At 46.4% G+C, this 547,172-nt stretch overlaps 5 protein-coding genes and 3 long non-coding RNA genes across 12 annotated transcripts; 1 reads left to right on the forward strand and 7 right to left on the reverse strand.

The window, feature by feature from the left end:
- Positions 1-21,740: 21,740 nt before the first annotated feature.
- LOC148106773 (ral-GDS-related protein-like) lies at positions 21,741-115,616 on the reverse strand. Of its 2 annotated transcripts, none has more exons than XM_087860464.1 (8): positions 115,501-115,616; positions 100,087-100,184; positions 26,591-26,958; positions 25,602-25,817; positions 23,357-25,224; positions 22,712-23,242; positions 22,210-22,331; positions 21,741-22,017 (listed from the first exon to the last, which is right to left on the reverse strand). In XM_087860464.1, coding segments are annotated over exons 1-5 (792 nt in total). In that variant the 5' UTR covers positions 115,503-115,616; the 3' UTR covers positions 21,741-22,017; positions 22,210-22,331; positions 22,712-23,242; positions 23,357-25,116. The 2 variants fall into 2 exon arrangements, with proteins under 2 accessions (XP_087716590.1, XP_087716589.1); XM_087860463.1 differs by lacking the exons at positions 100,087-100,184; positions 115,501-115,616 and adding exons at positions 28,627-28,701; positions 38,015-39,114.
- Positions 104,779-115,010, reverse strand: LOC148106774 (uncharacterized). The gene is made up of 2 exons (XR_015723540.1): positions 112,482-115,010; positions 104,779-111,595 (listed from the first exon to the last, which is right to left on the reverse strand). It is a non-coding gene; the product is annotated as an uncharacterized LOC148106774 (long non-coding RNA).
- Positions 115,617-130,101: 14,485 nt separating the features above from the next.
- On the reverse strand, positions 130,102-251,300 carry LOC123803119 (uncharacterized). The gene is made up of 9 exons (XM_087860460.1): positions 251,200-251,300; positions 247,721-248,206; positions 232,275-232,372; positions 159,958-160,061; positions 158,708-158,782; positions 157,059-157,179; positions 154,392-154,462; positions 152,171-152,224; positions 130,102-130,991 (listed from the first exon to the last, which is right to left on the reverse strand). Exons 1-9 carry the CDS (start codon positions 251,298-251,300, stop codon positions 130,713-130,715), a joined length of 1,389 nt encoding a protein of 462 aa, XP_087716586.1. The 3' UTR covers positions 130,102-130,712.
- A 10,475-nt stretch (positions 251,301-261,775) lies between these two features.
- LOC123784912 (uncharacterized) lies at positions 261,776-389,735 on the reverse strand. The gene is made up of 8 exons (XM_087860461.1): positions 389,365-389,735; positions 364,184-364,281; positions 291,901-292,004; positions 290,651-290,725; positions 288,998-289,118; positions 286,331-286,401; positions 284,110-284,163; positions 261,776-263,202 (listed from the first exon to the last, which is right to left on the reverse strand). The coding sequence occupies exons 1-8, from the start codon at positions 389,733-389,735 to the stop codon at positions 262,924-262,926; spliced, it is 1,173 nt and encodes a 390-aa protein (XP_087716587.1). The 3' UTR covers positions 261,776-262,923.
- LOC148106775 (uncharacterized) lies at positions 267,522-283,148 on the reverse strand. The gene is made up of 2 exons (XR_015723545.1): positions 281,721-283,148; positions 267,522-267,822 (listed from the first exon to the last, which is right to left on the reverse strand). It is a non-coding gene; the product is annotated as an uncharacterized LOC148106775 (long non-coding RNA).
- Positions 389,736-399,102: 9,367 nt separating the features above from the next.
- LOC123803286 (ral-GDS-related protein-like) lies at positions 399,103-403,586 on the forward strand. The gene is made up of 3 exons (XM_087860462.1): positions 399,103-399,447; positions 400,226-400,441; positions 403,572-403,586. The coding sequence occupies exons 1-3, from the start codon at positions 399,103-399,105 to the stop codon at positions 403,584-403,586; spliced, it is 576 nt and encodes a 191-aa protein (XP_087716588.1).
- An 8,921-nt stretch (positions 403,587-412,507) lies between these two features.
- Positions 412,508-424,875, reverse strand: LOC148106776 (DENN domain-containing protein 3-like). Of its 4 annotated transcripts, none has more exons than XM_087860474.1 (4): positions 423,687-423,797; positions 421,346-421,488; positions 414,325-414,444; positions 412,508-413,969 (listed from the first exon to the last, which is right to left on the reverse strand). In XM_087860474.1, the coding sequence occupies exons 1-4, from the start codon at positions 423,739-423,741 to the stop codon at positions 413,478-413,480; spliced, it is 810 nt and encodes a 269-aa protein (XP_087716600.1). In that variant the 5' UTR covers positions 423,742-423,797; the 3' UTR covers positions 412,508-413,477. The 4 variants fall into 4 exon arrangements, with proteins under 4 accessions (XP_087716600.1, XP_087716601.1, XP_087716603.1 ...); XM_087860477.1 differs by lacking the exon at positions 412,508-413,969 and adding an exon at positions 424,713-424,875 and having other exon boundaries at positions 414,337-414,444; positions 423,687-423,801; XM_087860476.1 differs by lacking the exons at positions 412,508-413,969; positions 414,325-414,444 and adding exons at positions 418,030-418,373; positions 424,713-424,875 and having other exon boundaries at positions 423,687-423,801.
- Positions 424,876-428,953: 4,078 nt separating this feature from the next.
- Positions 428,954-431,881, reverse strand: LOC123779701 (uncharacterized). Its single transcript, XR_015723550.1, has 2 exons — positions 431,618-431,881; positions 428,954-429,243 (listed from the first exon to the last, which is right to left on the reverse strand). It is a non-coding gene; the product is annotated as an uncharacterized LOC123779701 (long non-coding RNA).
- Positions 431,882-547,172: the final 115,291 nt, after the last annotated feature.

The raw sequence follows: 547,172 nt of genomic DNA on the forward strand, positions 1-547,172 counted from the left end.
GAGTAGTATTCCATTATACATACCACGTATATACATTCCATTCCATATATACCACATCTTCTTTATCCATTCATCTGTCAATGGACATCTGGGCTCTTTCCATAGTTTGGCTGGTGTGGACATTGCTGCTATAAACATTGGGATGCAGGTGCCCCTTCGGGTCACTATATTTGTATCTTTGGGATAAATACCTAGTAGTGCAATTGCTGGGTCATAGGGAAGTTCTGTTTTTAACTTTTTGAGGAACCTCCAAATTCTTCTCCAGAATTAGGTACCAGTTTCCATTCCCGCCAACAGGGCAAGAGGGTTCCCCTTTCTCCTCATCCTTGACAACATCTGTCATTTCCTGACTTGTTAATGAGGTGGTATCTCATTATGATTTTGATTTGTATTTCCCAAGTGATATTTAACATTTTTCATGTGTCTGTTGTCCATTTGTATGTTTTCTTTGGAGAATGTCTATTCGTGTCTTCTGCCCATTTCTTGCTTGGATTATTTATTCTTTGGGTGTTGAATTTGAGAAGTTCTTTATAGATTTTGGATATTAGCCCTTTATCTGATTAAGACATTTGCAGATATCTTCTCCCATTCTGTGGGCTGCCTCTTAGTTTTTTTGACTGTTTCCTTGGCTGTGCAGAAGCTTTTTATCTTGATGAAGTCCCACAAGTTCATTTTTTCTTTTGTTTCCCTTGCCTTTGGAGATGTGTCATGAAAAAGGTTGCTGTCCTAGAGGTTGCTGCCTATGCTCTCCTCTAGGATTCTGATGGATTCCTGTCTCACATCGAGGTCTTTCATCCATTTGGAGTTTATCTTTGTGTATGGTGTGAGAGAGTGGTCAAGTTTCATTCTTTTGCATGTAGCTGTCCAATTTTCCCAACACCATTTGTTGAAGAGAGCGTCTTTTTTCCATTGGGTATTCAGTCCTGCTTTGTGGAAGATAAATTGACCATAGAGTCGAGGGTCCACTTCTGGATTCTCTGTTCTGTTCCATTGATCTATGTGTCTGTTTTTGTGCCGGTACCATACTGTCTTGATGATTACAGCTTTGTAATATAGCTTGAAGTCTGGAATCATGATGCCTCCAGCTTTGGATTTCTTTTTCAATATTACTTTTGCTATTTGGGGTCTTTTCTGGTTCCATACAAGTTTTAGGATTGTTTGCTCTGGGTCTATGGAAAATGCTGATGGTATTTTGATAGGGATTGTGTTGAATGTGTAGATTGCTTTGGGTAACATAGACATTTTAACAATATTTGTTCTTCCAATCCATGAGCATGGAATGTTTTTCCATTTCTTTGTGTCTTCCTCGATTTCTTTCATAAGGTTCTATAATTTTCAGAGTACAGACCCTTTACCTCTTTGGTTCTGTTTATTCCTAGGTAATTTAATGGGTTTTTTTGGCAACTGTAAATGGGATCGATGCCTTCTCTTTCATCTGCCTCATTCTTAGTGTATCAAAATGCAACTGACTTCTGTGCACTGATTTCATATCCTGCCACTTTGCTGAATTCCTGTATGAGTCCTAGCAATTTTTGGGTGGAGTCTTTGGGACTTTCTCCATAGAGTACCTTGTTTGACTTCTTCTTTGCCAGTTTGGATGTCTTTTCTTTCTGTTGTCTGATTGCTGAGGTGAGGACTTCCAGTACTATGTGGAACAACAGTAGTGAGAGTGGACAGCCTTGTCATGTTCCTGACCTTATGGGAAAAGCTCTCAGATTTTCAGCGCTGAGGATGATATTTGCCATGGGTTTTTCATATGTGGCTTTTATGATGCTGAGGCATGTTCCCTCTATCCCTACACAGCAGAGAGTTTTTATCAAGAAAAGATTTTGTATTTTCTTAAATGCTTTTTCTGCATCAATTGAGAGGATCGTATGGTTCTTGACCTTTCTTTTATTAATGTGGTGTATCACATTGATTGATTTGCAGATGTTGAACCATCCTTGCAGCCCAGGAACAAATCCTAAATGGTCATGGTGAATTATCCTTTTAATGTACTGTTGGATCCTATTAGCTAGTATCTTGGTGAGAATTTTTGCATCGATGTTCATCAGGAATATTGGTCTGTAATTCTCCTTTTTGGTGGGGTCTTTGGTTTGGGGATCAAGGTAGTGCTGGCCTCATAGAAAGAGTTTGGAAGTTTTCCTTCCATTTCTATTTTTTGAAACAGCTTCAGGAGAATAAGTTATTAATGCTTCTTTATATGTTTGGTTTCCGCTGGAAGGCCATCTGGTCCTGGACTCTTGTTTGTTGGGAGATTCTTAATTACTGCTTCAATTTCTTTGCTGATTATGGGTCTGTTCAGGTTTTCTATTTCTTCCTGTTTCAGTTTTGGTAGTTTATATGTTTCTGGGAATGCATCCATTTCTTCCAGATTGCCAAGTTTGTTGGCACATAATTGCTCATAATATGTTCTTATAATTGTTTGTATTTCTTCAGTGTTGGTTGTGATCTCTCCTCTTTCGTTTGTGATTTTGAGTCCTTTCTCTTTTCTTTTGGATAAGTCTGGCTAGGGTTTATCAATCTTATTCTTTCAAAGCATGAGCTCCTAGTTTTGTTGATCTGTTCTACTGTTCTTTTGATTTCTATATCATTGATTTCTGTTCTAATCTTTGTTATTTCTCTTCTCCTGCTGGCTTTAGGCTTTATTTGCTGGGTTTTTTCCCCATCTCCTTTAGGAGTAAGGTTAGGATGTGTATTTGAGAATTTTCTTGTTTCTTGAGAAAGATCGGTATTGCTATATACTTCCCTCTTAGGACTACCTTTGCTGCATTCCAAAGGTTCTGAACTGTCGTGTTTTCATTTTCATTTGCTTCCATTTTTTTTTTAATTCTTTAATTTTCTGCTTGGCGCCTTCATTCTTCAGTAAGATGTTCTTTAAGCTGGGGCGCCTGGGTGGCACAGCGGTTAAGCGTCTGCCTTCGGCTCAGGGTGTGATCCCGGCGTTATGGGATCGAGCCCCACATCAGGCTCCTCTGCTATGAGCCTGGTTCTTCCTCTCCCACTCCCCCTGGTTGTGTTCCCTCTCTCGCTGGCTGTCTCTGTCTCTGTCGAATAAATAAATAAAATCTTAAAAAAAAAATATGTTCTTTAAGCTCCATGTATTTGTGGTCTTCCAAATTTTTTCTTATGGTTGACTTTAAGTTTTACAGCATTGTGGGGGCGCCTGGGTGGCACAGCTGTTAAGCGTCTGCCTTCGGCTCAGGACGTGATCCCGGCGTTATGGGATCGAGCCCCACATCAGGCTCCTCCATTATGAGCCTGCTTCTTCCTCTCCCACTCCCCCTGCTTGTGTTCCCTCTCTCGCTGGCTGTCTCTGTCTCTGTCGAATAAATAAATAAAATCTTAAGAAAAAAGAAAAAAAAAGTTTTACATTATTGTGGTCTGAAAATATGTAGGGAACCATCCCAGTCTTTTGGTACCTGTTGAGACCTGATTTGTGACCCAGTATGTGATCTATTCTGGAGAATGTTCCATGTGCACTTGAGAAGAATGTGCATTCTGCTACTTTAGGATAAGTGCTCTGAATATATCTCTAAAGTCCATCTGGTCCAGTGTGTCATCCAAAGCCCTTGTTTTTTTATGCAAAGAGTGAGATCTTGTTGATTGTTGATCTTCTGCTTAGATCATCTGTCCATTGCTCTTTGCAAACTGAAGGGTAAGAAATCAGAGAAAGACAAATCTTATGAGACTCTTGACTCTGGGAAACAACCTGAGGGTTGCGGAAGGGGAGTTGGGTGGGTGGATGGGGTAACTGGGTGATGGGCATTAAGGAGGGCACGTGATGTAATGAGCACTGGGTATTATATGCAACTGATGAATCACTAAACTTCACCTCTGAAACATATACTATACATTAATTTTAAAAAAAAGCAGGTAGATAGAGCAATGGAACAGAAGAGAGAGCCCCCAAATAAATTCACACATACATGGATAAATGATCTTTGATGAGGGTGCCAAGAGTACACAATGAGGAAAGGATAGTCTCTTTAACAATCAACAGAATGAAAAGGCAGTCTATAGAATGGGAGAATCCAATTGCAAACCTTGTATCAGAAAAGAGACTAGGGGCCCTGGGTGGCTCAGCTGATTAAGCATCCAACTCTTGATTTCAGCTTAGGGCATGATCTCAGGGTTATGAGTTCAAGCCCTGCTTTGGGCTCCATACTCATTTTGGATTCTGCTTGAGATTCTCTACCTTGTCCTCTGCCCCACCTACTACTTGCTCACTCTCTCTCTAAAAAATAAAATCTTTAAAAAATAAAAAAGAGGCTAATATCCAAAATATATAAGAAACTGCTACTAATCATTAAAATAAAAGTGTTTAATCCAGGGGCACCTGAATAACTCAGTTGGTTAAGCATCTGCTTTCTGCTCAGGTGATGATCCCGGAGTCTTGGAATCAAGTCCCACATCAGGCTCCCTGCTCAGCAGAGTCTGCTTCTCCCTCTGACCCTCCCTCCTCTTGTGCTTTCTCTCGCTCTCTCAAAATAAATGAATCTTTTAAGAAAGTGTTTCACCCAACATAAAAATGGGCTAAATATTTCAATAGACATTTTTCCAATGAAGAAATACAAATGGCTGACAGACATATGAAAAGCAGCTCAGCATCATTAATCATCAGAGAAATCCAAATCAAAGGACAATATCATGTCACCTGTTAGGATGGTTTATATATATGTTGGTAAGAAAATGGAAATTTGAACATTCATATACTGTTAGTGAGAATGTAAAATGGTACAGCCATTATGGAAAACAGTACTGAGTTTCCTCAGATAATTGCAAATAGAACCACCATATGATCCAGTAATCACATATCTAGGGATACATCCAAAGGAAATGAAATCAGTAGATGACCCTAGTATTTGTTATGATAGTCCCCAACTCCTGTGTCGTGTTGAATTCAGAGGAAATAATTTTATCTTCCATCACTATTATGTTAACTATAAACTGTAAGTGTCCTTCATCAAGTTGACAAAGTCTTTCTTAATTCTTATTTTGCTGAGAGTTTTTAAAATCTTGAATGTATGTTGAATTGTCCTAAATGCTTTTTCTGTATCTGCTGAAATGATCAAGATTCTTCTTCTTCAGTCCATTGACTTGGGAATTACTGTATCAGTTTCCCATTGCTGTAACCAATTACCACAAATGTATTGCCTTCAAACCTCATAAATATAGTGTCTTACACTTCTGCAGGTCAGAGTCTCATATGGGCCTCACTGGACTAAAATAAATACGTCTGTAGGGTGTTCCTTTTTGGAAGCGCTGGGAGAGAATCTGGTTCCTGGCTTTTTCTAGCTTCTAGAGGTTGTCTACACTCCCTGCTTAGTTGCCCCTTCCACCTCTAATGCCAGCAATAGCTGACTGACTGCCCCACATCCTAGTGGACTCTTCTGCTGCACTTCCACTTTTCATGACCTTGTGACCACTTGGATAATCCAGGATCATCTCCTGATTTTAATGTGAGCTGATTGGCAACCTAATTCCATCTGCAACTTTAATTCCCCTTCCCCATGTAAGGCAACATGCGGGCAGATTCCAAGGATTAGAACATGGACATTTGTGGGGGGCATCATTCTGCTAGAGCTGGTACCCAGGGCTGAGTGTCAAGGAGCAGGGACATATATGAATGCAGGAGCCCATCTCCCCATGGTGCCTAGGGAGAGAATAAGAGGGACTTAGGGTTGCCCCTTTCTGGAATCTCAGGGAGCAGAGCTCTTGAGCATCTATACACGACCTGTGCCCCTCTCATTGTGCTCCTCACTTTCTGCACAGATGAGAGCTGAACTTTTCTGGGTGGAAGATTTGTGGGGGGCCCCTCATTCAGCTCTGGTCCACTCCCTCATTCACCCAACTCACTGTTCTACTTGTCCCTCCCCCGTGCCAGGGTCTGTGGTCCAGGTGGGGTTGACTCAGCCACCCTCAGTGTCCAAGGGCCAAGGAGAGATGGCCACCAGCACGTGCACTAGGGGAGCAGCTCAGCTTCAGCAACACCTGGGCTTTGTTGCCAAACTCCTGACCCCCAGATTTGCAATTGCCTCTCAGAAGAGATTCCTGGGCTCCAGGTCAGGCAGCCAGGCTTCTTGATCTCTGGGCTTCAGCCTGGAAAAGAGGCTGATTATTACTGCTTAGTGTGGGACAGCAGCTTGATGCCTACATTGTCCTCAAGGCCCACAGGGAAGTGAGATAAAAACCTGTTGGCTGTCTGTACCTTCTCACTGTCCAGAGTTATTGCTGTCATTTTGTGGCCAAGTGGCTGCTGCTGAGTTCTGGAGTAGTGTAATGGGGGCCGTCCTTTCTCCTCTGGTTCTCTGATACTGTGTGGTTGATGCACCCCCATTTCTAAGATCCTGGGTATGGTTTGCTGACCCAGCTGTCCACAATTTCTGGAGCTTTTGGTCAGATCACTCAGTCCTGCACTGGAAGTATTGGTGTGGATTATTATGTTAGTGACTGGAACCAGCTTTGCTCTGGGAAAAAAATGCAGAGTCCCTCTTCTTCCCTTGAAAGTTCTGCTTCCCTCCAATTTCCTGATACTATATGTGTACACCCAAACAACAGACCCAATCAACCCTTGGGTCCAGTATCAGGCAGAGGTTAACTGGCATGTGCCAAAGAGGGCTGGGTGGTCCCTCCCATTCCTCAGAGTGGAGCACCCACAAGATGTGCTTAGCTCTCTCTCCCTGTCCTTGAGGCCTTCCCTATTTTGTCCCCCAATCAGGAATGATGGAGAGAGAGCAACACAGGATGAGGTGAAGGGGATCCCCCTGACTGCCACAGTGGAGAGTGGGTTGGTCTTGGGTGATCTGTCATGGTCTTTGGTCCTTCTGCTGTTCTTTTATTTTTTTTTAAAGATTTTATTTATTTATTTGACAGAGAGATAGGCAGCGAGAGAGGGAACACAAGCAGGGGGAGTGGGAGAGGAAGAAGCAGGCTCCCAGCAGAGGAGCCCGATGTGGGACTCGATCCCGGAACGCCGGGATCACGCCCTGAGCCGAAGGCAGACGCTTAACGACTGCGCTACCCAGGGGCCCCTTCTGCTGTTCTGAATCTGGAACAAGTTCTCTCTGAGGTTGGGTTCCCTCTGGATCCCCCTCTACAGTGATCTACAATGGAGGAAGAAGCTGTGGAGGTCACTTCACTGAGTGCAAGGCTGTGGAAGAGGCTGCAGTCTTAAGAGGAGGCTCCTGGGCAGTGAAGAGACCCCCCTCTGGGAGGAGGGGATAGTGGACAGGTGGATGGGCATGCAACTCTCTCTCCAAGGTCCCCTTCTGTATGTACATCTGGCCCTAACACAGCAGGAGGAATTGTGGGCCTGCCTTGCCACAAACCCCTGGGGTACATCAGCTGTGGGAGGCCATCAAGGGGAGGGGAAGGATCTGCATGACTTCCCTGTCCTCCCTTTGAGTGGGGCCAGTAGGTAAAATCGACTTTGGGCCCCGCAGGAAGCAGAACTCGAAGGGTCTTTCCATCACAGCCCCGTCCTCTTTCCTCCCCACTCCTCTCACTCTCTGCTCAGGTGATTTCTTGACACTGGATCAGGGGAGGCCCTGCCACTTCCTTCTTATAGACATCATATGACCTCAGACTCACCATCCCTGTGTCTCTTTCCATTTCAGGGCCCTGGGCACAGTCTACACCGTCTCGGGAATCTCAGTGTCGGGGGCTCCTGGACAGAGAGGTGCTGTGTCTCGCACTGGGCTCGCAGTGCGTCATTGGACTTTGGCACAGGATGAATGCTGTCCTCAAAACTGTGACCCTCTGAAGCCCCCGCACTTAGCTTCCTCTGGTATTCTGGTGATGCATGCTGCTTCAGTTAGTTGTGAAAAGTCCTATTCAACGGAAAACTGAGTATATTTAGAATGATGTGTTCATTGAATAGATCGATGTAAGAAGTGACCTCTAAGGATTCATGTGTGAGTTCTTTTCTCTAGGAAATTGTCTTGATGACTCATCCCATGTCTTCCGTGACTGTAGGATTAACCATGCTTTTTTGCCTCAATTTGGACAAGTCACTTAACTCCTTTGCAGGTAGGCTGCATGCAGAGGTGACCAAACTTATTTTACAAGTTTGGACTAAATGAACAAATGCATTGACTGCTTAGGACATGTGGAAGACCCCTGAGGGTGGGTCTTTGGAAAAACCCTGAGAGACCGTGGTCAACCTGGCCGGGAGGGCAGTGACACCACAGTGCTCCTATGTATCCTACATCCTCTAGACTCCAGGAGAGACATCCAGCTGTAGCCACCCATGTTTTAAGAAAAAGTGGCAGGGAAAAAGACAAAATGTCAGACACAAAAGAAAGAACTGAGAAAATAATGCCCATAACATAGGTTGACTGGGGTTGACTGTGACAATGGAGAGAGACAGCTGTGACAAGACAAGGATCTCAGAGCTGCAGAGAGGCGCATGCCTCTCTGAGTGATCATGCTTTGCTCAGAGGACATGACCCAGTAATGTGAGACTAGGCTGTCAGTAGGCCACCAACCAACATTTAGTGAAGGGTAGCATGACAGATACATCCCAAGATCTTACATGAATACAACTTCTCTCTCTCCTCACAAATGCCCCCTTGAGGAATGACTGTTAGTCCTGTTTTCGACATGAGGAGACGTCTCCTAGAAATGTTTTTTGATCCTGCTGTGTGTCATGTGGTGTGAATGGCAGAGCGAGGCATGGTGCAGACCATGCAGATTCAGATCCTGCACCCTCCCCACTGCAACGTGTTGTCCTCACTGCACTGTCTCTGGAGAATCTCTGTCCCGTTCACCAGGTGCAAGGAGGTAAGTGCAGGATTACTGGTAAGAACTTCACATTCTCTCCCTCCATGGATCCTAATTATTCTTGGGAAGATATACATAAAATAACCACACAATAAAAAGGTCAACTAATAGGAGATCCCTGAAAAAGATGACCTGGGCACAGCTCTAGTCAGAGAGATTTTGGGAGGTTCTCTGGAAGAGGGGCTGACTGAACCCCTATCTGAGGAATGCATTCGGGTAACTTGGGGTGCAGCCTGGGTAGTGGCTGGAGTGGGCAGTGGAGGAGGAGGTGATGCCTGCAGAAAGAACATCATATGGATGGAATCAGGAGGCGATGAGGAAAGTTTGAGGACGAGGCGATGGGAGGTCAATGTGACTGGAGCTGTTTCGCAGTCAACAGACAACTCGTAACCAACCAAGCAAACCGCATGCTGCCTAGACACAGCTCAGTGCGGTCAACTCAAAGCCACAGTAATGCTGTCGTGAGGCTCAGACTTCCACCGTGACATGAGGCCCAGCGAGAAGCCGAGTCCTTCCCAACCCGTCTGCTGCACACACGTCAGTGTGATGTACGTGTCTGGAGTGGTCTCCAGGCAAACAGGATGATGAAAATCAGCTACTTCCTCTTGACTGCTCTAGCGAGGCCTTGGGCAATTTGGAGCAATTTTACATGTATTTTTTTTATTTTTTTTTAAAGATTTTATTTATTTGACAGAGAGAGAGACAGCGAGAGAGGGAACACAAGCAGGAGGAGTGGGAGAGGAAGAAGCAGGCCTCCCGCCAAGCAGGGAGCCCGATGCGGGGCTCGATCCCAGGCCCCTGGGATAATGACCTGAGCCGAAGGCAGACGCTTAACGACTGAGCCCCCCCGGTGCCTGTACATATATTTTAAAGATACAGTGCGGATTTAGAATGATAGGCAGCTTTACACCATATCTTGGAATCTCTGTATATCTTCATGTTTTCTTTCTATATAGTTCAAGCCTTATCAATATAAGTAAAATATACATGGCCAAAGATAATTGATTTTATTCCCAAATAACTTTCTCTATGACTGTGAAGATGAATTAAGTAAATTTACAAGTTCAAGAAATCATACATATATTAAATATCCAAACTCTACCATTACAAAATTGTGCATATGATAAGCTTTAGTTTTTTTTTAAGTTGGAGGAAGAATATAACAACAAAGCCCTGTTTAATGACCTAAATTCAACCTGAGGATCTGGTTGGTCACTATTATCCAGAGGTGCCACGTCATATTATTCAGTATACGATTTTAAGAAAATTCTTTTATTTTTTTTTAATTTAATTCCTTTTAAAGTGACGCTCTATTTTGAAGTTGAGTTTCATGTCTGTGACCTAACAGTGTGCACACAACTGCATGAGGAGTCTCTCTGAGACACAGTTTACGTTGAACTGTGATTCCTGCAAACACCTGAGGATAATCAGTCATGGACTGTGGCTTGAGGATATTCAAAAGAGTATGATGTGGTGAGTGACTTTAGTGCAAATGGCAGCTTAAAGACCTCCAAAAATTCTCTCCTCAAAAAAAAATCAATGAGGAAACTGGCAAAAATTGCCACCAACATCTTAAGAACTCTGGAAATAAACTCAAACTTGCAGCAGTAGAGGGAATGTTGATACTGGTGGAAGAGGGAGGAAAAAAAAACAGGTGAGTCTCAGTCAGAACCATGAGTTTTGTGCTGTTTTAACATGGCCTAGTCCCATCCCCTGCCCTGTGGCTGCAGAGTAGTTCAGAAAACTAAAGCCCATGTTCACAGTGAAAGACAGCAATGCGGCAGCCACTGGAGAGAATAGAATGGGTCCGGAGCTCCCTCAAAACCTCATTTCTAGAGAATTACCACTAATGGGTCTGAGGGATGTCTGCAAGACCCTACTTGTTTGACTGTTTGTGTTTAATCTCACTTGGAGCTTGCCCAGAACAAAAAGCCTTTTCCCAGCATAATTGTCAAAAAAGAAATTATAGGCAGTTGCTTAACTTGTGGTTGGTTGGTTAAAGTGATAGATATTAGTTGGAGCAAACAATAGAGTAATAGAAAGCTTACAAGGACCACCAAAAAATGAGATTTCCATGAGGGGATTTGAAAAGTTCTGACTTATTCTTACGAATCTAGAACACTGTAAGCATACCCAGGAGAGACCCTAGAAGGCCCTTAGCTCTCCCCCTGCCTGACCTGGATGTTCTGCACAAGCAACAATGAAGGTTTTCAGCTACCAGCTGAATTTTGAAGATACGATTCAACATGCTCACGAAGCCCTTCGACAAAGACTGAATGACTTAGTTCTAGGCTGTTCGTGAGATCTCTCTCCGGCCAATAGCTGACCGCCATAGAGCTGAGCAGGGACTACAGTGGTCACACGTGACAAAGAATACAGACTTTGGAGAATTAGTTCATTAAAGTCACTAATGAGAAAGCAATGACAAAAAATAGCAAAGCCAACAAATCCTAGGGAAGAGTGAGAATCCGATTTCTAGAGTTGTCATATGATATTATTTTAAATAACCAATTTACAGTCCCCCTCCCCAGTAACAAGATACCTGCAGGGAAACCAGAAGTCTGACTGTGCAGAAAAAAGTTGGCATACCAGGGCCAAGTGTGCTTTCCTATGACAGGCCTGCTTGTCAGACTGACCCTGTCTGAAGTCTGGGAACTTGGAATCAAGAGGGTCCCCACCATTCTCTGGTAAGTGTGGCTTGCTGTGCCTAGACTGTTGGTGCAAACCCTGTGGTTTATGCAGAACATATCTTTGCTGATAGAACTCTGAAATTCAGGTATGTGCGAGGCAGAGGGTGCCTAAATGACCAGTTCCCACTAAAAACCTCTGAGTACAAAGTCTCTAATGAGCTTTCCTGGAAGATGTTTCACACTTTATTGCTGGAGGAATGAAGTGTACCTTTGTGATGCCACTGGAGCAGTTCTCTTGAAAGCTTGTGGCTGGTTTTCTCTGAACCTCCCATGCACCTTTCCCTTTGCTTATTTTGCTTAGTGTGCTTTCACTGTAATAAATCACAACTATCAGGATGGCTATATACTGAGTTCAGTTAGTCTTTCTAGAGGGACGGATGTTGGAGGTGCTCTTGGGCTGTCCCCCACACATAAGCTTATATACAAGGAGAAAAAAGCAATGAATACACACTGTCCCTAAGCAAAGTCCAGACACTGGACTTACGAGACAGATACTTTGTATCAGCTCTTTTAAGTATATGTAAAGAATTAAGGGAAATGATATTTAAAGAACTAAAACATAGTATGAGAATTATATCTCTCCAAGTAGAGAATAACAATAAAAAAGATGTGAATTATAAAAGAGAAACAGATATTCTGGAGTTGAAAAGTATAGTAACAACTGAAAATGTCACTAAAGGGGCTTGTATTCACTTCCTAGGACCGCTGTAAGAAATTACTACACTCTACATGGGCTAAAACAATAGAAATTTACTCTTTCACACATCTGAAGGCTGGAAATCTGAAGTCAAGCTATAACTTAGGCTCTGTTTCCTATTGAAAGAGCTAGAGAACTATCTTTCCTTGCCCCTTGCTATCTTTTGGTAGTTTCTGGAAATTCATGGCTTTCCTTGGATTGCATCTGCATCACTCTAAACCCTGCCTCTGTCATCACATGGTGGCTTTCTCCCCTCTGTGTCTGTGTGTCCAAACCTCCCTGCTCTTATAAGGACAGCAGCCATTCAATCAGGGCACACTCTAATCCAGTGTAACCTTATCTTGATTATATCTGCAAAGACCTTATTTCCAAATAAGGATACTTTCACAGGTACTGTGGGGTACAACTTTAATGTATAATTTGGGGAGACACAAAGCCACAACAAAGCTGAACAACAGATTTGAGCAGGAAAAAGACAAAAATTTGAAGATAGATTAATAGAGATCCAGTCTGATGAACAGTGAGTTAAAAAATATGGATGGGAGAAAAAAATAGCAGAGCCTCGCGGACCTGTATAATACAATAAGCATGCCAACATATGCACAAAGAAAAGTCCCCAGAAAAATAAAAGACAGGGAATGAAATATAAAATAAGTAAAAGATAAAATAAATAAAAGAGAGGGACAGTGAAGATATGTGAAGTAACAATAGCCAAAATCTCACCAAATTTCATGAGAAACATTAATAAAAATATTCAAGAAGTTCAAAAAAGTCCAAGCAGGATAAACCCACCTCATAATAAAATTGTTCAAGGCCAAAGACAAAGAGAAAATCATGAAAGCAACTAATCATTTACAAAGGCTCCTCAATTTTATGGCTAATTTTCATCAGAAACCAGAGGCCAGAAGGCAGTGGGATGACATGAAAAGTGCCAAACGACAGAAACTGTCAACCAAGAGCTCTGTATCTAGCAGATGTCTTTCAGTAATAAAGGAGACATTGAGACATTCCCAGATAACATTTGAGAGAACCCACTGCTTTCACAAGGCCTACAAAGAAATACTAAGGGTCCTTCAAGCTGAAATGAAAAGACAACAGAGTAACTTAATTCTACATGAAGAAATAAAGAGTTGCATAGGTTAATATACAAGAAAGTGTAAATATATAAGTATGTATATGTTGGCTAATGAATTTAAATAAAAAATATAAAAGTATGTAAGATGTGTATAATTGTAAACAATGTATTATTTTCTCCTGATTTAAAAGGCACCACCTGAAGTCAATATTATAAACATGTTGACGAGCACACAGTGTATAAAGATATAATTTGTATGACCATGGCAATAAGGGGAGGGTGTGCATTGAATCTACATGAAGGTAGTTTCTATATGCCATGGAAATTAATCTGGTATTAATCCAATTAGAATGTTATAATTTAAGGTGTTAATTATAATCTGAGGGAAGCTACTAAGAACATAACCCAGAATATATAGCAAAAGAAGCACCATGGAAATGTATTCGGTACGCTAGAACATAACATCAAAAACTGGTAACGGAGGACTATTAGAAAAGAGATGACATATACAGCCAAAAAACCAAACCAAAACAAAAAACAGATACCAATGCTAGCTGATTAGTAATGAAATATTCATGGATTATATACTCCAATTCAGAGGCAGATATTGGCAGAATGGATTTAAAAAAACCCTATAATCTCTATTTGCTGCCTATGAGGGAGTCACGCTTTAAGTCTAAGACAGAGAGGTTGAAAATAAAAGGAAAATAAATGCTAAGCAAGTAGTAACCAAAAGAGAACGAGACTGGCTTTGATAATATAAGACAAACTTTTATGACATTTTTCTTCTAGAAAAAAAAAGGACATTTTATAATGACAAAAGGGCCCATCCTTCGAGATTATGAACGTTTTACAAGAGAACTCCAAAATACATAAAACGGACAAAAATGAAGAGAAACAGACCCCTCAACAATAACAATTGGAGACTTCAATATTCAACTTCCAATAATGAAAAGTCATTTCTTGTGATGCTCACAGGGTGGGAGGAGTAGGGGCTGAGATCCATATTTCATGGTGCAGATACTGAAATTTAGAGATTAAGTGACTTTCTCAGAGTTGCAGCTCAACTGCAACTGAATGATGGTTCTGAGTCAGGGGATACAGACGGTTCCCTGGACATAGAGATCCCTGATCACCTGAATACGAGATCAGGTCCTGGACACCTGAATTGAGCCCTTTCCTCACTCCCTTGCTCATATCCTCTTGCCCCAAGGTTTCTGCAGGCAGACACCTGGTATGTCAAGGAGGTGCCTGCACCAAGAGGATGGCTCAAATCCTGACCCAACTCCTGGCTCTGTGTTTCAATCCCTGACTCAAAATACATTGTCTTTCCTCCAAATGAAGAACAACCCCTGATGGAGTGGGGGGATCTGAGCATGTCTCCATCTCCCCTCACTTGCCCCCAGCACTTGATTCTATCTGCTGCCTTTCAGTGAGACTCCCTGGTGGTCAGGTGATCACCCTGAATGACCAGTAGTCTGCTTGCCTCCCAACTGGCTCAGAACCCAGGACATTCTAAACCAACTGCCCACGTGACAGTTGCCCAAAGAACTAGCTTCGTCTTCAACTGACCAAACTTGGATGATGAGCAGTTCATTAACTAGGAGAGGGGTCTGCCAGGCTGGACTTTTGTGGCTTAGTGGATGAAATCTACACAGCTCCAGTGTCTCCCTGACTATCTGACCCACCCTCAGAGCAGCCACTACGGAAGGCATGGCTGAGAGCAGGAAGTAGCCACACTGGCCCTTGAGTATGCACCTTCCCTGCTCACTCCTTCCTTTCCAACATCCAGTGTCTTTTGTACAAACCACAGTCCTTCTTCTTGAATCTAATTACTGATTTTACTCCCATGCCACCTTCAATGGAGTAGTTAGTGGGGGTGATATTTGTGGCCCTACCATGTTGTTTGGTCAGATGCCCATTTCAATGTGGCTGAACCACTGTGGGCACAGCCAGCAGAACGGTGGACAGCCAGCAGATCTTCTTAAACACAAATAGTTATATTGTGAATCCCGTGTTTGAATCCCTTATGATCTTTCTCTTTTTATAACCTGAGCCACAATCCTAGAAAACATACTGAAAATAGAACTGTTGATATGCAGCTGAGAGAAGACCCTGGGAGCACATTCATTCATTCCTATGCTGCACTTCTGTTCTATGAGCAAAGAGGGGTATTATGATCTGTGATGGGGCTGTGATTTTATGAGGATGAGACAATGTAGAAAGGCAGCACAGCACAGGGACGGAGAGAGAGAGAGAGAGCATGAGAGCTGGTGTCTGGTGGCTGGTATCAACTCATGCTAGAAGACACATGTACCTGGGAAAGTTACTTAACCCCTTTGTCCTTGGTTCCCTGTTCTGCGGCATGAGGCCTATTTACTAGTATTCCCTTATGAAGCTTAATATAAGACAGTCCAGACAGCGCCTGGAGAAAATGACCGGTGCTGCGTAAGTGCTGTGTAAGTGTTCCAGCATTAACTGTCTGCAAGAATAAGCAAGGAATACAGGAGTGGCTGCCTCCGGAGAGGAAACTCGAACGGATACAGGGCAGGGGAGGGTGCAAGGTGACATTTCAGCCCTCACATGGGCATGATGCTTTACAGCTCATGGAGAGTATCTGTCATCATTTCCTGTCATCCCCCATCATCCTCATGGGTTAGGTGCTGTGACCCCTGTTTTGTGATTCATGGCTCTAAATTGTAGAGATTTTAAATGACGCCTGGAGTCACAAGGCTGATGACAGATCTGAGATAGGAAAGTAGTTGTTTCCTTGGGGACAGAGATCCCTGAACAACCCCTACCGCCTCCCCTGAGTCCTCCAGATCATGTGCTGGACTTCTGAACCAAGGGCTACCCTCCCTCCATTCCCCAAATTTTCCTGCCCCAAAGTTGCTGCCAGGACATAGAAGGTGCTGGAGCCAAGAGAAGGGCACATGCCTCCACCCAAATGTTTCAATCTCTGACCCAAAAGCTATGATATTTTCCTGAAAGGAAGTCCCTTCACAGGTCGGGGGAAAATCCCTCCTCCTTCCACGTCATCACACATCAGCTGCCTCAAGGCAGACCGACGGTGTGACCAGTGCGCTGCTTGACTCCTATGTGGCCCAGAGCCCAGGATTTTCCAAGCCAACTTGCACATGTAACTCCTCTCTAATGAATCAGCTTGGCCTTCAAGAACCAACCCTGGATGAACCACTAGCTAATGAGGAAAGTGACCTGATGGACTGGTGCTTTGCTGGTTTAATAGATGAAGCTGACATGTCCTCCACTGTCTTCTGACCACTGATCTGAGCAATAGCCTGAGCAGGCAGAGCCTACACTCTGAGTGTGCACTTCCCGCTCCCCAAACTCTGAAGTCTCTGTAGACTCCTCACCTTTCTCTAGACCTTGCAGTTGCAGGGAGAGATTTTCTTCCCTCTGCCACCAAATGTTCATTCCACCAACCCAATGGCATTGTCCCTTCTCAACACTGTCCCAGGCAGCACCCAAACACCCAGTAATCCTGTTCACATCAACCAATGGAAATCACTCCATGAAATCCCAGTTTCATTCCTTTATAAAAACTCTGTGGATTTATAGACCGCTGATGTTTGGTTTTGGATCTTGACATCTACGTTCAGAAGAGTTAACCTGTGATTTCCCTTTACTGTGATGTCTATTGCTAGGTGGCATCCAAATTCTCCTGATCTGATGAAAGCAGTGTAGGTGTGTTCCCTCTGCATATGTTCTCTGGAAGAGGATGTCGGAGAGTGGCATCACTTCTAAAACACTTTGTAGAAATCAGAGGAAACGATCTGTGCCTGAGTTTGTTTTGTAGAAAAAAATAGTTTTACATTTGTTTTTTAATTGATGTTTACTTTACATATTGTAAAGTCCCCGAATCTTAAATGTCTAGCTTTATGGTTTCCTGTAATATAAATGCATCTGTTGCCAACACCAATTTGACACACAGAGCATCTCCAGGACCCTGGCAGCCTCCTATAGAAGGAGTTAAGAATAATATCTAACTTATTAGGTTACATGAATAAAATCATCTACTCCATGTATAGTCTAGGCACAACGATTACACATAATTAGCTCAGAAAGAGTGTGGCAGCGTCCTTGGAAGGTAGTTATGTTGCCTGTATGTACTATTACCACCACCCTGTCTCCGCTTTTGTGGCCGCATGCATTAGCGGTCACCCCAGTGTTTGGTTGGTTTTCCTGCGCTGCCAACAAGGAAGTTAGGGAAGCAACGGAGAACATGTGCACTCGTTTGCTTTACCATTTTCATCCCAAGCGCCCTGCATTCACATTTCCTCTTCCTGTTCTTCTTTGCCCCAATTTGCTTTGTCTTTTCCTTCTTTTGAGTCCATTACAAAAAAATTTGTTCACAGCTGAAAGGAAGACAAGAATCAGGCATAACCAGAGCCACCCAGGGCAGGTAACCATTAAGTGGAGGATGCTGAGAGCAGATCCAGAATTCCCGGGGCCCCTCCAGCAGGGACCCTTCCGACTCCCAGCCCAGCTCCTGGCTGGGGCCATTCAGGGCTGCTCAGCAGGAGTCCGTGGTACAGACCCAGCGTAAGGGGCCAGAGCAACACTAAGAATGTGAATGAGGTAGGCTGCAGGAGGTTTTATAGACATTGATCCAAGGACCTTAAGTGCCTGTATGAGACCACATACTACAGGATAAGAATTATAAAGAGGGAATGGGGGAAGAGCTACAAAGAGGAGCTTATAGATAGCAAAAACAAAGTGAAAAGAGAGGAAAGAGGAAATAAATTGCATGCACAGTTTTGCTCCCTGCATGTGATCCTGTGCATGGATAATTGTAGGAGTGGGGAGGAGGAAGCCTTGGGAAAGGACGGGGACAGTCAGGGTTGGGGTGAGAACTTGGACCCACTGCTCCTGGCAGGATAAAGGCCGACCTGGGGATGACTCTGTCTTCACCTCTGCAATGAGGGAATGGGTCTCTGTGATCTGCAACATATTTTTTCCCGCCTTCAAATTTCATAACTGTGACCATGAATGAACTCCTGTGTCATCTTGTCCTTACAAGAAGGCAGTCACTATCTGCATGCATTTCTGTGTGTGATGTTGCCTTCCTCGGTACTCATGACTCAGTACTCCCCTTCCACTTCTCTCCACTATTTAGTGTTCATCGTCCTTCTCCGTGTCAGCCTCTACCAGCCATGTTATTTTAAAATATGGGGACACCGGAGGAATGATCATGGGTATACTGCCACCCTCCCTCATCAATCAGTTGATCAATTAACCAATCCATCCAAACCCAGGGGGCACCTGTAATGGGACTGGGGTTTTGTTGGACCCTATGGGAGAGAATGGCAATGAGTTCCACATACTACCTGTCCTGTGCCTGGGGTAATTGCAGTTACTTGAAGATCGTTCTCAAAAAATCCCATAGGTTTCCTAGCCCCCTAGAGAGCATGAACATGAAATCAGAAGTAAGCTAACTTGTCTAAATTCCCTTAATCTATACGTGGGGCAACAGGGGCTCTACAGCTGATGCGATCACATAAACAGACACTACCTGCCGGAGTTTGCCCTGAACCTTGGAAGGACTGGGAGGGTGGGCTTTGGGCAGGCCTGGGGTAGGCATGACCAAGGTGTGGGGGGCAGGGCCAATGTGTGGCTGAGGCAGTGGGTTCTGAGAGGAACACCGACTCCCTGCCCTGCTGCCCAGAGAGAGGTCGTGTCCTGTGGCCAATGCCAGGTGACCAGGTCAGCAGGGCTGGAAAAGCTGGTGTGTGAAATAGGCCCAGCAGCTCCTCATACAGTCCTCTAGAATCCCTGCTGGCCATGGAGGGTCTCCAGGGCAGCTGCACATGGGCCTCTTTCAGATGGAAGCACATTCACAGTTCAGACTTGGGTGAGGTATGGAGGCTGGGATGAGCTAAAGGACATTGGAGCATATACATAATTTCAGAGGAAAGGTTCTTCAACTCACCTAGCTATGGAAGTGGCCTTTAAGGAGGAGCAAACAGGACAGGAACCTAATGTTACTAGTCCTATACGTTAAAAGGGAGAGAGTTGACCTCTCATCTACCTCCTGGCTCATGCTAGAACTTTGTATCCAGATTCAAGTGTCTGTTGGGTCGCACCAGATTACATCCATCAAGGTTAATAACAAGAAAGATACCAAAATCCCAAGAGGTGCTAATGAAACAGAACCTAAGCTTTGACATCTGGCAGTGGGAAAGAGAAGGAAGTACAGGTTTCAGGGGAAAGAATTTTTTTTTTTTTTAAAGATTTTATTTATTTATTCGACAGAGATATAGACAGCCAGCGAGAGAGGGAACACAAGCAGGGGGAGTGGGAGAGGAAGAAGCAGGCTCATAGCGGAGCAGCCTGATGTGGGGCTCGATCCCATAACGCCGGGATCACGCCCTGAGCCGAAGGCAGACGCTTAACCGCTGTGCCACCCAGGCGCCCCCATGGGAAAGAATTTTTAAATAGGAAAGCAAAAATGATTGCAAACACAGCACACCTGATGCTTATGGACTCCATTCCTCTTACTAATATGTCATTAAAATATGAAATGAACAAATTAGACTTGTACATATATTTCCCTACCCTTCTGCTTTCTTATCCACCTTCCTCAGTCTCCAGAGCAGCAGGTGCAACCCAACTGTACCCGGAACCCTCTTGCATTGCTTCCTACCTGAGTGTTGTTCCCTACCTGGAGAGTCATCCTCCTCACTGCTGGAATCTTGAATGCTCTCCACAAGAAAATCTATAGAAACACAAATATGATATATAGAAACACATCAATTAGAGGGGCTCACCCTTTCCTCCTCCTCTAGTTGAGGTTGTGTGGGTCATACGGCATCAACCTGATATTTCCTGTGTGTTCTCAGAAGTTCTCTATACTTGGTGGAGTCAGAGCCCTTCAACAAGAATTGATCACAGTTACAAACCTTCGAATGAGACAGAGATGCTGAATGAATCAGCTTTCACACTCTCAGTTCTACAGGCACATTGCAGCTCTTACCTCCAAACTTACCACCGGAGATTCAAATTAGTATGCGCACGTTTGAAATGTGGCTAGTGTGACTGAGCAATGTGGTGTTATTTTAATTCGCTGAATGTTGGTGTAAAATTAATTATAAGCAGACACATGTGGCTAGAGGCTAGCACCCTGGAGAGCACAGTTCTAGAATCCAAAGATGAAAAAGAGGTCACTTGCCCTCCGCTGGTTGTTTCTTGGTTGTAGTTTGCTGGCCTGATCTGATCATTCATGTATAGGCACTTCTGGGCTCGTGCACACATGACAGGCACAACTTAAGACTCTGGGACACTAAACAGGAAGGTCAACCACCAGGTCCTAGAGGAAGCGACCTACAGAAATCCCAATGTCACTGCATAGAAACAAACAAACAAACAAACCCTAATATATATATGGAACCACAAAGGACCCCTAATAACCAAAACAATCTTGAGAATGAAGAACAAAGATGGAGTCCCCACACTTCCTGACTTTAAAGCATATTACAAAGCTACGGTAATCCAACAGAATGGTACTAGCATAAAAACAGGCCGATAGACCAGTGGAACAGAGCAGAGAGCCCCCAAATAAACTCACACGTACATAGATAAATGATCTGTGACAAGGGTGCCAAGATTGCACAATGTGGAAAGTAAAGGAGGCACGGAGTGAACACTGACACTCCCTAACCCAGCTGTTTAGGAGATTTGCAACAAGGGTGATGGGCACCAAGCTAAAAGCCAAGTTTTACTTTAAATTCCTATTTGCCACTGTATCTTGGGTATGGACTTACAGGATTTGAGCATTTCTCATGGTATGGTGATGTCATAAATTACATTAAATTATCGTCCTGATTCTTAACTGCTCTGGGCCATGTACAAGCAATGACCTCAGCTATGACAGCTGTTGGCCTGCACTGTCCTACATGGGGCCTCTTAGCTCTCAGAATCAGTGGACTGACCAGGAGCATGTGGACTTTCTATGTGAGTTTCACTCTAATGACTATGCCAGAGCTGGCTGTTAAATCCATCTATAGTTGTTCTGGGTTATGTGACCACTGAGGCCACCTTATAATGTGGTCAGTGTTTGGGAAATGTGTACACTTCAGTACTTTGGGAGTGTACACGGATGGTGAAACCCCCCTGCCCTGTGACTAATGATCCCGTAGCTGAGTGATAAGTGCAGATCAGTAGCACAGAGCATCAGCAACGGGGATACAGGCCTAGGTCCACACTTTGACTTTCCTACTCAGGAGGTCAAGACCTGGGACAGTCTTTTCTGCTCTATCTCCGAGGAAGGGAGCATTCAACAAACTTCCAGGCACAGTTGTGGTGATGGAGGAATTCGGGATTGTATGAGTAGCTAGGGAGGAGGACTGGCTCTTCTCCTTCCTCCCACATACAATAGCTGATGACGCTTTAAGATTCCTTAGTTCAGGAATGAATATGAGAGTCTATATCTTTTACGTTACTGTAGGAAGTAAAAGAACAAACCACACTCTTGGGCTCTAAAAGAAAAAAGGGCTTTAATATAATAATATTTGAATTTACCACTTACTATTTAAGAGAATAAATATTGCCCCCCGTCAAATAACTAAATAGATGGGAGGAAGGGGTGTGGAACACATGGGGCGCATGCACCGCAAATCCCCAGCTGCTGAGGAATCCCTGCAGGGCCACTGGACACTTGCTCAGCCCTGAGGTTGACTGCGGCCAGTTCTTCTCCTTCTTGAGTGCTGCTGACCAGCTAGGACCGGGGCTCCAGCTGGCAGGACAGGGTGTAGCTAAGGACAGAGGGACACCTGTGAGTTGCCCAGGAGCTTCCATTCAAGAGTCCCTGCCAGTGTTTGCCCACAGCTGGAGTCAGGCGCCCCAGCAACAAGGCCTGAGGCTGCCCAGGGAAGGAGGATCCCAGGAGTGGCCAGCAGAAAGAGTCCACCCCGAACCTCACCCACCCAGATCCTGATGGGCCTCACCTCTCAGCCTCGCTGAGCGACTCCATAGCCTGGAACCAGGCCCGAAAAGAATGCTCGGGCTCTAGGGTGTAATTCTCGGCAGCCACCTGGAGCAGCACGATGTCCGTCATGACTTGGTATTCCTGAGCAGAGAGAGAAGCACAGGATGTATAGGGAGCCTGGGGGGGGGGGGGGGGGAGCTGCAGGGTCTGGTGAGGGTTGAGCAGCAGGACCGGGGACCCATCCCAGGTCCTGGCACACATGGCCACCCTCCAGCCTAGAGATTCATCCGGTCTCCACCTGTTCTCAGAGGTGAATATCAGTAGCCTCTCCTCCGGGAAGTTCTCCTGGATGCCATGTGTCTGTCCCCATCTCCTAATGGGATGGGTCTTGCACTGCTTTCTTCTCAAGGGATCCCAGGAAATGTGAGGTGGAGGGGATGGAGCCAAGCAATGTTCTTCCCAGGGACATCTCTGAGGCCCACTCCCTACCCTTCCCTGCGGGAAGCGCCACATATGCTCACCTTATTTCTTTTCTGGTGGTTGATCTCATTCCCCTGGAAAGCAGACAAAGTCCATCAGAATGAGGCCCCTGGTTCTTAGGAGCACTTGATTCCCATCCCTTCTCATGCTGCACCATGGCCAGGACCCGTGAGGGGGCCGTGCATACACAGATAGCGGGCCTGGGATGTAGGCCAGGCTCTGGGGTCCAGAGAAAGGAGGACATGGGGCAGATGGACTGGCTACAGGTCGGGACCCTGCAGCACCACCCTCTCGGAAGACAGTAGGGGAGGCCGAAGCCTCAGGCAGGAAGGGGCTGCTGCGGCTACTGAGGTGCTTGCTGACGTGGAGGGTCCTGACTTCATTCTCCCCCCACGGGCAAACTCACCGGGGGAGGCTGAGGTCCACTCAGACAGACCTCATGCAGCTTTGCCTTCAGGAAGCTCTGCTGCTTCACCAGTCTTCGGCACCGGGAGCCGTGGCCTAACTGCAGCCTCACCTCGCTCATCCCTGAGATGGGCAACAGCCCCCAGGCTCACAGGGTAGCCGTGAGGCTGTCATGAGGGGAGGTTTGCCAAGTACTGAGAGCTCAGGGCTCAGTACAGGGGCGCTCTGCTCCCAAACCTCCGGATTCTGGTCCCTCCCCCACAATCCTCAGGCTCACCCACCTCCAGATAGTCCTCCATTGCAATATCCAGCATCACCAGTTCAGTGAGGAAAGTGCCAAGTTAGGGGACAACACCCTGTGTCATGAGCAGTAGGGTTGGGATGAGTCCCTGCTCTCTGGTGCCCACAGGGACCCTCCCCTGAAAATGCTGCAGCCTCCTGGCCCACCCCAGTTTCCCACATGGAGCAGCCTAGGACCCTTAGCAGTCTCCCCTCAATTCCCTTTCCCCTCACCCTCCAAGTACATCATACTCTTCCTAATCACCTCCAGAGCCTGCTTTTAGAAAATCACAGGGTATATAGTCCTGGGCTCCTCCCCATCCCGAAACCCATTCTGGATCCAGCTTTCTAGACCCTCCTGCTGGTCACTTTGAAACAAGAATTTTAGAAGCAACAGGAAGTGGAGCTGGAGTTGAAGTCCCACCTGTACTGATTTGGAGGCTTCCAGCCCTCAGGGAGAAGCCCCTCTCCTCTGACTTTGGAGGCCCTGGGCCTCAGGCACACTCACGTTCTTCTGCAGCCTCTTCTTCTAGGCTCTCTGGAGGGCCATCACCAGGGTGGCAGATTTATTAGATGGTTGCTCTTGCAGGGCCAAGGACAAGATCCTTGAGACCGTAATACCCTCAGTCCACTTGCCCCCACCATCTTTTAATTCAGACCCTAGATATCTGACTTAAGTCAGCTGATAACTGATAAACATTATCCTTAAGCATGCCATGTGATGATTCTAGAAAAATCTCAGCTCCAACATTCACTCTATGTGTGACCCTGAGCTTGAAGCCTGGCCTCCCTGAGCCTGTTTTCTCATCAGGAAAAGTGAGAATTCTACCTACCTCCCATCGTCTCCTGAGGACTCAGTATCGTATTACTATCATTATTGTTGTGGCCCTCAACCCATCCCAACCCCTTCACTGAGCAGAGCCCTGTCCTCTGGGCTTTCAAGGTTTGTACAGGTGTCCATCTGGACTAGCTGTTGACACAGAGAGACAGGGTGTCTAGGCTAGGGAATCTGGTTGAGCAGCACCTGGTTGTTCCACCCCCAACGGAATCTTCACCCCAACCTGTCACCACATTCATGCCAAAGGCTTCCCCTCTCCAAGGAATGCTTCAGGCCATTCCCTATTTCACCCATGCAGGACCCTGTTCCCTCACACCCTTCTTCTCTTTCCAGACCTGCACCTTCCATGCTACCTTGATGACTAGTTTCCTGCTCTGTGGGTTGTCTTCAGTGCCCAGCTTTTTAAAGTTTTGAAAGCACTTCCTGAATAGAGGGAAAGGAGGCAGGACGATTGGAGGAATAATGTGGCAGGGTTGAGTGCAAGTCCCTTTTATTTGAGAACCCCAAAGTGTCAAATTGCCTGGATAACAGTTTTCTCTGGGTTCCTCTGAGCACTAAGGTCTTTGTAGGACATGGGACAGAGCTCTGATGTAGGTCATCCTATGACTCCATTCCCATATTAATTGAGCAGCTCTGTTTTGGTCAATTTTGGTTTCAATTGGGCAGAGTTTAGTGGTTGTAAAGTAAACACATGAAAATATTTATTCAGCTCAGCCTTGTGGGGGAACATTTAGGAAAACTGATTTCTAAAGCAGGAGACATGGTGGCCTATTCTCCAGGGAGGCTGAGAGACCCGCCTGCCAGCCCAGGTCCTGTAGTCAGGGATTGCTGCTTCCCAGGAGGTCCAAGCTGGCTGAGGGGGAAGAGGACAGGCCTCTGGGAGACCCCTCATCCATCCTGGTCCGTCCATGCAGAGAGACCGTCTCACCTGGAAACTTTCTCCCATGTCTTCTTGAGGTGGTATATTGAGACAGTCTGCAGAGCCGAGACGATGGCATTCAGGGAGTAGTAGTTCTGCAGGATTTGACAGGCCTGGGGAGGGAAGAGAATGAGCTGTCACGTGGGTAGTGGAGGCTGATTTTCTCTAGAGCTTCAGTCACCCTCAGTTTAAATCACTCCTCCTGGATGAAGCAGATGTCCAGGGACCTGCCGAAGGGCACACGTGAGGCCCAGAGTGTCCCACTGCTGGGAGAGAAAGGATTTTACCTCACTCCAAGGAAGAAGTCAAGGAGGAACAGAGCATCCCAACATTGGGCCATGCAAGTCACAGTCAGCCTCTGGAAGGAAGAGCCTAGGGACTGCACAGTCCCTAGGGCAAAGACCAGGGCCTTCCACCCTGAGACCTGATCAAGGGAAGAGCAGTGCCCGAGACTCAGGAGAGCACCTCGGCTGGGCTTCCCGTTGCATACCTTGGCCACCTTGATCCAGTGCTCCACCACCATGGCCCTGTCCCGGGCTGTCATGCTTGGGTTGCCAAGGCAGGTGGTGATGACACACTTGGCCACACCGTTGAACTGGGCGACAGTGGCCCGGACTGTGGGTGCCAGGTGCTCATTGCCAGGCTTATTGCGCTTGGACCAGACGGAGCCCAGGCACTGATGGGGCAGCAGCTTCTTGAACAGCTCCTAGAGAACAGGGGGAGGTTTGTTCACCCAGCTATTTCACATGCAAGACTAGTGTCTTAGATAGGGGTCACAGGTCAGAGCTAGAGCTCAGAAAGCTGAGAATGTGGCCTGAGCCTGGTTGGAGTCCCTGGATGTCACTCCATTCTTTTTCACTGAGGGGCCCAGGACGGGATGGCCCAGGAGCAAATAGAGACGAGGGAAGGAAGGAGGGCATTTGCATCCTGATCATCCTCACAAACTCCAAGCTCCACGCTGCTGTTCAAGGTGGCTCCTCCCAAGGGGGACTCTTCCCCTCCAACTATTCATCCCTCTGGTTCTACTCCCCTCTCAGATGCACATTCTCACATGATAGCTACAACCACAGGTTTATCTATCTGCCCTGCACTTAAGTACACATCAGATACCTAGTAATTGCTGAGGGTACTCAGCCTCCAAAACAAGTGGGTGGGCGACCCATGGACTTGACTGAACACAGGGAGCTGCCCTCCTCCACCCACGGGACCAGGGCCTGCCCATTGGTCTCTCCATTCTGGCTCATTTCTTCTCCCTAGTACCTCCGTATCAGTGCTTATCAGGGTCTCTCGCTACAGTCCGCAGCTGGACAGTGAAAGCTTGGGGCTAAGCGCCTTGACGGGTTGACAGGGTTGGGAAGTGGTGGAGCTGAGATTTGGTCCCAGACCATAGGAGTCCACATCAGGGAAAGGCAGGTGTAAGGCAGCCGAGAGCAGAAGAAACGCTTGTCCCTGCCCCACCCTGAGAGCCTAACTGCTCACCGTATCCATATATGTGAGTTGCTCTGTCACAAGCCTGGAAGGGAAGTCCAGGAGGTCAGGCTTCTCCTCACCCAGCTGGTTCTTTGGGGTGACACAGCAGGAACCATCTGGGGTCACAGTGGGCTCTATGTCTATTGTCAGAGCTGGAGTGAAAATTCCTGGGAAAGCTGATGGTCCAGCTGACTGCAGCTCAGCACCCGGCAGACATGGAGATGATGGGAGCATGTGTTCCAGTTCTGCAACAGCTGATGGAGGGGAGGCTGGCTCTGACACTGCAGGTGATGGTCGATGCAGAGCTGGGGTTGCCTCTAGCTCCATAGAAGGCCCTTTTTCTGGCTCTGCAACTGGAAGGAGCCCTGGAGCTGGCACTGGAGCAGGTTAAAGAGAAAGGTTCATCCACATAACTGACTTTCCATGTGCCTTTCCAAAAACAGGACATATACCATGGCCTTAAGGAGGGCACGTATTGCATGGTGCACTGGGTGTTATACGCAAGTAATGAATCATGGAACTTTACATCAAAAACTTGGGATGTACTGTATGGCGACTAACATAACATAATAAAAAAATATTAAAAAAATATATCCAATGAATTTCCAATCCATGAGCCCCATTCCAGATAGCCTTCCCAAACTGCAATCTCCCTTACCCTCTGCCTCTACAGGCTCCAGAAGTTCCCGCTGCAGCAGGAGAATGGGGGCATGGTTTTTCAGGTCCCAGTCATGGCACTTCAGATGTACAGAGCCCCCCCCCCCTTTTACCTCAAGTCATATGTGGAGCACAGTCAGAGGCCTGGCCTTTCATTCCACATGCTACTCCCACAGCACCGTTCTTTCTGTGTGGGTCCCAGAAGATGGCCCCAGGCCACTTCCAACCCCTCTGTAGCTGTCTTTGCAGTGGTTTGCTCATCCAGAAAACCTGAATGAGTGGTTTTTCCACTTACACTCTTCACGGCCATAGGTCTAGTCTACTCTGTCTTCCATGCAGACCAGTATCAGGGCTTAAGTTTGAGGCAGATTTGTGAGTGGTCTGCTCACCACAGCTTCTATTCTTGGCCCCAGTTGTGGTCAGCAGAGGTGGATACGGAAAGGGGCAGGCAGAGCAAGATGAGACCATCAAAGGGGTGGATGTTTTAGGCACCAACTCAGCCCAGATTGTGCTCTGCTTCCCAGAGGGCTTGAAGGCCCATCCATAGCTCTTTTTGACTCATTTGCTTCTTCAGGAAGCCCCCCAAATTCAGCCCTCCCATGGAAACCAAGAGATCTGTGAGATCTATGGCTCTGAAAGTCCCTCCCCAGCCACAACCCCTGTATCTCCCACCCTGCTCTGTGGAGGCAGCAGTCTTTCCTTCTGGACCCAAAGACCGTGTTTTTACTTGTTATAGTCCATCATAATGGTACAAACACGGGTGCATCTATTCACACCTAGAGTAGGCCATGAAGATGTCACATCTAATGAACTATGGACATGGGTGCTTATGATGTGTAGAGTGACTATCTGACCCTCTGACTAAAATTGAGACCCAGACATTGTATCTACTTTGTCGACTGAGTTATCTTAGTGACTGGAAAGTGCCTGCATTACTACATGCCTAATACATATTATTGAATGAATGACTCCTAACCAGTACTTTCCAAATACTGAGTGGACGTTGGGCGGCTCTGCCTGCCCCCAGTGACTCCCTAATCTGGTCACATAAAGGACCAGTGCCAGGACCAACTAGATGGAATCTCAGAAGTCCTTTGCAAACAGGAAAACTATGAGCTTTCCATTTGCTTTTGTAAACCCAGAAGGGCCACAGGCCTGTGAGGGTTGAGGTTGAGAGCTTCTTCACTGGAGAGCGAGAACTACTAAACATGAAGATGCCCAGCATATTCAGCAGCCTTTTCTACAGAGCCAGGCCCCAGATAAGCCCGTGCCGTGTTTTCTCCCATGATTTCCTACAGTAACCCTATGAGATTCAGCCTCTTACCACCCCATTTTTCAGAAGAGGAAAGTGAAGCTCAGAGAGGTACAGTGACATTCCCAAGACATACAGCTAGTAGGTGGGAGTCTCACTCCTGTGCTGTGCCTGGGGTGGGCATTCACCTGTTGAACTGCTGGCCCAGGACCTGTTGGGGTGAAGTGAACACATGGTATTATGCAGAAAATTGTGATATTTGATATGTTTATATCTGGGAAGAATGGTACCAGGGAGCGTATGAAATGCTCCACTGTGCCTTCTCTGAGCATCAGCATCATGCAGGCCTCGTCCAGGGACAGGATTAATTCTTTTTCCCCACCAGAAAGACGGGGGGGGGGGGGAGCGCAGTGTACTCAGCTTCAACTCCATGAACCACCAGGAAGATCAGGGTCTGGCGTTCAGACCAGAGACTCCCAACGCTTCGGGAACTTGTGCAAGAAAAGGGACTTGAAGGCCCGCCCAGAAAAGGGCTCTAGGCTTAAAGGTGCAATTGGCTTTAGGGGTGAAATGATAAACCATTGTTCCCTTTAACCCATTTTGTTAGTTGAGCAACAATAGCATTTCTCTCTTTTAATAGCCTTTATTAAGAACTCTATGCCTTTAAGTCATCGGTAAACATCCCTACTGCAGACAGGAGAAAGCAGAAGCTTAGCATCTCCAACGCTGCTTGAGATCATAGACGTTGGGCCTGAGAACTGTCCAGAGCATGGAATGCATGGCATTCCTCCCATGCTGATGAGGCCTGGTCTGTTCCTGACATGGGGAGAAAGGTTCAGGGGAAACCACCCTCCTTGGCAGGCCACAGGGCAGCCAATTGTTTCTAGTGTGGGTTCTGGCCTTGCCCTGATCATCTGTGGGTCCTGAGATAGGACATGAATTTGGACCCATTCTCACCCCAGACCAGCACTGGATGTTGTTGGTGGCCTGATGCACCTGCTGCTTGTCAAAGGAGATGAAGTAGCTGAACCCTTGGAGCAGCTCATCAAAGATGTCCTGGGTGGAACTCTGAAAAGATAGAGCCAGCTACCTGGGCCAGGAAGCATCAGAGGCCTTCCACCCAATCTGTGGTTCTATGTTCTGGCAGATCTAGCAGCTAAAAAAAGTTTGTTAAGACACTTAAGTGTTCCTTGCAGCATTGCTGAAATGGCAACAGAATTGAATCATGTCAAGTTCCACCAGCCTTGAAAGGCTGAATTACTGTGGCTGACGACCTCCTTTACGGAGGTCCAAAAAGACATATAAGGACACAGCTTGTGACCTGGTGGACCTACAATGATTTGATGTACTCTGAGAAATGACGCGTTATAGAGAAACATATAGAATGACTTCATCCCACCATTCCTTTTATGTTCAATCACCCTATTTAGTGTGAGGATTTATAAGGCCTTGGACACGTTCTCCAAGGACAGTGGAGCTGGGTTCTACACAGGATACCTGGGTGAGTAGGGAAAATAATAAAAACAGTACAAAGACACTCATGGCTTCGGGAAAAGTAAAATAAAACACAACAAAACAAAATAACCTACGCCCCTAAACTGCAAAAAAAACATTAATTATATTCCCTACCATTCCCATATATGTGAAGAGTCTTCCTACCTTATCCCATAGCTGGTGGTGGAGGTGTAGATATTGGGATTACTTTGTGGTTGGGCCTGAGGGACACTCATGTGGAAACACTATAGGAGGGCCCTAGGTCTGTCCCCATATTTGTGTGGGGGCCCTGGGTGTGGAGAACCCTCTTCCCATTCTCACCTCAGGCAGCACTGATCCTGGGTGGTCTGGTGCACCTGACACTTGTCTAGGGAGTTGGAATAGTTAAAGTCACAGACCAGCTCATCAATGATCTCCTGGGTGCAGCTCCGAAAATGCAGTGCCCCATATATATGGGGCCAAGAGACATTAGTGGCGTCACGGGACATTGCCACAAGGGGCCACCCCCATTAGAAATCGTGTTCTCCAGTTAAGGCTAAGAGGAGCAGCAGAAAAGACATACAACAAAGAGGAAGCCAGATGAAACCCTAGGGCTCATGATTAACATACAGGTGGTTGAGCTTGGTCCCCAGCACTCAGCTTCTCATCCTGCCTGCTATGACCTGGGGTGTGAACATGAAAGATGGGCCAGGTTCCAACACCTGGCAGCTTGCTTCTGCCCAGGAAGGGCATCCTTCCTCTGCCCCCTCCTCTACACACACATACACATACACACACACACTTAGTGAGGGGCAAGAGGTGTGGGCCTGCTGAAGTAGGATCACTGTTGTTGCCTGCTCTCCAGTGGGCTGCTCTGAGCTGCCCTGTGTTACCTGTTGGTGTCTCCTGCCACATGTCCAGAGGGCTCGGAAAAGCGGGCTGAGACGACGACTACAATGATGTGAAAGTCTTTCTCTCTGGACTTTCTGGGCCAAAGCCCCTGAAAGTAGGAATACAGCAACAGAACATCTTGTTCTCTTGAACGTCTCAAGTCAAGTGAGCTGGAAAGCAGGCTTTCTTTGAATGGATGTGCCTGGTTACCAGAGTTCTAAGTTCAATTGGGGCCTATCACCAAGGAAGTGAGGTCGCTTCTTCAAGATTCCAGTACCTTGGCCTCTGCCGTCCCTTGGCAATGAACTGTTTACTTTTCTCCCCCATGTCATCTCCTTAACTGTACACTATGAGCAAAAAATGCCATAGCCACCACTCTCTGGAAATGTAACCAGGGTCTGAGGTTTCAGGAGACAGAACTGAATTCAGACCTTTTTTCTTTGTTTTCCCAGTTCTGAGTCCTAAATCATTGTGTCTCTCACATATTCCCCACTTTCCCAAGCTGCTTAGTGGGGATCAGGCTAGAATCCACTTCTTAGAGACATCATCAGGTGTATGTGGATAATGTAACATGGGTGGGGTGGTCCCCTGTGTATCTGAAGCACAATTTTCAGGATGGAAGAATTACAAGAAGGGGTGGGACTTGGCATGGAGGGCCGCTCAACAGAGGCCTGGGTTCCAACAATGTAATATTGGAACACTTTCCCACTTGGCCTTGTGTAAATGTGGGCACTATGATGGGGTGGAAATGAACGAAGAAGCAGATATTGCTGTCCTCTGTAGTTAAACTGTTCAATTGTTTCCCATTATATTTAGAATGAGACCCAGCTGCCTCATTTTTTTAAAATTTTTAAAAAAGATTTTATTTATTTGACAGAGAGAGACGGCCAGCGAGAGAGGGAACACAAGCAGGGGGAGTGGGAGAGGAAGAAGCAGGCTCCTAGCGGAGGAGCCTGATGTGGGGCTCGATCCCATAACGCCAGGATCACGCCCTGAGCCGAAGACAGACGCTTAAGGACTGCGCTACCCAGGCGCCCCAGTTGCCTCATTTTTGTCTATGAGGGGCGCAGCCTTCACAGTGGCTCCCACCGATCCAGACTTGTGGTATAGGCATCACTCTCTACCCATTAGGTGGTTAGTTACTGGCTTCTGACCAATAGGATGCAGCCAATGTGATGAAATGTGATGTCTAAGTTTCAATTGCAAAGAGTTTCTAACTTCCTAGTTACTTTTCTTGTGTTCTGCGTCTCACTCCCTTTCCCTTTTTCTTCTTGATCTCTGAACCAAAAATCGAGCACAGATATTTTGAGCTGCCATGTGTAGAAGCACACATGGCAGAGAACTTGGCCTGTGCCAAGGCCAGAAGACACACAGGAACTCAGATTCTGAGTCCAAACAGCTTCCCGAATCATGTGAGCCAACTTGGGAGAAAATCCTCTGCCAGTCTAGCCTCAGTCACTGCTGCAGCCTCTGACACACCTTGAGCCTGGGGAACTATGCTTATTTGTGCCTGGACTCCTCACCCACAAAAACTGTGAGAAATTAAATATATACATTTTAAGATTCAGGCTACTGGGGCAAGGCAGAAACATAGGAACAATAGATAAGTAACAGTCTCCCAGGCCTCAGCACCTCTCCCTGCCTTCCTCCCTCCCCTCTGCTCTCCTCCTAGTGTCCCTCCAGCCACGGGGGCTGCCTTTTTCACCTCCTCTGGCCAAACCAGCTCTGTTAGTGAGTGTCTGCAACAGCGGTCCCTTCTTTCTGACACACCGCACACAGACGTGTGCAGGTCTAGCTCCCTTTTGTCAATCTGTTTTCAGCAATGTCACCCTCAGTGAGGCCTTTCATATTTTCCTATCCAATGACTCCCCAGCCTTCCTTCATTACACACTTCAGTCGTCGTATATAGCACTTGCTCTTTTCTTTCACGTCTTTGGTTTGTGCTGTGTCCATCTCTAGACTGTGAGCCCCTAAAAGCAGGGAGCTCTTGGTATTTTCAGCTCTCCTCATGGGTCCACCAAGGTACCTGGCATAGGGGAGTGCTTAGTGTATAGTTACTGAATGAATAACTGAGAAGATCGTGGAGCCCACCTCCCCTTTTAACAAGCTAGACTGTAGGGAGAAGCGCAACTAAAAGTTTCGAGCTGTTTCTGGGCAAGGGGACAACCACAATGGCCTCTGCCTGACTCTTCCTTCTCCAGTATCTCCAGCAGAACTGATTAGGCACCACGGACAAGGAAGCACCCTGCATCACGTTCTCTTTCTCTAGTGGTACAGCCCCAGGCAGGCACACCACCAAAGAAAGGGGTGCTTTTATCTGGGTGTCCTCAGGGCAGTGGCTTTCCAGATTCAGAGTGGCAAAGGAGCAGGATCTCCAGGCTCCAAGAGCAGAATAAGGGACCACAGAAACCTCCCTTTCCTCCTATTTCTGTCCACTCCCATGGTGTCCTCTTTACTATTCCAGCACCCTCACCTCAGCCAGAAGAGTGATTCCGCACCCACCCTTGTATGTCCAAACGAGGACCCTGAAGGTCTAATGGAGACTGGTCTTGCCCCTGGACCCCAGAGACAGTGTTCAGTGCTCTGGCACTTTCCCAGAGAACATAAACAAATGATAAGCAGGTATGCGCAAGCCCAAAGCGCAATGACCTATCACATCAATTGGAGCAGCTGTCATAACAACGACAAGAGACAACAAATGCTGGTGAGGATGTGGAGCAAAGGAGCCTATGCGCACTGGCGCCGGCACTGTGCAAAACAGTATGGAGCGTCCTCAACACACTGAACACAGAACCACCGTATGTCCAGCAGCTCCACGTCTGGGAACATTCCATAGAAAACAAAGGAATATGTCTAAGAAATACCTGCACTTCCATGTGCAAGAAGCTTTATTTACCATAGCTGAGACAAGGAAAACATCAGTGCCCATTAGTGGTGAATGGATAAAGAAGTGTTACCTACATAACGGAATATTAATCAGCCATAAGAAAAGGAAATCCTGCTAAGTGTGATAACAGTTTTGGACTTAGAGGCATTATGCCAAGTGAAACAAGTGAGACAGAGAAAGGCAAACACTATACATGTGTAGGTATAGATATATATAGGGAGATAGATACTATATAGATGATAGATACATAGACATTTTCCCCTCTTATGTGGAATCTAAAACAAAGAAAAGAAAAGGCGGAAAACTAATTCAGAAGAACAGATCAGATTAAAGTAACAAGAAACAGAGGGGAGGGTGGGGGCAGGGATTGAGTCAATGGTGAAAAGGTACAAACTTCCAGTTTTAAGATAAATAACAGGGATTTACAGTACAACATGATGACTGCCGTTGATACCGCTCTATGGTTTGAGAGGTGTTAAGAGAGTAAATTCTGAGAGTTCTTATCACATAATACCTTACACATACACAGTGTGTCAATTATATACAGTGATCAATTATATCAATAAAACTGGGCAAAAAATATTTTAATATTCATAATGGGCATCAGGAAAGTTGACTTGGTAAAAATAATGACACATAAGCAAAATGTAAAACAGCAGAACCCAGTCAGTAGACTATGATATGGATAAAAAATCCAAGCCATTTGCATAAAAAATTGATTCTGATTTTTAAGATCAGTGAATTAAAGTTAAAGTAGATAAAATAGAATTTTAAATTGTGCTACATTTTTAAAAATTGATCAAGGAATAAAATGTCTTATTAAATTAACTCTGAAAATACCGTTTTGAAAAAATTTTCATGTTTTGGAAAATTCTGATTTTAAGCTTTTAAGTGGGCACAGAATGAGAACATTTTGCTGGATCAAAGTTGTCTCCAGGAAAATGGGTGAGACAAAATAGCAGCACCAAAATGGCAAGACTAAATTGTCCTGTGTTCATTTCTCTGTATTTGCAGTTTTTAAAGAAAAAATATTTTTATTGACGTACAATACACATAATCAAAAATCTACCATCTACCGTCTACAAATCTACCATTTATAGGTTTATATTTCATTAAGTACATTAAGTTCATGGAATACATTTTAAATGTATTAAATGCATTAATACCCTTTCTACAACCTCCGTCTAACCCAACTTCACATCTCATTTCATCTTGTGAAACTAAAACTCTACACCATGAATCAGAAACTTACCATTACTGCCTCATTCCAGCCCTTGGCAAACACCATTCTACTTTCTGTCTTTATGAATCTACTTTGGGTAGGTCCCAAAAGTGGAGTTAAAGCTTGCATTTTTATGAATGCACTTAATGTAAAAGTTCACCCATGTTGTGGCATATGTCAGTGTTTTCTTCCTCTTCTGAGATATTATTCATTCTTATTCCATTGTGTGTATAAACAACATCTGTTTCTCCTTGGACAGATAGTGGATTGTTTTCATGGTTTAGTTATTATGACTAATGATGGCATGAAAATGTATGTTCAGACAGATCTTCAAGACCATGGTGTCAATTAATTTGGGTATATACCCCAAAAGTAGAATTACTGGAACACAGGGTAAGTCTAATTTTAATTTTTTTTAAGAACTACAATACTGATTTCACAACTATGCTCAAATATTCCTACCACACACAATGAACAAGGTTTCAATTTCTCCATATCTTTGCCAACACTTGTTCTTTTCTTTTCTTCTAATTCTTTGTGTGTGTGTGTGTGTGTGTGGAAGAGTCATCTTGATGAAAAATGCTATTTCATTGCTTTTTTAAATGTGGATTTCTGAGGCATCTGGGTGGCTTAGCCATTAAGCATCTGCCTTTGGCTCAGGTCATGATCCCAGGGTCCTGGGATCAAGCCCCGCATCAGGCTCCCTGCTCAGTGGGAAGCCTGCTTCTCCCTCTCACACTCCCCTTGCTTGTGTTCCCTCTCTCGCTGTCTCTCTCTGTCAAATAAATATTTTTTAAAATAAGTAAATAAAATAAAATGTGGATTTCCCTAAAAATTAGTGAGTCAAGTATCTTTTCAAATTCCTTTTCATGTGCGTGTCTTTGAGGATGTGTATTCACATTTTTTTGCACATTGACACATTACATTTGGTTTGGTTTTTGTTGCTGAATTTATGTGTTCTCTGTATATTCCGGATATTGAGCCCCTTTCAGACACATGGTTTGCACTACGGTCTCCCGTCTTGTGGATTGTGTTTTAACCTAAGTGATAATGTCTTTTAAGTTGTTTCTATTTTGATCTTCTGCTTAGATGATCTGTCCATTGTTGTGAGTGAAGTGGTGAAGTCTCCCACCATTAACGTATTTTATAGATAAGTTTTTTTACTTTGGTTATTAATTGGTTTATATAATTGACTGCTCCCACATTGGAAGCATAGAAATTTATAATTTTTAAGTCTTCTTGCTGGATAGGCCCTTTAAGTATGATACGGTGTCCCCCTACATCTCTTACTACAGCCGTTAGTTTAAAATCTAATCTGTTTGATATGAAGATTGCTACCCCAGCTTTCTTTTGAGGTACATTAGTGTGGTAAATTGTTCTTCATCCCTTCACTTTCAATCTGGAGGGGCTTTAGGTTCAAACCGAGTCTATTGTAGACAACATACGGATAGGTCTTACTTTTAAAATCCAATCTTGTACTGTTTGTCTTCTTATTGGAACATTCAGAGCATTTACATTCAGAATATGTATTGAAAGCTATGAATTTAGTGCCATTGTATTTAAAATCCCTGTTTCTGTAGATTGTCTCTGTTACTTTCTGGTCTGTTACCCTCGGGATCTGTTCGCCTGCAGTATCGCCCTTATTATTTCTTGTAGGGATGGCTTGGTGGTCATATGGTCTTTCAGTTTGTCTATCCTGGAAACTCTTTATCTCTCCTTCCATTCTGAATGATAGCATTGCTAAATAAGGTACTCGGCTCCATTTTCTTCTCATTTATTACCCTGCCCTTTCTCGCCTGCCGGGTTTCTGTGGACAGGTCTGATGTTATTCTGATGTTCCTCCCTCCGTATGTAAGAAATCCCTTCCCTCTAGCTACTCTCTGCATAGCTTCCTTGGTTTTAGGATTTGCAAGCTTCACTATTATATGTCGTGGTGTTGAACTATTTTTATTGATTTGAGGAGGAGTCCTCTCTGCCTCTTGGACGTGAATGCATGCTTCTTTCCCCAGATTTGGGAAGTTCTCAGCCATGATTTGATCAAATATACCTTCCAGCCCACCTTTTTTGTCCTAATGATCCTGATATTGGTTCTTTCCAATGTACCATTAAATTCTCTAAGTCTCTCTTCATGTGTTGTGGGTTGTTTTTCTCTATTTTCTTCAATTTCCTTCCTTTCCATCAGCCCATCTTCTAGATCACTTATTATCTTTGCTGCCTCACTGACCCTGGCTGTCAGAGCGTCCAATTCAGCCTGCATCGCATGCATAGCATTTTTAAGTTCAGCCTGATTAGATCTCATTTCTGCCCTTATATATTACATATTGTCATTAATGCTTTTTCCTACCCTAGCTATTGATTTTACGATTGCCATCCTGAATGCTACCTCTGACATCATGCTTATATCCTTAAAATTAGTTCTGTGGCAGAGGACATGGTCTCCGGTTCTTTTCTTTGTTGAGAGTTCTCCTTCTAGTCATTCTATTGAGGGATGGTTGAGCGAATACACAGAGTCCAAAATATCAACCACAAACCAAGGAAGACGCCCTCTAGAAAATACTCCAAGTGGTCCGAAGCTACCACAGATACCCAAACAAAGTCACGATTATCCAAAACAGTCATTACAGTGGGGCAGAGAGACTATAAGCACTCAGGGTGGACAAGGCGGGGTGATCTGTCTGTTCCTGATTGATTTTTGGTCTCTGTCTTAGAAGACACCATGTCCCAAAATTGCAAACAATCTGGAACTTATATATAAAACATATATATAACATATATCATATACATTTCACATACATAACAAAATGGAGTAGTGTGAAAAGGATTGGTATGAGGTATAAAAAGTATAAAAGGTAGATATGAAAATATAAAAACCCACTTCAAATCATAAATTGGGAAATAAGAGTATTTGAGATGGTAACAAGGTAAAAAAAATTAAATGTAAAATTTTAGCTTGAAGTAAATGAGTCTTGAGGGAACACCTGGACCTCAATATATTAGTTTCCCCTGGCGCTGGAGTTTTGCAGTCCTGTAGGAAATAAGCGTGTCACTTACCTGTTCTTCCGGTCTGTCTTCTGGGGGAGGGGCCTGCTGCTTGGCTGTTCAGGCTGCTCTGCCTGGTTGGCCTTTCACCACCACTTGTCAGGGGGTTGGGTTTAACGTGAGGAGGTTGTCTGTGTGGCTTTGTTCCCTGGCAGATTTCCATGCCTCCTTAGAGGGTCAGAGGAAATACGGCTGTGCAGAAAACTCTGGCCTAGGGCAGCAAGATCACGGTCACCTTTCTTCAATGAAACTTCCAGGTCAAAACATCTCCACTTGGAAAAAAACCTGTCAGCCAAGAATGCTTTATTTGGAAAAGCTGTCCTTCAGAAATAAAGGAGAGATAAAGACTTTTCCAAACAAAGAAAAGCTAAATGAGTTCCTCACTACTAGACCTGCCGTAAGGGAAGAATTAACACCTATACTACTTAAACTCTTCCAAAAATATCAACATAAGAGGAATACACACAAACACATTTTAAGAGGCCAGTATCACCATGATACCAAAACCAAATAAAAAGACTACAAGAAAAGAAAATTATATACTGGTGTCCCCGATGAATATAGATGAAAAAATTCTCTTTAAGTATTAACAGACTGAATTCAGCAGCATCTTAAAGGACCATATACCACGATCAACTGGGATTTGTCCAGGGGGTGCAAGGATGGTTCAACATATGCAAATCAATCACTGTGTGACACATCACATTAACAGAATGAAAGATAAAAATCATATGAATATCTCAATAGATACAGAAAAAGCATTTGACATGCATTTGACAAAGTACAACATGCATTCATGATAAAAACCCTCAACAAATTGGATCGTGAAGAAACGTACCTCAACACAATAAAGGCCACATACGGCAAACCCACAGCTACGGCAAACCCACAGCTAACATCACACTCATTGGTGAAAGACTGAAAATTTGTCATGTAAGATGGGGAACAAGACAAGGGTGCCCACTCTCAACATTCCTATTCAATACAGTACTTGAAGTCCTAGCAGAACCATCAGACAAGACAAAGAAATCATAGGCATAAAAATTGGGAAGGGAGAAGTTAAAACTGTCTCTATTTGCAGGTGACATATAGAAATCCCAAAGACTATAAAAACAACCCTGTTAGGTCTAATCAATGAATTCAGTAAAGTTGTAGGATAGAAAATCAATGTACACCTAGCAGTAGCATTCCTATACACCAACAACAAACTATCTGAAAAAGATATAAGGGAAAAGATACAAAGAACATTTATGTTAGGGAGAAAAACAACAAAATACTTAGAAATAAACTTGAGCATGGAGGTGAAAGATCTCTTCACGGAAAACAAGACATTGATGACAGATACAAAAAAAGAAACCCACCAATGAATTGAATGGTATTGCATGTTTATGAATTGCAAGAAATAATGTTAATTACCCAAGCCACCAATAGACTCAATGAATTTCCTATCAAGATTCCAATGACTTTTTTGCAGTAAGAAAAAAAAAATCCTAAAATTTGAATGAAACAATGAAAGACTTTGGATAACCGAAACAATCTCTAGAAAGAAGAATAAAGCTGGAGGCATCACACTGCCTGATTTCAACTGTATTATAAAGCTATAGTAAATCAAAATCTTATGGTAGTGGCATAAAAACAGACACATAGACTAATGAACACAAGAGAGAGCCCAGAAATAAACCCAGACACATACGGTTTTTGAGAAGGGAGGCATTCTCAATGGAGAAAAATAAAACAGCTTCTTCAGTAAATGATGCTGGGAGAAGTGGATATTCACATGTCAAAGAACAAAACTGGACCCCTATCTTACATCATCCACAAAAATTTACTCAAAATAGATAAAAGACTTACAGGGAAGACCTGAAATCATAAAATTCCTACAAGAAAACATAGAGAATAAACTACTTGACATTGGTCTTGGTAAGTATATTTTAAAAATAACACCAAAAGCACGAGCAACAAAATAAAAAAAAAAAAAAGTGGTACTACACTCAAGAGCCTCACAGTGAAAGAAATAATCAACAAAATGAAAATGCAACATATGGAATGGGAAAATATTTGCAAATCATGTATCTGAAGAGAAATTAATACCTAAAATATATACATAACTCATACAACTCAGTTGTATGTAAAAAAAAGAAAGAAAGAAAGAAAGTAAAAAAATAAAGAAAAGAAAAAAAAAAAACCAACTAAAGAAAGGACCAAGGACCTAAATAGACATTTCTCCAGAGAAGACAAATGGACAACCAGCACATAAAAAAGGTGTTCAGGGGCGCCTGGGTGGCATAGCGGTTAAGCGGCTGCCTTCGGCTCAGGGCGTGATCCCGGCGTTATGGGATCGAGCCCCACATCAGGCTCCTCCGCTATGAGCCTGCTTCTTCCTCTCCCACTCCCCCTGCTTGTGTTCCCTCTCTCGCTGGCTGTCTGTATCTCTGTCAGATAAATAAATAAAATCTTAAAAAAAAAAAAAGTGTTCAACATCTAATCTTTACGAAGACACAAATCAAAACCACAAAAACCACAACGAGATATCATTCTTGTTAGAATAATTATTATCAAAATGACAAAAGATAACAAATGTTGATGAAGATGTAGAAAAACGGGAACTCCTGTGCACTGTTGGTGGGAATGTAAATTGGCATAGCCAGTATGGAAAGAACTATGAACTTTCTTCAAATATTAAAAATAAAATAACCAAAGGATCCCGCAATTCCACTTCTGGTTACATAGCTGAACAAAATGAGATTAACATGTTGGAAAAAAAGAAGTTAGCCTGTTGAAGAGGTATTGCCACCCCATGTTCATAGCAGCATTATTTACAATAGCCAAGATATGGAAACAACCTGTATCTATCAACAGAGTAATGGATAAAGAAAATGTAGTCTGTATATCCAATGGAATACTATTCAGCCATAAAAATAAGGAAATCCTGTCATTTGAGACCGCACGGATGGTCCTTGAGGACATTATACTAAATAAGTCAGCAGAGAAAGACAAATACTAGATGATCTCACTTATATGTGGACCCTAAAACATAAAACAAATAGAAAAACAAATAGAAAAAGAGATCAGATTTATGGTTACCAGAGGCACGGGGTGACGGGAGGGAAAACTGAATGAAGGGGATCAAAGGTACAAACCACAGCTGTAAGTCCTGAGAATGTCATGTGCTACACAATCACTGTAGTTAACACTGCTGCATGTTGTAGCTGAAAGTTGCTGTCCTCTAGTTCAACCTCATTGAAATATTAGGAATCCCAAGCTTAATCCGAACGGTTTGAGCCCAAGGTCACAGAGCTCCCACGTTGCTGTTTTCAATTGCTACCATAATACAGAACACTTGGAAGGAGCATCTGTATTCCAGGAACACAGCCAAATATCCTTTATTCACTAACTCTTCTGACCCTGTGACTCCATACCCTTTACTTGTCGTAGTCAGAATTCAGTTAGATAGAAACTGCCTTTCTGATTCTAACAGTACTAACGCACTATGTTTTCAACACAAGCTGCCTATAATATAGTTTAAAGTATACTTATGATGTGTATGAAAAATAAAAAAAATTATTAGATGATAGTTAAGGTCCCAGAGGCTCGACAAATTCCACAGTTCTCAAAAATATGGCCCCAAAGCCAGCAGCATTACCTACACATTTGTCAGAAATGCAAATACTCTAGCCCTCGAGAGAACTATTGAATCAGAATCCAGTGGGATTTACCTTTGGCATCAACAAGTCTTCCAGGCAATTCTAATGCACACCAAAGTTTGAGAAACACTGCTTCAATTGTTTTCATTGTTTGCACAAAGACAAGGGTGGATAATTAGTCATAGTCATCTCCATAAACTCAATAAAAGCAACGGATTAAAAAAATACAGGCAAACTCACATATCTCATACGGAAAATTTACAATTTATAAAAAATTCTACAATATGCTTTAGAAGCTTAAAGAAAAGTGTGAGGACACATGAAACCTCATGATATATTTGGGTTTTGTGATGAGCACTGAGTGTTATACACAACAGATGAATTACTGAACTCTAAAGATATTTAGGTTTTTTTTTTTTTTAAAGATTTTATTTTATTTATTCGACAGAGATAGAGACAGCCAGCGAGAGAGGGAACACAAGCAGGGGGAGTGGGAGAGAAAGAAGCAGGCTCATAGCAGAAGAGCCTGATGTGGGGCTCGATCCCATAACGCCGGGATCACGCCCTGAACCGAAGGCAGATGCTTAACCGCTGTGCCACCCAGGCGCCCCAAAAGATATTTAGGTTTTGTTTTAATTTATGACTGAATGTAGTGTTCATTTCTGTTTCATAAATGGATTTAAAACACCACATATGCCTAGTAATAAATGAAACCTCAAGAAACTAGATGAGTCTCAAACAAACAACCTAACTTTACCCCTTAAGGCACTGGAAAGAGAACACATCAGGCCAAAGTTATTAGAAGGAAAGAAATAACAAAGATTAGAGCAGGGAAAAATGAAGCGGGACTAAAAGGATAATGGAGTATACCAACGAAACTAAGAACTGATTCTCTGAAAATAAAATTGACAAGCCTTTACCTAGATTTCCCCCACCCCCAAAAACAAGGAGAGAGAGAGAGGGAGAGACAGAACTCATATAAAAAATGAAAGAGTGATACCAGAGAAATGCCAAAGATCATAAGAAACTACTCTGAACAATTATATACAAAAAATTGGACAATCTAAGGGAAATTGATAAAACTCCCAGAAACATACAACTTGCTAAGACTGAATCCTGATGAAATGGAAAATCTGAACAGATTATTAGTAAGCAGGTTGAATCAGTAATTGAAAACCTCCAAAAAACAAAACTCCAGGACTAGATGGTTTCACAGGTGAATTCTACAAAATATTCAAAAAGGAATTAATACTCAAATTCTTCCAAAAAATAAAGGAGGAGGGAATTCTTCCAAACTCATTTTATAAAACTGGAATTCTTCTGATACCTGATCCAGACAAGGATTCTGCAAGAAAAACATTACAGGCCAATATTCCTAATATACACTTACAAAAATCCTCAACAAAATATTAGCAAACCAAATTCAGTAATACACTAAAAGGATCATATACACATATCTAGAAAAGTGTTGTTACAGCTGATGTCAGAGAAATTATCTGTGCTCTCTTCTAAAATTTTTATGGTTTCAGGTCTCATATTTAGGTCCTTAAGCTTTTTGAGTTAATTTTTGTCTATGGTGGAAAAAAAGTGGTCCAGTTTCATTCTTCTGCACGTTGCTGTCCAGTTTCCCCAAGATCATCTGCTGAAGCGGCTTTATTTTCCCCACTGTATACTTTTGTGGCCTTTGTTGAAGATTAATTGACCATATAGTTGTGGAATTATTTCTGAGCTTCCTATTCTGTCCTATCGCTCTGTGTGTCTATTTTTGTGCCAGTACCATACTGTTTTGATTACTACATGTTTGTACCGTAAATTAAAGTTTGGAATTGTGATACTTCCAGCCATGTTCCAGGATATTTAGGATTTTTTGCGATTCCATACAGATTCTAGGTCTGTTCTGGTTCGGTGGAAAATGCTGTTGGTGTTTGATAGGGATTGCCTTAAATCTGTGGATTAGATAGTATGGACATTTTAAGAATATTAATTCTTCCAATCGACAAACATCGAATGTCTTTACTTTCTGTGTGTGTGTCATGACTTTAAATCAGTGTATTTATAGTTTTCAGAGTCCCGGTCTTAAAGCCTCTTTCATTAAATTTATTCCCAAGTGTGTGTGTGTGTGTGTGTGTGTGTGTGTGTGTGTGTGTGTGTGTGTGTTTAATCGTTGGTGCAGTTGTAAATGGGATTTCTTTCTCAATTTCTCTTTCTGCTATTTCATTCGTAGTGCATAGAGATGGAACAGATCTGTGTATTAACTTTGCATCTTGTAATTTTACTGAACTTATGAGTTCTAGTGACTTTTTTTTTTTTGGTAGGGTCCTTAGAGTTTTCTAGATACAGTATCGTGCTATCGTGCTATACACGAATAGTGACAGTTTTACTTCTCCCTTACCAATTTAGATGCCTTTTCTGTCTTTTCCTGGTCTGACTGCTGAGGTCAGGACTTGCAGTACTATATTAAACAAAAGTGCTGGGAGTGCACATCCTTGTCTTCTTTCTGATCTTAGAAGCAAAACTTTTGGTTTTTCACCATTGAGTATGACGTTAGCTGTGTGTTTTAGATATATGGTTACTGTTATTATTTTGGGGTACGTTCCCTCTAATCTTACTTTGTTGAGTATTTTTGTCATCACTGGGTGTTGTACCTTGACAGATTAGATTTTAAACTAAAGAGGTAGGTAGAGATACAGAAGGACACTATATTATTCTTAAAGGATGTATCCAACAAGTGGATATGACAATTATAAATATCTATGCTCCCAACAGGGAAGCAGCTAGATACACAAGCCAACTCTTAACCAGAATAAAGAGACATATAGATAATAATACGTTAATAGTAGGGAAGATATAGATAATAATACGTTAATAGTAGGGAACCTCAACACTCCTCTCTCAGCAATAGACAGATCACCTAAGCAGAAAATCAACAAAGAACCAAGAACTTTGAACGGACCAGATGGACCAGATGGACCTCATAGATATATACAGAACACTACACCCCAGAACAACAGAATACTCATTCTTTTCGAATGCACAGGGAACGTTCTCCAGAATAGATCACATACTGGGTCACAAAACAGGTCTCAACCGATACCAAAAGACTGAGATTATTCCCTGCATATTCTCACACCGCAATGCTTTGAGAATGGAACTCAATCACAAGGAAAAATTTGGAAGAAACTCAAACACTTGGAAACTAAGAAGCATCCTGCTCAGGAATGATTGGGTAAACCAGGAAATTAAAAATCAATTTAAGCAATTTATGGAGACCAACGACAATGAAAACATATCGGTCCAAAACCTATGGGACACTGCAAAGGTGGTCCTAAGGGGGAAATACACAGCCATCCAAGCCTCACTCAAAAGAATAGAAAAATCTAAAATGCAGTTTTTATATTCACACCTCAAGAAGCTGGAACTGGAACAGGTCTAACCCACGCACAAGAAGGCAGGTGATCAAGATTAGAGCAGAGATCAATGAATTAGAAACCAGGAGCACAGCAGAGCAGATCAACAGAACTAGAAGCTGGTTCTTTGAATCAACAAGATCGACAAGCCGCTGGCCAGACTTATTCAAAAGAATAGAGAAAGGACCCAAATTAATAAAATTATGAATGAAAAGGGAGAGATCACAACCTACACCAATGAAATAGGAAGGATCATTAGAAACTTTTTATCAACAGCTTTATGCCAATAAATTAAACAACCTGGGAGAAATGGATGCCTTCCTGGAAACCTATAAACGACCAAGACTGAAACAGGAAGAAATTGGTTACTTAAACAGACCGATTAATTATGAAGAGATTGAGGCAGTGATCAAAAACCTCCCCAAAAACATGAGTCCAGGGCCTGACGGATCCCCAGGGAATTCTACCAAACATTCAAAGAAGAAATAATACCTATTCTCCTGAAGCTGTTTCAAAATATAGAAATAGAAGGAAAACTACCAAAGTCATTCTATGAGGTCAGAATTACCTTGATCCCCCAACCAGGCAAAGACCCCATCAAAAAGGAGAATTACAGACCGATATCCCTGATGAATTTGGACGCCAAAATTCTCAACAAGATCCTACCTAGCTAATAGGATGCAACAGTTCATTAAAAGGATTATCCATCAAGACCAAGTGGGATTCATCCCTGGGATGCAAGCGTGGTTCAACATTCGCAAATCGATCAGTGTGATAGATCATATCAGCAAGAAAAGAGTCAAGAACCATATGAGCCTCTCAACTGATGCAGAAAAAGCATTTGACAAAATACAACATCCTTTCCTGATTAAAACCCTTCGGACTGTAGGAATAGAGGGTACATTCCTCAATTTCATATTCTATGAAAAGCCTACAGTGAATATCATTCTCAATGGGGAAAAGCTGGAAGCCTTTCCCTTAGGTCAGGAACACGACAAGGATGCCCACTCTCACTATTATTCTTCAACTTAGTACTAGAAGTCCTTGCAGCAGCAATCAGACAACAAAAAGGGATAAAAGGTCTCCAAATCGGCAAAGAAGATGTCAAACTGTCTCTCTTCGCAGATGACATGATACTCTATATGGAAAACCCAAAAGACTCCACCCCCAAACTACTAGAACTTATAGAGCAATTCAGTAATGTGGCGGGATACAAAATCAATGCTCAGAAATCAGTTGCATTTCTATACAAGAACAATGAGACTGAAGAAAGAGAAATTAGGGAATCCATTCCATTTACAATAGCATGAAAAATCATACATTATCTCGGAATTAACTGAACCAGAGATGTAAAGGATCTATATTCTAGAAACTACAAATCGCTCTTGAAAGACATTGAAGAAGACACAAAAAGATGGAAAAATATTCCATGCTCATGGAACGGAAGAATTAACATCATTAAAATATCTACGCTACCTAGAGCAATCTACACATTCCATGCTATCCCAATCAAAATACCAATGACATTTTTCAAAGAACTGGAACAAACAGCCCTTAAATTTGTATGGAACCAGAAAAGGCCCCGAATCGCCAAGGAATTCTTGAAAAGGAAAACAAAGCTGGGGGCATCACGTTGCCTGATTTCAAGCTGTACTACAAAGCTGTGATCACAAAGACAGCATGGTATTGGCACAAAAAAAGACACATAGACCAATGGAACAGAATAGAGAACCCAGAAATGGACCCTCGGCTCTTTGGGCAAAAAATCTTTGACAAAGCAGGAAAAAACATCCAGTGGAAAAAAAGACAGTCTCTTCAATAAATGGTGCTGGGAAAAATTGGACAGCTACATGCAGAAGAATGAACCTTGACCACTCTCTCACACCATACACAAAGATAAACTCCAAATGGATAAAAGACCTCGATGTGAGACAGGAATCCATCAAAATCCTAGAGGAGAGCACAGGCAGCAACCTCTACGACATCGGCCACAGCAACTTTTTTCATGACACATCTCCAAAGGCAAGAGAAACAAAAGATAAAATGAACTTGTGGGACTTCATCAACATCAAAACCTTCTGCACAGCCAAGGAAACAGTCAAAAAAACTAAGAGGCAGCCCACGGAACGGGAGAAGATATTTGCAAATGACACTACAGATAAAAGACTAGTATCCAAAATCTACAAAGAACTTCTCAAACTCAATACACGAGAAAAAAATAAACAAATCCTAAAATGGGCAGAAGATATGAACACTTTTCCAATGAAGACATACAAATGGCTAACAGACACATGAAAAAATGTTCAAAATCATTAGCCATCACGGAAATTCCAATCAAAACCACACTGAGATACCACCTTGTGCCAGTTAGAATGGCAAAAACGGACAAGGAAAGAAACACCAAAGGTTGAAGAGGATGTAGAGAAAGGGGTTCCCTCCTACATTGTTGGTGGGAATGCAGTTGGTATAGCCACTCTGGAAAACAGTGTGAAGGTCCCTTAAAAAGTTAAAAATTGAGCAACCCTATGATCTAGCCATTGCACTACTGGGTATTTACCCCAAAGATACAGACGTAGTGAAGAGAAGGGCCATATGCACCCCAATGTTCATAGCAGCATTGTCCACAATAGCTAAATTGTGGAAGGAGCCGAGATGCCCTTCAACAGATGACTGGATTAAGAAGTTGTGGTCCATATATACAATGGAATATTACTCAGCTATCAGAAAGAATGAATTCTCAACGTTTGCTGCAACATGGACGGCACTGGAGGAGATAATGCTAAGTGAAATAAGTCAAGCAGAGAAAGACAACTATCATATGATTTCTCTCATCTATGGAACATAAGAACTAGGAAGATCGGTAGGGGAAGAAAGGGATAAAGAAAGGGGGGGGTAATCAGAAGGGGGAATGAAGCATGAGAGACTATGGACTCTGAGAAACAAATGAGGGCTTCAGAGGGGAGGGGGTTGGGGGAATGGGATAGACTGGTGATGGGTAGTAAGGAGGGCACGTATTGCATGGTGCACTGGGTGTTATACGCAACTAATGAATCATCAAACTTTACGTCAGAAACCAGGGATGTACTGTATGGTGACTAACATAATATAATAGAAAAGAAAAAAAAAGAAAAAAAGAAAATTCTTTATTAAAAAATAAATAAATAAATAAATGAAAGGGGGAGAAAGGAAAAAAACGTAAGCACACAAAATCAGGGAACAGGACAGGGATAACAGCCCCAGATACAGAGGAAAAAGCTGGATAAAACAGATGATTTTCTATGAATGTATAAATCACCAAAACTAAACCAGAAAATGATAGCAAATCTAAAAAAGCACTAAGCTTTTTTTTTTTTTTAAAGATTTTATTTATTAATTTGACATAGAGAGACAGCCAGCAAGAGAGGGAACACAAGCAGGGGGAGTGGGAGAGGAAGAAGCAGGCTCCTAGCGGAGAAGCCTGATGTGGGGCTTGATCCCAGAACGCTGGGATCACGCCCTGAGCCGAAGGCAGAGGTTTAAGAACTGAGCCACCCAGGCGCCCCAAAAGCACCAAGCTTAGGTAGTTTTACTGGGGAATTCCACCAAATTTAAGGAAACAGATCATTTCAAGAGTATTTAAACTGGCTAAAGCAGAGAAAGCTTTTAATAAAGCTAAGGAAAGCACTAAAACAACTTGATAAAGATTACATTAAAAACAAAATTACAAACTGGTTTCACAAATCACAATGTAAAATGACTCAGTAAAATATTACTAGAATCTGGCTACACACTAACAGAGTTTTCACTGATGATTCAATAATATGACCATGATTCAATAACATAAAATCTGTTACTATTATTCATATGAACAGGTCAAGGAAGAACATCTGTATAATTTCACAGATGCTAAAACAGTATTTAATAAAATTCAACAACCATTTTTGATTAAAAAAACAAAGAGCAACAACACAGCCCTTAGTAAAATAACTAGTGTGGCAGAAACACTAAAAGCATTCTCAGTGAAGTAAGGAACAAGACAACGTACCCACTATCATTCTCACTTAGTATTTGATCTCGTCCTGGAAATACAAAGGAACCAAAAAGAGAAACAAGAGACATAAAAAGTAAAAAACATGGAATGAAATTCTTATTATTTGTAACTGATATGATATTATACCTGAAAATCCAAGAGAACCAACTGCAAAAACTACTAGAAACAATATGATGACATAAGTTACTGCTTGAAAAATCAGTAAGTACAGGGGCACCTGGGTGGCTCAGTCGGCTAAGCATCTGCCTTGGGCTTAGGTCATGATCCCAGGATCCTAGGATCAAGCCCCACATCGCATGGGGCTCCCTGCTCGGCAGGAAGCCTGCTTCTTCCTCCCCCTCTGCCTACCACTCCCTCTACTTGTGCTCCTCTCTCTCTAATAAATAAATAAAATAAAAATTAGTAAAGTACAATAATAAAAATATGTAATATAAGAAAGGGTCCTATTTTCAACAACAAAAAAGATCAACTAGGAATAAATTTAAGAAATGTACAGGATTTTTACACAAACCTTTTAAAGACATTTCTGAGACAACTGGAGAAATGTGTATGTAGATTGGATATTACATTAAATTAGTACTAGGCAATAAATTGTTAATTTTGATAAATATAAAAAAGTTTTGATAAATATAGCAATGAGGTTATATATATTTCAAAAGTCTCTATTTGTTCCAGTTCCCAAGTTATACTCTGAAGTAGTTACGAATAAAATCATTTGTTTTAAAACATTCTAGTCCCCCACCCTACAAAGAAATGGAGGGAAGAGGGACAAATGATTCAAGATTGGCAACATATGGCAAACTGTTTAAAAAGACGTGATGGATACATCCAGGTTCATTATATTCTCTTCCCTACTTTTGTGTATTTGAAAATGTGCACAATAGGACCCAAACAAAGGCACGTACTGAGAGACTCAAAGGTACACAATAGGCTTATAAAAACACACAAAAATTGCCACCTAACAATTAGAAATGCAAATTAAAGCTACAAATCAGATGTCATTTTCATCAATCAAATAGAGAAAAGATCCAAATATTTGGTGATATTCAGTATTTGGGGGAAAGGAAGTAACTGACCTGCCGGGGAAAAAGTATCCATCAGTACTTTGGAGGACTCCTTGGCCTCACCTTTCAAAATTATAAACACACACTCTGTGGCCCAGCAATTTCACTTCTTAGGAATTTATTCTAGAGATACTAATTCAATAAGTATTTTCCGCCACCTACTATGGCCATACACTAGAGACAGAAAAGTGGAGGAAACAAGGCCCCTGCTCTCATAGGGTTCCATTATTGTAGGGGAGGAGAGAACCAATAAAGCCAATTAAGTACACGGACAATTGCAAGGTCAAGGGAGATAAGTGTGATGAAAAAAGCAAACAGAATAAGGGTGTTGGGAGTGGCAAGAAGTCTATTTTGGATGGGCCTCTCTGAGGACGTGACAGTTGGGCAGAGACCTGGGTGAAGAAGAAAACAAAGGAGAAGAATGACCAGGAGAACATTCCAAGAAATAGGGAAGGAAACCACGGAGTAACACATACATTTGGCTTTCCTGCCCTCTGCTTCTCTTTTTATTCCCTAACAGTCTTTCGTTCCTCCAAAGGATATGAGCACCTCTTGAATGTCTTTCTTTGTCCTGATACAAAAATGAAAATAAACGTATCTTTGAAATACAATACATCTTTCGGGCCAGCACTGTTTCCCCAAACACTATTGTGCCTAATAATTTCATTTCTTCAAAGGAAGAATTCCCAAACTTATCTAGGTGTAATGCCAAACCTGTTTACAAAAGTACATTCAAGCTAGAATTAGTTTCACAAAAGATATTGACCAGTTACTAGATAATTTTATAGAAAAAAAAAATACTGTCAGTCCCTGCCCTTCTGGCAAGAAGGCGAACCACTGACTTAGAGAAGACTATAGTTTAATTTCATAACCTTTTAAGCAATGAGGTTGAAATGTTGAAGTGCCTATTTGGATAAATATTTATTTATTTGGATAAATATTATTTATCCAAATATTTTCAATTTCAATTTCATGATCTTTTAGGCAATGATATTGATATTTTTAGAGGCTATTTTAATAAATATTTGACACTGAAGTGGCCAGTGTCAATTAAGGGCGTTCCAGTTGACCCCAAAAGAAACGACTCTGCAACAACACCTGAGAACATTACATACTAACCTGTTCAAAACCGTGAAACACCCAGACTTCAAACTTGCCATGAATGATACGTTCTGTGAACAGCCAGATTAATTACAAAGCTAGCATATGGAGAGATCTGTCCCTGTGAAATACACTATCTTAATTCTGAAATCAGCTTTACCTGGATGCATTCATCTCCTATTCAGACAACGCAAAAAAAACTAAGACTTCCAGATTCTACAGAGATTCCTAAGGAGACAACTCAGTGTAATCCAATTTCAAGCACCATTAGCCATCTGCACAAGCAACGACAGGTTTCCCTCCAACAGCTGACGATGCGGTGTACCCCTGGCCACATCACACCACTGAACCTTCCCCCAAAGGTCCAGCAGAGAATGCCACTTCTGACAACTAGTTACCCGAGAAAAAATTACCAAAGTGAGAAACCGGGAAAAGGTAAGCTTCCGCACAGGCCAGCCCAGCAAGAGGGGCGCTCAGTTTTGAGTTCTATGTAGATCTGAGGCCAAGAATCCCAATGCTCTCTGGCTCTGGAGCCTGTCTTTCCACGTCCCACCTCTTACGTGAGAGGCGTCCAGGAGCCTCACAAGGGACGCCCCCCACGCCCTCCTCTACTCTCCAACGTGGGGTCGTGATTGCCCCCTGCTCCCAGCCCCTGGGAAAGACGCTGGTCCAGCCGGTCGAGGACGGGGTACCACTGGGTCACCTGGGGAGGGTAAGGGCACGGGGCTGGGCTCCGCGGAGGGCCAGAAAAGGGCACCAGGGGAGGGAAGGGGACAGTCGGGGGCCCTCCGGCAAGCAGCTATCTGGGGAAAGGATGCCCGCGGGCCTCACTGGCGGGCCAGGCGAGGGAAAGAGGACACGTGAGAATGCAGGGTAGACGTGGGGCGCTCCTGCAGGCAAGAAACGTACGGAGGGGCGGGGGGCTTAAGAGCGGCCTGCGGGCCAGGTAGGGGGCCCCGCCCCTGCGCCCTGCCTCCCCTGCCCAGCGCCCGCTTCATGCCCGCGTCCGCGGCGCAGCGCGGCTCTGGCGGCCCCTTGCCCGCCAGCCGCAGGTTCTGCTTCAGGCGGCAGTCGGCGTCCAGCGCCGCGGCGGCCGAGCCGGACGAGGACGAGCCCGAGGCGGTGCAGCGCTCATGCTCCAAGGCGACGGGCTCCGTCCGCTTCCTCATCCCGCGGCCGACAGGGCCAGCCGCCGACGGCGTCCGCTGACCTCGCCCGCCCGCCCGCGCTGCAGTCGCCGCGACTCGCAGGAGCAGCTGCCGCCCGGAGCCCGCAGCCCCTCACATCCCAGCCCCAGGCCTCAGCGCCCGACTCTAGGAACCCCCGCCTGGGATCAGGTCGGCCGCGCCTGCCAATCAGCGCCGGGCTCCCACCGGCCCCGCCCCCTCCATGCTTCCGCGGGAGCGCGCCCAGCGTCCCCGGCGCCGACCTGCAGCCATTTTGGAGTAGGGCGGGAGAAGCCTTGCGGGGAGTCACAGTCGCTTTCGGGCGAGCGACCGGTGGTGCCCTTGAGAGGTCTGAGCTCGGTCGCCGCGGGTGAGAGGGCCGCCTTTGCCTGGGTGCTCAGCGCCAGGAGCCAACGCAGCCGGTCCTGCCCCAAATCAGTGGCCCGAACGTGGGAGGACGCCGGCCAGAAAGCACCCAGCGAGCCCGAGCCGCAGAGGAAAGCGGGCTCCCACCTCTCCCGCCCCAGATTGTGATTTTTCCCTAATGCTGGGAAGCCAGTATGAATGAACCCCTCGGAAAGGTTTCTGTAATGGCTTATGAAAACAAAGAGCAAACGGTAACAAATCACCATTCTCATGATTCATAACTATTTTCCACAAGATTTTAATTTAAAAAATACGCTCTCAGGTACTTTTTTTTTTTAACACAAGCATATAGATAATTTAATTTTAAAATATTGGGCTGAATTTATGAAAACTGAACTCATTAAACAACTTACTTCTTAAAACCTGTATATGACTTTAGATTTGTGTAAAGCAGTTAGTAGTCGCTGGTGGAGGTGCGCCTGGCTGGTGGAGCACAGGACTCTTGATCTGGCTTTGTAGGTGCCAGTCCTAGGTCGGGTGTGCAGATCACTGAAGAATCTTTAAAAAAAATAAAAAAGGAAAAAATCTGTTTCAAAGATAAATTTACACTTGTGGAACCCAAGATAAGAACTAATTCAACTCATCTTACAAAGAAAAGAGCTGTTTCACAAATTTAGTGTTACAGCTTTGGCATTCTTTAATATTTCTTGGAAAGGATCTACAACCGAGAGATTGGCTTACTTATCACAAAGTGAACTTTCAACATTCAAAATTTCAACATTTCTGTAAGTTGAAAACTATTGGCAATTGATAAATTTAAGATCAATTAGAAATGCCTTTAGAAATTTCATAGCTCCTTCTATTAGCTTTGTAATGATAGTTCTAAATTGCAAAAGAATTTCATTGACAGTGTTATAAAAAATATCACAACTGGCATTCATATTTGTGTGGATAGCTTCAAATACAATTTTAAAATTTAAATGGTGAATTCTTTAAACTGTTATGCACATACTGGAGATTAGGAATCCAGAAACCAAAGTTAAAAAAAAAATTGACCCTATCACTTACAAAATCCTCTTTAATAATAAAAAAAAAAAAGCAAGGAAGGGAGGGCTGTTGAGAAGAGAGAAATGTGAGGGTTATTGAGTCTGGCTGGCATTGGGCCTTACCCGTACAGTCCTCAACTCTTGGTCCTGTAGGGGCCAAGGGCCAGGCTGCTCCAAGGTGGGCCACTTTGGCTTGAAGATTATTTTGACCTAAAGGCAATCAAGACCCTATGGACTTCCTCCCTATGAAAGAAACTTTTTGCCCCTTCCTTGACTAATAGAAGAATCTAAATTGGGGTCTTTCCCCAATTTAATAATGGTTATTACCAGAAATAAGTCTTATCCAAGTGACCCATCTATATGGCAAGGCAAGCATCTAATTACCAAACATTCGCTCTTCTTGCCCTGTGACTTGCATTCTTTCCCTTCAAAGTCCCAGACCCCCACCTGATTCTCTTTAGTTCAGGATGGATACACACACACACACCTTATTTTGCCTATCTTTGGAATTTCCATGTCAGTGTGGATTCCCTGTATGTAGGAAACTAAATTTGATTTTCTCCTGTTAATCTGTCTCATATCAATTTGATTCTTAGTACAGCTTGACGGACCTAGAAGGGGACAGGAAATTCTTGCTCCTGATATTCCACATTGACTTTCTGTATGGTCTTTAAATACTATGCTACACTGGTGACACCCACATTTGTATCTCTAGTCCATACCCTTTCCTTGAACCCCAGGCTCCTCTATCTAATGGTCTACTCATCCACTCTAATATCCTGTAGGCACCTAAAGTTCCTATGTTCAAAACTGAGCTCCCAACTCTTTTCCCTCCCCCAACTCCACGTGTAACCTTCCTCACCTCAGGAACGGCAACCTTATATTTACATTTCCGTAGGTCAAAACTCTGGGATCATCCTTGAATCCTCTCTTCTTATGTCTGTATTAGCACTCCTTTCAAAATCTATCCAGGACACAACCACTTCTCACCACCGCCTCCAGCCACACCCTGGCCCAAGCTGCCATCTTCTCTCACCTGGATTATTTTAATAGCATAAGTGGTCTCCTGCCTCCACCATTGTCAACTTTTGTCTACTTAACTCAGCCGTCGGAAAGTTCTTTTTAAAGACGTAGCTCCAATCCTGTCACTTGTTTGCTCAAAATACCTGTATGGTTTCCCATCTCACTGAAAATAAAACAGAAAACTTGTGAGAGGGCCTACAAGGGTCCTACCTGACATGGCCTCCAGCCCTCACTCTGATATCAGCCACCAGGGTCTCCCTCCCTTACTCTGCTCCAGTGTCACTGCCTCCTTGCTGATGCGGGGACCCCAAGGAGAGGTGTGGGTGGCACGTGTGTGAGCCACCCATTCCCCTCCTTGGGGCCTTTTACTTACATTCCTGCTGCCCGTAATTCTCTACCCAACCTATGGCCCCGTTTCCACATGCCTTACTCGCTCCACACTGCAGGTCTGTGCCTTCTCTGAACACCAACAAAACCCTCAGGTCCTCTCATCATCACTCTATTTACCTGCCTTGGCTTATTCTCCTTAGCACTTTTCACTAATATATTTATCATCAGTATATCTGTATCCCACGCTGGAACGTAGACTTGAGAACAAGTACTTTGTTCACTACTTTATTTTCAGTGTCTAGAACAATATGCAGCATAGAGTGAGCACTTCATGAATATTTGCTTAAAGAGTAATCAATCACCACAGCCCCTTAGAAGTGTGTACTGTTGGCCCCATTGTACAGGTAAGGAAATGAAGCTCAGGCCGAGATTCTGAAATTAAAAAGGTATATGAGGAAGGTTGTGGATACTGGTGATTTTTGGAATACAGTTCTGTAGCACAGTCCACTATAGATCTGTGTATTTAATAAAACTTAGCTAAATTATCCCTGACTGTAGAGCTGAAAAGGAAATGTCACTCAATTCAGATTACACAGCTATTGTATCTTTATTTGCAAAAGAGGAACATAGTTTCTGGGGTTAGCTAGAATGCAGTCATATTTTCTTTTTAGAAATGTTGCTTTTTAAAAGGTAACCAAGTAAAACAAACTGTTTCTATAGCAGTAATTTCCACCTTTGATTCTATATGGTTCTGAAAATTTCCATAATCATATAGGTAAATTATGGCTGTGTGAATTCGTGTGAATCTGGGTATTTTCCCCCCTTTGTAGACTTCACCATTAGAGCTATTTTCCAAATGTTTTAAAATGACTCTTCTAAAATCAAAGGAGCTTCTGTGGCGTTGAAAGCTTACATACAAAGTCTGCCACTTTAGAAGCTGAGTAACCTTGGATAAGTTGTCTGTTCAGTGGTTGGGGTGCCTGACTGGCTTAGTGGTCAGAACCTGCAACTCTTGATCTTAGGGTCCTGAGTTCAAGCCCCATTTTGGGCATGGAGCCTACTTGTCACCTCGGGGCAGTTACTCAGACTCTCTGTGCTGTCCATTTCTTCTGCAAAAATGGGAAAGAGTATAATAATAGTACTCAACTCTTCCTGTCGCGAGGGCCCTAGGAGTGGTATATGTATATGTCAGCTTCTCTGGACAATGCCTGACATACAAGTAGCAACGACGTCAGTCTTCGCTATTAATTTTCTGTCTGCCACTGCCGCTGCTATTGAAGTGGGACACCAGCGAGGTTCTTGTCTCACCTAGTCGAAGACTGAATCTCTCAGACAAAGGAGAGTAAACCGATAGAGGTTCAGTAAGTGATGAAACAGAGGAAGCTCTCGGGAGGGGGAGGGGTCCTGACAGGTTTACCCTTGTGGGCTTTTAGGGTTGGTCTTTTATAGAAAGCTAACCAGGGAACTTAAATCTTTTTTACTTCTCTGTTGATAGCACCCTTGAGTAAGGACTAGTGATAACATCGTCAGTGGCTTGCTTCCTTTTTAGCGTCCTGTAATTCTTTGTTGGTCACACGTAGCTGTCATAATAAGACCCCAGCTCCCACACCTGGGACAGGATGGTCTGGTTTGTTCCCTTAGCTCTGGTTTCCTTATATCTCTGAATTTTTGAGATTTGTATGAGCTTGATCCCGTAGCCCCCTACCTCTCTCTCCCTACCTAGCCCTGCCTGTCCCTTACTCACTACTACTTATTACCATTATTCTTATTTTTCTCTTACTACCTCAAAAGGGTGCTAAGCACGTGGCCTATGTTACCCGTTGTTCTTATAAGAACACTTTGAGATTTAAACCATTTCTTCCAGCCATGTATCCAGAGGCTTGGGGAGATTAAGTATCTTGGCCATAGCCAGTGGGAAGTGAAACTAGGATTTAAACCATGGCAGTCTGGTTTCAAACTTGCACTTTAAATTCCATCCTTGACTACTTTCCCTAACACAGGGCAGCCATTGCGTGGATACCGGGCATGTTCTGCTGGGCACGAAATGTGAGTATTAGAATGCAGTGTGAGGACACTAGAGAGGTGTACACAGGAGCATAAGGAGAAATGCTGGTAGGAGCTGGGGTAGAGGAGGGGGCGTTGGGGCCACGCCTGGAAGGATGAGGTCCCCACTCTGAAAAGGAAGATAGGCAATGCAGCTGAAGGATACAGCCGTGCAGAGACTCATGGTCACATAGGAAGGGGGGACTGATGTGTGTGCAGAGGCTACAAAGGTGGGTTCTAGGCCTAGGAGAGTTGTGTATTCATGTATAAGGCATTTGGAAGTTGGTAAAGGATTTTAGACAGGGAAGTGACAGGACAGTTTTTTACGTTTTGAGGGTGGTGATGGCAGCACTACATGGAATAGATTGGAGATAAGAAAGAACAGTGGCAGGGGTGCTTATGATCGCTCTTTGACAGACCTACTGTGAGAGCTGCGTATGGTCCAAACTGTGTCTGGTCGCTGGGCCCAGAAATCAGTGTCTGGGTTTCAGAGATGAGGCAAACAGGACTTGTAACTGTTAGAACAGGGGTGGAGATGGGATGGGTAATGAATGAAGGAGGAATCACAGAGGATCTTGAGGGGATTCTCTCTCAGATACAGCATCAGAGATCAGGAGGAAGAGTGTTTGGGGAAAGGTGAGTTTTGTTTTGAACATTAGAGAGTGCGTGGTCGAACAGTTAGGTCATTTTGCAAATGAGACTGAGCCAAAAGAAATTATAGATCAAGTTCAGGGACTTGTCTGAACTTACAGCATATTGGAGCAAAGCCTCACCTTGAACACAGATTTCCTAGATTTCCTGTCTGTTGTTCTTTCAGAACAGTTACTTCATTTAAAAAGTTAGGAGACAGTGGTGGGACGGGCAGCAGAGATGCCAGAATGCCAAGGCACGCAGGCTCTAAAATACGACCCCATGCTGCACTCAGACAACCAGGCACTTTGGAGGTTATGTAACACATGAGGAGACAAGCCCAAAGAGACACAGACTCGTCCAGCAGGAGCTGGCCGCCCCGGCCTTACGACTGGCTCTTCAGACCTTCAGTCCATGCAGCTCTCTGTTTCACTCAAATCTTAAGTTACCACTTTTGGGGGGGTTCAGAGGCAAACTTAAAAGTTATAAAATCACTCCTTTTTCTAGGTTTTAGTTTGGCAGAGCACCTTTTGCAGCTTTTTGCCGCACAGGCACCTTCCACTAACAAACCCGTCTGCTCAGGTGACTCAGCGGCCTGGAAGACTCGGCCTGAGGAGGTTGGCCAGTCTCTGACACAGCCAAGCGGGGACAGGCCAATCTATCTGATTGATGTGAGGGCTGATAGGCCCATGACCCACAGGACCTTTCAAGAATCACTGTTCCCAGGAAGATGATAGTCACTGGGTCTAGAGGAGGGACTCTGCCTTGTTCATTCCACGCCCTCAAGGTTAGGTGCTGTATTCAGCAAATTGAAATAATTGTCCACTTTCTATATGCAGAACTGCTAATAGTTTAAGTGAGGTTTTAGAAAAATTATCTTGGGCTCCCAGCCTGAGGTGGGAACACAAAACAGTACAATTTTTACTATAGATAAATCTAAATCTGAAAGCATGTGTGTATTTTCTTTTTTTAATTTTTTTAAAAGATTTTATTCATTTGATAGAGAACACGAGCAGAGGGTAGGGGCAGAGGGAGAGGGAGAGAGAGAAGCAGACTCCCACTGAATTGGGAGCCCAACATGGGGCTTGATCCCAGGACCCTAATATCATGACCTGAGCCAAAGGCAGACACTTAACCAACTGAGACACCCAGGGGCCCCAGCATATGTGTGTGTGTGTGTGTGTGTGTGTGTGTGTGTTTATTTTTAGGATTTTATTCATTTGAGAAAGAAAACACAAGTAGGGAGGAGGGGCAGAGGGTGAGGGAGAAACAGACTCCCCACTGAGCAGGGAGCCCAGTGTGGGACTCAATCCTGGGACTCCGGGATTGACCTGAGCTGAAGGCAGACACTTCACCGCCTGAGCCACCCAGGTGCCCCCATGTGTGTATTTTTATAAAAATTATTTCACACATGTCTTTTGTATACCTGCAGATCTATGAATCATACAGGAGTTTCAGCTATTCCTTAAAATAGTATTTGCTGATAATAGGAATATTTAACTGAATTCTAATAAATCAGACTTTTCCATGATCTCTGTTTAACTACTTGATGAAAGGGAAGATAGAAGACATGCTTACGTTTTTCATTGGGAATTACGTATTTTCTTATGTTTGAAGAGGGTTAAGTTCTTGATTTTGTAGTTATACCAACAGCGCCAAAATGTTTTTGCTACATGTATGTTGGCCCTAAAAGTAGTTGGGTCACTTATCTTTGGATTGCTGACAGACCTACTGTGTAATATCTATGAACTTCAGAATTTTAATATTTTTATCCTTCGAAAGGAAATTTTTAAAAAAATTTGCCCCAAGGTGGATAGTAGAGAAACACCTTTGGTCCTTCTGTTGTTGCAAACCAAAGTGTTCATTTTTTGTAGTGATTTTTTTTAAGATTTTATTTATTTATTTGAGAGAGAGAGCATACACAGAAGCAGGGGAGGGGAAGGGGGAGAGGGGGAAACTGACACCCCGCTGAGCAAGAAGCCCGATGGGGGACTTGATCCCAGGACTAGGTATCACTACTACCCTTGTAGTAATTTTTTAAGATCTGTTTTCGTTAAAGTTATTTACATACTTTTGTCATGCTTTATTGCTTCTAAAGGAGTGGTGGGTTTTTTTTGGTTAATTTTATTGAGATATAATTTATATACAACAAAATACAAATTTAGCAGATTTTTTTAGTTTTTTATGAATTTATACATCCTTATAACTAGTGCCGCAGTCAAGGATTCTGTCACCCCAAGGGTTCCCTTTTCCCCTTTTGTAGCTACCTACTCTCTGTAGCCGTAGGCAAGCCCTGATGTACTCTCGCGACTACAGATTATAGTTGTCTTTTTTTGCGGGGAGGTGTCTGGATTCAGGGTGCCAGGAGTTGCATACTTTTTCTGGGAAGGGCCAGTAGGGATCGTACAGTATGTACTCCTTTGTATCGGACTTCTTTTGCTGAGTACAGTGTATTTGAGAATATCCTTCATCAGTATGTTGATTGCTTACGTTGTCAGTAATTCATTCCTTTTATTGCTTGTTTCCTCTATTTTTTATTGTGGTAAAATATAACATAAAAGCTGCCATTCTAGCCAATTTTAAGTGTGCACTTCAGTGCCCTCAATTACATTCACATCATTGTGCGGCCATCACTCCTCTGTCCAAAACTTTTTCATCAACTGAAACAGAAACTCTGTAACCATTAAGCAATAGCTCCCCATTTCCCTCTTCCCCCCGCCCCTGGTAACATCTAATCTACTTTCTGTCTTCACGAATTTGCCTATTTTAGATATTTCGGGTAAGTGGAATCACACAATAGTTATCCTTTTGTGTCTGGCTTATTTCACTTAGAATAATGTTTCCAAAGGTCATCCATGTTGACGCATGCAGGACTACATTCCTTTTTATGCCCCAATAATATTCCATTGAACGGATATGCCATATTTGGTTTATTAGTTCATCAGCTGATGGATGTTTGGGTGTTTTTACTTCGGGGTTGCCATAAAGAATGCTGCTCTGAACATTTATACACAGTTTTTGAATGAACATATGTTTTCAAGTCTTTTGAGTATACCTACGAGTGGGATTGCTGGATAATATGGTAATTCTATGTTAAACTTTTTGAGGAACCATCAGACTGTTTCTCATAGGGCTGCACCATTTCATATTCCTCCCTACAATGTATGAGGGTTCCACTTTCTCCTCATCCTCATCAACACTTGTTCTAGGCATTCCCACAGGTACTGCTTTTTGATAAGATATATGAATCAAAGATAAACATAGAGTAGATCAGACATTGCTACAGACTTGGTGGAATTAATGGACGTGTATCAATATCATTTTGTATGTTCTAGGAGGATGGACTCAGGCAAGTTTTGGAGGAGATGAAAGCTTTATATGAACAAAACCAGTCTGATGTGTAAGTTTTGATGAGATTGATTTTTTTTTTAAGATTTTTTATTTACTTGAGAGAGAGAGAGTGCGAGCAGGGGGAAAGAGCAAAGGGAGAGGGAGAAGTAGGCTCCCCGCTGAGCAGGGAATCTGACATGGGGCTCAATCCCAGGACCTCAAGATCATGACCTGAACCAGACACCCAGCCAACTGAGCCACCCAGGCACCCTAATGAGATTGGTATTTTAAAGCAACTTAAGAAATAGGATACTGAAATCAGATAATGTTCCATCAGTTTTTAGATATGATTTTTTTTTTTTAATTCTCTGTGAGCCTGATCATACTGTAACTATACAGGACTGAGGGGGTTTGTGTTGATCGCCCTAAATCTATGGGGATTCAAATAGTGCATGGTCCACAGCAGATGCTCAGTAAATATTTATTTGAATGATACGACTTGCAAGATATTAGAGTGAATCTAAAAGAGATGAGACAGGAGCAAATAAAAATCCTAGCAAAGTGAAACCTATAGTTTCCCCTGCTCATTTTCACTACTAGCTACCTTAGTGCAGTAAAGGGATAACAGGAGATGTGTACACTTAACAGGAGCAGCAGTGATTTCCAGCAGCCTGAGTGGAGCTCCCCGAGAATCCGTGCTACAGAAGGCCACAGTGCGGTGTGTGAGAGGGCTCTAGGTTTAGAGAACATCGAGAGCTAAGTGTGGTGGTGGCACAGTGGACAATTTGGCTGTGTGACAAACTTCATAGGTTCTCTTGATTTGGCGAAGAGTAAGACACAAAGGAGTATCAACTCCGGGATCAGAAGTGAGATATTCAGCTCTCAACCTAGAGAGACATCCGTCTGTGACCTGATGTTTCATTTTTGGCTTTGTTAGGTACAGTGTTTTTATCAGTTACTTGGGCATAGAAATCAGTAACATGCTGGTAAGATCTGTGGAGCACATGAATAATGGGAGCATTTTCCAACTGCGACGTTTAAGGAGAGATACAGCAAAATCTTCACCAATGGAGTGAGGAACGGAAACATAGCATGTTTACAGTATGCGTAAGGCAGATATAAAGTACTGAACTCAAGTTCCCAAGCAGTTTGCTCATTCATTAATTCATGTAACAAATATGTACTAAATGATTACGTGCTAATAAGTGGCTCTGGTATTTCAGCTGTAAACAACACAGTAAAGACGTCTGCCCCCATAGCCCTCACAATCTAATGCAGAAGACAGATAATAAATACAGATACACCAAATTGGAATACATGCCATGAAGGAAAACAACAGAGTTCTGCGAGAGAGAATAATTAATTAAAGATAGACTTGGATTGAGGAATCAGGGAAGTTCTCTCCAAGGAAGAAACATTTCAGCTGAGATCTAAAGGAGAAGCCTGCTTCAGTGAGGCAGAGAGCGTCCTAGGTGGAGGGGGCAGCATATGCAAAGGCCCTGAGCTTTGAAGGAGGGTGGGGTGCTCAGGACAGTGATAGTTAAAGAAGGGCAGTATGGCCGAAGCTTAGCAAACAGGCAAAGGGTGACACCAGGTGTGAATTTCAAGCATGTGAGGCTGCTGGTGGCATGGTTGTGTTTTAAAAGATCACCCTAGTTGCTGCGTGGACAGTAGACAAGGGGATCAAGAGGAGAGGGAGGCATGCTGGCCATGCAGGTGACAGCAGAGGTGACCTGGACTAAGTAGAAAGTGAACAGATTAAAGACATATTTACTTAGGAGGTGGCCTAACAGGCCTTAGTCCAGGAAGAGAATGATTTTCCTGTTATTTGCTATATTTGTAACATTTGCTAATTTGTGATCCCAAATTCTGTGCCCTACCCTCCTAGTTTCTTTCTTGGTGGGGGGAAGTCACTATTACCAGTTTCTGTTAAAATTTTTTGTCAGAAGAAGTCTATTCCTCTTTAATTACTCATGTAAAAGTAAATTTTTTTAGGAAGTCCTTATGTACTTAATGAAATACTCTGGTGTTGGCTTGGGCATATTTTATTTGTACTGTTTCTTTATAATCCAGAGCACATTGTAAACAATGTGGAGAACGAATGTGGACACACAATGCCATAAGCAAGCAGTTTCCCTGGCACTGAGGATGTGGGTGCACTGACACACAGCAAGATGGCACAGCGAAGTTACTGGGTGATCGATGACTCCCTTATCTTTCCTGGGTCCCCCTTGGTCCATCAGAGATACTCAAAAAGAGCTACCTGAACAAAGAGGGTTCTAGTCAAGGTTGAGGAGCACTCATACAGACTGAGGTGCTCTCATGAAACCAAAAGTCCAGGGAATAGCCACCTTCCTCCTCAGCCATTCTGTATCTTTCTTGTGGATGAGGCATGGATGGGCTAGAGCTTCAAGTACTCACCATCAACACCATTAGATACCTTTCAGGTAACCTGATACAAAGGGAAACTAAGAGCACGACATCGGTAACATATTCAGTTTTATTTATAAATATGACGACTGCTCACTGGTCTAGAAGCCCTCTTCACGTGATTCCCTCCTACAGCTCTTAAGATTCGTTGAAATTCTCTTATGTATTCATTTCCTTCTTCACTGACTGACACGCCACTAGACCGGAGGCTGCATAAGGCCAGGAATCTCATCCAATTTGTTCACTGCTCTGTTCCTAGCCCCAGGAACAGAGCTTGGTACCCAAAAGGTACTCAAGGCGTATTTGTTAAATGAATACACAAACAATAAATATTAAATATTTTCTATCTCTAAGTCAATAGCTGGAAGAACTGATTTATCTGATTGTTTATCTGATTGTTTAAAAGCAAGACTCATCAGATGAATATTTAAAAGTAAGCCTAGCCCTTGAAGAAGGAGGCCACAGATACTGGAATTTAACATCCTGCAAAAGGGAACACAAGAAAGTAAGAAAGGGCAGATTTTTAACAAGGCTAACTTCAAGAAGCATAGAGACAAGGAGGAAGTCTTCATTCAGAAAAAACGATGAACAACGACAAAAACAACTATGACCAGAAACATCCCTTAGACAGACATTCTTTACTCATTCATTTGAACATTACTGAGCCAGTACCCATTCCAACGTGTCTTGAGCCAAGTGCTAGGAAATTCAAAGACAGTAAGACACAGGGCCTTTGAGGATACAGAGGTAAACAAGTAATGCAAAAGATACCATGACCAAAGCTTATGCATGGCATCAAAGCAGGGAGTAGACAAAGAAACTTGGGGAGGTTGGGAACATTAATAATGCTATACATTTATACTTCAAAAGACACTTTCAGGAATTTCTTTTTTTTTTTTTTTGGCCCTCACCCATAACCCTGTGAGGTACATGGCGCAGGTGCAATGAAGATAAAGAAACCACGGGTTCTAGATCTCCCGTGACCTGCCCAAGGTAACACAGTCAGTCAGAGATGTGGGCAGAACTCCTATCTGGCCTCCCAACTCAAATCTGAACCACACAAAGGCCTCAGAGACAAGGGCGAATAAATCAACCAGAAAAAACTAAGCATCACCCTGGGAATGCAAAAGAGTGGGAAGCTAAGTAGTCAGGTGAGAAATGATGGGAGTGAGTGGCACTGAAAGTCAAACTGCCAATTTCCCCGGGAAGGAGCTCACTGCAGTTCCCTCAAATAGCACTCGTGGTGAGCAGTAGAGACGGGGGACAAGTGCTGAACAACCGAGCTCAGGCCTCAAACTGCCTCTGGGGTGGTGATTTTCAGCATTGGGCACAGACACACCAGCACACTGCCTTACTATCATCACGAACCCCAGAGAAGTACATTCAAACTAACCACAGAGAAACAACCAGCAGATACCTTTACAGAGCTGGGGTCATTCCTGAATTTTTTTTTTTTTTTTTAATTTACTTGAGAGAGAGAAAGAACACAAGCTGGGGGAGAGGAGCAGGGAGAGAGAGTACCAGGCTCCCCGCTGAGCAGGGAGCCTGATGCAGGGCTGGATCCCAGGACCCTGAGGTCATGACCTGAATCCAAGGCAGACGCTTAGTAGAGTTAGTCACCCAGGCTCCCCCACTCCTGAATTTTTAAAGAAATCTTTAATTTCTCATTCTCCTTTACCACCAAGAGCCAATAAACCGTTCCTATTATTTTTACATTTTATCCAGAAAATAATCTATAAACCACACCAAAAGCTACCCTCTCCCTCTCCTTTGTCCAGCTAAAACCTCTTGTTGACAATTATTTCTCCCTATTTAGCTGAAAGGCAATAGCAAAGGTTGGGGGCAAAAACGTCCAGAGCAGACTGCCTGGCTAAAGTCTAGAAGCTATAGGGCCTTGGACAAGTTTTTTTTAAGCACTCTCTGCCTCAATTTCAATCTCAGAAATAGGGCCACCAATGGTTCCTACAGCGTAGGACTCCCGTGGGGATAAAATCAGCTTGTCAAGAGTGCTTTCGGCATTATATACACGTTAGTTGTTTTGTAATTCCCTAGCTCCTGACAAAGGCCATCTCACTAGGTGGGAGTAACCAGCTTCACCTACCTGTGAAGCCATAAAACTCAATGACTCATGAAACTCATACACTTAATGAGACTGGACTTTTTAAATGGCACTTGATCCCAATACAGCAATAAGCACTGCGTGCCCCTGGGGAGATGGTGTACTCAGCCCTGAGAAGGGGACAGGGTGACAACCTCCTTAGTGTTGTCAGAAAACTCCTCTTGCACAATCCAGAAACAAGACCATGCGTCAGAGGTGACGGCCTGCTCCAGCCTGCAAATGCAATGATCTAAGCCTGATGCTGTCCCTACCTCTTCCCCTCTTTCATACACGTGGTTCTGCTCTCCTACCCAACCCTGACCGCTATCGAAATGACGTCTCAGTGAAAAACGCCTCTCCTCACGAGCTCTGCCAGTCAGTAAACATACTGGGAAATAAGCTGCTTCTATCAATTGCTTTGGGATGAGCAAAAGCACCTCAGTCTCTCTTTCCTTCTGAAGCTCATATTTCTAAAGTCACCTTGAATTTCTTAAAAACCCAGTAGCCAACTATTTAATATCCATTGCTACTGGATTTATAGACATGAATCTAGCCTAGACTTAGTGAAATCAGAGCCTTATTGCTAAGGATCAGGGCTAACAGAGGACTGTCACACCACGGAGGCAGCATTGTGCATACGGGTCCCAACAAGTCTGGGAGAGACCAAAATCTTCAACAAGAATAGTAAAGAGCTCTCTGCCTCTGAGCACTCGTTACTGGTCATGCTCAATTATACTGTGCAGTCCTCAGGTGAGAAATTACAGTTTTCAGAAGTTTCCATACCCAAAGCCCTTTAAAATTCAACAATTTGAATTTAACTCAGCAAAATCTTTACTCTAAATACCTAATTAGGTAATAAAGTGACAGGCGTTTTGTTTGGTCTGACATCTGAGGTCTGGCGTCACATGTTTTAGAAATGTTTAAAAGTGGCGCTGGCTCAGTCGGCGACTCTCCTGATCTTGGAGTTAGTGAGTTCAAGCCCCACGATGGGTGTAGAGATTACCTAAAAAGCAAGAAAGAAAGCAAAGAAAGGAAGGAAAAGAAGGAAAGAAAGGGAAGGAAGGGAAGGGAAGAGAAGGGAAGGAAGGAAGGGGAAATGTTTAAAAGCCTAGACAAGAATTACTAGATGATGCCGACAACTTGGTAAATGAGACGCGATCTGACAGCGATCTAAACCGTGGTCTGGCGGGCGCGAGCACCCCCACATCCTGGCGGCTCTGAAAGTTCCAAGCCAAACACTGAGCCGAATCAGCCTGAAGGTCTGCTATAATACTTCAGGTCTTCACCCAGCGCAGGTTTCTTCCTTGTAAAAGTCTTTCCTGAGTAGGTTAACGTGATACTTGAATATACTCTTTAAAATACCAGTATCCGTATTAAATTCTTTATTACGGACTTCATCCCCCGGGAATAATATTCACTAATACTTTAAGAGAAGCAGATAAATTATTTGGTCTTATTCATACATGGATTACACGGCATTTTTAACTTCTAAACATGCTTCCCAAATACTGTCTTGAATGTTACAATGAAAATGCTGTATTTTATATTTTTATACAAATAAAAACCCTAAAAACATTAAACTGGAAAATGTTTATCCAAGTATTACTGACCCTTAGTGATAAGACCACCTTACGATAATATGGAATTTCAAATTAAATACAAAATCTTTACAGTGAGTAAAGAGAACCAACTTTTGAAAAAAGAAAAACCACATCACTTTTTCCCTCCAATCCTATTGAAGTTAAAATTAGCCTCGACTTCCACATCACAGAACGGATATGGGTGCCTTAATTAACACACGAAATAAAACATAAAACTATAAGAGACACAGAATAGAAAAGATAACTTACTTAAAATGCACTTTGATAAAAATATTTTTATTTACTTCTAAAAGCTATCTAGTTGGTTTTATGCCAAGAGCTGCAAACCTGTAGTACATCGATTTCCATTTTTCCTTAAATTTCGTTGTAAATCTATTTGAAATAAGGTCTGAAAAACTCTTATCCACCTTTTTAATGCAAAAGCATGAATCTGAATAAAATTTAAACCAAACAGATTTTTAAGTTACCTATACCTTTAGCCCAACACATCGGAAATGGGACTACAGCCGCTCTTCCCCATACAGACGGCACCTGCTGGTCTCAGGGCCTCTTGGCCCGCCAGTTCCAGCAACATAAACTCAGGCCTCAAGATCAGACCAGGCGTCCGCGCACCAAGTCCCCTTTCATCGCTCCCACAGCGTTCGCTTCCATCCACAGCCACACTAAGCTTCCCCTGTGTGCTCCTTTTCTCAGAGCTTGAAGCAAAATTTGGGAGGTGCTCCTTCTGTAATATTTTCCGGCAGCCTGAAGAATGCCTCTCAGTTACAGAATCTTCTGCTTCTGCGATCTGAAACACAGACCATCCTGGCTAGATTAAGCTCCAGAGCAGAAGGAAACCAGCCAGTAATGTGACCCCAGGGGCCTGTGTTCCTAGATTCATTCAGGGAAGGAGAGAGGGAGGGAGGGGAAAGAGGGAGGAGAAAAAGAAGGCCAGTAGCCAGCACCCGATTAATATGCTAATCCCACCCTTCTGCTCAATTCATCTGGCAGACCTCTGCTCACAAAACCAACAGGTGATTCTAAAATTGAGTAAGCTGCAAATCAAGTCTGACCCAGATCATGTCTGTAGATGGCTCCTCTGACTATTTTTGTTTTCAAAGCCATGCCTTTGGCCTTTTTCCAGCCTAATTCTGACCTTAAGACTTAAGGTAATTGTCTTGATGAAAAATGAATAATGCAGGGGAAAACATCTTGATCAACATTAAAAACAAATCTGTAGAAACTATGTCTATAGGAACCCAGATATTTCCAAGGTAAAGGTTTTTTCAGATCGATAGTTTTAAGTCTGCAAATTTATAAAAGTATTTAGAAAACACACAAGAACAAGAATTTGAAGTTGCGAGATTCTTTTAAAACTAGCTTAGGGAATATTGAGGAATTCAAGATGCCCAATTTCTTAATTTCAAAACATGAGTGAGTACTAAACTCATACTGAAGAAGGAAGACAGAAAAACACTCTAACAATCTGTACGAGTAAGTTTTTTTCAAAAAAATGTAAAGCTACTTACACTTTTTCCATTCAAACTGAGAGTCTGGGTCATCTCTAAAATGTAGCTATTTAAACACACTCCACTCTGGCAGTGAGACAGTAAGAAACTGGGCTCCTACAGCCTCTGTTGTCTGAGCACACGTGATACACATTCAAGACATAGACAGTTCAGCTCTCCTACTACACGGGTAATTCTGTCCGTAGCAAATCCCATTAACGAAGAAAAAATCGAGTCCTCTGCTTAACCGTGACCACGACCAGGGTTTTATGAATTCACTAACTTGTGAAAACAAGAGCTGAAAAAGGCTAGGGGAACAAGAGGCCTATCTGTGTCCAGTGATGCCCCAGGACAGCTAGTTTCATTTCTGACATACTACTCTCGATGATGGCTTTGTCTCCAGGCGTTACATTCAGCCTCCTAATAGCAGTCAGAGCTCAAATAACCTCTTAGATGCCCCCAGTGAAAACATATCATTCACCAGAAGGAACTCTGACCCCAGGCAACACTGGGAAGAAAAGGGGCTCCAGAAAAACACAGGCAAGCAAGCTAGGAAAGAAACAGAAGAAACAAGCAGAAAGATCACCATTACTGAGGACACTCGGGACACAAAGGCCTACTCTCATCATAGGAGGAATCCAAGCACGCCACAGGAGCAAGTCTGGTATCTGACCCAGGCCCCTGAGAATGGCTTCGGGTTTAATCTGAACCATCAAGTAACAGACGTGCCAACCACAAAGGCAAACTCGGAGTCTCTCTTGGAACTTACGACTCTAGACTTAAAAAAACAAAAGCTACCTTTACTAGTTGCCAACGATATTTTACACACCCAATTTTCATGTCTTCTGAGGAACATCGGTGCTGTCACATCTTTTTTTTTTTTTTTTTAAGATTTTATTTATTTATCTGACAGAGATAGAGACAGCCAGCAAGAGGGGGAACACAAGCAGGGGGAGTGGGAGAGGAAGAAGCAGGCTCATAGCAGAGGAGCCTGATGTGGGGCTCGATCCCATAACGCCAGGATCACACCCTGAGCCGAAGGCAGACGCTTAACCGCTGTGCCACCCAGGCGCCCCGGTGCTGTCACATCTTTGAAAGAGGAGTTAAAGATGGAGTCGTTTAGCTAGGAAGAGACACGGCTTCGCAGAGCCCACCTGTCATCCAAGAAGCCAGAGGTCTTCCTGTACGCACACACCCAGAAAAGGTTTCTGAGCCAGACTGAATGAATGCCACGGCACCACCTGCACGGGAGAGAGAGGGCTTGGTGCAAGCAAGTGGCACGGCGGCTGGAGCCTCCACAGCAGTAGAGGAGGTGACGAGAGGACAGACGTGGGAGCTCTTTAGGTGACAGAGAGGAGAAGCCAACTCTCTGACTGCAAAGTAACCAGTGGGCGGCAGCTTTCTCTCCCACCCCTCGAGCTAATTTACATTTATCTCAATATCCAAATATCACCTCCGCATGTGCAGAGTTCTGAGGATACAAAAGATGACAAGACGAAAGAGGCCAAGACCCCTCCAGGCCACCAAGCAGAGCCCCGCCGGAAGCAGCAGCCCGGAAGAGCCGAGAAGCACTCGGGCCACTGAGAAGAGCGGGCGGGCAGGAGAGGACGGGGCTCCGCCACACCGAGGAGAAGCTAGGGCGCTGGGCGCTGTCACAGAGAAAACCGCCGCACGTCACTCCCGACACACAGCAGCTCGTTCCCCGCGTGCAGCGAAGAGGAGAGTGTGGTTCAGGCAGTGGGGCGCGGGCCTACGGCCAAAGGGCTGAGAAATTACACGAGGACACGTCACTCTGGGACGGCACCACTCCTGTTTGCTTCTCGATAAACAGGAAAGACCAATGAGGCTCTTAGATTCTCGAGCCCGTGAGGTCTTGAAAAGAGCGGGAAAGGCCTACATTAATGGTGGCCTAAGTGAAAACGGTGAGCAGTCCCTTTATGCGCTCCGAATAAGAAACTCACGCACTAACATAAAGGCCATCATTCCTTAAAAGGTTCTAGTTTCTTTAAAAAACTCTTTATCGTATCAGTATAGTTAAAAGCAACTCTGGGAAGTCCTCCCTCACAGGTAAACGCATTAAAACTTACAAGAAAGAGACTACGATTTGCTCGGACCCCAATCTGGACCGTGCACATGCCCCTACGTCTGCTGCCACCACCAGCCCAGCTGTTGCCATGTGCCACCAGGCCGCGGCTACAGGCCTCATGTGCCACCACTGCCTGCTACAGGCCCTATACTCTGTTCCCAACCAGTTCCCTGCGTGACGCCCGTCACACCATTTCACTGCGCTAAAACTCACCGACAGCTCCCCAATTCTGCCAGAAGCAGTGCAAACTACATACTCAGCATGGTCCGCAAGGCCCTGTACAGGTGGCTCCCCTCGCACCTACACCCTCTGTCTCGCCACGGCCTGGCTCCTGTTTCGTGGCCTTCCACACACTGCACACTGACCTCCCTGCTGTCCTCTGCCCACACCAGGCCCGTGCCCACCTTTATACTGCCTGCCCCATGCCCTTACCCTGCTTCATTTCCCACGGCACTTACACCTTCTCAAATACCACGGGACTGACTGACACAGTACGTTTGCTGTCCAGCTGCCCCCACTACAACCCCATCTCCACGATAGGAAAGAATCTGATCTGTTCTGCACATACTGTCTTCCAGGCCTTCTTACTGAAGTGACCAGGAAGAGATACAGGCCACATCCCACACATCCATCAGTCACCTACAGGCAACAAGGAGAGGACAGAGGGAATTTCTCTTCTCTTTTAGAGGCCGTGGTCACAAAAAAAGCATCTAGACGTTCTAGATGTCAGGACTTGGCACTAAGCTCAGTGGCAGCATGGCCTGCCTCAGTCTTGGGCACTGCTTTACCTCCGAGACCCCACTCAGCTCAGGTGCTTGGTAAGTATTCACCGAATAAGTAGAAGTAAACCATATGAAAATGTTGCTTTTTCAAGAATATAAAAATTGGAAAAGAAAAACTGACACAAAATCTAGGAAGACCATGCAGACCACCTCTCCCCATCCCACATAAAAAATAAATCACACAACTGTAGTATTCTGGTACTCCCATGAGAACCTCCACTTCAAATTTCAGGATGACAAAAGTGACAATACTGTGCAAGATTAGACAGAAATCATTAGAAGGCCAGCAAACAAGGTGATGAGCAAGATCAGGGAGAGAAAAGGGAATCCAAAGCCCTTCATACACTGTGCAGTACTGTCCACTACAGCTTCCCTACAGAAACCTGGTCTTAGGTGAGAAAGTCACCGGAAAGAACGACTAAGGAAAAAGCTGCTTCTCTCCCGCAAATAAATAAAATCTTTTAAAAGGTGGAGGAGGGGCGCCTAGGTGGCTCAGTCAGTTAAGCATCTGCCTTCAGCTCAGGTCATGATCTCAGGGTCCTGGGATCGAGTCCCATGTCAGGGGAGCCTGCTTCTCCCTCTCCCTCTGCCCCTGCCCCCAACTTGTGCTTACTTTCTCTCTCTCCCTCAAATAAATAAAATCTTAAAAAAAAAAAAAAGCTGCTTATAAATATCACCAAAAGCACATCACACAAATCCAAGTCTGACTCGCACATTTCTCATACAGTTGTATGCTTTTATTTGCTGGCCTTAATACTTGAGGGCAGTACTTCTGGGAAGAGGAAAGCCCTAGTCAATGCTTCCAAGTCAGCTAACAGGAGGAATGTGAAAGAAAACTGGAATTCATATTACACATACAGAATTCAAAATTTACCTCTCTTACTTCTTTTATGTTTGCTTTAATCAAGAGTTCTAGATCTAAGTAAAACCAACACTATTAGACTACGATAGCTCCAATTAGCAGCTGATCACTACAACACACCCTGACGTCCAAAAGCTGGGTGTGCTATCCTAAACTTAATTCTATTACGATTCACAGAGTTATCATTCCTATGTCTTTGTGCCTGTTTCCACCACAAAACAGAAGTAACTTTTCTGAAAATTTTAATCTATCAACAAAAATTAAGACTTGATAAGGACTAAAGAAATTTAGTCATAAGAATGGATATAAGCATATTCCGAAGACAAACAGATAATAGGTATCAAAATACAACATACTCCAAAAGGTGACGGTGTTATTCGCCGTTCTTGCAGAGTTTCTAACAATTACTATACCTCCTCCCTTCTGTTACTCTGAAGGAACTCTGGGGAAGTTGAGGAAGGCACTAAATTTGCAACTGGAAGATACAAAGGAACTCCAGTTCCATCTGTGAGACAAGGAAAGACTCGTTTCGCCATCCTGAACTTCCACAAGGACAATGACAATACCTATCACGTGAGTAGGGACTACGTGGCAGTCAGCAAATAGCATAACAGCAACACTAATGACAAAGAGAAGATAATGATAATGATACAATAGGGATGCCAAGTTAATGCTTACTCTGTGCCAAGCCCTATCCTAGATACTTTAAACATATGGACTCAGGTATTAATAACCAACTTGATGAGATAGGTTCTACTACCCCCGTGTAAGAGATGACAAACAGAAGCATGGGGTGCTAGGTAACTTGTCTGAGGTCACAGACCTCCTGCGGAGCTGAGCTGGACATCGCGCTCGGGCAGTCAGCCTCCAGCGTGTGCTCCTTCGCTAACCCACTGCAGGACTTCACCTATTTTCTCAATCAATAATTCCAACAACCAGCAAGTTCACAAGGCACACCTGACAGGTGGACACACCGAGGAACCGAGAAATGAAGCAACGTGCCTGACGTCACAGCTAACTGGTCGGCGGCAGAGCTGGCCCCAGCACTGGGACACCTGCCAAGAGCACACACTCAAGCCACCACCGGTAACGACACCACCTCCGGAGGCTGCAAAGGCTTCCAGAGAACCAGGAAACAGGACTCCCTCGGCTTACAAAGGATGACTGAATCACAGAAAGAATATGAGACAGACAGGCTGCTCTCATCCCCATGCAGCACTCCAACTCACTAAATTCTGCGGCTCCCATGACAGTCCTCCCGAGTCCGCGATCCCCCGACTGCGGATACAAGCCAACACAGTACATGCTGGACATGGAGCGGGGACCGGGGAGATGCACCACAATCACCAGGAAATACACGTAGCAATGAATTAAGCAAAATAAGATACATAAAATAGAAGGGCAACTGCAACCGCAAGAGGCAGAAAATTCTCAACTTCTTATCAATTTAGACAATACTCAACTAGAGTATTTTCACAGACACTAATGGCCATTTCTCATGTGTTCTGCCAAAGAGGAGATGAAAGCTAATTCTAGGTTTAGAAACTGCTGGGAGGTTATTTGCCACCAAAAAAGGCTCCTGAAATCTCAAAGAAGACGCCACTTGAGTTTTTCAAATATACTAGTAGAGGCATAACACAGCACGGGGCCAGAAACTGACCAAAACTGTCACCCTAACTGTACGTGTTATAAAACAGAGTGGGGTTTCTTGGCGTATACTGACCAAGTAACAAATACTGAAAAACAAGCCATTATTTATTTGAATGTTAACACCATTCGAATAAACTTTGCAACTCCTGTTTTAGTGAACATCAATATACAGCCAACTTACTTTATCATTTTGTCGCCGTAGATTCTTATTTTACCCGGGAAATCCAGTTTACCCCCAGTGTGATCGCTCACCTGACCGAGCAAACAGCAGAGTGCCCTGTTGGGACTGCGGCTGAGAAAACAGTGGTGGCTTGCGGGATATCGGCTGTGCGGTGACACCCACACAGCCACACGGGAAGGCCCGTGGGTGGCAGGGGGCCCTGCTGGCGAGCAGGTCCCTTCTACCACCTACACTGCCCATTTTCAGGAAGGATCAGCAGCATCGTAGGGGTCCAGTCCTCCCCCAGCTGTATCCTAAGGAGAGCCCTGAAGAAGGCGACTTTTCTTCCCAAACACAGATACACAGTCGTGGGTCCTCTTGCTCAAAGGCCCTCCTCTATGCTTTTGGTTTTCTCACACTGGTATCAACAGATACTATTCCGATTTAGCAAGAAATTTAAAGTCATTTTTCCAATTCTCCCTAAAACTTTTTATCATTAAAAAATGTTAAAAATAACCTCACACCTATCAGGATGATTACTACTTCTTTTTTTTTTTTTTAATGGAAATAGGAAATAACAAGCGTTAGCCAGGACACTGAGAAGCCGGAACCCTTGTGCACCATGGGTGGGAATATAAAATGGTGTGACCCAGGGTGCTATCACCTCAGAAAACAATGGGGACAGAGCTTCAGTGTGCAAGATAAAAAGTGCCAGCCATCTGGTTCCCAACAATGTAAATATATGTAACACGACTGTACAAAAATGGTTAAGAGGATAAATTATGTTGTTTGTTTTTTGTTTACCACAATAAAAATTCAAAGAATGCTAAAACCACTTTAATGGAGTGTCTCTTGCTTATTTTACAACAAGCTGGCGAATATAATTATGTCTACTTTTGTAGATGAGGGAAAAAAGCCTTGAGACGCTAGGAACGTGCCCAAAGCGCAAGAAGCAGCAAAAGGGAATGACAACCACCGGTCCTTGAGTAAAGACAGGACACTAGTCCAATACTACGAGGAAAAGTTAACTCCTTAATAAACTCTGAGGTCATTACCAATACGTCGTGAAGATTAATAACAGGAGGCCCCACTTAGGATGGAGTCTGGAGGCCAGCAGGGGTAGCTCTCACCCCCCCACTCCTCCCCCACTGCAGGCCCAACAAGGAGAGGTGCACCTTGCAGGCGGATACCACTTGACTAACCCAGCGGGAGGAAGGTTCCTCCTCCCTCCCAACTCCCCACCTTTCCTCTATAAAAGAGCAGTCCTCTCCTTTGTGCTGCCTCCCTGCTTGCTTGCCTGCCTTTGCAATTCTTTGCTGTTCCCAAATAAACCCATTTTCGCTGGTAAAATGACTGGCAGTTTTATTTTCAAGGTTAACAACATTATTTTCAAGAAAGAGGGAGCTGAGGCTGACAGAGGTAAAGGACTTGGAGTTAAGATCGGACCTTGTAAAATCAACGACCCCAAAGCTCAAACTCATTCATCTTTCCACCACCTTCAACCTGAAAGTCCAGTGTTGTCCATTCAGCTTATTGGTAAGTACTCCCTGAATCCCCACGTGGCAACATACTAGATATAGGACTCTGGGCACTTTCTTAAAAAACTGTTCTCTAGAACTTGGTTTTCTCATCAGTTAAATAAAGTTACAAACAGTTGTTATGAGAATTAAGTATTACAAGCATCAAGGGCTTTGAGAGTGCTGCGTGCCTAGGGCACTGTTCCGCACCTTCTATGTTGGTGCAATGAGTTAAGCATCAGGGATTGGAAGACAATATGGACAGAGGTCTGGCCCTAAGGAGTTCAGAGCCCACAAGAAGACAAGCACTTAAGTCACTGCACCCACAGATCCAGCTTCCGTCAGACTGGTCTAAGAAACCTCCAGTAATCCCCTTTAAGGTTTAAGGCAGTTTGAGGCTTAAATGAATCATAGGTTTATTCACAAAACTAAAAAACTAGGAACAGCCTACATGTCAATAGAAAAGAAATGAGTAAATAAAGTTTGGAAAAAGATACTCACTGAAAATTCTTCACTGACACTGGAAAACACTCATCAATGAAAAAAGTCCACATAGTATAAAAGAAAACTGCAACTCCCAGCCCTAAAATGCATACATTTTCAAGATATATACCTGTCTATATACAAGCTATTACTTATCTATTTTTTGAGAGCAAGCGAGAGCACATGCAAGCTAGGGGTTGGGGGCAGAGGGAGAGAGAGAATCCCAAGCACACTCTTTGCCCAGAGCACAGCCCTACACAAGGCTCGATCACACGACCTTAAGATCATGACCTGAGCCAAAATCTAGAGTCAGACGCTCAAAGGACTGAGCCACCAGGAACCCCAAGATATATATTTCGAATAATAAAAAAGGTATAGAAGAGTATGTAGACTGTGGTATTTCATTGTAAAGGAAAAATACATGCACATATGTGCTTCCTGTTATATGCACAGATCACCCACAGACATTTACACAATTATGAACAGTGACTCTTCCAGACAGAATTCAGCAGAAATCGGGTTAAAGAGGGGGAGGTTTAGGATTCCCTGCCTGCCCATTTGAATTTTGTGCCATCTATATTTCTGTTCAAAATAATAAGTGAACATAAAAAGTAACTATTTTAAAGATACAGTACCTAGTGAAGTCCCCACTATTTCCCAAGAAAGCAATCCTTTCTAAGTAACACGCCCATCAAATAACAAATCAAAAAAGAAATCAGAAAATGTTCAGAACACAGTGATAATAAAACTAGAACATCAAAATCTTTAGGACACAGCTGAGAGTATTTAGAGGGACATTTCAAACTTCAAGTGCTTCTATTTAAAAGGTAAAAACATCAACTGTCTAAAGAGGTAAGAAAATTAAGAGCAAATTAAACTCTAAGTAGAAATAAAGACAGAATACGGAGCAATGCTGCACATTAGCTAACACATAAGGCTAAAGGAAAAATGAAAAATACTGCTCTTATCTTTATTTAAAATTTTAGTATCTTGTTCACCATGGATTTTTTGCATTAAGGTTTTTTTTGTAAACGCTGCATCAAGCTATTACTTATCTTGACTACCGAGGTTTTCACTGGCTCCACCAATGCCTCCCCAAAATCCTGGTCCTCCCCATATTTCACTCTCTCCCAGTGGCTCCGTCCACCTCAACTCCAAGGCTCCCCACGTCCAGGCCTTATCACCTAAGGGGTCTGTAAAACTAGAAACATTTCTGCCCAATGCATCTTAAATACAATCACTCAATTTTTAAAGTTCTCTTCTGAGGACAAAAAAAGGTACTTAACGTTTCTTTTTCAAGGACCAGAACTACAGTAACTCAACTGTCAGAGCCTTATCTTACTTGAAACAGTTATAATGAATTTTTTACATTAGACCAGAAAACTCGATGACTTATAAATGTCTGAATTTAAATAAAGGAGGTAAGTCCTAAAAATCTGTTAGCAAAATCAATGCTTGATTGTGGATATTCCCATGTCCCCTGACATGGCAGAAATCGTAGTTCTTTCCTTCTTACTTCGGTCCAAAGGGCCTGACTGACAGCAGCAATGCCCCACTCCGCAAGCCACGCTGAACCTCATCAGGGCCAGACTGACACAAAAGGACATTTGTAAATGGCTGACTTATTAAAACATTCCTCCTTCCTCCTTCTTTAAAATCAAAAAATTAGTCTCTAACAGGTAAAATGAAAAAAAGAGACGTGAGATTTCTGAATCCAAGACGGATGCAACAGCTGGCAGTAGAAAACGGTGAAAAGCACATAAAATACACCGTTCAGAGAGCCGCTGAGGCAGTGGGGACAAGAGAGGCCGCGAGAGCTTCCGAGGGTGAAGAGCCGAGAAGCTGGGCTGGGCCTCCGCAGCTGCGTCCACCTCTGCCACGTATCTGTCGACTTGGGGAACGAGTGGAACCCGGGCTCCGCGCACACGACTGCCGCCAGAGGCCAGGGCAGCTCGCACGCTCCGGCGGGCCGGACACCCAGAGGCAAACGCAGCGTCTTCACGGCTGCACGTCACTCACGACAAAAAGCGACGGTGCCCACACGTGCTCCCACGTGGATGGAAGCCTAAGTGAGATGCTGGACACGGAAGAGCACGGGATGCGGGATTCCGATCACATGAAATGTGCACAACAGGCACATCTGTGGGTCAGAGAGCTCAGTGGTCGGCTGCCGAGGGCTGGGGAGGAAGACGGACGCAGCAACTACCAGCGGGTGTGCGGCTGGCGGCGCTGGGCGGACTGGGAGCTGATGTTTAACTTCTTGTAATTTTAAACAAGGCTACATCAAAGAACTATTAGACTTATTTATTTTCCACGGCAGTTACAGTTCCTTTAGGATTTATTGGTACTTCTTTTTCTCATTTGACTTCCTAGAGACTTATTTCCAGATACCAACCGGTAACTTATTCGTTAAATACGCTCCAAGTTACATAAAATGTAACTTTTCACTTTAGCTAGTGTAAGTTTCTGCCATTTGCACCTCAACATTTCTTCAATAATAAAATTCACCTCAGAATTTAGGGAGCACCTCCTGCATGCCGGGCACTGTTCCGATACCATGAATCCCTACCTCAGTGTGTGTGCAAAGACAGAGATGCGCACCAGGACGCCCTGGTGAGTGTGTAACAACTGGCTCTGTGCGGAGTCAGTGGGGGCAGCCCCGCTCTGTGGTGTGTGCTGATTTCTGTGGTATAAATACACCCACCCTGTTCGGTTTCAAGCTACCAATATGGCGTCAACCAGCTACCACCGACTCTGTAGCTCTCTCTGTCTCTCTCTCTCTCTCTCTCACAGACACACACATTTTTTCTGCCCACATGGAGTTTACATTCTATTAGGCGAGACAGACAACAATAAAATCATAAATAACTAAATTATACGGTATATTGTCAAGTGGTGTTATTTTAAAAATTACTAAGTTCAGCAGGGTCGGAGGGACAGGAAGTGGGCGCGCAGGGGAATGCAGGCTGCAGCGTGAAATAAAGCGGTCAAGATGAGCTACACTGAGAAATATGCACGCGTGTACATTAGAACATGGAGATTCAAAAACATCCTTTTTTTTTTTAATTTACAAGAAAATCACACAGTATGTATCCTTTGGGGCTTAGCCATTCTTTACAAAGTATGCTGTGAAAAGCACCCACGCTGTGTCCTGGAGCTTCACAGTCACTGCTGGAGAGCACGTCATCATATGAATGTACCCCAGTTCTCTCTCCGTTCCAGTCTGGGACTAGTGCAAATCACTTGTTTCTTGGTACACGCGTGCACGCATCTCTGCTGTGTGTCCACCTGGAACGGAACCACGAGGCCAGTGTGCATGTTCCACTGTAGTAAGTGCCACCAAACTACTGTCCAAAGTGGACGTACAAAACGATACTCCCATCAGTTGTGTCTGAGAGTTCCCACTGCTCCTTACCCTTCAAAAACGAAAGAAATAAGCCTAACTTTCAAAGCGTGGTGTAACTTCAGCGCGGAGCTGTAATCTGACCGTACATCCCAGTGCGCTACACCCTATGGCGTACAAGAGCTATAATGAAGTCTAACACTGCTTTTAGTAATAGCATCACTGAAACCAAGATGAAACAGAGAAACCACGTTCAAACACGTTCAGAGGTCTCGTTAGTGACAACACTGGCACTGTTATTCTGAAATGACACGCAAGTTTCACAGACATGAATGATGAAGCAATGACACAAACGTGTTAGTGTTAAGAACCAAGATTTTAAGCAAAAGAGAAATGACATACAAACATAAAATCAAAGAAGTAAACCATTTTAATCTTATAATTTTTTTACTTTAGATTTTATTTATTTGAGAGCGAGAGAGAGAGAGAGAGCACGAGCAGGGGGAGCAGCAGAGGGTGAGGGAGAAGCAGACTCCCCGCTGAGCAGGGAGCCCGACGCAGGGCAGATCCCAGGACCCTGGGACCATGACCCCAAGCAGAAGGCAGGTGCCCAACTGACTGAGCCACCCAGGCGCCCCACTGTAATCTTAAATTTAAGTTGGAAGTATCGAGATAAACTCATGACTTTTTTTCTTTCTGAAAAATACACACTTCCTATCTCTATACCCTAAAAAAGCCCAGAAGAAATAAGATTCCAGCATTACCTATCACAGTATCCAGATTCTAGTCCCTGAACACCATTTCCCACTAAAACGTGACAAGGAATCAAGGCTCCTTAGAGAGATGGCTGGTTTCAGGTCTGCGGCAATAAGGGTACAAACTGAGTCTGAAACTATTTTATAGTGCCCATAAACAAGAAAACTATAAAAACATTACTGGAGCCATTTCCAAAGGACACAGAAGATATCTTTTTTTTTTTATGTTACGTTAGTCACCATACAGTACGTCATTAGTTTTTGATCTAGTGGCAATGATTCATTGTCTGCATATGACACAGAAGATACCTCTGAAGGGCAATCTGACCATCAGAAAGAATGCAGTAAATTCACATCTACGTATGTGTGTACACATACACATATATAGGTCATCTTAACATCTATGCATTTATGAGACTAAAAATAATTTTCACTTGTAGAGAACAAACTCATTCTGAAGCTAGTAAATACAAGAATTATCCATTTATCCCACCTTTTCTGCACGGGCTCCAGCAAACAAGTACAGAAGGCAGAATCAGATCGTCACCGTGTCTGCAATTCTGATACAAAGTACCCAGGCAGCCACCATCAACACCCACAAAAGCCACAAGGTGGAAGGATCACACCACCATCTGAACAAATGATTAATGTCACCGTCCCTAAGAGGTGAAGCCAACAGCAAGTATTCTTACCCCCAGAGTTGAAGCTCATTCTAGCTGGACTTCTAGCAACCAGTTTTAAACTTTATGAATTAAATGACATCACATAATACAATCAGCCAAATTCAGAATGTGGGAGATTCTATAGGATAAATGACAGTTTCTTCCAGAGCATCAACAAAAGCTGTTATTTAAAAATAAAACGGAAAGGGTGCAAGGCAGGAGTGGGAAATGTTAGAGATATGCCAACTGACAGGTCAAAGACTTTTTTAAAAAATGGGGAAATTTGAAAATTAAACATTACCGAGTTTTATTAGAGAAAAGATTTTATTACTTTTTTCTTTCCTTCTTTCTTCCTTTCTTTTTTTAATTTAAGTAGGCTCCACACCTAGTGTGGAGCCCATCACAGGGCCCAAACCCACAACCCTGAGATCAAGAGCTAAGCTGAGATCAAGAGTTGGACACACAACCGACTTAGCCACCCAGGTGCCCTGAGAGAAAAGATTTTAAATTACTTTTAACTATGTGAGGCATGGTAAAGGTATTATGGTTATATATTTTATCTGTTAGGGACATACAATGAACTTTCATGGGTGAAACTTTATACAATGTCTGGGATTAGCTCTAAAATACTCCAGCGAAACAGGGGCACCTGGGTGGCTCAGTCAGTTAAGTGTCTGCCTTTGGCTCCGGTCATGGTCTCAGGGTCCTGGGATCGAGTCCCTCATTGGGCTCCTTGCTCATCACAGAGCCTGCTCTCCCTCTGCCTGCCACTCCCCCTTCAAGCACGCATGCACACACTCTCTCTGACAAATAAATAAAATCCTTAAAAAAAAAAAAAGAAAAGAAAAAAAAGAAAAATATCTTAAGGCCCCTAATCTTTCAGGTTTATCCTCAGGCTGAATTAAATAAAGAGCCAAACATTATTCTTAATTATCCTGGTATATTTTAATTCTTAAACATTTGAAAAAAATGCTAGAACTTTGTTATTAATGGTAGTACTTGGGGAACAACACTATCTTACATAATGATTATATTATGTTTGACTTTCTGCATATAGACAGGTATGTTTTAGATGGCATGTTCTGACACACATAGTATACCTCAAACTGGGCAATAAATCATATTGAAAGGAGTCAATCTGGGGTGCCTGGGTGGCTCAGTCAGTTCAACGTCTGCCTTCAGCTCAGGTCATGATCCCAGGGTCCTGGAATCCAGCCCCGCATGGGGCTCTCTGCTCTGTGGGGAGCCTGCTTCTCCCTCTCCCTCTGCCTGCCACTCCCCCCTACTTGTGTTCTCTCTCTCAAATAAATAAATATTTTAAAAAATAAAAAAAATTTTTAAAGTAATAAAATACCCCAGGAAACAAAAGTCTGGGAGAGAAGAAATAGGACAAACAAGGGCAGAAGGTTGAAAAAGGGTTCATTATCCAATTTTTCCAAAATTTCCACAAAAAGTCTTTTAAAAGAACTGAGGGAACACCTACCACACACATTTATTTTTCTAACATCCAACTGAGTTAAAGATGAAGCAGCACTGTAAATACAACGTTGTCACACACACCCTAAGCCCGTAATCAGAAGTCAGTATGTTTAACGTGTAGAGCCAATCAGAATCCAGAGAGTTTTAAAGGAAAGTGTGGGGGCAGAACAACTTCAGCAGTATACAGATGTTTTCTGCATGTCTGCCAGGCAAGCCATCCACAACCGAGAGAACCAAAATGGAGAAAGAAGCAACATTTCCCACCCGTGCAATGCTCCAGGAAACTGCTCTATTACACACATTATAGCACAGGCTACTCTGGGAAAAAATGTTCACACGAATGTCTTGAGAAGGGATCCAGAATCAAGATTACAATTCACCAAAGGTGCAACTCCCCTGGTGCAGAAGTGAGCAGGTAGGTCTCATCATAACTTATCCTGACGGATTCTCAGTATAAACAATACGGAGACTCGGATGTATCCATGACTCTCTGGCTGCAGGGACCCCTGACTGGACACGTCCTCCCATAAGGAAGTTACCTCCCTGCTCATACAGGGTTATCTCATCCTGGGCGGACTACGAGGGATTCAGGGATCTGAAGCCAAGATCCAGTTCTAAACCGGCTTCTGAAGCCCTATCTCAGATTCACTCTGTTATTTGAAACCAACAAAAGGGAAGTACTTTTTTTTAATGTGCTGACAATCTATGTAATCTTAATTCTCAGTATGTCTTTATCCTCTCAGAGTAGGTCAAACCTTTCTCAATTCAAATCTTTTTTTAACTAATACAATCAACAGTGGCCAAACCAGAAGACGCAACGGGCATTTTACTTTTTATAAATCTAAAACCCCTGAGGAGGTCAACAGAAGAAAAACACGTACAGATGAAGCAACATTTATAGCTAAATGCACAGAGCATCACAAAGTCTACAAGTGGCTAACAGGTAAGACTGGGGAGCGGGTCGGGAGCCGTGCTGGAAAAGACACCCCAACCAAGACAAAAGGAGCAACCGGCTGGCAATCCATTTCACCTGGGACACGAACTGTGGGCACCTTCCTGCCTCCGCTTGTCCCACTGAGGGACATTAATTGACCTGAGAAGATCAGATCCTGACCTACCTCAAGGACAGTCTGTCTGTTCCTAATTCCCAAACTGAAACTCCTTATAAGGCCTCTGCACACTTCCAAGAGCAAATGTAAAAAAGCAACTCAAAACTTACCAGTCCCACAGTCATGCCCTTTAGTGTACTACATTTGAAAAGTAGGCAAAATTATAAGCTGAAACACTATACAACATTTTCAACTTAAGCCCCATAAAAGGTTGAAATCTAAAAAATTACCTGTACCTGCAGCCTTCAATCCATTAAGATAGAAGGTATTCTGGAGAACATTTTTTTAACTTCCTAGAAAGATATTATTTTAGGAAAAAAACCTTTTTCAGTTAATTAAATAAAACCATTATAATACTGACTACTGCTCTTCTGGGATGCAGTCTTTCCATGCATCTTATAGATAATAAGAGTGGTCACTAAAAGCAGGAAAACTAAACATCATAAACAATGGAAAGATAATTAACAGCAACAACTGAACACATTCAAAATCTGATCCTAAGGGGAAACAGTGGATCTCCTATAATACAAGAGTTACTTAAAACATGTGTGTGTACACACACACATGTACATATATACACACAATACATGCATATGCACATATACATATATGTATACATATACACATATATGTATGTTTAATTTGAATACACACACGTATACACAGATATACATATATGTATGTATAATTTGAATATTTTAAAAAAAATCTACGTTACTTCCCATTGAATGACTGGGGAGAGAAGGACCAAGGAACTGGAAAAATATGTTAAAAGTATTTAAATTTCCTTCTTATAATCATGATTGCATGCTTTTATATTTACTTCCCAGGGAAACTATAATTTAGTTCTGCTATGGTTTTAAGTATTTCTACACCTCACTGTGCTAAAAATAAAGCTTTGAATGACTTTGTCTACATAAAGTGCATTTAAATTATTTATGAGAGAAAGTACGTTTGTTTTTTGCTCTAAGTACATATAAAGTCTGGACAGAATCACAGGTGGCTTAAGGCATACTCCTTTCATTGGCATCCTGAATTCCCCCCTAAGAACCACCTCTGAGTATAGGAATTTCCTAACACATATTTCCCAAGCTTTCTATGGAAATCAAATACCGTCTTTAAGTAAATAACAGAAATGTGAATTAATCTAACAAGAATAAGAGAACACAAAAATCACAGCATCAATACCTGCAGGGTTTAATGTAAAACAGAACTACATATTCCTAGGCCTGAAACTTACACAGAACATTGCCAGCTGTTTGCACATGACCTCAAAGCTACAATCCATACCTCATACAACGAGATCTTTCTATACAGTGGAAAACTACACTGTGTACACTCTCATTCTCTCTCTTTTTTTTTAGAGATTTTATTTATTTATTTGACAGAGAGAGAGACAGCCCCCGAGAGAGGGAACACAGGCAGGGGGAGTGGGAGAGGAAGAAGCAGGCTCCCAGCGGAGGAGCCTGATGTGGGGCTCGATCCCAGGACCCCGGGATCACGCCCTGAGCGGAAGGCAGACGCTTAACAACTGAGCCACACAGGCGCCCCTACACTCTCATTCTTAACAACCTCCCGCTCAGCTGAGCCCAGGCTCAGGCTCACAGTTCCGGGAGAAGACAGCACGCTCTCTCCCTTGTGTGCACCTATCGCAGCCCCATCCCCACCCCCTTACACAAGGTCACAGGCTGCAGACAGAAGGCACCAGTCACCAAGCCCACAAACAGCAGCAAAGGAAACAAGTCTGCGGCCCCATGGGGGCTGATTCGTGGCAGCAGCCACAATAGGTCCTAATATGAAATCAGCCATCAGGATCACTGTGTAAATGCCATGCAAACACCCGGCCAGGCTTTTTATCCTCCCCTCCTGATAAAATCCACTCATCAACTAGCTCCACCTTTTTTTTTTTTTTTTTTTGCATAAAAAGGTATACACTGCCATCTTTCCCTTTCACATCTTCTTACTTAAATAAAAGTAAGGTGGGGGAAAAAGGTAGGGGGTGAGGGCAAACAGAAAGGAGGATATATTTTCTTCAACTGTCCGAACGATCTTTCAGATGTCTACGCCATAACAGAAAATGACCTTCGTTGCCTAATAAGTATATTCTAATCTTTCATAAATCTAAATATTTAAGATTAAAAGTCAAATTCAAGAGGACCAATAGTTATTAATTTTAAAAATCTTATATATTCACTAATGAAGAATTTTTCATTCAAGAAATTTTATCAGGATTTATGACAAAATGAAGTGCACACAAGAGTGATTAAAGTTTTCCCAGGTAAAGAAAGTTCAGCTTGAGGGCTGACCAAGTCTCATCTGCCCTAGGTCCACCAAAAGATGATAAATGTAGGATCAACAGTTTCCACAAATATGCAACAGGTAGGTCTCCAACAACACTGCAGGTCCAGAACAAAATTATCATTTCCAGGTGCCCAAATCCTTCCCCATTAAGTTTCAAGTACTAGTCTAGCCATGGGGCCCAGAAATCACCGTCAGTCCCTCATTCTCGAGTAGGTCCTAACTTATGTCGCACACCCAAACACCATTACTCTACTGGGCTTTCTATTTCAAAGCAGCCATCGCTAGTAGGTAAAAACGACGAGGTACGTACACACTCATTTTATGGTATGTCGTTTCATAAAAGATTTATATCATAAAAAATTATTTTGATTAATACTCACAGTTTTAGCATTAACTATTAATGATAATCTCAATTTCACAAATTAACAAAGGTATTTTTTAAAGGCATAGACTTAGGTACTAAAATTTATATCAAAAACTAGGAGAAAAGCCAGAAACAATTCCCAATCTCCAACCAATCATCTGAAAGATCAGAGGAAAAAAGGAACAGTACCTCTGTACGGGGCCTGGGTCACTGCAGGAGCTCAGCTACTTGCAGAATGAGTGACTAGATCCTCGCACGTTTCCTCCTATTCATGTTCACGTGTTACCAGGCCCAGCTATCCTTGCGGCTCAGAGACACTAACACTGCACCAACAGGGTGGGCAAGAGACCGGAACAAACAGGCTTTTCCTGGAGTTGGGATTAACTGTTATGTTCATGACAAACCGGACAGCATTTGCTAAGGCAGGCAAGAAATGCTACTTTCCATTAAATACGATGCAGAATAAACCAATTACCCTAAGCCAGTTTAATAACAAAATAACTAAAATGAAAGTCTGCCCAAAATACAGGTTCCCCTCTGTCAAAATGGAAACCAACCTGAGATTTTCTAGATCGTAAAATCGGTAGCTAAATCAACATTAAAACGAGTAGGGGCACCTGGGTGGCTCAGTCGTTATGCGTCTGCCTTCAGCCCAGGGCTTGATCTGAGGGTCCTGGGATCGAGCCCCGCATTGGGCTCCCTGCTCCACTGGGGACCTGCTTCTTCCTCTCCCTCCCTGCTTGTGTTCCCTCTCTCATTGGCTGTCTCTCTCTGTGTCAAATAAATAAATAAAATCTTAAAAAAAAAAATTAAAATAAGTAAATTTCTTTCACAATATTTTCCAGAAAATTTAGAAATAGAGCATACGAACTGCTTTCCATTAAAAAGCATTGACTTAGGGACATCCACTTCAGACGTGCAGGAGTAACTGGTACGGAAAACGATACCCCCCACCCCCACCCCGCCATGGTAAACAAATAGAAAAACGGTAAAAATCCATGACACTATTTTTTTCAGATCTGGAGACAGTGAGCGGCACAGGCCTGTGAGCCCCACCATCCCCTCTCTGTTCAGCTGGGAACCACCGTGGCGCGGGGCACAGGAAGGGAATCCAAGCCCAGCGCAGCAGCCTCAGGGAGTTAAGGTGAGAAAACTCCCAAGTTTTGGGAAGCTGAGTGGCTCAAATTTGCAAGGTAGAGTATCAGAGATGGAAAAGTTGTAGAAAATGAGTTTCAGAAATCTGCACAAAGATGAGAAGATAATGACAGTATGTTTAGCATGCTGAAAGAAAAAAACCATCAACCTAGAATTCTACACATCCAGCAAAGGTTTCTTTCAAAAATAAAACTGTTTATCAAGAAAGGAACGGATAAACAAGATATGACAGACTCATACAACGTAACACAACTCTGTGATTAAAAGGACAAGGGGGAGCCTGGGTGGCCCAGTTGGTTGAGCATCCGACTCTTAGTTTCGGCTCAGGTTGTGATCCCAGGGTCATGGGATCGAACCCCACACGGCCTCATACTGAGTGTGGAGCCTGCTTAAGGTTCTCTCTCTCCGGGGCCCCTGAGTGGCTCAGTCGGTTAAGCGTCTGTCTTCAGCTCAGGTCATGATCCCAGGGTCCTGGGATCGAGTCCTGAGTTGGGCTCCCTGCTCAGCAGGGAGCCTTCTCTCTCTGCCTCTGCTGCTCCCCCTGCCTGTGCACTCCCTCTCCTCTCTCTCTGTCAAATGGACAAATAAAATCTTTAAAAAAAAAAAATTCTCTCTCTCCCTCTGCCCTCCCCCCAAAAATAATAATTTAAAAAGGAATGAATTACAGATACACTAACAACATGGATAAGCTCAGCAACACTATGCTAAAACAAGCCTCGTACACCATGTACACGGTATGATTCTGTTGACAGGAAACCCCTGGGCAGGCAGAACTGAACTGAGGGGGCGAACGCAGCAGTTGTCAGGGGTCAGGGTGAGAATGGCAGCAGGGGTTGCGGCAGGGACTGTGAATACTAAGGACACGAAGGAACCTTTGGGGGAAATGATAATGGTCTATGTCTCAATAAGTGTTTGGGTTGCAAAGGTGGATGCGTTTGCCACAGTTCAGTGAATGTATACTTGAGTTATGTGCAGCTGGTATAGAAATTTTACACTGAAAGAAAAATACGCTAAACAAACAATGAACTCTATCTAGTAAACAATATGCACGCTGAAACACATAGGGTGAGGTATACTGATATCCGCACTTTGAAATACAGCCTAAAAAATAAAATGGATTACTATATGGAGAAATGGATAATTGGTTATTTACGTGAGAAAGCAAGAATAATAACACATGATAGGTAAAATCCAGGGGGTGGAGAAGTCTATGGATGTTAACCATAAATTTTTACAACTTTGCCATTTGTTTGAAAATTACCATAATGAAACGTTGGGTACAAAAATAAAGATGAAGCTAGATTTCAGAGGAAAAGAATAAGACAAAAGGGAGAGTGAGCCTTCCGTAATGGTTACATGAAGACAATGGAGCAATTTCTTCCATAGATCATTATAAAAATCAGACAAAATCACTAAAACCAACCATCTGAAGGAACTGGAAAATGACCAAAGGCAGGCAAGCACTTGAGAAGAAGTTACTGTCAGAACTGTCCCTGCATCTGGTACAAACCAGGGAGTGTTTGTCACTTTCCTGCCTGGCAATACTGTGAGCCCCAACTCTGGGAGGGCAGGACTGCAGCCCTACCGTACCACCTTAATGCGCAGCACACTGGCTATAAATTTAAGGGGGAAATTTTGGAAACAAGAGGGCTGCAAAATGCTGAGCTCCAAGGCTGAATATAAATACACTGCCCAAATCCCTGGCAGACAGTGAAATGCGCATAGGCAGGACAACCCAGGAAGCCCAGAAGCACACACCAGAGGTGAAGGCTCTCCCCTGAACAATGGAGTTACCCCAGGACATCTGCCAGTTTGCTGCTCCTCTGACTAAACGTGCTTCCCAACCCAGGGCGAGCTCTACTGGCAGAAAGCAAAAGTCTTACTGGCGTGAGGTCTCAGAAGAAAGAAATGGGGGCTGGAGGACCAACTGATATGTAAAGGAGGGATGCTGGAAGCAGGGGAACCCCAAGATAAACCCCCAAATCTGAGAATACATTCTACTCCAACCTTTGACTAACCATCGAAGTAGAAAGGTGCATGTGAGACTGCGAAAGAAAGAGAAGAGAAGGGAAGAAAAATGCATCAACTGGAAGCCAATGAAACTGATCGGAGACTCGTCGGCTCCTACGAACACAACAAGATGTTTGCATCTGGAGCAGAGCTGCACAAGCACGTGCACACACACAGGAAGCGCTGGGAAGCAGTAATACCTGGCAGCAAAGGAGCACACCTCCCACTCAGATCCCGGCCTCTAAATTCCATCTCCCACCAAAAGGAACCAGGGAATCTTGGAGAAATAGCTGATTGCACCACAGGGGCAGAGAAACTACAGGAAATGCTGGGAGTATCTTACTGTGCCAAAAGGAAGGTCGTGCTCAGAAAAGAATGGGGACGTGTCAAAACAACACAGGAGATGATTTGGAAAACCAAATCAGGGGGCATTCCAGCATCAAAATGAATGAGAGTTAAGGACTATAAGCCCCTGAATCAAACAAGCATCCGTGAAGTACTACTGGGTGAACAACTGAGTGAGTCAACAAAGGAGGGGAAACTCTCCTTAAGGGAGAATGCCAGCTGACAGGTGAGAAGAACAGCGTCCCCACTGCACGACTACCTAGTAATAACTAGTTCAAGCAAGAATCATCCGTGGGGGCGCCAAACGATCAGTTTAAAGGCTCAAAAGGTCACAGAGCCTCAAATATTTCCCTACAGATTTCCTCATTCATTACAAAGGATAAACGCTAATTTTAGAGAGCAGACACTAGGCAGATGCCGCCCTAACTTGATCACCTGAGATCAGTAATTCTCAAATTTTAGAATACATCAAAATCATTTTTCGGGCTTGTTAAAAACATAGACTCAAGCCCTAAGTTTCTGACTTAGCAGGTCAGGAGTAGGGTCCAAGAATCTGCAGCCCCACAAATTCCTAGATGTTAACCTCACCAATAACAGAACAAGCCGGCATCATGTGCCATCCTGAGACGAATAATGGATATGAGAAATGATATGATGCCCTGAGAAAGGCACAGCACCACTTCTCTGATAGCCTGGCCCCCAAAATGCGTAATCTGAGTTTAATCATGAGAAAACATCACAGGAACCCAAACGGAAGAAAGACCTACAAAACAATTAGAACAGTCTCCATGATGGAGAAAGGCTGAGAAACATATCCAGACTAAAAAGACCATAGAAACATCAATAAATACCACATGTAATTCTAGACTGGGTCCTGTATGGGGGAAAACTACTGTAATTAACAGAGCAACTGTGAATATGGACTGTAAACTACAGAGTGGCCCATGTTAAATTTGCCAATTTGATAACTATACTGATTATTTTGGGCTATGTAAAAAGTCCTTGTTCTTTTTTTTTTTTAAGATTTTATTTATTTATTTGACAGAGAGAGACAGCGAGAGAGAGAACACAAGCAGGGGGAGTGTGAGGGGAGAAGCAGGCTCCCAGCAGAGCAGAGAGCCCGATGCAGGGCTCGATCCCTAGACCCTGGGATCATCACCTGAGCCGAAGGCAGACGCTTAATGGCTGAGCCACCCAGGCGCCCCAAAAGTCCTTGTTCTTGGTAAATACTTCCTGAAGTATCTAAGAGTAAAGGGCATGAAGTATGCAACTTACTCTCTTCCAGTGTGTGAAAATAAATGTGCCACGTGTACTTCTATATCCAGAGGTGGGGGGAGGGGGCCATGCAGGCAAATGTCACAAAATGTTAACAACTGGTCAATCTAGGTGAAAGGGTATTTGGAAGTTGCCTATACTACTTACAACTTTTCCAGAAAAACACACAAGGCTTCATTTTAAAACAAAACAAACAACAACAACAACAAAAACAAGGAGTAGCAAATTAGAAAGGGTGGTAGAAGGGTGTTCAGAGGCTGCCCGCCACACAGCCTCATATTGAGGAAAATAGCAGAAGCGGGGCCACCACACGCTGAAAATGACAGGTGTTCGTACTGAGGATCCTGAGTCATCCAGAAAAACCCCAAAGGAGTTTAATATCTTTTAGTACATTTTGTTTAAGATGACCCGTTAAGTACCCTTTTGAACCACAAGAGAAAACAAACACGGTTAAACACTTTTCAAACTTCATGCTCCACATCCGTTTTTCTTCTATTCTACAAATACAACTTCTCAGTGGAACAGCGAGTCACACTGTAAGCTGTTCGCAGACATCCCCCCACGCGGGCGGGCCGTCCAGCGGCACACACCACTCACACTGGGACCCACACAGCGCCCCTGCGGCGGCACGGTGACAACTGCAGCAGGACAGCCACCTGGCGGACAGCAGCTGGAAAGGTCGCCAGTTGTAAGAAGCATCCCAGCAGGGGCCAAACCCTCAAAACCAGTCAGCGCACAGATTCCCACAGCAAAACACAGGGACAGTCAGACGAGAACAAACGCAAGGCAGAACAGCCTACTCCTTCTGTTCCCAAACACGACGGTCACGGAGGCCGTTAGTGCATATTGACTACGTGATGACCATTCAGAGGTCAAGGTTACCAGAGACAGTGAAGCCAGCGCCCAGCCCCCAGAGCAGCGCACGGGATAAGCAAACATAAAGCAGCTCAGGAAGGGCCTCTTACACTGCATCTTCCTGTATCAGATTCCATTATAACCACACACGGCAATATCCTCTGATCGCAAAATAAGGAAGACCTCATCATTTAAATGAATGGCCTTCTTATTGTCTATAGTCAGATTTTGATTTTTAAATGAAAAGTAAATACACAACTTTCCACTCTAATCCCCCTCCCTGCCCACTGTTGTGGCTTTGCTAAGAAGGGTTTATTAGGAAAAAATGCTGAACAACTGCTCTGCAGGGCATCGCAAAGCACCACATACTAATAACAAGCGACCCTCTTACATACTGTGAAGAGACATGACTCGCAACTACAATGAAGCCTTACGTTTGGTGAAGCTAACTTGTATTATTTTCTGTGTACATTCTTAGGTCTAGCGGTTTGAAATATAATCATACCCTACAATTACAGCTGATTAAAGACAGAGCTGAAGACTGTATAATTAAGTTTGTCATGAATCAAAGAAAACATTTTTTATTAATTTTTAAAGCTAGTAAAACTATTTTTCTCCACAGCTACAAGAGCCTGAACAACATGGAAGGAATCTTAAAATAATTTAACTGATAAAACATCTTTTATTTATGCTAATTACGTGACATCCATACTACATAACCATGTTATACAAAAACAAACCACATTATAAAGCCTTCAGGTCGTGAATAAGAATGTAAAAATCAACCAAAGACTCCAAGATCCTCTGTTTTCACAAAGTGTCTGTGCTACAATCTATTTCATTTAAACTTTCAGGATACCTAATCCAGAAAAATTAAATTTAATCCACTGGAAAGAAAAAGGGAGCTCAAGCGTGGGTATAAATGTGTGTGCCTGTGTGTGTGTGTAATACCTACGTGTGTATATACATAAGTCATCCACCTTTTTTTGGGTTTGGCTTATTGAGGTAAAATTTACATACAGTAAAACACTGTTCGCTGGGTTCTGACTGACACAGGCAGTGTATGACCACCATCACAGGGCAGACATGGCCTACTTCCATCACCCACGAAGCACCCTCACGCCCTCCTGTACTCAGTCCTCTCCTCCCCTAGCCTCAGCCCCCGGCAACCACTGATCCAATCTGTTCCCATAGTTTTGCCTTTATCCGAATGTTATCAGGGGGGAACCACAGTTGTACAGAGCTCTGTGTTTGCCCGTAACAGAACGCTCTGGACGCACTCCTGTTTTGCTGAGGATGTCAGCAGTCAGTACCTCTGTGTTGCTGTACAAGGACTGCCCCACCGCACAGGTGCACCGCAACCTGTTCACGCATTTCCCACCTGACGGACCTCCGAGTTGTTCTCCATCTTCGGTAAATAGGAATAAAGCTGCTATAAGCAATCATATGCAGGCCTTTGTGTAGAGATAAATTTGCATGTCTCTTGGGTAAAGGCCTTCATGTAGGACTGCTGGATCGTATGAGAAGCATATATTCAAGTTTATAAGAAACTGCCACACTACTTTTTCAAAGTGGTTATAACCCTTTGCATCCCCACCAGCAAAGCACGTTGTAGTTCTAGCTGTCCCACAGCCCTGCACCTGGGCACTGTCCCCTTCTGCTGCCTTGTTTTGTGGGAATGGGAGGCATTCTCACAGGACTGCAGCGCTACCCACTGCGGCTGTCACGGGCACTTCCCTAATGAGGGATGATGGGGAGAGTCTTTTTGTGTGCATGTTGTTATCTACAGGAAATGGATGAAGTATCTACTCAAAGCTTCTCACCATTTTTCCAGTTGAATTTTTTGCTGAGACACCTATCCTTTTAATAGACAGTTTATCAAAGAAGAAATGATGGAAAGTTTGTCTATTTTGTTAAAGCACTTAGAATTCATGAGCAGGAGACACAAATCTAACATGTTTCCTTGCCATCGCCACTCCCAACGCCCCACTTGCCCCCCCCCCCTGGCAGATAGCAACGATATGCCAAAGCAGGTAGAAAGAAAGAAACATCCTCTCTCCCCCTTAGTCAGAGTGTAAGAATCACAGGAAAAGCTGCCTGCCTACTACTAGGGTCAGAAACAGACGTATTTTCCCATTTTTACAAGTATGGGATGAATCCATAATCTTTCTTCAGTATGAGCAGAAACACCAATGACGGGGAACCACGTGCAATGGTTGGCAACACTAGTGACAACGCATCCCGACGTGGCGGAAGCACGGCTGGCACGTGACAATACTGAGGGTCTGCAGACCGCTCAGTGGGCGGCAGCCCTCCCCCTCTCTATCACAGGCAGAGCCCGCACACAGGAGCACCACGTGCACTTCAGAGCAAGGGCTAAGCTTTCATGTCAAGGAACAGGAGAGCCTGCCACCACCACGTGGAGCCTCGGGCTGACTGGTATCTAGCTCCGGGCTCTCCTCTGCAGCGTGGGGGCAGTAATCACTACCTTGTTATTATAAACACTACACACAACTCAAAACACACGATGAATGACACACATAAACGGCAGGTATCACAATTCTGACGACTTCCCTCACGTAGAATTCCTGAATCACAAACGTAACTACTATTGGCAAGATAAAGGGTGTCCTGCGCAAAGCCTGGAGCATAAAGCAGAAGCTTCAGGAAGCAGGTAACATTTGGACACGGCGGACCCACTGAACTAAACACAGTCTCCTGACCGTCCATGAGAATAGCCAGGCACCCACATAAAAGGTGCAGCACATTTACGTAAAAGGTGCCCTGGAGTTGGCAGTCCTGAAAGGCACTTACGGACTTTATTTCCTATAATCCTGCCTCAGCATTTCAAACTGCGCGATGCTTCTTTTCAAAAGAAGCCAATCCACTCACTCTTGGTTCTGCACCAACTCGTTCCCGAGTTCGCGACGGGCCTCCCTAACTGAGCCACGGAGACAGGGCTGCGCTTGCCCGCCTCTGCGACACCGCGGCCTCCCTGCACACCATCCTGCGCATCCAGCTAGACACAGAGCAGCCTCTGAAACGTCCTGTGGTCGCTCATCCTGCTCCCGCCTGACGACCGCAGCGGGGGGCTGCACTGGTCACTCCTGCACGATGACTGGCTGGGCCGCCTCAGTGACGGGATAGTCCATAAAGATTTTTCCATGAATACATGGAATCAACAGTTTAAGATGATCTCTTGGATTTAAGTGTCTTGATATATCCTATGCGCAGGTTTTAAGAAAATATTAAAATTTATGACGGGGGCCCCTGGCTGGCTCAGTCAGTAGAGTGTACGACTCCTGACCTCGGGGTTGTAAGTTTGAGCCCCACACTGGCTGTACAGATTACTTAAAAAATAAAATCTTTCAAAAAATAAAAAATTTATGACAGATGTTTAACGATCTGAATGTCACATTTTCCATGGAAATCTATTTAAAGGTCTTAAAGGAAGAGTCAGTAACTAAGTTAACATGTACCACCTAGCGAGGCGCCACAATACAGGCTTTGTAGGTTAACAAAAAGTAACCGATCTCGTCCCGCTCTGCTTTTTCTCACCTTCTCCACCTGGAATGCCTTTCCCCAACTACCGCGAGCCCCACTCACCATGCCCGGACCTGCTCCCTCAGGAGGACACCGTCCCCCTCCCTCTGAGCTCCCCATCACTGTCTTCCCCATCAGGATTCTCTACCCGGTCTCGCCTGCTCCTGCAGGATCTGCCCTACGCACCTCAACCCTGCTACCATGGGAGAGTAACCTGTCCAGCACGCAAGAAAACAGATGTCCCTGGGGGTGAAGACAGAAGGAATACACATGAGCAGATGGCAAATTTTATTAAGAGGCCTTACTGTCAGGGAGAGTGAGAACTCTTAAGAATATCAAGCAAACAGAAAAAAAAAAAAAAAGTGGCAACTGTTAAGCTCAAGAAAACAGGAAAACAAAAAGTGGAACTAAAAGGGAATATAATCATGCTACATTCACCAGCTCAATAGTGAGCAACATTAACAAAGTCAAAACAGTTCGCCAAATTATGGCTCTAAACAAAAATTGTGCTACAACTATGTGGGGGAAGATGGGAGTTCAAAATGTAACTTTTTCTAAAAGTGACGCATCGATGGCCCTGCCTCTACATAGATATTGCTGGGAACCGTGGACAGAAATGCTACAAGAAACAGATAAGCAGGATTCCAGGCAGCTCTGGGAGGCGGATGGTGGAGGCAGGACAGGAGCCCGCTGGGTTCTGCATGAACCATTCAACACTGTTTTACTTTTGAACACATGCACGTACCACCCTCTGATAGAAGTGAAATTTCTAAGTAAGAAAAAGAAAGAATCCTAAACAGAAGCACTTCCAGCAGGACATAAGTGTTTTCCTACAACTTTTCAACCACGCTACCCCTTTCCCCCTTCAACAGTGTCTCTCCACCCTCAGGACACAGGGCAGCTGAGGACAGCGTGCATGGCCTGAGACCTGGCGTCAGCCTGCCGGCTCCGTACTCTTGAGAAAGCTACTGTAAGCTCTGAACCTGACCTTTCCCCGCCCGTGACATGAAGACACCACCACGGACCTCAGGGACCCGGCTGCGTTGCTCAGCACCCAGATGGTGAGTAAGTGTGAGGATGACCGTACACCCTGGACCTAAGTCACCCAGATGCAATCTGTCTCACTACCCTCTCCCCCTTCACACCACCGTCCAGGCGGGCTTTCATTCTGACCACGCCCCCACACTGCGCCGAGCACTTGCCAGAGTGTCCTCCAAGTCGCCAAACCCGAAGGCCAAACCTCAGTCCTCATCATGACCTTTCCTGACACTTCAGAGAGTTGATCACATCCTCCTCCTGGACACTTCTTCCCTTCTTCCCATGGTGCCAGTGCTTGTGGTCTTCTTCACACCTGCTCTGTGCCAAACACTGCTCATGTTCGTCCTTGAGCACTCGATGGCAGAGTGACCCGAGGCTCAGGCTTGCTTGTCTTCTCTGTGCTCACTCCCTCGGTGACCACAGAGTGTCACTGCGTTTTCATGGCCACTTCCAGCTCAGACTTCTCTTCCAAGCTCCAAATGCCTATTTACAACTGCCTACATGACATCTCTACTTGGATCCCGAACAGAATCACAAACTTAAAATGCCTACAGTGAGCTCCCCATCTGCCCCTCTAAACTAAGTTCCACCCACAGCCTTCCCCCCATCTAGTTGCCCAGGCCAAGAGCCTTCTAGTCAACTCAACTCCTCCCTTTGCCCTCACACCCCTTATCCAATCTGTCAGCAAATCCTACTGCTTCTACCTTTGAAATACATCCAAGGCCCAACTGCTTCTCACCACCTCCAGTTTTCCTGCTCCAATCCCAGCCTCCGCTGCCGCTCACCTGGTTCCCTGAACAGCGTGCCGACAATCTCCTGGTTGTCCTCTACTCTCCCCCACCCTCCAACCCCCACCACCAGTGTCTATTCCCAACACACTAGCCTTTCAAACCTCAGCCGAATCTCAGGGCTCAACACTGAGGGAGGGACAGCTGCCCTCTGGAGCCGACAGCCAGCACCGCCTTACCCTAGCGACTCTTTGTTTGGACAAACAGCCCCAGAACCTCACAGTTCAATCTATGTCAATTGTTCTCAGCTGCCCTGACGCTAAATAAGCTATCTTTATTCACCAAATGGGGGGTTTCAGATGGGTCTCCGGGCAACCTTCCTTTCTGTCTACTGCCTCCCCACACCCCATTAACCCTGAAAATAATCTCCATACATATTTCAGCAATTCAACTCCTCCAAAACTTTGCTTTGCTTTCCTAGAATTCTGATTGTAAAACACCTCCATCCCAAGTTCTGCCTTAAGAATGCAACACCCCAAAACAAATCAAGAACCAAGAACCTGATCCATCCTGCAGGGGCTCAAGTGGACCAGGGCACTCAGGTACATCAAGGGACCCGGATCTCAGAGGAACACCATTAAGTCGATGCTGTACAAAGCCAGGCTTACTCGTGTGGCCTCACCAGTTGTCCAGAATTGGGGGAAACAATTATAGAAACACTGGTTATAAGGTATTTTTCCTGGGTTTACATATTTTCAAACGGGGGGGAGGGGAGGGGAGGGGAGGGCCAAACTAGAAGCAGCAGATTATATCCCGGTGCTCAAAGTTCCAGTGAGCCAAGAACGGGCTCTCAGTTCACTGTCAGGCCTTTGTTCCGCTGCACATCACATTAAGAAGAAAAATTTTGTGTAATTTCTGCTAAATATGAAACTGTCTTGGGCTCTACCATGACGAACGATTTTTAATAGCTAATGCTGATGAAAAGTTATACTTGATATTCTCCCTCTTGTTTGGATCCACTAAGAAAAGAGAACTTATTTTGTGGCAAGCATTAAACACTACTTCATCCAGCATTTAGTGAAAACTACCCATGGGTCAAGCAGAAAACATGCAGAAACAAAATAACAAAATCTTTGCCCTTAAAGATGCAGAAACAGACTTGTACCCAATAAATATAGCCCACTGGTACAGGAAGAAACATCGAAATGTGCAGGGAGGGTGGGGAGGAGACAAGGGATGTAAACAGCTGGGCATGGCCTTCTCCAAAAGACAGCAGAGTCACACCTGGCACAGCACACAGAACAGGTGCCTCTCGTAGCCAAGAAAGGGTAGAAGGAATCAGAGAAAAGGAGCAAGACTTCCAGGCCTTACTTGGAAACTGAAACTTCGTGACACAATTTTCCTTCCCTTCCCTAATACCTAATCCTGGCAGAAACAAAAGTGGGTTTGGGGGAGAAAGGAGAACAAAGGAGGAAAGTGAACTGAAACCCAGAAGGAAATGGAAAAACAATCCAGGGTCCTGCCCCTTGGACATCTAAGACAAACACACTTGCCAAAGTCAAATTCAACGTAATTATAATGATTCTGAATTCTGAATCCATGAAGTCTAAGTTTATGGGGCTTTTACACCAAAGCAATGTATTGCTAAAATCTTACCAATGCTAATACCACAAGACAGATTGATGAATCTTCTATCAACGATCTGTCCTCGATTTACCACTAGGCCTACCAGAAAGAGCAGTCTTTGGAAATAAGACAAACTGGAATAGAATCTCAATTCTATAACCTCCCAACTGTGGAGTGCAGCACAAGTGCCAAGGTTACAAATGAACAAATCACAAATAACCCAATCTCTGGGGCTTAGTTTTCCTCTCATTAAAGTGGGGGAACTGCCACCGAATAGCAATTGCTAACATTTGTGAATGCTCAGCACATTTCACATTTCTTATGGCATCTTCACCACAACCCTGGGAGAGCGGTCACATCACCAGCACCCTTTGTCAGAGGAAAGAGCTAGGTTTAAGTAGTCAGTGAAGAGGGGCGCCTGGGTGGCACAGCAGTTAAGCGTCTGCCTTCGGCTCAAGGCGTGATCCCGGCGTTATGGGATCGAGCCCCAAGTCAGGCTCCTCCGCTATGAGCCTGCTTCTTCCTCTCCCAGTCCCCCTGCTTGTGTTCCCTCTCTCCCGGCTGTCTCTATCTCTGTCAAATAAATAAATAAGATCTTAAAAAAAAAAAAAAAAAGTAGTCAGTGAAGAGTTCGCATGGAGAGAAAGCTAGGTTTCGGTAGTTAGTGAAGTTAGTAAGTAAGCAGCCAAGCCAACATCTGAATCCACAGCCCATAAGAATAAAACACAAGTAAAAAGCACAGGCTCCAAAGCCAGACTGAGTCTGAATCCCAGCTTTGCTTTTTACTAACTTAGTAACCTTTAACCTCTGTTTCAGTTATGCAAATGTGAACCAGGGACAAAGGGTAGCCTCATTCAGGGGATTACTGCCAGAGACTCACTGAGGAGCTGGATGGCCCAGTGCTGACCCTGTTGGGCCACTCTTCTAGGGCACATGCTGCTACTGTCACAACTATCAGGGACAGGACTGTCATCCTGCCTGCCTCTCTCCACACATAAAAGGCACTAAACAACTAATATTTCTTCCCTCACCTACTCTGCAAAATCAACTAGCTTTTATTTGTTTCTAGTATATGTCAAAGAAACCTTAAGACAGATGAAAGAAAAATCAAAACAAAAGGAAAAACCAAAACACAAATGTAGCAAGAGAATTATACTCACAGTTCTGAAGGCCACGGTAACTCTGTGAAGAAATCAAACGTGGGTTTAAAGGAAATGCTCCCGGTTTCTCTTTCCTCTTTCCATAGTCCTCAGAGAACCTGACAAGGAGAGACAACATGCGCATTAAAACCCCCTTCCTTTCACTTCTTGAAGCTCTACTGAACTCACCCCTCAGCCAGTTCCATCACCTCCCACGCAAGCCTACTGGGCAACGCCTGGGATGAGGGGTGAGAAGAGGGCACCACGACCCTGTCTTCAAACCTATTTCTACTTAAGAAACACACAGGAAGGAGCGCCTGGGTGGCTCAGTCGTTAAGCGTGGGCCTTCGGCTCAGGGCGTGATCCCAGAGTCCTGGGATCGAGCCCCACATCAGGCTCCTACGCTGGGAGCCTGCTTCTTCCTCTCCCACTCCCCCTGCCTGTGTCTCCTCTCTCACTGGTATCTCTCTCTGTCAAATAAATAAATAAAATCTTAAAAAAAAAAAAGAAAAGAAATACATGTGAAGCAACTGGAAACTATTCAAACATATCAAAAATCATAAATTAACAGGGTGTGGTTGGCTAATAAGTGCACGATACAATGACAGAGTATAGACATCTGTTCCACTGCCTTCCATCAAAACTATACTAAAGAGATATTTTTTAAAAATGTTCTAAACAGGGGCGCCTGGGTGGCTCAGTCTGTTAAGCATCTGCCTTCAGCTCAGGTCATGATCCCAGGGTCCAGGGATGGAGCCCCAGGTCAGGCTCCCTGCTCAACAGGGAGTCTGCTACTCCCTCTCCCTCTGCCCCTCCCCGTTTGTGCTCTCTGCTCTCTCTCCTGTGCATACACTCACTCCCTCAAATAAGTAAATAAATAAAATCTTTTTTAAAAATGTTTGAAACAGCACAGGGAGAACTGAAAGGAGAAAAAAGCCAAGATTTTTGAAGTACTGAGGAAATCTTCTAACATGGAAGATTGAGACCCAAACAAAAAAGTAAAAAGAAGAAACCTGGAGGAGACAGAAACTATAACAGACTGAAGTAGAGTAAATGACGCAGCAGGCCCAAGAAAGCCAGGTCCCAATTCAGCAGTGGAACACACGGGAACCACTTCCACTTGCACAGCAGTGTCCTAGAAGACCAGAAGTGGCAGCAGCAGTGTAGACAGAACGGGGGTAAAGAAGGCATAGCCCCAAATACAGAGGAGCCGGGGAAGGCCATGGAAGCTGAAACCAGAACCTCAACACCAGGCACAACGTGACGCCCCCTCACTCTGAAAGAAGATGGGAGGGGGCATTCCCCGGAAAAGTAGAGGCGTCTATGGACTGAAGTCACCCTGCCCAGCTGCACTGAACAGACCTGGACTTAATGACCGTACATACAGTGAACAGTGAATTCTCCAGCTCTCCTACAACAGACCACACACGCACACCGCTGGCTTCCAGAATCTGAAGTCAGAATTGTGCCGGAAAGAGACTGGAGAATATTTCTGGGGAATCTGATCAGCTCCAAAAGACAGATCTAAAGATACTAACCCTGGGGACCCCCAACACATGGCCCACCCAGAATACCCTGATATAAAAGTCAAAGGGCCCCACCACGTCAGACAGGAGAAGGAAGGAAACAACCTAAAAGAAACAGAGACTATACAAACTATCAATAATATAGAGGTAAGACAACACTGCAATCAATAAAGAAAAACAGGATGTCCTTCTAGAAAAATAGAAAAAGAGCTCTTGGAAATCTAAAGAACCTTTCTGAAATCAGAAATAATAAACTAAAGAAAAGTTAAGTCAAACTGAAGTCATCTCCCTGAACAGAGAATAAAAAGAACCCCCCCCAAAAAAAAGGCAGAAAAGGAGGAGCAAAGGAAGGAAGAAGAAGAAGAAAAAGGTATTAAGATAATTACAACCTTTGCCCAGGACAGCCAAGTTCCGGATAATAAAACTTCCAGAAAAACAAAATAAGGAAAAGCAAGAGAGAAAACCTCAGCACAGTAATGCCAAAGAGTATTCCCAGAACTGAAAACTCCCAGTTACCAGAATGAAGGGACCCGCTGAATATGCAGCACAGTGGATGAAAACCGACCACACAAGATACACCATCACGACATTTCAAAAGACTTGGACAAATTGTAAAACTCCTACAAGCTTCTAAAGATGGGAGGGGAAACAAGTTACATACGAAGGAAAAATGAGAATAGCTTCTGAATTCTAAAACAGTAACATGAAAACAAGAAGGCAATGGAGCAATCTTTGAATTTATGAACAAAAATGAATTCCAATACAGAACTCTATACCCAGCGAAACCATCAATCAAGTTTCAATCATGCATGGTCCCAAAAGGTTTGCCTCCTAAGCATCCTATGTCAGAAAGCCCCTGGAGAAAGTCTTCCACCAAAACACGAGCATCAACAAAAAATGAGCAAGGCATGAGCTTCCATCAGAAGGGATAAGGGAATCCCCAGGACGACGATGAAGGGAGATTCCAGAATGGTGGCTGTGCACCAGGAGAGAGAGAAACAAGTCCAAGCCGGAGCAGTGTTGCTCAAGAGGAGGGAATGCTGAAGGCTGTCTTCAACTTGTCCAAAAACACTGTACTATCTTTTTAAAGTAATTAACGCCACCAAAAGGAAGAAGTCAGTGAAGAAAGACAAAGACAAGAGTTGCCACAAACATAAAATCCAACTGTGGACAAAAGCCAAACGATGAGAACAAAGGAACATCCAGGGACAACACAATAAAAGACCGAAGGAGCAAGCAGCTCGGAAAAGAACAGAACAGAGATCTCCAGGAAACTGTCTGCCAGAAATCAAACGTGAAGAAGAGATGAGTCTGTATGACCATGAAGAAAAATTACTAAGAGGCTACCGGAAGGTATGGGGAAAATAGGTCTGGGGTAGGGGGTAAATTACAATAGGTATAAAAAGGGTTAAGAATGTGGGGGACTGATGGGGCATCTGGGTGGCACAGTGGTTAAGTGTCTGCCTTCAGCTCAGGGCGTGATCCCGGTGTTATGGGATCGAGCCCCACATCAGGCTCCTCCGCTGGGAGCCTGCTTCTTCCTCTCCCACTCCCCCTGCTTGTGTTCCCTCTCTCACTGGCTGTCTCTGTCTCTGTCGAATAAATAAATAAAATCTTAAAAAAAAAAAAAAAAGTGGGGGACTGAAGAAAGATAAGTACCCGTCATAATGCTCTGGGCGCACCTCTATCACAGGACTTACCCACCGTACCATCATCACTGACTGACTTCTCTGTCTCCCTCCCTCGGCTGCAAAGACCTTTTGGAGAGGATCATTTCTCATCCAGTTATCACCCTGCAGAGTCCAGTACAACGCCTGCTACAAGAGTATACACAAAAGCAAAGGGTTTTTGTATTTTTTTGCATTTATTCGGGTACTGAGTATCTACTACACATACCTGCTATCCTTCCGGAGAACTAGAATTCAAAGACATATGGACCTTGCTTGCCTTTAAATTTAAAGAGTTTCAACTTTTTTTCACACCTGAGAAAACAAATATTTCTCCTATATCCTCACTCTCCCCAAAAGATGAAAAGTTCACCAGGGGCTTACAGAACTTTAATAGTCCGGCTATCACTAATGGATATGGAACCCAAGACCTGATGACACTTGGTTGACATTGTACGCATTGTGTAATATGAAAAGGGTGCCGGCTTGGGTATCAGGACACCTGGTTTCTAGTACTTTAGAATTACTCCTTTTGAAGAAGAGGAAATCCCAACTCCTTGATATGACCTGTCGGTCCCTGAATGATCAAGCGCAGTCTGACTGTCATGCTATCTCCCGTGAATCCTACGAAGCAGCAACATTAAGCCATTTTCGGTGTACAGAACAACCTGTGCCCTCCTCGACACCTCCTCCACCTGGACCTTCTTCCCCGGGATGACCTGGACGCATGTGCGGTGGGAGCCGTGCCCTTCCCCCAGGTGAGACACCTCTCTCCTGTCCCCCTCAGCACGCCTTCACATGACACCAGTATCTGTGGAGTGGCTGACAAATGCCATGCACGGCCCCAGGCCCCAGGACACAAGGCAATAGACGAGAGAGACGCAGGACTCTGCGGTGGTGGAGCTTCCTGTGCAACAAACTAGAGCGGATGTTAAATCGGGCCTGTCAGTGTCTTCCTCCACCCAAACAGCAAGATTCTGGGGACAACGACAGCCTAAGTTCCGCAGCCTCAGCACCGCCATCCCAGACAAATATTTAAAGCACTATTAAATAAAACCAAAGTGAAGGTCAAAAAGCCCCAGTGCCTGCAGCAGGTGAGTACCATTTGCTCTTTAAAAGCCCTCCTCTCCCTTCTGAAGCGCATGACTGCAACACCTCCTTGACCGACCCTTGTACTAGTTAACCACCCGCTTGTCATAGGAATCTGCTCCCATCAGAATCAACCACACGCTGCTCTGATCTTGTCAATAGTATCAACCCTACCTCCTTCTCGACCCAACCCTTTCTGTACTCCTAAACACTAGTAAAAACATCCAGTCTCACAGACCCCAGCCTCTCCCGCCTCTGCACCTTTAGAGCGGGCATGTCCTCCACGAGGCCCTGCCTGCTTCCCACCTTCCACTCTCTTTCTACAGATCCCTGCAGACAGCCAGACCTGCAGAGGTCACGGCATCTGGTCCACAGCCAGTTTCTGTATGGTTCTGGGCTAATCAAGGTTTTTACCCTTTTAAAGGTTGTTTAAAAAAAAAAAAAAGGCAGCTATGTGACAGGCCCTATGTGGCCTACAAAGCCTGAAATGTTTACTATCTGACCTTTAACAGAGAAAGTTTGCTGACCTCTGAGCGTGACCGTGACGGGGACATGCCCTCCAGGTCCTCAGAGCACTCTGCTCTGGCACTATCACTGTAGGCATCACACTGCACGCTGACTGCCTCACTCCCCTCCTGTCTGTGCCCCCGGGGGCTGACACTACACCAGGCACAAGACAGGTATTTAATACTGTTGACGCCTCAACAACTGGGTCCACGTATACACAGATTTTTTTTGATACATGCCGCATAGTAAATGTAGTTTCTCATAATTTTCTCAACATCCTCTTTTCTCTAACTTACCTTTTTATAATACAGTATATGATACACATACAAAATATGTGCTAACTGCCGATTCTCAACTATGGGGAAGGGTCCGGCGGCCCGCACTGTTCAGGGGTCAACTGTCCTGGCACTTTACATGTGTACACCATCCCACATAGTAACTGCACGCAGAGCTTCAAAGATCACAGATACTAGAGTTTATATAGACAGTATCAGAAGTCACGTGACTAAAGGCAACGCACCAGTATTTGTACCTCAACCTCCTGTTTCCTAGTTAAGATGCTCTTTCTACTAAAAAGACCTGCGTCTCTACACAAACTACGATACCTAGACATCTTTGATTACTAATACCTGAGACTTTAGCTAAGGGTAAAATTTAATTTTTGACTCGCTATTTAATTTTGATAATTTTTAAATTACTGCTACTTTTTGTAAATTAAAGAAAAAAGAAAGAAACAGACACCCTAAGGAAGCACTAGGCAGGTATTTGTAAATTAAATATCAGTACTTAGTGGTTTTCTACTCAGTGCACCACAGCCTCCCATGATCCCACCTATACCGGTCTGAGAACCCACACCACCTTAGAGACAGGCTCCATGATACGCCTGTCAAAGAGGCTCAATCCTCTGTCTAGCTGTTCCTGCTCTAGGCGGACTTCGGAAAAAGTCAAGAGTCCGGCCAGCACTGTGTAAGAGAACGCTCCATGACGATGAAAATGTCCCATCTCTGCACTGTCCGAGGTGGTAGCCACTAGCCACACCTGCATACTGAGCACCCAAACTGGGGCTAGTGTCACTGTCAAACAGAACTTTTCATTTTATTTAATTTTAATTTAAATAGCCACACATGGCTAGCAACGACTACAGGAGACACAGATCCAAGTCTAGACTCCAAACACTGCAGTGAAATAAAACACACTTTTCCCTGTATCCTTAACTACAGGCTGTGTTATCTGGCCCAATCATTCCCCTGAAAAAGACTAAAAAAGATGGACAGAATACTTTAAAATCTTAAAATCAACCAGAAACTGACAAGACAATAAGGAAAGAACAGGCCAAAATTAAAGTGAAATCAGGAACCCAAAGAGATGAACAAGCACAGAAACCACCTCTGCCCTGCAGTCATTTGCCAATTCTGAAAATTTTCAACTTTCATTTTTACAACCATGCAGGGAAAGAGGAGTAAGAATCAAAAGCTGGGTCCCTTAGGGTGTTTAACCAAAAACACTACCTCCAGAAGCAGGGCCCTAAAGACTACAGAGCTCAAGATAAAAGAAACCAGAGGTGAATCACCTCTCCAGTAAAATCACAGCACTGGGCGGTCCAAAATACCTCAAGCCTTAAACCTGCTTTAAACTGGTTGAAGCAAAAAAGAAAATAAATTTAAAAAAAAGCTCTCAGAAGGAGCTATATCTTCATTCTATGCCTCAATAGACTCCTACAAATAATCAGAACTAAGTTAAGAATCCTACAAATAATATTCTACACCATATATAAAAATGAATCACAGACCTAAATGTAAACCTGAAACTTTTCTAGAGGGGGATGGAGGGAAATAAAGGAGAAAACCTTTGTGACCTAGGATTAGGCAACAACTTCTTAACTACGACACTGAAAAACCACAGTCCAGGGGTACCTGGGAGACTCAGTCAGTTAAGTGTCTGCCTTGGGCTCAGGTCATGATCTCAGGGCGCTGGGATTGAGTCCAGCAGGCAGCAGGCTCCCTGCTCAGCGGGGAGTCCGCTGCTCCCTCTCCCTCGGCCCCTCCCCCCATCCAGCTCTCTCTCCCTACCTCGAATAAATAAATAAAATCTTTAAAAGAGAGAGAGAGAATGCAAAAACAAACCATAGCATGAGAGAAAAGCACAGCACACATCTGACAAAGACTTGTATCCAGAATATATAAAGAACCCACCAATAAGACAAAAAATTTAATAGGCAAAAGATTTGAACACCAAAAGATACACAGGTGGCAAAACCACAAAGAAAAACCATTACACACCTATCGGAATGGCTGAAAAGCTAAAAGACTAACCATACCAAATGTTGCCCCAACGATCCAGCGTGACTGGAACTCTCACACAAAGCTGGGAGGAATGTGAAATGGTTCAGCCATTCCAGGACAGAGTTTGACACTTTCTCAAAAAGCCAACATAGGCCTACCACGGGATCCAGCCATTACAGTGCTAGACCCAACCATTTCCAGGAAAAACAAAAGCCGATGGTCACATGAAGACTTGAGCAAAATTATTCAAAGGCTTTATTTGTAATAACTCAAACCAAGAAACGACTCTCCACACACTGATCACGTTCGACGTCATCCCAAGCAACAGCAGGCAGAAATTCCTTGCAAGTCAGCAAGGGATTCTAAAACAGATACAGATCTGCAAAGGGTCAAGGAGGGCCAAGGTATGCTTAAAAAGGAACCAAGTGGGAAGAGTTCCACAATAAGACCTGTTATAAAACTAAAATAATTGAAGCAACTTAAACTGGGCAGTACCAGTGGAATTCAAGAAAGTCCAAAACAGATGCACATACACACGGACCTTTCATTTCCAAGAAAAGGGGCACTGCAGAGCGCTGGAGGAAAGATGCTCTTTTCAATGAACGGTGTTCGGACAACTAGCCTGTCCACAGGTTAATGAAGCTGGATTCCTTCTTCAGATTATGCACCAAAACCAATTCTGAGAGAATTACAAAGTTAAAGGTTAAAAGCAAAAGTATAAAAGCATTTAGAGAATAAATGAGGAACTAGTTCATGACCTCAGGGCAGGGAAAGACACAAAAAGCTTACAAAGGAAAAGACTGACAAATGGCACTAATTAAACTTAAGAACTTCTATTCATAAAAAAAAAAAAAAAACACAAAAAAACCACTGAGTCAGTGAAACTGCATATGACAAAGTGGGAAGAGACAGCAGCAAAATACATAACCAACAAAGAATGTGTGTTCTGAATATATATAGTCTACAAATCAATTTAAAAATAACCTAATAGAAAAATATGGGCACTTCGAAAAACAGTGAATCCGAATGGCCAGTAAATGTATAAAAATGTGCAACCTCGCTGTAACCAGGAAAAGGCTATTTAAAACCACAAGGCAGCAACACAGCAGAAACCACCAGAAGGGGCGGGGCGGGGCGACTGACACAAGACCAGAGCAGGGCTGAAGCAGTCATTAGAGAGAAGACTGGGGGGCGGCTGGAGCCTCCCAGCACAGCGGGGAGCAACAGGAGACTCCCTCACTGAGAGGTGCTCCAGGCCAGGCGCTCTGATGTACATTTAGTGGGGTCACAGTCTATAACTGACTATAAACTAGAACTTTAACTTCACTTGACCAATGTAAGGAGAAAGAAACTGTTTCAGATCACTTTTTCCCACCAGCTCATTCCTTTTATTTTCTCCATCACAGGGCTGCACCACTGACTCAGTCTGATGGGGGCCAGAAGAGGACGTGGAAACATCCTTTGTACTTCGCGTCCACATGATGGTAACCTAAGTCCACCCGTCTGTCCCTAATTCTCTTCTCTACCTTAGTAACAACTTCCACGTACTTCAAGGTCACAAGGCCCCCTCAGCAGGAGCACAGACTCTTCTTCAATCATTAAACCAATGACTGAGGGCCAACCCACTATAGGAGGAGGAGGAAGCTGTGAAGGACCCACAGATCCGTACAGGATAATACAGAGTCCCTGTCCCTGAGCTCACAATATTCTATTTGCCTTCAGGTGCGTCCAACTCTGCATAAGACATAGCCGAAAGTAAGCATATCACCAATTCCATCTTTGAACACTAACTTTTATCTAGCTCTGATCTTAGGGAAAAAATAAAGGACAAAGGCAAAACAATACATATTAAATTTAGATATGACTTTAATGCTAGGCATAGAATCAATTCGCACAATACCGTTTTAGTAGTCACCCCAAGACTTGGAAATCATCCTGACTCTAGTATAAGCAAGCCAATCTCTCAACACCAAAACAAAACCACCAGGGAACACGTGCCTTGAGCACCCACATATACACACTTTCCTGCTATCTGCCAAAAACCACAAGTCCAGGGGCCATACAAATTGCTATTTCAATGCAAAATCATTTATTTAAAATCCAAACCAAGATTCAAAAGAATTTAATGACCTCAGCATAAAACATTCAAAATCCCTAAACAAAATTAGTTGTGAGGTCTTCCCAAGACTCTAGAAAACCTGAAAAACATACTGAAAAAGAGTCCTGAAGTGAAGGCAATCTCACTAGCAAATCTAAGTGGTCAGAAGCCAAACACATGCCTCTGCCATTTACGACTGATTTTTTGCCTGCTACGACTTGCATTTCTCTTAAAACACTCTCAAGTAGTGGTTGACAGACATTAGCATGCAACAAAAGCTCCTGGACAGCATGTTCAAACAGACTGCGGGCCCCACCCCCCGAGTCTGATTCAGGAGGTCAGAGGTGGGGCACGAGCACAGGCATTTCTAACCCGGCCAAGTGATGGTGATGCAGTTGTACTTTGAGAACCACTGCAAACAACCAGTTTACTGGTTTACTGTGGTGTGCGCACGCACGTGTTTCCCTTCGCAATAAGCAAGACCAAGGGGAACTTGCTGAGGAAGAACAAACTCTTTTTTCTACGCAAATACTAACTTTTCTTGCCTGAGTGAAGGTAAGTGACCTGTTGCTCAAAACGTTTACTCTGAACAACAACGTAAAAGACTCTCTAAGCAGATCATCGGAAGGCCGGTGTGTCATGGAACTGGCATTACAGTGTTAGGAAGATGGATTTTTTTTTTTTAAGATTTTATTTATTTATTTGACAGAGAGAGACAGCCAGCGAGAGAGGTAACACAAGCAGGGGAAGTGGGAGAGGAAGAAGCAGGCTGCCAGCGGAGCAGGGAGCCCGATGTGGGGCTCGATCCCAGGACCTTGGGATCATGCCCTGAGCCGAAGGCAGATGCTTCACAACTGAGCCACCCAGGCGCCCCTGGGAAGATGCATTTTTAAAAATGGTTTCAGGGCATAATGTAAAACCCTTGTAAAGTACATGATGAATCCAACTGATTAGTAGAAGATACATTAGAGCTTCTAGACCAGTCATCAAGGATCTTTTATAAATCCCAACTTCCTAGGTCTTCAGAATATAGAATGAGTCCTAACGAACACATGACCAATTCCTACAAAATTAATTTCTAGAAAAAAACATTTGAAAACTATAAAGGGACAGAGAAATGCCTTTTTCCCGCAGCTCAAGTTTCATGATATTTGTAATCTAAAATAAAGCAGACAAAGATAGAAACAGACAATCCAAGTTCTCCCTGGTATCAAGTCCTACCTGGTTTGTAAGTAAGGTTCTTTACCAAGGCAAACAAAAAACAGTGGACTGCTGACTGACGCAGGAACAGTTCTCCAACAACGAATGAGCCTGGGTTCTTTCATTCAATAAATATTGTGTCAGACACTGGGGATGCCATAGTGTGTAAAACAAAGTTTCTGCCCTCGTGTTGCTTAAATTCTATAAAAAGACACACAATGCACTACAAATATGGAATGTATAAAACCACTTCAGCTCTTTCTTCAGTCCATCAAAGACAAACACATGGTGCTTTGGTCACAAGTAGACCCAACAAACACCTACCATTCACAGCACAATCCAAAGCACCAGATGGCAGGACTTTTAAGATAGAAAATGGAGGCAGAAAGGAGATCCTAGGCACAGACAGCCCATAGATAAAACTTTTTAGGTTCTTCTGAGCCTTGGTTTTGGTCCACTGGCCCTAAATAAAGGAGGACAGAGTACGTCAAGTCTTAAAAGCACTATGGAAAATTCTAAATCGGCGAGAATGAGCACATTCACTTCAGAAACATTTATAGAGCAGCAATGTGTTAGAGATTATAAATTCTAGGATTTACTACAAGGGGATGAAACCTGCATGAGAAATTTACAATTTACTTTTCCCTCACATTACACCTTGCTTCCCACAAAACTATATTCATAAACACTGACACCCCCCCCCAAAAAAAGTCACCAATGAAAAAACTCTGTAACAATGTAGAGGTAGTGTAAAGCACAACCTTGAACAAATAAGAAGCATCAATCACTGCACTATGCATTATATATTTGTATTTAACTGATTTTAAATTAACTTAAAATAATTAAACAATTTTGGTATGTTCATTAAAATGTTTACCTACACCATGTTGGCCAGATCACAGCTTCATGATATGAAAGCGTCAGATTCAAACAGAAAATATAATTATTTCAACTCTCCCAGACACGGTACTTACACCTGCATGCTACTCACTCCCCCTTCGGAAGGCTGGGTTCAGATCTGTGAGACTACTGCTGCTCTAGTCCTGTCTGGTCCTAGAAGCTGCACAGAGAGTTCAGCAGGCCCAGCCAACAAGGACCTACCCCTTGTGGGCCAAGAAGCCCACGGCAAGCTCCTCGAACTCCAAACTTCCAGTGTCTCCTCTGCAAAAATGAGGATAGCAATACCACAATCAATGCTTCTCAGGAGGAATAAAGCAGAAAAAGCATGAAAGCAATCACTTCAGGTCTGGCACGTGTCATCTCCCAGATTTAATTCATCGGTAAAAAGGTAGTGACACCTACCAACAACACACAATACCCCACACGTAGCAGTAACATTACATCTCCTCCCCTATCAGTGGATAACATTCACATGTATGACTTTGGTCATTTTTCTTGTTCTGAAAAATGAGTTTACAGTAAATGCCAATGTATATCAATAAGATCTAGGCAGAATTTGTTTCATTCAATACAAAGCTTGCAAGGAAAGACCTTCATGTCCTGACAAATAAGTAAACTCTGTGATGATGCTACTTGTTCCCTTCTCGGAGGCTTTCAACTGCTAAAAAGTGGCAATAGTGCCACCCAGCCAAAAACATCTATTTCATACTTTCCTCTAAAAACCATTTCATTAGTATTTATGCAAATAAGACCATAATTAACGGCATTTGCTAAAAATCTCACCTATCCTGAAAGTTGAATTACATATGCCTATCCGAATTTTATTTCCATGATAGAGCCTAGCAAAAAAAAACAATACAACTGTTAAGACAGGAAGAGAGGGGGTTCTTCTGGTACTTTATAATCAGAAACACATTTATGTAGTTCTGAATGGTAAGATTTGGCACCATTCCTAGAAATTAATGCCACAAAGTGGTAGACAGCAATTTCATTTCTCCTACACTAGGTTGCCTTTTGGTAGTCATGAAATGGAAGAGAAAAAAAAAAAAAACCTTGCACAAATATTAGCAGAGAGAAAAAGCCATCAACGGTTCAAATAATCCACTACGAAACATGGTTTTCAGAAGAGACATAAAAAAACAACTACTTAAGGCAGCTGGCTGAGGCACTGAAACACAGGTACACCCAAACAGGAGCTGGAACCGCTCTCATCCTCTTCCACCGAGGATCCTTCTAAGGACAGAGATGCGACTTCAGATTTGAATGCTTACTGCACTCACAAACTTCCTGGAATTTACTACTATTCACTCAAATAAGGTCATTTACTTTGCCCAAGTTTTCAGAATTTGCATTTTAAATAATTTCTATAGGCATCAGTAAAAATTCCCAAAGACCCCCACAGCAATATTTTGCTAATTATTTAAGGGATTTTAGTAAGGACATACAGTAATGAAATAAGTTCTTAAGCTCAAGCTTTAAGACAAAATAAACTACTACAGAAACTAAACTTTACTGGTTTACAAGCCAAAAAAACCCCCTCATTTCACAAATGATAGAACTTTTAATTATATTGAAATTTAAAACAAGATTTTAGCTGAAAACTGTCTAAACTGAAAATGTTTACTTTCAAAAGTTAAAGACTTACATATTAAGACTTTGACTCTCATCTTTCCTGTGTTACCCTTGAGACAAGTATTTTCTCAAAATTAAGACACTTAAAAATACAGGAAAAAAGGTTTCCATAAAATCTTTAGAGATAGAGAAGTAGCAACTCAAACCTAACATCCAAAAAAGAAGAGTCATGTTCAAAATGACTCTTTACTACACGATAGAACATACACAGTACACAGAAGACACTATAATTTTTCCTGCGGGAACTAATCAGCATTTTTTTAAGGGGATAGCTTCAACAATACAATTGTTATTTAGACAATTTCTCAAACTTCCCAGCGAGAAAAGTTATGTGACTTGCTGAAGAACCCAATTTTAAGAATTGGGATGTCAAGTTCTCTAATTTCCAACAATGGGCATGGAGTGCTAGAGAAACGATGTTAGTGAGAAATGTTCTAATGATCCTCACTGCGGCTCCTAACTTCTGGTTTCACCGGACACTTCCACCCCATCGCACTCATGGAGCTTCACTCCTAATCACGACTCACCTTCAGCGGACCGCCGGCCTGAAAAGAGGCTGAAGTCCTCTCTCCTGTAGGGCTCTGCCCCAGGACTCTTGGCCCCAAACCTTAAACACTAAGTTTTGGATTCAATGTCTTTATTTATCCAAGGACTTGCTTCTTGATGCATCATCACCTCTGAACAATGCGTAGGTCCTTTTATTCAGTGTATATACTCAAGTCTTAGGTTGATTGTGGGATCCTTTAAAAGACAGCAATGGGTTTTAAACCATCTTTCCCCAGTTTTCATTATTAAATCGGAGTATATGATAATCACCGGAAAGATATTACTTAAAGAATGTATAACATGGGATCTTGCTGCTTCGACAACATTTAGCACACAAACGTATTCAAGACACGAGGGGTAGGCTCATTCAGTGTTTCACCTCCAAGGACAGCCACAAAGAGAAAACAACGTACTCATAAAGACACCGGAACGCAAACTTTCTTCAGAAGTTTCATGTGTTTAAATATTGCAGGATGTTAAAAATTATCTCCAAAGCACAATGGCATGAAAAAATTACCTACATTGGATCTCAACAAAAATAAGGTGAATGCTAATTTGCAATGTATCTTTCCATCACTTCATCCACCTTTCAGGTTTTCAGAGATGAGACAACTGACCAGAGTTCACACATTTCCAAGAGAAGACTGCTTCCATTATGAGTTTTACAAATAAAATATTAAGAGTGAGGCTCTGGTATTTCATTTCAAATAGTAATGGCCTATTTTTCCAACCACGAAAATGTTGACATTCTATCTAAGAATCCCAGCGTTGGTCGTCTTAAGTATAGATCCCCAAATCCTTACACCGCCTTCAGCTTGAACGTATTTCAACCAGTTCCCACAATTACTACATTACTATCTTAGTCTCACTGCGAAAAACCCAGCTGCAGGCTAACTATGCAAGAATGAGACACTGTTGAAATGACTAAAAAACAATTTTTTTACCCTTACTGCATTAAGCTAAATCCTGCAATTAAATAAAACCAAGTAACACACACACACACACACACACACACACACCCCTCCTCCTCCTCCTGAGAAAAGAAAGGAAAGGAGAGAAAAAGAAACAAGTCCTTCTTCCACCTAAGCCAGAAGCAGAGCTGGGGGCTGGGTTGGGAAGAGGTAAACTTGGAGGCACAATGAATCAACGAGGTCTCCAGGGCTTTCGCCCCAAAAACCACAGGGCCACAGCAAGTTGAGCGCCAGCTGCGGGGAAGGAGCTGGCCCGGATCCGGGTTCGAGGCTCGCCCTTCCCTGCCGCAGGGCCAGTGAGTCCCCATATCGGGTCAGGGCTCTTCTCCCCCCTCCAGGTCCCCAAGGATTTCCCTCTTCCTCCTCCTTCCTCTCTCCCCGCTTTTGTCTTTGAGGCAATTGGCCAGCTCCCAAGGAGGCCGGCTGGCCTCCCCAAGCCCCCGGCCTCCCTGTGCGCTCCGGCCTCGAGCCCCTCTGTCTCTCCTAGACCCCCGAATCCACCAACCTCCCCATCTTTCACGAACACCCCCTGGCCTTCTCATGTCCCCCAAACCTCCCCGTTTACCCGAGCCCCCGGCCTCCCCTCGTCCCCTGGCCTGCCGGAGCCCGCCGACCTCCCCACAAGTCCGTCCTCCACCCACAGCCTTTCTCCCAGAACCCGCCCCCTCGTCCCCCTTCCCTGGCCTCTCCTGTCCCCCCCGGCGGCCTCCCCACATCCCCGTCTCCCGGAAACCCCCAGTCCTTCCCACATCTCCCGACCTGCCCGCGCCCCGATCCTCCCCAGAGTGCCGTCCTCCCCGGGCCCCGCCCTCGTCCTCCCCACTTCTCCGGCCTCCCCACATCCTCGGCCTCCCAAGCGGCGCGCGGGAGGGGTCCGTCTCCGCCTCATCCGCCCCGCGGACCGGCTGGTTAGCCCCGTTCGGCCCTCCGCCCACGGGCCGCGGCCCTGCCAACCCCCAGCACCAGGAGCCGGCCCACCCGCCCGCTTCCCGGCCCCCGCCCCCTCCCCACACTCACATGTACCGCGCGGGGCGCCGGGAGGCGAGGGCAGACCACTGCGAGGCGGCGCCGCGAACCGACGGGCGGCGATCCCTCCAACGCCTCACGCCGCGGGCGCACAGCGGTCGCGGCGGCGGCGGCGGCGGCGGCGGCGGCGGCGGCGGCGGCGGCGGCGGCGGCGGCGGCGGCGGCGGCGGCGGCGGCGGCGGCGGCGGCGGCGGCGGCGGCGGGGGCTCGCGCCCTCTGGATATGCTGCGTAGGCGACGGCCGCGCATGCGCGGCGACCGACTGAGGAGCGCTTCACCGCCACGGCGCGCGCCCGGCCGCGTCCCCGCGCCGAGCTTCCGGCCCCCCACCCCCCCACCCCCCCGGAGGACCCGGCAAGCGCCTGGCGGCCCGCGCATACCCTGCACGCCACGGGGCTCCGCTCCCGAGACCGCGCCGGACAGTCGCGCGGGGCATTCAGGACGGCAATGGACTGAGCGCGCCTGTGGTGGCCGGGTCTGGGGAAGCTTCGGCGGAGGCCGGGAGTCCCGGAGGTCCCACTGGCGGCACTCTGGGCCGGCGGGGCTGGACCGACCTCGGGGAAGCCCTCCCACCCGCTGCCCTGTCCCGCACAGCCCGGACGCGGCCCCTTTGCAGGGCCTCCCTAGCCCGCCGCCCTGCAGCCCAGCCCCAGGGCCGGAACCCGCAGGGTCGCGCCCCGCAGTGGGCCGGGGCCTGGCCCGAGTCCTCGCGCGTGTCTTCGCCAGGCTTCCTGCCCACCCCGAGGAGTTAGGTGTCCCGGGCCCCTCTGCACACAGGAGAGTGAGGCTCAGGGGTGTGTTCCGTGGCATCACAGCTAATGCTGGGCTGTACTTAGATTGGATCCTGGAAGACGGCCTGAAAGAGGCTGTGGGAGGCGGCTGGAGGTAGACAGATGTGGGGCCTGCGTGCTGGTCCCTGGGCTGCAGAAAGAAGAGGAGGACCCCGGGGATCTGGGAGTCACCAGGCCTAGGGCAGCTGAGCAGACCCAGGACACCAAGTGGAAGGGGCAAAAATGCACTCGTCCAGGGTCTTCTTCAGGCATCCTTAGGAGCCTGGCGTTTGTTCTTTAGGCCGCAGGCAGCCTGGGGAGGGTTTCAAGCAGGAAGTAATATCTGATTTGTGTTCTTAAAAAAAAAAGAAAAAGAAAACCTTGCGATAGGAAATGAAACCAGAGGCAGGGCTACTTTCATCTTTATGGCGTCACTTTGATCCTCACCACAAGCCAGGAGGGTCCTGGGATGGATCCATGCATTGGTCTCCCTACTCAGAGGGGAGTCTGCTTCTCCCTCTCCCTCTGCCCCTCCCCCTGCTCTCTCTCTCTCTCAAATGAATAAATAAAATCTTTAAAAGAACAAAGGTAATGAATATCCCAAACTCATCATTTCCTGATGGCTTTACTACATACTGCCATCATCTATGCTCTCGTCTGTTGTATCTTTACAGCAGAAATCCACGGAAATGACATGACGAGCCGCTGACGTCTCTACCTGACTGTGTTCAGTGAGGGCAGGCTGGGAGCTTGAAATCAGCCACGGTGGGAATATGCACCCCATGGAGACTGGCACATGCCACAAATCAGCACACCCCCCCCCCGCGGGAGCCTGTTATATTTACCAGCATTGCACGGTCTATGTGCTGCATGGTGAGATGACATACAGTCTGGAAACAATGAGACAGGGACATTTAAAACAAAGCTTCATTTTAGTCCAACGAAATGAAATGCGTTCTGAGCACCTGCAAATTCCGTGCCCACCTCTCGCTTCCTCCGCCGTTGACTCTCCGTGATGACAGCTGTGATTTGTGAGCACCTGGTAGATGCCAGGCGTATGAAGTTGTATTCTCTTATTATCACTTTCCGGTTCAGTGTGAATATTGTCCCATTTCATGAATGAGAAAAAGGAGGCACAGAAGGGTTAAGACACTGCCCAGGATCAAACCTTTTGCTCCCTGCCTCAGGGCCTCTTGTCTGGCTCCGTGTGTACCGTCCCCCTTTCTTGCCCGAAGCAACCCAGAATCCGCGACTATGTCATTGGACATGTCGTCACTTTAAGTTCCAATTGATCTTCATATCTACTTGTTCTGCGTTTTCTGAAATGTCATTTATTCTTTGGCTTGAGCGATTTTCCTTTCCATCTTCTCCACTCTCTGCGATTGCATTTAATGGCGATGTTGATAAAGCCCTTTTCTTTAGGGTGATCTTGCCAAAGCGAGGGGTACTTTATAACCTTCAGCAGATAATTAATGCGTGTGACAACCCACAGACATTGCACACACTTCAGCAGGAGGATTGGGAGGAGTTCACAAGCACCTGAGCTGGAAATAAATTACAGGGGAAAGGCCTGCACCCCCTCCCCCGGGAACCCACACTCCGAGGCTGGCACCTCCTCCTTCCCGCAGCATCCTTGTTAACAGTGTCGGCAGCCAGCGTGGTCACCGTAAGGGGGAAACCGAGGCAAGGAAGTGCCTCACTCAGGGCATCAGCAAATCAGCACCAGAGGTGTGTGGGACACAGGAGTTCTGGGCAGAACCCAGCCAAGAACGGGGATTACCTCATGCTAAATCCACTGTTTGTTGAACGACTGAATGAAGGTTTCCCTATGTACTCCTTTCTCCCCGTGAATATGTACAGTGTGTTACCTTTGACCCTCTGGCTGTGGTTAAAGTGAAGAGAAAAAAGAAAAAAGAAAAGAAAAGAAAAGAGAAAAGAAAAGAAAAGAAAAGAAAAGAAAAGAAAAGAAAAGAAAAGAAAAGAAAGAGAGGTTTTTCTTTGTGATGAGAACTCTCAGAACTTGCTCTTTTCACACCTCTCAAATACACCATAGAACAGTAATGAACTGCAGTCCTGGGGTGTACTGTAAATACCTATTCCTTATTGATCTGAAACTGGAATTTGTCCTTTTCACCATTCACTCAATTCCCGCACCCCCTCCGCCCTCTGCTTCTGGTTACTTCAATCTGATCTCTTTTTCTGAGTTAGTCTTCCTCCTTTTCTCTTCTTTGTCTCAGATTCCACAGAGAAGGGAAAAATAGCTCTCTCTCTCTCTAGACAGGACCGATCTCTCTCTCTCTCTCTATGCTTCTCTACAGAAAGTCTTTGCCCTGTCTCCCTTATTTCACTTGGCAGCATGCTTTCAAAGTCCGGTACTGTTAGCACACTTAGCAGGATGTCCTTTTCTTCTGGCTGATTCCTATGCTATTCTCTAGGTACCACTTCTTTCCCTACTCAGCACTAAAGGGCACTGATGTTTTCCGTGTCCTGGCTATTGAAAATAATGCTTCTTGAACATGGAGGTGCAGGTGTTGCTTGGACATATTCCTTCATTTTCTATGGGTATGTTCCCAGAGGTGGAACTGCTGGATCATCCGGTAGTTCTCTTTTTAATTTTTGGAGGGACGTCCACAGTGTTCTGCATAGTGACAGTACCAATGTGCATTCCCACCAATGGTGCCCAAGGATTCCCTTTGCTCCACCTCCTCACCAGCATTTGATATCTCTTGACTTTTGGAGGGTCGCTATTCCCGCCGATGTGATGTGATGCCTCATGATGCTCTTGGTTGCATTTTTCTGTGGGTTAGTCATGTTGAGGAGCGTTCACTGTGTCTGGGGCCCAGGGACGAGTCTAGTCTGCATTAGACCTTCAGTTCCTCGTTTAGACACACAGGGGTGGGTGCAGCAGCACTCTTCTGGCTGAGGTGCGGGTGCTGGAATCGTAAAGAGGACACCATGGGAGTGGACAGAAAAGGAGGAAAGGGAGGGTTCTGAGGTCCTTTACTCTGCCCAGGGAGCCTGGAGATCCTGCTCCTTTGCTCTGTGACTCTGCAAAGGCACTGTGTTGAGGACCCCCAAGAAAAGGCATGGCTTTTTTTGCTGGTGTGCCTGCGTGGAGCTGTGCCACCAGAGCTGGAGAACTGGATGCAGGGCGCTTCCTTGTCCATGGTACCTGGTGAGTTCTGCTGGAGGAACTGGAGCAGGAAGAGTCAGGCAGAGGCCATTGTGGTTGTCGCCCCTGCCCAGAAACAGCTTGAAAGTTTTAGTAGCATTCTGCAGTCTAGGTGCTTAAGAGGGGAGGTGGGCTCCAAGATCTTCTCAATTATTCATTGAGTAACTACACACTGAGCACTGCCCTATGCCAGGTATCTTGCTGGGCCCGTGCGCGGAGCTGAAATTACCTAGGGCTCCTTTGCTTTAGGAGCTCCCAGTCTACACATGGACCAAAGCTCCAAAGAGAACGCACGTGAAAGAAAAGAGCAAGCGCTCTGTACTAGGAATGAAGTGTGCTACGGAGGAAGGCTGGGGAGTCACTGCATGGAAAGATATGAAAGGCCTCACTGAAGCTGAGGTTGCTGAGAACAGATTGACCAAAGGGAGCTAGACCTGCACACGTCAGGGAGCAGCGTTTCAGGAAGAAGTGACTTGTGCTGCAGACACTCAATAACAGAAGCCAGTTTGGCCAGAGGAGTGAAAAAGGCAGCCAGGGTGGCTGCAGGGACACTAGGAGGAGAGCAGAGGGGAAGGAGGAAGGCAGGGACAGATGCTGAGGCCTGGGAGACTGTTACTTATCTAGAGTTGCCCCGGGACTGCATTGCCCTGATACCCTGCATGTGCAGGTGCATCTCTTTAATTTCTAACAGTATTTGTGGGTGAAGAATGCGGGCCCAAATTAGCATGGTTCCCCAGGCTCAAGGTGTGTCAGTGGCTGCGGCTGTGACCAGGGCCATACTGGAAGAGGATTTTGTCATGAGTTGGCTCACGTGACTCGGGATGCCATCTGGACTCAGAACCTGAGTTCCTGTGTGTCTTTTGGCCTTGGCACTGCCTCCGTTCTCTATCCTCTGAGCCTCTGTAGATGGCAGCTCAAAACATCGGTGCTTGGTTCTGCTTCAGAGAGAGAAGAAGGGAAAGGGAAGGAGTGAGTAGTGGAACATGATGGAAAGTAACTAGGGAGTGAGAAACTCTTTGCATGACATGTAGAGAAGCTCTAGGCATGGTACTTCATCACGTTGAATATGTCCTGTGGGTCAAAAGCCAGTCACTGACCACTTAGCAGTTACAGTCTGATGCCTATACCACAGGTCAGGATCCCTGGGAGCCATGGTGAAAGCCGCTCCCCTCATAGACCCAAACGAGGTAACGGGGTCTCGTTCTTCATATAACGGGAAACAATTGCATGGTTTTACTACAGAGGATGACAATGCCTGCATCTTCTTGCTTTTCCAGGCCATCATGGTGCCCACCTTAAAATGAGGCCAAGAGGGAAAGTGACAGTTGCAGTATTACAGGGCTGGAACCCAGGCCTCTTCTGAGCGGCCCTCCATGCCAAGTCCCACCCCTTCTTGTAATTCTTCCATCTTGAAAATTGTGCCTCAGATACACAGGGGACCACCCCACACATGTAATAAATACTCTTATCCACAGACACCAGAGGATGTCCCAAGGAAGTATATTCTAGCCTGATCCCCGCACTGCAGGCTGGGAAAGTGGGGACTACGTGAGAGACGCAATGACATAGGACACACAAGTGCGCAAAGAAACACAGAACGTAAGGTCTGAATTCAGCTCTGCCTCCTGAAGCTTCAGACCCTAGTTCCATTTCCCGAGAGCGGTGGCTATGGCCTTTTTGGCTCATTGTGTCCAGTTAAGGAGATGACATGGGGGAGAAAGCTAAGGAGTCAACTGCCAAGAAGGGGCTCTGGATAGGTCTGACTGAACACATGGTCCCAGGGATTAGAATCTTGAAAGAGTGACCTCACTTCCTCTGTGATAGGCCCCAACTGAACTTAGAACTCTGGTAACCGGGCACCCAGATTCAAAAGACAACCTGCTCTCCAGCTCACTTGGGTGGAGACGTTCGAGAGAGCAAGATGTTCTCTTGCTGCCTTCCTCCCTTCAGGGTCTCTGGGCCCAGGCAAGCCCAGAGAGAGAGACTTGCAAATAATTGTAGACGTCGGCTCAGCCCGCTTTTCCGAGCCCTCTGGACATGTGGCAGGAGACACCAACAGGTAACACGAGGCAGCTCAGGGCAGCCCACTGGAGAGCAGGCAACAACTGTGATGTCACCTCAGCAGGCCCACACCTCTTGCCCCTCATTATGTGTGTCCCTGTGTGTGTGTCGGGGTGGGGGGCTGGTTGTCTATGTGTAGAGAAGGGGACAGAGGATGTGGGACACACCCTTCCTGGGCAGAAGGAAGCTGCCAGGTGTTGGAAGCCTGGCCCATCTTTCATGTTCACACCCCAGGTCATAGCAGGCAGGATGAGAAGCTGAGCACTGGGGACCAAGCTCAACTACCTCGATGTTAATCACGAGCTCTAGAGTTTCATCCGGCTACCTCCTTGCTCGATGTCTTTTCAGCTGCCCCTCTTTGCCTCAACTGGAGAACAGGATTTCTAATGCGGGTGGCCCCTTGTGGCAATGTCCCGGGAGGACACTAATGTCTCTTGACCCCATGTCTATGGGGCACTGCATTTTCAGAGCTGCACCCAGGAGGTCATCGAAGAGCTGGTCTGGGACTTCAACTACAACGCCCTAGACAAGTGGCAGGTGCACCAGGCCACCCAGGATCAGTGCCGCTCTGAGGTGAGAATGGGAAGAGGGTTCCACACGCCCAGGGCCCCCACACAAATGTGGGGACAAACCTGGGGCCCTCCCATGGTGTTTCCACATGAGTGCCCCGCAGGCCCAACCACAAAGTCATCCCAGTATCCACACCTCCACCACCAGCTGTGGGAGAAGGTAGGAAGACACTCTTCCCATAGGTGGGAATGGTAGAGAATAGTGGTCATGTTTTTTGCAGTTTGGGGCGTGGGTTATTCTGTTTCATTCTGTTTTGTGTGACTTTTCCCGCAGCCATGAGTGTCTTTGCATTTTGCTACTGTTTTGAGTATTTTCTTGACTCACCCCAGCCATCCTGTGTAGAACCCAGCTCCACTGTCCTTGGAGAACGTGTCCAAGGCCTTATGAATCCTCACCCCACACAGGGTGATTGAACATAAAAGGAACGGTGGGATGAAGCCATTCTATATGTTCCTCTGTAACGTATCACCTCTCAGAACACATCGACTCATTGTATGTCCCCCGGGTCACAAGCTGTGTCCTCATATGTCTTTTTGGACCTCCGTATGGGAGGTTGTCTGCCGCCGTGAATCAGCCTTTCAAGCACGGATTGGGTGCAAGGCCTCTGATGCCTCCTGGCCCAGGTAGTGGACTCTGTCTTTTCAGAGTTCAATCCAGGCCATCTTTGAGGAGCTGCTTGCTCCAAAGGCTCAGCTTCTCCATCTCCCTTGACAAGCAGCAGGTGCCTCGGCCCACAACAACATCCAATGCTGGTCTGGGGTGAGAACAGGTCCAGATTGATGTCCAATCTCAGGACCCACAGATGATCACGGCAAGGCCAGAACCCACACTAGAAACAACCGGCTCCCCTGGGGCCTGCCGAGGAAGGTGGATTTCCCCTGAACCTTTCTCCCCACCTGAGGAACAGACCAGGCCGCAGCAGCCTAGGGAAATGCCATGCATTCCATGCTCTGGACAGTTCTCAGGCCCAACGTCTATGATCTCGAGCAGCGTTGGAGATGCTAAGCCTGTGCTTTCTCCTGTCTGCAGTAGGGATGTTGACTGATGACTCAAAGGCATACAGTTCTTAATAAAGCCTATTCAGAGAGAGAAAGGCTGTGGTGGCTCAGCTAACAAGATGTGTTGAAGTGACCAATGCTTTCTCATTTCACCCCTAAAGGCAATTGTACTTTCAAGCCTAGAGCCTTTTTCTGGGTGGGCCCTCAAGTCCCTTTTCTTGCACAAGTTCCCGAAGGGATGGGACTCTCTGGTCTGAGCACCAGACCCTGATCATCCTGGTGGTTCGTGGTGTTGAAGCTGACTCCATTGCCCCCCACACCCCCCTTCTCTACCTGGTGGGAAAAGGAATCATCCCTGTCCCTGGATGAGGCCCAGACGATGCTGAGGCTCCGAGAAGGCACAATGGAGCATTTCGTACAGTCCCTGGTGCCATCCTTCCCAGATGGGAGCATCTCAACCACCTCAACGATCTTCTGCATGTACGAGATGTTCACTTCAGCCACACAGGTCCTGGGCCAGCAGTTCAATCGGTGAGTGCCCACCCCATGCACAGCACAGGGTGAGCCTCCCATCTACTGGGTGTACATCTCGGGAATGGCCCTACCCCTCTCTGACCTTCCCTTTCCTCTTCTGAAAACTGGGGTGGTTAAGAGGATGAACCTCATACAGGTACTGTAGGAAATCATGGGAGGAAACATGGCACGGTCTACTCTGGTGCTTGGCTCTGTAGAAAGGGCTCCTGGACGTGCTGGGCATCTTCTTGCTTAATAGTTCTCTCTCTCCGGTCAAGAAGCTCTCAAGTGCAACCCTCACAGGCCGGTGGCCCTTCTGGGTTGACGAAAGGAAATGCAAAGCAGGCAGTTTCTCTATGTGTAAAGGACTTCTGAGATTCCATCTAGATGGTTCTGGTAGTTGTCCTTTGTGTGAGCAGCTCAGGGGCACACTGGGAGCAGGCAGACCAGCCCACAGGCCACTCAGGATTTGGAAAGTGCGGACTGGGAAGTAGTCGTTCAAGAATGTATATTAAGCACCTAGGAATGTGAATGGAGAGAGGAGATACAGTGTCTGGGTCTCAGGTCTAGTCAGAGGGTCAGATAGGCACTCTGCACACCCTAAGCACGCATGTCCAATCGTTGTTAGATGTGACATCTTCGTAGCCTCCTCTAGCTTTGAAAGGATCCACCGAGAGCTGGATCATAGGACAGATGAAATGATCAAGTAAAACTGGGACAGGGGTTTGGGTCCAGAAGCAGGGCTGGTTACCTCCAAAGAGCAGGATGGGGGACTACAGGGGTGGTGGCTGGGGAGGGATTTGCCGAACCAGGGATCTCACCGATCTCTTGATTTCCAGTGGGTGGGCTTCATCTGGGGGGCTTCATGTGAAGAAGCAAATGAGTCAAAGAAGGCTGTGGAGGGGGTTCCGGGCCCTCTAGGCAGCAGAGCACAGTCTGGGCTCAGTGGGTGCCTGAAACACCCATCCCTTTGACGGTCCCAACTTGCTCTGCCTGCCCCTCCCTGCTGACCACCCCAACCGGGGCCAAGAACCGAGGGTGTGCTGAGCCGACCACTCACAAATCTGCCTCCAACCTGAGCCTTGATACTGGTGTGCATGGAGCATAGAGTAGACCAGGCCCATGGCCAGGTAGAGGAGAAGAGAAGTGGAAAAACCAGACTCATTCAGGTTTTCTGGAGGACCAGGCCTTCCACTACGAGGGCAGCTAGAGAGGGGTTGGGAGGGGGCTGGGGCCATCCTCTGGGACCCATACAGAAAGAACGGTGCTGTGGGAGTAGCATGTGCAATGCAAGGCCAGGCCTCTGACTCTGTTCCACATATGACTCTCCCCAGCACCCTGTCTCCCTTCTTGGGTACCTGGCCTGAACAGAATTTGCAGGCTATCTATCAGTCCCTGGGCCGTGACCGTGTCGAGATCAAGGTGGCCTATGTGCATGGGGCCATGGTTCTGAAGTGGCATGCCTGGGACCTGACAAACCATGTCCCCCTTCTCCTGATGCAGCGGGAACTTCTGGCGCTCACTGAGGCAGAGGTGGAGGGTAAGGGGGATGGCAAGCTGGGAAGGCTAACTGGGATGCGGTTCATGGGCTGGGTATTCCTTTCAAGGCCATGGGGTCTGTCCTGGTTTTGCAAAGGCATATGGAAAGTCAGTGATGTGGATGAACCTTTCTCTGTCTCCTGCCCCAGTGCCAGCTCCAGGGCTCCTTCCAGCGGCAGAGCCAGGAACAGGGCCTCCTATAGAGCTAGAGGCGACCCCGGCTCTGTGTCAACTGTCACCTGCGGTGTCAGAGCCAGCCTCCCCTCCGTCAGCTGTTCCAGAACTGCAACCCGTGCTCCCATCTTCTGCATGTGTGCCGGGTGCTGAGCAGCAGTCAGCTGGACCACCCTTTTTGCTGGAAAGTTTCACTCAGGCAACAGCCACAGAGCCCACCGTGGCCCCAGAGGCTTCCTGCCACCGCTGTGTCACCCCAAAGAACCAGCTGGGTGAGGAGAAGCCCGACCTCCTGGACTTCCCTCCCAGGCTGGTGGCAGAGCAGCTCACGTATATGGATGCGGTGAGCAGCTGGGCTCTCAGGGTGGGCCAGGGGCAGGCCTTCCTTCTGCTCTCACCTGCCCCACACCTGCCTTTCCCTGATGTGGACTCCTATGGTCTGGGACCAAATCTCAGCTCCACCACTTCCCAACCCTGTCAACCCATCAAGGCGCTTAGCCCCAAGCTTTCACTGTCCAGCTGCGGACTGTAGCGAGAGACCCTGATAAGCACTGATACGGAGGTACTAGGGAGAAGAAATGAGCCAGAATGGAGAGACCAATGGGCAGGCCCTGGTCCCGTGGGTGGAGGAGGGCAGCTCCCTGTGTTCAGTCAAGTCCATGGGTCACCCACTCATGTGCCTTGGAGGATGAGTACCCTCAGCATTGATTAGGCGTCTGATGTGTCCATGAGGACAGGGCAGACGGAAGAAAGTGTGGTTGCAGCTCCCGTGTGAGAATGTGCATCTGAAAGGGGGGAAGGACCAGGGGGATGACCAGTTGGAGGGGAGGGGAAGAAGCCCCCTTGGGTTGGACCACCTTGCAGTGCCACCTGGAGCTGGGAGTTCCTGAGCATGATCAGGGTGCCAATGCCCTCCTTCCTTCCCTTGCTCTGTTGCTCCTGGGTCATTGTGTACTGGGTTCCCTCAGGGAAAAACAATGGAATGAAATCCATGGTCTCCAACCAGGCTCAGGCCAGATTCTCAGCTCCCTGAGGTCCAGCTCTGACCTGTGACTCCTACGTAGGACATGAGTCTTGCATGGGAAATGGCTGGGTGAACCAAGGTCCGCCTGTTCTCTAGGAGCTGTTCAAGAAGCTGCTGCCCCATCAGTGCCTGGGCTCCGTCTGGTCCAAGCGCAACAAGCCTGGCAATGAGCACCTGGCACCCACAGTCCGGGCCACTGTCGCCCAGTTCAACGGTGTGGCCAAGTGTGTCATCACCACCTGCCTTGGCAACCCGAGCATGACAGCCCGGGACAGGGCCGTGGTGGTGGAGCACTGGATCAAGGTGGCCAAGGTATGCAACGGGAAGCCCAGCTGAGGTGCTCTCCTGAGTCTCGGGCACTGCTCTTCCCTTGATCAGGTCTCAGGGTGGAAGGCCCTGGTCTTTGCCCTAGGACTGTGCAGTCCCTAGGCTCTTTGGTCCAGGGGCATGCTGACCTCGCCTTGCATGGCCCCATGCTGGGATGCTCCGTTTCTTCCTGGCTCCTTCCTTGGTGTGAGGTAAAATCCTCCTCCTCCTCTGGGCCTCATGTGTGCCCTTCGGCAGGTCCCTGGACAGCTGCTTCCTCCAGCAGGAGCGCTTTCCCCTGAGGGGGACTGAAGCTTGAGAGCCAATCAGGTGCCGGCTCCCCAAGTGACAGCCCATTCTCTTCCCTCCCCAGGCCTGTCAAACCCTGAGGAACTACTCGTCCTTACATGCCATCCTTTCGGCTCTGCAGAGTGTCTCCATTCACCGCCTCGAGAACACGTGGGGGAAGGTTTCCAGGTGAGTAGGCCTCTCTCCATGGAGGGACCAGGATGGACGAGGGAGCTCCCAGAGGCTTGTCCTCTTCCCTCTCAGGCAGCTTGGACCTTCTGGGAGGCGGCAAACCCCGACCACAGGACCTGGGCTGGTGGGTGCATCTCTCAGCCTTCCTGGTGAGGAGGCCACCATGCCTCCCACTTTAGAAATCAGTTTTGCCAAATGTCCCACACGGGGCTGAGCTGCATTAAATCTCTTCACGTGTTTCCTTGACAGCCACTAAGCTCTCTGCCCATTTGAACCCCAAATTGACCCAAACAGCGTTTCTCAATGAATATGGGAAGGGAGGCCCAGGACGAGCCACATGAGAGCTCCCTCCCATGTCCTACAAAGACCTTAGTGCTCAGAGGATCCCAGAAGAAACCCTCAACCAGGCAGGTTGACACTCTGGGGTTCTCAAAGAAAAGGCACTCGCACTCAACCCTGCCACATTATTCGTCCATTGATCCTGCCTCCCTCGCCTCTCTTCAGGAAGCCATTGAGGATCTTTCAAAAGCTGTGCAGCAAGGACACCACACAGGGCAGGAATCTGCTCATCAAGGTAGCCTGGAAAGTGCAGGTCTGGAAAGAGAGGAGGGGTGGGATGGAACAGGGTCCTGAGTGGATGAAGTCGGGAATGGTCTGAAGCATTCCTTGGGGAGGGGAAGCCTTTGTCATGAATGTGGCGACAGCCTAGGTGAGGATGCCGTTGGCGGCGAGGGGGCAAGCAGGTGGTGTCCAAGCAGACTCCCTAGCCTACACACCCTCTCGCTCTGTGTCGACAGCTGGTCCAGGTGGGGGCCTCTACAAACCTGGAGAGCCCAGAGGACAGACCTGTGCTCAGTGATGGGGTTGGGCTGGGTTGAGGGCCACAACAATGATGAGAGTAATAGGACCCTGAGTCCTCAGGAGACCATGGGAGATAGGTGGAGTTGTCACGTTTCCCGATGAGAAAACAGGCTTGGGGAGGCCAGGCTGTAAGCTCAAGGTCACACATGGAGTGAATGTTGGAGTGAAATTGTTCTGGAATCACTCACGGCCTGCTTCTGGATAATGGGGCCTCAGGATCAGTATGAGTTAGGTCAGATGTCTAGGTTCTGACGTCCAAGATGGTGGGGGCAAGTGGCCTGAGGGTATGATGGTCTCAAGGAACTTGTCCTTGGCCCTGCAGGAGCGACCATCCAATAGATTTGCCACCCTGGTGATGGCCCTCCGGGGAGCCCAGAAGAGGATGCAGAAGAAGGTGAGTGTGCCTGAGGCCCAGGGCCTCCAAAGTCAGAGGAGGAGGAGGGCTCCTCCCTGAGGGCTGGAAGCCTCCCAAAAAGGAAATATCAGGAAGGAGGGGGGGGGGCTTCCCACTCCAGCTGTGGCTCCTGGGGCCACAGCTTCTACAATTCTTATTTCAAAAGAACCAGGAGGAGGGTCCAGAAGGTCCATAAAAAAGAATGGGTTTTGCGGGTGGATAGGGACCGACCTACTGCTCCATTCCCTGGCATTTTTGAAAAGCAGGCCCTGAAGGTGATGAGGAGGAGTCTGATATTCTGGGGGGGGAGGGGAAAGGGAACCCGTGGGGGGAGGCTGCTAAGGGTCCTAGGCTGCTCCACGTGAGCCCATGGGGTGGGCTAGGAGGCTGGAGCATTTTCAGTGGAGGGTCCCTGTGGACACCAGCGAGCAGGGACTCATCCCAACCCTCCCCCTCATGACACAGGGTGTCGTGCCTTTCCTTGGCACTTTCCTCACCGAGCTGGTGATGTTAGATACCGCCATGGAGGACTATCTGGAGGTGGGTGAGCCTGAGGATTGTGGGGGAGGGACCAGAATCCAGAGGTTTGGGAGCAGAACGCCCCTCTACTGAGCCCTGAGCTCTCAGGACTCGGCAAACCTCCCCTCATGACAGCCTCACGGCTACCCTGTGAGCCTGGGGGCTGTTGCCCATCTCAGGGATGAGCGAGGTGAGGCTGCAGTTAGGCCACGGCTCCCGGTGCCGAAGACTGGTGAAGCAGCAGAGCTTCCTGAAGGCAAAGCTGCGTGAGGTCTGTCTGAGTGGACCTCAGCCTCCCCCGGTGAGTTTGCCCGTGGGGGGAGAATGAAGTCAGGACCCTCCACGTCAGCAAGCACCTCCGTAGCCGCAGCAGCCCCTTCCTGCCTGAGGCTTCGGCCTCCCCCACTGTCTTCCGAGAGGGTGGTGCTGCAGGGTCCCGACCTGTAGCCAGTCCATCTGCCCCATGTCCTCCTTTCTCTGGACCCCAGAGCCTGGCCTACATCCCAGGCCCGCTATCTGTGTATGCACGGCCCCTCACGGGTCCTGGCCATGGTGCAGCATGAGAAGGGATGGGAATCAAGTGCTCCTAAGAACCAGGGGCCTCATTCTGATGGACTTTGTCTGCATTCCAGGGGAATGAGATCAACCACCAAAAAAGAAATAAGGTGAGCATATGTGGCGCTTCCCGCAGGGAAGGGTAGGGAGTGGGCCTCAGAGATGTCCCTGGGAAGAACATTGCTTGGCTCCATGCCCTCCACCTCACATTTCCTGGGATCCCTTGAGAAGAAAGCAGTGCAAGTCCCATCCCGTTAGGAGATGGGGACAGAGCATGGCATCCAGGAGGACTTCCCGGAGGAGGGGCTACTGATACTCACCTCTGAGAACAGTTGGAGACCGGATGAATCTGCAGGCAGGAGGGTGGCCATGTTTGCCAGGACCTGGGATGGGTCCCCGGTCCCGCTCCTCAACCGTCACCAGGCCCTGCAGCTCCCCCCCCCCACCCCAGGCTCCCTATACATCCTGTGCTTCTCTCTCTGCTCAGGAATATCAAGTCATAACGGACATCATGCTGCTCCAGGTGGCTGCCGAGAATTACACTCTAGAGCCCGAGGATCCTTTTTGGGCCTGGTTCCAGGCTATGGAGCCGCTCAGCGAGGCTGAGAGGTGAGGCCCATCAGGAGCTGGGTCGGTGAGGTACGGGGTGGACTCTTTCTGCTGGCCACTCCTGGGATCCTCCTTCCCTGGGCAGCCTCAGGCCTTGTTGCCGGGGCGCCTGACTCCAGCTGTGGGCAAACACTGGCAGGGACTCTTGAATGGAAGCTCCTGGGCAACTCACAGGTGTCCCTCTGTCCTTAGCTACACCCTGTCCTGCCAGCTGGAGCCCCGGTCCTAGCTGGTCAGCAGCACTCAAGAAGGAGAAGAACTGGCCGCAGTCAACCTCAGGGCTGAGCAAGTGTCCAGTGGCCCTGCAGGGATTCCTCAGCAGCTGCATCCTTGCGCCCATTTCCTCCACACCCCTTCCCCCCATCTATTTCCTTATGTAGGGGGCACCATTTAGTTGTTTTAAATAGTACCGTGATAGATTTGCATGTTAGGAGATTAAAGCCCTTGTTTTGTTTTAGAACCCATGTGTGTGGTTTGGGTCTTTTACTTCCTGCAGTAATGGAAAACTTGCACAGACTCTCATATTCGTTCCTGACCTAGGAAATCTCCCAGAGTCATCAGCTACTGTATGTGGGAGGAAGGAGAAGTGCCAGCCCTTCTCCCTAGCCACTGGAGGGCACCCCAAAATCCCCCTTACTCAGAGCACGGGTCCATTTCAGTCAATGAATTTGGGCAAACAGCAGAGACAGCCCCTCAGAACTCCTGAGATTTAGAGGTTGCAGGGACTTTCCCAGGAGTAGCAACAACCACTGAAAGTGGGAGTCTTTAAGAGTTCTCTGCCCCAGAACTCCTTCCTGCCCCAGGACTGGGGTTGCCTTTCTCCGCTCTAAGGCCAGGAAGACTGTGTCCTGCTTCTTCCATTGAGATGCTTTTTTAGTTTTGTGTTTGGTTTTGGAACTTGTCGTATTGTAGTTCAGTCTCTGGAACTGCATCAGCACCTAGTGGGGAAAAACACGAAAGGAGATCAAATCCTGCGTGTGAAGGGGACAAAGCCAGAGGAAGATAATTTGCAGATGGACTCAGGGCAGGCAGGACTTTCCAGCCTCAGTCTCCTTGTTGGCCGTTTACCAAGTTTGGCATCTTTCTGGGATTCTTGTCAATGATCTCTGGATACCCTTTCCTGCTTGTTTTGTGTGTTGGGAAAAGATGGGAGGGGTACCTTAAAGGGCACACCTGAGCCTGGTTCCATGAACATCTATGCTGACCTAGGAGCCAGGATTTCCAGCCTTCGTGCATCTCCTTATGTGGTTCTTCTGAAGCAGCAGTTCCCTCCAGGCCCCAGGCTCTGGGTCAGATGCACAATAGCTACTGTTCCCTGGCTGGCATCTGATGGATCAGGGATGGGTTCTCTCTTGCCAGGATAATGGGATTTTTTTTTTTAATTTTTTTATTATGTTTTGTTATTCCCCATACAGTACATCATTAGTTTTTGATGTAGTGTTCCATGATTCATTGTTTGCCTATAACACCCAGTGCTCCATGCAATACGTGCCCTCCTTAATACCCAGCACCGGCCTAGCCCAATCCCCCACCCCCTCCCCTCTGAAACCCTCAGTTTGTTTCCCAGAGTCCATAGGGGAAGACTTTTTTAAACAAACCCAATTTGATGAGTTTTGACACGTGTATATACCCATGATAATGAACATAGTCATCATTCTCAAAAAATTCCCTGATGCCCTTACAATCCTTCCCTCCCCCAACCATCCCGTCACCAGGTAATCACTGGCCTACTTTCTGTCTGTCTGTCTGTCTGTTGGTTGGTTTATTTTTATGCAAGGGTGCTCTTTATTTTTTTATTTAAATCCAATTAATTAACATATAATGTATTATTTGTTTCAGAGGTAGAGGCCAGTGATTCATCAGTCTCATATAATACACAGTGCTCATTACATCACGTGCCCTCCTTAATGCCCAGCACCCGGTTACCCCATCCCCCACCACCTCCCCTCCAGCAACCCTCAGTTTGTTTCCTATGATTAAGAGCCTCTTATGGCCTGTCTCCCTCTCTCTCATCTTGTTGTATTTTTCCTCTCTTCCCCATGATCCTCTGTTTTGTTTCTTTAATTCCACGTATGCATGAGATCATATAATTGTCTTTCTCTGATTAATTTATTTTGCTTAGCGTAATCCCTCCAGTTCCATCTACATCATTGCAAATGGCAAGATTTCATTGTTTTGATGGCTGAGTAGTATTCCATTATACATACCACGTATATATATTCCATTCCATATATACCACATCTTCTTTATCCATTCATCTGTCAATGGACATCTGGGCTCTTTCCATAGTTTGGCTGGTGTGGACATTGCTGCTATAAACATTGGGATGCAGGTGCCCCTTCGGGTCACTATATTTGTATCTTTGGGATAAATACCTAGTAGTGCAATTGCTGGGTCATAGGGAAGTTCTGTTTTTAACTTTTTGAGGAACCTCCAAATTCTTCTCCAGAATTAGGTACCAGTTTCCACTCCCGCCAACAGGGCAAGAGGGTTTCCCTTTCTCCTCATCCTTGCCAACATCTGTCATTTCCTGACTTGTTAATGAGGTGGTATCTCATTATGATTTTGATTTGTATTTCCCAAGTGATATTTAACATTTTTCATGTGTCTGTTGTCCATTTGTATGTTTTCTTTGGAGAATGTCTATTCGTGTCTTCTGCCCATTTCTTGCTTGGATTATTTATTCTTTGGGTGTTGAATTTGAGAAGTTCTTTATAGATTTTGGATATTAGCCCTTTATCTGATTAAGACATTTGCAGATATCTTCTCCCATTCCGTGGGCTGCCTCTTAGTTTTTTTGACTGTTTCCTTGGCTGTGCAGAAGCTTTTTATCTTGATGAAGTCCCACAAGTTCATTTTTTCTTTTGTTTCCCTTGCCTTTGGAGATGTGTCATGAAAAAGGTTGCTGTCCTAGAGGTTGCTGCCTATGCTCTCCTCTAGGATTCTGATGGATTCCTGTCTCACACTTAGGTCTTTCATCCATTTGGAGTTTATCTTTGTGTATGGTGTGAGAGAGTGGTCAAGTTTCATTCTTTTGCATGTAGCTGTCCAATTTTCCCAACAACATTTGTTGAAGAGAGTGTCTTTTTTCCATTGGGTATTCAGTCCTGCTTTGTGGAAGATAAATTGACCATAGAGTCGAGGGTCCACTTCTGGATTCTCTGTTCTGTTCCATTGATCTATGTGTCTGTTTTTGTGCCAGTACCATACTGTCTTGATGATTACAGCTTTGTAATATAGCTTGAAGTCTGGAATCATGATGCCTCCAGCTTTGGATTTCTTTTTCAATATTACTTTTGCTATTTGGGGTCTTTTCTGGTTCCATACAAGTTTTAGGATTGTTTGCTCTGGGTCTATGGAAAATGCTGATGGTATTTTGATAGGGATTGTGTTGAATGTGTAGATTGCTTTGGGTAACATAGACATTTTAACAATATTTGTTCTTCCAATCCATGAGCATGGAATGTTTTTCCATTTCTTTGTGTCTTCCTCGATTTCTTTCATAAGGTTCTATAATTTTCAGAGTACAGACCCTTTACCTCTTTGGTTCTGTTTATTCCTAGGTAATTTAATGGGTTTTTTGGGCAACTGTAAATGGGATCGATGCCTTCTCTCTCATCTGCCTCATTCTTAGTGTATCAAAATGCAACTGACTTCTGTGCACTGATTTCATATCCTGCCACTTTGCTGAATTCCTGTATGAGTCCTAGCAATTTTTGGGTGGAGTCTTTGGGACTTTCTCCATAGAGTACCTTGTTTGACTTCTTCTTTGCCAGTTTGGATGTCTTTTCTTTCTGTTGTCTGATTGCTGAGGCGAGGACTTCCAGTACTATGTGGAACAACAGTAGTGAGAGTGGACAGCCTTGTCATGTTCCCGACCTTACGGGAAAAGCTCTCAGATTTTCACCATTGAGGATGATATTTGCCATGGGTTTTTCATATGTGGCTTTTATGATGCTGAGGCATGTTCCCTCTATCCCTACACAGCAGAGAGTTTTTATCAAGAAAAGATTTTGTATTTTCTTAAATGCTTTTTCTGCATCAATTGAGAGGATCGTATGGTTCTTGACCTTTCTTTTATTAATGTGGTGTATCACATTGATTGATTTGCAGATGTTGAACCATCCTTGCAGCCCAGGAACAAATCCTAAATGGTCACGGTGAATTATCCTTTTAATGTACTGTTGGATCCTATTAGCTAGTATCTTGGTGAGAATTTTTGCATCGATGTTCATCAGGAATATTGGTCTGTAATTCTCCTTTTTGGTGGGGTCTTTGGTTTGGGGATCAAGGTAGTGCTGGCCTCATAGAAAGAGTTTGGAAGTTTTCCTTCCATTTCTATTTTTTGAAACAGCTTCAGGAGAATAAGTTATTAATGCTTCTTTATATGTTTGGTTTCCGCTGGTAGGCCATCTGGTCCTGGACTCTTGTTTGTTGGGAGATTCTTAATTACTGCTTCAATTTCTTTGCTGATTATGGGTTTGTTCAGGTTTTCTATTTCTTCCTGTTTCAGTTTTGGTAGTTTATCTGTTTCTGGGAATGCATCCATTTCTTCCAGATTGCCAAGTTTGTTGGCACATAATTGCTCATAATATGTTCTTATAATTGTTTGTATTTCTTCAGTGTTGGTTGTGATCTCTCCTCTTTCGTTTGTGATTTTGAGTCCTTTCTCTTTTCTTTTGGATAAGTCTGGCTAGGGTTTATCAACCTTATTCTTTCAAAGAATGAGCTCCTAGTTTTGTTGATCTGTTCTACTGTTCTTTTGATTTCTATATCATTGATTTCTGTTCTAATCTTTGTTATTTCTCTTCTCCTGCTGGCGTTAGGCTTTATTTGCTGGGTTTTTTCCCCATCTCCTTTAGGAGTAAGGTTAGGATGTGTATTTGAGAATTTTCTTGTTTCTTGAGAAAGATCGGTATTGCTATATACTTCCCTCTTAGGACTACCTTTGCTGCATTCCAAAGGTTCTGAACTGTCGTGTTTTCATTTTCATTTGCTTCCATTTTTTTTTTAATTCTTTAATTTTCTGCTTGGCGCCTTCATTCTTCAGTAAGATGTTCTTTAAGCTGGGGCGCCTGGGTGGCACAGCGGTTAAGCGTCTGCCTTCGGCTCAGGGCGTGATCCCGGCATTATGGGATCGAGCCCCACATCAGGCTCCTCCGCTATGAGCCTGCTTCTTCCTCTCCCACTCCCCCTGGTTGTGTTCCCTCTCTCGCTGGCTGTCTCTGTCTCTGTCAAATAAATAAATAAAATCTTAAAAAAAAAAAAAAAGATGTTCTTTAAGCTCCATGTATTTGTGGTCTTCCAAATTTTTTCTTATGGTTGACTTTAAGTTTTACAGCATTGTGGGGGCGCCTGGGTGGCACAGCTGTTAAGCGTCTGCCTTCGGCTCAGGACGTGATCCCGGCGTTATGGGATCGAGCCCCACATCAGGCTCCTCCACTATGAGCCTGCTTCTTCCTCTCCCACTCCCCCTGCTTGTGTTCCCTCTCTCGCTGGCTGTCTCTGTCTCTGTCGAATAAATAAATAAAATCTTAAGAAAAAAGAAAAAAAAAGTTTTACATTATTGTGGTCTGAAAACATGTAGGGAACCATCCCAGTCTTTTGGTACCTGTTGAGACTTGATTTGTGACCCAGTATGTGATCTATTCTGGAGAATGTTCCATGTGCACTTGAGAAGAATGTGCATTCTGCTCCTTTAGGATGAAGTGCTCTGAATATATCTCTAAAGTCCATCTGGTCCAGTGTGTCATCCAAAGCCCTTGTTTTTTGATGCAAAGAGTGAGATCTTGTTGATTGTTGATCTTCTGCTTAGATCATCTGTCTATTGCTCTTTGCAAATTGAAGGGTAAGAAATCAGAGAAAGACAAACCTTATGAGACTCTTGACTCTGGGAAACAACCTGAGGGTTGCAGAAGGGGAGTTGGGTGGGCGGATGGGGTAACTGGGTGATGGGCATTAAGGAGGGCACGTGATGTACTGAGCACTGGGTATTATATTCAACTGATGAATCACTAAACTTCACCTCTGAAACATATACTATACATTAATTTAAAAAAAAAAGCAGGTAGATAGAGCAATGGAACAGAAGAGAGAGCCCCCAAATAAATTCACACATACATGGATAAATGATCTTTGATGAGGGTGCCAAGAGTACACAATGAGGAAAGGATAGTCTCTTTAACAATCAACAGAATGAAAAGGCAGTCTATAGAATGGGAGAATCCAATTGCAAACCTTGTATCAGAAAAGAGACTAGGGGCCCTGGGTGGCTCAGCTGATTAAGCATCCAACTCTTGATTTCAGCTTAGGGCATGATCTCAGGGTTATGAGTTCAAGCCCTGCTTTGGGCTCCATACTCATTTTGGATTCTGCTTGAGATTCTCTACCTTGTCCTATGCCCCACCTACTACTTGCTCACTCTCTCTCTAAAAAATAAAATCTTTAAAAAATAAAGAAGAGGCTAATATCCAAAATATATAAGAAACTGCTACTAATCATTAAAATAAAAGTGTTTAATCCAGGGGCGCCTGAATAACTCAGTTGGTTAAGCATCTGCTTTCTGCTCAGGTGATGATCCCGGAGTCTTGGAATCAAGTCCCACATCAGGCTCCCTGCTCAGCAGAGTCTGCTTCTCCCTCTGACCCTCCCTTCTCTTGTGCTTTCTCTCTCTCTCTCTCAAAATAAATGAATCTTTTAAGAAAGTGTTTAACCCAACATAAAAATGGGCTAAATATTTCAATAGACATTTTTCCAATGAAGAAATACAAATGGCTGACAGACATATGAAAAGCAGCTCAGCATCATTAATCATCAGAGAAATCCAAATCAAAGGACAATATCATGTCACCTGTTAGGATGGTTTATATATATGTTGGTAAGAAAATGGAAATTTGAACATTCATATACTGTTAGTGAGAATGTAAAATGGTACAGCCATTATGGAAAACAGTACTGAGTTTCCTCAGATAATTGCAAATAGAACCACCATATGATCCAGTAATCACATATCTAGGGATACATCCAAAGGAAATGAAATCAGTAGATGACCCTAGTATTTGTTATGATAGTCCCCAACTCCTCTGTCGTGTTGAATTCAGAGGAAAAAATTTTATCTTCCATCACTATTATGTTAACTATAAACTGTAAGTGTCCTTCATCAAGTTGACAAAGTCTTTCTTAATTCTTATTTTGCTGAGAGTTTTTAAAATCTTGAATGTATGTTGAATTGTCCTAAATGCTTTTTCTGTATCTGCTGAAATGATCAAGATTCTTCTTCTTCAGTCCATTGACTTGGGAATTACTGTATCAGTTTCCCATTGCTGTAACCAATTACCACAAATGTATTGCCTTCAAACCTCATAAATATAGTGTCTTACACTTCTGCAGGTCAGAGTCTCATATGGGCCTCACTGGACTAAAATAAATACGTCTGTAGGGTGTTCCTTTTTGGAGGCGCTGGGAGAGAATCTGGTTCCTGGCTTTTTCTAGCTTCTAGAGGTTGTCTACACTCCCTGCTTAGTTGCCCCTTCCACCTCTAATGCCAGCAATAGCTGACTGACTGCCCCACATCCTAGTGGACTCTTCTGCTGCACTTCCACTTTTCATGACCTTGTGACCACTTGGATAATCCAGGATCATCTCCTGATTTTAATGTGAGCTGATTGGCAACCTAATTCCATCTGCAACTTTAATTCCCCTTCCCCATGTAAGGCAACATGCGGGCAGATTCCAAGGATTAGAACATGGACATTTGTGGGGGGCATCATTCTGCTAGAGATGGTACCCAGGGCTGAGTGTCAAGGAGCAGGGACATATATGAATGCAGGAGCCCATCTCCCCATGGTGCTTAGGGAGAGAATAAGAGGGACTTAGGGTTGCCCCTTTCTGGAATCTCAGGGAGCAGAGCTCTTGAGCATCTATACACGACCTGTGCCCCTCTCATTGTGCTCCTCACTTTCTGCACAGATGAGAGCTGAACTTTTCTGGGTGGAAGATTTGTGGGGGGCCCCTCATTCAGCTCTGGTCCACTCCCTCATTCACCCAACTCACTGTTCTACTTGTCCCTCCCCCGTGCCAGGGTCTGTGGTCCAGGTGGGGTTGACTCAGCCACCCTCAGTGTCCAAGGGCCAAGGAGAGATGGCCACCAGCACGTGCACTAGGGGAGCAGCTCAGCTTCAGCAACACCTGGACTTTGTTGCCAAACTCCTGACCCCCAGATTTGCAATTGCCTCTCAGAAGAGATTCCTGGGCTCCAGGTCAGGCAGCCAGGCTTCTTGATCTCTGGGCTTCAGCCTGGAAAAGAGGCTGATTATTACTGCTTAGTGTGGGACAGCAGCTTGATGCCTACATTGTCCTCAAGGCTCACAGGGAAGTGAGATAAAAACCTGTTGGCTGTCTGTACCTTCTCACTGTCCAGAGTTATTGCTGTCATTTTGTGGCCAAGTGGCTGCTGCTGAGTTCTGGAGTAGTGTAATGGGGGCCGTCCTTTCTCCTCTGGTTCTCTGAGACTGTGTGGTTGATGCACCCCCATTTCTAAGATCCTGGGTATGGTTTGCTGACCCAGCTGTCCACAATTTTTGGAGCTTTTGGTCAGATCACTCAGTCCTGCACTGGAAGTATTGGTGTGGATTATTATGTTAGTGACTGGAACCAGCTTTGCTCTGGGAAAAAAATGCAGAGTCCCTCTTCTTCCCTTGAAAGTTCTGCTTCCCTCCAATTTCCTGATACTATATGTGTACACCCAAACAACAGACCCAATCAACCCTTGGGTCCAGTATCAGGCAGAGGTTAACTGGCGTGTGCCAAAGAGGGCTGGGTGGTCCCTCCCATTCCTCAGAGTGGAGCACCCACAAGATGTGCTTAGCTCTCTCTCCCTGTCCTTGAGGCCTTCCCTATTTTGTCCCCCAATCAGGAATGATGGAGAGAGAGCAACACAGGATGAGGTGAAGGGGATCCCCCTGACTGCCACCGTGGAGAGTGGGTTGGTCTTGGGTGATCTGTCATGGTCTTTGGTCCTTCTGCTGTTCTTTTATTTTTTTTTAAAGATTTTATTTATTTATTTGACAGAGAGATAGGCAGCGAGAGAGGGAACACAAGCAGGGGGAGTGGGAGAGGAAGAAGCAGGCTCCCAGCAGAGGAGCCCGATGTGGGACTCGATCCCGGAACGCCGGGATCACGCCCTGAGCCGAAGGCAGACGCTTAACGACTGCGCTACCCAGGGGCCCCTTCTGCTGTTCTGAATCTGGAACAAGTTCTCTCTGAGGTTGGCTTCCCTCTGGATCCCCCTCTACAGTGATCTACAATGGAGGAAGAAGCTGTGGAGGTCACTTCACTGAGTGCAAGGCTGTGGAAGAGGCTGCAGTCTTAAGAGGAGGCTCCTGGGCAGTGAAGAGACCCCCCTCTGGGAGGAGGGGATAGTGGACAGGTGGATGGGCATGCAACTCTCTCTCCAAGGTCCCCTTCTGTATGTACATCTGGCCCTAACACAGCAGGAGGAGTTGTGGGCCTGCCTTGCCACAAACCCCTGGGGTACATCAGCTGTGGGAGGCTATCAAGGGGAGGGGAAGGATCTGCATGACTTCCCTGTCCTCCCTTTGAGTGGGGCAAGTAGGTAAAATCGACTTTGGGCCCCGCAGGAAGCAGAACTCGAAGGGTCTTTCCATCACAGCCCCGTCCTCTTTCCTCCCCACTCCTCTCACTCTCTGCTCAGGTGATTTGTTGACACTGGATCAGGGGAGGCCCTGCCACTTCCTTCTTATAGACATCATATGACCTCAGACTCACCATCCCTGTGTCTCTTTCCATTTCAGGGCCCTGGGCACAGTCTACACTGTCTCGGGAATCTCAGTGTCGGGGGCTCCTGGACAGAGAGGTGCTGTGTCTCGCACTGGGCTCGCAGTGCGTCATTGGACTTTGGCACAGGATGAATGCTGTCCTCAAAACTGTGACCCTCTGAAGCCCCCGCACTTAGCTTCCTCTGGTATTCTGGTGATGCATGCTGCTTCAGTTAGTTGTGAAAAGTCCTATTCAACGGAAAACTGAGTATATTTAGAATGATATGTTCATTGAATAGATCGATGTAAGAAGTGACCTCTAAGGATTCATGTGTGAGTTCTTTTCTCTAGGAAATTGTCTTGATGACTCATCCCATGTCTTCCGTGACTGTAGGATTAACCATGCTTTTTTGCCTCAATTTGGACAAGTCACTTAACTCCTTTGCAGGTAGGCTGCATGCAGAGGTGACCAAACTTATTTTACAAGTTTGGACTAAATGAACAAATGCATTGACTGCTTAGGACATGTGGAAGACCCCTGAGGGTGGGTCTTTGGAAAAACCCTGAGAGACCGTGGTCAACCTGGCCGGGAGGGCAGTGACACCACAGTGCTCCTATGTATCCTACATCCTCTAGACTCCAGGAGAGACATCCAGCTGTAGCCACCCATGTTTTAAGAAAAAGTGGCAGGGAAAAAGACAAAATGTCAGACACAAAAGAAAGAACTGAGAAAATAATGCCCATAACATAGGTTGACTGGGGTTGACTGTGACAATGGAGAGAGACAGCTGTGACAAGACAAGGATCTCAGAGCTGCAGAGAGGCGCATGCCTCTCTGAGTGATCATGCTTTGCTCAGAGGACATGACCCAGTAATGTGAGACTAGGCTGTCAGTAGGCCACCAACCAACATTTAGTGAAGGGTAGCATGACAGATACATCCCAAGATCTTACATGAATACAACTTCTCTCTCTCCTCACAAATGCCCCCTTGAGGAATGACTGTTAGTCCTGTTTTCGACATGAGGAGACGTCTCCTAGAAATGTTTTTTGATCCTGCTGTGTGTCATGTGGTGTGAATGGCAGAGCGAGGCATGGTGCAGGCCATGCAGATTCAGATCCTGCACCCTCCCCACTGCAACGTGTTGTCCTCACTGCACTGTCTCTGGAGAATCTCTGTCCCGTTCACCAGGTGCAAGGAGGTAAGTGCAGGATTACTGGTAAGAACTTCACATTCTCTCCCTCCATGGATCCTAATTATTCTTGGGAAGATATACATAAAATAACCACACAATAAAAAGGTCAACTAATAGGAGATCCCTGAAAAAGATGACCTGGGCACAGCTCTAGTCAGGGAGATTTTGGGAGGTTCTCTGGAAGAGGGGCTGACTGAACCCCTATCTGAGGAATGCATTCAGGGTAACTTGGGGTGCAGCCTGGGTAGTGGCTGGAGTGGGCAGTGGAGGAGAAGGTGATGCCTGCAGAAAGAACATCGTATGGATGGAATCAGGAGGCGATGAGGAAAGTTTGAGGACGAGGCGATGGGAGGTCAATGTGACTGGAGCTGTTTCGCAGTCAACAGACAACTCGTAACCAACCAAGCAAACCGCATGCTGCCTAGACACAGCTCAGTGCGGTCAACTCAAAGCCACAGTAATGCTGTCGTGAGGCTCAGACTCCACTGTGACATGAGGCCCAGCGAGAAGCCGAGTCCTTCCCAACCCGTCTGCTGCACACACGTCAGTGTGATGTACGTGTCTGGAGTGGTCTCCAGGCAAACAGGATGATGAAAATCAGCTACTTCCTCTTGACTGCTCTAGCGAGGCCTTGGGCAATTTGGAGCAATTTTACATGTATTTTTTTTATTTTTTTTTTTAAAGATTTTATTTATTTGACAGAGAGAGAGACAGCGAGAGGGAACACAAGCAGGAGGAGTGGGAGAGGAAGAAGCAGGCCTCCCGCCAAGCAGGGAGCCCGATGCGGGGCTCGATCCCAGGCCCCTGGGATAATGACCTGAGCCGAAGGCAGACGCTTAACGACTGAGCCCCCCCGGTGCCTGTACATATATTTTAAAGATACAGTGTGGATTTAGAATGATAGGCAGCTTTACACCGTATCTTGGAATCTCTGTATATCTTCATGTTTTCTTTCATATAGTACAAGCCTTATCAAGATAAGTAAAATATACATGGCCAAAGATAATTGATTTTATTCCCAAATAACTTTCTCTATGACTGTGAAGATGAATTAAGTAAGTTTACAAGTTCAAGAAATCATACATATATTAAATATCCAAACTCTACCATTACAAAATTGTGCATATGATAAGCTTTAGTTTTTTTTAAGTTGGAGGAAGAATATAACAACAAAGCCCTGTTTAATGACCTAAATTCAACCTGAGGATCTGGTTGGTCACTATTATCCAGAGGTGCCACGTCATATTATTCAGTATACGATTTTAAGAAAATTCTTTTATTTTTTTAAAATGTAATTCCTTTTAAAGTGACGCTCTATTTTGAAGTTGAGTTTCATGTCTGTGACCTAACAGTGTGCACACAACTGCATGAGGAGTCTCTCTGAGACACAGTTTACGTTGAACTGTGATTCCTGCAAACACCTGAGGATAATCAGTCATGGACTGTGGCTTGAGTATGAGTATGATGTGGTGAGTGACTTTAGTGCAAATGGCAGCTTAAAGACCTCCAAAAATTCTCTCCTCAAAAAAAAATCAATGAGGAAACTGGCAAAAATTGCCACCAACATCTTAAGAACTCTGGAAATAAACTCAAACTTGCAGCAGTAGAGGGAATGTTGATACTGGTGGAAGAGGGAGGAAAAAAAACAGGTGAGTCTCAGTCAGAACCATGAGTTTTGTGCTGTTTTAACATGGCCTAGTCCCATCCCCTGCCCTGTGGCTCCAGAGTAGTTCAGAAAACTAAAGCCCATGTTCACAGTGAAAGACAGCAATGCGGCAGCCACTGGAGAGAACAGAATGGGTCCGGAGCTCCCTCAAAACCTCATTTCTAGAGAATTACCACTAATGGGTCTGAGGGATGTCTGCAAGACCCTACTTGTTTGACTGTTTGTGTTTAATCTCACTTGGAGCTTGCCCAGAACAAAAAGCCTTTTCCCAGCATAATTGTCAAAAAAGAAATTATAGGCAGTTGCGTAACTTGTGGTTGGTTGGTTAAAGTGATAGATATTAGTTGGAGCAAACAATAGAGTAATAGAAAGCTTACAAGGACCACCAAAAAATGAGATTTCCATGAGGGGATTTGAAAAGTTCTGACTTATTCTTACGAATCTAGAACACTGTAAGCATACCCAGGAGAGACCCTAGAAGGCCCTTAGCTCTCCCCCTGCCTGACCTGGATGTTCTGCACAAGCAACAATGAAGGTTTTCAGCTACCAGCTGAATTTTGAAGATACGATTCAACATGCTCACGAAGCCCTTCGACAAAGACTGAATGACTTAGTTCTAGGCTGTTCGTGAGATCTCTCTCCGGCCAATAGCTGACCGCCATAGAGCTGAGCAGGGACTACAGTGGTCACACGTGACAAAGAATACAGACTTTGGAGAATTAGTTCATTAAAGTCACTAATGAGAAAGCAATGACAAAAAATAGCAAAGCCAACAAATCCTAGGGAAGAGTGAGAATCCGATTTCTAGAGTTGTCATATGATATTATTTTAAATAACCAATTTACAGTCCCCCTCCCCAGTAACAAGATACCTGCAGGGAAACCAGAAGTCTGACTGTGCAGAAAAAAGTTGGCATACCAGGGCCAAGTGTGCTTTCCTATGACAGGCCTGCTTGTCAGACTGACCCTGTCTGAAGTCTGGGAACTTGGAATCAAGAGGGTCCCCACCATTCTCTGGTAAGTGTGGCTTGCTGTGCCTAGACTGTTGGTGCAAACCCTGTGGTTTATGCAGAACATATCTTTGCTGATAGAACTCTGAAATTCAGGTATGTGCGAGGCAGAGGGTGCCTAAATGACCAGTTCCCACTAAAAACCTCTGAGTACAAAGTCTCTAATGAGCTTTCCTGGAAGATGTTTCACACTTTATTGCTGGAGGAATGAAGTGTACCTTTGTGATGCCACTGGAGCAGTTCTCTTGAAAGCTTGTGGCTGGTTTTCTCTGAACCTCCCATGCACCTTTCCCTTTGCTTATTTTGCTTAGTGTGCTTTCACTGTAATAAATCATAACTATCAGGATGGCTATATACTGAGTTCAGTTAGTCTTTCTAGAGGGACGGATGTTGGAGGTGCTCTTGGGCTGTCCCCCACACATAAGCTGATATACAAGGAGAAAAAAGCAATGAATACACACTGTCCCTAAGCAAAGTCCAGACACTGGACTTACGAGACAGATACTTTGTATCAGCTCTTTTAAGTATATGTAAAGAATTAAGGGAAATGATATTTAAAGAACTAAAACATAGTATGAGAATTATATCTCTCCAAGTAGAGAATAACAATAAAAAAGATGTGAATTATAAAAGAGAAACAGATATTCTGGAGTTGAAAAATATAGTAACAACTGAAAATGTCACTAAAGGGGCTTGTATTCACTTCCTAGGACCGCTGTAAGAAATTACTACACTCTACATGGGCTAAAACAATAGAAATTTACTCTTTCACACGTCTGAAGGCTGGAAATCTGAAGTCAAGCTATAACTTAGGCTCTGTTTCCTATTGAAAGAGCTAGAGAACTATCTTTCCTTGCCCCTTGCTATCTTTTGGTAGTTTCTGGAAATTCATGGCTTTCCTTGGATTGCATCTGCATCACTCTAAACCCTGCCTCTGTCATCACATGGTGGCTTTCTCCCCTCTGTGTCTGTGTGTCCAAACCTCCCTGCTCTTATAAGGACAGCAGCCATTCAATCAGGGCACACTCTAATCCAGTGTAACCTTATCTTGATTATATCTGCAAAGACCTTATTTCCAAATAAGGATACTTTCACAGGTACTGTGGGGTACAACTTTAATGTATAATTTGGGGAGACACAAAGCCACAACAAAGCTGAACAACAGATTTGAGCAGGAAAAAGACAAAAATTTGAAGATAGATTAATAGAGATCCAGTCTGATGAACAGTGAGTTAAAAAATATGGATGGGAGAAAAAAATAGCAGAGCCTCGCGGACCTGTATAATACAATAAGCATGCCAACATATGCACAAAGAAAAGTCCCCAGAAAAATAAAAGACAGGGAATGAAATATAAAATAAGTAAAAGATAAAATAAATAAAAGAGAGGGACAGTGAAGATATGTGAAGTAACAATAGCCAAAATCTCACCAAATTTCATGAGAAACATTAATAAAAATATTCAAGAAGTTCAAAAAAGTCCAAGCAGGATAAACCCACCTCATAATAAAATTGTTCAAGGCCAAAGACAAAGAGAAAATCATGAAAGCAACTAATCATTTACAAAGGCTCCTCAATTTTATGGCTAATTTTCATCAGAAACCAGAGGCCAGAAGGCAGTGGGATGACATGAAAAGTGCCAAAAGACAGAAACTGTCAACCAAGAGCTCTGTATCTAGCAGATGTCTTTCAGTAATAAAGGAGACATTGAGACATTCCCAGATAACATTTGAGAGAACCCACTGCTTTCACAAGGCCTACAAAGAAATACTAAGGGCCCTTCAAGCTGAAATGAAAAGACAACAGAGTAACTTAAATCTACATGAAGAAATAAAGAGTTGCATAGGTTAATATACAAGAAAGTGTAAATATATAAGTATGTATATGTTGGCTAATGAATTTAAATAAAAAATATAAAAGTATGTAAGATGTGTATAATTGTAAACAATGTATTATTTTCTCCTGATTTAAAAGGCACCACCTGAAGTCAATATTATAAACATGCTGACGAGCACACAGTGTATAAAGATATAATTTGTATGGCCATGGCAATAAGGGGAGGGTGTGCATTGAATCTACATGAAGGTAGTTTCTATATGCCATGGAAATTAATCTGGTATTAATCCAATTAGAATGTTATAATTTAAGGTGTTAATTATAATCTGAGGGAAGCTACTAAGAACATAACCCAGAATATATAGCAAAAGAAGCACCATGGAAATGTATTCGGTACGCTAGAACATAACATAAAAAACCGGTAATGGAGGACTATTAGAAAAGAGATGACATATACAGCCAAAAAACCAAACCAAAACAAAAAACAGATACCAATGCTAGCTGATTAGTAATGAAATATTCATGGATTATATACTCCAATTCAGAGGCAGATATTGGCAGAATGGATTTAAAAAAACCCTATAATCTCTATTTGCTGCCTATGAGGGAGTCACGCTTTAAGTCTAAGACAGAGAGGTTGAAAATAAAAGGAAAATAAATGCTAAGCAAGTAGTAACCAAAAGAGAACGAGACTGGCTTTGATGATATAAGACAAACTTTTATGACATTTTTCTTCTAGAAAAAAAAAGGACATTTTATAATGACAAAAGGGCCCATCCTTCGAGATTATGAACGTTTTACAAGAGAACTCCAAAATATATAAAACAAACTGACAAAAATGAAGAGAAACAGACCCCTCAACAATTGGAGACTTCAATATTCAACTTCCAATAATGAAAAGTCATTTCTTGTGATGCTCACAGGGTGGGAGGAGTAGGGGCTGAGATCCATATTTCATGGTGCAGGTACTGAAATTTAGAGATTAAGTGACTTTCTCAGAGTTGCAGCTCAACTGCAACTGAATGATGGTTCTGAGTCAGGGGATACAGACGGTTCCCTGGAGATAGAGATCCCTGATCACCTGAATACGAGATCAGGTCCTGGACACCTGAATTGAGCCCTTTCCTCACTCCCTTGCTCATATCCTCTTGCCCCAAGGTTTCTGCAGGCAGACACCTGGTATGTCAAGGAGGTGCCTGCACCAAGAGGATGGCTCAAATCCTGACCCAACTCCTGGCTCTGTGTTTCAATCCCTGACTCAAAATACATTGTCTTTCCTCCAAATGAAGAACAACCCCTGATGGAGTGGGGGGATCTGAGCATGTCTCCATCTCCCCTCACTTGCCCCCAGCACTTGATTCTATCTGCTGCCTTTCAGTGAGACTCCCTGGTGGTCAGGTGATCACCCTGAATGACCAGTAGTCTGCTTGCCTCCCAACTGGCTCAGAACCCAGGACATTCTAAACCAACTGCCCACGTGACAGTTGCCCAAAGAACTAGCTTCGTCTTCAACTGACCAAACTTGGATGATGAGCAGTTCATTAACTAGGAGAGGGGTATGCCAGGCTGGACTTTTGTGGCTTAGTGGATGAAATCTACACAGCTCCAGTGTCTCCCTGACTATCTGACCCACCCTCAGAGCAGCCACTATGGAAGGCATGGCTGAGAGCAGGAAGTAGCCACACTGGCCCTTGAGTATGCACCTTCCCTGCTCACTCCTTCCTTTCCAACATCCAGTGTCTTTTGTACAAACCACAGTCCTTCTTCTTGAATCTAATTACTGATTTTACTCCCATGCCACCTTCAATGGAGTAGTTAGTGGGGGTGATATTTGTGGCCCTACCATGTTGTTTGGTCAGATGCCCATTTCAATGTGGCTGAACCACTGTGGGCACAGCCAGCAGAACAGTGGACAGCCAGCAGATCTTCTTAAACACAAATAGTTATATTGTGAATCCCGTGTTTGAATCCCTTATGATCTTTTTCTTTTTATAACCTGAGCCACAATCCTAGAAAACATACTGAAAATAGAACTGTTGATATGAAGCTGAGAGAAGACCCTGGGAGCACATTCATTCATTCCTATGCTGCACTTCTGTTCTATGAGCAAAGAGGGGTATTATGATCTGTGATGGGGCTGTGATTTTATGAGGATGAGACAATGTAGAAAGGCAGCACAGCACAGGGACGGAGAGAGAGAGAGAGAGCATGAGAGCTGGTGTCTGGTGGCTGGTATCAACTCATGCTAGAAGACACATGTACCTGGGAAAGTTACTTAACCCCTTTGTCCCTGGTTCCCTGTTCTGCGGCATGAGGCCTATTTACTAGTATTCCCTTACGAAGCTTAATATAAGACAGTCCAGACATCACCTGGAGAAAATGACCGGTGCTGCGTAAGTGCTGTGTAAGTGTTCCAGCATTAACTGTCTGCAAGAATAAGCAAGGAATACAGGAGTGGCTGCCTCCGGAGAGGAAACTCGAACAGATACAGGGCAGGGGAGGGTGCAAGGTGACATTTCAGCCCTCACATGGGCATGATGCTTTACAGCTCATGGAGAGTATCTGTCATCATTTCCTGTCATCCCCCATCATCCTCATGGGTTATGCAGGGTAGGTGCTGTGACCCCTGTTTTGTGATTCATGGCTCTAAATTGTAGAGATTTTAAATGACGCCTGGAGTCACAAGGCTGATGACAGATCTGAGATAGGAAAGTAGTTGTTTCCTTGGGGACAGAGATCCCTGAACAACCCCTACCGCCTTCCCTGAGTCCTCCAGATCATGTGCTGGACTTCTGAACCAAGGGCTACCCTCCCTCCATTCCCCAAATTTTCCTGCCCCAAAGTTGCTGTCAGGACATAGAAGGTGCTGGAGCCAAGAGAAGGGCACATGCCTCCACCCAAACGTTTCAATCTCTGACCCAAAAGCTATGATATTTTCCTGAAAGGAAGTCCCTTAACAGGTCGGGGGAAAATCCCTCCTCCTCCCACGTCATCACACATCAGCTGCCTCAAGGCAGACCGACGGTGTGACCAGTGCTCTGCTTGACTCCTATGTGGCCCAGAGCCCAGGATTTTCCAAGCCAACTTGCACATATAATTCCTCTCTAATGAATCAGCTTGGCCTTCAAGAACCAACCCTGGATGAACCGCTAGCTAATGAGGAAAGTGACCTGATGGACTGGTGCTTTGCTGGTTTAATAGATGAAGCTGACATGTCCTCCACTGTCTTCTGACCACTGATCTGAGCAATAGCCTGAGCAGGCAGAGCCTACACTCTGAGTGTGCACTTCCCGCTCCCCAAACTCTGAAGTCTCTGTAGACTCCTCACCCTTCTCTAGACCTTGCAGTTGCAGGGAGAGAGTTTCTTCCCTCTGCCACCAAATGTTCATTCCACCAACCCAATGGCATTGTCCCTTCTCACCACTGTCCCAGGCAGCACCCAAATACCCAGTAATCCTGTTCACATCAACCAATGGAAATCACTCTATGAAATCCCAGTTTCGTTCCTTTATAAAAACTCTGTGGATTTATAGACCGCTGATGTTTGGTTTTGGATCTTGACATCTACGTTCAGAAGAGTTAACCTGTGATTTCCCTTTACTGTGATGTCTATTGCTAGGTGGCATCCAAATTCTCCTGATCTGATGAAAGCAGTGTAGGTGTGTTCCCTCTGCATATGTTCTCTGGAAGAGGATGTCGGAGAGTGGCATCACTTCTAAAACACTTTGTAGAAATCAGAGGAAACGATCTGTGCCTGAGTTTGTTTTGTAGAAAAAATAGTTTTACATTTGTTTTTTAATTGATGTTTACTTTACATATTGTAAAGTCCCCGAATCTTAAATGTCTAGCTTTATGGTTTCCTGTAATATAAATGCATCTGTTGCCAACACCAATTTGACACACAGAGCATCTCCAGGACCCTGGCAGCCTCCTATAGAAGGAGTTAAGAATAATATCTAACTTATTAGGTTACATGAATAAAATCATCTACTCCATGTATAGTCTAGGCACGACGATTACACATAATTAGCTCAGAAAGAGTGTGGCAGCGTCCTTGGAAGGTAGTTATGTTGCCTGTATGTACTATTACCACCACCCTGTCTCCGCTTTTGTGGCCGCATGCATCAGCGGTCACCCCAGTGTTTGGTTGGTTTTCCTGCGGTGCCAAAAAGGAAGTTAGGGAAGCAACGGAGAACATGTGCACTCGTTTGCTTTACCATTTTCATCCCAAGCGCCCTGCACTCACATTTCCTCTTCCTGTTCTTCTTTGCCCCAATTTGCTTTGTCTTTTCCTTCTTTTGAGTCCATTACAAAAAATTTGTTAACAGCTGAAAGGAAGACAAGAATCAGGCATAACCAGAGCCGCCCAGGGCAGGTAACCATTAAGTGGAGGATGCTGAGAGCAGATCCAGAATTCCCGGGGCCCCTCCAGCAGGGACCCTTCCGACTCCCAGCCCAGCTCCTGGCTGGGGCCATTCAGGGCTGCTCAGCAGGAGTCCGTGGTACAGACCCAGCGTAAGGGGCCAGAGCAACACTAAGAATGTGAATGAGGTAGGCTGCAGGAGGTTTTACAGACATTGATCCAAGGACCTTAAGTGCCTGTATGAGACCACATACTACAGGATGAGAATTATAAAGAGGGAATGGGGGAAGAGCTACAAAGAGGAGCTTATAGATAGCAAAAACAAAGTGAAAAGAGATGAAAGAGGAAATAAATTGCATGCACAGTTTTGCTCCCTGCATGTAATCCTGTGCATGGATAATTGTAGGAGTGGGGAGGAGGAAGCCTTGGGAAAGGACGGGGACAGTCAGGGTTGGGGTGAGAACTTGGACCCACTGCTCCTGGCAGGATAAAGGCCGACCTGGGGATGACTCTGTCTTCCCCTCTGCAATGAGGGAATGGGTCTCTGTGATCTGCAACATATTTTTTCCCGCCTTCAAATTTCATAACTGTGACCATGAATGAACTCCTGTGTCATCTTGTCCTTACAAGAAGGCAGTCACTATCTGCATGCATTTCTGTGTGTGATGTTGCCTTCCTCAGTACTCATGACTCAGTACTCCCCTTCCACTTCTCTCCACTATTTAGTGTTCATCGTCCTTCTCCGTGTCAGCCTCTACCAGCCATGTTATTTTAAAATATGGGGACACCGGAGGAATCATCATGGGTATACTGCCACCCTCCCTCATCAATCAATTGATCAATTAACCAATCCATCCAAACCCAGGGGGCACCTGTAATGGGACTGGGGTTTTGTTGGGCCCTATGGGACAGAATGGCAATGAGTTCCACATACTACCTGTCCTGTGCCTGGGGTAATTGCAGTTACTTGAAGATCGTTCTCAAAAAATCCCATAGGTTTCCTAGCCCCCTAGAGAGCATGAACATGAAATCAGAAGTAAGCTAACTTGTCTAAATTCCCTTAGTCTATACGTGGGGCAACAGGGGCTCTACAGCTGATGCGATCACATAAACACACACTACCTGCCGGAGTTTGCCCTGAACCTTGGAAGGACTTGGGAGGGTGGGCTTTGGGCAGGCCTGGGGTAGGCATGACCAAGGTGTGGGGGGCAGGGCCAATGTGTGGCTGAGGCAGTGGGTTCTGAGAGGAGCACTGACTCCCTACCCTGCCGCCCAGAGAGAGGTCGTGTCCTGTGGCCAATGCCAGGTGACCAGGTCAGCAGGGCTGTAAAAGCTGGTGTGTGAAATAGGCCCAGCAGCTCCTCATACAGTCCTCTAGAATCCCTGCCGGCCATGGAGGGTCTCCAGGGCAGCTGCACATGGGCCTCTTTCAGATGGAAGCACATTCACAGTTCAGACTTGGGTGAGGTATGGAGGCTGGGATGAGCTAAAGGACATTGGAGCATATGCATAATTCCAGAGGAAAGGTTCTTCAACTCACCTAGCTATGGAAGTGGCCTTTAAGGAGGAGCAAACAGGACAGGAACATAATGTTACTAGTCCTGTACGTTAAAAGGGAGAGAGTTGACCTCTCATCTACCTCCTGGCTCATGCTAGAACTTTGTATCCAGATTCAAGTGTCTGTTGGGTCGCACCAGATTACATCCATCAAGGTTAATAACAAGAAAGATACCAAAATCCCAAGAGGTGCTAATGAAACAGAACCTAAGCTTTGACATCTGGCAGTGGGAAAGAGAAGGAAGTACAGGTTTCAGGGGAAAGAATTCTTTTTTTTTTTAAAGATTTTATTTATTTATTCGACAGAGATAGAGACAGCCAGCGAGAGAGGGAACACAAGCAGGGGGAGTGGGAGAGGAAGAAGCAGGCTCATAGCAGAGCAGCCTGATGTGGTGCTCGATCCCATAACGCCGGGATCACGCCCTGAGCCGAAGGCAGACGCTTAACCGCTGTGCCACCCAGGCGCCCCCATGGGAAAGAATTTTTAAATAGGAAAGCAAAAATGATTGCAAACACAGCACACCTGATGCCTATGGACTCCATTCCTCTTACTAATATGTCATTAAAATATGAAATGAACAAATTAGACTTGTACATATATTTCCCTACCCCTTCTGCTTTCCTATCCACCTTCCTCAGTCTCCAGAGCAGCAGGTGCAACCCAACTGTACCCGGAACCCTCTTGCATTGCTTCCTACCTGAGTGTTGTTCCCTACCTGGAGAGTCATCCTCCTCACTACTGGAATCTTGAATGCTCTCCACAAGAAAATCTATAGACACCCAAATATGATATATAGAAACACATCAATTAGAGGGGCTCACCCTTTCCTCCTCCTCTAGTTGAGGCTGTGTGGGTCATACGGCATCAACCTGATATTTCCTGTGGGTTCTCAGAAGTTCTCTATACTTGGTGGAGTCAGAGCCCTTCAACAAGAATTGATCACAGTTACAAACCTTCGAATGAGACAGAGATGCTGAATGAATCAGCTTTCACACTCTCAGTTCTACAGGCACATTGCAGCTCTTACCTCCAAACTTACCACCTGAGATTCAAATTAGTATGCGCACATTTGAAATGTAGCTAGTGTGAGTGAGCAATGTGGTGTTATTTTAATTCGCTGAATGTTGGTGTAAAATTAATTATAAGCAGACACATGTGGCTAGAGGCTAGCACCCTGGAGAGCACAGTTCTAGAATCCAAAGATGAAAAAGAGGTCACTTGCCCTCCGCTGGTTGTTTCTTGGTTGTAGTTTGCTGGCCTGATCTGATCATTCATGTATAGGCATTTCTGGGCTCATGCACACATGACAGGCACAAGTTAAGACTCTGGGACACTAAACAGTAAGGTCAACCACCAGGTCCTAGAGGAAGCGACCTACAGAAATCCCAATGTCACTGCATAGAAACAAACAAACAAACCCTAAAATATTTATGGAACCACAAAGGACCCCTAATAACCAAAACAATCTTGAGAATGAAGAACAAAGATGGAGTCCCCACACTTCCTGACTTTAAAGCATATTACAAAGCTACGGTAATCAAACAGAATGGTACTAGTATAAAAACAGGCCGATAGACCAGTGGAACAGAGCAGAGAGCCCCCAAATAAACTCACACGTACATAGATAAATGATCTGTGACAAGGGTGCCAAGATTGCACAATGGGGAAAGTAAAGGAGGCATGGAGTGAACACTGACACTCCCTAACCCAGCTGTTTAGGAGATTTGCAACAAGGGTGATGGGCACCAAGCTAAAAGCCAAGTTTTACTTTAAATTCCTATTTGCCACTGTACCTTGGGTATGGACTTACAGGATTTGAGCATTTCTCATGGTATGGTGATGTCATAAATTACATTAAATTATCGTCCTGATTCTTAACTGCTCTGGGCCATGTACAAGCAATGACCTCAGCTATGACAGCTGTTGGCCTGCACTGTCCTACATGGGGCCTCTTAGCTCTCAGAATCAGTGGACTGACCAGGAGCATGTGGACTTTCTATGTGAGTTTCACTCTAATGACTATGCCAGAGCTGGCTGTTAAATCCATCTATAGTTGTTCTGGGTTATGTGACCATTGAGGCCACCTTATAACGTGGTCAGTGTTTGGGACATGTGTACACTTCAGTACTTTGGGAGTGTACACGGATGCTGAAACCCCCCTGCTCTGTGACTAACGATCCCGTAGCTGAGTGATAAGTGCAGATCAGTAGCACAGAGCATCAGCAACGGGGATACAGGCCTAGGTCCACACTTTGACTTTCCTCCTTAGGAGGTCAAGACCTGGGACAGTCTTTTCTGCTCTATCTCCATCTGAGGAAGGGAACATTCAACAAACTTCCAGGCACAGTTGTGGTGATGGAGGAATTCGGGATTGTATGTGAAGTGTTCAGTGGTGAGGAGATTATTTTGCAAAGTTGACATTGCATTGTTCTGTGTAAATGGGAAATACCTCCTGAGGAAACACACACATACTCAATACAATCACATTTACATTGACACCACATAGACACCCCTTAGCCCTCACACATAAACCACACAACCTAAATGACCTAGTTGTTCTGGGGCCTGTAGAACATGGTCATAGTTCTTTACTGGACAGTTGGTTTCTCCCACTACACACTCAACCTTCATTCCTAGCAAGAACCCAGAATCAGGGTGGCTCTCCAGACCAAAGCAGACAAGAAAGCCCCACCTTTTTCATCACGTAGATTATTTCTCAATGAGTGATTATAAAAAAATGGAATGCTTTTATTTCCTGTTGAATTCATCTGCAATTAAAAAAATGCAAAACACTATGAGGATGGCATCATCCTAAACACTGCTGGTACAAGTCTTTTGTTCTCTCTAAGAAACCTGATGGGAACCAGTGGTTGAGTCAGGGGCCCCAAAACAAAGAAATGAAGCAAGGTTTCTATTTTGGACGAAGTCAAGCTTACCTGGGGGAGAGATGGGACCCCTTTCTCTGCCTTGTCACTGGAAAGGTCCTCCAATGGGCACTCCAGGGGGTCTGGGGGACATGGAGTAACTGTCAGGACACCGATGGTGCTGCTCAGAAATTACTCAGGGAGCTCTGATTGATGTGGACATGGGGCAAGAGGGTATGGATGTGATTAAGAGGCAAGGTGAGCTGCTGATGTCCCATCCTCCTTGGTGTATGAATGAAGGCAAAAGAGAGGAGCAGGAAGGGAGTGAAAAACAGAGCTTTTGGCTTTCTAGCTAAGTGGAATCTAATTTATGTGAAATAATCCATCTAAACAGGGTAAACACTCAAAGATACAGACATAATGAAGAGAAGGGCCACATGCACCCCAATGTTCATAGCAGCAATGTCCACAATAGCTAAATCGTGGAAGGAGCCGAGATGCCCTTCAACAGATGACTGGATTAAGCAGATGTCCATATATACAATGGAATACTACTCAGCTATCAAAAAGAATGATTTCTCAACATTTGCTGCAACATGGACAGCACTGAAGGAGATAATGCTAAGGGAAATAAGTCAAGCAGAGAAAGACAATTATCATATGGTTTCTCTCATCTATGGAACATAAGAACTAGGAAGATTGGTAGGAGAAGAAAGGGATAAAGAAAGGGGGTAAACAGAAGGGGGAATGAAGCATGAGAGACTATGGACTCTGAGAAACAAGTTGAGGGCTTCAGAGGGGAGGGGGTTGGGGGAATGGGATAGACCGGTGATGGGTAAAAGGAGGGCACGTATTGCATGGTGCACTGGGTGTTATACGCAACTAATGAGTCATCAGACTTTACATCAGAAACCAGGGATGTACTGTATGGTGACTAACATAATAAAAAAAAAAAAACATTAAAAAAAGTAATTATTGATAAGACTGTATTTATTGCCATTTGATTACTCTGGTCATCTCTTTGGTGGCATTTCCTTGATGAAACCCCCTGAATCCTCCCCTCTCATTCATCATCTTTCAAAGCTCCTGACTGGAGAAGTTCATACACCCCATGACATAATCTAAGCACAAGACTGCTGAAAAGAGCAGAGCTATCTCAGGGTCTCCAGGATCTAAGGAGTCAACCTCAGTTAGCAATTTCGGACAAGCCAGTGTAAGCGTGTGAACTGAGACCGGATGTGTAAACTGGTGAATGTTTGAGACCATGGACTTCAGAACAACATGGACTTAAAATCACCTTGACCTGCAAGGAGAGAGGGGTTTTTCTGGTCAAGGATATGGACAATTATCCTGTCACAAGAGAACCAGTCCCTGATCCATCAGGTCCGAGCCAGGGAAAAGTGGCTACCATGTATCTGACCAAGATGCGGGGGCCTTGAGGGAATTTCTGCCTTAAAAAGAACTGCGTAAGGAAATGCAGGAATGCTGAAAATCCTAGCTCATAGGTCAGCATAGATGTGAATAAACCAGGCTTAGCTGTGGCCTTAAAGTACACCTCCCGTCTTTTTCCCATACACAAAACAAGCAGGAATAGGAATCCAGAGATCATTGACAAGGATCCCAGAAGGATTCCAGTCTCAGTAAATGGTGAACCTGGAGCCCTTAGAGGGAGACTGAGGATGGCAAGTCCTGCCTGCCCTCAGACTATTTGCAAATTACCTTCCTCTGGCTTTGTCCCTTCCACATGCAGGATTTGATCTCTTTACATGTTTTTCCCCACTTAGTGCTGGTGCAATTCCAGAGATTGAACTAGAAAACTACAAGTTCTCGATACTGGGTCAAAACAAAAACAAAACAAGAACACCACGTCAACAAAGGAAGCAGGAAATAGTCCACCTTCCTTTATAGTGGAAAAAAGCGGCTCCTGTCCTGGACAGGAAGCAGTTCTGGGGAGTGTGACTCTTAAAGACTCCCACTTTCAGTGGTTGTTGCTATTTCTGTGGAAGTACCTTCAACCTCTAAATCTCAGGAGTTCTGAGGGGCTGCCTTTGCTGTTTGCCCAAATTTATTGTACTGAAATGAACCTGTCCTCTGAGTAAAGGGGATTTGGGGGTACCCTCCAGTAGCTAGGGAGGAGGACTGGCTCTTCTCCTTCCTCCCACATACAATAGCTGATGACGCTTTAAGATTCCTTAGTTCAGGAATGAATATGAGAGTCTATATCTTCTACGTTACTGTAGGAAGTAAAAGAACAAACCACACTCTCGGGCTCTAAAAGAAAAAAGGGCTTTAATATAATAATATTTGAATTTACCACTTACTATTTAAGAGAATAAATATTGCCCCCCGTCAAATAACTAAATAGATGGGAGGAAGGGATGTGGAGCACATGGGGCGGATGCACCGCAAATCCCCAGCTGCTGAGGAATCCCTGCAGGGCCACTGGACACTTGCTCAGCCCTGAGGTTGACTGCGGCCAGTTCTTCTCCTTCTTGAGTGCTACTGACCAGCTAGGACCGGGACTCCAGCTGGCAGGACAGGGTGTAGCTAAGGACAGAGGGACACCTGTGAGTTGCCCAGGAGCTTCCATTTAAGAGTCCCTGCCAGTGCTTGCCCACAGCTGGAGTCAGGCGCCCCGGCAACAAGGCCTGAGGCTGCCCAGGGAAGGAGGATCCCAGGAGTGGCCAGCAGAAAGAGTCCACCCCGAACCTCACCGACCCAGCTCCTGATGGGCCTCACCTCTCACCTCACTGAGAGACTCCATAGCCTGGAACCAGGCCCAAAAAGGATCCTCGGGCTCTAGGGTGTAATTCTTGGCAGCCACCTGGAGCAGCATGATGTCCGTCATGACTTGGTATTCCTGAGCAGAGAGAGAAGCACAGGATGTATAGGGAGGTTGGGGCGGGGGAGGGGGGTAGCTGCAGGGCCTGGTGAGGGTTGAGCAATGGGAGAGGGGAACTGTCCCGGGTCCTGGCACACATGGCCACCCTCCTGCCTGCAGATTCATCCAATCCCAACCTGTTCTCAGAGGTGAGTATAAATAGCCCTTCCTACGGGAAGCTATCCTTGATGGCATTCCTCTATCCCCACTTACTAACTAGATGGGTCTTCCACTTCTTTATTATCAAACTATCCCAGTAAACGTGAGACGGAGGGGATGGAGCCAAGCAATGTTCTTCCCAGGGACATCTCTGAGGCCTACTCCCTACCCTTTCCTACAGGAAGTGACACACAACCTTATTCTTTTTCTGGTGGTTGATCTCACATCTTTGGAAAGCAGAGAGCCAAAGTCCATCAGAAGGAGCCCCCTGGTTATTACTAGCACCTTACACCCACACCTTCTAATGCTGCGCTAAGGCCAAGACACATTTGTGGGCTCTGCAAACACTGATAATGGGACTGGGATCTAGGCAAGGCTCTGGGGTCCAGAGAAAGGACACGGGGCAGATGGACTGGCTACAGATCGGGACCCTGTAGCACTACCCTCTCGGAAGACAGTAGGGGAGGCCGAAGCCTCAGGCAGGAAGGGGCTGCTGCGGCTACTGAGGTGCTTGCTGATGTGGAGGGTCCTGACTTCATTCTCCCCCCACGGGCAACCTCACCAGGGGAGGCTGAGGTCCAGTCAGACAGACTTCACGCAGCTTTGCCTTCAGGAAGCTCTGCTGCTTCACCAGTCTTCGGCACCGGGAGCCGTGTCCTAAGTGCAGCGTCCCTTCACTTATCACTGAGATGGGCAAGAGACCCCAGCTCACAAGGGCAACTGTGAGGCTGTCATGAGGGGAGGTTTGCCGAGTCCTGAGAGCTCAGGGCTCAGTACAGGGGCGCTCTGCTCCCAAACCTCCGGATTCTGGTCCCTCCCCCACAATCCTCAGGCTCACCCACCTCCAGATAGTCCTCCATTGCAATATCCAGCATCACCAATTCAGTGAGGAAAGTGCCAAGTTAGGGGACAACACCCTGTGTCATGAGCGGTAGGGTTGGGATGAGTCCCTGCTCTCTGATGCCCATGGGGACCCTCCCCTGAAAATGCTGCAGCCTCCTGGCCCACCCCAGTTTCCCACATGGAGCAGCCTAGGACCCTTAGCAGTCTCCCCTCAATTCCCTTTCCCCTCACCCTCCAAGTACATCATACTCTTTCTAATCACCTCCAGGGCCTGCTTTTAGAAAATCACAGGGTATATAGTCCTGGGCTCCTCCCCATCCCGAAACACATTCTGGATCCAGCTTTCTAGACCCTCCTGCTGGTCACTTTGAAACAAGAATTTTAGAAGCAACAGGAAGTGGAGCTGGAGTTGAAGTCCCACCTGTACTGATTTGGAGGCTTCCAGCCCTCAGGGAGAAGCCCCTCTCCTCTGACTTTGGAGGCCCTGGGCCTCAGGCACACTCACCTTCTTCTGCAGCCTCTTCTTCTGGGCTCTCCGGAGGGCCATCACCAGGGTGGCAGATTTATTAGATGGTTGCTCCTGTAGGGCCAAGGACAAGATCCTTGAGACCGTAATACCCTCAGTCCACTTGCCCCCACCATCTTTTAATTCAGACCCTAGACATCTGACTTAAGTCCGCTGATAACTGATAAACATTATCCTTAAGCATGCCATGAGTGATTCTAGAAAAATCTCAGCTCCAACATTCTCCATGTGTGACCCTGAGCTTGCAGCCTGGCCTCCCTGAGCCTGTTTTCTCATCAGGAAAAGTGAGAATTCTACCTACCTCCCATCGTCTCCTGAGGACTCAGTATCGTATTACTATCATTATTGTTGTGGCCCTCAACCCATCCCAACCCCTTCACTGAGCAGAGCCCTGTCCTCTGGGCTTTCAAGGTTTGTACAGGTGTCCATCTGGACTAGCTGTTAACATAGAGAGACAGGGTGTCTAGGCTAGCGAATCTGGTTGAGCAGCACCTGGTTGTTCCACCCCCAATGGAATCTTCACCCCAGCCTGTCACCACATTCATGCCAAAGGCTTCCCCTCTCCAAGGAATGCTTCAGGCCATTCCCTATTTCATCCATGCAGGACCCTGTTCCCTCACACCCTTCTTCTCTTTCCAGACCTGCACCTTCCATGCTACCTTGATGACTAGTTTCCTGCTCTGTGGGTTGTCTTCAGTGCCCAGCTTTTTAAAGTTTTGAAAGCACTTCCTGAATAGAGGGAAAGGAGGCAGGACGATTGGAGGACTAATGTGGCAGGATTGAGTGCAAGTCCCTTTTATTTGAGAACCCCAAAGTGTCAAATTGCCTGGATAACAGTTTTCTCTGGGTTCCTCTGAGCACTAAGGTCTTTGTAGGACATGGGAGAGAGCTCTGATGTAGGTCATCCTATGACTCCATTCCCATATTAATTGAGCAGCTCTGTTTTGGTCAATTTTGGTTTCAATTGGGCAGAGTTTAGTGGTTGTAAACACATGAAAATATTTATTCAGCTCAGCCTTGTGGGGGAACATTTAGGAAAACTGATTTCTAAAGCAGGAGACATGGTGGCCTATTCTCCAGGGAGGCTGAGAGACCCGCCTGCCAGCCCAGGTCCTGTAGTCAGGGATTGCTGCTTCCCAGGAGGTCCAAGCTGGCTGAGGGGGAAGAGGACAGGCCTCTGGGAGATCCCTGATCCATCCTGGTCCGTCCATGCAGAGAGACCGTCTCACCTGGAAACGTTCTCCCATGTCTTCTTGGGGTGGTATATTGAGACAGTCTGCAGAGCCGAGACGATGGCATTCAGGGAGTAGTAGTTCTGCAGGATTTGACAGGCCTGGGGAGGGAAGAGAATGAGCTGTCACGTGGGTAGTGGAGGCTGATTTTCTCTAGAGCTTCAGTCACCCTCAGTTTAAATCACTCCTCCTGGATGAAGCAGATGTCCAGGGACCTGCCGAAGGGCACATATAAGGCCCAAAGAGTCCCAATGCTGAGAGACAAAGGATTTTACCTCACTCCAAGGAAGAAGTCAAGGAGGAACAGAGCATCCCAACATTGGGCCATGCAAGTCACAGTCAGCCTCTGGAAGGAAGAGCCTAGGGACTGCACAGTCCCTAGGGCAAAGACCAGGGCCTTCCACCCTGAGACCTGATCAAGGGAAGAGCAGTGCCCGAGACGCAGGAGATCACCTCAGCTGGGCTTCCCGTTGCATACCTTGGCCACCTTGATCCAGTGCTCCACCACCATGGCCCTGTCCCGGGCTGTCATGCTTGGGTTGCCAAGGCAGGTAGTGATGACACACTTGGCCACACCGTTGAACTGGGCGACAGTGGCCCGGACTGTGGGTGCCAGGTGCTCACTGCCAGGCTTATTGCGCTTGGACCAGACGGAGCCCAGGCACTGATGGGGCAGCAGCTTCTTGAACAGCTCCTAGAGAACAGGGGGAGGTTTGTTCACCCAGCTATTTCACATGCAAGAGTAGTGTCCTAGATAGGGGTCACAGGTCAGAGCTAGAGCTCAGAAAGCTGAGAATGTGGCCTGAGCCTGGTTGGAGTCCCTGGATGTCACTCCATTCTTTTTCACTGAGGGGCCCAGGACAGGATGGCCCAGGAGCAAATAGAGACGAGGGAAGGAAGGAGGGCATTTGCATCCTGATCATCCTCACAAACTCCAAGCTCCACGCTGCTGTTCAAGGTGGCTCCTCCCAAGGGGGACTCTTCCCCTCCAACTATTCATCCCTCTGGTTCTACTCCCCTCTCAGATACACATTCTCACATGATAGCTACAACCACAGGTTTATCTATCTGCCCTGCACTTAAGTACACATCAGATACCTAGTAATTGATGAGGGTACTCAGCCTCCAAAACAAGTGGGTGGGCGACCCATGGACTTGACTGAACACAGAGAGCTGCCCTCCTCCACCCACGGGACCAGGGCCTGCCCATTGGTCTCTCCATTCTGGCTCATTTCTTCTCCCTAGTACCTCCGTATCAGTGCTTATCAGGGTCTCTCGCTACAGTCCGCAGCTGGACAGTGAAAGCTTGGGGCTAAGCACCTTGATGGGTTGACAGGGTTGGGAAGTGGTGGAGCTGAGATTTGGTCCCAGACCATAGGAGTCCACATCAGGGAAAGGCAGGTGTGAGGCAGCCTACAGCAGAAGAAACGCTTGTCCCTGCCCCACCCTGAGAGCCTAACTGCTCACCGTATCCATATATGTGAGTTGCTCTGTCACAAGCCTGGAAGGGAAGTCCAGGAGGTCAGGCTTCTCCTCACCCAGCTGGTTCTTTGGGGTGACACAGCAGGAACCATCTGGGGTCACAGTGGGCTCTATGTCTATTGTCAGAGCTGGAGTGAAAATTCCTGGGAAAGCTGATGGTCCAGCTGACTGCAGCTCAGCACCCGGCACACATGGAGATGATGGGAGCATGTGTTCCAGTTCTGCAACAGCTGATGGAGGGGAGGCTGGCTCTGACACTGCAGGTGATGGTCGATGCAGAGCTGGGGTTGCCTCTAGCTCCATAGAAGGCCCTTTTTCTGGCTCTGCAACTGGAAGGAGCCCTGGAGCTGGCACTGGAGCAGGTTAAAGAGAAAGGTTCATCCACATAACTGACTTTCCATGTGCCTTTCCAAAAACAGGACATATACCATGGCCTTAAGGAGGGCACGTATTGCATGGTGCACTGGGTGTTATACGCAAGTAATGAATCATGGAACTTTACATCAAAAACTTGGGATGTACTGTATGGCGACTAACATAACATAATAAGAAAATATTAAAAAAATGTATCCAATGAATTTCCAATCCATGAGCCCCATTCCAGATAGCCTTCCCAAACTGCAATCTCCCTTACCCTCTGCCTCTACAGGCTCCAGAAGTTCCCGCTGCAGCAGGAGAATGGGGGCATGGTTTTTCAGGTCCCAGTCATGGCACTTCAGATGTACAGAGCCCCCCCCCCCCCCGCTTTACCTCAAGTCATATGTGGAGCACAGTCAGAGGCCTGGCCTTTCATTCCACATGCTACTCCCACAGCACCGTTCTTTCTGTGTGGGTCCCAGAAGATGGCCCCAGGCCACTTCCAACCCCTCTGTAGCTGTCTTTGCAGTGGTTTGCTCATCCAGAAAACCTGAATGAGTGGTTTTTCCACTTACACTCTTCACGGCCATAGGTCTAGTCTACTCCGTCTTCCATGCAGACCAGTATCAGGGCTTAAGTTTGAGGCAGATTTGTGAGTGGTCTGCTCACCACAGCTTCTATTATTGGCCCCAGTTGTGGTCAGCAGAGGTGGATACGGAAAGGGGCAGGCAGAGCAAGATGAGACCATCAAAGGGGTGGATGTTTTAGGCACCAGCTCAGCCCAGATTGTGCTCTGCTTCCCAGAGGGCTTGAAGGCCCATCCATAGCTCTTTTTGACTCATTTGCTTCTTCAGGAAGCCCCCCAAATTCAGCCCTCCCATGGAAACCAAGAGATCTGTGAGATCTATGGCTCTGAAAGTCCCTCCCCAGCCACAACCCCTGTATCTCCCACCCTGCTCTGTGGAGGCAGCAGTCTTTCCTTCTGGACCCAAAGACCGTGTTTTTACTTGTTATAGTCCATCATAATGGTACAAACACGGGTGGATCTATTCACACCTAGAGTAGGCCATGAAGATGTCATATCTAATGAACTATGGACATGGGTGCTTATGATGTGTAGAGTGACTATCTGACCCTCTGACTAAAATTGAGACCCAGACATTGTATCTACTTTGTCGACTGAGTTATCTTAGTGACTGGAAAGTGCCTGCATTACTACATGCCTAATACATATTATTGAATGAATGACTCCTAACCAGTACTTTCCAAATACTGAGTGGACCTTGGGCGGCTCTGCCTGCCCCCAGTGACTCCCTAATCTGGTCACATAAAGGACCAGTGCCAGGACCAACTAGATGGAATCTCAGAAGTCCTTTGCAAACAGGAAAACTATGAGCTTTCCATTTGCTTTTGTAAACCCAGAAGGGCCACAGGTCTGTGAGGGTTGAGGTTGAGAGCTTCTTCACTGGAGAGCGAGAACTACTAAACATGAAGATGCCCAGCATGTTCAGCAGCCTTTTCTACAGAGCCAGGCCCCAGATAAGCCCGTGCCGTGTTTTCTCCCATGATTTCCTACAGTAACCCTATGAGATTCAGCCTCTTACCACCCCATTTTTCAGAAGAGGAAAGTGAAGCTCAGAGAGGTACAGTGACATTCCCAAGACATACAGCTAGTAGGTGGGAGTCTCACTCCTGTGCTGTGCCTGGGGTGGGCATTCACCTGTTGAACTGCTGGCCCAGGACCTGTTTGGGTGAAGTGAACACATGGTATTATGCAGAAAATTGTGATATTTGATATGTTTATATCTGGGAAGAATGGTACCAGGGAGCGTACGAAATGCTCCACTGTGCCTTCTCTGAGCATCAGCATCGTGCAGGCCTCGTCCAGGGACAGGATTAATTCTTTTTCCCCACCAGAAAGACGGGGGGGGGGGGGAGCGCAGTGTACTCAGCTTCAACTCCATGAACCACCAGGAAGATCAGGGTCTGGCGTTCAGACCAGAGACTCCCAACGCTTCGGGAACTTGTGCAAGAAAAGGGACTTGAAGGCCCGCCCAGAAAAGGGCTCTAGGCTTAAAGGTGCAATTGGCTTTAGGGGTGAAATGATAAACCATTGTTCCCTTTAACCCATTTTGTTAGTTGAGCAACAATAGCATTTCTCTCTTTTAATAGCCTTTATTAAGAACTCTATGCCTTTAAGTCATCGGTAAACATCCCTACTGCAGACAGGAGAAAGCAGAAGCTTAGCATCTCCAACGCTGCTTGAGATCATAGACGTTGGGCCTGAGAACTGTCCAGAGCATGGAATGCATGGCATTCCTCCCATGCTGATGAGGCCTGGTCTGTTCCTGACATGGGGAGAAAGGTTCAGGGGAAACCACCCTCCTTGGCAGGCCACAGGGGAGCCAATTGTTTCTAGTGTGGGTTCTGGCCTTGCCCTGATCATCTGTGGGTCCTGAGATAGGACATGAATTTGGACCCATTCTCACCCCAGACCAGCACTGGATGTTGTTGGTGGCCTGATGCACCTGCTGCTTGTCAAAGGAGATGAAGTAGCTGAACCCTTGGAGCAGCTCATCAAAGATGTCCTGGGTGGAACTCTGAAAAGATAGAGCCAGCTACCTGGGCCAGGAGGCATCAGAGGCCTTCCACCCAATCTGTGGTTCTATGTTCTGGCAGATCTAGCAGCTAAAAATGTTTGTTAAGACACTTAAGTGTTCCTTGCAGCATTGCTGAAATGGCAACAGAATTGAATCATGTCAAGTTCCACCAGCCTTGAAAGGCTGAATTACTGTGGCTGACGACCTCCTTTCGGAGGTCCAAAAAGACATATAAGGACACAGCTTGTGACCTGGTGGACCTACAATGATTTGATGTACTCTGAGAAATGACGCGTTATAGAGAAACATATAGAATGACTTCATCCCACCATTCCTTTTATGTTCAATCACCCTATTTAGTGTGAGGATTTATAAGGCCTTAGACAAGTTCTCCAAGGACAGTGGAGCTGGGTTCTACACAGGATACCTGGGTGAGTAGGGAAAATAATAAAAACAGTACAAAGACACTCATGGCTTCGGGAAAAGTAAGATAAAACACAACAAAACAAAATAACCTACGCCCCTAAACTGCAAAAAAACATTAATTATATTCTCTACCATTCCCATATATGTGAAGAGTCTTCCTACCTTATCCCATAGCTGGTGGTGGAGGTGTAGATGTTGGGATTACTTTGTGGTTGGGCCTGAGGGACACTCATGTGGAAACATTATAGGAGGGCCCTAGGTCTGTCCCCATATTTGTGTGGGGGCCCTGGGTGTGGAGAACCCTCTTCCCATTCTCACCTCAGGCAGCACTGATCCTGGGTGGTCTGGTGCACCTGACACTTGTCTAGGGAGTTGGAATAGTTAAAGTCACAGACCAGCTCATCAATGATCTCCTGGGTGCAGCTCCGAAAATGCAGTGCCCCATATATATGGGGCCAAGAGACATTAGTGGCCTCACGGGACATTGCCACAAGGGGCCACCCCCATTAGAAATCGTGTTCTCCAGTTAAGGCTAAGAGAAGCAGCAGAAAAGACATCCAACAAAGAGGAAGCCAGATGAAACCCTAGGGCTCATGATTAACATACAGGTGGTTGAGCTTGGTCCCCAGCACTCAGCTTCTCATCCTGCCTGCTATGACCTGGGGTGTGAACATGAAAGATGGGCCAGGTTCCAACACCTGGCAGCTTGCTTCTGCCCAGGAAGGGCATCCTTCCTCTGCCCCCTCCTCTACACACACATACACATACACACACACACTTAGTGAGGGGCAAGAGGTGTGGGCCTGCTGAAGTAGGATCACTGTTGTTGCCTGCTCTCCAGTGGGCTGCTCTGAGCTGCCCTGTGTTACCTGTTGGTGTCTCCTGCCACATGTCCAGAGGGCTCGGAAAAGCGGGCTGAGACGACGACTACAATGATGTGAAAGTCTTTCTCTCTGGACTTTCTGGGCCAAAGCCCCTGAAAGTAGGAATACAGCAACAGAACATCTTGTTCTCTTGAACGTCTCGAGTCAAGTGAGCTGGAAAGCAGGCTTTCTTTGAATGGATGTGCCTGGTTACCAGAGTTCTAAGTTCAATTGGGGCCTATCACCAAGGAAGTGAGGTCGCTTCTTCAAGATTCCAGTACCTTGGCCTCTGCCGTCTCTTGGCAACGAACTGTTTACTTTTCTCCCCCATGTCATCTCCTTAACTGTACACTATGAGCCAAAAATGCCATAGCCACCACTCTCTGGAAATGTAACCAGGGTCTGAGGTTTCAGGAGACAGAACTGAATTCAGACCTTTTTTCTTTGTTTTCCCAGTTCTGAGTCCTAAATCATTGTGTCTCTCACATATTCCCCACTTTCCCAAGCTGCTTAGTGGGGATCAGGCTAGAATCCACTTCTTGGGACATCATCAGGTGTATGTGGATAATGTAACATGGGTGGGGTGGTCCCCTGTGTATCTGAAGCACAATTTTCAGGATGGAAGAATTACAAGAAGGGGTGGGACTTGGCATGGAGGGCCGCTCAACAGAGGCCTGGGTTCCAACAATGTAATATTGGAACACTTTCCCACTTGGCCTTGTGTAAATGTGGGCACTATGATGGGGTGGAAATGAACGAAGAAGCAGATATTGCTGTCCTCTGTAGTTAAACTGTTCAATTGTTTCCCATTATATTTAGAATGAGACCCAGTTCCTCATTTTTTTAAAATTTTTAAAAAAGATTTTATTTATTTATTTGACAGAGAGAGACGGCCAGCGAGAGAGGGAACACAAGCAGGGGGAGTGGGAGAGGAAGAAGCAGGCTCTTAGCGGAGGAGCCTGATGTGGGGCTCGATCCCATAACGCCAGGATCACGCCCTGAGCCGAAGACAGACGCTTAAGGACTGCGCTACCCAGGCGCCCCAGTTGCCTCATTTTTGTCTATGAGCGGAACAGCCTTCACAGTGGCTCCCACCGATCCAGACTTGTGGTATAGGCATCACTCTCTACCCATTAGGTGGTTAGTTACTGGCTTCTGACCAATAGGATGCAGCCAATGCGATGAAATGTGATGTCTAAGTTTCAATTGCAAAGAGTTTCTAACTTCCTAGTTACTTTTCTTGTGTTCTGCGTCTCACTCCCTTTCCCTTTTTCTTCTTGATCTCTGAACCAAAAATCGAGCACAGATATTTTGAGCTGCCATGTGTAGAAGCACACATGGCAGAGAACTTGGCCTGTGCCAAGGCCAGAAGACACACAGGAACTCAGATTCTGAGTCCAAACAGCTTCCCGAATCATGTGAGCCAACTTGGGAGAAAATCCTCTGCCAGTCTAGCCTCAGTCACTGCTACAGCCTCTGACACACCTTGAGCCTGGGGAACTATGCTTATTTGTGCCTGGACTCCTCACCCACAAAAACTGTGAGAAATTAAATATATACATTTTAAGATTCAGGCTACTGGGGCAAGGCAGTAACATAGGAACAATAGATAAGTAACAGTCTCCCAGGCCTCAGCACCTCTCCCTGCCTTCCTCCCTCCCCTCTGCTCTCCTCCTAGTGTCCCTCCAGCCACGGGGGCTGCCTTTTTCACCTCCTCTGGCCAAACCAGCTCTGTTAGTGAGTGTCTGCAACAGCGCTCCCTTCTTTCTGACACACCGCACACAGACGTGTGCAGGTCTAGCTCCCTTTTGTCAATCTGTTTTCAGCAATGTCACCCTCAGTGAGGCCTTTCATATTTTCCTATCCAATGACTCCCCAGCCTTCCTTCATTACACACTTCAGTCGTCGTATATAGCACTTGCTCTTTTCTTTCACGTCTTTGGTTTGTGCTTTGTCCATCTCTAGACTGTGAGCCCCTAAAAGCAGGGAGCTCTTGGTATTTTCAGCTCTCCTCATGGGTCCGCCAAGGTACCTGGCATAGGGGAGTGCTTAGTGTATAGTTACTGAATGAATAACTGAGAAGATCTTGGAGCCCACCTCCCCTTTTAACAAGCTAGACTGTAGGGAGAAGCGCAACTAAAAGTTTCGAGCTGTTTCTGGGCAAGGGGACAACCACAATGGCCTCTGCCTGACTCTTCCTTCTCCAGTATCTCCAGCAGAACTGATGAGGCACCATGGACAAGGAAGCACCCTGCATCACGTTCTCTGTCTCTAGTGGTACAGCCCCAGGCAGGCACACCACCAAAGAAAGGGGTGCTTTTATCTGGGTGTCCTCAAGGCAGTGGCTTTCCAGAGTCAGAGTGGCAAAGGAGCAGGATCTCCAGGCTCCAAGAGCAGAATAAGGGACCACAGAAACCTCCCTTTTCTCCTTTTTCTGTCCACTCCCATGGTGTCCTCTTTACTATTCCAGCACCCTCACCTCAGCCAGAAGAGTGATTCTGCACCCACCCTTGTATGTCCAAACGAGGACCCTGAAGGTCTAATGGAGACTGGTCTTGCCCCTGGACCCCAGAGACAGTGTTCAGTGCTCTGGCACTTTCCCAGAGAACATAAACAAATGATAAGCAGGTATGCGCAAGCCCAAAGCGCAATGACCTATCACATCAATTGGAGCAGCTGTCATAACAACGACAAGAGACAACAAATGCTGGTGAGGATGTGGAGCAAAGGAGCCTATGCGCACTGGCGCCGGCACTGTGCAAAACAGTATGGAGCGTCCTCAACACACTGAACACAGAACCACGGTATGTGCAGCAGCTCCACGTCTGGGAACATTCCATAGAAAACAAAGGAATATGTCTAAGAAATACCTGCACTTCCATGTGCAAGAAGCTTTATTTACCATAGCTGAGACAAGGAAAACATCAGTGCCCATTAGTGGTGAATGGATAAAGAAGTGTTACCTACATAATGGAATATTAATCAGCCATAAGAAAAGGAAATCCTGCTAAGTGTGATAACAGTTTTGGACTTAGAGGCATTATGCCAAGTGAAACAAGTGAGACAGAGAAAGGCAAACACTACATATGTGTAGGTATAGATATATATAGGGAGATAGATACTATATAGATGATAGATACATAGACATTTTCCCCTTTTATGTGGAATCTAAAACAAAGAAAAGAAAAGGCGGAAAACTAATTCAGAAGAACAGATCAGATTAAAGTAACAAGAAACAGAGGGGAGGGTGGGGGCAGGGATTGAGTGAATGGTGAAAAGGTACAAACTTCCAGTTTTAAGATAAATAACAGGGATTTACAGTACAACATGATGACTGCAGTTGATACCGCTCTATGGTTTGAGAGGTGTTAAGAGAGTAAATTCTGAGAGTTCTTATCACATAATAGCTTACACATACACAGTGTGTCAATTATATACAGTGATCAATTATATCAAGAAAACTGGGCAAAAAATATTTTAATATTCATAATGGGCATCAGGAAAGTTGACTTGGTAAAAATAATGACACATAAGCAAAATGTAAAACAGCAGAACCCACAGTCAGTAGACTATGATATGGATAAAAAATCCAAGCCATTTGCATAAAAAATTGATTCTGATTTTTAAAATCAGTGAATTAAAGTTAAAGTAGATAAAATAGAATTTTAAATTGTGCTACATTTTTAAAAATTGATCAAGGAATAAAATGTCTTATTAAATTAACTCTGAAAATACCGTTTTGAAAAAATTTTCATGTTTTGGAAAATTCTGATTTTAAGCTTTTAAGTGGGCACAGAATGAGAACATTTTGTTGGATCAAAGTTGTCTCCAGGAAAATGGGTGAGACAAAATAGCAGCACCAAAATGGCAAGACTAAATTGTCCTGTGTTCATTTCTCTGTATTTGCAGTTTTTAAAGAAAAAATATTTTTATTGACATACAATACACATAATCAAAAATCTACCATCTACCGTCTACAAATCTACCATTTATAGGTTTATATTTCATTAAGTACATTAAGTTCATGGAATACATTTTAAATGTATTAAATGCATTAATACCCTTTCTACAACCTCCGTCTAACCCAACTTCACATCTCATTTCATCTTGTGAAACTAAAACTCTACACCATGAATCAGAAACTTACCATTACTGCCTCATTCCAGCCCTTGGCAACACCATTCTACTTTCTGTCTTTATGAATCTACTTTGGGTAGGTCCCAAAAGTGGAGTCAAAGCTTGCATTTTTATAAATGCACTTAATGTAAAAGTTCACCCATGTTGTGGAGTTTTGCAGTCCTGTAGGAAATAAGCGTGTCACTTACCTGTTCTTCCGGTCTGTCTTCTGGGGGAGGGGCCTGCTGCTTGGCTGTTCAGGCTGCTCTGCCTGGTTGGCCTTTCACCACCCCTTGTCAGGGGGTTGGGTTTAACGTGAGGAGGTTGTCTGTGTGGCTTTGTTCCCTGGCAGATTTCCATGCCTCCTTAGAGGGTCAGAGGAAATACGGCTGTGCAGAAAACTCTGGCCTAGGGCAGCAAGATCACGGTCACCTTTCTTCAATGAAACTTCCAGGTCAAAACATCTCCACTTGGAAAAAAACCTGTCAGCCAAGAATGCTTTATTTGGAAAAGCTGTCCTTCAGAAATAAAGTAGAGAGGGGCGCCTGGGTGGCACAGTGGTTGAGCGTCTGCCTTTGGCTCAGGGCGTGATCCCGGCGTTATGGGATCGAGCCCCACATCAGGCTCCTCTGCTGTGAGCCTGCTTCTTCCTCTCCCACTCTCCCTGCTTGTGTTCCCTCTCTCGCTGGCTGTCTCTATCTCTGTCAAATAAATAAATAAAATCTTTAAAAAAAAAAAAAAAAAAAAAGAAATAAAGGAGAGATAAAGACTTTTCCAAACAAAGAAAAGCTAAATGAGTTCCTCACTACTAGACCTGCCGTAAGGGAAGAATTAACACCTATACTACTTAAACTCTTCCAAAAATATCAACATAAGAGGAATACACACAAACACATTTTAAGAGGCCAGTATCACCATGATACCAAAACCAAATAAAAAGACTACAAGAAAAGAAAATTATATACTGGTGTCCCCGATGAATATAGATGAAAAAATTCTCTTTAAGTATTAACAGACTGAATTCAGCAGCATCTTAAAGGACCATATACCACGATCAACTGGGATTTGTCCAGGGGGTGCAAGGATGGTTCAACATATGCAAATCAATCACTGTGTGACACATCACATTAACAGAATGAAAGATAAAAATCATATGAATATCTCAATAGATACAGAAAAAGCATTTGACATGCATTTGACAAAGTACAACATGCATTCATGATAAAAACCCTCAACAAATTGGATCGTGAAGAAACGTACCTCAACACAATAAAGGCCACATACGGCAAACCCACAGCTACGGCAAACATCACACTCATTGGTGAAAGACTGAAAATCTGTCATGTAAGATGGGGAACAAGACAAGGGTGCCCACTCTCAACACTCCTATTCAATACAGTACTCGAAGTCCTAGCAGAACCATCAGACAAGACAAAGAAATCATAGGCATAAAAATTGGGAAGGGAGAAGTTAAAACTGTCTCTATTTGCAGGTGACATATAGAAATCCTAAAGACTATAAAAACAACCCTGTTAGGTCTAATCAATGAATTCAGTAAAGTTGTAGGATAGAAAATAAATGTACACCTAGCAGTAGCATTCCTATACACCAACAACAAACTATCTGAAAAAGATATAAGGGAAAAGATACAAAGAACATTTATGTTAGGGAGAAAAACAACAAAATACTTAGAAATAAACTTGAGCATGGAGGTGAAAGGTCTCTTCACGGAAAACAAGACATTGATGACAGATACAAAAAAAGAAACCCACCAATGAATTGAATGGTATTGCATGTTTATGAATTGCAAGAAATAATGTTAATTACCCAAGCCACCAATAGACTCAATGAATTTCCTATCAAGATTCCAATGACTTTTTTTGCAGTAAGAAAAAAAAATCCTAAAATTTGAATGAAACAATGAAAGACTTTGGATAACCGAAACAATCTCTAGAAAGAAGAATAAAGCTGGAGGCATCACACTGCCTGATTTCAACTGTATTATAAAGCTATAGTAAATCAAAATCTTATGGTAGTGGCATAAAAACAAACACATAGACTAATGAACACAAGAGAGAGCCCAGAAATAAACCCAGACACATACGGTTTTTGAGAAGGGAGGCATTCTCAATGGAGAAAAATAAAACAGCTTCTTCAGTAAATGATGCTGGGAGAAGTGGATATTCACATGTCAAAGAACAAAACTGGACCCCTATCTTACATCATCCACAAAAATTTACTCAAAATAGATAAAAGACTTACAGGGAAGACCTGAAATCATAAAATTCCTACAAGAAAACATAGAGAATAAACTACTTGACATTGGTCTTGGTAAGTATATTTTAAAAATAACACCAAAAGCACGAGCAACAAAATAAAAAAAAAAAAAAGTGGTACTACACTCAAGAGCCTCACAGTGAAAGAAATAATCAACAAAATGAAAATGCAACATATGGAATGGGAAAATATTTGCAAATCATGTATCTGAAGAGAAATTAATACCTAAAATATATACATAACTCATACAACTCAGTTGTATGTAAAAAAAAGAAAGAAAGAAAGAAAGAAAGTAAAAAAATAAAGAAAAGAAAAAAGAAACCAACTAAAGAAAGGACCAAGGACCTAAATAGACATTTCTCCAGAGAAGACAAATGGACAACCAGCACATAAAAAAGGTGTTCAGGGGCGCCTGGGTGGCACAGTGGTTAAGCGTCTGCCTTCGGCTCAGGGCGTGATCCCGGCGTTATGGGATCGAGCCCCACATCAGGCTCCTCTGCTATGAGCCTGCTTCTTCCTCTCCCACTCCCCCTGCTTGTGTTCCCTCTCTCGCTGGCTGTCTGTATCTCTGTCAGATAAATAAATAAAATCTTAAAAAAAAAAAAAAAAAAGGTGTTCAACATCTAATCTTTACGAAGATACAAATCAAAACCACAAAAACCACAACGAGATATCATTCTTGTTAGAATAATTATTATCAAAATGACAAAAGATAACAAATGTTGATGAAGATGTAGAAAAAAGGGAACTCCTGTGCACTGTTGGTGGGAATGTAAATTGGCATAGCCAGTATGGAAAAACCTATGAACTTTCTTCAAATATTAAAAATAAGATAACCAAAGGATCCCGCAATTCCACTTCTGGTTACATAGCTGAACAAAATGAGATTAACATGTTGAAAAAAAAGAAGTTAGCCTGTTGAAGAGGTATTGCCACCCCATGTTCATAGCAGCATTATTTACAATAGCCAAGATATGGAAACAACCTGTATCTATCAACAGAGTAATGGATAAAGAAAATGTAGTCTGTATATCCAATGGAATACTATTCAGCCATAAAAATAATGAAATCCTGTCATTTGAGACCGCACGGATGGTCCTTGAGGACATTATACTAAATAAGTCAGCAGAGAAAGACAAATACTAGATGATCTCACTTATATGTGGACCCTAAAACATAAAACAAATAGAAAAACAAATAGAAAAAGAGATCAGATTTATGGTTACCAGAGGCACGGGGTGACGGGAGGGAAAACTGAATGAAGGGGATCAAAGGTACAACCCACAGCTGTAAGTCCTGAGAATGTCATGTGCTACACAATCACTGTAGTTAACACTGCTGCATGTTGTAGCTGAAAGTTGCTGTCCTCTAGTTCAACCTCATTGAAATATTAGGAATCCCAAGCTTAATCCGAACGGTTTGAGCCCAAGGTCACAGAGCTCCCACGTTGCTGTTTTCAATTGCTACCATAATACAGAACACTTGGAAGGAGCATCTATATTCTAGGAACACAGCCAAATATCCTTTATTCACTAACTCTTCTGACCCTGTGACTCCATACCCTTTACTTGTCGTAGTCAGAATTCAGTTAGATAGAAACTGCCTTTCTGATTCTAACAGTACTAACGCACTATGTTTTCAACACAAGCTGCCTATAATATAGTTTAAAGTATATTTATGATGTGTATGAAAAATAAAAAAAAATTATTAGATGATAGTTAAGGTCCCAGAGGCTCGACAAATTCCACAGTTCTCAAAAAGATGGCCCCAAAGCCAGCAGCATTACCTACACATTTGTCAGAAATGCAAATACTCTAGCCCTCGAGAGAACTATTGAATCAGAATCCAGTGGGATTTACCTTTGGCATCAACAAGTCTTCCAGGCAATTCTAATGCACACCAAAGTTTGAGAAACACTGCTTTAATTGTTTTCATTGTTTGCACAAAGACAAGGGTGGATAATTAGTCATAGTCATCTCCATAAACTCAATAAAAGCAACGGATTAAAAAAATACAGGCAAACTCACATATCTCATACGGAAAATTTACAATTTATAAAAAATTCTACAATATGCTTTAGAAGCTTAAAGAAAAGTGTGAGGACACATGAAACCTCATGATATATTTGGGTTTTGTGATGAGCACTGAGTGTTATACACAACAGATGAATTACTGAACTCTAAAGATATTTAGGTTTTTTTTTTTTTTAAAGATTTTATTTTATTTATTCGACAGAGATAGAGACAGCCAGCGAGAGAGGGAACACAAGCAGGGGGAGTGGGAGAGAAAGAAGCAGGCTCATAGCAGGAGAGCCTGATGTGGGGCTCAATCCCATAACGCCGGGATCACGCCCTGAGCCAAAGGCAGATGCTTAACCGCTGTGCCACCCAGGCGCCCCAAAAGATATTTAGGTTTTGTTTTAATTTATGACTGAATGTAGTGTTCATTTCTGTTTCATAAATGGATTTAAAACACCACATATGCCTAGTAATAAATGAAACCTCAAGAAACTAGATGAGTCTCAAACAAACAACCTAACTTTACCCCTTAAGGCACTGGAAAGAGAACACATCAGGCCAAAGTTATTAGAAGGAAAGAAATAACAAAGATTAGAGCAGGGAAAAATGAAGCGGGACTAAAAGGATAATGGAGTATACCAACGAAACTAAGAACTGATTCTCTGAAAATAAAATTGACAAGCCTTTACCTAGATTTCCCCCACCCCCAAAAACAAGGAGAGAGAGAGAGGGAGAGACAGAACTCATATAAAAAATGAAAGAGTGATACCAGAGAAATGCCAAAGATCATAAGAAACTACTCTGAACAATTATATACAAAAAATTGGACAATCTAAGGGAAATTGATAAAACTCCCAGAAACATACAACTTGCTAAGACTGAATCCTGATGAAATGGAAAATCTGAACAGATTATTAGTAAGCAGGTTGAATCAGTAATTGAAAACCTCCAAAAAACAAAACTCCAGGACTAGATGGTTTCACAGGTGAATTCTACAAAATATTCAAAAAGGAATTAATACTCAAATTCTTCCAAAAAATAAAGGAGGAGGGAATTCTTCCAAACTCATTTTATAAAACTGGAATTCTTCTGATACCTGATCCAGACAAGGATTCTGCAAGAAAAACATTACAGGCCAATATTCCTAATATACACTTACAAAAATCCTCAACAAAATATTAGCAAACCAAATTCAGTAATACACTAAAAGGATCATATACACATATCTAGAAAAGTGTTGTTACAGCTGATGTCAGAGAAATTATCTGTGCTCTCTTCTAAAATTTTTATGGTTTCAGGTCTCATATTTAGGTCCTTAAGCTTTTTGAGTTAATTTTTGTCTATGGTGGAAAAAAAGTGGTCCAGTTTCATTCTTCTGCACGTTGCTGTCCAGTTTCCCCAAGATCATCTGCTGAAGCGGCTTTATTTTCCCCACTGTATACTTTTGTGGCCTTTGTTGAAGATTAATTGACCATATAGTTGTGGAATTATTTCTGAGCTTCCTATTCTGTCCTATCGCTCTGTGTGTCTATTTTTGTGCCAGTACCATACTGTTTTGATTACGACATGTTTGTACCGTAAATTAAAGTTTGGAATTGTGATACTTCCAGCCATGTTCCAGGATATTTAGGATTTTTTGCGACTCCATACAGATTCTAGGTCTGTTCTGGTTCGGTGGAAAATGCTGTTGGTGTTTGATAGGGATTGCCTTAAATCTGTGGATTAGATAGTATGGACATTTTAAGAATATTAATTCTTCCAATCGACAAACATCGAATGTCTTTACTTTCTGTGTGTGTGTCATGACTTTAAATCAGTGTATTTATAGTTTTCAGAGTCCCGGTCTTAAAGCCTCTTTCATTAAATTTATTCCCAAGTGTGTGTGTGTGTGTGTGTGTGTGTGTTTAATCGTTGGTGCAGTTGTAAATGGGATTTCTTTCTCAATTTCTCTTTCTGCTATTTCATTCGTAGTGCATAGAGATGGAACAGATCTGTGTATTAACTTTGCATCTTGTAATTTTACTGAACTTATGAGTTCTAGTGACTTTTTTTTTTTGGTAGGGTCCTTAGAGTTTTCTAGATACAGTATCGTGCTATCGTGCTATACACGAATAGTGACAGTTTTACTTCTCCCTTACCAATTTAGATGCCTTTTCTTTCTTTTCCTGGTCTGACTGCTGAGGTCAGGACTTGCAGTACTATATTAAACAAAAGTGCTGGGAGTGCACATCCTTGTCTTCTTTCTGATCTTAGAAGCAAAACTTTTGGTTTTTCACCATTGAGTATGACGTTAGCTGTGTGTTTTAGATATATGGTTACTGTTATTATTTTGGGGTACGTTCCCTCTAATCTTACTTTGTTGAGTATTTTTGTCATCACTGGGTGTTGTACCTTGACAGATTAGATTTTAAACTAAAGAGGTAGGTAGAGATACAGAAGGACACTATATTATTCTTAAAGGATGTATCCAACAAGTGGATATGACAATTATAAATATCTATGCTCCCAACAGGGAAGCAGCTAGATACACAAGCCAACTCTTAACCAGAATAAAGAGACATATAGATAATAATACGTTAATAGTAGGGAAGATATAGATAATAATACGTTAATAGTAGGGAACCTCAACACTCCTCTCTCAGCAATAGACAGATCACCTAAGCAGAAAATCAACAAAGAACCAAGAACTTTGAACGGACCAGATGGACCAGATGGACCTCATAGATATATACAGAACACTACACCCCAGAACAACAGAATACTCATTCTTTTCGAATGCACAGGGAACGTTCTCCAGAATAGATCACATACTGGGTCACAAAACAGGTCTCAACCGATACCAAAAGACTGAGATTATTCCCTGCATATTCTCACACCGCAATGCTTTGAGAATGGAACTCAATCACAAGGAAAAATTTGGAAGAAACTCAAACACTTGGAAACTAAGAAGCATCCTGCTCAGGAATGATTGGGTAAACCAGGAAATTAAAAATCAATTTAAGCAATTTATGGAGACCAACGACAATGAAAACATATCGGTCCAAAACCTATGGGACACTGCAAAGGTGGTCCTAAGGGGGAAATACACAGCCATCCAAGCCTCACTCAAAAGAATAGAAAAATCTAAAATGCAGTTTTTATATTCACACCTCAAGAAGCTGGAACTGGAACAGGTCTAACCCACGCACAAGAAGGCAGGTGATCAAGATTAGAGCAGAGATCAATGAATTAGAAACCAGGAGCACAGCAGAGCAGATCAACAGAACTAGAAGCTGGTTCTTTGAATCAACAAGATCGACAAGCCGCTGGCCAGACTTATTCAAAAGAATAGAGAAAGGACCCAAATTAATAAAATTATGAATGAAAAGGGAGAGATCACAACCTACACCAATGAAATAGGAAGGATCATTAGAAACTTTTTATCAACAGCTTTATGCCAATAAATTAAACAACCTGGGAGAAATGGATGCCTTCCTGGAAACCTATAAACAACCAAGACTGAAACAGGAAGAAACTGGTTACTTAAACAGACCGATTAATTATGAAGAGATTGAGGCAGTGATCAAAAACCTCCCCAAAAACATGAGTCCAGGGCCTGACGGATCCCCAGGGAATTCTACCAAACATTCAAATAAGAAATAATACCTATTCTCCTGAAGCTGTTTCAAAATATAGAAATAGAAGGAAAACTACCAAAGTCATTCTATGAGGCCAGAATTACCTTGATCCCCCAACCAGGCAAAGACCCCATCAAAAAGGAGAATTACAGACCGATATCCCTGATGAATTTGGACGCCAAAATTCTCAACAAGATCCTACCTAGCTAATAGGAGGCAACAGTTCATTAAAAGGATTATCCATCAAGACCAAGTGGGATTCATCCCTGGGATGCAAGCGTGGTTCAACATTCGCAAATCGATCAGTGTGATAGATCATATCAGCAAGAAAAGAGTCAAGAACCATATGAGCCTCTCAATTGATGCAGAAAAAGCATTTGACAAAATACAACATCCTTTCCTGATTAAAACCCTTCGGACTGTAGGAATAGAGGGTACATTCCTCAATTTCATATTCTATGAAAAGCCTACAGTGAATATCATTCTCAATGGGGAAAAGCTGGAAGCCTTTCCCTTAGGTCAGGAACACGACAAGGATGCCCACTCTCACTATTATTCTTCAACTTAGTACTAAAAGTCCTTGCAGCAGCAATCAGACAACAAAAAGGGATAAAAGGTCTCCAAATCGGCAAAGAAGATGTCAAACTGTCTCTCTTCGCAGATGACATGATACTCTATATGGAAAACCCAAAAGACTCCACCCCCAAACTACTAGAACTTATAGAGCAATTCAGTAATGTGGCGGGATACAAAATCAATGCTCAGAAATCAGTTGCATTTCTATACAAGAACAATGAGACTGAAGAAAGAGAAATTAGGGAATCCATTCCATTTACAATAGCATGAAAAATCATACATTATCTCGGAATTAACTGAACCAGAGATGTAAAGGATCTATATTCTAGAAACTACAAATCGCTCTTGAAAGACATTGAAGAAGACACAAAAAGATGGAAAAATATTCCATGCTCATGGAACGGAAGAATTAACATCGTTAAAATATCTATGCTACCTAGAGCAATCTACACATTCCATGCTATCCCAATCAAAATACCAATGACATTTTTCAAAGAACTGGAACAAACAGCCCTTAAATTTGTATGGAACCAGAAAAGGCCCCGAATCGCCAAGGAATTCTTGAAAAGGAAAACAAAGCTGGGGGCATCACGTTGCCTGATTTCAAGCTGTACTACAAAGCTGTGATCACAAAGACAGCATGGTATTGGCACAAAAAAAGACACATAGACCAATGGAACTGAATAGAGAACCCAGAAATGGACCCTCGGCTCTTTGGGCAAATAATCTTTGACAAAGCAGGAAAAAACATCCAGTGGAAAAAAAGACAGTCTCTTCAATAAATGGTGCTGGGAAAAATTGGACAGCTACATGCAGAAGAATGAACCTTGACCACTCTCTCACACCATACACAAAGATAAACTCCAAATGGATAAAAGACCTCGATGTGAGACAGGAATCCATCAAAATCCTAGAGGAGAGCACAGGCAGCAACCTCTACGACATCGGCCACAGCAACTTTTTTCATGACACATCTCCAAAGGCAAGAGAAACAAAAGATAAAATGAACTTGTGGGACTTCATCAACATCAAAACCTTCTGCACAGCCAAGGAAACAGTCAAAAAAACTAAGAGGCAGCCCACGGAACGGGAGAAGATATTTGCAAATGACACTACAGATAAAAGACTAGTATCCAAAATCTACAAAGAACTTCTCAAACTCAATACACGAGAAAAAAATAAACAAATCCTAAAATGGGCAGAAGATATGAACACTTTTCCAATGAAGACATACAAATGGCTAACAGACACATGAAAAAATGTTCAAAATCATTAGCCATCACGGAAATTCCAATCAAAACCACACTGAGATACCACCTTGTGCCAGTTAGAATGGCAAAAACGGACAAGGAAAGAAACACCAAAGGTTGAAGAGGATGTAGAGAAAGGGGTTCCCTCCTACATTGTTGGTGGGAATGCAATTGGTATAGCCACTCTGGAAAACAGTGTGAAGGTCCCTTAAAAAGTTAAAAATTGAGCAACCCTATGATCCAGCCATTGCACTACTGGGTATTTACCCCAAAGATACAGACATAGTGAAGAGAAGGGCCATATGCACCCCAATGTTCATAGCAGCATTGTCCACAATAGCTAAATTGTGGAAGGAGCCGAGATGCCCTTCAACAGATGACTGGATTAAGAAGTTGTGGTCCATATATACAATGGAATATTACTCAGCTATCAGAAAGAATGAATTCTCAACGTTTGCTGCAACATGGACGGCACTGGAGGAGATAATGCTAAGTGAAATAAGTCAAGCAGAGAAAGACAATTATCATATGATTTCTCTCATCTATGGAACATAAGAACTAGGAAGATCGGTAGGGGAAGAAAGGGATAAAGAAAGGGGGGGTAATCAGAAGGGGCAATGAAGCATGAGAGACTATGGACTCTGAGAAACAAATGAGGGCTTCAGAGGGGAGGGGGTTGGGGGAATGGGATAGACTGGTGATGGGTAGTAAGGAGGGCACGTATTGCATGGTGCACTGGGTGTTATACGCAACTAATGAATCATCAAACTTTACGTCAGAAACCAGGGATGTACTGTATGGTGACTAACATAATATAATAGAAAAGAAAAAAAAAAGAAAAAAAGAAAATTCTTTATTAAAAAATAAATAAATAAATAAATGAAAGGGGGAAAAAGGAAAAAAACGTAAGCACACAAAATCAGGGAACAGGACAGGGATAACAGCCCCAGATACAGAGGAAAAAGCTGGATAAAACAGATGATTTTCTATGAATGTATAAATCACCAAAACTAAACCAGAAAATGATAGCAAATCTAAAAAAGCACTAAGCTTTTTTTTTTTTTTTAAGATTTTATTTATTAATTTGACATAGAGAGACAGCCAGCAAGAGAGGGAACACAAGCAGGGGGAGTGGGAGAGGAAGAAGCAGGCTCCTAGCGGAGAAGCCTGATGTGGGGCTTGATCCCAGAACGCTGGGATCACGCCCTGAGCCGAAGGCAGAGGTTTAAGAACTGAGCCACCCAGGCGCCCCAAAAGCACCAAGCTTAGGTAGTTTTACTGGGGAATTCCACCAAATTTAAGGAAACAGATCATTTCAAGAGTATTTAAACTGGCTAAAGCAGAGAAAGCTTTTAATAAAGCTAAGGAAAGCACTAAAACAACTTGATAAAGATTACATTAAAAACAAAATTACAAACTGGTTTCACAAATCACAATGTAAAATGACTCAGTAAAATATTACTAGAATCTGGCTACACACTAACAGAGTTTTCACTGATGATTCAATAATATGACCATGATTCAATAACACAAAATCTGTTACTATTATTCATATGAACAGGTCAAGGAAGAACATCTGTATAATTTCACAGATGCTAAAACAGTATTTAATAAAATTCAACAACCATTTTTGATTAAAAAAACAAAGAGCAACAACACAGCCCTTAGTAAAATAACTACTGTGGCAGAAACACTAAAAGCATTCTCAGTGAAGTAAGGAACAAGACAACGTACCCACTATCATTCTGACTTAGTATTTGATCTTGTCCTGGAAATACAAAGCAACCAAAAAAGAGAAACAAGAGACATAAAAAGTAAAAAACATGGAATGAAATTCTTATTATTTGTAACTGATATGATATTATACCTGAAAATCCAAGAGAACCAACTGCAAAAACTACTAGAAACAATATGATGACATAAGTTCCTGCTTGAAAAATCAGTAAGTACAGGGGCACCTGGGTGGCTCAGTCGGCTAAGCATCTGCCTTGGGCTTAGGTCATGATCCCAGGATCCTAGGATCAAGCCCCACATCGCATGGGGCTCCCTGCTCGGCAGGAAGCCTGCTTCTTCCTCCCCCTCTGCCTACCACTCCCTCTACTTGTGCTCCTCTCTCTCTAATAAATAAATAAAATAAAAATTAGTAAAGTACAATAATAAAAATATGTAATATAAGAAAGGGTCCTATTTTCAACAACAAAAAAGATCAACTAGGAATAAATTTAAGAAATGTACAGGATTTTTACACAAACCTTTTAAAGACATTTCTGAGACAACTGGAGAAATGTGTATGTAGATTGGATATTACATTAAATTAGTACTAGGCAATAAATTGTTAATTTTGATAAATATAAAAAAGTTTTGATAAATATAGCAATGAGGTTATATATATTTCAAAAGTCTCTATTTGTTCCAGTTCCCAAGTTATACTCTGAAGTAGTTACGAATAAAATCATTTGTTTTAAAACATTCTAGTCCCCCACCCTACAAAGAAATGGAGGGAAGAGGGACAAATGATTCAAGATTGGCAACACATGGCAAACTGTTTAAAAAGACGTGATGGATACATCCAGGTTCATTATATTCTCTTCCCTACTTTTGTGTATTTGAAAATGTGCACAATAGGACCCAAACAAAGGCACGTACTGAGAGACTCAAAGGTACACAATAGGCTTATAAAAACACACAAAAATTGCCACCTAACAATTAGAAATGCAAATTAAAGCTACAAATCAGATGTCATTTTCATCAATCAAATAGAGAAAAGATCCAAATATTTGGTGATATTCAGTATTTGGGGGAAAGGAAGTAACTGACCTGCCGGGGAAAAAGTATCCATCAGTACTTTGGAGGACTCCTTGGCCTCACCTTTCAAAATTATAAACACACACTCCGTGGCCCAGCAATTTCACTTCTTAGGAATTTATGCTAGAGATACTAATTCAATAAGTATTTTCCGCCACCTACTATGGCCATACACTAGAGACAGAAAAGTGGAGGAAACAAGGCCCCTGCTCTCATAGGGTTCCATTATTGTAGGGGAGGAGAGAACCAATAAAGCCAATTAAGTACACGGACAATTGCAAGGTCAAGGGAGATAAGTGTGATGAAAAAAGCAAACAGAATAAGGGTGTTGGGAGTGGCAAGAAGTCTATTTTGGATGGGCCTCTCTGAGGACGTGACAGTTGGGCAGAGACCTGGGTGAAGAAGAAAACAAAGGAGAAGAATGACCAGGAGAACATTCCAAGAAATAGGGAAGGAAACCACGGAGTAACACATACATTTGGCTTTCCTGCCCTCTGCTTCTCTTTTTATTCCCTAACAGTCTTTCGTTCCTCCAAAGGATATGAGCACCTCTTGAATGTCTTTCTTTGTCCTGATACAAAAATGAAAATAAACGTATCTTTGAAATACAATACATCTTTCGGGCCAGCACTGTTTCCCCAAACACTATTGTGCCTAATAATTTCATTTCTTCAAAGGAAGAATTCCCAAACTTATCTAGGTGTAATGCCAAACCTGTTTACAAAAGTACATTCAAGCTAGAATTAGTTTCACAAAAGATATTGACCAGTTACTAGATAATTTTATAGAAAAAAAAAAATACTGTCAGTCCCTGCCCTTCTGGCAAGAATGCGAACCACTGACTTAGAGAAGACTATAGTTTAATTTCATAACCTTTTAAGCAATGAGGTTGAAATGTTGAAGTGCCTATTTGGATAAATATTTATTTATTTGGATAAATATTATTTATCCAAATATTTTCAATTTCTATTTCATGATCTTTTAGGCAATGATATTGATATTTTTAGAGGCTATTTTAATAAATATTTGACACTGAAGTGGCCAGTGTCAATTAAGGGCGTTCCAGTTGACCCCAAAAGAAACGACTCTGCAACAACACCTGAGAACATTACATACTAACCTGTTCAAAACCGTGAAACACCCAGACTTCAAACTTGCCATGAATGATACCTTCTGTGAACAGCCAGATTAATTACAAAGCCAGCATATGGAGAGATCTGTCCCTGTGAAATACACTATCTTAATTCTGAAATCAGCTTTACCTGGATGCATTCATCTCCTATTCACACAACGCAAAAAAAACTAAGACTTCCAGATTCTACAGAGATTCCTAAGGAGACAACTCAGTGTAATCCAATTTCAAGCACCATTAGCCATCTGCACAAGCAACGACAGGTTTCCCTCCAACAGCTGACGATGCGGTGTACCCCTGGCCACATCACACCACTGAACCTTCCCCCAAAGGTCCAGCAGAGAATGCCACTTCTGACAACTAGTTACCCGAGAAAAAATTACCAAAGTGAGAAACCGGGAAAAGGTAAGCTTCCGCACAGGCCAGCCCAGCAAGAGGGGCGCTCAGTTTTGAGTTCTATGCAGATCTGAGGCCAAGAATCCCAATGCTCTCTGGCTCTGGAGCCTGCCCTTCCACGTCCCACCTCTTACGTGAGAGGCGTCCAGGAGCCTCACAAGGGACGCCCCCCACGCCCTCCTCTACTCTACAACGTGGGGTCGTGATTGCCCCCTGCTCCCAGCCCCTGGGAAAGACGCTGGTCCAGCCGGTCGAGGACGGGGTACCACTGGCTCACCTGGGGAGGGTAAGGGCACGGGGCTGGGCTCCGCGGAGGGCCAGAAAAGGGCACCAGGGGAGGGAAGGGGACAGTCGGGGGCCCTCCGGCAAGCAGCTATCTGGGGAAAGGATGCCCGCGGGCCGCACTGGCGGGCCAGGCGAGGGAAAGAGGACACGTGAGAATGCAGGGTAGACGTGGGGCGCTCCTGCAGGCAAGAAATGTACGGAGGGGCGGGGGGCTTAAGAGCGGCCTGCGGGCCAGGTAGGGGGCCCCGCCCCTGCGCCCTGCCTCCCCTGCCCAGCGCCCGCTTCATGCCCGCGTCCGCGGCGCAGCGCGGCTCTGCCGGCCCCTTGCCCGCCAGGCGCAGGTTCTGCTTCAGGCGGCAGTCGGCGTCCAGCGCCGCGGCGGCCGAGCCGGACGAGGACGAGCCCGAGGCGGTGCAGCGCTCATGCTCCAAGGCGACGGGCTCCGTCCGCTTCCTCATCCCGCGGCCGACAGGGCCAGCCGCCGACGGCGTCCGCTGACCTCGCCCGCCCGCCCGCGCTGCAGTCGCCGCGACTCGCAGGAGCAGCTGCCGCCCGGAGCCCGCAGCCCCTCACATCCCAGCCCCAGGCCGCGGCGCCCGACTCTACCGACCCGCGCCTGGGATCAGGTCGGCCGCGCCTGCCAATCAGCGCCGGGCTCCCACCGGCCCCGCCCCCTCCATGCTTCCGCGGGAGCGCGCCCAGCGTCCCCGGCGCCGACCTGTCCCCATTTTGGAGAAGGGCGGGAGAAGCCTTGCGGGGAGTCACAGTCGCTTTCGGGCGAGCGACCGGTGGTGCCCTTGAGAGGTCTGAGCTCGGTCGCCGCGGGTGAGAGGGCCGCCTTTGCCTGGGTGCTCAGCGCCAGGAGCCAACGCAGCCGGTCCTGCCCCAAATCAGTGGCCGAACGTGGGAGGACGCCGGCCGGAAAGCACCCAGCGAGCCCGAGCCGCAGAGGAAAGCGGGCTCCCACCTCTCCCGCCCCAGATTGTGATTTTCCCTAATGCTGGGAAGCCAGTATGAATGAACCCCTCGGAAAGGTTTCTGTAATGGCTTATGAAAACAAAGAGCAAACGGTAACAAATCACCATTCTCATGACTCATAACTATTTTCCACAAGATTTTAATTTAAAAAATACGCTCTCAGGTACTTTTTTTTTTTTTAACACAAGCATATAGATAATTTAATTTTAAAATATTGGGCTGAATTTATGAAAACTGAACTCATTAAACAACTTACTTCTTAAAATCTGTATATGACTTTAGAGTTGTGTAAAGCAGTTAGTAGTCGCTGGTGGAGGTGCGCCTGGCTGGTGGAGCACAGGACTCTTGATCTGGCTTTGTAGGTGCCAGTCCTAGGTCGGGTGTGCAGATCACTGAAGAATCTTTAAAAAAAATAAAAAAGGAAAAAATCTGTTTCAAAGATAAATTTACACTTGTGGAACCCAAGATAAGAACTAATTCAATTCATCTTACAAAGAAAAGAGCTGTTTCACAAATTTAGTGTTACAGCTTTGGCATTCTTTAATATTTCTTGGAAAGGATCTACAACCGAGAGATTGGCTTACTTATCACAAAGTGAACTTTCAACATTCAAAATTTCAACATTTCTGTAAGTTGAAAACTATTGGCAATTGATAAATTTAAGATCAATTAGAAATGCCTTTAGAAATTTCATAGCTCCTTCTATTAGCTTTGTAATGATAGTTCTAAATTGCAAAAGAATTTCATTGACAGTGTTATAAAAAATATCACAACTGGCATTCATATTTGTGTGGATAGCTTCAAATACAATTTTAAAATTTAAATGGTGAATTCTTTAAACTGTTATGCACATACTGGAGATTAGGAATCCAGAAACCGAAGTTAAAAAAAAAAAAAAAAACTGACCCTATCACTCACAAAATCCTCTTTAATTGAAAAAAAAAAAAAAAAAAAAAAGCAAGGAAGGGAGGGCTGTTGAGAAGAGAGAAATGTGAGGGTTATTGAGTCTGGCTGGCATTGGGCCTTACCCGTACAGTCCTCAACTCTTGGTCCTGTAGGGGCCAAGGGCCAGGCTGCTCCAAGGTGGGCCACTTTGGCTTGAAGATTATTTTGACCTAAAGGCAATCAAGACCCTATGGACTTCCTCCCTATGAAAGAAACTTTTTGCCCCTTCCTTGACTAATAGAAGAATCTAAATTGGGGTCTTTCCCCAATTTAATAATGGTTATTACCAGAAATAAGTCTTATCCAAGTGACCCATCTATATGGCAAGGCAAGCATCTAATTACCAAACATTCGCTCTTCTTGCCCTGTGACTTGCATTCTTTCCCTTCAAAGTCCCAGACCCCCACCTGATTCTCTTTAGTTCAGGATGGATACATACACACACACCTTATTTTGCCTATCTTTGGAATTTCCATGTCAGTGTGGATTCCCTGTATGTAGGAAACTAAATTTGATTTTCTCCTGTTAATCTGTCTCATATCAATTTGATTCTTAGTACAGCTTGACGGACCTAGAAGGGGACAGGAAATTCTTGCTCCTGATATTCCACATTGACTTTCTGTATGGTCTTTAAATACCATGCTACACTGGTGACACCCACATTTGTATCTCTAGTCCATACCCTTTCCTTGAACCCCAGGCTCCTCTATCTAATGGTCTACTCATCCACTCTAATATCCTGTAGGCACCTAAAGTTCCTATGTTCAAAACTGAGCTCCCAACTCTTTTCCCTCCCCCAACTCCACGTGTAACCTTCCTCACCTCAGGAAGGGCAACCTTGTATTTACATTTCCGTAGGTCAAAACCCTGGGATCATCCTTGAATCCTCTCTTCTTATGTCTGTATTAGCACTCCTTTCAAAATCTATCCAGGACACAACCACTTCTCACCACCGCCTCCATCCACACCCTGGCCCAAGCTGCCATCTTCTCTCACCTGGATTATTTTAATAGCATAAGTGGTGTCCTGCCTCCACCATTGTCAACTTTTGTCTACTTAAGTCAGCCGTCGGAAAGTTCTTTTTAAAGACGTAGCTCCAATCCTGTCACTTGTTTGCTCAAAATACCTGTATGGTTTCCCATCTCACTGAAAATAAAACAGAAAACTTGTGAGAGGGCCTACAAGGGTCCTACCTGACATGGCCTCCAGCCCTCACTCTGATATCAGCCACCAGGGTCTCCCTCCCTTACTCTGCTCCAGTGTCACTGCCTCCTTGCTGATGCGGGGACCCCAAGGAGAGGTGTGGGTGGCACGTGTGTGAGCCACCCATTCCCCTCCTTGGGGCCTTTTACTTACATTCCTGCTGCCCGTAATTCTCTACCCAACCTATGGCCCCGTTTCCACATGCCTTACTCGCTCCACACTGCAGGTCTGTGCCTTCTCTGAACACCAACAAAACCCTCAGGTCCTCTCATCATCACTCTATTTACCTGCCTTGGCTTATTCTCCTTAGCACTTTTCACTAATATATTTATCATCAGTATATCTGTATCCCACGCTGGAACGTAGACTTGAGAACAAGTACTTTGTTCACTACTTTATTTTCAGTGTCTAGAACAATATGCAGCATAGAGTAAGCACTTCATGAATATTTGCTTAAAGAGTAATCAATCACCACAGCCCCTTAGAAGTGTGTACTGTTGGCCCCATTGTACAGGTAAGGAAAAGAAGCTCAGGCCGAGATTCTGAAATTAAAAAGGTATATGAGGAAGGTTGTGGATACTGGTGATTTTTGGAATACAGTTCTGTAGCACAGTCCACTATAGATCTGTGTATTTAATAAAACTTAGCTAAATTATCCCTGACTGTAGAGCTGAAAAGGAAATGTCACTCAATTCAGATTACACAGCTATTGTATCTTTATTTGCAAAAGAGGAACATAGTTTCTGGGGTTAGCTAGAATGCAGTCATATTTTCTTTTTAGAAATGTTGCTTTTTAAAAGGTAACCAAGTAAAACAAACTGTTTCTATAGCAGTAATTTCCACCTTTGATTCTATATGGTTATGAAAATTTCCATAATCATATAGGTAAATTATGGCTGTGTGAATTCGTGTGAATCTGGGTATTTTCCCCCCTTTGTAGACTTCACCATTAGAGCTATTTTCCAAATGTTTTAAAATGACTCTTCTAAAATCAAAGGAGCTTCTGTGGCGTTGAAAGCTTACATACAAAGTCTGCCACTTTAGAAGCTGAGTAACCTTGGATAAGTTGTCTGTTCAGTGGTTGGGGTGCCTGACTGGCTTAGTGGTCAGAACCTGCAACTCTTGATCTTCGGGTCCTGAGTTCAAGCCCCATTTTGGGCATGGAGCCTACTTGTGACCTCGGGGCAGTTACTCAGACTCTCTGTGCTGTCCGTTTCTTCTGCAGAAATGGGAAAGAGTATAATAATAGTACTCAACTCTTCCTGTCGCGAGGGCCCTAGGAGTGGTATATGTATATGTCAGCTTCTCTGGACAATGCCTGACATACAAGTAGCAGCGACGTCAGTCTTCGCTATTAATTTTCTGTCTGCCACTGCCGCTGCTATTGAAGTGGGAGACCAGCGAGGTTCTTGTCTCACCTAGTCGAAGACTGAATCTCTCAGACAAAGGAGAGTAAACCGATAGAGGTTCAGTAAGTGATGAAACAGAAGAAGCTCTCGGGAGGGGGAGGGGTCCTGACAGGTTTACCCTTGTGGGCTTTTAGGGTTGGTCTTTTATAGAAAGCTAGCCAGGGAACTTAAATCTTTTTTACTTCTCTATTGATACACCCTTGAGTAAGGACTAGTGATAACATCGTCAGTGGCTTGCTTCCTTTTTAGCGTCCTGTAATTCTTTGTTGGTCACACGTAGCTGTCATAATAAGACCCCAGCTCCCACACCTGGGACAGGATGGTCTGGTTTGTTCCCTTAGCTCTGGTTTCCTTATATCTCTGAATTTTTGAGATTTGTATGAGCTTGATCCCGTAGCCCCCTACCTCTCTCTCCCTACCTAGCCCTGCCTGTCCCTTACTCACTACTACTTATTACCATTATTCTTATTTTTCTCTTACTACCTCAAAAGGGTGCTAAGCACGTGGCCTATGTTACCCGTTGTTCTTATAAGAACACTTTGAGATTTAAACCATTTCTTCCAGCCATGTATCCAGAGGCTTGGGGAGATTAAGTATCTTGGCCATAGCCAGTGGGAAGTGAAACTAGGATTTAAACCATGGCAGTCTGGTTTCAAACTTGCACTTTAAATTCCATCCTTGACTACTTTCCCTAACACAGGGCAGCCATTGCGTGGATACCGGGCATGTTCTGCTGGTAGAGGAGCACAAAATGTGAGTATTAGAATGCAGTGTGAGGACACTAGAGAGGTGTACACAGGAGCATAAGGAGAAATGCTGGTAGGAGCTGGGGTAGAGGAGGGGGCGTTGGGGCCACGCCTGGAAGGATGAGGTCCCCACTCTGAGAAGGAAGATAGGCAATGCAGCTGAAGGATACAGCCGTGCAGAGACTCATGGTCACATAGGAAGGGGGGACTGATGTGTGTGCAGAGGCTACAAAGGTGGGTTCTAGGCCTAGGACAGTTGTGTATTCATGTATAAGGCATTTGGAAGCTGGTAAAGGATTTTAGACAGGGAAGTGACAGGACAGTTTTTTACATTTTGAGGGTGGTGATGGCAGCACTACATGGAATAGATTGGAGATAAGAAAGAACAGTGGCAGGGGTGCTTATGATCGCTCTTTGACAGACCTACTGTGAGAGCTGCGTATGGTCCAAACTGTGTCTGGTCGCTGGGCCCAGAAATCAGTGTCTGGGTTTCAGAGATGAGGCAAACAGGACTTGTAACTGTTAGAACAGGGGTGGAGATGGGATGGGTAATGAATGAAGGAGGAATCACAGAGGATCTTGAGGGGATTCTCTCTCAGATACAGCATCAGAGATCAGGAGGAAGAGTGTTTGGGGAAAGGTGAGTTTTGTTTTGAACATTAGAGAGTGCCTGGTCGAACAGTTAGGTCATTTTGCAAATGAGACTGAGCCAAAAGAAATTATAGATCAAGTTCAGGGACTTGTCTGAACTTACAGCATATTGGAGCAAAGCCTCACCTTGAACACAGATTTCCTAGATTTCCTGTCTGTTGTTCTTTCAGAACAGTTACTTCATTTAAAAAGTTAGGAGACAGTGGTGGGACGGGCAGCAGAGATGCCAGAATGCCAAGGCACGCAGGCTCTAAAATACGACCCCATGCTGCACTCAGACAACCAGGCACTTTGGAGGTTATGTAACACATGAGGAGACAAGCCCAAAGAGACACAGACTCGTCCAGCAGGAGCTGGCCGCCCCGGCCTTACGACTGGCTCTTCAGACCTTCAGTCCATGCAGCTCTCTGTTTCACTCAAATCTTAAGTTACCACTTTTGGGGGGTTCAGAGGCAAACTTAAAAGTTATAAAATCACTCCTTTTTCTAGGTTTTAGTTTGGCAGAGCACCTTTTGCAGCTTTTTGCCGCACAGGCACCTTCCACTAACAAACCCGTCTGCTCAGGTGACTCAGCGGCCTGGAAGACTCGGCCTGAGGAGGTTGGCCAGTCTCTGACACAGCCAAGCGGGGACAGGCCAATCTATCTGATTGATGTGAGGGCTGATAGGCCCATGACCCACAGGACCTTTCAAGAATCACTGTTCCCAGGAAGATGATAGTCACTGGGTCTAGAGGAGGGACTCTGCCTTGTTCATTCCACGCCCTCAAGGTTAGGTGCTGTATTCAGCAAACTGAAATAATTGTCCACTTTCTATATGCAGAACTGCTAATAGTTTAAGTGAGGTTTTAGAAAAATTATCTTGGGCTCCCAGCCTGAGGTGGGAACACAAAACAGTACAATTTTTACTATAGATAAATCTAAATCTGAAAGCATGTGTGTATTTTCTTTTTTTAATTTTTTTAAAAGATTTTATTCATTTGATAGAGAACACGAGCAGAGGGTAGGGGCAGAGGGAGAGGGAGAGAGAGAAGCAGACTCCCACTGAATTGGGAGCCCAACATGGGGCTTGATCCCAGGACCCTAATATCATGACCTGAGCCAAAGGCAGACACTTAACCAACTGAGACACCCAGGGGCCCCAGCATATGTGTGTGTGTGTGTGTTTTTATTTTTAGGATTTTATTCATTTGAGAAAGAAAACACAAGTAGGGAGGAGGGGCAGAGGGTGAGGGAGAAACAGACTCCCCACTGAGCAGGGAGCCCAGTGTGGGACTCAATCCTGGGACTCCGGGATTGACCTGAGCTGAAGGCAGACACTTCACCGCCTGAGCCACCCAGGTGCCCCCATGTGTGTATTTTTATAAAAATTATTTCACACATGTCTTTTGTATACCTGCAGATCTATGAATCATACAGGAGTTTCAGCTATTCCTTAAAATAGTATTTGCTGATAATAGGAATATTTAACTGAATTCTAATAAATCAGACTTTTCCATGATCTCTGTTTAACTACTTGATGAAAGGGAAGATAGAAGACATGCTTACGTTTTTCATTGGGAATTACGTATTTTCTTATGTTTGAAAAGGGTTAAGTTCTTGATTTTGTAGTTATACCAATAGCGCCAAAATGTTTTTGCTACATGTATGTTGGCCCTAAAAGTAGTTGGGTCACTTATCTTTGGATTGCTGACAGACCTACTGTGTAATATCTATGAACTTCAGAATTTTAATATTTTTATCCTTCGAAAGGAAATTTTTTTAAAAATTTGCCCCAAGGTGGATAGTAGAGAAACACCTTTGGTCCTTCTGTTGTTGCAAACCAAAGTGTTCATTTTTTGTAGTGACTTTTTTTAAGATTTTATTTATTTATTTGAGAGAGAGAGCATACACAGAAGCAGGGGAGGGGCAGGGGGAGAGGGGGAAACTGACACCCCGCTGAGCAAGAAGCCCGATGGGGGACTTGATCCCAGGACTAGGTATCACTACTACCCTTGTAGTAATTTTTTAAGATCTGTTTTCGTTAAAGTTATTTACATACTTTTGTCATGCTTTATTGCTTCTAAAGGAGTGGTGGGTTTTTTTGGTTAATTTTATTGAGATATAATTTATATACAACAAAATACAAATTTAGCAGATTTTTTTAGTTTTTTATGAATTTATACATCCTTATAACTAGCGCCGCAGTCAAGGATTCTGTCACCCCAAGGGTTCCCTTTTCCCCTTTTGTAGCTACCTACTCTCTGTAGCCGTAGGCAATCCCTGATGTACTCTCCGCGACTACAGATTATAGTTGTCTTTTTTTGCGGGGAGGTGTCTGGATTCAGGGTGCCAGGAGTTGCATACTTTTTCTGGGAAGGGCCAGTAGGGATCGTACAGTATGTACTCCTTTGTATCGGACTTCTTTTGCTGAGTACAGTGTATTTGAGAATATCCTTCATCAGTATGTTGATTGCTTACGTTGTCAGTAATTCATTCCTTTTATTGCTTGTTTCCTCTATTTTTTATTGTGGTAAAATATAACATAAAAGCTGCCAGTCTAGCCAATTTTAAGTGTGCACTTCAGTGCCCTCAATTACATTCACATCATTGTGCGGCCATCACTCCTCTGTCCAAAACTTTTTCATCAACTGAAACAGAAACTCTGTAACCATTAAGCAATAGCTCCCCATTTCCCTCTTCCCCCCGCCCCTGGTAACATCTAATCTACTTTCTGTCTTCACGAATTTGCCTATTTTAGATATTTCGGGTAAGTGGAATCACACAATAGTTATCCTTTTGTGTCTGGCTTATTTCACTTAGAATAATGTTTCCAAAGGTCATCCATGTTGACGCATGCAGGACTACATTCCTTTTTATGCCCCAATAATATTCCATTGAACGGATATGCCATATTTGGTTTATTAGTTCATCAGTTGATGGATGTTTGGGTGTTTTTACTTCGGGGTTGCCATAAAGAATGCTGCTCTGAACATTTATACACAGTTTTTGAATGAACATATGTTTTCAAGTCTTTTGAGTATACCTACAAGTGGGATTGCTGGATAATATGGTAATTCTATGTTAAACGTTTTGAGGAACCATGAGACTGTTTCTCATAGGGCTGCACCATTTTATATTCCTCCCTACAATGTATGAGGGTTCCACTTTCTCCTCATCCTCACCAACACTTGTTCTAGGCATTCCCACAGGTACTGCTTTTTGATAAGATATATGAATCAAAGATAAACATAGAGTAGATCAGACATTGCTACAGACTTGGTGGAATTAATGGACGTGTATCAATATCATTTTGTATGTTCTAGGAGGATGGACTCAGGCAAGTTTTGGAGGAGATGAAAGCTTTATATGAACAAAACCAGTCTGATGTGTAAGTTTTGATGAGATTGATTTTTTTTTTAAGATTTTTTATTTATTTGAGAGAGAGAGAGCGCGAGCAGGGGCAAAGAGCAAAGGGAGAGGGAGAAGTAGGCTCCCTGCTGAGCAGGGAATCTGACATGGGGCTCAATCCCAGGACCTCAAGATCATGACCTGAACCAGACACCCAGCCAACTGAGCCACCCAGGCACCCTAATGAGATTGGTATTTTAAAGCAACTAAAGAAATAGGATACTGAAATCAGATAATGTTCCATCAGTTTTTAGATATGATTTTTTTTAATTCTCTGTGCGCCTGATCATACTGTAGCTATACAGGACTGAGGGGGTTTGTGTTGATCGCCCTAAATCTATGGGGATTCAAATAGTGCATGGTCCACAGCAGATGCTCAGTAAATATTTATTTGAATGATACGACTTGCAAGATATTAGAGTGAATCTAAAAGAGATGAGACAGGAGCAAATAAAAATCCTAACAAAGTGAAACCTATAGTTTCCCCTGCTCATTTTCACTACTAGCTACCTTAGCGCAGTAAAGGGATAACAGGAGATATGTACACTTAACAGGAGCAGCAGTGATTTCCAGCAGCTTGAGTGGAGCTCCCCGAGAATCCGTGCTACAGAAGGCCACGGTGCGGTGTGTGAGAGGGCTCTAGGTTTAGAGAACATCGAGAGCTGAGCGTGGTGGTGGCACAGTGGACAATTTGGCTGTGTGACAAACTTCATAGGTTCTCTTGATTTGGCGAAGAGTAAGACACAAAGGAGTATCAACTCCAGGATCAGAAGTGAGATATTCAGCTCTCAACCTAGAGAGACATCCGTCTGTGACCTGATGTTTCATTTTTGGCTTTGTTAGGTACAGTGTTTTTATCAGTTACTTGGGCATAGAAATCAGTAACATGCTGGTAAGATCTGTGGAGCACATGAATAATGGGAGCATTTTCCAACTGCGATGTTTAAGGAGAGATACAGCAAAATCTTCACCAATGGAGTGAGGAACGGAACCATAGCAGGTTTACAGTATGCGTAAGGCAGATATAAAGTCCTGAACTCAAGTTCCCAAGCAGTTTGTTCATTCATTAATTCATGTAACAAATATGTACTAAATGATTACGTGCTAATAAGTGGCTCTGGTATTTCAGCTGTAAACAACACAGTAAAGACGTCTGCCCCCATAGCCCTCACAATCTAATGCAGAAGACAGATAATAAATACAGATACACCAAATTGGAATACATGCCATGAAGGAAAACAACAGAGTTCTGCGAGAGAGAATAATTAATTAAAGATAGACTTGGATTGAGGAATCAGGGAAGTTCTCTCCAAGGAAGAAACATTTCAGCTGAGATCTAAAGGAGAAGCCTGCTTCAGTGAGGCAGACAGCGTCCTAGGTGGAGGGGGCAGCATATGCAAAGGCCCTGAGCTTTGAAGGAGGGTGGGGTGCTCAGGACAGTGATAGTTAAAGAAGGGCAGTATGGCCGAAGCTTAGCAAACAGGCAAAGGGTGACACCAGGTGTGAATTTCAAGCACGTGAGGCTGCTGGTGGCATGGTTGTGTTTTAAAAGATCACCCTAGTTGCTGCGTGGACAGTAGACAAGGGGATCAAGAGGAGAGGGAGGCATGCTGGCCATGCAGGTGACAGCAGAGGTGACCTGGACTAAGTAGAAAGTGAACAGGTTAAAGACATATTTACTTAGGAGGTGGCCTAACAGGCCTTAGTCCAGGAAGAGAATGATTTTCCTGTTATTTGCTATATTTGTACCATTTGCTAATTTGTGATCCCAAATTCTGTGCCCTACCCTCCTAGTTTCTTTCTTGGTGGGGGGAAGTCACTATTACCAGTTTCTGTTAAAAATTTTTGTCAGAAGAAGTCTATTCCTCTTTAATTACTCATGTAAAAGTAAATTTTTTTAGGAAGTCCTTATGTACTTAATGAAATACTCTGGTGTTGGCTTGGGCATATTTTATTTGTACTGTTTCTTTATAATCCAGAGCACATTGTAAACAATGTGGAGAACGAATGTGGACACACAATGCCATAAGCAAGCAGTTTCCCTGGCACTGAGGATGTGGGTGCACTGACACACAGCAAGATGGCACAGCGAAGTTACTGGGTGATCGATGACTCCCTTATCTTTCCTGGGTCCCCCTTGGTCCATCAGAGATACTCAAAAAGAGCTACCTGAACAAAGAGGGTTCTAGTCAAGGTTGAGGAGCACTCATACAGACTGAGGTGCTCTCATGAAACCAAAAGTCCAGGGAATAGCCACCTTCCTCCTCAGCCATTCTGTATCTTTCTTGTGGATGAGGCATGGATGGGCTAGAGCTTCAAGTACTCACCATCAACACCATTAGATACCTTTCAGGTAACCTGATACAAAGGGAAACTAAGAGCACGACATCGGTAACATATTCAGTTTTATTTATAAATATGACGACTGCTCACTGGTCTAGAAGCCCTCTTCACGTGATTCCCTCCTACAGCTCTTAAGATTCGTTGAAATTCTCTTATGTATTCATTTCCTTCTTCACTGACTGACACGCCACTAGACCGGAGGCTGCATAAGGCCAGGAATCTCATCCAATTTGTTCACTGCTCTGTTCCTAGCCCCAGGAACAGAGCTTGGTACCCAAAAGGTACTCAAGGCGTATTTGTTAAATGAATACACAAACAATAAATATTAAATATTTTCTATCTCTAAGTCAATAGCTGGAAGAACTGATTTATCTGATTGTTTATCTGATTGTTTAAAAGCAAGACTCATCAGATGAATATTTAAAAGTAAGCCTAGCCCTTGAAGAAGGAGGCCACAGATACTGGAATTTAACATCCTGCAAAAGGGAACACAAGAAAGTAAGAAAGGGCAGATTTTTAACAAGGCTAACTTCAAGAAGCATAGAGACAAGGAGGAAGTCTTCATTCAGAAAAAAACGATGAACAACGACAAAAACAACTATGACCAGAAACATCCCTTAGACAGACATTCTTTACTCATTCATTTGAACATTACTGAGCCAGTACCCATTCCAACGTGCCTTGAGCCAAGTGCTAGGAAATTCAAAGACAGTAAGACACAGGGCCTTTGAGGGTACAGAGGTAAACAAGTAATGCAAAAGGTACCATGACCAAAGCTTATGCATGGCATCAAAGCAGGGAGTAGACAACAAAACTTGGGGAGGTTGGGAACATTAATAATGCTATACATTTATACTTCAAAAGACACTTTCAGGAATTTCTTTTTTTTTTTTTTTTTGGCCCTCACCCATAACCCTGTGAGGTACATGGTGCAGATGCAATGAAGATAAAGAAACCACAGGTTCTAGATCTCCCGTGACCTGCCCAAGGTAACACAGTCAGTCAGAGATGTGGGCAGAACTCCTATCTGGCCTCCCAACTCAAATCTGAACCACACAAAGGCCTCAGAGACAAGGGCGAATAAATCAAAACCAGAAAAAACTAAGCATCACCCTGGGAATGCAAAAGAGTGGGAAGCTAAGTAGTCAGGTGAGAAATGATGGGAGTGAGTGGCACTGAAAGTCAAACTGCCAATTTCCCCGTGAAGGAGCTCATTGCAGTTCCCTCAAATAGCACTCGTGGTGAGCAGTAGAGACGGGGGACAAGTGCTGAACAACAGAGCTCAGGCCTCAAACTGCCTCTGGGGTGGTGATTTTCAGCATTGGGCACAGACACACCAGCACACTGCCTTACTATCATCACGAACCCCAGAGAAGTACATTCAAACTAAGCACAGAGAAACAACCAGCAGATACCTTTACAGAGCTGGGGTCATTCCTGAAATTTTTTTTTTTTTTTTAAATTTACTTGAGAGAGAGAAAGAACACAAGCTGGGGGAGAGGAGGAGGGAGAGAGAGTACCAGGCTCCTCGCTGAGCAGGGAGCCTGATGCAGGGCTGGATCCCAGGACCCTGAGATCATGACCTGAATCCAAGGCAGATGCTTAGTAGAGTTAGTCACCCAGGCTCCCCCACTCCTGAATTTTTAAAGAAATCTTTAATTTCTCATTCTCCTTTACCACCAAGCAAGAGCCAATAAACCGTTCCTATTATTTTTACATTTTATCCAGAAAATAATCTATAAACCACACCAAAAGCTACCCTCTCCCTCTCCTTTGTCCAGCTAAAACCTCTTGTTGACAATTATTTCTCCCTATTTAGCTGAAAGGCAATAGCAAAGGTTGAGGGCAAAAACGTCCAGAGCAGACTGTCTGGCTAAAGTCTAGAAGCTATAGGGCCTTGGACAAGTTTTTTTTAAGCACTCTCTGCCTCAATTTCAATCTCAGAAATAGGGCCATCAATGGTTCCTACAGCGTAGGACTCCCGTGGGGATAAAATCAGCTTGTCAAGAGTGCTTTCGGCATTATATACACGTTAGTTGTTTTGTAATTCCCTAGCTCCTGACAAAGGCCATCTCACTAGGTGGGAGTAACCAGCTTCACCTACCTGTGAAGCCATAAAACTCAATGACTCATGAAACTCATACACTTAATGAGACTGGACTTTTTAAATGGCACTTGATCCCAATACAGCAATAAGCACTGCGTGCCCCTGGGGAGATGGTGTACTCAGCCCTGAGAAGGGGACAGGGTGACAACCTCCTTAGTGTTGTCAGAAAACTCCTCTTGCACAATCCAGAAACAAGACCATGCGTCAGAGGTGACGGCCTGCTCCAGCCTGCAAATGCAATGATCTAAGCCTGATGCTGTCCCTACCTCTTCCCCTCTTCCACACACGTGGTTCTGCTCTCCTACCCAACCCTGACCGCTATCGAAATGACGTCTCAGTGAAAAACGCCTCTCCTCACGAGCTCTGCCAGTCAGTAAACATACTGGGAAATAAGCTGCTTCTATCAATTGCTTTGGGATGAGCAAAAGCACCTCAGTCTCTCTTTCCTTCTGAAGCTCATATTTCTAAAGTCACCTTGAATTTCTTAAAAACCCAGTAGCCAACTATTTAATATTCATTGCTACTGGATTCATAGACATGAATCTAGCCTAGACTTAGTGAAATCAGAGCCTTATTGCTAAGGATCAGGGCTAACAGAGGACTGTCACACCACGGAGGCAGCATTGTGCATACGGGTCCCAACAAGTCTGGGAGAGACCAAAATCTTCAACAAGAATAGTAAAGAGCTCTCTGCCTCTGAGCACTCGTTACTGGTCATGCTCAATTATACTGTGCAGTCCTCAGGTGAGAAATTACAGTTTTCAGAAGTTTCCATACCCAAAGCCCTTTAAAATTCAACAATTTGAATTTAACTCAGCAAAATCTTTACTCTAAATACTTAATTAGGTAATAAAGTGACAGGCGTTTTGTTTGGTCTGACATCTGAGGTCTGACGTCACATGTTTTAGAAATGTTTAAAAGTGGCGCTGGCTCAGTCGGCGACTCTCCTGATCTTGGGGTTAGTGAGTTCAAGCCCCACGATGGGTGTAGAGATTACCTAAAAAGCAAGAAAGAAAGCAAAGAAAGGAAGGAAAAGAAGGAAAGGAAGGGAAGGAAGGGAAGGGAAGAGAAGGGAAGGAAGGAAGGGGAAATGTTTAAAAGCCTAGACAAGAATTACTAGATGATGCCGACAACTTGGTAAATGAGACGCGATCTGACAGCGATCTAAACCGTGGTCTGGCGGGCGCGAGCACCCCCACATCCTGGCGGCTCTGAAAGTTCCAAGCTAAACACTGAACCGAATCAGCCTGAAGGTCTACTATAATACTTCAGGTCTTCACCCAGCGCAGGTTTCTTCCTTGTAAAAGTCTTTCCTGAGTAGGTTAACGTGATACTTGAATATACTCTTTAAAAATACCAGTATCTGTATTAAATTCTTTATTACGGACTTCATCCCCCGGGAATAATATTCACTAATACTTTAAGAGAAGCAGATAAATTATTTGGTCTTATTCATACATGGATTACACGGCATTTTTAACTTCTAAACATGCTTCCCAAATACTGTCTTGAATGTTACAATGAAAATGCTGTATTTTATATTTTTATACAAATAAAAACCCTAAAAACATTAAACTGGAAAATGTTTATCCAAGTATTACTGACCCTTAGTGATAAGACCACCTTACGATAATATGGAATTTCAAATTAAATACACAATCTTTACAGTGAGTAAAGAGAACCAACTTTTGAAAAAAGAAAAACCACATCACTTTTTCCCTCCAATCCTATTGAAGTTAAAATTAGCCTCGTACTTCCACATCACAGAACGGATATGGGTGCCTTAATTAAAACACACGAAATAAAACATAAAACTATAAGAGACACAGAATAGAAAAGATGACTTACTTAAAATGCACTTTGATAAAAATATTTTTATTTACTTCTAAAAGCTATCTAGTTGGTTTTATGCCAAGAGCTGCAAACCTGTAGTACATCAATTTCCATTTTTCCTTAAATTTCGTTGTAAATCTATTTGAAATAAGGTCTGAAAAACTCTTATCCACCTTTTTAATGCAAAAGCATGAATCTGAATAAAATTTAAACCAAACAGATTTTTAAGTTACCTATACCTTTAGCCCAACACATCGGAAATGGGACTACAGCCGCTCTTCCCCATACAGACGGCACCTGCTGGTCTCAGGGCCTCTTGGCCCGCCAGTTCCAGCAACATAAACTCAGGCCTCAAGATCAGACCAGGCGTCCGCGCACCAAGTCCCCTTTCATCGCTCCCACAACGTTCGCTTCCATCCTCAGCCACACTAAGCTTCCCCTGTGTGCTCCTTTTCTCAGAGCTTGAAGCAAAATTTGGGAGGTGCTCCTTCTGTAATATTTTCCGGCAGCCTGAAGAATGCCTCTCAGTTACAGAATCTTCTGCTTCTGTGATCTGAAACACAGACCATCCTGGCTAGATTAAGCTCCAGAGCAGAAGGAAACCAGCCAGTAATGTGACCCCAGGGGCCTGTGTTCCTAGATTCATTCAGGGAAGGAGAGAGGGAGGGAGGGGAAAGAGGGAGGAGAAAAAGAAGGCCAGCAGCCAGCACCCGATTGATATGCTAATCCCACCCTTCTGCTCAATTCATCTGGCAGACCTCTGCTCACAAAACCAACAGGCGATTCTAAAATTGAGTAAGCTGCAAATCCAGTCTGACCCAGATCATGTCTGTAGATGGCTCCTCCGACTATTTTTGTTTTCAAACTCATGCCTTTGGCCTTTTTCCAGCCTAATTCTGACCTTAAGACTTAAGGTAATTGTCTTGATGAAAAATGAATAATGCAGGGGAAAACATCTTGATCAACATTAAAAGCAAATCTGTAGAAACTATGTCTATAGGAACCCAGATATTTCCAAGGTAAAGGTTTTTTCAGATCGATAGTTTTAAGTCTGCAAATTTATAAAAGTATTTAGAAAACACACAGGAACAAGAATTTGAAGTTGCGAGATTCTTTTAAAACTAGCTTAGGGAATATTGAGGAGTACAAGATGCCCAATTTCTTAATTTCAAAACATGAGTGAGTACGAAACTCATACTGAAGAAGGAAGACAGAAAAACACTCTAACAATCTGTACGAGTAAGTTTTTTTCAAAAAAATGTAAAGCTACTTACACTTTTTCCATTCAAACTGAGAGATAGTCTGGGTCATCTCTAAAATGTAGCTATTTAAACACACTCCACTCTGGCAGTGAGACAGTAAGAAACTGGGCTCCTACAGCCTCTGTTGTCTGAGCACACGTGATACACATTCAAGACATAGACAGTTCAGCTCTCCTACTACGCGGGTAATTCTGTCCGTAGCAAATCCCATTAACGAAGAAAAAATCGAGTCCTCTGCTTAATTGTGACCACGACCAGGGTTTTATGAATTCACTAACTTGTGAAAACAAGAGCTGAAAAAGGCTAGGGGAACAAGAGGCCTATCTGTGTCCAGTGATGCCCCAGGACAGCTAGTTTCATTTCTGACATACTACTCTCGATGATGGCTTTGTCTCCAGGCGTTACATTCAGCCTCCTAATAGCAGTCAGAGCTCAAATAACCTCTTAGATGCCCCCAGTGAAAACATATCATTCACCAGAAGGAACTCTGACCCCAGGCAACACTGGGAAGAAAAGGGGCTCCAGAAAAACACAGGCAAGCAAGCTAGGAAAGAAACAGAAGAAACAAGCAGAAAGATCACCATTACTGAGGACACTCGGGACACAAAGGCCTACTCTCATCATAGGAGGAATCCAAGCACGCCACAGGAGCAAGTCTGGTATCTGACCCAGGCCCCTGAGAATGGCTTCGGGTTTAATCTGAACCATCAAGTAACAGACATGCCAACCACAAAGGCAAACTCGGAGTCTCTCTTGGAACTTACGACTCTAGACTTTAAAAAACAGAAGCTACCTTTACTAGTTGCCAACGATATTTTACACACCCAATTTTCACGTCTTCTAAGGAACATCGGTGCTGTCACATCTTTTTTTTTTTTTTTAAGATTTTATTTATTTATCTGACAGAGATAGAGACAGCCAGCGAGAGGGGGAACACAAGCAGGGGGAGTGGGAGAGGAAGAAGCAGGCTCATAGCAGAGGAGCCTGATGTGGGGCTCGATCCCGTAACGCCAGGATCACGCCCTGAGCCGAAGGCGCCCCAGTGCTGTCACATCTTTGAAAGAGGAGTTAAAGATGGAGTCGTTTAGCTAGGAAGAGACACGGCTTCGCAGAGCCCACCTGTCATCCAAGAAGCCAGAGGTCTTCCTGTACGCACACACCCAGAAAAGGTTTCTGAGCCAGACTGAATGAATGCCACGGCACCACCTGCACGGGAGAGAGAGGGCTTGGTGCAAGCAAGTGGCACGGCGGCTGGAGCCTCCACAGCAGTAGAGGAGGTGACGAGAGGACAGACGTGGGAGCTCTTTAGGTGACACAGAGGAGAAGCCAACTCTGACTGCAAAGTAACCAGTGGGCGGCAGCTTTCTCTCCCACCCCTCGAGCTAATTTATATTTATCTCAATATCCAAATATCACCTCCGCATGTGCAGAGTTCTGAGGATACAAAAGATGACAAGACGAAAGAGGCCAAGACCCCTCCAGGCCACCAAGCAGAGCCCCGCCGGAAGCAGCAGCCCGGAAGAGCCGAGAAGCACTCGGGCCACTGAGAAGAGCGGGCGGGCAGGAGAGGACGGGGCTCCGCCACACCGAGGAGAAGCTAGGGCGCTGGGCGCTGTCACAGAGAAAACCGCCGCACGTCACTCCCGACACACAGCAGCTCGTTCCCCGCGTGCAGCGAAGAGGAGAGTGTGGTTCAGGCAGTGGGGCGCGGGCCTACGGCCAAAGGGCTGAGAAATTACACGAGGACACGTCACTCTGGGACGGCACCACTCCTGTTTGCTTCTCGATAAACAGGAAAGACCAATGAGGCTCTTAGATTCTCGAGCCGGTGAGGTCTTGAAAAGAGCGGGAAAGGCCTACATTAATGGTGGCCTAAGTGAAAACGGTGAGCAGTCCCTTTATGCGCTCCGAATAAGAAACTCACGCACTAACATAAAGGCCGTCATTCCTTAAAAGGTTCTAGTTTCTTTAAAAAACTCTTTATCATATCAGTATAGTTAAAAGCAACTCTGGGAAGTCCTCCCTCACAGGTAAACTCATTAAAACTTACAAGAAAGAGACTACGATTTGCTTGGACCCCAATCTGGACCGTGCACATGCCCCTACGTCCGCTGCCACCACCAGCCCAGCTGTTGCCATGTGCCACCAGGCCGCGGCTACAGGCCTCATGTGCCACCACTGCCTGCTACAGGCCCTATACTCTGTTCCCAACCAGTTCCCTGCGTGACGCCCGTCACACCATTTCACTGCGCTAAAACTCACCGACAGCTCCCCAATTCTGCCAGAAGCAGTGCAAACTACATACTCAGCATGGTCCGCAAGGCCCTGTACAGGTGGCTCCCCTCGCACCTACACCCTCTGTCTCGCCACGGCCTGGCTCCTGTTTCGTGGCCTTCCACACACTGCACACTGACCTCCCTGCTGTCCTCTGCCCACACCAGGCCCGTGCCCACCTTTCTACTGCCTGCCCCATGCCCTTACCCTGCTTCATTTCCCACGGCACTTACACCTTCTCAAATACCACGGGACTGACTGACACAGTACGTTTGCTGTCCAGCTGCCCCCACTACAACCCCATCTCCACGATAGGAAAGAATCTGATCTGTTCTGCACATACTGTCTTCCAGGCCTTCTTACTGAAGTGACCAGGAAGAGATACAGGCCACATCCCACACATCCATCAGTCACCTACAGGCAACAAGGAGAGGACAGAGGGAATTTCTCTTCTCTTTTAGAGGCCGTGGTCACAAAAAAAGCATCTAGACGTTCTAGATGTCAGGACTTGGCACTAAGCTCAGTGGCAGCATGGCCTGCCTCAGTCTTGGGCACTGCTTTACCTCTGAGACCCCACTCAGCTCAGGTGCTTGGTAAGTATTCACCGAATAAGTAGAAGTAAACCATATGAAAATGTTGCTTTTTCAAGAATATAAAAATTGGAAAAGAAAAACTGACACAAAATCTAGGAAGACCATGCAGACCACCTCTCCCCATCCCACATAAAAAATAAATCACACAACTGTAGTATTCTGGTACTCCCATGAGAACCTCCACTTCAAATTTCAGGATGACAAAAGTGACAATACTGTGCAAGATTAGACAGAAATCATTAGAAGGCCAGCAAACAAGGTGATGAGCAAGATCAGGGAGAGAAAAGGGAATCCAAAGCCCTTCATACACTGTGCAGTACTGTCCACTACAGCTTCCCTACAGAAACCTGGTCTTAGGTGAGAAAGTCACCGGAAAGAACGACTAAGGAAAAAGCTGCTTCTCTCGTGCAAATAAATAAAATCTTTTAAAAGGTGGAGGAGGGGCGCCTAGGTGGCTCAGTCAGTTAAGCATCTGCCTTCAGCTCAGGTCATGATCTCAGGGTCCTGGGATCGAGTCCCATGTCAGGGGAGCCTGCTTCTCCCTCTCCCTCTGCCCCTGCCCCCAACTTGTGCTTACTTTCTCTCTCTCCCTCAAATAAATAAAATCTTTAAAAAAAAAAAAAACGCTGCTTATAAATATCACCAAAAGCACATCACACAAATCCAAGTCTGACTCGCACATTTCTCATACAGTTGTATGCTTTTATTTGCTGGCCTTAATACTTGAGGGCAGTACTTCTGGGAAGAGGAAAGCCCTAGTCAATGCTTCCAAGTCAGCTAACAGGAGGAATGTGAAAGAAAACTGGAATTCATATTACACATACAGAATTCAAAATTTACCTCTCTTACTTCATGTTTGCTTTAATCAAGAGTTCTAGATCTAAGTAAAACCAACACTATTAGACTACGATAGCTCCAATTAGCAGCTGATCACTACAACACACCCTGACTTCCAAAAGCTGGGTATGCTATCCTAAACTTAATTCTATTACAATTCACAGAGTTATCATTCCTATGTCTTTGTGCCTGTTTCCACCACAAAACAGAAGTAACTTTTCTGAAAATTTTAATCTATCAACAAAAATTAAGACTTGATAAGGACTAAAGAAATTTAGTCATAAGAATGGATATAAGCATATTCCGAAGACAAACAGATAATAGGTATCAAAATACAACATACTCCAAAAGGTGACGGTGTTATTCGCCGTTCTTGCAGAGTTTCTAACAATTACTATACCTCCTCCCTTCTGTTACTCTGAAGGAACTCTGGGGAAGTTGAGGAAGGCACTAAATTTGCAACTGGAAGATACAAAGGAACCCCAGTTCCATCTGTGAGACAAGGAAAGACTCGTTTCGCCATCCTGAACTTCCACAAGGACAATGACAATACCTATCACGTGAGTAGGGACTACGTGGCAGTCAGCAAATAGCATAACAGCAACACTAATGACAAAGAAAAGATAATGATAATGATACAATGGGGATGCCAAGTTAATGCTTACTCTGTGCCAAGCCCTATCCTAGATACTTTAAACATATGGACTCAGGTATTAATAACCAACTTGATGAGGTAGGTTCTACTACCCCCGTGTAAGAGATGACAAACAGAAGCATGGGGCGCTAGGTAACTTGTCTGAGGTCACAGACCTCCTGCGGAGCTGAGCTGGACATCGCGCTCGGGCAGTCAGCCTCTAGCGTGTGCTCCTTCGCTAACCCACTGCAGGACTTCACCTATTTTCTCAATCAATAATTCCAACAACCAGCAAGTTCACAAGGCACACCTGACAGGCGGACACACCGAGGAACCGAGAAATGAAGCAACGTGCCTGACGTCACAGCTAACTGGTCGGCGGCAGAGCTGGCCCCAGCACTGGGACACCTGCCAGAGCACACACTCAAGCCACCACCGGTAACGACACCACCTCCGGAGGCTGCAAAGGCTTCCAGAGAACCAGGAAACAGGCCTCCCTCGGCTTACAAAGGATGACTGAATCACAGAAAGAACATGAGACAGACAGGCTGCTCTCATCCCCATGCAGCACTCCAACTCACTAAATTCTGCGGCTCCCATGACAGTCCTCCCGAGTCCGCGATCCCCCGACTGCGGATACAAGCCAACACAGTACATGCTGGACATGGAGCGGGGACCGGGGAGATGCACCACAATCACCAGGAAATACACGTAGCAATGAATTAAGCAAAATAAGATACATAAAATAGAAGGGCAACTGCAACCGCAAGAGGCAGAAAATTCTCAACTTCTTATCAATTTAGACAATACTCAACTAGAGTATTTTCACAGACACTAATGGCCATTTCTCATGTGTTCTGCCAAAGAGGAGATGAAAGCTAATTCTAGGTTTAGAAACTGCTGGGAGGTTATTTGCCACCAAAAAAGGCTCCTGAAATCTCAAAGAAGACGCCACTTGAGTTTTTCAAATATACTAGTAGAGGCATAACACAGCACGGGGCCAGAAACTGACCAAAATTGTCACCCTAACTGTACGTGTTATAAAACAGAGTGGGGTTTCTTGGCGTATACTGACCAAGTAACAAATACTGAAAAACAAGCCATTATTTATTTGAATGTTAACACCATTCGAATAAACTTTGCAACTCCTGTTTTAGTGAACATCAATATACAGCCAACTTACTTTATCATTTTGTCGCCGTAGATTCTTATTTTACCTGGGAAATCCAGTTTACCCCCAGTGTGATCGCTCACCTGACCGAGCAAACAGCAGAGTGCCCTGTTGGGACTGCGGCTGAGAAAACAGTGGTGGCTTGCGGGATATCGGCTGTGCGGTGACACCCACACAGCCACACGGGAAGGCCCGTGGGTGGCAGGGGGCCCTGCTGGCGAGCAGGTCCCTTCTACCACCTACACTGCCCATTTTCAGGAAGGATCAGCAGCATCGTAGGGGTCCAGTCCTCCCCCAGCTGTATCCTAAGGAGAGCCCTGAAGAAGGCGACTTTTCTTCCCAAACACAGATACACAGTCGTGGGTCCTCTTGCTCAAAGGCCCTCCTCTATGCTTTTGGTTTTCTCACACTGGTATCAACAGATACTATTCCGATTTAGCAAGAAATTTAAAGTCATTTTTCCAATTCTCCCTAAAACTTTTTATCATTAAAAAATGTTAAAAATAACCTCACACCTATCAGGATGATTACTTCTTCTTTTTTTTTTTTAAATGGAAATAGGAAATAACAAGCGTTAGCCAGGACACTGAGAAGCCGGAACCCTTGTGCACCATGGATGGGAATATAAAATGGTGTGACCCAGGGTGCTATCACCTCAGAAAACAATGGGGACAGAGCTTCAGTGTGCAAGATAAAAAGTGCCAGCCATCTGGTTCCCAACAATGTAAATATATGTAACACGACTGTACAAAAATGGTTAAGAGGATAAATTATGTTGTTTGTTTTTTGTTTACCACAATAAAAATTCAAAGAATGCTAAAACCACTTTAATGGAGTGTCTCTTGCTTATTTTACAACAAGCTGGTGAATATAATTATGTCTACTTTTGTAGATGAGGGAAGAAAGCCTTGAGACGCTAGGAACGTGCCCAAAGCGCAAGAAGCAGCAAAAGGGAATGACAACCACCAGTCCTTGAGTAAAGACAGGACACTAGTCCAATACTACGAGGAAAAGTTAACTCCTTAATAAACTCTGAGGTCATTACCAATACGTCGTGAAGATTAATAACAGGAGGCCCCACTTAGGATGGAGTCTGGAGGCCAGCAGGGGTAGCTCTCACCCCCCCACTCCTCCCCCACTGCAGGCCCAACAAGGAGAGGTGCACCTTGCAGGCAGATACCACTTGACTAACCCAGCGGGAGGAAGGTTCCTCCTCCCTCCCAACTCCCCACCTTTCCTCTATAAAAGAGCAGTCCTCTCCTTTGTGCTGCCTTCCTGCTTGCTTGCCTGCCTTTGCAATTCTTTGCTGTTCCCAAATAAACCCATTTTCGCTGGTAAAATGACTGGCAGTTTTATTTTCAAGGTTAACAACATTATTTTCAAGAAAGAGGGAGCTGAGGCTGACAGAGGTAAAGGACTTGGAGTTAAGATCGGACCTTGTAAAATCAACGACCCCAAAGCTCAAACTCATTCATCTTTCCACCACCTTCAACCTGAAAGTCCAGTGTTGTCCATTCAGCTTATTGGTAAGTACTCCCTGAATCCCCATGTGGCAACATACTAGATATAGGACTCTGGGCACTTTCTTAAAAAACTGTTCTCTAGAACTTGGTTTTCTCATCAGTTAAATAAAGTTACAAACAGTTGTTATGAGAATTAAGTATTACAAGCATCAAGGGCTTTGAGAGTGCTGCGTGCCTAGGGCACTGTTCCGCACCTTCTATGTTGGTGCAATGAGTTAAGCATCAGGGATTGGAAGACAATACGGACAGAGGTCTGGCCCCTAAGGAGTTCAGAGCCCACAAGAAGACAAGCACTTAAGTCACTGCACCCACAGATCCAGCTTCCGTCAGACTGGTCTAAGAAACCTCCAGTAATCCCCTTTAAGGTTTAAGGCAGTTTGAGGCTTAAATGAATCATAAGTTTATTCACAAAACTAAAAAACTAGGAACAGCCTACATGTCAATAGAAAAGAAATGAGTAAATAAAGTTTGGAAAAAGATACTCACTGAAAATTCTTCACTGACACTGGAAAACACTCATCAATGAAAAAAGTCCACATAGTATAAAAGAAAACTGTAACTCCCAGTCCTAAAATGCATACATTTTCAAGATATATACCTGTCTATATAAAAATTTTTTTGAGAGCAAGCAAGAGCACATGCAAGCTAGGGGTTGGGGGCAGAGGGAGAGAGAGAATCCCAAGCACGCTCTTTGCCCAGAGCAGAGCCCTACACAAGGCTCGATCGCACGACCTTAAGATCATGACCTGAGCCAAAATCTAGAGTCAGACGCTCAAAGGACTGAGCCACCAGGAACCCCAAGATATATATTTCAAATAATAAAAAAGGTATAGAAGAGTATGTAGACTGTGGTATTTCACTGTAAAGGAAAAATACATGCACATATGTGCTTCCTGTTATATGCACAGATCACCCACAGACATTTACACAATTATGAACAGTGACTCTTCCAGACAGAGAATTCAGCAGAAATCGGGTTAAAGAGGGGGAGGTTTAGGATTCCCTGCCTGCCCATTTGAATTTTGTGCCATCTATATTTCTGTTCAAAATAATAAGTGAACATAAAAAGTAACTATTTTAAAGATACAGTACCTAGTGAAGTCCCCACTATTTCCCAAGAAAGCAATCCTTTCTAAGTAACACGCCCATCAAATAACAAATCTAAAAAGAAATCAGAAAATGTTCAGAACACAGTGATAAGAAAACTAGATACATCAAAATCTTTAGGACACAGCTGAGAGTATTTAGAGGGACATTTCAAACTTCAAGTGCTTCTATTTAAAAGGTAAAAACATCAACTGTCTAAAGAAGTAAGAAAAATAAGAGCAAATTAAACTCTAAGTAGAAATAAAGACAGAATAAGGAGCAATGCTGCACATTAGCTAACACATAAGGCTAAAGGAAAAATGAAAAATACTGCTTTTATCTTTATTTAAAATTTTAGTATCTTGTTCACCATGGATTTTTTGCATTAAGGTTTTGTTTTTTTTTTTTTTTTAAACGCTGCATCAAGCTTTTACTTATCTTGACTACCGAGGTTTTCACTGGCTCCACCAATGCCTCCCCAAAATCCTGGTCCTCCCCATATTTCACTCTCTCCCAGTGGCTCCGTCCACCTCGACTCCAAGGCTCCCCACGTCCAGGCCTTATCACCTAAGGGGTCTGTAAAACTAGAAACATTTCTGCCCAATGCATCTTATATACAATCGCTCAATTTTTAAAGTTCTCTTCTGAGGACAAAAAAGGTACTTAACGTTTCTTTTTCAAGGACCAGAACTACAGTAACTCAACTGTCAGAGCCTTATCTTACTTGAAACAGTTATAATGAATTTTTTACATTAGACCAGAAAACTTGATGACTTATAAATGTCTGAATTTAAATAAAGGAGGTAAGTCCTAAAAATCTGTTAGCAAAATCAATGCTTGATTGTGGATATTCCCATGTCCCCTGACATGGCAGAAATCGTAGTTCTTTCCTTCTTACTTCGGTCCAAAGGGCCTGACTGACAGCAGCAATGCCCCACTCCGCAAGCCACGCTGAACCTCATCAGGGCCAGACTGACACAAAAGGACATTTGTAAATGGCTGACTTATTAAAACATTCCTCCTTCCTCCTTCTTTTAAATCAAAAAATTAGTCTCTAACAGGTAAAATGAAAAAAAGAGACGTGAGATTTCTGAATCCAAGACGGATGCAACAGCTGGCAGTAGAAAACGGTGAAAAGCACATAAAATACACCGTTCAGAGAGCCGCTGAGGCAGTGGGGACAAGAGAGGCCGCGAGAGCTTCAGAGGGTGAAGAGCCGAGAAGCTGGGCTGGGCCTCCGCAGCTGCGTCCACCTCTGCCACGTATCTGTCGACTTGGGGAACGAGTGGAACCCGGGCTCCGCGCACACGACTGCCGCCAGAGGCCAGGGCAGCTCGCACGCTCCGGCGGGCCGGACACCCAGAGGCAAACGCAGCGTCTTCACGGCTGCACGTCACTCACGACAAAAAGCGACGGTGCCCACACGTGCTCCCACGTGGATGGAAGCCTAAGTGAGATGCTGGACACGGAAGAGCACGGGATGCGGGATTCCGATCACATGAAATGTGCACAACAGGCACACCTGTGGGTCAGAGAGCTCAGTGGTCGGCTGCCGAGGGCTGGGGAGGAAGACGGACGCAGCAACTACCAGCGGGTGTGCGGCTGGCGGCGCTGGGCGGACTGGGAGTTGATGTTTAACTTCTTGTAATTTTAAACAAGGCTACATCAAAGAACTATTAGACTTATTTATTTTCCACGGCAGTTACAGTTCCTTTAGGATTTATTGGTACTTCTTTTTCTCATTTGACTTTCTAGAGACTTATTTCCAGATACCAACCGGTAACTTATTCGTTAAATACACTCCAAGTTACATAAAATGATATATTCCCTTTTTTCACTTTAGCTAGTGTAAGTTTCTGCCATTTGCACCTCAACATTTCTTCAATAATAAAATTCACCTCAGAATTTAGGGAGCACCTCCTGCATGCCGGGCACTGTTCCGATACCATGAATCCCTACCTCAGTGTGTGTGCAAAGACAGAGATGTGCACCAGGACGCCCTGGTGAGTGTGTAACAACTGGCTCTGTGCGGAGTCAGTGGGGGCAGCCCCGCTCTGTGGTGTGTGCTGATTTCTGTGGTATAAATACACCCACCCTGTTCGGTTTCAAGCTACCAATATGGCGTCAACCAGCTACCACCGACTCTGTAGCTCTCTCTCTCTCTCTCTCTCTCTCTCTCACACACACACATTTTTTCTGCCCACATGGAGTTTACATTCTATTAGGCGAGACAGACAACAATGAAATCATAAATAACTAAATTATACGGTATATTGTCAAGTGGTGTTATTTTAAAAATTACTAAGTTCAGCAGGGTCGGAGGGACAGGAAGTGCGCGCGCAGGGGAATGCAGGCTGCAGCGTGAAATAAAGCGGTCAAGATGAGCTACACTGAGAAATATGCACGCGTGTACATTAGAACATGGAGATTCAAAAACATCCTTTTTTTTTTTAATTTACAAGAAAATCACACAGTATGTATCCTTTGGGGCTTAGCCATTCTTTACAAAGTATGCTGTGAAAAGCACCCACGCTGTGTCCTGGAGCTTCACAGTCACTGCTGGAGAGCACGTCATCATATGAATGTACCCCAGTTCTCTCTCCGTTCCAGTCTGGGACTAGTACAAATCACTTGTTTCTTGGTACACGCGTGCACGCATCTCTGCTGTGTGTCCACCTGGAACGGAACCACGAGGCCAGTGTGCATGTTCCACTGTAGTAAGTGCCACCAAACTACTGTCCAAAGTGGACGTACAAAACGATACTCCCATCAGTTGTGTCTGAGAGTTCCCACTGCTCCTTACCCTTCAAAAACGAAAGAAATAAGCCTAACTTTCAAAGCGTGGTGTAACTTCAGCGCGGAGCTGTAATCTGACCGTACATCCCAGTGCGCTACACCCTATGGCGTACAAGAGCTATAATGAAGTCTAACACTGCTTTTAGTAATAGCATCACTGAAACCAAGATGAAACAGAGAAACCACGTTCAAACACGTTCAGAGGTCTCGTTAGTGACAACACTGGCACTGTTATTCTGAAATGACACGCAAGTTTCACAGACATGAATGATGAAGCAATGACACAAACGTGTTAGTGTTAAGAACCAAGATTTTAAGCAAAAGAGAAATGACATACAAACATAAAATCAAAGAAGTAAACCATTTTAATCTTATAATTTTTTTACTTTAGATTTTATTTATTTGAGAGCGAGAGAGAGAGAGAGAGCACGAGCAGGGGGAGCAGCAGAGGGTGAGGGAGAAGCAGACTCCCCGCTGAGCAGGGAGCCCAACGCAGGGCAGATCCCAGGACCCTGGGACCATGACCCCAAGCAGAAGGCAGGTGCCCAACTGACTGAGCCACCCAGGCGCCCCACTGTAATCTTAAATTTAAGTTGGAAGTATCGAGATAAACTCATGACTTTTTTTCTTTCTGAAAAATACACACTTCCTATCTCTATACCCTAAAAAAGCCCAGAAGAAATAAGATTCCAGCATTACCTATCACAGTATCCAGATTCTAGTCCCTGAACACCATTTCCCACTAAAACGTGACAAGGAATCAAGGCTCCTTAGAGAGATGGCTGGTTTCAGGTCTGCGGCAATAAGGGTACAAACTGAGTCTGAAACTATTTTATAGTGCCCATAAACAAGAAAACTATAAAAACATTACTGGAGCCATTTCCAAAGGACACAGAAGATATCTTTTTTTTTTTATGTTACGTTAGTCACCATACAGTACGTCATTAGTTTTTGATCTAGTGGCAATGATTCATTGTCTGCATATGACACAGAAGATACCTCTGAAGGGCAATCTGACCATCAGAAAGAATGCAGTAAATTAACATCTACGTATGTGTGTACACATACACATATATAGGTCATCTTAACATCTATGCATTTATGAGACTAAAAATAATTTTCACTTGTAGAGAACAAACTCATTCTGAAGCTAGTAAATACAAGAATTATCCATTTATCCCACCTTTTCTGCACGGGCTCCAGCAAACAAATACAGAAGGCAGAATCAGATTGTCACCGTGTCTGCAATTCTGATACAAAGTACCCAGGCAGCCACCATCAACACCCACAAAAGCCACAAGGTGGAAGGATCACACCACCATCTGAACAAATGATTAATGTCACCGTCCCTAAGAGGTGAAGCCAACAGCAAGTATTCTTACCCCCAGAGTTGAAGCTCATTCTAGCTGGACTTCTAGCAACCAGTTTTAAACTTTATGAATTAAATGACATCACATAATACAATCAGCCAAATTCAGAATGTGGGAGATTCTATAGGATAAATGACAGTTTCTTCCAGAGCATCAACAAAAGCTGTTATTTAAAAATAAAACGGAAAGGGTGCAAGGCAGGAGTGGGAAATGTTAGAGATATGCCAACTGACAGGTCAAAGACTTTTTTAAAAAATGGGGAAATTTGAAAATTAAACATTACCGAGTTTTATTAGAGAAAAGATTTTATTACTTTTTTCTTTCCTTCTTTCTTCCTTTCTTTTTTTAATTTAAGTAGGCTCCACACCTAGTGTGGAGCCCATCACAGGGCCCAAACCCACAACCCTGAGATCAAGAGCTAAGCTGAGATCAAGAGTTGGACACACAACCGACTTAGCCACCCAGGTGCCCTGAGAGAAAAGATTTTAAATTACTTTTAACTATGTGAGGCATGGTAAAGGTATTATGGTTATATATTTTATCTGTTAGGGACATACAATGAACTTTCATGGGTGAAACTTTATACAATGTCTGGGATTAGCTCTAAAATACTCCAGCGAAACAGGGGCACCTGGGTGGCTCAGTCAGTTAAGTGTCTGCCTTTGGCTCCGGTCATGGTCTCAGGGTCCTGGGATCGAGTCCCTCATTGGGCTCCTTGCTCATCACAGAGCCTGCTCTCCCTCTGCCTGCCACTCCCCCTTCAAGCACGCACGCACACACTCTCTCTGACAAATAAATAAAATCCTTAAAAAAAAAAAAAGAAAAGAAAAAAAAGAAAAATATCTTAAGGCCCCTAATCTTTCAGGTTTATCCTCAGGCTGAATTAAATAAAGAGCCAAACATTATTCTTAATTATCCTGGTATATTTTAATTCTTAAACATTTGAAAAAAATGCTAGAACTTTGTTATTAATGGTAGTACTTGGGGAACAACACTATCTTACATAATGATTATATTATGTTTGACTTTCTGCATATAGACAGGTATGTTTTAGATGGCATGTTCTGACACACATAGTATACCTCAAACTGGGCAATAAATCATATTGAAAGGAGTCAATCTGGGGTGCCTGGGTGGCTCAGTCAGTTCAACGTCTGCCTTCAGCTCAGGTCATGATCCCAGGGTCCTGGGATCCAGCCCCGCATGGGGCTCTCTGCTCTGTGGGGAGCCTGCTTCTCCCTCTCCCTCTGCCTGCCACTCCCCCCTACTTGTGTTCTCTCTCTCAAATAAATAAAAATTTTAAAAAATAAAAAAAATTTTTAAAGTAATAAAATACCCCAGGAAACAAAAGTCTGGGAGAGAAGAAATAGGACAAACAAGGGCAGAAGGTTGAAAAAGGGTTCATTATCCAATTTTTCCAAAATTTCCACCAAAAGTCTTTTAAAAGAACTGAGGGAACACCTACCACACACATTTATTTTTCTAACACCCAACTGAGTTAAAGATGAAGCAGCACTGTAAATACAACGTTGTCACACACACCCTAAGCCCGTAATCAGAAGTCAGTATGTTTAACGTGTAGAGCCAATCAGAATCCAGAGAGTTTTAAAGGAAAGTGTGGGGGCAGAACAACTTCAGCAGTATACAGATGTTTTCTGCATGTCTGCCAGGCAAGCCATCCACAACCGAGAGAACCAAAATGGAGAAAGAAGCAACATTTCCCACCCGTGCAATGCTCCAGGAAACTGCTCTATTACACACATTATAGCACAGGCTACTCTGGGAAAAAATGTTCACACGAATGTCTTGAGAAGGGATCCAGAATCAAGATTACAATTCACCAAAGGTGCAACTCCCCTGGTGCAGAAGTGAGCAGGTAGGTCTCATCATAACTTATCCTGACGGATTCTCAGTATAAACAATACGGAGACTCGGATGTATCCATGACTCTCTGGCTGCAGGGACCCCTGACTGGACACGTCCTCCCATAAGGAAGTTACCTCCCTGCTCATACAGGGTTATCTCATCCTGGGCGGACTACGAGGGATTCAGGGATCTGAAGCCAAGATCCAGTTCTAAACCGGCTTCTGAAGCCCTATCTCAGATTCACTCTGTTATTTGAAACCAACAAAAGGGAAGTACTTTTTTTTAATGTGCTGACAATCTATGTAATCTTAATTCTCAGTATGTCTTTATCCTCTCAGAGTAGGTCAAACCTTTCTCAATTCAAATCTTTTTTTAACTAATACAATCAACAGTGGCCAAACCAGAAGACGCAACGGGCATTTTACTTTTTATAAATCTAAAACCCCTGAGGAGGTCAACAGAAGAAAAACACGTACAGATGAAGCAACATTTATAGCTAAATGCACAGAGCATCACAAAGTCTACAAGTGGCTAACAGGTAAGACTGGGGAGCGGGTCGGGAGCCGTGCTGGAAAAGACACCCCAACCAAGACAAAAGGAGCAACCGGCTGGCAATCCATTTCACCTGGGACACGAACTGTGGGCACCTTCCTGCCTCCGCTTGTCCCACTGAGGGACCTTAATTGACCTGAGAAGAAGATCAGATCCTGACCTACCTCAAGGACAGTCTGTCTGTTCCTAATTCCCAAACTGAAACTCCTTATAAGGCCTCTGCACACTTCCAAGAGCAAATGTAAAAAAGCAACTCAAAACTTACCAGTCCCACAGTCATGCCCTTTAGTGTACTACATTTGAAAAGTAGGCAAAATTATAAGCTGAAACACTATACAACATTTTCAACTTAAGCCCCATAAAAGGTTGAAATCTAAAAAATTACCTGTACCTGCAGCCTTCAATCCATTAAGATAGAAGGTATTCTGGAGAACATTTTTTTAACTTCCTAGAAAGATATTATTTGAGGAAAAAAACCTTTTTCAGTTAATTAAATAAAACCATTATAATACTGACTACTGCTCTTCTGGGATGCAGTCTTTCCATGCATCTTATAGATAATAAGAGTGGTCACTAAAAGCAGGAAAACTAAACATCATAAACAATGGAAAGATAATTAACAGCAACAACTGAACACATTCAAAATCTGATCCTAAGGGGAAACAGTGGATCTCCTATAATACAAGAGTTACTTAAAACATGTGTGTGTACACACACACATGTACATATATACACACAATACATGCATATGCACATATACATATATGTATACATATATACATATATGTATGTTTAATTTGAATACACACACGTATACACAGATATACATATATGTATGTATAATTTGAATATTTTAAAAAAAATCTACGTTACTTCCCATTGAATGACTGGGGAGAGAAGGACCAAGGAACTGGAAAAATATGTTAAAAGTATTTAAATTTCCTTCTTATAATCATGATTGCATGCTTTTATATTTACTTCCCAGGGAAACTATAATTTAGTTCTGCTATGGTTTTAAGTATTTCTATACCTCACTGTGCTAAAAATAAAGCTTTGAATGACTTTGTCTACATAAAGTGCATTTAAATTATTTATGAGAGAAAGTACGTTTGTTTTTTGCTCTAAGTACATATAAAGTCTGGACAGAATCACAGGTGGCTTAAGGCATACTCCTTTCATTGGCATCCTGAATTCCCCCCTAAGAACCACCTCTGAGTATAGGAATTTCCTAACGCATATTTCCCAAGCTTTCTATGGAAATCAAATACCGTCTTTAAGTAAATAACAGAAATGTGAATTAATCTAACAAGAATAAGAGAACACAAAAATCACAGCATCAATACCTGCAGGGTTTAATGTAAAACAGAACTACATATTCCTAGGCCTGAAACTTACACAGAACATTGCCAGCTGTTTGCACATGACCTCAAAGCTACAATCCATACCTCATACAACGAGATCTTTCTATACAGTGGAAAACTACACTGTGTACACTCTCATTCTCTCTCTTTTTTTTTAGAGATTTTATTTATTTATTTGACAGAGAGAGAGACAGCCCCCGAGAGAGGGAACACAGGCAGGGGGAGTGGGAGAGGAAGAAGCAGGCTCCCAGCGGAGGAGCCTGATGTGGGGCTCGATCCCAGGACCCCGGGATCACGCCCTGAGCGGAAGGCAGACGCTTAACAACTGAGCCACACAGGCGCCCCTACACTCTCATTCTTAACAACCTCCCGCTCAGCTGAGCCCAGGCTCAGGCTCACAGTTCCGGGAGAAGACAGCACGCTCTCTCCCTTGTGTGCACCTATCGCAGCCCCATCCCCACCCCCTTACACAAGGTCACAGGCTGCAGACAGAAGGCACCAGTCACCAAGCCCACAAACAGCAGCAAAGGAAACAAGTCTGCGGCCCCATGGGGGCTGATTCGTGGCAGCAGCCACAATAGGTCCTAATACGAAATCAGCCATCAGGATCACTGTGTAAATGCCATGCAAACACCCGGCCAGGCTTTTTATCCTCCCCTCCTGATAAAATCCACTCATCAACTAGCTCCACCTTTTTTTTTTTTTTTTTTTGCATAAAAAGGTATACACTGCCATCTTTCCCTTTCACATCTTCTTACTTAAATAAAAGTAAGGTGGGGGGAAAAGGTAGGGGGTGAGGGCAAACAGAAAGGAGGATATATTTTCTTCAACTGTCCGAACGATCTTTCAGATGTCTACGCCATAACAGAAAATGACCTTCGTTGCCTAATAAGTATATTCTAATCTTTCATAAATCTAAATATTTAAGATTAAAAGTCAAATTCAAGAGGACCAATAGTTATTAATTTTAAAAATCTTATATATTCACTAATGAAGAATTTTTCATTCAAGAAATTTTATCAGGATTTATGACAAAATGAAGTGCACACAAGAGTGATTAAAGTTTTCCCAGGTAAAGAAAGTTCAGCTTGAGGGCTGACCAAGTCTCATCTGCCCTAGGTCCACCAAAAGATGATAAATGTAGGATCAACAGTTTCCACAAATATGCAACAGGTAGGTCTCCAACAACACTGCAGGTCCAGAACAAAATTATCATTTCCAGGTGCCCAAATCCTTCCCCATTAAGTTTCAAGTACTAGTCTAGCCATGGGGCCCAGAAATCACCGTCAGTCCCTCATTCTCGAGTAGGTCCTAACTTATGTCGCACACCCAAACACCATTACTCTACTGGGCTTTCTATTTCAAAGCAGCCATCGCTAGTAGGTAAAAACGACGAGGTACGTACACACTCATTTTATGGTATGTCGTTTCATAAAAGATTTATATCATAAAAAATTATTTTGATTAATACTCACAGTTTTAGCATTAACTATTAATGATAATCTCAATTTCACAAATTAACAAAGGTATTTTTTAAAGGCATAGACTTAGGTACTAAAATTTATATCAAAAACTAGGAGAAAAGCCAGAAACAATTCCCAATCTCCAACCAATCATCTGAAAGATCAGAGGAAAAAAGGAACAGTACCTCTGTACGGGGCCTGGGTCACTGCAGGAGCTCAGCTACTTGCAGAATGAGTGACTAGATCCTCGCACGTTTCCTCCTATTCATGTTCACGTGTTACCAGGCCCAGCTATCCTTGCGGCTCAGAGACACTAACACTGCACCAACAGGGTGGGCAAGAGACCGGAACAAACAGGCTTTTCCTGGAGTTGGGATTAACTGTTATGTTCATGACAAACCGGACAGCATTTGCTAAGGCAGGCAAGAAATGCTACTTTCCATTAAATACGATGCAGAATAAACCAATTACCCTAAGCCAGTTTAATAACAAAATAACTAAAATGAAAGTCTGCCCAAAATACAGGTTCCCCTCTGTCAAAATGGAAACCAACCTGAGATTTTCTAGATCGTAAAATCGGTAGCTAAATCAACATTAAAACGAGTAGGGGCACCTGGGTGGCTCAGTCGTTATGCGTCTGCCTTCAGCCCAGGGCTTGATCTGAGGGTCCTGGGATCGAGCCCCGCATTGGGCTCCCTGCTCCACTGGGGACCTGCTTCTTCCTCTCCCTCCCTGCTTGTGTTCCCTCTCTCATTGGCTGTCTCTCTCTGTGTCAAATAAATAAATAAAATCTTTAAAAAAAAAATTAAAACAAGTAAATTTCTTTCACAATATTTTCCAGAAAATTTAGAAATAGAGCATACGAACTGCTTTCCATTAAAAAGCATTGACTTAGGGACATCCACTTCAGACGTGCAGGAGTAACTGGTACGGAAAACGATACCCCCCACCCCCACCCCGCCATGGTAAACAAATAGAAAAACGGTAAAAATCCATGACACTATTTTTTTCAGATCTGGAGACAGTGAGCGGCACAGGCCTGTGAGCCCCACCATCCCCTCTCTGTTCAGCTGGGAACCACCGTGGCGCGGGGCACAGGAAGGGAATCCAAGCACAGCGCAGCAGCCTCAGGGAGTTAAGGTGAGAAAACTCCCAAGTTTTGGGAAGCTGAGTGGCTCAAATTTGCAAGGTAGAGTATCAGAGATGGAAAAGTTGTAGAAAATGAGTTTCAGAAATCTGCACAAAGATGAGAAGATAATGACAATATGTTTAGCATGCTGAAAGAAAAAAACCATCAACCTAGAATTCTACACATCCAGCAAAAGTTTCTTTCAAAAATAAAACTGTTTATCAAGAAAGGAACGGATAAACAAGATATGACAGACTCATACAACGTAACACAACTCTGTGATTAAAAGGACAAGGGGGAGCCTGGGTGGCCCAGTTGGTTGAGCATCCGACTCTTAGTTTCGGCTCAGGTTGTGATCCCAGGGTCATGGGATCGAACCCCACACGGCCTCATACTGAGTGTGGAGCCTGCTTAAGGTTCTCTCTCTCCGGGGCCCCTGAGTGGCTCAGTCGGTTAAGCGTCTGTCTTCAGCTCAGGTCATGATCCCAGGGTCCTGGGATCGAGTCCTGAGTTGGGCTCCCTGCTCAGCAGGGAGCCTTCTCTCTCTGCCTCTGCTGCTCCCCCTGCCTGTGCACTCCCTCTCCTCTCTCTCTGTCAAATGGACAAATAAAATCTTTAAAAAAAAAAAATTCTCTCTCTCCCTCTGCCCTCCCCCCAAAAATAATAATTTAAAAAGGAATGAATTACAGATACACTAACAACATGGATAAGCTCAGCAACACTATGCTAAAACAAGCCTCGTACACCATGTACACGGTATGATTCTGTTGACAGGAAACCCCTGGGCAGGCAGAACTGAACTGAGGGGGCGAACGCAGCAGTTGTCAGGGGTCAGGGTGAGAATGGCAGCAGGGGTTGCGGCAGGGACTGTGAATACTAAGGACACGAAGGAACCTTTGGGGGAAATGATAATGGTCTATGTCTCAATAAGTGTTTGGGTTGCAAAGGTGGATGCGTTTGCCACAGTTCAGTGAATGTATACTTGAGTTATGTGCAGCTGGTATAGAAATTTTACACTGAAAGAAAAATACGCTAAACAAACAATGAACTCTATCTAGTAAACAATATGCACGCTGAAACACATAGGGTGAGGTATACTGATATCCGCACTTTGAAATACAGCCTAAAAAATAAAATGGATTACTATATGGAGAAATGGATAATTGGTTATTTACGTGAGAAAGCAAGAATAATAACACATGATAGGTAAAATCCAGGGGGTGGAGAAGTCTATGGATGTTAACCATAAATTTTTACAACTTTGCCATTTGTTTGAAAATTACCATAATGAAACGTTGGGTACAAAAATAAAGATGAAGCTAGATTTCAGAGGAAAAGAATAAGACAAAAGGGAGAGTGAGCCTTCCGTAATGGTTACATGAAGACAATGGAGCAATTTCTTTCATAGATCATTATAAAAATCAGACAAAATCACTAAAACCAACCATCTGAAGGAACTGGAAAATGACCAAAGGCAGGCAAGCACTTGAGAAGAAGTTACTGTCAGAACTGTCCCTGCATCTGGTACAAACCAGGGAGTGTTTGTCACTTTCCTGCCTGGCAATACTGTGAGCCCCAACTCTGGGAGGGCAGGACTGCAGCCCTACCGTACCACCTTAATGCGCAGCACACTGGCTATAAATTTAAGGGGGAAATTTTGGAAACAAGAGGGCTGCAAAATGCTGAGCTCCAAGGCTGAATATAAATACACTGCCCAAATCCCTGGCAGACAGTGAAATGCGCATAGGCAGGACAACCCAGGAAGCCCAGAAGCACACACCAGAGGTGAAGGCTCTCCCCTGAACAATGGAGTTACCCCAGGACATCTGCCAGTTTGCTGCTCCTCTGACTAAACGTGCTTCCCAACCCAGGGCGAGCTCTACTGGCAGAAAGCAAAAGTCTTACTGGCGTGAGGTCTCAGAAGAAAGAAATGGGGGCTGGAGGACCAACTGATATGTAAAGGAGGGATGCTGGAAGCAGGGGAACCCCAAGATAAACCCCCAAATCTGAGAATACATTCTACTCCAACCTTTGACTAACCATCGAAGTAGAAAGGTGCATGTGAGACTGCGAAAGAAAGAGAAGAGAAGGGAAGAAAAATGCATCAACTGGAAGCCAATGAAACTGATCGGAGACTCGTCGGCTCCTACGAACACAACAAGATGTTTGCATCTGGAGCAGAGCTGCACAAGCACGTGCACACACACAGGAAGCGCTGGGAAGCAGTAATACCCGGCAGCAAAGGAGCACACCTCCCACTCAGATCCCGGCCTCTAAATTCCATCTCCCACCAAAAGGAACCAGGGAATCTTGGAGAAATAGCTGATTGCACCACAGGGGCAGAGAAACTACAGGAAATGCTGGGAGTATCTTACTGTGCCAAAAGGAAGGTCGTGCTCAGAAAAGAATGGGGACGTGTCAAAACAACACAGGAGATGATTTGGAAAACCAAATCAGGGGGCATTCCAGCATCAAAATGAATGAGAGTTAAGGACTATAAGCCCCTGAATCAAACAAGCATCCGTGAAGTACTACTGGGTGAACAACTGAGTGAGTCAACAAAGGAGGGGAAACTCTCCTTAAGGGAGAATGCCAGCTGACAGGTGAGAAGAACAGCGTCCCCACTGCACGACTACCTAGTAATAACTAGTTCAAGCAAGAATCATCCGTGGGGGCGCCAAACGATCAGTTTAAAGGCTCAAAAGGTCACAGAGCCTCAAATATTTCCCTACAGATTTCCTCATTCATTACAAAGGATAAACGCTAATTTTAGAGAGCAGACACTAGGCAGATGCCGCCCTAACTTGATCACCTGAGATCAGTAATTCTCAAATTTTAGAATACATCAAAATCATTTTTCGGGCTTGTTAAAAACATAGACTCAAGCCCTAAGTTTCTGACTTAGCAGGTCAGGAGTAGGGTCCAAGAATCTGCAGCCCCACAAATTCCTAGATGTTAACCTCACCAATAACAGAACAAGCCGGCATCATGTGCCATCCTGAGACGAATAATGGATATGAGAAATGATATGATGCCCTGAGAAAGGCACAGCACCACTTCTCTGATAGCCTGGCCCCCAAAATGCGTAATCTGAGTTTAATCATGAGAAAACATCACAGGAACCCAAACGGAAGAAAGACCTACAAAATAATTAGAACAGTCTCCATGATGGAGAAAGGCTGAGAAACATATCCAGACTAAAAAGACCATAGAAACATCAATAAATACCACATGTAATTCTAGACTGGGTCCTGTATGGGGGAAAACTACCGTAATTAACAGAGCAACTGTGAATATGGACTGTAAACTACAGAGTGGCCCATGTTAAATTTGCCAATTTGATAACTATACTGATTATTTTGGGCTATGTAAAAAGTCCTTGTTCTTTTTTTTTTAAGATTTTATTTATTTATTTGACAGAGAGAGCGAGAGAGAGAACACAAGCAGGGGGAGTGTGAGGGGAGAAGCAGGCTCCCAGCAGAGCAGAGAGCCCGATGCAGGGCTCGATCCCTAGACCCTGGGATCATCACCTGAGCCGAAGGCAGACGCTTAATGGCTGAGCCACCCAGGCGCCCCAAAAGTCCTTGTTCTTGGTAAATACTTCCTGAAGTATCTAAGAGTAAAGGGCATGAAGTATGCAACTTACTCTCTTCCAGTGTGTGAAAATAAATGTGCCACGTGTACTTCTATATCCAGAGGTGGGGGGAGGGGGCCATGCAGGCAAATGTCACAAAATGTTAACAACTGGTCAATCTAGGTGAAAGGGTATTTGGAAGTTGCCTATACTACTTACAACTTTTCCAGAAAAACACACAAGGCTTCATTTTAAAACAAAACAAACAACAACAACAACAAAAACAAGGAGTAGCAAATTAGAAAGGGTGGTAGAAGGGTGTTCAGAGGCTGCCCGCCACACAGCCTCATATTGAGGAAAATAGCAGAAGCGGGGCCACCACACGCTGAAAATGACAGGTGTTCGTACTGAGGATCCTGAGTCATCCAGAAAAACCCCAAAGGAGTTTAATATCTTTTAGTACATTTTGTTTAAGATGACCCGTTAAGTACCCTTTTGAACCACAAGAGAAAACAAACACGGTTAAACACTTTTCAAACTTCATGCTCCACATCCGTTTTTCTTCTATTCTACAAATACAACTTCTCAGTGGAACAGCGAGTCACACTGTAAGCTGTTCGCAGACATCCCCCCACGCGGGCGGGCCGTCCAGCGGCACACACCACTCACACTGGGACCCACACAGCGCCCCTGCGGCGGCACGGTGACAACTGCAGCAGGACAGCCACCTGGCGGACAGCAGCTGGAAAGGTCGCCAGTTGTAAGAAGCATCCCAGCAGGGGCCAAACCCTCAAAACCAGTCAGCGCACAGATTCCCACAGCAAAACACAGGGACAGTCAGACGAGAACAAACGCAAGGCAGAACAGCCTACTCCTTCTGTTCCCAAACACGACGGTCACGGAGGCCGTTAGTGCATATTGACTACGTGATGACCATTCAGAGGACAAGGTTACCAGAGACAGTGAAGCCAGCCCCCAGCCCCCAGAGCAGCGCACGGGATAAGCAAACATAAAGCAGCTCAGGAAGGGCCTCTTACACTGCATCTTACTGTATCAGATTCCATTATAACCACACACGGCAATATCCTCTGATCGCAAAATAAGGAAGACCTCATCATTTAAATGAATGGCCTTCTTATTGTCTATAGTCAGATTTTGATTTTTAAATGAAAAGTAAATACACAACTTTCCACTCTAATCCCCCTCCCTGCCCACTGTTGTGGCTTTGCTAAGAAGGGTTTATTAGGAAAAAATGCTGAACAACTGCTCTGCAGGGCATCGCAAAGCACCACATACTAATAACAAGCGACCCTCTTACATACTGTGAAGAGACATGACTCGCAACTACAATGAAGCCTTACGTTTGGTGAAGCTAACTTGTATTATTTTTTGTGTACATTCTTAGGTCTAGCGGTTTGAAATATAATCATACCCTACAATTACAGCTGATTAAAGACAGAGCTGAAGACTGTATAATTAAGTTTGTCATGAATCAAAGAAAACATTTTTTATTAATTTTTAAAGCTAGTAAAACTATTTTTCTCCACAGCTACAAGAGCCTGAACAACATGGAAGGAATCTTAAAATAATTTAACTGATAAAACATCTTTTATTTATGCTAATTACGTGACATCCATACTACATAACCATGTTATACAGAAACAAACCACATTATAAAGCCTTCAGGTCGTGAATAAGAATGTAAAAATCAACCAAAGACTCCAAGATCCTCTGTTTTCACAAAGTGTCTGTGCTACAATCTATTTCATTTAAACTTTCAGGATACCTAATCCAGAAAAATTAGATTTAATCCACTGGAAAGAAAAAGGGAGCTCAAGCGTGGGTATAAATGTGTGTGCCTGTGTGTGTGTGTAATACCTACGTGTGTATATACATAAGTCATCCACCTTTTTTTGGGTTTGGCTTATTGAGGTAAAATTTACATACAGTAAAACACTGTTCGCTGGGTTCTGACTGACACAGGCAGTGTATGACCACCATCACAGGGCAGACATGGCCTACTTCCATCACCCACGAAGCACCCTCACGCCCTCCTGTACTCAGTCCTCTCCTCCCCTAGCCTCAGCCCCCGGCAACCACTGATCCAATCTGTTCCCATAGTTTTGCCTTTATCCGAATGTTATCAGGGGGGAACCACAGTTGTACAGAGCTCTGTGTTTGCCCGTAACAGAACGCTCTGGACGCGCTCCTGTTTTGCTGAGGATGTCAGCAGTCAGTACCTCTGTGTTGCTGTACAAGGACTGCCCCACCGCACAGGTGCACCGCAACCTGTTCACGCATTTCCCACCTGACGGACCTCCGAGTTGTTCTCCATCTTCGGTAAATAGGAATAAAGCTGCTATAAGCAATCATATGCAGGCCTTTGTGTAGAGATAAATTTGCATGTCTCTTGGGTAAAGGCCTTCATGTAGGACTGCTGGATCGTATGAGAAGCATATATTCAAGTTTATAAGAAACTGCCACACTACTTTTTCAAAGTGGTTATAACCCTTTGCATCCCCACCAGCAAAGCACGTTGTAGTTCTAGCTGTCCCACAGCCCTGCACCTGGGCACTGTCCCCTTCTGCTGCCTTGTTTTGTGGGAATGGGAGGCATTCTCACAGGACTGCAGCGCTACCCACTGCGGCTGTCACGGGCACTTCCCTAATGAGGGATGATGGGGAGAGTCTTTTTGTGTGCATGTTGTTATCTACAGGAAATGGATGAAGTATCTACTCAAAGCTTCTCACCATTTTTCCAGTTGAATTTTTTGCTGAGACACCTATCCTTTTAATAGACAGTTTATCAAACAAGAAATGATGGAAAGTTTGTCTATTTTGTTAAAGCACTTAGAATTCATGAGCAGGAGACACAAATCTAACATGTTTCCTTGCCATCGCCACTCCCAACGCCCCACTTGCCCCTCCCCCCTGGCAGATAGCAACGATATGCCAAGGCAGGTAGAAAGAAAGAAACATCCTCTCTCCCCCTTAGTCAGAGTGTAAGAATCACAGGAAAAGCTGCCTGCCTACTACTAGGGTCAGAAACAGACCTATTTTCCCATTTTTACAAGTATGGGATGAATCCATAATCTTTCTTCAGTATGAGCAGAAACACCAATGACGGGGAACCACGTGCAATGGTTGGCAACACTAGTGACAACGCATCCCGATGTGGCGGAAGCACGGCTGGCACGTGACAATACTGAGGGTCTGCAGACCACTCGGTGGGCGGCAGCCCTCGCCCTCTCTATCACAGGCAGAGCCCGCACACAGGAGCACCACGTGCACTTCAGAGCAAGGGCTAAGCTTTCATGTAAAGGAACAGGAGAGCCTGCCACCACCACGTGGAGCCTCGGGCTGACTGTTATCTGGCTCCGGGCTCTCCTCTGCAGCGTGGGGACAGTAATCACTACCTTGTTATTATAAACACTACACACAACTCAAAACACACGATGAATGACACACATAAACGGCAGGTATCACAATTCTGACGACTTCCCTCACGTAGAATTCCTGAATCACAAACGTAACTACTATTGGCAAGATAAAGGGTGTCCTGCGCAAAGCCTGGAGCATAAAGCAGAAGCTTCAGGAAGCAGGTAACATTTGGACACGGCGGACCCACTGAACTAAACACAGGCTCCTGACCGTCCATGAGAATAGCCAGGCACCCACATAAAAGGTGCAGCACATTTACGTAAAAGGTGCCCTGGAGTTGGCAGTCCTGAAAGGCACTTACGGACTTTATTTCCTATAATCCTGCCTCAGCATTTCAAACTGCGCGATGCTTCTTTTCAAAAGAAGCCAATCCACTCACTCTTGGTTCTGCACCAACTCGTTCCCGAGTTCGCGACGGGCCTCCCTAACTGAGCCACGGAGACAGGGCTGCGCTTGCCCGCCTCCGCGACACCGCGGCCTCCCTGCACACCATCCTGCGCATCCAGCTAGACACAGAGCAGCCTCTGAAACGTCCTGTGGTCGCTCATCCTGCTCCCGCCTGACGACCGCAGCGGGGGGCTGCACTGGTCACTCCTGCACGATGACTGGCTGGGCCGCCTCAGTGACGGGATAGTCCATAAAGATTTTTCCATGAATACATGGAATCAACAGTTTAAGATGATCTCTTGGATTTAAGTGTCTTGATATATCCTATGCGCAGGTTTTAAGAAAATATTAAAATTTATGACGGGGGCCCCTGGCTGGCTCAGTCAGTAGAGTGTACGACTCCTGACCTCGGGGTTGTAAGTTTGAGCCCCACACTGGCTGTACAGATTACTTAAAAAATAAAATCTTTCAAAAAATAAAAAATTTATGACAGATGTTTAACGATCTGAATGTCACATTTTCCATGGAAATCTATTTAAAGGTCTTAAAGGAAGAGTCAGTAACTAAGTTAACATGTACCACCTAGCGAGACGCCACAATACAGGCTTTGTAGGTTAACAAAAAGTAACCGATCTCGTCCTGCTCTGCTTTTTCTCACCTTCTCCACCTGGAATGCCTTTCCCCAACTACCGCGAGCCCCACTCACCATGCCCGGACCTGCTCCCTCAGGAGGACACCGTCCCCCTCCCTCTGAGCTCCCCATCACTGTCTTCCCCATCAGGATTCTCTACCCGGTCTCGCCTGCTCCTGCAGGATCTGCCCTACGCACCTCAACCCTGCTACCATGGGAGAGTAACCTGTCCAGCACGCAAGAAAACAGATGTCCCTGGGGGTGAAGACAGAAGGAATACACATGAGCAGATGGCAAATTTTATTAAGAGGCCTTACTGTCAGGGAGAGTGAGAACTCTTAAGAATATCAAGCAAACAGAAAAAAAAAAAAAAAGTGGCAACTGTTAAGCTCAAGAAAACAGGAAAACAAAAAGTGGAACTAAAAGGGAATATAATCATGCTACATTCACCAGCTCAATAGTGAGCAACATTAACAAAGTCAAAACAGTTCGCCAAATTATGGCTCTAAACAAAAATTGTGCTACAACTATGTGGGGGAAGATGGGAGTTCAAAATGTAACTTTTTCTAAAAGTGACGCATCGATGGCCCTGCCTCTACATAGATATTGCTGGGAACCGTGGACAGAAATGCTAAAAGAAACAGATAAGCAGGATTCCAGGCAGCTCTGGGAGGCGGATGGTGGAGGCAGGACAGGAGCCCGCTGGGTTCTGCATGAACCATTCAACACTGTTTTACTTTTGAACACATGCACGTACCACCCTCTGATAGAAGTGAAATTTCTAAGTAAGAAAAAGAAAGAATCCTAAACAGAAGCACTTCCAGCAGGACATAAGTGTTTTCCTACAACTTTTCAACCACACTACCCCCTTCCCCCCTTCAACAGTGTCTCTCCACCCTCAGGACACAGGGCAGCTGAGGACAGCGTGCATGGCCTGAGACCTGGCGTCAGCCTGCCGGCTCCGTACTCTTGAGAAAGCTACTGTAAGCTCTGAACCTGACCTTTCCCCGCCCGTGACATGAAGACACCACCACGGACCTCAGGGACCCGGCTGCGTTGCTCAGCACCCAGACGGTGAGTAAGTGTGAGGATGACCGTACACCCTGGACCTAAGTCACCCAGATGCAATCTCTCACTACCCTCTCCCCCTTCACACCACCGTCCAGGCGGGCTTTCATTCTGACCACGCCCCCACACTGCGCCGAGCACTTGCCAGAGTGTCCTCCAAGTCGCCAAACCCGAAGGCCAAACCTCAGTCCTCATCATGACCTTTCCTGACACTTCAGAGAGTTGATCACATCCTCCTCCTGGACACTTCTTCCCTTCTTCCCATGGTGCCAGTGCTTGTGGTCTTCTTCACACCTGCTCTGTGCCAAACACTGCTCATGTTCGTCCTTGAGCACTCGATGGCAGCGTGACCCGAGGCTCAGGCTTGCTTGTCTTCTCTGTGCTCACTCCCTCGGTGACCACAGAGTGTCACTGCGTTTTCATGGCCACTTCCAGCTCAGACTTCTCTTCCAAGCTCCAAATGCCTATTTACAACTGCCTACATGACATCTCTACTTGGATCCCGAACAGAATCACAAACTTAAAATGCCTACAGTGAGCTCCCCATCTGCCCCTCTAAACTAAGTTCCACCCACAGCCTTCCCCCCATCTAGTTGCCCAGGCCAAGAGCCTTCTAGTCAACTCAACTCCTCCCTTTGCCCTCACACCCCTTATCCAATCTGTCAGCAAATCCTACTGCTTCTACCTTTGAAATACATCCAAGGCCCAACTGCTTCTCACCACCTCCAGTTTTCCTGCTCCAATCCCAGCCTCCGCTGCCGCTCACCTGGTTCCCTGAACAGCGTGCCGACAATCTCCTGGTTGTCCTCTACTCTCCCCCACCCTCCAACCCCCACCACCAGTGTCTATTCCCAACACACTAGCCTTTCAAACCTCAGCCGAATCTCAGGGCTCAACACTGAGGGAGGGACAGCTGCCCTCTGGAGCCGACAGCCAGCACCGCCTTACCCTAGCGACTCTTTGTTTGGACAAACAGCCCCAGAACCTCACAGTTCAATCTATGTCAATTGTTCTCAGCTGCCCTGACGCTAAATAACCTATCTTTATTCACCAAATGGGGGGTTTCAGATGGGTCTCCGGGCAACCTTCCTTTCTGTCTACTGCCTCCCCACACCCCATTAACCCTGAAAATAATCTCCATACATATTTCAGCAATTCAACTCCTCCAAAACTTTGCTTTGCTTTCCTAGAATTCTGATTGTAAAACACCTCCATCCCAAGTTCTGCCTTAAGAATGCAACACCCCAAAACAAATCAAGAACCAAGAACCTGATCCATCCTGCAGGGGCTCAAGTGGACCAGGGCACTCAGGTACATCAAGGGACCCGGATCTCAGAGGAACACCATTAAGTCGATGCTGTACAAAGCCAGGCTTACTCGTGTGGCCTCACCAGTTGTCCAGAATTGGGGGAAACAATTATAGAAACACTGGTTATAAGGTATTTTTCCTGGGTTTACATATTTTCAAACGGGGGGGAGGGGAGGGGAGGGGAGGGCCAAACTAGAAGCAGCAGATTATATCCCGGTGCTCAAAGTTCCAGTGAGCCAAGAACGGGCTCTCAGTTCACTGTCAGGCCTTTGTTCCGCTGCACATCACATTAAGAAGAAAAATTTTGTGTAATTTCTGCTAAATATGAAACTGTCTTGGGCTCTACCATGACGAACGATTTTTAATAGCTAATGCTGATGAAAAGTTATACTTGATATTCTCCCTCTTGTTTGGATCCACTAAGAAAAGAGAACTTATTTTGTGGCAAGCATTAAACACTACTTCATCCAGCATTTAGTGAAAACTACCCATGGGTCAAGCAGAAAACATGCAGAAACAAAATAACAAAATCTTTGCCCTTAAAGATGCAGAAACAGACTTGTACCCAATAAATATAGCCCACTGTTACAGGAAGAAACATCGAAATGTGCAGGGAGGGTGGGGAGGAGACAAGGGATGTAAACAGCTGGGCATGGCCTTCTCCAAAAGACAGCAGAGTCACACCTGGCACAGCACACAGAACAGGTGCCTCTCGTAGCCAAGAAAGGGTAGAAGGAATCAGAGAAAAGGAGCAAGACTTCCAGGCCTTACTTGGAAACTGAAACTTCGTGACACAATTTCCCTTCCCTTCCCTAATACCTAATCCTGGCAGAAACAAAAGTGGGTTTGGGGGAGAAAGGAGAACAAAGGAGGAAAGTGAACTGACCCCCAGAAGGAAATGGAAAAACAATCCAGGGTCCTGCCCCTTGGACATCTAAGACAAACACACTTGCCAAAGTCAAATTCAACGTAATTATAATGATTCTGAATTCTGAATCCATGAAGTCTAAGTTTATGGGGCTTTTACACCAAAGCAATGTATTGCTAAAATCTTACCAATGCTAATACCACAAGACAGATTGATGAATCTTCTATCAACGATCTGTCCTCGATTTACCACTAGGCCTACCAGAAAGAGCAGTCTTTGGAAATAAGACAAACTGGAATAGAATCTCAACTCTATAACCTCCCAACTGTGGAGTGCAGCACAAGTGCCAAGGTTACAAATGAACAAATCACAAATAACCCAATCTCTGGGGCTTAGTTTTCCTCTCATTAAAGTGGGGGAACTGCCACCGAATAGCAATTGCTAACATTTGTGAATGCTGAGCACATTTCACATTTCTTATGGCATCTTCACCACAACCCTGGGAGAGCGGTCACATCACCAGCACCCTTTGTCAGAGGAAAGAGCTAGGTTTAAGTAGTCAGTGAAGAGGGGCGCCTGGGTGGCACAGCGGTTAAGCGTCTGCCTTCGGCTCAAGGCGTGATCCCGGCTTTATGGGATCGAGCCCCAAGTCAGGCTCCTCCGCTATGAGCCTGCTTCTTCCTCTCCCAGTCCCCCTGCTTGTGTTCCCTCTCTCCCGGCTGTCTCTATCTCTGTCAAATAAATAAATAAGATCTTAAAAAAAAAAAAAAAAGTAGTCAGTGAAGAGTTCTCATGGAGAGAAAGCTAGGTTTCGGTAGTTAGTGAAGTTAGTAAGTAAGCAGCCAAGCCAACATCTGAATCCACAGCCCATAAGAATAAAACACAAGTAAAAAGCACACGCTCCGAAGCCAGACTGAGTCTGAATCCCAGCTTTGCTTTTTACTAACTTAGTAACCTTTAACCTCTGTTTCAGTTATGCAAATGTGAACCAGGGACAAAGGGTAGCCTCATTCAGGGGATTACTGCCAGAGACTCACTGAGGAGCTGGATGGCCCAGTGCTGACCCTGTTGGGGCACTCTTCTAGGGCACATGCTGCTACTGTCACAACTATCAGGGACAGGACTGTCATCCTGCCTGCCTCTCTCCACACATAAAAGGCACTAAACAACTAATATTTCTTCCCTCACCTACTCTGCAAAATCAACTAGCTTTTATTTGTTTCTAGTATATGTCAAAGAAACCTTAAGACAGATGAAAGAAAAATCAAAACAAAAGGAAAAACCAAAACACAAATGTAGCAAGAGAATTATACTCACAGTTCTGAAGGCCACGGTAACTCTGTGAAGAAATCAAACGTGGGTTTAAAGGAAATGCTCCCGGTTTCTCTTTCCTCTTTCCATAGTCCTCAGAGAACCTGACAAGGAGAGACAACATGCGCATTAAAACCCCCTTCCTTTCACTTCTTGAAGCTCTACTGAACTCACCCCTCAGCCAGTTCCATCACCTCCCACGCAAGCCTACTGGGCAACGCCTGGGATGAGGGGTGAGAAGAGGGCACCACGACCCTGTCTTCAAACCTATTTCTACTTAAGAAACACACAGGAAGGAGCGCCTGGGTGGCTCAGTCGTTAAGCGTGTGCCTTCGGCTCAGGGCGTGATCCCAGAGTCCTGGGATCGAGCCCCACATCAGGCTCCTACGCTGGGAGCCTGCTTCTTCCTCTCCCACTCCCCCTGCCTGTGTCTCCTCTCTCACTGGTATCTCTCTCTGTCAAATAAATAAATAAAATCTTAAAAAAAAAAAAGAAAAGAAATACATGTGAAGCAACTGGAAACTATTCAAACATATCAAAAATCATAAATTAACAGGGTGTGGTTGGCTAATAAGTGCACGATACAATGACAGAGTATAGACATCTGTTCCACTGCCTTCCATCAAAACTATACTAAAGAGATATTTTTTAAAAATGTTCTAAACAGGGGCGCCTGGGTGGCTCAGTCTGTTAAGCATCTGCCTTCAGCTCAGGTCATGATCCCAGGGTCCAGGGATGGAGCCCCAGGTCAGGCTCCCTGCTCAACAGGGAGTCTGCTTCTCCCTCTCCCTCTGCCCCTCCCCGTTTGTGCTCTCTGCTCTCTCTCCTATGCATACACTCACTCCCTCAAATAAGTAAATAAATAAAATCTTTTTTTAAAATGTTTGAAACAGCACAGGGAGAACTGAAAGGAGAAAAAAGCCAAGATTTTTGAAGTACTGAGGAAATCTTCTAACATGGAAGATTGAGACCCAAACAAAAAAGTAAAAAGAAGAAACCTGGAGGAGACAGAAACTATAACAGACTGAAGTAGAGTAAAGGAGGCAGCAGGCCCAAGAAAGCCAGGTCCTAATTCAGCAGTGGAACACACGGGAACCACTTCCACTTGCACAGCAGTGTCCTAGAAGACCAGAAGTGGCAGCAGCAGTGTAGACAGAACGGGGGTAAAGAAGGCATAGCCCCAAATACAGAGGAGCCGGGGAAGGCCATGGAAGCTGAAACCAGAACCTCAACACCAGGCACAACGTGACGCCCCCTCACTCTGAAAGAAGATGGGAGGGGGCATTCCCCGGAAAAGTAGAGGCGTCTATGGACTGAAGTCACCCTGCCCAGCTGCACTGAACAGAGCTGGACTTAATGACCGTACATACAGTGAACAGTGAATTCTCCAGCTCTCCTACAACAGACCACACACGCACACCGCTGGCTTCCAGAATCTGAAGTCAGAATTGTGCCGGAAAGAGACTGGAGAATATTTCTGGGGAATCTGATCAGCTCCAAAAGACAGATATAAAGATACTAACCCTGGGGACCCCCAACACATGGCCCACCCAGAATACCCTGATATAAAAGTCAAAGGGCCCCACCACGTCAGACAGGAGAAGGAAGGAAACAACCTAAAAGAAACAGAGACTATACAAACTATCAATAATATAGAGGTAAGACAACACTGCAATCAATAAAGAAAAACAGGATGTCCTTCTAGAAAAATAGAAAAAGAGCTCTTGGAAATCTAAAGAACCTTTCTGAAATCAGAAATAATAAACTAAAGAAAAGTTAAGTCAAACTGAAGTCATCTCCCTGAACAGAGAATAAAAAGAACCCCCCCCAAAAAAAAGGCAGAAAAGGAGGAGCAAAGGAAGGAAGAAGAAGAAGAAGAAGAAAAAGGTATTAAGATAATTACAACCTTTGCCCAGGACAGCCAAGTTCCGGATAATAAGACTTCCAGGAAAACAAAATAAGGAAAAGCAAGAGAGAAAACCTCAGCACAGTAATGCCAAAGAGTATTCCCAGAACTGAAAACTCCCAGTTACCAGAATGAAGGGACCCGCTGAATATGCAGCACAGTGGATGAAAACCGACCCACACAAGGTACACCATCACGACATTTCAAAAGACTTGGACAAATTGTAAAACTCCTACAAGCTTCTAAAGATGGGAGGGGAAACAAGTTACATACGAAGGAAAAATGAGAATAGCTTCTGAATTCTAAAACAGTAACATGAAAACAAGAAGGCAATGGAGCAATCTTTGAATTTATGAACAAAAATGAATTCCAATACAGAACTCTATACCCAGCGAAACCATCAATCAAGTTTCAATCATGCATGGTCCCAAAAGGTTTGCCTCCTAAGCATCCTATGTCAGAAAGCCCCTGGAGAAAGTCTTCCACCAAAACACGAGCATCAACAAAAAATGAGCAAGGCATGAGCTTCCATCAGAAGGGATAAGGGAATCCCCAGGACGACGATGAAGGGAGATTCCAGAATGGTGGCTGTGCACCAGGAGAGAGAGAAACAAGTCCAAGCCGGAGCAGTGTTGCTCAAGAGGAGGGAATGCTGAAGGCTGTCTTCAACTTGTCCAAAAACACTGTACTATCTTTTTAAAGTAATTAACGCCACCAAAAGGAAGAAGTCAGTGAAGAAAGACAAAGACAAGAGTTGCCACAAACATAAAATCCAACTGTGGACAAAAGCCAAACGATGAGAACAAAGGAACATCCAGGGACAACACAATAAAAGACCGAAGGAGCAAGCAGCTCGGAAAAGAACAGAACAGAGATCTCCAGGAAACTGTCTGCCAGAAATCAAACGTGAAGAAGAGATGAGTCTGTATGACCATGAAGAAAAATTACTAAGAGGCTACTGGAAGGTATGGGGAAAATAGGTCTGGGGTAGGGGGTAAATTACAATAGGTATAAAAAGGGTTAAGAATGTGGGGGACTGATGGGGCATCTGGGTGGCACAGTGGTTAAGTGTCTGCCTTCAGCTCAGGGCGTGATCCCGGTGTTATGGGATCGAGCCCCACATCAGGCTCCTCCGCTGGGAGCCTGCTTCTTCCTCTCCCACTCCCCCTGCTTGTGTTCCCTCTCTCGCTGGCTGTCTCTGTCTCTGTCGAATAAATAAATAAAATCTTAAAAAAAAAAAAAAAAAGTGGGGGACTGAAGAAAGATAAGTACCCGTCATAATGCTCTGGGCGCACCTCTATCACAGGACTTACCCACTGTACCATCATCACTGACTGACTTCTCTGTCTCCCTCCCTCGGCTGCAAAGACCTTTTGGAGAGGATCATTTCTCATCCAGTTATCACCCTGCAGAGTCCAGTACAACGCCTGCTACAAGAGTATACACAAAAGCAAAGGGTTTTTGTATTTTTTTGCATTTATTCGGGTACTGAGTATCTACTACACATACCTGCTATCCTTCCGGAGAACTAGAATTCAAAGACATATGGACCTTGCTTGCCTTTAAATTTAAAGAGTTTCAACTTTTTTTCACACCTGAGAAAACAAATATTTCTCCTATATCCTCACTCTCCCCAAAAGATGAAAAGTTCACCAGGGGCTTACAGAACTTTAATAGTCCGGCTATCACTAATGGATATGGAACCCAAGACCTGATGACACTTGCTTGACATTGTACGCATTGTGTAATATGAAAAGGGTGCCGGCTTGGGTATCAGGACACCTGGTTTCTAGTACTTTAGAATTACTCCTTTTGAAGAAGAGGAAATCCCAACTCCTTGATATGACCTGTCGGTCCCTGAATGATCAAGCGCAGTCTGACTGTCATGCTATCTCCCGTGAATCCTACAAAGCAGCAACATTAAGCCATTTTCGGTGTACAGAACAACCTGTGCCCTCCTCGACACCTCCTCCACCTGGACCTTCTTCCCCGGGATGACCTGGACGCATGTGCGGTGGGAGCCGTGCCCTTCCCCCAGGTGAGACACCTCTCTCCTGTCCCCCTCAGCACGCCTTCACATGACACCAGTATCTGTGGAGTGGCTGACAAATGCCATGCACGGCCCCAGGCCCCAGGACACAAGGCAATAGACGAGAGAGACGCAGGACTCTGCGGTGGTGGAGCTTCCTGTGCAACAAACTAGAGCGGATGTTAAATCGGGCCTCTCAGTGTCTTCCTCCACCCAAACAGCAAGATTCTGGGGACAACGACAGCCTAAGTTCCGCAGCCTCAGCACCGCCATCCCAGACAAATATTTAAAGCACTATTAAATAAAACCAAAGTGAAGGTCAAAAAGCCCCAGTGCCTGCAGCAGGTGAGTACCATTTGCTCTTTAAAAGCCCTCCTCTCCCTTCTGAAGCGCATGACTGCAACACCTCCTTGACCGACCCTTGTACTAGTTAACCACCCGCTTGTCATAGGAATCTGCTCCCATCAGAATCAACCACACGCTGCTCTGATCTTGTCAATAGTATCAACCCTACCTCCTTCTCGACCCAACCCTTTCTGTACTCCTAAACACTAGTAAAAACATCCAGTCTCACAGACCCCAGCCTCTCCCGCCTCTGCACCTTTAGAGCGGGCATGTCCTCCACGAGGCCCTGCCTGCTTCCCACCTTCCACTCTCTTTCTACAGATCCCTGCAGACAGCCAGACCTGCAGAGGTCACGGCATCTGGTCCACAGCCAGTTTCTGTATGGTTCTGGGCTAATCAAGGTTTTTACCCTTTTAAAGGTTGTTTAAAAAAAAAAAAAAGGCAGCTATGTGACAGGCCCTATGTGGCCTACAAAGCCTGAAATGTTTACTATCTGACCTTTAACAGAGAAAGTTTGCTGACCTCTGAGCGTGACCGTGACGGGGACATGCCCTCCAGGTCCTCAGAGCACTCTGCTCTGGCACTATCACTGTAGGCATCACACTGCACGCTGACTGCCTCACTCCCCTCCTGTCTGTGCCCCCGGGGGCTGACACTACACCAGGCACAAGACAGGTATTTAATACTGTTGACGCCTCAACAACTGGGTCCACGTATACACAGATTTTTTTTGATACATGCCGCATAGTAAATGTAGTTTCTCATAATTTTCTCAACATCCTCTTTTCTCTAACTTACCTTTTTATAATACAGTATATGATACACATACAAAATATGTGCTAACTGCCGATTCTCAACTATGGGGAAGGGTCCGGCGGCCCGCACTGTTCAGGGGTCAACTGTCCTGGCACTTTACATGTGTACACCATCCCACATAGTAACTGCACGCAGAGCTTCAAAGATCACAGATACTAGAGTTAATATAGACAGTATCAGAAGTCACGTGACTAAAGGCAACGCACCAGGATTTGTACCTCAACCTCCTGTTTCCTAGTTAAGATGCTCTTTCTACTAAAAAGACCTGCGTCTCTACACAAACTACGATACCTAGACATCTTTGATTACTAATACCTGAGACTTTAGCTAAGGGTAAAATTTAATTTTTGACTCGCTATTTAATTTTGATAATTTTTAAATTACTGCTACTTTTTGTAAATTAAAGAAAAAAGAAAGAAACAGACACCCTAAGGAAGCACTAGGCAGGTATTTGTAAATTAAATATCAGTACTTAGTGGTTTTCTACTCAGTGCACCACAGCCTCCCATGATCCCACCTATACCAGTCTGAGAACCCACACCACCTTAGAGACAGGCTCCATGATACGCCTGTCAAAGAGGCTCAATCCTCTGTCTAGCTGTGCCTGCTCTAGGCAGACTTCGGAAAAAGTCAAGAGTCCGGCCAGCACTGTGTAAGAGAACGCTCCATGACGATGAAAATGTCCCATCTCTGCACTGTCCGAGGTGGTAGCCACTAGCCACACCTGCATACTGAGCACCCAAACTGGGGCTAGTGTCACTGTCAAACAGAACTTTTCATTTTATTTAATTTTAATTTAAATAGCCACACATGGCTAGCAACGACTACAGGAGACACAGATCCAAGTCTAGACTCCAAACACTGCAGTGAAATAAAACACAATTTTCCCTGTATCCTTAACTACAGGCTATGTTATCTGGCCCAATCATTCCCCTGAAAAAGACTAAAAAAGATGGACAGAATACTTTAAAATCTTAAAATCAACCAGAAACTGACAAGACAATAAGGAAAGAACAGGCCAAAATTAAAGTGAAATCAGGAACCCAAAGAGATGAACAAGCACAGAAACCACCTCTGCCCTGCAGTCATTTGCCAATTCTGAAAATTTTCAACTTCCATTTTTACAACCATGCAGGGAAAGAGGAGTAAGAATCAAAAGCTGGGTCCCTTAGGGTGTTTAACCAAAAACACTACCTCCAGAAGCAGGGCCCTAAAGGCTACAGAGCTCAAGATAAAAGAAACCAGAGGTGAGTCACCTCTCCAGTAAAATCACAGCACTGGGCGGTCCAAAGTACCTCAAGCCTTAAACCTGCTTTAAACTGGTTGAAGCAAAAAAGAAAATAAATTTAAAAAAAAGCTCTCAGAAGGAGCTATATCTTCATTCTATGCCTCAATAGACTCCTACAAATAATCAGAACTAAGTTAAGAATCCTACAAATAATATTCTACACCATATATAAAAATGAATCACAGACCTAAATGTAAACCTGAAACTTTTCTAGAGGGGGATGGAGGGAAATAAAGGAGAAAACCTTTGTGACCTAGGATTAGGCAACAACTTCTTAACTACGACACTGAAAAACCACAGTCCAGGGGTACCTGGGAGACTCAGTCAGTTAAGTGTCTGCCTTGGGCTCAGGTCATGATCTCAGGGCGCTGGGATTGAGTCCAGCAGGCAGCAGGCTCCCTGCTCAGCGGGGAGTCCGCTGCTCCCTCTCCCTCGGCCCCTCCCCCCATCCAGCTCTCTCTCCCTACCTCGAATAAATAAATAAAATCTTTAAAAGAGAGAGAGAGAATGCAAAAACAAACCATAGCATGAGAGAAAAGCACAGCACACATCTGACAAAGACTTGTATCCAGAATATATAAAGAACCCACCAATAAGACAAAAAATTTAATAGGCAAAAGATTTGAACACCAAAAGATACACAGGTGGCAAAACCACAAAGAAAAACCATTACACACCTATCGGAATGGCTGAAAAGCTAAAAGACTAACCATACCAAATGTTGCCCCAACGATCCAGCGTGACTGGAACTCTCACACAAAGCTGGGAGGAATGTGAAATGGTTCAGCCATTCCAGGACAGAGTTTGACACTTTCTCAAAAAGCCAACATAGGCCTACCACAGGATCCAGCCATTACAGTGCTAGACCCAACCATTTCCAGGAAAAACAAAAGCCGATGGTCACATGAAGACTTGAGCAAAATTATTCAAAGGCTTTATTTGTAATAACTCAAACCAAGAAACGACTCTCCACACACTGATCACGTTCGACGTCATCCCAAGCAACAGCAGGAAGAAATTCCTTGCAAGTCAGCAAGGGATTCTAAAACAGATACAGATCTGCAAAGGGTCAAGGAGGGCCAAGGTATGCTTAAAAAGGAACCAAGTGGGAAGAGTTCCACAATAAGACCTGTTATAAAACTAAAATAATTGAAGCAACTTAAACTGGGCAGTACCAGTGGAATTCAAGAAAGTCCAAAACAGATGCACATACACACGGACCTTTCATTTCCAAGAAAAGGGGCACTGCAGAGCGCTGGGGGAAAGATGCTCTTTTCAATGAACGGTGTTCGGACAACTAGCCTGTCCACAGGTTAATGAAGCTGGATTCCTTCTTCAGATTATGCACCAAAACCAATTCTGAGAGAATTACAAAGTTAAAGGTTAAAAGCACAAGTATAAAAGCATTTAGAGAATAAATGAGGAACTAGTTCATGACCTCAGGGCAGGGAAAGACACAAAAAGCTTACAAAGGAAAAGACTGACAAATGGCACTAATTAAACTTAAGAACTTCTATTCATAAAAAAAAAAAAAACACAAAAAAACCACTGAGTCAGTGAAACTGCATATGACAAAGTGGGAAGAGACAGCAGCAAAATACATAACCAACAAAGAATGTGTGTTCTGAATATATATAGTCTACAAATCAATTTAAAAATAACCTAATAGAAAAATATGGGCACTTCGAAAAACAGTGCATCCGAATGGCCAGTAAATGTATAAAAAGATGTGCAACCTCACTGTAACCAGGAAAAGGCTATTTAAAACCACAAGGCAGCAACACAGCAGAAACCACCAGAAGGGGCGGGGCGGGGCGACTGACACAAGACCAGAGCAGGGCTGAAGCAGTCATTAGAGAGAAGACTGGGGGGCGGCTGGAGCCTCCCAGCACAGCGGGGAGCAACAGGAGACTCCCTCACTGAGAGGTGCTCCAGGCCAGGCGCTCTGATGTACATTTAGTGGGCTCACAGTCTATAACTGACTATAAACTAGAACTTTAACTTCACTTGACCAATGTAAGGAGAAAGAAACTGTTGCAGATCACTTTTTCCCACCAGCTCAAGTTCCTTTTATTTTCTCCATCACAGGGCTGCACCACTGACTCAGTCTGATGGGGGCCAGAAGAGGACGTGGAAACATCCTTTGTACTTCGCGTCCACATGATGGTAACCTAAGTCCACCCGTCTGTCCCTAATTCTCTTCTCTACCTTAGTAACAACTTCATGTACTTCAAGGTCACAAGGCCCCCTCAGCAGGAGCACAGACTCTTCTTCAATCATTAAACCAATGACTGAGGGCCAACCCACTATAGGAGGAGGAGGAAGCTGTGAAGGACCCACAGATCCGTACAGGATAATACAGAGTCCCTGTCCCTGAGCTCACAATATTCTATTTGCCTTCAGGTGCGTCCAACTCTGCATAAGACATAGCAGAAAGTAAGCATATCACCAATTCCATCTTTGAACACTAACTTTTATCTAGCTCTGATCTTAGGGAAAAACTAAAGGACAAAGGCAAAACAATACATATTAAATTTAGATATGACTTTAATGCTAGGCATAGAATCAATTCACACAATACCGTTTTAGTAGTCACCCCAAGACTTGGAAATCATCCTGACTCTAGTATAAGCAAGCCAATCTCTCAACACCAAAACAAAACCACCAGGGAACACGTGCCTTGAGCACCCACATATACACACTTTCCTGCTATCTGCCAAAAACCACAAGTCCAGGGGCCATACAAATTGCTATTTCAATGCAAAATCATTTATTTAAAATCCAAACCAAGATTCAAAAGAATTTAATGACCTCAGCATAAAACATTCAAAATCCCTAAACAAAATTAGTTGTGAGGTCTTCCCAAGACTCTAGAAAACCTGAAAAACATACTGAAAAAGAGTCCTGAAGTGAAGGCAATCTCACTAGCAAATCTAAGTGGTCAGAAGCCAAACACATGCCTCTGCCATTTACGACTGATTTTTTGCCTGCTACGACTTGCATTTCTCTTAAAACACTCTCAAGTAGTGGTTGACAGACATTAGCATGCAACAAAAGCTCCTGGACAGCATGTTCAAACAGACTGCGGGCCCCACCCCCCGAGTCTGATTCAGGAGGTCAGAGGTGGGGCACGAGCACAGGCATTTCTAACCCGGCCAAGTGATGGGTGATGCAGTTGTACTTTGAGAACCACTGCAAACAACCAGTTTACTGGTTTACTGTGGTGTGCGCACGCACGTGTTTCCCTTCGCAATAAGCAAGACCAAGGGGAACTTGCTGAGGAAGAACAAACTCTTTTTTCTACGCAAATACTAACTTTTCTTGCCTGAGTGAAGGTAAGTGACCTGTTGCTCAAAACGTTTACTCTGAACAACAACGTAAAAGACTCTCTAAGCAGATCATCGGAAGGCCGGTGTGTCATGGAACTGGCATTACAGTGTTAGGAAGATGGATTTTTTTTTTTTAAGATTTTATTTATTTATTTGACAGAGAGAGACAGCCAGCGAGAGAGGTAACACAAGCAGGGGAAGTGGGAGAGGAAGAAGCAGGCTGCCAGCGGAGCAGGGAGCCCGATGTGGGGCTCGATTCCAGGACCTTGGGATCATGCCCTGAGCCGAAGGCAGATGCTTCACAACTGAGCCACCCAGGCGCCCCTGGGAAGATGCATTTTTAAAAATGGTTTCAGGGCATAATGTAAAACCCTTGTAAAGTACATGATGAATCCAACTGATTAGTAGAAGATACATTAGAGCTTCTAGACCAGTCATCAAGGATCTTTTATAAATCCCAACTTCCTAGGTCTTCAGAATATAGAATGAGTCCTAACGAACACATGACCAATTCCTACAAAATTAATTTCTAGAAAAAAACATTTGAAAACTATAAAGGGACAGAGAAATGCCTTTTTCCCGCAGCTCAAGTTTCATGATATTTGTAATCTAAAATAAAGCAGACAAAGATAGAAACAGACAATCCAAGTTCTCCCTGGTATCAAGTCCTACCTGGTTTGTAAGTAAGGTTCTTTACCAAGGCAAACAAAAAACAGTGGACTGCTGACTGACGCAGGAACAGTTCTCCAACAACGAATGAGCCTGGGTTCTTTCATTCAATAAATATTGTGTCAGACACTGGGGATGCCATAGTGTGTAAAACAAAGTTTCTGCCCTCGTGTTGCTTAAATTCTATAAAAAGACACACAATGCACTACAAATATGGAATGTATAAAACCACTTCAGCTCTTTCTTCAGTCCATCAAAGACAAACACATGGTGCTTTGGTCACAAGTAGACCCAACAAACACCTACCATTCACAGCACAATCCAAAGCACCAGATGGCAGGACTTTTAAGATAGAAAATGGAGGCAGAAAGGAGATCCTAGGCACAGACAGCCCATAGATACAACTTTTTAGGTTCTTCTGAGTCTTGGTTTTGGTCCACTGGCCCTAAATAAAGGAGGACAGAGTACGTCAAGTCTTAAAAGCACTATGGAAAATTCTAAATCGGCGAGAATGAGCACATTCACTTCAGAAACATTTATAGAGCAGCAATGTGTTAGAGATTATAAATTCTAGGATTTACTACAAGGGGATGAAACCTGCATGAGAAATTTACAATTTACTTTTCCCTCACATTACACCTTGCTTCCCACAAAACTATATTCATAAACACTGACACCCCCCCCCCAAAAAAAAGTCACCAATGAAAAAACTCTGTAACAATGTAGAGGTAGTGTAAAGCACAACCTTGAACAAATAAGAAGCGTCAATCACTGCACTATGCATTATATATTTGTATTTAACTGATTTTAAATTAACTTAAAATAATTAAACAATTTTGGTATGTTCATTAAAATGTTTACCTACACCATGTTGGCCAGATCACAGCTTCATGATATGAAAGCGTCAGATTCAAACAGAAAATATAATTATTTCAACTCTCCCAGACACGGTACTTACACCTGCATGCTACTCACTCCCCCTTCGGAAGGCTGGGTTCAGATCTGTGAGACTACTGCTGCTCTAGTCCTGTCTGGTCCTAGAAGCTGCACAGAGAGTTCAGCAGGCCCAGCCAACAAGGACCTACCCCTTGTGGGCCAAGAAGCCCACGGCAAGCTCCTCGAACTCCAAACTTCCAGTGTCTCCTCTGCAAAAATGAGGATAGCAATACCACAATCAATGGTTCTCAGGAGGAATAAAGGAGAAAAAGCATGAAAGCAATCACTTCAGGTCTGGCACGTGTCATCTCCCAGATTTAATTCATCGGTAAAAAGGTAGTGACACCTACCAACAACACACAATACCCCACACGTAGCAGTAACATTACATCTCCTCCCCTATCAGTGGATAACATTCACATGTATGACTTTGGTCATTTTTCTTGTTCTGAAAAATGAGTTTACAGTAAATGCCAATGTATATCAATAAGATCTAGGCAGAATTTGTTTCGTTCAATACAAAGCTTGCAAGGAAAGACCTTCATGTCCTGACAAATAAGTAAACTCTGTGATGATGCTACTTGTTCCCTTCTCGGAGGCTTTCAACTGCTAAAAAGTGGCAATAGTGCCACCCAGCCAAAAACATCTATTTCATACTTTCCTCTAAAAACCATTTCATTAGTATTTATGCAAATAAGACCATAATTAACGGCATTTGCTAAAAATCTCACCTATCCTGAAAGTTGAATTACATATGCCTATCCGAATTTTATTTCCATGATAGAGCCTAGCAAAAAAAAACAATACAACTGTTAAGACAGGAAGAGAGGGGGTTCTTCTGGTACTTTATAATCAGAAACACATTTATGTAGTTCTGAATGGTAAGATTTGGCACCATTCCTAGAAATTAATGCCACAAAGTGGTAGACAGCAATTTCACTTCTCCTACACTAGGTTGCCTTTTGGTAGTCATGAAATGGAAGAGAAAAAAAAAAACAAACCTTGCACAAATATTAGCAGAGAGAAAAAGCCATCAACGGTTCAAATAATCCACTACGAAACATGGTTTTCAGAAGAGACATAAAAAAACAACTACTTAAGGCAGCTGGCTGAGGCACTGAAACACAGGTACACCCAAACAGGAGCTGGAACCGCGCTCATCCTCTTCCACCGAGGATCCTTCTAAGGACAGAGATGCGACTTCAGATTTGAATGCTTACTGCACTCACAAACTTCCTGGAATTTACTACTATTCACTCAAATAAGGTCATTTACTTTGCCCAAGTTTTCAGAATTTGCATTTTAAATAATTTCTATAGGCATCAGTAAAAATTCCCAAAGACCCCCACAGCAATATTTTGCTAATTATTTAAGGGATTTTAGTAAGGACATACAGTAATGAAATAAGTTCTTAAGCTCAAGCTTTAAGACAAAATAAACTACTACAGAAACTAAACTTTACTGGTTTACAAGCCAAAAAAACCCCCTCATTTCACAAATGATAGAACTTTTAATTATATTGAAATTTAAAACAAGATTTTAGCTGAAAACTGTCTAAACTGAAAATGTTTACTTTCAAAAGTTAAAGACTTACATATTAAGACTTTGACTCTCATCTTTCCTGTGTTACCCTTGAGACAAGTATTTTCTCAAAATTAAGACACTTAAAAATACAGGAAAAAAGGTTTCCATAAAATCTTTAGAGATAGAGAAGTAGCAACTCAAACCTAACATCCAAAAAAGAAGAGTCATGTTCAAAATGACTCTTTACTACACGATAGAACATACACAGTACACAGAAGACACTATAATTTTTCCTGCGGGAACTAATCAGCATTTTTTTAAGGGGATAGCTTCAACAATACAATTGTTATTTAGACAATTTCTCAAACTTCCCAGCGAGAAAAGTTATGTGACTTGCTGAAGAACCCAATTTTAAGAATTGGGGTGTCAAGTTCTCTAATTTCCAACAATGGGCATGGAGTGCTAGAGAAACGATGTTAGTGAGAAATGTTCTAATGATCCTCACTGCGGCTCCTAACTTCTGGTTTCACCGGACACTTCCACCCCATCACACTCATGGAGCTTCACTCCTAATCACGACTCACCTTCAGCGGACCGCCGGCCTGAAAAGAGGCTGAAGTCCTCTCTCCTGTAGGGCTCTGCCCCAGGACTCTTGGCCCCAAACCTTAAACACTAAGTTCTGGATTCAATGTCTTTATTTATCCAAGGACTTGCTTCTTGATGCATCATCACCTCTGAACAATGCGTAGGTCCTTTTATTCAGTGTATATACTCAAGTCTTAGGTTGATTGTGGGATCCTTTAAAAGACAGCAATGGGTTTTAAACCATCTTTCCCCAGTTTTCATTATTAAATCGGAGTATATGATAATCACCGGAAAGATATTACTTAAAGAATGTATAACATGGGATCTTGCTGCTTCGACAACATTTAGCACACAAACGTATTCAAGACACGAGGGGTAGGCTCATTCAGTGTTTCACCTCCAAGGACAGCCACAAAGAGAAAACAACGTACTCATAAAGACACCGGAACGCAAACTTTCTTCAGAAGTTTCATGTGTTTAAATATTGCAGGATGTTAAAAATTATCTCCAAAGCACAATGGCATGAAAAAATTACCTACATTGGATCTCAACAAAAATAAGGTGAATGCTAATTTGCAATGTATCTTTCCATCACTTCATCCACCTTTCAGGTTTTCAGAGATGAGACAACTGACCAGAGTTCACACATTTCCAAGAGAAGACTGCTTCCATTATGAGTTTTACAAATAAAATATTAAGAGTGAGGCTCTGGTATTTCATTTCAAATAGTAATGGCCTATTTTTCCAACCACGAAAATGTTGACATTCTATCTAAGAATCCCAGCGTTGGTCGTCTTAAGTATAGATCCCCAAATCCTTACACCGCCTTCAGCTTGAACGTATTTCAACCAGTTCCCACAATTACTACATTACTATCTTAGTCTCACTGCGAAAAACCCAGCTGCAGGCTAACTATGCAAGAATGAGACACTGTTGAAATGACTAAAAAACAATTTTTTTACCCTTACTGCATTAAGCTAAATCCTGCAATTAAATAAAACCAAGTAACACACACACACACACACACACACACACACACACACACACACACACACACCCCTCCTCCTCCTCCTGAGAAAAGAAAGGAAAGGAGAGAAAAAGAAACAAGTCCTTCTTCCACCTAAGCCAGAAGCAGAGCTGGGGGCTGGGTTGGGAAGAGGTAAACTTGGAGGCACAATGAATCAACGAGGTCTCCAGGGCTTTCGCCCCAAAAACCACAGGGCCACAGCAAGTTGAGCGCCAGCTGCGGGGAAAGAGCTGGCCCGGATCCGGGTTCGAGGCTCGCCCTTCCCTGCCGCAGGGCCAGTGAGTCCCCATATCGGGTCAGGGCTCTTCTCCCCCCTCCAGGTCCCCAAGGATTTCCCTCTTCCTCCTCCTTTCTCTCTCCCCGCTTTTGTCTTTGAGGCAATTGGCCAGCTCCCAAGGAGGCCGGCTGGCCTCCCCAAGCCCCCGGCCTCCCTGTGCGCTCCGGCCTCGAGCCCCTCTGTCTCTCCTAGACCCCCGAATCCACCAACCTCCCCATCTTTCACGAACACCCCCTGACCTTCTCATGTCCCCCAAACCTCCCCGTTTACCCGAGCCCCCGGCCTCCCCTCGTCCCCTGGCCTGCCGGAGCCCGCCGACCTCCCCACAAGTCCGTCCTCCACCCACAGCCTTTCTCCCAGAACCCGCCCCCTCGTCCCCCTTCCCTGGCCTCTCGTGTCCCCACGCCGGCCTCCCCACATCCCCGTCTCCCGGAAACCCCCAGTCCTTCCCACATCTCCCGACCTGCCCGCGCCCCGATCCTCCCCAGAGTGCCGTCCTCCCCGGGCCCCTCCCTCGTCCTCCCCACTTCTCCGGCCTCCCCACATCCTCGGCCTCCCAAGCGGCGCGCGGGAGGCGTCCGTCTCCGCCGCATCCGCCCCGCGGACCGGCTGGTTAGCCCCGTTCGGCCCTCCGCCCACGGGCCGCGGCCCTGCCAACCCCCAGCACCAGGAGCCGGCCCACCCGCCCGCTTCCCGGCCCCCGCCCCCTCCCCACACTCACATGGACCACGCGGGGCGCCGGGAGGCGAGGGCAGACCACTGCGAGGCGGCGCCGCGAACCGACGGGCGGCGCTCCCTCCAACGCCTCACGCCGCGGGCGCACAGCGGTCGCGGCGGCGGCGGCGGCGGCGGCGGCGGCGGCGGCGGCGGCGGCGGCGGCGGCGGCGGCGGCGGCGGCGGCGGCGGCGGCGGCGGCGGCGGCGGCGGCGGCGGCGGCGGCGGCGGCGGGGGGCTCGCGCCCTCTGGATATGCTGCGTAGGCGACGGCCGCGCATGCGCGGCGACCGACTGAGGAGCGCTTCACCGCCACGGCGCGCGCCCGGCCGCGTCCCCGCGCCGAGCTTCCGCCCCCCCACCCCCCCACCCCCCCGGAGGACCGGGCAAGCGCCTGGCGGCCCGCGCATACCCTGCACGCCACGAGGCTCCGCTCCCGAGACAGCGCCGGACAGTCGCGCGGGGCATTCAGGACGGCAATGGACTGAGCGCGCCTGTGGTGGCCGGGTCTGGGGAAGCTTCGGCGGAGGCCGGGAGTCCCGGAGGTCCCACTGGCGGCACTCTGGGCCGGCGGGGCTGGACCGACCTCGGGGAAGCCCTCCCACCCGCTGCCCTGCCCCGCACAGCCCGGACGCGGCCCCTTTGCAGGGCCGCCCTAGCCCGCCGCCCTGCAGCCCAGCCCCAGGGCCGGAACCCGCAGGGTCGCGCCCCGCAGTGGGCCGGGGCCTGGCCCGAGTCCTCGCGCGTGTCTTCGCCAGGCTTCCTGCCCACCCCGAGGAGTTAGGTGTCCCGGGCCCTTCTGCACACAGGAGAGTGAGGCTCAGGGATGTGTTCCGTGGCATCACAGCTAATGCTGGGCTGTACTTAGATTGGATCCTGGAAGACGGCCTGAAAGAGGCTGTGGGAGGCGGCTGGAGGTAGACAGATGTGGGGCCTGCGTGCTGGTCCCTGGGCTGCAGAAAGAAGAGGAGGACCCCCGGGATCTGGGAGTCACCAGGCCTAGGGCAGCTGAGCAGACCCAGGACACCAAGTGGAAGGGGCAAAAATGCACTCGTCCAGGGGCTTCTTCAGGCATCCTTAGGAGCCTGGCGTTTGTTCTTTAGGCCGCAGGCAGCCTGGGGAGGGTTTCAAGCAGGAAGTAATATCTGATTTGTGTTCTTAAAAAAAAAAGAAAAAGAAAACCTTGCGATAGGAAATGAAACCAGAGGCAGGGCTACTTTCATCTTTATGGCGTCACTTTGATCCTCACCACAAGCCAGGAGGGTCCTGGGATGGATCCATGCATTGGTCTCCCTACTCAGAGGGGAGTCTGCTTCTCCCTCTCCCTCTGCCCCTCCCCCTGCTCTCTCTCTCTCTCAAATGAATAAATAAAATCTTTAAAAGAACAAAGGTAATGAATATCCCAAACTCATCATTTCCTGATGGCTTTACTACATACTGCCATCATCTATGCTCTCGTCTGTTGTATCTTTACAGCAGAAATCCACGGAAATGACATGACGAGCCGCTGACGTCTCTACCTGACTGTGTTCAGTGAGGGCAGGCTGGGAGCTTGAAATCAGCCACGGTGGGAATATGCACCCCATGGAGACTGGCACACGCCACAAATCAGCACACCCCCCCCCCCCCGCGGGAGCCTGTTATATTTACCAGCATTGCACGGTCTATGTGCTGCATGGTGAGATGACATACAGTCTGGAAACAATGAGACAGGGACATTTAAAACAAAGCTTCATTTTAGTCCAACGAAATGAAATGCGTTCTGAGCACCTGCGAATTCCGTGCCCACCTCTCGCTTCCTCCGCCGTTGACTCTCCGTGATGACAGCTGTGATTTGTGAGCACCTGGTAGATGCCAGGCGTATGAAGTTGTATTCTCTTATTATCACTTTCCGGTTCAGTGTGAATATTGTCCCATTTCATGAATGAGAAAAAGGAGGCACAGAAGGGTTAAGACACTGCCCAGGATCAAACCTTTTGCTCCCTGCCTCAGGGCCTCTTGTCTGGCTCCGTGTGTACCGTCCCCCTTTCTTGCCCGAAGCAACCCAGAATCCGCGACTATGTCATTGGACATGTCGTCACTTTAAGTTCCAATTGATCTTCATATCTACTTGTTCTGCGTTTTCTCAAATGTCATTTATTCTTTGGCTTGAGCGATTTTCCTTTCCATCTTCTCCACTCTCTGCGATTGCATTTAATGGCAACGTTGATAAAGCCCTTTTCTTTAGGGTGATCTTGCCAAAGCGAGGGGTACTTTATAACCTTCAGCAGATAATTAATGCGTGTGACAACCCACAGACATTGCACACACTTCAGCAGGAGGATTGGGAGGAGTTCACAAGCACCTGAGCTGGAAATAAATTACAGGGGAAAGGCCTGCACCCCCTCCCCCGGGAACCCACACTCCGAGGCTGGAACCTCCTCCTTCCCGCAGCATCCTTGTTAACAGTGTCGGCAGCCAGCGTGGTCACCGTAAGGGGGAAACCGAGGCAAGGAAGTGCCTCACTCAGGGCATCAGCAAATCAGCACCAGAGGTGTGTGGGACACAGGAGTTCTGGGCAGAACCCAGCCAAGAACGGGGATTACCTCATGCTAAATCCACTGTTTGTTGAACGACTGAATGAAGGTTTCCCTATGTACTCCTTTCTCCCCGTGAATATGTACAGTGTGTTACCTTTGACCCTCTGGCTGTGGTTAAAGTGAAGAGAAAAAAGAAAAAAGAAAAGAAAAGAGAAAAGAAAAGAAAAGAAAAAAGAAAAGAAAGAGAGGTTTTTCTTTGTGATGAGAACTCTCAGAACTTGCTCTTTTCACACCTCTCAAATACACCATAGAACAGTAATGAACTGTAGTCCTGGGGTGTACTGTAAATCCCTATTCCTTATTGATCTGAAACTGGAATTTGTCCTTTTCACCATTCACTCAATTCCCGCACCCCCTCCGCCCTCTGCTTCTGGTTACTTCAATCTGATCTCTTTTTCTGAGTTAGTCTTCCTCCTTTTCTCTTCTTTGTCTCAGATTCCACAGAGAAGGGAAAAATAGCTCTCTCTCTCTCTAGACAGGACCGATCTCTCTCTCTCTCTCTATGCTTCTCTACAGAAAGTCTTTGCCCTGTCTCCCTTATTTCACTTGGCAGCATGCTTTCAAAGTCCGGTACTGTTAGCACACTTAGCGGGATGTCCTTTTCTTCTGACTGATTCCTATGCTATTCTCTAGGTACCACTTCTTTCCCTACTCAGCACTAAAGGGCACTGATGTTTTCCGTGTCCTGGCTATTGAAAATAATGCTTCTTGAACATGGAGGTGCAGGTGTTGCTTGGACATATTCCTTCATTTTCTATGGGTATGTTCCCAGAGGTGGAACTGCTGGATCATCCGGTAGTTCTCTTTTTAATTTTTGGAGGGACGTCCACAGTGTTCTGCATAGTGACAGTACCAATGTGCATTCCCACCAATGGTGCCCAAGGATTCCCTTTGCTCCACCTCCTCACCAGCATTTGTTATCTCTCGACTTTTGGAGGGTCGCTATTCCCGCCGATGTGATGTGATGCCTCATGATGCTCTTGGTTGCATTTTTCTGTGGGTTAGTCATGTTGAGGAGCGTTCACTGTGTCTGGGGCCCAGGGACAAGTCTAGTCTGCATTAGACCTTCAGTTCCTCGTTTAGACACACAGGGGTGGGTGCAGCAGCACTCTTCTGGCTGAGGTGCGGGTGCTGGAATCGTAAAGAGGACACCATGGGAGTGGACAGAAAAGGAGGAAAGGGAGGGTTCTGAGGTCCTTTACTCTGCCCAGGGAGCCTGGAGATCCTGCTCCTTTGCTCTGTGACTCTGCAAAGGCACTGTGTTGAGGACCCCCAAGAAAAGGCATGGCTTTTTTTGCTGGTGTGCCTGCGTGGAGCTGTGCCACCAGAGCTGGAGAACTGGATGCAGGGCGCTTCCTTGTCCATGGTACCTGGTGAGTTCTGCTGGAGGAACTGGAGCAGGAAGAGTCAGGCAGAGGCCATTGTGGTTGTCGCCCCTGCCCAGAAACAGCTTGAAAGTTTTAGTAGCATTCTGCAGTCTAGGTGCTTAAGAGGGGAGGTGGGCTCCAAGATCTTCTCAATTATTCATTCAGTAACTACACACTGAGCACTGCCCTATGCCAGGTATCTTGCTGGGCCCGTGCGCGGAGCTGAAATTACCTAGGGCTCCTTTGCTTTAGGAGCTCCCAGTCTACACATGGACCAAAGCTCCAAAGAGAACGCACGTGAAAGAAAAGAGCAAGCGCTCTGTACTAGGAATGAAGTGTGCTACGGAGGAAGGCTGGGGAGTCACTGCATGGAAAGATATGAAAGGCCTCACTGAGGCTGAGGTTGCTGAGAACAGATTGACCAAAGGGAGCTAGACCTGCACACGTCAGGGAGCAGCGTTTCAGGAAGAAGTGACTTGTGCTGCAGACACTCAATAACAGAAGCCAGTTTGGCCAGAGGAGTGAAAAAGGCAGCCAGGGTGGCTGCAGGGACACTAGGAGGAGAGCAGAGGGGAGGGAGGAAGGCAGGGACAGATGCTGAGGCCTGGGAGACTGTTACTTATCTAGAGTTGCCCCGGGACTGCATTGCCCTGATACCCTGCATGTGCAGGTGCATCGCTTTAATTTCTAACAGTATTTGTGGGTGAAGAATGCGGGCCCAAATTAGCATGGTTCCCCAGGCTCAAGGTGTGTCAGTGGCTGCGGCTGTGACCAGGGCCATACTGGAAGAGGATTTTGTCATGAGTTGGCTCACGTGACTCGGGATGCCATCTGGACTCAGAACCTGAGTTCCTGTGTGTCTTTTGGCCTTGGCACTGCCTCCGTTCTCTATCCTCTGAGCCTCTGTAGATGGCAGCTCAAAACATCGGTGCTTGGTTCTGCTTCAGAGAGAGAAGAAGGGAAAGGGAAGGAGTGAGTAGTGGAACATGATGGAAAGTAACTAGGGAGTGAGAAACTCTTTGCATGACATGTAGAGAAGCTCTAGGCATGGTACTTCATCACGTTGAATATGTCCTGTGGGTCAAAAGCCAGTCACTGACCACTTAGCGGTTACAGTCTGATGCCTATACCACAGGTCAGGATCCCTGGGAGCCATGGTGAAAGCCGCTCCCCTCATAGACCCAAACGAGGTAACGGGGTCTCGTTCTTCATATAACGGGAAACAATTGCATGGTTTTACTACAGAGGATGACAATGCCTGCATCTTCTTGCTTTTCCAGGCCATCATGGTGCCCACCTTAAAATGAGGCCAAGAGGGAAAGTGACAGTTGCAGTATTACAGGGCTGGAACCCAGGCCTCTTCTGAGCGGCCCTCCATGCCAAGTCCCACCCCTTCTTGTAATTCTTCCATCTTGAAAATTGTGCCTCAGATACACAGGGGACCACCCCACACATGTAATAAATACTCTTATCCACAGACACCAGAGGATGTCCCAAGGAAGTAAATTCTAGCCTGATCCCCGCACTGCAGGCTGGGAAAGTGGGGACTACGTGAGAGACGCAATGACATAGGACACACAAGTGCGCAAAGAAACACAGAACGTAAGGTCTGAATTCAGCTCTGCCTCCTGAAGCTTCAGACCCTAGTTCCATTTCCCGAGAGCGGTGGCTATGGCCTTTTTGGCTCATTGTGTCCAGTTAAGGAGATGACATGGGGGAGAAAGCTAAGGAGTCAACTGCCAAGAAGGGGCTCTGGATAGGTCTGACTGAACACATGGTCCCAGGGATTAGAATCTTGAAAGAGTGACCTCACTTCCTCTGTGATAGGCCCCAACTGAACTTAGAACTCTGGTAACCGGGCACCCAGATTCAAAAGACAACCTGCTCTCCAGCTCACTTGGGTGGAGACGTTCGAGAGAGCAAGATGTTCTCTTGCTGCCTTCCTCCCTTCAGGGTCTCTGGGCCCAGGCAAGCCCAGAGAGAGAGACTTGCAAATAATTGTAGACGTCGGCTCAGCCCGCTTTTCCGAGCCCTCTGGACATGTGGCAGGAGACACCAACAGGTAACACGAGGCAGCTCAGGGCAGCCCACTGGAGAGCAGGCAACAACTGTGATGTCACCTCAGCAGGCCCACACCTCTTGCCCCTCATTATGTGTGTCCCTGTGTGTGTGTTGGGGTGGGGGGCTGGTTGTCTATGTGTAGAGAAGGGGACAGAGGATGTGGGACACACCCTTCCTGGGCAGAAGGAAGCTGCCAGGTGTTGGAAGCCTGGCCCATCTTTCATGTTCACACCCCAGGTCATAGCAGGCAGGATGAGAAGCTGAGCACTGGGGACCAAGCTCAACTACCTCGATGTTAATCACGAGCTCTAGAGTTTCATCCGGCTACCTCCTTGCTCGATGTCTTTTCAGCTGCCCCTCTTTGCCTCAACTGGAGAACAGGATTTCTAATGCGGGTGGCCCCTTGTGGCAATGTCCCGGGAGGACACTAATGTCTCTTGACCCCATGTCTATGGGGCACTGCATTTTCAGAGCTGCACCCAGGAGGTCATCGAAGAGCTGGTCTGGGACTTCAACTACAACGCCCTAGACAAGTGGCAGGTGCACCAGGCCACCCAGGATCAGTGCCGCTCTGAGGTGAGAATGGGAAGAGGGTTCCACACGCCCAGGGCCCCCACACAAATGTGGGGACAAACCTGGGGCCCTCCCATGGTGTTTCCACATGAGTGCCCCGCAGGCCCAACCACAAAGTCATCCCAGTATCCACACCTCCACCACCAGCTGTGGGAGAAGGTAGGAAGACACTCTTCCCATAGGTGGGAATGGTAGAGAATAGTGTTCGTGTTTTTTGCAGTTTGGGGCGTGGGTTATTCTGTTTCATTCTGTTTTGTGTGACTTTTCCCGCAGCCATGAGTGTCTTTGCATTTTGCTACTGTTTTGAGTATTTTCTTGACTCACCCCAGCCATCCTGTGTAGAACCCAGCTCCACTGTCCTTGGAGAACGTGTCCAAGGCCTTATGAATCCTCACCCCACACAGGGTGATTGAACATAAAAGGAACAGTGGGATGAAGCCATTCTATATGTTCCTCTGTAACGTATCACCTCTCAGAACACATCGACTCATTGTATGTCCCCCGGGTCACAAGCTGTGTCCTCATATGTCTTTTTGGACCTCCGTATGGGAGGTTGTCTGCCGCCGTGAATCAGCCTTTCAAGCACGGATTGGGTGCAAGGCCTCTGATGCCTCCTGGCCCAGGTAGTGGACTCTGTCTTTTCAGAGTTCAATCCAGGCCATCTTTGAGGAGCTGCTTGCTCCAAAGGCTCAGCTTCTCCATCTCCCTTGACAAGCAGCAGGTGCCTCGGCCCACAACAACATCCAATGCTGGTCTGGGGTGAGAACAGGTCCAGATTGATGTCCAATCTCAGGACCCACAGATGATCACGGCAAGGCCAGAACCCACACTAGAAACAACCGGCTCCCCTGGGGCCTGCCGAGGAAGGTGGATTTCCCCTGAACCTTTCTCCCCACCTGAGGAACAGACCAGGCCGCAGCAGCCTAGGGAAATGCCATGCATTCCATGCTCTGGACAGTTCTCAGGCCCAACGTCTATGATCTCGAGCAGCGTTGGAGATGCTAAACCTCTGCTTTCTCCTGTCTGCAGTAGGGATGTTGACTGATGACTCAAAGCCGTACAGTTCTTAATAAAGCCTATTCAGAGAGAGAAAGGCTGTGGTGGCTCAGCTAACAAGATGTGTTGAAGTGACCAATGCTTTCTCATTTCACCCCTAAAGGCAATTGTACTTTCAAGCCTAGAGCCTTTTTCTGGGTGGGCCCTCAAGTCCCTTTTCTTGCACAAGTTCCCGAAGGGATGGGACTCTCTGGTCTGAGCACCAGACCCTGATCATCCTGGTGGTTCGTGGTGTTGAAGCTGACTCCATTGCCCCCCACACCCCCCTTCTCTACCTGGTGGGAAAAGGAATCATCCCTGTCCCTGGATGAGGCCCAGACGATGCTGAGGCTCCGAGAAGGCACAATGGAGCGTTTCGTACAGTCCCTGGTGCCATCCTTCCCAGATGGGAGCATCTCAACCACCTCAACGATCTTCTGCATGTACGAGATGTTCACTTCAGCCACACAGGTCCTGGGCCAGCAGTTCAATCGGTGAGTGCCCACCCCATGCACAGCACAGGGTGAGCCTCCCATCTACTGGGTGTACATCTCGGGAATGGCCCTACCCCTCTCTGACCTTCCCTTTCCTCTTCTGAAAAGTGGGGTGGTTAAGAGGATGAACCTCATACAGTTACTGTAGGAAATCATGGGAGGAAACATGGCACGGGCTACTCTGGTGCTTGGCTCTGTAGAAAGGGCTCCTGGACGTGCTGGGCATCTTCTTGCTTAATAGTTCTCTCTCTCCGGTCAAGAAGCTCTCAAGTGCAACCCTCATCAGGCCGGTGGCCCTTCTGGGTTGACGAAAGGAAATGCAAAGCAGGCAGTTTCTCTATGTGTAAAGGACTTCTGAGATTCCATCTAGATGGTTCTGGTAGTTGTCCTTTGTGTGAGCAGCTCAGGGGCACACTGGGAGCAGGCAGACCAGCCCACAGGCCACTCAGGATTTGGAAAGTGCGGACTGGGAAGTAGTCGTTCAAGAATGTATATTAAGCACCTAGGAATGTGAATGGAGAGAGGAGATACAGTGTCTGGGTCTCAGGTCTAGTCAGAGGGTCAGATAGGCACTCTGCACACCCTAAGCACGCATGTTCAATCGTTGTTAGATGTGACATCTTCGTAGCCTCCTCTAGCTTTGAAAGGATCCACCGAGAGCTGGATCATAGGACAGATGAAATGATCAAGTAAAACTGGGACAGGGGTTTGGGTCCAGAAGCAGGGCTGGTTGCCTCCAAAGAGCAGGATGGGGGACTACAGGGGTGGTGGCTGGGGAGGGATTTGCCGAACCAGGGATCTCACCGATCTCTTGATTTCCAGTGGGTGGGCTTCATCTGGGGGGCTTCATGTGAAGAAGCAAATGAGTCAAAGAAGGCTGTGGAGGGGGTCCCGGGCCCTCTAGGCAGCAGAGCACAGTCTGGGCTCAGTGGGTGCCTGAAACACCCATCCCTTTGACGGTCCCAACTTGCTCTGCCTGCCCCTCCCTGCTGACCACCCCAACCGGGGCCAAGAACCGAGGGTGTGCTGAGCCGACCACCCACAAATCTGCCTCCAACCTGAGCCTTGATACTGGTGTGCATGGAGGATAGAGTAGACCAGGCCCATGGCCAGGTAGAGGAGAAGAGAAGTGGAAAAACCAGACTCATTCAGGTTTTCTGGAGGACCAGGCCTTCCACTACGAGGGCAGCTAGAGAGGGGTTGGGAGGGGGCTGGGGCCATCCTCTGGGACCCATACAGAAAGAACGGTGCTGTGGGAGTAGCATGTGCAATGCAAGGCCAGGCCTCTGACTCTGTTCCACATATGACTCTCCCCAGCACCCTGTCTCCCTTCTTGGGTACCTGGCCTGAACAGAATTTGCAGGCTATCTATCAGTCCCTGGGCCGTGACCGTGTCGAGATCAAGGTGGCCTATGTGCATGGGGCCATGGTTCTGAAGTGGCATGCCTGGGACCTGACAAACCATGTCCCCCTTCTCCTGATGCAGCGGGAACTTCTGGCGCTCACTGAGGCAGAGGTGGAGGGTAAGGGGGATGGCAAGCTGGGAAGGCTAACTGGGATGCGGTTCATGGGCTGGGTATTCCTTTCAAGGCCATGGGGTCTGTCCTGGTTTTGCAAAGGCATATGGAAAGTCAGTGATGTGGATGAACCTTTCTCTGTCTCCTGCCCCAGTGCCAGCTCCAGGGCTCCTTCCAGCGGCAGAGCCAGGAACAGGGCCTCCTATAGAGCTAGAGGCGACCCCGGCTCTGTGTCAACTGTCACCTGCGGTGTCAGAGCCAGCCTCCCCTCCGTCAGCTGTTCCAGAACTGCAACCCGTGCTCCCATCTTCTGCATGTGTGCCGGGTGCTGAGCAGCAGTCAGCTGGACCACCCTTTTTGCTGGAAAGTTTCACTCAGGCAACAGCCACAGAGCCCACCGTGGCCCCAGAGGCTTCCTGCCACCGCTGTGTCACCCCAAAGAACCAGCTGGGTGAGGAGAAGCCCGACCTCCTGGACTTCCCTCCCAGGCTGGTGGCAGAGCAGCTCACGTATATGGATGCGGTGAGCAGCTGGGCTCTCAGGGTGGGCCAGGGGCAGGCCTTCCTTCTGCTCTCACCTGCGCCACACCTGCCTTTCCCTGATGTGGACTCCTATGGTCTGGGACCAAATCTCAGCTCCACCACTTCCCAACCCTGTCAACCCATCAAGGCGCTTAGCCCCAAGCTTTCACTGTCCAGCTGCGGACTGTAGCGAGAGACCATGATAAGCACTGATACGGAGGTACTAGGGAGAAGAAATGAGCCAGAATGGAGAGACCAATGGGCAGGCCCTGGTCCCGTGGGTGGAGGAGGGCAGCTCCCTGTGTTCAGTCAAGTCCATGGGTCACCCACTCATGTGCCTTGGAGGATGAGTACCCTCAGCATTGATTAGGCGTCTGATGTGTCCATGAGGACAGGGCAGACGGAAGAACGTGTGGTTGCAGCTCCCGTGTGAGAATGTGCATCTGAAAGGGGGGAAGGACCAGGGGGATGACCAGTTGGAGGGGAGGGGAAGAAGCCCCCTTGGGTTGGACCACCTTGCAGTGCCACCTGGAGCTGGGAGTTCCTGAGCATGATCAGGGTGCCAATGCCCTCCTTCCTTCCCTTGCTCTGTTTGCTCCTGGGTCATTGTGTACTGGGTTCCCTCAGGGAAAAACAATGGAATGAAATCCATGGTCTCCAACCAGGCTCAGGCCAGATTCTCAGCTCCCTGAGGTCCAGCTCTGACCTGTGACTCCTACGTAGGACATGAGTCTTGCATGGGAAATGGCTGGGTGAACCAAGGTCCGCCTGTTCTCTAGGAGCTGTTCAAGAAGCTGCTGCCCCATCAGTGCCTGGGCTCCGTCTGGTCCAAGCGCAACAAGCCTGGCAATGAGCACCTGGCACCCACAGTCCGGGCCACTGTCGCCCAGTTCAACGGTGTGGCCAAGTGTGTCATCACCACCTGCCTTGGCAACCCGAGCATGACAGCCCGGGACAGGGCCGTGGTGGTGGAGCACTGGATCAAGGTGGCCAAGGTATGCAACGGGAAGCCCAGCCGAGGTGCTCTCCTGAGTCTCGGGCACTGCTCTTCCCTTGATCAGGTCTCAGGGTGGAAGGCCCTGGTCTTTGCCCTAGGACTGTGCAGTCCCTAGGCTCTTTGGTCCAGGGGCATGCTGACCTCGCCTTGCATGGCCCCATGCTGGGATGCTCCGTTTCTTCCTGGCTCCTTCCTTGGTGTGAGGTAAAATCCTCCTCCTCCTCTGGGCCTCACGTGTGCTCTTCGGCAGGTCCCTGGACAGCTGCTTCCTCCAGCAGGAGCGCTTTCCCCTGAGGGGGACTGAAGCTTGAGAGCCAATCAGGTGCCGGCTCCCCAAGTGACAGCCCATTCTCTTCCCTCCCCAGGCCTGTCAAACCCTGAGGAACTACTCGTCCTTACATGCCATCCTCTCGGCTCTGCAGAGTGTCTCCATTCACCGCCTCGAGAACACGTGGGGGAAGGTTTCCAGGTGAGTAGGCCTCTCTCCATGGAGGGACCAGGATGGACGAGGGAGCTCCCAGAGGCTTGTCCTCTTCCCTCTCAGGCAGCTTGGACCTTCTGGGAGGCGGCAAACCCCGACCACAGGACCTGGGCTGGTGGGTGCATCTCTCAGCCTTCCTGGTGAGGAGGCCACCATGCCTCCCACTTTAGAAATCAGTTTTGCCAAATGTCCCACACGGGGCTGAGCTGCTTTAAATCTCTTCACGTGTTTCCTTGACAGCCACTAAGCTCTCTGCCCATTTGAACCCCAAATTGACCCAAACAGCGTTTCTCAATGAATATGGGAAGGGAGGCCCAGGACGAGCCACATGAGAGCTCCCTCCCATGTCCTACAAAGACCTTAGTGCTCAGAGGATCCCAGAAGAAACCCTCAACCAGGCAGGTTGACACTCTGGGGTTCTCAAAGAAAAGGCACTCGCACTCAACCCTGCCACATTATTCGTCCATTGATCCTGCCTCCCTCGCCTCTCTTCAGGAAGCCATTGAGGATCTTTCAAAAGCTGTGCAGCAAGGACACCACACAGGGCAGGAATCTGCTCATCAAGGTAGCCTGGAAAGTGCAGGTCTGGAAAGAGAGGAGGGGTGGGATGGAACAGGGTCCTGAGTGGATGAAGTCGGGAATGGTCTGAAGCATTCCTTGGGGAGGGGAAGCCTTTGTCATGAATGTGGCGACAGCCTAGGTGAGGATGCCGTTGGCGGCGAGGGGGCAAGCAGGTGGTGTCCAAGCAGACTCCCTAGCCTACACACCCTCTCGCTCTGTGTCGACAGCTGGTCCAGGTGGGGGCCTCTACAAACCTGGAGAGCCCAGAGGACAGACCTGTGCTCAGTGATGGGGTTGGGCTGGGTTGAGGGCCACAACAATGATGAGAGTAATAGGACCCTGAGTCCTCAGGAGACCATGGGAGATAGGTGGAGTTGTCACGTTTCCCGATGAGAAAACAGGCTTGGGGAGGCCAGGCTGTAAGCTCAAGGTCACACATGGAGTGAATGTTGGAATGAAATTGTTCTGGAATCACTCACGGCCTGCTTCTGGATAATGGGGCCTCAGGATCAGTATGAGTTAGGTCAGATGTCTAGGTTCTGACGTCCAAGATGGTGGGGGCAAGTGGCCTGAGGGTATGATGGTCTCAAGGAACTTGTCCTTGGCCCTGCAGGAGCGACCATCCAATAGATTTGCCACCCTGGTGATGGCCCTCCGGGGAGCCCAGAAGAGGATGCAGAAGAAGGTGAGTGTGCCTGAGGCCCAGGGCCTCCAAAGTCAGAGGAGGAGGAGGGCTCCTCCCTGAGGGCTGGAAGCCTCCCAAAAAGGAAAGATCTGGAAGGGGGGGGGCCTTCCCACTCCAGCTGTGGCTCCTGGGTCCACAGCTTCTACAATTCTTATTTCAAAAGAACCAGGAGGAGGGTCCAGAAGGTCCATAAAAAAGAATGGGTTTTGCGGGTGGATAGGGACCGACCTACTGCTCCATTCCCTGGCATTTTTGAAAAGCAGGCCCTGAAGGTGATGAGGAGGAGTCTGATATTCTGGGGGGGGAGGGGAAAGGGAACCCGTGGGGGGAGGCTGCTAAGGGTCCTAGGCTGCTCCACGTGAGCCCCTGGGGTGGGCTAGGAGGCTGCAGCATTTTCAGGGGAGGGTCCCTGTGGGCACCAGAGAGCAGGGACTCATCCCAACCCTCCCCCTCATGACACAGGGTGTCGTGCCTTTCCTTGGCACTTTCCTCACCGAGCTGGTGATGTTAGATACCGCCATGGAGGACTATCTGGAGGTGGGTGAGCCTGAGGATTGTGGGGGAGGGACCAGAATCCAGAGGTTTGGGAGCAGAGCGCCCCTGTACTGAGCCCTGAGCTCTCAGGACTCGGCAAACCTCCCCTCATGACAGCCTCACGGCTACCCTGTGAGCCTGGGGGCTGTTGCCCATCTCAGGGATGAGCGAGGTGAGGCTGCAGTTAGGCCACGGCTCCCGGTGCCGAAGACTGGTGAAGCAGCAGAGCTTCCTGAAGGCAAAGCTGCGTGAGGTCTGTCTGAGTGGACCTCAGCCTCCCCCGGTGAGTTTGCCCGTGGGGGGAGAATGAAGTCAGGACCCTCCACGTCAGCAAGCACCTCAGTAGCCGCAGCAGCCCCTTCCTGCCTGAGGCTTCGGCCTCCCCCACTGTCTTCCGAGAGGGTGGTGCTGCAGGGTCCCGACCTGTAGCCAGTCCATCTGCCCCATGTCCTCCTTTCTCTGGACCCCAGAGCCTGGCCTAGATCCCAGGCCCGCTATCTGTGTATGCACGGCCCCTCACGGGTCCTGGCCATGGTGCAGCATGAGAAGGGATGGGAATCAAGTGCTCCTAAGAACCAGGGGCCTCATTCTGATGGACTTTGTCTGCATTCCAGGGGAATGAGATCAACCACCAGAAAAGAAATAAGGTGAGCATATGTGGCGCTTCCCACAGGGAAGGGTAGGGAGTGGGCCTCAGAGATGTCCCTGGGAAGAACATTGCTTGGCTCCATCCCCTCCACCTCACATTTCCTGGGATCCCTTGAGAAGAAAGCAGTGCAAGTCCCATCCCGTTAGAAGATGGGGACAGATGCATGGCATCCAGGAAAACTTCCGCAGGAGAGGCTACTGATATTCATCTCTGAGAATAGGTGGAGACCAGATGAATCTGCAGGCAGGAGGGTGGCCATGTTTGCCAGGACCTGGGATGGGTCCCCGGTCCCGCTCCTCAACCGTCACCAGGCCCTGCAGCTCCCCCCCCCCCACCCCAGGCTCCCTATGCATCCTGTGCTTCTCTCTCTGCTCAGGAATACCAAGTCATAACGGACATCATGCTGCTCCAGGTGGCTGCCGAGAATTACACTCTAGAGCCCGAGGATCCTTTTTGGGCCTGGTTCCAGGCTATGGAGCCGCTCAGCGAGGCTGAGAGGTGAGGCCCATCAGGAGCTGGGTCGGTGAGGTTCGGGGTGGACTCTTTCTGCTGACCACTCCTGGGATCCTCCTTCCCTGGGCAGCCTCAGGCCTTGTTGCCGGGGCGCCTGACTCCAGCTGTGGGCAAACACTGGCAGGGACTCTTGAATGGAAGCTCCTGGGCAACTCACAGGTGTCCCTCTGTCCTTAGCTACACCCTGTCCTGCCAGCTGGAGCCCCGGTCCTAGCTGGTCAGCAGCACTCAAGAAGGAGAAGAACTGGCCGCAGTCAACCTCAGGGCTGAGCAAGTGTCCAGTGGCCCTGCAGGGATTCCTCAGCAGCTGCATCCTTGCGCCCATTTCCTCCACACCCCTTCCCCCCATCTATTTCCTTATGTAGGGGGCACCATTTAGTTGTTTTAAATAGTACCGTGATAGATTTGCATGTTAGGAGATTAAAGCCCTTGTTTTGTTTTAGAACCCATGTGTGTGGTTTGGGTCTTTTACTTCCTGCAGTAATGGAAAACTTGCACAGACTCTCATATTCGTTCCTGACCTAGGAAATCTCCCAGAGTCATCAGCTACTGTATGTGGGAGGAAGGAGAAGTGCCAGCCCTTCTCCCTAGCCACTGGAGGGCACCCCAAAATCCCCCTTACTCAGAGCACGGGTCCATTTCAGTCAATGAATTTGGGCAAACAGCAGAGACAGCCCCTCAGAACTCCTGAGATTTAGAGGTTGCAGGGACTTTCCCAGGAGTAGCAACAACCACTGAAAGTGGGAGTCTTTAAGACTTGTACGCCCCAGAACACCTTCCTGCCCCAGGACTGGGGTTGCCTTTCTCCGCTCTAAGGCCAGGAAGACTGTGTCCTGCTTCTTCCATTGAGATGCTTTTTTAGTTTTGTGTTTGGTTTTGGAACTTGTCGTATTGTAGTTCAGTCTCTGGAACTGCATCAGCACCTAGTGGGGAAAAACACGGAAGGAGATCAAATCCTGCGTGTGAAGGGGACAAAGCCAGAGGAAGATAATTTGCAGATGGACTCAGGGCAGGCAGGACTTTCCAGCCTCAGTCTCCTCGTTGGCCGTTTACCAAGTTTGGCATCTTTCTGGGATTCTTGTCAATGATCTCTGGATACCCTTTCCTGCTTGTTTTGTGTGTTGGGAAAAGATGGGAGGGGTACCTTAAAGGGCACACCTGAGCCTGGTTCCATGAACATCTATGCTGACCTAGGAGCCAGGATTTCCAGCCTTCGTGCATCTCCTTATGTGGTTCTTCTGAAGCAGCAGTTCCCTCCAGGCCCCAGGCTCTGGGTCAGATGCACAATAGCTACTGTTCCCTGGCTGGCATCTGATGGATCAGGGATGGGTTCTCTCTTGCCAGGATAATGGGATTTTTTTTTTAAATTTTTTTATTATGTTTTGTTATTCCCCATACAGTACATCATTAGTTTTTGATGTAGTGTTCCATGATTCATTGTTTGCCTATAACACCCAGTGCTCCATGCAATACGTGCCCTCCTTAATACCCAGCACCGGCCTAGCCCAATCCCCCACCCCCTCCCCTCTGAAACCCTCAGTTTGTTTCCCAGAGTCCATAGGGGAAGACTTTTTTAAACAAACCCAATTTGATGAGTTTTGAGACATGTATATACCCATGATAATGAACATAGTCATCATTCTCAAAAAATTCCCTGATGCCCTTACAATCCTTCCCTCCCCCAACCATCCCGTCACCAGGTAATCACTGGCCTACTTTCTGTCTGTCTGTCTGTCTGTTGGTTGGTTTATTTTTATGCAAGGGTGCTCTTTATTTTTTTATTTAAATCCAATTAATTAACATATAATGTATTATTTGTTTCAGAGGTAGAGGCCAGTGATTCATCAGTCTCATATAATACACAGTGCTCATTACATCACGTGCCCTCCTTAATGCCCAGCACCCGGTTACCCCATCCCCCACCACCTCCCCTCCAGCAACCCTCAGTTTGTTTCCTATGATTAAGAGCCTCTTATGGCCTGTCTCCCTCTCTCTCATCTTGTTGTATTTTTCCTCTCTTCCCCATGATCCTCTATTTTGTTTCTTTAATTCCACGTATGCATGAGATCATATGATAATTGTCTTTCTCTGATTAATTTATTTTGCTTAGCGTAATCCCTCCAGTTCCATCTACATCATTGCAAATGGCAAGATTTCATTGTTTTGATGGCTGAGTAGTATTCCATTATACATACCACGTATATACATTCCATTCCATATATACCACATCTTCTTTATCCATTCATCTGTCAATGGACATCTGGGCTCTTTCCATAGTTTGGCTGGTGTGGACATTGCTGCTATAAACATTGGGATGCAGGTGCCCCTTCGGGTCACTATATTTGTATCTTTGGGATAAATACCTAGTAGTGCAATTGCTGGGTCATAGGGAAGTTCTGTTTTTAACTTTTTGAGGAACCTCCAAATTCTTCTCCAGAATTAGATACCAGTTTCCATTCCCGCCAACAGGGCAAGAGGGTTCCCCTTTCTCCTCATCCTTGCCAACATCTGTCATTTCCTGACTTGTTAATGAGGTGGTATCTCATTATGATTTTGATTTGTATTTCCCAAGTGATATTTAACATTTTTCATGTGTCTGTTGTCCATTTGTATGTTTTCTTTGGAGAATGTCTATTCGTGTCTTCTGCCCATTTCTTGCTTGGATTATTTATTCTTTGGGTGTTGAATTTGAGAAGTTCTTTATAGATTTTGGATATTAGCCCTTTATCTGATTAAGACATTTGCAAATATCTTCTCCCATTCCGTGGGCTGCCTCTTAGTTTTTTTGACTGTTTCCTTGGCTGTGCAGAAGCTTTTTATCTTGATGAAGTCCCACAAGTTCATTTTTTCTTTTGTTTCCCTTGCCTTTGGAGATGTGTCATGAAAAAGGTTGCTGTCCTAGAGGTTGCTGCCTATGCTCTCCTCTAGGATTCTGATGGATTCCTGTCTCACACTTAGGTCTTTCATCCATTTGGAGTTTATCTTTGTGTATGGTGTGAGAGAGTGGTCAAGTTTCATTCTTTTGCATGTAGCTGTCCAATTTTCCCAACACCATTTGTTGAAGAGAGCGTCTTTTTTCCATTGGGTATTCAGTCCTGCTTTGTGGACGATAAATTGACCATAGAGTCGAGGGTCCACTTCTGGATTCTCTGTTCTGTTCCATTGATCTATGTGTCTGTTTTTGTGCCGGTACCATACTGTCTTGATGATTACAGCTTTGTAATATAGCTTGAAGTCTGGAATCATGATGCCTCCAGCTTTGGATTTCTTTTGCAATATTACTTTTGCTATTTGGGGTCTTTTCTGGTTCCATACAAGTTTTAGGATTGTTTGCTCTGGGTCTATGGAAAATGCTGATGGTATTTTGATAGGGATTGTGTTGAATGTGTAGATTGCTTTGGGTAACATAGACATTTTAACAATATTTGTTCTTCCAATCCATGAGCATGGAATGTTTTTCCATTTCTTTGTGTCTTCCTCGATTTCTTTCATAAGGTTCTATAATTTTCAGAGTACAGACCATTTACCTCTTTGGTTCTGTTTATTCCTAGGTAATTTAATGGGTTTTTTGGGCAACTGTAAATGGGATCGATGCCTTCTCTTTCATCTGCCTCATTCTTAGTGTATCAAAATGCAACTGACTTCTGTGCACTGATTTCATATCCTGCCACTTTGCTGAATTCCTGTATGAGTCCTAGCAATTTTTGGGTGGAGTCTTTGGGACTTTCTCCATAGAGTACCTTGTTTGACTTCTTCTTTGCCAGTTTGGATGTCTTTTCTTTCTGTTGTCTGATTGCTGAGGCGAGGACTTCCAGTACTATGTGGAACAACAGCAGTGAGAGTGGACAGCCTTGTCATGTTCCTGACCTTACGGGAAAAGCTCTCAGATTTTCACCATTGAGGATGATATTTGCCATGGGTTTTTCATATGTGGCTTTTATGATGCTGAGGCATGTTCCCTCTATCCCTACACAGCAGAGAGTTTTTATCAAGAAAAGATTTTGTATTTTCTTAAATGCTTTTTCTGCATCAATTGAGAGGATCGTATGGTTCTTGACCTTTCTTTTATTAATGTGGTGTATCACATTGATTGATTTGCAGATGTTGAACCATCCTTGCAGCCCAGGAACAAATCCTAAATGGTCACGGTGAATTATCCTTTTAATGTACTGTTGGATCCTATTAGCTAGTATCTTGGTGAGAATTTTTGCATCGATGTTCATCAGGAATATTGGTCTGTAATTCTCCTTTTTGGTGGGGTCTTTGGTTTGGGGATCAATGTAGTGCTGGCCTCATAGAAAGAGTTTGGAAGTTTTCCTTCCATTTCTATTTTTTGAAACAGCTTCAGGAGAATAAGTTATTAATGCTTCTTTATATGTTTGGTTTCCGCTGGTAGGCCATCTGGTCCTGGACTCTTGTTTGTTGGGAGATTCTTAATTACTGCTTCAATTTCTTTGCTGATTATGGGTCTGTTCAGGTTTTCTATTTCTTCCTGTTTCAGTTTTGGTAGTTTATATGTTTCTGGGAATGCATCCATTTCTTCCAGATTGCCAAGTTTGTTGGCACATAATTGCTCATAATATGTTCTTATAATTGTTTGTATTTCTTCAGTGTTGGTTGTGATCTCTCCTCTTTCGTTTGTGATTTTGAGTCCTTTCTCTTTTCTTTTGGATAAGTCTGGCTAGATTTATCAATCTTATTCTTTCAAAGCATGAGCTCCTAGTTTTGTTGATCTGTTCTACTGTTCTTTTGATTTCTATATCATTGATTTCTGTTCTAATCTTTGTTATTTCTCTTCTCCTGCTGGCTTTAGGCTTTATTTGCTGGGTTTTTTCCCCAACTCCTTTAGGAGTAAGGTTAGGATGTGTATTTGAGAATTTTCTTGTTTCTTGAGAAAGATTGGTATTGCTATATACTTCCCTCTTAGGACTACCTTTGCTGCATTCCAAAGGTTCTGAACTGTCGTGTTTTCATTTTCATTTGCTTCCATTTTTTTTTTTAATTCTTTAATTTTCTGCTTGGCGCCTTCATTCTTCAGTAAGATGTTCTTTAAGCTGGGGCGCCTGGGTGGCACAGCGGTTAAGCATCTGCCTTTGGCTCAGGGCGTGATCCTGGCGTTATGGGATCGAGCCCCACATCAGGCTCCTCCGCTATGAGCCTGCTTCTTCCTCTCCCACTCCCCCTGCTTGTGTTCCCTCTCTCGCTGGCTGTCTCTGTCTCTGTCGAATAAATAAATAAAATCTTAAAAAAAAAAAAAGTTTTACATTATTGTGGTCTGAAAATATGTAGGGAACCATCCCAGTCTTTTGGTACCTGTTGAGACCTGATTTGTGACCCAGTATGTGATCTATTCTGGAGAATGTTCCATGTGCACTTGAGAAGAATGTGCATTCTGCTCCTTTAGGATGAAGTGCTCTGAATATATCTCTAAAGTCCATCTGGTCCAGTGTGTCATCCAAAGCCCTTGTTTTTTGATGCAAAGAGTGAGATCTTGTTGATTGTTGATCTTCTGCTTAGATCATCTGTCCATTGCTCTTTGCAAACTGAAGGGTAAGAAATCAGAGAAAGACAAACCTTATGAGACTCTTGACTCTGGGAAACAACCTGAGGGTTGCGGAAGGGGAGTTGGATGGGCGGATGGGGTAACTGGGTGATGGGCATTAAGGAGGGCACGTGATGTAATGAGCACTGGGTATTATATGCAACTGATGAATCACTAAACTTCACCTCTGAAACATATACTATACATTAATTTTTTTTAAAAAAAAGCAGGTAGATAGAGCAATGGAACAGAAGAGAGAGCCCCCAAATAAATTCACACATACATGGATAAATGATCTTTGATGAGGGTGCCAAGAGTACACAATGAGGAAAGGATAGTCTCTTTAACAATCAACAGAATGAAAAGGCAGTCTATAGAATGGGAGAATCCAATTGCAAACCTTGTATCAGAAAAGAGACTAGGGGCCCTGGGTGGCTCAGCTGATTAAGCATCCAACTCTTGATTTCAGCTTAGGGCATGATCTCAGGGTTATGAGTTCAAGCCCTGCTTTGGGCTCCATACTCATTTTGGATTCTGCTTGAGATTCTCTACCTTGTCCTCTGCCCCACCTACTACTTGCTCACTCTCTCTCTAAAAAATAAAATCTTTAAAAAATAAAAAAGAGGCTAATATCCAAAATATATAAGAAACTGCTACTAATCATTAAAATAAAAGTGTTTAATCCAGGGGCGCCTGAATAACTCAGTTGGTTAAGCATCTGCTTTCTGCTCAGGTGATGATCCCGGAGTCTTGGAATCAAGTCCCACATCAGGCTCCCTGCTCAGCAGAGTCTGCTTCTCCCTCTGACCCTCCCTCCTCTTGTGCTTTCTCTCGCTCTCTCAAAATAAATGAATCTTTTAAGAAAGTGTTTCACCCAACATAAAAATGGGCTAAATATTTCAATAGACGTTTTTCCAATGAAGAAATACAAATGGCTGACAGACATATGAAAAGCAGCTCAGCATCATTAATCATCAGAGAAATCCAAATCAAAGGACAATATCATGTCACCTGTTAGGATGGTTTATATATATGTTGGTAAGAAAATGGAAATTTGAACATTCATATACTGTTAGTGAGAATGTAAAATGGTACAGCCATTATGGAAAACAGTACTGAGTTTCCTCAGATAATTGCAAATAGAACCACCATATGATCCAGTAATCACATATCTAGGGATACATCCAAAGGAAATGAAATCAGTAGATGACCCTAGTATTTGTTATGATAGTCACCAACTCCTGTGTCGTGTTGAATTCAGAGGAAATAATTTTATCTTCCATCACTATTATGTTAACTATAAACTGTAAGTGTCCTTCATCAAGTTGACAAAGTCTTTCTTAATTCTTATTTTGCTGAGAGTTTTTAAAATCTTGAATGTATGTTGAGTTGTCCTAAGTGCTTTTTCTGTATCTGCTGAAATGATCAAGATTCTTCTTCTTCAGTCCATTGACTTGGGAATTACTGTATCAGTTTCCCATTGCTGTAACCAATTACCACAAATGTATTGCCTTCAAACCTCATAAATATAGTGTCTTACACTTCTGCAGGTTAGAGTCTCATATGGGCCTCACTGGACTAAAATAAATACGTCTGTAGGGTGTTCCTTTTTGGAGGCGCTGGGAGAGAATCTGGTTCCTGGCTTTTTCTAGCTTCTAGAGGTTGTCTACACTCCCTGCTTAGTTGCCCCTTCCACCTCTAATGCCAGCAATAGCTGACTGACTGCCCCACATCCTAGTGGACTCTTCTGCTGCACTTCCACTTTTAATGACCTTGTGACCACTTGGATAATCCAGGATCATCTCCTGATTTTAATGTGAGCTGATTGGCAACCTAATTCCATCTGCAACTTTAATTCCCCTTCCCCATGTAAGGCAACATGCGGGCAGATTCCAAGGATTAGAACATGGACATTTGTGGGGGGCATCATTCTGCTAGAGCTGGTACCCAGGGCTGAGTGTCAAGGAGCAGGGACATATATGAATGCAGGAGCCCATCTCCCCATGGTGCCTAGGGAGAGAATAAGAGGGACTTAGGGTTGCCCCTTTCTGGAATCTCAGGGAGCAGAGCTCTTGAGCATCTATACACGACCTGTGCCCCTCTCATTGTGCTCCTCACTTTCTGCACAGATGAGAGCTGAACTTTTCTGGGTGGAAGATTTGTGGGGGGCCCCTCATTCAGCTCTGGTCCACTCCCTCATTCACCCAACTCACTGTTCTACTTGTCCCTCCCCCATGCCAGGGTCTGTGGTCCAGGTGGGGTTGACTCAGCCACCCTCAGTGTCCAAGGGCCAAGGAGAGATGGCCACCAACACGTGCACTAGGGGAGCAGCTCAGCTTCAGCAACACCTGGGCTTTGTTGCCAAACTCCTGACCCCCAGATTTGCAATTGCCTCTCAGAAGAGCTTCCTGGGCTCCAGGTCAGGCAGCCAGGCTTCTTGATCTCTGGGCTTCAGCCTGGAAAAGAGGCTGATTATTACTGCTTAGTGTGGGACAGCAGCTTGATGCCTACATTGTCCTCAAGGCCCACAGGGAAGTGAGATAAAAACCTGTTGGCTGTCTGTACCTTCTCACTGTCCAGAGTTATTGCTGTCATTTTGTGGCCAAGTGGCTGCTGCTGAGTTCTGGAGTAGTGTAATGGGGGCCGTCCTTTCTCCTCTGGTTCTCTGAGACTGTGTGGTTGATGCACCCCCATTTCTAAGATCCTGGGTATGGTTTGCTGACCCAGCTGTCCACAATTTCTGGAGCTTTTGGTCAGATCACTCAGTCCTGCACTGGAAGTATTGGTGTGGATTATTATGTTAGTGACTGGAACCAGCTTTGCTCTGGGAAAAAAATGCAGAGTCCCTCTTCTTCCCTTGAAAGTTCTGCTTCCCTCCAATTTCCTGATACCATATGTGTACACCCAAACAACAGACCCAATCAACCCTTGGGTCCAGTATCAGGCAGAGGTTAACTGGCGTGTGCCAAAGAGGGCTGGGTGGTCCCTCCCATTCCTCAGAGTGGAGCACCCACAAGATGTGCTTAGCGCTCTCTCCCTCTCCTTGAGGCCTTCCCTATTTTGTCCCCCAATCAGGAATGATGGAGAGAGAGCAACACAGGATGAGGTGAAGGGGATCCCCCTGACTGCCACAGTGGAAACTGGGTTGGTCTTGGCTGATCTGTCATGGTCTTTGGTCCTTCTGCTGTTCTTTTTTTTTTTTTTTTTTTTTAAGATTTTATTTATTTATTTGACAGAGAGATAGACAGTGAGAGAGGGAACAAAAGCAGGGGGAGTGGGAGAGGAAGAAGCAGGCTCCCAGCAGAGGAGCCCAATGTGGGACTCGATCCCGGAACGCCGGGATCACGCCCTGAGCCGAAGGCAGACGCTTAACGACTGCGCTACCCAGGGGCCCCTTCTGCTGTTCTGAATCTGGAACAAGTTCTCTCTGAGGTTGGGTTCCCTCTGGATCCCCCTCTACAGTGATCTACAATGGAGGAAGAAGCTGTGGAGGTCACTTCACTGAGTTCAAGGCTGTGGAAGAGGCTGCAGTCTTAAGAGGAGGCTCCTGGGCAGTGAAGAGACCCCACTCTGGGAGGAGGGGATAGTGGACAGGTGGATGGGCATGCAACTCTCTCTCCAAGGTCCCCTTCTGTATGTACATCTGGCCCTAACACAGCAGGAGGAGTTGTGGGCCTGCCTTGCCACAAACCCCTGGGGTACATCAGCTGTGGGAGGCCATCAAGGGGAGGGGAAGGATCTGCATGACTTCCCTGTCCTCCCTTTGAGTGGGGCCAGTAGGTAAAATCAACTTTGGGCCCCGCGGGAAGCAGAACTCGAAGGGTCTTTCCATCACAGCCTCGTCCTCTTTCCTCCCCACTCCTCTCACTCTCTGCTCAGGTGATTTGTTGACAGTGGATCAGGGGAGGCCCTGCCACTTCCTTCTTATAGACATCATATGACCTCAGACTCACCATCCCTGTGTCTCTTTCCATTTCAGGGCCCTGGGCACAGTCTACACCGTCTCGGGAATCTCAGTGTCGGGGGCTCCTGGACAGAGAGGTGCTGTGTCTCGCACTGGGCTCGCAGTGCGTCATTGGACTTTGGCACAGGATGAATGCTGTCCTCAAAACTGTGACCCTCTGAAGCCCCCGCACTTAGCTTCCTCTGGTATTCTGGTGATGCATGCTGCTTCAGTTAGTTGTGAAAAGTCCTATTCAACGGAAAACTGAGTATATTTAGAATGATGTGTTCATTGAATAGATCGATGTAAGAAGTGACCTCTAAGGATTCATGTGTGAGTTCTTTTCTCTAGGAAATTGTCTTGATGACTCATCCCATGTCTTCCGTGACTATAGGATTAACCATGCTTTTTTGCCTCAATTTGGACAAGTCACTTAACTCCTTTGCAGGTAGGCTGCATGCAGAGGTGACCAAACTTATTTTACAAGTTTGGACTAAATGAACAAATGCATTGACTGCTTAGGACATGTGGAAGACCCCTGAGGGTGGGTCTTTGGAAAAACCCTGAGAGACCGTGGTCAACCTGGCCGGGAGGGCAGTGACACCACAGTGCTACTATGTATCCTACATCCTCTAGACTCCAGGAGAGACATCCAGCTGTAGCCACCCATGTTTTAAGAAAAAGTGGCAGGGAAAAAGACAAAATGTCAGACACAAAAGAAAGAACTGAGAAAATAATGCCCATAACATAGGATGACTGGGGTTGACTGTGACAATGGAGAGAGACAGCTGTGACAAGACAAGGATCTCAGAGCTGCAGAGAGGCGCATGCCTCTCTGAGTGATCATGATTTGCTCAGAGGACATGACCCAGTAATGTGAGACTAGGCTGTCAGTAGGCCACCAACCAACATTTAGTGAAGTGTAGCATGACAGATACATCCCAAGATCTTACATGAATACAACTTCTCTCTCTCCTCACAAATGCCCCCTTGAGGAATGACTGTTAGTCCTGTTTTCGACATGAGGAGACGTCTCCTAGAAATGTTTTTTGATCCTGCTGTGTGTCATGTGGTGTGAATGGCAGAGCGAGGCATGGTGCAGACCATGCAGATTCAGATCCTGCACCCTCCCCACTGCAACATGTTGTCCTCACTGCACTGTCTCTGGAGAATCTCTGTCCCGTTCACCAGGTGCAAGGAGGTAAGTGCAGGATTACTGGTAAGAACTTCACATTCTCTCCCTCCATGGATCCTAATTATTCTTGGGAAGATATACATAAAATAACCACACAATAAAAAGTTCAACTAATAGGAGATCCCTGAAAAAGATGACCTGGGCACAGCTCTAGTCAGGGAGATTTTGGGAGGTTCTCTGGAAGAGGGGCTGACTGAACCCCTATCTGAGGAATGCATTCAGGGTAACTTGGGGTGCAGCCTGGGTAGTGGCTGGAGTGGGCAGTGGAGGAGGAGGTGATGCCTGCAGAAAGAACATCGTATGGATGGAATCAGGAGGCGATGAGGAAAGTTTGAGGACGAGGCGATGGGAGGTCAATGTGACTGGAGCTGTTTCGCAGTCAACAGACAACTCGTAACCAACCAAGCAAACCGCATGCTGCCTAGACACAGCTCAGTGCGGTCAACTCAAAGCCACAGTAATGCTGTCGTGAGGCTCAGACTTCCACTGTGACATGAGGCCCAGCGAGAAGCCGAGTCCTTCCCAACCCGTCTGCTGCACACACGTCAGTGTGATGTACGTGTCTGGAGTGGTCTCCAGGCAAACAGGATGATGAAAATCAGCTACTTCCTCTTGACTGCTCTAGCGAGGCCTTGGGCAATTTGGAGCAATTTTACATGTATTTTTTTAATTTTTTTTTAAAGATTTTATTTATTTGACAGAGAGAGAGACAGCGAGAGAGGGAACACAAGCAGGAGGAGTGGGAGAGGAAGAAGCAGGCCTCCCGCCAAGCAGGGAGCCCGATGCGGGGCTCGATCCCAGGCCCCTGGGATAATGACCTGAGCTGAAGGCAGACGCTTAACGACTGAGCCCCCCCGGTGCCTGTACATATATTTTAAAGATACAGTGTGGATTTAGAATGATAGGCAGTTTTACACCATATCTTGGAATCTCTGTATATCTTCATGTTTTCTTTCTATATAGTACAAGCCTTATCAAGATAAGTAAAATATACATGACCAAAGATAATTGATTTTATTCCCAAATAACTTTCTCTATGACTGTGAAGATGAATTAAGTAAATTTACAAGTTCAAGAAATCATACATATATTAAATATCCAAACTCTACCATTACAAAATTGTGCATATGATAAGCTTTAGTTTTTTTTAAGTTGGAGGAAGAATATAACAACAAAGCCCTGTTTAATGACCTAAATTCAACCTGAGGATCTGGTTGGTCACTATTATCCAGAGGTGCCACGTCATATTATTCAGTATACGATTTTAAGAAAATTCTTTTATTTTTTTTAAATTTAATTCCTTTTAAAGTGACACTCTATTTTGAAGTTGAGTTTCATGTCTGTGACCTAACAGTGTGCACACAACTGCATGAGGAGTCTCTCTGAGACACAGTTTACGTTGAACTGTGATTCCTGCAAACACCTGAGGATAATCAGTCATGGACTGTGGCTTGAGTATGAGTATGATGTGGTGAGTGACTTTAGTGCAAATGGCAGCTTAAAGACCTCCAAAAATTCTCTCCTCAAAAAAAAATCAATGAGGAAACTGGCAAAAATTGCCACCAACATCTTAAGAACTCTGGAAATAAACTCAAACTTGCAGCAGTAGAGGGAATGTTGATACTGGTGGAAGAGGGAGGAAAAAAAACAGGTGAGTCTCAGTCAGAACCATGAGTTTTGTGCTGTTTTAACATGGCCTAGTCCCATCCCCTGCCCTGTGGCTGCAGAGTAGTTCAGAAAACTAAAGCCCATGTTCACAGTGAAAGACAGCAATGCGGCAGCCACTGGAGAGAACAGAATGGGTCCGGAGCTCCCTCAAAACCTCATTTCTAGAGAATTACCACTAATGGGTCTGAGGGATGTCTGCAAGACCCTACTTGTTTGACTGTTTGTGTTTAATCTCACTTGGAGCTTGCCCAGAACAAAAAGCCTTTTCCCAGCATAATTGTCAAAAAAGAAATTATAGGCAGTTGCTTAACTTGTGGTTGGTTGGTTAAAGTGATAGATATTAGTTGGAGCAAACAATAGAGTAATAGAAAGCTTACAAGGACCACCAAAAAATGAGATTTCCATGAGGGGATCTGAAAAGTTCTGACTTATTCTTACGAATCTAGAACACTGTAAGCATACCCAGGAGAGACCCTAGAAGGCCCTTAGCTCTCCCCCTGCCTGACCTGGATGTTCTGCACAAGCAACAATGAAGGTTTTCAGCTACCAGCTGAATTTTGAAGATACGATTCAACATGCTCACGAAGCCCTTCGACAAAGACTGAATGACTTAGTTCTAGGCTGTTCGTGAGATCTCTCTCCGGCCAATAGCTGACCGCCATAGAGCTGAGCAGGGACTACAGTGGTCACACGTGACAAAGAATACAGACTTTGGAGAATTAGTTCATTAAAGTCACTAATGAGAAAGCAATGACAAAAAATAGCAAAGCCAACAAATCCTAGGGAAGAGTGAGAATCCGATTTCTAGAGTTGTCATATGATATTATTTTAAATAACCAATTTACAGTCCCCCTCCCCAGTAACAAGATACCTGCAGGGAAACCAGAAGTCTGACTGTGCAGAAAAAAGTTGGCATACCAGGGCCAAGTGTGCTTTCCTATGACAGGCCTGCTTGTCAGACTGACCCTGTCTGAAGTCTGGGAACTTGGAATCAAGAGGGTCCCCACCATTCTCTGGTAAGTGGGGCTTGCTGTGCCTAGACTGTTGGTGCAAACCCTGTGGTTTATGCAGCACATATCTTTGCTGATAGAACTCTGAAATTCAGGTATGTGCGAGGCAGAGGGTGCCTAAATGACCAGTTCCCACTAAAAACCTCTGAGTACAAAGTCTCTAATGAGCTTTCCTGGAAGATGTTTCACACTTTATTGCTGGAGGAATGAAGTGTACCTTTGTGATGCCACTGGAGCAGTTCTCTTGAAAGCTTGTGGCTGGTTTTCTCTGAACCTCCCATGCACCTTTCCCTTTGCTTATTTTGCTTAGTGTGCTTTCACTGTAATAAATCACAACTATCAGGATGGCTATATACTGAGTTCAGTTAGTCTTTCTAGAGGGACGGATGTTGGAGGTGCTCTTGGGCTGTCCCCCACACATAAGCTGATATACAAGGAGAAAAAAGCAATGAATACACACTGTCCCTAAGCAAAGTCCAGACACTGGACTTACGAGACAGATACTTTGTATCAGCTCTTTTAAGTATATGTAAAGAATTAAGGGAAATGATATTTAAAGAACTAAAACATAGTATGAGACTTATATCTCTCCAAGTAGAGAATAACAATAAAAAAGATGTGAATTATAAAAGAGAAACAGATATTCTGGAGTTGAAAAGTATAGTAACAACTGAAAATGTCACTAAAGGGGCTTGTATTCACTTCCTAGGACCGCTGTAAGAAATTACTACACTCTACATGGGCTAAAACAATAGAAATTTACTCTTTCACACGTCTGAAGGCTGGAAATCTGAAGTCAAGCTATAACTTAGGCTCTGTTTCCTATTGAAAGAGCTAGAGAACTATCTTTCCTTGCCCCTTGCTATCTTTTGGTAGTTTCTGGAAATTCATGGCTTTCCTTGGATTGCATCTGCATCACTCTAAACCCTGCCTCTGTCATCACATGGTGGCTTTCTCCCCTCTGTGTCTGTGTGTCCAAACCTCCCTGCTCTTATAAGGACAGCAGCCATTCAATCAGGGCACACTCTAATCCAGTGTAACCTTATCTTGATTATATCTGCAAAGACCTTATTTCCAAATAAGGATACTTTCACAGGTACTGTGGGGTACAACTTTAATGTATAATTTGGGGAGACACAAAGCCACAACAAAGCTGAACAACAGATTTGAGCAGGAAAAAGACAAAAATTTGAAGATAGATTAATAGAGATCCAGTCTGATGAACAGTGAGTTAAAAAATATGGATGGGAGAAAAAAATAGCAGAGCCTCGCGGACCTGTATAATACAATAAGCATGCCAACATATGCACAAAGAAAAGTCCCCAGAAAAAGAAAAGACAGGGAATGAAATATAAAATAAGTAAAAGATAAAATAAATAAAAGAGAGGGACAGTGAAGATATGTGAAGTAACAATAGCCAAAATCTCACCAAATTTCATGAGAAACATTAATAAAAATATTCAAGAAGTTCAAAAAAGTCCAAGCAGGATAAACCCACCTCATAATAAAATTGTTCAAGGCCAAAGACAAAGAGAAAATCATGAAAGCAACTAATCATTTACAAAGGCTCCTCAATTTTATGGCTAATTTTCATCAGAAACCAGAGGCCAGAAGGCAGTGGGATGACATGAAAAGTGCCAAAAGACAGAAACTGTCAACCAAGAGCTCTGTATCTAGCAGATGTCTTTCAGTAATAAAGGAGACATTGAGACATTCCCAGATAACATTTGAGAGAACCCACTGCTTTCACAAGGCCTACAAAGAAATACTAAGGGCCCTTCAAGCTGAAATGAAAAGACAACAGAGTAACTTAAATCTACATGAAGAAATAAAGAGTTGCATAGGTTAATATACAAGAAAGTGTAAATATATAAGTATGTATATGTTGGCTAATGAATTTAAATAAAAAATATAAAAGTATGTAAGATGTGTATAATTGTAAACAATGTATTATTTTCTCCTGATTTAAAAGGCACCACCTGAAGTCAATATTATAAACATGCTGACGAGCACACAGTGTATAAAGATATAATTTGTATGACCATGGCAATAAGGGGAGGGTGTGCATTGAATCTACATGAAGGTAGTTTCTATATGCCATGGAAATTAATCTGGTATTAATCCAATTAGAATGTTATAATTTAAGGTGTTAATTATAATCTGAGGGAAGCTACTAAGAACATAACCCAGAATATATAGCAAAAGAAGCACCATGGAAATGTATTCGGTACGCTAGAACATAACATAAAAAACCGGTAATGGAGGACTATTAGAAAAGAGATGACATATACAGCCAAAAAACCAAACCAAAACAAAAAACAGATACCAATGCTAGCTGATTAGTAATTAAATATTCATGGATTATATACTCCAATTCAGAGGCAGATATTGGCAGAATGGATTTAAAAAAACCCTATAATCTCTATTTGCTGCCTATGAGGGAGTCACGCTTTAAGTCTAAGACAGAGAGGTTGAAAATAAAAGGAAAATAAATGCTAAGCAAGTAGTAACCAAAAGAGAACGAGACTGGCTTTGATAATATAAGACAAACTTTTATGACATTTTTCTTCTAGAAAAAAAAAGGACATTTTATAATGACAAAAGGGCCCATCCTTCGAGATTATGAACGTTTTACAAGAGAACTCCAAAATATATAAAACAAACTGACAAAAATGAAGAGAAACAGACCCCTCAACAATAACAATTGGAGGCTTCAATATTCAACTTCCAATAGTGAAAAGTCATTTCTTGTGATGCTCACAGGGTGGGAGGAGTAGGGGCTGAGATCCATATTTCATGGTGCAGGTACTGAAATTTAGAGATTAAGTGACTTTCTCAGAGTTGCAGCTCAACTGCAACTGAATGATGGTTCTGAGTCAGGGGATACAGACGGTTCCCTGGACATAGAGATCCCTGATCACCTGAATACGAGATCAGGTCCTGGACACCTGAATTGAGCCCTTTCCTCACTCCCTTGCTCATATCCTCTTGCCCCAAGGTTTCTGCAGGCAGACACCTGGTATGTCAAGGAGGTGCCTGCACCAAGAGGATGGCTCAAATCCTGACCCAACTCCTGGCTCTGTGTTTCAATCCCTGACTCAAAATACATTGTCTTTCCTCCAAATGAAGAACAACCCCTGATGGAGTGGGGGGATCTGAGCATGTCTCCATCTCCCCTCACTTGCCCCCAGCACTTGATTCTATCTGCTGCCTTTCAGTGAGACTCCCTGGTGGTCAGGTGATCACCCTGAATGACCAGTAGTCTGCTTGCCTCCCAACTGGCTCAGAACCCAGGACATTCTAAACCAACTGCCCACGTGACAGTTGCCCAAAGAACTAGCTTCGTCTTCAACTGACCAAACTTGGATGATGAGCAGTTCATTAACTAGGAGAGGGGTCTGCCAGGCTGGACTTTTGTGGCTTAGTGGATGAAATCTACACACCTCCAGTGTCTCCCTGACTATCTGACCCACCCTCAGAGCAGCCACTACGGAAGGCATGGCTGAGAGCAGGAAGTAGCCACACTGGCCCTTGAGTATGCACCTTCCCTGCTCACTCCTTCCTTTCCAACATCCAGTGTCTTTTGTACAAACTACAGTCCTTCTTCTTGAATCTAATTACTGATTTTACTCCCATGCCACCTTCAATGGAGTAGTTAGTGGGGGTGATATTTGTGGCCCTACCATGTTGTTTGGTCAGATGCCCATTTCAATGTGGCTGAACCACTGTGGGCACAGCCAGCAGAACAGTGGACAGCCAGCAGATCTTCTTAAACACAAATAGTTATATTGTGAATCCCGTGTTTGAATCCCTTATGATTTTTCTTTTTATAACCTGAGCCACAATCCTAGAAAACATACTGAAAATAGAACTGTTGATATGCAGCTGAGAGAAGACCCTGGGAGCACATTCATTCATTCCTATGCTGCACTTCTGTTCTATGAGCAAAGAGGGGTATTATGATCTGTGATGGGGCTGTGATTTCATGAGGATGAGACAATGTAGAAAGGCAGCACAGCACAGGGACGGAGAGAGAGAGAGAGCATGAGAGCTGGTGTCTGGTGGCTGGTATCAACTCACGCTAGAAGACACATGTACCTGGGAAAGTTACTTAACCCCTTTGTCCCTGGTTCCCTGTTCTGCGGCATGAGGCCTATTTACTAGTATTCCCTTACGAAGCTTAATATAAGACAGTCCAGACATCACCTGGAGAAAATGACCGGTGCTGCGTAAGTGCTGTGTAAGTGTTCCAGCATTAACTGTCTGCAAGAATAAGCAAGGAATACAGGAGTGGCTGCCTCCGGAGAGGAAACTCGAACGGATACAGGGCAGGGGAGGGTGCAAGGTGACATTTCAGCCCTCACATGGGCATGATGCTTTACAGCTCATGGAGAGTATCTGTCATCATTTCCTGTCATCCCCCATCATCCTCATGGGTTATGCAGGGTAGGTGCTGTGACCCCTGTTTTGTGATTCATGGCTCTAAATTGTAGAGATTTTAAATGACGCCTGGAGTCACAAGGCTGATGACAGATCTGAGATAGGAAAGTAGTTGTTTCCTTGGGGACAGAGATCCCTGAACAACCCCCACCGCCTTCCCTGAGTCCTCCAGATCATGTGCTGGACTTCTGAACCAAGGGCTACCCTCCCTCCATTCCCCAAATTTTCCTGCCCCAAAGTTGCTGCCAGGACATAGAAGGTGCTGGAGCCAAGAGAAGGGCACATGCCTCCACCCAAACATTTCAATCTCTGACCCAAAAGCTATGATATTTTCCTGAAAGGAAGTCCCTTTAACAGGTCAGGGGGAAAATCCCTCCTCCTCCCACATCATCACACATCAGCTGCCTCAAGGCAGACCGACGGTGTGACCAGTGCTCTGCTTGACTCCTATGTGGCCCAGAGCCCAGGATTTTCCAAGCCAACTTGCACATATAACTCCTCTCTAATGAATCAGCTTGGCCTTCAAGAACCAACCCTGGATGAACCACTAGCTAATGAGGAAAGTGACCTGATGGACTGGTGCTTTGCTGGTTTAATAGATGAAGCTGACATGTCCTCCACTCTCTTCTGACCACTGATCTGAGCAATAGCCTGAGCAGGCAGAGCCTACACTCTGAGTGTGCACTTCCCGCTCCCCAAACTCTGAAGTCTCTGTAGACTCCTCACCCTTCTCTAGACCTTGCAGTTGCAGGGAGAGAGTTTCTTCCCTCTGCCACCAAATGTTCATTCCACCAACCCAATGGCATTGTCCCTTCTCACCACTGTCCCAGGCAGCACCCAAACACCCAGTAATCCTGTTCACATCAACCAATGGAAATCACTCCATGAAATCCCAGTTTCATTCCTTTATAAAAACTCTGTGGATTTATAGACCGCTGATGTTTGGTTTTGGATCTTGACATCTACATTCAGAAGAGTTAACCTGTGATTTCCCTTTACTGTGATGTCTATTGCTAGGTGGCATCCAAATTCTCCTGATCTGATGAAAGCAGTGTAGGTGTGTTCCCTCTGCATATGTTCTCTGGAAGAGGATGTCGGAGAGTGGCATCACTTCTAAAACACTTTGTAGAAATCAGAGGAAACTCTGTGCCTGAGTTTGTTTTGTAGAAAAAAATAGTTTTACGTTTGTTTTTTAATTGATGTTTACTTTACATATTGTAAAGTCCCCGAATCTTAAATGTCTAGCTTTATGGTTTCCTGTAATATAAATGCATCTGTTGCCAACACCAATGTGACACACAGAGCATCTCCAGGACCCTGGCAGCCTCCTATAGAAGGACTTAAGAATAATATCTAACTTATTAGGTTACATGAATAAAATCATCTACTCCATGTATAGTCTAGGCACGACGATTACACATAATTAGCTCAGAAAGAGTGTGGCAGCGTCCTTGGAAGGTAGTTATGTTGCCTGTATGTACTATTACCACCACCCTGTCTCCGCTTTTGTGGCCGCATGCATCAGCGGTCACCCCAGTGTTTGGTTGGTTTTCCTGCGGTGCCAACAAGGAAGTTAGGGAAGCAACGGAGAACATGTGCACTCGTTTGCTTTACCATTTTCATCCCAAGTGCCCTGCACTCACATTTCCTCTTCCTGTTCTTCTTTGCCCCAATTTGCTTTGTCTTTTCCTTCTTTTGAGTCCATTACAAAAAAATTTGTTCACAGCTGAAAGGAAGACAAGAATCAGGCATAACCAGAGCCACCCAGGGCAGGTAACCATTAAGTGGAGGATGCTGAGAGCAGATCCAGAATTCCCGGGGCCCCTCCAGCAGGGACCCTTCCGACTCCCAGCCCAGCTCCTGGCTGGGGCCATTCAGGGCTGCGCAGCAGGAGTCCGTGGTACAGACCCAGCGTAAGGGGCCAGAGCAACACTAAGAATGTGAATGAGGTAGGCTGCAGGAGGTTTTATAGACATTGATCCAAGGACCTTAAGTGCCTGTATGAGACCACATACTACAGGATGAGAATTATAAAGAGGGAATGGGGGAAGAGCTACAAAGAGGAGCTTATAGATAGCAAAAACAAAGTGAAAAGAGAGGAAAGAGGAAATAAATTGCATGCACAGTTTTGCTCCCTGCATGTAATCCTGTGCATGGATAATTGTAGGAGTGGGGAGGAGGAAGCCTTGGGAAAGGACGGGGACAGTCAGGGTTGGGGTGAGAACTTGGACCCACTGCTCCTGGCAGGATAAAGGCCGACCTGGGGATGACTCTGTCTTCCCCTCTGCAATGAGGGAATGGGTCTCTGTGATCTGCAACATATTTTTTCCAGCCTTCAAATTTTATAACTGTGACCATGAATGAACTCCTGTGTCATCTTGTCCTTACAAGAAGGCAGTCACTGTCTGCATGCATTTCTGTGTGTGATGTTGCCTTCCTCAGTACTCATGACTCAGTACTCCCCTTCCACTTCTCTCCACTATTTAGTGTTCATCGTCCTTCTCCGTGTCAGCCTCTACCAGCCATGTTATTTTAAAATATGGGGACACCGGAGGAATGATCATGGGTATACTGCCACCCTCCCTCATCAATCAATTGATCAATTAACCAATCCATCCAAACCCAGGGGGCACCTGTAATGGGACTGGGGTTTTGTTGGGCCCTATGGGACAGAATGGCAATGAGTTCCACATACTACCTGTCCTGTGCCTGGGGTAATTGCAGTTACTTGAAGATCGTTCTCAAAAAATCCCATAGGTTTCCTAGCCCCCTAGAGAGCATGAACATGAAATCAGAAGTAAGCTAACTTGTCTAAATTCCCTTAGTCTATACATGGGGCAACAGGGGCTCTACAGCTGATGCGATCACATAAACACACACTACCTGCCAGAGTTTGCCCTGAACCTTGGAAGGACTGGGAGGGTGGGCTTTGGGCAGGCCTGGGGTAGGCATGACCAAGGTGTGGGGGGCAGGGCCAATGTGTGGCTGAGGCAGTGGGTTCTGAGAGGAGCACCGACTCCCTGCCCTGCTGCCCAGAGAGAGGTCGTGTCCTGTGGCCAATGCCAGGTGACCAGGTCAATAGGGCTGTAAAAGCTGGTGTGTGAAATGGGCCCAGCAGCTCCTCATACAGTTCTCTAGAATCCCTGCCGGCCATGGAGGGTCTCCAGGGCAGCTGCACATGGGCCTCTTTCAGATGGAAGCACATTCACAGTTCAGACTTGGGTGAGGTATGGAGGCTGGGATGAGCTAAAGGACATTGGAGCATATGCATAATTGCAGAGGAAAGGTTCTTCAACTCACCTAGCTATGGAAGTGGCCTTTAAGGAGGAGCAAACAGGACAGGAACATAATGTTACTAGTCCTGTACGTTAAAAGGGAGAGAGTTGACCTCTCATCTACCTCCTGGCTCATGCTAGAACTTTGTATCCAGATTCAAGTGTCTGTTGGGTCGCACCAGATTACATCCATCAAGGTTAATAACAAGAAAGATACCAAAATCCCAAGAGGTGCTAATGAAACAGAACCTAAGCTTTGACATCTGGCAGTGGGAAAGAGAAGGAAGTACAGGTTTCAGGGGAAAGAATTTTTTTTTTTTTAAAGATTTTATTTATTTATTCGACAGAGATAGAGACAGCCAGCGAGAGAGGGAACACAAGCAGGGGGAGTGGGAGAGGAAGAAGCAGGCTCATAGCAGAGCAGCCTGATGTGGGGCTCGATCCCATAACGCCGGGATCACGCCCTGAGCCGAAGGCAGACGCTTAACCGCTGTGCCACCCAGGCGCCCCCATGGGAAAGAATTTTTAAATAGGAAAGCAAAAATGATTGCAAACACAGCACACCTGATGCCTATGGACTCCATTCCTCTTACTAATATGTCATTAAAATATGAAATGAACAAATTAGACTTGTACATATATTTCCCTACCCCTTCTGCTTTCCTATCCACCTTCCTCAGTCTCCAGAGCAGCAGGTGCAACCCAACTGTACCCGGAACCCTCTTGCATTGCTTCCTACCTGAGTGTTGTTCCCTACCTGGAGAGTCATCCTCCTCACTACTGGAATCTTGAATGCTCTCCACAAGAAAATCTATAGAAACACAAATATGATATATAGAAACACATCAATTAGAGGGGCTCACCCTTTCCTCCTCCTCTAGTTGAGGTTGTGTGGGTCATACCGCATCAACCTGATATTTCCTGTGGGTTCTCAGAAGTTCTCTATACTTGGTGGAGTCAGAGCCCTTCAACAAGAATTGATCACAGTTACAAACCTTCGAATGAGACAGAGATGCTGAATGAATCAGCTTTCACACTCTCAGTTCTACAGGCACATTGCAGCTCTTACCTCCAAACTTACCACCTGAGATTCAAATTAGTATGCGCACGTTTGAAATGTGGCTAGTGTGACTGAGCAATGTGGTGTTATTTTAATTCGCTGAATGTTGGTGTAAAATTAATTATAAGCAGACACATGTGGCTAGAGGCTAGCACCCTGGAGAGCACAGTTCTAGAATCCAAAGATGAAAAAGAGGTCACTTGCCCTCCGCTGGTTGTTTCTTGGTTGTAGTTTGCTGGCCTGATCTGATCATTCATGTATAGGCATTTCTGGGCTCATGCACACATGACAGGCACAACTTAAGACTCTGGGACACTAAACAGTAAGGTCAACCACCAGGTCCTAGAGGAAGCGACTTACAGAAATCCCAATGTCACTGCATAGAAACAAACAAACAAACCCTAAAATATTTATGGAACCACAAAGGACCCCTAATAACCAAAACAATCTTGAGAATGAAGAACAAAGATGGAGTCCCCACACTTCCTGACTTTAAAGCATATTACAAAGCTACGGTAATCAAACAGAATGGTACTAGTATAAAAACAGGCCGATAGACCAGTGGAACAGAGCAGAGAGCCCCCAAATAAACTCACACGTACATAGATAAATGATCTGTGACAAGGGTGCCAAGATTGCACAATGGGGAAAGTAAAGGAGGCATGGAGTGAACACTGACACTCCCTAACCCAGCTGTTTAGGAGATTTGCAACAAGGGTGATGGGCACCAAGCTAAAAGCCAAGTTTTACTTTAAATTCCTATTTGCCACTGTACCTTGGGTATGGACTTACAGGATTTGAGCATTTCTCATGGTATGGTGATGTCATAAATTACATTAAATTATCGTCCTGATTCTTAACTGCTCTGGGCCATGTACAAGCAATGACCTCAGCTATGACAGCTGTTGGCCTGCACTGTCCTACATGGGGCCTCTTAGCTCTCAGAATCAGTGGACTGACCAGGAGCATGTGGACTTTCTATGTGAGTTTCACTCTAATGACTATGCCAGAGCTGGCTGTTAAATCCATCTATAGTTGTTCTGGGTTATGTGACCATTGAGGCCACCTTATAACGTGGTCAGTGTTTGGGACATGTGTACACTTCAGTACTTTGGGAGTGTACACGGATGCTGAAACCCCCCTGCTCTGTGACTAACGATCCCGTAGCTGAGTGATAAGTGCAGATCAGTAGCACAGAGCATCAGCAACGGGGATACAGGCCTAGGTCCACACTTTGACTTTCCTCCTTAGGAGGTCAAGACCTGGGACAGTCTTTTCTGCTCTATCTCCATCTGAGGAAGGGAACATTCAACAAACTTCCAGGCACAGTTGTGGTGATGGAGGAATTCGGGATTGTATGTGAAGTGTTCAGTGGTGAGGAGATTATTTTGCAAAGTTGACATTGCATTGTTCTGTGTAAATGGGAAATACCTCCTGAGGAAACACACACATACTCAATACAATCACATTTACATTGACACCACATAGACACCCCTTAGCCCTCACACATAAACCACACAACCTAAATGACCTAGTTGTTCTGGGGCCTGTAGAACATGGTCATAGTTCTTTACTGGACAGTTGGTTTCTCCCACTACACACTCAACCTTCATTCCTAGCAAGAACCCAGAATCAGGGTGGCTCTCCAGACCAAAGCAGACAAGAAAGCCCCACCTTTTTCATCACGTAGATTATTTCTCAATGAGTGATTATAAAAAAATGGAATGCTTTTATTTCCTGTTGAATTCATCTGCAATTAAAAAAATGCAAAACACTATGAGGATGGCATCATCCTAAACACTGCTGGTACAAGTCTTTTGTTCTCTCTAAGAAACCTGATGGGAACCAGTGGTTGAGTCAGGGGCCCCAAAACAAAGAAATGAAGCAAGGTTTCTATTTTGGACGAAGTCAAGCTTACCTGGGGGAGAGATGGGACCCCTTTCTCTGCCTTGTCACTGGAAAGGTCCTCCAATGGGCACTCCAGGGGGTCTGGGGGACATGGAGTAACTGTCAGGACACCGATGGTGCTGCTCAGAAATTACTCAGGGAGCTCTGATTGATGTGGACATGGGGCAAGAGGGTATGGATGTGATTAAGAGGCAAGGTGAGCTGCTGATGTCCCATCCTCCTTGGTGTATGAATGAAGGCAAAAGAGAGGAGCAGGAAGGGAGTGAAAAACAGAGCTTTTGGCTTTCTAGCTAAGTGGAATCTAATTTATGTGAAATAATCCATCTAAACAGGGTAAACACTCAAAGATACAGACATAATGAAGAGAAGGGCCACATGCACCCCAATGTTCATAGCAGCAATGTCCACAATAGCTAAATCGTGGAAGGAGCCGAGATGCCCTTCAACAGATGACTGGATTAAGCAGATGTCCATATATACAATGGAATACTACTCAGCTATCAAAAAGACTGATTTCTCAACATTTGCTGCAACATGGACAGCACTGAAGGAGATAATGCTAAGGGAAATAAGTCAAGCAGAGAAAGACAATTATCATATGGTTTCTCTCATCTATGGAACATAAGAACTAGGAAGATTGGTAGGAGAAGAAAGGGATAAAGAAAGGGGGTAAACAGAAGGGGGAATGAAGCATGAGAGACTATGGACTCTGAGAAACAAGTTGAGGGCTTCAGAGGGGAGGGGGTTGGGGGAATGGGATAGACCGGTGATGGGTAAAAGGAGGGCACGTATTGCATGGTGCACTGGGTGTTATACGCAACTAATGAGTCATCAGACTTTACATCAGAAACCAGGGATGTACTGTATGGTGACTAACATAATAAAAAAAAAAAAACATTAAAAAAAGTAATTATTGATAAGACTGTATTTATTGCCATTTGATTACTCTGGTCATCTCTTTGGTGGCATTTCCTTGATGAAACCCCCTGAATCCTCCCCTCTCATTCATCATCTTTCAAAGCTCCTGACTGGAGAAGTTCATACACCCCATGACATAATCTAAGCACAAGACTGCTGAAAAGAGCAGAGCTATCTCAGGGTCTCCAGGATCTAAGGAGTCAACCTCAGTTAGCAATTTCGGACAAGCCAGTGTAAGCGTGTGAACTGAGACCGGATGTGTAAACTGGTGAATGTTTGAGACCATGGACTTCAGAACAACATGGACTTAAAATCACCTTGACCTGCAAGGAGAGAGGGGTTTTTCTGGTCAAGGATATGGACAATTATCCTGTCACAAGAGAACCAGTCCCTGATCCATCAGGTCCGAGCCAGGGAAAAGTGGCTACCATGTATCTGACCAAGATGCGGGGGCCTTGAGGGAATTTCTGCCTTAAAAAGAACTGCGTAAGGAAATGCAGGAATGCTGAAAATCCTAGCTCATAGGTCAGCATAGATGTGAATAAACCAGGCTTAGCTGTGGCCTTAAAGTACACCTCCCGTCTTTTTCCCATACACAAAACAAGCAGGAATAGGAATCCAGAGATCATTGACAAGGATCCCAGAAGGATTCCAGTCTCAGTAAATGGTGAACCTGGAGCCCTTAGAGGGAGACTGAGGATGGCAAGTCCTGCCTGCCCTCAGACTATTTGCAAATTACCTTCCTCTGGCTTTGTCCCTTCCACATGCAGGATTTGATCTCTTTACATGTTTTTCCCCACTTAGTGCTGGTGCAATTCCAGAGATTGAACTAGAAAACTACAAGTTCTCGATACTGGGTCAAAACAAAAACAAAACAAGAACACCACGTCAACAAAGGAAGCAGGAAATAGTCCACCTTCCTTTATAGTGGAAAAAAGCGGCTCCTGTCCTGGACAGGAAGCAGTTCTGGGGAGTGTGACTCTTAAAGACTCCCACTTTCAGTGGTTGTTGCTATTTCTGTGGAAGTACCTTCAACCTCTAAATCTCAGGAGTTCTGAGGGGCTGCCTTTGCTGTTTGCCCAAATTTATTGTACTGAAATGAACCTGTCCTCTGAGTAAAGGGGATTTGGGGGTACCCTCCAGTAGCTAGGGAGGAGGACTGGCTCTTCTCCTTCCTCCCACATACAATAGCTGATGACGCTTTAAGATTCCTTAGTTCAGGAATGAATATGAGAGTCTATATCTTCTACGTTACTGTAGGAAGTAAAAGAACAAACCACACTCTCGGGCTCTAAAAGAAAAAAGGGCTTTAATATAATAATATTTGAATTTACCACTTACTATTTAAGAGAATAAATATTGCCCCCCGTCAAATAACTAAATAGATGGGAGGAAGGGATGTGGAGCACATGGGGCGGATGCACCGCAAATCCCCAGCTGCTGAGGAATCCCTGCAGGGCCACTGGACACTTGCTCAGCCCTGAGGTTGACTGCGGCCAGTTCTTCTCCTTCTTGAGTGCTACTGACCAGCTAGGACCGGGACTCCAGCTGGCAGGACAGGGTGTAGCTAAGGACAGAGGGACACCTGTGAGTTGCCCAGGAGCTTCCATTTAAGAGTCCCTGCCAGTGCTTGCCCACAGCTGGAGTCACGCGCCCCGGCAACAAGGCCTGAGGCTGCCCAGGGAAGGAGGATCCCAGGAGTGGCCAGCAGAAAGAGTCCACCCCGAACCTCACCGACCCAGCTCCTGATGGGCCTCACCTCTCACCTCACTGAGAGACTCCATAGCCTGGAACCAGGCCCAAAAAGGATCCTCGGGCTCTAGGGTGTAATTCTTGGCAGCCACCTGGAGCAGCATGATGTCCGTCATGACTTGGTATTCCTGAGCAGAGAGAGAAGCACAGGATGTATAGGGAGCCTGGGGCGGGGGGGGGGGGGGGGTAGCTGCAGGGCCTGGTGAGGGTTGAGCAATGGGAGAGGGGAACTGTCCCGGGTCCTGGCACACATGGCCACCCTCCTGCCTGCAGATTCATCCAATCCCAACCTGTTCTCAGAGGTGAGTATAAATAGCCCTTCCTACGGGAAGCTATCCTTGATGGCATTCCTCTATCCCCACTTACTAACTAGATGGGTCTTCCACTTCTTTATTATCAAACTATCCCAGTAAACGTGAGACGGAGGGGATGGAGCCAAGCAATGTTCTTCCCAGGGACATCTCTGAGGCCTACTCCCTACCCTTTCCTACAGGAAGTGACACACAACCTTATTCTTTTTCTGGCGGTTGATCTCACATCTTTGGAAAGCAGAGAGCCAAAGTCCATCAGAAGGAGCCCCCTGGTTATTACTAGCACCTTACACCCACACCTTCTAATGCTGCGCTAAGGCCAAGACACATTTGTGGGCTCTGCAAACACTGATAATGGGACTGGGATCTAGGCAAGGCTCTGGGGTCCAGAGAAAGGACACGGGGCAGATGGACTGGCTACAGATCGGGACCCTGTAGCACTACCCTCTCGGAAGACAGTAGGGGAGGCCGAAGCCTCAGGCAGGAAGGGGCTGCTGCGGCTACTGAGGTGCTTGCTGATGTGGAGGGTCCTGACTTCATTCTCCCCCCACGGGCAACCTCACCAGGGGAGGCTGAGGTCCAGTCAGACAGACTTCACGCAGCTTTGCCTTCAGGAAGCTCTGCTGCTTCACCAGTCTTCGGCACCGGGAGCCGTGTCCTAAGTGCAGCGTCCCTTCACTTATCACTGAGATGGGCAAGAGACCCCAGCTCACAAGGGCAACTGTGAGGCTGTCATGAGGGGAGGTTTGCCGAGTCCTGAGAGCTCAGGGCTCAGTACAGGGGCGCTCTGCTCCCAAACCTCCGGATTCTGGTCCCTCCCCCACAATCCTCAGGCTCACCCACCTCCAGATAGTCCTCCATTGCAATATCCAGCATCACCAATTCAGTGAGGAAAGTGCCAAGTTAGGGGACAACACCCTGTGTCATGAGCGGTAGGGTTGGGATGAGTCCCTGCTCTCTGATGCCCATGGGGACCCTCCCCTGAAAATGCTGCAGCCTCCTGGCCCACCCCAGTTTCCCACATGGAGCAGCCTAGGACCCTTAGCAGTCTCCCCTCAATTCCCTTTCCCCTCACCCTCCAAGTACATCATACTCTTTCTAATCACCTCCAGGGCCTGCTTTTAGAAAATCACAGGGTATATAGTCCTGGGCTCCTCCCCATCCCGAAACACATTCTGGATCCAGCTTTCTAGACCCTCCTGCTGGTCACTTTGAAACAAGAATTTTAGAAGCAACAGGAAGTGGAGCTGGAGTTGAAGTCCCAACTGTACTGATTTGGAGGCTTCCAGCCCTCAGGGAGAAGCCCCTCTCCTCTGACTTTGGAGGCCCTGGGCCTCAGGCACACTCACCTTCTTCTGCAGCCTCTTCTTCTGGGCTCTCTGGAGGGCCATCACCAGGGTGGCAGATTTATTAGATGGTTGCTCCTGTAGGGCCAAGGACAAGATCCTTGAGACCGTAATACCCTCAGTCCACTTGCCCCCACCATCTTTTAATTCAGACCCTAGACATCTGACTTAAGTCCGCTGATAACTGATAAACATTATCCTTAAGCATGCCATGAGTGATTCTAGAAAAATCTCAGCTCCAACATTCTCCATGTGTGACCCTGAGCTTGCAGCCTGGCCTCCCTGAGCCTGTTTTCTCATCAGGAAAAGTGAGAATTCTACCTACCTCCCATCGTCTCCTGAGGACTCAGTATCGTATTACTATCATTATTGTTGTGGCCCTCAACCCATCCCAACCCCTTCACTGAGCAGAGACCTGTCCTCTGGGCTTTCAAGGTTTGTACAGGTGTCCATCTGGACTAGCTGTTAACATAGAGAGACAGGGTGTCTAGGCTAGCGAATCTGGTTGAGCAGCACCTGGTTGTTCCACCCCCAATGGAATCTTCACCCCAGCCTGTCACCACATTCATGCCAAAGGCTTCCCCTCTCCAAGGAATGCTTCAGGCCATTCCCTATTTCATCCATGCAGGACCCTGTTCCCTCACACCCTTCTTCTCTTTCCAGACCTGCACCTTCCATGCTACCTTGATGACTAGTTTCCTGCTCTGTGGGTTGTCTTCAGTGCCCAGCTTTTTAAAGTTTTGAAAGCACTTCCTGAATAGAGGGAAAGGAGGCAGGACGATTGGAGGACTAATGTGGCAGGATTGAGTGCAAGTCCCTTTTATTTGAGAACCCCAAAGTGTCAAATTGCCTGGATAACAGTTTTCTCTGGGTTCCTCTGAGCACTAAGGTCTTTGTAGGACATGGGAGAGAGCTCTGATGTAGGTCATCCTATGACTCCATTCCCATATTAATTGAGCAGCTCTGTTTTGGTCAATTTTGGTTTCAATTGGGCAGAGTTTAGTGGTTGTAAACACATGAAAATATTTATTCAGCTCAGCCTTGTGGGGGAACATTTAGGAAAACTGATTTCTAAAGCAGGAGACATGGTGGCCTATTCTCCAGGGAGGCTGAGAGACCCGCCTGCCAGCCCAGGTCCTGTAGTCAGGGATTGCTGCTTCCCAGGAGGTCCAAGCTGGCTGAGGGGGAAGAGGACAGGCCTCTGGGAGATCCCTCATCCATCCTGGTCCGTCCATGCAGAGAGACCGTCTCACCTGGAAACGTTCTCCCATGTCTTCTTGGGGTGGTATATTGAGACAGTCTGCAGAGCCGAGACGATGGCATTCAGGGAGTAGTAGTTCTGCAGGATTTGACAGGCCTGGGGAGGGAAGAGAATGAGCTGTCACGTGGGTAGTGGAGGCTGATTTTCTCTAGAGCTTCAGTCACCCTCAGTTTAAATCACTCCTCCTGGATGAAGCAGATGTCCAGGGACCTGCCGAAGGGCACATATAAGGCCCAAAGAGTCCCAATGCTGAGAGACAAAGGATTTTACCTCACTCCAAGGAAGAAGTCAAGGAGGAACAGAGCATCCCAACATTGGGCCATGCAAGTCACAGTCAGCCTCTGGAAGGAAGAGCCTAGGGACTGCACAGTCCCTAGGGCAAAGACCAGGGCCTTCCACCCTGAGACCTGATCAAGGGAAGAGCAGTGCCCGAGACGCAGGAGATCACCTCAGCTGGGCTTCCCGTTGCATACCTTGGCCACCTTGATCCAGTGCTCCACCACCATGGCCCTGTCCCGGGTTGTCATGCTTGGGTTGCCAAGGCAGGTAGTGATGACACACTTGGCCACACCGTTGAACTGGGCGACAGTGGCCCGGACTGTGGGTGCCAGGTGCTCACTGCCAGGCTTATTGCGCTTGGACCAGACGGAGCCCAGGCACTGATGGGGCAGCAGCTTCTTGAACAGCTCCTAGAGAACAGGGGGAGGTTGGTTCACCCAGCTATTTCACATGCAAGAGTAGTGTCCTAGATAGGGGTCACAGGTCAGAGCTAGAGCTCAGAAAGCTGAGAATGTGGCCTGAGCCTGGTTGGAGTCCCTGGATGTCACTCCATTCTTTTTCACTGAGGGGCCCAGGACAGGATGGCCCAGGAGCAAATAGAGACGAGGGAAGGAAGGAGGGCATTTGCATCCTGATCATCCTCACAAACTCCAAGCTCCACACTGCTGTTCAAGGTGGCTCCTCCCAAGGGGGACTCTTCCCCTCCAACTATTCATCCCTCTGGTTCTACTCCCCTCTCAGATACACATTCTCACATGATAGCTACAACCACAGGTTTATCTATCTGCCCTGCACTTAAGTACACATCAGATACCTAGTAATTGATGAGGGTACTCAGCCTCCAAAACAAGTGGGTGGGCGACCCATGGACTTGACTGAACACAGAGAGCTGCCCTCCTCCACCCACGGGACCAGGGCCTGCCCATTGGTCTCTCCATTCTGGCTCATTTCTTCTCCCTAGTACCTCCGTATCAGTGCTTATCAGGGTCTCTCGCTACAGTCCGCAGCTGGACAGTGAAAGCTTGGGGCTAAGCACCTTGATGGGTTGACAGGGTTGGGAAGTGGTGGAGCTGAGATTTGGTCCCAGACCATAGGAGTCCACATCAGGGAAAGGCAGGTGTGAGGCAGCCTACAGCAGAAGAAACGCTTGTCCCTGCCCCACCCTGAGAGCCTAACTGCTCACCGTATCCATATATGTGAGTTGCTCTGTCACAAGCCTGGAAGGGAAGTCCAGGAGGTCAGGCTTCTCCTCACCCAGCTGGTTCTTTGGGGTGACACAGCAGGAACCATCTGGGGTCACAGTGGGCTCTATGTCTATTGTCAGAGCTGGAGTGAAAATTCCTGGGAAAGCTGATGGTCCAGCTGACTGCAGCTCAGCACCCGGCACACATGGAGATGATGGGAGCATGTGTTCCAGTTCTGCAACAGCTGATGGAGGGGAGGCTGGCTCTGACACTGCAGGTGATGGTCGATGCAGAGCTGGGGTTGCCTCTAGCTCCATAGAAGGCCCTTTTTCTGGCTCTGCAACTGGAAGGAGCCCTGGAGCTGGCACTGGAGCAGGTTAAAGAGAAAGGTTCATCCACATAACTGACTTTCCATGTGCCTTTCCAAAAACAGGACATATACCATGGCCTTAAGGAGGGCACGTATTGCATGGTGCACTGGGTGTTATACGCAAGTAATGAATCATGGAACTTTACATCAAAAACTTGGGATGTACTGTATGGCGACTACCATAACATAATAAGAAAATATTAAAAAAATATATCCAATGAATTTCCAATCCATGAGCCCCATTCCAGATAGCCTTCCCAAACTGCAATCTCCCTTACCCTCTGCCTCTACAGGCTCCAGAAGTTCCCGCTGCAGCAGGAGAATGGGGGCATGGTTTTTCAGGTCCCAGTCATGGCACTTCAGATGTACAGAGCCCCCCCCCCCCCACCGCTTTACCTCAAGTCATATGTGGAGCACAGTCAGAGGCCTGGCCTTTCATTCCACATGCTACTCCCACAGCACCGTTCTTTCTGTGTGGGTCCCAGAAGATGGCCCCAGGCCACTTCCAACCCCTCTGTAGCTGTCTTTGCAGTGGTTTGCTCATCCAGAAAACCTGAATGAGTGGTTTTTCCACTTACACTCTTCACGGCCATAGGTCTAGTCTACTCCGTCTTCCATGCAGACCAGTATCAGGGCTTAAGTTTGAGGCAGATTTGTGAGTGGTCTGCTCACCACAGCTTCTATTATTGGCCCCAGTTGTGGTCAGCAGAGGTGGATACGGAAAGGGGCAGGCAGAGCAAGATGAGACCATCAAAGGGGTGGATGTTTTAGGCACCAGCTCAGCCCAGATTGTGCTCTGCTTCCCAGAGGGCTTGAAGGCCCATCCATAGCTCTTTTTGACTCATTTGCTTCTTCAGGAAGCCCCCCAAATTCAGCCCTCCCATGGAAACCAAGAGATCTGTGAGATCTATGGCTCTGAAAGTCCCTCCCCAGCCACAACCCCTGTATCTCCCACCCTGCTCTGTGGAGGCAGCAGTCTTTCCTTCTGGACCCAAAGACCGTGTTTTTACTTGTTATAGTCCATCATAATGGTACAAACACGGGTGGATCTATTCACACCTAGAGTAGGCCATGAAGATGTCACATCTAATGAACTATGGACATGGGTGCTTATGATGTGTAGAGTGACTATCTGACCCTCTGACTAAAATTGAGACCCAGACATTGTATCTACTTTGTCGACTGAGTTATCTTAGTGACTGGAAAGTGCCTGCATTACTACATGCCTAATACATATTATTGAATGAATGACTCCTAACCAGTACTTTCCAAATACTGAGTGGACCTTGGGCGGCTCTGCCTGCCCCCAGTGACTCCCTAATCTGGTCACATAAAGGACCAGTGCCAGGACCAACTAGATGGAATCTCAGAAGTCCTTTGCAAACAGGAAAACTATGAGCTTTCCATTTGCTTTTGTAAACCCAGAAGGGCCACAGGCCTGTGAGGGTTGAGGTTGAGAGCTTCTTCACTGGAGAGCGAGAACTACTAAACATGAAGATGCCCAGCATGTTCAGCAGCCTTTTCTACAGAGCCAGGCCCCAGATAAGCCCGTGCCGTGTTTTCTCCCATGATTTCCTACAGTAACCCTATGAGATTCAGCCTCTTACCACCCCATTTTTCAGAAGAGGAAAGTGAAGCTCAGAGAGGTACAGTGACATTCCCAAGACATACAGCTAGTAGGTGGGAGTCTCACTCCTGTGCTGTGCCTGGGGTGGGCATTCACCTGTTGAACTGCTGGCCCAGGACCTGTTGGGGTGAAGTGAACACATGGTATTATGCAGAAAATTGTGATATTTGATATGTTTATATCTGGGAAGAATGGTACCAGGGAGCGTACGAAATGCTCCACTGTGCCTTCTCTGAGCATCAGCATCGTGCAGGCCTCGTCCAGGGACAGGATTAATTCTTTTTCCCCACCAGAAAGACAGGGGGGGGGGGGGAGCGCAGTGTACTCAGCTTCAACTCCATGAACCACCAGGAAGATCAGGGTCTGGCGTTCAGACCAGAGACTCCCAACGCTTCGGGAACTTGTGCAAGAAAAGGGACTTGAAGGCCCGCCCAGAAAAGGGCTCTAGGCTTAAAGGTGCAATTGGCTTTAGGGGTGAAATGATAAACCATTGTTCCCTTTAACCCATTTTGTTAGTTGAGCAACAATAGCATTTCTCTCTTTTAATAGCCTTTATTAAGAACTCTATGCCTTTAAGTCATCGGTAAACATCCCTACTGCAGACAGGAGAAAGCAGAAGCTTAGCATCTCCAACGCTGCTTGAGATCATAGACGTTGGGCCTGAGAACTGTCCAGAGCATGGAATGCATGGCATTCCTCCCATGCTGATGAGGCCTGGTCTGTTCCTAAGGTGGGGAGAAAGGTTCAGGGGAAACCACCCTCCTTGGCAGGCCACAGGGCAGCCAATTGTTTCTAGTGTGGGTTCTGGCCTTGCCCTGATCATCTGTGGGTCCTGAGATAGGACATGAATTTGGACCCATTCTCACCCCAGACCAGCACTGGATGTTGTTGGTGGCCTGATGCACCTGCTGCTTGTCAAAGGAGATGAAGTAGCTGAACCCTTGGAGCAGCTCATCAAAGATGTCCTGGGTGGAACTCTGAAAAGATAGAGCCAGCTACCTGGGCCAGGAGGCATCAGAGGCCTTCCACCCAATCTGTGGTTCTATGTTCTGGCAGATCTAGCAGCTAAAAAAAGTTTGTTAAGACACTTAAGTGTTCCTTGCAGCATTGCTGAAATGGCAACAGAATTGAATCATGTCAAGTTCCACCAGCCTTGAAAGGCTGAATTACTGTGGCTGACGACCTCCTTTACGGAGGTCCAAAAAGACATATAAGGACACAGCTTGTGACCTGGTGGACCTACAATGATTTGATGTACTCTGAGAAATGACGCGTTATAGAGAAACATATAGAATGACTTCATCCCACCATTCCTTTTATGTTCAATCACCCTATTTAGTGTGAGGATTTATAAGGCCTTAGACAAGTTCTCCAAGGACAGTGGAGCTGGGTTCTACACAGGATACCTGGGTGAGTAGGGAAAATAATAAAAACAGTACAAAGACACTCATGGCTTCGGGAAAAGTAAGATAAAACACAACAAAACAAAATAACCTACACCCCTAAACTGCAAAAAAACATTAATTATATTCTCTACCATTCCCATATATGTGAAGAGTCTTCCTACCTTATCCCATAGCTGGTGGTGGAGGTGTAGATGTTGGGATTACTTTGTGGTTGGGCCTGAGGGACACTCATGTGGAAACACTATAGGAGGGCCCTAGGTCTGTCCCCATATTTGTGTGGGGGCCCTGGGTGTGGAGAACCCTCTTCCCATTCTCACCTCAGGCAGCACTGATCCTGGGTGGTCTGGTGCACCTGACACTTGTCTAGGGAGTTGGAATAGTTAAAGTCACAGACCAGCTCATCAATGATCTCCTGGGTGCAGCTCCGAAAATGCAGTGCCCCATATATATGGGGCCAAGAGACATTAGTGGCCTCACGGGACATTGCCACAAGGGGCCACCCCCATTAGAAATCGTGTTCTCCAGTTAAGGCTAAGAGAAGCAGCAGAAAAGACATCCAACAAAGAGGAAGCCAGATGAAACCCTAGGGCTCATGATTAACATACAGGTGGTTGAGCTTGGTCCCCAGCACTCAGCTTCTCATCCTGCCTGCTATGACCTGGGGTGTGAACATGAAAGATGGGCCAGGTTCCAACACCTGGCAGCTTGCTTCTGCCCAGGAAGGGCATCCTTCCTCTGCCCCCTCCTCTACACACACATACACATACACACACACACTTAGTGAGGGGCAAGAGGTGTGGGCCTGCTGAAGTAGGATCACTGTTGTTGCCTGCTCTCCAGTGGGCTGCTCTGAGCTGCCCTGTGTTACCTGTTGGTGTCTCCTGCCACATGTCCAGAGGGCTCGGAAAAGCGGGCTGAGACGACGACTACAATGATGTGAAAGTCTTTCTCTCTGGACTTTCTGGGCCAAAGCCCCTGAAAGTAGGAATACAGCAACAGAACATCTTGTTCTCTTGAACGTCCCGAGTCAAGTGAGCTGGAAAGCAGGCTTTCTTTGAATGGATGTGCCTGGTTACCAGAGTTCTAAGTTCAATTGGGGCCTATCACCAAGGAAGTGAGGTCGCTTCTTCAAGATTCCAGTACCTTGGCCTCTGCCGTCTCTTGGCAACGAACTGTTTACTTTTCTCCCCCATGTCATCTCCTTAACTGTACACTATGAGCCAAAAATGCCATAGCCACCACTCTCTGGAAATGTAACCAGGGTCTGAGGTTTCAGGAGACAGAACTGAATTCAGACCTTTTTTCTTTGTTTTCCCAGTTCTGAGTCCTAAATCATTGTGTCTCTCACATATTCCCCACTTTCCCAAGCTGCTTAGTGGGGATCAGGCTAGAATCCACTTCTTGGGACATTATCAGGTGTATGTGGATAATGTAACATGGGTGGGGTGGTCCCCTGTGTATCTGAAGCACAATTTTCAGGATGGAAGAATTACAAGAAGGGGTGGGACTTGGCATGGAGGGCCGCTCAACAGAGGCCTGGGTTCCAACAATGTAATATTGGAACACTTTCCCACTTGGCCTTGTGTAAATGTGGGCACTATGATGGGGTGGAAATGAACGAAGAAGCAGATATTGCTGTCCTCTGTAGTTAAACTGTTCAATTGTTTCCCATTATATTTAGAATGAGACCCAGTTCCTCATTTTTTTAAAATTTTTAAAAAAGATTTTATTTATTTATTTGACAGAGAGAGACGGCCAGCGAGAGAGGGAACACAAGCAGGGGGAGTGGGAGAGGAAGAAGCAGGCTCTTAGCGGAGGAGCCTGATGTGGGGCTCGATCCCATAACGCCAGGATCACGCCCTGAGCCGAAGACAGACGCTTAAGGACTGCGCTACCCAGGCGCCCCAGTTGCCTCATTTTTGTCTATGAGCGGAACAGCCTTCACAGTGGCTCCCACCGATCCAGACTTGTGGTATAGGCATCACTCTCTACCCATTAGGTGGTTAGTTACTGGCTTCTGACCAATAGGATGCAGCCAATGCGATGAAATGTGATGTCTAAGTTTCAATTGCAAAGAGTTTCTAACTTCCTAGTTACTTTTCTTGTGTTCTGCGTCTCACTCCCTTTCCCTTTTTCTTCTTGATCTCTGAACCAAAAATCGAGCACAGATATTTTGAGCTGCCATGTGTAGAAGCACACATGGCAGAGAACTTGGCCTGTGCCAAGGCCAGAAGACACACAGGAACTCAGATTCTGAGTCCAAACAGCTTCCCGAATCATGTGAGCCAACTTGGGAGAAAATCCTCTGCCAGTCTAGCCTCAGTCACTGCTGCAGCCTCTGCCACACCTTGAGCCTGGGGAACTATGCTTATTTGTGCCTGGACTCCTCACCCACAAAAACTGTGAGAAATTAAATATATACATTTTAAGATTCAGGCTACTGGGGCAAGGCAGTAACATAGGAACAATAGATAAGTAACAGTCTCCCAGGCCTCAGCACCTCTCCCTGCCTTCCTCCCTCCCCTCTGCTCTCCTCCTAGTGTCCCTCCAGCCACGGGGGCTGCCTTTTTCACCTCCTCTGGCCAAACCAGCTCTGTTAGTGAGTGTCTGCAACAGCGGTCCCTTCTTTCTGACACACCGCACACAGACGTGTGCAGGTCTAGCTCCCTTTTGTCAATCTGTTTTCAGCAATGTCACCCTCAGTGAGGCCTTTCATATTTTCCTATCCAATGACTTCCCAGCCTTCCTTCATTACATACTTCAGTCGTCGTATATAGCACTTGCTCTTTTCTTTCACGTCTTTGGTTTGTGCTTTGTCCATCTCTAGACTGTGAGCCCCTAAAAGCAGGGAGCTCTTGGTATTTTCAGCTCTCCTCATGGGTCCACCAAGGTACCTGGCATAGGGGAGTGCTTAGTGTATAGTTACTGAATGAATAACTGAGAAGATCTTGGAGCCCACCTCCCCTTTTAACAAGCTAGACTGTAGGGAGAAGCGCAACTAAAAGTTTCGAGCTGTTTCTGGGCAAGGGGACAACCACAATGGCCTCTGCCTGACTCTTCCTTCTCCAGTATCTCCAGCAGAACTGATGAGGCACCACGGACAAGGAAGCACCCTGCATCACGTTCTCTGTCTCTAGTGGTACAGCCCCAGGCAGGCACACCACCAAAGAAAGGGGTGCTTTTATCTGGGTGTCCTCAAGGCAGTGGCTTTCCAGAGTCAGAGTGGCAAAGGAGCAGGATCTCCAGGCTCCAAGAGCAGAATAAGGGACCACAGAAACCTCCCTTTTCTCCTTTTTCTGTCCACTCCCATGGTGTCCTCTTTACTATTCCAGCACCCTCACCTCAGCCAGAAGAGTGATTCTGCACCCACCCTTGTATGTCCAAATGAGGACCCTGAAGGTCTAATGGAGACTGGTCTTGCCCCTGGACCCCAGAGACAGTGTTCAGTGCTCTGGCACTTTCCCAGAGAACATAAACAAATGATAAGCAGGTATGCGCAAGCCCAAAGCGCAATGACCTATCACATCAATTGGAGCAGCTGTCATAACAACGACAAGAGACAACAAATGCTGGTGAGGATGTGGAGCAAAGGAGCCTATGCGCACTGGCGCCGGCACTGTGCAAAACAGTATGGAGCGTCCTCAACACACTGAACACAGAACCACGGTATGTGCAGCAGCTCCACGTCTGGGAACATTCCATAGAAAACAAAGGAATATGTCTAAGAAATACCTGCACTTCCATGTGCAAGAAGCTTTATTTACCATAGCTGAGACAAGGAAAACATCAGTGCCCATTAGTGGTGAATGGATAAAGAAGTGTTACCTACATAATGGAATATTAATCAGCCATAAGAAAAGGAAATCCTGCTAAGTGTGATAACAGTTTTGGACTTAGAGGCATTATGCCAAGTGAAACAAGTGAGACAGAGAAAGGCAAACACTACATATGTGTAGGTATAGATATATATAGGGAGATAGATACTATATAGATGATAGATACATAGACATTTTCCCCTTTTATGTGGAATCTAAAACAAAGAAAAGAAAAGGCGGAAAACTAATTCAGAAGAACAGATCAGATTAAAGTAACAAGAAACAGAGGGGAGGGTGGGGGCAGGGATTGAGTGAATGGTGAAAAGGTACAAACTTCCAGTTTTAAGATAAATAACAGGGATTTACAGTACAACATGATGACTGCAGTTGATACCGCTCTATGGTTTGAGAGGTGTTAAGAGAGTAAATTCTGAGAGTTCTTATCACATAATACCTTACACATACACAGTGTGTCAATTATATACAGTGATCAATTATATCAATAAAACTGGGCAAAAAATATTTTAATATTCATAATGGGCATCAGGAAAGTTGACTTGGTAAAAATAATGACACATAAGCAAAATGTAAAACAGCAGAACCCACAGTCAGTAGACTATGATATGGATAAAAAATCCAAGCCATTTGCATAAAAAATTGATTCTGATTTTTAAAATCAGTGAATTAAAGTTAAAGTAGATAAAATAGAATTTTAAATTGTGCTACATTTTTAAAAATTGATCAAGGAATAAAATGTCTTATTAAATTAACTCTGAAAATACCGTTTTGAAAAAATTTTCATGTTTTGGAAAATTCTGATTTTAAGCTTTTAAGTGGGCACAGAATGAGTACATTTTGTTGGATCAAAGTTGTCTCCAGGAAAATGGGTGAGACAAAATAGCAGCACCAAAATGGCAAGACTAAATTGTCCTGTGTTCATTTCTCTGTATTTGCAGTTTTTAAAGAAAAAATATTTTTATTGACATACAATACACATAATCAAAAATCTACCATCTACCGTCTACAAATCTACCATTTATAGGTTTATATTTCATTAAGTACATTAAGTTCATGGAATACATTTTAAATGTATTAAATGCATTAATACCCTTTCTACAACCTCCGTCTAACCCAACTTCACATCTCATTTCATCTTGTGAAACTAAAACTCTACACCATGAATCAGAAACTTACCATTACTGCCTCATTCCAGCCCTTGGCAACACCATTCTACTTTCTGTCTTTATGAATCTACTTTGGGTAGGTCCCAAAAGTGGAGTCAAAGCTTGCATTTTTATGAATGCACTTAATGTAAAAGTTCACCCATGTTGTGGAGTTTTGCAGTCCTGTAGGAAATAAGCGTGTCACTTACCTGTTCTTCCAGTCTGTCTTCTGGGGGAGAAGCCTGCTGCTTGGCTGTTCAGGCTGCTCTGCCTGGTTGGCCTTTCACCACCCCTTGTCAGGGGGTTGGGTTTAACGTGAGGAGGTTGTCTGTGTGGCTTTGTTCCCTGGCAGATTTCCATGCCTCCTTAGAGGGTCAGAGGAAATACGGCTGTGCAGAAAACTCTGGCCTAGGGCAGCAAGATCACGGTCACCTTTCTTCAATGAAACTTCCAGGTCAAAACATCTCCACTTGGAAAAAAACCTGTCAGCCAAGAATGCTTTATTTGGAAAAGCTGTCCTTCAGAAATAAAGGAGAGATAAAGACTTTTCCAAACAAAGAAAAGCTAAATGAGTTCCTCACTACTAGACCTGCCGTAAGGGAAGAATTAACACCTATACTACTTAAACTCTTCCAAAAATATCAACATAAGAGGAATACACACAAACACATTTTAAGAGGCCAGTATCACCATGATACCAAAACCAAATAAAAAGACTACAAGAAAAGAAAATTATATACTGGTGTCCCCGATGAATATAGATGAAAAAATTCTCTTTAAGTATTAACAGACTGAATTCAGCAGCATCTTAAAGGACCATATACCACGATCAACTGGGATTTGTCCAGGGGGTGCAAGGATGGTTCAACATATGCAAATCAATCACTGTGTGACACATCACATTAACAGAATGAAAGATAAAAATCATATGAATATCTCAATAGATACAGAAAAAGCATTTGACATGCATTTGACAAAGTACAACATGCATTCATGATAAAAACCCTCAACAAATTGGATCGTGAAGAAACGTACCTCAACACAATAAAGGCCACATACGGCAAACCCACAGCTACGGCAAACATCACACTCATTGGTGAAAGACTGAAAATTTGTCATGTAAGATGGGGAACAAGACAAGGGTGCCCACTCTCAACACTCCTATTCAATACAGTACTCGAAGTCCTAGCAGAACCATCAGACAAGACAAAGAAATCATAGGCATAAAAATTGGGAAGGGAGAAGTTAAAACTTTCTCTATTTGCAGGTGACATATAGAAATCCTAAAGACTATAAAAACAACCCTGTTAGGTCTAATCAATGAATTCAGTAAAGTTGTAGGATAGAAAATAAATGTACACCTAGCAGTAGCATTCCTATACACCAACAACAAACTATCTGAAAAAGATATAAGGGAAAAGATACAAAGAACATTTATGTTAGGGAGAAAAACAACAAAATACTTAGAAATAAACTTGAGCATGGAGGTGAAAGGTCTCTTCACGGAAAACAAGACATTGATGACAGATACAAAAAAAGAAACCCACCAATGAATTGAATGGTATTGCATGTTTATGAATTGCAAGAAATAATGTTAATTACCCAAGCCACCAATAGACTCAATGAATTTCCTATCAAGATTCCAATGACTTTTTTTGCAGTAAGAAAAAAAAATCCTAAAATTTGAATGAAACAATGAAAGACTTTGGATAACCGAAACAATCTCTAGAAAGAAGAATAAAGCTGGAGGCATCACACTGCCTGATTTCAACTGTATTATAAAGCTATAGTAAATCAAAATCTTATGGTAGTGGCATAAAAACAAACACATAGACTAATGAACACAAGAGAGAGCCCAGAAATAAACCCAGACACATACGGTTTTTGAGAAGGGAGGCATTCTCAATGGAGAAAAATAAAACAGCTTCTTCAGTAAATGATGCTGGGAGAAGTGGATATTCACATGTCAAAGAACAAAACTGGACCCCTATCTTACATCATCCACAAAAATTTACTCAAAATAGATAAAAGACTTACAGGGAAGACCTGAAATCATAAAATTCCTACAAGAAAACATAGAGAATAAACTACTTGACATTGGTCTTGGTAAGTATATTTTAAAAATAACACCAAAAGCACGAGCAACAAAATAAAAAAAAAAAAAAGTGGTACTACACTCAAGAGCCTCACAGTGAAAGAAATAATCAACAAAATGAAAATGCAACATATGGAATGGGAAAATATTTGCAAATCATGTATCTGAAGAGAAATTAATACCTAAAATATATACATAACTCATACAACTCAGTTGTATGTAAAAAAAAGAAAGAAAGAAAGAAAGAAAGTAAAAAAATAAAGAAAAGAAAAAAGAAACCAACTAAAGAAAGGACCAAGGACCTAAATAGACATTTCTCCAGAGAAGACAAATGGACAACCAGCACATAAAAAAGGTGTTCAGGGGCGCCTGGGTGGCACAGTGGTTAAGCGTCTGCCTTCGGCTCAGGGCGTGATCCCGGCGTTATGGGATCGAGCCCCACATCAGGCTCCTCTGCTATGAGCCTGCTTCTTCCTCTCCCACTCCCCCTGCTTGTGTTCCCTCTCTCGCTGGCTGTCTGTATCTCTGTCAGATAAATAAATAAAATCTTAAAAAAAAAAAAAAAAAGGTGTTCAACATCTAATCTTTACAAAGATACAAATCAAAACCACAAAAACCACAACGAGATATCATTCTTGTTAGAATAATTATTATCAAAATGACAAAAGATAACAAATGTTGATGAAGATGTAGAAAAAAGGGAACTCCTGTGCACTGTTGGTGGGAATGTAAATTGGCATAGCCAGTATGGAAAAACCTATGAACTTTCTTCAAATATTAAAAATAAAATAACCAAAGGATCCCGCAATTCCACTTCTGGTTACATAGCTGAACAAAATGAGATTAACATGTTGAAAAAAAAGAAGTTAGCCTGTTGAAGAGGTATTGCCACCCCATGTTCATAGCAGCATTATTTACAATAGCCAAGATATGGAAACAACCTGTATCTATCAACAGAGTAATGGATAAAGAAAATGTAGTCTGTATATCCAATGGAATACTATTCAGCCATAAAAATAATGAAATCCTGTCATTTGAGACCGCACGGATGGTCCTTGAGGACATTATACTAAATAAGTCAGCAGAGAAAGACAAATACTAGATGATCTCACTTATATGTGGACCCTAAAACATAAAACAAATAGAAAAACAAATAGAAAAAGAGATCAGATTTATGGTTACCAGAGGCACGGGGTGACGGGAGGGAAAACTGAATGAAGGGGATCAAAGGTACAAACCACAGCTGTAAGTCCTGAGAATGTCATGTGCTACACAATCACTGTAGTTAACACTGCTGCATGTTGTAGCTGAAAGTTGCTGTCCTCTAGTTCAACCTCATTGAAATATTAGGAATCCCAAGCTTAATCCGAACGGTTTGAGCCCAAGGTCACAGAGCTCCCACGTTGCTGTTTTCAATTGCTGCCATAATACAGAACACTTGGAAGGAGCACCTATATTCCAGGAACACAGCCAAATATCCTTTATTCACTAACTCTTCTGACCCTGTGACTCCATACCCTTTACTTGTCGTAGTCAGAATTCAGTTAGATAGAAACTGCCTTTCTGATTCTAACAGTACTAACGCACTATGTTTTCAACACAAGCTGCCTATAATATAGTTTAAAGTATATTTATGATGTGTATGAAAAATAAAAAAAAATTATTAGATGATAGTTAAGGTCCCAGAGGCTCGACAAATTCCACAGTTCTCAAAAAGATGGCCCCAAAGCCAGCAGCATTACCTACACATTTGTCAGAAATGCAAATACTCTAGCCCTCGAGAGAACTATTGAATCAGAATCCAGTGGGATTTACCTTTGGCATCAACAAGTCTTCCAGGCAATTCTAATGCACACCAAAGTTTGAGAAACACTGCTTTAATTGTTTTCATTGTTTGCACAAAGACAAGGGTGGATAATTAGTCATAGTCATCTCCATAAACTCAATAAAAGCAACGGATTAAAAAAATACAGGCAAACTCACATATCTCATACGGAAAATTTACAATTTATAAAAAATTCTACAATATGCTTTAGAAGCTTAAAGAAAAGTGTGAGGACACATGAAACCTCATGATATATTTGGGTTTTGTGATGAGCACTGAGTGTTATACACAACAGATGAATTACTGAACTCTAAAGATATTTAGGTTTGTTTTTTTTTTAAAGATTTTATTTTATTTATTCGACAGAGATAGAGACAGCCAGCGAGAGAGGGAACACAAGCAGGGGGAGTGGGAGAGAAAGAAGCAGGCTCATAGCAGAAGAGCCTGATGTGGGGCTCGATCCCATAACGCCGGGATCACGCCCTGAGCCAAAGGCAGATGCTTAACCGCTGTGCCACCCAGGCGCCCCAAAAGATATTTAGGTTTTGTTTTAATTTATGACTGAATGTAGTGTTCATTTCTGTTTCATAAATGGATTTAAAACACCACATATGCCTAGTAATAAATGAAACCTCAAGAAACTAGATGAGTCTCAAACAAACAACCTAACTTTACCCCTTAAGGCACTGGAAAGAGAACACATCAGGCCAAAGTTATTAGAAGGAAAGAAATAACAAAGATTAGAGCAGGGAAAAATGAAGCGGGACTAAAAGGATAATGGAGTATACCAACGAAACTAAGAACTGATTCTCTGAAAATAAAATTGACAAGCCTTTACCTAGATTTCCCCCACCCCCAAAAACAAGGAGAGAGAGAGAGGGAGAGACAGAACTCATATAAAAAATGAAAGAGTGATACCAGAGAAATGCCAAAGATCATAAGAAACTACTCTGAACAATTATATACAAAAAATTGGACAATCTAAGGGAAATTGATAAAACTCCCAGAAACATACAACTTGCTAAGACTGAATCCTGATGAAATGGAAAATCTGAACAGATTATTAGTAAGCAGGTTGAATCAGTAATTGAAAACCTCCAAAAAACAAAACTCCAGGACTAGATGGTTTCACAGGTGAATTCTACAAAATATTCAAAAAGGAATTAATACTCAAATTCTTCCAAAAAATAAAGGAGGAGGGAATTCTTCCAAACTCATTTTATAAAACTGGAATTCTTCTGATACCTGATCCAGACAAGGATTCTGCAAGAAAAACATTACAGGCCAATATTCCTAATATACACTTACAAAAATCCTCAACAAAATATTAGCAAACCAAATTCAGTAATACACTAAAAGGATCATATACACATATCTAGAAAAGTGTTGTTACAGCTGATGTCAGAGAAATTATCTGTGCTATCTTCTAAAGTTTTTATGGTTTCAGGTCTCATATTTAGGTCCTTAAGCTTTTTGAGTTAATTTTTGTCTATGGTGGAAAAAAAGTCCAGTTTCATTCTTCTGCACGTTGCTGTCCAGTTTCCCCAAGATCATCTGCTGAAGCGGCTTTATTTTCCCCATTGTATACTTTTGTGGCCTTTGTTGAAGATTAATTGACCATATAGTTGTGGAATTATTTCTGAGCTTCCTATTCTGTCCTATCGCTCTGTGTGTCTATTTTTGTGCCAGTACCATACTGTTTTGATTACGACATGTTTGTACCGTAAATTAAAGTTTGGAACTGTGATACTTCCAGCCATGTTCCAGGATATTTAGGATTTTTTGCGATTCCATACAGATTCTAGGTCTGTTCTGGTTCGGTGGAAAATGCTGTTGGTGTTTGATAGGGATTGCCTTAAATCTGTGGATTAGATAGTATGGACATTTTAAGAATATTAATTCTTCCAATCGACAAACATCGAATGTCTTTACTTTCTGTGTGTGTGCCATGACTTTAAATCAGTGTATTTATAGTTTTCAGAGTCCCGGTCTTAAAGCCTCTTTCATTAAATTTATTCCCAAGTGTGTGTGTGTGTGTGTGTGTGTGTGTGTGTGTGTGTGTGTGTGTGTTTAATCGTTGGTGCAGTTGTAAATGGGATTTCTTTCTCAATTTCTCTTTCTGCTATTTCATTCGTAGTGCATAGAGATGGAACAGATCTGTGTATTAACTTTGCATCTTGTAATTTTACTGAACTTATGAGTTCTAGTGACTTTTTTTTTTGGTAGGGTCCTTAGAGTTTTCTAGATACAGTATCGTGCTATCGTGCTATACACGAATAGTGACAGTTTTACTTCTCCCTTACCAATTTAGATGCCTTTTCTTTCTTTTCCTGGTCTGACTGCTGAGGTCAGGACTTGCAGTACTATATTAAACAAAAGTGCTGGGAGTGCACATCCTTGTCTTCTTTCTGATCTTAGAAGCAAAACTTTTGGTTTTTCACCATTGAGTATGACGTTAGCTGTGTGTTTTAGATATATGGTTACTGTTATTATTTTGGGGTACGTTCCCTCTAATCTTACTTTGTTGAGTATTTTTGTCATCACTGGGTGTTGTACCTTGACGGATTTGATTTTAAACTAAAGACGGTAGGTAGAGATACAGAAGGACACTATATTATTCTTAAAGGATGTATCCAACAAGTGGATATGACAATTATAAATATCTATGCTCCCAACAGGGAAGCAGCTAGATACACAAGCCAACTCTTAACCAGAATAAAGAGACATATAGATAATAATACGTTAATAGTAGGGAAGATATAGATAATAATACGTTAATAGTAGGGAACCTCAACACTCCTCTCTCAGCAATAGACAGATCACCTAAGCAGAAAATCAACAAAGAACCAAGAACTTTGAACGGACCAGATGGACCAGATGGACCTCATAGATATATACAGAACACTACACCCCAGAACAACAGAATACTCATTCTTTTCGAATGCACAGGGAACGTTCTCCAGAATAGATCACATCCTGGGTCACAAAACAGGTCTCAACCGATACCAAAAGACTGAGATTATTCCCTGCATATTCTCACACCGCAATGCTTTGAGAATGGAACTCAATCACAAGGAAAAATTTGGAAGAAACTCAAACACTTGGAAACTAAGAAGCATCCTGCTCAGGAATGATTGGGTAAACCAGGAAATTAAAAATCAATTTAAGCAATTTATGGAGACCAACGACAATGAAAACATATCGGTCCAAAACCTATGGGACACTGCAAAGCTGGTCCTAAGGGGGAAATACACAGCCATCCAAGCCTCACTCAAAAGAATAGAAAAATCTAAAATGCAGTTTTTATATTCACACCTCAAGAAGCTGGAACTGGAACAGGTCTAACCCACGCACAAGAAGGCAGGTGATCAAGATTAGAGCAGAGATCAATGAATTAGAAACCAGGAGCACAGCAGAGCAGATCAACAGAACTAGAAGCTGGTTCTTTGAATCAACAAGATCGACAAGCCACTGGCCAGACTTATTCAAAAGAATAGAGAAAGGACCCAAATTAATAAAATTATGAATGAAAAGGGAGAGATCACAACCTACACCAATGAAATAGGAAGGATCATTAGAAACTTTTTATCAACAGCTTTATGCCAATAAATTAAACAACCTGGGAGAAATGGATGCCTTCCTGGAAACCTATAAACAACCAAGACTGAAACAGGAAGAAACTGGTTACTTAAACAGACCGATTAATTATGAAGAGATTGAGGCAGTGATCAAAAACCTCCCCAAAAACATGAGTCCAGGGCCTGACGGATCCCCAGGGAATTCTACCAAACATTCAAAGAAGAAATAATACCTATTCTCCTGAAGCTGTTTCAAAATATAGAAATAGAAGGAAAACTACCAAAGTCATTCTATGAGGCCAGAATTACCTTGATCCCCCAACCAGGCAAAGACCCCATCAAAAAGGAGAATTACAGACCGATATCCCTGATGAATTTGGACGCCAAAATTCTCAACAAGATCCTACCTAGCTAATAGGAGGCAACAGTTCATTAAAAGGATTATCCATCAAGACCAAGTGGGATTCATCCCTGGGATGCAAGCGTGGTTCAACATTCGCAAATCGATCAGTGTGATAGATCATATCAGCAAGAAAAGAGTCAAGAACCATATGAGCCTCTCAATTGATGCAGAAAAAGCATTTGACAAAATACAACATCCTTTCCTGATTAAAACCCTTCGGACTGTAGGAATAGAGGGTACATTCCTCAATTTCATATTCTATGAAAAGCCTACAGTGAATATCATTCTCAATGGGGAAAAGCTGGAAGCCTTTCCCTTAGGTCAGGAACACGACAAGGATGCCCACTCTCACTATTATTCTTCAACTTAGTACTAGAAGTCCTTGCAGCAGCAATCAGACAACAAAAAGGGATAAAAGGTCTCCAAATCGGCAAAGAAGATGTCAAACTGTCTCTCTTCGCAGATGACATGATACTCTATATGGAAAACCCAAAAGACTCCACCCCCAAACTACTAGAACTTATAGAGAAATTCAGTAATGTGGCGGGATACAAAATCAATGCTCAGAAATCAGTTGCATTTCTATACAAGAACAATGAGACTGAAGAAAGAGAAATTAGGGAATCCATTCCATTTACAATAGCATGAAAAATCATACATTATCTCGGAATTAACTGAACCAGAGATGTAAAGGATCTATATTCTAGAAACTACAAATCGCTCTTGAAAGACATTGAAGAAGACACAAAAAGATGGAAAAATATTCCATGCTCATGGAACGGAAGAATTAACATCGTTAAAATATCTATGCTACCTAGAGCAATCTACACATTCCATGCTATCCCAATCAAAATACCAATGACATTTTTCAAAGAACTGGAACAAACAGCCCTTAAATTTGTATGGAACCAGAAAAGGCCCCGAATCGCCAAGGAATTCTTGAAAAGGAAAACAAAGCTGGGGGCATCACGTTGCCTGATTTCAAGCTGTACTACAAAGCTGTGATCACAAAGACAGCATGGTATTGGCACAAAAAAAGACACATAGACCAATGGAACTGAATAGAGAACCCAGAAATGGACCCTCGGCTCTTTGGGCAAAAAATCTTTGACAAAGCAGGAAAAAACATCCAGTGGAAAAAAAGACAGTCTCTTCAATAAATGGTGCTGGGAAAAATTGGACAGCTACATGCAGAAGAATGAACCTTGACCACTCTCTCACACCATACACAAAGATAAACTCCAAATGGATAAAAGACCTCGATGTGAGACAGGAATCCATCAAAATCCTAGAGGAGAGCACAGGCAGCAACCTCTACGACATCGGCCACAGCAACTTTTTTCATGACACATCTCCAAAGGCAAGAGAAACAAAAGATAAAATGAACTTGTGGGACTTCATCAACATCAAAACCTTCTGCACAGCCAAGGAAACAGTCAAAAAAACTAAGAGGCAGCCCACGGAACGGGAGAAGATATTTGCAAATGACACTACAGATAAAAGACTAGTATCCAAAATCTACAAAGAACTTCTCAAACTCAATACACGAGAAAAAAATAAACAAATCCTAAAATGGGCAGAAGATATGAACACTTTTCCAATGAAGACATACAAATGGCTAACAGACACATGAAAAAATGTTCAAAATCATTAGCCATCACGGAAATTCCAATCAAAACCACACTGAGATACCACCTTGTGCCAGTTAGAATGGCAAAAACGGACAAGGAAAGAAACACCAAAGGTTGAAGAGGATGTAGAGAAAGGGGTTCCCTCCTACATTGTTGGTGGGAATGCAATTGGTATAGCCACTCTGGAAAACAGTGTGAAGGTCCCTTAAAAAGTTAAAAATTGAGCAACCCTATGATCCAGCCATTGCACTACTGGGTATTTACCCCAAAGATACAGACATAGTGAAGAGAAGGGCCATATGCACCCCAATGTTCATAGCAGCATTGTCCACAATAGCTAAATTGTGGAAGGAGCCGAGATGCCCTTCAACAGATGACTGGATTAAGAAGTTGTGGTCCATATATACAATGGAATATTACTCAGCTATCAGAAAGAATGAATTCTCAACGTTTGCTGCAACATGGACGGCACTGGAGGAGATAATGCTAAGTGAAATAAGTCAAGCAGAGAAAGACAATTATCATATGATTTCTCTCATCTATGGAACATAAGAACTAGGAAGATCGGTAGGGGAAGAAAGGGATAAAGAAAGGGGGGGTAATCAGAAGGGGGAATGAAGCATGAGAGACTATGGACTCTGAGAAACAAATGAGGGCTTCAGAGGGGAGGGGGTTGGGGGAATTGGATAGACTGGTGATGGGTAGTAAGGAGGGCACGTATTGCATGGTGCACTGGGTGTTATACGCAACTAATGAATCATCAAACTTTACGTCAGAAACCAGGGATGTACTGTATGGTGACTAACATAATATAATAGAAAAGAAAAAAAAAGAAAAAAAGAGAAAATTCTTTATTAAAAAATAAATAAATAAATAAATAAAAGGGGGAGAAAGGAAAAAAACGTAAGCACACAAAATCAGGGAACAGGACAGGGATAACAGCCCCAGATACAGAGGAAAAAGCTGGATAAAACAGATGATTTTCTATGAATGTATAAATCACCAAAACTAAACCAGAAAATGATAGCAAATCTAAAAAAGCACTAAGCTTTTTTTTTTTTTAAAGATTTTATTTATTAATTTGACATAGAGAGACAGCCAGCAAGAGAGGGAACACAAGCAGGGGGAGTGGGAGAGGAAGAAGCAGGCTCCTAGCGGAGAAGCCTGATGTGGGGCTTGATCCCAGAACGCTGGGATCACGCCCTGAGCCGAAGGCAGAGGTTTAAGAACTGAGCCACCCAGGCGCCCCAAAAGCACCAAGCTTAGGTAGTTTTACTGGGGAATTCCACCAAATTTAAGGAAACAGATCATTTCAAGAGTATTTAAACTGGCTAAAGCAGAGAAAGCTTTTAATAAAGCTAAGGAAAGCACTAAAACAACTTGATAAAGATTACATTAAAAACAAAATTACAAACTGGTTTCACAAATCACAATGTAAAATGACTCAGTAAAATATTACTAGAATCTGGCTACACACTAACAGAGTTTTCACTGATGATTCAATAATATGACCATGATTCAATAACATAAAATCTGTTACTATTATTCATATGAACAGGTCAAGGAAGAACATCTGTATAATTTCACAGATGCTAAAACAGTATTTAATAAAATTCAACAACCATTTTTGATTAAAAAAACAAAGAGCAACAACACAGCCCTTAGTAAAATAACTAGTGTGGCAGAAACACTAAAAGCATTCTCAGTGAAGGAACAAGACAACGTACCCACTGTCATTCTCACTTAGTATTTGATCTCGTCCTGGAAATACAAAGCAACCAAAAAAGAGAAACAAGAGACATAAAAAGTAAAAAACATGGAATGAAATTCTTATTATTTGTAACTGATATGATATTATACCTGAAAATCCAAGAGAACCAACTGCAAAAACTACTAGAAACAATATGATGACATAAGTTACTGCTTGAAAAATCAGTAAGTACAGGGGCACCTGGGTGGCTCAGTCGGCTAAGCATCTGCCTTGGGCTTAGGTCATGATCCCAGGATCCTAGGATCAAGCCCCACATCGCATGGGGCTCCCTGCTCGGCAGGAAGCCTGCTTCTTCCTCCCCCTCTGCCTACCACTCCCTCTACTTGTGCTCCTCTCTCTCTAATAAATAAATAAAATAAAAATTAGTAAAGTACAATAATAAAAATATGTAATATAAGAAAGGGTCCTATTTTCAACAACAAAAAAGATCAACTAGGAATAATTTAAGAAATGTACAGGATTTTTACACAAACCTTTTAAAGACATTTCTGAGACAACTGGAGAAATGTGTATGTAGATTGGATATTACATTAAATTAGTACTAGGCAATAAATTGTTAATTTTGATAAATATAAAAAAGTTTTGATAAATATAGCAATGAGGTTATATATATTTCAAAAGTCTCTATTTGTTCCAGTTCCCAAGTTATACTCTGAAGTAGTTACGAATAAAATCATTTGTTTTAAAACATTCTAGTCCCCCACCCTACAAAGAAATGGAGGGAAGAGGGACAAATGATTCAAGATTGGCAACACATGGCAAACTGTTTAAAAAGACGTGATGGATACATCCAGGTTCATTATATTCTCTTCCCTACTTTTGTGTATTTGAAAATGTGCACAATAGGACCCAAACAAAGGCACGTACTGAGAGACTCAAAGGTACACAATAGGCTTATAAAAACACACAAAAATTGCCACCTAACAATTAGAAATGCAAATTAAAGCTACAAATCAGATGTCATTTTCATCAATCAAATAGAGAAAAGATCCAAATATTTGGTGATATTCAGTATTTGGGGGAAAGGAAGTAACTGACCTGCCGGGGAAAAAGTATCCATCAGTACTTTGGAGGACTCCTTGGCCTCACCTTTCAAAATTATAAACACACACTCCGTGGCCCAGCAATTTCACTTCTTAGGAATTTATGCTAGAGATACTAATTCAATAAGTATTTTCCGCCACCTACTATGGCCATACACTAGAGACAGAAAAGTGGAGGAAACAAGGCCCCTGCTCTCATAGGGTTCCATTATTGTAGGGGAGGAGAGAACCAATAAAGCCAATTAAGTACACGGACAATTGCAAGGTCAAGGGAGATAAGTGTGATGAAAAAAGCAAACAGAATAAGGGTGTTGGGAGTGGCAAGAAGTCTATTTTGGATGGGCCTCTCTGAGGACGTGACAGTTGGGCAGAGACCTGGGTGAAGAAGAAAACAAAGGAGAAGAATGACCAGGAGAACATTCCAAGAAATAGGGAAGGAAACCACGGAGTAACACATACATTTGGCTTTCCTGCCCTCTGCTTCTCTTTTTATTCCCTAACAGTCTTTCGTTCCTCCAAAGGATATGAGCACCTCTTGAATGTCTTTCTTTGTCCTGATACAAAAATGAAAATAAACGTATCTTTGAAATACAATACATCTTTCGAGGAAGGTGCCAGGCCAGCACTGTTTCCCCAAACACTATTGTGCCTAATAATTTCATTTCTTCAAAGGAAGAATTCCCAAACTTATCTAGGTGTAATGCCAAACCTGTTTACAAAAGTACATTCAAGCTAGAATTAGTTTCACAAAAGATATTGACCAGTTACTAGATAATTTTATAGAAAAAAAAAATACTGTCAGTCCCTGCCCTTCTGGCAAGAATGCGAACCACTGACTTAGAGAAGACTATAGTTTAATTTCATAACCTTTTAAGCAATGAGGTTGAAATGTTGAAGTGCCTATTTGGATAAATATTTATTTATTTGGATAAATATTATTTATCCAAATATTTTCAATTTCAATTTCATGATCTTTTAGGCAATGATATTGATATTTTTAGAGGCTATTTTAATAAATATTTGACACTGAAGTGGCCAGTGTCAATTAAGGGCGTTCCAGTTGACCCCAAAAGAAACGACTCTGCAACAACACCTGAGAACATTACATACTAACCTGTTCAAAACCGTGAAACACCCAGACTTCAAACTTGCCATGAATGATACGTTCTGTGAACAGCCAGATTAATTACAAAGCTAGCATATGGAGAGATCTGTCCCTGTGAAATACACTATCTTAATTCTGAAATCAGCTTTACCTGGATGCATTCATCTCCTATTCAGACAACGCAAAAAAAACTAAGACTTCCAGATTCTACAGAGATTCCTAAGGAGACAACTCAGTGTAATCCAATTTCAAGCACCATTAGCCATCTGCACAAGCAACGACAGGTTTCCCTCCAACAGCTGACCATGCGGTGTACCCCTGGCCACATCACACCACTGAACCTTCCCCCAAAGGTCCAGCAGAGAATGCCACTTCTGACAACCAGTTACCCGAGAAAAAATTACCAAAGTGAGAAACCGTGAAAAGGTAAGCTTCCGCACAGGCCAGCCCAGCAAGAGGGGCGCTCAGTTTTGAGTTCTATGTAGATCTGAGGCCAAGAATCCCAATGCTCTCTGGCTCTGGAGCCTGTCTTTCCACGTCCCACCTCTTACGTGAGAGGCGTCCAGGAGCCTCACAAGGGACGCCCCCCACGCCCTCCTCTACTCTCCAACGTGGGGTCGTGATTGCCCCCTGCTCCCAGCCCCTGGGAAAGACGCTGGTCCCGCCGGTCGAGGACGGGGTACCACTGGCTCACCTGGGGAGGGTAAGGGCACGGGGCTGGGCTCCGCGGAGGGCCAGAAAAGGGCACCAGGGGAGGGAAGGGGACAGTCGGGGGCCCTCCGGCAAGCAGCTATCTGGGGAAAGGATGCCTGCGGGCCTCACTGGCGGGCCAGGCGAGGGAAAGAGGACACGTGAGAATGCAGGGTAGACGTGGGGCGCTCCTGCAGGCAAGAAACGTACGGAGGGGCGGGGGGCTTAAGAGCGGCCTGCGGGCCAGGTAGGGGGCCCCGCCCCTGCGCCCTGCCTCCCCTGCCCAGCGCCCGCTTCATGCCCGCGTCCGCGGCGCAGCGCGGCTCTGCCGGCCCCTTGCCCGCCAGGCGCAGGTTCTGCTTCAGGCGGCAGTCGGCGTCCAGCGCCGCGGCGGCCGAGCCGGACGAGGACGAGCCCGAGGCGGTGCAGCGCTCATGCTCCAAGGCGACGGGCTCTGTCCGCTTCCTCATCCCGCGGCCGACAGGGCCAGCCGCCGACGGCGTCCGCTGACCTCGCCCGCCCGCCCGCGCTGCAGTCGCCGCGACTCGCAGGAGCAGCTGCCGCCCGGAGCCCTCAGCCCCTCACATCCCAGCCCCAGGCCGCGGCGCCCGACTCTACGGACCCGCGCCTGGGATCAGGTCGGCCGCGCCTGCCAATCAGCGCCGGGCTCCCACCGGCCCCGCCCCCTCCATGCTTCCGCCGGGAGCGCGCCCAGCGTCCCCGGCGCCGACCTGCCCCCATTTTGGAGAAGGGCGGGAGAAGCCCTGCGGGGAGTCACAGTCGCTTTCGGGCGAGCGACCGGTGGTGCCCTTGAGAGGTCTGAGCTCGGTCGCCGCGGGTGAGAGGGCCGCCTTTGCCTGGGTGCTCAGCGCCAGGAGCCAACGCAGCCGGTCCTGCCCCAAATCAGTGGCCGAACGTGGGAGGACGCCGGCCGGAAAGCACCCAGCGAGCCCGAGCCGCAGAGGAAAGCGGGCTCCCACCTCTCCCGCCCCAGATTGTGATTTTTCCCTAATGCTGGGAAGCCAGTATGAATGAACCCCTCGGAAAGGTTTCTGTAATGGCTTATGAAAACAAAGAGCAAACGGTAACAAATCACCATTCTCATGATTCATAACTATTTTCCACAAGATTTTAATTTAAAAAATACGCTCTCAGGTACTTTTTTTTTTAACACAAGCATATAGATAATTTAATTTTAAAACATTGGGCTGAATTTATGAAAACTGAACTCATTAAACAACTTACTTCTTAAAATCTGTATATGACTTTAGATTTGTGTAAAGCAGTTAGTAGTCGCTGGTGGAGGTGCGCCTGGCTGGTGGAGCACAGGACTCTTGATCTGGGTTTGTAGGTGCCAGTCCTAGGTCGGGTGTGCAGATCACTGAAGAATCTTTAAAAAAAAAAAAAAAGGAAAAAATCTGTTTCAAAGATAAATTTACACTTGTGGAACCCAAGATAAGAACTAATTCAACTCATCTTACAAAGAAAAGAGCTGTTTCACAAATTTAGTGTTACAGCTTTGGCATTCTTTAATATTTCTTGGAAAGGATCTACAACCGAGAGATTGGCTTACTTATCACAAAGTGAACTTTCAACATTCAAAATTTCAACATTTCTGTAAGTTGAAAACTACTGGCAATTGATAAGTTTAAGATCAATTAGAAATGCCTTTAGAAATTTCATAGCTCCTTCTATTAGCTTTGTAATGATAGTTCTAAATTGCAAAAGAATTTCATTGACAGTGTTACAAAAAACATCACAACTGGCATTCATATTTGTGTGGATAGCTTCAAACACAATTTTAGAATTTAAATGGTGAATTCTTTAAACTGTTATGCACATACTGGAGATTAGGAATCCAGAAACCGAAGTTAAAAAAAAAAAAAACTGACCCTATCACTCACAAAATCCTCTTTAATTGAAAAAAAAAAAAAAAAAAAAAGCAAGGAAGGGAGGGCTGTTGAGAAGAGAGAAATGTGAGGGTTATTGAGTCTGGCTGGCATTGGGCCTTACCCGTACAGTCCTCAACTCTTGGTCCTGTAGGGGCCAAGGGCCAGGCTGCTCCAAGGTGGGCCACTTTGGCTTGAAGATTATTTTGACCTAAACGTACTCAAGACCCTATGGACTTCCTCCCTATGAAAGAAACTTTTTGCCCCTTCCTTGACTAATAGAAGAATCTAAATTGGGGTCTTTCCCCAATTTAATAATGGTTATTACCAGAAATAAGTCTTATCCAAGTGACCCATCTATATGGCAAGGCAAGCATCTAATTACCAAACATTCGCTCTTCTTGCCCTGTGACTTGCATTCTTTCCCTTCAAAGTCCCAGACCCCCCACCTGATTCTCTTTAGTTCAGGATGGATACATACACACACACCTTATTTTGCCTATCTTTGGAATTTCCATGTCAGTGTGGATTCCCTGTATGTAGGAAACTAAATTTGATTTTCTCCTGTTAATCTGTCTCATATCAATTTGATTCTTAGTACAGCTTGACGGACCTAGAAGGGGACAGGAAATTCTTGCTCCTGATATTCCACATTGACTTTCTGTATGGTCTTCAAATACTATGCTACACTGGTGACACCCACATTTGTATCTCTAGTCCATACCCTTTCCTTGAACCCCAGGCTCCTCTATCTAATGGTCTACTCATCCACTCTAATATCCTGTAGGCACCTAAAGTTCCTATGTTCAAAACTGAGCTCCCAACTCTTTTCCCTCCCCCAACTCCACGTGTAACCTTCCTCACCTCAGGAACGGCAACCTTATATTGACATTTCCGTAGGTCAAAACCCTGGGATCATCCTTGAATCCTCTCTTCTTATGTCTGTATTAGCACTCCTTTCAAAATCTATCCAGGACACAACCACTTCTCACCACCGCCTCCATCCACACCCTGGCCCAAGCTGCCATCTTCTCTCACCTGGATTATTTTAATAGCATAAGTGGTCTCCTGCCTCCACCATTGCCAACTTTTGTCTACTTAACTCAGCCGTCGGAAAGTTCTTTTTAAAGACGTAGCTCCAATCCTGTCACTTGTTTGCTCAAAACACCTGTATGGTTTCCCATCTCACTGAAAATAAAACAGAAAACTTGTGAGAGGGCTTACAAGGGTCCTACCTGACATGGCCTCCAGTCCTCACTCTGATGTCAGCCACCAGGGTCTCCCTCCCTTACTCTGCTCCAGTGTCACTGCCTCCTTGCTGATGCGGGGACCCCAAGGAGAGGTGTGGGTGGCACGTGTGTGAGCCACCCATTCCCCTCCTTGGGGCCTTTGTACTTACATTCCTGCTGCCCGTAATTCTCTACCCAACCTATGGCCCCGTTTCCACATGCCTTACTCGCTCCACACTGCAGGTCTGTGCCTTCTCTGAACACCAACAAAACCCTCAGGTCCTCTCATCATCACTCTATTTACCTGCCTTGGCTTATTCTCCTTAGCACTTTTCACTAATATATTTATCATCAGTATATCTGTATCCCACGCTGGAACGTAGACTTGAGAACAAGTACTTTGTTCACTACTTTATTTTCAGTGTCTAGAACAATACGCAGCATAGAGTGAGCACTTCATGAATATTTGCTTAAAGAGTAATCAATCACCACAGCCCCTTAGAAGTGTGTACTGTTGGCCCCATTGTACAGGTAAGGAAATGAAGCTCAGGCCGAGATTCTGAAATTAAAAAGGTATATGAGGAAGGTTGTGGATACTGGTGATTTTTGGAATACAGTTCTGTAGCACAGTCCACTATAGATCTGTGTATTTAATAAAACTTAGCTAAATTATCCCTGACTGTAGAGCTGAAAAGGAAATGTCACTCAATTCAGATTACACAGCTATTGTATCTTTATTTGCAAAAGAGGAACATAGTTTCTGGGGTTAGCTAGAATGCAGTCCTATTTTCTTTTTAGAAATGTTGCTTTTTAAAAGGTAACCAAGTAAAACAAATTGTTTCTATAGCAGTAATTTCCACCTTTGATTCTATATGGTTATGAAAATTTCCATAATCATATAGGTAAATTATGGCTGTGTGAATTCGCGTGAATCTGGGTATTTTCCCCCCTTTGTAGACTTCACCATTAGAGCTATTTTCCAAATGTTTTAAAATAACTCTTCTAAAATCAAAGGAGCTTCTGTGGGGTTGAAAGCTTACATACAAAGTCTGCCACTTTAGAAGCTGAGTAACCTTGGATAAGTTATCTGTTCAGTGGTTGGGGTGCCTGACTGGCTTAGTGGTCAGAACCTGCAACTCTTGATCTTAGGGTCCTGAGTTCAAGCCCCATTTTGGGCATGGAGCCTACTTGTGACCTCGGGGCAGTTACTCAGACTCTCTGTGCTGTCCGTTTCTTCTGCAGAAATGGGAAAGAGTATAATAATAGTACTCAACTCTTCCTGTCGCGAGGGCCCTAGGAGTGGTATATGTATATGTCAGCTTCTCTGGACAATGCCTGACATACAAGTAGCAGCGACGTCAGTCTTCGCTATTAATTTTCTGTCTGCCACTGCCGCTGCTATTGAAGTGGGACACCAGCGAGGTTCTTGTCTCACCTAGTCGAAGACTGAATCTCTCAGACAAAGGAGAGTAAACCGATAGAGGTTCAGTAAGTGATGAAACAGAGGAAGCTCTCGGGAGGGGGAGGGGTCCTGACAGGTTTACCCTTGTGGGCTTTTAGGGTTGGTCTTTTATAGAAAGCTAACCAGGGAACTTAAATCTTTTTTACTTCTCTGTTCATAGCACCCTTGAGTAAGGACTAGTGATAACATCGTCAGTGGCTTGCTTCCTTTTTAGCGTCCTGTAATTCTTTGTTGGTCACACGTAGCTGTCATAATAAGACCCCAGCTCCCACACCTGGGACAGGATGGTCTGGTTTGTTCCCTTAGCTCTGGTTTCCTTATATCTCTGAATTTTTGAGATTTGTATGAGCTTGATCCCGTAGCCCCCTACCTCTCTCTCCCTACCTAGCCCTGCCTGTCCCTTACTCACTACTACTTACTACCATTATTCTTATTTTTCTCTTACTACCTCAAAAGGGTGCTAAGCACGTGGCCTATGTTATCCGTTGTTCTTATAAGAACACTTTGAGATTTAAACCATTTCTTCCAGCCATGTATCCAGAGGCTTGGGGAGATTAAGTATCTTGGCCATAGCCAGTGGGAAGTGAAACTAGGATTTAAACCATGGCAGTCTGGTTTCAAACTTGCACTTTAAATTCCATCCTTGACTACTTTCCCTAACACAGGGCAGCCATTGCGTGGATACCGGGCATGTTCTGCTGGTAGAGGGGCACGAAATGTGAGTATTAGAATGCAGTGTGAGGACACTAGAGAGGTGTACACAGGAGCATAAGGAGAAATGCTGGTAGGAGCTGGGGTAGAGGAGGGGGCGTTGGGGCCACGCCTGGAAGGATGAGGTCCCCACTCTGAGAAGGAAGATAGGCAATGCAGCTGAAGGATACAGCCGTGCAGAGACTCATGGTCACATAGGAAGGGGGGACTGATGTGTGTGCAGAGGCTACAAAGGTGGGTTCTAGGCCTAGGAGAGTTGTGTATTCATGTATAAGGCATTTGGAAGCTGGTAAAGGATTTTAGACAGGGAAGTGACAGGACAGTTTTTTACGTTTTGAGGGTGGTGATGGCAGCACTACATGGAATAGATTGGAGATAAGAAAGAACAGTGGCAGGGGTGCTTATGATCGCTCTTTGACAGACCTACTGTGAGAGCTGCGTATGGTCCAAACTATGTCTGGTCGCTGGGCCCAGAAATCAGTGTCTGGGTTTCAGAGATGAGGCAAACAGGACTTGTAACTGTTAGAACAGGGGTGGAGGTGGGATGGGTAATGAATGAAGGAGGAATCACAGAGGATCTTGAGGGGATTCTCTCTCAGATACAGCATCAGAGATCAGGAGGAAGAGTGTTTGGGGAAAGGTGAGTTTTGTTTTGAACATTAGAGAGTGGCTGGTCGAACAGTTAGGTCATTTTGCAAATGAGACTGAGCCAAAAGAAATTATAGATCAAGTTCAGGGACTTGTCTGAACTTACAGCATATTGGAGCAAAGCCTCACCTTGAACACAGATTTCCTAGATTTCCTGTCTGTTGTTCTTTCAGAACAGTTACTTCATTTAAAAAGTTAGGAGACAGTGGTGGGACGGGCAGCAGAGATGCCAGAATGCCAAGGCACGCAGGCTCTAAAATACGACCCCACGCTGCACTCAGACAACCAGGCACTTTGGAGGTTATGTAACATATGAGGAGACAAGCCCAAAGAGACACAGACTCGTCCAGCAGGAGCTGGCCGCCCCGGCCTTATGACTGGCTCTTCAGACCTTCAGTCCATGCAGCTCTCTGTTTCACTCAAATCTTAAGTTACCACTTTTGGGGGGTTCAGAGGCAAACTTAAAAGTTATAAAATCACTCCTTTTTCTAGGTTTTAGTTTGGCAGAGCACCTTTTGCAGCTTTTTGCCGCACAGGCACCTTCCACTAACAAACCCGTCTGCTCAGGTGACTCAGCGGCCTGGAAGACTCGGCCTGAGGAGGTTGGCCAGTCTCTGACACAGCCAAGCGGGGACAGGCCAATCTATCTGATTGATGTGAGGGCTGATAGGCCCATGACCCACAGGACCTTTCAAGAATCATTGTTCCCAGGAAGATGATAGTCACTGGGTCTAGAGGAGGGACTCTGCCTTGTTCATTCCACGACCTCAAGGTTAGGTGCTGTATTCAGCAAATTGAAATAATTGTCCACTTTCTATATGCAGAACTGCTAATAGTTTAAGTGAGGTTTTAGAAAAATTATCTTGGGCTCCCAGCCTGAGGTGGGAACACAAAACAGTACTATTTTTACTATAGATAAATCTAAATCTGAAAGCATGTGTGTATTATCTTTTTTTAATTTTTTAAAAAGATTTTATTCATTTGATAGAGAACACGAGCAGAGGGTAGGGGCAGAGGGAGAGGGAGAGAGAGAAGCAGACTCCCACTGAATTGGGAGCCCAACATGGGGCTTGATCCCAGGACCCTAATATCATGACCTGAGCCAAAGGCAGACACTTAACCAACTGAGACACCCAGGGGCCCCAGCATATGTGTGTGTGTGTGTTTTTATTTTTAGGATTTTATTCATTTGAGAAAGAAAACACAAGTAGGGAGGAGAGGCAGAGGGTGAAGGAGAAACAGACTCCCCACTGAGCAGGGAGCCCAGTGTGGGACTCAATCCTGGGACTCCGGGATTGACCTGAGCTGAAGGCAGACACTTCACCGCCTGAGCCACCCAGGTGCCCCCATGTGTGTATTTTTATAAAATTATTTCACACATGTCTTTTGTATACCTGCAGATCTATGAATCATACAGGAGTTTCAGCTATTCCTTAAAATAGTATTTGCTGATAATAGGAATATTTAACTGAATTCTAATAAATCAGACTTTTCCATGATCTCTGTTTAACTACTTGATGAAAGGGAAGATAGAAGACATGCTTACGTTTTTCATTGGGAATTACGTATTTTCTTATGTTTGAAGAGGGTTAAGTTCTTGATTTTGTAGTTATACCAATAGTGCCAAAATGTTTTTGCTACATGTATGTTGGCCCTAAAAGTAGTTGGGTCACTTATCTTTGGATTGCTGACAGACCTACTGTGTAATATCTATGAACTTCAGAATTTTAATATTTTTATCCTTCGAAAGGAAATTTTTTAAAAAATTTGCCCCAAGGTGGATAGTAGAGAAACACCTTTGGTCCTTCTGTTGTTGCAAACCAAAGTGTTCATTTTTTGTAGTGATTTTTTTTAAGATTTTATTTATTTATTTGAGAGAGAGAGCATACACAGAAGCAGGGGGAGGGGCAGGGGGAGAGGGGGAAACAGACACCCGCTGAGCAAGAAGCCCGATGGGGGACTTGATCCCAGGACTAGGTATCACTACTACCCTTGTAGTAATTTTTTAAGATCTGTTTTCGTTAAAGTTATTTACATACTTTTGTCATGCTTTATTGCTTCTAAAGGAGTGGTGGGTTTTTTTGGTTAATTTTATTGAGATATAATTTATATACAACAAAATACAAATTTAGCAGATTTTTTTAGTTTTTTACGAATTTATACATCCTTATAACTAGTGCCGCAGTCAAGGATTCTGTCACCCCAAGGGTTCCCTTTTCCCCTTTTGTAGCTACCTACTCTCTGTAGCCGTAGGCAATCCCTGATGTACTCTCCGCGACTACAGATTATAGTTGTCTTTTTTTGCGGGGAGGTGTCTGGATTCAGGGTGCCAGGAGTTGCATACTTTTTCTGGGAAGGGCCAGTAGGGATCGTACAGTATGTACTCCTTTGTATCGGACTTCTTTTGCTGAGTACAGTGTACTTGAGAATATCCTTCATCAGTATGTTGATTGCTTACGTTGTCAGTAATTCATTCCTTTTATTGCTTGTTTCCTCTATTTTTTATTGTGGTAAAATATAACATAAAAGCTGCCATTCTAGCCAATTTTAAGTGTGCACTTCAGTGCCCTCAATTACATTCACATCATTGTGCGGCCATCACTCCTCTGTCCAAAACTTTTTCATCAACTGAAACAGAAACTCTGTAACCATTAAGCAATAGCTCCCCATTTCCCTCTTCCCCCCGCCCCTGGTAACATCTAATCTACTTTCTGTCTTCACGAATTTGCCTATTTTAGATATTTCGGGTAAGTGGAATCACACAATAGTTATCCTTTTGTGTCTGGCTTATTTCACTTAGAATAATGTTTCCAAAGGTCATCCATGTTGACGCATGCAGGACTACATTCCTTTTTATGCCCCAATAATATTCCATTGAACGGATATGCCATATTTGGTTTATTAGTTCATCAGCTGATGGATGTTTGGGTGTTTTTACTTCGGGGTTGCCATAAAGAATGCTGCTCTGAACATTTATACACAGTTTTTGAATGAACATATGTTTTCAAGTCTTTTGAGTATACCTACGAGTGGGATTGCTGGATAATATGGTAATTCTATGTTAAACGTTTTGAGGAACCATCAGACTGTTTCTCATAGGGCTGCACCATTTTATATTCCTCCCTACAATGTATGAGGGTTCCACTTTCTCCTCATCCTCACCAACACTTGTTCTAGGCATTCCCACAGGTACTGCTTTTTGATAAGATATATGAATCAAAGATAAACATAGAGTAGATCAGACATTGCTACAGACTTGGTGGAATTAATGGACGTGTATCAATATCATTTTGTATGTTCTAGGAGGATGGACTCAGGCAAGTTTTGGAGGAGATGAAAGCTTTATATGAACAAAACCAGTCTGATGTGTAAGTTTTGATGAGATTGATTTTTTTTTTAAGATTTTTTATTTATTTGAGAGAGAGAGAGCGCGAGCAGGGGCAAAGAGCAAAGGGAGAGGGAGAAGTAGGCTCCCCGCTGAGCAGGGAATCTGACATGGGGCTCAATCCCAGGACCTCAAGATCATGACCTGAACCAGACACCCAGCCAACTGAGCCACCCAGGCACCCTAATGAGATTGGTATTTTAAAGCAACTTAAGAAATAGGATACTGAAATCAGATAATGTTCCATCAGTTTTTAGATATGATTTTTTTTAATTCTCTGTGCGCCTGATCATACTGTAGCTATACAGGACTGAGGGGGTTTGTGTTGATCGCCCTAAATCTATGGGGATTCAAATAGTGCATGGTCCACAGCAGATGCTCAGTAAATATTTATTTGAATGATACGACTTGCAAGATATTAGAGTGAATCTAAAAGAGATGAGACAGGAGCAAATAAAAATCCTAACAAAGTGAAACCTATAGTTTCCCCTGCTCATTTTCACTACTAGCTACCTTAGCGCAGTAAAGGGATAACAGGAGATGTGTACACTTAACAGGAGCAGCAGTGATTTCCAGCAGCTTGAGTGGAGCTCCCCGAGAATCCATGCTACAGAAGGCCACGATGCGGTGTGTGAGAGGGCTCTAGGTTTAGAGAACATCGAGAGCTGAGCGTGGTGGTGGCACAGTGGACAATGTGGCTGTGTGACAAACTTCATAGGTTCTCTTGATTTGGCGAAGAGTAAGACACAAAGGAGTATCAACTCCGGGATCAGAAGTGAGATATTCAGCTCTCAACCTAGAGAGACGTCAGTCTGTGACCTGATGTTTCATTTTTGGCTTTGTTAGGTACAGTGTTTTTATCAGTTACTTGGGCATAGAAATCAGTAACATGCTGGTAAGATCTGTGGAGCACATGAATAATGGGAGCATTTTCCAACTGCGATGTTTAAGGAGAGATACAGCAAAATCTTCACCGATGGAGTGAGGAACGGAACCATAGCAGGTTTACAGTATGCGTAAGGCAGATATAAAGTCCTGAACTCAAGTTCCCAAGCAGTTTGTTCATTCATTAATTCACGTAACAAATATGTACTAAATGATTATGTGCTAATAAGTGGCTCTGGTATTTCAGCTGTAAACAACACAGTAAAGACGTCTGCCCCCATAGCCCTCACAATCTAATGCAGAAGACAGATAATAAATACAGATACACCAAATTGGAATACATGCCATGAAGGAAAACAACAGAGTTCTGCGAGAGAGAATAATTAATTAAAGATAGACTTGGATTGAGGAATCAGGGAAGTTCTCTCCAAGGAAGAAACATTTCAGCTGAGATCTAAAGGAGAAGCCTGCTTCAGTGAGGCAGAGAGCGTCCTAGGTGGAGGGGGCAGCATATGCAAAGGCCCTGAGCTTTGAAGGAGGGTGGGGTGCTCAGGACAGTGATAGTTAAAGAAGGGCAGTATGGCCGAAGCTTAGCAAACAGGCAAAGGGTGACACCAGGTGTGAATTTCAAGCATGTGAGGCTGCTGGTGGCATGGTTGTGTTTTAAAAGATCACCCTAGTTGCTGCGTGGACAGTAGACAAGGGGATCAAGAGGAGAGGGAGGCATGCTGGCCATGCAGGTGACAGCAGAGGTGACCTGGACTAAGTAGAAAGTGAACAGATTAAAGACATATTTACTTAGGAGGTGGCCTAACAGGCCTTAGTCCAGGAAGAGAATGATTTTCCTGTTATTTGCTATATTTGTACCATTTGCTAATTTGTGATCCCAAATTCTGTGCCCTACCCTCCTAGTTTCTTTCTTGGTGGGGGGAAGTCACTATTACCAGTTTCTGTTAAAATTTTTTGTCAGAAGAAGTCTATTCCTCTTTAATTACTCATGTAAAAGTAAATTTTTTTAGGAAGTCCTTATGTACTTAATGAAATACTCTGGTGTTGGCTTGGGCATATTTTATTTGTACTGTTTCTTTATAATCCAGAGCACATTGTAAACAATGTGGAGAACGAATGTGGACACACAATGCCATAAGCAAGCAGTTTCCCTGGCACTGAGGATGTGGGTGCACTGACACACAGCAAGATGGCACAGCGAAGTTACTGGGTGATCGATGACTCCCTTATCTTTCCTGGGTCCCCCTTGGTCCATCAGAGATACTCAAAAAGAGCTACCTGAACAAAGAGGGTTCTAGTCAAGGTTGAGGAGCACTCATACAGACTGAGGTGCTCTCATGAAACCAAAAGTCCAGGGAATAGCCACCTTCCTCCTCAGCCATTCTGTATCTTTCTTGTGGATGAGGCATGGATGGGCTAGAGCTTCAAGTACTCACCATCAACACCATTAGATACCTTTCAGGTAACCTGATACAAAGGGAAACTAAGAGCACGACATCGGTAACATATTCAGTTTTATTTATAAATATGACGACTGCTCACTGGTCTAGAAGCCCTCTTCACGTGATTCCCTCCTACAGCTCTTAAGATTCGTTGAAATGCTCTTATGTATTCATTTCCTTCTTCACTGAGTGACACGCCACTAGACCGGAGGCTGCATAAGGCCAGGAATCTCATCCAATTTGTTCACTGCTCTGTTCCTAGCCCCAGGAACAGAGCTTGGTACCCAAAAGGTACTCAAGGCGTATTTGTTAAATGAATACACAAACAATAAATATTAAATATTTTCTATCTCTAAGTCAATAGCTGGAAGAACTGATTTATCTGATTGTTTATCTGATTGTTTAAAAGCAAGACTCATCAGATGAATATTTAAAAGTAAGCCTAGCCCTTGAAGAAGGAGGCCACAGATACTGGAATTTAACATCCTGCAAAAGGGAACACAAGAAAGTAAGAAAGGGCAGATTTTTAACAAGGCTAACTTCAAGAAGCATAGAGACAAGGAGGAAGTCTTCATTCAGAAAAAAACGATGAACAACGACAAAAACAACTATGACCAGAAACATCCCTTAGACAGACATTCTTTACTCATTCATTTGAACATTACTGAGCCAGTACCCATTCCAACGTGCCTTGAGCCAAGTGCTAGGAAATTCAAAGACAGTAAGACACAGGGCCTTTGAGGGTACAGAGGTAAACAAGTAATGCAAAAGGTACATGACCAAAGCTTATGCATGGCATCAAAGCAGGGAGTAGACAAAGAAACTTGGGGAGGTTGGGAACATTAATAATGCTATACATTTATACTTCAAAAGACACTTTCAGGAATTTCTTTTTTTTTTTTTTTTGGCCCTCACCCATAACCCTGTGAGGTACATGGTGCAGATGCAATGAAGATAAAGAAACCACAGGTTCTAGATCTCCCGTGACCTGCCCAAGGTAACACAGTCAGTCAGAGATGTGGGCAGAACTCCTATCTGGCCTCCCAACTCAAATCTGAACCACACAAAGGCCTCAGAGACAAGGGCGAATAAATCAAAACCAGAAAAAACTAAGCATCACCCTGGGAATGCAAAAGAGTGGGAAGATAAGTAGTCAGGTGAGAAATGATGGGAGTGAGTGGCACTGAAAGTCAAACTGCCAATTTCCCCGTGAAGGAGCTCATTGCAGTTCCCTGAAATAGCACTCGTGGTGAGCAGTAGAGACGGGGGACAAGTGCTGAACAACAGAGCTCAGGCCTCAAACTGCCTCTGGGGTGGTGATTTTCAGCATTGGGCACAGACACACCAGCACACTGCCTTACTATCATCACGAACCCCAGAGAAGTACATTCAAACTAAGCACAGAGAAACAACCAGCAGATACCTTTACAGAGCTGGGGTCATTCCTGAATTTTTTTTTTTTTTTTTTAATTTACTTGAGAGAGAGAAAGAACACAAGCTGGGGGAGAGGAGGAGGGAGAGAGAGTACCAGGCTCCTCGCTGAGCAGGGAGCCTGATGCAGGGCTGGATCCCAGGACCCTGAGATCATGACCTGAATCCAAGGCAGATGCTTAGTAGAGTTAGTCACCCAGGCTCCCCCACTCCTGAATTTTTAAAGAAATCTTTAATTTCTCATTCTCCTTTACCACCAAGCAAGAGCCAATAAACCGTTCCTATTATTTTTACATTTTATCCAGAAAATAATCTATAAACCACACCAAAAGCTACCCTCTCCCTCTCCTTTGTCCAGCTAAAACCTCTTGTTGACAATTATTTCTCCCTATTTAGCTGAAAGGCAATAGCAAAGGTTGAGGGCAAAAACATCCAGAGCAGACTGTCTGGCTAAAGTCTAGAAGCTATAGGGCCTTGGACAAGTTTTTTTTAAGCACTCTCTGCCTCAATTTCAATCTCAGAAATAGGGCCATCAATGGTTCCTACAGCGTAGGACTCCCGTGGGGATAAAATCAGCTTGTCAAGAGTGCTTTCGGCATTATATACACGTTAGTTGTTTTGTAATTCCCTAGCTCCTGACAAAGGCCATCTCACTAGGTGGGAGTAACCAGCTTCACCTACCTGTGAAGCCATAAAACTCAATGACTCATGAAACTCATACACTTAATGAGACTGGACTTTTTAAATGGCACTTGATCCCAATACAGCAATAAGCACTGCGTGCCCCTGGGGAGATGGTGTACTCAGCCCTGAGAAGGGGACAGGGTGACAACCTCCTTAGTGTTGTCAGAAAACTCCTCTTGCACAATCCAGAAACAAGACCATGCGTCAGAGGTGACGGCCTGCTCCAGCCTGCAAATGCAATGATCTAAGCCTGATGCTGTCCCTACCTCTTCCCCTCTTCCACACACGTGGTTCTGCTCTCCTACCCAACCCTGACCGCTATCGAAATGACGTCTCAGTGAAAAACGCCTCTCCTCACGAGCTCTGCCAGTCAGTAAACATACTGGGAAATAAGCTGCTTCTATCAATTGCTTTGGGATGAGCAAAAGCACCTCAGTCTCTCTTTCCTTCTGAAGCTCATATTTCTAAAGTCACCTTGAATTTCTTAAAAACCCAGTAGCCAACTATTTAATATTCATTGCTACTGGATTCATAGCACATGAATCTAGCCTAGACTTAGTGAAATCAGAGCCTTATTGCTAAGGATCAGGGCTAACAGAGGACTGTCACACCACGGAGGCAGCATTGTGCATACGGGTCCCAACAAGTCTGGGAGAGACCAAAATCTTCAACAAGAATAGTAAAGAGCTCTCTGCCTCTGAGCACTCGTTACTGGTCATGCTCAATTATACTGTGCAGTCCTCAGGTGAGAAGTTACAGTTTTCAGAAGTTTCCATACCCAAAGCCCTTTAAAATTCAACAATTTGAATTTAACTCAGCAAAATCTTTACTCTAAATACTTAATTAGGTAATAAAGTGACAGGCGTTTTGTTTGGTCTGACATCTGAGGTCTGATGTCACATGTTTTAGAAATGTTTAAAAGTGGCGCTGGCTCAGTCGGCGACTCTCCTGATCTTGGGGTTAGTGAGTTCAAGCCCCACGATGGGTGTAGAGATTACCTAAAAAGCAAGAAAGAAAGCAAAGAAAGGAAGGAAAAGAAGGAAAGGAAGGGAAGGAAGGGAAGGGAAGAGAAGGGAAGGAAGGAAGGGGAAATGTTTAAAAGCCTAGACAAGAATTACTAGATGATGCCGACAACTTGGTAAATGAGACGCGATCTGACAGCGATCTAAACCGTGGTCTGGCGGGCGCGAGCACCCCCACATCCTGGCGGCTCTGAAAGTTCCAAGCTAAACACTGAACCGAATCAGCCTGAAGGTCTACTATAATACTTCAGGTCTTCACCCAGCGCAGGTTTCTTCCTTGTAAAAGTCTTTCCTGAGTAGGTTAACGTGATACTTGAATATACTCTTTAAAATACCAGTATCTGTATTAAATTCTTTATTACGGACTTCATCCCCCGGGAATAATATTCACTAATACTTTAAGAGAAGCAGATAAATTATTTGGTCTTATTCATACATGGATTACACGGCATTTTTAACTTCTAAACATGCTTCCCAAATACTGTCTTGAATGTTACAATGAAAATGCTGTATTTTATATTTTTATACAAATAAAAACCCTAAAAACATTAAACTGGAAAATGTTTATCCAAGTATTACTGACCCTTAGTGATAAGACCACCTTACGATAATATGGAATTTCAAATTAAATACACAATCTTTACAGTGAGTAAAGAGAACCAACTTTTGAAAAAAGAAAAACCACATCACTTTTTCCCTCCAATCCTATTGAAGTTAAAATTAGCCTCGTACTTCCACATCACAGAATGGATATGGGTGCCTTAATTAAAACACACGAAATAAAACATAAAACTATAAGAGACACAGAATAGAAAAGATGACTTACTTAAAATGCACTTTGATAAAAATATTTTTATTTACTTCTAAAAGCTATCTAGTTGGTTTTATGCCAAGAGCTGCAAACCTGTAGTACATCAATTTCCATTTTTCCTTAAATTTCGTTGTAAATCTATTTGAAATAAGGTCTGAAAAACTCTTATCCACCTTTTTAATGCAAAAGCATGAATCTGAATAAAATTTAAACCAAACAGATTTTTAAGTTACCTATACCTTTAGCCCAACACATCGGAAATGGGACTACAGCCGCTCTTCCCCATACAGACGGCACCTGCTGGTCTCAGGGCCTCTTGGCCCGCCAGTTCCAGCAACATAAACTCAGGCCTCAAGATCAGACCAGGCGTCCGCGCACCAAGTCCCCTTTCATCGCTCCCACAACGTTCGCTTCCATCCTCAGCCACACTAAGCTTCCCCTGTGTGCTCCTTTTCTCAGAGCTTGAAGCAAAATTTGGGAGGTGCTCCTTCTGTAATATTTTCCGGCAGCCTGAAGAATGCCTCTCAGTTACAGAATCTTCTGCTTCTGTGATCTGAAACACAGACCATCCTGGCTAGATTAAGCTCCAGAGCAGAAGGAAACCAGCCAGTAATGTGACCCCAGGGGCCTGTGTTCCTAGATTCATTCAGGGAAGGAGAGAGGGAGGGAGGGGAAAGAGGGAGGAGAAAAAGAAGGCCAGCAGCCAGCACCCGATTGATATGCTAATCCCACCCTTCTGCTCAATTCATCTGGCAGACCTCTGCTCACAAAACCAACAGGCGATTCTAAAATTGAGTAAGCTGCAAATCCAGTCTGACCCAGATCATGTCTGTAGATGGCTCCTCCGACTATTTTTGTTTTCAAACTCATGCCTTTGGCCTTTTTCCAGCCTAATTCTGACCTTAAGACTTAAGGTAATTGTCTTGATGAAAAATGAATAATGCAGGGGAAAACATCTTGATCAACATTAAAAGCAAATCTGTAGAAACTATGTCTATAGGAACCCAGATATTTCCAAGGTAAAGGTTTTTTCAGATCGATAGTTTTAAGTCTGCAAATTTATAAAAGTATTTAGAAAACACACAGGAACAAGAATTTGAAGTTGCGAGATTCTTTTAAAACTAGCTTAGGGAATATTGAGGAGTACAAGATGCCCAATTTCTTAATTTCAAAACATGAGTGAGTACGAAACTCATACTGAAGAAGGAAGACAGAAAAACACTCTAACAATCTGTACGAGTAAGTTTTTTTCAAAAAAATGTAAAGCTACTTACACTTTTTCCATTCAAACTGAGAGATAGTCTGGGTCATCTCTAAAATGTAGCTATTTAAACACACTCCACTCTGGCAGTGAGACAGTAAGAAACTGGGCTCCTACAGCCTCTGTTGTCTGAGCACACGTGATACACATTCAAGACATAGACAGTTCAGCTCTCCTACTACGCGGGTAATTCTGTCCGTAGCAAATCCCATTAACGAAGAAAAAATCGAGTCCTCTGCTTAATTGTGACCACGACCAGGGTTTTATGAATTCACTAACTTGTGAAAACAAGAGCTGAAAAAGGCTAGGGGAACAAGAGGCCTATCTGTGTCCAGTGATGCCCCAGGACAGCTAGTTTCATTTCTGACATACTACTCTCGATGATGGCTTTGTCTCCAGGCGTTACATTCAGCCTCCTAATAGCAGTCAGAGCTCAAATAACCTCTTAGATGCCCCCAGTGAAAACATATCATTCACCAGAAGGAACTCTGACCCCAGGCAACACTGGGAAGAAAAGGGGCTCCAGAAAAACACAGGCAAGCAAGCTAGGAAAGAAACAGAAGAAACAAGCAGAAAGATCACCATTACTGAGGACACTCGGGACACAAAGGCCTACTCTCATCATAGGAGGAATCCAAGCACGCCACAGGAGCAAGTCTGGTATCTGACCCAGGCCCCTGAGAATGGCTTCGGGTTTAATCTGAACCATCAAGTAACAGACATGCCAACCACAAAGGCAAACTCGGAGTCTCTCTTGGAACTTACGACTCTAGACTTTAAAAAACAGAAGCTACCTTTACTAGTTGCCAACGATATTTTACACACCCAATTTTCACGTCTTCTAAGGAACATCGGTGCTGTCACATCTTTTTTTTTTTTTTTAAGATTTTATTTATTTATCTGACAGAGATAGAGACAGCCAGCGAGAGGGGGAACACAAGCAGGGGGAGTGGGAGAGGAAGAAGCAGGCTCATAGCAGAGGAGCCTGATGTGGGGCTCGATCCCGTAACGCCAGGATCACGCCCTGAGCCGAAGGCGCCCCAGTGCTGTCACATCTTTGAAAGAGGAGTTAAAGATGGAGTCGTTTAGCTAGGAAGAGACACGGCTTCGCAGAGCCCACCTGTCATCCAAGAAGCCAGAGGTCTTCCTGTACGCACACACCCAGAAAAGGTTTCTGAGCCAGACTGAATGAATGCCACGGCACCACCTGCACGGGAGAGAGAGGGCTTGGTGCAAGCAAGTGGCACGGCGGCTGGAGCCTCCACAGCAGTAGAGGAGGTGACGAGAGGACAGACGTGGGAGCTCTTTAGGTGACACAGAGGAGAAGCCAACTCTGACTGCAAAGTAACCAGTGGGCGGCAGCTTTCTCTCCCACCCCTCGAGCTAATTTATATTTATCTCAATATCCAAATATCACCTCCGCATGTGCAGAGTTCTGAGGATACAAAAGATGACAAGACGAAAGAGGCCAAGACCCCTCCAGGCCACCAAGCAGAGCCCCGCCGGAAGCAGCAGCCCGGAAGAGCCGAGAAGCACTCGGGCCACTGAGAAGAGGGGGCGGGCAGGAGAGGACGGGGCTCCGCCACACCGAGGAGAAGCTAGGGCGCTGGGCGCTGTCACAGAGAAAACCGCCGCACGTCACTCCCGACACACAGCAGCTCGTTCCCCGCGTGCAGCGAAGAGGAGAGTGTGGTTCAGGCAGTGGGGCGCGGGCCTACGGCCAAAGGGCTGAGAAATTACACGAGGACACGTCACTCTGGGACGGCACCACTCCTGTTTGCTTCTCGATAAACAGGAAAGACCAATGAGGCTCTTAGATTCTCGAGCCGGTGAGGTCTTGAAAAGAGCGGGAAAGGCCTACATTAATGGTGGCCTAAGTGAAAACGGTGAGCAGTCCCTTTATGCGCTCCGAATAAGAAACTCACGCACTAACATAAAGGCCGTCATTCCTTAAAAGGTTCTAGTTTCTTTAAAAAACTCTTTATCATATCAGTATAGTTAAAAGCAACTCTGGGAAGTCCTCCCTCACAGGTAAACTCATTAAAACTTACAAGAAAGAGACTACGATTTGCTTGGACCCCAATCTGGACCGTGCACATGCCCCTACGTCCGCTGCCACCACCAGCCCAGCTGTTGCCATGTGCCACCAGGCCGCGGCTACAGGCCTCATGTGCCACCACTGCCTGCTACAGGCCCTATACTCTGTTCCCAACCAGTTCCCTGCGTGACGCCCGTCACACCATTTCACTGCGCTAAAACTCACCGACAGCTCCCCAATTCTGCCAGAAGCAGTGCAAACTACATACTCAGCATGGTCCGCAAGGCCCTGTACAGGTGGCTCCCCTCGCACCTACACCCTCTGTCTCGCCACGGCCTGGCTCCTGTTTCGTGGCCTTCCACACACTGCACACTGACCTCCCTGCTGTCCTCTGCCCACACCAGGCCCGTGCCCACCTTTCTACTGCCTGCCCCATGCCCTTACCCTGCTTCATTTCCCACGGCACTTACACCTTCTCAAATACCACGGGACTGACTGACACAGTACGTTTGCTGTCCAGCTGCCCCCACTACAACCCCATCTCCACGATAGGAAAGAATCTGATCTGTTCTGCACATACTGTCTTCCAGGCCTTCTTACTGAAGTGACCAGGAAGAGATACAGGCCACATCCCACACATCCATCAGTCACCTACAGGCAACAAGGAGAGGACAGAGGGAATTTCTCTTCTCTTTTAGAGGCCGTGGTCACAAAAAAAGCATCTAGACGTTCTAGATGTCAGGACTTGGCACTAAGCTCAGTGGCAGCATGGCCTGCCTCAGTCTTGGGCACTGCTTTACCTCTGAGACCCCACTCAGCTCAGGTGCTTGGTAAGTATTCACCGAATAAGTAGAAGTAAACCATATGAAAATGTTGCTTTTTCAAGAATATAAAAATTGGAAAAGAAAAACTGACACAAAATCTAGGAAGACCATGCAGACCACCTCTCCCCATCCCACATAAAAAATAAATCACACAACTGTAGTATTCTGGTACTCCCATGAGAACCTCCACTTCAAATTTCAGGATGACAAAAGTGACAATACTGTGCAAGATTAGACAGAAATCATTAGAAGGCCAGCAAACAAGGTGATGAGCAAGATCAGGGAGAGAAAAGGGAATCCAAAGCCCTTCATACACTGTGCAGTACTGTCCACTACAGCTTCCCTACAGAAACCTGGTCTTAGGTGAGAAAGTCACCGGAAAGAACGACTAAGGAAAAAGCTGCTTCTCTCGTGCAAATAAATAAAATCTTTTAAAAGGTGGAGGAGGGGCGCCTAGGTGGCTCAGTCAGTTAAGCATCTGCCTTCAGCTCAGGTCATGATCTCAGGGTCCTGGGATCGAGTCCCATGTCAGGGGAGCCTGCTTCTCCCTCTCCCTCTGCCCCTGCCCCCAACTTGTGCTTACTTTCTCTCTCTCCCTCAAATAAATAAAATCTTTAAAAAAAAAAAAAACGCTGCTTATAAATATCACCAAAAGCACATCACACAAATCCAAGTCTGACTCGCACATTTCTCATACAGTTGTATGCTTTTATTTGCTGGCCTTAATACTTGAGGGCAGTACTTCTGGGAAGAGGAAAGCCCTAGTCAATGCTTCCAAGTCAGCTAACAGGAGGAATGTGAAAGAAAGCTGGAATTCATATTACACATACAGAATTCAAAATTTACCTCTCTTACTTCATGTTTGCTTTAATCAAGAGTTCTAGATCTAAGTAAAACCAACACTATTAGACTACGATAGCTCCAATTAGCAGCTGATCACTACAACACACCCTGACTTCCAAAAGCTGGGTATGCTATCCTAAACTTAATTCTATTACAATTCACAGAGTTATCATTCCTATGTCTTTGTGCCTGTTTCCACCACAAAACAGAAGTAACTTTTCTGAAAATTTTAATCTATCAACAAAAATTAAGACTTGATAAGGACTAAAGAAATTTAGTCATAAGAATGGATATAAGCATATTCCGAAGACAAACAGATAATAGGTATCAAAATACAACATACTCCAAAAGGTGACGGTGTTATTCGCCGTTCTTGCAGAGTTTCTAACAATTACTATACCTCCTCCCTTCTGTTACTCTGAAGGAACTCTGGGGAAGTTGAGGAAGGCACTAAATTTGCAACTGGAAGATACAAAGGAACTCCAGTTCCATCTGTGAGACAAGGAAAGACTCGTTTCGCCATCCTGAACTTCCACAAGGACAATGACAATACCTATCACGTGAGTAGGGACTACGTGGCAGTCAGCAAATAGCATAACAGCAACACTAATGACAAAGAAAAGATAATGATAATGATACAATGGGGATGCCAAGTTAATGCTTACTCTGTGCCAAGCCCTATCCTAGATACTTTAAACATATGGACTCAGGTATTAATAACCAACTTGATGAGGTAGATTCTACTACCCCCATGTAAGAGATGACAAACAGAAGCATGGGGCGCTAGGTAACTTGTCTGAGGTCACAGACCTCCTGCGGAGCCGAGCTGGACATCGCGCTCGGGCAGTCAGCCTCCAGCGTGTGCTCCTTCGCTAACCCACTGCAGGACTTCACCTATTTTCTCAATCAATAATTCCAACAACCAGCAAGTTCACAAGGCACACCTGACAGGCGGACACACCGAGGAACCGAGAAATGAAGCAACGTGCCTGACGTCACAGCTAACTGGTCGGCGGCAGAGCTGGCCCCAGCACTGGGACACCTGCCAGAGCACACACTCAAGCCACCACCGGTAACGACACCACCTCCGGAGGCTGCAAAGGCTTCCAGAGAACCAGGAAACAGGCCTCCCTCGGCTTACAAAGGATGACTGAATCACAGAAAGAACATGAGACAGACAGGCTGCTCTCATCCCCATGCAGCACTCCAACTCACTAAATTCTGCGGCTCCCATGACAGTCCTCCCGAGTCCGCGATCCCCCGACTGCGGATACAAGCCAACACAGTACATGCTGGACATGGAGCGGGGACCGGGGAGATGCACCACAATCACCAGGAAATACACGTAGCAATGAATTAAGCAAAATAAGATACATAAAATAGAAGGGCAACTGCAACCGCAAGAGGCAGAAAATTCTCAACTTCTTATCAATTTAGACAATACTCAACTAGAGTATTTTCACAGACACTAATGGCCATTTCTCATGTGTTCTGCCAAAGAGGAGATGAAAGCTAATTCTAGGTTTAGAAACTGCTGGGAGGTTATTTGCCACCAAAAAAGGCTCCTGAAATCTCAAAGAAGACGCCACTTGAGTTTTTCAAATATACTAGTAGAGGCATAACACAGCACGGGGCCAGAAACTGACCAAAATTGTCACCCTAACTGTACGTGTTATAAAACAGAGTGGGGTTTCTTGGCGTATACTGACCAAGTAACAAATACTGAAAAACAAGCCATTATTTATTTGAATGTTAACACCATTCGAATAAACTTTGCAACTCCTGTTTTAGTGAACATCAATATACAGCCAACTTACTTTATCATTTTGTCGCCGTAGATTCTTATTTTACCTGGGAAATCCAGTTTACCCCCAGTGTGATCGCTCACCTGACCGAGCAAACAGCAGAGTGCCCTGTTGGGACTGCGGCTGAGAAAACAGTGGTGGCTTGCGGGATATCGGCTGTGCGGTGACACCCACACAGCCACACGGGAAGGCCCGTGGGTGGCAGGGGGCCCTGCTGGCGAGCAGGTCCCTTCTACCACCTACACTGCCCATTTTCAGGAAGGATCAGCAGCATCGTAGGGGTCCAGTCCTCCCCCAGCTGTATCCTAAGGAGAGCCCTGAAGAAGGCGACTTTTCTTCCCAAACACAGATACACAGTCGTGGGTCCTCTTGCTCAAAGGCCCTCCTCTATGCTTTTGGTTTTCTCACACTGGTATCAACAGATACTATTCCGATTTAGCAAGAAATTTAAAGTCATTTTTCCAATTCTCCCTAAAACTTTTTATCATTAAAAAATGTTAAAAATAACCTCACACCTATCAGGATGATTACTTCTTCTTTTTTTTTTTTAAATGGAAATAGGAAATAACAAGCGTTAGCCAGGACACTGAGAAGCCGGAACCCTTGTGCACCATGGATGGGAATATAAAATGGTGTGACCCAGGGTGCTATCACCTCAGAAAACAATGGGGACAGAGCTTCAGTGTGCAAGATAAAAAGTGCCAGCCATCTGGTTCCCAACAATGTAAATATATGTAACACGACTGTACAAAAATGGTTAAGAGGATAAATTATGTTGTTTGTTTTTTGTTTACCACAATAAAAATTCAAAGAATGCTAAAACCACTTTAATGGAGTGTCTCTTGCTTATTTTACAACAAGCTGGCGAATATAATTATGTCTACTTTTGTAGATGAGGGAAGAAAGCCTTGAGACGCTAGGAACGTGCCCAAAGCGCAAGAAGCAGCAAAAGGGAATGACAACCACCAGTCCTTGAGTAAAGACAGGACACTAGTCCAATACTACGAGGAAAAGTTAACTCCTTAATAAACTCTGAGGTCATTACCAATACGTCGTGAAGATTAATAACAGGAGGCCCCACTTAGGATGGAGTCTGGAGGCCAGCAGGGGTAGCTCTCACCCCCCCACTCCTCCCCCACTGCAGGCCCAACAAGGAGAGGTGCACCTTGCAGGCAGATACCACTTGACTAACCCAGTGGGAGGAAGGTTCCTCCTCCCTCCCAACTCCCCACCTTTCCTCTATAAAAGAGCAGTCCTCTCCTTTGTGCTGCCTTCCTGCTTGCTTGCCTGCCTTTGCAATTCTTTGCTGTTCCCAAATAAACCCATTTTCGCTGGTAAAATGACTGGCAGTTTTATTTTCAAGGTTAACAACATTATTTTCAAGAAAGAGGGAGCTGAGGCTGACAGAGGTAAAGGACTTGGAGTTAAGATCGGACCTTGTAAAATCAACGACCCCAAAGCTCAAACTCATTCATCTTTCCACCACCTTCAACCTGAAAGTCCAGTGTTGTCCATTCAGCTTATTGGTAAGTACTCCCTGAATCCCCATGTGGCAACATACTAGATATAGGACTCTGGGCACTTTCTTAAAAAACTGTTCTCTAGAACTTGGTTTTCTCATCAGTTAAATAAAGTTACAAACAGTTGTTATGAGAATTAAGTATTACAAGCATCAAGGGCTTTGAGAGTGCTGCGTGCCTAGGGCACTGTTCCGCACCTTCTATGTTGGTGCAATGAGTTAAGCATCAGGGATTGGAAGACAATACGGACAGAGGTCTGGCCCCTAAGGAGTTCAGAGCCCACAAGAAGACAAGCACTTAAGTCACTGCACCCACAGATCCAGCTTCCGTCAGACTGGTCTAAGAAACCTCCAGTAATCCCCTTTAAGGTTTAAGGCAGTTTGAGGCTTAAATGAATCATAAGTTTATTCACAAAACTAAAAAACTAGGAACAGCCTACATGTCAATAGAAAAGAAATGAGTAAATAAAGTTTGGAAAAAGATACTCACTGAAAATTCTTCACTGACACTGGAAAACACTCATCAATGAAAAAAGTCCACATAGTATAAAAGAAAACTGTAACTCCCAGTCCTAAAATGCATACATTTTCAAGATATATACCTGTCTATATAAAAATTTTTTTGAGAGCAAGCAAGAGCACATGCAAGCTAGGGGTTGGGGGCAGAGGGAGAGAGAGAATCCCAAGCACGCTCTTTGCCCAGAGCAGAGCCCTACACAAGGCTCGATCGCACGACCTTAAGATCATGACCTGAGCCAAAATCTAGAGTCAGACGCTCAAAGGACTGAGCCACCAGGAACCCCAAGATATATATTTCAAATAATAAAAAAGGTATAGAAGAGTATGTAGACTGTGGTATTTCACTGTAAAGGAAAAATACATGCACATATGTGCTTCCTGTTATATGCACAGATCACCCACAGACATTTACACAATTATGAACAGTGACTCTTCCAGACAGAGAATTCAGCAGAAATCGGGTTAAAGAGGGGGAGGTTTAGGATTCCCTGCCTGCCCATTTGAATTTTGTGCCATCTATATTTCTGTTCAAAATAATAAGTGAACATAAAAAGTAACTATTTTAAAGATACAGTACCTAGTGAAGTCCCCACTATTTCCCAAGAAAGCAATCCTTTCTAAGTAACACGCCCATCAAATAACAAATCTAAAAAGAAATCAGAAAATGTTCAGAACACAGTGATAAGAAAACTAGATACATCAAAATCTTTAGGACACAGCTGAGAGTATTTAGAGGGACATTTCAAACTTCAAGTGCTTCTATTTAAAAGGTAAAAACATCAACTGTCTAAAGAAGTAAGAAAAATAAGAGCAAATTAAACTCTAAGTAGAAATAAAGACAGAATAAGGAGCAATGCTGCACATTAGCTAACACATAAGGCTAAAGGAAAAATGAAAAATACTGCTTTTATCTTTATTTAAAATTTTAGTATCTTGTTCACCATGGATTTTTTGCATTAAGGTTTTGTTTTTTTTTTTTTTTTAAACGCTGCATCAAGCTATTACTTATCTTGACTACCGAGGTTTTCACTGGCTCCACCAATGCCTCCCCAAAATCCTGGTCCTCCCCATATTTCACTCTCTCCCAGTGGCTCCGTCCACCTCGACTCCAAGGCTCCCCACGTCCAGGCCTTATCACCTAAGGGGTCTGTAAAACTAGAAACATTTCTGCCCAATGCATCTTAAATACAATCGCTCAATTTTTAAAGTTCTCTTCTGAGGACAAAAAAGGTACTTAACGTTTCTTTTTCAAGGACCAGAACTACAGTAACTCAACTGTCAGAGCCTTATCTTACTTGAAACAGTTATAACGAATTTTTTACATTAGACCAGAAAACTCGATGACTTATAAATGTCTGAATTTAAATAAAGGAGGTAAGTCCTAAAAATCTGTTGGCAAAATCAATGCTTGATTGTGGATATTCCCATGTCCCCTGACATGGCAGAAATCGTAGTTCTTTCCTTCTTACTTCGGTCCAAAGGGCCTGACTGACAGCAGCAATGCCCCACTCCGCAAGCCACGCTGAACCTCATCAGGGCCAGACTGACACAAAAGGACATTTGTAAATGGCTGACTTATTAAAACATTCCTCCTTCCTCCTTCTTTTAAATCAAAAAATTAGTCTCTAACAGGTAAAATGAAAAAAAGAGACGTGAGATTTCTGAATCCAAGACGGATGCAACAGCTGGCAGTAGAAAACGGTGAAAAGCACATAAAATACACCGTTCAGAGAGCCGCTGAGGCAGTGGGGACAAGAGAGGCCGCGAGAGCTTCCGAGGGTGAAGAGCCGAGAAGCTGGGCTGGGCCTCCGCAGCTGCGTCCACCTCTGCCACGTATCTGTCGACTTGGGGAACGAGTGGAACCCGGGCTCCGCGCACACGACTGCCGCCAGAGGCCAGGGCAGCTCGCACGCTCCGGCGGGCCGGACACCCAGAGGCAAACGCAGCGTCTTCACGGCTGCACGTCACTCACGACAAAAAGCGACGGTGCCCACACGTGCTCCCACGTGGATGGAAGCCTAAGTGAGATGCTGGACACGGAAGAGCACGGGATGCGGGATTCCGATCACATGAAATGTGCACAACAGGCACATCTGTGGGTCAGAGAGCTCAGTGGTCGGCTGCCGAGGGCTGGGGAGGAAGACGGACGCAGCAACTACCAGCGGGTGTGCGGCTGGCGGGGCTGGGCGGACTGGGAGCTGATGTTTAACTTCTTGTAATTTTAAACAAGGCTACATCAAAGAACTATTAGACTTATTTATTTTCCACGGCAGTTACAGTTCCTTTAGGATTTATTGGTACTTCTTTTTCTCATTTGACTTTCTAGAGACTTATTTCCAGATACCAACCGGTAACTTATTCGTTAAATACACTCCAAGTTACATAAAATGATATATTCCCTTTTTTCACTTTAGCTAGTATAAGTTTCTGCCATTTGCACCTCAACATTTCTTCAATAATAAAATTCACCTCAGAATTTAGGGAGCACCTCCTGCATGCCGGGCACTGTTCCGATACCATGAATCCCTACCTCAGTGTGTGTGCAAAGACAGAGATGTGCACCAGGACGCCCTGGTGAGTGTGTAACAACTGGCTCTGTGCGGAGTCAGTGGGGGCAGCCCCGCTCTGTGGTGTGTGCTGATTTCTGTGGTATAAATACACCCACCCTGTTCGGTTTCAAGCTACCAATATGGCGTCAACCAGCTACCACCGACTCTGTAGCTCTCTCTGTCTCTCTCTCTCTCTCTCTCTCTCACACACACATTTTTTCTGCCCACATGGAGTTTACATTCTATTAGGCGAGACAGACAACAATGAAATCATAAATAACTAAATTATACGGTATATTGTCAAGTGGTGTTATTTTAAAAATTACTAAGTTCAGCAGGGTCGGAGGGACAGGAAGTGGGCGCGCAGGGGAATGCAGGCTGCAGCTTGAAATAAAGCGGTCAAGATGAGCTACACTGAGAAATATGCACGCGTGTACATTAGAACATGGAGATTCAAAAACATCCTTTTTTTTTTTTAATTTACAAGAAAATCACACAGTATGTATCCTTTGGGGCTTAGCCATTCTTTACAAAGTATGCTGTGAAAAGCACCCACGCTGTGTCCTGGAGCTTCACAGTCACTGCTGGAGAGCACGTCATCATATGAATGTACCCCAGTTCTCTCTCCGTTCCAGTCTGGGACTAGTACAAATCACTTGTTTCTTGGTACACGCGTGCACGCATCTCTGCTGTGTGTCCACCTGGAACGGAACCACGAGGCCAGTGTGCATGTTCCACTGTAGTAAGTGCCACCAAACTACTGTCCAAAGTGGACATACAAAACGATACTCCCATCAGTTGTGTCTGAGAGTTCCCACTGCTCCTTACCCTTCAAAAACGAAAGAAATAAGCCTAACTTTCAAAGCGTGGTGTAACTTCAGCGCGGAGCTGTAATCTGACCGTACATCCCAGTGCGCTACACCCTATGGCGTACAAGAGCTATAATGAAGTCTAACACTGCTTTTAGTAATAGCATCACTGAAACCAAGATGAAACAGAGAAACCACGTTCAAACACGTTCAGAGGTCTTGTTAGTGACAACACTGGCACTATTATTCTGAAATGACACGCAAGTTTCACAGACATGAATGATGAAGCAATGACACAAACGTGTTAGTGTTAAGAACCAAGATTTTAAGCAAAAGAGAAATGACATACAAACATAAAATCAAAGAAGTAAACCATTTTAATCTTATAATTTTTTTACTTTAGATTTTATTTATTTGAGAGCGAGAGAGAGAGAGAGAGAGAGAGAGCACGAGCAGGGGGAGCAGCAGAGGGTGAGGGAGAAGCAGACTCCCCGCTGAGCAGGGAGCCCGACGCAGGGCAGATCCCAGGACCCTGGGACCATGACCCCAAGCAGAAGGCAGATGCCCAACTGACTGAGCCACCCAGGCGCCCCACTGTAATCTTAAATTTAAGTTGGAAGTATCGAGATAAACTCATGACTTTTTTTCTTTCTGAAAAATACACACTTCCTATCTCTATACCCTAAAAAAGCCCAGAAGAAATAAGATTCCAGCATTACCTATCACAGTATCCAGATTCTAGTCCCTGAACACCATTTCCCACTAAAACGTGACAAGGAATCAAGGCTCCTTAGAGAGATGGCTGGTTTCAGGTCTGCGGCAATAAGGGTACAAACTGAGTCTGAAACTATTTTATAGTGCCCATAAACAAGAAAACTATAAAAACATTACTGGAGCCATCTCCAAAGGACACAGAAGATATCTTTTTTTTTTTTTTATGTTACGTTAGTCACCATACAGTACGTCATTAGTTTTTGATCTAGTGGCAATGATTCATTGTCTGCATATGACACAGAAGATACCTCTGAAGGGCAATCTGACCATCAGAAAGAATGCAGTAAATTAACATCTACGTATGTGTGTACACATACACATATATAGGTCATCTTAACATCTATGCATTTATGAGACTAAAAATAATTTTCACTTGTAGAGAACAAACTCATTCTGAAGCTAGTAAATACAAGAATTATCCATTTATCCCACCTTTTCTGCACGGGCTCCAGCAAACAAATACAGAAGGCAGAATCAGATTGTCACCGTGTCTGCAATTCTGATACAAAGTACCCAGGCAGCCACCATCAACACCCACAAAAGCCACAAGGTGGAAGGATCACACCACCATCTGAACAAATGATTAATGTCACCGTCCCTAAGAGGTGAAGCCAACAGCAAGTATTCTTACCCCCAGAGTTGAAGCTCATTCTAGCTGGACTTCTAGCAACCAGTTTTAAACTTTATGAATTAAATGACATCACATAATACAATCAGCCAAATTCAGAATGTGGGAGATTCTATAGGATAAATGACAGTTTCTTCCAGAGCATCAACAACAGCTGTTATTTAAAAATAAAACGGAAAGGGTGCAAGGCAGGAGTGGGAAATGTTAGAGATATGCCAACTGACAGGTCAAAGACTTTTTTAAAAAATGGGGAAATTTGAAAATTAAACATTACCGAGTTTTATTAGAGAAAAGATTTTATTACTTTTTTCTTTCCTTCTTTCTTCCTTTCTTTTTTTAGTTTAAGTAGGCTCCACACCTAGTGTGGAGCCCATCACAGGGCCCAAACCCACAACCCTGAGATCAAGAGCTAAGCTGAGATCAAGAGTTGGACACACAACCGACTTAGCCACCCAGGTGCCCTGAGAGAAAAGATTTTAAATTACTTTTAACTATGTGAGGCATGGTAAAGGTATTATGGTTATATATTTTATCTGTTAGGGACATACAATGAACTTTCATGGGTGAAACTTTATACAATGTCTGGGATTAGCTCTAAAATACTCCAGCGAAACAGGGGCACCTGGGTGGCTCAGTCAGTTAAGTGTCTGCCTTTGGTTCCGGTCATGGTCTCAGGGTCCTGGGATCGAGTCCCTCATTGGGCTCCTTGCTCATCACAGAGCCTGCTCTCCCTCTGCCTGCCACTCCCCCTTCAAGCACGCACGCACACACTCTCTCTGACAAATAAATAAAATCCTTAAAAAAAAAAAAAGAAAAGAAAAAAAAGAAAAATATCTTAAGGCCCCTAATCTTTCAGGTTTATCCTCAGGCTGAATTAAATAAAGAGCCAAACATTATTCTTAATTATCCTGGTATATTTTAATTCTTAAACATTTGAAAAAAATGCTAGAACTTTGTTATTAATGGTAGTACTTGGGGAACAACACTATCTTATATAATGATTATATTATGTTTGACTCTCTGCATATAGACAGGTATGTTTTAGATGGCATGTTCTGACACACATAGTATACCTCAAACTGGGCAATAAATCATATTGAAAGGAGTCAATCTGGGGTGCCTGGGTGGCTCAGTCAGTTCAACGTCTGCCTTCAGCTCAGGTCATGATCCCAGGGTCCTGGGATCCAGCCCCACATGGGGCTCTCTGCTCTGTGGGGAGCCTGCTTCTCCCTCTCCCTCTGCCTGCCACTCCCCCCTACTTGTGTTCTCTCTCTCAAATAAATAAATATTTTAAAAAATAAAAAAAAATTTTTAAAGTAATAAAATACCCCAGGAAACAAAAGTCTGGGAGAGAAGAAATAGGACAAACAAGGGCAGAAGGTTGAAAAAGGGTTCATTATCCAATTTTTCCAAAATTTCCACAAAAAGTCTTTTAAAAGAACTGAGGGAACACCTACCACACACATTTATTTTTCTAACACCCAACTGAGTTAAAGATGAAGCAGCACTGTAAATACAACGTTGTCACACACACCCTAAGCCCGTAATCAGAAGTCAGTATGTTTAACGTGTAGAGCCAAGAGAGTTTTAAAGGAAAGTGTGGGGGCAGAACAACTTCAGCAGTATACAGATGTTTTCTGCATGTCTGCCAGGCAAGCCATCCACAACTGAGAGAACCAAAATGGAGATAGCAGCAACATTTCCCACCCGTGCAATGCTCCAGGAAACTGCTCTATTACACACATTATAGCACAGGCTACTCTGGGAAAAAATGTTCACACGAATGTCTTGAGAAGGGATCCAGAATCAAGATTACAATTCACCAAAGGTGCAGCTCCCCTGGTGCAGAGGTGAGCAGGTAGGTCTCATCATAACTTATCCTGACGGATTCTCAGTATAAACAATATGGAGACTCAGATGTATCCATGACTCTCTGGCTGCAGGGACCCCTGACTGGACACGTCCTCCCATAAGGAAGTTACCTCCCTGCTCGTACAGGGTTATCTCATCCTGGGCGGACTACGAGGGATTCAGGGATCTGAAGCCAAGATCCAGTTCTAAACCGGCTTCTGAAGCCCTATCTCAGATTCACTCTGTTATTTGAAACCAACAAAAGGGAAGTACTTTTTTTTAATGTGCTGACAATCTATGTAATCTTAATTCTCAGTATGTCTTTATCCTTTCAGAGTAGGTCAAACCTTTCTCAATTCAAATCTTTTTTTAACTAATACAATCAACAGTGGCCAAACCAGAAGATGCAACGGGCATTTTACTTTTTGTAAATCTAAAACCCCTGAGGAGGTCAACAGAAGAACAACACGTACAGATGAAGCAACATTTATAGCTAAATGCACAGAGCATCACAAAGTCTACAAGTGGCTAACAGGTAAGACTGGGGAGCGGGTCGGGAGCCGTGCTGGAAAAGACACCCCAACCAAGACAAAAGGAGCAACCGGCTGGCAATCCATTTCACCTGGGACACGAACTGTGGGCACCTTCCTGCCTCCGCTTGTCCCACTGAGGGACCTTAATTGACCTGAGAGGAAGATCAGATCCTGACCTACCTCAAGGACAGTCTGTCTGTTCCTAATTCCCAAACTGAAACTCCTTATAAGGCCTCTGCACACCTCCAAGAGCAAATGTAAAAAAGCAACTCAAAACTTACCAGTCCCACAGTCATGCCCTTTAGTGTACCACATTTGAAAAGTAGGCAAAATTATAAGCTGAAACACTATACAACATTTTCAACTTAAGCCCCATAAAAGGTTGAAATCTAAAAAATTACCTGTACCTGCAGCCTTCAATCCATTAAGATAGAAGGTATTCTGGAGAACATTTTTTTAACTTCCTAGAAAGATATTATTTTAGGAAAAAAACCTTTTTCAGTTAATTAAATAAAACCATTATAATACTGACTACTGCTCTTCTGGGATGCAGTCTTTCCATGCATCTTATAGATAATAAGAGTGGTCACTAAAAGCAGGAAAACTAAACATCATAAACAGATGGAAAGATAATTAACAGCAACAACTGAACACATTCAAAATCTGATCCTAAGGGGAAACAGTGGATCTCCTATAATACAAGAGTTACTTAAAACATGTGTGTGTACATACATACATGTACATATATACACACAATACATGCATATGCACATATACATATATGTATACATATACACATATATGTATGTTTAATTTGAATACACACATGTATACACAGATATACATATATGTATGTATAATTTGAATATTTTTTAAAAAATCTACGTTACTTCCCATTGAATGACTGGGGAGAGAAGGACCAAGGAACTGGAAAAATATGTTAAAAGTATTTAAATTTCCTTCTTATAATCATGATTGCATGCTTTTATATTTACTTCCCAGGGAAACTATAATTTAGTTCTGCTATGGTTTTAAGTATTTCTATACCTCACTGTGCTAAAAATAAAGCTTTGAATGACTCTGTCTACATAAAGTGCATTTAAATTATTTATGAGAGAAAGTACGTTTGTTTTTTGCTCTAAGTACATATAAAGTCTGGACAGAATCACAGGTGGCTTAAGGCATACTCCTTTCATTGGCACCCTGAATGACCCCCTAAGAACCACCTCTGAGTATAGGAATTTCCTAACGCATATTTCCCAAGCTTTCTATGGAAATCAAATACCGTCTTTAAGTAAATAACAGAAATGTGAATTAATCTAACAAGAGTAAGAGAACACAAAAATCACAGCATCAATACCTGCAGGGTTTAATGTAAAACAGAACTACATATTCCTAGGCCTGAAACTTACACAGAACATTGCCAGCTGCTTGCACATGACCTCAAAGCTACAATCCATACCTCATACAACGAGATCTTTCTATACAGTAGAAAACTACACTGTGTACACTCTCATTCTCTCTTTTTTTTTTTAGAGATTTTATTTATTTATTTGACAGAGAGAGAGACAGCCCCCGAGAGAGGGAACACAGGCAGGGGGAGTGGGAGAGGAAGAAGCAGGCTCCCAGCGGAGGAGCCTGATGTGGGGCTCGATCCCAGGACCCCGGGATCACGCCCTGAGCGGAAGGCAGACGCTTAACAACTGAGCCGCACAGGCGCCCCTACACTCTCATTCTTAACAACCTCCCGCTCAGCTGAGCCCAGGCTCAGGCTCACAGCTCCGGGAGAAGACAGCACGCTCTCTCCCTTGTGTGCACCTATCGCAGCCCCATCCCCACCCCCTTACACAAGGTCACAGGCTGCAGACAGAAGGCACCAGTCACCAAGCCCACAAACTGCAGCAAAGGAAACAAGTCTGCGGCCCCATGGGGGCTGATTCGTGGCAGTAGCCACAATAGGTCCTAATATGAAATCAGCCATCAGGATCACTGTGTAAATGCCATGCAAACACCCGGCCAGGCTTTTTATCCTCCCCTCCTGATGAAATCCACTCATCAACTAGCTCCACCTTTTTTTTTTTTTTTTTTTTTGCATAAAAAGGTATACACTGCCATCTTTCCCTTTCACATCTTCTTACTTAAATAAAAGTAAGGTGGGGGAAAAAGGTAGGGGGTGAGGGCAAACAGAAAGGAGGATATATTTTCTTCAACTGTCCGAACGATCTTTCAGATGTCTACGCCATAACAGAAAATGACCTTCGTTGCCTAATAAGTATATTCTAATCTTTCATAAATCTAAATATTTAAGATTAAAAGTCAAATTCAAGAGGACCAATAGTTATTAATTTTAAAAATCTTATATACTCACTAATGAATTTTTCATTCAAGAAATTTATATCAGGATTTATGAGAAAATGAAGTGCACACAAGAGTGATTAAAGTTTTCCCAGGTAAAGAAAGTTCAGCTTGAGGGCTGACCAAGTCTCATCTGCCCTAGGTCCACCAAAAGATGATAAATGTAGGATCAACAGTTTCCACAAAGATGCAACAGGCAGGCCTCCAACAACACTGCAGGTCCAGAACAAAATTATCATTTCCAGGTGCCCAAATCCTTCCCCATTAAGTTTCAAGTACTAGTCTAGCCATGGGGCCCAGAAATCACCGTCAGTCCCTCATTCTCGAGTAGGTCCTAACTTATGTCGCACACCCAAACACCATTACTCTACTGGGCTTTCTATTTCAAAGCAGCCATCGCTAGTAGGTAAAAACGACGAGGTACGTACACACTCATTTTATGGTATGTCGTTTCATAAAAGATTTATATCATAAAAAATTATTTTGATTAATACTCACAGTTCTAGCATTAACTATTAATGATAATCTCAATTTCACAAATTAACAAAGGTATTTTTTAAAGGCATAGACTTAGGTACTAAAATTTATATCAAAAACTAGGAGAAAAGCCAGAAACAATTCCCAATCTCCAACCAATCATCTGAAAGATCAGAGGAAAAAAGGAACAGTACCTCTGTACGGGGCCTGGGTCACTGCAGGAGCTCAGCTACGTGCAGAATGAGTGACTAGATCCTCGCACGTTTCCTCCTATTCATGTTCACGTGTTACCAGGCCCAGCTATGCTTGCGGCTCAGAGACACTAACACTGCACCAACAGGGTGGGCAAGAGACCAGAACAAACAGGCTTTTCCTGGAGTTGGGATTAACTGCTATGTTCATGACAAACAGGACAGCATTTCCTAAGCCAGGCAAGAAATGCTACTTTCCATTAAATACGATGCAGAATAAACCAATTACCCTAAGCCAGTTTAATAACAAAATAACTAAAATGAAAGTCTGCCCAAAATACAGGTTCCCCTCTGTCAAAATGGAAACCAACCTGAGATTTTCTAGATCGTAAAATCGGTAGCTAAATTAACATTAAAACGAGTAGGGGCACCTGGGTGGCTCAGTCGTTATGCGTCTGCCTTCAGCCCAGGGCTTGATCTGAGGGTCCTGGGATCGAGCCCCGCATTGGGCTCCCTGCTCCACTGGGGACCTGCTTCTTCCTCTCCCTCCCTGCTTGTGTTCCCTCTCTCATTGGCTGTCTCTCTCTGTGTCAAATAAATAAATAAAATCTTAAAAAAAAAAATTAAAACAAGTAAATTTCTTTCACAATATTTTCCAGAAAATTTAGAAATAGAGCATACGAACTGCTTTCCATTAAAAAGCATTGACTTAGGGACATCCACTTCAGACGTGCAGGAGTAACTGGTACGGAAAACGATGCCCCCCACCCCCACCCCGCCATGGTAAACAAATAGAAAAACGGTAAAAATCCATGAAACTATTTTTTTCAGATCTGGAGACAGTGAGCGGCACAGGCCTGTGAGCCCCACCGTCCCCTCTCTGTTCAGCTGGGAACCACCGTGGCGCAGGGCACAGGAAGGGAACCCAAGCCCAGCGCAGCAGCCTCAGGGAGTTAAGGTGAGAAAACTTCCAAGTTTTGGGAAGCTGAGTGGCTCAAATTTGCAAGGTAGAGTATCAGAGATGGAAAAGTTGTAGAAAATGAGTTTCAGAAATCTGCACAAAGATGAGAAGATAATGACAATATGTTTAGCATGCTGAAAGAAAAAAACCATCAACCTAGAATTCTACACATCCAGCAAAAGTTTCTTTCAAAAATAAAACTGTTTATCAAGAAAGGAACGGATAAACAAGATATGACAGACTCATACAACGTAACACAACTCTGTGATTAAAAGGACAAGGGGGAGCCTGGGTGGCCCAGTTGGTTGAGCATCCAACTCTTAGTTTCGGCTCAGGTTGTGATCCCAGGGTCATGGGATCGAACCCCACACTGGGCCTCATACTGAGTGTGGAGCCTGCTTAAGGTTCTCTCTCTCCGGGGCCCCTGAGTGGCTCAGTCGGTTAAGCGTCTGTCCTCAGCTCAGGTCATGATCCCAGGGTCCTGGGATCGAGTCCTGAGTTGGGCTCCCTGCTCAGCAGGGAGCCTTCTCTCTCTGCCTCTGCTGCTCCCCCTGCCTGTGCACTCCCTCTCCTCTCTCTCTGTCAAATGGATAAATAAAATCTTTAAAAAAAAAAAATTCTCTCTCTCCCTCTGCCCTCCCCCCAAAAATAATAATTTAAAAAGGAATGAATTACAAATACACTAACAACATGGATGAGCTCAGCAACACTATGCTAAAACAAGCCTCGTACACCATGTACACGGTATGATTCTGTTGACAGGAAACCCCTGGGCAGGCAGAACTGAACTGAGGGGGCGAACACAGCAGTTGTCAGGGGTCAGGGTGAGAATGGCAGCAGGGGCTGCGGCAGGGACTGTGAATACTAAGGACATGAAGGAACCTTTGGGGGAAATGATAATGGTCTATGTCTCAATAAGTGTTTGGGTTGCAAAGGTGGATGCGTTTGCCACAGTTCAGTGAATGTATACTTGAGTTATGTGCAGCTGGTATAGAAATTTTACACTGAAGGAAAAATACGCTAAACACACAATGAACTCTATCTAGTAAACAATATGCACGCTGAAACACATAGGGTGAGGTATACTGATATCTGCACTTTGAAATACAGCCTAAAAAATAAAATGGATTACTATATGGAGAAATGGATAATTGGTTATTTACGTGAGAAAGCAAGAATAATAACACATGATAGGTAAAATCCAGGGGGTGGAGGAGTCTATGGATGTTAACCATAAATTTTTACAACTTTGCCATTTGTTTGAAAATTACCATAATGAAACGTTGGGTACAAAAATAAAGATGAAGCTAGATTTCAGAGGAAAAGAATAAGACAAAAGGGAGAGTGAGCCTTCCGTAATGGTTACATGAAGACAATGGAGCAATTTCTTCCATAGATCATTATAAAAATCAGACAAAATCACTAAAACCAACCATCTGAAGGAACTGGAAAATGACCAAAGGCAGGCAAGCACTTGAGAAGAAGTTACTGTCAGAACTGTCCCTGCATCTGGTACAAACCAGGGAGTGTTTGTCACTTTCCTGCCTGGCAATACTGTGAGCCCCAACTCTGGGAGGGCAGGACTGCAGCCCTACCGTACCACCTTAATGCGCAGCACACTGGCTATAAATTTAAGGGGGAAATTTTGGAAGCAAGAGGGCTGCAAAATGCTGAGCTCCAAGGCTGAATATAAATACACTGCCCAAATCCCTGGCAGACAGTGAAATGTGCATAGGCAGGACAACCCAGGAAGCCCAGAGGCACACACCAGAGGTGAATGCTCTCCCCTGAACAATGGAGTTACCCCAGGACATCTGCCAGTTTGCTGCTCCTCTGACTAAACGTGCTTCCCAACCCAGGGCGAGCTCTACTGGCAGAAAGCAAAAGTCTTACTGGCGTGAGGTCTCAGAAGAAAGAAATGGGGGCTGGAGGACCAACTGATATGTAAAGGAGGGATGCTGGAAGCAGGGGAACCCCAAGATAAACCCCCAAATCTGAGAATACATTCTACTCCAACCTTTGACTAACCACCGAAGTAGAAAGGTGCATGTGAGACTGCGAAAGAAAGAGAAGAGAAAGGAAGAAAAATGCATCAACTGGAAGCCAATGAAACTGATCGGAGACTCGTCGGCTCCTACGAACACAACAAGATGTTTGCATCTGGAGCAGAGCTGCACAAGCACGTGCACACACACAGGAAGCGCTGGGAAGCAGTAATAGCTGGCAGCAAAGGAGCACACCTCCCACTCAGATCCCGGCCTCTAAATTCCATCTCCCACCAAAAGGAACCAGGGAATCTTGGAGAAATAGCTGATTGTACCACAGGGGCAGAGAAAGTACAGGAAATGCTGGGAGTATCTTACTGTGCCAAAAGGAAGGTCGTGCTCAGAAAAGAATGGGGACGTGTCAAAACAACACAGGAGATGATTTGGAAAACCAAATCAGGGGGCATTCCAGCATCAAAATGAATGAGAGTTAAGGACTATAAGCCCCTGAATCAAACAAGAATCCGTGAAGTACTACTGGGTGAACAACTGAGTGAGTCAACAAAGGAGGGGAAACTCTCCTTAAGGGAGAATGCCAGCTGACAGGTGAGAACAGCGTCCCCACTGCACGACTACCTAGTAATAACTAGTTCAAGCAAGAATCATCCGTGGGGGCGCCAAACGATCAGTTTAAAAGCTCAAAACGTCACAGAGCCTCAAATATTTCCCTACAGATTTCCTCATTCATTACAAAGGATAAACGCTAATTTTAGAGAGCAGACACTAGGCAGATGCCGCCCTAACTTGATCACCTGAGATCAGTAATTCTCAAATTTTAGAATACATCAAAATCATTTTTTGGGCTTGTTAAAAACATAGACTCAAGCCCTAAGTTTCTGACTTAGCAGGTCAGGAGTAGGGTCCAAGAATCTGCAGCCCCACAAATTCCTAGATGTTAACCTCACCAATAACAGAACAAGCCGGTATCATGTGCCATCCTGAGACGAATAATGGATATGAGAAATGATACGATGCCCTGAGAAAGGCACAGCACCACTTCTCTGATAGCCTGGCCCCCAAAATGCGTAATCTGAGTTTAATCATGAGAAAACATCACAGGAACCCAAACGGAAGAAAGACCTACAAAACAATTAGAACAGTCTCCATGATGGAGAAAGGCTGAGAAACATATCCAGACTAAAAAGACCATAGAAACATCAATAAATACTACATGTAATTCTAGACTGGGTCCTGTATGGGGGGAAAACTACTGTAATTAACAGAGCAACTGTGAATATGGACTGTAAACTACAGAATGGCCCATGTTAAATTTGCCAATTTGATAACTATACTGATTATTTTGGGCTATGTAAAAAATCCTTGTTTTTTTTTTTTTTTTAAGATTTTATTTATTTATTTGACAGAGAGAGACAGCGAGAGAGAGAACACAAGCAGGGGGAGTGTGAGGGGAGAAGCAGGCTCCCAGCAGAGCAGAGAGCCCGATGCAGGGCTCGATCCCTAGACCCTGGGATCATCACCTGAGCCGAAGGCAGACGCTTAATGGCTGAGCCACCCAGGCGCCCCAAAAGTCCTTGTTCTTGGTAAATACTTACTGAAGTACCTAAGAGTAAAGGGCGTGAAGTGTGCAACTTACTCTCTTCCAGTGTGTGAAAATAAATGTGCCACATGTACTTCTATATCCAGAGGTGGGGGGAGGGGGCCATGCAGGCAATGTCACAAAATGTTAACAACTGGTCAATCTAGGTGAAGGGTATTTGGAAGTTGCCTATACTACTTACAACTTTTCCATAAAAACACACAAGGCTTCATTTTAAAACAAAACAACAACAAAAACAAGGAGTAGCAAATTAGAAAGGGTGGTGGAAGGGCGTTCAGAGGCTGCCCGCCACACAGCCTGATATTGAGGAAAATGGCAGAAGTGGGGCCACCACACGCTGAAAATGACAGGTGTTCGTACTGAGGATCCTGAGTCATCCAGAAAAGCCCCAAAGGAGTTTAATATCTTTTAGTACATTTTGTTTAAGATGACCCGTTAAGTACCCTTTTGAACCACAGAAGAAAACAAACACACTTTTCAAACTTCATGCTCCACATCCGTTTTTCTTCTATTCTACAAATACAACTTCTCAGTGGAACAGCGAGTCACACTGTAAGCTGTTCGCAGACATCCCCCCACGCGGGCGGGCTGTCCAGCGGCACACACCACTCACACTGGGACACACAGCGCCCCTGCGGCGGCACGGTGACAACTGCAGCAGGACAGCCACCTGGCGGACAGCAGCTGGAAAGGTCGCCAGTTGTAAGAAGCATCCCAGCAGGGGCCAAACCCTCAAAACCAGTCAGTGCACAGATTCCCACAGCAAAACACAGGGACAGTCAGACGAGAACAAACGCAAGGCAGAGCAGCCTACTCCTTCTGTTCCCAAACACGACGGTCACGGAGGCCGTTAGCGCATATTGACTACGTGATGACCATTCAGAGGACAAGGTTACCAGAGACAGTGAAGCCAGCCCCCAGCCCCCAGAGCAGCGCACGGGATAAGCAAACATAAAGCAGCTCAGGAAGGGCCTCTTACACTGCATCTTACTGTATCAGATTCCATTATAACCACACACGGCAATATCCTCTGATCGCAAAATAACGAAGACCTCATCATTTAAATGAATGGCCTTCTTATTGTCTATAGTCAAATTTTGATTTTTAAATGAAAAGTAAATACACAACTTTCCACTCTAATCCCCGTCCCTGCCCACTGTTGTGGCTTTGCTAAGAAGGGTTTATTAGGAAAAAATGCTGAATGACTGCTCTGCAGGGCATCGCAAAGCACCACATACTAATAACAAGCGACCCTCTTACATACTGTGAAGAGATCTGACTCGCAAGTACAATGAAGCCTTAGGTTTAGTGAAGCTAACTTGTATTATTTTCTGTGTACATTCTTAGGTCTAGCGGTTTGAAATATAATCATACCCTACAGTTACAGCTGATTAAAGACAGAGCTGAAGACTGTATAAGTTTGTCATGAATCAAAGAAAACATTTTTTATTAATTTTTAAAGCTAGTAAAACTATTTTTCTCCACAGCTACAAGAGCTTGAACATGGAAGGAATCTTAACATAATTTAACTGATAAAACATCTTTTATTTATGCTAATTACGTGACATCCATACTACATAACCATGTTATACAAAAACAAACCACATTATAAAGCCTTCAGGTCGTGAATAAGAATATAAAAATCAACCAAAGACTCCAAGATCCTATGTTTTCACAAAGTGTCTGTGCTACAATCTATTTCATTTAAACTTTCAGGATACCTAATCCAGAAAAATTAAATTTAATCCACCGGAAAGAAAAAGGGAGCTCAAGCGTGGGTATATAAATGTGTGTGCCTGTGTGTGTGTGTAATACCTACGTGTGTATATACATAAGTCATCCACCTTTTTTTGGGTTTGGCTTATTGAGGTAAAATTTACATACAGTAAAACACTGTTCGCTGGGTTCTGACTGACACAGTCAGTGTATGACCACCATCACAGGGCAGACATGGCCTACTTCCATCACCCACGAAGCACCCTCACGCCCTCCTGTACTCAGTCCTCTCCTCCCCTAGCCTCAGCCCCCGGCAACCACTGATCCAATCTGTTCCCATAGTTTTGCCTTTATCCGAATGTTATCAGGGGGGAACCACAGTTGTACAGAGCTCTGTGTTTGCCCGTAACAGAACGCTCTGGACGCGCTCCTGTTTTGCTGAGGATGTCAGCAGTCAGTACCTCTGTGTTGCTGTACAAGGACTGCCCCACCGCACAGGTGCACCGCAACCTGTTCACGCATTTCCCACCTGACGAACCTCCAAGTTGTTCTCCATCTTCGGTAAAGAGGAATAAAGCTGCTATAAGCAATCATATGCAGGCCTTTGTGTAGAGATAAATTTGCATGTCTCTTGGGTAAAGGCCTCCATGTAGGACTGCTGGATCGTATGAAAAGTATATATTCAAGTTTATAAGCAACTGCCAAACTACTTTTTCAAAGTGGTTATAACCCTTTGCATCCCCACCAGCAAAGCGCGATGTAGTTCTAGCTGTCCCACAGCCCTGCACCTGGGCACTGTCCCCTTCTGCTGCCTTGTTTTGTGGGAATGGGAGGCATTCTCACAGGACTGCAGCGCTACCCACTGCAGCTGTCACGGGCACTTCCCTAATGAGGGATGACGGGGAGCGTCTTTTTGTGTGCATGTTGTTATCTACAGGAAATGGATGAAGTATCTACTCAAAGCTTCTCGCCATTTTTTCAGTTGAATTTTTTGCTGAGACACCTATCCTTTTTAATAGACAGTTTATCAAAGAAGAAATGATGGAAAGTTTGTCTATTTTGTTAAAGCACTTAGAATTCATGAGCAGGAGACACAAATCTAACATGTTTCCTTGCCATCGCCACTCCCAACGCCCCACTTGCCCCTCCCCCCTGGCAGATAGCAACGATATGCCAAGGCAGGTAGAAAGAAAGAAACATCCTCTCTCCCCCTTAGTCAGAGTGTAAGAATCACAGGAAAAGCTGCCTGCCTACTACTAGGGTCAGAAACAGACCTATTTTCCCATTTTTACAAGTATGGGATGAATCCATAATCTTTCTTCAGTATGAGCAGAAACACCAATGACGGGGAACCACGTGCAATGGTTGGCAACACTAGTGACAACGCATCCCGACGTGGCGGAAGCACGGCTGGCACGTGACAATACTGAGGGTCTGCAGACCGCTCAGTGGGCGGCAGCCCTCCCCCTCTCTATCACAGGCAGAGCCCGCACACAGGAGCACCACGTGCACTTCAGAGCAAGGGCTAAGCTTTCATGTCAAGGAACAGGAGAGCCTGCCACCACCACGTGGAGCCTCGGGCTGACTGGTATCTGGCTCCGGGCTCTCCTCTGCAGCGTGGGGACAGTAATCACTACCTTGTTATTATAAACACTACACACAACTCAAAACACACGATGAATGACACACATAAACGGCAGGTATCACAATTCTGACGACTTCCCTCATGTAGAATTCCTGAATCACAAACGTAACTACTATTGGCAAGATAAAGGGTGTCCTGCGCAAAGCCTGGAGCATAAAGCAGAAGCTTCAGGAAGCAGGTAACATTTGGACACGGCGGACCCACTGAACTAAACACAGGCTCCTGACCGTCCAGGAGAATAGCCAGGCACCCACATAAAAGGTGCAGCACATTTACGTAAAAGGTGCCCTGCAGTTGGCAGTCCTGAAAGGCACTTACGGACTTTATTTCCTATAATCCCGCCTCAGCATTTCAAACTGCGCGATGCTTCTTTTCAAAAGAAGCCAATCCACTCACTCTTGGTTCTGCACCAACTCGTTCCCGAGTTCGTGACGGGCCTCCCTAACTGGGCCACGGAGACAGGGCTGCGCTTGCCCGCCTCCGCGACACCGCGGCCTCCCTGCACACCATCCTGCGCATCCAGCTAGACACAGAGCAGCCTCTGAAACGTCCTGTGGTCGCTCATCCTGCTCCCGCCTGACGACCGCAGCGGGGGGCTGCACTGGTCACTCCTGCACGATGACTGGCTGGGCCGCCTCAGTGACGGGATAGTCCATAAAGACTTTTCCATGAACAAATACATGGAATCAACAGTTTAAGATGATCTCTTGGATTTAAGTGTCTTGATATATCCTATGCGAAAGTTTTAAGAAAATATTAAAATTTATGACAGGGGCCCCTGGCTGGCTCAGTCAGTAGAGTGTACGACTCTTGACCTCGGGGTTGTAAGTTTGAGCGCCACGCTGGCTGTACAGATTACTTAAAAAATAAAATCTTTTAAAAAATAAAAAATTTACGACATGTTTAACGATCTGAATGTCACATTTTCCATGGAAATCTATTTAAAGGTCTTAAAGGAAGAGTCAGTAACTAAGTTAACATGTACCACCTAGCGAGGCGCCACAATACAGGCTTTGTAGGTTAACAAAAAGTAACCGATCTCGTCCCGCTCTGCTTTTTCTCACCTTCTCCACCTGGAATGCCTTTCCCCAACTACCGCGAGCCCCACTCACCATGCCCGGACCTGCTCCCTCAGGAGGACACCGTCCCCCTCCCTCTGAGCTCCCCATCACTGTCTTCCCCATCAGGATTCTCTACCTGGTCTCGCCTGCTCCTGCAGGATCTGCCCTACGCACCTCAACCCTGCTACCATGGGAGAGTAACCTGTCCAGCATGCAAGAAAACAGATGTCCCTGGGGGTGAAGACAGAAGGAATACACATGAGCAGATGGCAAATTTTATTAAGAGGCCCTACTGTCAGGGAGAGTGAGAACTCTTAAGAATATCAAGGAAACGGGCGCCTGGGTGGCGCAGTCGTTAAGCGTCTGCCTTCGGCTCAGGGCGTGATCCCGGCATTGTGGGATCGAGCCCCACATCAGGCTCCTCCGTTATGAGCCTGCTTCTTCCTCTCCCACTCCCCCTGCTTGTGTTCCCTCTCTTGCTGGCTGGCTATCTCTGTCAAATAAATAAATAAAATCTTTAAAAAAAAAAATATCAAGCAAACAGAAAAAAAAAGTGGCACTTGTTAAGCTCAAGAAAACAGGAAAACAAAAAGTGGAACTAAAAGGGAATATAATCATGCTACATTAACCAGCTCAGTAGTGAGCAACATTAACAAAGTCAAAACAATTCACCAAATTATGGCTCTAAACAAAAATTGTGCTACAACTATGTGGGGAAAGATGGGAGTTCAAAATGTAACTTTGTCTAAAAGTGACGCATCGATGGCCCTGCCTCTACATAGATATTGCTGGGAACCGTGGACAGAAATGCTACAAGAAACAGATAAGCAGGATTCCAGGCAGCTCTGGGAGGCGGATGGTGGAGGCAGGACAGGAGCCCGCTGGGTTCTGCATGAACCATTCAACACTGTTTTACTTTTGAACACATGCACGTACCACCCTCTGATAGAAGTGAAATTTCTAGGGGCGCCTGGGTAGCGCAGTCGTTAAAGCGTCTGCCTTCGGCTCAGGGCGTGATCCCGGCGTTCCGGGATCGAGTCCTACATCGGGCTCCTCCGCTGGGAGTCTGCTTCTTCCTCTCTCACTCCCCTGCTGTGTTCCCTCTCTCACTGGCTGTCTCTCTGTCACATAAATAAATAAAATCTTTAAAAAAAAAAAAAAAAAGAAGTGAAATTTCTAAGTAAGAAAAAGAAACAGATTCTCTAACAGAAGCACTTCCAGCAGGACATAAGCGTTTTCCTACAACTTTTCAACCACGCTACCCCTTCCCCCCTTCAACAGTGTCTCTCCACCCTCAGGACGCAGGGCAGCTGAGGACAGCGTGCATGGCCTGAGACCTGGCGTCAGCCTGCCGGCTCCGTACTCTTGAGAAAGCTACTGTAAGCTCTGAACCTGACCTTTCCCCGCCCGTGACATGAAGACACCACCACGGACCTCAGGGACCCGGCTGCGTTGCTCAGCACCCAGACGGTGAGTAAGTGTGAGGATGACCGTACACCCTGGACCTAAGTCACCCAGATGCAATCTGTCTCACTACCCTCTCCCCCTTCACACCACCGTCCAGGCGGGCTTTCATTCTGACCACGCCCCCACACTGCGCCGAGCACTTGCCAGAGTGTCCTCCAAGTCGCCAAACCCGAAGGCCAAACCTCAGTCCTCATCATGACCTTTCCTGACACTTCAGAGAGTTGATCACATCCTCCTCCTGGACACTTCTTCCCTTCTTCCCATGGGGCCAGTGCTTGTGGTCTTCTTCACACCTGCTCTGTGCCAAACACTGCTCATGTTCGTCCTTGAGCACTTGATGGCAGAGTGACCCGAGGCTCAGGCTTGCTTGTCTTCTCTGTGCTCACTCCCTCGGTGACCACAGACCGTCACTGCGTTTTCATGGCCACTTCCAGCTCAGACTTCTCTTCCAAGCTCCAAATGCCTATTTACAACTGCCTACATGACATCTCTACTTGGATCCCTAACAGAATCACAAACTTAAAATGCCTACAGTGAGCTCCCCATCTGGCCCTCTAAACCAAGTTCCACCCACAGCCTTCCCCCCATCTAGTTGCCCAGGCCAAGAGCCTTCTAGTCAACTCAACTCCTCCCTTTGTCCTCACACCCCTTATCCAATCTGTCAGCAAATCCTACTGGTTCTGCCTTTGAAATACATCCAAGGCCCAACTGCTTCTCACCACCTCCAGTTTTCCTGCTCCAATCCCAGCCTCCGCTGCTGCTCACCTGGTTCCCTGAACAGCGTGCCGACAATCTCCTGGTTGTCCTCTACTCTCCCCCACCCTCCAACCCCCACCACCAGTGTCTATTCCCAACACACTAGCCTTTCACACCTCAGCCGAATCTCAGGGCTCAACACTGAGGGAGGGACAGCTGCCCTCCGGAGCCGACAGCCAGCACCGCCTTACCCTAGCGACTCTTTGTTTGGACAAACAGCCCCAGAACCTCACAGCCCAATCTCTGTCGATTGTTCTCAGCTACCTGACGCTAAATAACCTATCTTTATTCACCAAATGGGGGGTTTCAGATGGGTCTCCAGGCAACCTTCCTTTCTGTCTACTGCCTCCCCACAGCCCATTAACCCTGAAAATAATCTCCATACATATTTCAGCAATTCAACTCCTCCAAAACTTTGCTTTGCTTTCCTAGAATTCTGATTGTAAAACACCTCCATCCCAAGTTCTGCCTTAAGAATGCAACACCCCAAAACAAATCAAGAACCAAGAACCTGATCTGTCCTGCAGGGGCTCAAGTGGACCAGGGCCCTCAGGTACATCAAGGAACCCGGGTCTCAGAGGAACACCATTAAGTCGATGCTGTACAAAGCCAGGCTTACTCGTGTGGCCTCACCAGTTGTCCAGAATTGGGGGAAACAATTATAGAAACACTGGTTATAAGGTTATTTTCCTGGGTTTACATATTTTCAAACAGGGGGGAAGGGGAGGGGAGGGCCAAACTAGAAGCAGCAGATTATATCCCGGTGCTCAAAGTTCCAGTGAGCCAAGAACGGGCTCTCAGTTCCCTGTCAGGCCTTCGTTCCGCTGCACATCACATTAAGAAGAAAAATTTTGTGTAACTTCTGCTAAATATGAAACTGTCTTGGGCTCTACCATGACGAACGATTTTTAATAGCTAATGCTGATGAAAAGTTATACTTGATATTCTCCCTCTTGTTTGGATCCACTAAGAAAAGAGAACTTATTTTGTGGCAAGCATTAAACACTACTTCATCCAGCATTTAGTGAAAACTACCCATGGGTCAAGCAGAAAACATGCAGAAACAAAATAACAAAATCTTTCCCTTAAAGATGCAGAAACAGACTTGTACCCAATAAATATAGCCCACTGGTACAGGAAGAAACATCGAAATGTGCAGGGAGGGTGGGGAGGAGACAAGGGATGTAAACAGCTGGGCATGGCCTTCTCCAAAAGACAGCAGAGTCACACCTGGCACAGCACACAGAACAGGTGCCTCTCGTAGCCAAGAAAGGGTAGAAGGAATCAGAGAAAAGGAGCAAGACTTCCAGGCCTTACTTGGAAACTGAAACTTCGTGACACAATTTTCCTTCCCTTCCCTAATACCTAATCCTGGCAGAAACAAAAGTGGGTTTGGGGGAGAAAGGAGAACAAAGGAGGAAAGTGAACTGACCCCCAGAAGGAAATGGAAAAACAATCCAGGGTCCTGCCCCTTGGACATCTAAGACAAAGACACTTGCCAAAGTCAAATTCAACGTAATTATAATGATTCTGAATTCTGAATCCATGAAGTCTAAGTTTATGGGGCTTTTACACCAAAGCAATGTATTGCTAAAATCTTACCAATGCTAATACCACAAGACAGATTGATGAATCTTCTATCAACGATCTGTCCTCGATTTACCACTAGGCCTACCAGAAAGAGCAGTCTTTGGAAATAAGACAAACTGGAATAGAATCTCAACTCTATAACCTCCCAACTGTGGAGTGCAGCACAAGTGCCAAGGTTACAAATTAACAAATCACAAATAACCCAATCTCTGGGGCTTAGTTTTCCTCTCATTAAAGTGGGGGAACTGCCACCGAATAGCAATTGCTAACATTTGTGAATGCTGAGCACATTTCACATTTCTTATGGCATCTTCACCACAACCCTGGGAGAGCACCCTTTGTCAGAGGAAAGAGCTAGGTTTAAGTAGTCAGTGAAGAGTTGGCATGGAGAGAGAGCTAGGTTTCGGTAGTTAGTGAAGAGTTAGTAAGTAAGCAGCCAAGCCAACATCTGAATCCAGAGCCCGTAAGAATAAAACACAAGTAAAAAGCACAGGCTCCAAAGCCAGACTGAGTCTGAATCCCAGCTTTGCTTTTTACTTAGTAACCTTTAACCTCTGTTTCAGTTATGCAAATGTGAAACAGGGGCAAAGGGTAGCCTCATTCAGGGGATTACTGCCAGAGACTCACCTAGGAGCTGGATGGCCCAGTGCTGACCCTGTTGGGGCACTCTTCTAGGGCACATGCTGCTACTGTCACAACTATCAGGGACAGGACTGTCATCCTGCCTGCCTCTCTCCACACATAAAAGGCACTAAACAACTAATATTTCTTCCCTCACCTACTCTGCAAAATCAACTAGCTTTTATTTGTTTCTAGTATATGTCAAAGAAACCTTAAGACAGATGAAAGAAAAATCAAAACAAAAGGAAAAACCAAAACACAAATGTAGCAAGAGAATTATACTCACAGTTCTGAAGGCCACGGTAACTCTGTGAAGAAATCAAACGTGGGTTTAAAGGAAATGCTCCCGGTTTCTCTTTCCTCTTTCCATAGTCCTCAGAGAACCTGACAAGGAGAGACAACATGCGCATTAAAACCCCCTTCCTTTCACTTCTTGAAGCTCTACTGAACTCACCCCTCAGCCAGTTCCATCACCTCCCACGCAAGCCTACTGGGCAACGCCTGGGATGAGGGGTGAGAAGAGGGCACCACGACCCTGTCTTCAAACCTATTTCTACTTAAGAAACACACAAGAAGGAGCACCTAGGTGGCTCAGTCGTTAAGCGTGTGCCTTCGGCTCAGGGCGTGATCCCAGAGTCCTGGGATCGAGCCCCACCTCAGGCTCCTACGCTGGGAGCCTGCTTTTTCCTCTCCCACTCCCCCTGCCTGTGTCTCCTCTCTCACTGGTATCTCTCTCTGTCAAATAAATACATAAAATCTTAAAAAAAAAAAAAAAAGAAAAGAAATACATGTGAAGCAACTGGAAACTATTCAAACATATCAAAAATCATAAATTAATGGTGTGGTTGGCTAATAAGTGCACGATACAATGACAGAGTATAGACATCTATTCCACTGCCTTCCATCAAAACTATACTAAAGAGATATTTTTTAAAAATGTTCTAAACAGGGGCGCCTGGGTGGCTCAGTCTGTTAAGCATCTGCCTTCAGCTCAGGTCATGATCCCAGGGTCCAGGGATGGAGCCCCAGGTCAGGCTCCCTGCTCAACAGGGCGTCTGCTTCTCCCTCTCCCTCTGCCCCTCCCCGTTTGTGCTCTCTGCTCTCTCTCCTGTGCAAACACTCACTCCCTCAAATAAGTAAATAAATAAAATCTTTTTAAAAAATGTTTGAAACAGCACAGGGAGAACTGAAAGGAGAAAAAAGCCAAGATTTTTGAAGTACTGAGGAAATCTTCTAACATGGAAGATTGAGACCCAAACAAAAAAGTAAAAAGAAGAAACCTGGAGGAGACAGAAACTATAACAGACTGAAGTAAATGAGTCAGCAGGCCCAAGAAAGCCAGGTCCCAATTCAGCAGTGGAACACACGGGAACCACTTCCACTTGCACAGCAGTGTCCTAGAAGACCAGAAGTGGCAGCAGCAGTGTAGACAGAACGGGAGTAAAGAAGGCATAGCCCCAAATACAGAGGAGCCGGGGAAGGCCATGGAAGCTGAAACCAGAACCTCAACACCAGGCACAACGTGACGCCCCCTCACTCTGAAAGAAGATGGGAGGGGGCATTCCCCAGAAAAGTAGAGGCATCTATGGACTGAAGTCACCCTGCCCAGCTGCACTGAACAGACCTGGACTTAATGACCGTATATACAGTGAACAGTGAATTCTCCAGCTCTCCTACAACAGACCACACACGCACACCGCTGGCTTCCAGATTCTGAAGTCAGAATTGTGCCGGAAAGGGACTGGAGAATATTTCTGGGGAATCTGATCAGCTCCAAAAGACAGATCTAAAGATACTAACCCTGGGGACCCCCAACACATGGCCCACCCAGAATACCCTGATGTAAAAGTCAAAGGGCCCCACCACGTCAGACAGGAGAAGGAAGGAAACAACCTAAAAGAAACAGAGACTATACAAACTATCAATAATATAGAGGTAAGACAACACTGCAATCAATAAAGAAAAACAGGATGTTCTTCTAGAAAAATAGAAAAAGAGCTCTTGGAAATCTAAAGAACATTTCTGAAATCAGAAATAATAAACTAAAGAAAAGTTTCTCTCTGTTCTCCCTGAACAGAGAATAAAAAAGCACCCCCCCCCAAAAAAAGGCAGAAAAGGAGGAGCAAAGGAAGGAAGAAGAAGAAGAAGAAAAAGGTATTAAGATAATTACAACCTTTGCCCAGGACAGCCAAGTTCCGGATAATAAGACTTCCAGAAAAACAAAATAAGGAAAAGCAAGAGAGAAAACCTCAGCACAGTAATGCCAAAGAGTATTCCCAGAACTGAAAACTCCCAGTTACCAGAATGAAGGGACCCGCTGAATATGCAGCACAGTGGATGAAAACCGACCCACACAAGGTACACCATCACGATATTCCAAAAGACTTGGACAAATTGTAAAACTCCTACAAGCTTCTAAAGATGGGAGGGGGGAAAAGTTACATACGAAGGAAAAATGAGAATAGCTTCTGAATTCTAAAACAGTAACATGAAAACAAGAAGGCAATGGAGCAATCTTTGAATTTATGAACAAAAATGAATTCCAATACAGAACTCTATACCCAGCGAAACCATCAATCAAGTTTCAATCATGCATGGTCCCAAAAGGTTTGCCTCCTAAGCATCCTATGTCAGAAAGCCCCTGGAGGAAGTCTTCCACCAAAACACGAGCATCAACAAAAAATGAGCAAGGCGTGAGCTTCCATTAGAAGGGATAAGGGAATCCCCAGGACGACGATGAAGGGAGATTCCAGAATGGTGGCTGTGCACCAGGAGAGAGGGAAACAAGTCCAAGCCGGAGCAGTGTTGCTCAAGAGGAGGGAATGCTGAAGGCTGTCTTCAACTTGTCCAAAAACACTGTACTATCTTTTTAAAGTAATTAACGCCACCAAAAGGAAGAAGTCAGTGAAGAAAGACAAAGACAAGAGTTGCCACAAACATAAAATCCAACTGTGGACAAAAGCCAAACGATGAGAACAAAGGAACATCCAGGGACAACACAATAAAAGACCGAAGGAGCAAGCAGCTCAGAAAAGAAGAGAACGGAGATCTCCAGGAAACTGTCTGCCAGAAATCAAATGTGAAGAAGAGATGAGTCTGTATGACCATGAAGAAAAATTACTAAGAGGCTACTGGAAGGTATGGGGAAAATAGGTCTGGGGTAGGGGGTAAATTACAATAGGTATAAAAAGGGTTAAGAATGTGGGGGACTGATGGGGCACCTGGGTGGCACAGTGGTTAAGTGTCTGCCTTCAGCTCAGGGCGTGATCCCGGCATTATGGGATCGAGCCCCACATCAGGCTCCTCTGCTGGGAGCCTGCTTCTTCCTCTCCCACTCCCCCTGCTTGTGTTCCCTCTCTCGCTGGCTGTCTCTATCTCTGTCGAATAAATAAATAAAATCTTTAAAAAAAAAAAAAAAAAGAATGTGGGGGACTGAAGAAAGATGAGTACCTGTCATAATGCCCTGGGCGCACCTCTATCACAGGACTTACCCACTGTACCATCATCACTGACTGACTTCTCTGTCTCCCCTCCTCGGCTGCAAAGACCTTTTGGAGAGGATCATTTCTCATCCAGTTATCACCCTGCAGAGTCCAGTACAACGCCTGCTACAAGAGTATACACAAAAGCAAAGGGTTTTTGTATTTTTTTGCATTTATTCGGGTACTGAGTATCTACTACACATACCTGCTATCCTTCCGGAGAACTAGAATTCAAAGACATATGGACCTTGCTTGCCTTTAAAGAGTTTCAACTTTTTTTCACACCTGAGAAAACAAATATTTCTCCTATATCCTCACTCTCCCCAAAAGATGAAAAGTTCACCAGGGGCTTACAGAACTTTAATACTCCGGCTATCACTAATGGATATGGAACCCAAGACCTGATGACACTTGCTTGACATTGTACGCATTGTGTAATATGAAAAGAGTGCCGGCTTGGGTATCAGGACACCTGGTTTCTAGTACTTTAGAATTACTCCTTTTGAAGAAGAGGAAATCCCAACTCCTTGATATGACCTGTCGGCCCCTGAATGATCAAGCCCAGTCTGACTGTCATGCTATCTCCCGTGAATCCTACAAAGCAGCAACATTAAGCCATTTTCGGTGTACAGAACAACCTGTGCCCTCCTCGACACCTCCTCCACCTGGACCTTCTTCCCCGGGCTGACCTGGACGCATGTGCGGTGGGAGCCTTGCCCTTCCCCCAGGTGAGACACCTCTCTCCTGTCCCCCTCAGCACGCCTTCACATGACACCAGTATCTGTGGAGTGGCTGACAAATGCCATGCACGGCCCCAGGCCCCAGGACACAAGGCAATAGACGAGAGAGACGCAGGACTCTGCGGTGGTGGAGCTTCCCGTGCAACAAACTAGAGCGGATGTTAAATCGGGCCTGTCAGTGTCTTCCTCCACCCAAACAGCAAGATTCTGGGGACAACGACAGCCTAAGTTCCGCAGCCTCAGCACCGCCATCCCAGACAAATATTTAAAGCACTATTAAATAAAACCAAAGTGAAGGTCAAAAAGCCCCAGTGCCTGCAGCAGGTGAGTACCATTTGCTCTTTAAAAGCCCTCTTTTTCTACTGTCGTTGTTTGTTTGTTCGTTTATTGCCTCTTGTCTGTTAGGAGTATAAACCTGAAAATGTCATTCAGGGAAATCTTGCGAGTCCGCTGGAACTGGCTTTATTCTCCTTACTAACCGCAAACACAAGACAGCCCAGTTACTCCCCACGTCTGGTTTCTGTTCGCCACTCTATAACCAACAGCGCGCACTGGACCGAACACCTAAAACACACGATCAGAACACATGCACTTGATGCGTGAATGACCTAATGATGAATAAATGAGCGTATACACTGGCTTTGAGGGCCTTATAATTGCTCCTCACTCTAGTTTCTATTTTAAGGAGAATTCAAGCAGATAGCAACACCGCATTTATCAACACTGGACCTGCTGGATGTCTGCCATTTGAACTGCAGGCAGCTTAGGGCCACGTCCAGCATGGGACTACTAAAATACAAGCATAACAATTTGAACTAGTTCAACTAGGGCAGAAAACTAGGTATTTCCCCAATCCTATAATAAAATGCTTAAATTCTTTTGCTCCAGACAAAGAAAAATTAAACTTGGCTCATTATACAATGAAATAAATTGCCAGCTCCTTGAAGGTATTTGTAAGATGGACACTCTCTACATTTCTGGCATAAGTGGGGACATTTATACGTACACGGGGTCCTCAGGCTACTCTGAACTCTCTTCCCCCTAACATGCAAATGAGAATTTCCCACCAGTCACAACACACTCTGAATCTATGCTTCCTGAACAGGTAACATACTCCACACGATCACTTTGCTTCTAATCGTCTCGTTTCAGTGCACAGTCCAACCTGGACAGTCCCTGACACCCACCTCTCACTCACCCGGACAACAGTGACAACCTGCCATCTGCGGAGGGTGTGGTGTCATAGCAATCTCTCCCAAGTGCTTTACAAGCACCAGCTCTGGAATCCTCACAGCCCTAACTGATTACTACTCTTGTTCCATTTTGCATGTGAGAAAACAAAGTCCAAAAAAACTTAAGACATTTTCCAAGGTCACACAGCAGACAAGGGAGAGAGAGATCAGGCATTCAAACACCAGCTTACCTTAGAATCATGATGCTATTCTGGCTTCCCAAGTTACCCAGATATTATTACTGCTAAAACAATGGACATGATTTGGGCTTTCCAAAGCAAACATGACAGAAAGATTCTTTCTGAAGCTGAGTAACAGTCAACATGACACCCTGCCATATTAGAAGATATCTGGCTTGAATTAACCATGCAGGCTGAGCCCCTGGCAAGAAATGGTCCGCTTGATGCTAACTGCCAAATAAAGCCCAAAACCACTGTTTCTCAATGCACAACATTCTAACCATTTAAATTATCTGTGAAGGTCTCTAACATCCAAAATATATAACCACTTCACACAGGTGTCCCTTCCTCTAAGCTCAGTGTACCAAAGGTTTCTGCACTCAGGCAAGCCGTAGTAACCTGTACTCTGAAGAACACAGGTCAGAAGAAACTTTCTGAAAAACCAAAAATGTATAAAGAATGCAAACATGATTATGAAAGTTATCTGGGCAAACAAAAGCTTCTTTACGCTTCAAAATAATTTTCTAGTCAAACACATTCTAATACTAGACAGTGGAGCAGCTCATAGGTCATAGGTCACCGCATCCCATTCATCTGTGTGCCAGCGCATGGTACAGGGTCTGCGGTCCAACCGGTAGTAAGCTGCTGATGATGTGAATACATTAGGGAAATGAAGAGGCAATATTACTAATTGCTGAAAAACCGGTATTAGGAACAACAACAACAACAATAAATCGCCCGTTCTACATGCAGAGTACACGGTGAATACCAACTGCTTGCACTTCTTAGATACGCTGGTCAAACTCATCAGGGAATAAGATTAGCTTTTAAATCCCCACAACAGAAATAACTACATCACTGGGAACTGTATTTGCTGAACCTCAGGCTGATTCTTCCCTAACTAGCCATGTACTAAGAACTATGTTCTGTCACATGTGTCAAAGAGTTATGATAATCTCCACTTAACAGATAAGAAAACAGATTTAGAGCTTAAGGAACCTGGTCAACATGCAGGGAATAAGAATCGAATCTGAGGTTCAAAGCAAGACCTATCCAACACCCATCCTCTTAACCACCATTCTGTTCTACACTGTAAATAATATCCATAGAAAATTCCACTGCGCAAAGGCTCATTAAAAATACGAAAGAAACACTATTCTACTCAAATTAATTAATAGGCACAGTTAACATATTCAAGACAAGACAACACTTCAATTGTACACATATGAACGAATGGGCTACTAAGGTATACCTAAGGGTCATTCTGTCTACCTGAGAGAGGCACCAAAGGAAGGACCCATGAACCAAATGCGTGCAGTACTTAGCAGGAAATCTCCTGCAAGGCCTGGGAGTGGTAAGTGATCAAGAGACACAGTCGTGCGGGCATCACTGGCCTCGGTGGAACTGGAGATCACTACCTGGACAAATGGAAGCAGTTTGCAAAGCGAAGGGTCCCAGATCTAGGTAAGGAAGACGAAGCACATTCCCTCCTGCCTCTCCTAGAAAGAGCAACTAGGAAGGCTGGAAAGAGTAACTGCAGAAGCTCTCTGACCACTCTGAAAAGTAAACTGGAGCAGGGGGATTAGGAAGCAAGACTGGATTTAAACCACGACCAAAGTCAGCAGATTTCAATACAATGGAAAGTCTCCTTGCACGATATCCTAAATGGGGAGGGCACACCCCAAACTTATTCAGCATAGGAAGAACCAGAAAAGCGTCAATTCCCGTGGGAGGAGAAAATCAACACAAGCCAATATCAAGAAGGAAACAAATATGACAATCAGCCCAGAGGGACTTTAAAACAACTACTGTACAAATAATTCCACAAACAAGCATACACACAACATACTCGATATCGCAAATTCTTCTTTTCCTTTTCTCTCTTAAACCCACTGGCTCTGGCCCCCACCACTCCACGAACTTCTCCCTCTAAGACTACCAACGACCTCTGCACTGCTCAATCCAATCATTAGAGCCCAGGGCTCGTCCTTTCGACAACTGACAAGAGCTGATCTCCCACTCATGTTCTCGTGATTTTCTTCTTACCCCACCGATGGCTCCCTCCTTCCAGAGTCGCCCAGGGCTCTGTCCTTTCTCCTCTCAGCTATGCTTACCTCCCAGGCAAGCTCATTCAAATGCTGCTTCTATGCTAACAAAGCTAAAACTTGTCCCTCCGGCTCAGCCCGACTGCCTGGCCTTGCGCTGGACTGACCGCTGTTCACTCTGCACCGCAGCCCCACCGCGGCCTGCTCCTGCGCATCACCGAGACGGCAGAGCTACTTCTCCCAAAACCCCTTCCCGCTACAGCTCAGGGCGGCGGGCAGTGAACGCTAATAAGAGGCAACGTGGGCAAAATGAAGAGAAACATCATTCTCTTCAATTCTGCCAGCCCTCCCAGCGGTAGGGATGGATTCTAATTCCCCGTACGACTAATTGTCGAGAATGGCCCGGGTTTTCCTGACCAAACCCTGGCAGGTGTACTCTCTGCCGGGCCTGCTTGTAGGCCCCTTGGGGAAGTGGAGCATCACCGAAGAGAACTCAGTGAAACGTCCGACACCTCCAAGCCCAGGTGCTGACTGGCCCGCCCCCTCCACAAACCTTCCTACACACAGCCTTCTCCGTTCACGACAACGTCCGCCTTCCAGCTGCTGAGGCGAGAAACAACGGACGTCATCCCTGCCGCCTGTCTTCCTCCCACATTCCCCATCCGGTCTTGTCAGCAAGTAATGTTGGTTCTTCCCACAAAAGAGGCCCAGACGCTGTCCCCTCGCCATCATGCTCACCAACACCATCGTGACCGGAGCCACCATCCCTCACCGAAATGACTACAGCACTCCGGAACAGGCCTCCCTGCTCCCAGCCCTGCCACCCTAGCATACACGCTCACCACGGCAGACCGATTCCAAGCCTAGATCAGACGGCATCGCTTCTCTGCTCCAAACCCTAAATGGTCCCTCATCTTACATGGATGACAACAGAGAGTCAGTGAAGGAACGAGGCGAAGGACTGAGCCAACTGGTGTTCCCCACACTGCTAGGCTGTTTGTTCAAGGGGTCAATGGGACTGAAGAAGGGGCCTCTGAGGGCAGTCAGTGTGGAACTGCTGGTGAGAACACTTTTAAAGATATTAAGAAAACCCTGATTTAATACAACCTGGAGTAGAATCTGCTAAGACACATTATAACTGATGACAGTAAAAATATCTGCAGAGCAGAAAAAGGGTTAGCTGGAAAATATACAATGATGAAAATATAAGTTGCTTAAAGCATTTAAACTATGGTTATTCAGTCTATCATTCATGAGCAGGAGCTTTGTGGAAAGTATTCGAACCCATCATGTGTTACTGAGCCAGTAGTACCAATGGCAACCTCATGAAATAGCCTGACTTGTCCTACCACACTGCAGTTCAATGGTTTGTGCAAGGCTCTGCTGTGACTTTTCAACCACAGAGCCAAGACTGAAATCTATTTGAAAAAGACCCCCCCCTTTACTCATCACTATTACCAAACACTCAATTGCTTCGGAAATTAGCTTTTGCTCCTACATGTTAACATTTCTTCATGAGCTCAGCCTAAATTGACAAGGCACAGCAGCGCTCATATGAGGGACTTCGGGCAGTGACGGCATTTCAGTGGCTGCAAGCATCTTACTCACAAGCAACGTCCGACGCGGCCACACGGCTCCCCCGCCGCCACAAGTTAGAGCAGCGCCTGCTGACTCACTCGGAGGAGCGTGCAACTCCTGACCTCAGGGTGGAGTTCACGCCCCACGCTGGGCATAGAGGCTAATTAAAAATGAAAAAAATTAAAAGTTAAAGAGAGAAGTGGATTTGTGTCCCCACACAAACGTGTAGCAGATGTGTTTTGAGCTCAAACTACAGTTCCAGCGGCATTTCTCAAACCTCAATGCAAGTACAATGAAAATTCACGTATCTCAAACCCACTTCACCGAGCAACTGAGGCACTTCCATCAGACCATCAATCGGAGAGAGGAATCTGTGCTGTAATGACGTGCGGAAAGGCAAACATCAAAAAGAATCTAGTGGAATTCTATCGATGTCTGCCAAACGATGAATACACTAAACTGAAATGATATGCTTCCGAACTGGTATCAGTGTGCAAGAGCACCTACGAGTATGCGGACACTGTCAGAGATGACATCTGTAACCTTCCGTGCAGATCAGCCCCGAGACTGAACATTTGTCATTGGTTGTGATGATACGGAACACTACCTGTGAGCTCCAATTACAAAACATGTTATCCAACCCTCCCCCGAAAAAAAATTCCATTCTTATTAGACCTGTATTAAAATATATATACATACTCAACTATTATTTGAAATTCTGTCAATAAAAATTTTATAGATATTAGTGTTCTCTCCTGTTATGTAAGTACTTACATAATATCCTTCATTTTGCCTCTTAGTCTGCAAAACCTAAAATATCTACCATCTGCCCCTTCACAAAGAAGCCTGCCGATCCGTTTCAGTCATCTTCCCCAGATCTTCTGACCACAGGTACAGCTAAGGCACATACCACATATCTTTAACTTCTCAGCTGTTTTTTTCTTTTTAACTTAAGTCTGTCATTTTACCTTTATTCCTTATAAATTTTACCTTGTTGATTTTAGCACTTCATTACAACCTGTCGAAGTATTTTCAAATCCTGATTCTAAAAATGAACGGTCTCCCAGCATTAACTCCTGTTCTTTACTCAAATTCTTGATGAAAACATTACGACAGGTGTCAAGTATGACACACTTCTGGAGACATCTTCACTTGGGTGCAGAAATTCTGGTATTTTAGTTTTGTGGCAAATTACACTACATGTGGTTGCAATGTATCTTCTACCTACGAGCAGTAATTTCTTTTCTTTTTTTTTGGAAGATTTTATTTATTTATGTGACAGAGAGAACACAGCAGGCGAGTGGGAGAGGAAGAAGCAGGCTCCCAGCGGAGGAGCCCGATGTGGGACTCGATCCCGGAACGCCGGGATCACACCCTGAGCCGGAGGCAGACGCTTAAGGACTGCGCTACCCAGGCGCCCCAAAAGCAGTAATTTCTTGAACTCCCTAGTAATGACAGGAATAACAATTTACTTTCTAGGCTGTATGCAGGAAAGGATTAAGCTTGCCCCAGGGAAGATTTGGCCATTGCCCAGCTCCTGGGAAGTCACCTCTGAGCCTTTGGAATCCCCTGCCTGATAAGGCGGTCTTTGTTTAGCTGGGGGCCTTTGGCCACACCAGACAGTCCATGCTAACAATTTGATTTCTGGTGGAGCCTTGCGCCACACACGACACCAGTTTGATCTCCAGAGGGACTGGAGACTAAACTCAGCCATGTAGGCAGTGCCTATGGGACAACCCCCAATACATATCCTGGACACCAAGGCTCAGGTGAGCTTCCCTGGTTGGCAGCATCGGTGCTGGGAGAAGTCAGCACACCTGCACTGCGAGAGGACAACTAGAAGCTCGTGCTTGGTCTTCCCTGGACTTCGCCCGGTGTGCCTTTCCTTCACTGACTTCTGTCCGCATCCTTGCCCTGTAATAAACCATAACCATGAGGATAATGGCTTCTCGCAGTTCTCTAAGTCCTTCTAGTGAACCACGGAACCTGCAGGTAGTCTTGGGGGCCTCCCAAACTCTAGGTCCTGATGATTTACAACGTCCTTACAGCAACACTACAGCAGTGTTCTTTCAGCACGAGGAGATGCTAGTTTAAAATGCAGGTGACAGGGGCGCCTGGGTGGCACAGCGGTTAAGCGTCTGGCTTCTGCTCAGGGCGTGATCCCAGCATTATGGGATCAAGCCCCACATCAGGCTCCTCTGCTGGGAGTCTGCTACTTCCTCTCCCACTCCCCCTGCTTGTGTTCCCTCTCTCGCTGGCTGTCTCTGTCTCTGTCGAATAAATAAATAAAATCTTTAAAAAACAAATAAACTAAAATAAAATAAAAAATAAATAAAATGCAGGTGACAGGCGTCCACATCAGCAATGATCATCCAACATCTCTGTGGGATAACACCAGGCATTTGCATTAAAAAAAATTTTTTTTTTGAGAAAGAAAAAGCCAGATCACGAGGCGGTGGGGCAGGAAAGGAGACTCCACACTGAGCACAGAGCCTGACACAGGGCTGGATCTTATGACCCTGAGATCATGACCTAAGCCCAAAACAAGAGTAGGACGCTTAACTGACTAAGGCACCAGGCCCCCCTGCCTGCATCTCTCATATACTCTCCTTGGTGATTCTTACATACACTACTTTCAGGACCACTGACGTACCCAAAAGCTTCCTGAGGCAGTGACCGTCTTTTTTTTTTTTTTTAATTTACTTACTTACTTACTCACTTATATAATCTCTACACACAACGTGGGGCTCAAACTCACAACCCCAAGATTAAGAACCACATGCTCCACCCACTGGGCCAGCTAGGCACCCCAGGACTGTCTTCTTTTTAATGAATCCCCATCAGGACAAGATGCTCAAGAGTCAAGAGTGACTCAGGACAATGCTCTAAATCTGGTAGAGAAGTGAGAACAACTGGCATTATTAGTCTTCTAAAACTTAGACTATATACACGTGTGAGATTTGTTTTGTCATTCCTCAAATATCCAAGACAATGTAGAAATAAATGACTGAATGCAAACCACAAGTTACTTGGATACAGTGTGAACAACGGATTCAATGGTGTCCATTTCTCACCCATTTTTCAATTACATCCATTTTTTTCAATCTCCTGACAGTTAATAGGAAACCTGAGTTTTAGAAGCTGTCTTCATACCCTTCTCATCTACTAAAAAGATCACCCATGAGCTAAAGGTCAAGACAGCTGAGAGAATCTTGAGAGTTCTCCTCTGTCAGTATCAAGGAGCCATTTACCCAAGGAGCCTTACCCTGTTATTTCTTCCTCTCTACAGTGGGAGCCCCGGACCAGCTGATCCCTAAATTTAGATCAACCTCTAAAACCCTAGACTACCTAAAACAATAAAAATAAAGGAGGCAAACACCCAGTGGAAAAGTTTAGAATTTCCAATGAAATAGTTGAAAGGGCAGACTCAAAGACGAAAATCAAACATCAACTCTTCACCAACCAAATCATCAACCGTCACCCGACAAAAATTAATTCATATGTAGACAACTTGCATTTAAACTAAGTTACTCCTGCTACCTCTTTTATCAAGTCAATTCCTTAGGACACAACTAATGTATTTTTCCCAAAGCAGAAAGCAAAGCTTTTTTTTGCCATGACACAGCCAAGGAGACGCCAAACTTTTTACCTACACTGGAATCACAATTATCCCCAGCCTGAAATCTTAAGGGTGATATTTTAAACAGCCTAGGGGTTTTCACTTCTAACGTCTACACCATCACTGAATTCCATCATTTCTTAGATCTTTGCCATTCATGACACTTGGCCCTTAATGGAGGTCACAGTCCTGTCAACAGGAAAAGGGAAACTTTCTCAGACATAAACCCATTTCCAAACGCTCCCCTCTAAGCCTCAACTGCTATAGGGCAGCCATATATCACCAAAAACAGCAAATCTCTGCACGGACTGCTATAATCTAGAGTCTGTAATTCCTAAATTACATATAACGCTAATGTCAAACACGAACCAATCCAGTTTAGACTCCAGGACACCACATTCATCTGCCTGGTGCGAACATAAACCACCAGCTGCCCAGTTCCTCCTGCATCTGTTCACGGAAGAGCTAACTGTAACAGGACGAGTTAGGTACTGTCTTACAACTATTAACTATCAACGCACTTCTGAGCGGACAGAAAAACTACACTCCTTTTTGGAACTAACACAGCCAACTAAAAGTGACACTGGTCCATCTCTCAGAGCCATGGGACTGTTAAGATATTCCTAATAGTTTATAAACTTTAGCTTCATCTCATGTACAACAGCATGTTGAAACATCCATGCCAACGAGAGTCCCAAACTCTCCTGGCTGGCCTTCTATGTACAAAAACCGGGCCTTGTTTTGTCTCTCGGAGGCCAGGGGAGACATCTGCACTGCTGGCTGGTAGACCTCGGTTGGTACAGTTGGGCTCAGGTGACAGCTTCATGTGCCTGTGTTTTATGTAGCGGTCTGGGATGTATGACACTTACAGTAACAGTCCTGTGATTTGGATGCTTAGCTTTCCCTTACAGCCTCACACCCGGGCAGAGTGTCAGACATCCACAGTCCAATAACAAGGAGTGCCCCCGCCTTGGGCTGGGCTCACTTTTGATAATGGGATGAAAGCCCAAGCATCCTACCCCAGGAAAACAGCTCATGTGCATACACACAATTCTGCGTACCGCTTCTGGGGTTCATGGACCTAGGAGACAGCATTTCCTCCTTAAGCAACAAACAGTCTGATCAGTAAGCACTTAAAAACAAAAAGATCTTCATGGACTTTTCACCAAGGGAGAAATCTGGGAGCCATCCTGGAATTGCTCTGGACACCCCCTCTCTCAGCCCTGGCTCTTCATTTCCCAGGTCAGAGCCTGGAGACTGGCTGAGAAACAGGCTTCAAATCACCCTCTCTCCAGTTCCTCAGTCACGCCCTTAATTAAGGCCTTCTTCACTTGTGTGTACAACGTAATTGTAGAATTAAAAGGACACAGGCTGTTAGATTGGACCATCTGAACTTTGCCCATCACTTTACTAGCTGGGCGACAGACACTGGGCAGCCATTCCCTTAATGACAAAGGCTTGGCTCCTCTCCCTTCTGAAGCGCATGACTGCAACACCTCCTTGACCGACCCTTGTACTAGTTAACCACCCGCTTGTCATAGGAATCTGCTCCCATCAGAATCAACCACACGCTGCTCTGATCTTGTCAATAGTATCAACCCTACCTCCTTCTCGACCCAACCCTTTCTGTACTCCTAAACACTAGTAAAAACATCCAGTCTCACAGACCCCAGCCTCTCCCGCCTCTGCACCTTTAGAGCGGGCATGTCCTCCACGAGGCCCTGCCTGCTTCCCACCTTCCACTCTCTTTCTACAGATCCCTGCAGACAGCCAGACCTGAAGAGGTCACGGCATCTGGTCCACAGCCAGTTTCTGTATGGTTCTGGGCTAATCAAGGTTTTTACCCTTTTAAAGGTTGTTTAAAAAAAAAAAAAGGCAGCTATGTGACAGGCCCTATGTGGCCTACAAAGCCTGAAATGTTTACTATCTGACCTTTAACAGAGAAAGTTTGCTGACCTCTGAGCGTGACCGTGACGGGGACATGCCCTCCAGGTCCTCAGAGCACTCTGCTCTGGCACTATCACTGTAGGCATCACACTGCACGCTGACTGCCTCACTCCCCTCCTGTCTGTGCCCCCGGGGGCTGACACTACACCAGGCACAAGACAGGTATTTAATACTGTTGACGCCTCAACAACTGGGTCCACGTATACACAGATTTTTTTTGATACATGCCGCATAGTAAATGTAGTTTCTCATAATTTTCTCAACATCCTCTTTTCTCTAACTTACCTTTTTATAATACAGTATATGATACACATACAAAATATGTGCTAACTGCCGATTCTCAACTATGGGGAAGGGTCCGGCGGCCCGCAATGTTCAGGGGTCAACTGTCCTGGCACTTTACATGTGTACACCATCCCACATAGTAACTGCACGCAGAGCTTCAAAGATCACAGATACTAGAGTTTATATAGACAGTATCAGAAGTCACGTGACTAAAGGCAACGCACCAGGATTTGTACCTCAACCTCCTGTTTCCTAGTTAAGATGCTCTTTCTACTAAAAAGACCTGCGTCTCTACACAAACTATGATACCTAGACATCTTTGATTACTAATACCTGAGACTTTAGCTAAGGGTAAAATTTAATTTTTGACTCGCTATTTAATTTTGATAATTTTTAAATTACTGCTACTTTTTGTAAATTAAAGAAAAAAGAAAGAAACAGACACCCTAAGGAAGCACTAGGCAGGTATTTGTAAATTAAATATCAGTACTTAGTGGTTTTCTACTCAGTGCACCACAGCCTCCCATGATCCCACCTATACCGGTCTGAGAACCCACACCACCTTAGAGACAGGCTCCATGATACGCCTGTCAAAGAGGCTCAATCCTCTGTCTAGCTGTTCCTGCTCTAGGCGGACTTTGGAAAAAGTCAAGAGTCCGGCCAGCACTGTGTAAGAGAACGCTCCATGACGATGAAAATGTCCCATCTCTGCACTGTCCGAGGTGGTAGCCACTAGCCACACCTGCATACTGAGCACCCAAACTGGGGCTAGTGTGACTGTCAAACAGAACTTTTCATTTTATTTAATTTTAATTTAAAGAGCCACACACAGCTAGCAACGACTACAGGAGACACAGATCCAAGTCTAGACTCCAAACACTGCAGTGAAATAAAACACAATTTTCCCTGTATCCTTAACTACAGGCTATGTTATCTGGCCCAATCATTCCCCTGAAAAAGACTAAAAAAGATGGACAGAATACTTTAAAATCTTAAAATCAACCAGAAACTGACAAGACAATAAAGAAAGAACAGGCCAAAATTAAAGTGAAATCAGGAACCCAAAGAGATGAACAAGCACAGAAACCACCTCTGCCCTGCAGTCATTTGCCAATTCTGAAAATTTTCAACTTTCATTTTTACAACCATGCAGGGAAAGAGGAGTAAGAATCAAAAGCTGGGTCCCTTAGGGTGTTTAACCAAAAACACTCCCTCCAGAAGCAGGGCCCTAAAGGCTACAGAGCTCAAGATAAAAGAAACCAGAGGTGAGTCACCTCTCCAGTAAAATCACAGCACTGGGCGGTCCAAAGTACCTCAAGCCTTAAACCTGCTTTAAACTGGTTGAAGCAAAAAAGAAAAAAAAAAAAAAAAAGCTCTCAGAAGGAGCTATATCTTCATTCTATGCCTCAATAGACTCCTACAAATAATCAGAACTAAGTTAAGAATCCTACAAATAATATCCTACACCATAAATAAAAATGAATCACAGACCTAAATGTAAACCTGAAACTTTTCTAGAGGGGGATGGAGGGAAATAAAGGAGAAAACCTTTGTGACCTAGGATTAGGCAACAACTTCTTAACTACGACACTGAAAAAGCACAGTCCAGGGGTACCTGGGAGACTCAGTCAGTTAAGTGTCTGCCTTGGGCTCAGGTCATGATCTCAGGGTGCTGGGATTGAGTCCCAAAGACAGCAGGCTCCCTGCTCAGCGGGGAGTCCGCTGCTCCCTCTCCCTCGGCCCCTCCCCCATCCCGCTCTCTCTCCCTACCTCGAATAAATAAATAAAATCTTTAAAAGAGAGAGAGAGAATGCAAAAACAAACCATAGCATGAGAGAAAAGCACAGCACACATCTGACAAAGACTTGTATCCAGAATATATAAAGAACCCACCAATAAGACAAAAAATTTAATAGGCAAAAGATTTGAACACCAAAAGATACACAGGTGGCAAAACCACAAAGAAAAACCATTACACACCTATCGGAATGGCTGAAAAGCTAAAAGACTAACCATACCAAATGTTGCCCCAACGATCCAGCGTGACTGGAACTCTCACACAAGGCTGGGAGGAATGTGAAATGGTTCAGCCATTCCAGGACAGAGTTTGACACTTTCTCAAAAAGCCAACATAGGCCTACCACAGGATCCAGCCATTACAGTGCTAGACCCAACCATTTCCAGGAAAAACAAAAGCCGATGGTCACATGAAGACTTGAGCAAAATTATTCAAAGGCTTTATTTGTAATAACTCAAACCAAGAAACGACTCTCCACACACTGATCACATTCGACGTCATCCCAAGCAACAGCAGGAAGAAATTCCTTGCAAGTCAGCAAGGGATTCTAAAACAGATACAGATCTGCAAAGGGTCAAGGATGGCCAAGGTATGCTTAAAAAGGAACCAAGTGGGAAGAGTTCCACAATAAGACCTGTTATAAAACTAAAATAATTGAAGCAACTTAAACTGGGCAGTACCAGTGGAATTCAAGAAAGTCCAAAACAGATGCACATACACACGGACCTTTCATTTCCAAGAAAAGGGGCACTGCAGAGCGCTGGGGGAAAGATGCTCTTTTCAATGAACGGTGTTCGGACAACTAGCCTGTCCACAGGTTAATGAAGCTGGATTCCTTCTTCAGATTATGCACCAAAACCAATTCTGAGAGAATTACAAAGTTAAAGGTTAAAAGCAAAAGTATAAAAGCATTTAGAGAATAAATGAGGAACTAGTTCATGACCTCAGGGCAGGGAAAGACACAAAAAGCTTACAAAGGAAAAGACTGACAAATGGCACTAATTAAACTTAAGAACTTCTATTCATAAAAAAAAAAAAAAACACACAAAAACCACTGAGTCAGTGAAACTGCATATGACAAAGTGGGAAGAGACAGCAGCAAAATACATAACCAACAAAGAATGTGTGTTCTGAATATATATAGTCTACAAATCAATTTAAAAATAACCTAATAGAAAAATATGGGCACTTCGAAAAACAGTGCATCCGAATGGCCAGTAAATGTATAAAAAGATGTGCAACCTCACTGTAACCAGGAAAAGGCTATTTAAAACCACAAGGCAGCAACACAGCAGAAACCACCAGAAGGGGCGGGGCGGGGCGACTGACACAAGACCAGAGCAGGGCTGAAGCAGTCATTAGAGAGAAGACTGGGGGGCGGCTGGAGCCTCCCAGCACAGCGGGGAGCAACAGGAGACTCCCTCACTGAGAGGTGCTCCAGGCCAGGCGCTCTGATGTACATTTAGTGGGCTCACAGTCTATAACTGACTATAAACTAGAACTTTAACTTCACTTGACCAATGTAAGGAGAAAGAAACTGTTGCAGATCACTTTTTCCCACCAGCTCATTCCTTTTATTTTCTCCATCACAGGGCTGCACCACTGACTCAGTCTGATGGGGGCCAGAAGAGGACGTGGAAACATCCTTTGTACTTCGCGTCCACATGATGGTAACCTAAGTCCACCCGTCTGTCCCTAATTCTCTTCTCTACCTTAGTAACAACTTCATGTACTTCAAGGTCACAAGGCCCCCTCAGCAGGAGCACAGACTCTTCTTCAATCATTAAACCAATGACTGAGGGCCAACCCACTATAGGAGGAGGAGGAAGCTGTGAAGGACCCACAGATCCGTACAGGATAATACAGAGTCCCTGTCCCTGAGCTCACAATATTCTATTTGCCTTCAGGTGCGTCCAACTCTGCATAAGACATAGTAGAAAGTAAGCATATCACCAATTCCATCTTTGAACACTAACTTTTATCTAGCTCTGATCTTAGGGAAAAAATAAAGGACAAAGGCAAAACAATACATATTAAATTTAGATATGACTTTAATGCTAGGCATAGAATCAATTCACACAATACTGTTTTAGTAGTCACCCCAAGACTTGGAAATCATCCTGACTCTAATATAAGCAAGCCAATCTTTCAACACCGAAACAAAACCACCAGGGAACACGTGCCTTGAGCACCCACATATACACACTTTCCTGCTATCTGCCAAAAACCACAAGTCCAGGGGCCATACAAATTGCTATTTCAATGCAAAATCATTTATTTAAAATCCAAACCAAGATTCAAAAGAATTTAATGACCTCAGCATAAAACATTCAAAATCCCTAAACAAAATTAGTTGTGAGGTCTTCCCAAGACTCTAGAAAACCTGAAAAACATACTGAAAAAGAGTCCTGAAGTGAAGGCAATCTCACTAGCAAATCTAAGTGGTCAGAAGCCAAACACATGCCTCTGCCATTTACGACTGATTTTTTGCCTGCTACGACTTGCATTTCTCTTAAAACACTCTCAAGTAGTAGTTGACAGACACTAGCATGCAACAAAAGCTCCTGGACAGCATGTTCAAACAGACTGCGGGCCCCACCCCCCGAGTCTGATTCAGGAGGTCAGAGGTGGGGCACGAGCACAGGCATTTCTAACCCGGCCAAGTGATGGTGATGCAGTTGTACTTTGAGAACCACTGCAAACAACCAGTTTACTGGTTTACTGTGGTGTGCGCACGCACGTGTTTCCCTTCGCAATAAGCAAGACCAAGGGGAACTTGCTGAGGAAGAACAAACTCTTTTTTTTACCCAAATACTGACTTTTCTTGCCTGAGTGAAGGTAAGTGACCTGTTGCTCAAAACGTTTACTCTGAACAACAACGTAAAAGACTCTCTAAGCAGATCATCGGAAGGCCGGTGTGTCATGGAACTGGCATTACAGTGTTAGGAAGATGGATTTTTTTTTAAGATTTTATTTATTTATTTGACAGAGAGAGACAGCCAGCGAGAGAGGTAACACAAGCAGGGGAAGTGGGAGAGGAAGAAGCAGGCTGCCAGCGGAGCAGGGAGCCCGATGTGGGGCTCGATCCCAGGACCTTGGGATCATGCCCTGAGCCGAAGGCAGATGCTTCACAACTGAGCCACCCAGGTGCCCCTGGGAAGATGCATTTTTAAAAATGGTTTCAGGGCATAATGTAAAACCCTTGTAAAGTACATGATGAATCCAACTGATTAGTAAAAGATACATTAGAGCTTCTAGACCAGTCATCAAGGATCTTTTATAAATCCCAACTTCCTAGGTCTTCAGAATATAGAATGAGTCCTAACGAACACATGACCAATTCCTACAAAATTAATTTCTAGAAAAAAACATTTGAAAACCATAAAGGGACAGAGAAATGCCTTTTTCCCGCAGCTCAAGTTTCATGATATTTGTAATCTAAAATAAAGCAGACAAAGATAGAAACAGATAATCCAAGTTCTCCCTGGTATCAAGTCCTACCTGGTTTGTAAGTAAGGTTCTTTACCAAGGCAAACAAAAAACAGTGGACTGCTGACTGACGCAGGAACAGTTCTCCAACAACGAATGAGTCTGGGTTCTTTCATTCAATAAATATTGTGTCAGACACTGGGGATGCCATAGTGTGTAAAACAAAGTTTCTGCCCTCGTGTTGCTTAAATTCTATAAAAAGACACACAATGCACTACAAATATGGAATGTATAAAACCACTTCAGCTCTTTCTTCAGTCCATCAAAGACAAACACATGGTGCTTTGGTCCCAAGTACACCCAACAAGCACCTACCATTCACAGCACAATCCAAAGCACCAGATGGCAGGACTTTCAAGATAGAAAATGGAGGCAGAAAGGAGATCCTAGGCACAGACAGCCCATAGATACAACTTTTTAGGTTCTTCTGAGCCTTGGTTTTGGTCCACTGGCCCTAAATAAAGGAGGACAGAGTACGTCGAGTCTTAAAAGCACTATGGAAAATTCTAAATCGGTGAGAATGAGCACCTTCACTTCAGAAACATTTATAGAGCAGCAATGTGTTAGAGATTATAAATTCTAGGATTTACTACAAGGGGATGAAAACTGCATGAGAAATTTACAATTTACTTTTCCCTCACATTACACCTTGCTTCCCACAAAACTATAATCATAAACACTGACACCCCCCCCCAAAAAAAGTCACCAATGAAAACAGTCTGTAACAATGTAGAGGTTACTAAAGCACAACCTTGAACAAATAAGAAGCGTCAATCACTGCACTATGCATTATATATTTGTATTTAACTGATTTTAAATTAACTTAAAATAATTAAACAATTTTGGTATGTTCATTAAAATGTTTACCTACACCATGTTGGCCAGATCACAGCTTCATGATATGAAAGCGTCAGATTCAAACAGAAAATATAATTATTTCAACTCTCCCAGACACGGTACTTACACCTGCATGCTACTCACTCCCCCTTCGGAAGGCTGGGTTCAGATCTGTGAGACTACTGCTGCTCTAGTCCTGTCTGGTCCTAGAAGCTGCACAGAGAGTTCAGCAGGCCCAGCCAACAAGGACCTACCCCTTGTGGGCCAAGAGGCCCACGGCAAGCTCCTCAAACTCCAAACTTCCAGTGTCTCCTCTGCAAAAATGAGGATAGCAATAGCACAATCAATGCTTCTCAGGAGGAATAAAGGAGAAAAAGCATGAAAGCAATCACCTCAGGTCTGGCACGTGTCATCTCCCAGATTTAATTCATCGGTAAAAAGGTAGTGACACCTACCAACAACACACAATACCCCACACGTAGCAGTAACATTACATCTCCTCCCCTATCAGTGGATAACATTCACATGTATGACTTTGGTCATTTTTCTTGTTCTGAAAAATGAGTTTACAGTAAATGCCAATGTATATCAATAAGATCTAGGCAGAATTTGTTTCGTTCAATACAAAGCTTGCAAGGAAAGACCTTCATGTCCTGACAAATAAGTAAACTCTGTGACGATGCTACTTGTTCCCTTCTCGGAGGCTTTCAACTGCTAAAAAGTGGCAATAGTGCCACCCAGCCAAAAACATCTATTTCATACTTTCCTCTAAAAACCACTTCATTAGTGTTTATGCAAATCAGACCATAATTAACGGCATTTGCTAAAAATCTCACCTATCCTGAAACTTGAATTACATATGCCTATCTGAATTTTATTTCCATGATAGAGCCTAGCAAAAAAAAACAATACAACTGTTAAGACAGGAAGAGAGGGGGTTCTTCTGGTACTTTATAATCAGAAACACATTTATGTAGTTCTGAATGGTAAGATTTGGCACCATTCCTAGAAATTAATGCCACAAAGTGGTAGACAGCAATTTCATTTCTCCTACACTAGGTTGCCTTTTGGTAGTCATGAAATGGAAGAGAGAAAAAAAAAAAACCTTGCACAAATATTAGCAGAGAGAAAAAGCCATCAACGGTTTAAATAATCCACTACGAAACATGGTTTTCAGAAGAGACATAAAAAAACAACTACTTAAGGCAGCTGGCTGAGGCACTGAAACACAGGTACACCCAAACAGGAGCTGGAACCGCGCTCATCCTCTTCCACCGAGGATCCTTCTAAGGACAGAGATGCGACTTCAGATTTGAATGCTTACTGCACTCACAAACTTCCTGGAATTTACTACTATTCACTCAAATAAGGTCATTTACTTTGCCCAAGTTTTTAGAATTTGCATTTTAAATAATTTCTATAGGCATCAGTAAAAATTCCCAAAGACCCCCACAGCAATATTTTGCTAATTATTTAAGGGATTTTAGTAAGGACATACAGTAACGAAATAAGTTCTTAAGCTCGAGCTTTAAGACAAAATAAACTATTACAGAAACTAAACTTTACTGGTTTACAAGCCAAAAAAAACCCCTCATTTCACAAACGATAGAATTTTTAATTATATTGAAATTTAAAACAAGATTTTAGCCGAAAACTGTCTAAACTGAAAATGTTTACTTTCAAAAGTTAAAGACTTACATATTAAGACTTTGACTCTCATCTTTCCTGTGTTACCCTTGAGACAAGTATTTTCTCAAAATTAAGACACTTAAAAATACAGGAAAAAAGGTTTCCATAAAATCTTTAGAGATAGAGAAGTAGCAACTCAAAACTAACATCCAAAAAAGAAGAGTCATGTTCAAAATGACTCTTTACTACACGATAGAACATATACAGTACACAGAAGACACTATAATTTTTCCTGCGGGAACTAATCAGCATTTTTTTAAGGGGATAGCTTTAACAATACAATTGTTATTTAGACAATTTCTCAAACTTCCCAGCGAGAAAAGTTATGTGACTTGCTGAAGAACCCAATTTTAAGAATTGGGATGTCAAGTTCTCTAATTTCCAACAATGGGCATGGAGTGCTAGAGAAACGATGTTAGTGAGAAATGTTCTAATGATCTGCACTGTGGCTCCTAACTTCTGGTTTCATCGGACACTTCCACCCCATCGCACTCATGGAGCTTCACTCCTAATCACGACTCACCTTCAGCGGACCGCCGGCCTGAAAAGAGGCTGAAGTCCTCTCTCCTGTAGGGCTCTGCCCCAGGACTCTTGGCCCCAAACCTTAAACACTAAGTTCTGGATTCAATGTCTTTATTTATCCAAGGACTTGCTTCTTGATGCATCATAACCTCTGAACAATGCGTAGGTCCTTTTATTCAGTGTATATACTCAAGTCTTAGGTTGATTGTGGGACCCTTTAAAAGACAGCAATGGGTTTTAAACAATCTTTCCCCAGTTTTCATTATTAAATCAGAGTATATGATAATCACCGGAAAGATATTACTTAAAGAATGTGTAACATGGGATCTTGCTGCTTCGACAACATTTAGCACACAAATGTATTCAAGACACGAGTGGTAGGCTCATTCAGTGTTTCACCTCCAAGGACAGCCACAAAGAGAAAACAATGTACTCATAAAGACACCGGAACGCAAACTTTCTTCAGAAGTTTCATGTGTTTAAATATTGCAGGATGTTAAAAATTATCTCCAAAGCACAATGGCATGAAAAAATCACCTACATTGGATCTCAACAAAAATAAGGTGAATGCTAATTTGCAATGTATCTTTCCATCACTTCATCCACCTTTCAGGTTTTCAAGAGATGAGACAACTGACCAGAGTTCACACATTTCCAAGAGAAGACTGCTTCCATTATGAGTTTTACAAATAAAATATTAAGAGTGAGGCTCTGGTATTTCATTTCAAATAGTAATGGCCTATTTTTCCAACCACGAAAATGTTGACATTCTACCTAAGAATCCCAGCGTTGGTCGTCTTATGTACAGATCCCCAAATCCTTACACCGCCTTCAGCTTGAATGTATTTCAACCAGTTCCCATAATTACTACATTACTATTATCTTAGTCTCACTGCCAAAAACCCAGCTGCAGGCTAACCATGCAAGAATGAGACACTGTTGAAATGACTAAAAAAATTTTTTTACCCTTACTGCATTAAGCTAAATCCTGCAATTAAATAAAACCAAGTAACACACACACACACACACACACACACACACACACACAAACACACACCCCTCCTCCTCCTCCTGAGAAAAGAAAGGAAAGGAGAGAGAAAGAAACAAGTCCTTCTTCCACCTAAGCCAGAAGCAGAGTTAGGGGCTGGGTTGGGAAGAGGTAAACTTGGAGGCACAATGAATCAACGAGGTCTCCAGGGCTTTCGCCCCAAAAACCACAGGGCCACAGCAAGTTGAGCGCCAGCTGCGGGGAAAGAGCTGGCCCGGATCCGGGTTCGAGGCTCGCCCTTCCCTGCCGCAGGGCCAGTGAGTCCCCATATCGGGTCAGGGCTCTTCTCCCCCCTCCAGTCCCCAAGGATTTCCCTCTTCCTCCTCCTTTCTCTCTCCCCCCTTTTGTCTTTGAGGCAATTGGCCAGCTCCCAAGGAGGCCGGCTGGCCTCCCCAAGCCCCCGGCCTCCCTGTGCGCTCCGGCCTCGAGCCCCTCCGTCTCTCCGAGACCCCCGAATCCACCAACTTCCCCATCTTTCACGAACCCCCCCAGGCCTTCTCATGTCCCCCAAACCTCCCCGTTTACCCGAGCCCCCGGCCTCCCCTCGTCCCCTGGCCTGCTGGAGCACGCCGACCTCCCCACAAGTCCGTCCTCCACCCATAGCCGTTCTCCCAGAACACGCCCCCTCGTCCCCCTTCCCTGGCCTCTCCTGTCCCCCCGCCGGCCTCCCCACATCCCCGTCCTCCCGGAAACCCCCAGTCCGTCCCACATCTCCCGACCCGCCCGCGCCCCGATCCTCCCCAGAGTGCCGCCCTCCCCGGGCCCCTCCCTCGTCCTCCCCACTTCTCCGGCCTCCCCACATCCTCGGCCTCCCAAGCGGCGCGCGGGAGGGGTCCGTCTCCGCCTCATCCGCGGCGCGGACCGGCTGGTTAGCCCCGCTCGGCCCTCCGCCCGCGGGCCGCGGCCCTGCCAACCCCCAGCACCAGGAGCCGGCCCACCCGCCCGCTTCCCGGCCCCCGCCCCCTCCCCGCACTCACATGTACCGCGCGGGGCTCCAGGAGGCGAGGGCAGACCACTGCGAGGCGGCGCCGCGAACCGACGGGCGGCGCTCCCTCCAACGCCTCACGCCGCGGGCGCACAGCGCTCCCGGCGGCGGCGGCGGCGGCGGCGGTCCCGGCGGCGGCGGCGGCGGTCCCGGCGGCGGCGGCGGTCGCGGCGGCTGCGGCGGCGGCAGTAGCAGCAGCAGCAGCGGCGGGCTTGCGCCCTCTGGCCGTGCTGCGTAGGCGAGGGCCGCGCATGCGCGGCGACCGGCTGAGGAGCGCTTCACCGCCCCGGCGCGCGCCCGGCCGCGTCCCCGCGCCGAGCTTCCGCCCCCCCCCCCACCCCCCCCCTCCGGAGGACCGGGCATGCGCCCGGTGGCCCGCGCATGCCCTGCACAACACGGGGCTCCGGTCCCGAGACCACGCCGGACAGTCGCGCGGGGCATTCAGGACGGCAATGGACTGAGCGAGCCTGTGGTGGCCGGGTCTGGGGAAGCCTCGGCGGAGGCCGGGAGGCGCGGCCCGCCGAGCTGAGGTCCCGGAGGTCCCACTGGCGGCACTCTGGGCCGGCGGGGCTGGACCGACCTCGGGGAAGCCCTCCCACCCGCTGCCCTGCCCCCCACAGCCCGGACGCGGCCCCTTTGCAGGGCCTCCCTAGCCCGCCGCCCTACAGCCCAGCCCCAGGGCCGGAACCCGCAGGGTCGCGCCCCCGCAGTGGGCCGGGGCCTGGCCCGAGTCCTCGCGCGTGTCTTCGCCAGGCTTCCTGCCCACCCCGAGGAGTTAGGTGTCCCGGGACCCTCTGCACACAGGAGAGTGAGGCTCACATCAGGGATGTGTTCCGTGGCATCACAGCTAATGCTGGGCTGTACTTAGATTGAATCCTGAAAGACGGCCTGAAAGAGGCTGTGGGAGGCGGCTGGAGGTAGACAGATGTGGGGCCTGCGTGCTGGTTCCTGGGCTGCAGAAAGAAGAGGAGGATCCCCGGGATCTGGGAGTCACCAGGCCTAGGGCAGCTGAGCAGACCCAGGACACCAAGTGGAAGGGGCAAAAATGCACTCGTCCAGGGGCTTCTTCAGGCATCCTTAGGAACCTGGCGTTTGTTCTTTAGGCCGCAGGCAGCCTGGGGAGGGTTTCAAGCAGGAAGTAATATCTGATTTGTGTTCTTAAAAAAAAAAAAAATGGATAGGAAGGGGCAGGGCTACTTTCATCTTTATGGCGTCACTTTGATCCTCACCACAAGCCAGGAGGGTCCTGGGATGGATCCATGCATTGGTCTCCCTACTCAGAGGGGAGTCTGCTTCTCCCTCTCCCTCTGCCCCTCCCCCTGCTCTCTCTCTCTCAAATGAATAAATAAAATCTTTAAAAGAACAAAGGTAATAAATATCCCAAACTCATCATTTCCTGATGGCTTTACTACATACTGCCATCATCTACGCTCTCGTCTGTTGTATCTTTACAGCAGAAATCCACGGAAATGACGTGACGAGCCGCTGACATCTCTTCCTGACTGTTCAGTAAGGGCAGGCTGGGAGCTTGAAATCAGCCACGGTGGGAATATGCACCCCATGGAGACTGGCACACGCCACAAATCAGCACCCCCCCCCCCGCGGGAGCCTGTTATATTTACCAGCATTGCACGGTCTATGTGCTGCATGGTGAGATGACATACAGTCTGGAAACAATGAGACAGGGACATTTAAAACAAAGCTTCATTTTAGTCCAACGAAATGAAATGCGTTCTGAACACCTGCGAATTCCGTGCCCACCTCTCGCTTCCTCCGCCGTTGACTCTCCGTGATGACAGCTGTGATTTGTGAGCACCTGGTAGATGCCAGGCGTATGAAGTTGTATTCTCTTATTATCACTTTCCGGTTCAGTGTGAATATTGTCCCATTTCATGAATGAGAAAACGGAGGCACAGAAGGGTTAAGACACTGCCCAGGATCAAACCTTTTGCACCCTGCCTCAGGGCCTCTTGTCTGGCTCCGTGTGTACCGTCCCCCTTTCTTGCCCGAAGCAATCCAGAATCTGCGACTATGTCATTGGACATGTCGTCACTTTAAGTTCCAATTGATCTTCATATCCACTTGTTCTGCGTTTTCTGAAATGTCATTTATTCTTTGGCTTGAGCGATTTTCCTTTCCATCTTCTCCACTCTCTGCGATTGCATTTAATGGCAACGTTGATAAAGCCCTTTTCTTTAGGGTGATCTTGTCAAAGCGAGGGGTACTTTATAACCTTCAGCAGATAATTAATGCATGTGACAACCCACAGACATTGCACACACTTCAGCAGGAGGATTGGGAGGAGTTCGCAAGCACCTGAGCTGGAAATAAATTACAGGGGAAAGGCCTGCACCCCCTCCCCCGGGAACCCACACTCCGAGGCTGGCACCTCCTCCTTCCCGCAGCATCCTTGTTAACAGTGTCGGCAGCCAGCGTGGTCACCGTAAGGGGGAAACCGAGGCAAGGAAGTGCCTCACCCAGGGCATCAGCAAATCAGCACCAGAGGTGTGTGGGACACAGGAGTTCTGGGCAGAACCCAGCCAAGAACGGGGATTACCTCATGCTAAATCCAGTGTTTGTTGAACGACTGAATGAAGGTCCCTATGTACTCCTTTCTCCCCGTGAATATGTACAGCGTGTTACCTTTGACCCTCTGACTGTGGTTAAAGTGAAGAGAAAGAAAAGAAAAGAGAAGAGAAGAGAAGAGAAGAGAAGAGAAGAGAAGAGAAAAGAAAAGAGAAAAGAAAAGAAAGAGAGGTTTTTCTTTGTGATGAGAACTCTCAGAACTTGCTCTTCTCACACCTCTCAAATACACCATAGAGCAGTAATGAACTGTAGTCCTGGGGTGTACTGTAAATCCCTATTCCTTATTGATCTGAAACTGGAATTTGTACCTTTTCACCATTCACTAAATTCCCGCACCCCCTCCGCCCTCTGCTTCTGGTTACTTCAATCTGATCTCTTTTTCTGAGTTAGTCTTCCCCCTTTTCTCTTCTTTGTCTCAGATTCCACAGAGAAGGGAAAAATAGCTCTCTGTCTCTCTCTCTAGACAGGATCAATCTCTCTCTCTCTCTCTATGCTTCTCTACAGAAAGTCTTTGCCCTGTCTCCCTTATTTCACTTGGCATCACGCTTTCAAAGTCCGGTACTGTTAGCACACTTAGCGGGATGTCCTTTTCTTCTGGCTGATTCCTATGCTATTCTCTAGGTACCACTTCTTTCCCTACTCAGCACTAAAGGGCACTGCTGTTTTCCGTGTCCTGGCTATTGAAAATAATGCTTCTTGAACATGGAGGTGCAGGTAGTTCTCTTTTTAATTTTTGGAGGGACGTCCACAGTGTTCTGCATAGTGACAGTACCAATGTGCATTCCCACCAGTGGTGCCCAAGGATTCCCTTTGCTCCACATCCTCACCAGCATTTGTTATCTCTCGACTTTTGGAGGGTCGCTCTTCCCGCCAATGTGATGTGATGTCTCATGATGCTCTTGGTTGCATTTTTCTGTGGGTTAGTCATGTTGAGGAGCGTTCACTGTGTCTGGGGCCCAGGGACACGTCTAGTCTGCATTAGACCTTTAGTTCCTCGTTTAGACACACAGGGGTGGGTGCAGAAGCACTCTTCTGGCTGAGCTGCGGGTGCTGGAATCGTAAAGAGGACACCATGGGAGTGGACAGAAAAGGAGGAAAGGGAGGGTTCTGAGGTCCTTTACTCTGCCCAGGGAGCCAAGAGATCCTGCTCCTTTGCTCTGTGACTCTGCAAAGGCACTGTGTTGAGGACCCCCGAGAAAAGGCATGGCTTTTTTTGCTGGTGTGCCTGCGTGGGGCTGTGCCACCAGAGCTGGAGAGCTGGATGCAGGGCGCTTCCTTGTCCATGGTACCTGGTGAGTTCTGCTGGAGGAACTGGAGCAGGAAGAGTCAGGCAGAGGCCATTATGGTTGTCGCCCCTGCCCAGAAACAGCTTGAAAGTTTTAGTAGCATTCTGCAGTCTAGGTGCTTAAGAGGGGAGGTGGGCTCCAAGATCTTCTCAATTATTCATTGAGTAACTACACACTGAGCACTGCCCTATGCCAGGTATCTTGCTGGGCCCGTGCGCAGAGCTGAAATTACCTAGGGCTCCTTTGCTTTAGGAGCTCCCAGTCTACACATGGACCAAAGCTCCAAAGAGAACGCACGTGAAAGAAAAGAGCAAGCGCTCTGTACTAGGAATGAAGTGTGCTACGGAGGAAGGCTGGGGAGTCACTGCATGGAAAGATATGAAAGGCCTCACTGAGGCTGAGGTTGCTGAGAACAGATTGACCAAAGGGAGCTAGGCCTGCACACGTCAGGGAGCAGCGTTTCAGGAAGAAGTGACTTGTGCTGCAGACACTCAATAACAGAAGCCAGTTTGGCCAGAGGAGTGAAAAAGGCAGCCAGGGTGGCTGCAGGGACACTAGGAGGAGAGCAGAGGGGAGGGAGGAAGGCAGGGACAGATGCTGAGGCCTGGGAGACTGTTACTTATCTAGAGTTGCCCCGGGACTGCATTGCCCTGATACCCTGCACGTGCAGGTGCATCGCTTTAATTTCTAACAGTATTTGTGGGTGAAGAATGCAGGCCCAAATTAGCATGGTTCCCCAGGCTCAAGGTGTGTCAGTGGCTGCGGCTGTGACCAGGGCCATACTGGAAGAGGATTTTGTCATGAGTTGGCTCACGTGACTCGGGATGCCATCTGGACTCAGAACCTGAGTTCCTGTGTGTCTTTTGGCCTTGGCACTGCCTCCGTTCTCTATCCTGTGAGCCTCTGTAGATGGCAGCTCAAAACATCGGTGCTTGGTTCTGCTTCAGAGAGAGAAGAAGAAGGGAAAGGGAAGGAGTGAGTAGTGGAACATGATGGAAAGTAACTAGGGAGTGAGAAACTCTTTGCATGACATGTAGAGAAGCTCTAGGCATGGTACTTCATCACGTTGAATATGTCCTGTGGGTCAAAAGCCAGTCACTGACCACTTAGCGGTTACAGTCTGATGCCTATACCACAGGTCAGGATCCCTGGGAGCCATGGTGAAAGCCGCTCCCCTCATAGACCCAAACGAGGTAACGGGGTCTCGTTCTTCATATAACGGGAAACAATTGCATGGTTTTACTATAGAGGATGACAATGCCTGCATCTTCTTGCTTTTCCAGGCCATCATGGTGCCCACCTTAAAATGAGGCCAAGAGGGAAAGTGACAGTTGCAGTATTACAGGGCTGGAACCCAGGCCTCTTCTGAGCAGCCCTCCATGCCAAGTCCCACCCCTTCTTGTAATTCTTCCATCTTGAAAATTGTGCCTCAGATACACAGGGGACCACCCCACACATGTAATAAATACTCTTATCCACAGACACCAGAGGATGTCCCAAGGAAGTAGATTCTAGCCTGATCCCCACACTGCAGGCTGGGAAAGTGGGGACTACGTGAGAGACGCAATGACATAGGACACACAAGTGCGCAAAGAAACACAGAACGTAAGGTCTGAATTCAGCTCTGCCTCCTGAAGCTTCGGACCCTAGTTCCATTTCCAGAGAGTGGTGGCTATGGCCTTTTTGGCTCATTGTGTCCAGTTAAGGAGATGACATGGGGGAGAAAGCTAAGGAGTCAACTGCCAAGAAGGGGCTCTGGATAGGTCTGACTGAACACATGGTCCCAGGGATTAGAATCTTGAAAGAGTGACCTCACTTCCTCTGTGATAGGCCCCAACTGAACTTAGAACTCTGGTAACCGGGCACCCAGATTCAAAAGACAACCTGCTCTCCAGCTCACTTGGGTGGAGACATTCGAGAGAGCAAGATGTTCTCTTGCTGCCTTCCTCCCTTCAGGGTCTCTGGGCCCAGGCAAGCCCAGAGAGAGAGACTTGCAAATAATTGTAGACGTCGGCTCAGCCCGCTTTTCCGAGCCCTCTGGACATGTGGCAGGAGACACCAACAGGTAACACGAGGCAGCTCAGGGCAGCCCACTGGAGAGCAGGCAACAACTGTGATGTCACCTCAGCAGGCCCACACCTCTTGCCCCTCATTATGTGTGTCCCTGTGTGTGTGTTGGGGTGGGGGGCTGGTTGTCTATGTGTAGAGAAGGGGACAGAGGATGTGGGACACACCCTTCCTGGGCAGAAGGAAGCTGCCAGGTGTTGGAAGCCTGGCCCATCTTTCATGTTCACGCCCCAGGTCATAGCAGGCAGGATGAGAAGCTGAGCACTGGGGACCAAGCTCAACTACCTCGATGTTAATCACGAGCTCTAGAGTTTCATCCGGCTACCTCCTTGCTCGATGTCTTTTCAGCTGCCCCTCTTTGCCTCAACTGGAGAACAGGATTTCTAATGCGGGTGGCCCCTTGTGGCAATGTCCCGGGAGGACACTAATGTCTCTTGACCCCATGTCTATGGGGCACTGCATTTTCAGAGCTGCACCCAGGAGGTCATCGAAGAGCTGGTCTGGGACTTCAACTACAACGCCCTAGACAAGTGGCAGGTGCACCAGGCCACCCAGGATCAGTGCCGCTCTGAGGTGAGAATGGGAAGAGGGTTCCACACGCCCAGGGCCCCCACACAAATGTGGGGACAAACCTGGGGCCCTCCCATGGTGTTTCCACATGAGTGCCCCGCAGGCCCAACCACAAAGTCATCCCAGTATCCACACCTCCACCACCAGCTGTGGGAGAAGGTAGGAAGACACTCTTCCCATAGGTGGGAATGGTAGAGAATAGTGTTCGTGTTTTTTGCAGTTTGGGGCGTGGGTTATTCTGTTTCATTCTGTTTTGTGTGACTTTTCCCGCAGCCATGAGTGTCTTTGCATTTTGCTACTGTTTTGAGTATTTTCTTGACTCACCCCAGCCATCCTGTGTAGAACCCAGCTCCACTGTCCTTGGAGAACGTGTCCAAGGCCTTATGAATCCTCACCCCACACAGGGTGATTGAACATAAAAGGAACGGTGGGATGAAGCCATTCTATATGTTCCTCTGTAACGTATCACCTCTCAGAACACATCGACTCATTGTATGTCCCCCGGGTCACAAGCTGTGTCCTCATATGTCTTTTTGGACCTCCGTATGGGAGGTTGTCTGCCGCCGTGAATCAGCCTTTCAAGCACGGATTGGGTGCAAGGCCTCTGATGCCTCCTGGCCCAGGTAGTGGACTCTGTCTTTTCAGAGTTCAATCCAGGCCATCTTTGAGGAGCTGCTTGCTCCAAAGGCTCAGCTACTCCATCTCCCTTGACAAGCAGCAGGTGCCTCGGCCCACAACAACATCCAATGCTGGTCTGGGGTGAGAACAGGTCCAGATTGATGTCCAATCTCAGGACCCACAGATGATCACGGCAAGGCCAGAACCCACACTAGAAACAACCAGCTCCCCTGGGGCCTGCCGAGGAAGGTGGATTTCCCCTGAACCTTTCTCCCCACCTGAGGAACAGACCAGGCCGCAGCAGCCTAGGGAAATGCCATGCATTCCATGCTCTGGACAGTTCTCAGGCCCAACGTCTATGATCTCGAGCAGCGTTGGAGGTGCTAAGCCTGTGCTTTCTCCTGTCTGCAGTAGGGATGTTGACTGATGACTCAAAGGCATACAGTTCTTAATAAAGCCTATTCAGAGAGAGAAAGGCTGTGGTGGCTCAGCTAACAAGATGTGTTGAAGTGACCAATGCTTTCTCATTTCACCCCTAAAGGCAATTGTACTTTCAAGCCTAGAGCCTTTTTCTGGGTGGGCCCTCAAGTCCCTTTTCTTGCACAACTTCCTGAAGGGATGGGACTCTCTGGTCTGAGCACCAGACCCTGATCATCCTGGTGGTTCGTGGTGTTGAAGCTGACTCCATTGCCCCCCACACCCCCCTTCTCTACCTGGTGGGAAAAGGAATCATCCCTGTCCCTGGATGAGGCCCAGACGATGCTGAGGCTCCGAGAAGGCACAATGGAGCGTTTCGTACAGTCCCTGGTGCCATCCTTCCCAGATGGGAGCATCTCAACCACTTCAACGATCTTCTGCATGTACGAGATGTTCACTTCAGCCACACAGGTCCTGGGCCAGCAGTTCAATCGGTGAGTGCCCACCCCATGCACAGCACAGGGTGAGCCTCCCATCTACTGGGTGTACATCTCGGGAATGGCACTACCCCTCTCTGACCTTCCCTTTCCTCTTCTGAAAAGTGGGGTGGTTAAGAGGATGAACCTCATACAGGTACTGTAGGAAATCATGGGAGGAAACATGGCATGGGCTACTCTGGTGCTTGGCTCTGTAGAAAGGGCTCCTGGATGTGCTGGGCATCTTCTTGCTTAATAGTTCTCTCTCTCTGGTCAAGAAGCTCTCAAGTGCAACCCTCACAGGCCGGTGGCCCTTCTGGGTTGACGAAAGGAAATGCAAAGCAGGCATTTTCTCTATGTGCAAAGGACTTCTGAGATTCCATCTAGATGGTTCTGGTAGTTGTCCTTTGTGTGAGCAGCTCAGGGGCACACTGGGAGCAGGCAGACCAGCCCACGGGCCACTCAGGATTTGGAAAGTGCGGGCTGGGAAGTAGTCGTTCAAGAATGTATATTAAGCACTAGGAATGTGAATGGAGAGAGGAGATACAGTGTCTGGGTCTCAGTTCTATTCAGAGGGTCAGATAGGCACTCTGCACACCCTAAGCATGCATGTCCAATGGTTGTTAGATGTGACATCTTCGTAGCCTCCTCTAGCTTTGAAAGGATCCACCTAGAGCTGGATCATAGGACAGATGAAATGATCAAGTAAAACTGGGACAGGGGTTTGGGTCCAGAAGCAGGGCTGGCTGCCTCCACAGAGCAGGGTGGGGGAGTACAGGGGTGGTGGCTGGGGAGGGATTTGCCAAACCAGGGATCTCACCGATCTCTTGATTTCCAGTGGGTGGGCTTCATCTGGGGGGCTTCATGTGAAGAAGCAAATGAGTCAAAGAAGGCTGTGGAGGGGGTCCCGGGCCCTCTGGGCGGCAGAGCACAGTCTGGGCTCAGTGGGTGCCTGAAACACCCATCCCTTTGACGGTCCCAACTTGCTCTGCCTGCCCCTCCCTGCTGACCACCCCAACGGGGGCCAAGAACCGAGGGTGTGCTGAGCCGACCACTCACAAATCTGCCTCCAACCTGAGCCTTGATACTGGTGTGCATGGAGGATAGAGTAGATCAGGCCCATGGCTAGGTAGAGGAGAGGAGAAGTGGAAAAACCAGACTCATTCAGGTTTTCTGGAGGACCAGGCCTTCCACTACGAGGGCAGCTAGAGAGGGGTTGGAAGGGGGCTGGGGCCATCCTCTGGGACCCATACAGAAAGAACGGTGCTGTGGGAGTAGCATGTGCAATGCAAGGCCAGGCCTCTGACTCTGTTCCACATATGACTCTCCCCAGCACCCTGTCTCCCTTCTTGGGTACCTGGCCTGACCAGAATTTGCAGGCTATCTATCAGTCCCTGGGCCGTGACCGTGTCGAGATCAAGGTGGCCTATGTGCATGGGGCCATGGTTCTGAAGTGGCATGCCTGGGACCTGACAAACCATGTCCCCCTTCTCCTGATGCAGCGGGAACTTCTGGCGCTCACTGAGGCAGAGGTGGAGGGTAAGGGGGATGGCAAGCTGGGAAGGCTAACTGGGATGCGGTTCATGGGCTGGGTATTCCTTTCAAGGCCATGGGGTCTGTCCTGGTTTTGCAAAGGCATCCGGAAAGTCAGTGATGTGGATGAACCTTTCTCTGTCTCCTGCCCCAGTGCCAGCTCCAGGGCTCCTTCCAATGGCAGAGCCAGGAACAGGGCCTCCTATAGAGCTAGAGGCGACCCCAGCTCTGTGTCAACTGTCACCTGCGGTGTCAGAGCCAGCCTCCCCTCCGTCAGCTGTTCCAGAACTGCAACCCGTGCTCCCATCTTCTGCATGTGTGCCGGGTGCTGAGCAGCAGTCAGCTGGACCACCCTTTTTGCTGGAAAGTTTCACTCAGGCAACAGCCACAGAGCCCACCGCGGCCCCAGAGGCTTCCTGCCACCGCTGTGTCACCCCAAAGAACCAGCTGGGTGAGGAGAAGCCCGACCTCCTGGACTTCCCTCCCAGGCTGGTGGCAGAGCAGCTCACGTATATGGATGCGGTGAGCAGCTGGGCTCTCAGGGTGGGCCAGGGGCAGGCCTTCCTTCTGCTCTCACTTGCCCCACACCTGCCTTTCCCTGATGTGGACTCCTATGGTCTGGGACCAAATCTCAGCTCCACCACTTCCCAACCCTGTCAACCCATCAAGGCGCTTAGCCCCAAGCTTTCCCTATCCAGCTGCGGACTGTAGCGAGAGACCATGATAAGCACTGATACGGAGGTACTAGGGAGAAGAAATGAGCCAGAATGGAGAGACCAATGGGCAGGCCCTGGTCCCGTGGGTGGAGGAGGGCAGCTCCCTGTGTTCAGTCAAGTCCATGGGTCACCCACTCATGTGCCTTGGAGGATGAGTACCCTCAGCATTGATTAGGCATCTGATGTGTCCATGAGGACAGGGCAGACGGAAGAATGTGTGGTTGCAGCTCCCGTGTGAGAATGTGCATCTGAAAGGGGGGGAAGGACCAGGGGGATGACCAGTTGGAGGGGAGGGGAAGAAGCCCCCTTGGGTTGGACCACCTTGCAGTGCCACCTGGAGCTGGGAGTTCCTGAGCATGATCAGGGTGCCAATGCCCTCCTTCCTTCCCTTGCTCTGTTTGCTCCTGGGTCATTGTGTACTGGGTTCCCTCAGGGAAAACAATGGAATGAAATCCACGGTCTCCAACCAGGCTCAGGCCAGATTCTCAGCTCCCTGAGGTCCAGCTCTGACCTGTGACCCCCACGTAGGACATGAGTCTTGCATGGGAAATGGCTGGGTGAACCAAGGTCCGCCTGTTCTCTAGGAGCTGTTCAAGAAGCTGCTGCCCCATCAGTGCCTGGGCTCCGTCTGGTCCAAGCGCAACAAGCCTGGCAATGAGCACCTGGCACCCACAGTCCGGGCCACTGTCGCCCAGTTCAACGGTGTGGCCAAGTGTGTCATCACCACCTGCCTTGGCAACCCAAGCATGACAGCCCGGGACAGGGCCATGGTGGTGGAGCACTGGATCAAGGTGGCCAAGGTATGCAACGGGAAGCCCAGCCGAGGTGCTCTCCTGAGTCTCGGGCACTGCTCTTCCCTTGATCAGGTCTCAGGGTGGAAGGCCCTGGTCTTTGCCCTAGGGACTGTGCAGTCCCTAGGCTCTTTGGTCCAGGGGCATGCTGACCTCGCCTTGCATGGCCCCATGCTGGGATGCTCCGTTTCTGCCTGGCTCCTTCCTTGGAGTGAGGTAAAATCTTCCTCCTCCTCTGGGCCTCACGTGTGCCCTTCGGCAGGTCCCTGGACAGCGGCTTCCTCCAGCAGGAGCACTTTCCCCTGAGGGGGACTGAAGCTTGAGAGCCAATAAGGTGCTGGCTCCCCAAGTGACAGCCCATTCTCTTCTCTCCCCAGGCCTGTCAAACCCTGAGGAACTACTCGTCCTTACATGCCATCCTCTCGGCTCTGCAGAGTGTCTCCATTCACCGCCTCGAGAACACGTGGGGGAAGGTTTCCAGGTGAGTAGGCCTCTCTCCATGGAGGGACCAGGATGGACGAGGGAGCTCCCAGAGGCTTGTCCTCTTCCCCCTCAGGCAGCTTGGACCTTCTGGGAGGCGGCAAACCCCGACCACAGGACCTGGGCTGGTGGGTGGGTCTCTCAGCCTCCCTGGTGAGGAGGCCACCATGCCTCCCGCTTTAGAAATCAGTTTTGCCAAATGTCCCACACGGGGCTGAGCTGCATTAAATCTCTTCACGTGTTTCCTTGACAGCCACTAAGCTCTCTGCCCAAATGAACCCCAAATTGACCCAAACAGCGTTTCTCAATGAATATGGGAAGGGAGGCCCAGGACGAGCCACATGAGAGCTCCCTCCCATGTCCTACAAAGACCTTAGTGCTCAGAGGATCCCAGAAGAAACCCTCAACCAGGCAGGTTGACACTCTGGGGTTCTCAAAGAAAAGGCACTCGCACTCAACCCTGCCACATTATTCGTCCATTGATCCTGCCTCCCTTGCCTCTCTTCAGGAAGCCATTGAGGATCTTTCAAAAGCTGTGCAGCAAGGACACCACACAGGGCAGGAACCTGCTCATCAAGGTAGCCTGGAAGGTGCAGGTCTGGAAAGAGAGGAGGGGTGGGAGGGAACAGGGTCCTGAGTGGATGTAGTCGGGAATGGTCTGAAGCATTCCTTGGGGAGGGGAAGCCTTTGTCATGAATGTGGCGACAGCCTAGGTGAGGATGCCCTTGGCAGTGAGGGGGCAAGCAGGTGGTGTCCAAGCAGACTCCCTAGCCTACACACCCTCTCGCTCTGTGTCGACAGCTGGTCCAGGTGGGGGCCTCTACAAACCTGGAGAGCCCAGAGGACAGACCTGTGCTCAGTGATGGGGTTGGGCTGGGTTGAGGGCCACAACAATGATGAGAGTAATAGGACCCTGAGTCCTCAGGAGACCATGGGAGATAGGTGGAGTTGTCACGTTTCCCGATGAGAAAACAGGCTCGGGGAGGCCAGGCTGCAAGGTCAAGTTCACACATGGAGTGAATGTTGGAGTGAGATTGTTCTGGAATCACTCACGGCCTGCTTCTGGATAATGGGGCCTCAGGATCAGTATGAGTTAGGTCAGATGTCTAGGTTCTGACGTCCAAGATGGTGGGGGCAAGTGGCCTGAGGGTATGATGGTCTCAAGGAACTTGTCCTTGGTCCTGCAGGAACGACCGTCCAATAGATTTGCCACCCTGGTGATGGCCCTCCGGGGAGCCCAGAAGAGGATGCAGAAGAAGGTGAATGTGCCTGAGGCCCAGGGCCTCCAAAGTCAGAGGAGGAGGAGGGCTCCTCCCTGAGGGCTGGAAGCCTCCCAAAAAGGAAAGATCAGGAAGGGGGGGGCATCCTTCCCACTCCAGCTGCGGCTCCTGGGGCCACAGCTTCTACAATTCTTATTTCAAAAGAACCAGGAGGAGGGTCCAGAAAGGTCCATAGAGAATGGGTTTTGCGGGTGGAGAGGGACCGGCCTAGTGCTCCATTCCCTGGCATTTTTGAAAAGCAGGCCCTGAAGGTGATGAGGAGTCTGATGTTCTGGGGGGGAAGGGAAAGGGAACCCGTGGGGGGAGGCTGCTAAGGGTCCTAGGCTGCTCCACGTGAGCCCATGGGGTGGGCTAGGAGGCTGGAGCGTTTTCAGTGGAGGGTCCCTGTGGACACCAGCGAGCAGGGACTCATCCCAACCCTCCCCCTCATGACACAGGGTGTCGTGCCTTTCCTTGGCACTTTCCTCACCGAGCTGGTGATGTTAGATACCGCCATGGAGGACTATCTGGAGGTGGGTGAGCCTGAGGATTGTGGGGGAGGGACCAGAATCCGGAGGTTTGGGAGCAGAACGCCCCTGTACTGAGCCCTGAGCTCTCAGGACTCGGCAAACCTCCCCTCATGACAGCCTCACGGCTACCCTGTGAGCCTGGGGGCTGTTGCCCATCTCAGGGATGAGCGAGGTGAGGCTGCAGTTAGGCCACGGCTCCCGGTGCCGAAGACTGGTGAAGCAGCAGAGCTTCCTGAAGGCAAAGCTGCATGAGGTCTGTCTGAGTGGACCTCAGCCTCCCCCGGTGAGTTTGCCCGTGGGGGGAGAATGAAGTCAGGACCCTCCACGTCAGCAAGCACCTCAGTAGCCGCAGCAGCCCCTTCCTGCCTGAGGCTTCGGCCTCCCCCACTGTCTTCCGAGAGGGTGGTGCTGCAGGGTCCCGACCTGTAGCCAGTCCATCTGCCCCATGTCCTCCTTTCTCTGGACCCCAGACCCTGGCCTACATCCCAGGCCCACTATCTGTGTATGCACGGCCCCCTCATGGGTCCTGGCCATGGTGCAGCATGAGAAGGGATGGGAATCAAGTGCTCCTAAGAACCAGGGGCCTCATTCTGATGGACTTTGTCTGCATTCCAGGGGAATGAGATCAACCACCAGAAAAGAAATAAGGTGAGCATATGTGGCGCTTCCCGCAGGGAAGGGTAGGGAGTGGGCCTCAGAGATGTCCCTGGGAAGAACATTGCTTGGCTCCATCCCCTCCACCTCACATTTCCTGGGATCCCTTGAGAAGAAAGCAGTGCAAGTCTCATCCCGTTAGGAGATGGGGACAGAGCATGGCATCCAGGAGAACTTCCCGGAGGAGGGGCTACTGATATTCACCTCTGAGAACAGGTGGAGACCAGATGAATCTCTAGGCAGGAGGGTGGCCATGTGTGCCAGGACCTGGGATAGGTCCCCGGTCCCGCTCCTCAACCGTCACCAGACCCTGCAGCTCCCCCCCTACCCCAGGCTCCCTATGCATCCTGTGCTTCTCTGTCTGCTCAGGAATACCAAGTCATGACGGACATCATGCTGCTCCAGGTGGCTGCCGAGAATTACACCCTAGAGCCCGAGGATCCTTTTTGGGCCTGGTTCCAGGCTATGGAGCCGCTCAGCGAGGCTGAGAGGTGAGGCCCATCAGGAGCTGGGTCGGTGAGGTTCGGGGTGGACTCTTTCTGCTGGCCACTCCTGGGATCCTCCTTCCCTGGGCAGCCTCAGGCCTTGTTGCCGGGGCGCCAGACTCCAGCTGTGGGCAAACACTGGCAGGGACTCTTGAATGGAAGCTCCTGGGCAACTCACAGGTGTCCCTCTGTCCTTAGCTACACCCTGTCCTGCCAGCTGGAGCCCCGGTCCTAGCTGGTCAGCAGCACTCAAGAAGGAGAAGAACTGGCTGCAGTCAACCTCAGGGCTGTGCAAGTGTCCAGTGGCCCTGCAGGGATTCCTCAGCAGCTGCATCCTTGCGCCCATTTTCTCCACACCCCTTCCCCCCATCTATTTCCTTATGTAGGGGGCACCATTTAGTTGTTTTAAATAGTACCGTGATAGATTTGCATGTTAGGAGATTAAAGCCCTTGTTTTGTTTTAGAGCCCATGTGTGTGGTTTGGGTCTTTTACTTCCTGCAGTAATGGAAAACTTGCACAGACTCTCGTATTCGTTCCTGACCTAGGAAATCTCCCAGAGTCATCAGCTACTGTATGTGGGAGGAAGGAGAATTGGCAACCCTTCTCCCTAGCCACTGGAGGGCACCCCAAAATCCCCCTTACTCAGAGCACGGGTCCATTTCAGTCAATGAATTTGGGCAAACAGCAGAGACAGCCCCTCAGAACTCCTGAGATTTAGAGGTTGCAGGGACTTTCCCAGGAATAGCAACAACCACTGAAAGTGGGAGTCTTTAAGACTTGTACGCCCCAGAACACCTTCCTGCCCCAGGACTGGGGTTGCCTTTCTCCACTCTAAGGCCAGGAAGACTGTGTCCTGCTTCTTCCATTGAGATGCTTTTTTAGTTTTGTGTTTGGTTTTGGAACTTGTCGTATTGTAGTTCAATCTCTGGAACTGCATCAGCACCTAGTGGGGAAAAACACGGAAGGAGATCAAATCCTGCATGTGAAGGGGACAAAGGCAGAGGAAGATAATTTGCAGATGGACTCAGGGCAGGCAGGACTTTCCAGCCTCAGTCTCCCCGTTGGCCGTTTACCAAGTTTGGAATCTTTCTGGGATTCTTGTCAATGATCTCTGGATTCCCTTTCCTGCTTGTTTTGTGTGTTGGGAGAAGATGGGAGGGGTACCTTAAAGGGCACACCTGAGCCTGGTTCCATGAGCATCTATGCTGACCTAGGAGCCAGGATTTCCAGTCTTCGTGCATCTCCTTATGCGGTTCTTCTGAAGCAGCAGTTCCCTCCAGGCCCCAGGCTCTGCGTCCGATCCATGGTAGCCACTGTTCCCTGGCTGGCATCTGATGGATCAGGGATGGGTTCTCTCTTGCCAGGATAATGGGAATTTTTTTTAAATGTTTTTATTATGTTTTGTTATTCCCCATACAGTACATCATTAGTTTTTGATGTAGTGTTCCATGATTCATTGTTTGCCTATAACACCCAGTGCTCCATGCAATACGTGCCCTCCTTAATACCCAGCACCGGCCTAGCCCAATCCCCCACCCCCTCCCCTCTGAAACCCTCAGTTTGTTTCCCAGAGTCCATAGGGGAAGACTTTTTTAAACAAACCCAATTTGATGAGTTTTGACACGTGTATATACCCATGATAATGAACATAGTCATCATTCTCAAAAAATTCCCTGATGCCCTTACAATCCTTCCCTCCCCCAACCATCCCGTCACCAGGTAATCACTGGTCTACTTTCTGTCTGTCTGTGTTTGTTGGTTTATTTTTATGCAAGGGTGCTGTTTATTTTTTTATTTAAATCCAATTAATTAACATATAATGTATTATTTGTTTCAGAGGTAGAGGCCAGTGATTCATCAGTCTCATATAATACACAGTGCTCATTACATCACGTGCCCTCCTTAATGCCCAGCACCCGGTTACCCCATCCCCCACCACCTCCCCTCCAGCAACCCTCAGTTTGTTTCCTATGATTAAGAGCCTCTTATGGCCTGTCTCCCTCTCTCTCATCTTGTTGTATTTTTCCTCTCTTCCCCCATGATCCTCTGTTTTGTTTCTTTAATTCCACGTATGCATGAGATCATATAATTGTCTTTCTCTGATTAATTTATTTTGCTTAGCGTAATCCCTCCAGTTCCATCTACATCATTGCAAATGGCAAGATTTCATTGTTTTGATGGCTGAGTAGTATGCCATTATTCATACCACGTATATATATTCCATTCCATATATACCACATCTTTATCCATTCATCTGTCAATGGACATCTGGGCTCTTTCCATAGTTTGCTGGTGTGGACATTGCTGCTATAAACATTGGGATGCAGGTGCCCCTTCGGGTCACTATATTTGTATCTTTGGGATAAATACCTAGTAGTGCAATTGCTGGGTCATAGGGAAGTTCTGTTTTTAACTTTTTGAGGAACCTCCAAATTCTTCTCCAGAATTAGGTACCAGTTTCCATTCCCACCAACAGGGCAAGAGGGTTCCCCTTTCTCCTCATCCTTGCCAACATCTGTCATTTCCTGACTTGTTAATGAGGTGGTATCTCATTATGATTTTGATTTGTATTTCCCAAGTGATATGGAACATTTTTTCATGTGTCTGTTGTCCATTTGTATGTTTTCTTTGGAGAATGTCTATCCGCGTCTTCTGCCCGTTTCTTGCTTGGATTATTTATTCTTTGGGTGTTGAATTTGATAAGTTCTTTATAGATTTTGGATATTAGCCCTTTATCTGATTAAGACATTTGCAAATCTCTTCTCCCACTCCGTCGGTTGTCTCTTGGTTTTGTCGACTGTTTCCTTTGCTGTGCAAAAGCTTTTCATCTTGACGAAGTCCCAATAGTTCATTTTTGCCCTTGTTTCCCTTGCTTTCTGTCACTTTAGGTTAATGTTGCATCCCCTGGAATTTTATATACACGGAAACAGGATGGACAGTATGTCCAGTATGGTTTGTTTTACTCACCCTAATACTTTTCAGATTCACCTTTGTTGTGTGCACCAATAGTTTGTTACTTTCCATTGTTGAGGAATATTCCATTATATGGATATACTAAAATTTGTTTATCCATTCACCGGTTGATGAAAATTTCAGTTTTGTCCAGTTTGCTTTTCTACATTAAGCTGCTATGAGCATTCATGTTCACATCTTTGTATGGACATACGCTTTCATTTCTCTGGGAATGGAATACCTAGATCGAATGGGAAACACATAACTTTTTAAAAAACTGCCAAATTATTTTCCCAAGTGGTTTTACACTTCTATCAGCAGACAGGGCACGGGATGGGGCCACTTTGCCATCACAAGCGGGAAACTGTGAGACTGGACCCTAGAGCTTCAGGTGGGGAAGCAGCCTCGAGAGATGGGCCTTAGCCAGCCTGACCCGAAGTTCGATGAGTGAGTGAGTCTAGTCCTTTTTTTTTTTTTAAGCTTTTATTCGTTTATTTGAGAGAGAAAGAGATAGAATGGGGAGAGGAAAGTGGAAGCTGGGAGAGAAAAAACAAAGCTGAGAAGATGGGAGAAGTGGGAAATCTCCAAGGGCAGTCTGCTCACCTTGCAGACACCGGAAAGCGGGCAGCCTTCTGTGCTGAGCACGACACAAAATCTGCAGAGAGAACACTGCTTTCGTGGGGATTTAATACTGATAATGACTTTTGTCCAGCCCACGATAGAAACAGGTCCAGGGGAGCCCCTGCAACTGCATTGTCTTTGCTAAACCAGGATGCACTGCCTGTTCACCCTGGAGAGAAGGTGAGGGAGCCTCCTCTGGACTCAGAACTGGTCCTCCCCTCCCCCGCTCTGCCTTGGGAGGCTGAGGAGCTCAGTAACTGAGAGCACAACTTTGGAGCCACACGAGCTGGGTATGAATCCTTTCTCTGCCATTTACTTGCTGGGTAGACTTGAGCTGGGTAGTCATCACCTTCTGGCCTCAGTTTACCCATCTGGAAAATGCATTTAATAGCACTTATCTGATGAGTTGTGACAATGAAATGAGAGAACCAATGGTTTGGGGCAGAATTTCCCAGAAAATGTACATCTTTTCTTCTCTAGAGGCTGGTGCAGGTATGTGGGTGCTCTGGATGGAGGCTAACTTGAGCCCTAGCTACAAGTTTTCCAGGCCAAACGGGCATTTCCGGTTAGGAAGATGGGAGTTTGTCCCCGTCCGGGACCTGCTGAGTGCTGTACAGGGAAAGGGTTTCCCCTCTGTGTGTTGGGGGGGGGGGGACGGGTTGTGAGTAATGGGAAGTGGGTGTGTGGCCCAGACCTGAGAGCAGTATCCCTGGAGAGCCCCACGGGTGAGGTCCTGGGGTCACTGCTATAGGCGGCTTAGCCCCTAGGGCTGAGCCTCTGGACAGGGCCTGGAAGAGGTCCAGCTAGTGTGCCCTGTATCCCAGACACCTGGAACGCCATGGCGGGGCAAGGAGTGGGGAGATCTGTGTGAGCAGGTGAGCAGGAGTGGCTGGGGCACCCCTAGCTCCAGCTGAGGATGAAACCACACCTGGGGCAAATCGTTCACATGTCCCCTCAAAAGAGCTGCATCCACTGCAGGCACTACTGGGGGGCATGACCCTTCCCCCCACCCAGAGGAGTTAATAGTCCCACATTCCAACATCCCTACATTAAATTCCTGTGGGAAGTGAAATTTCAAACATATTGTAAAACGTCCATCAGCAGCCTAGTTCTGAAAGTCCAGAATGTTCCCTCCTGGGCAAGGTGCACATGGTGGTTGTGGCCCATCTTGCTTTTACGCTGGCCAGAGTTGAAGGAGGGAATCTGGCTTCTGGTCCCTCAAATTGTCCCTCCTTTGTTGTGCTTCCCCTTTGAGCATCTTCCCTAGGGGTGCCCCCTGGCCCCTTCCCTTCTGCTCTTGCAGCCTCCCCCCTCCCCATTTCACTGATGAGGAAGTTTAGACTCAGAGAGGTAGAGCAGTCCCCTTAGGGCCACTGGGCTGTCACATGGGGGAGCTGGGGTTGAACCAGATTGGTCGGACTCCTCTCTCTGTTCTTCTGCAGGGTGTCCCTCTTCCCTGACCAGTCTCCTGGTTCTGACCACCTGAGGGCCAGCATCCCCGGAGGGCAGGTGGCACACCCATACCTCCCAGTGGCCCATCTTACTGGATCTTCGAGTGCCCCGGGCACCAGTTTCCTGGATCCCACTTTTTCTCATTCCAGTGTCTCTGTGTGGATCTGCAGGCTGGTCAGCGCCTTGATGTGGGCAATAATGTGGGCTTCGGTGTGTCCTTGGTGACACCAGCTTCTTACCGCCCACCCTCTTTACTGTGCACCCACCCCCAGTCTTAAAGTGTGCTTCTGTTTCCACTATGAGCAAGTCCCTCCTAGGGACAAGCCCTCATCAGACTAGGGAGGTGGGAGGGTGCTTTTCAAGGAGGAAGTGCTCCCAGGATGCAGCTGCTTTGCCAATACACAGGAAGCCCTTCCTGAATGCTTCCCACAAAAGGTCAGCGCTCAGCCTGTGTGGCGCAGTGCAGGAAGGGGAGAAGCCGCATGGTCTTGTGTGTTTTGTTTTTTTATGTGGGGTCTGAGCATAGCAGAGGCTGCACAGGGAGAGGGAGGAGTGCATGCTTTGCAGTGGGACAGACTGCAGCTTTGAGCTCCAGCCCTGCCACCTGTTCCATCGCTTGCATTTTTCCTTTGTCACGGTTTTCACAACAATAGAATGAAGATGATGTTAACATGCCCGTGCTGCAGGGCTGCTATGAGGTTTGGAGACTGTGGACACAGCATCTGACCCACAGAGCTGAGGAAAATCAGCTTTTATTAACACTGCACTCTGGGCGGTCCTTTGAATGATCGCCCCTCCATGATCAAGATGAACAGTAACCTGTACAGGAATGCTATTGCTACCCCATGATACTTATGGAGGGTATATTGTGCCAAGCACTCTGCCGAGTGTTTGACAGGAACAGTTCATTTTCTCCCCACAACAACCTAAGGTTATGGAGCTTCTCTGTAACCTCTATTAACAGATGAGCAAGGACGTTATGCCACCTGCTTAGTGTCTGACCCTGGGGAACAGTTGAACTTGAGCCTGGGTCAGCTTCACTGTCCATGGACTCCTGAACCTGAGCTCTTGGGCACCACAAAGTATGCTCAGGGGATGAGGAGGGTCTCGGCTGCACAAACTGCTGCTCATCTCCTCCGTCTACCTTTCGTCCTCTTTGTATCTGTTTGCATCACTTTTTGTCTTGCCCTTTCCTGATTTTCTGCTTTTATTAGGCAGAGGAATAATCAAAGCCGGCCTCCAGAACATCAGTTTTGAATGCATCATGATAAGGTTGAGGTCATCAAATGTGTCAGTTATCCATGGCTGTGTCACCACGCTAACATCTAGGGCTTAAAACCACAAGTATTTGATTTGCTCGTGATTCTCTGGTTGGCTGGTTGGGGCTGAGTGCATCTCCACAGTTGTGCTGGTCTGCCTGGGTCTCTGGTGGCCGCAGCTGGCTGACTACTTGGCTAGGGCTGGGTGGTCAAGCACAGCCTCACCCACGTGTCTGGCAGGTGGCAGCTTGTCAGCCAGGGAGGATCTGCACTCTTCTACGCAGCCTCCTCACCAGACCTGCTTGGACTTGTTTAGAATCAGGTGACAAGAAAGCCAGACCATCTCCTGCAGCTTCGGCTCAAAAGTCACACCACATCCCCTGTGACACATTTTCCTGGTCAAAGCAAGTTACAAGAGCCATCCGCATTCAAGGGGTGAATGACTGGATTCAATCTCCTGTGGGGAGCAGCGTCAACAAGTTGGTGGCCATTTTTAGTCTACCAAAGCGCCCCCACCGCCCTGCAAAGATCCCCTCACTATAATCCCCTTTGTCCCTCCACTCCCTTCCCTGACTCCCACTCCCTTCTTACACTTTAAATAACAGTTTCTTACTTCCCATCACCCAAAGCTGTACTCAGTTACTCCACAATATCTCATTATGTGCCAGGGACCCAGAAGTGAACAAAGTCCCTGCTTGAATGAATCTAACGTTCTGGGAGAGGGACACACAACCAAGAAATAAACAAGCACACAGTGTAGGGCTGTGGAGGACAACAGCTGCTTTGCAGAACAACAGAGCAGAGTCAGGGGGTGGGGGGTGGGGGTTCCTATTATACACAGAGTGGTCAGTTGGCATCTGATGAGGTGACACATAAGCCTCAAAGACATGAGGGAGTGACACGCTCCAGAGGGAGGAGAGTTCCAGGTGGAGCAAACTCTGGGGACCAAGGCCCTGGGGCTCACATTCAGAGACACACTTCCTTGCAAACTTGGATGGAGTTAAAAAAATTCTACAAATAACCATAACACATTTCATTAAAGAACAACAAAAACATATATAGTAAAACTCTTGCTACGCAAAATTGTTTTATTTTACCTGCTTCTGTTACAACTAGAGTCAAATGATACCTTCTGAGGACAGAACGGTGGGTTACCTTTTTGGGCTTCAGGAGTTCACCTTTGAAAAGGAGTGTGGCCCTAACCTGCCTCCTGGCTTGTGGTGAGGATCAAAGTGACACCATAAAGATGAAAGTTGCCCTGCCTCTGGTTTCATTTCCTACCGCAAGGTTGTCATTTTTTTTTTTTTTAAAGAACACAAATCAGATATTCCTTCCTGCTTGAAACCCTCCCCAGGCTCCCTGAGGCCTAAAGAACAAAGGCCAGGCTCCTAAGGATGCCTGAAGAAGCCCCTGGACGAGTGCATTTTTGCCCCTTCCACTCGGCGTCCTGGGTCTGCTCAGCTGCCCTCGGCTGGTGACTCCCAGATCCCGGGGGTCCTCCTCTTCTTTCTGCAGCCCAGGGACCAGCACGCAGGCCCCACATCTGTCTACCTCCAGCCGCCTCCCACAGCCTCTTTCAGGCCGTCTTCCAGGATCCAATCTAAGTACAGCCCAGCATTAGCTGTGATGCCACGGAACACACCCCTGAGCCTCACTCTCGTGTGTGCAGAGGGGCCCGGGACACCTAACTCCTCGGGGTGGGCAGGAAGCCTGGCGAAGACACGCGCGAGGACTCGGGCCAGGCCCCGGCCCACTGCGGGGCTCGACTGCGCGGGTTCCGGCCCTGGGGCTGGGCTGCAGGGCGGCGGGCTAGGGAGGCCCTGCCAAGGGGCCGCGTCCGGGCTGTGGGGGGCAGGGCAGCGGGTGGGAGGGCTTCCCCGAGGTCGGTCCAGCCCCGCCGGCCCAGAGTGCCGCCGGTGGGAGCCCCGGGACCTCAGCTCGGCGGGCCGCGCCTCCCGGCCTCCGCCGAGGCTTCCCCGGACTCGGCCACCACATGCGCGCTCAGTCCCTTGCCGTCCTGAATTCCCGGCGCGACTGTCTGGCGCGGTCTCGGGAGCGGAGCCCCGTGGCGTGCAGGGCATGCGCGGGCCGCGGGGCGCATGCCCGGTCCTCCCAGCCGGGGGGCAAAGCTCGGTGCGGGGACTCGGCCCGGCGCGCGCCTTGGCGGTGAAGCCCGGCTCAGCCGGTCGCCGCGCACGCGCGGCCCGCGCCGACGGACGCAGCACGGCCCCGAGGGTGCAAGCCCGCTGCCACCGCTGCCGCCGCCGGGCCGGGACGGCTGTGCGCCCGCGGCGTGAGGCGTGGGAGGGAGGGCCGCCCGTCGGTTCGCGGCGCCGCCTCGCAGTGGTCTGCCCTCGCCTCCGGGCGCCCCGCGCGGTCCGAGTGAGTGCGGGCCTGGGGAGGGGGCCGGGACGCGGGCGGGCGGGCCGGCTCCTGGAGCTGGGGGTTGGCAGGGCCGAGCGGGGCCAACGAGCCGGTCCGCAGGGCGGATGTGGCGGAGACGGGCCCCTCCCGCGCGGGGCTCGGGAGGCCGAGGATGTGGGGAGGCCGGAGAAGTGGGGAGGACGAGGGAGGGGCCCGGGGAGGACGGCGCTGTGGGGAGGACCGGGGCGCGGGCCGGTCGGGAGATGTGGGGCGGACTGGCGGTCTCCGGGAGGACGGGGATGTGGGGAGGCCGGCGGGGGGACACGAGAGGCCAGGGAAGGGGGACGAGGGGGCGGGTTCTGGGAGAACGGGGATGGGTGGAGGACGGACTTGTGGGGAGGTCGGCGGGCTCCGGCAGGCCAGGGGACGAGGGGAGGCTGAGGGCTCGGGTAAACGGGGAGGTTTGGGGGACATGAGAAGGCCTGGGGGGCTTCGTGAAAGATGGGGAGGTTGGTGGATTCGGGGGTCTCGGAGAGACGGAGGGGCTGGAGGCCGGAGCGTACAGGGAGGTTGGGAGCTTGGGGAGGCCAGCTGGCTTTCTTGGGAGCCAGCGGATTGCCTCAAAAACAAAAGCGGGGAGAGAGGAAGGAGGAGGAGGAGGGAAATCCATAGACGGGGCGTCTTCCAGTAGGATGGTCCACAGCATTACTGAACAACAGAAGCTTAACCAGAGAAACACAAGATCTGGACCGGGACACTGGCTGCTGGGGTCTGCCAAGCCCTTCCCCTGTGCTGGCGGGTGCGGGGTGGTCCCCACACAGAGCCCGGCCCAGGAGGACATGCCCACTTTAGAGCCAAGGAGGCTGAGGCTCAGTAAGGGCTGGCACCTCACTCAAGGCCACAAAACTAGAAAGCAGCCACGGCCAGGCCGGTTAGCAGGCTCCATCAGTGCCGACACCCACACTCTCCTCGCTGGAGCCCCGGGAATTTAAGGGGACTGGCACGTGACACGGGGTCCCGGCGCCCAGAACCCCCCAGCCTCGAAAACACCCGGAGGACTGCAGCAGGATGGTGCAGACGCGCAACAGCACCCCGCGTGCGTGGAGCCCAGAGCACGAGCCCCAGGGACAGGAGTGCCCACCCTCTCCCTGTGGCCAGGGCACGTGGCCCTCCCTGCAGGGCCCTTTGGAAGCCCCTCTCCGCCAGTCCCCACAGGGGTCACAAGGATCTGACATTCTACAGCAAATGGCCAAGGCCTAACCTTGCTGACTTCTTCAAAGTAGTCGAGGTGGCAGCCCATGAGGAAGGACGTCGGTGCCATGATGAAGTCTAGCATCTGGCGCGACAAGACGGGCACGAACGTGTGCTGCCACTGCAGGGGGTACAGGTAGGCCAGGAAGCACTCAGCGACCAGCGGTAGCAGCGCCCAGCTGGAGGAGAAGAACACCATCCGCTGCTCCATGAGGAGGCACGTTAGGATCTGGGGGAGATCAACGACACCGTGTACACACCTCTGACCACGCGCCATGCACTGAACATGCGTGTGAATGCGCCACCAAAACCACGTGGAGCCTAGGTCTCACCCAGTTTCCCTGCTGTTTGCCAAAACGAAAGCCCCTTTAACCCCCAAAAGCACTGCTTGTAAATGGTGTGCACAGTCCTGAATGTCTGCTTGAAGCCAAAAAGCAACTATTCCCAGTGTGTTGTGGAACATTCGGAACATTCTGGAATGTTCTGGAACACACGTGCCCTGGAATCACCCTCCAGACGATGACAGCTTAGATGCCCCACCAAGCCAACCAGCACGGACGCCCCAGGTCCGGAGGGACGCTTACCTGCCGCACTTTCTCGGGCCTGAAGCACAGCAAGGGCAGGTGAAGGTCCAAGTCGATGACCGGGCTCTCAGGGTCCACGCGGGAGGGAAACACGATCTGTAGTGGCTTCATGTTAAATATCTGTGACGACCAAGTTCCGTAATTAGTTCAGAGAGCCGCTCCCAGCAGAGGCCGAAATGCACTGAGACTCTCCGTTCTGGCACCGAGGGTGTCTGACCTAGGATACGTGTTTGAAGACTCACGCTATCCCCGTATATGTCACAGAACCAAACAGTCCAGAGACACACAGAATTGCTGAGCAAGGCTCAGACGTGAATCAAGTACTGAATGTCTTTTTCGGCCAAACTTCCCTAAACTCTTTACTTCATTAGCAGACTGCCCATCGGCAAAGATAAACTGACACCTGGACATCTGTCCCGATCAGCACAGGTTCTAAGTCAAACACGATCGGGTTACTCTCAGAACACTTACTGCATATTACAAATTCTCTTAGTATTTTCAACGTAATTGTCAAAGCTCTTTAAAGACGTGCACTTTAAGAAATCGCTGAGAAAGACTTTATTTTTCTCAATGATGGTATCTCAAAATTACACTTTGATTCAAATTCAGTATCTGCAGAATGCCCCTTCTGTGTAAAAGGACGCGGTAGATGGAGGGGGACGGTAGGGGCCCCTCCACCGAGAAGCCTTCCAGCTCATTGGCAAGTTCGTTCCTGACCGTGGGTGTCAGCCTTTTGGGGGGCACCCAGGAGCGTCCCTGGAGCCCTGGGGACCAGCAGAACGGAGTGACCCAAGTGTGAGGAGCACCGGGCCACAAGCACAGAGAAGATTCGAATCTGAGCACAGAGAAGCTCCCGCCAGGAAAAGTGTGGAAGGGGACACACGGAGAGATGCGGAGCACTGGCTGGAGAACAAATGTTCGCCTTCCACACGTGCTCACACCTGCATCACCACGGCTCTGCGTGAACGCTTGTGCAAAGAACCTGAGGGCAGGAGAAGCCTTCTTTCTGCAAGGGCCCCCCGACGGCACCGTCTTGTCACCCACTGGCCCACAGAAGTAAGACACATCAGAATCAAGGCGGACGCGCTGTGTGGACAGTAACATCCTTTTTATTTAAAACAAAACACGGTAGAGCAGAGTTACATGCTCCCAGCGGTGATGAACTATGAATCATTGTAAAGTTTATATGAAAAATTCCCCTCAATATTTCAAAAAATAAACATATCGACCAGCTTCCCAACTACAGGTAGAAACTAATACAAACACCAGTCATTCTACCAGGGACGCTGTTGGGCCCCCGGGATGCCAGCAACCTCACGTGCGTGAGACCCACACCCTCTGAGCTGGGCTCTGCTGTCCACCCCACCTCTCAGGTGAAGAGACTGAGGAGGGAGAGAGATTTCGGGGAAACACTTTCCAAAGTTCAGCTTTGACTGTAGCCCCACGCAGACAATAGGATCCACGCACAAAGCAACACAGGAAGTGAGTCCGGTAGAGTGAGACGGAAAAGGCGCATTTCACGTGCACACCCAGCGACTTGGCCGTGCTCTGAAAGCACGTAAAATCAGACCCGCTGGTGGGCAGAGAAGCGGCAGAGCGGGCCCAGGGACGCGGGGTGTCTGCTGCTCTCGGGCCGGTGGTCCAGGCGCCGTCCGCGAAAGGGCACCGAGCCAGGCCTGGTGGAGGCTGGGCGCCACCGCCCCTGACGCAGACAGGAGATGCCCCACCCGGCGCCCACACGCTTGATTCACAGGAACCACAGCTCCTGACCACTAGCTACACAGCATCTCCATCAATGTTTGCTTGTAGTGGGTTCTGGAATTCCATGCTGAATCGGCTCCGGGGTTAGAGAAGAACCTTGGCCTTGGGTTTTTCCAAAACAAGGAACAGCCACAGTGGTTCAACACTCCCAAAGATGGGTCAGGGCCACGTATCAATGAGGACCCCAGAGCTGGTGAGGCCGCACGAGGGGGATCACAGCGGCTAGTCTGAGCCAGACTCGGCTCATTCGGACAAATGCGCAAGAACCAAGACGCAGGCCCTGCTCTGTGAACAGGACAGGCTAACGCCGAAACACGACCCATCCGTTCATTCATTCACTCGACAGCTGTGGGAGCAGCAGGCATGGTAACAGCGTCGCAAACGCAGCTTGGAGGCCGATGGAGAAGATGGACATTGAACAAAACACACACGTGTGCGGGCCCTAACTGCAGACCATGCTGGGCTCTGCAGGAAGGGAGCAGGGCACAGAGAGACGGGTGGGAGGTCACACAGAGGCCATCCCGAAGAACCTGACTTCCAGGAACAGCATAGGCAAGGGCCTGGGGGCAGCACCTGCGAGGGACTGAGGGAAATCCAGTGTGGCTGGACAACAGTCAGCAAGGGAGTGAGGACATGAGACAGAGCAGGACACTGATACAGGGGCTAGGGATGCAGGACTGCGGCAGCTACGCAGCGAGAAGCCATTGTGGGCTTTTACGCACAAGAGGAGAGTCCAATGAATAGATGTTAACAGTCCCTGCAGCCACTATGCAAAGGATGAACTGAATGAAGGGTCAAGAATGGACGTGGCCAGACCAATGGCTCCCCAAGTCACGCAGGTGGGACCCAGTGGCCCTGCGTGGGGTGGTGGCCGTGGCCAACTAGAGGCAAACGCCGGGAGCTGGCCGGTCAGGGATGAGCCATGGATGGAATGCAGGGGTGAAGAGAAGAGGCATCAAGAACGACCCCCAGGAAACTTTCTCACGGGGGTGGTAAAAGTCGGAGAACCAAATGTGAGCTCATCCAAGACTCCGAGGTACAGAAGATGGGTATGGGCGCGGTTCGTGCATTACTCATGCTCAAAGGCGGAACATAGTACATACGGTTAACCCTCAAACTGCCCTGAACTCAGCTTTGTTCACTGCTTAGCCGGTCCTCAGGGAACACTTGTTGAGTGATTAGAGCAAGAACAGAAACTTTGATGACTTCACTGAACCATAAAAAAATACCAATTATCCACATAATAAAGATGAGAGCCTTGCACAAAACAAGAACCCAATAAACGTCCCTACAAAGGTTTCTGGGAGCGGAACCAAGGTCCTGGGGCAACTTGCTCTGTCTCTGGGCCTGGAATGCATCTGGCAGGGTTCCCTCCCCCATCCCACACACTGTAGTGTGATATTAAAAATATACATTTTAAGTTCATGATCACATGTCTCCTGCGAAATAAAATTAATTTTTCAACTGTGAATAATAATCAATACGTAGAGAACCGAGATCTCTATGTCTAAGCTTCCAGAAAGGACTGAGTGAAGCAGAGTCGACATCTATGACCTTCTTCCAGACACTAATCTGGCAGGTGCTTGTTTGAGAACGAGGAAATGCCCGGTGGTTGCGTCAGTCTGGAAGATGCCAGGCCAGACAGGTGTCATCACAGCTCAGCCGTCTTGGCCCATTACTCGGCAAAGGGGGAACGTGGGCTGCCTTTCTGCAACTGTCCTTAGCCCGAAACCCTCAAGTGGTGAAAGAGCCAACAACATCTCAGGACGAGCGTGCCAGGGAACCCAGACCCACGGAAACGCTTGGCCACTTATTCAACAACACGGTGGCACTGGGAAAAACCAAAAAATAGGAAGCCAGGTACTTTTCATTAATCACCCCGGACAGGAGAAAACATGAATCAGTTTAATACAATACCCAATATTCCAGACAAATAAGCCAAATGAGCCGGTGTGTTAAGCACTAAGGGGGCCCATCACCAGCTCCACACCACGTATCACGGGCCGCCCGGCAAACGCATCTCTAGAAACAGCGTAATTAGATGATTCTGTAAGGAACCTGAGAAGCGTAATTTAAACACCCTGGAACGTAAGAAACAGTTTAAAACATTAAACCCATCGTCGACATAGGACTTTTACTATTCATAAAGAAAAGACAAAATTCCAGATTTAATGACCAAATGAAGCGGTCCAGGCGGCAGGCTAGGTGTCAAAGACAGTTTTGCAGCAAAATCTTTTATGTGATTGTCAACTTCAAAATCTTTACAGAGCTTCAGATGAGTCAATAAACTAAAATAAAAAAAAATCAAATCACAAAATAAGTATGAGTATCCAATTGTCATCTTAGCATTTCTTTTTTTATAATAATTTTTTATTATGTTAGTCACCATACAGTATATCCTTAGTTTTTGATGTAAAGTTCCATGATTCATTACTTGCGTGTAACACCCAGTGCTCCATGCAATACGTGCCCTCCTTACTACCCGTCACAATGGAATATTACTCAGCCATCAGAAAGAACGATTACACAACATTGCAGTGACATGAAGGGGACTGGAGGACATCTTAGCATTTCTAATCAGCGCTGACCTGTCTGCCAGTGCCGGCAGCCCCAGGGCCTTCCAGGCTGGGGGTGGGGGAGGTGGCGGGAGGACACTGACGACAACCCTAGGCCTCAGACAGCAAGGTGAGGCTGCCCAGGGTCAGGACCTGCCTGCACTGGGGCACAGGAGAGGTGGGGCGTGGGGGGATGGGGGCTGGTCATGTTCTGTTTCTTGCTGTGAGTGCTGGTTACACAGCTGGAATTCATGCAATTTTCTGTCTGGGTCATACTTCAGCAGCGAGTAAACATCTCAAAGGAAAGTGCTTGGCCACGTTTGTTTCCCAAATGCATTCTGACTTTTGAAGTACGGTTGGCCCTTGAACAATGTGAGGGGTTAAAGGTGCTCTCCCCCACGCAGTTGAAAACCTGCATAGAACTTCTCAACCCCCCAAAAAACTTAATTGCTGATAGCCCGCTGCTGACCTAAAGCCTTACCGACGACACGAACGATCGATTAACAGGTATTCTGCATGTAATATGCATTATATCCTGTATTCTTAGAATAAAGTAAGCTAGAAAAGAGGAAATGTTTTTAAGAAAATCCTGAGGAAGAGAAAATACATATACAGGACTGTACTGTATTTGTTGAAAAAAATCCAGGTGTATGTGGACGCGCACAGTTCAAACCGCGTTGTTCAAGGCACAGCGGCAAGTGACTGAAACGCGTGACGGACCAGCAGGTGCCTGGGGGCAGGCGGCTGGGAAGCGACCACAGGGTGTAAGGGAACTTTGGGGCGTGGTGAAAATGTTCTCTGTCTTAATGGCAGTGGTGGTGACATGGTGTCTACATTAGGCAAAATTCAGCCAACTGCCCTGGAAACCCCACCTCTGTGCCCTGGGGCGGTCCCCGGCCTCACTCGCCACAGCAGGGCCACAGCAGGGCCCACGCGTGTCCCGCAAGCCAAGCGCTTACGCTGTTACTTTAAGTAACAAATCATAAGTCCGCCTGGGGTCAGTCAGGGCGCCTAGGTGGCGCAGTCGGTTAAGCATCTGACTCTTGATTGGAGCTCAGGTCGCGATCTTAGGGTCATGAGATCAAGCCCGTGTCAGGCTCTGCACTCAGCATGGATCCTGCTTGGGATTCTCTCTCTCTCTCCCTCTGTCCCTCCTCCCTGCTCTCTCTCTCTAAAAATAATAAATGAATAAATCTTTAAAAATAATAATAGCTCTTCCTGAAGTTAGTGTCAGGAAATGGAGATAATTCAATATTCTTCCATATTTTAATTATTGTCAAAGAATAGTATCAAGTTAAAAAAAAAAAAAAACCAGACTCTCCATAATCTAATTCCCCAAATACAACTAAGCATTCTCTCCCAATTTCTGTCCACACAGAGGCCTAGTTTACACGCCACCATTATAGCAGAAAAACAGATTTTAAAAATCTATAAATCTGTATTTATAAACTGCCTTTTGCATTTCTGTCATCTGTTTTTCTGTTTTCTAGTTCGGGTCATTTAGCAACGACCATCAGGAGACAGAAAACTCGAGGAGCAGGGAAACTGAACACGTTTTTCGAGTTAAATGTTCCTTTGCATTAACGTCTAGCAGGATGGTATTTGTTGCCAGTCACACGTGAATGATCACGCGTACAAAGGCCGAGAAAGTGAAGCAGGTGCTGTCCTCCCCGCAGGCCCGAACCCGTTCCGTTCGAGAAAGGGTGGCATCACCACCCCCAATTCACAGAAGAGGAAACGAGATGGGTGCACAAGCCACCTACCCTCAGGTGCTGAAGATTACCAGTTAATTAACGAAAAGGGACCCTGTCCTAATTTATCATCCTATCACTGCCCACGCCCGGGCAGACATGCCCTACTGAGCACGCAGTCCCGGAGGGAGACCCGGCGAGCGCTCTGTTCTGTGTCGGGGGCAATAAAACGCGGGCTAGACCCAAACTATGGGCAAACACCAGCAACATTTTGAAAACTAAAACATTAAGGCGCTGGAACTTGAGCTCCGAAGGTGGTGAGTTTGGTCAGGAAGGATTCCTGCTCATCCCTCTGACCACAGTGTGAGAACCAAAATGATGGTCTTTCCAGAAGTCTGCGACTTGCCAGGGGTGGAGGGTGGGTATTACGACATTAAGGCAAACCTCCGTTGGCCGCCTCTGTCGTTAACCAAACCACTGAGAATTCCAAGACTAGAACTTTGTGAGAACAAAAACCAGGCGGCCAGGGCGCGTGTGGCCGGGGGATGGACCGTGTCCACACGCCACAATCATCCCCCGACGACAGGCGGCAAGTGCGCCCGACGCGATTCTCTCTAGAGTTTTCAAAACTTCTCTACGTCCTCAGGCTTTCTACTCAATATCATCAGCATTAAGGCACTTCAAGATTCCACCCCAAGAAAAGATAATTCGTTAACTGTCATGAACTTAACAGGACTGACAGCAGCGGCAGCCTGATTTTCTCAGATAACAGGAGGAGAGCTATTTCTGATGGACGTCTTTTTTAAAAAACCAAACAACATAAAATCCTCCATACTAATTTTACTTCCCACAGTTTGGTTTCATCTTCCCTTGTCTGGCAGACCTTCCCCACAGGCTACCGCCTCGGGAAGCCTCTGGGCCTTCACGGGAGCTCCCGTCACCAAACCAGAGCCCGCCCACCACCGCCAGCGCCAGGCGTGGCCTCGCAGACACGCGGGCACCGCACGGGCTCACCAGGACAGGCAGTCCTTGAGGGCGTTGTAGTAGGGGAGCTTGGAGACCACGCACACCGAGAACGGTCCGAAGCAGCCAGCCACGCCCGCGGTCGGCCAGGATGGCTCCCAGTGCGCCTTGCCGTTGTAGAAACACGACTCGTCCTGGAGAGAAAGCAACAGGCCCGTGTCACCCTCCGATCCAGCTGGTCCCAGCTTCTATCCTCAGCAGTGTGGGCCTCTGCAGACAGAAGCGAGAGGGCAGGGGCCCAGACAGCATCCTGCTCCCCTGCCACCCGGCTGGCGCCCCCTCCGGTGTCACCGCAAGTCCCAGTCAGCGTGGATGCCCCCCCTGTGTCACTGGGAGTCCCAGTCCTCGCAGATGCCCCCCTCCCCCAGTGTGTGATGTGCTGAGGTGGCAGAGACAATGACACGTCCCGACCCCAGATGGGAACACAGTGAGAACACAGTAAGACACAGAAGGGGCCATGGGCTCTGCTTACACAGGAAAAAACCTCCAGCACTGGGCCATATGTGTGTGTGTCGGCGGGGGAGGGGGTGTTCTCAGCTGGAGAAAAGTACCGGCACCGAGATTCCAGAAGGTACAGACCACTGCAGAGCTTACGAGTGGCGCCTCACTGAGGTCCACAGTCTGGCCCCCGTGGAAGTTGTTTGGGGTTTTTCAGTAGGGATGGCGGACCGTGATAACAGCTCCACCTGGGGATGGTGTGAACGCGAGGGTCTTGCAAGACAGGGGGAGAGCCCGGCAAGCAGTGGGCACGCCATTCGTCTACCCACCAACATTGAACCAAGGCCCTCAAGTCAGTGTGCTGGGCCCCCAGGCAAGTCCCCTCACCTCCCTGTGCGACTGCCTGCTCCCTCAGCGGTAAAACGGGGATGATGCTGAGAGTTCCCAGCCCCGTTCGCTGTGGATTAAATGAACGACTGTGCAGGAGGGTCGTCGGCACCGGGCTGAGCACACGGGCAGCTGGCATATGAGGACCACAGTGCCGTCTGCACTCCGGGCGGGGCTGCGCGTGCAGTCCACGGAAAGACAGGAGCGCAGGACAGGGCGTGGCTGGTCACTGGGCACGAGGGGAGGTGGGGAGGCCAGCATGTAGGGCCCAGAGTCACCCTGAAACCACGCAGGCACTGAGAGGATGGGCGAGGGGTCACGCACACCCCAGCAGCCAGGTGTAGTGGGGGAGTCACAGGCAAAGCAGAGGCTGTGACCTTTTTAAAATGTATTTAAGGATAAGAGAAATAACATGTACTTCTCATGCGATCACTTCACAGACAGGCTCCCAAGCACCTTCCTGAATAATCCAGCCTCCCATCCTGTCTCTGCCGGAAGCGCTGGCCAGGGAGGGGCAGGAACTCGGCCCCCGGCTCGTCTCCCACCCCTACCTAACCCAGGCAAGCAGGCAGGCTGCCAACGCCGCAGGCCCAGCAGCCCGCACACACGGCCATGAGGGGTGGCCTCCCCGCGCTGCCCACTGCCCACCCTAGTCCAGGGGTCCAGGGGACGCCTAGTCCAGACACGGAGGTCGCGCACTCAGACATCAGCAGAATGCTGGACTCCCACAGGTTTCCGAGGCACATCCACAGGCGTGAAGGGACAGAGCCCATCGAGTTGAGCCTTATGCCGTGACACTTAGGGATAATTCTCCCAGCACACCTGGCCCAGCCTCTGACAGCAGAGTGGGGAGGAACAACCGGGCAGCCACCGCCCCCTCGGTGTGGGATTCCTGGACTTCCCCAGGGTAAAGCACTGCTGCTTCTGGAAACCCTCTGGACACAGGCGTGGGTCACCCCGCCTCTTCAGGTGCACGGCGGCCCCTGCGACCTCCAGGGGCCGGCTGGCTCGCACTCGTGGCCCTGCCGGGCGGGGGAGGGCCAAGTCATGCTCTGGAGGCCCAAAGCCGTCACCCCGCATACAAGAACACAAATGTCCCTCCACGGACATGTGGGAAACAAGCTGTGGCTCACATACACTGGGTGGTAGGACTCGGCCGTAAGACAGAGGCGCTGCTGCCCCAACGTGGATGAACTCTGACCCCATTCACTGAGTGCACGAAGCCAGACACAGAAGCCACATGCAGCCTGAGTCCACTGACACCAGGTGTCCGAAGCAGGCAAACCCATGTGGGCAGAACGGGGGCCGGGGGCCAGGGGCGGGACTTCCGGGGTGATGAATGTCTTTTGCAACCAGACGTGGCAGGGGCTGCCCGCCAGCGGGAGTGTACTTAGTGCCACTGACCCACACACGCTAAAATGATTACAATCGTGGTGATTGCGGGAAGCGTGTTTCAGCAAAAATAAACACCAGCAGATTTCAGAGGGAATTCACGGCAGTCACGTACGTGCAGGGGTCGGGAGTACTGGGCAACCACGGCATACTTCTGTTCCCACAGACATCGGTCAGCACCAGGAAGTGGACACAGTCCTCCTTCGGTTCGGAGGCCACGTACACGCCCCCTGCGGGTAGAGAAAGAAGAGGAAATCTCGGCACGGCCCCGTGGCATCCACCTCCGAGGCTGGGCTCTCCGTGAGCCCACTTTGTGGCCTACAGAACCTGTCCTCGCCCTGCCAGCTGTGGCACTTGGGGGGTCGGGCCGCCAGCCAGCCGTGGCCCCCTCCGTCCCTCCGTGGGTGCCCATTTCTCAGCCACCCTCTGTGCTCTGCAGAATTTAGCGAAGGAACATAAGAACAACCGCAGACAAACCCTCTGGGGTGTGCCTGGGGGAGGCGACCGTTTCTGAGCATGGCAGGTGCAGGGGTTGTCCCAGCTGTCCCCGGGTTGTAATCCCTGAGACCGGGAGACAGCAGCCATTCCCGATGGAACCTCCCAGACAGGGAATGACGGACGGGAAGTCCCTAGTCTGAGTCTTCTACACCAGCCACTCAGCGTTTCTCAAAGACCAGTGAAAAACATGAGGGCCACCCACTGCCGGGAACAGGCCAGGTGGGGAAAGCATGTGAGCCCGGGCTGCAGGCCCCGGGGTCCCCAGAAAACAGGGGCCAGGGAGCCCGGCGGAAGTGCACTCTGGGGGGAGATGCTGCAGGCTAACTGGACTCATCCTGACCCACCGGCCGGACCTCTGGAAGACGGGCCTGTCAATCAGAAGTGAAAATCCTTGGAAAGCACCTCTACCAACCGTGCTGGCGATCCCGACAGCCCTTCGTCTGGGATTCGCTCTCCAAAACATGGGGGCTGCACTATTGGGCTGCACGTCCTTCAGCTCCCAAACCCCCAAGATTAAGAGAACTGAGACCTGCAGTTTGGCCTCGGGGCTGCCAGGGGTAACCAGCCCCCCGTCTGTCACCCTTTCTTGACTTGGTTTCTAGAAAGCACCGTGGGGGAGTTGGGAAAGCAGGGCGGGGGATACCTGGGAAGCAGAGCTGAGGCAGGCCAAGCAGGTCCACACCGTTGGGGACACTAATGTCTTCAGGAGGGAGGCCCTTCCAGGGCTCCGTTTTGGGCTTGTCCCTCTTCTTTCTGAAGGAGCGCCTTCTGGTCTTGCTCAGAGTCGCAGAGGGGGCGCCAGCCATCTGACTGTCATCCTTACTGACGAAAGGAGGCACAAAAACCGACAGGACCTCCAGATCGAGAGAAGAGGGGCTGCTGACCCCCTGCTTCAGGGACACCTAAAGGGAGTAATACGAGTAAGCCAACAGCGCTTACCCTTGCTCCGCTGTGCGCCTTCTGTCCAAGCACCCACTGTCGCTCTGTTCCCCTTCGACCCGCCAGAGTGCCGGTTCCGCACCCACGTGTGTGTGTGGCCTCACCCACCAGTGGCCCAGGACAGGAAGGACGGCAAAGAAGCTGCTTTTAGGGACCCATCAGGCCATGCGTTCAGGCAAGTCACCCACAGCACAGGGTCTGGCTCTCCGGCTGCCCCTGGGCACACAGCCCGGCAGTTGCCAGCCCAGGACTGACAGGCAGACCTCAGTTCACATCCAGCTCTGCTTGGACTGCAGCAGCGAACGCCGCATCCCTGAGCTTCCCTCTCAAGGGGGCAAGGTCGCAGGTCAAAGGCTCAACCCCAGCCCCCACACCAGAGGCCCCAGTGCCCTCCCAGGTTGGGGGGGGGCCGCATACTGTCCAGCCCAGTACAGATGGGGTGCCGGCGTCATGCCCCATGCCAGTGGTCCTGTTGCCACTGACCTGGGGACACGGACCGAGGGGTGAGAAGAAGGACTGCCAGCCTCAGAGAGAAGAGACACACCCTTCCTCCAGCAACCAAACGGTCACCCCAGGTCTACACAACAGGGTCATTCAGCCTGAACACTTTCGAACTTTAACTTGGTACCCGATTTTTACAAAACCTTTTGTCTTTTCAGTCTTCCCCCAGATAATATGAAGAGCACGGGCTCTGCCTCCGACCTCCGTTCTGTCTAGCTACGATGCCTGAGACGGGCCACTCCGCAGAGGCAGTTGCCGGGCTGCTCCCCGAGCTCCCAGAAGAGGTCAACAGGCCGTGACAGAGAAACGGGCAGGTCAGCTCCAAGCTAGTGGAGAAACAGAAGTCAAGGGCAGGATTCGCTGGGTGGCAAGCATGTGGGAAGGTGGGAGGATGCCGGGGTGGGGTGGGCTGCGCGGAATCAAAGATCTCTGAGGGACTCAGAGAGGGCATGAGGAAGGACATCGTTGTCACCAGGAGAAATGGAATTGTCACCGGCAGGGAAGGGACAGCCAGCATCACCGTTTCAGTAAGAATCGTGGAGCCAAAGGGGAACTCTTACCCTTGAGAGGATTCATACAAGGAACTCCCATCAGTAAATACACTCTCTAAACTCAAAAAGCTTATTTTTATTCTGTATAATTTAAATTCAGGCAATAATTTCTTTATATTTGGAAAAAAGTTTAGTACCAGTGGGAACAAAGACCAAACATGGGAAATCCATAGTACTGGATAATGTTTACATCTTTGTGTATCAGGCATGAAAGGAAACCACGTCTTGAGTTCTACAAAACCTTTCTAAAACTTTCCTTATCACCATCCAGCAGTTCGGACCTACTTAACTATGAAAGTATGCACGTCCGCTCCTTCCTCACGTCACACATCACATTGGTGAGCACTGGGCACAGGTGGTCACAGCGTGGAGCCGGCCCCTTGCCTGCAAACCCCCCTCTGCTCTTCCCCTCTGCCCTGACGCTCCTGGGTAGGGCCCCGGCAGACCCCTCCTTCCAGGCTGTGACCCCCCCAGGGCTGACTCCTTGCCCCTCCTCAAGTGCCCCGCCTGGCTGGCAGTCTCCACACTCACATGGTGTCCTCACCTAGGGACGGCGCCCAGAGTCCCACTGCCAGCTCAGACCTCTTGCCAGTCCCAGACCGCACCCAGCTGCCTCCAGACATACCTGGCGGGTCCCTTAAACTCACAGCTTCAAAAATTAAGCTCCTGCTGATTTCCCTAAAACCCAAGCTTCCGCCCATATGCTTGCCTGTGATAAAGACAGTGACCCTCGGGTCTTCGGAGCCACCAACCGCAGAAAGGTCTCTGAAAGCAGCCCCAGTGCCAGCCCAGCTGCGCACCTGCAGACCAAGCAGCCACCCACCCCGGGACTTAGAGCAGCTACAGACTCCACAAACTAATCCTTCAAGGGTTCTGCCATGAGAATGGCATCGCCTCCTCCCGCCCGGCCCAGGGCGCCCGACCCGCACTGTCCACTCTCACAAAGGGGGGGCACCTGGGTGGCTCAGTCGGTGAAGTGTCTGCCTTCGGCTCAGGTCATGATCTCAGGGTCCTGGGATGGAGCCCCAGGTCCGGCTCCCTGCTCAGCGGGGAGCCTGCTTCTCCCTCTCCCTCTGTGCCTCTCCCCTCCCCGCTGTGTTCACTCTCTCTCAAATAAATAAATAAATAAATAAATAAATAAATAAATAAATAAAAAATCTTAAAAAACAGAACACATGTGACCTCATCACCTGCCCCAACGGGCGGTGGCTCCTGCCACTGGCACCAGCTTTTTACCCCTGCAGACCCTTCGATGGGTCCAAACCAGCCTCACACACCATCTCTGTCCCTCCACCAGAATGAAAATGGAATCTGTTTCCATACATTACCGTTATTACCACGTATTCCATGTATGTGGCACACGTGTGCTACGTCACAGGGCAGGACGACGACCTGCATAGTACGCCTGAGCAGCAGGCCAGCCTGCTTCCAAAGCCAGGGTGCCCCCAAAGCCGTGCCCCGCTGAACCTCTCGGTCTCCAGACACAAGCGCCCATGGTCCAACGCTGTGCTTTTTCCCTGCTCTCCACTCCGCCGGACTCGTGCTCACCCCCTCCCCGCTCCTCCTCTTCACCAGGGATGCCCCCTCCACCCCCACTGGAGGGAGACTTTCCTCACCTGAGCCAGGACAAGGCGCCTCTTCTAGACCATCAAGCCCCTGGCTCCTCACCTTCTTCCACCACCTCCACCTCCCCTCCTCACCTCCTACAGCACCTCCATCCATCACCTCCACCTCCCCTCCTCACCTCCTACAGGACCTCCTTCCATCACCTTCACCTCCCGTCCTCACCTCCTACAGCACCTCCTTCCATCACCTCCACCTCCCCTCCTCACCTCCTACAGCACCTCCTTCCACCTCCCCTGCACCTCCTCCCTCCTCACCTCCTAGAGCACCTCCTTCCGCCTCCCCCTGCCCTGGCTCAGCACCTAGAGCACTGATGCCCTCCACGTTGTACTCTATCACCTTCAGAGCTGTTGGTGGGCTGGGCCGGGAACTGTGTGGTCTCTCTGTGTCCCCACATTCAGCCAGCCGACGGCTCTCAGCGGAGGTTGCTCATCCATTCACATCCTCGCGCTCCGCGACCTCTTAGAGCGCAGCAGTCCGGATGCCGCAGGGAATGTGGTCACCATGCTAACGGCAGGAGACTACCTCTCGCCCCGCCATTTATCTAGTCCCTTAAAGTAAGATGGCCTAAATTCAGCCAACTTGGCATTTGGCCATACATCTCACATCTGTTTTTCCACCGAACGTATGTCCTTGCGTCTTTTCTGGTTGGATAAGCAATACAGTCTCATGTTAAAAGCTAACGACAATACAGGAAGAATAAAATACATAAGAATAGAAAGGAAAGGCCTTCCCCCTAATTCCACGAAAGGGTGGGTAATACTATGCACAGCGGAGATTACAGCCTTCCCGTTTCTTATGTGCGTATATATCAATATGATTTGTCCCCCTACATACAATCATCTCCTTTTACTGGTTCCACTAGCTTTTTTCTCCACTTCAGCATATGGGGTGGCTGATTCCCTGTCACAGCTGTATGGTGCCACACGGGGACGACGCAGTAACAGCCCTACCGAGGGACAGCTGGCGTGCTCTCTTCTTCGTCACACGCACAACCTGAGCAAAGGCAGCGGTGAACAGTGTCTGCCATACATATGTGCACGTGTCCGACTGGGTCATCAGAGTAAGTTCCTGAACGCACAGTCCTGGATCCCAGAGCATTGCAACGGCCCCTCCCCTACGGGCGAGACAAGGTCTGTTCTCACAGCCTGGGGACAGTCACTCCTGCTCTTCTCTCGCCCACACTGATTTACTAACCCCTCCCCGGGAACAACCATTTCAGTCCAAAAAACCAGAGCTAATTAAAAAAAATGAGACACACACACCCTAATTGATAGCATCACAGATTTATTTCTTATTCCTTTTTTTTTTAAATTTTATTTATTCATTTGAAAGAGAGAGAGACAGCCCGCGAGAGAGGGAACACAGGCAGGGGGAGTGGGAGAGGAAGAAGCAGGCTCCCAGCGGAGGAGCCTGATGTGGGGCTCGATCCCAGAACGCCGGGATCACGCCCTGAGCCGAAGGCACACGCTTAATGACTGAGCCACCCAGGCGCCCCCACAGATTTATTTCTGTTAGATTATAGAACGGCACTGATCTTCACACAGGATGGGCCATAATCTGTGAAATAAAGCAGAAAACAGATTTGTTTAGCACTCTAGAACTTGCTGTCCACCACCGTTAATAGCCACGTGGCTATTGAAATTGAAATTAAAATTCAATGAAGTGTAAAATCCAGTTCCTCAGTGGCACTAGCCATGCCTCAAGCACCTGGTAGCCATGTGTGGCTAGTGGCCGACACACGGATGGCACAGATGAGGAACACTGGCGTCATCACTCAGAAAGTTCTGGTGGACAGCGCTGCTCTAGAAACCGAAAGCTGGGACGCTCTCCACCAAGAACCGCTACAATGTTGCCTTCACACCAAGAATTACGCCAGTGAGCTACTCGAGGCACGGAGCTCTCGGCCCACTCGGAGGGTTAGTGGTGGATCCTTCCACACCCCACGCCTCGTCTCCACGGCAACCACGGAGTAGAGAGAGATGTACAAGCCAGAACCTCCCATGGGGTGGACGTATTCTCCAAGTCTTTGTCACTACCCTCACAAAACACCACCCATCTAAGAAATGAAATGGAAAGTTAGGACTCCTTACTACCCTACCAGGAAGTGGAATGTTTCTCATACCTCCAGGCTTGTTTTCATCTGTCACCGAGCAGGAATGCGTCAACGACAGAGAAATGGTGATTTTCAGAGTTATAAAAAAAGCCTCAGACGTTAGAAATAGAACTGCTATAACAGCAGAGTGGCCAAGTGAAGTCACATGTTTAGGTAACTGTAACGTCAACATCGGCCTTAAAGGAGGCTCAGCCCAGGAAGTTGGATCCGTCCCGAAAGGCTGCCTTTTTCCTACTGCAAATATTTGCGCTCCACCTCTTGCTGAACCCCTAACAGAATCAGCGTGTAGGATAAAAAGGGTAATAGCTAAAATGCAGAGTAGCAAACTGCCACTTGCCTGGGAAAGCCGTGGCCTGTTTGGGGCAGGAAAGCACCACCGTGCCATTCACCCTGCTCTCGAGACACGTCTCACCCTGGGGCAACCAACATGCATGCCGAAATCACCCAAGAAGCAACTGAAACCAGGTCATTTGCTATCAGAAGAAAAAGGAGGCAATGCCATTGGCAAATTAGAGGCAGGGAGATAACTCAGTCGATGAGGGTCAGAGGAGACAGAGGTCAAAGGGGATGCAGACATCACCGGGATTTGGGGAGTAAGAAAGGAGGAGGGAAATGCAGAACCCATCGAAGTTGGCTCTGTATTAAGGGAGACAGGTCGCCTGGGTGGCTCAGTCAGTTAAGCATCTGCCTTCTGCTCAGGTCATGATCCCAGGGTTGTGGGTCCCTGCTCAGTGGGGAGTCTGCTTCTCCTTCTCCCTCTGCCCCTAGCCCCTCTCCTGCTCTATCTCTCTCTCCCTCACTCAAATGAATAAAATCTTAAAAAAAAAAAAAAAAAAGCTAAGGAGAATACCAAGACATTAAGAGACATTTATCCAGTTAATTTGAGCAATATCTAGCTTCTCCTGATGACCTCAACCCTTTCCGCTGCACCCCTAAATACTCGGGTGCCTTCCTGTGCCTCTCACTGCTGTTGTCCAGAATGAGATGAGGACTTGCCCAGGTAACTGGGCGGTAGAGCCGGAATCTCAGAGTACTCTGGGCATCACCACTAACCAGAGAAAAATGCCACAGATAGGGTCATATGGACATCCTGGACCAAGAGAAAAAGAGGGCCACAAACCAATTCAAAAGAAAGCCTGGGTTACACCAAGAAAAAGCAGGGGCACAGTAAAGAAACACAGAGAATGAGAGTGTCCAAAACTGCTGCTTTCCAGGAAAAGGGTTTGTCACTCTGGCTGCTAGCACACAGAGAAAGAGAAAAGGGCCCCGGGGGGGGGGGGGGAGTAGGCAGCCTTTTCTGCAAGCGAGAAAAACAGGTTTCATCGCAAAATGACTAAATGCAGAACATTTGAAAGTGCCCCTTACATCTAAAACCCCAAACCTCACGATGCTGTGCCTGGCACAGCACCCACCACCGAGGAGACAGAAAGTCCGGGATAATGAATGAAATCCTTTCTTCCCCCACGTAACCCCAGGCGCCCCGGCGCACCCCCGCCTCCCCCCATCAGCCGCCTTCACCCTGCCCAGGTGTGTTTCCCGAAGACCGAGCGGCCGAAGGCGGAGCACCTGGAGGCGCGTCCTCTGAGCCCGCGGTCCTCTCCGGCGAGGGCTCCCCAGTCCGCAGACCCCCGCGACTCCTCCGCGGCCAGGACAGCCACGGTCCCCGCACCGGGCGGGCTGCGGTGGAGGGGGGGTCTGGCCGGAGCCCCGAGCACCGCCCCCACCCCGCAGACGCCCGGGATGCCGGGGCCAGACCCGCGCTCCGATCGTAGCCGCCGCCCGGCCGCGCCCCGCCTCCGTTTCCCCACCGGCCCCTACCTGCTCGGGGCCGCGGAGGCTGTCCCGGGAGGGCCCCAGCAGCGGGCACAACTCCAACAGCCCTGAGGGCAGCGTCAGGTGCTGCGGTGCGGCCTCCGCCATGGCTGCTTGGCGGCTGCGCCCCCCTGGGCGCACCCCACTCGGGCGCCTGGGGCCGCCGACCCCGACCCCAGCCCGGCGCCCCGCGCAGCGCCGCCTGCACAGCACCCAGGCGGCCCACAGCCAGCCCCCGGGTTCGCGTAATGAGCAGTCTGTGGAGCGGTACCTCCCCCGGGGAGGGGCCTCCTGGGGGCGGGGCCTCCATGGGGGCGTGGCCGGCTGCGGCGCGCGGGGTCCGGTGGGGGCGGCTGCGGGGCCCCGCGCCAGGTCGTCATTTCCTTACCTGCTCGCGGATCCTGGCGCCTGCGCCGTGTCTGTTCGCGCGCATTCCCCCCATTGGCCCCGCCCCACCGACAGCCCCCTTTCCGGGGAACGGAGGGAAGTGGGCGGCGTCCCCAAGTGGCAGGCGAGGGCGCCCAGCCCCCGGGGCCCAGGGCGTGAAAGTCACCTGCTCTGGGGAGCCCCGGGCCGGCTCTACAGGGCGAGGAGAGACCTAGGCCTGGCACGACCCCGGCTCTCGCTGCCTCCTGGAAGCCCTCCTGTGCCCTGGACTGCGGAGTAGTTGGTCGGGCGTGGACGGCAGAAAAGGCTGGCGGGGAAGGGGTAGAAAGATCCATTCCTGGTTAACCCGGTTAACCTTGCTGGCTCTGTCTAGTGAGAGGCTGAGCAACATTGGGCAGGAAACCCTGCGGGGTGGGCACGGCTGGAATGGATGGAGCCTGGGAGCACAGAGATGAGGAGGGTCTGAGAGGAGACAGGGCCCGTACCTGGCCAGCTCCAGACTGGCCTGATCCCGGGGGACCGTGGGCCTCCCCCAGCCACAGACTGGGCCCAGGAGGCTGGCTTTCGTGGCTGGTCCCAGTCCCAGCTCTGCCTGCCCGCCAACCTTGGCACATCCCTATCCCTCTCTGCAGGCCAGCATAAGCATCTATAAAACCGAGCGGGTAGGGCACTTCGGTGGCTCAGTGGGTTAAGTGTGTGCCTTGGGCTCAGGTCATGATCCTGGGGTCCTGGGATTGAGCCCCACATTGAGAGCTCTGCTCATAGGTGAGCCTGCTTCTCCCTCTACTGCTCCCCCTGCTTGTGCTCTCTCACTCTAGCTCTCTCAAATACATAAATAAATAAAATCTTTAAAAAAGAAAAAGCGGGAAATGATATGAAAGGAACTTTTCTAGTTCTAATAATCCATGATTCATTTTTTAAAAACCACAAATGTTTAATGATAATGTCAAACATCTGTCATCAGCCTAAGATGAAAAGGAACAAAGCAATGTCAGAATCACAAGGGGAATGGGTGGGCCTGGACCTGGGAGTGCAGTATTCCTCCAACCTTCCCAGCCTGGTGAGGCCCTCACTGCCCGCAGCCTGACTCATGGGTTCCGAGTTTCACTCACTAAGTCACCTATTTATTGGCTGTGGGTCACTGCTGGTTCTCACTTAGGTCTGGCATCCGCGATCTCATTGGTAGTTACCAATGAGCCAAGTAGTTACAGTCACTGACTTCCAAAGCAGGACAGATTTTGCTCATACTTGTCTGGCTCTCTCCGTGGTGTTTTCGTTGTTGGTGGCCTCAGCACAGGGCAGAGTGGAGATACCCATGAACCCCCAGTGCCCAGGAAAGGCTCACTGATGCAGCTTGGAGGCATGAGCCACTCCAGGAAGGCAGCAAAGCCCTGGGCTCTAGGGACCTGGGCTGGAGCCTGGCTCTTGTGCGAGCTGTGGGACAGCCAAGCTCTTCACTGGCCCTAAGCCTCGGCGCCTTCCTGTGTGTTCAAATGCTGCTGGGTATGGTCAGGACTCGGGGAGGTAAACACTTGGCGGCTGTCAAGAAGACCTAAGTGAGGCTCGGGCGAGAGCAGTGTCCCTTTTCCTCCAAGAGCTGCAAGGGTGGGTTTGAGGAAGGGAGCTCCGGGTAGCAACGGGTCCGGGCCTGGCTCCCGCCGTGCACGGGGCCTGTGAGTTTCTGCTTCTCTGGGCTTCACCCTTAACACCCGAGAAGGCCACAGGTCCTCCACAGGGCTCCTTCTTTACCCTGTGCTTTTCGGTGAGTCCCCAGTGCTCGTGCTGCAGACGCCTGCCCTGTCCTTGAGTGCTGATGGGATTGGACACAGAAGTGCAGATAACCAGCCACCAAAGGCACAGGTGGAAAAGCCACATAACGGCCATCTAGAGGCAGAAGATGCAGGCAAGGGAGAAGCGGGAGCACGCAGAGCCTGGCTAACGGGGCCACCTGCAAGGGCGTAACACCGCCCCACGCTGGAGCCAGGGAAGGGACAGGTCGGACTGGCTGCAGAGCTCGCTGTTACAGGGGCTCTTGCTGCGGGCACCCCCATCCCGAGGAGCAGCCTTGCTGCTCTGTCTCACTCTCAGGATTACTGTGAAGAGCAAAGGAGAAAATAGATATGAAAATTGTTTGTAAACCGTAAAGGACAGAGGCAAAAATAGGGGGATGGGCACACCGTTGTGAGTAATGCTGAACAACACCAAACTGTCGACTTCAAAAAGGTTACTTTTACGCTATGGAGTTTCATCTCAATAAATTTTTTTTAATGGAGTTTATTTTTTTAAAAGGTTTATTATTTAGCGTGTGCAGTGTGGGGGAGGGGCAAAAAGAAGGAGAGAATCTCCAGCAGATTTCCGGTAGGGCTGGATCGCACAACCCCAAGACCCCCACCTGAGCCAAAACCAAGAGTCTGACGCCGACCGACTGCACCACCCAGGCATCCCTCTAACGGAGTTTAGGAGGACCCGGTCTCAAACTGTGCTATATAGCAGCACGCCTTGTGCGTTTTAGCGGTGGTTTAGGTGTTAAAATTCTTTTAAATATAGGGAATAGAGGGAAGCTTCATGACGTTGGATTTGGCAATGATTTCTTGCATATGACAGAAAAAACACAGCCAATGAAAGAGAGAGAAACTGACTTCATCAAAATTAAAACCTTTTTGTGCATCAAAGGATTCTATTAAGAGCATGAAAAGGCAGTCCACCGAAGGGGACAAATATTTGCCTGTTCCCTTATCTGTAAAACAGGGATGACCCCCACCTCACCGGCTGTTGGAAAAATTGAACCTACCGGTGACTGTGGAAGAGCCTCGTGCAGAGAGCGGGGACATTTGAATATTTACAAGTCCGACCCGGGAGGCATATGGGCCTTTCGAAGTCTGGGCCCCCATGTTGCCAGCCCCACCCCTCCCTGAGCCTGTCCTGCACTACCCAGACTTGGTCAGGGCCCCCCCACCAAATGCATGGTGCTTTCCGCCTCCCTGCAGGGCTGCCCAGAGCACACCTCAGCCGAGGGCTGCACCTGTGTTCTCCTACCTCCTCCCCCAGTGGGAGGGGCTATTTCCCTCCAAGCTACAACCCTGAACTCAGGGTTCCGGCCTCCTCATTCTCATACCCCTGCTGCAAATCCTGATTCCAATATGTGCTGTCTTTGACCTTGGGCAAGTGACTTTCTCTCTCTGGGCCTCGGTTTCTTGTCTGTAAGATGGAATAGTACTACCTACTTCGCAGGGCTGTTCTGAGGGTCCAGCGTCACATACACCACGGCCGATGGTCAGGTGCGATCGGCATGACCTTCTGCTCTCATGGTTTATAGGAATCATCTACAGGGCCAGTCCTCTGACTTAATGGTAAGTGGACGCTGGGTCATGTTGACATGTATAACCGTAAGCGTCCACACACGACAGAGCCGAAATGCCCACTGCAGCGTTCGGGTGCTCGTCACCATGTTCCAGCCGGTGTTTATTGTCCTCAAATCATTGCCCTTTTTACACCTCTGGCCGAGAGCTCCAGAGGTAATGTGAGTTTCTTCCATCAAGAGTTGAGGTGCCCCATTGCCCTTAAACCTGGTTGCAAATTATTTGACTCTTAACCTATGAAACTTTAATCCTTTGTGTGTGTGTGACACGTGTTCATGAGAAAATACATTTAAGCAAAAAGAAAAAGCTCACACCACCCAGGATAAGCAGTTAAGTTTTTGATGTACGTCCATACACACACATGCTCCGCCCACACAGTTTGGGATTTAGTCCTACATTTGTGAGCTGATACTAAACAGACTGCTGTGTAATCTGTTGTGTTTTGCTTTACAGTCTAGAATGAATATACTTTCACGCAGATGTGTGAAATCTTCCAGTTGAAAAACAGACCTGGAGAACAGGTCAAAATACAAAATCCAGTGCGATGCTGGTAACAAGGAAAGGACCTAACATGAAATTCCACCAGATGATTAAAAGTAAAACAAAGGTCAGGGGTACCCCAGAAACACTAACAGAAAGAAATCAGGGGCCAGATTTTCACATGAGGCAAAGCAGGAACTCAAGGCCTAGAGCACACACGGTGAGGACAGCTGAGGGAGTGTCTTGGCCTACGAGGCACCAACACAAACTTGTTTCTGACTCATCTTCTCTCTTCCCTAAGCCTTTCGGGCTCAGCTACTCCTCTGGTCCTTTCTCCAGGGTCCAAATGCCCCAGGGGCGAGTCCTCTTTCCACCCGTGGCCAGGCTGGGTCCGCCCTCCCCGGAGGTTTTCTGTGTGACCTCCTTCTGCTCCCAGGGCATAGCTTCCGGAGGACAGGCTGTCTTGGCCTTTGGCACTTCATCCAATGTTCGCCTACCGAGCATTCTTCTATTTCTTTGGAATAAATTAATCCTGCAGGGATCCAGAGCATTTTCCTCCCCCTGGGCCCAGGAGAACAAGTGTTCTGGAAGGATCTGGGGCACTTCTTTCCTTCTCCAGCAACACGGAACTGCACTACAGCTAAAACAGTTAAATTATTTATTCCTCACAAAAGTCCTGAGCTGAGGGCTAGCTGGTTTTCCACGTGAAAATATAAGCCAGGCTTTGACTTTTCTTGGTAAAGTTTACATATCCATAAACAAAGAAAAACATGAGTCTGAATAAAGAGTTTTCTCCGGGGAACGAGAGGACCAGCACATCAGGAGAAAATGTTCGCTATGAAGAAGTCAGACGTGACCGCTCCCAGACCCAAGCTGTCCGAAGGCGCTCGCTGGGAAGCCGCTTCCCCTCCTGAGCCTTCGCGTGCTTGGCTCTATTGGGATGTTTACTGAGCACCTACTATACGTCTGGTCCTGTGATAATAGCTGGGCCCGCAAAGAATAAAATACAAGCCCTCCCCGGCCCTCCCCCCGGAGCTCCCTGGGCAGCAAGTGCATACCCAGGGAAGAGAGGGGGGCAGAGGCGCTAAGGAATCAGAGCAGGGCTCCGGCGGGGGGCTCGGGCAAGAGGAGAAAGCCCTGAGACCAGCCAGGAAGGTGAAGAGGCATTTTCCAGGGAGAAAAGGCCTGGAGAGCACGGCAGGCAAGGCAGTGGGGACGGTGTGGCGTGTGCAGAGCCCCACAAGCAAGTCCTTGGGTCCCGCAGCTGAGGAGCTGGTGGGGAGGTCTGTCCTGCCGTTGGCTCTGCCCTGGCCCCGGAACAGCGTCCAGTGCATGGGCTCCAGCGCACATTGGGGAGGGATGAAGACAGCGGGAGAGGGGGCGGGGGCCAGGTTGGGAAGGCTCAGGCGCCATGCTCGGGAGGCTGGCATCTGTCCTGGGGATGGTGGCAAGAGGCTGAGGACTTGGCCCAGGAAAGACATGGGGCCAGTGAGGTATTTGAGGAGACTGACCCAGGCTGCAGGGCAGAGGCCGGAAGTGGGATCTGAGCTCTACAGTCATCAGGCTGGTGAGCGAGGGGTCCGAGTGAGCAGTGGGTGCAGAGTGGGGAGGGCCCAGAGTGAGGAACCCTTGGGAGGCAGGATGGCAGGACAGGGACGGGGCTGGGGGGGGGAGGTGTGAGTCCAGGCTTCTCCTCTGTGGCCCCACAGATGACGGGCCCCCGTGCCACCTCCCCAGCGTGGACAACACCGTCCTCTAGAGGCCTGATGTTCTGCCCTCGTGCTGGTCCGTCCGCTCCCAGGGCAGGGACTGTGGCTGAGATGCCCACTCCCTTGGAGCCCAGCACAGTGATCGCACAGGAAGATCTCTCTTGTCGGGACCAGGCGGGTGAGCGGGGCAGAGGAGCCTCAGAGGGACCGATGACCTTGACGGACTTGTGAGCATCTAAATGGGGCATCCTGGGGGCTGGGTGTGTGTGTGCATGTGTGTGCACGCGTGGTGAGCAACTCGTGTACTCCTGTGCCTCGGGCTGGGCCTCTTTCGTCCGCTCCCACGGTGCGGAAGGACAGGGATTGCGAGAGAGCCAGGGCGCAGCTCCAGCAGAGGGGACGCGGAACGGCTGCACAGCCGATGAAGCCCGAGCGCCCTCCGGAGAGATGGGGTCGCAGCAAAGCCACGGGGCCACCACGCCTCAGGGGGGCCGCCTTGCCAAATGCCTCCGACCTGCCCAGACAGCCCACCCTAAGCAGCTAGAGCCCCGCTGTCGAAAGTAGTTTTCTCTTTCAAATATTCGTAAATGAGAGGAAGCCATGTGTTGGTAAATGCTTACCGCCGGTTCACTCGGAGACTGCGTAATCTCTGAGCTCAGCATCTCACAGGGTTTGCACGGGTCCAAAGGGCAGCCCTTCACCCTGGCCTCAGGTCCAACAAGCCCTCCGCCAGGCACCCCCGCGAGCGGTGGAGGGCCATGTGTCGGGCCGGGCCCTGTGGTCCTGCAGGGATCGAGGCCATGCCTGGGTCCAGCCAGGCCTCACGAGCACAGGGTCAATGCTCTATGTCGTCAGTGGTGAAATGAAGTGAGAGTACTTCCCTCCCCTAAGAGCAACATTCGGTCTACACGACAAACATTTATTGAGTGTCTACTGTGTGCGGGCCGCCGTTGTGCCTGGCTGTTCTGGGGCGTAGTGGGGTTGAAATCGGACCTGTCCCAACATGGACCCAGCCCGGCTCCAGCAGGCTAGGGGCCCCCAGGCAGGCTCTCTGTGCTCTGGGCACGTTACTTCCCGGGTCCCGGCTCTGCGTCGGGCACAGAGTAATAGGGGTTCAAGGAGTATTTGATGAAAAGAAGATCAAAGTCCCCCTGTCCACTGGTTAGGGTCCAGCTGGGCTGCAGGGTGCCTGCCATTCAGCAGGGATTTTCCCCGGCCTAATACTGAGTAAAAGGATAAAGTCACAGGAGAACACCCGCTATGGCACCATTTAACAAAGTCCAAGCGTGGACAGGACACACCTTGGTAAGAGTATGAGGCAGAGTGGGGTGCTGATGCTGAGTGCGGGCCGGGCGCAGTGGCCGTCTGAGGGTTCAGCGGGTGGGCCAGCGGTGCCCGTGTTACAATTAGACATATTCTTTTTTTTTTTAATGATTTTTTATTTTATTATGTTAGTCACCATACAGTACATCCCCGTTTTCCGATGTAAGGCTCGATGATTCATTAGTTGCGTATAACACCCAGTGCACCATGCAATACGTGCCCTCCTTACTACCCATCACCAGTCTATCCCATTCCCCCACCCCCCTCCCCTCTGAGGCCCTCAGTTTGTTTCTCATAGTCCATAGTCTCTCATGTTTCATTCCCCCTTCTGATTACCCCCCTTTCTTTATCCCTTTCTTCCCCTACTGATCATCCTAGTTCTTATGTTCCATAGATGAGAGAAATCATATGATAGTTGTCTTTCACTGCTTGACTTATTTCACTTAGCATTATCTCCTCCAGTGCTGTCCATGTTGCAGCAAAAGTTGAGAACTCGTTCTTTCTGATAGCTGAGTAATATTCCATTGTATTTATGGACCACAACTTCTTAATCCAGTCCTCTGTTGAAGGGCATCTCGGCTCCTTCCACGATTTAGCTATTGTGGACAATGCTGCTATGAACATTGGGGTGCATATGGCCCTTCTCTTCACTACGTCTGTATCTTTGGGGTAAACACCCAGTAGTGCAATGGCTGGATCATAGGGTAGCTCAATTTTTAACTTTTTAAGGGACCTCCACACTGTTTTCCAGAGTGGCTGTACCAACTTGCATTCCCACCAATAATGTAGGAGGGATCCCCTTTCTCCACATCCTCTCCAACAATTGTTGTCTCTTGCCTTGTCAATTTTTGCCATTCTAACTGGCGTAAGGTGGTATCTCAGTGTGGTTTTGATTTGAATTTCTTTGATGGCTAATGATTTTGAACATTTTTCCATGTGTCTGTTAGCCATTTGTATGTTTTCATTGGAAAAGTGACAATTAGACATATTCTTTGTAAATAAAAAATACTTTGTATATATGAAGAAAGAGAAAGCCAACGGTCTCGTCTATTTCTGGAGCACCATTGTGTTTGAAACGATGCAGTTGCATGGAGGGTACTTCCCCACTTCAGACACCGTGCACCTGTCCCAGACGCCCCGAGACAGCGAGCAGGCTGAGAGAATGGGGACAAAAGGTGACTTCCACAGGAAACAGGGAAGCCAGCCCTGCCCAACGGGTCGTTGGCTGCCACTGTGGTCGGCTGCTGCCGGGTGCTCAGGCGGGAGGAGAGGACAGATGCGAGAACTATCTTAACCCATCCAGACCAGGAATTAAGACAAGTAAAAATAGACAGCTAACAGTAAATGGGGAGAAAAGAGGAAGTCAGGCGCTAACCTGCACTTGAGAGAGGCCCAAGGTGACTCAAGGTAATTTTCCTCTGCACCTGCTGTTCCTGTTGCCCTAGAACGCTCTTTCCCCTTCCCTCCCTGATAACTCTGACCTACCTTTCATTCGTTCAGATACCACCTCCTCCAGGAAGCCCCCTGAACCTGCCTCCCTGATTCCCAAGTTAGGGCGACCCTCTGCACCCCAACACACCCCTCAGTCCCTCGTCACGTCCCTCTGACCATGAGGCTCATGTCCTCTGTGCCTGCCCCTGGGCTTCCGACCTACTGGCCAGCCTCCCCCTCACTGGCTCCTGGCTCCGGAGCCTCGGTTCAGCCCCTCTCACACGGCACTTTTCAGAAGACAGGGTGCTGCCCTACATCCCGTCCGGTGCAAAGAGCATGGGCATTAGAGGCAGAATGACCCCTACAAGCCCACCCTCAACCCTTCACCAGCTGCAAGGGGGGAGAGCCAGGCAGACCCCACGAGGCTGGCATGAGTGATAGGTGGACCCTCAGGAAAAGTCAGACGCTCCTGCTCCACCCTGCCCTGGACTCACCCCTCCTTGGGACCGTCTGCAGTGCTACCCAGCCTGTCCGGGTTCGACGGAGGTGAGGGGCAGGCGTGGTAATGACGGCAAAGTCTGCGGACTGCTCACCCAATCGCTGCTCAGTGCCTGATGCATACACAGGCCTTCTCTTATCGATTGTCCCTGCAACGCGACGAAAATGTGCCACCCCATCTGGTAGATCAGGACCGAGGCTCATCTGGTTAGCTGTTGACCCAGGAGCGAACGGTGGGCAGTGTGAGGATACGCACCTGGGTCAGTCTGCCCCCAAAGCCCAGGCCCCTGCCTGAGGCCGACCTGCTTCTCTGTGCGTGGTTGGAGCCTTCCCCGGCTGGACAGGCTCACCCCGTGGGCCCTTCGGCTCCTCTTCAGGGGGTTCTAGCATTCGCTTGGCAGTTAACAATAGCTCCCTCACTGGAATACTGTATTAGTAGGGATTTTCAGACCATTTGGCCAAAGTCGATCAAATCTATAGCTCCAGGACCGTGAGAATTCAAGGCCATCACCTCACAGTGCTCTGTAAATCCACTGGGACCTGTCTCCACACACACAGTGCATGTTGGCATAGACACTGGGGTGGCCTGGTGGCTTCCCTATCTCCCCACGACCCAGGGCAGTGTTTTCAGCTGGGTCCTGAACGAAGCTCAGAGAGGACAGAACAGGGCCTCAGGAACCCAGAGCAGGGCCTCCAAGGCCAGACTGGAAATACCACCTTCCCAAAAGAGAGGGGATTCATTCTCTCAGGGCTCTTGAGGGAGCCTGTGGAGGCCAGTCCATGCAGGTCACACTCTCTCTCACCAGCCCAGGAGGGTGGTCCTTCTCCTACCCACAGAGAAGGCTCGGAAGTGCTGGGCTTGCCTGGGCCCCGGCCAGGAGCTGGGTCCCTTGGGCCAGCTCAGGTCAGAGTGGCAGTGGGGCTCTCTTGTCCCATCTCTGTCCCTCTTCACCTCCAAAGCCAAAGCCAGGCTGACCCCAGGGTCAGGGAGGGGCAGAGGCCTGGAGGCCCCCCTGCTGCCTAGCCCCAACCCTCCTTTCCAGGTGTGCACTTACACCTGTGTGTTTGCCTCTGCACGTGCACACCTGGGAGGAGGGAGACCGAGAGCTAGCTGGTGGACAGCTATCCCTGGGACCCGGGTCACCCCCTCCTCCGTTCACCCCGACCCAGAGACGTCCTTAGTCCTTATCAAGCACTGGAGCCCTTCCAAGGCCTACGCTCAGCTCAGCTCGGGGCTTTACAGAAGGAAGGTGCCCCTTCCACTTCCCCCCACGCATCTAGGAACATTCCTGCTAAGAGGGTGGAGGCCGCAGGCACTGAGCAGGGGCTCCATGGGAGAGACACCCCACCCTGCATGGGAGGACTGGGGACGCTGACATCAAATGGTCTGGAAGGGCCTGGCCGGGAGAGTCAGCCAAGGTGCATTTTGTTAAAAGCAACACAGGCTTTGGGTCCCAGGCATTTTCATTACCTGAAACACAGCCCTTGACCTGCGAGTGGGTTTAAGAGCTCGTTCCCGCTCCTACTGGGGATCAGACCCTGGAGAAGGAGACAGCTCCTCCCCCGCCAGACAGGGGGCTGCAGGCAGGATGGTGTCCACCTGCTCCCCTTTCAATCAGGGACTGGAAACCCAGGAGAGGGGGCACAGGAACCTAGGGGCATCTTGCACCTCGTCCCCCCACCCAGAACTTGCCCGCAGCCTTCACCTGCAGCATCCCACACTGACCCCCACCCCTCCTCTACTCCTCTCTAGCCGCATCCCCTCCTGGACTGGCCATTCTTGGTTCTGACCTGGGCCTCAATGCCCAGCCTCAGGTCAGCACCATGACCTGGGTTCCCTGGACAACGGAACCAGGTCTGCCCTCCGAGGCAGCCCCTGCATGTGGGGGCGTGGCACACCCTCAGGGCCCCTCTGTGTCCCTCACCCTAGCAACCAGATTGGGGACTGAGGAGGTCAGGGGCCAGGCCAGCCTCCTGCAATGACCTCTGGGCCCCAGGACTTGTCCTTGAGCATTCTCAGTACCACCCGGTGTCTCTCCTTCCTCCAAACCTGCCCCCACAGAGCCCCCCCCCCCCGACGCCTGTCCAGCTGGCAGCCAGTCTTGGGCCTGTGGGAGCCACTCTGGATGCCACTCACCCGCCCCACCCCTGGACAAGCCCCAGCCTCTCACCCCACAGCTCTGTGCGTCAGCCCTGTGCCCCTGAGAAGCAGACCTCACATGGGACTGTATCAGGGGACAACTGTGAGATAATACAGGGAAGAAGCAGGAGCGCCCATCAGACCCTCGGCCGGAGGGAAAAGGGTCCCTCGGAATCCACATCCCCTGAGCCTCGGAACGTGACCTTACTCGGAAATAGCATCTTTGCAGATGTGAAGCCACGGTCGGACGAGGTCATCCTGGATTAGGGCAGGCCCTAAACCCGACCTGAGGACAGCTGCCCTTCTGTTTTTCGTGCACAGTGTTGGCCCGTATTTAATGAGTCTCTGAAAGGGGATCTAGAGACAGATTCCCCAATGCACCTACAATGGTGTTCACTGAGCGTCCACTGTGTGTGTCAGGGATGCAGAGACAAGTCAGCAGGTGCCCGCACCCCCAGACCTCCCCACAGTGCCAGGGCCCTGCTCCAGGCCACGCTCCAAGGCGGTGGGGAGGCAGGCCTCAGGCCCGGGTCTAGGGCCCCTGCTCTGCATGCTTGCCCCCAGGGGTGCTAGGAGGCTTGCTAAGCCTGGTGTCAGTCCTTCCTTCTCAGAGACAGCCATTCAGCCCGTGCCAGGCACAGAGAAGCACAGAGCTTGGAAGCAGCAGGGCGTGGCCCCCCCTGCACTGCTCCCCAGCTGAGTGACCGAGTGACCGTCTCGTGCCACTGCAGGGATCTAAGTCAAACGGGGCGACCCTCCCCAACGCCATGGCACCCTGCCCCAAACAGAAAGAGGACTCTGGATTCGTGGGTACTGTGGGGGTTTTCCTACAACCATTTGGAACCGGTTCTAATGAAATGCTTTTTAAAGAATCATAAATGGAAGTGCCGAGTCGACCCGTAATTCTGCTCTTTCCCTTACTGTGAAACCTTTCTTTAGTCAAAAGTGCATCGATGTAAAATAACCTCTCCTCCAACAGACCAAGTGCTGCCCTGATCTCTGCATCCGTCTTCCCAACCCCCAGACGGGTCAGGAGGCCGCCTCACCACTTCCCCGTGCTGGCGGCAGCCGGCTCCGGGGTCCAGTCTTCCCGAAAGCAGTTTGTTCTCACCCTGAGTTTTGCCAGCGTAGCACGAAGGCTAAGCACCTGCCCTCACCGCATCGGCGCCCTGGCTTAACTTCCTGGTTTATCTGTGTTTGACGTGTTGGACGAATGCTCAGCTGATGATTCTGTGGGAAAAAATCCACCCAGAGAAACACATGAAAGACACGTGCGGCGACGCTCTCAGATCCTTTACGCTTGCAAACCTTAGCAGAGCTCTTCCTAAAATCTCAGCATTTGCAGAGAGACCCGCAGGGTGACGATAGTGCCATCTGTCAAATCGTAGCGTTATCTACGGACTTTATTATCGGATCTTCACCACATTTCTTGAGATAAGAACGAGTATCCCATTTCACACCACAGAACGTTGGGGGCTAGAGCTGCCCAGCGTCTTGCAGCTGGTGATTATTGGAGCCGAGGGTTCCTGGATGCCTGCTCTCTTCGAGGGTCTCTGGTCAAGCGTCTCCCACTGACCCCCACCCCACAGCACGCTCTGGGCCAGGACTCCCGTTGGACCTACTTCAGAAAAGTCAGGCGTGGAGGCGTCCCGAGGCAGCTCTGGAGATGGGAGCCAGGGCCACGTGTCTGTCCATCCCCAGAGGCCCGGTGAGCCCTCGGGGCACAGCGGAGTGGAGCATCGATCCTTTGCCACCAAATCTGATCCCCATCACGCACCAGCACCTTAACTCAGGGCATCTTTGTTATCCTGGACTTCCGGCACGTCCCCCACCTGCGTCCTAGCCAGGGCTACTGGTGGCCACAGGGCTGCCCTCCTTGTCCAGCCTGGCACTCAGGTCCCCAGCCTGGCCTGGTGGAGCCCCCTTTGCCCCCAGCTGGGGCCTTGGCTTGACCTTGACTGCCCTCCTGAGCGGACGCTATGGCCATAGGGAGCCCGCCAGGCCCCCTAATAGCAGTTGCCCTGCTGGACAGCTGCTTGCTGGCAGAGGGGTCCAGTCCTCACTGCTGCCTGCCATGGGACGTGGCCCTTGGTGCAGGCCGAGCTGAGCAGAAGGCTGGGGGGTGGCACCCAGAGTCTGGCAAGGCTGTCCAGCTGCTCTGCCCACGATCGGATTGTCCTATACCTCCCCGCCTAGGGTGCTCCATGGCTCCCTGGTGCCCTCAAGATGACCTGCAGCCCTCGGCGTGGCCCATGCAAGGCTGGCCTGTGCGGTCTCAACTCCTGCTCCCCACACACCCAACTGCCTCCCAACTAGAAGAGGCTCGGCAGCGTCTAATTCTCCAGGCCCTTCCAGACCCGTCCATGCCATTTTGCCTTCCCCACGTCCCCAGGCAGCAAGCCTCCTCCTTGGAAGTACCCTGGCTTACCCAGCAGGTGCACCCCGGCCCGTGTCCTATCTCACTTTGTAATTAGAAGGAGTGACTCTGAGAACAGGGTGCTAAGTCGGGGTCTAGGGATGGCAGGCACTCAGACACGGACGGAGCCAGATCACGGAGGCACCAAGGGGAGACAGCTTAACTGCTGGCCCAGCAAACGGACGCAGAAGCAGTTCACCCAAAACAAGATGCTAAGTGAGGTCGCCAGCGTGTTGCCAGGCAGGGAGGGGCCCCCTGGAGTGGGCGGGGTGGGGGGGGCATGTGAGCAGAAGCTGGGCTGCCTGCCGCCTGGCTTACCCAGGACTGTTCCTGCACTGAGAGCCCCACTCCCCAGGATCCCCTCCATCCAAAAGGTCCTCGTGGAGGCCCCTTCGTGGCTCAGAGGCAGGACCATCAGGCGAACAGGCTGGGGACCTTACCATGGGCCCTTGTTATTGACCAGGTCACTGAAAACTCCCAGTGAGCTCAGAGCTGGGTGCTCCCCACCCAATTCTACACACCCTCCCAGACCCTGTACACGTGGGCCCCATCGGACAGTGAGAGCCCCACTGGGTGGGCTTCGGTGTGAGTCACGTGAGACAGCAGGTTTGGGCCTGGGTGGTGGTCTTACATGAACGAGTGAGTATGTGGCCTCCCCTTCTCTTTAAAGCTGCTTTGCAAATCAAGGACTGAGCCCAGGTCGCTCCTGCCTCGCCCCCGCCCCTCCCCTGACAGAAGCAGCCCTTAATCGGACCCTGTCCTTGCCCTGCCTCCCCTCTCGGGACAGCAGCCAGAGCCGCTCTGGGAAGCCTAAGGCAGCGCTCTGGCCCAGAACTCCCAGTGTTCCCAACATTGGTGTCATCGAAACCGCATCCAGCTGGTTAATTCTACACGTATCTATTTTTCACCATGAAGAAGAAAGGCCCTACCGGAAGTGTGGCGGGTGGCCTGGGATAAATTGTGGCAAAGCCAGGGTGGCTGATGCAGGGGAGCGAGGGGCGAGCAGCCAGGGGCGAGCAGCCAGGGCAGAGGTCACGGAGGACATGGGATGAGAGCCGTTCTGGGCTCAGAATCTCCAAAGCGTCATAGCCTGGAGCCAGCTGACCACAGGGAGCTGGCCTTGGCCACACGATGCCACGGAGCACCTTCCCAGCCCGGGCACCCAGAAAGGACATGGGGTACTCTTCTCTCTTCATGGCCCACTCCGTGGCCTGGGAGTAGGGCTCTAGCTCGCTGCTCCTGGGGGCTCCCTCTCAGGGCATCTGGGCTGCCGAAGGTGGTGACATGCAGCCCCTCCTCTCCCCCATGTCCCCTCTGCACTGCCTTCTGGCCTCCTCCATGTTCGCTTTGGCTCAGGGTCCAGTGTGAGCAGGGGCTTGCTTGCTTGCTTTCTTTCTTTCTTTCTCTCTCTCTCTCTCTCTCTCTCTTTCTTTCTTTCTTTCATTTTTTTTTAAAGATTTTATTTATTATTTGAGAGAGAGAATGAGAGAGAGAGAGCATGAATGGGGGCAGGGTCAGAGGGAGAAGCAGACTCCCTGCTGAGCAAGCCTGATGTAGGACTTGATCCCGGGACTCCAGGATCATGACCTGAGCTGAAGGCAGTCACTGAACCAACTGAGCCACCCAGGGGCCCCAGGGCCTTCCTTCTTTGCTTTTGGTGCCATCCTTGTGAAAAGAGGGTCATTTTAAAAAAATCTATTTTAGTTCTTTTTTTTCTGACATTCAGTTCCTTATATTTGGTTAACGATTACAGTTAATAGAGCTCCTTAACCATGAGGTTGAGGAGGGTGTGTAGGAGACTGTTGGTCTCCCAATATCCGTTATCCCCTTCTCCCTTTCTAACAGAACTTTTATATTGCTGGAGATGGCAATGTGCCCAACTGAAAAATGACATTTCCCATCCTTTCTTCAAAATAGGAGTGAGGAGCCATTATGTGAGGCTTCTAGGAACGTTTAAATGCATGACCCTCTTCCTCATTCCTCCTTCCTGTTCCCCAGAGGTAGGATGTGATGGCTGGATCTCTAGCAGCCATTTTGTACCACAAGATGATAGGATGGCAGTGCAGAAAGATCGGAGGCACCTGGGTCTCTGGTGACTGTAGTTCCAGATTTTTCTAACATGAGAAAAAACAAACTTCTATCTTGCATAAACTGCCACTATTAGAGGTTTTCTGTCACTTGTTGCCTAGTCTTAATGGCTACAGAAGGTATAATCCTGATCTCCGTTGTACAGAAAGCAGCATCATGCACCCACTCTGGGCTGGTCCCCAAGCTGAGATCTGCACACACTCTGCCTCAGTAGTCCTCACTGTGGCTCTGTGAGGCAGCTGCCAGGGCCCCTGATATCGGGGAGGAGACTGAGACCAGAGAGAACAGAGGACTTGCCACGGCAGAACTGAAGTCCCCCTAATCGGGGTGTCCCTCCTGCTCCAGCCGAGACACCCCAGGGAGTAAACACGTGATGCCGGAGATGTGGGCTTCTGGACACACAGCGAGAAAGCGACTTGGGTAAGTCGAGTATCCTGAGCCCCAAACCACAGGATTGAGGCCTTGTCTGTTCATGGCGGTAACAAGTCATCTGTGCAGTGGTGGCTTGAACCCTTGGGGACTGAGTCTCCCCACCCTTGAAGGGGGCGGGATGGGTGGGGCTGCTGTCAGCCATGGAAACCCCTCCCGGCTCTGGGATTCTGGTGCTGTGCGCTCGAAGACTTCTGCCTGCTTTGTCTGTTTCTAACCCTCCCTGTCCCACAAAGGGGGCAGCCCCAGAGAAGCTCACTGAGCCCCTGCCCAGGCTGGGAGGGAAACTTTTCTGTGGTTCGAGAACCTTCTGAATCAGGCAGGAGCCCTGTGGAAGCGAAAGAGGAAGTGTCCTTGTGTCTACCTCCCTCTGGTGACATCATGCTTCCTTGCTTTGTGCAGAACCTACAGGTCTGCGGCCCGCCCGTCCCCTGGGAGCACCTCACTCAGTTGCTGTTCCGGAAGGGCACATACACAGCCCTGGGCCGGCTCTCCTGGAAACAGGAAATGCTGGTGTGGGGCTGGAGATCCGTTCAGAGGGTTTTCTGGTCTCCTTAGGGGAGGACGGCTCCTTGAGGTCAGTCAGGTCCTGTTCACCAGCACATCCCACGGGGGTGGCCCTCAGTGCAGGGGAGGAGGCCAGCTGGAGGGTCCTGCAGGTGAGTCTGGCAGGCCTCGGAGGGCCCAGGAACCACAGACGGGACAGGTTCCAGCCCCAGCTTTGCATGTAGGAGCCAGGTGACCCCGGGCAAGTTGCTTGCATCTAGTAACAGCGCTTCTCCCCAGGAAGGTGGAAACCGGATGACCCCAAGGGCCCCGTGTGGATCCCGGCACCGCCGGCCAGCTACGCAGCCCTGGGCAGGTCAAGACCTTGATCTCTTCATCTGTCAAATGCAGCTCGAAGCAGTTCAGGCCAGAAAGAAAACTGGGCAGCACGGACTTGAAAGGCCCCCCACAACGGAGCAGGCTCTCGCTGAGCCCACCATGATCACATACGCCTCCACTCTGTGCACGCAGCAGGCACCAGTGAATGAGCGTGCCGGACAACTGTGTGCGATTACACAGTGGTGGAGAAGCAGGCGCCGGGTCAGACACGCACACACTCACCGACCACCCCCCTCTGTGTCCGCTGAGTGCCTACTATGTGCCAGGCCGTGGCAGGGGCTGAAGGTGCCACCACCCACGAGAAGGGCATAGTGTCCTCTCTTGGATCTTACACTCCAGCAGGCGGGGGACATAAAACAAATACAACAATGAAAGCCTTTCAGTCTGTATCAGAAGCCAGGATGCGGGAGAAGAGACCGAGGGAGCTGGAATCTAATGATGAGAGAGGCAGACTGGGGCAGAGCCCCCAACGGGCCCACATGTCATGTCCGGTGTGGCTGGAGAGTGTGCTGAGCGGGAAGAATGGGACAGGAGAGGAGGCAGTGACGAGGCAGGGCCAGATGAGCCAAGGTCTTCCTAGTCAGGGTGGGGAGGCTGAGTTTATTCTAAGTGCACTTGGCAGAAATAGGTGGTTTTCAACCAGGGGAGGGACGTCGGTCTGACATGGCCTCTGCCACTTACTAGCTCTGCACCAGGCTCTCCTTACCCTGTCTGTGCCTCAGTTTCCCCTTCTGTAGAATGGCACCCACACTGCCAACAACTTCAGATGGTTTTGGCTGTTCGTGCCTTTACACGGTACCTAGCACGGAGGACGTGCTCAGTAACTGTCAGTGTGGTGGTTTTTAAAACAATGACTGCAAAATCTTGGGCACTCATCCCGCTGAGAGCAGGGCTGTGTGTCCTGTCCCCTCGAGTCTCCGGTTTGGTGAGCGCTCTAGCACTGTGCAGCCGAGGTCACGCAGCACGGCCTCCCGAGGCTGGGTCACGAAAGCCCTTGGACCGTCTGTCTGGTTTCCTCGGACAACTCGTCTCCAGATGTTTCCCCTTGGGATGCTCAGACATGGCCGCCACGTGGTGAGGAAGCAAGGCCCCACGGTGAGGCCGCACGGCGGGCTCCCGCGGCCTGTCCCAGCTGAGCCCCGTCACCCTGGCATGGGAGTGAAGAAGCCTGCAGGTGGCTGCAGCCTCCAGCTGCTGAATGAGCTCCGTCACAGCTGGGGCCCTGGGTGTCATGGAGCAGAGACAAGCTGTTCCCCTGAGCCCCGTCCAAACTCATGCCCCCAGAATCCGTGAGCCCAGCAGCACAGTGACGAGTTCTGAGGGCTCGGACACAGCCACAGAGGATGGGGAGAGTCCGCCCCTGATGTGACATCAGCCACGCCCGCCTGGCCCACGTTGTCCTCACTCCTCAGGACATCTGCCTGTCTTGTCTTCTCTAGCCCTCACTGTGGTCTCTAACCATAGATAATCTAAACTTGTGGTTTGAGAACTTGTTTTTTAAAGATTTAATTAATTAATTAATTTGTTTGAGAGAGAGAGAGAGCTCGCAAGAGAGCACGGATCAGGGGCGGGGCGGAGGGAGAGGGACAAGCAGACTCTCCGCTGAGCAGGGAGCCCGACTCGGGCCTCGATCCCACGACCCTGAGATCACGACCTGAGCCGAAACCACGAGTTAGACGCTTAACCGACTGAGCCACCCAGGCGCCCCAAGAACTTGTTTTTAAAATGGCAGGATTCTTGGCTTCAAATGAAATCTCAGGCAAATCCAAGTGGAACTGGGGTGGTGAGGCCTGAGTGACCCTCCCCCGCCGCCGCCCCCCACCCCCTGGCACGGCGGCCCCTGGGCGGTCTGGGCACTCGGGGCCCCGGGAGCGCAGTCCTCCCTGGTGTGGACAGGAGGGTCTCTCTGTCTGTCCGGAACTAGAACGTGATCAGCAACAGGGGGCGTTACCGCAGCGGCAGCCGCCTTGCTGGCCGACGGCTCGCTGCACACGTCACACCCAGCCTCTGGTTTGCAGTCTGTCCTCGACGCCCCAGGACACAGAGTGGCCATGTCACCCGCCCCTCCAGTCCTCTGCCCCTGCAAGGAATTGGCCTCAGGGGGCTTTACGGAATTCCATGAAGGGGTATAGAGAGAAGTCAGCCCAGGGCGAAGCGTGCGGGAGCTGCTCAGAAATGACCGACCAGGGGACGTTCGTACGACATCATAGGTGCTTCACAATGATTCAGGGGTCTCAGCTTCCTCGGGAATCAGAACACCTGAGTGCTGCTCTGGCGGCTCCATCCCCCTGGTGTGCCTCAGTTTCCCCACCAGTGAAATGAGGGGCCTGAGCTCAGTGCCCGAAGAGCCCATATGGCACCAGGCTATGGCTCCGGGCCGCACAGACAGGACTTGTTGGGGTCAGGGACGCTGTCCCTGCGGGCCCCTGCTCGGCCACAGCCTGGCACTTCTCTCTCCGGCTCCGGGTTCTTCTTAGGCTGGCGAGGGTGGAAGCACGTGTTCTAGCACCAGGGGGTGTCTGTGACCATCCTGCCTCCTGACTCTGGCCACAGCTGGAGTCATGGGGCCCCCAGCCATGACTCCCGGCAGGCCTGCAGGAGTTCGGGTGGGAAACAGACTCCCATGGGGCCTGGACCAGCAGCCACTCTGGTCTCTCACAGGCCCAAAATCCAAAGAAAGGAGAGGAGGACCTACAAGCAGACACACCCAAAAGTTCTGGGTTTCTTGTTCATTTCTTCTTTGCTTATGCTTCTCTAAACCAGTGATTCTCAACTGGGGAATTCTGTCCCCAGGGGGCATTTGGTAATACCTGGAAACATTTAATGTCCCAACTGGGGGAGGAGGGGTTGCTGGTGTCTCGTGGATAGAGACCGGGGTGCTGCTGAAATCCTGCAATGCATAGGGCAGCCCGACAACAAAGAATTCTCCACCCCAAATTTCAACAGTGTCAAGGTTGAGAAGCCCTGGTCTAAACCAAATCCCATCCACTCTCCAAGCTTCACCTCCTCCAGGAAGCCATCCTTGGTCTGCTGTCCCTGATTATTCCTACTGGCCTTTAATCAGGTTTTCCAGCAATAGTAACCAGCCTCCCCCACGAGGGGAACAGCGTCTACCACCTTAAAAATCACCTTTCTTTGTTCACGTTTGTATCGTAAGATAAAACATCTACAGAGAAACACACATAACCTATGTACAACTTAGTGAAGTGTCATCAACGGGATCCCTTTTAACTGCCGTCCAGGCCAGGAAAGGAAACTGTCGCCCCGCCTCAGCTGCTCGACGGGCCACGTGACGTCATAGCCTTACCTGCCCTGAAGCAAACGCCGCCCCGTACAGAAATGGCTTTCCTGCAGGCTCTGTCTCCCCTTGTCATCTCCCATTGCCGTCGCTAGACAAGGTGGTTCAACTGCGCCCTTTGGAAATACTAGAGTCTTTCCTTTTCGTTGCCAGTGTGGGAGTAATGAACTGACCTGCTTTCACCCCATGTAGGTGACCAGTCAGGGTCTTTGTTTACTCAGCCTGGACACATGGATGTGGACGTAGTTGAAAGTCTCAATCAGTTGCAAGTACGATGCTTTTTCCAGCTGAACTTGACCATCTTTGGCCAGTGGACACGTCTGCAAGTTTGGACCCAGAGATCTTTCAATATGACCCTGGTCTGTGGCGGCTTTCTTGCTCTCTGGTGTGTCCAGATGCTCCAGGCTCATCTTGTCTATTTCCTGCTGCAAACCCCGAATCAGCCATTTCTCCAAAAAGCCTTGGTTTATTTCTGTAAGAAACTGCATTTCAAGAGCACAGTGTGGACCCAGGGATGCTCATTTATACTGAGTTAGTCCTTTTTTTTAAAAAAGGCTTTTTTGGGGACACCTGGGTGGCGCAGTCGTTAAGCGTCTGCCTTCGGCTGAGGGCGTGATCCTGGCGTTCTGGGATCGAGCCCCACATTGGGCTTCTCCACTAGGAGCCTGCTTCTTCTTCTCCCACTCCCCCTGCTTGTGTTCCCTCTCTCGCTGGCTGTCTCTCTCTGTCAAATAAATAAATAAAATCTTAAAAATAATAATAATGAAAATTTTAAAAATTAGAAGCTTTTTTGGTGGACAGAGCTAGGAAATATACCAATATTTCTTTTAACTATAAAGTGCTTCATGAGTTCAAACTGATACTTCCAACTCAAACTCCAGGCCTCCAGCATTTTGACTTAAAGTCTGTCGCACACCTGCTACCCCTTTCCTTGCACGTTTAGAATTCAGGCTCAAAGAACCTGATAATCACATCACAGTATCTCATAATTACTCATTTGCTCTCTCCCTCATCCCACACTCCACCGGCTTGGAGTAACAATACCAGCGTTACTGCCACAGGGCTGATTCCCGAGACAACCCACCGTCTCGCAGGCTCTCCCCAGTCTCACTCTGGTTTCTATGTCTCTCCTGTGCCTATGCCGTTGGTAGGATCTGCGATCCTGTGCGATCCTAGATCCTCACAGACGTCTCTTAGCTTTGGTCCTAGAGCCAATCTTCCTTCCAGACTTTCCCTGGTTGCTCATTCTCCAGATGGTTGTTTGGGACCCTCAGACCCTGGCGGGAGCAGTCCCTGACTCCCCGCAGCCCGTGCCCGCACACCTCTCCTGCCGGAAGGTCTGGTTTGCTGGAGGCTCGGTACTGGGCTCACATTTACTTTGCTGGGTATCTTACACATGCTTCTCCACTTTCCTCTGGCAGGAAGCATTGCCATTGGAAAGTCTGAAAACAATCGAATTTTCATCCCTGTAAGTCCCTCACTCTTTTTACCTAAATTCCTGAGGGATTTTCCTCCTTTTTCTTTAAAGGATTTTACTAGAATGTGTTTGTATTCTCAAATACACGGTGTGCTCTTGATACGTAGTTCCAGCTCCGATTTCAGGGAAGTTGTCTGGAATTGCAGTGCTAGCGTTTGTCCATTCCTCGTCCGTGACCGCCTCGTGCAGGGGCTCCTGCTACCTCTGTGTTGGGTCTTCTTTGCCAACGGACCTCTGGTAGGCGAGGGTCAGCTTTCTCTGGAATGCTTTTTACCTGCGCCTTTGTTTCTTTTTGGATTTTAAGAGCGTTCCTCCTAGTCACTGTTTTGTTTCTCGCAAGGCTTTATCTACCGTGCTCTTTCTATTTTAGTCTTTATTTCCACAGTTGTTTATTCCTTTGTTTTGAATCTTTCCTGAATTTTGGTGCCTCCTATCCTGGGTTTTCTATCTCCGGTCTACACTGCTCTTTTCCTGGCTTTTACTGTGTCCTTAACATCTGTCAGCTCACCTTGGAATGAAGAGCAGGTTACTTTTCTCCTTTTTCATTTCACGTGGATCATTTTTGGTCCTGAAAACGGTAGGTCACAACTTTGGTCTGGTTTGTGGTGTGTCTTTCTGGACTGCTTTCCTTGTCTACCTGGGGTAGTATTCTGCCTTTTATTCTCTCTTTTTACATAAGAACATCATTATGGAATTTTAATCTCAGTGCTTTTCTGTTGCTCACATTTGGGTGAGATTAGTTGGTTTCTGAGCTTTTAGGTGCTATGGTCTGGGACTGCTTCTCTAACTCTCTGAGCCTGCGTCTGCCTGCATCGGGCAAGACACATGGCTCGGTGTCTCACATTCGGGGCTCCCTGGTCATTCTGAGGGTTCACGAGGCTCGGCCCCCACACCTCCTGCAGCCCTTGTGCTCACCTGCTTTGGGACAGTGAGACTCCTGCAGCCAGCGGCTGTCCTCTGAGGCTGTGCACGCTGCTGGCGGGGTCCTGGGGCCGCTTGAGGGCTGTCCTGTTGTCAGGCCGCCCAGCTGCATCCTTCTTTTCCACCCATATGGATGTAGGGTCCTTTGGGGGCCAAGCCCCTACTCTGAGGCCCATCCTCTGACGGGTGGAGTGACGGAACTCCAGATGGGTTTAGGGAAACTGAGATCAGAGGGACCTGAGCTCCCTTTTCTGGGGAGAACCTGAACACTGTCAGCTTATCTCCACTTACTTCTATTTTGGGGGTCATGGGGACATCTTTATCTGAGTCTTGTCATAAATGCTGTTCTTTGATTTTGCTCTCCAATTGTTCTTTTTTTTTTTTTTTTTAACATGGGGATTCGGGGGTATTTACAGCTAGGCTGCCCTCCAAACTGCCATCACCTGGAGCCTTCACAAGCCCTTCCATTCCTATGCCTGTTCCATTTGCTCCTCCCGGTAACCCGGAGCAGCATGCCATGTGACCGGCCCCGAGGGGGAAGCAACCTGGCCAAGGGCCCTCACCTGACCTGTGGCCAGCTGGGATTTGTCTCGGGAGATGACATCGTGGGCCGTGACAGCACCTGGCACCGCACCTGACAGCTAGTGAGCCACCCGGCATCCCTCACTTGCTGAGCACCTACCATGTGCCACACCCCGCGTGAGGATGGGGGTGGGGAGGGCAACTCACCTCTGGGCAGCCCAGACTGTGGCCCCCACCACCTGCTGATTCTCCACCCAGACACCTCGCCGACCAGCCACTGCCCCTAGCGGGACCTCACCGCTGCTCCCTGGACGACAGAATATTGTGTGGTCTCTACCTTCACCCCATACCCGTTCAGTGTCCATACAGCCAGAGCCCTCTGGGGCTCCCTGCTCCCGAAGGACCCGGACCAGCCCCCTGGTGGGGCGTTCTGGACCATCTTGGCCTTCCTCATGTCTGTCTCTCTGGCCACATCCGAGCAGTGCTGTGTGCGGGCTGATACTCATGAGCTGCTAACCGCTCTGGGTTTCCCCTAGACTTCCTGCCACCTGCAGCACTTCCCGGATCTGGCCGCGGCCTGGAGGAGAGTTCCAAGCTCCCGGCCCGGGGAAGGGCTGACGGAGCAGTTCACAGAGAACGAGAGAGCCGGCTGCAGGCCGCCGCGCACCTCCGTGCTCCGCGCTCCGCAGAAACACATGGGTGAGAGGCACCTGCCTGCGCCCGGCCCGGCCTGCCTCCCACAGTGCAGGCCAGCCAGCTTCCGTCCCCGGCTGAGTCCCCTGTGACAGTGAGGTGGGGATGAGGAAACCCCGGAGAATGCGGGGAAACTGAGGACAGAGGGGACTGGAGCCCTGGCCTGCACCTTCACACTGGGCTGAGGCAGCCTCACGGACATCTCTGCACCTCAGAGTGTGACAGAGTGTGGGTCCCCATGGGCACGGCAGTGGGCGCCCCACAGAGGCCTTGCTGTTGAGCACAGAGCACGCGGCCATTCTCTGCGTAGACCAACACCCAAAGGTGACAGAAATGGGGCCACTTCAGCCACGTCAGGGCAGGTAGGTGAGGACTCAGAGGGTCAGAGACCCCACATCCAGGCCCCCACCCCCGGGAGCCCAGGACAGAGGGGCAGCGCTAGGGGACCAAGAATATACCCACAGCTGGGAGCCAGCTGGCCACAAACCCATGTGGCACCGAGCCCGCCTCAGAGCACGTGCCACATTTGCGCATGGTAGGAGCTGATCAGTGTTTGCAAAGCTGGAAATCCCACGAACACAAACAGAAGGGTACTCTGTCTCACAGATCAAGAAGCTGAGGGACTTGCACGGGTGACCCAGCAAGACTGTGGCAAAGCTAGGGTCTGACCTGGGGTTCTCTGAGCCCGGAGCCCTGGCTCCCAGCTGGTCCACATGTGGCAACATGGTCTGGACAGGCCACAGGGGCCCTGAGGCCAAGAGAAAGTGCCAGGTGATGCCAGGGAGGGCACCTGTCCGGCCGGGGAGTCCCAGGCCCTTGCTGCGGTGGAATTGAGGCCTGGGTGAGTGCGGCTTGGCTCGGCAACCCAGAGTTTTCAGGAGGGAAGGACACCGCCCGCCCCCTGCAGCACTACAGGCCTTCCCTCCTGCCCAGCCCCTCCACATGCCGAGCTGTGCTGGGAAGAGGAAGAGCGTCTCAAACCAGTTCCCCAGGGTCTGGCCTGGCCCTGGGCCCCAGCTGTCCACCCTCCTGAGTCAGCTCTGACTTCCTGATGGACAGGAGCCGGGCCGGGGGCTACCTGGGCCCCGTGCCCTCTACATCCGAGCCCTGGCAGGCTGCCCGGGGCTGCGCCCGCATCCTCGAGCATGGACTGCATGCGCGCTGCGTGGCGGGTGCCAGTCTGGGTGGGGTGGGTGCAGCCAGAGCAAAGCTGAGGGGCCGCCTGGGAGTCAGAGGCCACGGGGCTCCGCGCGGAGACGCGTTATTGTCTGCGGAGGAGAGTCTCAGGTGCCGGAGAGGATGGCAGCTTCCCAGGGCCCCCCAGCCAGCACACCGCTGCCCTGGACTACGTGCTTGTGTCACCCCAAATTCGTGGTGACACCCTAACCCGCACTGGGGCAGTATTAGGAGGTGGGGCGTTAGGAGATGGTTAGGTCGTGAGGGCGGAGCCGGCCTCGCTCCACCATGTGGGGGCACAGTGAGAAGACTGAACCAGGAGGAGCCCCGCAGGAGCTCCCCCCAGCCGGCTCCCTGCTCTCAGGCCCCTGCCTCCTCAGACTGAGGATAAGTGTCTGTGGTGCCCGTTACAGTAGCCCGAGCTGACCGAGCGGGAGCCGAGCCCGGCTGTGAGTCCAGGAAACCTGAACCCCAAGTTCATGACAAACACGTGAAATAAATAGTATGTTAGGTGAGGATACATGCAGGCAGCAAAGTAAAGCAGCAGGGGTGGAGTGTGTGTGTGTGTGCGTGCTTGTTCCCGTCTCCGTGTATAGATGTGCGTATCGCTGCGTGTGTGCATGTACACACACGTGTCTGCCTGTGTGTGTGCACGTCTGTACCTGAGTGTGCAGCACGTGTGTCACTGTGCATATGTGCACGCACGCGTCTGCATGAGTGTGTCTGTGTGCATGCATGTGTGTGCACGTCTGTATCTAGGTGTGCAGGCACGTGTGTCACTGGGCATGCTGGGGGAGGTGGGCCGGTCTTCTCATGGCTGGAAACTGCCCTGCGGTGGAAGCTCCCACTTGACCTTGCTTGTTCCTGGGGTCTGTCCCAGGCACGTGGGGCAGCTCTGTCTCCTGTCTTTACTCCTTCTCTGCACCCGGGCCTGTCTGGGGGCTGACCTACGCAGACCTCGCCCACTCTCCATCAGCCTGGGGCTGGAGGGGGCGCAGCTCGGCCCCGGCAGCGAGGGAAGTGGTGAGGACGAGGCCAGCAGCACTGAGCCTCCGTGGAGCACATGCTGCCCGCTGGGCACCGTGCCGGGGCCTTAGCGGCATCGCCCTGAACCCTCCCGAACCGGGAAACCTCATCATGCCCACGTGAGGGCTGAGGATTCCAAGGCCAGCAGAAGTAGCATTTCATGCCCAGGGTCCCAGAGAACAGGCTCCCCACACCGGAGTCCCCTGCTACCAGACCTGGAGGTGGCTCGCCCAAGGGCATACGGGCCTGGAAGCCAGTCTCCTTTCTGCTGCAGCCCAGGCAGATGGGCCCAGAGATGGAGCATTCATTCATTCATCCATCATTCATTCTCCATGACAAGGTGGCCAGCGGTGCACCGTGAGCCCCGAGGAGTGGCTAACCCAGAGGCAGGAGACACGCTCCGCTCCAGCTCTGCTTCTGCGTCCGAGAAGTGGGGGTCCTAACACCTCCCTCGTGGTGAGATCAGGGCCAGTGTCCTGCCAAGTGCACAGGCTGCCTCCTGAGATGCCCCTCCCCTCCTGCCCTCAGTGTCGCAGGGGAGCTCTGGTCTGAGGGGCCAGCAGTCTGCCCCGTGGGAGGACGAGGGGCTCCTCCAGAGCGAGCCCAGTTGCGAGAGTGTGCCCCACAGGAGGGCACGGCGGGGAAGACCCCAGGGTGGGGAGCCAGGGCCCCGTCACCTCCACGCCACAGACTCACCCCAGCAGCTGGGCCATCGCTCCGGCGACACAGGGTTGCACCTGGAAGGGCTTGGCAGGGAAATCTGTGATGTGGAATGCCCTCCATACCCGTCTAAATGGCACGTGTGGGAGCGGTCTGGAGGCACGCTGTTTGAGATACCGCGGTGTAGACAGCCACGCCATGACACGCTTTGTTTTCTTTAAAGACTGATTTATTAGGGCTCCTGGGTGGCTCAGTCAGTTAAACATTCAACTCCTGATTTTGGCTCAGGCTCTGATCCCAGGGTCATGAGAGGGAGCCCTGTGTTAGGCTCAGCAGGGAGTCTGCTTGGGATTCTCCCTCTCTCCCTCTTCCACGGCCCCTCCCCCATAAAATAAATAAATAAATCTTTAAAAATAAATAAATAAATAATTTAAAAAAGAGAAGATATTCTTCTATTTTAAAAAAGATTTTGATTTATCTGTTTGAGAGAGAGAGAATGTGAGCGCGCCCGGCAAGGGGAGGGGCAGAGGGAGGGAGAGAATCTCGAGCAGACTCCCTGCTCAGCGAGGGGCCCGAGGCGATGCTCCATCCCACGACCCTGAGGTCATGAGACCTGAGAGGAAACCAAGAGTCAGTTGCTCCGCAGACTGAGCTGCCCGGCGCCCCAGCCGTGACATGCCGGGGGCGGGGCACAGATGAGAGGTACTGAGGTACTGAGGCGGCCCTCTCTGTAAATGCACGTCTCTGTTTGGTTCGTTTTTGTACCCTGGGCACATAGTAGGTGCTCAGTAAATCTCTGCTCAATGAACAGATCAACAAAGGACGGGCGCTGCTGAATGGTCGTGGGATGACAGGTGGTTTTTCTTTCTTTTTGCCTATTTTTACATTTTTTTTGCAATAATTACATAGAATTTTTAATGTGAGAAAAAAAGAACCACAGAGATTTCAAAACCTCGTCACTGCACATCTGGTGTGGCCACAAGGAAGTGAAGGGGCTTTGGGGCAACAGCAGCTCTGTGAGGCCCCAAGGGTCACAACGGCCAACATGACATCTGCATGTGGCTGAGACGCACAGAGGGTCTGGAAGGAACCAAGCCATGGGAGCTGGGGGGCTTTTCTTCCCTCGCTCATGCCCCCTGCTTATCACACTGCTGGGGTAATGGGTCTATTCCAGGAAGGGACACAGGACTGCAGGGCACGAGGGACACGGCTCCAGAGCCTCTCACTTCACTCCAGGGGCCTCGGTTTTCCCACCCGTGAAATGGGCTGATGATAGAGCCCTCGGCCAGAGTGAGAAGTGACTGCTGCCGTCCCAGGGCTTGGCCCCCGCCGTGTCATCAGGCGTGCTTCATTTCCTTCCCTTTTCCTGCCCTGCTGTTCCCAGGGTTAAGCAAGATGTTGCTCATACACGTTACTGCCAGCGGCAGAGGCACGGGAGAAGGGCCGGTTCCCGCATCACTGAGGCTGGACCGGGGAGCAGGAGGACAGGAGGGTCCTGGGCAAGGAGCGGAGCTAGGCCCACAGCCCAGGGCTGGGTCTCAGCTCGGCCACTCAGCAGTGGGCACTGCACCCCTCTGTGAAGGGGGCACAGCGGGGCCCACCTGTCAGGGCTCTTGAGATGGCTCGCTCTTCCGGTGGGTACCCCCCCCATACCCAGAAGACCCTCTGTCCCCACCCTCCTGTGCAACCCTGGCTCAGCCGCCAGCCTGTCTCTGCTGCCTGCCCTTCTCCTGCATCCACTCTCCAGCAGGCCCGGGGCTGGCCTGGAGCACAGCTGGGCCTTTGCTCTTCTCCCTCAAAGCCCAAACTCAAGGAGCTCGACTCACGGTACTGACTGGTCTGCTTCCTTGTGGTTTGGGAGGAAAGGAACATGTGAGACACAACATCGGAGCCTTGGGGCCCATCTCTCTGCTCAACGACCCTGTGCCGGTCCCGCTGCTCGTGGCCCCGCGTAAGCGCTGGTGGGCCCACTGTGTGTGGGACTTCGGTGGGACCGCAGGGAGCACTGGGGAAGCCCAAGGAGCCACGGCCCGCTTCCGTGGAGGATCAGGGAATGTGCACCTGCCCAGTGCCACAGAAACTGTGCGGTTTGTGCGGGGTCATTTGCCAGGATGTGTTCCACAGCAGGGTGGGGGCGGGGCCTGCAGGTCCCTGGATCGAACCAGTCCTGATGCCAACCCACATCTCCTATGCCCCACCCCACACCAGCCACACTGGGGTGGGTGAACAGCTCCGGGCAGGCGCCCACTCAGGGTGTCACCTGCCGGCCCCTCGCCTGGGCCCGGGATACATCCCACCTGCGTCCTCCCCAAGGCTTCTCCCCAGGTGGGAGGCCCTTGGGGGCAGCTCCACGCTCAAGCAGTCATGCCCGTGCAGCCACCCTTAACCACTCAGCCAGGGGAGAAGCCAGTGGGTAAATGCTGCCCCAAAGACAGTTCTGAGATCCCTCCACAGGCTCCCCGGGAGCTGACACAGGATGGACCCCGGGTGCCCCGGCCGAGCCCAACATGACACCTGCGCCTCAGTTCCTCCTCTGACCCTGCTCCCTGAGGTCAGACTGCGGGCTCTGCAGAGCGGCCACCCCTGAACCGGTTACTCCTGGCTCCTGGGTTCAGAGCCACCCTTCTGATCCACTTGCAATCAGAAGGAAGGAGGACGGCAGTCTCCTGTTCAGACAGGGGCACGAGGGGGGCCTCCTGCCGGACAGCGGCTCAGGGACGGCTTTCTCAGAACGGGGGGACCCTGGAAGGAAAAGGCCACCAAACGTGTGTGCCAGCCGGCTCTGCTGGGGAGCAGAGTCCCCACAGTGAACACCCATCCTCCCTCCGAGGGCCTGGGATCCGGGACTGAGCCGCCGGCTGCTTCTGCCCCAGGTCACTCACCTGCAGCCTGGACGGGGCTGACGTGCCCTCGGCCACGCTGTCGCACTCACGCGGCTGTCCTCCCCACGCGGGTCTCTCCACACGCGCCCGAGCGTCCCCACGGCCCGGCGCACCTCCCCTGCAGCAGCGGTCCGGGGCCAAGACGGAGGCCACGCCGCTCGCTCCCGCCGCCCCCATGGGTCACGTGGGTCAGCCCGCCCCCGACGGGAGGCCACTTCACGATGTGAGTCCCAGGGAGCGGGCTCACTGGAGGTCAGCGTGGAGGCTGGCTGTCCCTGCATAAGAGTAAAAGCTCTGTGACCCGGGTGTCTGAACCGAACCAGCTGATTTGGACACAATGTTACATTTCCCCGTATAAACACCAGAACTAAGTCCCCGCGAGGTCCTTCCTTCACCCCCTGGTCTGCTGCTTCTCGGTTGACACGTCTGGGCAAGGACGGAGAGCATCTAGGACTGGCCTGGTGTTCGCTGGGCCCATGAGAGGGTCCCTCGGTCCCCCCAAAGCCCCCGGTCTCCAGGCCCTGGGCTGGGGGAGGCTGAGCAAAGAGGCGTGACGTTCAGGCACATGGTCAGTAAGGGGTGGGGTGGGGATTTGGACTAGGCTGGCCAGAGCCCAGCCATAAGCTGCCCAGGGGAGGGGACAATCTGCAAATAGGGTTGACCCTGGGTCCCACCCCAAGTGTTCGTGTGCCATAGGGCCCCATGCCCCAGCCTCCGACCACCAAGCCCTTTTGGGGCCCTTCCCGCCCCCCCCCCGCCCCGGCCACTGGCTCATGAGCTCCTGGGCCTTGCAGCTTGGCTCTGCCCCACGTGCTGTGACCTGCTTTGTCCTTCCCAGACACTCCAGCCCAGCCCAGGCCATTTGGCCTGACCCAGTCAGTCCCCTCCAGGGGATGGAGTCTGGAGACTGCCTTTGGCCCCACTAGGGCCAGAGACCCACGGTCTGGAAGCCCTCAGCACTGTTCCCAGCAGGTCCTATCTATTCCGTGTGCACCTACTGTGTGTCAGATGCTGCGCTGGGCCCTGTGACAAGCGACGCCTCGTGCCTGCTCTCAGGGAAGTTACAGGCAGCAGAGGGGACAGGCAGAAAACCAGCGAATGCCTGGATACATTGGGCTCGTTGTTATAAGTGCCTCCTGGCTGGTCACTGGATTCTGTGAGGGGGCTGCGGGGGCGGGGGTGGGGGAGGGGCTTTCCAAGGAGGTGACATTCAGGCTGAGATAGGAAGAACACCAAGGAGTCCCTGAGGCACATAGCAAGGGGAACAGAGCTCTAGCAAGGAGACAGCAGTGCAAAGGCCCTGAGGTTGGAACACTTGGCACAGTGGAGGGACTGGGAGAGGCCAACCAGGTTGGCACCCCCACCCCGACCTCGCCTCTCTGACCCCAGCCTGTGTAGGAAAAGAGAGATAATAAACCTAGTCCTGGGAACTGAGGATGATGAGGGTGGAACGTCTGTGTGCTCAGTGACTAGCGCTAGTGTTAACGACAGTGCAGGGGCACCCGGGAGGCTCAGTCAGTTAAGCGTCTGCCTTTGGCTCAGGTCATGATCTCAGCCTCCTGGGATCCAGCCCCACATGGGGCTCTCTGCTCAGCGGGGAGCCTGCTTCTCCCTCTGCCTGCTGCTCTCCCTGTTTGTGCTCTCTCCCTCTCTCCCTCTGACAAATAAATAAATAAAATCTTAAACAAAACAAAACAGTGTAGACAGGCAGTGGGGTGGCAGGGGCAGCGCGGTCCTGGAAGGAGGGGCCGAGATGGGGTCTTGCAGCTGACCCTTCCCTGCCTGTGACTTGGGGCCGGGTTCCACGGTCAGATGAAGTTGTATGCTCAGGAACAATGCCCCCGGGGGCCAAGCATCTATTTTGTGCGATCCAGACACAGCCCCCGTGTGCCAGGAAAGTGGGGCTCAGAGGTGGGTGCGGGAGTGGGCCCTGGGTCTGGGCTTCCACAGGCCGTCCTCACCCAGGCCACCCCATCCCTGCACAGGAGCAAAAGAGAGTGTCTCAGGGACCCGGAAGCTGTCCCACCAACCACAGGACAGCTGTGAGCCTAGAGGCTGAACAGCAGACATGGATGGTGGGGGGAGCTGTTGTCACATCATCCCTGAAAGGTAAGCCTGGACCAGGGGAGGGCCATCTGTGCAGGAGGAGCTGCGTGTGGGGAGGGTGGGGACACCTGCTTAGAAGCTGGGGTGCTCCCCTCCTCCCTAAATGAACTAGGCCCAGAAAGGGTCTGGAGGACAGAAGCTGGACCCTTGAGGCCCCACTGTGTGCTGGGCTGTGTCTCTGCCCAGCTCCATGCTCAGCTCCATGCTCAGCTCCATTGGGCTTCCATCCTGCTCTGTCCTGGCCTCCTTCTGGTTTCCAAAGCTTCCAGGAAAGGGCAGGAGGAGGGAAGTAGTGGGATGGGCCGGGAACTGCCTGTTCTCTGAGTTCCACTGGGACAACCCAGAAACTGGGGCAGGGAGGCCCAGACAGAAAGGAAAAAGAGGGGAGGGGAAGGGAGGGGAGGGAAAGCAGGGGAGAAGGAGAGGAGGAAGGGAGGGGAGAGTGGGAGGGGAGAGGAGAGGGGGAGCAAAAGGGAGGGAGAGGGAGGGGGGAGAGGGGAGAGAAGGCCAGGAGAAGGGGAGGAGAGGGAGGAGAAAGAGGGGTGGAAGGGAGAGGAGAGGAGCCCAGAGAGGGGGAAGGGAGACCTGGCATCCTGGAAGATGCTGTTTGCACACTCACTAGGGGGAGTGTCTGGCGTGAATGGCGGCCAGGAGGGGTCAGTGTGGGTGTGTGGAGCAGAGCATGTGAGCAGGAGGGTGGAAGAATAAGTGTGTGCTTGTGAGTGAGAGCAAGCGAGGGTCTGTGTGAGTGTGTGTGCAGGTGTGAGGGGTGCTGTGGTGACAGCCAACAGAGCCCAGGAAGCCCAGGGACCAGGAAGGCCCCCCCACCCTGTGCAGGACTTTCCCAAGGCTCTGCCCTCAGCCCAGGAGCTGGGCCCCCCACTCCTGCGTCATCCCCATTCCCCTGGGACAGAGAGGGCCTGTCCCACCTTGGAGGGGACACCCCCACGGGCCCAATGCTGAAGTCACCCCCAGCAGCCCCCTGCAGAGCATCACCCCGTTTCACTGACGAGGGCGACTGAGGCCCTGGCAGGGTGCGGCTGAGATGGGAGGTTCACCCCATCGCCCACCTCCTGCCCAGTGGCATTGAGGGAGCCAGGCGCCCGCGGCAAGCCCAGGAAGGCCCAGGGTCGCTGGGCAGGACTTTCTGCAGGCACTGGGTCCTAGGAGGAGCCTGGAGGGATAGCAGGACCCTCGGCCATGGCAGGCAAACACAAGGACATGACCTTGTCCTGCATGCATGCACGTATGTGTGTGTAAGTGTGGCTGGGGGGGAGAGTGGGGAACAGGGACCCTCATCTCCTGGCTCAGTCCCATCTTCCTTTTGCTGGTTCTCCCCCAGCACTGACCCACCATCCCCTGAAACCCCGCCCCACCCCACCCTCTGGGATCCCCGTGGGAGTGCTCCTCCCCAGGACCTGGGCTTCACCCCTGCCAGCTCCCCCACCCTGGCTGCCCAACAGGTTGGAGGGGGTTGAAGTGTCCCCCCAAAATTCATGATCCCCCAGAACCTCGGAATGTGGCCTTATTCGGGAAAAGCGTGTTTGCAGATGGCATTAGTTAACACGAGGTCATGTGGGAGCAGGGCGGTCCCTATTTCTAGGGACTGGTGTCCTTGTAGGAGGAAGGGGGACTCACAGAGACACGGGAGGAGGACACATGGAGACTGAGGCAGAGACGGAGGGGTGCGGCCACAAGCCAGGGAGGCCTGGGGGCCCCAAAGCTGGACGAAGCAGGAAGCATGCTCCCCCAGAGCCTCACAGGGAGCCCGCCTCGGGGACACCTTGACTTCAGAGCCTCCAGACCCTGGGAGGGTATTTCCTGTTTTCTAAGCCACTTGGTGGTCATTTGTGGTGCAGCCCCAGGACCCAGACACAGGGCTGCCCCCTCCTTCCCTGTCGCCTCCTCACTTCCACCGAGTTCTGGAAAGAGCAAAGCCCCAGTACCTCGGCAGAGGAGGGTTTGTGCAGTGTGGTGGCCCCAGACCCCCACTCAGATCCCCAGCTACGGGTGGCCGCCACCACCCCAGCTCCCCACTCGTGGCGCAGCCCCGGTGTCCTCTGGGTGCTCCAGGGCAGAGACTGAGGCTGGGGAGGGCCACGAGCTCCGGGAGAGGTGCAGGCCACCTCTGATGGGCCACTGGGCTGCAGGACTCCCCGATGGCCTTGCATAACGGAAAGGGACCACGGAATGCTTACGGGCTCCCTCCCTTACCGCACAGACTTGCCCCACAATCCTGCCTGGGCATCTGCTCCCTGGGGGGCCGTGTTCAGTGCTGCCAACACTGCATCGCTCTCCCCACACTGCAGACGCCAAAACCGAGGCTAGAGCAGAGCGGCCTCTCCTGGCCTGCACCCCAGCCTACCCCCTCTGCTAAGCAGCTCTGGGGCAGGCAGTTCCCCCCAGCTGTGGGCCTGGTTGCCATGGCTTCGGAGGAGAAGAAAGAGGAGAGGATTCCTGAGCTGCATCCAGAAAGACAGGCTCGCCCCCCCCTCCTTCCTCACTCCCTTTCTCTGATGTCAAAGTGGCCCTTTGCGCAGCCAGAGGTCCGTGCCACTTCCTCCCCCACGGCCACGGCCGGGAGCAAAGGAGGTCAGAGAGCCCAAGGGGCCAGGAAATGAGTCAGGGGACCCCAGCCTGGCCAAGACTTCCTACAGTGAGGGCTCCAGACCCTCCTTCCCACAGGGAAGGGCTGCCAGCAGCTCCCCTACCAGCCGCTGCTCTCTTGCCTCTGTGCCTTCGGCTATGCAGTTCCCTCCATGTGGGCAGCCCTTCCTCACCCTTCACGTCCAGCCCCACTGGGAAACGTCCCCCTGCATTCTGCACCTGCCTCCATCCCTGCGTCTTCAAGGGGCTCTGAGGTCTCCTTTCCACCCGGTGTTCCCAGGGCCGGGATAGGCTGCTGCTCAGTAAATGAGTAGATGTTGCTTCATTGTTGCAATGTCCCCTTCCAGATGAAGAAGGGAAGGAAGGAGGGAGCTGATGAGATGTCAGTCCCCCTGATTATCCTCCCCCATTCGCACTGGACCCAGCACGTGGGTCCGGCTGTCCGCGTGCTTCCCAGCACAGATCTCCGCCCTTTGGGGTCTGTCAGCTTCCTGGCCTATGAGAGTCTCCTTCCTGGGGGAGTGGGTGCTCTCTCCACACCACAGAAGAGTGGGTGCTCAGAGAATGTGTGGGAAGGAAGGAAGGAGGGAAGGAGGGAGGGAGAGAGAGAGGGAGGGAGAGAGGGAGAGAAGGAGGGAGGAAGGAGAGAAGGAAGGAAGGAAGGAAGGAAGGAAGGAAGGAAGGAAGGAAGGAAGGAAGGGAGGGAGGAAGGAAGAGAGGCAGGAAGGGAGGGAGGGTAGGAGGTAGGGAGGAAGGAAGGGAGGGAAGGAGGGAGGGAGGAAGGGAGGGAGGGTAGGAGGGTAGGAGGGAGGAAGGAAGGAAGGAAGGAAGGAAGGAAGGAAGGAAGGAAGGAAGGAAAGAAGAGAGGGAGGAAGGGAGGGAAAGAAGGAAGAGAGGGAGGAAGGGAGGGAGGGTCAGAGGGAGGAAGGAAGGAAGGAAGGAGGGAGGAAGGAGGGAGGGAGGGAGGAAGGAAGAGAGGGAGGAAGGGAGGGCTGGAAGGAGAAGGAGGAAGGAAGGGAGGGAGGCGGGCGGGAGGAAGGGACCCCAGGTTCTGGTCGGGTTCAGGAGTCTCACCCAACCCGTCCAGGACCAGGAGCTCCGGCAGCCCTGCCTCTGAGCCAGCCTCAGGGTAAGCAGGAGGTGGCAGGAAGGATGAACATTCGTCCAGGTCTCGGCAGCCCCCACAACGTCACGGGCAGCTAGGTTGAGGGGCTAGAGATGAGGGCACAGGGTCAGGGGGCACGGCTGCCGGCCGCAGGCAGACTGACCGGCACCAGCCACCAGGAGCAGGTTATGCTCAGAAGCCCTCACCTGGGGGGCTGGCTGACAGCAGGCGGGCACGCGGCGGAGGGCCCCGAGCGGTCCCCTTGAGGGCGAGTCCTGCACGCTGGGCTCCAGGCCCAAGGTGGGGAGAAACCAGTCCAACTTTCCACTGAAAATAAATACCCCAGCAGGCCTCTGTGGGTAGGGAGGAGGGCTGGCTGTGTGAATGGCTTGCTTTGCACACTTCCATGATTATCTGAATTTTTACCAAGAGCATAGATTATATACATATTTGTTGAAGAAAAGAAAATAAATATCTGATGACCCCAAGGCCTCTGCCTTCCCTGGAAACTTCTACACTGCTGGGCAGTTGTGACAAAGCCCCAGAAGATCTGTCTTCCACAGGCCCTCAACCCACCTTGGGAACATGTCCTATGGGCTAGACCCCTCACCCAAAGGTGGCCATGTATTTTTTATCAATTTACTTCTTCATTCCTTCACTACTCTGTGTCAGGCCCATGTCCCCTGAAAGCTGCCAGTCTAACAGGGAGACAGGTACGAGGACCACATACCCACCATACCACCGAAGAATGTGGTGTAGAAGTATAGCTGTGGGAGTAGTGAAGGAGGGCTTCACAGAGGAGGTGACCTTCGAATGGGGCCTTGAAGAGCGAGTAAGAGTTTGTCAGAAGGAAAGCGGGTAGGGGAAGGACGTTCCAGGCAGCAAGGAGAGTGTGAGCTCCAATGTGGATGTGACCGAGGTGCCAGGAGGAGTCTGGGGCAAAAGGGACACGAGTGTGGGGCAGGGTGGTTAGCAAGAGATCAGGCTGGATGGGTGTGGAAACCAAAATCACAAAATGCCTAGATGCTGGGCAAGGGGCTTGCAGATTTTCCTTTGGGCCAATGACTGTGAACTTGCTCACCAAGGACACAGCTTTGGGTTTTGGGTTTTTTTTTTTTTTTTTTTTTTTTAAGATTTTATTTATTTGTCGGAGAGAAAGAGAGCACAAGCAGGGGGAGCAGCAGGCAGAGGGAGAGGGAGAGGCAGGCTCCCTGTGGAACAAGGAGCCTGATGTGGGACTCGATCCCAGGACTTTGGGATCGTGACCTGAGCCGAAGGCAGACGTTTAGCCGGCTGGGCCACCCAGGCGCCCCTGGGCTCTGGATTCTGACCCACAGGCCACGGTTGGAAGTTCCCAGCTGGTTCTGACCAACTCCCGGGGTTGGTGTCCACTGCTGTAGCTGGGGTCATTGCAAATGTGAGAATGACAGGATCCGGCTAAAGGCTTGGGAGGACAGTGATCTGCCTGAGGCCCCAGGGATAAGGGGCAGAGCCGGCCTCCAACCCAGGTCACTCTGACCCCAAGACCACCCCTGCTGTCTGTCAGCGTGGGCTGGGGCCTCGTGCTCCCTTTGCTCATGTGCTCAGGGGCTTCCAGGGTCTGGCCCTGCTGCGCTCAGGGACACAAAGGTACCAAGTCATGTTTCAGGCGCTTTGTCTCCAGAAGGGAGCATGAAGCTGTCCTCCGAGCTCCCACTCCCAGCCCCTTCCGGGGGCAGCTCCTGACTTCCTTTCCCTCTCCACACAGCATGGGGTGTCCTCGGAGGCTACCCTGAAAGAGCAGACTTTGGCATGAGACAGACCCGAGTTCACGTCCAGGCTGTACCTGGAGGGGACAGGAGGGTCTCAGGCAAGCACATGCTCCTCCAAGCTTAGCGTCCTCACCTGTAAGCAGGGGTGGAGGGTGGGGAGAGAAAGCATCCCTCAGGGGATGGGGGAAGAGCTTCAGCACAAGGACCTGGGCGCGGGGCCAGGTGCAGAGCCGACCCTGAGCAAAGCTCACTCCCTTCCCGCTGCCTGCAGGTGCGCCCGGGCTCCACACCTGCCTCACCCTATTTGGAGCAGGATCATGGGGGAGTTTCCACGCGGAAGGGCTGTGTCTGCTGCCAGTTAGGGTGCAAGGGAATTACACGCAGGGTGCAGACGTGTTCTCTGATGACTTCATGAGCGAGGCATGCTTGGGCAGAAAGGTCTCTATTCTCTGAGGCCGGGGACTGTAAAGCTGCAAGACTCTGAGGACTGACCCTGAGCAGTGGTGTTCAGTCCCCTTGGGTGCTGAATACGTTTTGCCAGCAACGCCTTGTGTGGGTGCCCAGTCTATACAACGGATAAAAACTGGGCCGCTCTGCTTGAAGAGGGGGTGTGGAAGGCGGTCCTGGGGAAAGGTCCAGGGTCCCATTTTCCCTGTAGCCCTGGATCCTGGGGAGATGGGGTTGGAGCTGCTCCTGGCTGTGGATCGGGGTAGCTGGGGAGCAGAGCACTGTGGACAGAGTCCAGCAGCCGATATTTACCAGCTGGTATGAAAGGACTTCTGTATCCTCAAAACTGCATGCTGGTGCCAGTGTGGCTGGGCCAGGGAGCTCATGTTTCACAGCAAGAAGTCAGTCTATACAACAACAATGATCATATGTCTTTGTGAAAAATCATAATGATGTCAACCTTTTAATGTCCCCACGGTCTTTTCTCTTAAACTTGAAGGGATGTTTTATTGAAAACCTCTCTTGTCTAGAAGAACTATTCATATGAATCCAGCAATTCCATTAGCTTCCCTTTCTTTTTCCTTTGTTAAATTCAAGTACAATTACATAAAAATAGTACCAATATATGATTCTTCTGGTTTTGTAAGTCTTTCTACCTATCTGTTCCTCACCCATCCTTCTGTTTGTGTATTTGCATGTAAGTCCCCCGAAATGATGTTCACCTAATGCCAGTGGTTATTTCTGGCAGGTGGGACTGGGGCTGGGTTCTCAATTCCATCTTGGGGATTTTTGGCATGTTGTGAATTCTTTGTTATGAGCAGGTAGCACTTTTATTTTGTTTTAATGGTTTTTTTTCTTAAAAAGTAAGATGGAAAGAAAGCATTAAGATCATTAACCAGAATTCATTCTGGAAACTGAGTACTGAGTACTAAAGCCAGCGATGACTGCTATTTTTCTTTTTAATTTCTAAAATCAAGGGAAAACTATTTTACTTTTAAAATGAGGGGGAAAGGACATTGTGGAGATCGTGAATCAAAAGCGGCTGGCAATGATCTATTCATCGACAAATATTTATTGAACAACTTAATGCCAGGGTCCCATGTTTCCCGTTCTCTTATAACTTCAGGTTTTCAGTCCCCGCATTCTGTAAAACCTTTTCTATCACACAGTCCCTGTAATTCTTATAGGCTGCCACTAGGTGGCAGTATGCACACCCGTATTCTGGGTGGCGCTGTGCTGCGCTGCTCAAGTCAGGTAAGATTTCAGTTCAAGACACCTATTACTGCTTTGTAAGTTCTCATTGGCAGAATTATGTCATATATATCGATATATATATCGATATATACCTATATAGCTACATCTGTGTCTATATCTATATCTAAAATCTGCAGTATCTATATACAAATACAGATATATTTTAGGATTGGGAACATTACAATTAAGGGTGCTCGACTACTTGTCTTCCTCAAATAAACACTCCAGACACAAGTCAAACAAGAGACTAAAGCAAACAAACACGATACTTCTGCACACGAGACAGGGTGGCCTAGAGGCCAAGCACCCCAGCTTTGGAAGCCAATAGATAGGAGTCCAAATCCTGGATTCATCCATCATTTGCTTCATCACCTTAGTCAAATTACTTGAGCTCCTTTGGCCTCAGTGTCCTTGTTTCAGTGCTGGGGATCTAATGGAGTCTGAATCACGGGGTTGTTCTGAGAGTTAAGTGAAATGGGGTAGGGAAAGAAATGAGGATCTAGCTGTTAGTATTCCTGCAGTCATTTCCACCTAGAAAACTCCTACTCATACCTGAAGACCCAGCTCAAAGGTCTCCTCCTCAGTGAAGCCCCTGCTAACTTTCTAGCAGGGAGTGAGACACTCCAGAGGGAGGAGAGTTCCAGGTGGAGCAAACTCTGGGGACCAAGGCCCTGGGGCTCACATTCAGAGACACATTTCCTTGGAAACTTGGATGGAGTTAAAAAAATTCTACAAATAACCGTAACACATTTCATTAAAGAACAACAAAAACATATATAGTAAAACTCTTGCTAAGCAAAATTGTTTTATTTTACCTGCTTCTGTTACAACTAGAGTCAAATGATACCTTCTGAGGACAGAACGTTGGGTTACCTTCTTGGGCTTCAGGAGTTCACCTTTGAAAAGGAGTGTGGCCCTAACCTGCCTCCTGGCTTGTGGTGAGGATCAAAGTGACACCATAAAGATGAAAGTTGCCCTGCCTCTGGTTTCATTTCCTACCGCAAGGTTGTCATTTTTTTTTTTTTTTAAAGAACACAAATCAGGTATTACTTCCTGCTTGAAACCCTCCCCAGGCTCCCTGCGGCCTAAAGAACAAAGGCCAGGCTCCTAAGGATGCCTGAAGAAGCCCCTGGACGAGTGCATTTTTGCCCCTTCCACTCGGTGTCCTGGGTCTGCTCAGCTGCCCTCGGCTGGTGACTCCCAGATCCCCGGGGTCCTCCTCTTCTGTCTCCAGCCCCGAGACCAGCGCGCAGGCCCCACATCTGTCTACCTCCAGCCGCCTCCCACAGCCTCTTTCAGGCCGTCTTCCAGGTTCCAATCTAAGCACAGCCCAGCTGATGCCACGGAACACACCCCTGAGCCTCACTCTCCTGTGTGCAGAGGGGCCCGGGACACCTAACTCCTCAGGGTGGGCAGGAAGTCTGGCGAAGACACGCGTGAGGACTCGGGCCAGGCCCCGGCCCACTGCGGGGCGCGACTGCGCGGGTTCCGGCCCTGGGGCTGGGCTGCAGGGCGGCGGGCTAGGGCGGCCCTGCAAAGGGGCCGCGTCCGGGCTGTGCGGGGCAGGGCAGCGGGTGGGAGGGCTTCCCCGAGATCGGTCCAACCCCGCCGGCCCAGAGTGCCGCTGGTGGGAGCCCCGGGACCTCAGTTCGGCGGGCCGCCCCTCCCGGCCCCCGCCGAGGCTTCCCCGGACTCGGCCACCACACGCGCGCTCAGTCCCTCGCAGTCCTGAATGCCCGGCGCGACTGTCCGGCGCGGTCTCGGGAGCGTAGCCCTGTGGCTTGCTGGGCATGCGCGGAGCGCCGGGCGCAAGCCCGGTCCTGGGGGGGAGGGAGGGCGGAAGCTCGGCGCGGGGACGCGGCCGGGCGCGCGCCTTGGCGGTGAAGCCCGCCTCAGCCGGTCGCCGCGCATGCGCGACCTGCGCCGACGCAGCACGCCCTGAGGGCGCTATCCCGCCGCCGCCGCCGCCAGCCCGCCGCCGCCGCCAGCCCGCCGCCGCCGCCAGCCCGCCGCCGCCGCCAGCCCGCCGCCGCCGCCGCCTCCGCCGCCAGTCCGCCGCCGCCGCCGCCGCCGCAGGGACCGCTGTGCGCCCGCGGCGTGAGGCGTGGGAGGGAGCACCGCCTGTCGGTTCGCGGCGCCGCCTCGGAGTGGTCTGCCCTCGCCTCCCGGCGCCCCGCGCGGTTCGAGTGAGTGCGGGCCTGGGGAGGGGGCCGGGACGCGGGCGGGCGGGCGGGCGGGCCGGCTCCTGGAGCTGGGGGTTGGCAGGGCCTAGCGGGGCCAACCAGCCGGTCCGCGCGGCGGATATGGCGGAGACGGGCCCCTCCCGCGCGGGGCTCGGGAGGCCGAGGATGTGGGGAGGCCGGAGAAGTGGGGAGGACGAGGGAGGGGCCCCGGGAGGACGGCGCTGTGGGGAGGACCGGGGCGCGGGCGGGTCGGGAGATGTGGGGCGGACTGGGGGGTCTCCCGGAGGACGGGGGGGACACGAGAGGCCAGGGAAGGGGGAGGAGGGGGCGGGTTCTGGGAGAACGGCGCTGGGTGGAGGACGGACTTGTGGGGAGGTCGGTGGGCTCTGGCAGGCCTGGGGACGAGGGGAGGCCGGGGGCTCGGGTAAACGGGGAGGTTTGGGGGACATGAGAAGGCCAGGGGGTGTTCGTGAAAGATGGGGAGGTTGGTGGATTCGGGGGTCTCGGAGAGACGGAGGGGCTCGAGGCCGGAGCGCACAGGGAGGCCGGGGGCTTGGGGAGGCCAGCAGGCTTCCTTGGGAGCCGGCCAATTGCCTCAAAAACAAAAGGGGGGAGAGAGGAAGGAGGAGGAAGAGGGAAATCCTTGGGGACCTGGAGGGGGGGCGGGGGAATAGCCCTGACCCTATATGGGGACTCACTGGCCCTCAGGGAAGGGCGGGCTTCGCACCCGGGTCCGCGCGGGCTCCTTCCCCGCAGCTGGCGCGCAACTTGCTGTGGCCCTGTGGTTTTCGGGGCGAAAGCCCTGGAGACCTCGTTGATTCATTGTGCCTCCAAGTTTACCTCTTCCCAACCCAGCCCCCAGCTCTGCTTCTGGCTTAGGTGGAAGAAGGACTTGCTGTTTCTTTCTCCTTTCCTTTCCTTTCTTTTCTCAGGAGGAGGAGTGAGTGTGTGTGTGTGTGTGTGTGTGTGTGTGTGTGTTACTTGGTTTTATTTAATTGGAGGATTTAGCTTAATGCACTAAGGGTAAAAAGAAATTCTTTTTAAGTCATTTCAACAGTGTCTCATTCTTGCATAGTTAGCCTGCAGCTGGGTTTTTGGCAGTGAGACTAAGATAATAGTAATGTAGTAATTGTGGGAACTGGTTGAAATACATTCAAGCTGAAGGCGGTGTAAGGATTTGGGGATCTGTACTTAAGACGACGAACGCTGGGATTCTTAGGTAGAATGTTGGGATTTTCTCTTCTTCAAAAGGAGTAATTCTAAAGTACTAGAAAGCAGGTGTCCTGATACCCAAGCCGGCACTCTTTTCATATTACGCAATGCGTACAATGTCAAGCAAGTGTCATCAGGTCTTGGGTTCCATATCCATTAGTGATAGCCAGACTATTAAAGTTCTGTAAGCCCCTGGTGAACTTTTCATCTTTTGGGGAGAATGAGGATATAGGAGAAATATTTGTTTTCTCAGGTGTGAAAAAAAGTTGTAACTCTTTAAAGGCAAGCAAGGCCCATATGTCTTTGAATTTTAGTTCTCCGGAAGGATAGCAGGTATGTGTAGTAGATACTCAGTAACCAAATAAATGCAAAAAAATAAAAAAAAACCTTTGCTTTTGTGTATACCCTTGTAGCAGGCGTTGTACTGGACTCTGCAGGGTGATAACTGGATGAGAAATGATCCTCTCCAAAGGTCTTTGCAGCCGAGGGAGGGAGACAGAGAAGTCGGTCAGTGATGACGGTACAGTGGGTAAGTCCTATGATAGAGGTGCGCCCAGGGCATTATGATGGGTACTCATCTTTCTTCAGTCCCCCACATTCTTAACCCTTTTTATACCTATTGTTATTTCCCCTCTACCCCAGACCTATTTTCCCCATACCTTCCAGTAGCCTCTTAGTAATTTTTCTTCATGGTCATACAGACTCATCTCTTCTTCACATTTGATTTCTGGCTTACAGTTTCCTGGAGATCTCCGTTCTCTTCTTTTCTGAGCTGCTTGCTCCTTTGGTCTTTTATTGTGTTGTCCCTGGATGTTCCTTTGTTCTCATCGTTTGGCTTTTGTCCAGAGTTGGATTTTATGTTTGTGGCAACTCTTGTCTTTGTCTTTCTTCACTGACTTCTTCCTTTTGGTGGCGTTAATTACTTTAAAAAGATAGTACAGTGTTTTTGGACAAGTTGAAGACAGCCTTCAGCATGCCCTCCTCTTGAGCAACACTGCTCCGGCTTGGACTTGGTTCCCTCTCTCCTGGTGCACAGCCACCATTCTGGAATCTCCCTTCATCGTCATCCTGGGGATTCCCTTATCCCTTCTAATGGAAGCTCATGCCTTGCTCATTTTTTGTTGATGCTCGTGTTTTGGTGGAAGACTTTCTCCAGGGGCTTTCTGACATAGGATGCTTAGGAGGCAAACCTTTTGGGACCATGCATGATTGAAACTTGATTGATGGTTTCGCTGGGTATAGAGTTCTGTATTGGAATTCATTTTTGTTCATAAATTCAAAGATTGCTCCATTGCCTTCTTGTTTTCATGTTACTGTTTTAGAATTCAGAAGCTATTCTCATTTTTCCTTCGTATGTAACTTGTTTCCCCCCTCCCATCTTTAGAAGCTTGTAGGAGTTTTACAATTTGTCCAAGTCTTTTGAAATATCGTGATGGTGTACCTTGTGTGGTCGGTTTTCATCCACTGTGCTGCATATTCAGCGGGTCCCTTCATTCTGGTAACTGGGAGTTTTCAGTTCTGGGAATACTCTTTGGCATTACTGTGCTGAGGTTTTCGCCCTTGCTTTTCCTTATTTTGTTTTTCTGGAAGTCTTATTATCCGGAACTTGGCTGTCCTGGGCAAAGGTTGTAATTATCTTAATACCTTTTTCTTCTTCTTCTTCTTCCTTCCTTTGCTCCTCCTTTTCTGCCTTTTTTTGGGGGGGGGGGGGCTTTTTTATTCTCTGTTCAGGGAGAACAGAGAGAAACTTTTCTTTAGTTTATTATTTCTGATTTCAGAAAGGTTCTTTAGATTTCCAAGGGCTCTTTTTCTATTTTTTCTAGAAGAACATCCTGTTTTTCTTTATTGATTGCAGTGTTGTCTTACCTCTATATTATTGATAGTTTGTATAGTCTCTGTTTCTTTTAGGTTGTTTCCTTCCTTCTCCTGTCTGACGTGGTGGGGCCCTTTGACTTTTACATCAGGGTATTCTGGGTGGGCCATGTGTTGGGGGTCCCCAGGGTTAGTATCTTTAGATCTGTCTTTTGGAGCTGATCAGATTCCCCAGAAATATTCTCCAGTCCCTTTCCGGCACAATTCTGACTTCAGAATCTGGAAGCCAGCGGTGTGCGTGTGTGGTCTGTTGTAGGAGAGCTGGAGAATTCACTGTTCACTGTATATACGGTCATTAAGTCCAGGTCTGTTCAGTGCAGCTGGGAGGGTGACTTCAGTCCGTAGATGCCTCTACTTTTCCGGGGAATGCCCCCTCCCATCTTCTTTCAGAGTGAGGGGGCGTCACGTTGTGCCCGGCGTTGAGGTTCTGGTTTCAGCTTCCATGGCCTTCCCCGGCTCCTCTGTATTTGGGGCTATGCCTTCTTTACCCCCGTTCTGTCTACACTGCTGCTGCCACTTCTGGTCTTCTAGGACACTGCTGTGCAAGTGGAAGTGGTTCCCGTGTGTTCCACTGCTGAATTGGGACCTGGCTTTCTTGGGCCTGCTGCGTCATTTACTCTACTTCAGTCTTTTATAGTTTCTGTCTCCTCCAGGTTTCTTCTTTTTACTTTTTTGTTTTTGTCTCAATCTTCCATGTTAGAAGATTTCCTCAGTACTTCAAAAATCTTGGCTTTTTTCTCCTTTCAGTTCTCCCTGTGCTGTTTCAAACATTTTTTAAAAAGATTTTATTTATTTACTTATTTGAGGGAGTGAGTGTATGCACAGGAGAGAGAGCAGAGAGCACAAACGGGGAGGGGCAGAGGGAGAGGGAGAAGCAGACTCCCTGTTGAGCAGGGAGCCTGACCTGGGGCTCCATCCCTGGACCCTGGGATCATGACCTGAGCTGAAGGCAGATGCTTAACAGACTGAGCCACCCAGGCGCCCCTGTTTAGAACATTTTTAAAAAATATCTCTTTAGTATAGTTTTGATGGAAGGCAGTGGAACAGATGTCTATACTCTGTCATTGTATCGTGCACTTATTAGCCAACCACACCGTTAATTTATGATTTTTGATATGTTTGAGTAGTTTCCAGTTGCTTCACATGTATTTCTTTTCTTTTTTTTTTTTTTTTAAGATTTTATGTATTTATTTGACAGAGAGAGATACCAGTGAGAGAGGAGACACAGGCAGGGGGAGTGGGAGAGGAAGAAGCAGGCTCCCAGCGTAGGAGCCTGATGTGGGGCTCGATCCCAGGACTCTGGGATCACGCCCTGAGCCAAAGGCACACGCTTACCGACTGAGCCACCTAGGTGCTCCTTCTTGTGTGTTTCTTAAGTAGAAATAGGTTTGAAGACAGGGACGTGATGCCCTCTTCTCACCCCTCATCCCAGGCGTTGCCCAGTAGGCTTGCGTGGGAGGTGATGGAACTGGCTGAGGGGTGAGTTCAGTAGAGCTTCAAGAAGTGAAAGGAAGGGGGTTTTAATGCGCATGTTGTCTCTCCTTGTCAGGTTCTCTGAGGACTATGGAAAGAGGAAAGAGAAACCGGGAGCATTTCCTTTAAACCCACATTTGATTTCTTCACAGAGTTACCGTGGCCTTCAGAACTGTGAGTATAATTCTCTTGCTACATTTGTGTTTTGGTTTTTCCTTTTGTTTTGATTTTTCTTTCATCTGTCTTAAGGTTTCTTTGACATATACTAGAAACAAATAAAAGCTAGTTGATTTTGCAGAGTAGGTGAGGGAAGAAATATTAGTTGTTTAGTGCCTTTTATGTGTGGAGAGAGGCAGGCAGGATGACAGTCCTGTCCCTGATAGTTGTGACAGTAGCAGCATGTGCCCTAGAAGAGTGGCCCAACACCCTCAGCACTGGGCCATCCAGCTCCTAGGTGAGTCTCTGGCAGTAATCCCCTGAATGAGGCTACCCTTTGCCCCTGTTTCACATTTGCATAACTGAAACAGAGGTTAAAGGTTACTAAGTTAGTAAAAAGCAAAGCTGGGATTCAGACTCAGTCTGGCTTTGGAGCCTGTGCTTTTTACTCGTGTTTTATTCTTATGGGCTCTGGATTCAGATGTTGGCTTGGCTGCTTACTTACTAACTCTTCACTAACTACCGAAACCTAGCTCTCTCTCCATGCCAACTCTTCACTGACTACTTAAACCTAGTTCTTTCCTCTGACAAAGGGTGCTCTCCCAGGGTTGTGGTGAAGATGCCATAAGAAATGTGAAATGTGCTCAGCATTCACAAATGTTAGCAATTGCTATTCGGTGGCAGTTCCCCCACTTTAATGAGAGGAAAACTAAGCCCCAGAGATTGGGTTATTTGTGATTTGTTCATTTGTAACCTTGGCACTTGTGCTGCACTCCACAGTTGGGAGGTTATAGAATTGAGATTCTATTCCAGTTTGTCTTATTTCCAAAGACTGCTCTTTCTGGTAGGCCTAGTGGTAAATCGAGGACAGATCGTTGATAGAAGATTCATCAATCTGTCTTGTGGTATTAGCATTGGTAAGATTTTAGCAATACATTGCTTTGGTGTAAAAGCCCCATAAACTTAGACTTCATGGATTCAGAATTCAGAATCATTATAATTACGTTGAATTTGACTTTGGCAAGTGTGTTTGTCTTAGATGTCCAAGGGGCAGGACCCTGGATTGTTTTTCCATTTCCTTCTGGGGGTCAGTTCACTTTCCTCCTTTGTTCTCCTTTCTCCCCCAAACCCACTTTTGTTTCTGCCAGGATTAGGTATTAGGGAAGGGAAGGAAAATTGTGTCACGAAGTTTCAGTTTCCAAGTAAGGCCTGGAAGTCTTGCTCCTTTTCTCTGATTCCTTCTACCCTTTCTTGGCTACGAGAGGCACCTGTTCTGTGTGCTGTGCCAGGTGTGACTCTGCTGTCTTTTGGAGAAGGCCATGCCCAGCTGTTTACATCCCTTGTCTCCTCCCCACCCTCCCTGCACATTTCGATGTTTCTTCCTGTACCAGTGGGCTATATTTATTGGGTACAAGTCTGTTTCTGCATCTTTAAGGGCAAAGATTTTGTTATTTTGTTTCTGCATGTTTTCTGCTTGACCCATGGGTAGTTTTCACTAAATGCTGGATGAAGTAGTGTTTAATGCTTGCCACAAAATAAGTTCTCTTTTCTTAGTGGATCCAAACAAGAGGGAGAATATCAAGTATAACTTTTCATCAGCATTAGCTATTAAAAATCGTTCGTCATGGTAGAGCCCAAGACAGTTTCATATTTAGCAGAAATTACACAAAATTTTTCTTCTTAATGTGATGTGCAGCGGAACAAAGGCCTGACAGTGAACTGAGAGCCCGTTCTTGGCTCACTGGAACTTTGAGCACCGGGATATAATCTGCTGCTTCTAGTTTGGCCCTCCCCTCCCCTCCCCTCCCCCCCGTTTGAAAATATGTAAACCCAGGAAAAATACCTTATAACCAGTGTTTCTATAATTGTTTCCCCCAATTCTGGACAACTGGTGAGGCCACACGAGTAAGCCTGGCTTTGTACAGCATCGACTTAATGGTGTTCCTCTGAGATCCGGGTCCCTTGATGTACCTGAGTGCCCTGGTCCACTTGAGCCCCTGCAGGATGGATCAGGTTCTTGGTTCTTGATTTGTTTTGGGGTGTTGCATTCTTAAGGCAGAACTTGGGATGGAGGTGTTTTACAATCAGAATTCTAGGAAAGCAAAGCAAAGTTTTGGAGGAGTTGAATTGCTGAAATATGTATGGAGATTATTTTCAGGGTTAATGGGGTGTGGGGAGGCAGTAGACAGAAAGGAAGGTTGCCCGGAGACCCATCTGAAACCCCCCATTTGGTGAATAAAGATAGCTTATTTAGCGTCAGGGCAGCTGAGAACAATTGACATAGATTGAACTGTGAGGTTCTGGGGCTGTTTGTCCAAACAAAGAGTCGCTAGGGTAAGGCGGTGCTGGCTGTCGGCTCCAGAGGGCAGCTGTCCCTCCCTCAGTGTTGAGCCCTGAGATTCGGCTGAGGTTTGAAAGGCTAGTGTGTTGGGAATAGACACTGGTGGTGGGGGTTGGAGGGTGGGGGAGAGTAGAGGACAACCAGGAGATTGTCGGCACGCTGTTCAGGGAACCAGGTGAGCGGCAGCGGAGGCTGGGATTGGAGCAGGAAAACTGGAGGTGGTGAGAAGCAGTTGGGCCTTGGATGTATTTCAAAGGTAGAAGCAGTAGGATTTGCTGACAGATTGGATAAGGGGTGTGAGGGCAAAGGGAGGAGTTGAGTTGACTAGAAGGCTCTTGGCCTGGGCAACTAGATGGGGGGAAGGCTGTGGGTGGAACTTAGTTTAGAGGGGCAGATGGGGAGCTCACTGTAGGCATTTTAAGTTTGTGATTCTGTTCGGGATCCAAGTAGAGATGTCATGTAGGCAGTTGTAAATAGGCATTTGGAGCTTGGAAGAGAAGTCTGAGCTGGAAGTGGCCATGAAAACGCAGTGACACTCTGTGGTCACCGAGGGAGTGAGCACAGAGAAGACAAGCAAGCCTGAGCCTCGGGTCACTCTGCCATCGAGTGCTCAAGGACGAACATGAGCAGTGTTTGGCACAGAGCAGGTGTGAAGAAGACCACAAGCACTGGCACCATGGGAAGAAGGGAAGAAGTGTCCAGGAGGAGGATGTGATCAACTCTCTGAAGTGTCAGGAAAGGTCATGATGAGGACTGAGGTTTGGCCTTCGGGTTTGGCGACTTGGAGGACACTCTGGCAAGTGCTCGGCGCAGTGTGGGGGCGTGGTCAGAATGAAAGCCCGCCTGGACGGTGGTGTGAAGGGGGAGAGGGTAGTGAGACAGATTGCATCTGGGTGACTTAGGTCCAGGGTGTACGGTCATCCTCACACTTACTCACCATCTGGGTGCTGAGCAACGCAGCCGGGTCCCTGAGGTCCGTGGTGGTGTCTTCATGTCACGGGCGGGGAAAGGTCAGGTTCAGAGCTTACAGTAGCTTTCTCAAGAGTACGGAGCCGGCAGGCTGACGCCAGGTCTCAGGCCATGCACGCTGTCCTCAGCTGCCCTGTGTCCTGAGGGTGGAGAGACACTGTTGAAGGGGGAAAGGGGTAGCGTGGTTGAAAAGTTGTAGGAAAACACTTATGTCCTGCTGGAAGTGCTTCTGTTTAGGATTCTTTCTTTTTCTTACTTAGAAATTTCACTTCTATCAGAGGGTGGTACGTGCATGTGTTCAAAAGTAAAACAGTGTTGAATGGTTCATGCAGAACCCAGCGGGCTCCTGTCCTGCCTCCACCATCCGCCTCCCAGAGCTGCCTGGAATCCTGCTTATCTGTTTCTTGTAGCATTTCTGTCCACGGTTCCCAGCAATATCTATGTAGAGGCAGGGCCATCGATGCGTCACTTTTAGAAAAAGTTACATTTTGAACTCCCATCTTCCCCCACATAGTTGTAGCACAATTTTTGTTTAGAGCCATAATTTGGCGAACTGTTTTGACTTTGTTAATGTTGCTCACTATTGAGCTGGTGAATGTAGCATGATTATATTCCCTTTTAGTTCCACTTTTTGTTTTCCTGTTTTCTTGAGCTTAACAGTTGCCACTTTTTTTTTTTTTTTCTGTTTGCTTGATATTCTTAAGAGTTCTCACTCTCCCTGACAGTAAGGCCTCTTAATAAAATTTGCCATCTGCTCATGTGTATTCCTTCTGTCTTCACCCCCAGGGACATCTGTTTTCTTGCGTGCTGGACAGGTTACTCTCCCATGGTAGCAGGGTTGAGGTGCGTAGGGCAGATCCTGCAGGACTAGGCGAGACCAGGTAGAGAATCCTGATGGGGAAGACAGTGATGGGGAGCTCAGAGGGAGGGGGACGGTGTCCTCCTGAGGGAGCAGGTCCGGGCATGGTGAGTGGGGCTCGCGGTAGTTGGGGAAAGGCATTCCAGGTGGAGAAGGTGAGAAAAAGCAGAGCGGGACGAGATCGGTTACTTTTTGTTAACCTACAAAGCCTGTATTGTGGCGCCTCGCTAGGTGGTACATGTTAACTTAGTTACTGACTCTTCCTTTAAGACCTTTAAATAGATTTCCATGGAAAATGTGACATTCAGATCGTTAAACATCTGTCATAAATTTTTTATTTTTTGAAAGATTTTATTTTTTAAGTAATCTGTACAGCCAGTGTGGGGCTCAAACTTACAACCCCGAGGTCAGGAGTCGTACACTCTACTGACTGAGCCAGCCAGGGGCCCCCGTCATAAATTTTAATATTTTCTTAAAACCTGCGCATAGGATATATCAAGACACTTAAATCCAAGAGATCATCTTAAACTGTTGATTCCATGTATTCATGGAAAAATCTTTATGGACTATCCCGTCACTGAGGCGGCCCAGCCAGTCATCGTGCAGGAGTGACCAGTGCAGCCCCCCGCTGCGGTCGTCAGGCGGGAGCAGGATGAGCGACCACAGGACGTTTCAGAGGCTGCTCTGTGTCTAGCTGGATGCGCAGGATGGTGTGCAGGGAGGCCGCGGTGTCGCGGAGGCGGGCAAGCGCAGCCCTGTCTCCGTGGCCCAGTTAGGGAGGCCCGTCGCGAACTCGGGAACGAGTTGGTGCAGAACCAAGAGTGAGTGGATTGGCTTCTTTTGAAAAGAAGCATCGCGCAGTTTGAAATGCTGAGGCAGGATTATAGGAAATAAAGTCCGTAAGTGCCTTTCAGGACTGCCAACTCCAGGGCACCTTTTACGTAAATGTGCTGCACCTTTTATGTGGGTGCCTGGCTATTCTCATGGACGGTCAGGAGCCTGTGTTTAGTTCAGTGGGTCCGCCGTGTCCAAATGTTACCTGCTTCCTGAAGCTTCTGCTTTATGCTCCAGGCTTTGCGCAGGACACCCTTTATCTTGCCAATAGTAGTTACGTTTGTGATTCAGGAATTCTACGTGAGGGAAGTCGTCAGAATTGTGATACCTGCCGTTTATGTGTGTCATTCATCGTGTGTTTTGAGTTGTGTGTAGTGTTTATAATAACAAGGTAGTGATTACTGCCCCCACGCTGCAGAGGAGAGCCCGGAGCTAGATACCAGTCAGCCCGAGGCTCCACGTGGTGGTGGCAGGCTCTCCTGTTCCTTGACATGAAAGCTTAGCCCTTGCTCTGAAGTGCACGTGGTGCTCCTGTGTGCGGGCTCTGCCTGTGATAGAGAGGGGGAGGGCTGCCGCCCACTGAGCGGTCTGCAGACCCTCAGTATTGTCACGTGCCAGCCGTGCTTCCGCCACGTCGGGATGCGTTGTCACTAGTGTTGCCAACCATTGCACGTGGTTCCCCGTCATTGGTGTTTCTGCTCATACTGAAGAAAGATTATGGATTCATCCCATACTTGTAAAAATGGGAAAATACGTCTGTTTCTGACCCTAGTAGTAGGCAGGCAGCTTTTCCTGTGATTCTTACACTCTGACTAAGGGGGAGAGAGGATGTTTCTTTCTTTCTACCTGCTTTGGCATATCGTTGCTATCTGCCAGGGGGGGGGGGCAAGTGGGGCGTTGGGAGTGGCGATGGCAAGGAAACATGTTAGATTTGTGTCTCCTGCTCATGAATTCTAAGTGCTTTAACAAAATAGACAAACTTTCCATCATTTCTTCTTTGATAAACTGTCTATTAAAAGGATAGGTGTCTCAGCAAAAAATTCAACTGGAAAAATGGTGAGAAGCTTTGAGTAGATACTTCATCCATTTCCTGTAGATAACAACATGCACACAAAAAGACTCTCCCCATCATCCCTCATTAGGGAAGTGCCCGTGACAGCCGCAGTGGGTAGCGCTGCAGTCCTGTGAGAATGCCTCCCATTCCCACAAAACAAGGCAGCAGAAGGGGACAGTGCCCAGGTGCAGGGCTGTGGGACAGCTAGAACTACAACGTGCTTTGCTGGTGGGGATGCAAAGGGTTATAACCACTTTGAAAAAGTAGTGTGGCAGTTTCTTATAAACTTGAATATATGCTTCTCATACGATCCAGCAGTCCTACATGAAGGCCTTTACCCAAGAGACATGCAAATTTATCTCTACACAAAGGCCTGCATATGATTGCTTATAGCAGCTTTATTCCTATTTACCGAAGATGGAGAACAACTCGGAGGTCCGTCAGGTGGGAAATGCGTGAACAGGTTGCGGTACACCTGTGCGGTGGGGCAGTCCTTGTACAGCAACACAGAGGTACTGACTGCTGACATCCTCAGCAAAACAGGAGTGCGTCCAGAGCGTTCTGTTACGGGCAAACACAGAGCTCTGTACAACTGTGGTTCCCCCCTGATAACATTCGGATAAAGGCAAAACTATGGGAACAGATTGGATCAGTGGTTGCCGGGGGCTGAGGCTAGGGGAGGAGAGGACTGAGTACAGGAGGGCGTGAGGGTGCTTCGTGGGTGATGGAAGTAGGCCATGTCTGCCCTGTGATGGTGGTCATACACTGACTGTGTCAGTCAGAACCCAGCGAACAGTGTTTTACTGTATGTAAATTTTACCTCAATAAGCCAAACCCAAAAAAAGGTGGATGACTTATGTATATACACACGTAGGTATTACACACACACACAGGCACACACATTTATACCCACGCTTGAGCTCCCTTTTTCTTTCCAGTGGATTAAATTTAATTTTTCTGGATTAGGTATCCTGAAAGTTTAAATGAAATAGATTGTAGCACAGACACTTTGTGAAAACAGAGGATCTTGGAGTCTTTGGTTGATTTTTACATTCTTATTCACGACCTGAAGGCTTTATAATGTGGTTTGTTTTTGTATAACATGGTTATGTAGTATGGATGTCACGTAATTAGCATAAATAAAAGATGTTTTATCAGTTAAATTATTTTAAGATTCCTTCCATGTTGTTCAGGCTCTTGTAGCTGTGGAGAAAAATAGTTTTACTAGCTTTAAAAATTAATAAAAAATGTTTTCTTTGATTCATGACAAACTTAATTATACAGTCTTCAGCTCTGTCTTTAATCAGCTGTAATTGTAGGGTATGATTATATTTCAAACCGCTAGACCTAAGAATGTACACAGAAAATAATACAAGTTAGCTTCACCAAACGTAAGGCTTCATTGTAGTTGCGAGTCAGGTCTCTTCACAGTATGTAAGAGGGTCGCTTGTTATTAGTATGTGGTGCTTTGCGATGCCCTGCAGAGCAGTTGTTCAGCATTTTTTCCTAATAAACCCTTCTTAGCAAAGCCACAACAGTGGGCAGGGAGGGGGATTAGAGTGGAAAGTTGTGTATTTACTTTTCATTTAAAAATCAAAATCTGACTATAGACAATAAGAAGGCCATTCATTTAAATGATGAGGTCTTCCTTATTTTGCGATCAGAGGATATTGCCGTGTGTGGTTATAATGGAATCTGATACAGTAAGATGCAGTGTAAGAGGCCCTTCCTGAGCTGCTTTATGTTTGCTTATCCCGTGCGCTGCTCTGGGGGCTGGGGGCTGGCTTCACTGTCTCTGGTAACCTTGTCCTCTGAATGGTCATCACGTAGTCAATATGCACTAACGGCCTCCGTGACCGTCGTGTTTGGGAACAGAAGGAGTAGGCTGTTCTGCCTTGCGTTTGTTCTCGTCTGACTGTCCCTGTGTTTTGCTGTGGGAATCTGTGCGCTGACTGGTTTTGAGGGTTTGGCCCCTGCTGGGATGCTTCTTACAACTGGCGACCTTTCCAGCTGCTGTCCGCCAGGTGGCTGTCCTGCTGCAGTTGTCACCGTGCCGCCGCAGGGGCGCTGTGTGGGTCCCAGTGTGAGTGGTGTGTGCCGCTGGACGGCCCGCCCGCGTGGGGGGATGTCTGCGAACAGCTTACAGTGTGACTCGCTGTTCCACTGAGAAGTTGTATTTGTAGAATAGAAGAAAAACGGATGTGGAGCATGAAGTTTGAAAAGTGTTTAACCGTGTTTGTTTTCTCTTGTGGTTCAAAAGGGTACTTAACGGGTCATCTTAAACAAAATGTACTAAAAGATATTAAACTCCTTTGGGGTTTTTCTGGATGACTCAGGATCCTCAGTACGAACACCTGTCATTTTCAGCGTGTGGTGGCCCCGCTTCTGCTATTTTCCTCAATATGAGGCTGTGTGGCGGGCAGCCTCTGAACACCCTTCTACCACCCTTTCTAATTTGCTACTCCTTGTTTTTGTTGTTGTTGTTGTTTGTTTTGTTTTAAAATGAAGCCTTGTGTGTTTTTCTGGAAAAGTTGTAAGTAGTATAGGCAACTTCCAAATACCCTTTCACCTAGATTGACCAGTTGTTAACATTTTGTGACATTTGCCTGCATGGCCCCCTCCCCCCACCTCTGGATATAGAAGTACACGTGGCACATTTATTTTCACACACTGGAAGAGAGTAAGTTGCATACTTCATGCCCTTTACTCTTAGATACTTCAGGAAGTATTTACCAAGAACAAGGACTTTTGGGGCGCCTGGGTGGCTCAGCCATTAAGCGTCTGCCTTCGGCTCAGGTGATGATCCCAGGGTCTAGGGATCGAGCCCTGCATCGGGCTCTCTGCTCTGCTGGGAGCCTGCTTCTCCCCTCACACTCCCCCTGCTTGTGTTCTCTCTCTCGCTCTCTCTGTCAAATAAATAAATAAAATCTTAAAAAAAAAAGAACAAGGACTTTTTACATAGCCCAAAATAATCAGTATAGTTATCAAATTGGCAAATTTAACATGGGCCACTCTGTAGTTTACAGTCCATATTCACAGTTGCTCTGTTAATTACAGTAGTTTTCCCCCATACAGGACCCAGTCTAGAATTACATGTGGTATTTATTGATGTTTCTATGGTCTTTTTAGTCTGGATATGTTTCTCAGCCTTTCTCCATCATGGAGACTGTTCTAATTGTTTTGTAGGTCCTTCTTCCGTTTGGGTTCCTGTGATGTTTTCTCATGATTAAACTCAGATTACGCATTTTGGGGGCCAGGCTATCAGAGAAGTGGTGCTGTGCCTTTCTCAGGGCATCATATCATTTCTCATATCCATTATTCGTCTCAGGATGGCACATGATGCCGGCTTGTTCTGTTATTGGTGAGGTTAACATCTAGGAATTTGTGGGGCTGCAGATTCTTGGACCCTACTCCTGACCTGCTAAGTCAGAAACTTAGGGCTTGAGTCTATGTTTTTAACAAGCCCGAAAAATGATTTTGATGTATTCTAAAATTTGAGAATTACTGATCTCAGGTGATCAAGTTAGGGCGGCATCTGCCTAGTGTCTGCTCTCTAAAATTAGCGTTTATCCTTTGTAATGAATGAGGAAATCTGTAGGGAAATATTTGAGGCTCTGTGACCTTTTGAGCCTTTAAACTGATCGTTTGGCGCCCCCACGGATGATTCTTGCTTGAACTAGTTATTACTAGGTAGTCGTGCAGTGGGGACGCTGTTCTTCTCACCTGTCAGCTGGCATTCTCCCTTAAGGAGAGTTTCCCCTCCTTTGTTGACTCAGTTGTTCACCCAGTAGTACTTCACGGATGCTTGTTTGATTCAGGGGCTTATAGTCCTTAACTCTCATTCATTTTGATGCTGGAATGCCCCCTGATTTGGTTTTCCAAATCATCTCCTGTGTTGTTTTGACACGTCCCCATTCTTTTCTGAGCACGACCTTCCTTTTGGCACAGTAAGATACTCCCAGCATTTCCTGTAGTTTCTCTGCCCCTGTGGTGCAATCAGCTATTTCTCCAAGATTCCCTGGTTCCTTTTGGTGGGAGATGGAATTTAGAGGCCGGGATCTGAGTGGGAGGTGTGCTCCTTTGCTGCCAGGTATTACTGCTTCCCAGCGCTTCCTGTGTGTGTGCACGTGCTTGTGCAGCTCTGCTCCAGATGCAAACATCTTGTTGTGTTCGTAGGAGCCGACGAGTCTCCGATCAGTTTCATTGGCTTCCAGTTGATGCATTTTTCTTCCCTTCTCTTCTCTTTCTTTCGCAGTCTCACATGCACCTTTCTACTTCGATGGTTAGTCAAAGGTTGGAGTAGAATGTATTCTCAGATTTGGGGGTTTATCTTGGGGTTCCCCTGCTTCCAGCATCCCTCCTTTACATATCAGTTGGTCCTCCAGCCCCCATTTCTTTCTTCGGAGACTTCACGCCAGTAAGACTTTTGCTTTCTGCCAGTAGAGCTCGCCCTGGGTTGGGAAGCACGTTTAGTCAGAGGAGCAGCAAACTGGCAGATGTCCTGGGGTAACTCCATTGTTCAGGGGAGAGCCTTCACCTCTGGTGTGTGCTTCTGGGCTTCCTGGGTTGTCCTGCCTATGCGCATTTCACTGTCTGCCAGGGATTTGGGCAGTGTATTTATATTCAGCCTTGGAGCTCAGCATTTTGCAGCCCTCTTGTTTCCAAAATTTCCCCCTTAAATTTATAGCCAGTGTGCTGCGCATTAAGGTGGTACGGTAGGGCTGCAGTCCTGCCCTCCCAGAGTTGGGGCTCACAGTATTGCCAGGCAGGAAAGTGACAAACACTCCCTGGTTTGTACCAGATGCAGGGACAGTTCTGACAGTAACTTCTTCTCAAGTGCTTGCCTGCCTTTGGTCATTTTCCAGTTCCTTCAGATGGTTGGTTTTAGTGATTTTGTCTGATTTTTATAATGATCTATGGAAGAAATTGCTCCATTGTCTTCATGTAACCATTACGGAAGGCTCACTCTCCCTTTTGTCTTATTCTTTTCCTCTGAAATCTAGCTTCATCTTTATTTTTGTACCCAACGTTTCATTATGGTAATTTTCAAACAAATGGCAAAGTTGTAAAAATTTATGGTTAACATCCATAGACTTCTCCACCCCCTGGATTTTACCTATCATGTGTTATTATTCTTGCTTTCTCACGTAAATAACCAATTATCCATTTCTCCATATAGTAATCCATTTTATTTTTTAGGCTGTATTTCAAAGTGCGGATATCAGTATACCTCACCCTATGTGTTTCAGCGTGCATATTGTTTACTAGATAGAGTTCATTGTTTGTTTAGCGTATTTTTCTTTCAGTGTAAAATTTCTATACCAGCTGCACATAACTCAAGTATACATTCACTGAAGTGTGGCAAACGCATCCACCTTTGCAACCCAAACACTTATTGAGACATAGACCATTATCATTTCCCCCAAAGGTTCCTTCGTGTCCTTAGTATTCACAGTCCCTGCCGCAACCCCTGCTGCCATTCTCACCCTGACCCCTGACAACTGCTGCGTTCGCCCCCTCAGTTCAGTTCTGCCTGCCCAGGGGTTTCCTGTCAACAGAATCATACCGTGTACATGGTGTACGAGGCTTGTTTTAGCATAGTGTTGCTGAGCTTATCCATGTTGTTAGTGTATCTGTAATTCATTCCTTTTTAAATTATTATTTTTGGGGGGAGGGCAGAGGGAGAGAGAGAATTTTTTTTTTTTAAAGATTTTATTTGTCCATTTGACAGAGAGAGAGGAGAGGGAGTGCACAGGCAGGGGGAGCAGCAGAGGCAGAGAGAGAAGGCTCCCTGCTGAGCAGGGAGCCCAACTCAGGACTCGATCCCAGGACCCTGGGATCATGACCTGAGCTGAAGACAGACGCTTAACCGACTGAGCCACTCAGGGGCCCCGGAGAGAGAGAACCTTAAGCAGGCTCCACACTCAGTATGAGGCCGTGTGGGGTTCGATCCCATGACCCTGGGATCACAACCTGAGCCGAAACTAAGAGTCGGATGCTCAACCAACTGGGCCACCCAGGCTCCCCCTTGTCCTTTTAATCACAGAGTTGTGTTACGTTGTATGAGTCTGTCATATCTTGTTTATCCGTTCCTTTCTTGATAAACAGTTTTATTTTTGAAAGAAACCTTTGCTGGATGTGTAGAATTCTAGGTTGATGGTTTTTTTCTTTCAGCATGCTAAACATACTGTCATTATCTTCTCATCTTTGTGCAGATTTCTGAAACTCATTTTCTACAACTTTTCCATCTCTGATACTCTACCTTGCAAATTTGAGCCACTCAGCTTCCCAAAACTTGGGAGTTTTCTCACCTTAACTCCCTGAGGCTGCTGCGCTGGGCTTGGATTCCCTTCCTGTGCCCCGCGCCACGGTGGTTCCCAGCTGAACAGAGAGGGGATGGTGGGGCTCACAGGCCTGTGCCGCTCACTGTCTCCAGATCTGAAAAAAATAGTGTCATGGATTTTTACCGTTTTTCTATTTGTTTACCATGGCGGGGTGGGGGTGGGGGGCATCGTTTTCCGTACCAGTTACTCCTGCACGTCTCAAGTGGATGTCCCTAAGTCAATGCTTTTTAATGGAAAGCAGTTCGTATGCTCTATTTCTAAATTTTCTGGAAAATATTGTGAAAGAAATTTACTTATTTTAATTTTTTTTTTAAAGATTTTATTTATTTATTTGACACAGAGAGAGACAGCCAATGAGAGAGGGAACACAAGCAGGGAGGGAGAGGAAGAAGCAGGTCCCCAGTGGAGCAGGGAGCCCAATGCGGGGCTCGATCCCAGGACCCTCAGATCAAGCCCTGGGCTGAAGGCAGACGCATAACGACTGAGCCACCCAGGTGCCCCTACTCGTTTTAATGTTAATTTAGCTACCGATTTTACGATCTAGAAAATCTCAGGTTGGTTTCCATTTTGACAGAGGGGAACCTGTATTTTGGGCAGACTTTCATTTTAGTTATTTTGTTATTAAACTGGCTTAGGGTAATTGGTTTATTCTGCATCGTATTTAATGGAAAGTAGCATTTCTTGCCTGGCTTAGGAAATGCTGTCCTGTTTGTCATGAACATAGCAGTTAATCCCAACTCCAGGAAAACCCTGTTTGTTCCGGTCTCTTGCCCACCCTGTTGGTGCAGTGTTAGTGTCTCTGAGCCGCAAGGATAGCTGGGCCTGGTAACACGTGAACATGAATAGGAGGAAACGTGCGAGGATCTAGTCACTCATTCTGCACGTAGCTGAGCTCCTGCAGTGACCCAGGCCCCGTACAGAGGTACTGTTCCTTTTTTCCTCTGATCTTTCAGATGATTGGTTGGAGATTGGGAATTGTTTCTGGCTTTTCTCCTAGTTTTTGATATAAATTTTAGTACCTAAGTCTATGCCTTTAAAAAATACCTTTGTTAATTTGTGAAATTGAGATTATCATTAATAGTTAATGCTAGAACTGTGAGTATTAATCAAAATAATTTTTTATGATATAAATCTTTTATGAAACGACATACCATAAAATGAGTGTGTACGTACCTCGTCGTTTTTACCTACTAGCGATGGCTGCTTTGAAATAGAAAGCCCAGTAGAGTAATGGTGTTTGGGTGTGTGACATAAGTTAGGACCTACTCGAGAATGAGGGACTGACGGTGATTTCTGGGCCCCATGGCTAGACTAGTACTTGAAACTTAATGGGGAAGGATTTGGGCACCTGGAAATGATAATTTTGTTCTGGACCTGCAGTGTTGTTGGAGGCCTGCCTGTTGCATCTTTGTGGAAACTGTTGATCCTACATTTATCATCTTTTGGTGGACCTAGGGCAGATGAGACTTGGTCAGCCCTCAAGCTGAACTTTCTTTACCTGGGAAAACTTTAATCACTCTTGTGTGCACTTCATTTTCTCATAAATCCTGATATAAATTTCTTGAATGAAAAATTCTGCATTAGTGAGTATATAAGATTTTTAAAATTAATAACTATTGGTCCTCTTGAATTTGACTTTTAATCTTAAATATTTAGATTTATGAAAGATTAGAATATACTTATTAGGCAACGAAGGTCATTTTCTGTTATGGCGTAGACATCTGAAAGATCGTTCGGACAGTTGAAGAAAATATATCCTCCTTTCTGTTTGCCCTCACCCCCTACTTTTTCCCCCACCTTACTTTTATTTAAGTAAGAAGATGTGAAAGGGAAAGATGGCAGTGTATACCTTTTTATGCAAAAAAAAAAAAAAAAAAAAAGGTGGAGCTAGTTGATGAGTGGATTTCATCAGGAGGGGAGGATAAAAAGCCTGGCCGGGTGTTTGCATGGCATTTACACAGTGATCCTGATGGCTGATTTCATATTAGGACCTATTGTGGCTGCTGCCACGAATCAGCCCCCATGGGGCCGCAGACTTGTTTCCTTTGCTGCAGTTTGTGGGCTTGGTGACTGGTGCCTTCTGTCTGCAGCCTGTGACCTTGTGTAAGGGGGTGGGGATGGGGCTGCGATAGGTGCACACAAGGGAGAGAGCGTGCTGTCTTCTCCCGGAGCTGTGAGCCTGAGCCTGGGCTCAGCTGAGCGGGAGGTTGTTAAGAATGAGAGTGTAGGGGCGCCTGTGTGGCTCAGTTGTTAAGCGTCTGCCTTCCGCTCAGGGCGTGATCCCGGGGTCCTGGGATCGAGCCCCACATTAGGCTCCTCCGCTGGGAGCCTGCTTCTTCCTCTCCCACTCCCCCTGCCTGTGTTCCCTCTCTCGGGGGCTGTCTCTCTCTCTGTCAAATAAATAAATAAAATCTCTAAAAAAAAAAAGAGAGAATGAGAGTGTACACAGTGTAGTTTTCCACTGTATAGAAAGATCTCGTTGTATGAGGTATGGATTGTAGTTTTGAGGTCATGTGCAAGCAGCTGGCAATGTTCTGTGTAAGTTTCAGGCCTAGGAATATGTAGTTCTGTTTTACATTAAACCCTGCAGGTATTGATGCTGTGATTTTTGTGTTCTCTTACTCTTGTTAGATTAATTCACATTTCTGTTATTTACTTAAAGAAGGTATTTGAGTTCCATAGAAAGCTTGGGAAATATGCGTTAGGAAATTCCTATACTCAGAGGTGGTTCTTAGGGGGGAATTCAGGGTGCCAATGAAAGGAGTATGCCTTAAGCCACCTGTGATTCTGTCCAGACTTTATATGTACTTAGAGCAAAAAACAAACGTACTTTCTCTCATAAATAATTTAAATGCACTTTATGTAGACAGAGTCATTCAAAGCTTTATTTTTAGCACAGTGAGGTATAGAAATACTTAAAACCATAGCAGAACTAAATTATAGTTTCCCTGGGAAGTAAATATAAAAGCATGCAATCATGATTATAAGAAGGAAATTTAAATACTTTTAACATATTTTTCCAGTTCCTTGGTCCTTCTCTCCCCAGTCATTCAATGGGAAGTAACGTAGATTTTTTAAAAAATATTCAAATTATACATACATATATGTATATCTGTGTATACATGTGTGTATTCAAATTAAACATACATATATGTGTATATGTATACATATATGTATATGTGCATATGCATGTATTGTGTGTATATATGTACATGTGTGTCTGTACACACACATGTTTTAAGTAACTCTTGTATTATAGGAGATCCACTGTTTCCCCTTAGGATCAGATTTTGAATGTGTTCAGTTGTTGCTGTTAATTATCTTTCCATCTGTTTATGATGTTTAGTTTTCCTGCTTTTAGTGACCACTCTTATTATCTATAAGATGCATGGAAAGACTGCATCCCAGAAGAGCAGTAGTCAGTATTATAATGGTTTTATTTAATTAACTGAAAAAGGTTTTTTTCCTCAAATAATATCTTTCTAGGAAGTTAAAAAAATGTTCTCCAGAATACCTTCTATCTTAATGGATTGAAGGCTGCAGGTACAGGTAATTTTTTAGATTTCAACCTTTTATGGGGCTTAAGTTGAAAATGTTGTATAGTGTTTCAGCTTATAATTTTGCCTACTTTTCAAATGTAGTACACTAAAGGGCATGACTGTGGGACTGGTAAGTTTTGAGTTGCTTTTTTACATTTGCTCTTGGAAGTGTGCAGAGGCCTTATAAGGAGTTTCAGTTTGGGAATTAGGAACAGACAGACTGTCCTTGAGGTAGGTCAGGATCTGATCTTCCTCTCAGGTCAATTAAGGTCCCTCAGTGGGACAAGCGGAGGCAGGAAGGTGCCCACAGTTCGTGTCCCAGGTGAAATGGATTGCCAGCCGGTTGCTCCTTTTGTCTTGGTTGGGGTGTCTTTTCCAGCACGGCTCCCGACCCGCTCCCCAGTCTTACCTGTTAGCCACTTGTAGACTTTGTGATGCTCTGTGCATTTAGCTATAAATGTTGCTTCATCTGTACGTGTTGTTCTTCTGTTGACCTCCTCAGGGGTTTTAGATTTATAAAAAGTAAAATGCCCGTTGCGTCTTCTGGTTTGGCCACTGTTGATTGTATTAGTTAAAAAAAGATTTGAATTGAGAAAGGTTTGACCTACTCTGAAAGGATAAAGACATACTGAGAATTAAGATTACATAGATTGTCAGCACATTAAAAAAAAGTACTTCCCTTTTGTTGGTTTCAAATAACAGAGTGAATCTGAGATAGGGCTTCAGAAGCCGGTTTAGAACTGGATCTTGGCTTCAGATCCCTGAATCCCTCGTAGTCCGCCCAGGATGAGATAACCCTGTATGAGCAGGGAGGTAACTTCCTTATGGGAGGACGTGTCCAGTCAGGGGTCCCTGCAGCCAGAGAGTCATGGATACATCTGAGTCTCCATATTGTTTATACTGAGAATCCGTCAGGATAAGTTATGATGAGACCTACCTGCTCACCTCTGCACCAGGGGAGCTGCACCTTTGGTGAATTGTAATCTTGATTCTGGATCCCTTCTCAAGACATTCGTGTGAACATTTTTTCCCAGAGTAGCCTGTGCTATAATGTGTGTAATAGAGCAGTTTCCTGGAGCATTGCACGGGTGGGAAATGTTGCTGCTATCTCCATTTTGGTTCTCTCAGTTGTGGATGGCTTGCCTGGCAGACATGCAGAAAACATCTGTATACTGCTGAAGTTGTTCTGCCCCCACACTTTCCTTTAAAACTCTCTGGATTCTGATTGGCTCTACACGTTAAACATACTGACTTCTGATTACGGGCTTAGGGTGTGTGTGACAACGTTGTATTTACAGTGCTGCTTCATCTTTAACTCAGTTGGGTGTTAGAAAAATAAATGTGTGTGGTAGGTGTTCCCTCAGTTCTTTTAAAAGACTTTTTGTGGAAATTTTGGAAAAATTGGATAATGAACCCTTTTTCAACCTTCTGCCCTTGTTTGTCCTATTTCTTCTCTCCCAGACTTTTGTTTCCTGGGGTATTTTATTACTTTAAAAATTTTTTTTTATTTTTTAAAATATTTATTTATTTGAGAGAGAGAACACAAGTAGGGGGGAGTGGCAGGCAGAGGGAGAGGGAGAAGCAGGCTCCCCACAGAGCAGAGAGCCCCATGCGGGGCTGGATCCCAGGACCCTGGGATCATGACCTGAGCTGAAGGCAGACGTTGAACTGACTGAGCCACCCAGGCACCCCAGATTGACTCCTTTCAATATGATTTATTGCCCAGTTTGAGGTATACTATGTGTGTCAGAACATGCCATCTAAAACATACCTGTCTATATGCAGAGAGTCAAACATAATATAATCATTATATAAGATAGTGTTGTTCCCCAAGTACTACCATTAATAACAAAGTTCTAGCATTTTTTTCAAATGTTTAAGAATTAAAACATACCAGGATAATTAAGAATAATGTTTGGCTCTTTATTTAATTCAGCCTGAGGATAAACCTGAAAGATTAGGGGCCTTAAGATATTTTTCTTTTTTTTCTTTTCTTTTTTTTTTTTTTTAAGGATTTTATTTATTTGTCAGAGAGAGTGTGTGCGTGCGTGCTTGAAGGGGGAGTGGCAGGCAGAGGGAGAGCAGGCTCTGTGATGAGCAAGGAGCCCAATGAGGGACTCGATCCCAGGACCCTGAGACCATGACCGGAGCCAAAGGCAGACACTTAACTGACTGAGCCACCCAGGTGCCCCTGTTTCGCTGGAGTATTTTAGAGCTAATCCCAGACATTGTATAAAGTTTCACCCATGAAAGTTCATTGTATGTCCCTAACAGATAAAATATATAACCATAATACCTTTACCATGCCTCACATAGTTAAAAGTAATTTAAAATCTTTTCTCTCAGGGCACCTGGGTGGCTAAGTCGGTTGTGTGTCCAACTCTTGATCTCAGCTTAGCTCTTGATCTCAGGGTTGTGGGTTTGGGCCCTGTGATGGGCTCCACACTAGGTGTGGAGCCTACTTAAATTAAAAAAAGAAAGGAAGAAAGAAGGAAAGAAAAAAGTAATAAAATCTTTTCTCTAATAAAACTCGGTAATGTTTAATTTTCAAATTTCCCCATTTTTTAAAAAAGTCTTTGACCTGTCAGTTGGCATATCTCTAATATTTCCCACTCCTGCCTTGCACCCTTTCCGTTTTATTTTTAAATAACAGCTTTTGTTGATGCTCTGGAAGAAACTGTCATTTATCCTATAGAATCTCCCACATTCTGAATTTGGCTGATTGTATTATGTGATGTCATTTAATTCATAAAGTTTAAAACTGGTTGCTAGAAGTCCAGCTAGAATGAGCTTCAACTCTGGGGGTAAGAATACTTGCTGTTGGCTTCACCTCTTAGGGACGGTGGCATTAATCATTTGTTCAGATGGTGGTGTGATCCTTCCACCTTGTGGCTTTTGTGGGTGTTGATGGTGGCTGCCTGGGTACTTTGTATCAGAATTGCAGACACGGTGACGATCTGATTCTGCCTTCTGTATTTGTTTGCTGGAGCCCGTGCAGAAAAGGTGGGATAAATGGATAATTCTTGTATTTACTAGCTTCAGAATGAGTTTGTTCTCTACAAGTGAAAATTATTTTTAGTCTCATAAATGCATAGATGTTAAGATGACCTATATATGTGTATGTGTACACACATACGTAGATGTGAATTTACTGCATTCTTTCTGATGGTCAGATTGCCCTTCAGAGGTATCTTCTGTGTCATATGCAGACAATGAATCATTGCCACTAGATCAAAAACTAATGACGTACTGTATGGTGACTAACGTAACATAAAAAAAAAAAAAAGATATCTTCTGTGTCCTTTGGAAATGGCTCCAGTAATGTTTTTATAGTTTTCTTGTTTATGGGCACTATAAAATAGTTTCAGACTCAGTTTGTACCCTTATTGCCGCAGACCTGAAACCAGCCATCTCTCTAAGGAGCCTTGATTCCTTGTCACGTTTTAGTGGGAAATGGTGTTCAGGGACTAGAATCTGGATACTGTGATAGGTAATGCTGGAATCTTATTTCTTCTGGGCTTTTTTAGGGTATAGAGATAGGAAGTGTGTATTTTTCAGAAAGAAAAAAAGTCATGAGTTTATCTCGATACTTCCAACTTAAATTTAAGATTACAGTGGGGCGCCTGGGTGGCTCAGTCAGTTGGGCACCTGCCTTCTGCTTGGGGTCATGGTCCCAGGGTCCTGGGATCTGCCCTGCGTCGGGCTCCCTGCTCAGCGGGGAGTCTGCTTCTCCCTCACCCTCTGCTGCTCCCCCTGCTCGTGCTCTCTCTCTCTCTCTCGCTCTCAAATAAATAAAATCTAAAGTAAAAAAATTATAAGATTAAAATGGTTTACTTCTTTGATTTTATGTTTGTATGTCATTTCTCTTTTGCTTAAAATCTTGGTTCTTAACACTAACACGTTTGTGTCATTGCTTCATCATTCATGTCTGTGAAACTTGCGTGTCATTTCAGAATAACAGTGCCAGTGTTGTCACTAACAAGACCTCTGAACGTGTTTGAACGTGGTTTCTCTGTTTCATCTTGGTTTCATTGATGTTATTACTAAAAGCAGTGTTAGACTTCATTATAGCTCTTGTACGCCATAGGGTGTAGCGCACTGGGATGTACGGTCAGATTACAGCTCCGCGCTGAAGTTACACCACGCTTTGAAAGTTAGGCTTATTTCTTTCGTTTTTGAAGGGTAAGGAGAAGTGGGAACTCTCAGACACATCTGATGGGAGTATCGTTTTGTACGTCCACTTTGGACAGTAGTTTGGTGGCACTTACTACAGTGGAACGTGCACACTGGCCTCGTGGTTCCGTTCCAGGTGGACACACAGCAGAGATGCGTGCACGCGTGTACCAAGAAACAAGTGATTTGTACTAGTCCCAGACTGGAACGGAGAGAGAACTGGGGTACATTCATATGATGACGTGCTCTCCAGCAGTGACTGTGAAGCTCCAGGACACAGCGTGGGTGCTTTTCACAGCATACTTTGTAAAGAATGGCTAAGCCCCAAAGGATACATACTGTGTGATTTTCTTGTAAATTAAAAAAAAAAAGGATGTTTTTGAATCTCCATGTTCTAATGTACACGCGTGCATATTTCTCAGTGTAGCTCATCTTGACCGCTTTATTTCACGCTGCAGCCTGCATTCCCCTGCGCGCCCACTTCCTGTCCCTCCGACCCTGCTGAACTTAGTAATTTTTAAAATAACACCACTTGACAATATACCGTATAATTTAGTTATTTATGATTTCATTGTTGTCTGTCTCGCCTAATAGAATGTAAACTTCATGTGGGCAGAAAAAATGTGTGTGTGTGAGAGAGAGAGAGAGAGAGACAGAGAGAGCTACAGAGTCGGTGGTAGCTGGTTGACGCCATATTGGTAGCTTGAAACCGAACAGGGTGGGTGTATTTATACCACAGAAATCAGCACACACCACAGAGCGGGGCTGCCCCCACTGACTCCGCACAGAGCCAGTTGTTACACACTCACCAGGGCGTCCTGGTGCACATCTCTGTCTTTGCACACACACTGAGGTAGGGATTCATGGTATCGGAACAGTGCCCGGCATGCAGGAGGTGCTCACTAAATTCTGAGGTGAATTTTATTATTGAAGAAATGTTGAGGTGCAAATGGCAGAAACTTACACTAGCTAAAGTGAAAAAAGGGAATATATCATTTTATGTAACTTGGAGTGTATTTAACGAATAAGTTACCGGTTGGTATCTGGAAATAAGTCTCTAGAAAGTCAAATGAGAAAAAGAAGTACCAATAAATCCTAAAGGAACTGTAACTGCCGTGGAAAATAAATAAGTCTAATAGTTCTTTGATGTAGCCTTGTTTAAAATTACAAGAAGTTAAACATCAGCTCCCAGTCCGCCCAGCGCCGCCAGCCGCACACCCGCTGGTAGTTGCTGCGTCCGTCTTCCTCCCCAGCCCTCGGCAGCCGACCACTGAGCTCTCTGACCCACAGATGTGCCTGTTGTGCACATTTCATGTGATCGGAATCCCGCATCCCGTGCTCTTCCGTGTCCAGCATCTCACTTAGGCTTCCATCCACGTGGGAGCACGTGTGGGCACCGTCGCTTTTTGTCGTGAGTGACGTGCAGCCGTGAAGACGCTGCGTTTGCCTCTGGGTGTCCGGCCCGCCGGAGCGTGCGAGCTGCCCTGGCCTCTGGCGGCAGTCGTGTGCGCGGAGCCCGGGTTCCACTCGTTCCCCAAGTCGACAGATACGTGGCAGAGGTGGACGCAGCTGCGGAGGCCCAGCCCAGCTTCTCGGCTCTTCACCCTCGGAAGCTCTCGCGGCCTCTCTTGTCCCCACTGCCTCAGCGGCTCTCTGAACGGTGTATTTTATGTGCTTTTCACCGTTTTCTACTGCCAGCTGTTGCATCCGTCTTGGATTCAGAAATCTCACGTCTCTTTTTTTCATTTTACCTGCTAGAGACTAATTTTTTGATTTTAAAGAAGGAGGAAGGAGGAATGTTTTAATAAGTCAGCCATTTACAAATGTCCTTTTGTGTCAGTCTGGCCCTGATGAGGTTCAGCGTGGCTTGCGGAGTGGGGCATTGCTGCTGTCAGTCAGGCCCTTTGGACCGAAGTAAGAAGGAAAGAACTACGATTTCTGCCATGTCAGGGGACATGGGAATATCCACAATCAAGCATTGATTTTGCTAACAGATTTTTAGGACTTACCTCCTTTATTTAAATTCAGACATTTATAAGTCATCGAGTTTTCTGGTCTAATGTAAAAAATTCATTATAACTGTTTCAAGTAACATAAGGCTCTGACAGTTGAGTTACTGTAGTTCTGGTCCTTGAAAAAGAAACGTTAAGTACCTTTTTTGTCCTCAGAAGAGAACTTTAAAAATTGAGTGATTGTATTTAAGATGCATTGGGCAGAAATGTTTCTAGTTTTACAGACCCCTTAGGTGATAAGGCCTGGACGTGGGGAGCCTTGGAGTTGAGGTGGACGGAGCCACTGGGAGAGAGTGAAATATGGGGAGGACCAGGATTTTGGGGAGGCATTGGTGGAGCCAGTGAAAACCTCGGTAGTCAAGATAAGTAATAGCTTGATGCAGCGTTTAAAAAAGAAAAAACAAAAAAAAACCTTAATGCAAAAAATCCATGGTGAACAAGATACTAAAATTTTAAATAAAGATAAGAGCAGTATTTTTCATTTTTCCTTTAGCCTTATGTGTTAGCTAATGTGCAGCATTGCTCCTTATTCTGTCTTTATTTCTACTTAGAGTTTAATTTGCTCTTATTTTTCTTACTTCTTTAGACAGTTGATGTTTTTACCTTTTAAATAGAAGCACTTGAAGTTTGAAATGTCCCTCTAAATACTCTCAGCTATGTCCCAAAGATTTTGATGTTCTAGTTTTATTATCACTGTGTTCTGAACATTTTCTGATTTCTTTTTTGATTTGTTATTTGATGGGCGTGTTACTTAGAAAGGATTGCTTTCTTGGGAAATAGTGGGGACTTCACTAGGTACTGTATCTTTAAAATAGTTACTTTTTATGTTCACTTATTATTTTGAACAGAAATATAGATGGCACAAAATTCAAATGGGCAGGCAGGGAATCCTAAACCTCCCCCTCTTTAACCCGATTTCTGCTGAATTCTCTGTCTGGAAGAGTCACTGTTCATAATTGTGTAAATGTCTGTGGGTGATCTGTGCATATAACAGGAAGCACATATGTGCATGTATTTTTCCTTTACAATGAAATACCACAGTCTACATACTCTTCTATACCTTTTTATTATTTGAAATATATATCTTGGGGTTCCTGGTGGCTCAGTCCTTTGAGCGTCTGACTCTAGATTTTGGCTCAGGTCATGATCTTAAGGTCGTGCGATCGAGCCTTGTGTAGGGCTCTGCTCTGGGCAAAGAGCGTGCTTGGGATTCTCTCTCTCCCTCTGCCCCCAACCCCTAGCTTGCATGTGCTCTCGCTTGCTCTCAAAAAAATTTTTATATAGACAGGTATATATCTTGAAAATGTATGCATTTTAGGACTGGGAGTTACAGTTTTCTTTTATACTATGTGGACTTTTTTCATTGATGAGTGTTTTCCAGTGTCAGTGAAGAATTTTCAGTGAGTATCTTTTTCCAAACTTTATTTACTCATTTTTTTTCTATTGACATGTAGGCTGTTCCTAGTTTTTTAGTTTTGTGAATAAACCTATGATTCATTTAAGCCTCAAACTGCCTTAAACCTTAAAGGGGATTACTGGAGGTTTCTTGGACCAGTCTGACGGAAGCTGGATCTGTGGGTGCAGTGACTTAAGTGCTTGTCTTCTTGTGGGCTCTGAACTCCTTAGGGGCCAGACCTCTGTCCGTATTGTCTTCCAATCCCTGATGCTTAACTCATTGCACCAACACAGAAGATGTGGAACAGTGCCCTAGGCACGCAGCACTCTCAAAGCCCTTGATGCTTGTAATACTTAATTCTCATAACAACTGTTTATAACTTTATTTAACTGATGAGAAAACCAAGTTCTAGAGAACAGTTTTTTAAGAAAGTGCCCAGAGTCCTATATCTAGTATGTTGCCACGTGGGGATTCAGGGAGTACTTACCAATAAGCTGAATGGACAACACTGGACTTTCAGGTTGAAGGTGGTGGAAAGATGAATGAGTTTGAGCTTTGGGGTCGTTGATTTTACAAGGTCCGATCTTAACTCCAAGTCCTTTACCTCTGTCAGCCTCAGCTCCCTCTTTCTTGAAAATAATGTTGTTAACCTTGAAAATAAAACTGCCAGTCATTTTACCAGCGAAAATGGGTTTATTTGGGAACAGCAAAGAATTGCAAAGGCAGGCAAGCAAGCAGGGAGGCAGCACAAAGGAGAGGACTGCTCTTTTATAGAGGAAAGGTGGGGAGTTGGGAGGGAGGAGGAACCTTCCTCCCGCTGGGTTAGTCAAGTGGTATCCGCCTGCAAGGTGCACCTCTCCTTGTTGGGCCTGCAGTGGGGGAGGAGTGGGGGGGTGAGAGCTACCCCTGCTGGCCTCCAGACTCCATCCTAAGTGGGGCCTCCTGTTATTAATCTTCACGACGTATTGGTAATGACCTCAGAGTTTATTAAGGAGTTAACTTTTCCTCGTAGTATTGGACTAGTGTCCTGTCTTTACTCAAGGACCGGTGGTTGTCATTCCCTTTTGCTGCTTCTTGCGCTTTGGGCAAGTTCCTAGCGTCTCAAGGCTTTTTTCCCTCATCTACAAAAGTAGACATAATTATATTCGCCAGCTTGTTGTAAAATAAGCAAGAGACACTCCATTAAAGTGGTTTTAGCATTCTTTGAATTTTTATTGTGGTAAACAAAAAACAAACAACATAATTTATCCTCTTAACCATTTTTGTACAGTCGTCTTACATATATTTACATTGTTGGGAACCAGATGGCTGGCACTTTTTATCTTGCACACTGAAGCTCTGTCCCCATTGTTTTCTGAGGTGATAGCACCCTGGGTCACACCATTTTATATTCCCACCCATGGTGCACAAGGGTTCCGGCTTCTCAGTGTCCTGGCTAACGCTTGTTATTTCCTATTTCCATTTAAAAAAAAAAAAAAAGAAGAAGTAATCATCCTGATAGGTGTGAGGTTATTTTTAACATTTTTTAATGATAAAAAGTTTTAGGGAGAATTGGAAAAATGACTTTAAATTTCTTGCTAAATCGGAATAGTATCTGTTGATACCACTGTGAGAAAACCAAAAGCATAGAGGAGGGCCTTTGAGCAAGAGGACCCACGACTGTGTATCTGTGTTTGGGAAGAAAAGTCGCCTTCTTCAGGGCTCTCCTTAGGATACAGCTGGGGGAGGACTGGACCCCTACGATGCTGCTGATCCTTCCTGAAAATGGGCAGTGTAGGTGGTAGAAGGGACCTGCTCGCCAGCAGGGCCCCCTGCCACCCACGGACCTTCCCGTGTGGTTGTGTGGGTGTCACCGCACAGCCGATATCCCGCAAGCCACCACTGTTTTCTCAGCCGCAGTCCCAACAGGGCACTCTGCTGTTTGCTCGGTCAGGTGAGCGATCACACTGGGGGTAAACTGGATTTCCCGGGTAAAATAAGAATCTACGGGGACAAAATGATAAAGTAAGTTGGCTGTATATTGATGTTCACTAAAACAGGAGTTGCAAAGTTTATTCGAATGGTGTTAACATTCAAATAAATAATGGCTTGTTTTTCAGTGTTTGTTACTTGGTCAGTATACGCCAAGAAACCCCACTCTGTTTTATAACACGTACAGTTAGGGTGACAATTTTGGTCAGTTTCTGGCCCCGTGCTGTGTTATGCCTCTACTAGTATATTTGAAAAACTCAAGTGGCGTCTTCTTTGAGATTTCAGGAGCCTTTTTTGGTGGCAAATAACCTCCCAGCAGTTTCTAAACCTAGAATTAGCTTTCATCTCCTCTTTGGCAGAACACATGAGAAATGGCCATTAGTGTCTGTGAAAATACTCTAGTTGAGTATTGTCTAAATTGATAAGAAGTTCAGAATTTTCTGCCTCTTGCGGTTGCAGTTGCCCTTCTATTTTATGTATCTTATTTTGCTTAATTCATTGCTACGTGTATTTCCTGGTGATTGTGGTGCATCTCCCCAGTCCCCGCTCCATGTCCAGCATGTACTGTGTTGGCTTGTATCCGCAGTCGGGGGATCGCAGACTCGGGAGGACTGTCATGGGAGCCGCAGAATTTAGTGAGTTGGAGTGCTGCATGGGGATGAGAGCAGCCTGTCTGTCTCATATTCTTTCTGTGATTCAGTCATCCTTTGTAAGCCGAGGGAGGCCTGTTTCCTGGTTCTCTGGAAGCCTTTGCAGCCTCCGGAGGTGGTGTCGTTACCGGTGGTGGCTTGAGTGTGTGCTCTTGGCAGGTGTCCCAGTGCTGGGGCCAGCTCTGCCGCCGACCAGTTAGCTGTGACGTCAGGCACGTTGCTTCATTTCTCGGTTCCTCGGTGTGTCCGCCTGTCAGGTGTGCCTTGTGAACTTGCTAGTTGTTGGAATTATTGATTGAGAAAATAGGTGAAGTCCTGCAGTGGGTTAGCGAAGGAGCACACGCTGGAGGCTGACTGCCCGAGCGCGATGTCCAGCTCGGCTCCGCAGGAGGTCTGTGACCTCAGACAAGTTACCTAGCACCCCATGCTTCTGTTTGTCATCTCTTACACAGGGGTAGTAGAACCTACCTCATCAAGTTGGTTATTAATACCTGAGTCCATATGTTTAAAGTATCTAGGATAGGGCTTGGCACAGAGTAAGCATTAACTTGGCATCCCCATTGTATCATTATCATTATCTTTTCTTTGTCATTAGTGTTGTTGTTATGCTATTTGCTGACTGCCACGTAGTCCCTACTCACGTGATAGGTATTGTCATTGTCCTTGTGGAAGTTCAGGATGGCGAAACGAGTCTTTCCTTGTCTCACAGATGGAACTGGAGTTCCTTTGTATCTTCCAGTTGCAAATTTAGTGCCTTCCTCAACTTCCCCAGAGTTCCTTCAGAGTAACAGAAGGGAGGAGGTATAGTAATTGTTAGAAACTCTGCAAGAACGGCAAATAACACCGTCACCTTTTGGAGTATGTTGTATTTTGATACCTATTATCTGTTTGTCTTCGGAATATGCTTATATCCATTCTTATGACTAAATTTCTTTAGTCCTTATCAAGTCTTAATTTTTGTTGATAGATTAAAATTTTCAGAAAAGTTACTTCTGTTTTGTGGTGGAAACAGGCACAAAGACATAGGAATGATAACTCTGTGAATCGTAATAGAATTAAGTTTAGGATAGCACACCCAGCTTTTGGAAGTCAGGGTGTGTTGTAGTGATCAGCTGCTAATTGGAGCTATCGTAGTCTAATAGTGTTGGTTTTACTTAGATCTAGAACTGTTGATTAAAGCAAACATAAAAGAAGTAAGAGAGGTAAATTTTGAATTCTGTATGTGTAATATGAATTCCAGTTTTCTTTCACATTCCTCCTGTTAGCTGACTTGGAAGCATTGACTAGGGCTTTCCTCTTCCCAGAAGTACTGCCCTCAAGTATTAAGGCCAGCAAATAAAAGCATACAACTGTATGAGAAATGTGCGAGTCAGACTTGGATTTGTGTGATGTGCTTTTGGTGATATTTATAAGCAGCTTTTTTTTTTTTTTTTTAAGATTTTATTTATTTGAGGGAGAGAGAGAAAGTAAGCACAAGTTGGGGGCAGGGGCAGAGGGAGAGGGAGAAGCAGGCTCCCCTGACATGGGACTCGATCCCAGGACCCTGAGATCATGACCTGAGCTGAAGGCAGATGCTTAACTGACTGAGCCACCTAGGCACCCCTCCCCCACCTTTTAAAAGATTTTATTTGCGCGAGAGAAGCAGCTTTTTCCTTAATCATTCTTTCCGGTGACTTTCTCACCTAAGACCAGGTTTCTGTAGGGAAGCTGTAGTGGACAGTACTGCACAGTGTATGAGGGGCTTTGGATTCCCTTTTCTCTCCCTCATCTTGCTCATCACCTTGTTTGCTGGCCTTCTAATGATTTCTGTCTAATCTTGCACAGTATTGTCATTTTTGTCATCCTGAAATTTGAAGTGGAGGTTCTCATGGGAGTACCAGAATACTACAGTTGTGGGATTTATTTTTTATGTGGGATGGGGAGAGGTGGTCTGCATGGTCTTCCTAGATTTTGTGTCAGTTTTTCTTTTCCAATTTTTATATTCTTGAAAAAGCAACATTTTCAAATGGTTTACTTCTACTTATTCGGTGAATACTTACCAAGCACCTGAGCTGAGTGGGGTCTCGGAGGTAAAGCAGTGCCCAAGACTGAGGCAGGCCATGCTGCCACTGAGCTTAGTGCCAAGTCCTGACATCTAGAACGTCTAGATGCTTTTTTTGTGACCACGGCCTCTAAAAGAGAAGAGAAATTCCCTCTGTCCTCTCCTTGTTGCCTGTAGGTGACTGATGGATGTGTGGGATGTGGCCTGTATCTCTTCCTGGTCACTTCAGTAAGAAGGCCTGGAAGACAGTATGTGCAGAACAGATCAGATTCTTTCCTATCGTGGAGATGGGGTTGTAGTGGGGGCAGCTGGACAGCAAACGAACGTACTGTGTCAGTCAGTCCCGTGGTATTTGAGAAGGTGTAAGTGCCGTGGGAAATGAAGCAGGGTAAGGGCATGGGGCAGGCAGTATAAAGGTGGGCACGGGCCTGGTGTGGGCAGAGGACAGCAGGGAGGTCAGTGTGCAGTGTGTGGAAGGCCACGAAACAGGAGCCAGGCCGTGGCGAGACAGAGGGTGTAGGTGCGAGGGGAGCCACCTGTACAGGGCCTTGCGGACCATGCTGAGTATGTAGTTTGCACTGCTTCTGGCAGAATTGGGGAGCTGTCGGTGAGTTTTAGCGCAGTGAAATGGTGTGACGGGCGTCACGCAGGGAACTGGTTGGGAACAGAGTATAGGGCCTGTAGCAGGCAGTGGTGGCACATGAGGCCTGTAGCCGCGGCCTGGTGGCACATGGCAACAGCTGGGCTGGTGGTGGCAGCGGACGTAGGGGCATGTGCACGGTCCAGATTGGGGTCCGAGCAAATCGTAGTCTCTTTCTTGTAAGTTTTAATGAGTTTACCTGTGAGGGAGGACTTCCCAGAGTTGCTTTTAACTATACTGATACGATAAAGAGTTTTTTAAAGAAACTAGAACCTTTTAAGGAATGATGGCCTTTATGTTAGTGCGTGAGTTTCTTATTCGGAGCGCATAAAGGGACTGCTCACCGTTTTCACTTAGGCCACCATTAATGTAGGCCTTTCCCGCTCTTTTCAAGACCTCACGGGCTCGAGAATCTAAGAGCCTCATTGGTCTTTCCTGTTTATCGAGAAGCAAACAGGAGTGGTGCCGTCCCAGAGTGATGTGTCCTCGCGTAATTTCTCAGCCCTTTGGCCGTAGGCCCGCGCCCCACTGCCTGAACCACACTCTCCTCTTCGCTGCACGCGGGGAACGAGCTGCTGTGTGTCGGGAGTGACGTGCGGCGGTTTTCTCTGTGACAGCGCCCAGCGCCCTAGCTTCTCCTCGGTGTGGCGGAGCCCCGTCCTCTCCTGCCCGCCCGCTCTTCTCAGTGGCCCGAGTGCTTCTCGGCTCTTCCGGGCTGCTGCTTCCGGCGGGGCTCTGCTTGGTGGCCTGGAGGGGTCTTGGCCTCTTTCGTCTTGTCATCTTTTGTATCCTCAGAACTCTGCACATTAGGAGGTGATATTTGGATATTGAGATAAATATAAATTAGCTCGAGGGGTGGGAGAGAAAGCTGCCGCCCACTGGTTACTTTGCAGTCAGAGAGTTGGCTTCTCCTCTCTGTCACCTAAAGAGCTCCCACGTCTGTCCTCTCGTCACCTCCTCTACTGCTGTGGAGGCTCCAGCCGCCGTGCCACTTGCTTGCACCAAGCCCTCTCTCTCCCGTGCAGGTGGTGCCGTGGCATTCATTCAGTCTGGCTCAGAAACCTTTTCTGGGTGTGTGCGTACAGGAAGACCTCTGGCTTCTTGGATGACAGGTGGGCTCTGCGAAGCCGTGTCTCTTCCTAGCTAAACGACTCCATCTTTAACTCCTCTTTCAAAGATGTGACAGCACTGGGGCGCCTTCGGCTCAGGGCGTGATCCTGGCGTTACGGGATCGAGCCCCACATCAGGCTCCTCTGCTATGAGCCTGCTTCTTCCTCTCCCACTCCCCCTGCTTGTGTTCCCCCTCTCGCTGGCTGTCTCTGTCTCTGTCAGATAAATAAATAAAATCTTAAAAAAAAAAAAAAAAAAGATGTGACAGCACCGATGTTCCTCAGAAGACATGAAAATTGGGTGTGTAAAATATCGTTGGCAACTAGTAAAGGTAGCTTTTGTTTTTTTAAGTCTAGAGTCGTAAGTTCCAAGAGAGACTCCGAGTTTGCCTTTGTGGTTGGCACGTCTGTTACTTGATGGTTCAGATTAAACCCGAAGCCATTCTCAGGGGCCTGGGTCAGATACCAGACTTGCTCCTGTGGCGTGCTTGGATTCCTCCTATGATGAGAGTAGGCCTTTGTGTCCCGAGTGTCCTCAGTAATGGTGATCTTTCTGCTTGTTTCTTCTGTTTCTTTCCTAGCTTGCTTGCCTGTGTTTTTCTGGAGCCCCTTTTCTTCCCAGTGTTGCCTGGGGTCAGAGTTCCTTCTGGTGAATGATATGTTTTCACTGGGGGCATCTAAGAGGTTATTTGAGCTCTGACTGCTATTAGGAGGCTGAATGTAACGCCTGGAGACAAAGCCATCATCGAGAGTAGTATGTCAGAAATGAAACTAGCTGTCCTGGGGCATCACTGGACACAGATAGGCCTCTTGTTCCCCTAGCCTTTTTCAGCTCTTGTTTTCACAAGTTAGTGAATTCATAAAACCCTGGTCGTGGTCACAGTTAAGCAGAGGACTCGATTTTTTCTTCGTTAATGGGATTTGCTACGGACAGAATTACCCGCGTAGTAGGAGAGCTGAACTGTCTATGTCTTGAATGTGTATCACGTGTGCTCAGACAACAGAGGCTGTAGGAGCCCAGTTTCTTACTGTCTCACTGCCAGAGTGGAGTGTGTTTAAATAGCTACATTTTAGAGATGACCCAGACTCTCAGTTTGAATGGAAAAAGTGTAAGTAGCTTTACATTTTTTTGAAAAAAACTTACTCGTACAGATTGTTAGAGTGTTTTTCTGTCTTCCTTCTTCAGTATGAGTTTAGTACTCACTCATGTTTTGAAATTAAGAAATTGGGCATCTTGAATTCCTCAATATTCCCTAAGCTAGTTTTAAAAGAATCTCGCAACTTCAAATTCTTGTTCTTGTGTGTTTTCTAAATACTTTTATAAATTTGCAGACTTAAAACTATCGATCTGAAAAAACCTTTACCTTGGAAATATCTGGGTTCCTATAGACATAGTTTCTACAGATTTGTTTTTAATGTTGATCAAGATGTTTTCCCCTGCATTATTCATTTTTCATCAAGACAATTACCTTAAGTCTTAAGGTCAGAATTAGGCTGGAAAAAGGCCAAAGGCATGGCTTTGAAAACAAAAATAGTCAGAGGAGCCATCTACAGACATGATCTGGGTCAGACTTGATTTGCAGCTTACTCAATTTTAGATTCGCCTGTTGGTTTTGTGAGCAGAGGTCTGCCAGATGAATTGAGCAGAAGGGTGGGATTAGCATATTAATCGGGTGCTGGCTACTGGCCTTCTTTTTCTCCTCCCTCTTTCCCCTCCCTCCCTCTCTCCTTCCCTGAATGAATCTAGGAACACAGGCCCCTGGGGTCACATTACTGGCTGGTTTCCTTCTGCTCTGGAGCTTAATCTAGCCAGGATGGTCTGTGTTTCAGATCGCAGAAGCAGAAGATTCTGTAACTGAGAGGCATTCTTCAGGCTGCCGGAAAATATTACAGAAGGAGCACCTCCCAAATTTTGCTTCAAGCTCTGAGAAAAGGAGCACACAGGGGAAGCTTAGTGTGGCTGTGGATGGAAGCGAACGCTGTGGGAGCGATGAAAGGGGACTTGGTGCGCGGACGCCTGGTCTGATCTTGAGGCCTGAGTTTATGTTGCTGGAACTGGCGGGCCAAGAGGCCCTGAGACCAGCAGGTGCCGTCTGTATGGGGAAGAGCGGCTGTAGTCCCATTTCCGATGTGTTGGGCTAAAGGTATAGGTAACTTAAAAATCTGTTTGGTTTAAATTTTATTCAGATTCATGCTTTTGCATTAAAAAGGTGGATAAGAGTTTTTCAGACCTTATTTCAAATAGATTTACAACGAAATTTAAGGAAAAATGGAAATCGATGTACTACAGGTTTGCAGCTCTTGGCATAAAACCAACTAGATAGCTTTTAGAAGTAAATAAAAATATTTTTATCAAAGTGCATTTTAAGTAAGTTATCTTTTCTATTCTGTGTCTCTTATAGTTTTATGTTTTATTTCGTGTGTTAATTAAGGCACCCATATCCGTTCTGTGATGTGGAAGTCGAGGCTAATTTTAACTTCAATAGGATTGGAGGGAAAAAGTGATGTGGTTTTTCTTTTTTCAAAAGTTGGTTCTCTTTACTCACTGTAAAGATTTTGTATTTAATTTGAAATTCCATATTATCGTAAGGTGGTCTTATCACTAAGGGTTAGTAATACTTGGATAAACATTTTCCAGTTTAATGTTTTTAGGGTTTTTATTTGTATAAAAATATAAAATACAGCATTTTCATTGTAACATTCAAGACAGTATTTGGGAAGCATGTTTAGAAGTTAAAAATGCCGTGTAATCCATGTATGAATAAGACCAAATAATTTATCTGCTTCTCTTAAAGTATTAGTGAATATTATTCCCGGGGGATGAAGTCCGTAATAAAGAATTTAATACGGATACTGGTATTTTAAAGAGTATATTCAAGTATCACGTTAACCTACTCAGGAAAGACTTTTACAAGGAAGAAACCTGCGCTGGGTGAAGACCTGAAGTATTATAGCAGACCTTCAGGCTGATTCGGCTCAGTGTTTGGCTTGGAACTTTCAGAGCCGCCAGGATGTGGGGGTGCTCGCGCCCGCCAGACCACGGTTTAGATCGCTGTCAGATCGCGTCTCATTTACCAAGTTGTCGGCATCATCTAGTAATTCTTGTCTAGGCTTTTAAACATTTCCCCTTCCTTCCTTCCCTTCTCTTCCCTTCCCTTCCTTCCCTTTCTTTCCTTCTTTTCCTTCCTTTCTTTGCTTTCTTTCTTGCTTTTTAGGTAATCTCTACACCCATCGTGGGGCTTGAACTCACTAACCCCAAGATCAGGAGAGTCGCCGACTGAGCCAGCGCCACTTTTAAACATTTCTAAAACATGTGACGCCAGACCTCAGATGTCAGACCAAACAAAACGCCTGTCACTTTATTACCTAATTAGGTATTTAGAGTAAAGATTTTGCTGAGTTAAATTCAAATTGTTGAATTTTAAAGGGCTTTGGGTATGGAAACTTCTGAAAACTGTAATTTCTCACCTGAGGACTGCACAGTATAATTGAGCATGACCAGTAACGAGTGCTCAGAGGCAGAGAGCTCTTTACTATTCTTGTTGAAGATTTTGGTCTCTCCCAGACTTGTTGGGACCCGTATGCACAATGCTGCCTCCGTGGTGTGACAGTCCTCTGTTAGCCCTGATCCTTAGCAATAAGGCTCTGATTTCACTAAGTCTAGGCTAGATTCATGTCTATGAATCCAGTAGCAATGAATATTAAATAGTTGGCTACTGGGTTTTTAAGAAATTCAAGGTGACTTTAGAAATATGAGCTTCAGAAGGAAAGAGAGACTGAGGTGCTTTTGCTCATCCCAAAGCAATTGATAGAAGCAGCTTATTTCCCAGTATGTTTACTGACTGGCAGAGCTCGTGAGGAGAGGCGTTTTTCACTGAGACGTCATTTCGATAGCGGTCAGGGTTGGGTAGGAGAGCAGAACCACGTGTGTGAAAGAGGGGAAGAGGTAGGGACAGCATCAGGCTTAGATCATTGCATTTGCAGGCTGGAGCAGGCCGTCACCTCTGACGCATGGTCTTGTTTCTGGATTGTGCAAGAGGAGTTTTCTGACAACACTAAGGAGGTTGTCACCCTGTCCCCTTCTCAGGGCTGAGTACACCATCTCCCCAGGGGCACGCAGTGCTTATTGCTGTATTGGGATCAAGTGACATTTAAAAAGTCCAGTCTCATTAAGTGTATGAGTTTCATGAGTCATTGAGTTTTATGGCTTCACAGGTAGGTGAAGCTGGTTACTCCCACCTAGTGAGATGGCCTTTGTCAGGAGCTAGGGAATTACAAAACAACTAATGTGTATATAATGCCGAAAGCACTCTGACAAGCTGATTTTGTCCCCATGGGAGTCCTACGCTGTAGGAACCATTGATGGCCCTATTTCTGAGATTGAAATTGAGGCAGAGAGTGCTTAAAAAAAACTTGTCCAAGGCCCTATAGCTTCTAGACTTTAGCCAGGCAGTCTGCTCTGGACGTTTTTGCCCTCAACCTTTGCTATTGCCTTTCAGCTAAATAGGGAGAAATAATGGTCAACAAGAGGTTTTAGCTGGACAAAGGAGAGGGAGAGGGTAGCTTTTGGTGTGGTTTATAGATTATTTTCTGGATAAAATGTAAAAATAATAGGAACGGTTTATTGGCTCTTGGTGGTAAAGGAGAATGAGAAATTAAAGATTTCTTTAAAAATTCAGGAGTGGGGGAGCCTGGGTGACTAACTCTACTAAGCGTCTGCCTTGGATTCAGGTCATGACCTCAGGGTCCTGGGATCCAGCCCTGCATCAGGCTCCCTGCTCAGCAGGGAGCCTGGTACTCTCTCTCCCTGCTCCTCTCCCCCAGCTTGTGTTCTTTCTCTCTCTCAAGTAAATTAAAAAAAAAAAAAAAATTCAGGAATGACCCCAGCTCTGTAAAGGTATCTGCTGGTTGTTTCTCTGTGGTTAGTTTGAATGTACTTCTCTGGGGTTCGTGATGATAGTAAGGCAGTGTGCTGGTGTGTCTGTGCCCAATGCTGAAAGTCACCACCCCAGAGGCAGTTTGAGGCCTGAGCTCGGTTGTTCAGCACTTGTCCCCCGTCTCTACTGCTCACCACGAGTGCTATTTGAGGGAACTGCAGTGAGCTCCTTCCCGGGGAAATTGGCAGTTTGACTTTCAGTGCCACTCACTCCCATCATTTCTCACCTGACTACTTAGCTTCCCACTCTTTTGCATTCCCAGGGTGATGCTTAGTTTTTTCTGGTTTTGATTTATTCGCCCTTGTCTCTGAGGCCTTTGTGTGGTTCAGATTTGAGTTGGGAGGCCAGATAGGAGTTCTGCCCACATCTCTGACTGACTGTGTTACCTTGGGCAGGTCACGGGAGATCTAGAACCCGTGGTTTCTTTATCTTCATTGCACCTGCGCCATGTACCTCACAGGGTTATGGGTGAGGGCCAAAAAAAAAAAAAAAAGAAATTCCTGAAAGTGTCTTTTGAAGTATAAATGTATAGCATTATTAATGTTCCCAACCTCCCCAAGTTTCTTTGTCTACTCCCTGCTTTGATTGCATGCATAAGCTTTGGTCATGGTATCTTTTGCATTACTTGTTTACCTCTGTATCCTCAAAGGCCCTGTGTCTTACTGTCTTTGAATTTCCTAGCACTTGGCTCAAGACACGCTGGAATGGGTACTGGCTCAGTAATGTTCAAATGAATAAGTAAAGAATGTCTGTCTAAGGGATGTTTCTGGTCATAGTTGTTTTTGTCGTTGTTCATCGTTTTTTCTGAATGAAGACTTCCTCCTTGTCTCTATGCTTCTTGAAGTTAGCCTTGTTAAAAATCTGCCCTTTCTTACTTTCTTGTGTTTCCTTTTGCAGGATGTTAAATTCCAGTATCTGTGGCCTCCTTCTTCAAGGGCTAGGCTTACTTTTAAATATTCATCTGATGAGTCTTGCTTTTAAACAATCAGATAAACAATCAGATAAATCAGTTCTTCCAGCTATTGACTTAGAGATAGAAAATATTTAATATTTATTGTTTGTGTATTCATTTAACAAATACGCCTTGAGTACCTTTTGGGTACCAAGCTCTGTTCCTGGGGCTAGGAACAGAGCAGTGAACAAATTGGATGAGATTCCTGGCCTTATGCAGCCTCCGGTCTAGTGGCGTGTCACTCAGTGAAGAAGAAAATGAATACATAAGAGAATTTCAACGAATCTTAAGAGCTGTAGGAGGGAATCACGTGAAGAGGGCTTCTAGACCAGTGAGCAGTCGTCATATTTATAAATAAAACTGAATATGTTACCGATGTCGTGCTCTTAGTTTCCCTTTGTATCAGGTTACCTGAAAGGTATCTAATGGTGTTGATGGTGAGTACTTGAAGCTCTAGCCCATCCATGCCTCATCCACAAGAAAGATACAGAATGGCTGAGGAGGAAGGTGGCTATTCCCTGGACTTTTGGTTTCATGAGAGCACCTCAGTCTGTATGAGTGCTCCTCAACCTTGACTAGAACCCTCTTTGTTCAGGTAGCTCTTTTTGAGTATCTCTGATGGACCAAGGGGGACCCAGGAAAGATAAGGGAGTCATCGATCACCCAGTAACTTCGCTGTGCCATCTTGCTGTGTGTCAGTGCACCCACATCCTCAGTGCCAGGGAAACTGCTTGCTTATGGCATTGTGTGTCCACATTCGTTCTCCACATTGTTTACAATGTGCTCTGGATTATAAAGAAACAGTACAAATAAAATATGCCCAAGCCAACACCAGAGTATTTCATTAAGTACATAAGGACTTCCTAAAAAAATTTACTTTTACATGAGTAATTAAAGAGGAATAGACTTCTTCTGACAAAAAATTTTAACAGAAACTGGTAATAGTGACTTCCCCCCACCAAGAAAGAAACTAGGAGGGTAGGGCACAGAATTTGGGATCACAAATTAGCAAATGTTACAAATATAGCAAATAACAGGAAAATCATTCTCTTCCTGGACTAAGGCCTGTTAGGCCACCTCCTAAGTAAATATGTCTTTAATCTGTTCACTTTCTACTTAGTCCAGGTCACCTCTGCTGTCACCTGCATGGCCAGCATGCCTCCCTCTCCTCTTGATCCCCTTGTCTACTGTCCACGCAGCAACTAGGGTGATCTTTTAAAACACAACCATGCCACCAGCAGCCTCACATGCTTGAAATTCACACCTGGTGTCACCCTTTGCCTGTTTGCTAAGCTTCGGCCATACTGCCCTTCTTTAACTATCACTGTCCTGAGCACCCCACCCTCCTTCAAAGCTCAGGGCCTTTGCATATGCTGCCCCCTCCACCTAGGACACTCTCTGCCTCACTGAAGCAGGCTTCTCCTTTAGATCTCAGCTGAAATGTTTCTTCCTTGGAGAGAACTTCCCTGATTCCTCAATCCAAGTCTATCTTTAATTAATTATTCTCTCTCGCAGAACTCTGTTGTTTTCCTTCATGGCATGTATTCCAATTTGGTGTATCTGTATTTATTATCTGTCTTCTGCATTAGATTGTGAGGGCTATGGGGGCAGACGTCTTTACTGTGTTGTTTACAGCTGAAATACCAGAGCCACTTATTAGCACGTAATCATTTAGTACATATTTGTTACATGAATTAATGAATGAGCAAACTGCTTGGGAACTTGAGTTCAGGACTTTATATCTGCCTTACGCATACTGTAAACATGCTATGTTTCCATTCCTCACTCCATTGGTGAAGATTTTGCTGTATCTCTCCTTAAACGTCGCAGTTGGAAAATGCTCCCATTATTCATGTGCTCCACAGATCTTACCAGCATGTTACTGATTTCTATGCCCAAGTAACTGATAAAAACACTGTACCTAACAAAGCCAAAAATGAAACATCAGGTCACAGACGGATGTCTCTCTAGGTTGAGAGCTGAATATCTCACTTCTGATCCTGGAGTTGATACTCCTTTGTGTCTTACTCTTCGCCAAATCAAGAGAACCTATGAAGTTTGTCACACAGCCAAATTGTCCACTGTGCCACCACCACGCTTAGCTCTCGATGTTCTCTAAACCTAGAGCCCTCTCACACACCGCACTGTGGCCTTCTGTAGCACGGATTCTCGGGGAGCTCCACTCAGGCTGCTGGAAATCACTGCTGCTCCTGTTAAGTGTACACATCTCCTGTTATCCCTTTACTGCACTAAGGTAGCTAGTAGTGAAAATGAGCAGGGGAAACTATAGGTTTCACTTTGCTAGGATTTTTATTTGCTCCTGTCTCATCTCTTTTAGATTCACTCTAATATCTTGCAAGTCGTATCATTCAAATAAATATTTACTGAGCATCTGCTGTGGACCGTGCACTATTTGAATCCCCATAGATTTAGGGCGATCAACACAAACCCCCTCAGTCCTGTATAGTTACAGTATGATCAGGCTCACAGAGAATTAAAAAAAAAAATCATATCTAAAAACTGATGGAACATTATCTGATTTCAGTATCCTATTTCTTAAGTTGCTTTAAAATACCAATCTCATTAGGGTGCCTGGGTGGCTCAGTTGGCTGGGTGTCTGGTTCAGGTCATGATCTTGAGGTCCTGGGATTGAGCCCCATGTCAGATTCCCTGCTCAGCGGGGAGCCTACTTCTCCCTCTCCCTTTGCTCTTTCCCCCTGCTCGCGCTCTCTCTCTCTCAAGTAAATAAAAAATCTTAAAAAAAAAATCAATCTCATCAAAACTTACACATCAGACTGGTTTTGTTCATATAAAGCTTTCATCTCCTCCAAAACTTGCCTGAGTCCATCCTCCTAGAACATACAAAATGATATTGATACACGTCCATTAATTCCACCAAGTCTGTAGCAATGTCTGATCTACTCTATGTTTATCTTTGATTCATATATCTTATCAAAAAGCAGTACCTGTGGGAATGCCTAGAACAAGTGTTGATGAGGATGAGGAGAAAGTGGAACCCTCATACATTGTAGGGAGGAATATGAAATGGTGCAGCCCTATGAGAAACAGTCTGATGGTTCCTCAAAAAGTTTAACATAGAATTACCATATTATCCAGCAATCCCACTCGTAGGTATACTCAAAAGACTTGAAAACATATGTTCATTCAAAAACTGTGTATAAATGTTCAGAGCAGCATTCTTTATGGCAGCCCCGAAGTAAAAACACCCAAACATCCATCAACTGATGAACTAATAAACCAAATATGGCATATCCGTTCAATGGAATATTATTGGGGCATAAAAAGGAATGTCGTACTGCATGCGTCAACATGGATGACCTTTGGAAACATTATTCTAAGTGAAATAAGCCAGACACAAAAGGATAACTATTGTGTGATTCCACTTACCCGAAATATCTAAAATAGGCAAATTCGTGAAGACAGAAAGTAGATTAGATGTTACCAAGGGCGGGGGGAAGAGGGAAATGGGGAGCTATTGCTTAATGGTTACAGAGTTTCTGTTTCAGTTGATGAAAAAGTTTTGGACAGAGGAGTGATGGCCGCACAATGATGTGAATGTAATTGAGGGCACTGAAGTGCACACTTAAAATTGGCTAAAATGGCAGCTTTTATGTTATATTTTACCACAATAAAAAAATAGAGGAAACAAGCAATAAAAGGAATGAATTACTGACAACGTAAGCAATCAACATACTGATGAAGGATATTCTCAAATACACTGTACTCAGCAAAAGAAGTCCGATACAAAGGAGTACATACTGTACGATCCCTACTGGCCCTTCCCAGAAAAAGTATGCAACTCCTGGCACGCTGAATCCAGACACCTCCCCGCAAAAAAAGACAAATATAATCTGTAGTCACGGAGAGTACATCAGGGCTTGCCTACGGCTTCAGAGAGTAGGTAGCTACAAAAGGGGAAAAGGGAACCCTTGGGGTGACAGAATCCTTGACTGCGGCACTAGTTATAAGGATGTATAAATTCGTAAAAAACTAAAAAAGTCTGCTAAATTTGTATTTTGTTGTATATAAATTATATCTCAATAAAATTAACCAAAAAAACCCACCACTCTTTTAGAAGCAATAAGGCATGACAAAAGTATGTAAATAACTTTAACGAAAACAGATCTTAAAAAATTATTACAAGGGTAGTAGTGATACCTAGTCCTGGGATCAAGTCCCCCATCCGGCTTCTTGCTCAGCGGGTGTCTGTTTCCCCCTCTCCCCCTGCCCCTCCCCCTGCTTCTGTGTATGCTCTCTCTCTCAAATAAATAAATAAAATCTTTAAAAAAATCACTACAAAAAATGAACACTTTTGGTTTGCAACAACAGAAGGACCAAATGTGTTTCTCTACTATCCACCTTGGGGCAAATTTTTAAAAAAATTTCCTTTCGAAGGATAAAAATATTAAAATTCTGAAGTTCATAGATATTACACAGTAGGTCTGTCAGCAATCCAAAGATAAGTGACCCAACTACTTTTAGGGCCAACATACATGTAGCAAAAACATTTTGGCGCTATTGGTATAACTACAAAATCAAGAACTTAACCCTCTTCAAACATAAGAAAATACGTAATTCCCAATGAAAAACGTAAGCATGTCTTCTATCTTCCCTTTCATCAAGTAGTTAAACAGAGATCATGGAAAAGTCTGATTTATTAGAATTCAGTTAAATATTCCTATTATCAGCAAATACTATTTTAAGGAATAGCTGAAACTCCTGTATGATTCATAGATCTGCAGGTATACAAAAGACGTGTGAAATAATTTTATAAAAATACACACATGGGGGCACCTGGGTGGCTCAGGCGGTGAAGCGTCTGCCTTCAGCTCAGGTCAATCCCGGAGTCCCAGGATTGAGTCCCACACTGGGCTCCCTGCTCAGTGGGGAGTCTGTTTCTCACTCACCCTCGGCCCCTCCTCCCTACTTGTGTTTTCTTTCTCAAATGAATAAAATCCTAAAAATAAAAAAACACACACACACATATGCTGGGGCCCCTGGGTGTCTCAGTTGGTTAAGTGTCTGCCTTTGGCTCAGGTCATGATATTAGGGTCCTGGGATCAAGCCCCATGTTGGGCTCCCAATTCAGTGGGAGTCTGCTTCTCTCTCTCCCTCTCCCTCTGCCCCTACCCTCTGCTCGTGTTCTCTATCAAATGAATAAAATCTTTAAAAAAAAATAAAAAAAAGAAAATACACACATGCTTTCAGATTTAGATTTATCTATAGTAAAAATTGTACTGTTTTGTGTTCCCACCTCAGGCTGGGAGCCCAAGATAATTTTTCTAAGACCTCACTTAAACTATTAGCAGTTCTACATATAGAAAGTGGACAATTATTTCAATTTGCTGAATACAGCACCTAACCTTGAGGTCGTGGAATGAACAAGGCAGAGTCCCTCCTCTAGACCCAGTGACTATCATCTTCCTGGGAACAATGATTCTTGAAAGGTCCTGTGGGTCATGGGCCTATCAGCCCTCACATCAATCAGATAGATTGGCCTGTCCCCGCTTGGCTGTGTCAGAGACTGGCCAACCTCCTCAGGCCGAGTCTTCCAGGCCGCTGAGTCACCTGAGCAGACGGGTTTGTTAGTGGAAGGTGCCTGTGCGGCAAAAAGCTGCAAAAGGTGCTCTGCCAAACTAAAACCTAGAAAAAGGAGTGATTTTATAACTTTTTTTTTTTTTAAAGATTTTATTTATTAATTTGACAGAGATAGAGACAGCCAGCGAGAGAGGGAACACAAGCAGGGGGAGTGGGAGAGGAAGAAGCAGGCTCATAGCGGAGGAGCCTGATGTGGGGCCCGATCCCACAACACTGGGATCACGCCCTGAGCCGAAGGCAGACGCTTAACCGCTGTGCCACCCAGGCGCCCCTGATTTTATAACTTTTAAGTTTGCCTCTGAACCCCCCAAAAGTGGTAACTTAAGATTTGAGTGAAACAGAGAGCTGCATGGACTGAAGGTCTGAAGAGCCAGTCGTAAGGCCGGGGCGGCCAGCTCCTGCTGGACGAGTCTGTGTCTCTTTGGGCTTGTCTCCTCATGTGTTACATAACCTCCAAAGTGCCTGGTTGTCTGAGTGCAGCATGGGGTCGTATTTTAGAGCCTGCGTGCCTTGGCATTCTGGCATCTCTGCTGCCCGTCCCACCACTGTCTCCTAATTTTTAAATGAAGTAACTGTTCTGAAAGAACAACAGACAGGAAATCTAGGAAATCTGTGTTCAAGGTGAGGCTTTGCTCCAATATGCTGTAAGTTCAGACAAGTCCCTGAACTTGATCTATAATTTCTTTTGGCTCAGTCTCATTTGCAAAATGACCTAACTGTTCGACCAGGCACTCTCTAATGTTCAAAACAAAACTCACCTTTCCCCAAACACTCTTCCTCCTGATCTCTGATGCTGTATCTGAGAGAGAATCCCCTCAAGATCCTCTGTGATTCCTCCTTCATTCATTATCCATCCCATCTCCACCCCTGTTCTAACAGTTACAAGTCCTGTTTGCCTCATCTCTGAAACCCAGACACTGATTTCTGGGCCCAGCGACCAGACACAGTTTGGACCATACGCAGCTCTCACAGTAGGTCTGTCAAAGAGCGATCATAAGCACCCCTGCCACTGTTCTTTCTTATCTCCAATCTATTCCATGTAGTGCTGCCATCACCACCCTCAAAACGTAAAAAACTGTCCTGTCACTTCCCTGTCTAAAATCCTTTACCAACTTCCAAATGCCTTATACATGAATACACAACTCTCCTAGGCCTAGAACCCACCTTTGTAGCCTCTGCACACACATCAGTCCCCCCTTCCTATGTGACCATGAGTCTCTGCACGGCTGTATCCTTCAGCTGCATTGCCTATCTTCCTTCTCAGAGTGGGGACCTCATCCTTCCAGGCGTGGCCCCAACGCCCCCTCCTCTACCCCAGCTCCTACCAGCATTTCTCCTTATGCTCCTGTGTACACCTCTCTAGTGTCCTCACACTGCATTCTAATACTCACATTTCGTGCCCAGCAGAACATGCCCGGTATCCACGCAATGGCTGCCCTGTGTTAGGGAAAGTAGTCAAGGATGGAATTTAAAGTGCAAGTTTGAAACCAGACTGCCATGGTTTAAATCCTAGTTTCACTTCCCACTGGCTATGGCCAAGATACTTAATCTCCCCAAGCCTCTGGATACATGGCTGGAAGAAATGGTTTAAATCTCAAAGTGTTCTTATAAGAACAACGGGTAACATAGGCCACGTGCTTAGCACCCTTTTGAGGTAGTAAGAGAAAAATAAGAATAATGGTAATAAGTAGTAGTGAGTAAGGGACAGGCAGGGCTAGGTAGGGAGAGAGAGGTAGGGGGCTACGGGATCAACCTCATACAAATCTCAAAAATTCAGAGATATAAGGAAACCAGAGCTAAGGGAACAAACCAGACCATCCTGTCCCAGGTGTGGGAGCTGGGGTCTTATTATGACAGCTACCTGTGACCAACAAAGAATTACAGGACGCTAAAAAGGAAGCAAGCCACTGACGATGTTATCACTAGTCCTTACTCAAGGGTGCTATCAACAGAGAAGTAAAGATTTAAGTTCCCTGGCTAGCTTTCTATAAAAGACCAACCCTAAAAGCCCACAAGGGTAAACCTGTCAGGACCCCTCCCCCTCCCGAGAGCTTCTTCTGTTTCATCACTTACTGAACCTCTATCGGTTTACTCTCCTTTGTCTGAGAGATTCAGTCTTCGACTAGGTGAGACAAGAACCTCGCTGGTGTCCCACTTCAATAGCAGCGGCAGTGGCAGACAGAAAATTAATAGCGAAGACTGACGTCGCTGCTACTTGTATGTCAGGCATTGTCCAGAGAAGCTGACATATATATATACCACTCCTAGGGCCCTCGCTACAGAAGAGTTGAGTACTATTATTATACTCTTTCCCATTTCTGCAGAAGAAACGGACAGCACAGAGAGTCTGAGTAACTGCCCCGAGGTCACAAGTAGGCTCCATGCCCAAAATGGGGCTTGAACTCAGGACCCTAAGATCAAGAGTTGCAGGTTCTGACCACTAAGCCAGTCAGGCACCCCAACCACTGAACAGACAACTTATCCAAGGTTACTCAGCTTCTAAAGTGGCAGACTTTGTATGTAAGCTTTCAACCCCACAGAAGCTCCTTTGATTTTAGAAGAGTCGTTTTAAAACATTTGGAAAATAGCTCTAATGGTGAAGTCTACAAAGGGGGGAAAATACCCAGATTCACACGAATTCACACAGCCATAATTTACCTATATGATTATGGAAATTTTCATAACCATATAGAATCAAAGGTGGAAATTATTGCTATAGAAACAGTTTGTTTTACTTGGTTACCTTTTAAAAAGCAACATTTCTAAAAAGAAAATATGACTGCATTCTAGCTAACCCCAGAAACTATGTTCCTCTTTTGCAAATAAAGATACAGTAGCTGTGTAATCTGAATTGAGTGACATTTCCTTTTCAGCTCTACAGTCAGGGATAATTTAGCTAAGTTTTATTAAATACACAGATCTATAGTGGACTGTGCTACAGAACTGTATTCCAAAAATCACCAGTATCCACAACCTTCCTCATATACCTTTTTAATTTCAGAATCTCGGCCTGAGCTTCATTTCCTTACCTGTACAATGGGGCCAACAGTACACACTTCTAAGGGGCTGTGGTGATTGATTACTCTTTAAGCAAATATTCATGAAGTGCTCACTCTATGCTGCATATTGTTCTAGACACTGAAAATAAAGTAGTGAACAAAGTACTTGTTCTCAAGTCTACGTTCCAGCGTGGGATACAGATATACTGATGATAAATATATTAGTGAAAAGTGCTAAGGAGAATAAGCCAAGGCAGGTCAATAGAGTGATGATGAGAGGACCTGAGGGTTTTGTTAGTGTTCAGAGAAGGCACAGACCTGCAGTGTGGAGCGAGTAAGGCATGTGGAAACGGGGCCATAGGTTGGGTAGAGAATTACAGGCAGCAGGAATGTAAGTACAAAGGCCCCAAGGAGGGGAATGGGTGGCTCACACACGTGCCACCCACACCTCTCCTTAGGGTCCCCGCATCAGCAAGGAGGCAGTGACACTGGAGCAGAGTAAGGGAGGGAGACCCTGGTGGCTGAGATCAGAGTGAGGGCTGGAGGCCATGTCAGGTAGGACCCTTGTAGGCCCTCTCACAAGTTTTCTGTTTTATTTTCAGTGAGATGGGAAACCATACAGGTATTTTGAGCAAACAAGTGACAGGATTGGAGCTACGTCTTTAAAAAGAACTTTCCGACGGCTGAGTTAAGTAGACAAAAGTTGACAATGGTGGAGGCAGGAGACCACTTATGCTATTAAAATAATCCAGGTGAGAGAAGATGGCAGCTTGGGCCAGGGTGTGGATGGAGGCGGTGGTGAGAAGTGGTTGTGTCCTGGATAGATTTTGAAAGGAGTGCTAATACAGACATAAGAAGAGAGGATTCAAGGATGATCCCAGGGTTTTGACCTACGGAAATGTCAATATAAGGTTGCCATTCCTGAGGTGAGGAAGGTTACACGTGGAGTTGGGGGAGGGAAAAGAGTTGGGAGCTCAGTTTTGAACATAGGAACTTTAGGTGCCTACAGGATATTAGAGTGGATGAGTAGACCATTAGATAGAGGAGCCTGGGGTTCAAGGAAAGGGTATGGACTAGAGATACAAATGTGGGTGTCACCAGTGTAGCATGGTATTTAAAGACCATACAGAAAGTCAATGTGGAATATCGGGAGCAAGAATTTCCTGTCCCCTTCTAGGTCCGTCAAGCTGTACTAAGAATCAAATTGATATGAGACAGATTAACAGGAGAAAATCAAATTTAGTTTCCTACATACAGGGAATCCACACTGACATGGAAATTCCAAAGATAGGCAAAATAAGGTGTGTGTGTGTGTATCCATCCTGAACTAAAGAGAATCAGGTGGGGGTCTGGGACTTTGACAAAGGGAAAGAATGCAAGTCACAGGGCAAGAAGAGCGAATGTTTGGTAATTAGATGCTTGCCTTGCCATATAGATGGGTCACTTGGATAAGACTTATTTCTGGTAATAACCATTATTAAATTGGGGAAAGACCCCAATTTAGATTCTTCTATTAGTCAAGGAAGGGGCAAAAAGTTTCTTTCATAGGGAGGAAGTCCATAGGGTCTTGTTGCCTTTAGGTCAAAATAATCTTCAAGCCAAAGTGGCCCACCTTGGAGCAGCCTGGCCCTTGGCCCCTATAGGACCAAGAATTGAGGACTGTACGGGTAAGGCCCAATGCCAGCCAGACTCAATAACCCTCACATTTCTCTCTTCTCAACAGCCCTCCCTTCCTTGCTTTTTTTTTTTTTTTTTTTTTTTTTCAATTAAAGAGGATTTTGTGAGTGATAGGGTCAGTTTTTTTTTTTTTAACTTCGGTTTCTAGATTCCTAATCTCCAGTATGTGCATAACAGTTTAAAGAATTCACCATTTAAATTCTAAAATCGTATTTGAAGCTATCCACACAAATATGAATGCCAGTTGTGATATTTTTTGTAACACTGTCAATGAAATTCTTTTGCAATTTAGAACTATCATTACAAAGCTAATAGAAGGAGCTATGAAATTTCTAAAGGCATTTCTAATTGATCTTAAATTTATCAATTGCCAATAGTTTTCAACTTACAGAAATGTTGAAATTTTGAATGTTGAAAGTTCACTTTGTGATAAGTAAGCCAATCTCTCGGTTGTAGATCCTTTCCAAGAAATATTAAAGAATGCCAAAGCTGTAACACTAAATTTGTGAAACAGCTCTTTTCTTTGTAAGATGAGTTGAATTAGTTCTTATCTTGGGTTCCACAAGTGTAAATTTATCTTTGAAACAGATTTTTTCCTTTTTTATTTTTTTTAAAGATTCTTCAGTGATCTGCACACCCGACCTAGGACTGGCACCTACAAAGCCAGATCAAGAGTCCTGTGCTCCACCAGCCAGGCGCACCTCCACCAGCGACTACTAACTGCTTTACACAACTCTAAAGTCATATACAGATTTTAAGAAGTAAGTTGTTTAATGAGTTCAGTTTTCATAAATTCAGCCCAATATTTTAAAATTAAATTATCTATATGCTTGTGTTAAAAAAAAAAAGTACCTGAGAGCGTATGTTTTAAATTAAAATCTTGTGGAAAATAGTTATGAATCATGAGAATGGTGATTTGTTACCGTTTGCTCTTTGTTTTCATAAGCCATTACAGAAACCTTTCCGAGGGGTTCATTCATACTGGCTTCCCAGCATTAGGGAAAATCACAATCTGGGGCGGGAGAGGTGGGAGCCCGCTTTCCTCTGCGGCTCGGGCTCGCTGGGTGCTTTCCGGCCGGCGTCCTCCCCCGTTCGGCCACTGATTTGGGGCAGGACCGGCTGCGTTGGCTCCTGGCGCTGAGCACCCAGGCAAAGGCGGCCCTCTCACCCGCGGCGACCGAGCTCAGACCTCTCAAGGGCACCACCGGTCGCTCGCCCGAAAGCGACTGTGACTCCCCGCAAGGCTTCGCCCGCCCTACTCCAAAATGGGGGCAGGTCGGCGCCGGGGACGCTGGGCGCGCTCCCGGCGGAAGCTTGGAGGGGGCGGGGCCGGTGGGAGCCCGGCGCTGATTGGCAGGCGCGGCCGACCTGATCCCAGGCGCGGGTCCCTAGAGTCGGGCGCCGCGGCCTGGGGCTGGGATGTGAGGGGCTGCGGGCTCCGGGCGGCAGCTGCTCCTGCGAGTCGCGGCGACTGCAGCGCGGGCGGGCGGGCGAGGTCAGCGGACGCCGTCGGCGGCTGGCCCTGTCGGCCGCGGGATGAGGAAGCGGACGGAGCCCGTCGCCTTGGAGCATGAGCGCTGCACCGCCTCGGGCTCGTCCTCGTCCGGCTCGGCCGCCGCGGCGCTGGACGCCGACTGCCGCCTGAAGCAGAACCTGCGGTGGCGGGCAAGGGGCCGGCAGAGCCGCGCTGCGCCGCGGACGCGGGCATGAAGCGGGCGCTGGGCAGGGGAGGCAGGGCGCAGGGGCGGGGCCCCCTACCTGGCCCGCAGGCCGCTCTTAAGCCCCCCGCCCCTCCGTACGTTTCTTGCCTGCAGGAGCGCCCCACGTCTACCCTGCATTCTCACGTGTCCTCTTTCCCTCGCCTGGCCCGCCAGTGAGGCCCGCAGGCATCCTTTCCCCAGATAGCTGCTTGCCGGAGGGCCCCCGACTGTCCCCTTCCCTCCCCTGGTGCCCTTTTCTGGCCCTCCGCGGAGCCCAGCCCCGTGCCCTTACCCTCCCCAGGTGACCCAGTGGTACCCCGTCCTCGACCGGCTGGACCAGCGTCTTTCCCAGGGGCTGGGAGCAGGGGGCAATCACGACCCCACGTTGGAGAGTAGAGGAGGGCGTGGGGGGCGTCCCTTGTGAGGCTCCTGGACGCCTCTCACGTAAGAGGTGGGACGTGGAAAGACAGGCTCCAGAGCCAGAGAGCATTGGGATTCTTGGCCTCAGATCTACATAGAACTCAAAACTGAGCGCCCCTCTTGCTGGGCTGGCCTGTGCGGAAGCTTACCTTTTCCCGGTTTCTCACTTTGGTAATTTTTTCTCGGGTAACTAGTTGTCAGAAGTGGCATTCTCTGCTGGACCTTTGGGGGAAGGTTCAGTGGTGTGATGTGGCCAGGGGTACACCGCATCGTCAGCTGTTGGAGGGAAACCTGTCGTTGCTTGTGCAGATGGCTAATGGTGCTTGAAATTGGATTACACTGAGTTGTCTCCTTAGGAATCTCTGTAGAATCTGGAAGTCTTAGTTTTTTTTGCGTTGTCTGAATAGGAGATGAATGCATCCAGGTAAAGCTGATTTCAGAATTAAGATAGTGTATTTCACAGGGACAGATCTCTCCATATGCTAGCTTTGTAATTAATCTGGCTGTTCACAGAACGTATCATTCATGGCAAGTTTGAAGTCTGGGTGTTTCACGGTTTTGAACAGGTTAGTATGTAATGTTCTCAGGTGTTGTTGCAGAGTCGTTTCTTTTGGGGTCAACTGGAACGCCCTTAATTGACACTGGCCACTTCAGTGTCAAATATTTATTAAAATAGCCTCTAAAAATATCAATATCATTGCCTAAAAGATCATGAAATTGAAATTGAAAATATTTGGATAAATAATATTTATCCAAATAAATAAATATTTATCCAAATAGGCACTTCAACATTTCAACCTCATTGCTTAAAAGGTTATGAAATTAAACTATAGTCTTCTCTAAGTCAGTGGTTCGCATTCTTGCCAGAAGGGCAGGGACTGACAGTATTTTTTTTTTCTATAAAATTATCTAGTAACTGGTCAATATCTTTTGTGAAACTAATTCTAGCTTGAATGTACTTTTGTAAACAGGTTTGGCATTACACCTAGATAAGTTTGGGAATTCTTCCTTTGAAGAAATGAAATTATTAGGCACAATAGTGTTTGGGGAAACAGTGCTGGCCCGAAAGATGTATTGTATTTCAAAGATACGTTTATTTTCATTTTTGTATCAGGACAAAGAAAGACATTCAAGAGGTGCTCATATCCTTTGGAGGAACGAAAGACTGTTAGGGAATAAAAAGAGAAGCAGAGGGCAGGAAAGCCAAATGTATGTGTTACTCCGTGGTTTCCTTCCCTATTTCTTGGAATGTTCTCCTGGTCATTCTTCTCCTTTGTTTTCTTCTTCACCCAGGTCTCTGCCCAACTGTCACGTCCTCAGAGAGGCCCATCCAAAATAGACTTCTTGCCACTCCCAACACCCTTATTCTGTTTGCTTTTTTCATCACACTTATCTCCCTTGACCTTGCAATTGTCCGTGTACTTAATTGGCTTTATTGGTTCTCTCCTCCCCTACAATAATGGAACCCTATGAGAGCAGGGGCCTTGTTTCCTCCACTTTTCTGTCTCTAGTGTATGGCCATAGTAGGTGGCGGAAAATACTTATTGAATTAGTATCTCTAGCATAAATTCCTAAGAAGTGAAATTGCTGGGCCACGGAGTGTGTGTTTATAATTTTGAAAGGTGAGGCCAAGGAGTCCTCCAAAGTACTGATGGATACTTTTTCCCCGGCAGGTCAGTTACTTCCTTTCCCCCAAATACTGAATATCACCAAATATTTGGATCTTTTCTCTATTTGATTGATGAAAATGACATCTGATTTGTAGCTTTAATTTGCATTTCTAATTGTTAGGTGGCAATTTTTGTGTGTTTTTATAAGCCTATTGTGTACCTTTGAGTCTCTCAGTACGTGCCTTTGTTTGGGTCCTATTGTGCACATTTTCAAATACACAAAAGTAGGGAAGAGAATATAATGAACCTGGATGTATCCATCACGTCTTTTTAAACAGTTTGCCATGTGTTGCCAATCTTGAATCATTTGTCCCTCTTCCCTCCATTTCTTTGTAGGGTGGGGGACTAGAATGTTTTAAAACAAATGATTTTATTCGTAACTACTTCAGAGTATAACTTGGGAACTGGAACAAATAGAGACTTTTGAAATATATATAACCTCATTGCTATATTTATCAAAACTTTTTTATATTTATCAAAATTAACAATTTATTGCCTAGTACTAATTTAATGTAATATCCAATCTACATACACATTTCTCCAGTTGTCTCAGAAATGTCTTTAAAAGGTTTGTGTAAAAATCCTGTACATTTCTTAAATTTATTCCTAGTTGATCTTTTTTGTTGTTGAAAATAGGACCCTTTCTTATATTCCATATTTTTATTATTGTACTTTACTAATTTTTATTTTATTTATTTATTAGAGAGAGAGGAGCACAAGTAGAGGGAGTGGTAGGCAGAGGGGGAGGAAGAAGCAGGCTTCCTGCCGAGCAGGGAGCCCCATGCGATGTGGGGCTTGATCCTAGGATCCTGGGATCATGACCTAAGCCCAAGGCAGATGCTTAGCCGACTGAGCCACCCAGGTGCCCCTGTACTTACTGATTTCTCAAGCAGTAACTTATGTCATCATATTGTTTCTAGTAGTTTTTGCAGTTGGTTCTCTTGGATTTTCAGGTATAATATCATATCAGTTACAAATAATAAGAATTTCATTCCATGTTTTTTACTTTTTATGTCTCTTGTTTCTCTTTTTTGGTTGCTTTGTATTTCCAGGACGAGATCAAATACTAAGTGAGAATGACAGTGGGTACGTTGTCTTGTTCCTTCACTGAGAATGCTTTTAGTGTTTCTGACACACTAGTTATTTTACTAAGGGCTGTGTTGTTGCTCTTTGTTTTTTTAATCAAAAATGGTTGTTGAATTTTATTAAATACTGTTTTAGCATCTGTGAAATTATACAGATGTTCTTCCTTGACCTGTTCATATGAATAATAGTAACAGATTTTATGTTATTGAATCATGGTCATATTATTGAATCATCAGTGAAAACTCTGTTAGTGTGTAGCCAGATTCTAGTAATATTTTACTGAGTCATTGTACATTGTGATTTGTGAAACCAGTTTGTAATTTTGTTTTTAATGTAATCTTTATCAAGTTGTTTTAGTGCTTTCCTTAGCTTTATTAAAAGCTTTCTCTGCTTTAGCCAGTTTAAATACTCTTGAAATGATCTGTTTCCTTAAATTTGGTGGAATTCCCCAGTAAAACTACCTAAGCTTGGTGCTTTTGGGGCGCCTGGGTGCCTCAGTTCTTAAACCTCTGCCTTCTGCTCAGGGCGTGATCCCAGCGTTCTGGGATCAAGCCCCACATCAGGCTTCTCCGCTAGGAGCCTGCTTCTTCCTCTCCCACTCCCCCTGCTTGTGTTCCCTCTCTTGCTGGCTGTCTCTCTATGTCAAATTAATAAATAAAATCTTTAAAAAAAAAAAAAAAGCTTAGTGCTTTTTTAGATTTGCTATCATTTTCTGGTTTAGTTTTGGTGATTTATACATTCATAGAAAATCATCTGTTTTATCCAGCTTTTTCCTCTGTATCTGGGGCTGTTATCCCTGTCCTGTTCCCTGATTTTGTGTGCTTACGTTTTTTTCCTTTCTCCCCCTTTTATTTATTTATTTATTTATTTTTTAATAAAGAATTTTCTCTTTTTTTCTTTTTTTTTTCTTTTCTATTATATTATGTTAGTCACCATACAGTACATCCCTGGTTTCTGATGTAAAGTTTGATGATTCATTAGTTGCGTATAACACCCAGTGCACCATGCAATACGTGCCCTCCTTACTACCCATCACCAGTCTATCCCATTCCCCCAACCCCCTCCCCTCTGAAGCCCTCATTTGTTTCTCAGAGTCCATAGTCTCTCATGCTTCATTGCCCCTTCTGATTACCCCCCCTTTCTTTATCCCTTTCTTCCCCTACCGATCTTCCTAGTTCTTATGTTCCATAGATGAGAGAAATCATATGATAATTGTCTTTTTCTGCTTGACTTATTTCACTTAGCATTATCTCCTCCAGTGCCGTCCATGTTGCAGCAAACGTTGAGAATTCGTTCTTTCTGATAGCTGAGTAATATTCCATTGTACATATGGACCACAACTTCTTAATCCAGTCATCTGTTGAAGGGCATCTCGGCTCCTTCCACAATTTAGCTATTGTGGACAATGCTGCTATGAACATTGGGGTGCATATGGCCCTTCTCTTCACTACGTCTGTATCTTTGGGGTAAATACCCAGTAGTGCAATGGCTGGATCATAGGGTAGCTCAATTTTTAACTTTTTAAGGGACCTCCACACTGTTTTCCAGAGTGGCTATACCAACTTGCATTCCCACCAACAATGTAGGAGGGAACCCCTTTCTCTACATCCTCTTCAACCTTTGGTGTTTCCTTCCTTGTCCGTTTTTGCCATTCTAACTGGCACAAGGTGGTATCTCAGTGTGGTTTTGATTGGAATTTCCGTGATGGCTAATGATTTTGAACATTTTTTCATGTGTCTTAGCCATTTGTATGTCTTCATTGGAAAAGTGTTCATATCTTCTGCCCATTTTAGGATTTGTTTATTTTTTTCTCGTGTATTGAGTTTGAGAAGTTCTTTGTAGATTTTGGCTACTAGTCTTTTATCTGTAGTGTCATTTGCAAATATCTTCTCCCGTTCCGTGGGCTGCCTCTTAGTTTTTTTGACTGTTTCCTTGGCTGTGCAGAAGGTTTTGGTGTTGATGAAGTCCCACAGTTCATTTTATCTTTTGTTTCTCTTGCCTTTGGAGATGTGTCATGAAAAAAGTTGCTGTGGCCGATGTCGTAGAGGTTGCTGCCTGTGCTCACCTCTAGGATTTTGATGGATTCCTGTCTCACATCGAGGTCTTTTATCCATTTGGAGTTTATCTTTGTGTATGGTGTGAGAGAGTGGTCAAGGTTCATTCTTCTGCATGTAGCTGTCCAATTTTTCCCAGCACCATTTATTGAAGAGACTGTCTTTTTTTCCACTGGATGTTTTTTCCTGCTTTGTCAAAGATTATTTGCCCAAAGAGCCGAGGGTCCATTTCTGGGTTCTCTATTCAGTTCCATTGGTCTATGTGTCTTTTTTTGTGCCAATACCATGCTGTCTTTGTGATCACAGCTTTGTAGTACAGCTTGAAATCAGGCAACGTGATGCCCCCAGCTTTGTTTTCCTTTTCAAGAATTCCTTGGCGATTCGGGGCCTTTTCTGGTTCCATACAAATTTAAGGGCTGTTTGTTCCAGTTCTTTGAAAAATGTCATTGGTATTTTGATTGGGATAGCATGGAATGTGTAGATTGCTCTAGGTAGCGTAGATATTTTAACGGTGTTAATTCTTCCGTTCCATGAGCATGGAATATTTTTCCATCTTTTTGTGTCTTCTTCAATGTCTTTCAAGAGCGATTTGTAGTTTCTAGAATATAGATCCTTTACATCTCTGGTTCAGTTAATTCCGAGATAATGTATGATTTTTCATGCTATTGTAAATGGAATGGATTCCCTAATTTCTCTTTCTTCAGTCTCATTGTTCTTGTATAGAAATGCAACTGATTTCTGAGCATTGATTTTGTATCCCGCCACATTACTGAATTGCTCTATAAGTTCTAGTAGTTTGGGGGTGGAGTCTTTTGGGTTTTCCATATAGAGTATCATGTCATCTGCGAAGAGAGACAGTTTGACATCTTCTTTGCCGATTTGGAGACCTTTTATCCCTTTTTGTTGTCTGATTGCTGCTGCAAGGACTTTTAGTACTAAGTTGAAGAATAATAGTGAGAGTGGGCATCCTTGTCGTGTTCCTGACCTAAGGGAAAGGCTTCCAGCTTTTCCCCATTGAGAATGATATTCACTGTAGGCTTTTCATAGATTATGAAATTGAGGAATGTACCCTCTATTCCTACAGTCCGAAGGGTTTTAATCAGGAAAGGATGTTGTATTTTGTCAAATGCTTTTTCTGCATCAATTGAGAGGCTCATATGGTTCTTGACTCTTTTCTTGCTGATATGATCTATCACACTGATCGATTTGCGAATGTTGAACCACGCTTGCATCCCAGGGATGAATCCCACTTGGTCTTGGTGGATAATCCTTTTAATGAACTGTTGCCTCCTATTAGCTAGGTAGGATCTTGTTGAGAATTTTGGCGTCCAAATTCATCAGGGCTATCGGTCTGTAATTCTCCTTTTTGATGGGGTCTTTGCCTGGTTGGGGGATCAAGGTAATTCTGGCCTCATAGAATGACTTTGGTAGTTTTCCTTCTATTTCTATATTTTGAAACAGCTTCAGGAGAATAGGTATTATTTCTTCTTTGAATGTTTGGTAGAATTCCCTGGGGATCCGTCAGGCCTTGGACTCATGTTTTTGGGGAGGTTTTTGATCACTGCCTCAATCTCTTCATAATTAATCGGTCTGTTTAAGTAACCAATTTCTTCCTGTTTCAGTCTTGGTCGTTTATAGGTTTCCAGGAAGGCATCCATTTCTCCCAGGTTGTTTAATTTATTGGCATAAAGCTGTTGATAAAAAGTTTGTAATGATCCTTCCTATTTCATTGGTGTAGGTTGTGATCTCTCCCTTTTCATTCATAATTTTATTAATTTGGGTCCTTTCTCTATTCTTTTGAATAAGTCTGGCCAGCGGCTTGTCGATCTTGTTGATTCTTTCAAAGAACCAGCTTCTAGTTCTGTTGATCTGCTCTACTGTGCTCCTGGTTTCTAATTCATTGATCTCTGCTCTAATCTTGATCACCTGCCTTCTTGTGCGTGGGTTAGACCTGTTCCAGTTCCAGCTTCTTGAGGTGTGAATATAAAAACTGCATTTTAGATTTTTCTATTCTTTTGAGTGAGGCTTGGATGGCTATGTATTTTCTCCTTAGGACCGCCTTTGCAGTGTCCCATAGGTTTTGGACCGATATGTTTTCTTTGTCGTTGGTCTCCATAAATTGCTTAAATTGATTTTTAATTTCCTGGTTTACCCAATCATTCCTGAGCAGGATGCTTCTTAGTTTCCAAGTGTTTGAGTTTCTTCCAAATTTTTCCTTGTGATTGAGTTCCATTCTCAAAGCATTGCGGTGTGAGAATATGCAGGGAATAATCTCAGTCTTTTGGTATCGGTTGAGACCTGTTTTGTGACCCAGGATGTGATCTATTCTGGAGAACGTTCCCTGTGCATTCGAAAAGAATGAGTATTCTGTTGTTCTGGGGTGTAGTGTTCTGTATATATCTATGAGGTCCATCTGGTCCAGTATGTCGTTCAAAGTTCTTGGTTCTTTGTTGATTTTCTGCTTAGGTGATCTGTCTATTGCTGAGAGAGGAGTGTTGAGGTTCCCTACTATTAACGTATTATTATCTATATCTTCCCTACTATTAACGTATTATTATCTATATGTCTCTTTATTCTGGTTAAGAGTTGGCTTGTGTATCTAGCTGCTTCCCTGTTGGGAGCATAGATATTTATAATTGTCATATCCACTTGTTGGATACATCCTTTAAGAATAATATAGTGTCCTTCTGTATCTCTACCTACCGTCTTTAGTTTAAAATCTAATCTGTCAAGGTACAACACCCAGTGATGACAAAAATACTCAACAAAGTAAGATTAGAGGGAACGTACCCCAAAATAATAACAGTAACCATATATCTAAAACACACAGCTAACGTCATACTCAATGGTGAAAAACCAAAAGTTTTGCTTCTAAGATCAGAAAGAAGACAAGGATGTGCACTCCCAGCACTTTTGTTTAATATAGTACTGCAAGTCCTGACCTCAGCAATCAGACCAGGAAAAGACAGAAAAGGCATCTAAATTGGTAAGGGAGAAGTAAAACTGTCACTATTCGTGTATAGCACGATAGCACGATACTATATCTAGAAAACTCTAAGGACCCTACCAAAAAAAAAAAGTCACTAGAACTCATAAGTTCAGTAAAATTACAAGATGCAAAGTTAATACACAGATCTGTTCCATCTCTATGCACTACGAATGAAATAGCAGAAAGAGAAATTGAGAAAGAAATCCCATTTACAACTGCACCAACGATTAAACCCACACACACACACACACACACACACACACACACACACACACACACACTTGGGAATAAATTTAATGAAAGAGGCTTTAAGACCGGGACTCTGAAAACTATAAATACACTGATTTAAAGTCATGACACACACACAGAAAGTAAAGACATTCGATGTTTGTCGATTGGAAGAATTAATATTCTTAAAATGTCCATACTATCTAATCCACAGATTTAAGGCAATCCCTATCAAACACCAACAGCATTTTCCACCGAACCAGAACAGACCTAGAATCTGTATGGAATCGCAAAAAATCCTAAATATCCTGGAACATGGCTGGAAGTATCACAATTCCAAACTTTAATTTACGGTACAAACATGTCGTAATCAAAACAGTATGGTACTGGCACAAAAATAGACACACAGAGCGATAGGACAGAATAGGAAGCTCAGAAATAATTCCACAACTATATGGTCAATTAATCTTCAACAAAGGCCACAAAAGTATACAGTGGGGAAAATAAAGCCGCTTCAGCAGATGATCTTGGGGAAACTGGACAGCAACGTGCAGAAGAATGAAACTGGACCACTTTTTTTCCACCATAGACAAAAATTAAAAAGCTTAAGGACCTAAATATGAGTCCTGAAACCATAAAAATTTTAGAAGAGAACACAGATAATTTCTCTGACATCAGCTGTAACAACACTTTTCTAGATATGTGTATATGATCCTTTTAGTGTATTACTAAATTTGGTTTGCTAATATTTGTTGAGGATTTTTGTAAGTGTATATTAGGAATATTAGCCTGTAATGTTTTTCTTGCAGAATCCTTGTCTGGATCAGGTATCAGAAGAATTCCGGTTTTATAAAATGAGTTTGGAAGAATTCCCTCCTCCTTTATTTTTTGGAAGAATTTGAGTATTAATTCCTTTTTGAATATTTTGTAGAATTCACCCGTGAAACCATCTAGTCCTGGAGTTTTGTTTTTTTGGAGGTTTTCAATTACTGATTCAACCTGCTTACTAATAATCTGTTCAGATTTTCCATTTCATCAGGATTCAGTCTTAGCAAGTTGTATGTTTCTGGGAGTTTATCAATTTCCCTTAGGTTGTCCAATTTTTTGTATATGATTGTTCAGAGTAGTTTCTTATGATCTTTGGCATTTCTCTGGTATCACTCTTTCATTTTTTATATGAGTTCTATCTCTCCCTCTCTCTCTCTCCTTGTTTTTGGGGGTGGGGGAAATCTAGGTAAAGGCTTGTCAATTTTATTTTCAGAGAATCAGTTCTTAGTTTCGTTGGTATACTCCATTATCCTTTTAGTCCCGCTTCATTTTTCCCTGCTCTAATCTTTGTTATTTCTTTCCTTCTAATAACTTTGGCCTGATGTGTTCTCTTTCCAGTGCCTTAAGGGGTAAAGTTAGGTTGTTTGTTTGAGACTCCTCTAGTTTCTTGAGGTTTCATTTATTACTAGGCATATGTGGTGTTTTAAATCCATTTATGAAACAGAAATGAACACTACATTCAGTCATAAATTAAAACAAAACCTAAATATCTTTAGAGTTCAGTAATTCATCAGTTGTGTATAACACTCAGTGCTCATCACAAAACCCAAATATATCATGAGGTTTCATGTGTCCTCACACTTTTCTTTAAGCTTCTAAAGCATATTGTAGAATTTTTTATAAATTGTAAATTTTCTTTATGAGATATGTGAGTTTGCCTGTATTTTTTTAATCCGTTGCTTTTATTGAGTTTATGGAGATGACTATGACTAATTATCCACCCTTGTCTTTGTGCAAACAATGAAAACAATTAAAGCAGTGTTTCTCAAACTTTGGTGTGCATTAGAATTGCCTGGAAGACTTGTTGATGCCAAAGGTAAATCCCACTGGATTCTGATTCAATAGTTCTCTCGAGGGTAGAGTATTTGCATTTCTGACAAATGTGTAGGTAATGCTGCTGGCTTTGGGGCCATATTTTTGAGAACTGTGGAATTTGTCGAGCCTCTGGGACCTTAACTATCATCTAATAATTTTTTTTATTTTTCATACACATCATAAATAAACTATACTTTAAACTATATTATAGGCAGCTTGTGTTGAAAACATAGTGCGTTAGTACTGTTAGAATCAGAAAGGCAGTTTCTATCTAACTGAATTCTGACTACGACAAGTAAAGGGTATGGAGTCACAGGGTCAGAAGAGTTAGTGAATAAAGGATATTTGGCTGTGTTCCTAGAATACAGATGCTCCTTCCAAGTGTTCTGTATTATGGTAGCAATTGAAAACAGCAACGTGGGAGCTCGGTGACCTTGGGCTCAAACCGTTTGGATTAAGCTTGGGATTCCTAATATTTCAATGAGGTTGAACTAGATGACAGCAACTTTCAGCTACAACATGCAGCAGTGTTAACTACAGTGATTGTGTAGCACATGACATTCTCAGGACTTACAGCTGTGGTTTGTACCTTTGATCCCCTTCATTCAGTTTTCCCTCCCGTCACCCCGTGCCTCTGGTAACCATAAATCTGATCTCTTTTTCTATTTGTTTTTCTATTTGTTTTATGTTTTAGGGTGCACATATAAGTGAGATCATCTAGTATTTGTCTTTCTCTGCTGACTTATTTAGTATAATGTCCTCAAGGACCATCCGTGCGGTCTCAAGTGACAGGATTTCCTTATTTTTATGGCTGAGTAGTATTCCATTGGATATACAGACTACATTTTCTTTATCCATTACTCTGTTGATAGATACAGGTTGTTTCCATATCTTGGCTATTGTAAATAATGCTGCTATGAACATGGGGGTGGCAATACTTCTTCAACAGGCTAACTTCTTTTTTTTCAACATGTTAATCTTATTTTGTTCAGCTATGTAACCAGAAGTGGAATTGCGGGATCCTTTGGTTATTTTATTTTTTATTTTTTTTAAAGATTTTATTTATTTATTTGACAGAGATGGAGACAGCCAGTGAGAGAGGGAACACAAGCAGGGGGAGTGGGAGAGGAAGAAGCAGGCTCATAGCGGAGGAGCCTGATGTGGGGCTCGATCCTATAACGCTGGGATCACGCCCTGAGCCGAAGGCAGACGCTTAACCGCTGTGCCACCCAGGCGCCCCTGGTTATTTTATTTTAATATTTGAAGAAAGTTCATAGTTTTTTCCATACTGGCTATGCCAATTTATATTCCCACCAACAGTGCACAGGAGTTCCCTTTTTTCTACACCTTCATCAACATTTGTTATCTTTTGTCATTTTGATAATAATCATTCTAACAAGAATATCTCGTGGTTTTTGTGGTTTTGATTTGTATCTTCGTAAAGATTAGATGTTGAACACCTTTTTTTTTTTTTTTAAAGATTTTATTTATTTATTTGACAGAGATAGAGACAGCCAGCGAGAGAGGGAACACAAGCAGGGGGAGTGGGAGAGGAAGAAGCAGGCTCATAGCAGAGGAGCCTGATGTGGGGCTCGATCCCATAACGCCGGGATCACGCCCTGAGCCGAAGGCAGACGCTTAACCACTGTGCCACCCAGGCGCCCCTGAACACCTTTTTTATGTGCTGGTTGTCCATTTGTCTTCTCTGGAGAAATGTCTATTTAGGTCCTTGGTCCTTTCTTTAGTTGGTTTCTTTTTTCTTTTATATTCTTTACTTTCTTTTCTTTCTTTCTTTTTTTTGCATACAACTGAGTTGTATGAATTATGTATATATTTTAGGTATTAATTTCTCTTCAGATACATGATTTGCAAATATTTTCCCATTCCATATGTTGCATTTTCATTTTGTTGATTATTTCTTTCACTGTGAAGAGGCTCTTGAGTGTAGTACCACTTTTTTTTTTTTATTTTGTTGCTTGTGCTTGTGGTGTTATTTTTAAAATATACTTACCAAGACCAATGTCAAGTCGTTTATTCTCTATGTTTTCTTGTAGGAATTTTATGATTTCAGGTCTTCCCTGTAAGTCTTTTATTTGTTTTGAGTAAATTTTTGTGGATGATGTAAGATAGGGGTCCAGTTTTGTTCTTTGACATGTGAATATCCACTTCTCCCAGCATCATTTACTGAAGAAGCTGTTTTATTTTTCTCCATTGAGAATGCCTCCCTTCTCAAAAACCGTATGTGTCTGGTTTATTTCTGGGCTCTCTCTTGTGTTCATTAGTCTATGTGTCTGTTTTTATGCCACTACCATAAGATTTTGATTTACTATAGCTTTATAATACAGTTGAAATCAGGCAGTGTGATGCCTCCAGCTTTATTCTTTCTAGAGATTGTTTTGGTTATCCAAAGTCTTTCATTGTTTCATTCAAATTTTAGGATTTTTTTTTCTTACTGCAAAAAAAGTCATTGGAATCTTGATAGGAAATTCATTGAGTCTATTGGTGGCTTGGGTAATTAACATTATTTCTTGCAATTCATAAACATGCAATACCATTCAATTCATTGGTGGGTTTCTTTTTTTTTTTTGTATCTGTCATCAATGTCTTGTTTTCCGTGAAGAGATCTTTCACCTCCATGCTCAAGTTTATTTCTAAGTATTTTGTTGTTTTTCTCCCTAACATAAATGGATTGTGTTCTTTGTATCTTTTCCCTTATATCTTTTTCAGATAGTTTGTTGTTGGTGTATAGGAATGCTACTGCTAGTTGTACATTTATTTTCTATCCTACAACTTTACTGAATTCATTGATTAGACCTAACAGGGTTGTTTTTATAGTCTTTAGGATTTCTATATGTCACCTGCAAATAGAGACAGTTTTAACTTCTCCCTTCCCAATTTTTATGCCTATGATTTCTTTGTCTTGTCTGATGGTTCTGCTAGGACTTCGAGTACTGTATTAAATAGGAGTGTTGAGAGTGGGCACCCTTGTCTTGTTCCCCATCTTACATGACAAATTTTCAGTCTTTCACCAATGAGTATGATGTTAGCTGTGGGTTTGCCGTATGTGGCCTTTATTGTGTTGAGGTACGTTTCTTCACGATCCAATTTGTTGAGGGTTTTTATCATGAATGCATGTTGTACTTTGTCAAATGCATGTCAAATGCTTTTTCTGTATCTATTGAGATATTCATATGATTTTTATCTTTCATTCTATTAAAGTGATGTGTCACACAGTGATTGATTTGCATATGTTGAACCATCCTTACACCCCCTGGACAAATCCCAGTTGATCGTGGTATATGGTCCTTTAAGATGCTGCTGAATTCAGTCTGTTAATACTTAAAGAGAATTTTTTCATCTATATTCATCGGGGACACCAGTATATAATTTTCTTTTCTTGTAGTCTTTTTATTTGGTTTTGGTATCATGGTGATACTGGCCTCTTAAAATGTGTTTGTGTGTATTCCTCTTATGTTGATATTTTTGGAAGAGTTTAAGTAGTACAGGTGTTAATTCTTCTCTTACGGCAGGTCTAGTAGTGAGGAACTCATTTAGCTTTTCTTTGTTTGGAAAAGTCTTTGTCTCTCCTTTATTTCTGAAGGACAGCTTTTCCAAATAAAGCATTCTTGGCTGACAGGTTTTTTTCCAAGTGGAGATGTTTTGACCTGGAAGTTTCATTGAAGAAAGGTGACTGTGATCTTGCTGCCCTAGGCCAGAGTTTTCTGCACAGCCGTATTTCCTCTGACCCTCTAAGGAGGCATGGAAATCTGCCAGGGAACAAAGCCACACAGACAACCTCCTCACGTTAAACCCAACCCCCTGACAAGTGGTGGTGAAAGGCCAACCAGGCAGAGCAGCCTGAACAGCCAAGCAGCAGGCCCCTCCCCCAGAAGACAGACCGGAAGAACAGGTAAGTGACACGCTTATTTCCTACAGGACTGCAAAACTCCAGCGCCAGGGGAAACTAATATATTGAGGTCCAGGTGTTCCCTCAAGACTCATTTATACTTCAAGCTAAAATTTTACATTTATTTAATTTTTTTTACCTTGTTACCATCTCAAATACTCTTATTTCCCAATTTATGATTTGAAGTGGGTTTTTATATTTTCATATCTACCTTTTATACTTTTTATACCTCATACCAATCCTTTTCACACTACTCCATTTTGTTATGTATGTGAAATGTATATGTTATATATATAAGTTCCAGATTGTTTGCAATTTTGGGACATGGTGTCTTCTAAGACAGAGACCAAAAATCAATCAGGAACAGACAGATCACCCTGCCTTGTCCACCCTGAGTGCTTATAGTCTCTCTGCCCCACTGTAATGACTGTTTAGGATAATCGTGGCTTTGTTTGGGTATCTGTGGTAGCTTCCAACCACTTGGAGTATTTTCTAGAGTGCGTCTTCCTTGGTTTGTGGTTGATATTTTGGACTCTGTGTATTCGCTCAACCATCCCTCAATAGAATGACTAGAAGGAGAACTCTCAACAAAGAAAAGAACCGGAGACCATGTCCTCTGCCACAGAACTAATGATAAGGATATAAGCATGATGTCAGAGGTAGCATTCAGGATAGCAATCATAAAATCAATAGCTAGGGTAGGAAAAAGCATTAATGACAATATGTAATATATAAGGGCAGAAATGAGATCTAATCAGGCTGAATTGGACGCTCTAACAGCCAGGGTCAATGAGGCAGAAAAGATAATAAGTGATCTAGAAGATGGGCTGATGGAAAGGAAGGAAATTGAAGAAAATAGAGAAAAACAACCCACAACACATGAAGAGAGACTTAGAGAATTTAATGGTACATTGGAAAGAACCAATATCAGGATCATTAGGACAAAGAAGGGGGGCTGGAAGGTATATTTGATCAAATCATGGCTGAGAACTTCCCAAATCTGGGGAAAGAAACATGCATTCACGTCCAAGAGGCAGAGAGGACTCCTCCTCAAATCAATAAAAATAGATCAACACCACGACATATAATAGTGAAGCTTGCAAATCCTAAAACCAAGGAAGCTATGCAGAGAGTAGCTAGAGGGAAGGGATTTCTTACATACGGAGGGAGGAACATCAGAATAACATCAGACCTGTCCACAGAAACCTGGCAGGCCAGAAAGGGCTGGCAGGGTATATTCAGGGTAATAAATGAGAAGAAAATGGAGCCGAGTACCTTATTTAGCAATGCTATCATTCAGAATGGAAGGAGAGATAAAGAGTTTCCAGGATAGACAAACTGAAAGAACATATGACCACCAAGCCATCCCTACAAGAAATATTAAGGGCGATACTGCAGGCGGACAGATCCCGAGGGTAACAGACCAGAAAGTAACAGAGACAATCTACAGAAACAGGGATTTTAAATACAATGGCACTAAATTCATAGCTTTCAATACATATTCTGAATGTAAATGCTCTGAATGTTCCAATAAGAAGACAAACAGTACAAGATTGGATTTTAAAAGTAAGACCTATCCGTATGTTGTCTAGAATAGACTCGGTTTGAACCTAAAGCCCCTCCAGATTGAAAGTGAAGGGATGAAGAACAATTTACCACACTAATGCACCTCAAAAGAAAGCTGGGGTAGCAATCTTCATATCAAACAGATTAGATTTTAAACTAACGGCTGTAGTAAGAGATGTAGGGGGACACCGTATCATATTTAAGGGCCTATCCAGCAAGAAGACTAAAAATTATAAATTTCTATGCTTCCAATGTGGGAGCAGCCAATTCTATAAACCAATTAATAACCAAAGTAAAAAAAAAACTTATCTATAAAATACGTTAATGGTAGGAGACTTCACCACTTCACTCACAACAATGGACAGATCATCTAAGCAGAAGATCAAAATAGAAACAACTTAAAAGACATTATCACTGAGGTAAAAACACAGTCCACAAGACGGGAAACCGTAGTGCAAACCATGTGTCTGAAAGGGGCTCAATATCCGGAATATACAGAGAACACATAAACTCAGCAACAAAAACCAAACCAAATGTAACGTGTCAATGTGCAAAAAAATGTGAATACACAATCCTCAAAGACACGCACATGAAAAGGAATTTGAAAAGATACTTGACATCACTAATTTTTAGGGAAATCCACATTTTATTTTATTTACTTATTTTAAAAAATATTTATTCGACAGAGAGAGACAGCGAGAGAGGGAACACAAGCAAGGGGAGTGTGAGAGGGAGAAGCAGGCTTCCCACTGAGCAGGGAGCCTGATGCGGGGCTTGATCCCAGGACCCTGGGATCATGATCTGAGCCGAAGGCAGATGCTTAATGGCTAAGCCACCCAGATGCCCCAGAAATCCACATTTAAAAAAGCAATGAAATACCATTTTTCATCAAGATGACTCTTCCACACACACACAAAAAGAATTAGAAGAAAAGAAAAGAACAAGTGTTGGCAAAGATATGGAGAAATTGAAACCTTGTTCATTGTGTGTGGTAGGAATATTTGAGCATAGTTGTGAAATCAGTATGGTAGTTCTTAAAAAAAATTAAAATTAGACTTACCCTGTGTTCCAGTAATTCTACTTTTGGGGTATATACCCAAATTAATTGACACCATGGTCTTGAAGATCTGTCTGAACATACATTTTCATGCCATCATTAGTCATAATAACTAAACCATGAAAACAATCCACTATCTGTCCAAGGAGAAACAGATGTTGTTTATACACACGATGGAATAAGAATGAATAATATCTCAGAAGAGGAAGAAAACACTGACATAGGCCACAACATGGGTGAACTTTTACATTAAGTGCATTCATAAAAATGCAAGCTTTGACTCCACTTTTGGGACCTACCCAAAGTAGATTCATAAAGACAGAAAGTAGAATGGTGTTTGCCAAGGGCTGGAATGAGGCAGTAATGGTAAGTTTCTGATTCATGGTGTAGAGTTTTAGTTTCACAAGATGAAATGAGATGTGAAGTTGGGTTAGACGGAGGTTGTAGAAAGGGTAGTAATGCATTTAATACATTTAAAATGTATTCCATGAACTTAATGTACTTAATGAAATATAAACCTATAAATGGTAGATTTGTAGACGGTAGATGGTAGATTTTTGATTATGTGTATTGTACGTCAATAAAAATATTTTTTCTTTAAAAACTGCAAATACAGAGAAATGAACACAGGACAATTTAGTCTTGCTATTTTGGTGCTGCTATTTTGTCTCACCCATTTTCCTGGAGACAACTTTGATCCAACAAAATGTTCTCATTCTGTGCCCACTTAAAAGCTTAAAATCAGAATCTTCCAAAACATGAAAATTTTTTCAAAACGGTATTTTCAGAGTTAATTTAATAAGACATTTTATTCCTTGATCAATTTTTAAAAATGTAGCACAATTTAAAATTCTATTTTATCTACTTTAACTTTAATTCACTGATTTTAAAAATCAGAATCAATTTTTTATGCAAATGGCTTGGATTTTTTATCCATATCATAGTCTACTGACTGGGTTCTGCTGTTTTACATTTTGCTTATGTGTCATTATTTTTACCAAGTCAACTTTCCTGATGCCCATTATGAATATTAAAATATTTTTTGCCCAGTTTTATTGATATAATTGATCACTGTATATAATTGACACACTGTGTATGTGTAAGGTATTATGTGATAAGAACTCTCAGAATTTACTCTCTTAACACCTCTCAAACCATAGAGCGGTATCAACTGCAGTCATGTTGTACTGTAAATCCCTGTTATTTATCTTAAAACTGGAAGTTTGTACCTTTTCACCATTCACTCAATCCCTGCCCCCACCCTCCCCTCTGTTTCTTGTTACTTTAATCTGATCTGTTCTTCTGAATCAGTTTTCCGCCTTTTCTTTTCTTTGTTTTAGATTCCACATAAAAGGGGAAAATGTCTATGTATCTATCATCTATATAGTATCTATCTCCCTATATATATCTATATCTACACATGTATAGTGTTTGCCTTTCTCTGTCTCACTTGTTTCACTTGGCATAATGCCTCTAAGTCCAAAACTGTTATCACACTTAGCAGGATTTCCTTTTCTTATGGCTGATTAATATTCCATTATGTAGGTAACACTTCTTTATCCATTCACCACTAATGGGCACTGATGTTTTCCTTGTCTCAGGTATGGTAAATAAAGCTTCTTGCACATGGAAGTGCAGGTATTTCTTAGACATATTCCTTTGTTTTCTATGGAATGTTCCCAGACGTGGAGCTGCTGGACATACGGTGGTTCTGTGTTCAGCGTTTTGAGGACGCTCCATACTGTTTTGCACAGTGCCGGCGCCAGTGCGCATAGGCTCCTTTGCTCCACATCCTCACCAGCATTTTCTCTTGTCGTTGTTATGACAGCTGCTCCAATTGATGTGATAGGTCATTGCGCTTTGGGCTTGCGCATACCTGCTTATCATTTGTTTATGTTCTCTGGGAAAGTGCCAGAGCACTGAACACTGTCTCTGGGGTCCAGGGGCAAGACCAGTCTCCATTAGACCTTCAGGGTCCTCGTTTGGACATACAAGGGTGGGTGCAGAATCACTCTTCTGGCTGAGGTGAGGGTGCTGGAATAGTAAAGAGGACACCATGGGAGTGGACAGAAAAAGGAGGAAAGGGAGGTTTCTGTGGTCCCTTATTCTGCTCTTGGAGCCTGGAGATCCTGCTCCTTTGCCACTCTGACTCTGGAAAGCCACTGCCTTGAGGACACCCAAATGAAAGCACCCCTTTTTTTGGTGGTGTGCCTGCCTGGGGCTGTACCACTAGAGACAGAGAACGTGATGCAGGGTGCTTCCTTGTCCATGGTGCCTCATCAGTTCTGCTGGAGATACTGGAGAAGGAAGAGTCAGGCAGAGGCCATTGTGGTTGTCCCCTTGCCCAGAAACAGCTCGAAACTTTTAGTTGCGCTTCTCCCTACAGTCTAGCTTGTTAAAAGGGGAGGTGGGCTCCAAGATCTTCTCAGTTATTCATTCAGTAACTATACCCTAAGCACTCCCCTATGCCAGGTACCTTGGTGGACCCATGAGGAGAGCTGAAAATACCAAGAGCTCCCTGCTTTTAGGGGCTCACGGTCTAGAGATGGACAAAGCACAAACCAAAGACGTGAAAGAAAAGAGCAAGTGCTATATACGACGACTGAAGTGTGTAATGAAGGAAGGCTGGGGAGTCATTGGATAGGAAAATATGAAAGGCCTCACTGAGGGTGACATTGCTGAAAACAGATTGACAAAAGGGAGCTAGACCTGCACAAGTCTGTGTGCGGTGTGTCAGAAAGAAGGGACCGCTGTTGCAGACACTCACTAACAGAGCTGGTTTGGCCAGAGGAGTGAAAAAGGCAGCCAGGGTGGCTGCAGGGACACTAGGAGGAGAGCAGAGGGGAGGGAGGAAGGCAGGGAGAGGTGCTGAGGCCTGGGAGACTGTTACTTATCTATTGTTCCTATGTTACTGCCTTGCCCCAGTAGCCTGAATCTTAAAATGTATATATTTAATTTCTCACAGTTTTTGTGGGTGAGGAGTCCAGGCACAAATAAGCATAGTTCCCCAGGCTCAAGGTGTGTCAGAGGCTGTAGCAGTGACTGAGGCTAGACTGGCAGAGGATTTTCTCCCACGTTGGCTCACATGATTCGGGAAGCTGTTTGGACTCAGAGTCTGAGTTCCTGTGTGTCTTCTGGCCTTGGCACAGGCCAAGTTCTCTGCCATGTGTGCTTCTACACATGGCAGCTCAAAATATCTGTGCTCGATTTTTGGTTCAGAGATCAAGAAGAAAAAGGGAAAGGGAGTGAGACGCAGAGCACAAGAAAAGTAACTAGGAAGTTAGAAACTCTTTGCAATTGAAACTTAGACATCACATTTCATCACATTGGCTGCATCCTATTGGTCAGAAGCCAGTAACTAACCACCTAATGGGTAGAGAGTGATGCCTATACCACAAGTCTGGATCGGTGGGAGCCACTGTGAAGGCTGCTCCGCTCATAGACAAAAATGAGGCAACTGGGGCGCCTGGGTAGCGCAGTCGTTAAGCGTCTGCCTTCGGCTCAGGGCGTGATCCTGGCGTTATGGGATCGAGCCCCACATCAGGCTCCTCCGCTAAGAGCCTGCTTCTTTCTCTCCCACTCCCCCTGCTTGTGTTCCCTCTCTCGCTGGCTGTCTTTCTCTGTCAAATAAATAAATAAAATCTTCAAAAAAATTTTTTTAAAAATGAGGCAACTGGGTCTCATTCTAATTATAATGGGAAACAATTGAACAGTTTAACTACAGAGGATAGCAATATCTGCTTCTTCGTTCATTTCCACCCCATCATAGTGCCCACATTTACACAAGGCCAAGTGGGAAAGTGTTCCAATATTACATTGTTGGAACCCAGGCCTCTGTTGAGCGGCCCTCCATGCCAAGTCCCACCCCTTCTTGTAATTCTTCCATCCTGAAAATTGTGCTTCAGATACACAGGGGACCACCCCACCCATGTTATATTATCCACATACACCTGATGATGTCTCTAAGAAGTGGATTCTAGCCTGATCCCCACTAAGCAGCTTGGGAAAGTGGGGAATATGTGAGAGACACAATGATTTAGGACACAGAACTGGGAAAACAAAAAAGGTCTGAATTCAGCTCTGTCTCCTGAAACCTCAGACCCTGGTTACATTTCCAGAGAGTGGTGGCTATGGCATTTTTGGCTCATTGTGTACAGTTAAGGAGATGACATGGGGGAGAAAAGTAAACAGTTCGTTGCCAAGAGACGGCAGAGGCCAAGGTACTGGAATCTTGAAGAAGCGACCTCACTTCCTTGGTGATAGGCCCCAATTGAACTTAGAACTCTGGTAACCAGGCACATACATTCAACGAAAGCCTGCTTTCCAGCTCACTTGACTCGAGACGTTCAAGAGAACAAGATGTTCTGTTGCTGTATTCCTACTTTCAGGGGCTTTGGGCCCAAGAAAGTCCAGAGTGAGAGACTTTTATGTCACTGTAGACATTAGCTCAGCCTTCTTCTCTGAAGCTTCTGGTTATGTGGCAGGAGACACCAATAGGTAACACAAGGCAGCTCAGGGCAGCCCACTGGAGAGCAGGCAACAACAGTGATCCTACTTCAGCAGGCCCACACCTCTTGCCCCTCACTAAGTGTGTGTGTGTATGTGTATGTGTGTGTAGAGGAGGGGGCAGAGGAAGGATGCCCTTCCTGGGCAGAAGCAAGGTGCCAGGTGTTGGAACCTGGCCCATCTTTCATGTTCACACCCCAGGTCATAGCAGGCAGGATGAGAAGCTGAGTGCTGGGGACCAAGCTCAACCACCTGTATGTTAATCATGAGCCCTAAGGTTTCATCTGGCTTCCTCTTTGTTGGATGTCTTTTCTGCTACTCCTCTTAGCCTTAACTGGAGAACACGATTTCTAATGGGGCTGGCCCCTTGTGGCAATGTCCCGTGAGGCCACTAATGTCTCCTGGCCCCATATATATGGGGCACTGTATTTTC

This window comes from Ursus americanus, unplaced genomic scaffold (assembly GCF_024610735.1).
Source record: "Ursus americanus isolate L20-20 unplaced genomic scaffold, mUrsAme1.1.p SCAF_65, whole genome shotgun sequence".
NCBI classification, from domain to species: domain Eukaryota; kingdom Metazoa; phylum Chordata; class Mammalia; order Carnivora; family Ursidae; genus Ursus; species Ursus americanus.

What these genes read in the sequence shown, in the direction of transcription:
- LOC123784912 (XM_087860461.1), bottom strand. Translation starts at nt 389,735, where the DNA reads ATGCCCGGTCCTCCGGAGGGGGGGGGTGGGGGGGGGGGCGGAAGCTCG. An exon ending in GTCTCTCAGTGAGGTGAGAG is followed by an intron (nt 286,402 to 288,997) that starts GTGAGGCCCATC and finishes CATGTCCCCCAG; the next exon opens with ACCCCCTGGAGTGCCCATTG. An exon ending in TGAGGAGGATGACTCTCCAG is followed by an intron (nt 263,203 to 284,109) that starts GTAGGGAACAAC and finishes TTTCCCCACTAG; the next exon opens with GTGCTGATGCAGTTCCAGAG.
- LOC148106773 (XM_087860463.1), bottom strand. Translation starts at nt 38,165, where the DNA reads ATGGAAATCTGCCAGGGAACAAAGCCACACAGACAACCTCCTCACGTT. An exon ending in AAGACAGACCGGAAGAACAG is followed by an intron (nt 28,702 to 38,014) that starts GTAAGTGACACG and finishes TCACCCCAACAG; the next exon opens with GTCCTGGGCCAGCAGTTCAA. An exon ending in GAGACTCCCACCTACTAGCT is followed by an intron (nt 26,959 to 28,626) that starts GTATGTCTTGGG and finishes AACCTGCTCCAG; the next exon opens with TGCCAGCTCCAGGGCTCCTT.
- LOC123803119 (XM_087860460.1), bottom strand. Translation starts at nt 251,300, where the DNA reads ATGACTAACCCACAGAAAAATGCAACCAAGAGCATCATGAGGCATCAC. An exon ending in CGGCGCCCCGCGTGGTCCAT is followed by an intron (nt 232,373 to 247,720) that starts GTGAGTGTGGGG and finishes TCTCCTTGTCAG; the next exon opens with GTTCTCTGAGGACTATGGAA. An exon ending in TGAGGAGGATGACTCTCCAG is followed by an intron (nt 130,992 to 152,170) that starts GTAGGGAACAAC and finishes TTTCCCCACTAG; the next exon opens with GTGCTGATGCAGTTCCAGAG.
- LOC123803286 (XM_087860462.1), top strand. Translation starts at nt 399,103, where the DNA reads ATGGCAGAGCCAGGAACAGGGCCTCCTATAGAGCTAGAGGCGACCCCA. An exon ending in AGCTCACGTATATGGATGCG is followed by an intron (nt 399,448 to 400,225) that starts GTGAGCAGCTGG and finishes CCTGTTCTCTAG; the next exon opens with GAGCTGTTCAAGAAGCTGCT.
- LOC148106776 (XM_087860474.1), bottom strand. Translation starts at nt 423,741, where the DNA reads ATGTCTGTGGGAACAGAAGTATGCCGTGGTTGCCCAGTACTCCCGACC. An exon ending in AGTACTCCCGACCCCTGCAC is followed by an intron (nt 421,489 to 423,686) that starts GTACGTGACTGC and finishes CTTTCTCTCCAG; the next exon opens with GACGAGTCGTGTTTCTACAA. An exon ending in CTCAAGGACTGCCTGTCCTG is followed by an intron (nt 414,445 to 421,345) that starts GTGAGCCCGTGC and finishes TGGTCGTCACAG; the next exon opens with ATATTTAACATGAAGCCACT.